We start from the raw sequence: 535616 nt of genomic DNA on the forward strand, positions 1-535616 counted from the left end.
CAGAGGAGGGCTGTATCCCATTGTCATTATCATAGTCATATATGTGTGACTTTTGGTGAGTTCTGAAGTGGCTGTCTGAATGAGCTCACAGGCTGGATCCCGAGAGGCACAGAACAGGATTAATTACAAGTGATAGGGTAGAATTCTAGATCAAAAGAGTTAAAAATGCTTGGGATGTTTTCCATGTAAATGAAGGTTGAGATTTAAAAAAAAAAATCTTGGAAGAGTTAGCCCATACTCAGAATCATATACACTCAGGCATTATTAGTACTTTATTGCTCTTTTAATATTCTTTTTTGAAAATATTTTGTCTATGCATGTGTGTATGTTGTATATGCACATGCATATGCATATTTAATTGTGTCTAGGCGCACATTGGTGTGTGTGTGTGTGTGTGTATGTGTGTGTGTGTGTGTGTGTGTGCATATGTATGTGGAGGCTAGAAGTTGAAATCATCTTCCTCAATAACTTTCTACCTTATACATTGAGTCCTGATTTCTTGCTAAGCCCATTCAGCTCATCTGCCTAGCCAGCTTGCTCCAGAGTCTGCCTTTGGTGCCTGGGATTACAGGTGGGCCTTCCATGACCATGAAACATTTTATGTGGACTCTGGGATCCAAACTCTGGCACTCGTACTTGCTTGATGAGCACCTTACCCACTCAGCCATTCTCTAGCCCCTTATTTGAAAACATTTTGATATAAAAACAAACATTATCTTCCTGCTGACAACCTTTATAGCAAATGTTGTTAATTGTCTGGAATTCTGGGCAGTTTGCAGGCAGTGAAAGGCTTGGACCAGAGTCTGGAGTGAAGGGCTCTTTTCCTTCCTATTCCCTTTAATTTCTCATCTCTTTCTATACTACTTCACTAAGGTCTTGAAAGTTAAAGGAGTAAAGTATACACTAACATGTCACAGCATAGCAAGCCCAAGTAGTTACAACTATTTCCTTGGATAAGATACACTAACGGTGCCAATGAAAACATTTCACTTGGGGTATCTCATCCAGGGCTGGCTGCCCTTGGAGTGTGAGCACACATCTGACCTTCAACGTCTGTGTTTCAATCCTTTCCAAGTGGCAAGAGTGGGTAATAGGAGGTAACTATGAATAAATTCATTGATAAAATGTATCAGTGGCTCTTTAAAATACGCATACACAAACACACACACACACATTCTTTTGTCAAGTCATTCTCATTAAACACAGGAGAAATGGGAAAAAACAAATAAGCACACATCAAATCCAATGTGGAGCACGAAACCATCCTTCAATGGATGCCAGTGTTAAAAAGAAATGGTCAATCTTGGCACGAAGTAGCAATGTGTGGAAATGTGTTCAGGTGCTCAAAAATGCATTTAGAGAGCCTGAGGGCATTTGGTTCAACAGACCTTCCAAAGTATTATCATGGTTTTGAAAACCCACTCAAGTGCCAAGCATGTGGGAGGCTGACCAGTAGAAAAATAAGGGCTAAGGGCAATTATTTCTTCTCAAATCTTCATGTAATTAAGGTTTCATGAGGAATTTGCTTCTATGACATTTCCGTTCTCAATTTTTGTACTGCTGAGGTGAGGAAGCTTACATTGCTGACAACCTCCAGGTTCCCCTGAAGCCACAGGTCATTGGCAGACACACACACACACACACACACACACATACACACACACACTCAGGAAAATAAAAGAGGCTTTCATGAACTCACTCACTTAAAGTCATACAGCCTGCCAGATCACCAAGATGTTGGGCCTTTCTCCATCAAGAGTTGATAGGGAAGTGAATCTGGTGAGACACTTTAAGCAGCCTTGGTGCAGGGAGGAGGGGCTTGGACCTGCCTCAACTGAAGGTACCAGGTTCTGCTGACTCCCCATGGGAGATCTTGCCTTGGAAGAGATGGGAATGGGGGAGGGTGGGTTGGGGGGAGAAAGCTGGGGATGGGAGGAGGGAGGACAGGGGAATCTGGTTGATATGTAAAATGAATAGAAAGTCTCTTAATAAATTTTTTTAAAAAAAGAGTTGATAGGGAGGTATTATTCGTAATTATTTAAAGGAATGAAGTTTGAATGGACATGAGTCAGAAAGGGGCAAAAAACTGAAAATCTTCAGCAGAGATGAGTAAGGGTCTAGAAGGTATCTGAAATTATTTTTCTAGACTCAGAAAATTGTGACTATCATTCAAGATTGCAGAAGAGGGTACCAAGGCCTCCCATGTGATTTATATTAATACCTTGAGATTTCACACTATACTAGGCTCTGTCTCTAGGCCTATTCAAGGGACTATTGATTACAAGTAAATAAGTGAACAAATAAACAATGTTACATAAAAGAAAATATTACTAATTGGCAAATAACTTAAGATTCACTGATGTATGAAATCCCATATTGATTAAGTGACTTACACTACTAATATCAACATGGCGAGACAGGTATTATTTAAAAACTGAGTATTCAAAAATCTAGAACCACCAGTCCTAGTTCACCTCTGCAAACATCCAGAATATGCCATTGTTATGGTAATTTATCTTTGCTATTTAATAATTGCAAATCCCAGGCAATAACTTAAGCCTCTAACAAAAGGAGGTGGCTAAATGTGTCCATAATTGGGGACATTATGTGGCCACTAAATGATTTATAAATTACCTCATTTGAACTTGATTAAAATGTTTAAACATACCATGAAATGGAAGGCAATATGTAAGTTTAATACACAGAGCGAACTCAAGTACAAAAGGAACAAAATAGAAACTGGTATTAAAAAGTTAAGAGATTATGAGTTTTAAATTAAATTTGGTTCCATAATTTGAGTAAGAGCTTCAACTAAGCAATACTTAAGCAAAGCGGTAATGTGTCATTGCAGTACAAAGGCAGCCAAATGTCAGCCGACCCCAAGCAGCCATACATTAGTCCATGTCAGACAGCCAACTGATCAAACCATGTCCAAATAAGGCAAAGCCTTGGATGTAACCAATCAGATCATTTCTACCTTTTCCTTCCACTGTGCTTGTAAATACTCTTGTCCCTGTGGCAGAGTAGAGCTTCCCACACCTTTCCACACAGGAAAATAAGAGGCTTTCATGAACTCACTCACTGAAAGTTATACGACCTAACAGATCACCAAGATGTTGGGTCTTTCTCCATCAAGAGCTGATAGGCAAGTATTGTTCAACATTATTTAAAGGAATGAAGTTTGAATGGACATGAGTCAGAAAGGGGCAAAAAATTAAAAACTGATTGTGTGTGTGTGTGTGTGTGTGTGTGTGTGTGTGTGTGTGTGTGTGTGTTTCCTGGTAACTAAGAATGAAAACAAAAATGTCGTGCTAGGAATTGACATAAGGATTGTGACAATGAAGATGCCCATGGAATTTGAAAGTCATGCCTGTTTATGGAACATCTCCAGCTGTCCCATAGAATGCTTTTGAAACTGCATCTGTACCCTGCAAACCAAGCACAGCTCTCAGCCTGTGAAAGAAACTTATCACAAATGACCCAGGGTTGCTACACCTAAAGAGAGCAGTCTTCTACTGTTCCCTGAAAAGAAAACAGTCTCAAGGTATAAGATGTTCGGAGGAAAGAAAATCTCATGAAAAAGACCTACTGCTGAGAGATCCTTGCTATGGCTGTTGCAGCTCACCCTTTACCAGACACACACTGCTAGAACTGCTCTTTGTACCCTTACCTCCTCCTGTGGTGCTGCTCTGTGGACAGGTTGACTCTCTTTAGTGGTAATATGTTTCTTATCTCTTCAACATTGTCTAAGAACTAGTCTATCAATGGCATACAAGATATAGACACAGCAAGTGGATTTTGAATTGTTTGTTGTTCAAAGATAAAGGTGTGGGAGTAGGATTGGGTACGAATAGGCCTTGGGATGAGCAAGAGAGCTACAGTGGTGATAGAAGTTACCAGATGTTTTGGATTGGCCTGTATTTTCCCAAAACATACTTTAAAAAGGAATGGCCCTCCTAGGTTTATAGGGAGTGGCACTATTAGGAGGTGTGGTTTTGTTGGAGTAGCTGTGTCCTTATTGGAGGAAGTATGTCACTGTGGGAAGACTTTGAGGTTTCAAATGCTCAAGCCAGGTTCAGTCCCTCTCTTTCTCTCTCTCTCTCTCTCTCTCTCTCTCTCTCTCTCTCTCTCTCTCTCTCTCTCTCTCTCTCTCTCCTGCCTGCTGATCCAGATGTAGAACCCTCAGCTCCTCTCCAGCACAATGTCTGCCTGTGTGCTGTCATGATGATAGTGGACTAAACCTCTGAAACTGTAAACTAGTCTCAATTAAATGTTTTCCTTTAGAAGAGTTCATGGTGTCTCTTCCCAGCAATAGAAACCCTAACTAAGTCATATGCCAAAGCTCTCACCTCTGGTTACTGTGGATGTGAACCTTTGGGGAAGATAAAGCCAAATTAAGATGAGGTTATTTCAATGAACCTTATAATCAAAACCACTGAGACACGGACTAAAAAGCGGAAGCAGCAACCAAGGAACACTGAGGACTGACAGCCACCACCTGAAGCAAGAAAGAGCCAAGGAAATGTTCCCCTAAGATTTCTGAGGAAGCGTGACTGTACCAATGCTTTGGTTTCAGGCTAAGCCTCTAGAACTCAGAGAAAATACAAGTTTGTTGTCCAAAGCCACACGGTTTGCGGTATTCTGTTATGGAGATGCTAGCAGACTCCCACACTGGAGAAAGAAAGTTGGAAGAGAAATCTTTGGTATGGATTTAGAGCCTTCTGAAGACCATGAATACTAATGTCAGGTTTTTAGAATAGAAGCTATTCTAAAATGAAATAATTACAACTGCATGCACATCCACAATGAGCTCAGATGAGAAACCATTAAAGCCTGGAATATACATAAGAAAATATACATGGGATTCAGCAGGACCTTTCCATGTGTGTAGAATGCTTTCTTCTGGTCAAAAATGAAGCTGAGCAGTGTGATCATTCAGGGTCACAGAGGACCAAGAGGGTTTGTGAGGCTTAAGTCCTTGAGTCCTTAAGTCCTTCAGAAAAAGCTAACTCTACCTAGTACCCTCTAAAAGTGACCAATAGTAAACACATACATACACATACCAATGAATATAATTTAAAGATTCTTAGTGATATTATGAGATGAAGTAATAGGCTGACTTTAGAACCAATCACAAGGACACAAGGTGTCTCTCCTTGTGTGCTTTGTTTATGCAGACAAGGTCTCATTCTGCTGCCTGAGTTAGAGATCGGTGTTCCCTATCAATTTAGATCACTTTATTAAACCCTAATATGTTGACACTTGGGTACAGAAGTTTAATCAATAATTTCTCTTGATGAGACACATGCACTTCATTAATATTCATGAGTTTCTGAAACCACGAGACTGAGGGATGTAATCTTATTGTTACCCAATCCCTACAGACTTATGACTCTGTGACCCTGTCTGTGGAATTACTCCTGATGGGAATCTTCCTGCGAAGGCACCAGCTGTGAAGGATGCTCTCAGTCATGCTTCTCTAATGGGACAGTCCTGCAATCCTTCTGGGGCCAGGCTTGCTCTGAGGCTGGCCAGCTGTCCCCCATCACAGATCCTGCTGCTTTCGGAAGTCTGTGCAGGGCAGCCTAGGATGCACATTAATAGAAAACCTCTGTCAATGTTCCAAAATAACTTTTGTTCCCTTCCACAGATATCAAGAAGGTTTGCTTGAAGCCCTTCCAGAAGGCAGCCGTTGTACTGTGGAGATCAGAACTAACAGCATAGATTGTTTGATTTCAGTTCTGGCCCTGAGCTGGAGGTGGATGACTTGACCTACTTGGTAAATAAGCTGGATCAGAGTTTTAAAAAACAATAACACTTGGCCAGAAAGATGGCTCAGTGGGTTAAGGCACTTTGTACTTAGGCTGATGACCAGAGTTCTGCTCCTGATACTCCCTTGGTAAGAGAGAACAAATTCCCACAAGTTTTTCTCTGATTCCCCCTCCCACATACACGTGTTCACACATACACAGACAACACACACATACACACATCAAAAAATTAAATATAACAAAAGCAATAATATTGTATATTGCCATTGTTAGCAGATACTAACTGAAAATTAATACTTTGTGCCATTTTAAAAAGACAAATTATTAAAACACACACACACACACACACACACACACACACACACACACACACAAATGGAAGAATCCCTCACAAAGGTATCAGCTGTGGAGAAGGCTCTCAGCCTTTTCTTTCTAACATTGTACGTTCCCATTGTGAGCAGTCTTTAACTGAAAACTAACAGTTCCTATTGCTTAAAAACACACAAATCATTAAAACACACAAACAATGCCAACTCTCCAACTTCTTCAGGAACTGCTTTGAGAGACAATCAGTGGGTTTTCTGAGGCATTGGGCCACATGTCTCTTCAATAAAAAGTGTTACATGATGGAGAGGAATAGCTTACTTACTACAACAGTGCTATTTTTCATTCATCTAACAAAGATCTGTTTTCATATCTACCACCAAGAGCAATGCGAAATAATATTGTGGCCCCATTTAAAACATCATGGAGGTTGACTGGTAGCTCTACGTTAGAGAAGGATGCTGTGCCTGAGACAGGTGAAGAGATAATGATGTATTGCTGGTTTGGACCTGGGCCATCTGACTTGGAAGCTCTGTTTTAATCATACAGCTAGAGTGTGTCTCATTGTTATAGCAACCATGTTTCCTGGGGAGCTAACAAAAAAGTGGATCATACAAATAATGCCAAGTGTGAATAAAGGACAGAGAACATTTTCTGCAAGGAGTATTGTAGAGAGGAAGGCGTGTCTCACCACTGTAAACACAGAAAGGGGGAAAGGAATGCAGGTCTAGGCCACATCTGGAAATGTGGAAGTGTCAAAACACACATGACTAAGTGTGCCATTGCTCAGCATTCTGTTCTTATGTTATGGTTAGTTGTTATGCAAGACCAGTATGGAACAGCCATGTGTAATATGTGGTTACCAGGAGCCTCCTTCTGATACAGTGCTTCCAAGCATGGATGATCATTTTAAAGATGTTAATGGAAGAAGCAAAAGGGTGAAGCAAAACCTAACTGGAGGAATCAAACAATTGGATATCTACTTATAGAAACTTATTCTCAAGTTTATGTTGTGCGGTAGTCAAGAAATGACCGATAGTCTCTGTAGCTTGTGGCAGCTTGTACCACTCATCTTCGCCACATCTGTGACTCTGGAGGACTATGGCTCTGCCTCATGCTATTGTCATTCAGAGACCCAAAGACCTGGCCAGTGTCTTCAAAGAAAAAAGAAAAAAAGAGGAAATGCACTGGGCCATAGGAGTGCTCTTAAAGCCTTGTTTTGGAAGTGCACATGTAAAATTTGAACTTATTCTCACGACCAGAGTAAGCCCAATTGCCAGTGTTAGGCAGGGAGTAGGCAGAGACAGTCAGCTCTCAAGATCAACCATCAATAAACATTTCTGCCAAACAAAATTTTTACTGGATAAAATTTATTGGAACCCATTTCTTAAGAATTATATTCCTTGCCAGTCTGCAATCTACATAAGGGACTTATCATTCTACTAATAAACTACTAACCAATTAGTTAATTAAGGTACTCAACTAATCTGCACTGACAGCCTGCTAGGGACCAAACATAGTGACAGGCATGGATGAGACACAAGTTCACCCCAAGATAAGGTAGACACTTGCCATTTTAATGTGTTGCCTTTACTACAAGGCAACCGTATGCTTTAAAATTAAATAGTCATGTTATGCTCTTCTAGTAAGAAAGATTTTTGAATTATTTGGGATTATGTCTAAAAATATAGTCAGTATGTAATCCTAGGAGTGCTAGAAGCCATCCAGGGAATATGCCTCCTCCACATCCAAGTGATGACTAGTCAAGTCTCTGATGTACAGCACATGAAGGGCCTGCTCTATCAAGCTTGGAATGTGTCCTTTATTATTTCCTCCACATCAGGTTCTGGGTAAACCATTGAAAGTAAAACTTAAGTTAATCCTCTTATAATACTCTAACTTGCAGATGTTTTTGATCCCATTTTGTACATATGATAACTGATACCCATGAATAAAAGTAGATACCCAAACACTAAGTGATTCAGGACTGAATTCAGTGACCTCAAGATCCACACAATAAGCTACTGTGTATTGTCCATCATGTAAACCTTAGCCCCAGGCTTCTCTTATATCTTGTTAGATGTGGGCTCTTTTCCTTGCCTAGTGTCCTTTCCAAATAAGAGAAATCCATGAAGCTCCTCTCAGTCCATTGAAAGATTTAGTACATGAATGCACACAGAAATTAGAAAATTGAAACAAATGGATTCATCTTGCCTTGCTTATATGCTTATTCTACCATATCCATAACGAGGGTATTCTCTTTCCATTGATTTTCTTTAATATTTAAGCTTACCATATTGCTATCAATTTCCAATTATAGAGATAGATAGATAGATGATAGATAGATAGATAGATAGATAGATAGATAGATAGATAGATAGATAGATGATAGATAGATGGTAAATAGGCCTCATTTAATCTCTTCAAAAGAAGAAATCTGGGTAACATACAAACACCATGACCTCTGCAAGGTGAAGATTGGATTTCCTAGCTTGGTATCAATAACATGGTACATACAAATTCATGGGACACATCTGTATCCATCTGTGCAACTGTGCATGTCTGTGTCCTTAGTTGGACTGGCAGGTCTAGGAAGGAGCTATGAGAGTGATAGGCACCACAAGAGGACCATCTCATCATTCCTTCTGGTACATTTACACTATAGTTTGAATCTGAAGTGTCCACCACAGGTTCATGTTTTGAATGCTTGGTCCCCAGTTGGTGGCACATTTTTTGAATGTTCTAGAAACTTTGGAAGGTGACGTCTATCTAGGGGAAAGCAGGCCAGTCATGGCAGGTCCCTGACTTTCTCTTTTCTCTCTGCCTCTTGATCCATCACAGTGTGAACAGCCTGACCTATTAGCTGTAGCCACTGTGATCTTAGCTACTTTGTCATGGCTTCCTTGCCATGATGGACTGAAATTCTGTGAAACTATGAGTTAAGATAAGTCTTTTCTCTCTTATATTTATATCCTTGTTTACATCAGAAATTGAGGGCACAGCAATACCAAAGTGCCCCTTCAAATTTTATTTCATTTCTTAATTAATTCTTTGAGAAGTTCATAAAATTTTTTGGTCATATTTACCCTCCAAATTTTCCATTAATTCTTCCCAGATCCACCCCCACCTTCCTACACTCCCCCGACTTTCATATCTTTTTTGGTTTTCTTTGTGTAACTCATTGAATCTAATTGTGCTGCTCATATACTCCTGGGTTCACTAGAGAGTTGTTAATCTACCAAAAAGCACACTTTTAAAGAAAACTGTCTCTTCCTCCTTCAGAAGCCATCAACTATCCATAGCTCCTTGGTTAAGTGTGGAGGCTCATGATCATCTTTTCACTCCATGCTAGACCGTTGATGGCTTGATTCTGTGTAGGTCTTCGCAACCATAACTCTTGTGAGCTAATAGTCAAAACAGTTTCTGTTGTTTCCAGAAGACACTGTTTTGCTCAGGCCCTCTTGCCCCAACCTCCAGGTCTTACAATCTTTCTGCCTCTTCTTTTACAAGGGTTCCTGAACCTTGAAGAGGGGGTCTGATACAGATGTCCTATTCTGGCTGAGCTCTATTAACATTTATTCTCTGTGCTTTGACCAGTTACGTCTGCACTAACCATCATTCGTTGACCAGAGAAACTTCTCTGATGGGGTCTGAGAGCTGCACTGATCTATAGGTGGAGGTATACGGATTTGGAAGACAGTTTGAGTCTGCTAAATGGATACAGTTTCCTAATTTTATTTTACTTATATTACATGAACTTACTGTTTACACAACATCAGCACATTTAGGCCAAAGGTGGCTTTCTGCTCTGATTTCAAACCACTTCATCTCTTCTTATCCATATCTCAGAACCAAGAGTACAATGCAAAGACTTTGATGACATCTAATAAACATGGGCTAATGAGTCAGAAGAACTCATGGCCATCTGCTTCCTGGGTCTTAAGGGAAAATTATGGAGCTTCAGCTGAATATGTGGTCATTTACTTTCCTATTAATTTTCCTAGCTCATCTGTGGGCTGTGCTCTCTGCTCTGCTGGGCTGACACAGACATGACAGATGGCACTCTCATGGCCAAAGAGCTTATTCAGAAACACAGTCAGGGCTATAATTTTTCCTATAAAAGTCTTATAAATCACTTGTACACATTTTGGCAGGAATATTGTGCCACAAGAGCGATAAATTCTATTTTATGGAAATATCAGTTGAATATATATGTGTGTGTGTGTATTCTTATCATATATATCGATGAATCATAAGTATTTCATTTAGAGATGAGTCTAACCACATCATCAACAAAGATGTTGATGGTATTCTATAAGATAAAAATTTTTATCTGATGGAGGAATAAAAATTTATTAACCAGTAAATTAAAGATTTTAAAGCTATCCATATCAAATGCATTTTAACAACTTTAGACTTAAACATCTATGATAATCTAAGGAAAGTATCTATAGCTATAAAAGGAGTAGCCTACCATTTACGGATTCATCGACAAATGTATAAATGAAAAAAAAGCCATTTAGATTATTAAAGAGATAGAAAGGGATGAATATTAGCATAAAGAAAATATCTAGTATATAACTGAGCAGGAACAGACAAGCTCTAAAAATAAAGCTTTAACACTGCAAAGGTCCATCTTCAGCTTCCTGATCACATGGGACTTTTTTATCTTTGAATAGCAGAGCATGAAACATAACCTTTTAACCTTTTTATGTCATTTTACAAACTATATATATGTATATGTATAATATTTATCTATATATTCCTCAAAAACATAAAAATACATCCAAAGAAGGGCAAAAGGCCATCAATAATCATCTGTACATCATGCCTATATCTACTTAGATCACAAGTTGTAAACTTTGTAGATTTAATGATATGCCATGAAAATCACTCAATGAAATGGTACACTCCTTAGTAACATTTAAGTCCAATAATAAAGTCACAGATGTTTTCAGGTTGAAATAAACCTTAGGCCATCTTGTCTGACTCTCTAGCAACACTTTCATAATCTCTTTAATGACTGTGAGTCCTCTCCTGACCAGTCAGTGACTTACATCAAAATCTTCAATTCCTACAGAAGGAATCCTTTCAGCTGATGAAAATGTTAATTTGTGAGAAGTCTTTCAGTAGACTGAATTTTTGTCTACCACTGTTTTTGTTAGTTTGTTTTTCTCCCTAGAAAAACTCAAGGTTTTCCCCATCTTTTTTTTCATAGCATTAACGTGACCATGTCAGGTCCAAATAATGTTTACCTGTAGTTCACATGAGGCCCTTAAAGATCCAAATAAGAAAACACTGGTGAATGGATGGACTAGGGATGCAGTTCAGAGGGAATAGTGCTTGTTGTGTAAGCATGAAGACCAAAATTGGATCTACAGCACCCCTAGGGGGAAAAAAAAAAGCTAGATGTAGTGGTGCATGCTTGGAATCATCCCAAGGCCCAGTGCTGAAGAATCAGAGATAGGGGAGCCCTGGGTCTCACTGGCCTAGCCTATTGGGTGATACTCAGACTCCAATGTGCGCGCGCGCGCGCGCGCGCGCGCGCACGTACACTCATACACATACCTCTACACCCAGAGACACTTGAACATACATATGCATGCACATACACTCAAAGAAAATATTGCTGAAAATGACAATACATTTAAAACATTACACGGATTGTTAAGTGTATTTCCCTCCATTTTTAATAATTGAAAGTGTGTCATTGCTTCGTCACAAGTTCTATCAAGACAGGACCCCCAGTGCTCTGCAGCATCCCTTATAAATTGTAGTATGCATGATCATTTTCTTATCAGCAGCTCTCTTGGACACATGCCAAGTTTTGAATGCCTCCTATTTAAAAAAAAATAATAGCGTATGGAAGCAAAGAGAGTGACAAGAAAGTAGAGTAGAAACTAAAGTAGACATGCTTGGCCATTAATCTGCACTGCGGTCTACTCATTATTGTTCCTACCAAGATCAAGAGCTTTGTTTTTACTACTGTCCATGCCATTTACAACAAGGACGGCTTAATGAACTGTAGCATATGGGGATTATCTTAGAAACAAGAAAGAAGAGTAAAGAATATATGCTGATTTATTTTTCACTAATTGCATAACTGATTAGGCACAAGAAGTGCCTCTTAAATCATCTAGTTTTGCTCTTCATTAACTGAAAGAAAAGGAAATTTGAATTATTACCTGAAATGAAATTTAAGATTTATCTGTGTTTTCCTTTTCCTTCCTTGCTTCCTTCCTTTTGTCCTCCCTCCCTCCCTCCCTCCTCTCCTCCCTCCTTTTCTCCTTTCTTTTTTTTTTTTTTTTTTTTTTTTTTTTTGTTGGGACAGAGAGTGGCAAGGTTTTGATATGTAGCCCAGGCAGGCCTGGGACTCAAGGTCCCCCAGCCTTGGCCTTCCAAATTCTAAGCATATAGGCATGTTATCTGTGCCTTTTCATTATTCATCACTCCATGGCACTGTCTCTCTAGTGATATGAAAAGCTATAATGAGCCCTGAGTATCATCAAAATAAAAAGACTTGCTTTATTGGTTATTATTGTCGTTGTTGGTTTGTCATTATTTGTAGGTGATTCCTACTTGTATTCACCATGAAAGGCAGTTCTAAAACAAGGGATTGATAAATTACTTGCATATATGACTAGTCTTGAAATAATGTGTAGAATGATTATCAGGTTAGATGACTGAGACCATGTTGTTAGCTCTTCTGGGCAAAGGTTGGCAGTGATCAGAATCTGCTGCATTGCTTCTTCAGCTTCCTTTGGTTTGCCTAGTTAGTGTGGGAAGAAAACTCCAAGATAATAGAAGGGAGGCCGTCACATCTTCCAGCTGTGCTTACTGTTGCCTTCAGGAAGACGCTATATTCTTCTGATTCTTCCCCTGCAAAGTCTGGAGATTCTTGGCTGGCTCTAAGTTGGCCCATTCTGAAAAACAGCTTTGCAGTTCAGGATTCTTGGAACGTATCCAAACGGGAAGAGAAAGCAGGTAAGATGTTTGTTGGTAACAAATTTCACAAACTTACTATTTTCTATGATTTTGGAGTGATATGTGCTCTCTGAGCTGGCTGAAGCCAGACTGTCAAATTTTAGTAAGGTACACAAAAGTAGACAATTCTGGGAGAGAAACTGTCAAGTCAAGAATCAAATCGGAGCTCTGTGGTTTCAGAAGTGACAGCTTCTGCCGGGAAATCTGTTATTAAAATTTCCATGAGCATCACTGAACCTTATTTGGAAGGAAGGCCATGGGAGGCTGTTTTATAAAATATGGTGAAAACTTATTTTATTTTAATTCTCCCAGCTCAGTGCCTAAGGTCTCAGATTTTTCTTGGGGCTTTTTCCCATTTAGGGGGTCAAAGGTTTATCTCTGTGCACATATGCAGATGACAATTTTCCACCCAGGTGGCTTGGTCAGCAGAGTCACACGGAGGTTCAGTGATGAAAAGGTCAATGGAGACCAAAGAACCCTGCAGAAAGGAAGCCAGCATCCAGAGAGCATCATGGTGAGCTGGTCTCGCACGCCTAGTACAAGTATACAAGAATTGGTCTATGTTCTCTAGATGCTGAAGTGTCTGATTCATATTAGAGATCTCTGCATTCACGAAACAACAAAAGAAATTAGGGAGAATAATGACTAATGCAGTATGGGGAATGGAAATTCCAAACGTTGTGTATTTTGCACCGAATTCATTTAAAAATTTTATTACTAGTTAAACTCACTTTTGGCCACGGGGTTCAGCTTGCCTTTAACTTCACCAGCGTCTGTTATTCAAAACAAAAAGAGTCTGGTTCTATGTGCTCGTGTGTGTGTGTGTGTGTGTGTGTGTGTGTGTGTGTGTGTGTGTGTATGATTCTACATGCTTCACATTTTGAGTCCATCCTAAAGAGGGAGATCTGAAGGTATGAGTGAGTTTTGCGGGCTAAGAGGATGTTGGATTTCTCTACGTGACAAGCTTTGCATCGGAAGTCTGCTAAACAAAATGTGAAGAGCTGCCCACAAGGTTGTAAATCCCCAGTCTGCAGGGAAGAATGGAGAAACAGGACGAGCGACTGAAGTGTGTGTGTGGCTGCAATGTTTGTGGGTTAGATGATGAGAAGCCAGAGCTGAGTGAAGCCGAGAAGGAGGGGGTGGCTGGTGTGATTTGTTTGGTGTTCCGAGCCAATAGAAATCCCAGCCTGTGATAATATCCCCACGCAGCGCAGCGCCCAGAGGACACAGTGCTGTCTCCAGCTCCTTCCACATTTGCAGGCGCGGCCGGGACGCGCTCCGCCCTCTGCGCGCTCCGCTCGTCTCTGCTGGCTCCGCACACCGGAGCTGCTTCCCCGGCCTCCTGCCGAACCAGGCTGCGACTGCCCCGGGCGATCCTGTGCACACCCCGCTGTGGATCGTGTCATTCACACAGAGGAGAGCGACAAGGAGACACACAAGGGACCCCAGGAGGAGGCTTTCATCCCGTCATTGCAGGTACGCGGCTTGTCACGACTGATCTGACGCGCACAGGTTTCTACCTTCTGCCTTCCCAAGGCAACTAAGGTGGATTTAGTCTATCTGTGGGGCTGGTGCGCAAGGAAGCATGGAGTGAATGCCCTCCTGAGTTCTCCCGGGTAGTTGGTTACCTTGCTTCTGTGTGGCTGCAGCCACCAGGTGGGTCAACCTATTCAACCTATTGGATTCTGCGTAGGTGGAGAGCGGAGACCTTTAAACTCCACCGAGATCTTTCTTTTTAAAATAACACAAGTACCTACATATTGTCGTGTGGGACCCCTTGATGATTTCCATTACAATGATGAACCATTGCAAGTCAAGCATCATGTGATTGTTTAGAGAACAGGCAATGAATATTGTTCGCCTGTCTACTACATTAATGTGCTCTGTAGAATCAGGAAGCCAAAGACTTGGGCATGGTCTTGATTTCCTAAGCATGTGGCCAAGTGGATCGAGCCTCATGGTTGAAATATCACTATGTCTTTAGACTGTCTGAAGGAGAAAAGGAAAGAAGCAAGGCAGCAATTTTAAAACGTAGTTGTCTTATTCTTACCTTCATTGATGAATTAAAAACACATTTCTCTTTCAGAACCCTCCTCCACAGGATGAGTTCCTAACTCTCTCAAATTAGGTTAAAAACATACGAATTGATTCCAGCACTCAAGAGGCTGAGGCAGGAGGATTGTGAGTTCCAGGCCAGCCTGGACTGCATAATTTAAAAATATGAATTGGAGAACTTTGCACTAAATATAACCGTTTTCAAGCAATGCCAATTCGTAGTTCTGTTTTATTTAATCGCCAAACTTATGGATTTCTCCCTGTTTATTTTTGAGGGGAAAGTTTTGTGTGGGCGTGTGTGGGAGTGACAAAACAGCTCTTTTCCTGGGTTTTCGCCATCTTTGATTCACAATTTTGAAGTTGGTTATGTAATTTTTTCCCATGTTGATTACTTATGATTAAATTAACATTACTTAATCAGTTCCATCTTCCCGGAAAAGCCAAAGGGACTGAGTAATTCTGATAAAGGATTGGCCCTGTTTGGGGCAGTCCTCAAGAGCTGTTATTCGTGGCCCCTGGTGTGGGGAACATACATTGTAGGGATCTCTTCAGGATGACATGCAGGTTTGGGTAACCAGAAGCAGTATCCGAACAGCATTCCTCCAGCCGGCTCCTAACACTTCCTGGGAGTGGTGACCCATTCATTGATAGTTGGCTCATCCCCTCCGTGGTACCTAAACTTCAGCACTGTCCTTATCCCAAATCTTGTACCTGGCCAAGCAAGATAAGGAAGTTATAAGAAAGCTATTCACTTTGCATATCACCATGGAGAATTTAAGTTGACCCATTTTCATTTAATCAGATGAATGTGTTCTTTCGTCATTAAGAAGAATGCATGCGTAGCTCTACCATGGAGATAGGAAAATAACACATTTTTGCCCTTTGACTAAAATGAATGATCACACGGGGCATTTTTTAAAAAAAGTCATGACAAGCAGTAGATGTGCTAACTAGAACTAGATAGTGTGTTTAAGAAAGAACATGTTAGTGGTATAGGTAAACATGTCTTGCATTTTATATCACCAGAGGAATGATTATAAAATGTTTGCTAATCAATGCATGTAACTGAACCACCTTAAGTCTTTTTGTAGTTAAAATGGTTATTATTATTGTTGTTGTTGTTGTGTGTTTGTGTGGAGTGCATATGTGGAGATTAGAGGAAATCTTTAGAGAGTCACATCTGTCCTTTCACAGTGGGATCTTGAGCTCAAACTCAGGTCCTCGGACTGGTACAACTGAGTCATCCTGAAGGCCTGGACGTTTTATTGTGAGCATTTGCCCATCTTCTATAACTCATTTCTTCTTGCCGTTCAAATCTAAAGCCATGCTGGGTGTGTTGGTATTGACTAAGTAAGAATTTGAATACATTCACTTTGTTTAGGCTGATACATTTGCAGCTTTTCAAATATATGTATCTATCTGGATAAAGGCAGGGACTATAGGCATATATTATGTGCACACAGTGTTTTGATTACTCACTGTCTTATGCTATCATTTTTATGGAGAGAGCTGTTCCAATGCTCATTCTAAGTCTCACAATAGCTAGCCAAAGCTCTAGATTTCTTCAAATTGTGTATGGTATAGGCCCTTAACTAGTTTAAAATACCTCTACCTTAGCTCTCTTCTGGTTCAAGAGAATGGTGCTGAATCCTGAGTTGAGTCCTGGGTTCTCTTGATATGAGATAACTGGCCTGCCTGGGTCAAGGGCAAATTGTGAGAGACGGCAGCCTCCCAGGCACACTGCAGACTGGGCCAGTCACGTCTGTGCTCCAGTGCCGTGACAGCATATATGCCAGGTGGCAGGCAAGAGCCCAGGGTTAGACTCCTTTAAGCAGCTAGGAGAACAGTAATGAATTATTTCAACCCAAGAAAATGTGCCCGGTATTGGGATTCTGACAAGTCCCACAAAGGACCAGCATGTAAGATGAATTGCTTAGAAGAGGAAGACATGTAATTATAAATTTGATCTACGGCGGCATCTGCTTCTTCAATTACCTGCTTCTCCTCCTATCACATAACTCTTGTCTCTAAGAATTGTACACGTGGACTTAATAATGTATAGAAAGCAAACCTGATCACATATCAGGCTTAAAAAAAAATGTAGTTCCTAAGACCATTCATGACAACAACACTAACCCACCACTGGGGCATACTTGCCATTGCCAACACTTCTCGTAGGAAACCCCCCTTGACTGCCCAGCACATCAACAGGACCAGCCCTTGGTGGAGCATTAATTTGTTGAGATGAGTCCCAGAGCCGTGTGGGAGTTGAAGGGGGTGGAGAATGAGATGTTTCACACAGCAAGAATGTGAAGTGAGATTCTGTGATGGTGGGCAGCCTCAAATGAGACCCAGGAGCTGCAGGGAAAATGAGCCTATTTCCTCTGGTGAGCCTCAAGGATATACGTTTGATGAGATGCCCTGAATATTTTCAACACTCTTTTCTGTGTTCCCAGGTACACCACACACACAGGTGCGGAGTTGAAATAAGCAGGTTTGATGTGCTGACGAGTCTGGGCATAGAAGCCAGAAGGGGGCAGCACGCAAACTCCGAAACAAAGTGACACCTCTTCTCCACATGCTCACACCAATTTCCCAATGGCTATAGAACACCCGTTCAAGTTTCTGTACCCTTCTCCCTCTGGAAAACACAGTCCAGAGTCTTATGAAGAGATACATCACCCAGGGGGATTGTTTCTAGTTTTGCTTCAGAACTGGAGTTGCCTGAAATAAGGAGAGCAACAAACTATTATTAGTGAGCCCAGCTTCTGTTTCTTTTAGCTAGCTTCACCTGTTGATTCTACTCAAGTACTCTTTAACTTTTAGGAGATGAAAGAGCGGGAAACCAAATATAGGGACGAGAGGAAGAGAAAGAATGGGCTTCCTCGAGGCTTCACCAAGAATAATAGCTGGTTTTTGTTTGTTTGTTCCTGCTGCTGCTTCATCAGTAGAACCAAACATTATTGTAAGCATGTCTCAAGTGTAAGTCCAAGGCCTCTGCATAATCAGTAATACTTTTGGAATCTGAGCTTTTAAAAGTAGAGATGTGAAATAAGCTGTCTCAGTGATAGCTAGAACCCAAGACGTGCTAATAAAAACAAGAGTCAGGCATCTATCTCTAAGAGCTCAGAGATGCTTAAACCTAGCCCTTCCCAACTATAGTCGAATTCCTGGCTATTGGGATTTATTGCTGTCTTAATCAGATGGCTCTGAGAGCCCATGCTCTAAATGTTCAGAGAAGAAAGAATACATCGCTCTTACGGGGTATAACTGGCAGTGGTGACTTCTAAGTGGACAGATGTCCTCATTAGGTGTCATTTAGCAGTGTAGGTGTGTTAGCTTTGGCAGATACCATCTCTTTGGTTCATCCACCATACAAATCACTACTGTATGTGAGGGCTCAGGGAGAGGCTCAGGATGGGGCTTTGGAACCCACACTGGAGATCACAGAGCAGTCTCATTCTGGGAAATCTATGGTTCCCTGTGAGTGAGAAGGCCTGGAGTCCACCGGGCTAGGGACAGATGCCTCAGAGAAAAGGAAGCCAAGGTAGTTTTGTCAAGATAGCATGGCTCCAAGCTCATAGGGTGGATTACAGGAGGCTGAGGGAGCTGCCCATGTGTGCATGAATGAGACCTTGAAAGCATTCATATCTACTTTTTTCTAGGGCCACTGTACTCTGCTGGAGGTGTGGTGCCCTTGAATCAAAGAAAAGAGGTTTTCAAGGACAAAATTAAGATTCCTTAGTGTCTGGGAGAAGAGTGGGGTCACTGTGTGTCTGTCTCCTTCATTTAAAGCTGGGTTGGTTTCTGTCACACTCCTCCTTGCTGTCTAGAACTGTGTGTGGTGTCTCAATGCTGGAGAAGCTCTGTGGGAGGGGAGAGATTTATTCAGGGCCCTCATGTCGGAACCAAGCACACCTCTGGAAGAATACAGCATAGCAAGGGAGAGAGAAATGACTAATTCCAGAGACTGGGAAATTGTCTAAGATTTATCATCTCTCATCTAAGACCCAGAACCTCAACTGCTGCTTTTCAGTTTACTGTGGCTTAGCACCCCACCCCCAATTCCTCTCAGATAGCCAAATAAACCACAGTCCATGTCTCTCTTTTTTTAAGATTACCACTACATTAAATAACTACAAATATAACCAATCATTCAATCGTATAAGCATATATTTCACAGATACCTATTGAACCTCTTTGTGCAATAACATTAGAATTAAATGTGTGCTTTTAATAGTGATTTAGGTGTATATCCAAATGAGTGTATTAGTTACATGTCCATGCTATATTTCATAAAGTAAATACATGAGAACATACTGAGCCTTTAGTTTGAGAGCTGTAGCTGTGGCAGTCTCCTGAGCAAGAGCATGCTTCATGTCTTGAAACCAGATTCTGTACTCAAAGAGATTACTCAAAACTGTTCCTTCTTAAACCTTTGAGTAACACAGAGGTACGGATTTTAGGAATGCATATTTAAGACTTCATCGCAACGAAGAATATGAGTCTCATTTCCTCCAAAACTTTGGAGCAGGCAGACTAGAAATGTCGTTTGGTTTCAGAGAATGAAATCAGATTAATACTTTCTTGATCTAGAAGAGCATTATCATATTAATACGTTCTTGATCTAGAAGAGCGTTATCTAGATATTGTAAATAAAAAAAATGCTTAACCTGGCAAAGTATGGCGATTTGGTTTCCATGCTCACACGTTTCCCCAGAAAGCCTACCATTTCTCCTGAGTTCCTTACACCGAGACGATGGGAATGCATCATTGTGCCTCATCCCACCTCTGACTTCAGGTCTATACTCTTCCCTCTGTCAAAGCAGCAGCATCAAATGTGACTTTGCTAAATATTTTGTAGATATCGTGCAGTTTTTACAAAGGTTCTAGCTATTATTGTTGTTGTAATACCGTCATCCCCATTTTACAGACAGACTTATCAAGACTTCAGGCTTTCAGAATGTCACATGTTAGAACTGGATAGATAGCTCAGTTGGTAAAGAATTTACCTTGAGTTCAACCCCTAGAACCCATAGGGCAGAGTGTGCTTGTACCTCCATAGCTGAGGAGACAGAGAAAAGTAGATCCCTGTGCTTGCCAGTCATCCAACCTCATCCATTTGGTGAGCATGAAGCCAATGAGAGATGTTGTCTCAAAAATTAAGGTAGATGGCATCTGAAAAACAACACTTGAAGTAGCCCCCTGCTTATACACACACATACGCGCACACACACACAAACACACACACAATCACATACACATACAACACTCACCCACACAAAGAATCTTATGAATCAAGCTGTTGTAGACCTTCAGTTTCAAACCCACCTTCCTTGACTTTCATTCAGATATTCCTAAGTAGGTATTGAGAAGGTGCTATCTACAGAACACTCTGCAAGGATATAGATTATCACAGTAAAGAAGATAAGGTTCCTTTAAGAGCTCAGTATCATAGGAAAAAAACAAACATATTTGGTGGGAGTCATAATCCAGAACACTCTGAAAATGTAGTGGGAATTTTACCTTATTATCAAGGCTGCCTGACAATAGAAGTCTACTCATTATAGTAGTTTAAATCTTTTCTTTATTCCAGTCTACATTCATTCTACATACTTCTTCATCCAACTGAGCATGGGTTGTAACTTCCTGTGTGATATTTTGCTTACAACTTCCACTCACTTTCAAATGGTTCTGGAGGACAGAGAGTGTTTCTTATTCAAAGTTTTATTTCCCAGACCAGAACTGGTACATAACAAACTGTATCTGGTCTGAATCCACTACTATCCAGCTACACCTAATTTAGAGCTGTCCTTTATCTCCTAAGAGATATGGTCTCCAAATGCTTCAAACACACATATCTACCAGAAGCTAAACAAATGAAAAACTCCGTCATCTGCCCTGGGATAAGTCTTCTCTCTCTTTTCTTTCTTTCTTTCTTTCTTTCTTTCTTTCTTTCTTTCTTTCTTTCTTTCTTTCTTTCTTTCTTTCTTTCCTTCTTCCTTCCTTCCTTCTTTCCTTCCTTCCTTCCTCCCTCCCTCCCTCTCCTTTCTTCCCTCTTTCTTTTTCTTTCTTTCCCCCTCCATCCTTCCTCTCTGCCCCTCCTTCCCTCCTTCTCACCCTCCCTCCCTCCCTCCCTCCCTCCCTCCCTCTCTCCCTCCCTTCCTCCATTGTTTCCTTTCTTGCTTTTTTGCCTTAATATACCTAACATCTTAATGCTTTAAAATGATTGTTTTGGTAAGAAAGTCAAATGAACATTAAAAATCAGTTCTCTTTACAAACATATCTCACCATTTAAACATTAAAAATACGAAGTCAACTATTCTGACAGATTTTTTTTTCCCAAGTGAAGGAAAATGTCATAGCTGATACTGAGGCACTACTGTGAGCTTATCCTCCATTCCCAGGAGACTGTGCAGATTGGTTGTAACATTTTGGAACTCATGCTCATTTTCTGACTTTTCATTGTTAAGGTTGAAAATTAAGAAATTCCTGCAGGTGAAAAAGAAAGAGATAATGTCAATGAAACTTTGGAATACCATCACTGTTTTCAAATGGAAAACTTAAGAGAAACTGTAGAGTTTAATGAGATTAATTTGCTCTGTATTATTTTCAGACAGCACGTTGTTGTTGTTGTTATATGAGGTCTTACTACGCAGCTCAGGCTAGACCAGAATTCACAGATCTGGCTCTCTAGTCTCAGATGTGAAGCATTGTGTCTAATTTAGAGGGCATGTTTTAAAAGATTTAAAAAATTCAGATTTTCTTTTTTTTTTTGCTTTCGAAGTCTTATGAAAATTCAGGGGACACTGTGAACAGAATGGGCTCAAATGGGGTAAGAATTGCATCTTGTATTCTACGGTTGGTAGTTGAAATATCCTGCCCTAGCAACACATGCATCAGGTAATAGTAGTGTTGACACAGTTGTGGAGAATCAAAAGCTATTTTGATGTTATGCTTATACAGATCTCCTAAAACATCACCGACATTCTTCTTCACCTCAAACCATCGTATTCTTTAGTACTAGCTTTATTCAGATGCTTTTATTTATGATTATTATTAATTGTGTACATATATGGGTATATCTTTAAATATCCTATATTTTATTAGTTTAGAATTATTCTGAGAAGTATTCTTTGGACTTTAACCATCAAAAAAAGGGAGTCTTAGGGAACAAAATGTAAAAACCTCCTTCAACAGGTAGTAAGTTGGGCTTATTAGATGGCAGCTTTCCGAACACTTGCAATTGCCACTATTGGAAATGTGAGCCAAAAAAATTTGTGCTGGAGGATGGGATGAAAGGGAACTGGTTGAATGGGGCATGCATCTCATACAGAGATAGGTCTTGGTGGCACTAGCCACCATGGAAGCTCAACATGCTTAAAAAAAAAAAAAAAAAAAAACAGGAATGTAGACAGACTGTCTCTCCTCTGTTTGAATTTCTCTGGCTTGAGCCAGATGGCTATGTCACAAAAGAAGAGTCCTTGTCAGAATACCTCATGGCACATGTCTTTATATTTTTAACATTTGGTCTTAAACATCAATAGTTTCCAGTAAGATAAATTAGATGACTCGGGGTCATAGTTAACAGTCAAGTACAGCTTGTGCCCTGAAAAGTGAGAGTCTGTCTACGTTCAGAGACCCATGCTATATCCAAGTGCTGTTTTCATAATTTTATTTTCTCTCCTGCACTGTCAGCTTTTGAAGGAGCTGTATTATTCTCATCTTTATATCTTTAATATGTTGCATTATACCTGAATTATGATGTCGAATGTTTGGCAAGTGAATGAATAACAAGATATTACACATAGAGGTCACTATTGTTACAGAAAGAGTGACTGCATTTTTTAAACTAATAAAATTGTGGGGAAATATATAAAAAAGAATGTTTCTTGTTTTATTCAGTTTATATCTGAAATATTCTCCCAAAGACCATGTTCTGAGCTAGAAAAGTGACCTAGTCAAAAGCTCAGTTATTATTGTTCTTGGTATAGTTAATATTATCATTATTGTTGTTATTGTTACTACTATTGCTCAGGCTTTGGATATTAATGAAATAAGCATCAGAATGGATGTCCATGGAGGTTTCCTAAAAGAACAGTTCATCACTCTAAGTACTTTGGAACTGAGACTTCAATTTTGTAAACTGAGATAAATAAGTCGGAGTGTTTGGGTCTCAATTTTATCTTTGAAGTAGAAAGAATAATTATTTGGAAGAAGAGCTAATCAGGCGCTCTTCACAGAACCATTGATTCATTCAACAAGTATTTATGAAGCTACGGCTAGACATGGCAAGAGATCAAAAGATGGACCATGTTTTGAAGGAGCTTAGAGTTCATGAGGAAGGCAAGACATGTGTGTCAACAATAAGGACACAAGGTGGAGAATGGAGAGCACTAGCAAGAGAATTATGCAAATAAAGTCTCCTGAGTTTGGGGGAAACAAAATGTCATTTCCAAGGAAGTCTTCAGGAACAGTCCTTGAGAACTGGGCAGATCCTGCTGTGTGCTGCTGTCACGATTTTCTTCCTCTTCATGGCATGTTTCATGTGATTGATGTGTTATAAATCCTAGAGCTTTAGATAGGGATATAACTTATTTAGTCTGCTGGTTTTATAGCCATGATAGCATTAGCACAGAAGTCTCCTGTTTTTCAAATCTACAAGCTGGTTGTTCATTGTAGAACTAGTGCTAGAATACAGGCTCCCTCCCCACCATCCTTTCTCCTACACAAAGCTCCCTTACAGGACTCTACTGTTAAGGAGCCTAAATCAACAGGGCATGAAATGCTACAAAGTAATTTTCACAGAGGTCCAAGGTACAGACTGTCAGAAGTTCGCCCAAGCTGGGGAAAAGTGTTGCACTTGATGACAGTAGATTTCATAGAAAATTTTATTGTTGTTTAAATAGGATCTTTGCTTTCCACTGTTCATTTTAGCACTAACTCATCTCAGAGCTTAGACTCCCCGAGGCTGAGCTCCAGTGAAACGGCCCCAATCTCTTCTAGAAACCCAGCAGTGTCTTCATTGGGGCTGGGGCTAAGTCAGCAGTGACTCCCTCATGACTTTTCAGGCACTGTAGTGAGTTTGGGATTCCCTAAGTGAGAGCAATGACTCTGCTCCTCCCTTCTGTTTGGACTAAAGGATTTGTATGGCATTAGAATGGATTATCTCTGGGATACATGTGCTCAAGTTGTCTCCCATTCCCAAACCACTGTCTCCTATAGTCCTAATGCCTTATTTGGACCGGCTTATTTGATCATACTTAGAATTCCTTTAACTAGCAGATGAAACCTCTGGACAGGACTCAGGAAAGCAATGAGGCTGTCAGAGTCTACCCCTACTTGTTTGTGGAAGGTCACTCTCTGGAGAGAAGCACTCTGCTCTTCTTAGACAGGCATATTGGTAAAATGTTTCTCTCCCCATTTTATTTCTGGAAGCACATATACCACAGCCAGACATTCTCATAGGAAAAGATCCCCAGTAAATAGTGGATGTACTCTTCAACCACTCTCTATTGGATGATAAGTGGATGGATGGGTGGGTAGGAAGATGGATGGACAGGAAGATGGATGGTCAGGCAGATTGGCTGGAGGAGATACTGTAGCCCAGTGTCCCCAGATGGCTATGACACTCAGCAGGCAGATGGGCTTTTTATAGTGGAGCAAGTATCATCCTTTGAAAAGACAAGTAGACAATTAATTCTAGAAGAGGAAGCAGCAGGGAGTGGAGGAAAGATCAAGCAGAGTATGTCCAGAACAGAGCACCCATATTTCATGGTGGCTTTATTCACACTTATCATCCAACTCCAGTTAAGGTGACATGCCATTACATAGAGAAGTATGCCTGTGGAAAAATAGAACAACTAATACCAAGTTGGTTTTTTTTATAGAAATTGGGAGCAAACATTTTCAATTCTATTTTTGGAGTTGACTGAGACAGCACTACAGATGACTGATGTGGGAATAGGCACCATATGGATTTGTACAAAGGGAAGAAAATAATCCCCAGTTGTAAAAATATCTTTGGTCTTCATACGGGTGATATGTGCCCACATGGTTCTGTCAGGTGGTTTTGCTATAAGAGATTATTCCTGGACTAATAGAAAAATGTCCTTTTATAGTGGTTGTACGTTTTCCCAGATTATCACTGTAGCATGCAAAATCTCACAACTTCAGAAATTCAAAAGATCAAAGGCAGAGAGGCCACTGAGGCCTCTATACTCACCACACACCAGCACAACAGTTTGGCTACTAGAAATTCTTTTCATGGCAACACAAAAGTGTACTTTTATAATCACCAAAAAGTGCTGTGAAAGCTGATATGCGTTCCTAATTCTTGCATTCGATATTGCCTTTGTTTTCTGATGGCAGTAAAGTTCAGATTGTCTCCATATGATGAAAACATTGGCCAACTGAGGCTTGGAGCTCTCGAACTGATATTAACTGCACTAGGGTTGGACTGATTTTCTGTTTCAAATGACAGCCAGAGCTATCAAATCAACCCAGCGATATTTATTAGGATGGCTTCTGAATATAGAGTGTGATTCACGACAGAGACTAATCTTGCAAAAGGAAAGGAGAAAATGCTTTCCATCTGCATAGCCCCCTCAGTAGCTGGCATGGGGTAGACATTTAGACCACGCTCTGTGGATGCTTGAAAACTGACAGCATGTAGATTGGAAGTAAGGATCCCTGTTGAAACGTGACAAAGTCACAGATGGTGCCAACACGTTGGTCACTGGTTTAGAATGTAAGCCCTCTTGTCAAAGTTCTGATTTTGGCATGTTTCACCAGTTTTTACTTGGATTTTTGAGTGTGCCAGGCACTAGAAGCATAAAACGAACAAGATGTAGCCCTATCTTGCAGGGCCTCCCTGCTCACTTGTGAAAACAAACATGTGAATAAAATAATAGCAAGGAAACAGTGCAGGCAAGAGCCGCGGGTATAACTCAGTGGTCAAATGCTTGCCTAGCGTGTGCCAGGCCCTGCATTCAATCCCCGGGACTGCTAAATAATGAGGTATAATGTGTAAAATAATCTGAGTACATACCTGTAATCTCAGCATACGGGAATGTGAAGCAGGTGGATTGCTGAAAGTTCCAGGCCAATCAGGGCTACTATCAAGGCTCTGTCTCAAAAAAAAAAAACAAAACAAAACAAAACAAACAAACAAACAAACAAAAAAAAAAAAAAACAAGGGCTTTTGGAGAGATGGCTCAATGGCTAAGAATGCTTGCTGCTCTTCCAGACAACCTGAGTTCTGTTCCCAGCACCCATGTCTGGCATCTCATAGCCACCTGTAGCAGCTCTAGGGAATATGGTGCCCTCATCTGGCTTCTGCAGGCACCTGCTTGTATGTGGTACACACACACACACACACACACACACACACACACACACACACACACACATAGAATATGTGTGGCCATCCCCACCCCCATACTACCACCTCTACCACCACCATGGCCACCATCAAGATAGTCTAGACAACCTATGAGCAAACCAAATGGGAACAGGGTGAAAATGAGAATCTGAGTCACTAGTTTCACTTAGCAAGGATTGTCACACAAGCAAGCACCGTGCTGGAAAATAAAGCCAGCTCACTGTCCTCAGCAGTTTACCTTATTGGTTGTCACATGTCACTTTGGCATGCAGTCCCACCCCCACCAGGGTTCTGTGACACATCAGTGCTTAGGGTTGCTGGCAGCCGTACTACCCCGATGATTTGCAGGCTTGTGCCTCGACAGTCACCTTTGCGGCCTGTGCTCTTCACTCTAAGCTCTGGCTGTTGTCTTTTGCTGTACTCTTGAGCCAAAGGCCTTGGTCTGGCCTGTTTCTTTTACTTCTTGAAGTCCTGTAACTACAATCATAAAGATCCAAAGATTGTTGGAATCCAAGCAAGTCACCTTCAGGTACAGTTCTTTGGGAAATGTGTGGTCCAAGGAAATGTGTAGAAGATTTTAGTGTAGAAGAAAGCAGGGCAGGCAGGTGTGGTGTGTCCGGCCTCTATGTACTTGAACACGAGCCAGAATGGAGGATTGGCAAAGTGACTGCCCAGAGGTCAGATTCCTTTCTTTTTGGTCTCCCTGCCTTCTCCTCCACACATGTACAAGGAGCTAATCAAATGTTTATTTTTCTATCAGAGTACAAGTTTGGGTACATCTACGTGACTAGTGGCAGCTGAGTTGAAACCCTATTTCATAACAAGGCCTTCGCTGAGTGCTTTAAACTGTACTTGACAGCATGTTAAAAACAGACCATTCACCTTGTAAAACCAGGTTGGTGCACAGAAGTGACCTCTGGGAAGTAACAAGTGGGACAATTAAGGTTAGGATGGGCCCCTGAAGAAACACAGTAGTCCTCCTGAACACAAGTAAGTTTTCCTTCATGGAAAATGATGCATGAAATGATGCATTCGATTCAGGGTTCAGCATGATACTGGAGGGAAGAAAGATCATCTCTCAACTGGATTCAGGAATGCCCCCGATGCTATAGTAACAAGTACAATAAAGTCAGTGTCTGTTGTTCAGCAGGGCCCGTCAAGAATACTAACTGCCACCATGACAGCCACAACGAATTTGGTACTTATCATGCCAGGAACCAAGGTAAATCTTTCAAATGTATTGCAGACTGCCAGCAAGCCTTGTTCCTCAGAAGCAGAGTGTCAAGTTGTCTGTCCTTCGTCAAAAGAAAGCCCTGTGTCTATAAACCACCAAAGCACTTGCCCTTCATGCTACTCTCTGAACCAGGCTCAGTAGTAAATGCTAAATTTGATCTTATTTACTTTCAAAGCAACTCCAAGAGCCAGGTCTCATTATTACAACTGAAAGTCCAAAGCCACACTGCCAATAGTGAGGAGCTGGCATTCAGACTGGGTTCCCTGTGCTCTCTGTCCATTTGATAGGCCTGCTCCAGACAGCTCCAGGATGCATTGCTGGGCCCAGGTTGCCTTCCCACTGGGTTTTCTGGAGTCTAAAATCCTTTAATAGGGAATAACACTTTTGTTTCATAAGTCAGAATATGATTTGGAAAATAAACTGTTATAGGGATATTTAAAGATTGATCCAAAAGTGAACCTGAATTGCCCAAATTTGCCTACAAGAGGGGACACAAGGGAAATGGTGACATGGAAGGGACAGGTCATAACAGTGAGAAGGCAAAATGTCAAGAGAAGGAGCCTGAGTGTTGGTGAAGTGGACACCCACTTTGTCCATACCTCCAATGTGGGCTAAGCTGCCATGCACATGCTCACATGTGTGCATGAACTAGATTTAGAATTCCAGGTTGGTGTTCCCTAAAGTTCTGGTTATCAGTTATGTGCTAATTAGCAAATGCTCACTTTGTTTAGTTTTTTGTTTTGTTTTGTTTTTCTGATATCCAGTTTTGGATTTATTAGATTTATTGCTGCTTTCTGGAATGTTCTACCCATGCAGGATTGTCCTGCCAATCATTTTAAATTATAGAGAAGGTTTTCCAGCGAGCTTTTCTCATCCTCTTAGATTCCCACCCAATATCTTTCCCAAGTTTATTTCCAAGGAAAGCGAAACTAAAGAACAAACTGACTCTTGCCCTTCAATTCTCTTACCAGCTGTGTTTGCTGAGCATTCCTTCTGTATAAATGACTCCAGTCACACGCAGCAGCTGACTGCCCTCTGCCCACGATGCCCACTGAGTACGGTGTGTGCACTGCTTGGTGAGGAGCTCTGATTCTGGGAATCAAGTTGATGGGAATCTTCTCAAAACTAGGGTGATTGTAACATTTATCATCCAAACTAGATAGCTTTCAGAGCATGGAGGGGGCTGCTATTAATAAACTGCCTGGAATAACAGGCAGAGCTGGAGCTATTGCAGGGCAAATAAGGACATGAAACAAGTGCAGAGTGGTCAATAATGTCACATAGTCTTGGTCAGATCATACATGTTATGTAACAGACTCAGGGCAATCACATCCACTCATGTATGGGCATTGAGCACCCACTATGTTCTTGATGTTCCTACCTGGGGGAAGATCTACTAAGGATTCCCCAAGAAAACTCACAGTTCAGAGAAAATCAAAATGTGACTTGCAGACATTAGTGCAGCACCAGTACTGACCAATTCTCTTGAGACCTTTTCATGACACATGCTCTACTCATTGATTTTGTTCATCATTTATTTAATCCTCACCTAATTCCATGAGGGAGGCACAGAGACTCAGTAACATGAATTGACCCAGGGTATCCCAACTTATAACCAGTGGAAACAGAGTTAGTTTTCAATACGTGTGGTTTTGAAAATTGAGCATACTATCATGCTCCACAGAGAACACAAGATACCTGTCATGGGAGAATATCTGAGTGTCCATGACCACAGACAAGTCTATGGTGATATTTTATTTGTATTAAAATGTTATTTGTATGTTAATAAATAAAGTTGCCCCAGGGGTCAGAGCTATTAGCAAGCCATAGGAAAGCTGGGCGGTGGTGGCGTACACTTGTAATCCCAGCACTTGGTAGGCAGAGCTAGGTAAGTTTCTGTGTGTTCAAGGATACAGCCAGCATTGGATACACATGCCTTTAATCTCAATACCAACCATAGAAGACCTGGAGGTCTGTACAGACAGGCAGTGACGAGGCAGTCATGTGGTTGGGTTTACAACCAATGAGAAGGCAGAACAGAAAGTATATATAAAGACTTTAACACAGGAAGTAGCTCTCCTTTGGAGAGGTAGGACCACCACACGAGGAAGGGTAAAGTTTTAGCTCTTAGCTCTGACCTCTTGGCTTTCTTCTTTGCATTGGTTCTGTGTTTCTTATTTAATAAGACAGTTGGTTACATCTACACAAGTCCTTTTCTCCATCTTGTCACTGCTGCTGAACACAGAAGGGAAGAGAGCTCATCAAATGAGGGGACAGTTGAGGTGAGCCTTGATGGACACTCAGAGGGGTGAGTGGAGACATGAGATTCAGTGTCAAGCCTCATGTCTTGGTATTTGGGTCAGGAGAGCAAATTTCTCCCCGACAGCACTGGTAAGAGGAAACTGAAGAGCCGGGCGGTGGTGGCTCACGCCTTTAATCCCAGCACTCGGGAGGCAGAGCCAGGCGGATCTCTGTGAGTTCGAGGCCAGCCTGGGCTACCAAGTGAGTTCCAGGAAAGGCGCAAAAGCTACATAGAGAAACCCTGTCTCAAAAAACCAAAAAAAAAAAAAAAAAAGAGGAAACTGAAGAGACTTTACTGCCTGGCTCCACATGGAGAACACGGGGGACCCAAAGTCCACAGCATCTTTGAGACACATGGATACTCATTCACAGAGCTGTTCCTCGGGAAAGTTTCTGTTACCTTTCAGAATCATTGAACTCTCCCCACCTCACTGAGGAACATGTCAAGAAAAAGATCAGCAAATTTTATTCATCAGGCAGTATGAAACAGAGGAGCCCCACCTATGCCAATTTATTTATTTGAGACAGGGTCTCATCTGTCCCAGGATCACATACCCTCAGACTCGCTAAGTAGCCAGGGATGACCTTATGATTCTTCATCCTCCACCTCCCAAGTGCTGCAATTCTAGGCTCCTCCACCAAGCCTGGTTTACACAGTGTTGAGAATTGAATTCAGGGCTTCTTGCATGCACTCGGCCCAAGGAGCTACATACCCAGCCCCTAATTATGTGAATTTTTGAAGACAGCTGAAAAGCATCATTTTCATTACTAAGTTTTAAATCTTAAATATTATGCCAACCTTTTTGGAAAGTAGTGTTCATCTTCAAAATGTCTGAAAAGCTGGCATTAGTATTCTATCTTATGCTACCTATGGGTACAAAACAAACCAATTAGAAGATACTCTCTCATCATGTGAACAGAGTTTACACATGAATTGAAACTCAGAATTTTAGTTTTATCTCCTTTAGAAATCATGGATGTGCTAATTAGTAATATTCCATTACAAGTAATATTTAATTTAAAAAGTCATCTCAAGTTGTGGCATGCATCTATGACATTATTATTTGAGAGGTAGAATTGTAAGTTTGAGGCCAGCCTGAACTACAAAGAAAGATGCTGTCTCAAAACAAACGAACAGAGTTATCCTAATCATTCTTTTGTCCTGGAGACACCTACGGATCATTCAAAGTTATTTTTGGTTCCAGTGTCAAGATGGCACATCTCTCAGCAGCAGCCTCAGTCTGTACAGTTCTTCCTTTTGTATCCTAGAATCCAGTCTTCTATCATCTACCTTTATATCTATTGAACAAGACTGTATGATTTCATAGCCATTTGTAGACTCAGCCTGATTAAAAAAAAAAGGCAGGGGGTAGTTCAAACACTTTAAAAATGAACTTTATCCCTATGGTAGTGTTTAGAGCCATTTACTTTCCATCCCAAGCATCATAAATAGCACCATTGCTTGCAAGAATCCCAAAAACCAGGTTTCAGGGAAGGTCCTGAATCTACTAGTTTGGATACTGAAAATGATTCAAAAGGTGCTGAATGACCTGCATGGCCCCTTTTGTGTGTGCACATATGTGTACACATGATCATGGCTTATGACCAGTCTTTTCCAGATCACGAGGAAATTTATCAGACTTGACACATAGTTGAAATAAGGAGCAGAAAATGTTAGAAGTGGAAGATGTAGGAAAGAAAGAGCCAAGGAATCAAGAGGAAATTCTATCTAAAAACTGTAAGATTTTTTTTTTTGTTACATGCAGTAAGGTTGAGCCCTGCATTCAATCTCTATTGCTAGTAGACACTCAATAATTTATCTAAGCATATCTCTAAGCAATACACCATCTTTCTTGGTAAGTTAGCTATATTTCATTCTGTTCTTTCATCCAATGAATATCCAATGAATAGAATATTATATACTAGTTACTCTGCAAAGCTCTGGGAAGATGCTAATGGACAGGAAATGTATGATCCATGCTCTTATACAGCCAATGATACATTGACAGAGATAAAATGACATGTGATAAAAAGTGACAGAGATAAAAATTAAACATGTACATACTAAAAACATTATTAGTTACTCTGTAGAAAACAGCATAAATGGCCAGAGAACTCTCCTTGAGCAGATGTCAGTTAAGAAACCAGTACCCTGGCAGTACATACTTATAATCTCAAGCATTTGGGAGATAGAGGTGGGAGGACCACAAGTTCAAGACCAACCCTAGCTACTTAGGAAATTCCTGAGTTGCATAGTGAGACTTTATCTCAAAATGTTAAAAATAAAATGGCTGAGTACAGCAAAATGAAAAGCATTCAATAACAGAAATCTATAGGCCAGCAAGATGGCTCAGTGGGGAAACCTGATGACTTGAGTTCAGTTCCTGGGAAACACACAGTGGGAAGGAAGACCTGAGTCCCTCAGTTTATCCTCTGACCTTCACACAAATGCTGCAGCATATGCGTATCTACATGCTTGCTCTCAAAATAAATAAAAATGTGACCAACTATATTTTCAGATAAGTGTTCTTAAAAGGCAGATCTATGATACTCCCCTGCTCACAGAACACTGTTCACCAAATAGAAACTCTTGGGCCTTGAGGGGAAAAATCTTTCTCCATCCTACTGCACGCACATCTCCTCAACCTCTGACTACACTGCCAATCCCGCCCCTCCTCACTGGAGTCAGCTTTGCATTCTCCTGTGTCCCTCTTGCTCTCTGCTCTGGTCTCCCCCTCCCCCACCCAACATCCGCCTGTTGAAATCCTACCCATCTTTCCAGGCCAGCTTAAAGGCCACCTGTTCCAGCAAGCTTCTCCCTCTGCCAGAATTTCTCTTTCCTTCCTCCATCCTCCCTAAGGACTTTGCACCTCTTTCAGAATGCCTACTACACTCTGCCTTGAACCATGCCCATTTATGCACATCACTGTGCCCTACCAGTACAGCCTGCTAAAGGTCAACTGGTAGGCAATTACAACTCTCAGATCCCAAGCAATGCCCTGTAGAGAGACTCGCCTCCAAGCAAATTCAAAGATGCTGAAGGATGACTGCAAAAAATGGGGAAGGTGGAGAGTAGGATCAGAAGGAAAACGTAGATATTAAATCACTAACTACAATACAAGACCATTCTGGATGGTTTTGACTTTCAAGAGAAGGAATCACATTCCCATGCATTTTTTTTGCAGTGGATTTTCAAAATTGCTGAAGTTTATTGGTTAATTGTTTATGGTGTGCTTTAAGCTAATTTTTTTTTTCGAGACAGGGGTTCTCTGTGTAGCTTTGGAGCCTATCCTGGAACTCGCTCTTTAGACCAGGCTGGCCTCAAACTCACAGAGATCCACCTGCCTCTGCCTCCCGAGTGCTAGGACTAAAGGTGTGTGCCACCACCGCTCAGCAAGCTAGATTTTAATATAGGGATGTGAGCATTGAGAAGAGCACAGTTTATATGGAGTTCTATAATGTGTGAGCTTCAGGCAGGGAATATATCCCCCTCCTGCTGCTGAGGAGAGAGATTTAGGTTGCTTTATTTAATTCAGGCCATCATTCATCCAAACTCAAATTAATTTCTGACATACTAGCATCATTTTGCAGAAGAATAATTGTCTAGTCAGGAAACATAGATTTAGACACTAGCTTGACTTTTAATACCTTACATGAGCCTGCACACTCCTTACCCAATAGAGAAGCTTAAACTCAGAATGCCTATAGCTTTTCTCTTAAATAAATAAGTAAGTAAGTAAATGAGTCTGTGACTGCTCTGACTTCCTGTGAATACATAAAATGCAGAAAGGATAGGAAGTAAAAACAAAGTGTTGCATTATATATGGATAGGAACGTTTCAGCAAATTGCTTTCTTAGGCAGTTTTGTTATTGTGCCAGCATTATAATGTTCCTACACAGTCACTGGATGTGGTGTGTTTATGGGGATCAGAGATAAAATGTCCGTATAACATCCACATAGTATATTACAGTAACTGGTTTTTTTTTAAATAACTTGAAGTACCCTCTAAAATAATGATTAAAGGTACAATGTAGTAGCTACACAGACCAGTAATATGGTCAAGTACTTTTCACTGTCCATGATGTAAATGTTATAGCTTTCAGAATGTTCTCTTTATTCTTGAGAACATCATAAAAGTATAAAATGAAGTATGAAGGAATCTACCTTCTATTCTCCCCATATACAAGCCGATCCCTCCAGACTTCATGTCTTTTTTTAATAACCCAGTAAATTCAGTTAGTGCTGCCTGTATGTACACGGATGTGGGTCCATACACTATCATGAGACTCCTCTAAGTAGTCACATTGCCCCTAAAACAACAATTTTTCCTCCCCCAGTTGACATCACCTGCCAATATTTTCTCGGTGAGGGGTGGGGCCCAAAGAGCACCTTCTCATCTATGCTAGAATCTAGGTTGTCCTAGTCTTTAGTGGGTCTAGTGCAGGTAACTATAGGTACTGTAAGTTCATGCACACAATAGCCACAGTATGTCTGAAAAATAGCATTTCAAAGGACTCCGCCCTACCCTCCAACTCTTGCATTATTCCCATCTCCACTTCCATGTTGTTCCCTTAGTCTTGGTGGGCTAGAGGTTGATTTCCATCTGGAAAAATGTTAGGCATGTTTATTTCATCTCATCACAATCAGAAGGGACATAACCAGTTCCCATTTGACAGGATGCAGTCACTAGGCAATGGAAGTTTTTCAGCTTCATCACCATCTCTGGAACTACTGTAGTATACTACCTCTGTAGTCTGCCATTTTGGGTAGCATTGTTATGTGATTTGTGGCTGTACTTTTGTACACCCATTCACTGACTAGGTGAGTTTTCCACAGTATTTTTGCAACAACAATTACAAGCTACTCTTTCAGAATCTCTGCTGCCAAAGTGACTGTTAATAGTGACCAGAATTTGAGCATCTCCCAAAGCAGACATCAATCCAATAAGTTAGCAATTCCAGTAGGGAAATCTCTCTTAATCCAGTGGGACAGCACTGAACAATAGTGCAAAATACATATCTTATACTCATTGCAGCCTAGAGGTGAGCAAGTTCAGATATTCATCTATTAATCACTGAGTGAAGAATACCTTTGGGAGAACCTGGGCTCTTCCAGGTTCCTGTGCATGAGGATATGGTGAGTTCCAGAGAGCAACTGGACGCTAGTCTTCCATTGAAGAGGAAGTTGCTAGGCCAAGGGTATCAAACTAGAATACTCAGAAATGGTAAAGAGGATAAGGCAGAGTGCTGGCAACTCCCATTTGAACAAATCCACTTGTCAGGCCAAAGGATAGAAATTGAACTGCCCAAGTGGAAGTAAAAGCAAGCACAAGGAAATAAAGTGGACAAATGGACATTTTCAGCCTGTCTGAAATACACTATAGTATATACTACATTCAGGGTTAGGGAAATTGCTGAGTGGTTAAAGCACTTGCTGAAAAAGTAGCCTGGGAATAAATCTTTATAAATATAGTGTAAATTGTAAAAATGATTATCTTTGAGTGTTAAGTTTCACAGTGACTTAGTTTTCTGCTGATCTGTGTTCTCTCACTTGTGTATTGATCTGTATGACTAAGAAAGACATAGATTCACTACAGGAAAAGTATAATCAGTACTAGAGGGTACAGTCGGTCAAATTATCCTCGTAGAGGGAACAGTTAATTTGATTGGGAAATATCTGTAATATATGCCATATAGATTTTCAAATGTCCCCACTGATTGCTTTAGTGCCCGAGCCTCCTTTTCTTTATTTTACTGTGGTCTTTCATTTATCCATTTTAATTTACTTCAGTCAAAAAGGAAGGTGGGCTAGAGCCTTGAAAGAATTATTGATTTTTTTGGTGTTGGCGGGGGGGTGGGGGGGTGGGGAGGGAATAGATATTTCTGGACATTGGACCCAAAGCCTCACATATGCTTGTAAAGTGATCCACTACTGAACTATAACCCTAGCCTTCTTTTTACTTTTTATTTTGAAACAGGGTTACATCAAATTGCCCAGGCTGGAACTAAACTCACTCTGCAACCCAAGCTCACCTTGAACTCATGAGCCACAAACTGTTGGTTAGCTGAAGTCATAGGCAGCCATGACTAGGTCTAGCTAGGAATCTTGAGTCATCGTGATTTCTCCACCAAAACTGTCTTTAAGCAGAGATGGGTAGGGAAGTAAAGCCAGCATTTCTGAACTTGACTCTGTAAAAAAAATCTTATCTGTAATAATGCAAGAAAAGGCCTTTCAACTCTCTTTGAAGGAAGTAACAGAGGTACAAAAGTGAAACTTGATTCATCTATTTTCTACAATTGTAGCAAGTTTTCTTGGACCATAGGCCCCCAAATCATGACACAGAGACTTAATAGTAGTTATAAATGCTTGGCCTTATCTTATGCTTGTCCAACTAGCTCTTATAACTTAATTTAACCTCTTTCTCTTCATCTGCATTTTGCCTCGGGGATTTTTACCTTTCTTTCATTCTGTGTGTCCTACTTTCTTACTTCTTCTGAGGCTGGCTGGCTGACAGCTACCTGACTGGCGGGGCCCTGGTGTTACTCTCTCTTTCTCCCTTTTTCTCTCCTCCCCCAGCCTAGATTCCTCCTCCTACTCATTCTCTCTTCCTTCCAGCCCCACCTACTATTGCCTACTATCTCTCTACTGCCTAGCTATTGGCTGTTCAGCTCTTTATTAGGCCAATCAGATGCCTTAGGCAGGCAAGGTAAAACAAATGCAACACATCTTTACATAGTTAAACAAATGCAGCATAAACAAATATAACACATCTTTGCCTAGTTAAAGTAATATTCCACAACATGCATTCTTAGTGTATTTGCTGTTTGGTTGATAGGGGTGTGGCTAGGAACCTGTTTCATTGTTCTTCTCCCAGGACCCATCTCCTTCCTTACACTTCCACACCAGGTACCAGAGCTTCACCCAGGGTATATTTCTGTACTTGGAGAACTCACTAATCACTGAAGAGGCACACAGAAGAAAGAGCACTACTGACTTATGGTCACTCCCTGAGAAGTCTCTCTAGAGATTGTTTTGTCCTTCATAGGAAAGGGAGTCAGCATCCATTTCTGCTAAGCAGAGAACAGGAGAAAGTCAAACTATATTAATTACCTTAGATCAGAAAGGACTTGCACTTCTGCTAGTGATGGGTTTCTAGTCCAGGCAGCTTTACAAGTATTAATAGCATCCTTGTTCTTGGCAGATGATGGTCATCAGAGAGTGAGTAACTCTATGCTCAGAAGATGATTCCATCTTGTTACATAGCCCTTCTCATCCCCGTGTTATGTTGAGGCAGAGAAAGTTTGTCTTTAAGCTGTTTCAGATGCATCCACATCTTTAGAGTTAATCTCAGAAAGGGGTTTCTGCTCTCATTCTACATAGGTTTGATTTGCTTTGCTTCTCCATTTTTAAGTATGGCTTATGATTTAAAAGTATTTACATTTTTTTAAACCTTCCTTTGAGAGCTCCAATGAAGAAATGATTTTGAGAAGCAGCTTATTTGATGAGAAGCTCCCTTCTCCTGATCACTCAGCCATGTGTTCTTCACACAGAGGACTGGCATAGCATCCACTCAGTATCTGTGCAGGGTCTTTCACTATCTAAGAACTTCAGTTTTAGTCCTGAGACTGTGCTCTCTGTATGTCCCTCTTTCATCCATTCAATACTAATAGTTTGTAGGCTTCCATTCTTTTATCACCACCAAAAGACAGTCATCACAGTGTCCTGGACCTTCTTTAACACATCACCTCATATGCCTGTCTTATTTCACCCTCTTCCTAGTCCTGGCATACAGCTTATGCTTACAACACACTTTTATGTAATTTCCTTGTCTAATTTGATTCTCACTACACACTTTGGATGTCAAACGAACAAAATGCCACTCTTAAAGTACACAAGAAATAGGGGATTCTTAAATAAAGATCTGGCACTTAACAAGTAGACTGGGACCCAGAAGCTTCTTCTTTATAAGGATGGAGGATTGGAGATGGAATGCAGGACAAGTTCTACCACTGAGCCATGTCCCTAGCCTCAAAGCTTCATTTTTGTGCCTTCCCCAGCCCTTTCTTTTGGCCAAGAAAAAACTGAAACCACAAGAACATAAAGCAGAGGCTGGGAAGATGGTTCAGTTAGTGAAGTACCTACTGTGCAAGTGTAAAGACGTAAGTGCAGATGCCCAGCACTCATGTCAAATCCTGGGCGCAGCAGCGTGCACCTGTAATCCTAGAGCTGTGGAGGCAGAGGAAGGAGGGCACATGGAATTTGCTGGTCAGCTAGTCTAGCCAATCAACAAGCTCCTGATCCTTGAGAACATTGTCTCAAAATGAAGGGGGAGAGTAATTAAAGAAAACCTCAGCATTGACATCTGATCTTCACATGTATGTGGGCACACACTCTTTCACCCTCTGACACACCCCCACCCCCACCCCCCCCACACACACAAATAGGAGGGGATGGAAAATCTGGTGACAGAAATGACATACACTGCCATTATCTTTGCTGGTTATTCACTCAGCCCTGTGTGGGAAAGGGAATAGCATGATTCTGAGAGCAGACAGCATCTTTACACATAGCTATGACACCAAGAAACTGCGGTTGAGTTAGATGAAGGGGAGCATGGCAGAAAGAGTGGAAGAAGTTCCTCAGAAGCTAGAGTTTACAAAGTAGTCATTCAGTAAGAGCCAAATTGAAGAAGACGATTCAAGCCCTTTATGGGCTTGATGTCCTGTAGTGCTTTACACACTTATATAGTCCACAAGTGACGTCACTATGTAGCTCACATTTCCCTACTGTCAAGAAGGAGCAGAAATTATTTTCACATTGTTACACATGAAGATCTTGAAAATGGTATTGGTAAAATGTCTTGTTCAATGTTACTCTGTGTCTTCCGACCCCCAATATGTGTTCCTTCTGACATATATTTTCCTTGATTATACATTGAGTGAAATGACAAATTAAAAAAGAAATCAATTGTAGGAATAATCAGAGCATCTACTCAAAAGTGAACTTTGCAACCTTATAGACTTCCCCAATCTCCCAGTATCTCATAGACAGTGGGAGGAAGGATCCTGTGTAGCATGTCACTGCAGTGGAGAACTGGGCAGGTAGAGCCTTGAGAGCTCCCCTGCTTTCACAGAGGTGTCTGCAGGGAAAGAGGGAGAATCTTCTAACCCAGAAAGCATCAAAAGGCAGATGAGAGCCCGAGTGTGAAGGACTTTTTTTCACTGGATAAAGGACATGTGGTTGACAGCATCAACTCAATGGTCTAAACTACCCTTCTCCCTATGATCACAGCAGCTGTGCAAGAGTGAACAAGAGCTCAGCTTCGACTTTGGAGGAGAGATATCTAACATCCTCAAGTCAACTTCACTACTCCCCTAGTTTTAAAATGTAGATTCCTGGGGCTAGGGGATAGTGCAGTGGTTAGGAAAGTGTACTACTCTTCTAGAGGTCTTGAGCTAGGCTCTGAGCACCCACAGCAGGTGGCTTACAATCAGCTCCAGGGTAATCAGGCCACTGTGGCCATGTCACTTGTGTATGCATGCACACATACACATACACACACACACACACACACACACACACACACACACACAGAGAGAGAGAGAGAGAGAGAGAGAGAGAGAGAGGAGATAATTAAAAATACTGAAAATAAATTTTAAAACATTTTAAAAAATGAAGATCCCAACCTCTTCCCTGAGGCTTCTCCTTCATTAAGGCATGCTGAATCTCTATACCTAGATTTTAATTAAACTCCATGTAGAACTGGACAAAGGTGTTTAAGAGATCATGATCTGAAAGACAATGAGGTGCTGCCATGTGCCTTTTGAGCAGGTGAGGTGCTGTCTGTGTGGCCATGTTAGCCCCACTGTGTAACCCCAAGATCTCTTTTTATAGGTGATTATCTTATTAACTTCTTTAAGCAGCCTTAAAGCTGTGTGCTCTTGGCAGAGCCACATATAGATTTATGGCATAGCATCTGTTAATAATTCCAATTTCATTTCATTCACCAGCAGTAAAATTGAGGTCTTGGAGCCTGAGTGGAAGCAAATTGGAAACAAATCAAAACAAAATAATTGACTGGGAAATATGACAGACTAATGAGAAGCATTGTTCAGAAAGCCCCTGCAAGGCTAACCAGTATCCTATCAAGTGCTTCTACACCAACTTCCTAAGATGAGCAATCAAAGCAAAAGACACTTATCTTTCTAACGTCATGGAAATGGAATAAATGTCACCCCTCAGCTGTCCATGGCAACATCCACTCCAGCTTTCGGCTTGCTGGTTAGTTCACATGTCTACAAAGACTCAGGATGAACTCTCAAGAAATGATGACTAAGTTCCCGGATATTTTTGTCTTTAGTAAGCAAGATATTTATTTAGTTCAAATGACTACAATTGTAGCTTTTTTCATGTGCATTTAGGCATTCTATTCATTTTCATTGTTAATTTCTATAAACTTACTGAATAATATAAAATAGTATATATAGAATATATATAATTAACATATATATATATTTTTATTTATGGTTTAAAACTTGCTACTATTACTAACTAGATAGCTCATCCATTTGTGAATTGCCAAACATCTTCAACTTGCCATTAAGACTGATGCTATACACTTCACTTTCTCAAGGATATAAGTTTTATGATGCTTTGGTTTGCAACTTGTGTTCAAACTAAATACACTTTAATTGTCGTCTCACTTCCCTTCATTACTTATGTAGGTGCATAGATACATAGACAATACAATTAAATTAATTTATTAAATTAGAGATAGGCTCTTATTTGGAGCCCTAGCTGTCCTACAATTTGCTGTGTAGACTAGGCTAGCCTCACAAACTGATCTTCCTGTCTCTGACTCCCAAGTGTTGGAATTATAGGAATGCATCACCACACTCAGCTTCCAATCTCTTTGCAATGCCCAAATTGTGGGAACCAAAACAGAAAACAAGAAATCTCTTCCAGACTCATGAGTGGCAGATCATAGTTGTGTGTGTTACTTTTAGAGAAAGTTATGTCTGTGGTAAAGAAGAGGGATCTAAATTAGGAACACATTATGATTTCTTTCTTTTCCTGTATGACACATGACAAAAGAAACATGCTTTTAATTTTAGAACTTCTCTTTGTTGAAATAAGTGAGGAGGCATCATTTTATAGTTGACTCAATTCCGTGTTCATTTTCAGGAGTGGAGCCACTATTTATTTGGTTATTGACAGTGCTGGGACCGTTTTAAAACTAAATTGAAAAGGAGATCTTTGCTTTGCAGACTTAGGAAAAGAACATAAGAAGACCTAGTCTAAAGGAAGGACATGCTTTGACACTGCCTATAAGTAGAGACACAGAATAATCTGGAAAAATTTGGCTAAAGGTTTCAAATATGCATCTCATTGACCTGCTCACTAAAGAGTAATAGAGTCTGGGTGTGGTGGTATATGTCCATAATTACAGCACTCAGAGACCCAGGGCCAAGGACCACAAGGTCATGGCCAATCTGGGCAACAAAGAGAGTTTGAAGCCAGTCTAAGCACTGTATCAAAAACAATAGCAGAAAAAAGGGGGAGGGGGAATAGAAATGAGCAAGGCACATCATATAGGATACATAGAATTGAACAAGGTGTGTAATAATACATAAAATGTAGGAAACAGAAATTTAAAAGCAATCTGTACACTGCTCTTTATGGGACACATTTTCATTTGAAAGCAGGAATATCATGAACTATTGCAAAAGGAACTGGCAGAACTTGGCAAACTTCAATTTAGAACTTAAACTTGTAGTTTCATCATAATTAGGAACATGAAACTCCACAAAGAAATAATTTTAATTTCCTATATATTCCCTAGCAAATGTAATCAGTTGTTTTTATTTCAAAGAATTCAATTGAAAATACTAGTCTTCTCATTTTAATCAGGTTTGTGTCCATTGACTGCCTCCGTCCTCCACTTCCACTTTATACTACAGCATTAACTAGGACAGCCAGGGTTGCTTGGCAGTCTTTGAGGCTATGGACTTGTCATGTGGTTGGATAGTTAAAAAAAAAAATAATAACAGTGTTTTGTCAACAAACCAGAGCTATGATTCTCAAGGGTTTGTAGTTTGCCTGAAATCTGATTGGGAAAATGGATGGGGATGCAAATACTGTGTCCTTCTGTCAGAAATCTTCCTCACTGTCCCCAGAGGTAACCAAGAAGTTCAGTCAAGAGGCACAAGGAAGGTTCATTGACAAGATTAGCAAAAGGTAGTCTTTGGCCGAAGGAGGTGGAACAGTGAACCAATGTGAAAAGAAAGTACATACAATTCCATGTCTCACTGCAGATAATCAAATAACCACACAGAGACTTCTTAATAATCATGAATGTTCAGCCTTAGCTTATGTTTGTTCCTAACTAGTTCTTATAAGTTAAATTAACCCATATTTTCTAATCTATGTTCTTTTACGTGGCTCAGTTACCTTTACTCTGTACTGACCATCCTGCTTCTTCTGTGCCTGGCTGGCTACTCTGCCTTTCTTCTTCCCTGAGACCTTTTTGCCCCCAGAAGTCTCACCTAAACTCTCCTTGCCTAGCTGTTGGCCATTCAGCTCTTTATTAAACCAATCACAGTGATACATCTTTATACAGTGTAAAGGAATATTCCACAAGATAGATTTCATACTACCTAGATCAGTGAGCTGGTACCCACCACTGAACCCATGCATTTTGTTGTTGTTGTTTTTGTTGAATCTGACAAAGAATTAATTCACTAGAAAGTATGTGCTTGTTTGATGCTAGAAGAAGTTGGAAGGAATGTTTTAAAAGTTATTTTCATAGGCCAGGTAGAAGTATGGCTAAACTTTATTTGAAGCAAATATCCTTTCTTGGGCTTTCTCACTAACAATGTTCTGTGACTTGTGGTTTTGTTCTTTCTTCCTTTTTTTTTTTTAATTTTAACTTTTCAACATGGTACCTAAGATTTGAAGTTACTCTTGATTTTATTCCTGTGTACTTTTTAAAAAATATAAAATTAGTGTTGCCATGATGTTGAGTGAATAACAATTTAATTAAGTGTAGTAACACATTATGTGCAACAATTGTCCTTTAGGCCATTTTTAGTAAGTTACTGAGACAAATTTTATTAAGTAATTCTTCGACTTGTGCTCACTTCCTGTATGCAATCTCAGATCTGTTGCCATTGGAAGCATATTCTCATGTACTTGTTTTTGTTGCTGTTTGTTTATTTTTGTGGTGTGTGTATGAAAAATTAAAAAGGTAAAACAAATATGGAGAATCCTAAATGCTTGACACCAAGATACCCTACTCAACAGCAGATCTGACAATGTGAAGACCGTTTCCTTCCGTTTTCTGGAAGTCTGGAAGTCAGTGGTGACAGACAGCTTTAATTAGGGCAAGAAATTTCCATTTTAATATAGTGACCCTAGTCTGCTTGACTATGACTCTCTGATTCTTGGTAATATTTGACTTTGCAACTCCTATTTTAGAAACAGAAAGGGTGAGATTTGGGGGTTTAAAAAATGACAGATTGATATCTTTTAGATAAAGGTTGGTGGGTAGAATAAACATTGACCCTAAAATTCTTAGTTAAGACAGGATAGATATTACAATTCAATAAAGAAGAAGAGAATTGGGCAGTGGTGGCACACACCTTTATTCCTAGCTCTTGAGAGGCAGAGGCAGGCAGACATTTGAGTTTAAGACCAGCCTGATCTACAGAGGGAGATCCAGAACAGTCAGGGCTACACAGAGAAGCCCTTTCTCAAAAAAAAAAAAAACAAAGGAGAGAGAGAGAGAGAGAGAGAGAGAGAGAGAGAGAGAGAGAGAGAGAGAGAGAGAAGGATGAAGAGAAGGGGCAGGACACAAAAAGAAGACAGCTCAAGGAGTTGGAAAGTAGCATAGTGACCAAAATATGATTTTAATTTTGGACTTGTTTCTCAATAGATCTTGTGTTTAAGGTACTGGCTTTGTCTGAACTTGTTGACTATGGGAGATACTTGAAATAAAGCAACTTAAGAAGATGAAATATGCTGGGTGGTGGCACATGCCTTTAATCCCAGCACTCAGGAGGCAGAACCAGGTGGATCTCTGTGAGTTCGAGGCCAGCCTGGTCTACAGAGTGATATCCAGGCTCTAGGACAGGCACCAAAACTACACAGAGAAGCCCTGTCTCGAAAAAAACAAAAGAGGAAGAAGAAGAAGAAGAAGAAAAGAAGAAGAAAAGAAGAAGAAGAAGAAGAAGAAGAAGAAGAAGAAGAAGAAGAAGAAGAAGAAGAAGAAGAAGAAGAAGACATATTTATCTTGTCTCACAGTTTTGGAGATGCTAGTCCATGGTTGACCCTGCTCCCCTTACCTTTGGTGACAGAGCACATTAAGAGAAGAACATGTAATGGAAGATGCTTCTCCTCTCATGGTGAATGGGAAGTAAAAAGAGAGATCTGAAGGGGCTGTAGAGATGGCTCAGTGGTTAAGAGCACAGACTGCTCTTCCAGAGGACTCAAGTTCAATTCCTAGCACCCACATTGCAGCTCACAACTGTCTATAACTCCTGTTCCAGGAGATCTGACACCTTCATACCAATGCACATAAAATAAATACATAAATGAGAGAGATCTGAGAGGACAGGGTCCCAATATTCTCTCTGAGATCACACCTACCATACAAATGACATCCAACCAAGCCTTACCTCTTGAAGTTTCTACTGTGAGCCTTATCTTCCAGACAGCCCCTTGGGTTGAGGACCATATTTTAGCACAGGGTTCTTGGAGTAGGGTTTGTCTATCCAAGAGCATATAGTGGCTCAGAGAATCCACCCCAAAAGCATACACTCATCTTCACCCAATCCTTCCCCTCCTCTAGAGTCCTTCATTACTGAATGGTGCACTCACTGGCATAAGTTCTTTTGTCTTTAATAGACCTAACTGCAAGCATGTGATTATTCTGCTCATCACTGCATTGATAGGCTTGTTTTCTGGGCCATAACGGTACTGTTCAGGTAAGGGGGTTGTAATTCTATTTGAGTTACAAAGCTGGTAGAGAGCCAGTTGATCTTTGTTATAACTGATAAGCCTTCTCAGAGCATTCCCTTGCATATACCTTACTCAGAGGCAAAATTAAACAACTGATTGCCTGAAATGTTTAGGCTACTCCATAAAAAACATCTAAATGTGGATGTTTTCTCAGTAAACCAATTCAGCAAGGAAAGGGCCAGCATCTAAAGGAATGAGAATTATGGGATGTGCATGCCTCACATCTGAAAATTTGGCTTCAATTCCCTACAGTCACCAGCTTGAAGCTAGCAGACAGAGTGGATGTTGGTCATGCTTCCATTGCCGCAGCTGTAAGCTGATGGACAGATGTTGTCAAGCTAGCGGAGGCTTGTTTAATTTTCTAGAATACCGAAAGTCTAACCTGTCCTGTCTGGTGATATGAGCTCCTTTACTGTTGTCTTTGGAATTTAGACTCAAAAAGTGGGTTGTAGTACAATGAGAGGAACACACTAAACTCAATGGACTCAATGGACTAAACTCAATTCTCCAGGGAGCTGCCATTCCACATTCTTCTACCAGCTACGTGCAACATGGTTTGCACAGGACTCTAAATCATAGGTTTACCTCAATATCCAGATGACACCATTTTTAAATTTTTAAATTTTCCCAGGATTCCTTTGATCTTTGTAAATATATTGAACTATTCTAGCTACAATTAAAATTAACAAGGACAAGAGAAAAGAAAGAAGATGCTGATTTGTCACTAGTCCAGTGTCAGGCTCATGTTGGATCAAAAGGTGCCAAAATCCTCATGGGGCCCTGTGGGTGTAATCGGACTCCCCACTTGATCCAGCCAGTTCCAAGTGGCCATGCTGACGTAGGTAGCTGGTCTTGGCAGTCAGCATGTCTCCACAATGAGAGGATTGATGGGAGCGGGCGGCACTGCCATTTGGCTCCCCCAGTTCTTTGGTGCTCAAATAAAATCTGTAATTTCAAGTTCCCCAGCTTGAAAACTGAGGGGTGATTGGTCATGCCATGTGAGATCCCAGTTAGCACCTCTGGAAAAGTTTATCTAAGGGCAAGAAATATCATACGTGCCAAACCAGAAATTCACATGAATCTTTCTCTACAGGCTAATTCAAATCGGACAATTTCACTCCAGCAGAGTCTCAGAAATTGGCCCATTTGAAGGGCTCTTGTTTCACAGATGATGGGTTTGCACAGATCTCTAAGCCTCTAGGACACACCCAAGTTTACCAACTTTCTATTCCAGAGTTCTTTCTTCTGCCCAATCCTACCTGCTTGTAGGAGAATGCTGTTCATTAAGTTGAATGTGACTAGAATGTCACAGAAAAGACCTTAAATTTTTTTCACTCAGAGTACAAAAACAATTTTCCCATAAATTTTAGAAAAAAAATTATTCTAGATGTTTCTCTTAAATATACACAAGTTCTATGACAAATTCATCCTTACCAAAGATAATAACTTAACTATTCTAAATGTTAATTAATTAATTAATTAAATGTGTATGTACATGTCATAACTTGAATGTGGAGGTCAGAGGATAATTTGCAGAAGTCAGTTCTCTCCTTTCATCATGGGAGTCCTGGGGATTGAACTCATGTTATCAGGCTTGGCAGCAAGCACCTTGACCCACTGAGCCATCTTGCTACCCCAATCATGAAATACTATACAATTGACATTGGTAACAGGTAGATACTCAGCATAGCTATGGGAGTCCTTTAATGTAGGAACCATTTCCTGCTCACATCCCAGTCAGATTCAGTTTGTAATAATGCACTAAACCATGTGGAATAGTGATTTTGTATTAAAATGCAGCAAGGAGATTAGTATATTCTGTCCAGGTGGTTATGTCCATGTACCTTTTATCAAAGTAGCTATTGTCTTCATTCAAAAAGGATTTGTGACATGATGTCCAAATACCTGATTGAATCATATTCACCTGACATTATCACTTTTTGGGGAAAGGGAAATTGTAAAGCAGAACCGTCATGCCAACTAAGTCTCCTCTTGAGGAAGGTACTGTAGGGAGCCCCTGCAGAGAGCAGCAGTGGGTCATTGTCTGCTATGTGTGCACAAATGAACTGGCCCTCTTATTAAGAGGTGACCAAAACCTCTTAATGTAAGGAATTATCAATGAACTGTAAGAACATGGTGGTTGGGCATCCATGTACCTTCCAGGAATCTATCAGGAGCCAATCAACAACCAATTGGGAATAGGCAGAAGTTTAAAAGGTATAATTTTGACAAACATTACCACAATTACTATGTTGAACATTGTCATCACTCCAGAAGTTTCTTTTGGCAACTTTGGCCCCTCCTGTCACAACTCAGTGCTAGAATTTTGTACAAATGGAATCATCTAGTATGTCTGGTTTCTTTCATTTAGGGTTGTTGTTTTGAGATTCCCTTGTGCTGCTGTGCGTTCACAGTTCATACTTGTCTATCTTGCATGCATATGTATGTGCACATGTATATGGCTTCAAGTGTTTATGGATACTGGTAGCAGTCAGAGGTCAATGTGAGGGTCTTCCTCAATTACTGTCAACCGTATCTATTGAGACAGGATCTCTCACTGGATCTATCTAGAGCTCAATTTGGCTAGCCTGGCCGACAGGCAAGTTCCAGGGAGCCTATTGTCCCTGGTGCCCAGTGCTGGGATCACAGGCTTGCACAGTCATACCCAGCTTTATTTGGTTGTTTCTTTAATGTAGCTTTCTCGGAATCCAAATCAGATCCTTGTGCATGCACAAGAAGCACTCAACACTTGACTGATGGAAATATCTCTCCGGCCCATCTCATTCTTTCCCTGAGTCCCATTGCCTGTGCTTACATGGTATACTCTGATATGTGGTAAAAGACCTTAGTGGAATGAGACGCAGTATTGCAGAATTACAACCAACAGTGCTTATTTCTGCTGATGTAATAGAAAAACATGCTGTGTGTTTATATTGTTTGTTCCCTGCATGTCTCTGAGGGTCTGCTTTTTAGAGCAGGGAGGCAAGGGACATTGTAAAAGTATGAGATGTCACTAAAATTGTCACATTTTCTCCTTTCTTCCAACAGATCACTTTTGAAATTTCAGTACTAGATATGCATGCCTCTAATGTTGTCCTACACACCAAACATCCGAAAATTACTTGGGATATGTCCACCAATGAGTTTTATTAGTGAGGAATGTTAAAGGAAGCACATTGGTGGGAGATGGAAAGATGAGTCAAAAGCCTTTGTCTCACAGGTGATCATTCTAACACAGAGATTGACTAAAGGACCTGAGGTTCCCAGGTCCACTTGGCTATGCTAGTCCCATCCACTGTCAATCATCAAGCACCTAAGCTGATGCCTAAGGTTCACCTGACTAACATCCTGCAAAACTCAGACAAAAGGTAGCAACCCTATCCCATGCTTGGATTAATAGCTGGGCACAGAACAATATTTTTTTCATCCTCAACTATTCTGCCCTTGCCTAAATCCATTTGTTATGCTGTTATGTTACAGAATGTATTCATACAGCAATTTCTGCTAGCTCAGTTCCCACCCTTTAATATGCAATAGCCAACTGACAGAAGTCCATTCACCATGAACTTAGCCTGGGGAGCACAGTGTCCGCTAGTGCTAGTGAGGAGCCTTCACATGTTGAAGGCACACTGATGTATAGAAACATTCAATTGCAAACAGTATGTTTTTAGGCATACACATACATAGACACCCTACAATAGAACAATCTCTTCATGTCTGTATGGGTCGTGTTCAAAGGAGAGCCCTGTCAGATTCAAGTAATTTCCTCTAGAGACATCGGAAATCCTAGGACCTTGTCCAGGACCTTCTCTTTTGGTGTCTTTCCCACAGAGAAATAGTAACCTCATGGCATAGATTACACCTACAGTGAAAGGGGAAACGGAACACCAGACAGCTCCTGAAGGATCAGGTTTAGAGTCCTGACACCACCTGTTACTACGGCAGCCATAATCCCCAGAAGCACAAAATGACTGCGTCTCGGAGGAAGGACTGCTTATGAGTTTTCAAGTGGCCTGTCATTTTTTATTTCAGTCACTTCATTAGGGTGGGCAGGTAGACAAGCTTCCAGAGCCACACTCATAGATGGGTAGAGTTCACCGAGGAATAAAACGTTGGGCCATGTGTTTATCGTTACTATGTGTTTATCGTTACCATTCTTGACTTTTCTGAGTCAGCAACAAAACAGTGGTTGCATCATCTGCCCTCCCTCCCTGTACGCACTTGGCCAAATGTGCTTCCTCCAAAGAACACTAGTGCCCTGGCCTTGGGTGAAGAAGCTGTGAATTAGCCAGAAGACACACAATACTGGATTGAGGGTTCACACAGAAGCTCTCTCTCTGCATGTAATCAGTCACTTTTCCATTAGGCAACTTATTTTATATTTTAGTCACTCAGTAAGTGGCTGTACAGAGTAGATAGAATCAAGGGTGTACCTGAGATTCAGACCTCAATAGAGGCCAATCCAGAACTTACAGCTTAGAGGCTCTGGTTGGAGACAAGCTGCTTTTTCTTTTAAAGTATCTGTTCTATTTCTGTAAACAAAGATGCTAATATCTATGTGGAAGATTTGAAAGCTGTATTTACTGTGTGATACAATCCATATCCAGTAATTGCATTCAATTTGCAGTTATTATTTGGTTTTATTTGTATATAGATATATATAGATAGATAGATAGATAGATAGATAGATACAAATATATATATATATATATATATATATATATATATATATATATATATATATATATAGTGCATGATTATTTTGTATAATGACAAAAGTTTGTAAATATTTTTTAAGCATCCCAAAGAATTCTTTCTATGAAATCTTCTTACTGGAACACTGAAATGACTAGTTCTGGGAATATTTGCTGTCATGGGTCGATGAATAATTCTGAGCTATGGTATTTCAAGATCTTAACTCTTCTTCTTTATGTCTACCTTTTGCCTGGGACCATTAGGATGAGCAAATAAAATGTAATGAGACTTGCTTGGAATGCTGAACTGTAGAAAGCCTGATTCGGCTTTTCTGTTTTCAGATTTCCCACTTACAGCCCTTTCTGTCTTTTTATTTCTTTGTAGCTAATCATTCTCTTAGATAACACTCTTTCTTTCTTTCTGTATCTAAACCCACCTGCAGGGACCCTGTGCCATATTCAACACTATGCAGTCTGTAAGGACAACAAATGACAGCAGACTATATGGAGATTATATATTTCTTAACAATCTCACAAATAACATGTCTCCTCCTCTTCTACCTAATCTTCCTTTTTTCTCTTTCTTATTCTTTATTTGACTAATCCCCAGAAACTTATATGTTAGATGAGAATTCCACAATGGAGCTATTATCCCAGCCCCCTTCCATTCTTTTTTCATTAATTAATTTTGTTATTTTAATGGATGAATTATTGTTATGTGAAGATTTCATACAGACATATAGTGTTTTCTAATCACTCTTTCCTCACCATGTCTCGCTTCCCTCCATCCTTCTCAAGCCTTTGCTCTTCCCATTCCAACCAGTCCCTTTTCAGATTCATTTTGTAACTCATTTAGTTTTTTTTAATTTTATAATTTAATTTAATTTTACATATCAGCCACGGATTTCCTTGTCCTCCCTCTTCCCACCCACCCCCACCCTCCCTCCAGCCCACCTACCATTCCCATCTCCTCTAGGGCAAGGACTCCCCTGGGGATTCAGCTCAGCATGGTAGATTCAATCAGGCAGGTCCAGTCCCCTCCTCCCTTCACCCAGGCTGAGCAAAGTGTCCCTGCATAGGCCTCAGATTCCAAACAGCCAACTCATGCACTAAGGACAGGTCCTGGTCCCACTGCTTGGGGGCCTCCCAAACAGTTCAAGTTAATCAACTGTCTCTCTTATCCAGAGGGCCTGATCCAGTTGGGGGCTCCTCAGCTATTGGTTCATAGTTCATGTGTTTCCACTAGTTTGGCTATTTGTCCCTGTGCTTTTTCCAATCATGGTCATTTTGTAACTCATTTAGTTTAACCAGGCCATCTGTGTTACCACTGGATTGGGACTGTCTATTGTAGCACGTTAGGGTCATTAGGTATATAATGATTTCCCCTTTCCCTGCATCATCTATGAGTAGCAAACAGTTTAGCAGTTAGTGACAGGGTTCCTTGTACCCCCACTCCATCTGGATTTGTTGGCTGCTAGACCCATTTTATGTGGCTTTTCTTCCTTTTTTTTTCTTTCATTTTTTTCTCACTACTGCACAGGTTGGTCTTGAACTCGCCTTGTAGCCCAGATATTCATAGAATTTGAAGTCCTCATACTTCAACCTTCTTAATAACTAGGGTTATAAGTTTACCCAGGAAGCCTGGCTGAGTCTTACCTTGAAAGAGATAATTTCCACACTTCAGAAAGTTGAAATCCATGGAGATAATTTGTCACAGATGGATTAATTAAGAAGCAATTAATGATAGGGGGAAAGTAGTAGAAGGCATGTAACCTAAAAGATTCTAAATAGTTGATCAAAGACAATACATACATACAAACCACACACACACACACACACACACACACACACACACAGACACACACACACAAACACACACACATACACACAGTCCCAGAAAGACAGAGAGAATGAATTAATCCTCCCTTTTAAGGAGTTTACAAGTTAATCCAGAAGTCCAGAGACACTTTCTGAGAGTCACAATAAGACCCAAACATTGTGTGTCTCTCACCAAATCACCATTAACTCAGATAGCACAAAAGCAAACATAAGCAAAACTGGTGGTGTCTGAGGCTAATCACAGCAGTGTCGTCCAACACACAGCCAATCACTGATGAGCTAGATCACCAGTTTCACTCGTTAGTACTCTCTAAATTGGGAGTGGTGGTGCACTTAATCCCAAAAGTGGAGGGGTAAGGTGGGAGAATCAGGAGTTCAAGGCCAGTGTGAACAAGACTGTGATGTCCAAACTCTGATGCTAGGAAAGGAAGAGGGAGGGTCACAGGAAGCCAAGAAGCTGGCAAGATTTTGAGAACTCACAACAAAAAAGACATACGTTTTACTCCAGGAAAAGACTGCTGGATGGGTCACTGAGGGCAGACACCCAGGCATATGCCTGTATACACAAACAGATGACACACAGGCCACATGGAGGTAGGCACATAGCACGTAAGCCTAGAAACAAACACATGCAGGCAGGCTGGCAAAGGCAAAGGCTATGACCCCCGACTTCAAGGCCATATTTATACAGACACACAAAAGTGGCACTCTTTCAGGAATAGTTATACAACAGAGTACATCACTGTTTATTTTGGGGGTTCCCTGGATATCTAGTGTCCAGCACATTTTGTGCTGACTCAGGCCCCTGGGTGTCTTGTGTCAGCCATGTTTCAGCTGACTCATATGGGACATCCACATCAGCACCATGCTGTCTAAACATTAACATGGTCCTTATGGCCTTCTGGTCCCAAGAGTAGGTCAATGTGTTTTAATGTAACAAAGGGCAGAAGTTCACAGATATAGTTCAAAGTTGCTCATTTCAAGTCAAATAGCAAACTGTTTCATCTCAAGTTTTGGTGTTCGACCAAATAATATCCACAGTCATTATGAGAAAGAGTAGATTGCTATAAGCATGTATGAGGCAGCACAGAATGGCAATAATTTTACTATGTGTCCCAGGCTGGCCTTGAACTCATTATGTAGCCCAGGCTGGCTTCAAACTTGATTTCTCTGCAGCAGCCTCCCAGAATTTTGGACTCATAGTCATGAGCCACCTTACCTGCCTGAGCAGCTAAAAATTGCTAATTAAGGCAATTAATTAACAGCTGATCAAAAATGATTAAGTTACATATTAAAAAAGGTTTGCCAAAATGTAAAGGAATATCATTCTCTCTAATTTTTGATGTTGCTGTTTTTTCAAACATAGTTTTAATACAACATGATAATATTTTATTATTATTTTAAAAGGAAGTCATAAATAATTGAAATTGTTTTACTTTGCAATACAATAAATATGATAGCTATAATAGAAACAAAAGCTTCTTGAGATCCCTAAAGGATTTTCAAGAGCAAATGAGGTTCTGAGAGCTGCAAGTGTGACCAGTTCTAGGTCTAGTCAATGAAAGGCTATCAGAGCAAGGATCTCCCCAACTTCATTTGCTGTGCTGTTCCTCTGATAAATGGAAATCGGTATCTCACCAATGATCCTGGGTGGAGTTCAAATTTGAAAGGTCTCATACTTCCCTTCTGCTTTCAGAAGCTATCATATTTCCTTTCCCAAACTTGTCATTCTCATTAGGTGATTTGAATGTCATATACAATTTGTTATTTTTCTGGTTTGCTTGTTTACTTTTCAAGATTCTTTTCTTACTTCATCAAAGTTTGTTTTGCATCATTTACAGGCATTTTTTTCTCCCTACAAAGCTTTTCAAGCCAGATCTCCTTCAACTGCCACCCTCTTCCTAGGTCCCTTTCTAAAAGGCAGTTACTCCCCACATTCCCAGCCGATGGCTGGAGTGTCTCTGGATTGCCTTGCATAGATTCTTACACTAGAGCATGTTCATTCTTCAGTTGTTTGTATTATTTGTTCATGTCCCACCAACAAAGATGAGACTCAAGCTTTTTGGTTTCAAACTGCCTAACCCATCACTGTCACCTACCAAACACATGCACATTCCTTATGCCTCTTTACACCAAAATGTGGAGATGGATGCTTGCAGAGGCCAGAGGTTCATGTCTGATGTTCTTCCTTGATTTCTTTCCACTTTCAGTTCTTAAAACAGGGTCTCTCAGGGAACCTGAAGGTCATCAGTTCAGTTAGCTAGCTTAGCCAGTGTGAGGCAGGCATCCTCTGTCCCTGTACCCACCACCCACAATGCTGTAGTAATAGGCATGCGCCACAAAGTTGGATATGTCACATGGGTTCTAATGCTTGGTTAGCAAACACTTTACTAACCGAGCTGTGTCCCCTGTTTTTTTTATAATATATATATATTATATAAATATTTCTATTCATTGTACTTGGAGTTTTTTACACGTGTGTGTGTGTGTGTATGTGTGTGTGTGTGTGTGAGAGAGAGAGTGTGTGTGTGTGTACATGCTATGGCATAAATGTGGTAATCCGAGGCTAACACCCTCTCTCCTTCAACATGTGGGACCCAGGGATCAAATTTAGGTCATCAGGCTTGGTGGCAAGCATCTTTCCTGGTGAGCCACCTCCCTGGCCCTATTCATTATGTTTTTTTTAAGACTCACTTTGATTTATTTTTCAGTAAAACTTCCAGAAATTGACAGGGATCTCATAGTCTAGAATTTTCAAGAAATAAGAACATTTAAAAGAATTTTGTTGCAATCTGATCTTATTTATAACTGACTGTAATTTCATTCAGTTTTCAAAGATCAAACAAAGTAAAATAATGTATTATGTAGAGCCAATTAAGGGGTATTGGGATCTTAGGACAGAAAACTAAGTGGAGGGTTTGATAATAAATATTGATCACTATCCATCTCTTATCTTTTTCAGTATCTGTTGAGTTATATACATCATTAGGATATCCTCTACTAGAAGCTCATAGCTTGTAAGGTGTTGCAAAGCTAATTTTCATTATGTGTTTGAAAACTTAATTCAGCACAGAAAAGTAAGAGCCATATGCTGTTGGATCAAAGGTGACTAAAATATCGTGGCAATTAAAATTTGTCTCCTCTGTGGGAATTTTGAATTGACTGCAGTTCCTGCATCTGTTTTTAATCCTGTTCTTCTCCAGGGAGAGTTCGGGTGGGTGACTAATGCCTAGCATATTTTTAGTGTCTTTCTACTACAAACATTTTAAACTTCCTAGTCACCAAAGACCCATTTCACACTTATCTCTCTTTAAAAAAATTTTAAATTATAGTTTTATTTTATGTGCATGGGTGTTATGCTTGCACATAAGTCTGTGTACCATGTGCCTGTATGATGCCCATGGAGAACGAAAGGGGTGTTTGATCACCTGCAACTGGTGTTGGATATCTCCTGGAACTGGTGTTGTGAACCACCATGTGGATGCTGGGAATTGAATTTGGGTTCTCTAGAAGAACAGTCAGTTTTCTTAGCTCCAGAGCTATCGCTTCTGCCCTACACTCACCTCTTAATCAGATAAAATTTTCCCTATTGCATCATGTACATTCAAAATATATGCTATGCCAACATTCCCTGACGTGTGCACTCAATCCTAGTGCCCAGCTCTCGTTCTGACCCCAGAGACAATAACAGGACACACTGCACTCAGCTACAAAGAGATACCCTTTTTGTCTGAATTAGTTCAGAGTTGACTTGGTCCTAAAATTGTTTACGTCCCATAAATTATTGACTATGTACACCAATTTTAAACATCACACATACTCATTTCCATTGCCACAAACATAGCAAATGCTTTCCAGCCTCACATTTGTGTCATGCTCTGTGCATAAGGTTTCAGATGTCTTGTACATTCTCTGTTCTTTAACAATCTAGAACCACACATACAGAAGCCAAGGCACCAAAAGGTAAACAAGCAAAAACCTGCTCAAGGTCACAAGTGAATGAGAAAACCAGGATTTGAACTGAGCTTTGTCTGCTCTCAAATTCTACAGTTTTTTTTTTAAAGTACAAAATAAGGCCTCCTAGGATATGGTTATGTGTGTTAAGTGACAATCTGTTCTTAATATTAGCATAACTAATTGGGAGAAGAAGAGGAAAGTGGGTAGAATACACCAACCCAAATTCCCAGAGAAGGACAACATTATAACCATTGGAACCAGATAAAAACTATTAGGAATACATGACAAACATTGTACAAATTGTGGGATTTAAAGCCCTGTTCTGTTTATTTTGTAACAATCTGAAACATGCTTTTTTGTTCTTTGACGATTTAATAATTGCGATATTCTGTCTGTGTTAAGTGTGTTTGTCCGTGTTGGCATCCCCTCGTCAAAACCACTGCTTATGTCTGTGTGGTGACTCACACCTATAATCTCAGCACTTGAAAGGCTGAGCTAGGAGGATTACTGTGGATGCAAAGACAGCCTGAGCTACAGAGTGAGATCTTGTCTCAAAGTTGAAAAAATAAACCATTGCTTGCTTAGACAAATTCAACTTGGTTTAAGAGCCAGCCTCCAGTACTTTAAACAAATCAAGTAATCTCATCTACACCCCCACACACACACACACAGAAAGATACACATATACACTACATCAGATATCACTATACCTATGTCCTTGAAGAAGCTGCTAGAGATTAAATTTTAGGACACCATTAATCCAACATTCACCTCTCATTCATCTTTTCAGCTGTCCACTCTCTAGGAGTCCTGGGTGGAAGTGTGAATAAAGCTAAGGAATGTATCAACTTGTTGCTAATAATTGAATACATAGAAGCCATAACTCTGTATCTGAAAGTTAAAGACCATTAAAACATTCTTTCAGTGTTTATTTAGTTTATTTGATAATCACTTATGATCCTACTTTTAAAACTGGGAAGTTTTTTAAATCTGAATTTGTCTTCTTCTCTCCTGTCCTCCTCTCTCTTTCCCCTTTCCACCGCTCCTCTTTCTTCTCCCTCCTCCCCTCACTCTTCCCCATCCCTCTCTCAATGCTGGGGAGGAACCCATGGCCTTAAGCATGTGAATTAAGTGCTCTATACCACTGAGCTGCATGCTAAGTCCTTAAAATCTGAACTTTAATTTTAGCTTCTGAAAGCATTAAAAATAAAATACCTTTTCTTCTTCAAGTCCATGCAATTCTCTTACTTAGTTTTGATCACTTTTCTGAGTTAGGGGGGGAAAAATCTAAATTCAGATTTTTACTCCATATATCTCATTTAGCTACTTGTAATGCCCTTTGGAGATCATCATAAGAAACATAGACCAAACAATACTACTTACTGCTCTGAAATGAACTTAAATGAAATTTGAGAAAAATCAAGTGGAGATGGGCTATTGTATGTTTCTCAGAAGTTAAAGTAAAAGACACATGGTGTTCAAGTCCTATGAGATGTACACTGCAATACATTTGCTTCGATGACTGAGCTTCATCATTGCCTCTTGTTTCTCTGGGTTAACTAGGACATAGAAGTCCTTTGTTTGCCATTCTTCCTTTTTTCTCTGTTCTTTCTTTCTTTCATTTCTTTGGAGGGGGGTGTCTGTGCATAGACTTTGTGCTCCACGAAACCATGAAGCATACATGTATTTTTTTTATGGCTTTAGGATTGGCACTATTTTGCTTATAAAATATCACTGGCATTGTATGTGTGGTATGTATATATTTATGCAGATGCAATTGTCCCAGTGGGCAACTTGGAGGCCAGAGGTCAATGCTAAGACATCTTTCCTTCTCGATTGTACTCCACCTTGTTTTTTTTTTTTTTTGTTGTTGTTGTTGTTTTGTTTTGGTTTTGGTTTTTCGAGACGGGGTTTCTCTGTGTAGTTTTGGTGCCTGTCCTGGATCTCACTCTGTAGACCAGGCTGGGCTCAAACTCACAGAGATCTGCCTGCCTCTGCCTCCCGAGTGCTGGGATTAAAGGCGTGCGCCACTGACGCCCGGCTTTCACCTTGTTTTTTGAGAGGGGATCTCTTACAGAACCTTTAGCAGTTTGTTTCAATTGGCTGTCCAGAGAGCATCTGGGATCCTCCTATCTCTTACTCCAAGAAGGATCTGAACAAACGACCTGGAAAATGATAGACTTTAGGTCTCATTGTTCCTTCCCAGCATAAGAAAAATTGAGTGATTCAAGTCTTCAATGCATTTAGCACTCAAGCCAGGAATGGTGGTCCCATCCACTGCAGAATCTATGGACTTTCCTGGGAAGATGGCACACAGGTGAGCCTGTCAGTCAGGGCTGGCTTATCCATTCACAACTAGGATTTGCCTTTCAAGTTCACTTGTTTCTTCTTAGTTGGTCTGTGTTAAGTCAGACTGCCATACTCTATAAACCTATGCAATATTTTCCATAGACCTTTCTGATGAGGATTAAGAAAACCAAACTCCATAAAGATGAGTTGAACTGCTATCCACTGAGGAATGTGTTAACTTTTGGAGGCATGGTCTTTCAAACAGTGTGTGTGTGTGTGTGTGTGTGTGTGTGTGTGTGTGTGCATGTGTGTGCCTGTGTGTGCACATGTGTGTATGCATGTGTGTTTGTGTGTGTGTGTGTGTGTTTATGTCTGTGTGTATGTGTGTGTATGCATCTGTGTATTTTTGTGTGTATGTGTCTGTGTCTGTGCGTATAGGTCTGTGTGTATGTACATGTGTATGTGTCTGTGTGTCTCTGTGTGTGTGTGTGTGTGTGTGTGTGTGTGTGTGTGTGTGTCTATGTGTCTGTGTCTGTGTGTGTGTGTTTTTGTTCTGCTTTTAGAATTTTTTATTTTCCTGTATATAATGAAGGACAGTTGGTCTTAAAAGTGTTTCCTCTGCCGATAAATGGTGACAATCTTGAGATTCCACACTGACTTAAACATGAAGTGTGAACAGTGTGAACTGTGTGAACATGTTTATGACCGCTAAGTGGGAAGTTGTCTGATTAAGTGTAGAAGTTTGTCACCTTGCTTCGACATCCGTGCTTCATGTTCAGCGGAGAAGACTACGCATTTGATAGGTTGGTGGTATGAGGGGGCCAGGTGACATTGAGGCTGGAAAACAAATTTATACAACTTGACTCCCAGAGAGTCAATTGAATGTATCGTTTCTTTCTCGTCCTGGAAAGCTGAACACATCTCACATGCAAGAAGCTAGCTTCCCAGACAACAGAAGGCTAGAACCTACCTTGGCTTGTGCTTCTGCTAAGCTTGGGCCAAACCTATTGGGCCTCTGTAGCTTTAATAGATGCCTGAAAAAACCAGTTGTTTCCTTTTGAGTCAAGGGTCACATTGGCTCAGGGCCAAGAAATCCAACACTTCAAAGCCTTTGTGATTTCAGATAGACTTCTGATGCCCCTTGGCATCAAAGCATTCTGAGGTCAGGTTGCAATATATGATTTCCCATACAGTCTCTGCCAGAAATACCACTGCATTTCTTCCTGAGAAGATATTTTCCTGGTACTTAGGGCAGGAAATGCAAAAGACAGGGAAGGAATGCTTAAATAAGCTTAAGAATACTTACATAGATAGATTGTGGTCACCATCTACTATTAATAGCCGTGGCAAACCACAGAGGAGAGGAGATGAACAACTGAAAAGGATTTTTCATGTCCTGCCACCATACATATGCACTTTTTCAAGACCATCATGAGATGTACTCCCCACTCAATTAGGCTGGGGGCTGTGTCATTATTCTGTATTTATAAGCTGAATCTAAGATCAGAAAATGGCTAGGGGGAGGGGCTTGCATTATATTGTCTCTTGCCAGTAGAGCTTTCTAACAAGATGCTCTACCCTGACATTGTGCACCCAAACCAACTTTTACATATAAAAACATGAATATGTTTTAAAATGAAAGCTCATAAAAGCTGGAAAAGAGCAGAAAGAAGTCCCTAGAAGCTTGGCTTCTTACATGAGCTGCTTAATATATGATTTCACATGTATGATTATCTATATGATTTCACAGTCAGTCTGCCCTAAGATCTTAATGGTAGGCCCACAAGAAAAAAAGTCTATAGTCAGTACTGAACTTTATCTGGTTAAAATACGAAGATAAAGAGACATATACGAGAGGCACCATAGTACAAGGGAGAGAGCTGGTTTGTCAGCTTAGATTATTCACTAACGTTGCCTACTTCCTTGACTTGCTTGAAGTCACAGTTTCTCTGATCCACAAGATCTGAAAAGACAGTAACATAACCTACAATTCTTACTGCAAGAAACTATTTTCTGAAGTTTTTCCTCTTTCTCCATTAATTCAATGGACACTTGCCTTCAATGGCTTCACCTAATGCTAGAGACATCCTCAAAGAGGCAATAAGAAAAGAAATAGTTGTTTGAAACCTTATGGATGTTTTAATTTTTATTTATGCTTACAGTTTTAAGTATTCATTTAAAAACAATATTCAAAAATATATTTTTCAGTAAAGGTGATGTTCAGCCAACATTAGATCATTTCATCTCATGGCAGGAAGTTAATTCTCACAATCATTTCATCTCTCAAGAACCAGTGTTTCATCTTACTTTGAACCCTCATGGAAAACATCCAAAAGAAAAGTTTCTTCCAAAACTGAAGAAGACTCTGTGCTTGGATTAGCTCCATGGAAGGCACACAGAAGACAAGAAACTAGCCCGATTTCAGCAGACAACAGAATAAATCAAATTAAAGAGCATCCAGAAATGCTCAGCCCATCACAAAACACTTTCAGTGGGTTCCTTTGTCCTCGGGAGAATGCTTTTTTTCCTCCAAAATTATTGTTGCTTTTAAATTCTGTTTCAATTCTAATTGATCATCATGGCTCTGCTGCAGCAATCACAATGTGTTCAAATATATCAAGAATATGATTTAAACAATATAGACTGTAGCTGTTTGAAACTATCCACTTATTGCATACTTGGACACAGTATCTGCTTTGAAGTCATATCCCTGCCAATATGTGATGAAAACCACTGTGTGTCTGTCAACTTGTAACAAAAGTATCGTTAAGATCTTTTATATTGACCCAAAAGATCACTCTTTGACGGAAATGTGGACAAGGCGATGCTGAAGCATCGGGAGCCAACAGCTGAAGACATTTCAGAAAGTCTGTTTCCAACTCTACTTCGAGGTCCAGAACAAACCTTACTCGATTTTTCATAGATGGTACATTTTGTTCTCGCACCCTTCCTAGTGATCTCTAAGACCACCCTGGAGAACTCTTGTCACACTGCTCCCTGTCCTGAGATGGATGCATCCTCAGTCACTCAGTCTTGAGTGCTGCTGTGGAGGTGTAGGAAGTTGTGCTATGGCTTTCTTTGTAAATTATTCATTTGTAAGTTCATCTGAGTTCATCAGACTTCTAGTTCCCTGAATCATTATTTATCTTTTTTTTCCAAAGTAAATTCTGTGTGGTTGTACCCATCAGATGTACCCACTCTTTTCTGCAAAGGGAAATCTGGACCTTCCTTTCTCTTTTCATCTCTGCATCTCTTCATCTCCAGGCCTGCCCCAGCAACTTCATGCATCTCTTTTCCACTGCATGAGGAAGCTGTACCTCCTCCTATTCAAGGACAAGGCTTTCCTGTCTCACAAAATTCCATCTTCTCTTGAATTATGCGAGTGTGTTTGTGTGTGTGTGTAAAATCTGCCCCACACCTTTATAAGTAAAAATAAAAATATCAAATTGATAATATAAAAAACTATTTTAAGCCTTCAAATTCCTCATTTTCTATCTATGTCTATTGCCTTCTATTAGTAATTTTCTTCTATTGGTAATTTTCACACACTATTCTAGGTCACCATACTGCAAATCCACAAAGGACAAGTTAGCTCTGTGTACAATATGTGAGATGCTGTGTTAAAGCAATAAGCAACATGACAGGCAGCTATTTACCTATTAATAATCCTTTCTTATAATCAAATGAATATTTTACTTTCAAAAATACCGTGGATAGTGTTAATAATATATTACAACACATTTATAAATCTATAAAAAAGAATGTATACTTGGAAATAGACAAAAGCAGTATATATTACAAGTTTCTGCATTGCTCATGTCTCTACTGAATTTAGATAAATCTAACAATTACTCATAGGTAGCTTGTTATGTATATAACACCACATGGTAGATACTATAGAGGAGGTTATGCTAAGTACAATAGCAGAATTTCCTTAAGAAACAATGATGTTAGGTCAGGTGGTGGTGGCACATGCCTTTAATCCCAGCACTCGGAAGGCAGAGCTAAGCGTATCTCTTTGAGCTCAAGGCCAGCCTGGTCTACAGAGTAAGATCCAGGACAGGCACCAAAACTACACAGAGAAACCCTGTCTTAAAAAAAAAAAAAAAAAGAAAAGAAACGATGATGTTGGCATGCCGCATGTTTGTTGGCATCATGCACAGCTAGGCACAAATGGAGTTAACTGCATAATACAAATAAATAGGTGGCAAATTCTATTTAGAGGAATTGGAGGCATCTGTGCAAGAATTTCAGAGAAACTTAATATTTGTTAACTGACTGGTTCTGTATTCTGTGATCTTTATTGTGGCTTAAAGCAATAACTGACTAATAAGCATCACTTGGCTAATTAACCAACTGTTTTTCTGTAGAGCTTTTTATGCAAAGCCATTATGGTATAGTGGATACATAATTTGTAATCAGATTTTCTTTTTATACAATTAGTTGATGTGGGTGACGTCAGTTTCGAATTTTGAGAATTGCGCAATTTCTCAGAGGCTTGAGAGAAAAATGAGAGACCCAGGGTTCTGACACTTTAGTTCTGTGCATGTATGTAAATCACATGACATAGACTGTATTAGGAAGTGGGAATAGAGCTCTGAGGATCACAAAGCAAACCAAGTGAAGGGATATCAGTGGCCTTGAAAACGGTGCAAGTACAGGAATGCAGTCATCTTCCTTCTGATACCACAAACCACACTGCCTCAGAGCTCAGGAGCATTTTCAGTCACAGTTGGAAAATATTGAATATAGGAATGACTCTAGTCTTGCTCCATTAAAAAAAAAGCCAATAGCACAGCTTACAGAGTCTAGTATTTTCACATTATGTATAGACTTTCCCTTATGTATTAAATTTCAGAAATCATGTTAAGCCTATCAACCAGTTTTGAAATGTGATTATAAAGCGATCCCTGTGATGAGTGGTAAGGTGGGTTCATCATAGTAAGTTTCCCTTGATGGCATAGTTTGTGCTTGGGTCATGCATGCTTTGCAAAATGTATTCTGTTCTTAAAAATAACATGAATTTTCTGTGATGGCTGCTAGGCTTATTAGCTAGCATATTTGATGATACACTAAAGCTGCGTATTCTCCTAGGCTGTAGAGTAACTGTAAAGTAAGATGACTGGGTCCGGCCTAAAGTAATTCAAGATGGTTCAGGGGGAAAGGCTCTTGCAACTGAGTTGGATGATCTGAGTTCCATACCTGGAATCTATATGATGGAAAGAAAGAGCCAGCTTTGCCCAAGTTGTCCTCCCCACGTGAGCTGTGGTACCTGTGTATCTCCCCCATACACACACATCATATATACAGAATAACAGATATTTTAAAAATAAAATGCTTTTGAAAATGAAAAGGAAGCCAGTCTAACATTTTGGGAGTCTTCTCAGAAAGAATGGTTTCTTATTTAGCCCCTGGGAATTGTATAGAAAGGGCAGTAGGAAGTTACCCAAAGAAGGCAGTCATTTTGGTGGGCTCTCACAGAATTTGCAAAAGTAAAAAATCATTTTCTCTCCCAGAAAAGATAAATAATTTTGTAATAAACTTCAATTGGATAGTTTGCTTTAACTGACATCAAAAGATTTAAAAATAAAGCTATTACGATTTCCCCCAAAATGTCTTTGTTCTAAGTAAGAAACATAAGCAAAGCTTTATTGGAGATTAGCCTGGTTTGGAATCTTATGCCAACAATCAGAGGATTCAAATTCTGTCAAATCTGAGGGGGGAAAATTCCAAAGAATTATCTGACATCATAAGAGAAAAAAATGCATCCCTTTTAAAAAGTATCTATGGAGTAACAAGCAGTACCTCTGTCTTCTGCATGTCTACAGGGATGTGACTAGGTGGCGAATGGGTCTAGTCCATGATTCCTCAGCCTGGATGCTGTTGACAAAGGATAGGATACTTTCATAAATGATTATGAGTATGAAGACAGGTGCACTGTGGCTCCTTTTCCCCCATCCTTATTCTCTATCTTAGACAAAAGTAGGAGCCCTCCCACAGTGACAACAGAAAATATCTCCAAGTTGAGGGCACAGTCTCACCAGGAAGATAACCACAGGGGTATCAATACAAAATTGTCTCTTCTGGAGAAAGTAGAACTGTGGGTAACAGGAAAAGAGCAAAGGCAGTCAAAGGCCTCTGTCAACTGTGTGACTCCCCAACCTAGGATTGAGGGTACAGAACAGACCCCGGGCCCACTATAATCTTTACCTTAACAGTTCCTTCAGATATAGGAAGATTTAGCAAAACTGAAGTCATCTCCTTATCCTTCTTGAGAAACACAGGGCATCAAAACCAGGAACGGTGGCATGAACCAGTGGTCTTATCTGCTAAAGTGGGCTGGAGCAGGAGGATTGTTTTAGCCTAGGAGTCTCCTGGGTAATAGTGAAAGCCTGCCTCAAAAGAAAAACAAAAATTAGATGCAAATGTCGGCACACACCACCACCACCACCACCACCACCACCACCACCACCACCACCACCACCACCACGAGAACAGAGCCATGAGATGGCTCAGTAGGTGAGGGTGCCTGCTGCCAAACCTTACAACCTGAGTTTGGTCCCTGGAACCCACATGATGGAAGGAGAGCACCAACTCCTGTAAGTTGCTCTCTGACCTCCACACACACTCCATGGCACAGCGGTGCCCCATCAAAACAAAATAATAAGTAGATGATAGATAGATTGATTGATAGATAGATAGATAGATAGATAGATAGATAGATAGATAGATATAGATAGACAGATAATGAAGTTTTTAAGCTACCAGAACAAACAAACAGAAATATACTGCATTGGCTCTTCATCTCAGATCCAGCTTGAGGACTACTCCAAAAAAAATAATCTTCACTATGGACAACTTATAAAGAATAAATAATCAATAAATCCATACTACCAATAAAAAGCCTTAGGAATTTTGGCTCACCAACAGTTCAGCCAAACTACGAAGTAGATCTTTCAAGAGAAAATTAATTGGAGCAGCCAGGAGTAAGATGAAGGGAGCCAGCCCAGCCTAGGAAACCAATGTATTTTGAGTGTGCAAAAGTAGTGGAGAGGGCACAAGTCGAGGAGGAGTAGGAAGTGAGCAAGCACAGACAGTGGAGGACTTGGCAAAAGAGAACAGCTCTGGGACAAGCCTTTTCAGGGTCCCAGATACTCCCCATGTTCCCAAGGCTTTGGCTCGTGGAACTGAAGAGATGGGGCTGACTGAGGAGGACCATCCTGGCCCAGAGGCCTTCAGTGCTCTGTGTCCAACCAGGGGCCCCTCAAGTTCATCTCCCTAGTCTGAAGTCCAGGCCGTTATAAAGTATCTCTGTTCCTTTCTCACTCAGGCTTTTAGAAAGTGTCAATGACCACCCTGCTCTTGCTCAATGTCCTTTCATCCAAGGAACGTTTTAAAAGGGTCTGTGGCCAACATGTTACATTTCTCCCGGTGTTCTCACAAACAAATGTGTGCCAGCAATACCGCACAGGCCTCATTTTGTTGTTGTTTTCACTACAATAGCGGTTAAACAGAGACGTTCTTCCTCAGGCACCCAAGAACATCCAGAACCCAGAAGCCAGACAGTGGCACTTCCCTCCTGACTACCTGTCTACTTTGAAGAAGCTCCCATCTTTTCTCTATCTACACATTATCTAACGGATTATTTGCTATTTATGCTACAGATGCTAGTCTTTCTAGAACACAGCTTCTCAACTGAGCAACCCGAAGCTAGCGTGTTCTTCAGGAAGGAGCCCATTCAGAGGCAAATCCTCTGGTTCATTTTTACTGACTTTCTTGGTTATTTGTGTTCCTCACCCCTCCTCATTTGGCTGGCATTGAAGGACTAATGATTTCCCCTGCCCCCTAGAAAAGCAGCACTTTAAATGCAATAAGTTAGTCTAGACAAAGAGAATTAAAGTCATTAGTAGAAAGCTTGAAAATGCCTTGTGTGGGGGTGGGGGCTGTCATTACGGACCCCCACCCAGGCTCCTGTGGTTTGCAGTGTGTACAGGACGATAGTTCTGCCTTTCCTCTCTGCAGAGGGGAATCAAATAATCGTGGGTTTCAATTATAGACATAGCTGCAAGTTACTCAGGGGCATAAGAACAGGGTGGCTGTCAGCTACGGCAAGCTAATGTCATAGGACGTGAAATCCTAGCACATAACAAGGGATCCTGAGGCATCCACATTCCCGCAGCCCTCATAGTCAATAAGACACCAAGACTAGCAATTAGGATGCAGACAGCACAAATATTTACATTTTGAGAAAACAAGAGGAGAGGCATCCACAGCAGAATGAACCAAAAGCCACAAGGTCTCAGATGTGGGCAGGCAAAGTGTTGCTGTCAGTGTGAAGCAGGAAGGCAAAAGGGGTTTCCAGTATTTGCAATTCAGAGAGCTAGATTACTGGAAAATGTACAGCAATACTGCAGTTTAAGATGCCCCTCCATCACTAGTTGCCTTGCACCGAGTTAACATCAGAAGCCAAGCACTCCCTTCCTCCTTCTGTCCTGATCACACAGGCCTGTGGATTCTAAAGACAGAACCTGAAGACAGGCTTTCAAGTCTTTCAGAGTCCTGGAAAACAATCAGGTAGATTTTTAAAACTATATATCAATCCACACATTCATCATTAAGGAGTCCAATGTGGATGATCAGGAACTATTTCAAAAATCTGATTAACAGAAGTAAACAATGTACTGCAGGATTTGTCGGGAGAGAGATGATTCATTCCTGAGAGCTCAGAAAATGGAACAGGAGAAGGGTAACAAAATCCCAGGTGTTCGGACACATAGGAAAGAGACTGGAAGACCTCGAGCAAACCAGTGTGAACAGCTGAGATATTCAGGTTGCTCTTATGTGTGTGAACTGTTCATATGTATTCAAGTGCATGTGTGGGGTGCATGTGGAGGCCAGAGGCAGATATTGGATGTATTATTCTTTAGTCACTGTCCACATTATTATTTTCTGTTTTGAGATCGGCTTTCTCATGGCACCTCAAGCTCACCATTTTCATTAGCCTGGTCGGTCAGGTAGCCTTATGGAATCCTCCTGTCTCTGCTCACCCAATGCTGGGATTATAGGTGTGTGTTGATGTGCCCATTTTTTTTTTTTTAGTATTTCATTTATTATTTGTATTTTGTGGGTTCTGGAGAATCAAACACAGGCAATTATAACAATGTAGTAAACACTTTACCAACTGAGCCATCTCCCCAGCCCAACGTGTTTGATTTTGACCAATGTAGGGTGCATCAGACTCTCACAAGAAAACCCAAGAGGATGGTAAATAAAGACAGAATGGTGGGAGCCTGAGAGTGAGGGAGAGGGCTCAGTGCACATGGCTCAGTTGTAATGTGGCCAGTGAGGTGAAGCAAAATTTCCTCCTTCAAATGTCTCCAATTCTGAAATTCCCTAAGTACAAGCTAGTGTCTCCCCGCTCCCTTTTAAACCTACACCAGCCCTTAATAGACTTCTGCCATGCACCCAGCATCAGTATTTGGGGGCATGACTTGGGCTGCCAGTGGTTTGATAGTGTTGTTTAATTTCTTTCTTTTCTCTTTTGGTTTTTTGGAGACAGGATATCTCTGTGTAGCTTGCCCAGGCTGGTCTCAAACTCACAAAGATACACCTGCCTCTGCCTCTCAAGTGCTGGGATTAAAGGTATGCGCCACCACCTCCTGGCATGTTGTTCAATTTCTATAATATGGTATCTAAAATTGTTCCTTTGAGAGATTTTTTTTCAAAGTACTTTTAGTTCAGTGTGTCATTTCAAGTTCATTTTAAAAAGAGATGTGCATATATAGTACCTTGACCCATTTGATATTTTGTCAATGGTTAATGCTGTGTCTGACAAATGCTCTTCTTAAATATTTATCTTTAATACAAATTCAGGTAGAGAAAAAAATGATAAGGAGATCTGGGAACATGGCTTACTTGACAAACACTTGGTCAAGGGGATGGAGAGATGGCTCAGCAGTTAAAAGCACTGGCTGCTTTTACAGAAGTTCTGAGTTCAATTCCCAGCAACCACGTGGTGGCTCACAACCATCTCTGGTGGGACCTGATGCCCTCTTCTGTCATAAAGTCAATAGAACGTTCCTATACATTAAAAAAAAAAAAAACTTGGTCTAGTATGCACAAAAGCCCTGGGCTTCCTCAGCACTGGCGAGGTACAAGATAGAAGGTCAAGACTTTCAAGGTCATCTTTGGCTACATAGCAAGTTCTATGCCAGCCAGCATTGGCTACATGAGACCATGTCTCAAAAGCAAACAAACAAACAAAAAATCCACTAGGTTAATCCACAGCGCTTTAAATCTATTCCCAGAGTGCTAAAGATAAGGAGGGGACCCTGCATTCATTTTATCTGCTGTGGTTGACACTGCTAGTGCATAAGACTTTAAAAGAGATACATTCTCAAGAGATGAGAGGCAAGACAGAGCTTTCAGCCATTTAAGAGGTACATCCAACCTAATCCCCTAAACCTTTTAGGGGATTTTCAAATGATTAGAATACACCGAAGGTCCACACAGCCACAAAGAATGACTTAACAGACAATCCTGGTCCTCGCTTCTCTTCCTAGTGGTTGACTTCCTTGCTTTGAAATCCATTCTTTGAAACATATAAAACATTTTGAGGCTTACTGATTATTTGAGTTTAATAGAGCAGAGTTCTGTCTTTTATAGGGAATTATGTCAGCGTTCAATGTCTGAGGTAAACTCTGTAAACCACCATGAGAGTCTGCATGAGCGAGGGCGGGTATCCCGCAGGATTTGTGTGATTGTTGTTTCCCGTTTTCAAAACGGAGAAAGAAACCCTAACTGCCTGCAGAACTTACTCAACTCCCTCTGCTGGCTGTGTTTGTTTTGTGTTTTGGTAGTCTCGTGCATATATAGCATGTGTTGTGATTATGTTCACCCTTATTATCTCCTGTTATCCCCCTTCCTTTCCTTCTGGACCCCTTCTTTCCAACTAGTTCCCCAGTAGCTACAATGTTCAAAATGTCACCAGGCCCTGCAGCAACCATGACCAGTGAACAGCTCCCCAGGAAGGAGTGAAGCATCCTGGGTATTTCCTTTATACAAGATGGAATGCTGAGAAATCAACTCATTTGGTTAAGCCCTATTCCTTCTCTTTTCCACCAGGGTTATTTCCCAAGTCTATCACACACCTTACACTCTTATCCCTTGCATTTTAGAAGGTCATTTTTCTTCTGTGTTTTCTGAGGAGATGCCTGTAGAGGGCAGAGGGTCTGCCCAGACACAAATCCCCTCATCCCTAGTGTCTCCTACTACTACTTTTCTCTTTATTCTCCATTTCAGAGGACAAATTTGCTAATCTTGTCCAATATGCTCTGTATTTCTTCCATTTCATGTTTCCCCCTAATTTTCCTTCCTTGTTTCTTCCTTTTTTTATTTTTTCATCCTCCCCCTCAATCATTTACATATTTTCAGGCAGTTTCCATTTTACACTCTAAAATATAAATAGTGGAAGGATGGAAGAAATGAAAGAGGGAGACTATAGAAGAAGAACTACAACCTCTGGGGCCTGTCCTAGCTTCTAGGGTAAAGTACCTGTGTCTCTTTCTCTCCCACCTCTTTCCAGTGGTATAGCTAAAATTGCTGTGATGTGCTATCTGAATACTATGACGCGGCTTCTCATTCTGTTGAGTTCTCAGTTCCTTTTTATCTTTCATTGGTGATGGTGGTGGTGGTGGTGGTGGTGGTGGTGGTGGTGGTGGTGGTGTGTGTGCATGTGTGTATGAATGTGTAGGTATACACTAGGCTATGTGTGTACATGTGAAGGTGGTGGATTGATGTCAGGTATCTTCTATCAACCTCCATGTTATTTTTTTTTTGAGAGAGAGAGTCTCCCACTAAGCCTAGAGCTCCCCAGTTGGCTAGAGTGCCTGGCTAGTGAGCCCTTGGCATCCTCCTGTCTCCCTCTTGGCTGGGATTATAGTCACCTGTAACTCCAGCTTTTGGGTATTGGGGGTTTGAACTCAGGTCCTCGCACCTGCACAACAAGCACTTTACCCAGGGAGCCAGCTCCCCTTTGGTATTCCTTCTGAGCGTCTTTATCTCCGTTGAAAGTTTAGTATCCTTTGCTTAGTCGAGATATCCATTTTCTCCAAGTTCAATGTTTGCTCCTGATGAGTCTCTTCTGACACCGGAGAAATCTTACCCCCAGGTGCACAGCTACAGAGGGCTTCCAGATCCGCGGCCCTAGTCAACATTTTCTCAGTCTCCCATATTGTCAACATGCTATATTTTGCACCCTAGGAAATGAGAAAGCAACTTGCCCAGATTGAGAAATCAAATTGCTCAGAGTATCAGCTGCTCACCCCTGACCATAGCAATTTACAAATGCACCCTCCCATCCCAGCACATTCTCCCTGCAGTCAAAGACAAATTATCTGCCTGTGTAGCAGATGGATATTCTTTCTTTCCTGCTTCCCTGTAGACCTTTCTTCAGGTTTGCTTATATGCTTTTACTTCTATGAGTTAAGCCTTATGCTTCTTGGTAAGCTTTCACCCTTAGCTCTAAAACTATACTCAAATAAACCACTTTTCTAATAAGTAAGTGAATAAATAATAAATTATATCCAATGAGCCATCATCCTTGCAACCATTATTGTTGATACCTGATCTTTTTTTGTTCCTCTGTTAATCAACATTCTCAGAACATCCTACAGAGGGGCTCCAGTTCCTTGTATCCTTATGAATCATCATTTCGTTCTTATGGCACTTGCTACAGTGATATTGCTCTGACAAACCCCCTTCACCTCTTGATCGCTGCCGAAGTCCAAGGGTCCAGGTCAACCTTCATCTGGATTCACTTGGCAATAGCCAGCACATGGGGCACAACTTTCTTCAATATCTTCTTACTCTTTATTTCCACTGAAGTCTCTATTCTTTTTATGTAGAAGCCCCTGGGCAAATTCTTTTCCTCCTGCATTTATTTTTTAGCTGTTTATTATGCTTTGGTTTCTCAAAGGTGACATTCTTAACCCATTTATATCTTCACTCTTATCTTCATTTTATAATCACTCTTTTTTAACAGTTTTCATGCTTTACAAACTCAAAGAAAAGTTATATTTAAATATCAAAAATAAACAACAACAAAAAACCTAGTTTCAAATGTTGTCTATATCTTGACAACAAACCTGAGTTGGAATCTCAGCTCTTACACTCACTTTTACTAGCTATACAATTATGGATAAATTGCATGGTCATCTTGTTATTATTTACAAGTTCTATAAAGGCAAATTTCATTTCCACTCAGATTGTAGTCATGGGAGTTAATGGAGCTACTGTGTACACTAATGCAGAACATCTACCAGTTGATGCTTGCATACTTTAAGTGCATACAATAATAATTTTAATCATTATTTGTCCTGATACCAAAGTCTATCATCTTCAGCAGGGTTCCTTCTCCAGCGTTCAGATTGATACAAGAGGTCTCAGGAGATTCAGATATAAATATATATATATATATATATATATATATATATATATATATATATATATCTTCCCTTTCTTCCCCTCAATAACCACTCATCGCCACATTCAGTTTCTCTGTTTCTAAGCATGTGGCTTCTCTACATTTCACAGACACAAATGATCTACTAGTCTAAATGTGTCTCTGTGCCTCACCTCCCCCCCCATCCATATGCCAGTGCCAGTTAACCTTTCATTTTCTCTCATTCGGATGATCACATGGGACTCCTCACTACTCCCATTTTTTCCCCATTTCCACTTGAATTGCACACTCTTAACTCACTTCTCAGAGAAAGACCCTTCCGCATCCCTTCATGATAGGCATGAGATCCTTGCTGCTGAGAATGACATATGCTAATTTTCCGTGATGTGCTTTCTGCCTTCCCTTTCATATGTCAAAGGAAAATGACTTTCATTTACACACAGGAGTGTTTTTATACCCTATCTCTCTGTTCTTGCTGTCCTTTCCCCAAACTGCTTCACACCTCATGTCCTGGTTTGCCTATCAGCTTGAAAGATCCCCCTCAGCTTTGCCTGTGTCCTCACCCATCGTAAGGCTTGGCTTATTGTCCCTGTCATACACCCAAGGCATCGTTGTTTTGATGAATTGTCCCCATTTAATAAAAATCTCCTGCTATAGATACATCAACGTTTCCCATACATACATATTATCCAAGATTAGCACCAGCTCTTATGCGGCATGTGTAGGACTATTTCTCTATCTGAAAGTACTTCACAGGCAACCCAAGAATGGCATGTTCCCAATTATAGTGAGCCTTCCTACAAAGGGGCTGGTCTCTCTCTAGGCCGGCTTTCCAAGAGTGGAGATAGTCACCATCCACTGTGGCAGTCTTGTGAGAGAGCCTGGACGCAGAGCCCACTGCTCACCTTCCTTCCTATTCCCAGTGTCTGTTCTCCCAACTGAATCCTCTCCGTACTCCTAACTGCCTACGTACCTTCACGGCTCTCAAAACCAACCACTTCTCTGTAGCGCAGCAAGTGACTCTTTCAATGATCTTTTGGGAGGAACCTGATTTTACTGGAGTGGAGTCCATTCTTTCTTCCTGTTTGTAGAAAGATCCATCTACTGCCTGCCTTGGTGGTACCTCCTTAGTGCTACGAAATTTTATGTTTAGAAGTTTTAAAGGACTCCTTAAGTTCATCAGGATAGTGTTGTATCTTTAGTGTGAGACACCAAGGGCTTCCCAATTACAGTTTCGTCTCCATGTATCTATCATACACACTGTCCTTCAGCTATGAATACCTCTTCTCAATTTTTAGACCATTCAATACCCTAATCTCTAATGTTATATACAAAATAACATTGTGGATTCATGTTGGAATTAATTGCCTCTTCTCAATGAGCTAAATGGTTTTCCCTTTCCAAGCCTTTCACAGCAAGCTGTTCCGATTGAGATTGATTTTTATTTCCTTAATGTCTGTTCACATATGTCCTTCTACACACCCAAGGCACACACTTGTCTTAATATTTCACAGTGCTATGTTGTGTTATCATTATTGTTTGTATTATAACTCATTTATAACACTCAAAGTGCTTTCTGGATATAATGAATATTGTAATGTTCCCTGTAACCATGATATATGCCAGACTCTGCCATAGTAATGAATTACTACTGATTAAATACATGAACACAAATGAACTCAAAGTTAAATGACTTGAAGTGTATAAAGGAAACCAATGGACTCTTCAGAGAGAAATGTTATGGGTAGCAACTACACAGGTTCTAAGCATAACTGAAGACCACAGAGAGCTTGGGTTTGACTCTGATCTTAGCCATTCATTAGCTAGCCTATAGTAGAACTTCCCTTAGCAGTATTTCCTTAATTCTACTCTATAGTGTATATAATGGTAATAAAGATGATGATAATGATGGGGATGGGGATGGGGATGGTGGCAATGATGATGATTTGCAGGCATGATTCCTGCATAGACCAATTAATATAAATTGTGCATAGCATTTGACATAGATTAATCTTCAGTAAAGATACATTATTATTCTTTTATCCCCTGATCTGTCAGATTGCTTTCATTATTATAAAAATGAAAATAAATTATATAACTTTGGTTAATTTCATGAAATCATCACTAAGGTTTACAGATCTGTAGAGGTGAAGTGACAAAATCATTTAACTCAAGCCCCTAACATTTTCATAGGGAAGTATCATCTATATTGTTCAAGATATAGTCACATAGTTATTGGAAGTTAGTTGGTAAGAATTTAAGTCCAGAACTAAAGTTTCTCCCAGTGGCTTCTATTTCCAGACACTTGAGTTGAAGAAACAGTGTGGCAACTAGATTTTAAGGACAAGCATAGCCATAGTTTTCTGTCTATGTCGGGAAACAGGCAGGGACTATGTGTGCGCCGACTAAGCCTTGCCACATAACCACACCGACTATACTATTCTCTTTCCTAATTTCTCTTGTTCTGGAGGTTTTTCTTTTCCAAAGAAAGGAGAAAAAGGCTCAGTGGAAAATTATGAAATACTATTACATTCAAATCTGATTAAAACGGCAGTGACTGTAAACCCTGAATTGAGGCGGACACACTCCCTAAGGCTGGCCTGGAGCTCTGATCATGTTTAACCTCACCGTTTGTGTCTAGCTTTAACTGTGTTGTCTTCCACCTAAGAAGTGACATTCTAAGAAAATCAATTTTTAGTTATACCACCCATTTGTTCAAGTTCCACCGGCAGGTTGGAGTGAAGAAAGGAAATCTCCATAAACGGAGGTAGAGACAGTTATGAGAACAGGAACTCAAACTATCAGTTTGTGCCAAAAAGGGAAAGAAAAAACACCATAAGGATGAGGATATTTCTCCCTCTTATGGGAATCCAAACAAGAGTTTCTAAATGAATCTTGCTTGGTTTGAGGGAGTTTTTTTTTTTTTTTTAATTCCATGAGTTTCTTGGTCAGAAGTTCAATTATCCCAGTTATTTGTCACTAAATCTGATTGAAGTCTTAACAAAACACAACAAAGCCCTTAATAACTCGGGCTCCTAGATGTCTGTCATAATCTCAGAGTTTATAGGACTGTCTATTTTTTGCTCTGAAATTTCTTTAAAACAGCAAGAGTCAATGCATTCACATTTTTCTATTGTTCTCAAGCATTTGACCATTAGACGGTGAATGATTCTCCAGACTTGAGGAAGGGCTCATTATTGTTCTTTATGTGCCAGGAAAAAGAACGCAACAGCAGGACTGGCATTTTAGGAGCTGGAGAGTTGGCTCAGTGGTTGAGAAAACTTGATGCTCTTGTTCAGGTCCCAGCACCCAAGTCAAGTGGCTCACAATTGCCTGTAACTCCAGCTCTAGGGGATCTGACCCTTTCTTTGCCCTTTGCAGGCACTGGTATGCATGTTGTAGGTACCAGTATGCACAAACACACACACACACACACACACACACACACACACACACACACACACACACACAAAAAGCCTAGCATGGAGTTTTTTACACACAGATTCTAGGAAGAATCTCTAGGCTTTTTGGTAATCGACATTGCATCACTTATACATCATTGATCTTATTTTCTAGGAGTCACATCATGGGAGATTATGTGTGCCTTGAATTGTATGTACCCTTCCTCCACAACAGTGTTCAGATCCCTTTCTTCTCATAAATGCCTCATATGATCCTTTTGATCTTTTATGCCATTTTTTAAAAGAGCCATATATTTTTAAGAGGAACATTGAAAGCTAAGGGTATAAGAAATATCTGCAGGATAACTTGCTCTTCGTGTGAATGGAAGATTATCAGAGAATTTAGAGCAGGAAAGAGTCTTCGAAATCATCCTGTCTAGCCAGTCCCTTGATGACAATACGGGTCTTTCCCATTGTCTGAGAATTCAGGAAATTCTGCACACTATAACTCTGTTTTAGAGACTCACATATCACATTAGTCACACTTACGTCTTCCAGAAAGGGAGTCTCTATAGCTCTATTTAACATGGGTTGACTTAATTTATTTGATCGCAGACAGCTTTTACAGAGCCAGCCTTCAGAAATTCATATCCTAAGAAGCGTTGAGCTATTCTTTTTCCTTAAAAACAGCTTCAGGCTTGATGAGCTTGTCAAATGACTTCTAAAACTAGAAACTTGCTTTATTTTAGAACCAATTTCAGGTTCACTGTCCCATACCTAGAAATGTGATTGGCATTTAAGGATTACTTGTGTCCTGAAATATGCCAAGTGGTCAAGTAGTGAAAATTAGGGCTGCCTCTGAGTCTGCTTATGAAGTGATAGTTCTTACACCAGAAGCAATGACAGTGTGAGTGTCCCTACAGTAATGCAAACAAAGCTGGGAAAGACACCTAAGAGGACTCAAGGGTCCACTGCACAGAATAAGGAAAGGAGCTATAGAATCCTGGGCTCTCCAAGAGTATAAACCAATTCATGTAACTAATGCACACCACTCCCTGTTTTCTCAAAGATTTATTTGCAGAATTTTCTGGTAGTCCTGCAGTTTTGTAAGTAGCATTGTTTTGAACAAATTAAGTTGTTTCTGTTATAGAAACATGCAGTATATAAAGTCACTTTTATCAACTTGTTTTTCTATTTATCTGAGATAATGTGAGACAATAATGGATCAATAGGGCCAGTCTTCTGGAAGCAGCTTCCCAATAGGATGGTTCTGTAGCAAGGCCCATGGGAAGAAAAATGTGACAAATTTGTCATTTTAGTAAAATGAGCCAATTTTTTCTGTTTGTCATGGTTCCAAATTCTATGTTTTGTTGTAATTTCATAAAAGTGTTGATGAAAATATGTAGTCAGTCACCAAATTAGCAAGCTTTATAAGAAAAAAGTGGATCTGGGGTTAGAACTCAATGGTTCCAGCATCTGCTTAGCTTGCTAAAGTCCTGAGTTGGATTCCAGCTACAAAAGAAAGAAAGAAAGAAAGAAAGAAAGAAAGAAAGAAAGAAAGAAAGAAAGAAAGAAAGAAAGAAAGGAAGGAGAAACAAAGGGAAATAAAGGAAGAAAGAAAAGACAAAAAATTGTCATCATCGTCATCATCTTCTTCATCACAGGGAATGTTTGGTTTACTTGCTTGTCTGTTTGAACTCAAATGAATCTAGCATAAGGCTCTGGATGAATGACCTTGTCATCACAATTCCCAGCTTCATGAATCCCCATCCTTATCCTCTCAGCCTCACTTGAGAGTCTTACGGAACTCTTCCTTCCCAACGCCCTTATATACAAACTGAATGAAAGCAGTAAGTGTGATGTGGTCCTTAGAAATGGCTAGATCAAAAAGAAAAGTCAGTCCAGCAGTTCTAGTCATGTTTCACCTTAGGGCGACACTGGCTGCTGAACATAGGGATTCATCAACTGTTCCCTTCAAGAAAACCCCAAGAGCCCCTTCACGAAGAAGCAGGAGAAAGAGATGGAAAATAATTCAGGTTAAATGATTCTCCTTGATGTGGCTTTGGCAAAGCTTCGTGCTGAGTCTGAAGCTCTACTTGGATTGAAAGAGCTGTTCGAAGGCTAGAGTCGTAAAACCTCAGCAGGCAGCCTGTTGATCATTTCTCTGGCAAGGCCTTGATAGAGAGGGAAGTGACTTGCCAGAACACTGGGACCTGTGCTTAGGGGTCAGAGAGACATATTTTCAAGTGAAAGTTTACTTCAGCCACTCACTGAGACCAAGATATACTCTTGGTACCCATTACTTAGTTGTTTTAATTAATTAGTTGAATATAGGTGTGGTGTGGCTCTCAGGTTTATATAGGAAAAAGAAACATACATCCATTCCCTAGAATATTTCATTTTCAATTCATCTTTCTTCTTGTAGTCAATAATGTTTCTAAAGTATTAAGATTGGAGGCAGGTAAGTACAGAATGACTGGCTGGTGAGAACCATGGTCATTCAAGGATTAGAATACACTCGTTTAATGAAAACAGTTGACCCTCGAACTTATGCCATTCACACAGCAAAATCCAATTCCAGAAATTTCAAATTCTCATGAGAAATCTCATTACTTGAGAGGCAACCCCATTCCTTAGTCAAATCTGATATTCTGGTGCACATTTCAATAAAAGTCAATCTTCCATAAGTCTTTGTCTCCTTGAATATAACAAAGGAATAAAAAAAAAAACCTTCCTCATAAGAGTTAAATGAAATTTCAGGTACTTGGCATTGAGCAATGGCTCTTATAAGTACATTTTTTTTTTTTACTCCAACTTGTGGGCATGTCTCTAAAAATCACTCACAAGATTATCTGCCTTGTTCTTAACTTTGTGTAACTCCATATTCCCCTGATGGTGAGAAAGCACAGGAGTGAGGCCCCAGTGACTTCTACCATTTTACACAGTGTATATTGAAGCGAAAGGGGTAGAATTCGGACAGTTTGGATTTTGCGGTTTTTTTTCTCTACAGCCTAGTGTCCACATGTCCTAGCCATGCAATTACTGCCTCAGTATGTTCATCTACAGAGCACGGGGAGTAGAGATCATGGACATTACACACTGGCTCCGGAACAGACATTGGATAAGCAACTTTGTTCCAACGGATTCCTTCCACACTCCACTCCTGCTGCTACAGTTGCCTTACTATGCCTCCTCCTCCTCCTCCTCCTCCTCCTCCTCCTCCTCCTCCTCCTCCTCCTCCTCAGGTCTGTTAGAAACACATCAACACATAACACCCTGAACACCTTCAATAGAGAGACAGAATCAAAACTATTATTTTCTCCTTTGGTAGTCCTAATCCGAAGTGTATGTGTGTGTGTGTGTGTGTGTGTGTGTGTGTGTGTGTGTGTGTGTGTGTGTTTAACTGAAGTATACATTAAAATATTTCAGAACCAGAGACACTAAAATTAATACTAACTAACTATAATGATACACAATTGTTCGAGTTGTGTACATGCAGCCTTGTTTTCAAGACCTCCAGTGGGTACTATAAATTCTCTGAAATTCAAAGTAGCGATGTAGGAAAATAGCTATGCATCTTATTAAAACTATTGCAATTACAATTCATTTTCCTAATACAATGGAGTGGCATTTTAGGCTGAGGAGGTGGCTCTCTGGGTAAGTGCTTGCTTGTACAAGCATGAACGAGTCCAGATCTCCAATACTCACATAAAACTGAACCTGGTTGATCATATCTGTATTGCCAATGGCCCAATAGTGAGATGGAAGGCAGAGATAGAAGACTCTCCACAGAAGCTCCCAGTCAGCAGGTCTGGCTAATGTGATGACGAACAAGAAACCTTGTCTCAAACAAGGTGGAAGGTGAAGATTGACAACCAGAGTTGTCCTCTGCACTCCACATATGTGCCATGGTGTACACACACACACACACACACACACACACACACACACACACACACACAAACACGAGAGAGAGAGAGAGAGAGAGAGAGAGAGAGAGAGAGAGAGAGAGAGAGAGAAAGTCTTAAAAATGGCATTTCACATTGTACTTCTGAGGTAAGTCAAAGGGTTAAGCAACAGGTTCAGAACGGAACTAACCAACAAGTTATGGGTACAGATGTGTGACATGGAGGATGTACCCTCTCCCTAAAGTAGGCTTCCTTTCCTTTTCCTGCTCAATAGCTCCTTTTCTGCTTATCCTCCTTTATTTCTCCACCGTTGCTCTGGTGTGGATCTTGAGGAGTGCATTTAGTAAGTATTGCTTAGCTAGTGGAATATCAGCTAATAGGGTTAAAAGGTAACAAGATAGCTGACCCCACGGCAGAGGCTCAGGTTTCTCTCCAGCCAGCGAATGCTAAGCCATCTCTTCATATGCCTGGAGAAGCAGTTTAGAAATGCACTTTTAACTGGCAGCATCCTCATCCTTCCCCTAACTATCTTCAAATACTGAAGAGCCTTCGCAAGAGAACAATTTTCTTCTTGACTACTGAAAGAACAAAGTGCATCTTTCTATTAGATGCTATTGAAGGCATGTCCACATAAGCACAGAGATTTGGAATCTCCTCAAAGCCAGAGAGGAGCCAGAGAGTGCCTGGTAGATCAGTAATAGAATATTTAAATCAAAGTTCTTCTTGGGAGGGGTCCAAGTCAGAGAAGAAGTAGGAGTAACCAGATCCTGGCCATGGCATTGAAAGCAGCAGCTGTGCTGAGGGCCCTTTGGACCGCTTGACTGCACAGCCCAACCAGCCAGGGAGAGCATGGCTTTAAATGCCTGTTGGATTAGTGATAAAGGCAGAGTGGAGACTGGGCTGCTTTGATTTCTGCAGAAACTAGCACATTAAAGTCAGGTGCTATTTGTAGGAAAGGCCTCGATTTTGACAAAATAATCAAACCACAACTCTCGTGTGTCTATTGTTGTGACATGATTATGAAACACAACTTCCACTTCTCACCTTTAATGCCTCATCTTTTCAGCCCCAGAATGATGTTAGAGAAGTGTGGTAGACAAAATGTGCTCCTCCAAAGATGCCTACACCCTGATACCTGAAAACTCTGTATATCTTATCTTTAGTGGCAAATTTGACTTTACATTTGTGGTTAAGTTAAAGACTTTGAGTTGGGAGATTATCCTAAATACTAAAGGTGAGTCTAATATGTACCCATGGGTCCTTTAAGGAAAGTGAATTTTCTGAGTTGTAGTCAGAAGGAAGTGTGGCAATAAAATAATAGACATCCTGTATCACCTTTTAAAAAATCCACTTGATCAGGGTATAATGGTGCATTCCTGGAATGTCTGCACTTGGAAGACAGACGCAGAGGGATTAAGAATTTGAGGGCAGCCTAGGGTATAGAATGAGAACACATCCAAGGTGTGTGTGTGTGTGTGTGTGTGTGTGTGAGAGAGAGAGAGAGAGAGAGAGAGAGAGAGAGAGAGAGAGAGAGAGAGAGAGAACAAATCCAAGAAAAGGGAGAGAAAAGAATTTTAATTTAAAAACAAAGTTAATTAAAATAAAAGAATAGGCAGAGGGTTTTCTCACTGGTTTTGGTTTAGAAAATGGAGCTAGAGGACCAAGAGCAAACAGTGTGAGCAGTCATTAGAGGCTGGAAAAGACAAGGAAATATGTTCTCTTGGAAGGTCACAGCTCTGTTGAACACCTTGGATTTAGCTCAGTGAGACCCGTGCCAGACTTCTAATACAAAGAAGCTTAACGTTATCTATCTGTGTTGTGTTCAGTGAGCAAACTTGTAGTCATTAGCTGTGGTAAGAATAGGAAGTGAAAGCAGTAGGAATTAGAAACAAAGCTATCGTCATTCATTCTAGAAAACTCCTTCCTGGTCCCAGACTTAAAGCCAGGTGTGGTAGTTTGAATGTAATTGGACCCCACAATCCCATAATCCCATAATCCCATAATCTCATAGGGACTGGCACTATTAGGAGGTACGGCTTTGTTGGAGTGAGTATAGCCTCGTTGGAGGAAGTGTGTCACTGTGGGGGCAGGTTTTGAGGTTTCTTATGCTCAGGATATTGCCTAGTGAGTCAGTTGATTTCCTGTTGCCTCTGAGCAAAATGTAAGGACTCTCAGCTTCAGCACCACATCAGACCATCATGTTCTCTGCCTTGATGACAATGGACTGAACCTCTGAAACTGTAAATAAACGACCTCAATTAAATGTTTTCTTTACAAGAGTTGCCGTGGTCATTCGTATCTCTTCACAGCAATAGAAACCTAAATTAAGACGAAAGTTGGTACCAGGAGTGGAGTATTGCTGTGATAGGCCTGACCATGTTTTTGTTTGGAATAACATGGACCTTGGGACAGTGGATGGGGTTGTAAATTAGAAAAGTAGTTGAATGCATTAAGTGCTGTTTAATGGGCCATCCTAGTAGGAGCATAGAAGACAATGGTGCTGAGTGTGGTTTGATGAGCTGTGGAGGCCTACCTCAAGAGGTTTCAAAGAAGAATTTTGGTAAGTTGCCTAGAAATCATTCTTGTGATATTTTGGTGAAGGAAGTGGCTGTCTTTTGCCTTTGTCTAAAGAGTCTGCTGATACTAAAGTGAAGAAAGAGTTTGCAATTAATTCTGTTGGCAGAAGAAATCTCAAAACAGCCTAGTATAGACTCTGATGTGTGAATATTAGTGGTAACTCTAATGAAGATATATAATGAAAGGAACAAGCTAAGCAAGGAAAAATGTTTGAGGAGAAAAGGGACACCAGAAAGTGGAATGGCGCTAAATCCTCTGTTCAAGGAGATAAACAAATTCAGAAATGGAATAAAGGGAGTGCTGGCCTTAGGTGATGATGGGAACAGAATTTTAATTCTAGCACTCTGGAGGCAGAGGCAGGCAGATCTCTGTGAGTTCAAGGCCAACCTGGTCTACAGAGCAAGTTTCAGGACAGCCAAGCTTATGCAGTGAAAGACAGAAAGCTGGTGAAGATGTTATTGAACAAGGAGGCCATGTTTCAGTCCATCAAGCAGCAGAGCTTGGAAGTTTTGGCCACATGGTTCTGGCCTTAGAGTTAAGGACAGAAGAAAGAGTTAAGATCCTATGGTTTTGGTTAGCTGGAGCTGAAGAATTAGCTGTGATTAACAAGATACCAGAACTACTAAAGCAAAATTTTGCTTTCCTTGAATACTTGATGCTGGTTGGCTGGAGCTAAGAAATTAGCCGTGATTAACAGGAGACCAACATCAGCTGGGCAGTGGTGGCGCATGCCTTTAATCCCAGCACTCGGGAGGCAGAGCCAGGTGGATCTCTGAGTTCGAGGCCAGCCTGGACTACCAAGTGAGTTCCAGGAAAGGCGCAAAGCTACACAGAGAAACCCTGTCTCGAAAAACCAAAAAGAGAGAGAGAGAGAGAGAGAGAGAGAGAGAGAGAGAGAGAGAGACCAACATCACTGAGGTGAAATCTTCTGGGAAGTGTTTCCTGAGATAACGGAGAAGCTGTGTCCCAGAGGCAGCCAAGGTTGTACATCTTGCTGGTAGCTGGACTTGGTAATGTGTAAGCATCACCCAGGTGGTATGGGTTTTGAAGGCATGAAAGAAAGGCCATTGGTGAAGGTGCAACTTCAATGGCAGTTGAAGGCCCAGGACTGAAGGGGTCATACAAAGAAGTTGAGGTTTAGTACCGTAAGGAGAGCCTATGAAAGTCTATTGCTAAAAGTGCAGCTCAGTTGCAGCAGAGGACCCCAGTGTTTTGGAGATGCCAGTACCATGGGATAACCAGAAGGGACAGCAGTAGCAATGGAGTGGAGCCAGCCAGAGCTTAGAAGACAAGAAGTGTGTGCTGCAGAGTATAGAACTGAAGAAGCAACCTCCCTTTGGAGGAGTCCAGGAGATATTGAGTAGATCCCAGACATTGGACAGTTGGAATTTTGTAACTACCCAAGATATTAGAGATGCCAGAGTCATGGGATACTTGCCAAGGAGAGCTGCTAACAGGGAATGGAACCAGCCCAAAAGAAAGAAGTGTGTTCCAGTCAACAAAATTGAATGGAATTGGAGATATGGAGAACATTTTGACATCAGACATGGAGATGCAGTTTGGAGTTTGCCCATCTGGTTTTGGTCTTGCTTCAGTACAGTATTTCCTTACTGTGCTCCCTCACCTACATTTTGAAATGGTAATGTAAATATGGTGCCACTATATGTTGGAAGTATCTGGTCTGCTTTTTGATTTGACTTTACAGGGGATTATAGTTAAGAGACTATATGAATCTCAGAAGAGACTTTGAACTTTGGACTTTTAAACATTGTTGAGCCTGTGATAGACTATGGAGACTTTTGAAATTGGACTAAATGCATTTTCCATTATGATATTGTTAAAGGTTTATGTGGGCTAGGGAGTGGAATGTGGTAGTTTGAATGTATTTGGCTCCCATAAACTCATAGAGTGGCACTATTAGGAGGTGTAGCCTTGTTGGAGGAAATGTGGTCTTGTTGGGAGAGTCTGGATGACACACACCTTTCATCCATACCTTGAGCCTGGAGGGTACATCTTTAATCAGGGCCACACCTTCTATTGGAAGTGTGCCACTATGGGGACAGACTTTGAAGTCTCTTATTCAAGCCTCACTCAGTGTGACAGTCAGCTGACTTCTTGTTGCCTGCCTAAGAAAATGTAAGGACTCTCTGCCGTGATGGACTGAACCTCTGAACTGTAAGAGAGCCCCCTCAATTAAATGTTTTCTTTATAAGAGTTGCCATGGTCACAGTGTCTCCTTGCAGCAATAGTAAATCCTAAGACACCAAGTGAGTCATAGGAACCATATGAAGGTATGAAGCTCTCTCTGGAGAAGGAGACTCCAGAGAGAAGAAAAGAACTACAGACCCTCACGCAACACATCTTGTGTTGTTAGCTCACCATCACTGTAGCAAATACATGATATGAGCAAGTTGAAAGAAGAAACAGCATAGTTTTGGCTCACAGTTCCAAAATATCCAGTCCATGGTCACTTGGTCTTATCACTACGGGCCTGTGATGAGGCAGATCATCATAGCATGGAGAGCATAGTAGAGCAAAGTTGTGTACTTCATGATGAATGGGAAGGGAGAGAGAAGGGGATAGGGTCCCAATAGTTCCCTTAAGGACATGTTCCCAGTGATCTAACATCCTCAGTCTATGTCCCCACCTTCTAAATGTTCTATCATGTCCCAACAAGGCCACATGCTGAAGAGCAAGCCTTTAACTCATGGCCTTTGATGAATATTAAAGATTAAAAATCATAACACACTCCTAAATGAAGATGTAGCTTCAGTACAGTTAAGTTCCAGGTATATCTAAACTTCTGAAACTGTTAACGCAACACTGTTTGTCCTCCATGAGGTTCACACTTTGGAATTGCTCAACTGAACAACAACAAAAAAAATACAAAAAATATCCCATAAAGATTTAAGGAATTTTATGGTTTCATGTTGTGCCTGGGTATTCTAGGACATAGGGGTCCCACAGACCACAATGTGGATAACTTTACCACAATCTTGATGAAGATAAACAATCATGGCAGTACTTCCTGCAAGGTATATACTTGTGAAGGATGCAGAAGTTTGACTAGAATAGTATGTTAATGAGAGTAGGGAGAGTGGGGAATTGAGTCCTACTCATTCAGAGACAATGCCGGCAATGTGGATGAAGTTCCTGAGGAAACAGAGACAAATAAGATTCAGAGCAATTGTGTGAAAGAACCAAGATCATAGTGTCTCTTGAAGCTGAGATGGGAAGGGAGGCCAGGACTACCTGACCAGAGCTTACAGGCTCCCCTCACCTCTGAGTCAATCTAGTTGATGAATCCCATTGCTTCAATGGCATGCACTTGAGTTTACAGGGGACTCATGCTGAGTTGGCTGAGGCTCTGCTGGCATGTCTATTTGGGGCTTGAAATTAGTTCAGAAAAGAGTGGTGAGAGAGGGACAATGGGAAAACAGACGGACCAACTAGAAATAAACACATTCCTATCCTATATGGCTTTGTGTGTGTGTGTGTGTGTGTGTGTGTGTGTGTGTGTGTGTGTGTGCCTGTCATACTGGTAAAGGCATTTCCCACAAACAGGTGATTAAAGTAATATTGCTTCTATAGTTTCTTTTGACACTGTTCAGTTTTAGCTAAAACTTGGATGTATGGGGAAGTATATTCATATTATATGAGCCACTCTGTATTTTACAATTGACTTCTGATGTGTTCCAGCACTACTGGTCATACCATATATAATGCCAGACACACCTTTTTACATTCCCATGTGTACCTGTATATATATTTTTTAATTCTTTGTGCCCCATAAGTAAATCAAAAGACAAACAGTGAACTAGGTTGCAAAAAAATGATTTGTAGGCTAAAAAGGTGTCTCAATGGGTTAAACACCTGCTGTGTGAGCATGAGGACCAGAGTTCAAATTCCCAGCACCCATGTCAATGTCAGGCATGTAAGATGGCCCACTTGTCATCCTAGTGCTCAGGAGAAAGTTACAGGGGATCCCCAGGGCAAGCTGGCTATTTAAGCTAGCCAAACTAGCAAGCTCTGGGTTCAAGTGAGAGGCCTTGCTTCAATATATAAGGTGGAAAGCAATCAATGAAGACAGATGGCATCAGTCTGTGGCCTTGGAATGAATGCACAGACACATGAATATTTCCCACAAACACACACTCATCTACACATGTGAGAACACACATGCACATGTGCATGAATACCACATACACATGCAAAAACAAAAGAAAAATGTAAACCATACCATATTTAAAGAGACTAATATGTAAAAAGACTTCTGAAAATTTAATTATAAATGGATGTTTTATAAAGAAATACATAACAAGATCTTAAAAGAAAAGCTCCTTAGTCTGTCAACTGTAGTGATATTTTATTTGTGCTGAAATGTGGTGATATTTCATTTGTGCTTTAAAAAATAAAGCTTGCATGGAGATCAGAGGGGAAAGGCCAGCCATTATAAGTAAACAAAGAAGCCAGGGAATGGTAGCACATACCCTTAATCCTATCACTTAGCAAGCAGGATCTCTGCGTATTCAAGGCCACACTGGAAACAGAGCCAGGTGTGGTGGCTCATGCCTTAATTCCAACACTAGTTACCCACAGAGGTCTGGAGGTCTGTATAGACAGACAGAAAGTGACAGAACTTTGTAGGAAGAGGAAGTGGGATAGCTGGACAGAGAACAAATCAGATGGCAGAATAGCAAGGCATATGTGCGTGGGTAGATAGGAAGTAACTCACATTTGAAAGCTGCAGAATTCACGAGGTAAGGTCGGCTGGTGGCTTTCTTTATTTCCCTGATCTCTCTAAGGCTTTCACTCCTATATTTGGCTCCATGTTTTTTTTTTTTTTTTATTTAATAAGACCATTTAGAAACTCATCAGTCAGTAGAGCATGAGACTCTTAATCCCAGGGTTGGGGTTCAAGCCCCACGTTGGGCACCAACTGTAGTTGGAAGATTTCTCCTATCCCACCTGGCACCGAGGTCCCACAGCTGTTTATAAAATAATCACTCAGAAGCTTATATTAATTATAACTGCTCAGCCATTAGCTCAGGCTTATTATTGACTAGCTCTTACATTTAAATTAACCCAGAACTCTTATTTATGTTTAGCCACATGGCTTGGTATATTTTCTCAGTTCTGCCTTGACATCTTGCTTCCTCTGTATGTGGCTGGCAACTCCTGACTCAGCCTTTCTCTTGCCAGAATTCTCCTCTCTGCTTGCCCCGCCTATACTTCCTGCCTAGCTACTGGCCAATCAGTGTTTTATTTATCAAACAAATCAGAGCAACACAGATTCACAGCATATAGAACTACATTCCACAATAGTTAACATGGCAATGGAAATCAAAAGAACATTGAAACACCATCCTCTACCTCTGAGATTGGCAGCAATCCAAGTGTTACTGCCTATCAAAATGACAAGCACACATAGTCTTTGACCTATCCATTTCTCTTGTAGAAGTTTTTATTGAAGTTGAAACTGTATGAATTAAAATGACCTATGTGTACAATTTTCCATTACAACCCTGCAGGCAACTTTGAATTAAAAAAAAATGTGAAAGACTATCAGTCAGTTACTGGGTAAATAAGTCCCAGGAAAGTCCTCCTTGGGTGCTATTATGAAGTTTTCTTTTAATATATAGTTCAACATCTCCTTTAAATGGGGACTTTTGGTGTCACATCTTGGACACAACACAGTATTATGGTGAGGAGAAGCCAAAGACAGTACTGAACAGTCTAGAATAAATGGAAACATTTCATCTCCAGCATAGAATTATCTAATCCTAAAAATATCACTAGTGCCTCTAGGTGAGAAACACTATTCTAGAATGGTGGTAGAAACTGATTATATGCTGTCTATACTGTCGGGCTCGAGAGCCAGGAGCAGGTGGGAACCTTTCGATGCTTTCCACGTTGTAGTTGTTCAATTCCATATCATAGATGTATACATTGCCTTCTCAAAACATCATTATTTCCTCTTCTCTTCTTCCCTTTCCTTCCCTCCATCCTCTTCTTTTTCTTCCTCTCTCTCCCTTCCTCCACTCCTTCTCCTTCTCTAAGCCATTGTTGAACTTTGAAAAAAACCTTTCAAAGGTTGTGAAGTCTTTGATTTGACTTTTTAGCTTCTTTGCTCCTGGCTCTTAATCCCTTGAAAATCTCAAGGATATCTCTACCTATTCTTCTACCATAAATGAGGTGATCTCTCCTGGAAATGATTGCCAAATGAGAGAAGACAGTGGATCATACAATTGTAATGTCTTACATCGGATCAAATGGGCTTTGGTGGAAGTAAATACCAGAAAAATTAGAACCGAATTGCTAGAAGCTGAAAATGTCTAAGTCAATGTTTTCTCCTGAGTAAAGACAAATATCACATAAAAGGCACTGATATCATGAAGGTGCCTTTGGATTGGAAGTGACAATAGTGACTTTCTCCAAAGACCTCTAAAGATCTCACTAGAATTATTTCGTAAATATGCTGTAAAGTATCATGACTGGCTCCTGCTTAGTGTCCCACAAGATAGCAGCCAGAAGGCAGTAAAATTTTATTTACTATAAAACCTATGTTTTGTTTTTTTCTCTCTCTCTTCTCTTTCTTTCTCTCATGCAATTGCCAAAGGGCCTAATCTATTTTCCCAAGATAAAGCTGCTAATAGGGCCTTTCATTTGCCAGAACTAAGTTTGTTTGGGTCAAGATAGCACATAGCCTGGAGAATTGTACACACAACGTCATGGCAAGAATCACTGCTCCATATTGACTTTCATTTTCTCAACCTTTTCCTCTTTAGTTCAGCATTCTTATTCAATTTTTAACTTTTTTTGAGATAAAAATTCCTTGATGAAGTGTAAGTTTGCGTTTTTAAATTCTGTGTCTTTGGGTTCATTTAGGTGATATCCAGTGGAGTAGTGAGTTTGGGGGGGGGACCCACTGTCTTAGCTTCTCATATTGTTTGTTTTTGTCCTGTGATCTGGGCATGTGAACTTCTCTCCTTTGTTGCATGTTTGATGTGAGAGTCTAGTCTTCCTCAAGCTAGGCTGGTACCAGAGCTTCATGACAGAGCTATGACGGGGAGTCTAGAGATGGCAGGCCAGGCTTTGCTCTAAGCAGACTTCCCAAAGAAAGCCACTATGCAAGCTGCACACACATTGTCAAAACACGTCATATGTGTATACATACAAAAACACGCGTAAGCAGCGATGAGTCTTAAGGATCAGTCACCCTAAGCGTAGAAAGAAACGACCACTTTCAACACAGCAGAAGATGCCTCGCATCCTCAGCAAACAGACAACATTCCAAGAGATGTCGCCGACACCTGATATTTCATCATCCTTGGGGCTACTCATCACCTTTTTTTCCTGTTTCATATTAAAAAAAAGAAACCGTATAAAAGTGAGAAACTAGAGGGCAGGGGAGTAGCCTGATGTCTTTTTGTATGGACAATTAGAAGTCACTGCTTTCACTCACAAGACGACGTCCCTGTGACAGGAGAGGATGAAGCCTCTATTATTTGCAGCAGCAAGAGGGAGATGTGACAAGAGCATCAGAGTGGACCAGACGGGGTCAAAAGCAAAACTCCCTCCGGCACAGCAGACTTAAGAGCTTATTTTGGTAGAGTAACTTATTCTATCATTCCAGAGAGTCAAAGGACAGCATATGGAACCAGACTACGTATGCTTGGTTGAACTTACTCCCTCCCCAACCAAAGGACGTCTTCTTCTTGGCAAAACAAAATATTAATTTAAAATAAATAACAAAAACAAACAAAAAAGAGAACAAATACCAAGCCATATATACTATTAAAAACTTACACACGGGACAAACATGCCTGCACTCAAATTTAGAACCTCGATGGGAGAAAGAACACACAAAGACACATGTCTGTTATGCCTGCTCCTCAGAGCTCCTGCCCAGTGTCTTACCATCTCATTCTGCTGTAACCTTTCTGTGAAAACTGTTCAAGGTTATGGTGGTTATGTGTCTCACTGTATCTGCAGCTTAGATTCCTGTGTTGAAAAGAGAATGGGATGGATGCTGATGGGAAGTATCCCAACTCTAAAACACAGCTTCTACACTTAAGGATTTAGAAAGCCAGTGAGGAGATGAATCCATTGTAACGCGCTTGCTGTGCAAGAATAAAAAACCAAGTTTGGATCCCCTGCACACATGTAAAATGGCAGGGGTGAAAATTTATACCTCTAATTCTAGCCTTGGAGACATGGAGGCAGGAGGATGCCTGGAGCTCACTATCAAAATAGCTCTACCATATTAGTGAGGACTGGGTTCACTGAAAGTTGCTGTTTCACTAAAGAATGTGGGGTAAGGAATTAGTGGAGACACATAATAGTGTTTGTTTTCTATGTCGTCTCTTAAGCCTGTTAAGTAGTAAGAATCCATGCCTTGCTTGTCCCAGTGTGACCACTGCAATAGCAACAGAGGGGTGAGAAATCAACCAGTTCTTTCTGTGTTCATAACACAAAGATTGCAATAGATTGCAAGCAAGATCAATTCTGCATTTGGACCTTTAGAGATGGAGTTATGGTTTTCTTTTGACACTTAAATTGAGGGAAAGTATACTGTTCAATTACAAAAAGGTAAAGGGAAACCACTTGATAAATCTAGAAAAAGAAGGAAATTTTTGTCAGAGAAAACCTTAGTTTGAATCCTAACTTTAAATCTCTAATTGCGGAAGGTCAATATTTACATCTGGAAAAATAGGAATTTGTTCTTCTAACAACTACTTATTGTGCCCTGATTCTGGATTAAGTGTCTGTGTGTCTGTGCACGTGTATATATGTATATGGGTGTATTCATGTATGGTTCTCCATATGTGTATATGTGTGTTTGTGTATATGTGTATATGTATATGTGCATGTATATGTATGTATCTTAGTAACTATACTAGTGCTGTGAAGGAACAGCGTGACCAAGCCAACTGTTATGTAAGAAAGCATTTAATTGGGAGTGTGCTTACAGTATCAGAGGCTTAGTTCATTATCATTATGGAAGGCAGCATGTTAGCACACATGGTGCTAGAGCAGTAGATGAGATCTACATTCTTTTCCTCATGCTGATGAGAGAGAGAGAGAGAGAGAGAGAGAGAGAGAGAGAGAGAGAGAGAGAGAGAGACTGAGACTACTGGGTTTTTGAAACCTAAAAACCTGCCCCTAGTGACACACTTCCTTCAATAAGGCCACATTTCCTAATCCTTCTAATCATTTCAAATAGTGCCACACCCTGATGCCTAAGCATTAAAATATATGAGATTATGATGGGCATTATTATTCAAACCACCACAGTCTGTATATGTGTGTATGTGTTTGTCTATGTGTGTATGTGTGTGATGCAGAGATTTAAAATCTTCTCAAGTTTTCATTCACAATAAGTGTTGGTAGAAGCAGAGTTGGAACCTAGGAAGTCAAAGCCCTGGACCCTGCACAGCCACCATCTTCGGGTTTATGTTATGTGGATGGAGCACATTGTACTATTGATAATACTAGCAACAAAAGTAACAGATCATGCTTAAGCCTCAAAATTGAAGCTCAGTTGATACATGATGCCCTTTCGTTATCTGTATTTTTCTAATATTAAATTCTTAGAACTCTATCCTGATTAAGGGACAATATAAACCAGAAGATAGCTCCTGATTTTGTTGCTCAAATCTCAACGAGAGATTGCAATGCAAAAATCAGCAGGTTAGATGGAATTATTCTAGAGAGATGAAGTATGGGGTGTTATATTAATAGAGGTCCCTATGGATGGAGTTTTCTTCCCAGGCAGCTCCAGATATAGTCTATGGTTTCCTTACAAAGGCTCCTGTGGTAACATCATTATTAAAAAGTATAATAAACCCCCCATGAAAGGTAAGCAAGCATAAGAAGCAGTAATGATGCCCTCAACATCCATTTAATATCCTGATTTAAGCACCAGGAACCAAGTGTGCTTCCCTCATTAAAAACGTTAATAAGTTACATTGCTAATCAAATTCAAGTTTGCAAATTTGATCTGGGAATACTATGCAGTTTGCAAAGAACTGGAATTTATGAGTCAGGGTCTAGGGGACTGAGAGAAAGCTCAGGTGGTAAAAGCTGCTTACCACTCAAGCATGAGGATTCAAGCTTGTTTCCACATTGTCCTCATAACAAGCCAGATGTGTTGATGTCTGTAATCCTAGATAATGCACGTGGTTCCAGGAGCTCACTGGCCAGTCAGCCTAGCCCAAACAGTTAGCTGCAGGCTTAGTATGAGACCTTGTCTCAAAAGCAAGGTGAAAAGAGATTGAGAAAGACACTGGATGATGACCTGTGATCTCCACACTTGAGTATGTGCCTTCATATGTACACAGAGAGGGGGGGGGCAGTTGGAAAGAACTCAATGCTCATGATTTTAAACCAAACTTCTCAGAAGTCACGGAAGCACACTGGAGGGGAGACTGCATGGGAGGTCTCCCCAGAGGGACCGATCTTTCTCTTTAGAAGGAAGATCCATGATTTCGATGACTGCGATCTAGAAACCTTTAGGAGCCAAAGGAGTCATCACCTAGTAATTTAGCATCAACCCTGTGTGGTTCACTGGTGGTTCTTTTCATGTTCAGGAGGGGGAATTGTTCAAACAATATAGTTGGTTTGAAAGGCTTCCAGGGCCAACGCAAACATCAAGTGGGCTGCCCAGAAACCACACATTGTTTCCTTTAGACAAAAGATAATGATGCTCTAATGAGTTTTACCCTTTATTGCCCTCTCTGGAACACAGCCTCAGGAAGAAAACCCACAAAACCAAATTGTTAGTCCCAACATTTACAATATTTTGCAGTGACCCCAATCCCTTTTACTTTAAATGCTGGTACTTGTGTTAAGTGTCTGTGCTGTTTAACTCATACATCCCAACCTCATGTAATCTCACAAGTGCCCTCCCAGAGAGAGAAAGGAAATGAGCAAATGAGGAAAACTCCTAAGACGTTCGCTGATAGAACCTCCAAGACAACCAAAGTGCTTCTGAGCTATTCACCAACTGATGGCAATGCTAGATGACAAGCCAGGATTATTTTTGAATGATAGAGAAAGTATAGTAAGAAGGAACTGGGCTAACATTGTTCATTTCAGCAGAAGCATTTAATAAATAGCATAAAGTAGGAGTGGAGGATGTTACCTAGTTGATCTGACATTTAAGGATTGTGAGGAGCATTGTGGGGTAGGGGACTCACTAGGGCCATTAACAGTGTCCTTGAGAGGAGGCATATCTGCCTAGCCAGAGATGAAATTACCCCCAGCTCTTGCGTATCCTCACCGTATGTGCGCCACCTCCCCGTGCCAGTCCCTGCTTCGGCCCCATGCACATGCACACAGCATTTCATTTCCAAAGTCATTTCTTTGGGGATTGTTTTACAGCCCCTGAGCAGACCTGCTGGGTACAGCTTCCTTTCTGATCGTCTGTACTGAAATGGCTCTTCTGAAAATTGACTGTGACCTCCCTCCTGCTAGATCAATGGGGGCATTTCTGCTTCTCTGCCTGCTTGATTTCAGTGGAACTGTGAATGGTTAAAAGGTCTTCCCCGAGACACCTCTTCTTGGTCTACGTGGCACAGTTTTCCCATATTTACCCTGTTCATTGCTGGTTGAACATAGCTGAGCTATGAATGTGAGTTTTTTCATGAAATTTCATACAGAATTATTCTTAAGACATCTCTTTATATACAGTGATTAAAATAAACAGAACTTCAGAACCTGGATTACTTTTTTAAAACTTCACAAGTTTGGGGCTTCTGAATGAATGGCAATTAGCAAGAAGCTGGAGACATTTCATTCAGTTATTAACATTTTTATAAGTCAAGTCCTTTCCATAAGCTTTGTTACAGGTGCTATAATTTGGAAGGCTTGCTCAAATCTGGAGTGCTAGGCTTCGAACCTCCCATCTCTACAGTTTCTGATCCTGCAGGGTTGAGGGACATTGAGGATGAGAGGGAGGCTGGGTACCAAGTTTGCATTTCTAATTACTGGTCAGAAAACCATAATTTAAGAAGCTCTGATTAAGATTAAAAAGTATTTGTGAAATGTGGGAAAGGACCCCAGTATCAAGAAAATAGATGAAAATTTAGTTGCAACTTACAGTTATTATACAAGCATGTGACTACATCATCTACTCAAATTACTGTGGTTTTGTTTTTGTTTTTGTTTTTTGGGTTTTGTTTTTTTTTGGTTTGTTTGTTTGGCTTTGGTTTTGGTTTTTTGAGACAGGGTTTCTCTGCACAGCCCTGGCTGTCCTGGACCTAGCTCTGTAGATTAGCCTGGACTCGAACTCATAGAGATCCACCTGACTCTGCTTCCCAAGTGCTGGGATTAAAGGCATGCATCACCACCGCCTGGCTTTTTTTTTATTTATACAAAAGGAGAACTTCATGTTCCATGCCAATATAGCTAAACTGAGGACTTCCCTTGGGGAATATTTATAATCAAGCCAAAGTGATGTGATTATATAAAATTAATTACACTTGTTCATAGCAGCATTACTAGTACATCTAAAATAAGCAACAGCCAAATTAGAATAATAACTAAATACTTTGAACATGCCTGTGGTATATTTTATATAATACTTAAAAATTGTTCATGTTTACTTGTGTTTGAATTTGAGGTCTTGTAACCAAAATTTAAGGATGTAAAAAAAAATGAGATTAAGTTTTTAAAAAGTGAAGCAACTAAACTTAGATCACATACAGTAACACTTTCCACCCCTAAACTCTCACATCCATATTTTCTTAGCTTAGGGCTCTGAAGTTTCATAGAATAATATTTGATTATTATTGATTTGTGAGTTTTAACCACAAACAGAATTTTATCTTTCACATCATTTTAGGGTACTTGTTTGAAATTTCTATTTGGTTCATTCCTATACTAATTATCCTTTTAATTGAAATGGAATTCAAATAACGTAACATTAGACACTTTACCCAGTCGTGTGCTATTGCATATTCATCTGCAGTTGTTTGGGAGGCAGAGGCCCAGAGCCCAGGAGTTCAAGGCAGCTTGAGCAACATAGCCAGACTCAAAACATACACATACTCTAGAGAAACTGATCTTCAAGTGCACAAATCAATAGAGGTTAGTGTTTTATAATCATCAGCCCTATTTAATTAAAAATCATTTTCATTACCACAGAGGAAATCCTGCACTGAATAGTTGTTCTGCACTCTGTCACCTCTAGACCTTGACAACCCTGCCTTTTGTCTCCCTGATGTACATATTCTGCATTCCATTAGCATTTTAAACAGATGTAGTGTTTTTTTCTTTTCTGTTATTTTTCGTATGTATCACGTAGGAACACTTCCCTCTGGCTTATCTGCTCACTGGCTATTACTTTGCTCTGGAGTAGCTCAGGATACTTTAACTGTGACTTCAGAGATCATGGTGATAGAGCTTCGTACTCACCATCTATGAGGTGGGGGGAGGAGGCTGAAGATCAAGTTCAGCAGCTCCATCCAATAGAACTCATGGTCTCTCGATATGCCACCACTACACTCTGGTACCAACAATACCACCAAATACATTTCTCTTTATGTTCTCTTCTGTTAGGATAATCTGTTTCAGTTTTCTTTTGTTCTCTCTCTCTCTCTCTCTCTCTCTCTCTCTCTCTCTCTCTCTCTCCCTCTCCCTCTCCCTCTATTTCTCCCCCCCCCTCTGTATGTGTGTGATGTGTGCTTGAATGCATAATAATATATATGTGGGTGCATGAACAGTCAGATGTGCATGCATGTAAGTTTGATTGTGTGGAGACCAGAGGTTGATATTAGTTCTCTTCTTTGATCACTCTACTATATTTACAGAGGCAGGGTTTCTTCATCCTACATCTTGTGAATTGGGCTATTCCAGCAAGTTGACTTGCCTCAGGGTTCCCATCTTTGCCTCTCAAGTGCTGGTGTTACTGGAAGGCCATTGTATGTGTTGACTTTTCTGTGGATGCTGGAGATCCAAACTTCAGTCTTCATGCTTGTGTGACAAGCACTGCAGCCACTGAACCATCTCCCTCTCTCTTGTTTGGTTCCTTAATCTTTCCACATAATGGATCTTGTCTTGAAAATGACCTGAACATCATGAAAAAGTGGAGAAAAGGAGAGATGGTGGGAGGCATTGCAGCATCAAATGACTTGGTTCCTGGGCAAGGCTCGGCACATGCGTGAAGGAGGTCCAGTGAGCCAGTTTCTTGGGTTCTAACTAGCTTCGCTGGTAGTCCTCTGGACAGCATGGCACGCAGGCTTCATAAGAAAGGGATACTATGTGAAAGTGCTGGTCTTTATGCCATCTCCCCACCACCAAACACTAAAGAAGTTCTTTGCTTTAAACACAGGCAAACTGCTCGAAGAGTTGTTAGACCTGGGCTTCCATTAATGTTATCCCTGCATGCTTTGCATGCCGGCTCTTTTATTTCTGGTCCTTATTAATGAAGACATAATTAATGAAGTTTACCCTTGCCAGTGGACCAGAGCCCAGACAATTACAGTTTAGATAAACAATCTTGACTGTGATTCAGAGTAGGGCCGCACATTAAAAACGCTAATTCTCAGGTTCTAACTCAGATCCTGAGTGTGAGCATTCCTCTCAGTGTATATACCCAATCTGCATTTCTAGTAAGTTCTCAGGTATGTCTGGTTCATAGCAACATTTAAGGCACACAAGTCTTTATTAAATTTGTATTGCATACCAATAACAAATATTATGAAATTTGCTCTTGAGAAAGACGTGCCAATATTTGTTTGGAAACAATATGTTAGAAAATATTTGATAAGCTTGGCTTAAGGTAGAAGTGGTTCTGTTTGATGTTAACAAGAAACATTCTCTGCAAATACTTCAAAAGTTCAGTGGAAGTCCATTTTGTTTACATTATTTATAATTAGGCTGATCTAAGCAAAGATCTAAACAGAGAGTTATAAAATGCAGAATGGACACCAAACATCATGAGCACATGTGCATTCAGTAAATATTTGCTGCATGAATGGTACACTTAAATTTGCTTTATTTCCCAAATAAAAAGCAAAGGAATGATGCCTTTAACCTCCCAGATTTTTTCCTTCTCAAATATCACTTATAGTCTGGATGTTTGAATACTAGCAAATGTAACATCTGTAATTTCTCAAAAATATTGATCTTCATTCATTTGTTCAATACGCATTCATTGTCCATCTTTTATGTGGTGAGACATATGCTAAATTATAGGGATATGGTAGACTCTATTCTCATGGAGTTTTCTACCAGAGAGAACTAGTAAGTCAGTTATGCTAAGAAAAGGTTGATCACTGGGGAGACAAAAGAAATCTCAGAAAACATGTCAATCAAGGCCATGAACCAGTCTGATATTTGTTTCATTTTGTCTATGAAATTCACTCAGCCTGAATTTTTTCATTATGGTTCAGAGCCTATAAAATGCGAGAAAAAAGAAGAATGTGTATGTGTTTGTGTGCAGGAATATGTTCGTGTTCTTGTGTGTGAACTTAGACTTTTGTGTAGGTGTGAGTACATGTATGTGCATGTGCAAATAGAAGGCAGAAGTCAACGTGGACATTATTTCTCAGGAGCCCTCCACTTTGATTTTGAGACAGGAGTCTCTTATTGGAGCTCACCAATTAGGTTTGACTGGCTGGCCAGAAAGCCGCAGGGATCTGTCTGCCTCGGCCTTCCCAGTGCAGGGATTTTTATAAAAGCATGTGCCATCGTGCCCGGTTTTTGACATGGGTGTGAGCGACTAGACTTGTGTCTTCTTGCTTGTGCAACAACCACTTCACTCATGACACTATCTCCCTAGAACTTAAAGTAATAGTTTTATATGTCCAGAATTACTAATATAGAGAGACAGAAAGTGGGCAACTGATTGCCTGGGGCTGAAGGTGGTGTGCTTTAAATGAGTAAAGAGTATGACATATGAACTATAACCCAATAACATTATGGGGGTGGTAGAGGGTTGGGAGCATATCTAAGTGATAAAATGTATCATACACATGGCCCTGCATTTAATCCTTAGCATCAAAATGAAGAAAGCCACCTTTCAGTTTCCTCGATAGCACACTTACTTAGTTTCTTACACGTTTGAGAGGATATGTTGGAAAGCAGATTAATTCCTCCTTGCCTTCACTCCTTCCCTGCTGCAATCTTTTTATTTATTTGTTCGTTTGTTTTGTTTTTTAGAGACAGGGTTTCTCTATGTAGTCCTGGCTATCCTGGAACTTGCTATGTAGACTAACTTGGCCTTGAACTCAGAGATGGGCCTGCCTCTGCCTCCCCCAAGTTCTGGGATTAAAGGTGTGAGCTGCCACCACCAGGCTCCCTGTTGAAATGTTGCTCCTGCCCACATCTGCCTTGTCTGGAACCCATCCATCAAACTGTACCCAAACCTAACTATCCAGGAAAGTTTTATTTTTCATTAATTAAAGTTGTTCTTTGACAATTTTATGCATGCATATTATGCATTCTAAATTGCTTTCACTCCCATCTCTAATCTCCCTCCCACCCCTATCATACCCAATACTTCCCTAGACACCTCTTTTCTATGTTCATGTCTATGATTTGTTTTGGGGACCCACTAGGTTTAACCAGGGCCCTCTGTGTAAACATATGTTTGGAATTGTCCATTGGAGCTTCCTGGGCTCAGCAGAAAATTCTTCAGATGTTGCCGCACTGAACTTGTGATAGCCTTTGTTCTTCCTGCTTATGCAAGGTCATCCTGCTGGGTTTCCTTTCTACACTGCAATAACAAGATTGTTCGTAGTCAGATTTTTCTTTGGGCTGCCAGCTCAAAATTAATGATGAAAGCTTGGCCCCTAGCTTAGGCTTGTTCCTAACTAGCCTATATATAAAACAGTTTATATTAATCTATATTCTATCACATGGCATTACCTCTCTTCCATCCTGTTTCCTCTCCGTGTCTCCTGGCATCTCCCACTTGCCTTGATTCCTCTTCCTTTTCCTTTCTCTCCCCAGAAATCCCACCTATATCTCCTGCCTAGCTATTGGCCATTCAGTTTTTTATTATACCAGTCACAACAATACACCTTCACACAGTGTACAAATACCCCACAACAGCTGTTTGTCCCATAGATCTACCTACATCCTCACCCAGTTCTCTTCTGCTTTACAGGCAACTCATTCTTCCTGCCCTTATGTAGCCAGACAGAACTATAGCTCCACTTCCTGCTGCCTATCTCAGCCTGGAATTTTCTTTCTTAGTGCATATAGACTTCCTATATGCACTATATGTTCTTCATGGAACAGCTCTTTTCTGATCTCTTACAGTAAACACTCAGCTCCACCTCATAACATCCAACTGGTTGATGTAAATAGATTTTCTTTTCTTGCTTATTCTTGGGTCTATTAAAACACAACTTTCTAAAAATTTCCCTTTCTTTCTCTCCCCATAGGCCCTTGATTCAGGCCAGCAGTTCTGATTTCATGGCTCTTTCAAAAACCCAATCACATCGTTTCCTATTTCCAAGGTTACTGTAACCATGTTCTTGATCCAGGATGCTATTAATTCCCTTTGCATATCAATCCTTGTGGAGGTTCACAGAGCATGGACAATGAATAAATAGGTCAGTTAATGCATACAGCTTTAACAAAAGTGCCACCTACTGAGGACATGTAAATGGAGAGTTATTTTACTCTTAGTATTAATTGCTAATGTGTTTTCAACACTTTTTTCTTCAGTTTTTCCATAGCTCCATCCGCACTGGCATGTTTCAAGTCTCCTGGTTGTCTCTGATTATGTTTGTTTTCTTTGGTCCAGAGCCTTGGATTTGCCCTCCAATTTGTCTGAATTCAGCATCAGTTGTCAATAGCAGCTAACTGGAAGGAGGCAGAGTGCCCGAGAAGTAACACCAACCAAACCAGACTTCTTGTTTCAATTAGATTACTTAATACAGGGTTTTCCAGTTCTCTTCAGACCCATTAGCCAACTAAGTATTTTGAAAGACTGTCAGGGAAGAGAGGTTGCAGAATTTCAGAGACGTGAGAGAATGAATCTGAGAGGAATGGAGCTTCAGCTTTCCCTAACATTTATATATGGATATAAAATTTTTATGAACCAAAGAGATAGAGGGTGACTTATAGTTCTTGCCCAGCATTATTAATGCACTACTCATATTTATGCAATGTAATAATAGACTTCTGTGTGCATTATTGTATGTATGACTCTCCAACATCATTATTTCTAAATATAACCCGTGGCTTTTTAGTTGACATCCAAAATTTGCAGTGAGTGTCATTTAAAGAATATCACAAATTGAGTGTTGCAAACTAAAATCCTTCTTCTTAACACCTTTAAAGGTCTCTAAATACTGTATTTCATGTGTATTATTACATGTTTTTCAAGTACATATAAAATATTCTTTTAAAGAAAATGTTATATTATCTCTTTTTCTCGTTAAATTTGTATTTCACTCTAGCTTTCCTAGTAGGTTTTATACTTGTAAGTCTTAAAAGTAAAAACTTTTTATTATGTTATTGTTTCTGGTGAAAGGAAGTAGATATATAAGCTTTACCTTTTATTCAGTGGCCATAAAGCTTAAAATATTAAAATTTTCCTATGGATTAATTATTTTAGTGAATAACAGGAGTTGATCAAATATCATAAATATGTTATGAACTTAGTAACTAGTTATTAAACCTAGAATTTTGCACTTCAGTGACTTTCCTCTTTACAGAGGAGATGTTTTTGTTCTGTGTGCTTTGTGAATGAATGCTGCTTATTTCTAGAAAATAAAAGGAGACCAAGCAGGATGGAAGCAATCTCTTTCTGTTGTCAATGGGACAGAAGGGAATACTCAAATGGGCAGGAGGAAGAACCTGCTCGTTTCAAAATAGGGACATTTCCTATCCAATATCCTAGGAGAGAAGTAACAAATGGAGCTTGAGGGTTTGCATACTGATCGCTATTTGTCTCCCCATTAATACACACCATCCTCAGCACCTGTAGGGACTGACCAGATACCTGCTTAACAAGAGGTGGCAAGCAGAGTTGCTGGAATCCCTAGAGGAGAGATTGCAAAAACCATGAGGTCAGAGGTCTAAGGAATAAGGAAGAATAGACAGCAGTCTAAAATGGAAGGAAAAAAGAAGCTGCAAAACACTGAGTGCTGAATCACAGGCAGTGGCTTGAAAAATTTTTGAAAGTGTTTGTTTTTAGGTTTGATGGCTAGATACGTACTAACTTACCAGCTGAAGACTGTGTAACAGGTATCATTTCTACCGAAAACTCAACCCAGCCTCAATCTCCTATGTATGGTTTTTAAAGTAACATTAAGAAGCTACATCTGCCAGGGTGTGGTCCATATGCCTGTAAACCTTGCACTTGGGAGGCAAAGGGATCAGAAGTGTAGGGCCAAACTGAACTGCACAGAAGTATCTGAGGCCAGCCTGAGGTACATGAGACCCTGTCTCCAAAAACCAATAAACTACACTTATCAAATAGAGGCAAAATCCAATCACTCAGTCAGTCTTTCATCACACATAAATAAACGTTCCAAACCATTCTCTATAGCCATCATAGATAGCTGTGGAAACAAAGATTAAATATCCTTATTTTACAATTATCTACATTCATATAGGGCAGAAAATATGCATATAGTGGCTGTGTAGTTAGTGCCTGTTGGCTGTAACTAAGCAATTATAAAAACAATGAAGAACACAGGAAACAAAGATGATTTAGGAAACATGAATGATTTCACAATGAAAATAATATTCAAATAACACCCAATGACTCACAGTAACCCTAGGAAAGACATCGGCATAAAAATAATAAAAATAGTAAAGAGAAATAGCTTTACAGATGTTTAGAAATTGAAAGCAACCTTGCATAGGGTTGAACATGTAGTTTTGTGAGTTTCACATATAAAGTAGAAGGTCAAGAGATGCCATTCGATGAGACAAGAAAGGGACAAAGATTCCCGGAGGCCTATGCCAATTGCTGAAGAAGTTGAATTTACGATGGGAAATTTTCAGAGTTAGAATTTTTGTTCTGGTAGGCGTCTGGGAGCTCAATCTGAGAATGGGGAACAGGAGGCAAGTGAGGAGACTACTGTCAAGGTCAGGAGACAAGGACCTGGATCAAAGGGATGGCTAGAGGTGAGACATGGGAGAGTGTTGCCAATGGATTTCATATATGAGAAAATAGGTTCAAATTTCCAGTAAACCAATGTGATTTAAAAATTGAAGACTGATCTTGCAGATATCAAGCATAGGGGCCGGCAGGTAGTAACCAAACCTGCCTGGATTCATGAGCCTATCAATACAATCAGAAATACTGCTGTTGTGTTCTATAATACAGAAATCCGCTACTGCCTTACACGCATACCCTTGAGGGGGATTCCACAGCCTGGGGCATTGTTCCAATCTCATTCTGCTGCTGTGACAAATTTTACCAAAGCAATGAAGGAGAAGAAAGAGTTCATTTCTTATTTAGTCCCAAGCCATAGTCTATGCTTAGGGAATGGTACCCCATAGGGAGTTGGGGCTTCTTATACCAATAATCAAGAAAATGCCTCACAGACACGCCCATAGGAGAACCTGATATTAATCAATGAAGACTGTCTTTTCAAGTGAGTCTATACTGGGTCAAGTTGCCAGTTAATGCTACTAGGACAGCATCAAATCCTTGCATTTAAAAAAAAGGCACTAGTAATTTCTCCTGGCAGGTCTCTTTTCATCTAGGAAAAAAATCCCAGGGGTGTACCACTATCCATGTCAAAACCAATTAACTGAAAAGAGATGGACGAATTCATTGGCTTGGACCAACTGTCCACAACGTGGTAGGTGGAAGGTTTTTGGTGAACTTAGAATCCAATGCCTGAACGTAAGTGTGGTTCTTCTAGGGAGGGAAATTGTAAATTCTGAAGCAGTAAATTAGTAGTCCCAGCTTGCTGGCTTAAAGGAAAATGCTGAGTCGTTCACTGAGATTGGACCAGACAGGACAGCAGCAGATGCTGGGAAATGATTGAAGAGCCACAGGACATACGGGACCTAGGATTCAAGGAGACGCAGAGAGTGCTTGGTGGGCAGTTGGGCGTAGTATCTGAGAATCATGAGCCGAGGGCTGCTGGCTGAAGTCAAAAGCATGGATGAGGAATAAGATGAGATTATGAAAATTAAGTTCTTATGGAGGAACTTCAACCCATTGAGGAAAGCAAAGAAAGAAGGGGAAACAATAGAGAAATGCCAAGAGAAAGTAGATGCATACCCTCATGAACTCTGAAGAAAGTAACAGGGGGGTTCACCTTTATCAAACATGACCATGAACTGTTGTCGTTCCTGAAAACCGTGACGTAGCAAAACCAAGCAGCTGGAAGTAAGAGTGAACTGGCAAGCACCGCTCTGTTTAAAGCGCCATAGACAGGCCTTTCTGGCTTTTATGGATATGTACACAGGAAAGTCTATCCTATGTGCCCAGGGAAAAGCAATCTGGGAAGAGAGTACCATCCTGGCAGGTGGGGAAGACACTGCTGAGCGCAGTCCATGTGCTGTGGCCTGCCTCTTGGGCATCAGCCTAAACGCCTTATCTAAAAAGAAGTTAACAGGGACTGTCCGGTGTCTGGGAGAACAGTAGCACTGGCTACAAAAGCCTTCTCAGATGGCACTACACTTCCTTTCAAATGAAACTCACGGGGACCTCTTGGAGAGTGACTTGATGTCAGCTCTACTCTCCTCCTCAATACCGTGGTCTAGTGATAATTAACACCGTTTTATCTAAGGAAATCTGGAGGAAACCAGCAGTGAGCCATGTTGGGTCATGTGTTGGCAGATCAAGGTCCAGAAATCTACGATCCTTCCCATTCTGATGCATGGGTCCTAAACAGAAGCCACTCCTGTCTATACATGCCACAGCTGCCACAGAGCTCTCTCCTCCATTCCCTTATGGAATATAACAGTTTGCTGCCATATTGCCTTGGGGTTCTATCCTGAATATATCCTAGCACTTGCCTCAGAGATTAAGATCTTTGATTACATTGATACCTTTGATATCCATAAGTCAAAAATACATAACCATACATCGTATTTTCTTTGGTTGAAAAAATATTTTTTAAAAGCATGATATAATTTTTCCTGGGATGAGATGATGGACAGTTCAGCCCGGACAATGTCACTTGGAAAAGTAAATTAATCCATTTGGATTTCAAAGTCCTGTATCATGTGGGATGCCTTGATATTTCTGCTTTGAAATTGCTAGCCACTGCCGAGTCTTTTCATGACACTTTAGAGATTTATAGTTAGGACTTCTGAATTTGCCTCTCACAATATTTCAACTCCTCCGGCTTCAAGCAAATTGCAGTCACTCTTTTGTAGCCAGAGGACCACTGCGCTTGAACTTGATGTGCCTTATAATCAGAGACATGCAAATTAACAGGAAGATATCCTTTCACATTTGTTTCTTCAGACAGGCAAAAGTTGCGTGTGGTAACACCAAGTGTTTGCAAGTACATGCAGCAGCAGGGACCCACATTTTACCCCGGGGAAAGAATGCTGGCATCAGCACTTGGAAAGCAACCCATGGAAGCTAGTCCAGTTCAAGCTGAGCACAACCTGTGACCCAGCATTTGCCCCATGTCTCCTGTAAAAATCTGCAACTGGTAGGCATAAATAAACAGATATTAAAAGTGTTCTGTGTAGCACTATCGGCTACAGAGGACAAGCAGAAGTGCATTCTCTCAGTTAGATGAAAGGATATGATTCATTTTAATAGTCAGCAGAGGGATGAACAGATGTCTGCAAGTACCCACGGGTGTAAAATCTCAAGCATGTAATTCTGAAATGGAAAGTAGAGGGTGACGTTATTTAAGTAAAGAAGTATTATACACTCTCAAAAACCACTCATGCGTACAACATAAGCTAAAACACAAGCAGTGAATGGTAAGATGCATACAGAGGGCAGAATGCTGGTCATCTCAGTGAGGACATTCAGAAGGAGTTACTGGAGGGATCTGTAAGGTTGTCTCTCTATATGCTCATATTATTTTTTTTTCAAAATTGAGACTGTAAAATAAAGATGAGAAATGGCAATACTGTTTTCATCTTGGTGATTGTCACATAGGGTTTATTGTCTTTTCTATCTCTCTCTATAAAATATTAAACAGTTAGAAATTTTGAAAGAAGGCCACTTTGTGTGGCCAAGGAACGTAACACAAAGAAGATAACAGCTAAATTGGATAGGTGGGGTTTGAGGCAGACCTCTGCTAAGCTTTTCTGTAAGAGGCCACATAATGACTATTCTTTGACATTGTGGGCATCATGGTCACTGCCTCCAGGACTCATTCTGCCCTTACAATTCAAATGCAGCCATAGTTGAAAGATAAATGAGAGGGTGTGCCATGTTCCAACACAAGCTTCTTTACAAAACAGAGCCTTGGGTTTGGTTTGGCCCCATGGGCCATAGTTTGCCTCAGTTTAGAGTTGTCAGGGGGAGATAAGCTGTTTCAGCAACAAGCAACCCCAAGCAAAGGGTGATCTTGGAGACCAAGGAAATCTGAATGGGTCTCTAGAGAGTTAGACAAGGAGCTAAACATTACCTTCCCAGTATAAGACTCAAAATTACAGATGAAGTACCTTTGGTTGTTGAAGCTGTGGCTATAGAAAACCTATAAACAACAATCTCTGGTGATTAACATGGTTGGGGGTTTGGGTTTGCCTTGTTTTGCTTGGTTTGAGGCTGCCTCATGGGGGTAGTGGAGAAGTCTGTCTCAGATGCTTTCCTTCATCCTTCCTGGGTGTTCTGGAATTCTTTGGATACAGAAAATGTTCTGGCCTCATTCTGTTCTCGACTCCTACACAATCCAGTTCAGCCTTGCCCTGATGTCTAAAATCCAGCAAGGTCAGTCTGAGAGTGAAGTGCCCACTTCACTGCTGGGGCTCATCTGCATATACCCAGCGACTCAGCACTGCTCTACCTTTTTCTAGAAATCAGAAGTTTCCTGTCGTAGAGCCTGTCTTCAGTCTTGCCCCTTCTATGAAGAGCTGATAGAAAGGACTTGTTATTCTTTGGCTGCCTAGGTGGTTGGCTGCTCTGGCTTCAAAGGTCAGGCCCAAGGGCGTTCACTTAGGGGAAATACTTCCACTACCAAGCTCTCTTTTTATACAGTCTCCTTTGGCCAACCTAGTCTGCTTAGGCCATCAGCATTTATAGTCCTGGCACGCTTTGCAAATTGACAACATTGTCAGGCCAGAAGGATGGTTAATAAAACCAACAGGAGTTATTTATGAGTTTCTTCTGATACAAGCCAAACACAAGATGTGAGAGTCAAATGAAGTATCCTTGTGCTGTCATTACTGGCAATCTTAGCAGCATTCCTGAGAGGTGGTTATATGCCAGGCATTTCTCTGAATAGAAAAGGGGTTCAGACAGCACGGAAATGCTAAATGTAGGTCCCTGTTGGCCCCCTGACATGTGTGTGGGATGGATGATAAACTGAAGACAGAGATGTGCACCTTCTCTCCTCCTGTGACCCTTACAGGAGCAAGGGCCAGCAGAGTAGGTGTCAGGGGCAGCAGTTGGCTCAGCTGCCCCTAAAGTAATAAGGACACCTCCCAGGAGTCATTGTAGCCAAAGAGGTAAGCAGCTGGCTTACCTGTTCAGGCACTGGGATGCCAAGTCCTTGGCCAGCTTCTTATTGCTACATGTGAAGGAGAAATGAGATATATGACAGAGAGAGATAGAGATAGAGAGAGAGAAGAGAGAGAGAGAGAGAGAGAGAGAGAGAGAGAGAGAGAGAGAGAGAGAGAGAGAGAGAGAGAATGGAGAGGAGCGCCAGACTTGGCTCCGGTTGTTCAGATTTCATCAGTATCTTTCCCTTTCCTAAAAATTGGAAGTTTGCTTTACTTCCTCAGTTCTTGGGAGACACAGCTTCCAGGGGTGGATGCCAGATGTTTGCATGCGCTTTTAAAGTGTTCAAAGAACGCCTGTTACTAATCACCACGTCGAATATTGTTCACACGAAGAGTTTCTGCCCCAAATCGATCTGAGCATGTTTTAGCTCTCTTCTCCCTGACAACAGTGAGAAGCCGCTGAAGGAGAAAGCATGCACTTTGAGCCTACCAAGAGTCCACCATAAGCCGTTGTCAGAGCTAGGAGCAGAGGACGGGGCTGATCATAAATCTTTCCTGGCTGAGATTTGAAAACTTTTGGTTTTGTTTACTCAGAATGTTAATAAGTTTGGAAATTATTAAAATAGAACCCAAAGACTCTCCTTTTAAGAGGCTATTGAGATCACAAATCACTCCACAGATACAATAAGCTGAGCAAATCCAAGTCTCAACTCTTGCCATGGGGCTGCTGGAAGTGTGGCCGGATTCACATAACACTTCATGTGTGGAACCAAGGAGGCGTGAGAAGAGCCCTTAAAAGAAGCTTGGACTTAAAATTTTAATAATTGTGGTGTACAAATGTTTTTGTAACAGGAAAAAGCAAATCCTTTTCTCCCCTCTCTTGGTTCTTCAATGTTCCTTCCTGTTGGTCAATGTCATCCACACTCTCTAACATATTACCCAGTGTTTCTGGTAACATCACCACCAGGACACATTCTTTTTGGATTTTTCTTCCCTACCTTATCTTTTGAGAATGGATCTCACTGAACCTGGGGCTCAGTGATTAGCTAGATTGGCTACCCAGTAGGCCCTGGTTCCTCCTTTCTCTGCCCTCTAGCCTGGAATCACAGGTGTATGCCTCTATGCCAAGATTTTCTTTACACCTTTTCTGTGGATCTAACCCCAAGTCTTCATGCTTTCACAGGAAGCACCTTCTCCACAAAGACATCTTCTCAGCCTGTCCTTTCCAGATTTTGAGATACTCCTCTGCCCTAGACTTCGAATGACCTGGACTCTTCCTGCTTCATCTCCAAGCACAATAGGTGCATTTCCCTCATACTTTCACATCCTCTGTGACCATGGGTCTCATCATTAGTTAGTTTTCTTTTACTGAAACAAAGTACTTGAGATAATGTAAAAGGAAGAAAGGTCTGCTTTGGCTCACAGTTTGGAAGGTTTAACTCCATAGATGAGTCCATGGAGAAGTGGTAGATCAAAGGAAGGGTGTGTGGCAGAGAGAGCTGTTCACTTTATTGCAGCCCAGAAATGAAAGAGAGAGAGAAGGCAGTTGTTGTAGTGGGGTGGCTGGTCTCTGGTGGTGACATATTGCCCTGGCTATTGTCATTTGTGTCTTACACTTACATTGAGGCATCTGGATTTGGAGTGATTATAGGTCTAGGTGCCAATTTCTGGATTTGTCTTTATTGGGTGGGTGTTTTCTTCCTTAGTTTCTGTTTCCTCTTTGGTCTTCTGGATCCCAGGACCTGAGGTGAAGTAGAGAGTCTCTGTCCCCATTGGGGGCTGGACTTCTGATGTCTTGGATGACCTCTGGTCCAGCAGGGGGTTGATGCACAAGTTTGGAGCTGAAGTTCTGGCTATGTCTGTGTGTGGCCTCTGAAGGAGCTGAGGGTCCTGCGGGTTCAGATGTTGGTCTGTAGTTTGCATTGGACTAACCCAGGCCCCTCTGCATATATCTGACAGTCATGTAGCTTGATCTTCTTGTGGGACTCCTCACAGCTGTTCCTGACTCTTTTGCTGGTTTGGGGGTCCCTATTCCTCATACTGGGTTGCCTTGCCCAGCCTTAATACAAGGCGAGGTGCTTAGTCTTACTACAACTTGACATGCCATGTTTTGTCGCTATCCATGGGAGGACTGCCCTTTTCTGAATAGAAATGGAGGAAGAGTGGATGGGGAGGGGGAGGCAGTAGGGAAGAGAGGGGAAGGGACTAGGCGGAGAGGAGGGAGGGGAAACTACATCAGGATGTAAAATAAATAAATTAATTAAAGAGAGAGAAAGCGAGGAAGAAGAGGAGGAGGAGACAGACACTGGTCCCACACTCTCTTTCAAGGGCATATCCACAATTACTTAAAATGCTTCCTACCAGGTTTTACCTCTTAAAGGATCCACCACATGCAAACTTTGGGGCACTCACAGGGAATCTGAGGGATGTCTGACCACACAACTGTAACAGGAAAATACTGGTATTGACAGAGCTTCTGATAGTGTTTACGCTAGGATCAGTTCTCCAGGAACACTTGATGACAGAAGGAGTCATCTTTGGAATGTTGTACCAAGTCACTTGTCACTTAGACCTGGACTAGTAACGGTGATACACACTGTGATTTAGCATAGGCATTTTAACAGAACTGTATAAGAGAGAGATAGCTACACTCATGGAAGCCTCGATGACAGAGCTGGGATGCCTAGATTCCAATGCTTCCCATACAGGCTTTGTGATTTTGGCAAGTTGCATAGCCTTTCCAAGCCTGTTTCCTCATCCATGAAATTGGGAAAGCAGTCATACCTACTTAATGCAACTCTGGTTATTAATTACATTTACACATGAAAGGAAACAGAAATTATTCTGATATATCTTGAGAACCAATAAATTGTAGTTATTCTAATGCTAAATGACTGTATGAGCTTAGAATTTAAAGAACGCAATCTGGGATCAAGGGCTCAAAAATCTGTGGACCTCAGTTTAGTTCATTATAAAGTAGGGAATCGACAGTAGGTAAAGTCTAAGACTATTTCAAGACTCAAATGAGCTGTAAAGAGGCTCAAAGGGCAAGCAGTAAAGGCAGCATTAACCCACACTGTGCTCACCCATAGAGTAAATGCTGGGTTCTGTTATTGCTGCTAACGTACCTTGGCTTTGGGCTATGGCAACACTACTGGTTTTAATTTTTCTGCAATCATTCAACTTACTGCTGTATCAATGACCTTTTTCTTGTTGTGACAAGATACCCAACTTAGCCATCTCTTAAAGCAGGAAGGGTTTATTTTGGCTTACATTGTAAGAAGGGATGTGGCCTGCCTCTACAGTGAAGGGATGGTTGTAGGAACACAAGTAATGCTCTTCAGCAGTGAGGGAGGAAAGAGCAGACAGGAAGTAGCAACGGCTATCCCCCAGGGACTCACTCCATCACTGAAGCCTTACCAGTTGGGACCTAAGTGTTCAAACATCATAAGCTATGAGGGATGTTTCCCATTCAAACCACATCACATGTACTTGCTGTTGGGTACTGTGTATCATAGTCACAGTTGCCTCCTGTGGTACTTAACAGTCATGTCAGACTTCAATATCTCTGAGAGTCCAGCCATAAACACTAAGAGGAAAGATGGATGGTCACTAGATAACCCTTCTCAACCAACTGTTTTCTCTTGGCAGGATGTTCTGGAAGCTCTCACTGACCTTGCTGCTAGTGGCTATGCTGGTAAAGGTAGCTGAAGCCCGAAAGAACCGGCCTGCGGGCGCCATCCCCTCACCGTACAAGGATGGCAGCAGCAACAACTCGGAGAGATGGCATCACCAGATCAAGGAGGTGCTGGCCTCCAGCCAGGAGGCCCTCGTGGTCACCGAGCGCAAGTACCTCAAGAGTGACTGGTGCAAGACGCAGCCTCTGCGGCAGACCGTGAGCGAGGAGGGATGCCGCAGCCGCACCATCCTCAACCGCTTCTGCTATGGCCAGTGCAACTCCTTCTACATCCCGCGGCACGTGAAGAAGGAGGAAGACTCCTTCCAATCCTGCGCCTTCTGCAAGCCCCAGCGTGTCACCTCGGTCATCGTGGAGCTTGACTGCCCCGGGCTCGACCCACCTTTCCGAATCAAGAAAATCCAGAAAGTGAAGCACTGTCGGTGCATGTCCGTGAATCTGAGTGACTCTGACAAGCAGTGAACTCACCAGGGCAAGATGCAGCTCAACCCTGAGCATCCTTGCCCCTGGGTCACACCACCGCCACTTCTGTTGAGCTCACTCACACTCTGCCTGGTGTCCCTGTCAGCAGCAAATGCATCTCTTAGGGCTAACAGTGTCCTTGTCACAAATGTGGACCGCAAGTCGACATGTCCCAGATCCACCCCGGGCCACACTCATGTTTCCAAATCCAGGCTGTGGATCGGGCGCAGAAGATGTTGGAAAACACTCTCAGAAACTAGACAGGACTTTTCAGGTGATGCACTGTCAATCCGGGATTGACGTTTCCACCATGTGGAAAAGCCAGCCTTTCCCTGGCCACATCTTACACTCCAGCTCGACCCTTCCTGGTGAAGAATGCACCACTCTTCTGTCGCAAACTTCTGTTGGCCACCAGACCTCTGTGGTGTGGGCATTCATTCTTCTGATCTGGGAGCTGCCGGGCTCTATGGCTGTTGTGATGCCGATATGGGCAGCATCCATAAAGGAGATGCTCACCCTTAAGGGGGTCTCCAAACAAACCTGATACCTACAAGGACAAGGCAAGCTAAGTGGATCAGGAAATGACTTCCCTAGGAACTGTACTCCGCAGGCCAGACGCTCCACACCCCTAGACACCACCTCTTTTCTTGCTCCTCATAGGCCCCATCTGTGGACTCAAGATGAACTCTGGTGCACACGCCATTAGCCTGTCACCACACAAAAGGTCTCTGTATTAATGTCAGTTTTATAATTGATCCATTGTGTAAAAAGCTGTTAAAAGTATTATCGACCTATTCATGTATCAACTCACGTGTTTGGACTTTGGCTTTGCAGCACCATTCTGAATAGAGAGTAGAGCAGGGAGTGATCTATAGAAAAGGTATTTTACTGAGAAATACCGCCAGGACAGCCATTCACTGCCACATACCTTTTATCAGATTGAACAGGGAGGAGGGACATGTCGTGATTTTACTTTGAATATGATATCACCAAAGACACTAAAGCATTGCAGCATAGTGTAGAAATTGGATTGGGACAGATGGTGTATACAGAGGAGTCATTGGGAAGTGGTAATGCTTGATACACACATGTGAAATGAGACCTGGTATTGCCTTCACTGCCATAACACTAAGCAAAAATATTTTCTACTAAAAGCCATTTAAGAATATATGGAATTGAGACACGTTGTGGCACAGGCAGAAATAAGAGGTAAATATAGATGGTAGTAATGTAGTTAAACTCAGAAAATAGCTTCCTTTCCAAAGAATAGACTTCTAAAAATATCAAGAAACCTAGGTCACCTTTCAACTTTGTGATGAGTTGTTGAAGTCTCTGTAGTGTGGTCTTTTGATGTGAGGACATTAATTTGTTTTCTTCCAAAATTACACTCAAGTTCAATCGCTTTGTGCAATGGTCCCTGTGAATGACGTGTATGGAATCTGACAAATGTGAATGAGAAGAAGCCGTTGGCGGGAATCAGAATATGAATATTCTTTAGTAGGTAATTTCTAAGTGCACGCTCTTGCCCAGGAGTGGGTTTCCTGGTGTGAGAGAGACTGTCCATAAGCTGCTCTGAGACTCAGGCTTCCGGACACCTAATAGTGGTGCTGGTTCTCCAGCGTGCCACCTAGAAAAGAGGATTGGGGTGAGCTGGGGTTGGGAAGGGGTGTCAGTGACTCTCTTGCCTGCGTTGCAGTGCAAGTTTTCTGGTTTATTTACTTCTGCGACCCAGTAAACCCTGAGCACAGATCGTGTGGTTCTGAAGGGGAGATTAGCTTCAGAAATGGTCGTGCACAGCCTGGAATCAGGAGAGAGAAAGAAGAAGAGTGGAGAAAATGCAGAAGGCTGGAACACCTGGGATGAAGGCAGAACGTGAAGAGGGTGGCCAAGGTCAGAGCTGCAATTTCACGTTTAGTAGAAAACCTCAAGCTAGAGCCAGGGCAGAATACGCAGCAGAGAAGCTGTGAAGTACATCTGAGTGTCCTTAATGGAGGATGATGAAGTATAGCAAGAGGGTAGAGGAGGAGAGTCTCACACCCAGCTGCAAGGCCAACCCACATCATTTTATTAACAGGATCCACACAAGCAGAGGAAGAGTTAAGCTAGCAACCCACAAAGTATACACGTTAGCACTCTTTTTGGTCCCAGTCATGGGTGTACCCATGAAAACAATATGATACGCTGTGGTCTGAGGCTACTTCTTGGGTTTTTGTTTGTATAATGTTTACCTTTGAGTGGCTCAAATTGTATTTAAATTTTGTCTTGTTTATAAATGAAGAAAAGCTATAAGTATAATGTAATTATTTTATAGGTATACTATTAAGTTATAGAACAAATAAAGATACTCTAGGATTATATGTGATCCTGGTGTCATGTGCCATAAAAGCTGAATTCTGCACTTGTATCCTTGGGTAGCGAAGGATCTTTCTTGGTGCACTCAGAGTGCATTTATCCAGCCTCTGGGAGTTCACCCCTGGCCCATGTCACAAACTGTCCTTGGGGGCTTAGGATCTTCTCAGAGAATCAAAAACAAGCATTGAACAAGCAGAATTGGTGGGGATGGCTCTTGGTCCCAGTCTATAGGAGCTTCTAGCCTTTTCCAAATCACCCACCAGCTGAACACAGAATGTACTCACAGTGTTCCCGGAATAAGAAATGTTGAATGAGAACACTCTGAGAAACTGCTGCACAGAAGTCCACTGTAAGTCTTGTCTCTCTTGTAGCCAGTGCACCAAACTTATGTCTTACATAAGCCTGAAACTGTGTTGAGTTTTGCTTAGTTTTACGTTGACTTTCCACGGATTTCAACGTTTCTTAATTTAAACACGTCTCAGTTTCACAGTGTTGTCATTTTCCTGCAAGTTGAATTATCTGCCGTTTAAGAAATGCAATGATCAATAAAACATAAAAATCTTCATAAAATTGCATATGTGTGATTTACTTTATAGGCTTTTAATGATTTAAATTTGACGTGACAATAATTCATCTCAGTTTATCAAACAAGAATATTCCACTTTGATCTGTGACATTACAAGTGACTTGTTTCTAGAGTTGGCTGGCTGATTTTTAGGTTGTAAAGTCAATGAAAATGAACTACTGTTACTGCGTGAACAACTCAGAGTGTAAGTCAGACTAGAAACTTTACTTAGTGATTGATTGATCTATTGCCATTGATTATTGTTTGCATGGGAGGTAATGATCAGATCTGATCATAAATGATGTAACTAAAGCTTGTTGATCCTCAGCCTATCCTCTGAATCTTCCTTAAAGCCACCTCTACCCCACCCCACCCCTTCTTACCAGCTCCATGGCTACAGCTTCTCAAACACAGCAGGCAATCCAGTCATGTGACCAAAGATGAACTATAGGAAATCTCACAGTCTAGAATGTGTGGCAAAACAAACACACACACAAACAAACAAACCAGAGACTCCATTTCTTCATCATTCTTTAAATCCTGAGATTTCCCCCCATCAGTCCATCTTCTTTCATCATCCATTCTGTAAGGCTGTCTCATATTTGATGTTTATGTGTAGTATCAAGAGAATTTACAGGATGGAAGAGGAAAGTATGTCTCTTCTGTTCAGTGTAGTATCAAAGGGGTTGGAATCCTTGTAAGATAAGACATATGTATATTTGACTTGTATTTCTTATATAGCCCTGTCACATGACATTATTGTGTGGTACGGAATGACCCCCAAATCCAGGTCTCCTCAAGCTGTATCCTGACAAGAGGGATAGTAACGTAAATAGCCTCAAGGCAACAGAATAAACAAAATGGGTGTCCATCCCATAGGAAAGTAGAGTTCATCTTGTTCTCTTGCTGGTAGGTAGGGCAAAAATCCCACTTGCTGCTCTGCTGGAGACTACTTCTAGTGTTGTACTGCAATTTCCTGCCATCTGTTATCTTTGTAGGAGCCAACATGTGAAGTAAATAGGGACACATAGGGACCAGGGCAATACTGAAACATTTCAACTTTACACACACACACACACACACACACACACACACACACACACACACACACACACCCCTCCCCCTGCCTCTCCTCTTTTTGTTAGGATGGGGCAGTTCCAGAGTTTCTGCTTGCCACTTACCACTGTAAGAGTTCTTACCTGAGGTTAAAGAATCAATGTGAGGTGTCTTCAAACCTGCAAGAGCATCCTTTCTCATTTTGTATTTGGAGATGAGATAATGGATCAGGAGATTTCTCCAGGAAACAGCTCTCCAAGCAGTGGCCCACTAAGAACTAGTCTTCAGCTATGATTAGTGCAGCCTCTACTGTTTCCACATTAATAGACCGTGATGGTTTATTCAGTCTTTAGGATTTAGTGTCAGTTACAATCCAGTGGTGAAAAAAAATCCTCAAAAGTATCAAGTGGTTTCCCTTTTCTCTAAAGCAATGTACTTAACTAGGTGGTCCAATGTTCTTAGGTTAAGGAATGGGGAGATAATAAATGGATAGAGTTGCCCTTGTAATATAGGATCATAATTTAGAGGGAATCATGACTCCTTCAGCCAATGCGTTCACTCCAAGTCTGATCTGGAAACTGGGAAGGGCTTGCAGCTTCCTCCTTCCACCTCTTACCATCACCACTGATGATTTTATTGAGTGCGCTAAGCAATATCCATCTTAGTAGCCCACCTAGAAACACCAGAAATTTGCCTCCAGAAACATCAGATTCTTTTACTCACTCCCAAATTAGGATTGGACTACCCTGAGAGCCACTATGATTCCATCATGCTTTTGCAAAAACGATGTTTACATTACGTCTAAAAGCTAAGCATTAATGCCTGGGTTGTGTTCTTTTGGAATTTTGCTAATCTTATGTCTGTTGGGGTCTAGTTATAACAGCAAAGGCTTATTGCCGAGGCCTTCTTAGGTAAGCAGTCGGCTGGCTTTTGTTGTTGATTATTTTGCTTCTTCAATTTTTAAATTTATTTCCTTGCTTTGGATCCATGTTAGTGTGCTGAATTCACTAGGACTTTAAATCCCTTTCTCCATTACACAGAATGGAAGTTTCTGTGTTTCTATTTCATTAGTCTGGATTGTAACTTTCATGTTCTTCTAGAATTATCCTAGTAGTTTATCACCATCCCTGGGGCATTTGCCCTAGAACCAGATCAAGAGACTGCTTTTCTGATGAGAAATACCCCTTATCTTAATGGTCAGCTCCCTACTTCAACCCAGTAGCCTCAGGACCCCATCATTGCTGTGCTGCTTTCCCCAAGTATCACAGCATCTTCTCTGTGTTCTCCTCTCATTTCCCTGCGTTGTGTGACTTTTCCCAGAGAGACATGAACAAGTCTGTTCACTTCAGATTGAGTGTTATTATCAGATCAAAGAAATTCTTCTATTCTTGTCTAACTTGGTAAACTGATGAGTTTTTATTTTTTTATTTTTATTTTTTATTTTTATTTTTTAGTTACTTACAGGAGAATTGATGAGAGGTTACTTATAAGAGAATGGGTGACTCCTTTGGATCACTGAACAGCACACTCCAATATGGGTGATGGGTCCAAAAGGCAATGTTTTTGCAGCTGCCTGCCCAATGCTCACACAGCTCCATTGAGGAGTCTCCTAACCCCAAGCAGTTATTTGCTGTCCACATAATCTTGGAGAGGGGCCTCATGGGTCTTGTATCTATTTGAGCTTCCCGAGTCTCCTAATTTGTAGTTTCCAAGTTTTACTGACAGGGGTAGGAGCCCTTGCCTTCCTGAATGCTGCTTGCTGCCCACCTGAATCAGGGCTCTGACAGGAAGGGAACTCCAGCTCAAAACTCAAGGCCAGAGAGCATCAGAAACAAACAAATCAAAAGAACAAATACTCCTAGTTGAGTGAAAGCCCCCACTGAACAAAATTGACAACCAGGTCCTTGAATGTAGGAAGCATCAGGCAATGGCCTGCAAGGATCACAGTAGTACCTGGTATAGACAAACTTTTTGACAGCTCTTCCTTTGTTGGTCCCATTTTTCACCTTATTTGCATACTCAAACTCAACCAGTAAGTACCTACCTGGTTCCCAATAAATTTGGATGCCTTGGGGCTTCAGTGTGAAGGAAACACCAAGAGCTGGACAGAGGAGGAAGAGAAAGAAGATGGCTTTCAAGACTTGCCACAGATGGACAAGGCTCCCCCATCTGAGTCTTCTCCGAACGGGGAGTTTGATCAAGCCAGCCTTCAGGTCTTGATCAACAGTTGCAAGTAGCGGATTCATCCCTGCCTCGGTCCCCACAACCCCATGCTTCTGCAGCTGCTTCCAGCCTTTGAGACCTGCCCAGGACAGAAGATCCGTCCCCCCATTTGCTGCTCTCTGAAGACTTGCTCTGTGAGACTCTGCCCTCAGGTGACATTTTCTCAGAGCTCTAACAGCTCTTGGCTAGCATCCTGCTGCTACTAAGAGTTCCAACCTGTTCTGTTCTGAAATTGTCCATTCTGCGAGTGGCAATCTGTTCACAGTTATCTAATCCATTTAAGGTAGTTAATCTGAATGAGCAATACAGCAGCTCCCATTTGAACATTCCTCCCTGTTTGCCCACTTCATTCTTGGAGGGAGGGAGGGCAGGACAAGCACCCAGTTGGGAGACAGGTAGGTGATGGTCTCCACTGACAATCATAAACTTTCTTCTTCCCTCCAGGAGGTGATGTTTCAGTTCAGAGGAAATGGCCACACGACTTAGCTGGTCAGACATTTTACAGCCTGGATGGAAACAAACCCACAAATAGGTCTGCCTGATTTAGTGGAATTTGAGAGTTTGAGATTCTCCACTGCATGGACCCACATACTCCTGCCCCAATTTATGAGACCTATGAGGGCCTTCACCCAGGCATAGGCTCCTTCCAAGGGCTGAGGACGTGAACTTCTCTGAATGTGTATTTCTCATCAACCAAGACCTCCTTTTGATTGTAGTAACTAGGGAATAATGAGATGTTGCCAAAGAGACCTTATTTATAGTCATCACATTTTGCATAAATTAGTGATTAATCATCCCGAGTCTTTTATTATCTCTTCAACAAATAAATGTCATTTGAAATAGGTATCCATTCCCAGAGTCCCTGTGTCCACTCTGTCCCTCATAACTTTTAAGACCAGCCAGTGAGTCCTTCCACCAGCTATCAGTGTTAGCTTACCCAGGGGACCTCTCAGCAATGCACATTACTGCATGCCTACCACTGTCTTGCCAACTGACTGACAATTGATCCAGTTCCAAATCCCCTGTTACTCTGGCCTTCCTCGGGCCGCCCAGTTCTGCAACTGCCCATCTTAGATTGATTTCCCAACTTTGGGACAAGGAGTTCTGAATAGCTTTATTAGGAATTCTCAATGCACATGATCCTGAATGGCAGTGGGGAAAATCAGATTGTGTGCTGGGAAAGCTTATCTGGTTCCAACTCCAACTGAGGCCTTGTCAGATTCTATGGAGAAGTCTGGGATTGGGATGGTATTTTAGTGTTGTCCTAAATTGAAGCGAGGCCTTTGTAATCTATATCAGCCAATCACTGCCTATATGGCATCTCTAGGAGGAGGTAGACATTACACTCTGAGAAACCCTGAAAAGGAGGGATCTGGCTGTGAACTATTGGACAGTGATACTTTCTCTGAGGTTGGGTTTGGGTGAGATGAGATGGTCTTTTATCCCTGAAGTATCTGGGCAGAGAGTACTGCAATGGTCATCCTAGAAAGTGTTAGGGTAAGGCATAGGGGTAGGGCAGAAGGTAAAGGGATCATAGAAGCCACTGAGAGAGACGGGCAGGAAAAACTCTACTTGCTCTTACAGGAAATAGATTCCTGATGTATTTGACCTAGGTTTTAATCAAAATATGCAGGACAATATGAGGGAATAGAACTCATATCCAGACTGGCCAACTCAGAGGTTCTTGTAAGAACATAGCCTGGTAATTTGGGGCAAGACTGGATTAAAGAATTGAATCTGAAAGAAAGAGGCAACTGTGGAGGATACTTGGTGGATCTGGTGGTGAGATACTATGGGAGAGCAGGACATGGGAATCCCGAGGCCCTGGTATTGGCAGATGACGATGTGGGCTTCTGAGACTGTTGGATCTACAGTGAAAACATAAAGTAATTTCCTTCCCATTTGAAGAAATACAACTGGGATTTGAACTAAAAGCCAGATAGGGGCAAAGATATGGAAGTGGAAAGGTTATGGCCAAGTCTACAAACATAGATAAGACTCCTAACAGCTGGGAGGACTAGGGGGCAAAGTAACCATGGAAAATGCTTCTTTCAATGACGAGGAAGAAGAAATCAGAGGAAATGAGTAACATTCCTCAGGAAGGGCTACCTACATGGGGCCTGATATAAACAGTGACCCTTCACCTCAGCAGCCCCTCCTCTTTCCCACCCAGTGCTTCTGGTTCCCGTGCATAGCTGCTGCCACAGAAAATTCCAGCTCTTCATCTTCCTAGCAGTGACTGTCTTTTCTTCTCCCTAAGTTCCCTTTGTATGCATGTGCATGCATGTGTGCATGAGTGTATGTGTGTGCTCCAGCTTGCACAGGAATATGTCTACCCTGGCTCACCTGCATAGGGCAGAGGAAAACTTGTGAGAGTTGGTTCTCTCCTTCCACTTCTGGGGATCTAGGGATGGGAATCAGGTTATCATGCTTGGTAGCATGCACCCTTATCTACTGAGTCATTTCCCAGGCCCAAAAGAATTTTCCTAATCTCCCTTGGGCATGACATCTGACAGGGTTGCTATAATACATGGACCACCATAAATAGCCTCCAGTGTATTTCCCCTTGGTTAAACATAATGGACCAGATGAACATGCTTGATATTGGAAATAAGATATTTGGAAATAAATTCCAAAACATTAATCATGAAACAACACATCAATATTCATTTATTCTTCAAATTGTGTCAAAACTGGAAACAAGCAAAACAAAAACCTTTTTGTTTTTTTCTTAAATATCAGCTTTGACTTTGCAGGAGCAGTCAGCATTGCCCCAGAAACTCTCCATAGCTGAGTTCAAACGGCTCTGTTGATATTTTATTTGGATTGCTTGGAATCTACAGATTTCTCTAAAGAGCACTGACATTGTCTGATCATTTCCACTTTTTTTTGGCGGGGGCAGGGAGTTGGATGGCTCTCTCAATTGTTTCTATACAGCCCTTATAGTTTTTTTTTTTTTTTGGTTGCTTCTTTTGGTGGTGTGTAACACGAATCTTAAAATGGTCTTATTAATAAAAAAAAAAAAAAAAAACAACCCTCAGTGCCAGGTATTGGAGTAAATTCTGAAAGATCGGAGAGACAGAACAAGCTACAGCCAACCTCAGTCTCCAACATCTCAGCCAATCCTGTTTCCTCAAACTGGAAGCTTCTGAGTCCTCATCCAAATGGATGTCAGCTGAACTGCTGCTAAAAGTCTAAAAGCTTAAAAGTCTCTAGTTCCTGGTCCTCAGTGTCTTATATATCCTTTCTGCTTCCTGCCATCACTTCCTGGTATTAAAGGCGTGTGTCTTTCCCAAACAAGACATGAGATCTCAAATCCTGGGATTAAAGGTGTGTGCCACCATGTCTGGCTCTATTTCCAGTGTGGCCTTGAACTCACAGAGATCTGGATGGATCTTTGCCTCCAGAATGCTAGGATTAAAGATGTGTGCCACTATGTCTAATCTGGTGGCTGTTCTGTTCTATGACCCCAGATAAGTTTTATTAGGGTACACAATTTATTGGGGACATAATATATCACCACAGTGGCACGGGGCTAGAACCCAGGGCCTCACTGTGTGGTAGGCACATGCTCTGTCACTGAGCTGCCCTCACTCCCCAGCTTCTGGTTGCCTTTGTGAGTGGAGAACTTTTCTCATTGTATCTTCCTACTAAACACCCTATGTATAGACATATGCTCCTGATCTCTATGGTTAGATTTGGGCTTAGTGAGTTTATGACATGCTGTTATTGTCTTTAGTTGCTTAATGGTTACTTCCTGCTTCCTGGTTATGTATACTGCGTGATAACAAATACAAAGTACCCCATCCCTTACAATTATACACCTGTTAATTTTTCCTCCATTACCAGAATAGTGATGCAGTATCAAAAAGGTAGACGTACTGGTCTTGTTCTACATCCTTGCTAAGATCCTTCCATTATCTTTTCATAATGGCAGGCCTAGGGCCGTACTCATACTAGGTGAATGCTCTGCCACTAACAATACCGCAGTCCTAGGGATAGCGTTGTTAATGCTTTTGCGTTATGCCCAGGCTGACTTTACCTTCACATGCATTCCATCACTAAGGACGTGGTCATAGTAGTCAAACATTTTCTTCAAAAGTGATGCTGATTTACTTGAATTTTAGTTCTAATAATTTTCTCATGGATGTACATTATTCATACACATGTATTGTAATATGCAAACCTTCATAAGATCATCTAAATCTCCAAGAATAATCCTTGCATCTTCAAGCTCTTCCACATATTTGCTCGCATTGAAGTATATTTATTATTATTCGTAAATGAGTTGGTCTACAGTATTCACTTTGAAAAATAGTGGTTGGTTGGTTTAGAGCAGTATGTTTACACACACTAGCTATTTGTTGGTGGTGTAGATTGGGGAGAGAGCTGTGCTTGTGTGTGAGTACATGTGTGTGAGTACGTGTGTGTGTGTGTGTGTGTGTGTGTGTGTGTGTGTGTGTTTTCCTTCTCTTTTTAAGACAGGTTTCACATATAGCAGGCTACCCTTGAATTCTCTATGTCGCAAAGGACGACCTTGAAGTTCTTATTCTCCTGTTTCTGCTTCCCAAGTACTGGGATATGCCCCAGTTGCTGCACTGTTGAGGATGGAGCCCAGAACTTCAAGTATGTTAAACAAGCACTTTCCTAAGGTAGCCAAGCTCTCTCCTTCCCATGCGGCACATGAAGCCAGAGCTCAGGTGCTACATAGCATTCCTTCTCTCATTCCTGGGCTTCTTCCATCACCTCTTTGTGATTTGACTTAAGGTCCACTCTACGAGATGGAACCCATACCTAACACTGCTTGGGTGACTAAGAACCAGAGATTAGATAGCCCAGGGACCTGGGGTAAAAGCAAATACTGCGTGTCTTAAAACACCAACAAAAACCGTAGTGATGAATTGACTCCTAATGACATTCTGCTGTACTCACAGCTGCAGCAGATGGGAACAAATACAGAGACCCACAGGCAGACATTGTGCAGAGAGAGAGAGAGAGAGAGAGAGAGAGAGAGAGAGAGAGAGAGAGAGAGAATTCAAGGATTCTTAATACCCACCCTGATCTGTGTACCCAGCACCATTGATGGCTTCACACAGAAGAGCTTAGATGGCATTGAGGAATGTAGCTTTCCTCTGAAAAAGAAGGTCTCCAGGGGCATCCTCTCTTCATCACCTCCCAGCCACACACCAGAAGACTTCCCACACATTTTCTGCTTTGGGTTTTTGATACCTCTAATTTGAGTCAAAGATAAAGTTTGCATTTTTGCTCTGTGTTGCTTCGGGATGATTTCTGAGAGAAGACAGGGTACAGGACCCACCTCCGAAGCATTTTTAAATCATTACAGTGCTTCCACAGTGTTAAGTCAAGATGCATTTCATGAAAAAGAAAAAGAAAAAAAAAAAAAGACAGACAGACAGACAGACACTCCCCCTGCCCCAGTGTCTGAATTCACTGGCTGACTGGGAAAGTGGAAGCAGTAAAGATAAGGGAATAACTTGGGCAATGTATGCATTGGACTTTTTGAGCCTTTAACAGTCTCTCCCTAACCCCAATCCCCCCATCAATTATCTACACTTTTTTAAAACCATATTTTGTTATTTTTTTAAATATACCTTCTGACCTTCACTTTAATAAGCTTTTCCCTCCTCTTTTCAGTATTTCTACTTTTGTGACAAATATCCCCCAAATGGTATATATACTTATGCATGTTTGCAACAAGTCTGAAACACATTCAACATGCTTGTCTGCTCTTTGTTCTTTGTTCTAAAGCCCATGTAACATGCATGTGTTTGTCTGGGGATAGTGCTGGTTCAAGGAAATTTTCCAGCAATAGGAATATCCATTTCTACTCTGAAGGGTGTTCATCCCTGTGAAGTACCACAGAACCTGGTATTATTTACACCAGATTTCTGTTTATACTCCTCTATCCTAGAATGTAGGTTTTATGTGGATAAGACACTTCCTATGTGTCTGTTATTCCAAAGGCAGACAGCAGTTTCTGGTGCATATTAGCACCAGAATTTATTGAATTACACAAAGAGAATAAGGCAAAATTTTTAGCATGTTTGAATTTGTTTCTTAAAATTTCCCAGCCATCTTATTCTTAATATTTTATAAACACAAAAATGACTTGTTATTGTTTACAGTCTGGAATTGATTTGCTGCACGAATTCCTGTGCCCTCTGTGATCGCTGACGTCCAAGTCTTCTGCTTTCCTTGCTGGCACGTGCCCTTGAACAACTTCCCTGTGAGGTTTTGGATAGTAAACTCTTGGTTTTCAAATTCTGAAAACATGTATCTCCTTTGCTGTCTTGATTTGCTGTTTTCGAGATACCTCCTAACCATTTTCTTCCTTGCTTTTAGGAAAACTGCTGTAGGTGATGTGTTTTTAAGGCCAAAATTATTGGTATTTATTTGATCTGGCACTTGTGTTCTCAAGCAAAGACCATTCTTTAATTCTAGAAAACTCTCAGCCATCGTTTCTTGAACCAAATTTCTGGCTTTTCTGAACCTTTCTCCATTTTATTCTTCTGGGGTCTCTCTCTCTCTCTCATGTGACTTCTGATGTCTCTTGGACATTACCAACATTTTGTTTTTGTGAGTCATAATCCCAGTGAATTCTTCAGCACTACTGCCCTGCTCACCAGTTGTCAATTCACTCATGTCCTTCTAGAATTCATTCAGCTCATGGAATTTTGTCTTTTATATCCCAATGATTAGCTACTTCAGATTTCTTCATGGGCACTAAATATAACTGTTGCTCTATTTCTTCAGCAGGCCTAGTCTTCCTCGTCGATACTTTGCTTGTGTGCTTAGGTAGTGTGGCTTGTCTAAAAGGATCTGAAGATAATTGTTTCCTCTCCCTTTTTTTATGTGTAGTTATTGATACGATGTTTAGTCATTCTGATCTGCGTATACTCTTGGTGTCACTGAGTTTCTCTGTGGTGGCGACACTGAAGATACTGCGCTGTAGATGTTGCCCAGTTTGGTCTGATTTCTCCTGCCAGCAAACATGAGATATCAGCAATATCCAAGGGCATCCAGGAGAGCTATTGCAGAGAAGCCTGCATCAGTGGTCCTAGGCTTTGGCTTGGTCCTACTGCCCCAATGGGACATGACTATTTCCTGTTACCTTGCACAGAGACTCATCTTTTCATGCACCATCCCTGGCTGCCCTGTCCCTGCCTCTCCACCATGTATGCCTAGCCTTTTTTAAAATACATTTAATCTTTTTAGAAATATTTAGAAATTCAAAACTTTAAGCTCACAGCATTGTGTTTTTTAAAGTACAGGAAATTCTTCCACATTCGCGCCTACATTACTTATAAGGAATCGGCTTTGGGTCTCTCCTTTGCACGTCGTCACCTGTTCTAAAATTTATAATGCATTTGTGGTTGTACAAGGGATAGTTACTACATCATGGTAGGTATAATTATGACCTCACTATTGTTCTCATACGGAAATGAAGCATAGCATAAGGAGATACAATTGTGTGTCAAAGTTGACAAGGTGTGAATTTATCATGGCTATTCTTTGTTTTCAGCTGGAATACATCTTGAAATTAAGTAAAATCCAAGTGTCTGGGTACACCTGTGAGAGATTCTTTTTCTTAATTAAATCATTTCAAGTAGAAAGACCACTTTTAATGGGATCTTTTGAGGTGGGAAGATAAACCTTTAATCCAGATCTTTTGAGGTGGGAAGATCCACTTGTAATCTGGGCCACACCTTCTGCTGGCAGCCTGTGTAAAGGATGTGGAAGAAGGAAGATTTAACTCTTTGCCTGCTTGCACTCCCTCTCACTTGCAAATCCATTCCTTCATTGGCATTAGAGCCTATCCCTGATAGGATTCTTGGATCTGGATTCTTGGATCTCCCATTGGTAGACAGCCATTGTTGGACTAGCTGGACCACAGCCTATAAGCCATTGTAATAAATGACCACTACATTTATTCTATAATCCATGCAGTGCTCTTCCTAACTTCCTATGATCTGCAGATATCCCCCAAAGTTCAAATACTGGAATCTTAATACTCAAATCATCAGTGTCAGGGGAGCCTGATATATAATATTCATTCTGTAAGTTCTATAAGTTGTTTCTCTAGAGAACCCTGACTGATACATTATATCAAACTTAGTCTCTACCACTACCCCTCCACAACAATAGACTTCTTTCAGTCCTCAATTTGTTTGTATCCTGAAGTTTGTGATATCGTTAACACTCTTCCTTTATTTAATAAATATTCATTAATGTCTGTGACATTCTAGAAGCCAGAGTGACTAGTGGCAAGGGATGTCCTGTAGCAAGTGGCTATTAAATTCATATAATTACCAGTGAGTTAGATACATAATAGGATAATAGCTCAAGGCAAAGAAAAACATGGAGAAAGATTTACAGTGGGTGTGTTTGTTCATTTTCTGCTGCTATAACAGAATACCATAGACTAGGTAATATATAGGAAATAGAAGTTTGTATCAATAGGGTTCTAGAGACTGGGATGTCCAGGATCAATGGAGTGCCTCTGGTGAGGGCCCGTCTACTTCATCTGACCATTGCAGAACACATTGTATGGCAATAGAGCATGAAATAGGGTGTTATTTTTCCCCAGTGAGAATCCACTTCCTTAGTAATGACATTAATTTCCTTATAACTCAAACACATAGCCTCCCCTGACACTGATGGTTTGGGTATTATGATTTCAATATTTGAACTTTGGGGGACATGTGTAGATAAATATATTTAAACTTTGGGAGACATATGTAAGTGAGGAAGAACACTGCATGAAAGGACTGAAGGCAGTCTAGTCTGGCTGGAGGCTGGAATTCAAATGCTCTGAGCAGAGCAAGGCACCTGACAGCTCTGTCAGCCACAGTCAAGATTTTGGATAATGTGAGATGACATATTTTGATGTATATGACTATTTTTGAACAAGAATGGGTCTGATGCATAGGTAAGAACTGGTGTAAAGCAAATGTTTATGACAGCAGTTGATAGATATTGTGATGTTAATATTGATTGCGAACTTGGCAGATTCTAAGATCATTTAGGAGACAAACATCTGAGCATGCCTGCAAGGGAGCATTTAGATTGGGTTAAATGGAATGGGAATAGCCACCCTCAATGTGATAGCACCATTATTCCACTGGCCGAGGTGCTACACTGAATATAAAGGAGAAAATGAGCTGAGAACAAGCTGTCATCTTTTTTCTTTTCTTATTCATGAATGTAGAAGCACTGTGACCAGTTGCCTTATTATGCTTCTGCGATCCACAACTGTATCCCCTTGAACTGTGAGCCAAATCAAACAACTTCTGTAAGTTGCTTTTCTTGGGTATTTCTATCAAGGCCAAGGGGAAAGGAATTAACTAACATGGATATCAAAGTAGTGCACACCAGTTTTTGAACTAAGTACCCCAGCAAAGAGGGAGGAAAATGGGTACATCTTCAACCAAGCACAACTAATAATGTTGGCAGTTGAGTCAATGAGAGACTCAAGGGAGAGTGAGATAAAAAGGATGCTTCCTGTTTCTGAGGTTGGAGCATCTGAGATGGACAACACAGAAGAATTAGGAGTTTGGAGGGACAAGATGACAAGCTGAGTATGGTCTTGCATAGAATACATTTTACGGTACAGTATCCAATTGGAAATGGATACTAGAAAACTAAGTTGTTTGCTGGAGCTCAGAAAAGAAAACAACTGTGTAAAAAGAGTCAATATTTTATCAGGATTTCTTATTCTATCATGATAGACTTAAGCTTCAGATTTCCAAGATGAGTGATGCTCATTCTCTTTGTATATGTGAATGTTTAGACCAACTTAGTTCCCACTCCTGTGCCCTGTAAAAGTTGAACACGATTTCTATATTTTCTAAGTATACATACAGGATGCACACAAAGTGACACAGAAATATTTTATTATTCATTTTATTTTCATATAAATTAACATCCTAAAAAATTGAAATAGAAACACTAAAATACAGTATTGCACATAGCGATCTTTGTTAAATGCCCTATGACTTCATTGAAGAGTGGTAATATACACATTGGAAGGACTGAGGGCAGGAGAACTACAAAACAACAACAGAAGAAATTGAAACACTACTGTTCCTTTGCACTTCAAACACAAAGTCAAAGGAAAGAGGTCATACTTTCCATAAATACAAGTATAGCTAGGATTTAGAACATTATTTATCTTTTTAAGTTGCTGTCCATAACTGGTTTGCAAGAGCAATGAATTTTCCCCTTTTTCTACAACCATAACTTTCAACCAATATTATTAGCAGCAATTTAAAAGAACAACTATTATCGTATACAAAACTGCCTTAATGCATTATGAGCTGACTTCAAAATATCCTCAGAAAGAATGGGAAACGTATCCATGTTCCCTGACAGTAGAGTGACTAAAATCCTTCCCTAGATCTCTTTAGATGCAGGATGAATGCATCTTCACATCATAGCTGTAAATCACCTGCTGCAACACATGCACACAACCCAATCATGCCAAAATACTCAGGCAAGTATTTTACTTAACAATGTCCAGATAGATCTGACTCATTTATTTTTTAGGATAGTCATCAAAAAATAAATCTCGCAATTTCATGAGCTTCACTTATTCAAATTCTTGAAAATATTAAGTGACTCTTGTATGTGAGAGTATGTGTGTGTGTGTGTGTGTGTGTGTGTGTGTGTGTGTGTGTGTGTTTGTTTGTGTGTGTGTTAAGTATCACACAACCCAATCAACCCAAGACTTAAGGAAAGTCTTCTGATTTCATTTACCTCTGCTGCAGGCCAGTTCTTCATAGGGTCTCAAGGGACATATTATAGAGAGCAACTTAAGAGTTGGGAAAGCATCAGTCATGACATATAGATACTACTTACTTCTCAAAATAGAAAATGTGTAAGTAGAAGTAAAGTAGATACAAAGAATTCACCAGGAATAACATTTATCCACAACTCTAGTCACATTGATGTGGAGTTCTGGTTGTAAGTAGAAAGGAAGTTGTTTTTGTTGTGACAAGGGAGAGAATCTCAGGAAAGGAAATCGTAGGTTAAGGTTCAGCATGTTCAGAGTTAATGTGATAGTGCTTCTTAGACGTGCCACTTCGGTCTCTAGGGATAACACCAGAACGTTTACAAAAAGAAAAGGGTTCTAATGCTCCATAGGTCTACTGCTTTTGCAATTTTAAAACAACATACAGGAAAATTCAACAATCAATAAACTTTCTAGAAAACATGGAAGATTATGCAAGAGATTCGGAGGAAAAATGATCAAATTGGTGTAGTTTACTGCCCTCTCAGGTCAGGTGGATGCTGTGGAAGTTGTTTCGATGACTTGTTTTGTTCCGCTGTTCACAGCTCAGGTTTTCATGCTTATCTTTGCTTTCTGAAAACAAATATACCAGGTAGGATTAAAAAATGAAACAGGAAAGAGCTTAGAGCAGCCCAAATAAGATTTTTATTTCGATTAAATTCTCTGGATAAAGGTGAAAGAATAATTCATTCAAGAAGCTTTACACACATTATATCTGTTTCATCTTAAAATAGTTTTCATTGAAACAAATTACCAAGTGCTTTTGAGAAAGTCAGTCTTTAAAGTTTATCTCATAACGTATGTGAAGTGGGACTGGCACAACCCTGGCATTCCAGACCCTACATGCACAGGCATGAATACGGAAGCAGAACCAGTGATTTGGTTTCATGGTTGGCAGGTTTCAATTCTCTTCCACCTAGCAGCCCGATCAGGGTTAGCTAATCATCACTCCTCTTATTCAATACAGATTTATTAAGCTTTGATCAGAAAATAACACAAATTTATCATTAGATAAGACTAATTTTAATACAGAAAAACTGACAGAAAAATAAATTTTACCTGAAGCTAGAACTACTTTCTAAACAGGGCTATTTAATCCAAGGCAGTTTGAGTTATCTTAACTGTCCATTTCATTTAAACTATGTTATACTAATCTAATTCAAAATGTTTCAATGTGAGCTGGAGAGATGGCCCAACAGTTAAGACCTTCACTGCTTTTGTGGAAGCCCAGAGTTCAGTTCTCAGAACCTATATCAAGTGGCTCACAACCCTTTGAAACTACTGTTCCAGAGGATCCAGAGCCCTTTTCTCACTGCCTCAGGTACCTGTATCCACATACACATATCCACAAATACCATCAATAATTAAATATCCTAATAATTAAATACCATGCATAATTAAAAATAAATCTCAAGATGATTTTATTTGATGTCCTAAACTTTCATTTAAACCAGCATTATTTACTTACCCTGGCAATAGGGGATGTATGACACCTTCAAAGCTTTCAACAAAACTTCTACAGTACCAGAAGGGAGAATTCACCATTGTAACCGAACATTTCCCTCAGAGGGCACACAGCCTGGTGTTTTATTGTAATGAAGGACTTGGCCAAGGAGGAATCTTATTAGCGTTCTAGATCAGTCTCTGGGCCAGAGACTCCAAACAGCTTACTTGAGAGAGTATGTCATTACCTATTGAGTTTTATGCAGCAAATCTCCTATTAGTCACTCTGGGTTAAAGTGCATAAAAATAGCCTATAACTCATGTATTATTAAGTAATATAGGCTATCTTCTGCCCCAAGCAGTGGACATAGGCCCTCACATATGTCCATGCATATATTTATCTTGATTATCAAATTTCAAATGCCCAACTTTGAAACTAAGTCAACTACAAAGTCCCGATTAAAGATATAAAGAAAAGACTGTTCAAATTAAAAGCTCATTATTTATCCAAACATAAGATAAAATGACTGAGATATTGTTATATAAATTTGTGTATATTGTAAAGACAGGGTTCAACATAAAAGACATCACACGCTGATGATAAAAAAACAAGAATACTAAAAATTCTTTTGTCCATGCCTAATGCTTACTTCTTACTAAAAAGGGGCTTGAAACATGCCCCCATTGCCACAGTGTCAGAAGCCTGAACTCTATGGTCCCAGTTAACTAGAAGCTTCTTTCTTTCCTCTCTCTCTCTCTCTCTCTCTCTCTCTCTCTCTCTCTCTCTCTCTCTCTCAATAAAGTTTGCTTCTGGTTTAATAAAACAAATAAACAAAACAAGAATAGTCAATACTTACAATCCCAGAGTCGTGTCTTGGTTTTACTTTGTAGAGTGATTTTCCTTTCTTCTGCCTACACACTTCCTCAGCTTCTTTGACTCTGAATAGGGAAGAAGACAAGTGATTTAAATAGGAGCCCACAATGACCACAGAAACCTACTTTATAACAAGAGGGCAAGCTTCAACTCATTAAAGAATTCAATTGTTGGGAAACTCACACAGAAATGCCTTCTCACATTTGATTTTAAAATAGAAACTGTTAGAGATAGAGCAGTTCACTCATTTAGCCTGAGGATCCTAAAATGGGCTATATTACATAAATACAAAAGGGATCAATTACTACATAACTCAGAAACATTCATAATTAAGAATGATCATGCAAGAATTCACATGAACATTTAAAATGACTTCAGGTTCATTTTCTCTCTACCTAACTCACCTACATATAAAAGACATTTGGAATGAAACTTCTGGGCCATTCTAACAATTAAACTTCATCAAACATGGAAGCAATTATTATTTAATTGATGCCAAACAAACAAACAAACAAACAAAAGCAACAACGCACAGTGATCACCTTTCTCATTGTTTTACAAGATAGGACCTCACAAGGAACTTAGGTTGCTCTGTGCTCTGGATTCTGCAATCTTGTTGCAGCCTCCTAAGTGCTGGGATTACAAGGATGCATCACCATTTCAAGTAACATTTTTAACACGGTTAAGATTTCTTTTTGTGTATACATTCCAAGCAAAAATGCACTGTGTCTATCAGAAACACTACCTAGAAGAAGGCCTGTTTAGAGATGAGTTTTGCATTCATTGACCTTGCTGTAGAACACTGCCAATGTCCTATTACCTCTAATCTTGGGGATACCCTTAAATAATAAAAGGACATAATCACCAAAGCATTACATTATGATTATAGAAAAGTCTTTCCAAGGCTAAAGATCATTTTGCTCAATCATTTCTTTACAAATTGCAATATATTATAAAAAGTCACAACTGCTTTTTATTAAAGAAATCGCAATAAACCTGGAAGGCAGGACTCCATTAATACAAAAAGGGGCACAAGAAGAAAGAACATGACCTATCAGATTCATTTACTTCTTACTTCTTGTGATTTTTTTTTCCTTAAGAATAAAATTAATTAAAACATGAAGTGTGTCAGGAGAAACTGAACAGGCCATGGCTTGACCTTAAGAAAATATACCTTATGTTGATTAAATTTCTTGAAAGAAACAAATCTTGAATATGTTTCTTGGGCCCTGTGGCAAATGATCCAACGACAGAATTTATCTCCTGTGTAATTGATTCAACCTTCCTTAAACGATAGAATGACCCACTGATCCAGGCAGGCGTCTCAAGTCTTATGTGAAAGTAATTCCTTTTAGATCCAAACTGCTGCTGGTTGGGTAGACAGTAATTCCAGAAACTGGTGACAGTTTAGACACTGCATTGTTACCACGTTTATTACTTCCCCACCAAGCCATAAATTCCCTTTAATCCCTCCCTAAACATTTGAAGACAAAAACATTTTCTCTATAACAAACCAAGGATTTCAGAGTCACCATCGTCCTCTGAAACAGCTGCCAGTAAATTTAAGCTTGAAGTATTTGGATAGGGAATTAAGGGAACTTTTTTTTTCTTCTTGTTCTTCTTTTTTTCTTTTTTTTTTTAGCACTTAGTCAAAATCCAGCAGATCCCCTTTTAAATTTGCTTGGAGTTCTTTAAAACATTTCATAACATGAAACAAAAATGTACTTCACAAGTATTTCGATCCCCAAAGCATCCTGGTGTTCGCTCTGCTCTATTTACAGCAGGTCTCGGGAACATATCTTGGTTAGGATCACAGGAAGCTGATTTTAACACAAACATATTTAATTTTACATGAAAGGAAGTCCAGTCATTCCTTAAGGTAGAGCCCATGAAGACTGGAGAGAGTGTGTGTCAAGGTGGCGTCACGGGATCTTCCGGCTCATTTGTTCATCTGACAATCATTTATGGAGCAGCAACGCCAGGTCAGGTCCTGGTGCCGCTGGGGTTTACACGGACAATTCAATTCAACCTCTCTAGGCTGGAGGCATACAGGAGCAGAAGCAAATAATGGTAGGGTGTGCTATGAGCAGCTCCCTGAATTAGTATAAGGTCCCAGAGGAGGCTTCTGCAATTGGTATTTGGGGTTTATAGAAACCATTCATGAGGATCTTGGGGGTTGAGTCTTATTTTCAAACAACCAAGAAAGCTCAATTGTTCATAATTTTGGAAAGAGAAGTTGTTACTAAGGGTGGAAGAAAAGAAATACAACAGATAAAGTCACACACACAATGGCGGAGGAAGAGTCAAGGAATACCATACTGTACTTCAAAAACATGAGTTGTTTGTTCTTCTCCTGCCACAGGGTCTCTACAAGGTAAATGTTACAAATGCTTTTTGTCCTATGCCTTAGTGCCTGTGTGTCAATCATCTCATCTTAGGCACCTTGAGAGATGTGTACATGAATGAATTAAGACGCTGGAGAACTGAGCACCAGGATAAATAGACTGCTGTTCTACTTTGCACTTGTTCCATGGAGAATTTGCTTTAACACAAGTCCCCAGGTCCACTTATATTTTTGGACCTAGTCCCTCTGGTCCAAAGACAGCATCTGGGAAAATATGACACAGGCAGCCCGTAAGCACAATGTAGCCAGAAGTTTTCCTGTGTCCTGCTGCCACTAGGTCCCAAATAAACACTCAGAGGCTTAATAATTACAAACTGTTTGGTCTGTGGCTCAGGCTTGTTGCTAGATGGCTACTGCATCTTAAATTAACCCATTTCTATTAATCTATATTTTGCCACATGGCTGTGGCACTACTGGTCTGCTGGCATCTTCTTCCTTGGGCGGCTGGATAGCTGCGCTGACGACTCTGACCTTCTTTTCCCTGTATCCCTGCTTGGATTTCCCATCTGGCTCTTATTCTGCCTTACCACAGGCCAAAGCAGCTTTATTTATTAACCAATAGAAGAAACATATTCACAGCATACAGAAAGACTGTCCCACAGCAGCACCCCTTTGAGAATCAGTACTCTCCAACTAGGGCCTGAAAACTCCGCCTAGACTTTCTTCACAGGACACCAAGGCCTCCTCAGCTCTCTCCTTCATCAGAACACCACTAAAGATGGTCATCTCCATTCTCAGTGACTCCTGCTACTGCTGAGCTGAGTAACTGCTGCTCCTTCTAAATGCCAGCTGTATTTCAATATAACCCCATAGCAAGACTTTCCCTTCACACTTGAGACTGGAAAAAAGAATGTGTCCCTGGAGTTCAGATTTACTGCCAGAACTGGCAGCAAAGAAAGAAAGAAACAATGAGGAAGGGAGGGAGGGAGGGAGGGAGGGAGGGAGGGAGGGAGGGAGGGACAGAGGAAGGAAGGAAGGAAGGAAGGAAGGAAGGAAGGAAGGAAGGAAGGAAGGAAGGAAGGAAAGAAGGAAGAATCCAAAAAGGGAAGAAAGGAAAAATCCAGGGAAGGATCAGTAGTTGGGGTCAGGATTGACAGACTGATAGCTCTTTCTCGATTCCGTTTTATTTATTGAAATGGGATAACAGTTTGGAAGAGTCTATGAATATTGTGGAGAGGCACAGACAGCTCTATGCATGATTACTGAAGATCTCCTCTTTTAAACATGGCTACATTCACAAAAATGGAAATGTGAACTGCCAGGACATTTGTTAATTGAGATTTAACTCTCTTAATTAACTAAAAAGAAAGGTAAAGATGTTAGGATGACATTCATGACTGACAGGCTAATTTTAACCATCATGACACCCCATCATCAATGTAGACAGTAGAAAGAAAATGTATGCAGATCTAATCACAGGATAATAAAAAGAAATCCCTCATTCATCATTTTTAGTGATTTAAGAAAAAAAAAACAACACAGAAGAAGCAGAGACCAGAAAACAGGAAACGGGGCATTATCTTTTAAGAGGAAGAGGGGATATTAGATGGTAGATAATGGCTGTAAAATTTAATGTTAATATTTTTCTGTAATCGTTGTCTATGAAGTTTCAGAAACAAAGGAAACTATGCATCTCTGCATAAATGTCCAAAGTAAATACTCATTCCTTACTGAGAGGACCAGGAGTTGTTACAGAAAGGGTGGTGTTCTCTGTCCTTTAAGAGAATAGTTGATTGCAGCTAGTGATCAAAAGGCATATGGAATCACATTTGGCATAGAGAAGGTGATCAATATGAGTAACATGAGTTTTGCTAAGAAAATATTTTTGCCTAAAGCAGAAAAGATAGGGAGGAGGAGGGGAGAGAGGGAGAAGGAGAGAGAGAGAGAGAGAGAGAGAGAGAGAGAGAGAGAGGAGGGAGAGAGGCAGAGGCAGATAGATAGAGACAGAGAGAGCTATATCTGGTGGCATCCTATATTCATCATTAGCCACATCATGTTGTAGCATACCATGATACAGAGCCACCCTCTGGAGGCCTCCTAAGGTGTACAAGGTATTCAGGCTTTCTGTACTGTGCCTAACTTGTATATATTGGATATTTTCTGTTTCTTTCTAGAATGGCAACTCTAAACTCTCCTCACTAGAGCCAGAAAGTCTGCCTCAGGCTTTACTACTTCTTTCTTCTTTAGCAGAGACAACCAGAAAACTAAGCTGGCTTAAATGGCAACCCCAATTATAACATCATGATTCTGAGTTTAGCACTAGGTAAAAGAATGGTATTTCTGAATCTACAAGAAGCCTTCCCAGCTCGTCCTCATCCCCTGCTCCCACAAACAAGGCATATAGCTACGTTTGAGAGGGTGAGGGGGTTAGGAAGCTGACTTGTGAATGGCATCAGAACTCTACATTTTGAAGAGGAAAACCTTCTAAAGTATTGCAAACCCAGACTGTATTGTGTCATGCAAATGGCTTATTCATGGTAAGCCCTCAACACAAGTTCATTAAGGTAGAGATAGGAGGAGATACTGTTACACTTTGTGTTTACACATGTGTATGTGCAATATATGTATTTGCTTGTGTGGCTGTGTGCATGCATGAGTGCTGATGCTCATGCATTGTGTGTTCATGTACACATGTGTCTGAAGGCCAGAGGTTGACCTCAGATGGCCATCTTACTTTTTGGGACAGTCCTTCATTGAACGCGAAGTTACTGATTCAGCCAGAGCCAGCCAATGGGCTTCAGATATCTACCTGTCCCTACCTCTTCCCACCCTCCACTATTAATTTATAGTGACAGATTGTGGTGCCACCGAGACCAAGAGACAGGGAGGCAACAGTGATGGTGGTGAGGAATTGATTATCCTCGCTACAGATCTAATGGTTTTCTAGGTCTCACAAAAACCTGCTACCATTGCTGTAACCGAAACCCACAAACAAGCCTGCCCCAGGCCATCAAGAAAAAAAAAATCCTGAGGAACAGTATACAAAGATCGTCAATTACAAAGCTGTAGCTGGAATTTACCTAAAGACTCCCACACAAAGTTTATTGTCTCAAAAATAAAATTGTGAATATTATCTGAAATGGAGTCACAAATGTTCTACACATGTAGATAGAATTTGCTTCTTTTCTCACAGAGAGCATGTGGGTGTCTGCTCCTCCATTTGGGTTTAGTGTAGTAAACTTAGAAGTTACTATATAAATAAGATCTGAAACCAGGAGACAGGAACAATTTTAAGGTTTACAATATCATAAAGACAGATTTAAGTAAGAGACTATGGAATTAGTTCTTACAGGATTTGTTAACATCACTTTTAAATTTTCATCATTTTTTATACAAATGAAAACTCAAACTGTGTCTGTACTAAAACTAGATTCATTTGCATTAAGTGTTTTCTCAACAAAGGGAAAGGGTTTTCATTTCTGTTCTAATAAAGATGCATTTCCCACCCCTGAACCTTCTCTAGCCCCAGACCCATTTATTGTCAGGCAAATATATACAAAACGTTCAGTGTAGTTAAGTTTAAAAACAGTGTGTGAGATGACCGGGGAGATAGACGCAGATACAGACAGAAAAGAGAAACCAGACATTCCTGTAGCCTGTAGACAGAACAACCTCTATCTACCTTCTAGACCAAACGCCACTCTGGCCACAGGCTTATCAAGAAAAGATACACTGTCATCATTCAATAGGATGGGAAAGGCAGCTGCTTTCCCACTGCTAAACATCAATAATTTGGTCTACATAAGTATCTGTGGCAGACAGTCACGTCCCACTGGCTCCAGCTCAGCTTTCTGTGAGTTGCTGCCTTCACTCTGGGAGTCGGGTTCTTTAGCAGTGGGAGAGGTTTAGGTTGAGTCTAGGGCAAGCACTTCATAGGTCTGAGATGCCCATCATGGAGAAACAGGCCCAGCATGAAGCGAACAGCACATGAATGTATCATTCCTGCCACTTCAGAATGCACTTTACCAAAAAAAATAACATCAAGTCTGTCTACAAATTAATTTTGGTTTGCAGCCTACAAAGTGGGAAAAGTGAGAAGCAGAGATCTTAGACCATGGTTGGTTGGCGGTAGTAGCTTAAGACTTCTGGGGCTCCTTCCAGGTAGAGACAGAAAAGGTATCAGGTGTTGTGTGGAATTAAAGGTGATTTAAGGAAGTTTATTCTGTCACATCTCCTTTGTAACCAAATGATCTCAAACTCACTCATGCATACAAAACCACAAAGATCTGATAAATAATAAAAACAACCATCCCAAAGTCATTTATCATGACCAGCAGGAGAAAGAGTGTCAGCTTCCAGCAGCATCCATGTCTGAATTGGGTGTTGATCATTTTTCAGCTTTGCAGAGAAAACACTGCACTGGCCCCCCTCCAGCGCTTACAGAAAGCAGTAAGAATGAGCTCAAGCAGATTCCGACAGGGATGTGGTACCTAAGTGACAGGGAGTGCAGAAGGGCACTGTGCTTCCGGTCCCCAGGGGCCTGACCCAAGGACAAGAACCTGGGTTCACACTGAAGCCACACCTCATACTCTGTCTCCCCATGCCCAAAACAAGTCTCCATTTCTATCAACCATGAAGGATACCTTCTGAGGAAACCTCCTAACTCCAATCCTAACTTGTGACAGTTGGATAGGTGGGCTCTATGCTACTCTTCATAAAACAACACATGGACTTTCATAAACATAAAGAAAATTAACAGAGATGATTGTTGCCAGCATTTCCTCAGAGTATTTCTTAGGGGAATATACAGGTGAAAAGAGATAAAAGGAACATTTATTTACTTTACTTCTAATTGTGTGCATATATGCATAAATGTGCATTCATGTGTGATGTGTGTGTGTGTGTGTGTGTGTGTGTGTGTGTGTATGTGTGTGTGTGTATGCGAGCAAGTGGAGTCCAGATACTGATTTCATGTGTCTTCCTCTATTGTCTTGCCCTTATTTGGGGGGATGGGTCTCTCATTGGACTTGGAACTCACCATTTCAATTAGATTGGCCCCAATCTTCTTGCGGCACCCCCAAACCCCAATTTGTCCATCTCTGTGTGTTAGGGTTATAGACACATGTTATCAAGTTCAGCTTCTACTGTAGGTGCTGGAGACCTGAACTCTGGTCCTCAAGTTTGTCTCTGGGTGTTTACAGAAGTAGGATGACATGACATTTTGTGCAGACGGTACTTCAAAGCAAGGACTCTGGCTATTTCTCTTTTCTCCTTGCTGAATACTAAGTTCCTTGAGTTTAATCATCACAGATGGTCATTTTTAAGTTCCCAGAGCACAATTTGAGCCCTCACACAGGTCATTTTTCCCAGGACACTCAAAAACAGCTGATTTGATGAGTTACCCATGATAAAAGACAAAAGTTCTAATTAGGGCTTTGACTGATGCCTCTTGGTTTTGTATCTCTTCTGGATTTGACTTGACCTTTGAGTTTACTGATTTACTGCTATTACTCTATCTTTAAGTAACAATTAGTTGTTAATGGATGTATACAAAATTCAAAGTCGTAAGATAGCCAAAGGTATTTTCCCCTTTCAGAGGGATTGACTTTGTGTTCTGTATATGATGACAGGACCAGAGGGATTCGTGCCAAATGACCTCAGTAACTCTTAGGCTATAATGTGGATTCATTTCTACAAGACATTTGGCAAATCTCTCATGGGATGTTGGTGGGCTAATTACAGAAAAGATGGTTCCCTGAGAAGATACTTGGATGAATTTACAGTGAGGACAACAGGGTAACTTCACACATGATTATGTCCCTTTTAAATATAACTGTATCTTACAACACTTAACAAACAAAAGAGATCATAAAGTCTCAAAGTTTTAAGAGAAAAATACTTAGAAAAGTGGGTGTCTTTGAGATCGAAGAGAGGTTCTGTAATTGGACACATTTGAACCTGGAAAGCAATCATTAGCAAGAGAAATGCACAATCTACAGGCAGTCATCTCTGAAAATGAGAAACATGTAAGATTTGACTGGAGAAGATAAAACAACCGCTACATAATCCTGACTGTTCTTTCTAGGGGGCGTTTTTGACATGGTTCTTTTCTGAGTAAAGGATGTAAATTGTAGTTGGGAAAAATGTAAAAGTACAACTTACAGAAAAAATTAATGAATATGTTTTTAAAAAACAATTATTCAATCTCAACTGACATAAGATTTTAAAGTTGAACCCAGGGAAGGTATTTCTGAGTAGACAAAGGCCAATAAAAATCCTAAGTAGACACATACATACATACATATATACCCCCCAACATACATACATATACTACACATGTAACAATAATAATCAAAGAGTTTATTGACTTGAGAGGCATGGACATGGGGGGAGGTACTAGAGGGACAGTGTCTGGGAGGGGATGAAGGGAGGAAAGGAAGGGGCAAAGTGATGTAATTCTATTTTAATTAAAACATTAAAAAAACTTTAATTATGTTATGTAGTTTTGGAGGGAGTCAAATCGGACACAGGTTAGAACACTGACAAATCTAGGAAGCAGATAATGGAAACATTCAGGACAAAAAACGCCAGAGAGGGCGGAGGTCTCAGACAAACCTTGGAAATGCTAACTGTCCATGCTATGAAGAAGAGAAACACCATTGGTCTAGGGAATTCATGAGTTAACGCCAAGCTCATGGGCAGCTGTGTGTAAACAAAGACCCCCGATTCTATAATATCAAACTACAGCACCATTTCATACCATTGGATATGGGAAAAAGCCTACCAAGAAATCTGAAGGGTACTATTTCAAATGTTTCCATAACTTCTTATTTTTTCTTTTTATTCTTCTCTCATACATTACATAGTGACCACAGCTTCCCTTCCCTCCCCTCTCTCTAGTCTCTCCCCACCACCTCCCCTTTTTTCCAGATCCACACCCTCTCCAACTCTCCTCAAAAAAGAGCAGGCTTCCCAGAACATTAACCAAACACTACATAACAAGGAACAATAAGACCAAGCACTTATTATCATATGAAGGCTGGACGAGGCAACCCCACAGGAGGAAAAGAGTCTCATGAGCAGGCAATAGAGTCAGCCTCCTCCCTACTTCCACTGTTAGGAATCTCACAAGAACACCAAGCTAATCAGCCATAATGTATATCTAACTTCCTTTTTAATTGCAGCACAAAGAATTGAAACCCGTATCATGCATGCTAGGCATGGACATCCTCTGAGCTGTATCCGCAGTCATTAAAAAATTACTTCTAACACCATTCTATGTTATGTGTATGAGTAATTGCCTGAATATATGTCTGTGGACCAGGCCAGAAAAGGGTGCTGGATCCTTTGGGATGAGAGTTACAGATGGTTGTGAGCTACTATGTGGATGCTGGAAATTGAACCCAGGTCGTTTAGAAGAACATCCAGTGCTCTTAACTATCGAGCAATCTCTCTAGTGTCCTCAGCCATTTTTTTTCTTCTTTTCAAATTGAATTTTGAGACATGTTCTTACTATGCTGTTTGGACTCGAACTTGTGATATTGGCCTCCTAAGTATCAGGAATTAGAGGTTACCACAACTAGCTTCATCCCGTTTTGTGATAAGCTTAAATGAGTCTAAAAATTACAAAATTTGTGTCCACATGCATACCAAGATGTTTAAAGTTCTCATCACATTTCCCATCTTCATATTTTAATCTCTGATAGAGGAGATATAAAAATTGGTCTGCTCTCATGTATCCTTTAGCTCACATGGCACTTGCATTTCCGTGACAGCCTGGTCCATATGTCTTTTCCTTGGGTATGTAAGAAAGGCCATATGTCATTCTATGCACATTGAAGGAATTTTAGGTTTCTTTAAAAATCTAAAAACAATAGTTACTGGCATCAGAAGCATATGATAGTAAATAAAACAGATCCTGTTACACATGATGGCACCAAAATAGTAAAAAATTATATTTGACACCAAACTTGATCTTTTATTACAGGAAAATAATGCTGTTTACTACATCTGATACCTTTTTCATTTTAAAATATTATAATATTATTACGTTTCCCCTTCTTTTTGTTCCTCCAAACCCCCCATATACTCACAATTTTCTCTTTCAAATTCATTGCCTCTTTTTTCATTGTTGTTACACACACACACACACACACACACACACTTATGTAACATGAATACATAAATAAGTAAAAACTTAAGTCCATGCAGTGTCACTTGTATGTACATATACTTAACCCTAGGCCAAGAACTACAGGAGACCAAGAGAATGGAAAAAAAACAGTCTTCTCCAGGGAAGAGCACACCAGTTGGTCATCCAATACATCTGATATTCTTCATGAAAACTTCCTTTCAATATTTCTATTTGTGATGATGTGTGTACGCATGCGTCTCTCTCTCTCTCTCTCTCTCTCTCTCTCTCTCTCTCTCTCTCTGTGCGTGCGTGTGTGTGTGTGTGTGTGTGTGTGTGTGTGTGTGCACATGAGAGTGCAGGACAAGAACAGAACTCAAGCCTTCATGTATGCCACTCAAAGATAGTTTTGTTAATCTCACGTTTGTGTTTTTTTTTTTTTAAAGGTGGTTCAGAAAAGCATTGACCACAGCTAGTGAGATAGAAAGTTAAACTCCCTTGGGATTTATGCTGTGATGCTCATTTCGACACTTGTCTAGCAAGCATGATGTGTACAAACCATTTGTATCTTACTCACTGAGGGATTTGATGGGGAATGTGAAGGAATGCAAGGGCTATTAGACATAGGAATTAGATTATAGTGAGTTTATCCAATTTCCTCCCAGTAAAACTCATAAAAGAGCACAACAAAGCTATTTATATCGTAATGGCTTGGAATTGCACAAGAGGAAGAACGGCTTAATTAAGACTAAGATGTGGGAGACACAAGGCAGGGGCAGACGAAGGAAGCACACTCACTACAGGAGAATTAGTGTCTCAATTTCTCCTTTACTGGAATATTCCTATCTGGCTACAAATACGTCTTTTATCCCACCATCTGAAAATCACAAAACCTCAGAAAACAAAACCTTAATCTACCTCCCTCCACCCAGCTCCTCTTTTCACTACGGCCCTTTGAATGAACAAGTTCCTCGAAATTGTGGCCTCCGGTTATTGTCTCCACTTCCTCTGTGTCCATCATCTTTATCCCTAAGCACTCTCAGAGTCTGCCTCTGTAGATGCTGAGTGCAAAGATGAATTGTTAGCCTTCTTCTCCCTCTAGTTAGCAGAGCACGGTCACCCAGGGCTCTTATTGGATGCCCACTCTTCTCAAACCTTGCCCGAACTTGTTCCACTAGACTATTTCTGATCCCAGCATTCCTTCTCCCTGATCTCTCTTCCTTGATTGCTCTGTTCCAGCCACTCTGGACTTCTCACTTAATATGCTTTCCCTCAGCATCTCCACTTGCTGCTATTCCCACTGTCTGGGGCTTTCCTCTTCCAGATTTCAACTAGTTTATTCTCTAATTACCTTCAAGTCCCTACTTATGCACCACTTCTCAGACACCATCTTGCTATCTTACAAAAAAAAAAAAAAATCCTCCAGCTCTGCCTTTCCTTGACCCAATAATGACTTCTGTGTAAGTATATTGGAAGCTCCATGAGGGTAGAGATGTGCTGTTTTCATTTGCAACTCTAATCATATGATGAATGACCTAGGCAAAGCGTATTGGCAAATTCTAAATTGAGAGGGAAGGATGGAGATACTGAGTTCAGGAGAGACATTAGCAGCATTACCCTGTGGGTAATGATTATACATGGAAATGTAAATTTGAATAAAAGCATTCACCACACCTCATTTCTCCCATGCCTTCCAAGCTATGTGTGTGCTCCTTAGGAAATGAACCTATGGTTGCCTTGCTGACTTGAAACAGTGACTCTTAGTATAGACAAATTTTAAACGGTCTTATTAATAAAAAAACAAACCAGGAGCCAGATATTGGGGTGAATTCTGAAAGATCAGAGAAGCAGAACAAGCCACAGCTAACCTCACCTTCACAACTCCTCATCTGATCCCATTTCCATGAATCCTCAGACTGAAAGCTTCTGAGTCCTCACCCAAATGGATCTCAGCTGAACTGCTGCTAAAGGCCTAAAAGCTCAAAAGCATAAAAAGCCTCTAGTTCCTGGTCCTCATGCCTTATATACCTTTCTTCTTCTTGCCATCATTTCCTAGGATTAAAGGCATGTGTCTTTCCCAAGCAAGACAAGAGATCTCAAGTCCTGGGATTAAAGGTATGTGCCACCATGCCTGGCTGTTTCCAGCGTGGCCTTGAACTCAGAGATCCGAATGGATCTCTGCCTCTGGTATGCTAGGATTAAGGGTGTGTGCCACCACTATCTGGCCTCTGTCTAATCTAGTGGCTATTATGTTCTCTAACCCCATATAAGTTTTATTTAGGGTACACAATATATGGGGGGGGGGACAATATATCACCATATCATAGAGAATTTCTTCCAGAGCAAGAAACGTGAAGGATTTGGCCTGCTGATGCTGAGGAGTGGAGAGCAGAGGAGTTGTGCAATTGATGAAGAAAGATGGACACAGACAGCAAAGGCAGAGCTGATGGTATGAGGGGATGAAGCTCAGACTGGACAGGAAGCTGAGTGGATGCGATGCAGCAAGGAAACTGCAATAATTACAGAAGTGAGGAGGTCACCTCAGAGCAGTAGAAAATCTGAATGAGTCTCCACAGTTAACCTTACACACCAGTAGCTTCATTAAGAGACTGATATATCCCCGTGCTACTAGATAGAATGGGGGACCAGTACCTGCTTAGTTCACTCAGCCTGATACACATTCATCTTACAATCCTTTACCCCAAAACTTTGTGGCCAGATACATTACAGAATGGAGACACTTCTCCATTTCAGACAGGTGTATGGCACACTACCATACTACCAAAAGGGTCAGAGAGCATGAAAAAGTAAAACACAATATTTCTATGGTAAGTTTATGAACATTTATGGTAAGCTGGATGTGCAGAGGTTAAAAACACCCTCAAAAAAGTTGAGTTTTGTTGACAGATAAGTTTGCTGCAACTCTATGAATGAATATTTTTTTTTGTTTCATAGATTTTGTGTGTCTTCAAATTGCAGATAATAGATCGCGGCTCCAGACTACAAGATGATGAGCGAAACTGTATCTGTCATTATCCTTAAAAGTTTGTAGGACTTGTGTGCAGTATTATCGTATCTTGTTAGGCCATGTTCAGTGGAAAATCCCTTGGGTGGGGGGTGACAGAGGAAGAGGAGGAGAAGTGGATCTGGGGAGAAGGAAGGTAGGGGGAGGGACTGGGAGGAGTGGACCGAGGGGAAACTGTGGTTGGAATGTAATGTATGAGAGAAGAATAAAAGGTCAAATAAAACAAAACAAAAGAATAATTCAAACCCCCCCCAAAGTTTATGAACTCCCTTATTAGGTAAGTCATTAAATAACCAGGTAGAGAATGGAAATGCTCACTAGGATTCAAGTATCTGGATATGAGAACTTAATTCTCAGCTTTGTAAAACCAGAATGCAAAACGACTTGCTTCTAACACCTGTTTATGAAGAGAGGCTACATACTTTATGGAAGCCAGCTTATTTCCACCCTGTGAGGACCCACCAGCTTTCTGATGGTTATATTCCTGCTTCTCAGTTGAGACATTGTGTATAGTGCTTGGCTCTCGTCCTTCTCATCTGAATGTGGAGCAGTCTACCAGACTGCACTCGTGGCAGAGTGGACTGGGGAAAGTTTATATGTATTACTGAGAGATCAGGTAGAAAACTACCAAGTGGGCAGCAGGCAAAGCTTTATGCACAGTGATGCTGCCTTCTCAGACAGGTTTGCGTTCTTCTTAAAAGCATTGTATGATTTCCAGTACCCATCCATCCATGCATCCATTCATCTTTGCAAAACCAACAATTCCCTCTTCACCGTTATATCTAACTCGCCATCCATGTTATCTAGCCTCGAGCACCTGTCTTACTTTCTGCTCTAAACAGACCCTGCTTCACTTCTATGTCAAACTCCAAATTCCATATTTCTAGTTTTGTTCATGCTCTGGCTTAATTTTGAAATGAGAGGACTGCAATGTGCAGAGAGCTAGGGGCTCAATCTTTCTTCTTTAAAGGCCTACAATATGGCTCTGCACTAAATGGGGATCTGTAATATGCTAGACTGAAACCCATATTAACAATCATAATTAGCTAGAGTAAAATGGGCTGATAAAGAAAAAATGAAAAAAACAAAACTTGCATAATTACTGTGGATTCACACTAAAGAAGGCTCACCCAATTCATTCTGTATAACTGGGTACCATGGAAACATACCTCTGCCTTCCTTGTACCAGTTACATGTGGATATTGCTGCTTATAAAAAGACAGTATGGGTTTCCTGGCAGAGAAGTGATGTGTAGCTTCCCTGTGTTCTCGACCTTCTATTTTAAGCACTACTGTCTATCTTAATTTATTGCATTTCCTTAATCTCCTTCTAATATTTATGTTTCACCCTCACTCTTCTGCTTTTCCAAATTCTACTTCACTCTGTCCAGTTCTTTTTCACTGTCCTGTTCATGGGGAGGAATACACTATGTTCATATACAACAATAGCCAGACCTTTTTTTTTTTTTTTTTTTTTTTGAGACAAGGTCCCACCACGTAGCCTTGACTGGCCTGAGGCTTACTGTATATACCAGGCTGGCTGCAAACACAGAAATCTGCCTCTACTTTCCTGGCACTGGGATTAAAGGCTAACACATCAAGCCTATACCAATAGTCATAATTTCTGAAGACCTACAGTACTATTCAAAACACTTAGCACCTGCAATGACCAGTCACTGTGTTGGGAATTTTGCAGCTAATATTATAAATTGCTTCAATACCATATAAATTTGAGATCACTATTTCAGTTCTACAAGTTAGGAAGTAACTAATTTCCCAGTTTCACCATTTTATAATTGGCAGCATGCAAATTTATTACTTGGAAATACATATTTTAGAAACAATAGAAGGACATTCTGGTTGTCATGAGAGAACTCTCATCCAGTGTCTGATGGAAGCAGATGCTGAGATCCACGGCCGAGCGCAATTGGCGAGAGAGAGGAGGGATTGTATGAGTGAGAGATATTGAGACCATGATTGGAAAAAGCACAGGGACAAATAGCCAAACTAGTGGAAATGCATGAACTGTGAACCAATGGCTGAGGAGCTCCCATGGAAGTGGACCAGGCCTTCTGGATGAGTGGGACAGTTGATTAGCTTGAACTGTTTGGGAGGGCCCCAGGCAGTGGAGCCAGGACCTGTCCTTGGTGCATGGGTTGGCTTTTTGGAGCCTGGGGCCTATGCTGGGACACTTTGCTCAGCCTTGGTGTAGGGAGGAGGGGACTGAACCTGCTTCGGCTGAGTCTACCAGGCTGGGCTGACTCCCCAGGGGAGACCTTGCCTTGGAGGAGGTGAGAATGGGGGGTAGATTGGGGGGGTGAGGAGTGGGAGGAGGGAGGACAGGGGAATCCATGGCTGATATGTGAAATTAAGTTAATTATAAAATAATAATATACATTAAAAAAGAAATAATAGAAGGTAGAATAGAGCTGTTCTTTGAATTCCATTGTTAAGTCTTTCTAAAATAACGTCTTGCTTTTAGAACATGAATTTGCTGATGATAATGCTATTTGAGAAGTTTTGGTAAGAGAGAGATTGTGTTAAGTGTTTTATATTCAGTAATTCATTTAACTCCCTCCAGAAACTAGATAATATCAGTACCTCTACTTTATTAATGGGAAAACTGAGGCTCAGAATGGTAAGCCAATATGTCAAGGGTTGTAAATATACTACTAGAGGCATATGTTAAATCCAAGTCTTTGTTATGTTAAAACAACGTAATCCCATGTTTCTAGGACATATTACATTTAGCTTTTGCAAGAATGAAAGTTCTGGAAGAATGAGGGGCTGTAGGAAACCAACACATGGGTGAACTCAGAAAAGAATTATGGACACATCAGTGTTAAAACTTAAGGATACATTAATAGCCACATGAAGTCTGACTTTTAAAATAAAATCCTCTGTGTTATCTGTGAGCATCGACAATCTCTCAACTGAGGAAATAGACCCCCCTCATGTCTGATCTTATTTACCTCCCCCACACTTGGAAAACTTTAAAGTGGCCAAATGTAATTTAAACAAACTTTCCAAAAATGTTCACCCTAGGCCCTAGAATTTGAACCCTAGAAGTTAATTTTAAAAATGATCCTATCTAATAAAATTAAGACCTATTATGAATACACTCTGATGTGTTTTACTTCTGCAAGATACGGAATGTCTAGATACATGACGATAATTCCAACAATTTGAGGATTAAAGGCTGCCAGACAGACATGGTGTGCATGTCTCTAATCACAGTACTTGAGGGGCAGAAGCCAGAGGATTGCAAAAGTCAGCCTGGGTCACTCTGTGAGACACTATCTCATAAACCTGAGAGACAGGGGTGTAGCTCACAGTAGAGCGTTTACCTATTGAATCAAGGGTTCTTTCCTTTTTCCTCACCCAATGATGTTTAGAGACTCATTTCCAACACATTTTTTTTACAATTTAAAATTCTGAGGAATAGGCATTCCCGTATATAACCTCTAAGTTCTGAGTATTTTAAATGAAGAAAATGAATCCTATTCCCTATGAATATTCATTATTTATCTGACAGAAAATGAATGTTTATGTTACTGAATTTTGGATTTTAATTTTCAACATGGTAGTCAATGCAGCCCATCTCAGATACCAATATTGTAAAATCAATTAAAATAATATTAATAGAACTAATGAGTTAGAGTAAAATGCTAACTCATTAATATAACTGTGCGTATTTTCTTCCTTCTTAAAAGCAACTATACGTATCATGTCTCCTTACTGAACGCTGCAATACTCTTGTGCTACCACAGTGTTATTTAGATGATTTTAAATAGGTACACTTTCTGCAGCTCAGTAGTTTTGCTCCCTCCCAATTCATAATTTGTTGGAGACAAAGGTCATTTGAGGGTTAATGAAACTCAAGGGATCCATGTGCTCTCAGGAGCCAGCAGGTGAATTTAATGTGGGCTGCTGGCTTTTCCTCCAGGGCACACTAATCCTCTCCTGGATCTATTCCAGGGGAAGAAGGACATTGTAAAGCCCAAGAAAAGATGGACATGACCTCAGGATACTGTGTCCTTTCCATCTATGGACAAACAGCTGTGAGCTCACAACCAACACAGCTAGAGTTCTATGTTCATTAAGACAACCTGCTACCAGAAGCTGGAGCAGTAGCTCAGCCTTTAAGAGTACTGGGTGCTTTTCCAGAGGACAGAGGCTCAGTTTCTAGCACCCAAATAGTAGCTCATAACCATCTGTAATTCCAATTCCAGGGAATCTGACATCCTCTTCTGTCCTAGATTACAAGGCTCACGAGGGTTGCATAGACATAACATGCAAGGAAAATGCCCATGTACATAAAAATTAAAGAAAATACGTTAGCAAAAAATAGTATTTAATTATAAAAACAAGAAATAAATACTCTAGGGATGGAATGGATCTACTTCTCGACCTTACTCAGGCACCAGCACACCTTGACTTCTTAGCTTCCCTTTGCCAGGTAGAAGAACCAGGAGCCATCTCTACCCAAGTGATGACCCATACCAGGAGAGGTCTGTGCCCTTGTGCAAATGTAGAGGTGACCCCTCTTGAGATGCCTCACTCTGTAGGCATGCTTTCCTAACAGTACTTCAGATGGCTTCCCATTGAATGTTAAATCATTCAGGGAAGGTCTCAGCAAGGAGACAGAGCCGTCTTTCTTTAGAGGGAGATCAATGAACTGTGGAGACACGTTGGCTTTTATGGAGACAGGGTGTGTGATACTTGGTGCCGGCTGAACTGTGAGTCCTAAAGGAAAGGGGTGGCTGGGGTAATCAATTGGAGGTGGAACATGGCCAGGGCAAAGTGGAGAGGATGGAGACAGAACTGATAGATTATTTAGAGGATGCTTAACATCACCAAGATACAATGACAGATGAGGGGGATTAGATAAACTTTCCAAACTTTGAAAGGTTTTGCGGGATCACAGATTCTGGGTGTGTTATTACAGACCTCATCCAGGAAGTAGAGGCACAAATAAGTCAAAATAGAAGCAATGGAATATAAATGGGCCTCTGGTGAATCTACATGTTAATCTCAACATAAATGGGAGAGGCTACAGTGCAAAAATGCTTTTGTATCAACTTAGGGATTCTATTAGGCACAACTCTATATTCACTTATTTGGCTTTGCATTGTTACTCTTAAAATGTAAAATTAAAGCTACACAACTCAAGTATTATTGTTACAAAAGGAAAAAAAAATCAATGTAACCCTGTGAGGGAATGGATTTGCCAATTGGCAATATTATGATAAAAATGTCTGGATGTATACAGATAACTAGACATTGTAAGTGTGTCATAATTTGTCAACTATATCTGAATAGAGTAAAAAAAATTCTGTATATAAAAAACTTAAACAATGATGATTTAAAATTTGAAGTTCACTTTCAAGTAGGAACAAACTGTAACCAACAGCTTTTCCATAAAGCAAAAAAGCACAAGCTATCTATGTGACACTAATTTGTCCTGAGGGCTGTAGTTCAGTTGATGGACATTTGACTTGACTGCAAATGTCAACAACCAAGACTGCACTGTAATTTTATAGCTAGTTCTTCAACATCAGCAAGGTTAACTTCCATGGAATGTCTGCTTGCTCCCAAGTGCAATATAAAAGGTCTTTCTCTATTCCTGTCTGCCTCTGCCCCTCCCCAAACAAACCAAGAACAACAACAAAAAAATGTCTTGGCCCTGCCCTGTCATTGGTTTCATACAGAGACTAATATCAATGACATGGCCAAGGCAACCTCATACTTCTCTATCTCTCAAACCTAGCTTCTGATTAGACACTATTGAGTCTAAAGCCCCGTTTTTTTAAGTGTAGGAGAATCATCTTCGACTTCTCAAACATATTACTTTCAACAGTGGGAAAGCGGTGGAGTTTGAGAGGAAATCCCTGAGGCAGATGGAGGAGTGGCTCCCTGCCTTGGAATTCTTCCACCCAAAAGAGTCAGAGTCAGCAGCAAGCAAGGCCATGGCAGGAAGGCCTGTGGAGAGCACTTTGATTCCAAAGATTTTAGTTATCTTAAAAATTCAGGCTCCAGCAAAAGTACTCACAAACCAAACTATTTGCTAGTTTTCCATTACACAAACCTGATAGATCTGCTCATCTTCCTGTAACAAAATAAAACTGTGATGTTACTTGAAGTTATTTATCTTAAAGGAAGTGAGAATTACCCCCTTAAAAAATCTTGCTTTTATAGGAGCAGTTTTCAGCCCATATAAGTTGAAAGATACTATTTTGGGGGGATAATTTTTGACTCATATTTTCCAGGAAGTATATTTTGATCTAAGATATTTCTACTATAAACTTGGCTAAATCAACAAAAATACTTTTAAGAAATGCTGATGGGAAACTGAGAATGGCTCAGATACCTCATAAGCTCCCACAATCTCCTGAAAGGTTAGATAGCATTATTTAAATACTAAAGCAGACATACCTCTGGACAGGCTGTTTTCTTGGTTTTGGGTGTTGATTTTCTATTTATGTCTTTAATTACAACTCTTGAGAGCTGCTTCAGCCTTTGAATGGGACACTTTCCTTTCAACCCTCCCTACTTCTGTCCCTCCACTTCCCCCATCCCCCACTCCCTCTCTCTCCCTCTAGGACCTTGTGCATGCCAGGCAAACACACTACCAGGAACTTATATCTTCAGCTCACATGTTCTGTTTTATTTTTCTTTATTCTTTTTTATTTTTATGGTCTGAGGATAGAACTCAAGAAGCATTTGAGAAAAGTTTCCCCAAAGGATGGCAAGACAAAGAAGCCAATACAAAGTTCTTTCCTAGTTAGGTATCCTCCTGGAACATGTACCTCCTTCTAGGAGAACTAAGCTTTACAAAGAGAATGTGCTAACATCCAGAGTGTAAAAAGGTGGTTTAGGAGAAGAAAGAGCAGGCTGATTCTTTTCCTGAATCTTTCATAACTTGACTGACATTATCTTGGTAATGCTTGAGAAGACACTTAGAATCATACTCCCCCACACTGGGAGCACCAAGCCTGTGTAGACCTTCCTCCAAACAACATACCTACCTGCACACTCAATTCCTGCAGCTTCCATGACCTCAAATAATCTAGAGTACCACATCTTTCGCCTAAGCCATAGTGATTTCCTAACTTACTTCTTACAGCCACTCTCCAATGTACTGCCCATATTAGTCAAAGATCTCATCACACACATCCTATCCGATTCCGCTCCTGCCAAACTGCTGATTTTCTACCTGATGGATAATAACAGTTTAATCACTCATGATGTATCTGCCATGATCTGGACTGTGAAGCCCTGGCACACTTCACCAGTTTCCTTTTATCACTCGTCTTTCTTGGAAAACACACAACCATTTCCACCCCATGCTCTGTTGTGTCTCCACACATGGCCAGAATCTTAAACTCCATAAGCACTCCAAACCTTGTCCCCTCTCCCCCCACCCCGAAAGGTATCCTGGCTGTTGTTTCTAATGATCTTCAACTTCTGATTCCTCTTTATTTCCTAAACCCATAGCTTAGATACATGCTTTCGTTTACTGTCTACTTTTCTAATTAGGGGTCAAGATCTGCATAGCCAGGGATGCTTCCTGACATATGGAAGAACATAAATAATCACAAAACAAACTGCCCTCCCCATTACACTTTAAGGTATGTAAATTAGGACCAGCCAAGAATGCAGACTCCCCACACATACTTAGCTTCTTGTTACCATTTTGGCAATCTGGTTTGTCCACTGTCTTGCCAAACCTCCAGTACTAGAGAGTTGGCAATAGGAAGAAAAGAGCTTTATTGGTCATTTCTCTAAAGTTGGTGCCTGGATGGAAAGGACAAATGATCAGTCAGTGTCATTACCAGTACCACACAACAGCACAGAACTGGAGCAGAGAGGGGATTTCAGCAGCTGGGATGCTGATGGCCTGGTAAAGGAGACTAGCATGGACAAAGCCCTCACTTCAGTCTCTACCTCAGCAACTATGGTGGCACATACCTATAATTCCAGCAAGGTGGAGGCAGAAGGGTCAGGGTTTTAAGGTCGCTGTTGCTACTTAGTGAGTTTGAGGCCAGACTGTGCTACATGAGATCCCATCTCACAAAAAGGTGGGCAATGGGAATTTCACTTATCTATCTCCGTTGATATTTATGTTCAATTGCCATGAAAGTGGTCTCTTCCTTCCCAGACTTATCTCTGTTAACATCATACCTAAATCTGAATCTGAATATACAGAGCACTTAAATACAAATTTTGGAAAGAATTTTAGCATGGCAAGAGAAATCTCCAATATAATCTATGATTTTGTAAGAACAAATATCCAAATCATTTCTAATCACAGACTTCAGCTGGGCTGAATGCATACTGATTGTCGCATACTGATTGTCACAGGCTCACGCAATTAGAGGGGTAGCTAGCCCTTCTCTTGGTTTATCAAAGACTACCTGCCTCACAGTAAAATAAACTGGTAAATTAAATTAGACAATATTTTAAACATAACTCATACTAATGTCTCAATTGATTTATTGAATTAAAATGTCTAACTGATTAAAAATGAAATTATGGTATACCACACTTCATGGAGCTTGGGCGCCAGTTTTCTGGAGAAAGATTTTGTTGTCTAAAATGATCTTAGTGCTTTAAACCATCTTTAAAAAAAATCTTGCATGGGCTCTAAGCTCTGTGTTTAAAGTCTTCTGGATTGACCTCAGCCCCTCCTCATTCTCTGCTGTATGTTACACTGCTCAGTGCTAGACTGTACAATCAAGGAAGATGAGACTGCCTACAGAGAGCTTGAAAACTTCAGTGCCTAGGGAAGTTCAAAGAGTATTGAATAATAACAAAATATAACTCCACAGAGTTATACAGCTGAAAATCCTGGATGAATACTGATTTCAAATCACAGTAAAGAGAGGTGAGGAGTAAAGTTTCTCTGGGGTGGGCTACCCTTTTCTTCTAGGATCTAACCCACAGCCTATTAATCAGGGACCAAGACGTATGTATGTGCTTAATTATTTGGGCTTTTTTTTCTAACTTTGCAAGGTCTTATTAATGTGGCTGAGTGACTAATGTAAAAGTTTTCCTATGGTCTTACATATTACAAGCATGCTCTGGTGAGATATTGGGGAAGAGGGGACTTGGTAGAATTTGTTAACATGTTCCTGACTTCTTATTTTTCATGTTTTATGTTGTTCAGTGATGGCATGTCTGAATTTTTTAAAAAGGAAGATTTCTTATTAATAAATGTGTGTGTGTGTGTGTGTGTGTGTGTGTGTGTGTGTGTGTGTGTATATATATATATCAAGTAAATGAAAAAGACCACTTTTATTGACTTTTAACAAAGCTGGTGGGCTAGTGGTCCATATAAAAGCAATATTCTATCATATCAGACAACATTCATCGAGAAGCATAGTGTATAGTAGCATTTTAAACAAAAGTAGATGCTCACACGCAGAACAGACACATTTTACCTAACCAAAAAGGTAACTGTGTCATAGCAATACCTTGCATTTATAAACTCTCTTTTTAGAATGATGTCATCCCCTTATTAATACACTAAAACATCTTATTAGAGACACAATATGATACCATTTATATTCAATGATAGAGACACAGCCAAAGAACCTCTAAAATGATATATATGTGTATATGTGTGTGTATCCATGATATATATATATATATATATATATATATATATATATATATATATCATGCACGTCTTTTCATTCTATCTACATATTGATGTTGCAAGAGAGGTGTGATCACCTCCATTTTATAGGTGAGGAAAGGATGACTCTTGATGGATAAATGACCTTCCAGACAACCCCAGAGTTAATAACTGGCAGATAACTAAAACCCCCATGCTTTTCAAACCACATCTCCTAGAAAGAGGGCAGATCTACTCAACAAGAATGAGGGGGAACTCACTACATCAGAAAACACATCAATGGACTCTCACAAGTTATCCAGAAGGCCAGAAAAGCAGAGTTCTCCTACTCTATGATGAGATATCAGTTAGAAATCAAATGGGGAGGAATACTCATACAGGACTTAAAACCTCGAACAATCATTTATTTATGAATACCAAATGAGAAGATGGGAAATTTTATCAGGAAGTAAGAGTTCAATGGTATAACTAATATCACTGTTCAGGTTATTTCTGCACACTCAACCAAAACATTTCCTTCTTGAAACTCAGGAAGTAACTGAAACCTACTAGGCTCAGGAAGTTAGAGGATACACAAGGCAACTCCTTATGGTGAAAAAGCAGCAACACTCGCTGGGGACATATGACTCTCTGGTCAGCTGAGCTGTCTGTGAGCTGGGCAGAAAGCATCAGGGATGCAGCTTTTGTGACTCACTGCCCATGTAGGATGGGCTTTTTGGAATGCAGCTGTCTTTACGTTGGCTATGTTCCAGTATCACTTCATACTACAAGTCACCTCTTAGCTCACTGGTGTTTACTGAGCTAGATAAGAATAAAATCGTTTCTTTGATTTGCCATTGGTGCCCTAGCTGGAGTAAAGAGACCTTTGTTTGTATCTCCCAGTAAAAGCTACATAACACATGCTAAATCACTTTGGCAATTACATGGACAACGTTTATAGGTCTGATAAACTGAGGTAGTAGTTAACTCTTTCTTTTGAAACTGTTTTACCCTTATCCCCTACCCCCCTACCCCCCAAAAAAACTTGGTATGAAGCGAACTGCCAGACATGGTAAGCCCTGGCTAGAGGAATGGGTTGAAGTGCAGTTGAGCTATTTGTGATAGCCCCTGGCTGGCTGTAGTAGGAGAGCCAAAGGTGGCCAGAGTTCATTTGGAGTTTACCCTGTGATTCTTCTAGAGGGTGCTGGAGAGTGCTTTCTATGCCTAGGTTGTGAAAATGTTAGCCATGGCGACTAATGGAGGCCACAGGACATGAGTCTACTGTTAAAGAAAAAGCTTGACAATTACATGGACCCACAGAAGAAAGTGGGATTGGAGTGTGGCCAGGGAAAGGTAGGGAAAAGGGGAAGGTTGTGGGTGGGGAAGACAGACGATGACAAGAAGTGAGGGAAGGAGGAAGAAAACAGAAGGATAGAGAGAAGACATTTAAAAAGAAACAAAGGGGAATGCTCTTCCTGAGGAACTGGGTTTGAGTCCCAGCACCAACATGGCAGCTAACAACCACCTGTAAATCTGGTTATCGACAATCCAATGCCCTCTTCTGGTTTCTGTGGGCAATGCAGCCACATGGTCCACAGACACTCAGGCAAAATACCCAGTCACACAAAGAAATTAAAAAAAGGGGTTTTTTGTTGTTGTTGTTGTTGTTGTTGTTGTTTTTAGACACTCAGGCAAAATACCCAGTCACACCAAGAAATTTAAAAAATGTTTTTTGTTGTTGTTGTTGTTGTTTTTTAGAGAGAAAGAGAAAAAAACAAACAGAGAAAAAGTGGTCCAGAGATGCATGCCCAACCCACTATTACCAGGAGAGTTCTGCATCTGGGCATTTCACAGACAAGTTCCTCTCCCACCCTTCTGTAGCCTGACTGTCTAAACAAGAGCTCTCACTTTGCTCAAGGTATTTGGAGAAGGGTTTTTATGACCCACAATGATCAACTTAAAATTATGTGGAAAAAAACATGTTCATTACTCTGGTGAGCTAGGTTTGTACTCCCATGTCCATGCCACTGACAGTGATGTAACAGGTCAAGTTATTAAATTTATACAGATGCACCAAAGGGAAAACACTGTGGGTAAGTCACAGGTGAACGTTCCCTCAGAAATACAACAATAACCTTCTCACTGTGAAATAAATACTACAACGCAAGCAAGAGAACTTATAGCATGAAATAAAACACTGGATACAGGCTGTTATTTGTTGTTTTGAAATTGTTCATTTTCAAACAGGAAGCTCGCATTTTTGTTTTACTTATGCCGTGTATTCAGCTTTGAGCAAAGGGACGACACTGTGCAAACACTTCTGATCAATGGCTCCACTCTTCAAAGCAGCCTGGCCATCATCTGATGAGAGGCATAACAGATGCCAATCCTTCCTGGCCCGCCACATGTTCTGCCTTAGCCCTTTATCACAAGCAAATGTAGTAAAATTATAAATGGTTGGCTAGGATCATTTGGATTCAGCCAATCACAACACAGCCACAATGAAATACAGTCATCAACTGTGTATCCAAATGCCCTTGGCATATTTCTAAGGATGTGACAAGTCCAAGACATCAGAACAAAGTCTGGCTGGACAAAGGAGTTAAAAAGTGAAGACAACCTTGTCTGAGCATGTCAGACTCAATAACTCAATATGGTTAAGACTGGTGGTGTTAATGTCACCTAGAAACAGAACGTTTGGGGGATGTTGAACAGAGACTAGAAGCGATTTTAGGGTACAGTGTGTCTGAATCAGTGAGCCTTGACATTTTCTACCAGATGGCATCTTCTTAACCAGGGTTTATGTTCTGTCTGGTGATGTAGTAAATAATGATGACTGAGTCCATCCTGACCCCCAGTATCTGTGACATGTTTACTCACCTGATATGTGGCAGGGCAGCTATTCTTATACTTATTCCTATCTTGTTGATGTCCAAATTGGACCAGTTCTATCTTCACTTAGGTCCCTAATCCAAGAGATGCTACCAATAACTGTTCTATAAGAAATTCTATGCTTTCCACTTTCAATAGCAGGGTGAGTGGGTTTCAGATGCTTTTCTAGGTTAAAAAAATTAAATTTAGAGATTTAAGAAGGGAAGTATGTTAATGTGGTAGAGTTGAAAAATGTTTCTCCTTTATAACCCTCTAAATGGAGCAAGCATTTTGGTGGGTAGAGAATAAAAATATCATTTAATATACAAATGAAGGGATATGTAAATGAATGTATGACAGAACAGTGATTAGAGTACAACTATCTTTTGTGTGTGATATATGAGTGTGTGTTTGTGCATAAATATGTGTGTGCAGGTACACATGCACCCATGTGGGGACCAGAGGTTGACTTCGGGTGACCTCTACAATTCTTTCTCCATCTTATTTTTTTGAGATAGAGTCTCTCATTGAACCCAGCACTTACTGACTAGGCTAGATTTGAGGGGCCACAAGAGGAGATGCACAGTTTTAGTTGTGGAAGTGAGGTCACGTCTGCATCATATATATGCACAAAAATGCTAGCAATTAACTCTGTTTACTTAGGGAGATGGGGAAACCTACCCATAAATGAAAACTAGGTGCACATCATGGTGTATGTGCACGCAGACCAGCCTGAAGATAATAAGTAGGAAACGATGGGCTATTACAGCAGAGATGAACAAAGTCCCTCAGGATGTAAGCTCTCTAAGGAACTAAAGCAAAGCCATTGTTAGGACAGGGATGTGAGGAAGTGCGCTAACTGGATCTGTGTTAAGATTTGCTTTCTGGATGGATTATGTTTCTCTTTCATTTTCCCACTAGACCCAGCTATTTGGGGAGGCTGCCCTGGGAGGGCTAGCTTTCTTCATGAGTTAATGTTCAATATGCCTTTGTGGAATTTCATAATCCCTGAGATGTTATTTCACATCCTCAAGAGGGGAAAATCTCTCTTCATTCTCGAACAGATTTATTTTAGAAAATGTGCTGTCATTCCACAAGAATCTTGAGGGGTCTTTTCAAAAAGCATGATCATCTATGGTTTGGGGAGACATCTGGGTAAAATTTTGAGATGAATTGATGAAACTGACACTATACCATGAATTGAGCAAAAGCTATTCCTCTGACCTTTGCATCATTTGCTAGCAGTCTTTAGAGGGGAGAAGGTTTATCCCTATAGGGTTATTCAATCCTTCATATGGCTTTTCTTTCTTTGGTTTCTTCACAATAGAAGTTATTTTAATAGACAATGGCACTGCCCCTACCCTTGGCTATTCTCTGTAGCATCACATTCTAGTCCACACTCCTCTTAGTCAAACTCCAAGTTCTGCCAACTATCAGCACCTCTTCAACTTGATATCCCAGGGTGAGGGCCATCAAAGTTTTCATTCATGCTATAAAAATTGGCAACCCCCAGTGGAGTCACACTTAATAAAATACCAGTTTTAAATGCCATTGTGAACACAAAGACACCTACCTCTCTTGCAGAATCAGTTTATTCTCCTTCTTCCAAGAGTCTTTAAAGTCAGAGCTGAATTCATGCCAGACACTGAAGAAAACATTTGGGGACACCTCCTTCTCTCCAATTTTTGGTTTCATGAAGTAGTAGGCTGTGGTCTCCAAAAAGCTGTCAAAGCATACACACACATGAACATAAAAGCTATGATTACTTTCCAATATGGGATATTCCTTCTCCATCCAAATGCTGATTTCATTCATGCACAATTGTTATTACCAGAATGATTCTAACTCTCCATGCACCAGCAGTACCTTCTAATATGGGATGTTTCTAATATGGGATAGTTCCAATACGGTATTATCTAACTCTTCAGGCACCAACATTAGTTCTTTGTGGGTTCATAATAGTTTTATTTGAAGATAAGGGTAGTGAACAAAAATTATCTCAATACTGAAACCTACCACTGGGTAGATTCCATTCCCAATGAGTCACAATGCATCTGACATATTTCAGGGATGAACTGTGGTCAACATGGGGGATGTATTGAGAAGTAGTGACCCTAAGCTTGCTTCTTAAGCTCTAAACAAATAACATACCATTTGCTTCTCACTAACTTAATACCTATTCTATGTCTACATAATTCCACATGTATGTTATTCACACACAGAAACACAGACCCACACTTACACAGACATGATACATAGAAACACAGACACACATACACAGACATGACACACAGAAACATAAGCACACATACACAGACAGACAGTCTCTCTCTCTCTCTCTCTCTCTCTCTCACACACACACACACACACACACACACACACACACACACACACACCAGCAGTTGGCTTGATGGCTCAGTAAGAAAATAGCTCCACGATAGAGAGCCTTCCTAGCATGCTCAAAGCCCTAGGTTTCATCACCAGCACCACAAACAACACACCACAAACAAAAAATAAACAAAAGTTCACAGCTACCTGTGACTTACAGGTTAACCAATGTGTGGTGAAGCTGTTCTGCCTTTAAACTTACAACATGGCTGTCCCTGAGCAACAAGATACTTAGGAATACCAGCGTTTGTCTTCCAGGAAGAGAAGGCACCACTGTTTTGATTGTATGTTTGGCTCTGGGGAACTAAACTCCTCTCTTTGTTACTTAGTTGGGAGATGACACAGTGTAGTCTGCAAATTCTAGGAGGTGATGACGTGACGTGCATACGTATGTGAGAGTTCCCATGCTCCCTGCCACAGTGATGGCATGGGGATGTGTCTACAGAATGGGTTGCTACTGGCAGAGTTGCAGTAAGTAGATGTCAGAGAGCATAAATGATGTAAGACAGAGCTAGTTCTTCTGAAAACTAATGAAGTATATACAGACATGCTTCCAGGGAGAGCTGCTCACTTGTCTTTGTTCCTGGAGAGTATTTGTGATATATTAGGCCTCTACCTCAAATTTTTGACTGCTCATTTCTTCTTTTGGTATAGAGGAGCCCAGTCTCTGAAGCTATAATAACTCATCCACCCACTCAGTGATCTTCCAATACTTTGAAAGTTTTATCATAAAGCAACATGGTATAAAGGTAAGGACACATGATTTAGAGTGAGAAGATGTGGAAAGATGGATTCCAATTCTAACTCACTACACGGGAAAACCATTTAATGAAATTATTCTTAACTTTTTCATCAGCAACAGAGAGATTTTTGACAATTTTGTCATGTCATGAGAGAAAATGAATCTTCAACTTGTCTGCTGAATATTTTCACACAAATTCATTTTATATTTTATATTATATATGGTGTATTTTATATTACATATTAAATATAAATATATATAGTTTATACAATTTTCTCTAAATTAAAACTAATTCTATTAGGATTTATTTATTTTATTTTAAATTTTTTATTTGAGTGTGTATATATTGGTGTGTTGTATGTATGTGTTCATGCATATATGTTGGTGTGTGAGGCTATATTTGCCGGTACAGGTTATGCCCATAGGTGAAGACCAGAGTTCAATGATTTTTTTTTTTTTAGTATCTTATGCTATAACTCTACTTTTTATATTATGAGACAGTCTCACTGAACTTGACCTACATCTAGCAAGCCAGGGAGGTCTGTCTATCTTCATACCCCCAAGTCCTAATAATCTCCAGGGTACCAGATGGATGCTGCCATATCTTTTTTACATGGATGCTGGGGATCTGAAATTCTGATATTTTCTGCTATTACATATGGAATATAATTGTTTAGTTATGGAGAACAAAGACACTTAATGTTTTATCATTTGTTACTCCTCAGCATGGAAGTACCAAATCAGTGTACCTCTGAATTGTAATGTGTGATAATATTTGATTTTTAAAATTGTTATTTGGGTTTCTGACCTGGGTGTAATAAAAGAGTCATTAAATGACAGAATTTATGCAAATACAAACACACACACACCATAGACAAACAAAATCAGAAATTATAATATACAAGTATAAAACAAGGTAAAAAATGCCTAAACAAAGCATTATGAGACAAAAGATCTCCAAAAATACCATTAAGTTCATTTTGTGCTGAGCATGTGGGCTCCCAATACAGTATTGTCTATATACCTAGTGAGACTCCATTGGGGAAAACTGATTTTTCATTTGCAGGCATTTGTCAACTGGAAATAGCTTCTGGGTTAGGGATGTAAGCTCATGTTTACTCCCCCTCTCAGTGCTGGAATGCCATCTGGCTTGGACCTGTGTAGGTACTGTGCATGCTGCTATGGTCTCTGTGGGTTCATGTGTGTGTCAATCCTGCTGTATGTGGAAGGCACTGTTTCCTCGGTGTTCTCCAACCCCTCTGACTTTAACAACCTTTCTGCCTCCACTTCTGCATAGTTCCCTGAGTACCTAGAGGAGGGACTTGAGGCAGACATTCCACTTTAGGACTGTGTGTTCCAAGGTCTCTCACTCTTTGCATACTGTCCAGTTGTGAGTCTCTGTATTGGTTCTCATCTCCTGTAAGAGAAAACTTCTCTGATGCTGGTTGAGTGAGAAACTGGTCATATTCATGATTGATGTGAGAAGGCCCAGCCCAATGTGAGTGGGGTTATCTTGGGCTTCCGGTACTGGGTGCAATAAGAAAGCAGCTAAACAACCATGAGGAAGGAATAAACCAGTAAGCAGAACCCTCCATAGCCTCTCCATCAGCTCCTGCCTCCAGGTTCCTGCCTTGGCTACCTTTTATGATGTAAGAATGGGTAAGCAAAATAAATTCTTTCTTCCTCAAATTGCTTTTGGTCATGATGTATCATCACAATAGTAATCCTAACTAAGACATATACTAAAGGACTGTAAATAATTTCTTTATGATTTATTATCAGTAACTTTTTAAATGCCCATTTTACAAGTCAATATATCTGAGGTCACACAAAAAAATCTTGGGCAAACGCAGTTGAGTGTAAATAGTTCAAGAAGCCCCGATACAGACTAGTGAAGCTGGAAAGCTATTTTGGCCTGTGTTTCCACTGAAAACTCAGTACAATTATTTTCATATAAAAGTGAACGAGAGAAGATGGCTGAATGAAAAATGGATACTACTCAAACATTAAATATAGTGGAACCAGTCTTATTTCACCTACTATCCAAGAGAGGGTGAACTTCAAGACAAACAGTACATAGCATGTCTGTCATTATGATAAAAACCTCAAGTCATCAGGGAGATGTAACCAACCTAAGTGTGTATGTTTCCAGTAAAGAAGCTTCAAAATATGTGAAACCGCAACAACGAACAGAAAGATGCATAATCCCAAACTAAAACCCAGCAGAACTAAAAGAAAAAAAACAACCAAAAAATATGCTAGATATTTAAACACATTTTTTGGTTAAGAATTGATAGAATTACACAGAAATATTGCTCAAGGACTAGCATGTGTGAGTATAATCATCAATAAGTAGACCTAACCGGCAACTGAACACTGCAGTCTATGGTGACATTTACAAGAGCACACAAAACAGTCACCAACATGGATCACGCTGAGCCTAAGTCTCAGTGCATCCCAAGGGACTGAAATCATCAAAAGCAGTATTCAACTACAATGTTCATGAATTATAAAAAACTGAAAATGGAATACATAAGAAACCTATTATTTGATAATTAACAAAGCTCTTGTGAACAGCATGTGTCAAAACAGAAAATTAAAAGCAACTGGGGATTATTTAAAGGTAAATAAAAATGATATTGAAGTGTGTAAGATGCAGTAACACAGTAGAGAAAAATTCCCTGCTTTAAAATGCCTAGATTACAGAAGAAAGGTAGAAATGGAGCCTTCCAATGCAAGAAGCTATAGAAGAACAAATTAAACTCAGTGGCATATTTAAAAAATACACTGCTTAGAAAGACCACAAGACAAAGGAAAAGTAAACTTTATAGAAAAAGAATACAGATAAAATCTAAAAATTCTTAAAAGAAACAAAACTGACAAATGAGATAGAAATTATAAATAGTCCTATATCTAAGAAATTGAAATTGTTTTCATTGAATTATTTTTTTAACAAAGAGGTAACATTTTATAAACTTACATTCAAAATCATTACCATCTTTCAAATACTTCTGGCAAAAATTGCTTCACAGAAAGATTGCCAAACATTTGATAAAACAAAATCAATTTTACATTACTACTTTCAAAAAACAAAGGGAAGATATTAAAAAGCAAAACAGTCATCATAAAAAGGAAGACATATTTATACAGCTACCCTTTATGAATATGAGGAAAATCATCCTTGATAAGATACTACCCAATAAGATATAGTAATTTCTAAATTGAATAATATGTCACAGCCAATTAGAGCTTATCCCAATGAAACAAAATGCTGTTAACAGTCAAAAAGCAACCAAGGCAGTTTTCTACATTAATAGAGTAAATAAGAAAACCTACATCATGATAATGTGTAAGTTCTATTCCATATGATATATAAATTACATCTGATTTAACAAAGAAAGTATACAAAAAGAATGAAATAGAAGAAAACATTGAGCTGGGTCTGATGGCTCATGCCTGTTATCCCACCATTTAGGAGAGCTGAGGTGAGAGAATTGCTATGAGCGTTAGGCTAGTCTGGGCTATCTAATGAATTCTAGACTAGTCTGTGTTAAAAAAGTGAGACCTTGTCTCAACAACAAATGCTGAAAAAGTACATTTTTCTATCTTAACAATGGAAAATAGAAAAATAATTTAAATATATACAAGTAATCTTTTATTCTGCAGTAGATTCCTCTGATGGTCAACTAAATATGGAGATAATAGGGAAGACATAACAATAAAAAGAAAAGAAACTGTTGGAAAGAAAGAGCAAGACCATGGAAGAAAAGAAGAAAGACTGAGGCTTATTCTTAAACCAATCTATTAAAAGAAACAAGAAGCCTGGAAGAAAACCATGGGTCCACAGACCAATAAGAACCTGCCAGGAACATACGCCCATGAAACAAATGAAAACAGTTGCCTGGGACATGCCGAAGCATATTGATAAAACAACAGAGCCATGAAAATGAATTCAAAATAGGAAAGACTCAGTGAAGAGGAAGCAACAGAAGTTAGTAAAGAACATGAAATCAAAACTAACACACAAAGACTAGGCTAGAAGTAACACAATGGTTCATAACCATGACTTGACATGCTAATGTCAATGGGAAAAGAAATACAAAGAATATTATAAAAATCAGAGAAATGAAGGAAAAATGAGAAAAAAGTTACAAGTAGAAGAAAAAAATTCTTACATGAGAATAATACCCCTCAACCTTTAAAAATTGATCCCATAACAAGTAGAGAGTAAATAATGATCACAAGAAGAGGAGAGGGAGGAACACAGAGTAGAGGCAGGGTGGCCAGTGAGGACTAATTTAGATACGAGAAATTAGTTCTTGTGTGTAACACACACTTTAAGGTGATTGTAGTGAATTTATATATTTTAAAACAGCTAAACAACAAGAATCTGTACATGCTCACCAAAGAAGAAGTGTCAGAGGAGATGTATATGCCAATCATTTTCTTATCTAATCATTATACAATGGCTATAAACATAGATAATCATCTGGTTATACCTGGTCAATATGAAGTTATGTATCAATTAAAACAAAACTTAAAAAGGTAAAAACTTGAAGAGACAAAAACCAAAGCAATGAAGAGAACAAGTATTAAAAACATGACCCAAGGATCAGCAAAGTGGCTCAGTGAATAGAAGAACTTGCCCACACAAACCTGATAACCTGATGGCATGAGTTCAACACTTGAAACCCATGTAAAGGTGGAAGGAGAAATCTGACTCTATATGCTCTGACCTGCCCACCTCTCTCTCTCTCTCTCTCTCTCTCTCTCTCTCTCTCTCTCCCACACATACACAACAAATAAACATAAAAACATGACTCAAAACTCAGTGAGATAAGAAGGGCATGTTCAATGCAACACATATTTAAGGCATCAAACACAGAAAGTATGATGCAAACATTTAATACCCACTCAACTATAAAGAGCAAAGGAAAACTATTTTAAGTATCAAAGTTTTCAAGGGACGTTAGTTCATGACCAATTATTGAGAAATTTGCAGGAAATTGCCTCCACAGCAATGAAATTTGCAGACAAGACACTACTTTCTGGCAAGAAGGGTAAGAACCATGGCTTGGACTGCAAGTGCTGGTAGGAGGCATCCATATGCATTAATTCCAGGTTGTCCACATAATATTGTAGTTATAATAGAAACTGACTGCAAAATCAGTAGGAGATATTAATTAATTTTCAAAGACCATTGTAAAACTCGGAGCTGAGACAGCTTGAATGGTTTAGCTGAGTTCTGAGGGAAATACACAAGATGTTCTGGAGTCCTTTATCACAGAATAGCCAAGGAAGGTCTGATAGGTAAACTCACTTCTTTTGGGATGACCTCCTCTGATGTTTTCTGTGATGAGGCACTCCCATGACATTGTGTACATGAGTGAAAATATGGCCTACAAAGGACTAGCCTATACCAATCAGGTTTAAATATGTGTGCTGTGGATATCACTCTGTATAAATAAAATACTGATTGGCTAGTAGCCAGGAAGGAAGTATAGGCAGGACAAGCAGAGAAGAGAATTCTGGGAAGCAGAAGGCTGAGGCAGAGAGACGCTGCCAGCCACCGCCATGAGAAGATGTTAAGATACAGGTAAGCCACAAGTCAACTTACAGATGAATAGAAATAGGTTGATTTAAGGTATAAGAACAGCTAGCAAGAAGCCTGCCACGGCCATACAGTTTATCAGTAATATAAACGTGGTTGGGTCTGAGCAGCTGCGGGACTGGCGGGTGAGAAAGATTAGTCCTGACTGTGGGCCAGGCAGGACTAGAGAAAATTTCAGCTACATATGTGAGCTCATCATAAGCTGTGAGTGGATGCTAGAGACCCATCCTCTTATTTTGGATATTGGTGAACTAATAAATCTTGTCTTTCTTTATGAACCACACCGCCGAGCAACACTATGTCCATGACAGGTAAGTTTTTCTTTAAAGAGGAAGTTTTTCACTTAATGACTGAGGCGGGGGAAAGCCCAAAGTCCTGTGTTTTATATATTGTAAAGAATTAACACATCTGAACACTGATTTTTCAAACACTAGAAATGTCACAAAAAACAAATGGCATTCTTCTTCCTTGAAGTCACCACATCACTCATGAATGATGTCAATAAAATGCTCAAGTATGTCCAAACATGCTCAAGCACTTAGAATAACCTGCCAATCTATAGGGAATGCAGGACAAAGTAAACTACATCATTGATATGGAATAGCGAAAACCCACACTAAGCAGAAACTGAAGAATAAATTATCTAGTTCCAAATGATTAAGTTCCGAAGAGAAAGTCTAGGAAATCTATTTTAGGAACTTTGAGGTATCACAATTAATCTTTGTGATGAAACAGTAAGGCATCTTGATGTCAAAATGGAACATATGATGTCACAATAGAGCATCATATTGTTATAGTGGGACATTGTAATGATACATTGTAGCATTGTGTTGTCACAATGGAGAATTTTGATGGCAAAATAGGACCAATGTCACAATGATTCTGAATTCAAAATCAAGATGCAGCACTATGATGGAAAACTTGAGTATTGGAATGAAACAATGTAGCAATGTATCATGATGTCACAGTGGAGCATTTGAGTTCATTGCGGATATTGTCATATCAAGGGTTGTCATTGTCATGTTAGAATATAGCACTTGGATGGTACAATTTACATTGTGGTGGTACACATGAATTATTATAATTTGCTTTTATGATGTGACCATGGAACATTTTGATGTCACAATGGTACATTGTGATGTCACAGATGGACATGTCATATCACTGAGGATTAATGTGATGTCATATTGAGTCACTTATACTATGGAGATGCTATAATTGAATACTGTGATGTCACAAAGGGACATTATAGAGTTATAAAGGAGTACTGTAATGTCACAATGGGATACTATGATTACAAAGTGGTACATTACACAATGGGGTACTGTAATGTTATAACATGACACTGTGATGTCACAATAGAACACTGTGATGTCACATTGGAGAATTTTTACATCACAATGGAGCATTGTGATGTCACCAATGAGAATTGGAATGTCAAAATGGAGTACTGTAATAACACAGTATTATTCTGTCATCACACTGCAGGATTTTAGGGCAGCAGGGAATACAGTGATGACACAATGCATAACTACATAGCAGTGATTTATCACAATGCACCTCTGTGAAGTCACAAGTTTTCAGATATGTATTAAAATGTATCAATAAAATTATGCTTTTAGGTCATTTTCTTTAAAAAAAAAAAGTGGGAGGTTGAGTGAGTGGATCAGGATGTAGTATAGATGAAGCCAAACTAACTATGAATTGATAACTGTTCAAGTTAGCAGGGAGATATGTAGATGATGATTACATTGCTATATTTGCCTTTGCATATCTTTTTACCTTTCCATAATGAAATATTTTTTAAATTCATAACTTCACATATACACACAAATCACAAAACAATGACTATCAAGCAAGTTTTAAAATTGTAGAAGAATCTCTTATAATTAAAAAAACGAAATTTTAGATCCTTATGCAGGTATATATTGTGTGGTGAATGTATTATCTCTCATAGGTGAGCATCTCTGAGAAGACTTTACCCATATTCTTGGTTGTGTACTCGCTTTCCCCTAAGTGCCTTTTTCTAATAACCTCTGGATTTAAATGTACACTGACATCTCTTAAGAAACTCCAACTCAAGGATGTGGAGTAAGGGGAACACAACTCCACTGCTGGTGGAAGTGCAAACTTGTACAGCCACTTTGAAAATCAGTATGGTGGTTTCTCAGAAAATGGGAATCAATCTACCACAAGAACCAGCAATACCACTCTTGGGCATATACTCAAAGGATGCTCAGTTATAACACAAGGACACTTTCTCAACTATGTTCATAGCAGCACTATTCATAAAAGCCAGAATCTGGAAACAACCTAGATGCCCCTCAACTGAACAGATAATGAAAATGTGGTACACAATGGAGTATTACTCAGCTGTGGGGAAAAAAAAAATTACACAATGAAATTTTCAGCCAAATGGATGGAACTAGAAAAAAATCATCCTGAGTGAGGTAACTCAGACCCAGAAAGACATGCACAGTATGTACTCACTCATAGATATTAGATGCAAAGCAAAAGATAACCAGGCTACTATCCACAACCCCAGAGAAGCTAGGTAAAAAGGAAGACCCTAAGAGGGACATGCATGGAGGGCCCCAAGAAAGGGAAATAGTTAAGGTCTCCTGGGTAAACTGGGAGGAGGGTTTAGAAGGGAGGCCATGCGGGATGTGAACATGAGGGATCCAGATGGCCAAGTTGGGGGAGGGACAGAGAGGGAGAGCAATGAAAGAGCTATCTTGATAAAGGGAGCCATTATGGGGTTATGGAGAAACCTGGTGCTAGGGAAATTCCAACAAATCCACAAGGATAACCCAAGCTAACATTCCTATTAATAGTGGAGAGGGTGCCTGAACTGGCCTTCTCCTGTAATCAGATTAGTGACTACCCTAATTGTCATCATAGAACTTACATCCAGTAACTGATGGAAGCAGATACAGTGATCCACAGCCAAGCACTGGGCTGAGCTCCTGGAGTTCAGTTGAAGAGAGGGACGAAGGATCATATGAGCAAGGCAGGGCAGGGGGAGAGGGGGGACGGTCAAGATCATGATGGGGAGAACCACAGAGACAGCTGACCCAAGCTAGTGGGAGCTCAGGGACCCTGGACTGACAGCTGGGGAACCTGGATCAGACGGAACTAGGTCCTTTGAATGAGGGTGTCAGTTGTGTGGCTTGATCTGTTTGTAGGGCCCCTGGCAGCATGACCAGGACTTATCCTTCATGCATGAGCTGGCTTTTTGGAGCTCATTCCCTATGGTATGATATCTTGCTCAGCCTTGATGCAGAGGGAAGGGGCTTGGTCCTGGCTCAACTTGGTATGCTAGACTTTGTTGACTCCCCACAGGAGGCCTTACCCACTCTGAGGAATAGATGGGGGTTGGGATAGGGAGAGGAGGTGTGGGAGGCAGGAGAAGGGGAGGGAGTGGAACTGGAGTTGGTATGTAAAATGAAATTTTTTTAAAAAAAATAAATAAAAAGAAACTCCAACTCTGCTTCAAAAAGGAGACAATCCACAGTATGCTCAAGATACTTAAAATTATTTGGTGGCAATTCAACTTTAAACACCTAGATGGATTCAGTAGCAAGTTTTTCTGGTTCTGGTCTTTTTTAAGACCGTATACGCTATCATTGCTTTGCTCTCATAGCTTGTTATAGTAGAAATTGTTTATATCATCTTAGGTTAGTCTGGGTAAGTTTTATGTGTCTGGAAATATATCTATTATCTAGGTCTCAACTTACTAGAATATATGTTTTAAAAGCATTCCCTGATAATCCTCTGGCGTTTATTAGTATCTGTTTAGTGTCTCCCCTTTTCATGTCTAACATTATTAATTTTTTTCTCTCCTGCTCTTGGTTTGCTTGGATAAGGATTTGTCAATCTTACTTGTCTTTTTGAAGGATCAATACTTCATTTTGTCAAAGCTTTGTATTGTTTTCTTCAATCATCATTTCATGAATTAATTGCCTTGGCCTTTATTAATTCTTTCTGCCCACAGCTTTTTGGGATTTGTTTCTTGAGTGTGTTATTGGGTTGTTGACAATTTCTTAGATTAATCTGAGATTCTCTTGTACAGGCACTCATAGCTAAAACGTTCCCTCACAGAGGTGCCTTTGCCACACCTCAGAAGTTATATTTTCATTTCATTTGATTTTAATATTCTTTAAATTTCCTCCCTGATTTCTTCAATGGCCCACTGCTCATTTCACAATGTGTTGCTTTTAGTGACATAAACAGCATGCTATTGACACAAGAACACATGTAGACCAATGGAAGAGAAAAGAGGACTCAGAAGCAAAATCACACAGCTATAGTCATCTAATTTTTGAGAAAATGTGAAAACCATACACTGGCAAAGAGACAGTCTCTTCAACATCATGCTGGGGAAACTGGATATTTACATGAAAAGGAATGAAACTAGATCTATATCTGTCACTCTGAATAAACATCAATTTGAAAGAAAAGTCTTTATGTAAGACCTGAAACTATTTGAGGAATATAAGAGGAAAACACTTCAAGATATAGGCATAGTTCGCAGGCCATGAAGAAATCAAGTTGGTAATGATCAGGTAGCTTCTATTAGTACTGGAAGGTACTGTAGAAGACTGCCAACCTTAACTTATTTGATTGTGTTTAATATACCTTCCACAGGAGGAGTATGATTGGTACCATAAGTCTGGTCAGGAAACAATGATTGGTAGCTCACAGGCTCCAGGGGTGAAAGTCTATTATCATTTTGCTAAGGAAACATAGTATCAACCACCCTCCAAATTCCATCTCTATAAACATAGACTACTGTAGCTCTCAGACCTCATTAGAGAACTTTTTGTGTGTGTAGTGGACAGTGGTAAATGTAGAAAATAACAACTGAACAAAAGAATTAGAGTGTCTGTGAGTACTCAGCCACAAATAGGATGTCTGTATCATATCCCCCTTTCCTAAGTTTCAGAGACAATCTGGGAAGAGCTATTAGAAAGATTATAAGCACCAGTGGCCATGGAGGAACGGAGTGAAGCAGTGTTCATGGCCATGGTAGGACTGCTGCACTAAGGAACACACAGCAGCTGTATTTGCCTGCACACGATTAAGCCAGTTAACATTCTAGCTTGGGAGGGAAAGGGGCTCATGAGGCCCGATCCCTAGCCGAGGAGCTATTGGCTACTGACGGCTTCCATATAGCATCCTTTCCCTTTAAGGGTGTGGCTCCTTGTAGTTAGTTAGTATATATCTAGACTATAGAAATATTTTCAAATATTGAAACACCAGAAAATCCTATAATCTAGTCAATAGGTGAGCAAATGGTGTGAGCAGATGTTTCTCAAAAGATGAAGTAGGCATGGCAAATGGATACGTTAAAACAGTTCAACATCATTAACCATCAGGGGAATGTAGATTAAAACTACATTGATATTCCATCTCATCTCCGTCAAAATGGCTACTACTAAAACAAAGAAACACAGAAAACAACAACAAAAAGAGGAAGAAATGCTGGTGAGGGAGTCAGGCATGAGGACCAGCATACACTGCTGGTGGGAATGTATGATAATGAGGTCACTATGGGAAGTAACAAGGAAGTTCTTCTAAAACCTAAACATAAAACTGCTATGTGATTCAGCTATGCCATGCCCAGGAATATTCCCCCAAATACAAGTTAGCATATTACAGAGACACCTGTTAACTCATATTTATTGTGACACTATTCACAATATCCAAGGTATGGAACCAGCTTACACATTCATCAAGAGATGAATAAAGAAAATGTGATACCTAAGCAGAGAAGAGTTTTGTTATTATATAAAGAATGAAATTATTGTCATTTGCACGAACATAAGTCAAACTGAGAATCATCATATTAGGTGAAATATTCAGAATTATAAAGAAAGACATATTATTCTTTCTCCCATAGTTAGAAACAGGGGGACATGTACACACACACACACACAAAAAAAAAATCAGACATGAATATCAAGGGGGACTTCTTGGAAAAGGAAGAACATTCCTGGGAGGGGAAGGAGGAACAGAGAGGGCCATGGATAGTAAATATAGTTAATGCACATGATATACTTGGTAAAAAATTTCACTGAAGCCTTTTCAATGGATACATTGATATGTACTAGTTGAAAAGTTTTAAATGTTTCTGAATATGAGCTATTCTCCAAAGATAATTAGAATAAGCAGCTTTAGCTTCTTTACTTGAAAGGCTCTCATATCACAAACTGAGAACTATTTTACAGTTTTCTCATGTGTATTCTTTGCCTGTGAACGATGTAGATGAAGAAAGCCTCCAAACTTTATTTTCATTACAACCCAGAGGTGCTAATAATTACCCTAAAATAGCATTTTCTGCCACATTTATGATCTCTTCAGAGAACAATGTCCTTTGCAAATGAAACACTTTCAGTATGATATTGTCAGTTATGAATATCAGTTATTTCCCATCTATGGCCATGATTCACTCCCAGGAGAGTATTACATATAAAACCTTGAATGGAAGACTAGCAGCTTTGGTGGTCTCTAGTCTGTCACAGTCCTCAGAGGGGATACCACTGCTTTCATTTAACTCAGGTTAATGCAAGTCCTAACTGTATCTTGGGCTTTCTGCATGGCAGGACAAAGATTAAGAAAAAGATCTCTATTCTAAGACTTTCTTGAAAAACACTTCCACTTGGTTAGCAGGGCATGGTTTTCAGGCTGTCAGACCCACATTGTTTGTCTAGCCTGGGACAACTCTCTCTGTAGCTGCTCCACTACAGAATGAACAAATTCTCAAGAAGGGGGAAACACTGACCATTTACAGAAAATGATAAGCAGCTCCCAATATACATTCTTTGGTAATCTAAAACAACAAAAGACAGAACTCATGGTGTGTGCTAGGCTGTTCATGAAATGAATCTGATATAAAATAAAAAAGTGCCCTGAAACAACCAACAGTCAGTGACCTCAAACTGGCCTCAGAGTCGTGAGTGTGTTTGTCTTGACTTTATACTTTGCTAGGTGATATCAGATAACCTTCCTACTCTAGCTGGAACAAGGTCAAATCTTCCTGCCTGCTGGTTCCTTGCACCCAACCACCTAGCCTCACATTCTGACGGCCCTGCTGTTTACCATTTCCCTGGTAGGTGTTCATGACACTGTCTTCTTCAGCTTTCAGATCTTCATTTAGGGATTACTCAGCAGTGAGATCCTCATGAGAAGTCAACGGGTAACCTCGGACTCCTCTAAAATAGTCCCAGCATAGGATCTTTCCACAGCACTCAACTGGCATAGACAAAATAAGGGCATCTAGGGAATTAATTGATTCAATAATTGCTTAATCAACCACTGTCTGCTGAACAAGTGACCTACATGCTTTTGTGAGAAAAAAATACTGATTTTGTAGAAATTTTGTAGTGGAAGAAATCTGTGAGGTATATCTTTTATTTCCCAAGGTTTAAAACCATGGCCTATGGATTGGAATGACTATGATTTTGTTGGTCTAGGAAGGTCCTTCTCCCAAGCTTTGTCACCTCATTTATAGAAAGAGAATGGCAGCTTTTCATATTACCAGTTCATACCCTGTGAGGATCATGTGAGTTCAAGTGTGTGATGGGCTTCATAATGTTGCTACATGCATGTTTAAACTCTACCAACATTTTTGGCTGTAGCAGCAAGCACAGAAGGCTTTTTTTTTTTTAATTAAAGACAGACTGGACTTGAAGTCACAGAGACCCACCTGTCTCTGTCCCCTGAGTGATGGGATTAAAGGCATGCACCACCATACTCAGCCTGAGAAGGCTCTTCTACCTTGGTGTATTGAGGGGCATTAAGAGTTTGATCTATCTTTCACATTGAGATGTTTAACAAAAGGAATCTTTTCCTTTATTATACCCTCCATAATTATGAGGCCACACATGTCATTTGCATACATTAAAAATGACATCAATACATCAGTCAACAAGGGGATGGCTTTCTAGTACCAGAATTGGAAGGCAATCCTTCTCTGTTTTCATATTTCTTAGTGCCATAGGTCTTACTCACATAGACATGAAAATGGGAGTGGCGGGGGGCAACTGATTTCAGGCTAACCGTCACCTCAGTCAACAGCTGAGCAATTAAGTCTGCTGAAAGGAGCACATCTGTTTAACTCAACCCTGCCTTCATCACAACATGAAGAAAGCTGTAGTTAACAACAAAACTAACATCTCAATTCAGATATGAGTTCCTCATGCTCTCTTGGGTCTCCAAGCATTCCACAGACAGGAAGAGTCAATTTATTAATTTCCTCTGCTTCCAAAGTCAATGTCAATAAGACTTGAGACCAATGTCCTCCATCCCTGACCTGAATACCAATGAAGCATTTCAGGATATTTTGGGGCTGTTATATTTGTACTAAGAGTGTAATGATGTGTATGGTGAGGCTGTTTCTCATGCTCACATCTATGGTCATAATGCCCTGATAATGAGTCAGCAACTGTGTCCTAGCTGAGACTCAGCAGACCTTGGGGTCAGCCTTCTATTTCGGGGCCTTTGGGGCCTTTCCTTTTACTATCATTCTCCTTTTGGAGTATATCAAAAAGGCCAGGTTCTATGAACAGAGTTTATACCCATAACGGGAATTGCTTGTACAATTTGATTCAGTCCATCCCAGCAGAACCGAGGACACAAGGCATCTAGGTATTAACAAAGGAATGTATTGTTTAAAGGACTGCCGAGGATTGGCTGCATAAATCTTCCAGTGCTTGAACTTTTTTTTTTCTTATTGTGTAATACTGGATTTTGTAATATTATTCTTCAGAACAATCTAAAATCTCGAGAGGAAGGGCTATTTTCAGTTAAACCTTCTACAATCAATTTCAATTTCTGGAACCCTAAAGGTACCACCTCCATCTCCACCTCGTCCCCTCTGCCCCCACGAGAAATTACATGAAGTGTTCTATTTCATTACTCCAAAGAGGAAAAAGAAATCCACTTTCATCGCTAAAAAACTTCAAGGGATGGTCCATGTCTTCTATGCCAACTACTTTGCCTCAGGCAATGGAAAATTAAAGGAATTTACAATGATAAGAGGAGAAACTGGTATTTCTTTTTCTCTTAAAATGAAAAAATGTAGTATTTGCAGCTTCAGGGTCCCTGTGATCAAAAAACAGCAAACTGCTCCTAGAAAAAAAGATGGGTTCCAGTGAGCAACAAGAATCAGCTCATACAGAAGGGTGGAGAGAAAAATCCAAGTGAGTTTTCCCACACTGATTGTCCCAGGCTCACAATGAAGGTGGTTCTGTACTGATTCTCAGGTCCGAAGAACAGACCGCTGGAAGTTCCTGAAGCCAGGAACAAGACGGCAACTGTGGCTGACAGTGCCAGGGTAACTTGTGTTACCTGCTTCTTACCTCTTCTCAAAGATGGAGGTTTCTGTAGACTGACCTTGTGTCTTTGTGTGTTCTGAATCTTAAGAATAGAATAAAACGGAAACCTCTCATTTGATCAATGCATGACTTTCACTGCTCTGATTTTTCTCGCCATCCACCCTGTACCTTCAGCTCTGAAGGGGTCACTGATATCAAGTCTCAATCAAAGCCAAATTCTTACACTCTGCGGCCGTTATCCTAGTCACTGTGTCTCTAAGGGTGGCACCCATCCCATTGTCCCTGTTTTCAGTCTAACACATTCTTTCTGTGTTGCTTTCTTGCTTGGATGTTAAACATAGAGGTTTCCCAAATTAAAATAGATTTCTCCCAAACACGTGAGCCCTCTGGACAACCATGATTTAGGGATAGTTTTTTTTTTTTTTTTTTGGTGTGTGTGTGTGTGTGTGTGTGTGTGTGATATTTAAGGCTGTCATGTTCTCAGGTTTTAATCTGGCCTCACAGACTTGCTTCCCTTCTGTTCTTTCAGGGGTCTCCAGTGACATTCTGTGCCTTCTCACCTCAACTTCAAGTATTAGAATTATCACTGTTCACACTTGAATTTGAAAATAAATTATCACTAGTTCAATTTATCTCATTTATCCTTTAAGATTGAACCTACAGTAATAGAATTAGATCCATTATTTCCATGTTCTCGGTTACTGAGAGATCTGAGTTAGCCTTTTTGTGTATCACTTTCAATTAATTTAATGCTAGTAGAAAATCTAGGAAGTCAGTAAAGATGGTTCTTACACAATCTTCACCCAGTTTCCCCTAATATTAGCATCCCACATAACTATTATATTTGTCAATAGGGAAAAAAAAAAAAACCTTCAGGAAGCATTTCAAACCTCTGAGTCAAGTGATGAGCATAGAGAAATTGGTAAGGGTGCTTACCCTCTCTGGCACCGGAAGGCTATCTCTTAATAGGCTGACATATCTACTTGAAATTTAAGATGATTTATAGAAACGTCCTGTGCTGTCTCATAATTGTGAGGGAACGTGGAGAAGAGGGAAGGAAATGAAACGAAGTATGTTCTCTAACCACAACAGAATCATTTAGGGGGCAGTTGGAAGATACCCAAGTACTTGCTCAGGTCCCATAGCCTGGGGTGGCCCGATAGTGGGCACCACGGTGACAAACAAATATGTGATGATGGGAAAGGCAAAGTACGTGGTGGAGACATGGAAGAGAACGAGAAGCAGAGCGGTTCGAGCACTGTACAGAGACATGGAACTGGCAATGCAATTGAGGTAAGGGAAGGGTCAATATGAGAAGCCTGTGTTGCCACCTGAAGACATGGTGCTATCCAGGCCTGGGCTACTGCCATGTCTGGCTGGGTCTGTGACCCTACCACAGCCTGAGTCTGTCGATGTCCATGGCCCATGTTGCCACCAAGGGCCATTTAGATATCCATGGTCTGGATTGCAATATTGGGTGTTGGTGGTAGTGGTGCTGCCACCAGGCATGGGAGAGCTGGCCACGCTCCTTGCTGCAGGTGGGGGAGAAGGCTTGGGTGATACATTGGCTAACCAACTCAGCTACCACCCAGGCCCAGATCCAGGGCTTTGAGTTGGCCCACCCCAACAACTACCCCATCTGTGCTGGAGCACATGAAGAGACCAGTCCTGCGGAACCATAGCTGCAGGACCTCCACGACTTGCGGCAACAGTAGGATATCTGAGAGGAGTCTTGGTGAGGGTTCAATATTGATATCATAACAGAATCTAGAGGCCTTGAACCAGACCAATGACTCACTGCAGTGAACATTTGCAAGTAAAGCTGTTTGAGCAAAAGGGTATACAGTGTGACATACTGGAGCTTCCAAGGTCACTACGATGAATGAACATGTGATGGAGAGGCAGGAAAGATGGAGAAGAAGAATGGTACAAGTGCAGCTGAACTTTTGTTTGTTTTCTTCATTAAAATTCTATTATTTTTATTTCTTTTAGGGAGAGGTTACAACAGTGGTGGGTGGATATGGAGGGACTAGGAAATGAGTGGGATTGGGGTGCATGTTGTGACATTCTCAAAGAATCAATAAAACAAAACACTGCAAAAAGGAAGGAAGCTAGAGGAAGCCGGAATAGTTATAGGTCTGATATCTAGAAAATTCAGGGGAGGGAGGGGAGGGTTAGGAAAGGGAAGGAAGGGATAGGGGAGGGTTAGAGAAGGGAAGGGAAGGGATAGGGAAGGGAAGGGAAGGGAAGGGAAGGGAAGGGAAGGGAAGGGAAGGGAAGGGAAGGGAAGGGAAGGGAAGGGAAGGGAAGGGAAGGGAAGGGAAGGGAAGGGAGGGGAAGGGAAGGGAGGGGAAGGGAAGAGAGAAGAAGGGAAGGGAAGGGTGAGTTATAATCATTTTTGGCAATGGCAATGAAAAGTCCTGAGCCAGCCACCTTGGGGAAGACTTTGTGCCCTCTGGGATTACAGGTGCATCTGTGTCCCTCCTGTTTTCACTCATTAGCCCTGGAAAGTGATGAATTTCAGAGCACAGAGTCTGAGGCCTGTGGTCAACTTTGTTTTTCTTGAAGCTACAATGTGGGAGTTGTGAAAATGTGCATCTACTGTTCTCGACACTGGCTTCTTGGAAAACCCACACTAAGCAGTAAAGCCTTAGGTAACATGATGGAGCAGCCTGGAAAGTAGGTCCGGGAACAGTTCATTCAGTACTCATCTGTCATGGGGCAGTATGAGTGTCCTTTATAAGTATATACAGTGGCCACATAATTGCTAAAGTTAACAGCAGAGCTAACCTAAGAAAACATCCTGGTTTAGGAATGTCCTTGCAGACTACTAAAAATATGATTGAACAAAGCAATATAGAAAGTGGAGCTGGCTCATTATGGCTAGGTTGCACAGATGCCCTAGAGAAGGACAGTGAGCATTTAAGAAGCGGGTCAAGGCTATGGCTTGGAAAGAAACAATTATCTTCCCTATTGATAAGGCAGAAATGCTGAGTAATAGAGACACCATCCAATAGTTAGTATTACAGAGTGCCAGATTAGATCTGCTGAAGTTAGAGATATGTCTGAAGATTCTAGGATCCCCAAATAGAGGGTAGAAATACCTACATAGTAACTTGTACAGATGTTCAAACGCTTTTGAGTTTACAGAGGCCACTCACTGTTCTCCAAGCAGAGCTAGTGCATCTCCTGCTATAGAAGACACTGTAGTAAGCACCCCTTCCCCAGACATTGTCCTAGCTTTTTGCCCAGCTGTCAATACAATAATTAAAGTGATATTAAAGCGAAAGCCAAGTAGGAAAGTTCTAGGTTTTACAAGGAATGGAAGAGATTGTATGGCTCTTTTATTATAAGCCTGGAAGAAGTGAGGGCCAGTGCAGACAGTAGCATGTGAAAGAAGAAGGGATAAAGAAATGTCCTAGAATCAGGCAGGCTCATGAATGCTATGTGAGCCCAGAAAACTGAGCAGAGGATTAGTCCACAGGGGAGCTCAGAGGCCCTAACATTTAGTAAGGCCACCAAGAATGCAGGGGTCAGAGGGCATCTGTACAGCTGAGCAGAGCAGCTGGACTCTTCTCTGTGTAGGCCAAGAGTGTGGGTGAGAGTTGGGCTCAGTGAAACCCACTGAGACATAAGACTGTAAAAGAATAGGAGCCAAGAGCTGATGCTCAATGGCCAGAGCCTGGGAACCACAATGACCATAATCACTGAGAAGGCCAGGGGAGCTGTGGATACGGTTAATAGAGCATGACATCCTTAGGGGCAAACAAATATATTGCTCAATGCCTGCAGCTTAGGAAAAAGGCAAGAATAGAGGGTCAGGAGGCGAAGAAGGGTGATTCTGCTAGAAAATCCATGATTCATCAATCAGTTCTCAGAACTATGCTAATTTTGGATCCAGACTCCACTGACCAAAGTGACTGAGTCCCCGTGAGGAAAGGCATGAAACACTGCAGGAAGAATCCAATGTAATGGATCTGGGGAGATGTTTCAGTAGGTAAAATCCTTGCTGCACAAGTATGATGACCTGAGTTCAGTCCTCAGCACCCAGGTAAAAGCCAGGCACAGTGGCCCATCTCAGATCTGGCATGGTTCAGCCAGGATTCTGGAGTTCATTGGCCAGCCAGTCTAGCCAAAGTGACAAATTTCAGGTTCAGCACAAGTCTTGTACAGAAAAATAAGGCAGAAAGTGACTGGATAAAGCAACTGAAGTTGACCTCTGCTCTGGCCTACACACACACATACACACACACACACACACACACACACACACACACACACAATTGTAAAAGAATTCACTATAATTATTCTCCTAGTCTTTCCCAAAAGGCAGCCAGCAGCTATTACTCAGTTGCTCCTGCACATTGGGCAACAGGAAATAGTCAGACATCCCGAGGACCCTGGAACGCAGCATCTCAGTGGATGAGGATACCCAGAGACATGAAGCTTCATCCTGACTAGTTCATTCATATAGAAACGTACAGGCTCAGGTGCTGACAGAATCCTGACATGGTGCGGGTAGGCAGTAGGAATAGCTTTCATAGGGACAGAGGAGAGCTAACAGTAAAATTGTCAAAGTTGTTGTAACAAACCCTGTGCTTAAATAAAGAGCAGATATATACTTTCAGTGGCATCAGGCAAAGGAAAAATTTAGACAAGTACCCAAAATCACACTGAAAACAAGTACTAGTTCAAGAAGTTGGAATAACTTTAAATTTGGGTATATAAAACAAAAAAAACACTGGAAAAATAAACAGAGCAAAAATGTCATGACTTTTAGAAGACAGTGACATGTTTATCCTGCTAGCGTTCTGATGTTTTTATGCTCTTTTATCTGTCTGGCAGGGCACAAAGACAGAATAAATCATGAAAGATAGAAAATATTTATCAAGACATTAAAAATAGTCAAGCTGGGTGTTGTGGCATGTACCTGCAATTCCAGGCTGATGCAGGAGGATCACCATAAGGGTATAGCTAGCCTAGGCTGATAGTGAGACTATGTCTCAAAAAAAAAAAAAAGAAAGAAAGAAAGAAAAGAAAAAAAGCAAACAAAGTAAACGAATACAGAACATCACACCTCACACAGGAAAACAGTGTTTTCATCAAACAGATATAACTGACATACATAGAGTGATGACAATTCTCAGGAATACAACACAAGTCATAAAACTGCACATAATTATTCCTTTCAATCAACTTCTTTATGTGGTTTTTATTCAACTAATAACGAAAAAGAGCACTTTTGAAAATCTTTTCATTTGGAAATTTAAAAGCACATGTCTACAGAAATCCGATGTAGCTCAGTGTGGGGGTATGTACCTGCCGTCCAAGCACTTGGGAGATCAAGGCAGGAGGATTGCAGGTTAAAGCCAGCCGCTAGGGCAGAGTGAGTTTCAGGCCAGCCTAGCCTACAGGAGCCTGTCTCAGAACAAAAAAACACTATAACAAACCTAGACAACAACAAAACAAAACAAAAAACAGAACTCATTTGTCAAATTCCTGGTAGATGTTGGTGAAGAGCTGCTAAACAATGTTTGCAAGCAAAAACGTAAGTTAATCTGGAAGAAAGGTTTAAAACAGCAGTAAAAAGAGAAATTCATTTAGCATCATTGGCAGTTTAATAAAACTTTAATTTTAGATTATTATTGATTTTATGTTTAAGATGATATAAAAACCCTATCCTTACATAGTATCTGGAAGGAGAAAGGAAAACAATATAACCACATTCTGTGTTAGGAAACCTCTGAATTAAGGATAAAAACTAAAATTTGACAAATTAAAATTTATAAAGTACAACTCAACAAAAACTGAGAAAAAAAGTTTTTCATCAAGTGAGCAACAGGAAAACAAAATTATAAAAACTGAAAAATAAACACTTGAGCATATATTAATTTGTCAGAAATAAATAAAGTATACCAACAATCCAGTAAGTATGAAGGAAAAAATGATATATTAAGGAATATCTCTCAGAGTAGATATTAGAATCTAAAATTGAGATAAATGATTTTACAAAAAGCAGGGTAAAACTAACTAACTAACTAAATAAATAAATAATGTGGGAAAACATGTAGTAGGGAAAAGAAATTATCAGTGTCAATAGAAAGATATATTTTAACTCTTTTAAAATAAAATCTTCTACAAATCAGCAATGACAAAGATTTGAAGCTTGAGATTTTACTTTTATTATCTGATTTGACTTATGACCAAGTTCATGAGATGAAACCCAGACCCAACACTGCTTGGGTGACCAAGAACCAGAAACTAGGGTAAAACCAAATACTACTGTCTAAAACAAAGCATAGCAATAGACTCCCAATGACATTCTCCTACACTTATAGATCAGTGTCTTGCTTGACCATCATCAGAGAAACTTCTTCCCGTAGCAGATGGGAACAAATGCCAGACAATATGCAGAGAGTGAGAGACTTGCAACACTAAGCCCTCAATGAGATGTCTCTATCAAATCCCTCCCCTCAAGGCTCAGGGCACAGGGAACCCCATGGGGAAGAGTTGAAGCAGATGGAGGACACCAAGAAAACAAGGCCCTCTAAATCAACATGAGCAAAGCTCATATGAACTCACAAAGACTGAAGCAGCAAGCAGTGGGCCTGAATGGGTCCTGTGTGTGTGTGTGTGTGTGTGTGTGTGTGTGTGTGTGTGTGTGAGAGAGAGAGAGAGAGAGTGTGTGTGTGTGTGTATGTATGTATTTAGTGTTTTTACGGGATTCTTGTGTGTAAACGAGTGGGTCTCTGAGTCTTGTGCCTTCTCTTGGGCTCTTTTCCTTCTGTTTGTTAGATTTTACTTTTAAAACATGTCCTCTTTCACTAATCTAACATACTATGGAGTTTTTAAAAATGACATTATTTTATGTACCAGTAAGAAAGAAAGTTTAAGATGAAAAAATGTTTATAAAAGAGGTTCCTGCCCCCCCCAATCCCAGACATACACATATCATAAACCAGGATTGCAAGGATTCATGTAAAAATAAATGAGAAAACAAGCCCTGGATGAAAGGGAAAGTAAGGAAATTTACTTATCTCAACGCTGGCCCTGAGTACACAGATGAAAACTTAAGAAATTCCCCTTAAAATCTGACTCATAAACCAGACAGAAAATCCTGCAGGGCTTCTTCCATCTGAACTTAATTACCAGATTTCATTAAAAACAAAAACAAAAAAACAAAAACAAAACGAAAGCAAAACAAAACAAAAAACAGATCCCAGCCTTGCAAGTAAAACATAACAACAAAACAAAACAAACACTAGCCCCACACACAGCCCAAGAAAACAAACAAAGTCTAGCAAAAACAGAGGGTTTAAGTTAAAGTGGTTACAGTGCCTTCACTTGAATGGCACACACACAAAAAAACACAAATACTCTCTGGAGGAAACTATTTTAGCTCAGGAACTAATTGATGCTTAGATACATTCCGTTATAAAACATGTTTCATTTTCAGAAATGTTAAGTGTAACAAAATGTGTAACTCAGGATTGAAAAACCATAGACTCATATGCACAGCAAATTGTGTCTTCTCAGCAAAATAGGAACTGTATCCTTAGACTGTTTAATAGATGATAAGGGAAGTCAGAATGTCTCTTAGGAAGTTGGATTCATTCATCCTAATATTTGCCTGCAAAGCAGTTATCTGAAAATGGACAGATCAGATTGCAAACAACACAAAGGAAATTTGATACACTTGAAACAATCACAATGAATATACACACAAATAACTTCCTGCCTAAAGAAGTAATAACAAATAAGTTAAAACTGGACAGTGATAAAATATACTTTACATTTCAAAACTTGTGCGATAGAAAGTAGAATTCAGTTAAAAAACGCGCGTGTGTGTGTGTGTGTGTGTGTGTGTGTGTGTGTGTGTGTGTATGTATGTTGCAAGAATTTAGAATTTTCTTCCTGAGAGAGATGTGGACGATGTCTTAACCTTTCACATAAGGTCCTAATGACAAACCTCTAATGAGGAGACAAAGCTCTAACAAGGAGTCTCACTCAGGGAAATCAAAGTATATCTTAGGCTTACTTATAGACCATGGTTGAGGGGTTATAGGAAGGAAAATGAGTGACCCTAAAGTAGATGTGCCATGGCTGTAGAGAGATGTGCCCTCTCCTAACACTACCTACATATTCTATTCTCTCCGTGAGACCTTGAGGACATAGCTTATTAGAACAAAATTCCATAGAAATGACTGAGAATCATTATGGCTGATCCTCAGGTCATGGTCCAGTGACCTTCCCACCAAGAAGAGGAAAACGGCGGCAGTTTACAGAATCAGTCACAGTGGACCCCCACAAGCAAGCACAGCTAATCTCCTGTCAGTTGTTTGGTCTCAGAGGGCAGCGATGTACAACACTGCATGTGTATGAATGTAGGTGCATGTATGCCAGGCTGCGTATGTAGATACCAGAGAATAACTATGGGGAGTTGATTCTCTCTTTTACCATATGGGTCTCAGAGACTGGACTCGGGTTGTCAGGCTTGGTAACAGGTGTCTTTTCCTTCTGAGAAAGCCCATCAGTCTTAGAAAGTAGAACTTAAAGGAACAGCTGTAAAAATATTAACAAAAGTTGAAAAGTAAACTTTTTTTCATGCAACTGGTAAAAATCACAAAATACCTGGACAGGTCATAGAATAGAAGGAATATTACAATGTAGAAATACGTGAATTGAAAAGCAATAAACCAATTCAATTATAAAAGAATAAGGAGATGGCCTATAATCCAAAATATCTGATTCTTTGAAATGATCAATAATGTAGATAAATTTGCTGAAAAAATGGCCATGACTTCAGAGTAGACACAGATATACATTAATATCAAAGAGAGTGTGCAAAAGGATAGTTTTAAAGGGTAGCATGAAAAGGTAATAGACAAGAGGCTACTTCCTATCCTTTGCTTGTTAAGTATCTATTGTGTGGTATACTATAAGAAACATAGTAGGGACTATAAGGAGAAGTCAAAATCAGGAGGCAAAGGGACCCAGGGGAGGTAACTTTTATCAGTGACAGTTATAATTGTCAACTTGACCCAAGAGAATCACCTGGGGCAGGCAGTGTCTATGAGGGATTGTCTAGATCAGGTTGGCATATGGGCATATCTGTGGAAGACTCTCTTTATTACTTAATTGAGGAGGGAAGACTTGCCCACGGAGGGTCATGGTATTCCCTAGGCAGAGGCTCCTGAGCTATATGCGAGTGGAGAAGGCTAGCTGGGTGTGATCATGAATGTGTGCATTAATTCATTGCTCTCTGATCTTGACTATAGAGGTAACATGGCAGCTCTTTCAAGGTCCTGTCACTGTTACTTTGTTTCCAAGATGAACTGTTAACTAGAATTGCATACTAAAATAAACCCAGTCTCCTCTAAGCTGTCTTTGTCAGGGTTTTGTTGTTGTTGTTGTTGTTGTTGTTGTTTGTTTGTTTTTTTAACTTAACAGGAATTGGAACTAAGACAGACAGGATATCCAGACTAAAGGGAGCAAAGGAGAAGGTACATGCATGTGTGATGAGGCAGAGGTTAGTAGGGCTTTCCTCTCACAGACTTAACGTTTGAATTTGAGGCTGAGAAGAAAACAGGGTCTAAAGCAGAGGAGAGCGGAGGTTGAGGAGGCTGGAGAAGCTGTCAAGTAAGAGTAGCTTGGGGAGAGGTGTGTCTACAATAAGACCATGGCAAGCTGAAGCTGGCTGTATTCTCACACCAGCCATCAAGTCCATGCTAATTCCTCACTGACTACCTACCTAGTTCCTTGCTCTGCAGGTGTCCAGACTGCTAATGAACAAATGCATCTTGTTGGTCAGGTGCATCATTCTCCGTGCTTCCTTTAGACCCCAACGTGCTTAAAGTATTCACAGCATCTACTTCATATGCACACAGCTGAGGTTACATTAACTTGATATTGCTTCCATCATAATACAAAGAAGGTAGCTGTTTCACGTCAGGAAGAAACTTCAGAATTAAAAAAACAAACTACTATCTAGTCACCACTTTTTCAAAATAGGGAACTTTCTGGACAGTACTTTGTATATACAGTTATGCTTCATTAGTGCATCCTGTTTCTTAAGGAGATCACAACATTTCTAATGCCACACTTCCATTTTAGGGTATAATGTCTGTAGAATATAGAGAAATGGTCAAGTTCTAATACACACAACAGATTTACCATTAGTCTTAAAAGTCTTCACTGCCACTGGGCTTAAGATAGGGAAGCTTTTACGTGAATATGTTAGTGTGTGTGCTCAAAATGCACAAGATCCTGGTAATAACCAGCCCAGAAAAATTTTTATTACAATAGATAATCTCCTATTTTGGATCCCAAGTCATATAGACCCAAACAGTAGACTTCTGTGAGCTTATAAATACTGTCCTGTTACTTTTGTTTCTTGGATTTTCATGCGTAAAGAGGTAATGATGATACTTGCAAATAGGATCAACATAAATATTATCTATCTATATGTTATCACATAATTCACAAAGGTGCTGAATATATATTTCTAGTTTTATTGTCACATGGTTATGGGGGGTGGGACATACAGAGTCATAAGAAGGAACATATTACTTGCCAGAAATAACAGTAAAACATCTCTACAAATATCCACATTTTACTCATTAGGGTTTAAAATTTCATAATCAAATCCTAGAATTGGGCAATAGCCTATTACTCACTCCACATTCAACTTTCAAGAAGGCCAGGATTCATTTCTTGGCAGGGCACCACGTCATTCCCCGATACTGGAGAAGTCATTTGTCAGGAGTACAATTTGCTTTCTCCATTTCCTCACCTGCAACATGGGCACTAAAAAAATGACCCAACCCACTCATTAGAAGTGGGGAGACCTAGTTGAACCAGGTCTTTAAAACCCTCCCAGGCCTCATTTGGGATCAGTACAGTTAGTATAAAAGGTGCACTAACAACTGGAAACATGTGACAAAACTCCTTTCACAGATAACAGGACTCATCAGGACTATGCCCATCAGAACTCAAATTCCTCTCTGGTGCCAGTTCAGAGCTGCGAGGCCAGGAAAGGGAAATAACAACACTCCAATGAGACTTGGCATTTACAAATGTACTTTCAGTGCTTGGATAAATCTTCACTTCCCTAGCCCAACAGTATTTGTAAGATATTCCTGGCATGCTGAAAGCCGCACAGCCCTGTCGTACTGAGAGAAATACCTCCTTCCTAAGAGCGAGCAAAGCGTCTCCCGATAGCTGTTAAGGTGAAAAGCAAGCACTAAACAGAACTCTTTGCAGGCTGACTGGATTCTTCAACAGCCTAACATTTTTTGAAGAGATGAAAGCAGTTTGTAACAGCAGGAGAAATTACTCTACTTCTACTTCATGTCTATAAGACTGTTTCCTAACAAGTACCAAACAGAGAAAGTCCAATCACCAAGGAGATGTCACTGTAAGGTAACAGAAGCCACCAACCTGTAACTCCAGTAGTTCGCCTGCAACCAGCTTTCTACCCTTAAGCTTGGTCTTCTCTGACCATCTGCTTTCCTATTCTTTTTCACCTAGGAAAACAGTCCTCCTCCCACTAGAAATGTAGGAACTAAGGGGGAAAGAGTCAGCAGGTATGGAGGGGTACAAGAGAGGTTAACGGGAAGGGAACATGATAAAAATACAGGAAGATATATTTCAGTTACTTTTCCTGTTGTGTTGATAACGTGTTCTGATTTAAACCAACAACAACAACAACAAAAAAAAAAGCTTAAGGAAGAACATTATTCTGGATCCTAGTTCAAGGGTCCAGTCCCTCATGGTATGGAAGCCCTGGTTGCAGGGGTGTGAGACAGCTGGTCAGGTCATGCTCAGGTTTAGGGATCAGACAATGCCGGGTTCTCATGCTCAGCTAGTGTTCTCCTTTTCACACAGTTCAGGACCCAAACAGGGAGCAGTGCTGCTGTCTTTTAGGGTAGGCCTGCCCACCCCAGCTAACACAAAATAAGCCTTCCCAAGCATGGCCAGAGACCACCCTAATCTAATTCCTCGCAGGCGTGCCTGGGGGCTTGTCCCTTAGGTAATCCACCCAAATGTGATTTCAAAACACCTGTCACCTTGGTCTTTCTCAGGTCTTCCTTCAAAAGGTAGCTAGCTCCACCTCAGGATTTCGAATTCTTTTCCTCAGTCTACTACAATGCAGCTTCTGACTCAATGACTCAAAATAGGCCAAAACCACACACACATAAAATACATTCCGATATGAGACCACAGTCTTTTCTTGCACTAAGACCAATTCAGGTGCTGATGAGCTCTCCTTAGCTAATCCTGGAATGTACCATTTACCAGCGTATCCTCTTTACGTTTTGAACTGACTCCCCTATCTGTTGTATAACACCCATCTTCAAGAGAGGTATTTTTCACATTTAGGTTTTAGGCCACTGATAATCTGAAGACGGCATCTCCTTGCGTGATCTCCAGCGTCCCCTTAGACTCATTACTGCTCATTTATAATGATGCTACATCCTACTACACACAAGCTGGCCCACCCCCACTGAACCAAGCACTCAGTGTTCCTACGTGTTTGGCTCATACACACCTCAAGCATCGTATTTTACCTCCCTCCAAACTTCTTGCACAACTATGACCTTAGCCACTAGTATCAGAGTTCAAAGGATAATTCTAAACCAGTTCTAGAAGAGGAGGGGGTGAGGCTCCAAAAAGGGAAACAAAATAAAACAAAATGAAGCTTACAGAAGAGTAAAGGATGTACTTTCACAGCAGATTGAAAGAGGGACCTAAGTGCTTCTAAGAGAGAAAATAAAACAAAACAACACTCACGTGACATGGGGACTGTCAAGAATAAGAATAATGCTACTAGGCTTCTTAGAAACAGCCCCAGAGACCAGAAGAGCATGGGGCCATGCTCTCCGTGTTCGGCAGGATAATCGGTTCATGGAGGATTCTATCAGTTGTCAGGAGAGTAAATTGTGGACTTCCACCCTGAAAATACTGTACTTTTTCTATTATACAGCTCTAGAAAGCCCACCTAACTAAACACGGTAATACAAAGATGTTAGAATCACAACCAAGGGAAAGTGGGGCTGCATGGGAGCTAAGAAAGAGAAAGCTAAGATCACCTCTTCCTTCATCCTAAGGAGCAGACAGACGAGGCTGAAGGGGTAACAAGGAACTGGCATTACAGAAACAGTAGAGAGTGAAAGCCAGGTGGGAATCTGCTGCCGTCCTGCTGCATTCCTGTTCTCCTGAGTTATCCACTTTTGTACACACCATAAACACACACACACAAATCTGGTTTGACAACTTCGTGCATTTATATATATCGTGAATTTTAGCCATTTCCACCCACCACGCCTCTCTGTCATCCTCCTTCCTCTCCTTTTCTCGGCCAGTCTACTTTCACGTCTCCTTTCTGTATGTGGCCCACTGAGTTTAAGTAGAGCTCCTTGCTCAAGTAAAGGTGGGGAGTTATTTAATAAAAGATAATAAAAAGTGAAATGAATTAGAAGGGAAGAATGCGTGTGAGGAAATAAGTGGATAATGGTGAGGCTGGGAAAGCTTCAACTGATTTGATGATTGTTTCCTCTACAGCGTTACTCAGAAGACGAAAAGACAATGAATCATTTAAAAATAAACTACCAAAATAGCAATGAGTATCAACAGTCTGTGGCTATGATGCTGGCAAGGTCTGTCCCTACTCTAAATATGACCAGTATTTCCCAATATTCTGCTCAGTTACTTTTAATTTCAACATTTATTTCCTTCATACTTTGGGGGTGGATGAGGCTGGTGAACTGAGGTAAAAATCCAGAAACTCACTTGAACATTTAGCACGACCTTATTCTACTGACATTAACTTTGCCTTTAGGATCTGAAAACCCTTCTCTAATTATTTCAAAATATCTTGGTTTTCCTGCTGTCATGAGTTGTTAATGTTTTCCAGGCTTTTAGACTTACTTAAGGAGGAATAAAAAATGTTACCAGGAGTACCAGGAGTACTTTCATTTCTGAGGCTGGACATGAATTGTTTTGGGATGGAGTTAAGAAACATCAAAGAAAAAAAAAACAAAACGCCATTATCTTTTTACATCTATTTTTCTTTAAAGCTAACGATGAACCCTCATGCCCTGATTTATGAAGTATTAATTGGGAGACAAAATAATTATCATTTTTATTTACTTTTTTTGCATGTGTAGGTGTGTACAACATGTATGCATGTCCACACATTTGTGTGTTTGTGTATGCTGCATGAGTATGCATGTGTCTATAGTTCTAGGAATCTGAACATAAGTCCTCATACAGATGTGTCAAGTACTTACTGAACCATTTTTCAGGCCCAATATCCAATCTTTAATAACTAAATTAATTCTGCACTCTATACTAAGCATTATACCTTATTTTAGCTATCAAATATGGACACTAGTATTACATTTTCCTGCAAAAATTAGTGGCTTTGGGAGGGTGTCAGAATGGCATTAAAGTGGATAATCATTTATGGATATTTACTTTTGAGATATTTTAATGTAAAATTTTGTAGATACATGGTCCCTCATGCTCTGAATACATTGTGACACTTACTCCACACTAAGTTATGAAAACACGCTGCCATTGAAGCAATGTGATATTTAGCTGCTGCAGACTGGGGAAACCAGTGGACACTGTTCACTAATGAATAGCTCATCACTTGTTTCCTTTATTACCCAGTACATCTATTGATGACATACAATGTAAAATACATCATGGGCTTACATAAATGTCACAACACTGAATGACTGTGCATACCATGCATGCTACTGAGTGGACAAGCAAGAGGTTCCCATTAGCAGTTTAAGCCTGTAAGACACTAAGATAGAATACTAGGGCTGGGGATGCAGCTCAGTAGAGAAAAGCTGACCTAGCATGTGCAAAGATTGGGCTTGATAGACCTAGGGAAACAATGCAAGAATTTCATATTTCTTAATAGCGTGAAAGGAAAACACTTTGAGGCACATTGAGACAGCATTTTGCTTTGTAGCCTAGGCTGGTCCTGAACTCACTTCTCTTTACAGCTTTCTCAATTGCTGGGATAATGGGTGTTCAGCCACATGCCCCACAATATACTTTTAAAAGAGCATGAAAGTGTATAATGTGACATACAAATACGTACTTTATAGATTGTTTTTTAAATGAGGTTGAAATTCTGTGAGCTTACATTTGAGCTAGCTACTTAAATAGAAGAGCTTACAAACACTTATATCTGTTTCCTCCCTCCTCCTCCTCCTGCTCCTTTTTGTAAAGACTGAGTCTCATGTAGCTCAAATTGGCCTCAACTGTGTTACATAACCAAGGATGACCTTGAGCTCCCAATCTTCCTGCTTCTCTCAAGTTCTGGGATTACATACGAGTGTACCACCAAGCCTGGCTTCACAAAGCACATACTTGAAATAAAATGAAGAGATTTTAGTTAGAATATTGATTTATCCAGCTAGCAACATATGGCATAATCCAAAGAACCATTACAGGTAAGTTGTATGAGCTTATCAACAGGTCGTCAGGCTTGGCACCAAGCTCCTTTATTGGATGAGAAGTCTCACAGTCCCTCAGTTCTATTTTCTCTGGATCTTATTTTCTCAACATCATCACTATCGAAGAACCTATATTTCCAATATTAATTCATTCACACTTAGTTGTCACTGAATACTCAAAATAAAAATCAACCTCAAAATAGAGATATCTAATTCCTGGAAATAAAACAGAGCATGGGGGCAACATTGGGCTCCATGTTCATCTAAAAAATGGGGAAGTAGTATTAGCAAATTATTCATTGTACCTTCTTCCTTTCTTCCCAGGTTTATTGAATTATTTTCTTATTTCAGTTATTTGCACTGCCTTGTTTATCCCATGCTTTTCCTGTAGGGCCTTGACTTGGAATAAGAGTAAGCCACAGTCTCCAGGCCAACCTTCTCATGTGTTTCTTAGACCAATCCTGATTACCATGTCAAATATTCCAAAGGTCTTTAACTTACAGTACCATCACAACAAACAATTCTGAAGAACTTATGTTCTCCTTCCCCCAATTCTGCTAGCAATGTGGTGACTAGAGCCAGAAGACAAACAAAAAGGACTTTATAGATTATTTTGTAAGGTTATATTTTCATAACACTGTAGAAGAACTCCCACTCACTTTGGGAACTGTTTTGGTGACTTAAATAATATACAACAGGGTTTGGCAATCTTCTAGATGTAGCATCCAAAATTTGCATCCATTCACACTAATCTAGGGTTTCATGTGTCAGTAATAACCCTTTACTTTCAAAACTCAGTACAGATGAACATTTCTTTGCCACAGTATTACCAGAGGGCTTAAAACACATTTTCACTGCAAATATACTAACATTTCTCCTTAAGAGACTGTGTGACCAAGAATGGGAACCTGACCTTACTCTCACACAGGAAATTGCTATTTGAAATGTAGAAAAATGTGTGGTGTTCAAGGGGGGAAAGCCTATGTTGATAGGACACTTATTGTATGTTTTGTTATTGTGTTAAATACAGTATCTACATGATTCTATTGAGTTCTCACAACAAATGAGGGAAATTGAGCAATGAGAGATGGATGAGCCTGCCATACACCAAGGAGTCATGGCCATCTTCTTATTGGGTGCTCTATTCTAAGAGTTGGTGGAATATGTGGTAATTTCTCTCTGCTCACTCTTACTTCAAGTCTGCAAGGTGAATGTAGCCATAGCTTCTACTAGGCAAAGACTACAACTATGCTCTTTCAAACAGTGAGCAAATCAGTCAGTGTCTTCAAGCTATACGTTGAATAAACATTCATGCAACGAGAGGCAGAAATGTGATAATGTAAGAGTTTTATGATGTAAAAGTTCTCACAGTGAAAACATAATTTGGGTTGTAAAAGGTCACTCATTATGTCAGCAAATGATCTCTTTTCAAGATGGCATACCATAGATCTTCTTGTTGTCACCACTCTTCTTTCAGCCCCATCCCTCTTTGTAAGAACTGGAATGTCATCTCGTTCTTTTTTCTTTATTGTGACATTGCCTCACATTGCTCAGGCTGGAGTAGCCACAATATTTCAGGAGCTTATGCCACCCATCCAGGACATTACAACAATGGCCACAGAAAAGATACAGACTTCATTTATTAGTCATGATTCACTATCACTATATGCAAAGCAGCTATTTACTGTCCCTGGTTAAGAAATGAAAAGATGGAGGCATGGGACTTCAATAACTTTCCCTGAAGGATGACATTTTAAAGGTAAAGCTAGGATTGGGATTCCAGAAATGCACCCCAGAGTTTGAAGTTTACAACAATACACACCTTGTCACGGTGGGGTGTCATTGGTCTTACATTCAGCCTCTTATGAGACTGCCTATGTTTGCCTTGAATGCTGTAAGCATCCAGTACTGCCTTGTGACTGTAATTCTTTGATATATCTTATAACCAAAGGTAGAATCATTTGAATTATAATCTTTTGTTTTATTTGTTTTTCAAGAGAGGGTTTCTCTGTGTAGCCATGGCTGTCCTGGAACTTGTTATGTAGACCAGGCTGTCCTAGAACTCAGAGAGATCTGCTTGCCTCTGCCTCCCAAGTGCTGAGATTAAAGATGTGCATCACCACACCCTGCTGAATTACAATCTTTTAAACAATATTTTAACCTCCCTGGTGAAATGTCTGTCTAGATTAAATCATCTGTAACTGTTGTACTTTTTCATGCTGCTCTTGCTGAAAAAAAAAATCTGGAGTAAGGTTGGCCTATTTTCTTGGACTGCTCTTATTCATTAGCTTTCTCTCTTCTGTAATAACTACCATGCTGGAAGCATCACTTCTCAAGTTATGGAACCTAATGAATTATTCTCTTGCGCTTAAACACACCTGACAACTTCACTTATTAACCTTTATCCTTCTATTTCTACTGTCTATTCCTTAAAGAATGAAACTGGGAAGATTCTATCCCCCTTCTTTTTTGCATTATTTCCTCCTGTTCTACCACTAACCACACATGGGTCAAAAGCACAGTGATCAGAATCTCCACTAAAAACATAGTCATTTGATGACTATTTTTCTTGTTTCTAGGATGAAAAGGTTCAGGAGTTCTAAGTTTTATCAATGTGGGTGCTTCTAGAGATAGTTTTGTCTAGTCTAGACCTGCAATTACTTTTAAGTATTAGAGTATGAAAGAACTTGACTACATGTAACTGGCCATTTCTTACTATAAACCCATAAAAGGGCAGAAAACCTATAACGGACTTTTCCTTACAATATTTATCTACAACTTGGGGGGAGGGGGCATGCTAAAGTTCTCAGAAGCAGACAGCCCCAAAGTCTTCCTATTTAGAATGCATAAAAGCTGAAAGTAAGAATATTTCCGAGTCATCTCCCTCCCTCAAAAGCCATGGAACCTACAGAGGGAGCCATGGTTCTCATAATGATAAAAGGTCAATAGACTTCTATAAAAGATTAAATGATGCTGCCACAGAAGTAAATCCATTTTTACAAAGCGCTGAGCCTAAAAGGTACCACATGGCTTGAAGGTAAAAGGGGGACATACAGATTTCTACCATCTCTCCAGGAGGCCTTAAGATTGTTCCTCAGGCCTCCATGATAGTAAATCTCCTGGCAGGATCTGAAGTAGTTAAGTTAAAAAAAAAAATCCAAATTGAGAAGTAAGAAACATCAACTTTGCTTGACTTTATCAATATTGCTAAGGCAATGATGTCATTGTTTGGGGGTTCTGCAAAGACATTCCATGTCACTTCAGTTTTAATACCAGGCTGGAGCCTGCATGGCCTGCCAGCATCAGCAGATAAACAAGACCTGTAGTCTTTCTATTCATCTCTGGATAGTTACTCAGAAAGATTCTGGAAAATATGCCTATTAGGAACTAAACATCTCACTTTTCATTTCATCCTCCTGCCAGAAGTACATTCCTTGGATAAACACTTTACAAACTGACACTCTAGAAGTCACTGAACATGATAAAGTATGTGTGCATCAGTCAGGACTCATTAAATATTTTCTCTCCCATGATGAATGAACAGTTATATACTATATGAAACCTTTGGAGCTAACAACTACTCCCTTCTCCTTGCCTTTTTTGTTTTGTCTTTATTTTGCATGAAAGATTATTTTTCCATGTCAACTATTGGTTATGCAATCTTGGCTTTGGTAAAATATCACTCTAGCAATATTACATGCAGAAAAACTTTTTAGTTTTAAAATTTGTGAATTAAAATTCTTCTAAAATTTGCTTTCTTTTCTTACTATCGCTTGCTTTTGATCACTGGTTCTTTCCAATGTCTTTGCTTATATTTAAATAAAATATTAAGGGAGGGAGAATCTACCATAGCCTCTTTAAGGAGGTGGGGTTAGGGTTGGGTCATGGTGGGACTCACCTGCAATCTCAGCTCTCAGAACTGTAAAGCAGGAGGCTCAGGAGTTTAAGACTAGTCTGGGCTAAACAGTAAAATCTTGTCCCTTAATTCTTAATATTAATTTTAAAAGAGCCTAAGAAGTAATTCACATAAATTATAAGCTATGTAGTCAAGGCTTTATCACACAATAATGCTAAAAAACATTGGTTTATTACTTCAATATCATGGTGATAATTGATTCTTTTCCCCCCTTTAAAATCCTTGACAATTTCATACATGTATATAATATATCCAATTCATACTAAACGCCTTACTCTCTCTTATCTCCTTTCGCTGCTACTCATCATCCCCCCTCTTCACGGCTACTCTCCCTCCTACCTCCATGCTATTTTATGTGTGCAGACCTCATACAGTAGACACGGCTTCTGTGATCATGACTGCAATGTCCAGGCCAGGTCAAATCCAGAAAACAGCATGTCATAGCACACCGCCCCATACTCCAAACCTTAACTCTTTCTTTAACAAATTCCTTATTGTCTAATGATGACATTAGCTCCAGCAGGGGATGGAGCTAGCGCAGAGTACAGGGCTAATGTGCTTAAAGACTGGAGTCAAACTTGAACACAAGGAAGAGGGGGAGGAACATTGATTGGTTACAGTCAATCTTTATTCGTAGCATCCCAAGGAAAGCAACTTCTCTTCTAAAACATTTTGAAAACAGTTTGAGGGGCTTGGCAAGACGGCTCAGGGGCAGTGCTTTTCCCTGCAGAGCCTGAAGACCCGAGTTCGACCCCCAGGACCCACACAGCAGCAGGAGAGAACCAACTCCCACAAGTTGTCTTCCGACTTCTACATGTGTACGTGACACTGGTACACCCACAAACATACTCTAGACATGTTTTCTTGTTCTCTCTCTCTCTCTTTCCTCTCTCACATACAAATAAATATAAAGAGGAAAATTTAAAGTTGTTAAAAACAGTATATGTAAAAATTTCAGTAATACATGTATACATATATACACACATGTGTAGATATGTACACACAAACATAATGTTTATTAATAAAAAATACAAGCATCTTCTACTGAAATGTGTAAAATGTACACAAAAGCCAGAGGAATGTGTCCTTGGTATGAGTGGCTCCTGTTTGCTGTATGCATGTCTATCAGGCATTATACCTTTCTCTCTTTGATGTCTTTTACCCAGAATGTTGTTCAGACTGTAGCACATAAGAAAGTAAGTTACTGAACAGAATAGTTTAAATATAATATATGCCGGGCGGTGGTGGCGCACGCCTTTAATCCCAGCACTCGGGAGGCAGAGCCAGGCGGATCTCTGTGAGTTCGAGGCCAGCCTGGTCTCCAAAGTGAGTTCCAGGAAAGGCGCAAAGCTACACAGAGAAACCCTGTCTCGAAAAACCAAATATATATATATATATATATATATATATATATATATATATATATATATATATATATATATATATAAAATAAAGTTTACTTTTTAATCACTTCTATCAGTTTTAATGAAGCTAGAAATAAATTTACTAAACCTTCCAGCTGCTGGCATAAAGAGCATTCTATAACCCATTCTTTTTTTCTTTCAGAGTAAATTCCATTGCAGATATGGTTCATGACTATGCATTTAAAGAATAGAATAAATCAAAAGAAAACAAGTTGAAATTAGCCATCATTTCTAAAGTAGTAAAGACTCCAGAGTGTGGATCCATTGATTTAACAGCCTCTGGTTCCTCACTCTTTAAATTTCAATAAAAGGACATTTATTAGGAATCTCGGGGTGTCTGTATTCACTACCTTGGAGCTGACACCCATACTAAGCCATTCTGTGGGAAAAGAAAAACACATTTTTGTTTACTGATACTTTTCCACGATTGAAGAAAGTGGAAATGCTAATTTAAAATAAATAAAGAGGAGGCTGAAATAAACTCATAGTCAAGTACAGACAATCTTTACAACACCCTGCTCATTGAAATAAGACCATATGCAGAATCAACATCATCTTATATCTGAGTTTGGGAGATTACTCAAGTTTCATCTGCAGATATCCAAGAGCTATGTTGAGTAAAGTCATTCCACCTATTCAGAAGGGGTGTCCTCTAGTCAGTAAATAAGAACTCAAGGTCCCACTTGTAGAATAGAAAAATGTATAAATAAAATTAGCACATGATGCTATCATGCTAGTAAATATGTAAGGAAAATATTTAAAACATACACTGAACTTTCTCTTGCATATTTATTTAGTTATGAAATAACAAAATGATGATCAGTGTATCTCACTTAGACAAAAATTAAAAATTTCTTGATAATAGTTTATTCGTTTTAGAAGATATTTTATAAAAATATATATATATAACACAAAGGCCTGTGGGTGTAATTTCTATCAAGGCAAGCTCGCACTATGCTCCTGTGTGCATGTGTACACCTATATATATGTGTATATGTGACAGTGTATATTTCTGTGTGATATATGTATGCATATCTGCCTGTGTGTGAGCATGTGCACCTGTATGTGTGTATGTGCACATGAACATGTATATACATGTATATTAGTGAATAGTGTATTTTTTACTTCATTTCTATATGTATGTCCCCACCTGCATACCTCTCTCTCTCTCTCTCTCTCTCTCTCTCTCTCTCTCTCTGTGTAACTCTGAGTATGTGAGGTTTTGTATGCTTGCATGTCTGTGGATGGTATATGCACACATGTCTGTGGGTATGTGCTTGCATGTCTGTAGATGGTGTGTGCATGCATGTCTGTGGGTATGTGCTTGCATGTCTGTGGATGGTGTGTGCATGCATGTGAATGTGCACATATGCTTTTAGTTTGGCAAGCATTTCACACAGCTAAGTTTCTCTATGAAATTCTCTCACCAGCCATAACCAAAGAACCTTTACTCATTGCCAGAAACAAGACACTCCACTGCTGAGGCCTCAGAAAGCAGAGGAAGAAGAATCCCAGATACTACATGTGGTTCATCTGCTACATTTCTGAAAGGACAGAGCTTGGATCCAAGGAACCAGCAAGGCTTCTCTCCTACCTTTTCTCCCAGGGGTCTCTGTGAGCATACAGTGTGGTATGGTGCTTCAAAACCTTTGAGACACTTCTCTTTTGACAGAGAAAGGGTATTCAGTGAATATACATGGTTATACTTTATCCTTCAGACATCTGAAGCCTGACTCAGCAATTCTTAATACTACAAATGACAGCCATTTCTAAAATCAAACCTGTCACCAGGCTGTCACTGGATCTCTCAGAGAACATAAACTAAGTCTTCTTAAGCATTCATCATATCACCCAGATTTAAATAAAAACAAGCAGACAAATCAGGAATTAAGTAGAAAATTCCTTTGATTAAGAGGCTTTCAATACATTTACAGAAACAAAATGCCTCAGTGTATTTTCTGTCTCAAGGTCAGAAAGGGCTTAGGGAATACCAAGTTTGTGAGAACAAACTTACACAAACAGACCAAGTTTGTTTGTTCCAGATCTTATCCCCAGGATGTATTTCATTTGACTTATGATAACGTGGTACATAGAAAATAACAAGAATAAAGATAAAAAAAAAATAGAAAGACGATGAGACACTGTAGGTTTAAATGAATACAAGTTCTTGGCCTTTTCAACAGCTTTGTTGAGTGAACTGACACATCTAGAACCCACAGGTAATGAGTATGATGAATGTTTTATCTCAGTTTTAGCTGATGGTAGGGAGCCAAGTCAAGAACCCAAAGGAGTGCCATGAAAGACCAAGGCTTTGAGTTTTAATGTGATCACTAATGGGGGTAGCAGGTAGCAGGGTACAGAACAAAGCTATGGCTTCACAACTATAAGGGGGACCTAGAACTTTAGAAGTGGGTGAAAACTGACCATTCCCCCTAAGCTTGAGAAGAGCGCGTCAACGTGAATGAGTGGCGTTCTCAGCACACCAGGCAGAAACATTTCTCCCAACTTACATGCAATGCTTACAGAAGCAGGAGCTTACTTGATGCTGGCAAACACGGGTCATGGAGAATAAATGTTGTGAGACTTTATTTTTAACTCTGGCATCCTGGGAGTTCTCAGAGTCAGAATTGTTCAGCCAGAGGTTGGTCAGAGGTTAAATGGCTTGCAACATGCAGGGAGGGATCCCAGTACAGATTGGAGAAGGTTTCTGTCTGTTCTGTCCTGGGCTGAGGTTCACAGGAGAGCACGTACAGGCTTCTAAACTTCTAGTGTCAACTGGGATTCAAGACCGATACTTCTTAGATGTCTCCATCTCTCATTCTTTCCGTTAAACTTCTGATAGTTTGGCCAAGCTTGGCCATCTGTTATGCGGCATCATGAGATACAAAAATGCTCTTTGGTTTTTCCCTGCCAAAACCTCCATATTTTTTTTTCTTTATTGACAGTCTTTAGATTTGGAATTCTCCCAGTTCTATTCCAAATACAGCCAGTTCTCTTAGGCAGAGCAGCAGGAAGAAGACAGTGGCTCACTTCTCCCAGAATGACATGTCCAAGAAGAACCCAAGGTGCACAGCCTCATGGTTTCTGCTTCATGGTCTCCTTCTACCATCAGGGGTGTGTGTGTGTGTGTAAGTACGCATACGAATGCATGTGTGTGTGTATCTGTCTGAAAGCCAGTGGTTAACATTGGGCTATCTTTCTGTAGAACTTTCCACCTCAGTTTTTGAAACAGGGTCTCCTGCAGAATCTGTAATCACACATTTACAGGACAAGCTGGCCTCCAAGCCCTAGGGGTCCTGCTGTCTATGCATTCCCAGCAGAGGAATTATAGTTGTGCCCTGCCATGATCACCTTTCTACATGGGAGCCACCAGGCTGGACTCAGGCATGTTTGTGAAGCAGGCACTTCACTCACTGACTCATCTCCCCAGCCCTATGGCCATATATTTTTTAAATTTCTGATGATGGTAATTATACAACAATAACACAGTAGCTAACATCTATGAATGATTTACCAAGTACTAAAACAGCCACCAGAGATCATTTTATTTAATCCTCTTTAGCAAAGAAAATACTGTTTAGCTGGTGGTTTTAATACTAGCTTCAGGTATAGAGCTATGCCATGTGAGAGGCCTGGCTAAAAACCCTTAGAAGGGTTATGCTGTCTTTCTTCACAGAGTTACTATTGATCATTGCCCAGGCTACATAGAATTGCTGGAGAAATGGTATAAGATACATTTTTGGGGAAATATCAAATGCTTCAGATAACCCATTACTTATTTTTCATTTCTAAACATTAAAATGGCTGTTGTTGAAAAACCAAAAAAAAAAAAAAGAAAAGAAAAAAAAAGAAAAAAAATGGCTGTTATATTAAACATTTTATCATTAGTGTTTTCAACTCATTGAGTTTGTGTTTGTTATGATTTATGTCTTGACTTCAGATTTTGCTTTCTTAGAACTTGCCAATTCTTTTATCAGCTTGCCTAGCACAGTATTTGACAGCAAGTCAAGAGCATGTAAATGTGTGGTATCGGTGAAGGGACTATTAGGAATTTGCCTAATAACAGAATTTATTCAATAAGCTTCTTTCCTCAGGAGTAATCAGAGTCCCTTTTGAGTGTGATTGTTAGCTGTTAGACATCATAACCCATCCAAGGATGTCTAGTTGGGGTGGAGACACCAGTCTGGTTGTTGTGAAGGCAGCTTTGAGATGCGGTTAACACTCCAATTGATAGACTTTAAGGACAGCAGACTTCCTTTACAACATAGCTGGGTCCCAGCCTGTCAGTTGAAGTCCTTATGCTGAGGAGCTCAATCAGGAAGGAATGCTGTCTCCAGACTGCTTTCAGAATCAAGATTGCAACATCAGCTCCTCCGGATTTGTTTGGTTAATTTTTGGCTTGCTAGCTTTTATAAGCATAAGCATGTGAACTGGTTTTCTAAGTCACTTTCTCCTCCGCTCTCCCTTAGTCTCATGACCCCCCCACCCCATCTCTTCTTCCCTCTCTCCTTCCTGCCTTCACTTTCTCTAGATACATTGTCTTTTTCTTTCCCTTTGTTATTAGTCAGTGTTTTTAACAAAAAAAGATTTTCCCTAGAGAATGACTAATAGCAGAGAGGACGAACTAGTGAGAGATGGAGATTCCTGAGGTATTTTTTTCAAACCATGTCCCTGATTACAAATCCTCATTCCAGAATCGCAGCTCACGGATTCTTCTGTGGAATTATTTTGTATACTGAAATGGAAGTTTTCTATAACTAAACCTTCCAACTTACACTCCTGAAACAAGTTCCTGAGGACTTCTGAGTAAGATGGTGGATTAGAAGCAACCACCATGGTTCAGACCAAAGAAGAAATATCAGGATAAGGGAAAAAAAAAAGACTATATTCAAAAGATAGAAAGAGAAGGAGACCTTTGGAAACTTCAAAAGGGAAACACAGGAGAGCAGGAAAATGCTCAGGGAGAGAAGAACAAGAGCAAGAGGAGGAGAAGTGAGCAAAGTTTCCAGACCCATGCTTTGCAGCAAGGGGAGGGAAACAGAAGTCTCAACTAAAGACAGTGTGCTTTCTCTTTACCTCTGCTGGAATCTGAGCCCCAGAGACAAGGCTAGTCAGTAAAAAGATTTCTCAAATGACACTGGAAGAGATATGCAAACAAGAAAGGCACAAAATGCAACCCAAACATGAAAAAGCAAGGAAGCATGACCAAAAAAATATTCTAACACCACAGCTACTGAATTAAAAATCTGAAGTGGATAAAATGATTTAAAAATGGTGTATGTAAAACTGACCTATGACCTCAAAGAAATCACAAATAAATGGATGGATAAAGCAAATGTAATCAATCCAAGACCTGGAGAGAAAAGTCAAAAATAGAAAGCCAGTAGTATGGATGAAAAGTTTACAAGGCCAAAAAGAATATCAAGAATATCATCAAGAAAACTAAGATTAATAATAATAATAAGAATAATAATAATAATAGAAAGCAATGCTGGAAATAAAACACTGTAAGATTAAAGAATAGATTCAACCAATCAGAAGAAAGAACAAAAGGGAAGGAAAACAAGATTGAAGAAATATGACATCAAACATCATGAAGAAAAAAAAAGTCAATGGCCATGATCATCAGAACCCTGGCATCTGATCAAGACTCAAAATTTACAATGGGATATGCTGACTAAATAAGAGCCAGCTGAGATAAACACTAAAGTCATTGAGAATCTATCCAGTGACATTAGAGCAGAAAATGCCCCAAATTTAGGGAAAGAAATGGGAATCCAATCACAAGAAGGTTTTAGAACCCCAGATGGACAGGATGACAGAACTTCTCTATGACACATTACAATCAAGATGCCCCAAGTACAAAAGAAAGAAAGGAAAGAAAAGCTGTACCAGAAAAGTGTCAATTCAGAAAGACAGACACACGAGAATGACTTCATACTGCTCGATACAAATCCTAAAAACCAGGAAATCATGGAATGGTGTATTTCAAGCTTAGAAAATTGCTACATACAGCAAAGTGAAATAAGAGGGATGAAGAGGATAGTAAGGAGCAAATACAAGCAAAGTACAATGACATATATGTATGAAGATGTCACAATAAGACCCATTATTTTTATGCTAACAAAAAATAAGTACAAACAAAACAAAATCCAGTTTCTTCATTTCTTGTAGAATCTTGCATTTCCTTACTTCTGAATCCCATTGGAAAGAGGCAAAGCTGTTCATTACAACTGGGTACATAATAGAATTATGTGTCAGAGTGACTTCAGAAATTCACTGTGGACCTAAAGTACACTCTTGCATTAGATTCTAATTTTATGCTTAAAAGTAAAAAAACAAAACAAAAAAAACCCTCCACAACCAATAACTGGTTCCTAGGGTTAAAACAATCTAAGAACTTCCAAAAGGCAATTTTGAGAATAAATATTATATTAAAGGAAAGTGATGCCTTACCATTTATGAGTCTCTGTCAGGGCAGTCTCTTGTGACTCTTGGTCAATTTTAGCTGAAAATGCAAGAAAAAGACATGAGATAGGTACAGGGCTCTATCATTTCAGAGAGTATACAATATAAACAACATGGAGTAGATTTAGTTATGAATTCTAATGTTCTCCAGCTAGATATTATCTTAACCCTATTAATGTCACTGATATGCTACAAATATTATTAAACTGCATTAAATTGACACTAATATATGGGCATATGAGATTTTTACATAAGCACCCAAACTTTTTAGGTTATGAAAAATTTATTTGCCTCTGACATAGTCACCTAAGGAATGGAAACATTACTTTCATGGTTACATTGAATAGGCCAGGATCTAAATACCAACAAGTTTGTTGAAAATAATTCTCTCAGGCACAGGTACAAGCATCACAATGTAAATGTAAACAAATGAAGGCGATACACATTCAAAACACATTGTAGCCATGCTCTTTGGAATAGATCTCAAGGGACTATGATCTGCTCTAAAAGGGGCACATTGTTATGCACCCATTTATCTGCTTTAATTTTTTTGTCGGAGCTGTGGATCCAATCCAGAACCAATCCTGTACTAGACAAACACTCTATCACTGAGCTTCAAACTCAGATTTATTTGCTCTATTTTCCCCCCCTAAAAATAAAGATGCCTGACATGAACTCACAGATCAGATTTAGGATAGGGATGACAATTTCAAACTATTTAAAAATCAGATAGTACTCCATTAACCAAAACATATGACAGCAACTTTCACCTTCTTTAAGAAGCAAGCATTCCAGGGAGTTAAGGAAATACTCTACAACTCTCCCCTCTTCTTCTTTGTGCATATATATTTGGCATAAATGTTTCACAGACACTATTAAGCAAGGCACTCATTATTTTCAGTCTATTCTAAAGAATGTAAAAGATTAGTTATGACTTCATAAATTAACAATTTCATGGTGATTACCCACCCACAGCTAGAAAACTACCAAGCTATAGGACAATACAGAAAATCATCATTACCACACCTACACAGTCTTCATAATGCCTCTCCCACAAAAACAGACATGCACAAGATAAATAAAAAATACACTAAATAGTAAATGAAGTTGTCTATTTATAATCCTTCCCCACTGGGTAATATTTGGGGCCACTTGGAGAAATCAGAAGGCAAAATGGAACAGGGTAAGTTAATCACTCTACAATCATTAAAAAAAAAAAATTGGCAATGCTGACCAAATAAAACCCATGATCCTTTGGGAATTGTTAAAGTGTCTCTCTCACTACTTAAAACACAATAGCGCAGCTTGGGTTCATTAAAGTTTTACAATTTTCACGACTGTTCTCACTGAAGGTCTGTATATCATCTCTAGTGTCCTGACACAGTGTCAGGCTGACACTCTTTCCAGTGGATGTCCAAATTAAAGAGGGATCATTTGAGCCGGCAACAAGGTTGGTTTTTTTTTTTTTTTTTTTTTCAAGCCTGGGGTGCACATTAGACACTCTACTTTAAAAAGGCTCTAGTATGAACATACAGTCATAAAAAGCAGTTTGAGGGTACCTAAAAGAAAACAGGGTTAGCTTCCAAAAACAATTCTAGAATTACATAAAGTGTCTTCAAGGAGAAATAACAAAAGCAGCCTGAATGAACGCTACTTTGACAAAGGACGTTATTATTGTAATTATTATTATTTTTGCTTGCTTGTTTTCTTGAAAAATACACAGATTAAAAGAATTGATGGAAATAATTTCTGAACTATTTTAGAAGATCCAAGTAAATGATTTATGAAACTAAAAGTGCATGAAACTGATACTCCCAAGAGCTATCTTCAATTCCCATAAGATTAATGTGAACCACGTGACTTTTGGCAATCAGATTCACTTGTCAACATATGCAAATTGTTTAACACAATGTTTATAATGACCAGTATATGTGAAGTAATGTCTTTCTTAAGTTCTAGAATTGAAGATCTGAAAAATCTTGAAGTGAACCAACCACTGTTTTATAATGTTGACATCATACAGAATACAGAAAATATATTCTTGCAGCTTTTAAAAAACGTATGCCCTTAAATCATGGTAAAAGTGAGTCTTGCTAGTTCACAGTAATAATTCCTTTTGATGTGTACCAACACAGCTCTTGTTTCAGTGCCTGAGAAAGTTGGCTTAAAAAAAAAAATAAAACCCAAACCACTTTAATCCAATGTGGCAGGAGATTGATCCATACCAAAGAAATAAAACATAAAAACAGATCTCCTTACCAAACCTAATAACCATTCTACAATAATAAAGTCAAATTAGAATAACAGGCAATGCTTGGGACTTCTCTACTATCCATTACTTTTGCCTGATTTTCAAGCTACAGGGATTTGTATATTGAAACTCTAATCAGCTCTGATAAACAGTCAAATTAGAGATCAAAGAAAGCATATTAAAGGCCAAATTTCAACTCTCAATGTAGAGTCAACAATTCAAGGAGCAGGGCAGATTTTCTTTTGTATTGTAATCTGAAGAAAAAAAATACATTTTGAGAGAGAGGCTTGGTAGCATAGATCTGTTATCCCAGAACATAGGGAATAGAGTGGGGGTTGGGGGATCAAACTTCCTGGCAGTCTGACCTACACAGAGAAACCTTGTCTCAAACCCAAGGGCTGAGGATGGAGCTGAATGGTAGAGCACTTGCCTAGTATCTGTCAGGTCTTTGTTCAGTGCCACAAAATGCCTTAAAAGTTGGGGTGCATACAGCATCTAGCATGATGCTTTGCACAAAACCATGATCAATGCTCTACTGTCAGAGTTCCCTTTTGGGGGTCACTTAAAAAAAACAGAGCATTTTAACTGTATAAAATTACAGGTTGCACTGTGACATGGGCATAGATTTTGATGCCAACTCGATGACACAGTAGGCTGTGGCTGCTTGGGTAAAGATGAACCCAAAAAACTGAAGTCATATATCACCGTAACCAGTGAAAATCTGCCTTCACCAAGGGCGGGGGGCAAGCCATTTGTGCACCATCATCAAAATCTCAGCTGCATCTGCAGAGACATTCATCGTGACTTCGCTAAAAGTGACAGAGCAATTAAGATAACTTTCTACATGTACCACACACATGTTCTGTGGATATTTAAATTTCCTGAATTATTTGTTTGTCTGAGATAGAGCTCTGGCAGATTGGTGAGATTGCTCAGTGGCTGGAGACACTTTACTGTACAAGCCTGGTGACTTCAGTTTGATCCCAAGGAGCCATGTAAGGATGGAAGGAAATAAGAGACTAAGCTAAATTGTTCCTTGACTCTTACACGCACATATATGTGCACACACACACACACACACACACACACACTCGCACATACTTGTGCACACACACACACACACAGTAAGTAAGTAAGAAAAAGAAAAATTATTTGTAGGCAATTTCTAATGGTGCACACGATTATGTAAAGAGCTTTGAAAGCTCAGGTTCTTTTACACAGTAATTTCCTATGTATATACAATCAGTTATCAACGAAAGATTATGATTAAAGTATGCTCAAGTAATCACATAAAAGAAGGGAGAGACAATATTTACATTTCAGAATTCATGTAAGATTTCATCCCCCCACTCTTCAGAGGAAATAGCTCACTTCTTTTTTGACACATAATGATGTGGCAGCCTTCTGGTCACCTCTAGACATGATTACTGATTATGGATTATATTTCTATGGTCTAGCACTTGCCTATGATACATAAATCCGTGGTCTTGATAACTAGCACCACAAACAAACAAATCTCAGCATGATTCTAAGTCAAGTTTGTATAGGGAAGTCAAGGGAACACTTAAAACGGAAAAATGGTTGCAAGGCTGGATTGGGTGGATTTGCAATGAGCTTTAAGATGTCAACAAATTGCTGGGTTTCCTGTGCCACAGTCTTCCCAGCAGTGTCCTTGGCCACATTGGACAGAAGTAAATAACTCTTTCTTTTTTTTTTTTTTTTTTTTTTGGTTTTTCGAGACAAGGTTTCTCTGTGTAGCTTTGCGCATTTCCTGGGACTCACTTAGTAGCCCAGGCTGGCCTCGAACTCACAGAGATCCGCCTGGCTCTGCCTCCCGAGTGCTATAAGTAAATAACTCTTAATGGACACAATCATGATGGGAATTCCCTCTCCCCCTGAGTCACGTCTCCAAGAGAAGCTACTTGCACATTTACTGCCAGAAAAGTTGCAAACACCCTGTACAGTGTCCTTACCCTTCAGTCTCCAGACTCCTTTAATACCAGTGTTTGGGTCTTGAGTATCATTTAGTTCTGACAAACCTGGTTTGAATTCTAGTTTATCCACTAGACTGTGATAGATTTTAATAATTGTGACTCTCACTTTTATGGCAAAATCTTTCCTCATGAGACTGGAGTGACATTTTCTTATTCATTGAGTTGGTTCATATTTCAGTAAGATACTGTATTGATCACCCGGGGCTTGGGGTAATACCCTCGGTGTCCTTCCTCTTATTTTTACATCATCATTAATTCAAAAAGGATGGGGTGTATTATTTTCAGATTGATAAAAATACACAAGACTTATATTTTAATTTTTCTATATAAAATAATATGAAGAATTAAATGGACACTTAGCTAAAATAAGACTACTTCTCTAGCAATGTGGGAAAATGGTGTCCCAAGACCTTTACAAAATCTTGGAATGACCCTAAAATATTTTCAGGAACATTGCTTCTACTACCCACTTACCTTGCATGTATAGTCAGGATTTTCTTCTTTCTTCTTTTCTTGTCCCTTTCTCCAAGGCTCAGGGGATCCCCCTGTGTGGCTTCCTTAGAAGCTGGGACTAACTACTAGCTCTCTTTGTACCCAACTCTATTCTTATTTCAAAAGATCTAAGAGAATTCTCAATTCCTGTAATATAAGCTGGGCTTAATAGCTTTCTAGATTTGTTTTTATTATTTTTGAAAAGGCATAACATAAATAAAGTTGCTCCAAGGAACAGTGCTTTTGGTAAATTTAGGGAGAACATGCCAAAATCTCAAATATAAAATGATTTCTTTAAATTTTCCTGGGTATGGTGGCAGACACTTTTAATCCCAGCACTGCGAAGGCAGAGGAAGGTGCATCTCTATGAGGTCAAGGCTAGCCTGATCTACATAGTGAGTTCCAGGGCCGCCAGAACTCCATAGTGAGAATTTGTCTTAATAAATAAATAAATAAATAAATAAATAAATAAATAAAATTTTCGATGCTCCTCCAAACAAGATATGTTATTCTGAGTATACCATGGGCAACCATTCACGTTCTGATGCTTGAGAAACATAAGCAAGTAAAAATGTCTAGAGAAGATTCACATCTAAAACAGGCTTGGTAGTGGAATGACAAGACAATTCAATACTGACCAGGGGACAAGAAACATATTGATTAAGTGTAAGAAAAATGGCAAAGAAGAACATGTTTTGAATAAATAATCTCCAGAGAATATCAGCAACTATTTTAATAGACCTAAAACTATACAGAGAAATCATGCTAGGAAAGTTGGTCAGTCAACTGCTGATCCTCAGAGCAGAGTTGAAGCTTATATATTAAACCTAACATTGTGGTTGTTACTCTTTAGCCTTTAAATTTAAATGGTAGAGATCTGCCGCTTGGGGCAGAGAAGGCCCATGGTTGGGACCACAACAAACAAACAAAGGAAAAAAATAGCACTAAATTTCTTAGGAGGCAGCTTTCATCCTTTACTTACTTTTATTTGTGCTCATTTATTTTAGTTTTAGGGTGTAAGAGTATCTTTTTAGTTTGAGTCTACCAAAGGGGTCACTGGCTTGGATAGATCTGAGCCACTGAGCACGAGAGTAGTTAAAACCAGCACTCCTGATGACGTCTGCTCAGGCACCACTGATGCTTCTTACCCTGAACCCCTGGCCCCACAAATTATTCCTGGTGGTTGCTGCCCTACTACGTCAGTCTTCTGACCCAGTGATTTGTGTCTCCGGCCTCTGTCTGGCTCCAGACTCTTTGGCAATGTGAGATATTTCTGCTGACCTTGTTCCAAACGACCGTGAGTAAGCAGAGGCACTGAACGGACGCCCTTTCTGCTCTCCAGCTTTCGTGAGGGAATACCACATATTCCCAGGTAATTGGAGACAGAGTTGCCTCTGAGTAATATCAGATGGAAGGCAACTCAGGGCCCTTTCATCTACTTGTCTAGGCTTTAAATCTTTGTGCTATTTTTCCTTTTATTTAAAGTGTTAACTAGTTTTTGTTTATAATTAGCTATGAATGTGCCTTTGGGTCGCTTTTAAGTGCAGCCAGTATGGCTTATTCCTTTAGACAGATGTACTGCCTTTCCTCTGAGTCATCTGAGGTTGTCATTTAACCGCAAATATATTGCTTTTAGTTTTGTGACTTTTAAGACACTCCTCCTTTTGACAACGTACTAAAAGTCAAGCAAATTTGGGAAGGTTAGACGTGTGAGACAGGAAGATTCTGAGTATCTTTCCTTTACCTGCAGAAGAAGGAGCCAAGTCTCATCTCACTGCACTCCCTGCTTTGATGCTGCTAAAGTGTTTGGGACAATACGACAGTTGCTGTAGAATAGCTTGGGAGGAGGAAAGCCTGTATCTGGTAAATACTGCATTAAACTTGGCCTTTACAGCAATTCATAGCTACCTGTTAGTACTGAGGGCATTTCAACTTTGCATATAAAAATATGTACCATTTGTTCATATATGTACATATATATATATATACCTCTAAAAACATAATATATTAATGTTTGTTGTTAAAACACAAGAAACATAATTAAAAACCATATATACTTCAAAAATTTGATATTTGTGACTTTTAGCAAAACCCACCCTGATATATACTCATCTGAATGCTCCTTTGTGAAATTGCTTTCCAAATTTAATTAAAAAACCCAAAGTGGAAAAGACTTGGGAAAATATTCAATGCACACACATGCTGAACACTCTGTCAATGGATATGTTACTCCATCTATAGACTTTGGACCTCTCTGGTCAGCTTCCACTAATGGGGTATAAAAATGAAGACACAACCAGGGCTACTCTTTTCTCTTCCTTTGCTGAGAAATAAATATGCTACTGAAGCAGTCAGGAATATGCACTGATACCAGGCTGACTTTAAATTGGTACCCTTCAGGTAGAACCCCAAGTCATTACAAGTCATGTGCTAAAACTGCAAACATATGTATCTTAAAGCTGAGCTTTCAATATTAAAAGCAATATCCACTAAGTCTGACTGATGAATCTGAAACATCAAAATATAAAACAGCTGGAAATAAAAATCTGAAAACCATAAAAGCTCCTTCAATGTGTTTTCTTTTCTTCCTAATATTACTTGCCAAAACAATGTTTGAAGATGAGGGCATTTCAATTCTAGAAATCAAAGCCACATAAATGAACATTCCAATATTTCAACAAATATTTGAGCATCTATTGTATTTGGGGGATCATTTGTTGGGGCTCATGTGGCATATTTGTATAGTCTTTTGCATCAAGAAAATGATCAATGCGGAGAGAAATTACGGTCACATAATGGACAACAATAGCTATATTGGATTATTACATTATTATGCCCACGTGCATATTACTAGGCAAATTTGATATGTAATAACCAACAATGATAAACCCCAATGAGAAAGGAACTTCACTACAGCTTACAGTTTTGAGATTAAAGTTGAAAAATGTCACCCAAGATTAGAAATAAATATTACATGAAAGAGGCAGGTTTCAAATTCGCGCCAATGGGCTCCAACATTGTAACACTGTCCAATTTCTCATGAGCACAGCCAAATGAGACTCTCATTTGCCTACTGAGATAAACACCAATGAGGAGGAAACAAAGGCAACTGAGTTTGGACTACAATGATGAGGAGGTCCTAGGCATAAGAAGATGTAGAGACTGGAGAGTGTACACAGAAAACAGTAGGAAAGAGAAGGCTCTGAAACAAACACTCACGGTGTTAAGAAGGAAAGTCAAATGAGAGAAGGCGGGAAGTGTGATAGGAATAGTTGGCAAAAGGGCCTTGTTTGGGTGTACGGGCTGCGGTGTGATAGCACAAACAGAGTCAAAGACACAGATCTGTGTCTAAAGTAGGAAGATGCACTTTTGAAGAAGTCATGCACTTCCAGACTTTGCTGGGGACAGCTTTGTCTGGCTCTAATCAACTGGGAAAGAGGATAAAATGCATGAGATAGCAGTTTTCATCCACTAGAGCGTAGGAGCATAGGGCTAGGAACTCCTCAGTCCTCCATCTCTCTACATTGCTTTCTAAAGGTCAGTTTCCAGACTATGGACCATTGAAGGAGCAGCTCACAGAAGCTAATCACCTTGGGGGAGTTGAGAAAATACAGATGGGACGCTAGGAGGGTGGAAGTAGCTGAAATTCAAGGTGTAGAGGTCCACGGAGGAAATAAATCTTTCATAAAAGCAGACAAAGAAATCACTCCCAAGGTCTCTCTGAGTTTTGCTAAGTATTAAGTGGCACATGTCTGCAGGGGAATACCACAAATCCAAGCACAGACCCTCTAAGGAAGACTCACCCCAAAAGTCCTTCAAGGTCAAAGTGGGAGTCTGAAGACTGAAGAGGCCAGGAGAGAACAGGTATAGAGTAGTCATGAGAGTCTCCAGCAGGTAAAATATGAAGGTAATACATTCACTGTGATGTTTACTCTTGATTTGCCTAAGCAAGTTTTGATAAGAGGCCTGAAACGGCATCAGGCTGAATCATATATCATATTTAAATGATATGCCCAAACAAAGCCAAATACTCTTTGAATTTGCATAAGGCAAACAAATGGATTGTATTTTATAGTCTATAGCAAAAACACAGCCCTGCAAATACCACCACCAACTTCCACCCTATTTTGCGAATCTGAATATTCTGTTAAGCCATCAGATTTGTGGTCATATTTCACAGCAGCAACAGAAAACTAATGAAGATTTCTCATCAGAAACTGAAAGCATAAAAGAATCAATTATTAAATTGTGTATAGAAACACACACACACACACACACACACACACACACACACACACACACACACACAAATATGTAGCTATGACTTTAAGTATTTCTTAAAGGCTTGGTTCCCAAACTGTCATGCTCCTTATAGACGGTAGTACGTTTAGGAGGTGGGCCTGCCTACTGGAGGGAGACGGGGTCACTGGGCTTTGTCTAGGAAGGAGTTATCAGATATTGGGACAAAAATCTTTCCTCCTCTTTCTCCTCCTCCTCTTTTCCTTTTGCCTATCAAATGCAGGAGGCACACCAGTTTCTTCTGCCAAACAATCCCAAAGAACAGGGCCAACGTGACCTTGAAAAGAAACCGCAAAAGCCATTAATCAAAATAGAGCATCCCTCCGTTTAAATGGGTCACTTCAGGTCTTCTGTCACATTGATAGAAAGCTGCCTAGCACAACTGCTCAAAAATAGAATCAAAATAAAATTTTACAAGCATTCAGAGGCTAGAATAATTTTGCACCTGGAAATGTACACACAGGGAAGTGTTAAAGGAAATGAAACCTTAGTTCTATATAAACAAATGAAAAGAATGGGAAAGTGCTATTTATGAGCATGAGTATGAAGTATGCTTTCTCTAAAGAACCGACTAAAAATTAGGAATAAGATATTATTTTGTTATAACACATCTAGAACTAAAATACATGACAATAGCAAGAATTACAGGAGAAACAGAAGACTGCCAATGTAAGGTTTTTGTACCAATGAAGATTGGAATACCTGTATTTGGAGATGGTGATGAATTAGTGGGGCAGAACATGAGAGCAATCCCGAAAATACAAAACAAAGATGTATAGTGTATTAGCTGACAGTGGAAATGTGGAATGCTAAAAAATATCCAATCTATAAATAAGAAGAACAAGACATCATACAGGATAAATGTAGACAGATGTAAAGATGATAAATTAAACCCAATCATATTTTTAATTAAACTAATGGTCTAATCACTGCAACTGAAAGGCAGGGAGGGATTGTTAGACTGAAAAATTTCAGCTCCATGCTATCTAGTGGAAACCCACTTAAAAATACAGACATGTACTTAGATTAGATTGAAAGTCAAAGAATAAAAATGGCATTGTGCAAACACTAATCACAATAAAGCTGACATGGCTGAATTAAAATTAGATGACTTTGACTTTAGAAGGAGAAATTTTGTTAGGGAAAAAAAGTCAAGTACTACACTGAAGAGGGAATTCAACAGGAAGACAAACCAATTCTAATTATGGATGTATCCAGAATCCAGGCCTCAAAATACACAAAGCAAAAACTGTTATATCCAAAAGAAAAAGAAAATGAGACAAAACTGAAGGGAACCATGGGTGTGAGTGACAGCAAGTAGTGATTCCAACCCTCTTCTCTCAGTAACTGATAGATTGAAGACACACTACGAAAGGTTATAAAAGGTCAGAACAATGCTACCAATGAATGGAGATTCTTCACACAGCCTTGTAAGGTTAGGTTTTTGGGTTTTGTTTGTTTGTTTGTTTGTTTGTTTTGTTTTTGGTGGAGAATGAATTGAATTGCTAGGGCTAGAAGGTTAAGGGCATTTCATGAGTTGAGAAGCTTTCGCCATGATGGAGAAATGTCAGGTGGGAAAAGAAAGTAAACAATGGGAGATAATTAGGATGGGAGAGAAAGTGCAGCAGTTAAGAGCACTTACTGTTCTTACAGAAGACCTGAGTTCAGTTTCCAGCATCCATAAGGTGGCTCAAAATTGCCTATAACTCTAGTTTTAGGGGATCCATTGCCCTTTTCTAGCCTTTCAGGAGCCTGCATGTATGTAATGCACATACATAGACATAAAATAAAACAAATAAATCTAAAAAAACAAAAAGTTTTACAGTATTTAGCTTTCTGCTATAAGAGTAAGGCAATTTGTTCAGAAATTCATGGCAGACTCAGCCTTGAGTAAACTTAATCATACAAACATTCAATTATTTATGTATTAATTATATCACATGGAGGACACATGAGCAACATTCCAAACATATAATTTAGATGTATTACAATGAACATCCACACACTTCAGTAATAATGACTGTGTGACACCCTAAACTTTGGCAGAAGACTGCAGATTAGAGGAAGATTGTTCATAATTGTGCAATAACGTAATGACAGTATCTGGTAACAAGGAAAAGGACCCATGTTATGTGGCTGGTATCTTAAAGGCAAGAGATTATTTGGGGCTGGGAGAATTAAGGCCTTAGGACTAGAGTGGAGTAGATTCAGAGGTTAGTAACAAATAGGGAAATGAGCAGGGTGAGGAAGTGTATGAAAAGTTGGCATCATTAATAAGGCTACATTGATACAGTAGTTCAACATTTAAACATGCACTATATACAAGTAAATATACATGCTGAGAAATATACATAGTTATATAGTAGGAAAAAAGGCTGATAAGTACAGAAATTAGCAAACAAGTTTAGGAACACTTGACAATGAAATAAAGTCACCTGGAAGAATACATTGATACAAATTATTATAAATATATTCCAATATTAAAAACACAACAAGGTAGACCTTTATTTTTGAGAATATTATGGACTTGCTAGATACAAGATATCCAGGGTTTCACACACAAACTAGAATAAATAAAAGCTAATGCATGAATGAATCTGATAGAAAATATGGAAAATTCTCTGAGGCCATTAAAACAAAGAAGAGCAGGAATCCAAAGAGGTGTAGAGCAGCATTTCCCAGGGCTATCACTGACACTCAGAACTTTTCCTTGCATGGACCAACAGGAAAAAATTCTGAACAGGAGGAGAATCCTCAAATGTATCCAGAGGTGGCTCAAAGGCAGAAACTGCAGAGGACCATCCCATGGATTAGACCATGAGGAAATATGTTTACCCCACAGAAGCTCTGAATGGAAGGAGAATCCTCTCATGTAGCATAGAGTTGAACCCTCACAGTGCACTGGGCTCTAGCATACAAAGTGCTGTATTAACGTGCAAGGAAAGAATTTATTTTAAAATAATTCTTGTTTGGTAGAGCCTCCTGATGATTATCCAAAACAAATATAAAGAAAAATAGGAAAAATGAATAAGGCCCTAGAGCAAACTCAGACTAAAAACAAAAAGACAAAAACTGAACCTGAACCCAAGTTGTCAATGCAGCAGGGAACAGATGAGTCGGGGCATCCAGACCACTAAAAGGAATTATTGCCCTTGGATTCAATGTTTCATGATTAGCACATCGATATCTCAAAAGGCAAATGTGATATAATAAAGAAATTTTTACACAGATAAGATCATTTTACACTCCTGAGTTCACTGCAAAGTGGCTTTTAAAGGACAGACATGTGACAGGAGAAAAATAACCTCAGAAGGTAGGTGAAAGGTGAAGAAATGGTCAGGGAGGAAAATACGACTGTTAAACCGAAACCCCAAACTGAATTCTTGAAACAATGATAATTCTCTATTTTAGGAAGCATAGAATAAGGCTAAAACCCTGCAAAAGAGTGACATATAAATAGGTCAGATTAACAGTAAGAGTCTGCAGATTTGTATTGCTTAAAGGGAAGCAAAAATAGCAACATCAGACTTTGTTAAAGAATTGTGTTAACAGAAAGAAAAATATTGTATGATGTCATGAACATGTGGAATCTAAAAAAAGCAAAGCCAACCTCCCTCAAGCCCTCAAATACACTGAGACAGAGGACCAGAAAGGGCAAACAGTGTAGGGAGATGGGAGTCAAATGGTCCAAAGCTGGAGTTACAAAGGATGATTAAGCCCAGATAATTAACATATGCTCTAAGGAGGATAAGCAATATCACGTGATACCTGCTAGGAGAGACTGAATTTTAGATTTGTGTGCCATATGTGCATAGAAAGATAACTATGAAATAATAGATTCGTTAATTGGCCTGACTATACTAATTGTTCCACTGCCAATACATTCAAACATCATAATATAACAAAATACAACAAAAGAATTGTGTTAAAATACCAAAGCTATACATGAAAAGGCGAGGACACAAGGGGGCAGGTGGGTGAATGCTGAGGGTGGACCCTCACAGCTCTCAGAAAGGATGTGTGGAGTGGAGTGTGCCTATAATCCCAGTGTACAGGTAGTGTGGAGATAGGAACTGTCAACCTAGATGAATCAGTGCTGTTTTGTGAGAGACCCTTTCAGCACAAATTATAACTGGTCTTAATAAAAACCCAGAGTCAGATATCAGGGTGGAAGCTGAAAGACCACAGAAACAGAGCATCTAGCCTCTTTTAGGAATCCTCAGACTGAAAAGGGGCAAGCTCCTGTCTCCACCCCACCTTATCACTTCCTGTCTCCACCCAGCCATATAACTTCCTGTTTCCTGCCCCCATGTGCTGGGAATAAAGGCGTTTGCCACCACCGCCTAGCCTCTATGGCTAGCTCTGCACTCTGATTTCCAGGCAAGCTTTATTTGTTAGAGCACAAACGAAATATCACCATAGACCCTGTCATAGAAAAAGGCGGGAATCTAGTGAGGAAGACACATAGCAACAACCTCTGCTCTCAAATACACCTACATTTGCACAGAATCATGTACTTGAACACACACACACACACACACACACACACACACACACACGCAAAAAAAAAAAAAAAAAACACCAGAATATAATCTCTGAAGCAGAAGAATGGGAAAATTAAATAAAAATAAAATCTTCAATTAGTTTGGGATAAAGACTTTGCAAATAGCTGGGCAGTGGTGGCGCACGCCTTTAATCCCAGCACTCGGGAGGCAGAGCCAGGCGGATCTCTGTGAGTTCGAGGCCAGCCTGGGCTACCAAGTGAGTCCCAGGAAAGGCGCAAAGCTACACAGAGAAACCCTGTCTCGAAAAACAAAAAACAAAAACAAAAAAAAAAAAAAGACTTTGCAAATAAGGCCAAAATAATTCTACCCCTCTAATTATGAATCTTTGCAAAGGATATTTCCTCTATTTATTTCTGCATTAAATTGAACATAGCAGCCAATACAATATTGCTAGAAAAAAAGAAATAGAAGAGAAAGAAAGGAAATGGCAGAAAATAAAGTGTCACTATTTTCAGCAGCATTGATGAAGGAAACCTTTTTAAAAAATCACCAACTGGTATATTACTAAGAAAGTTGATTAAGTTTGTAGTCTATAATAAATAGCAACAACACAATAGCTTTTTGAATACTATGTACATTCAAATATCATAAATATAATTCATAAAATACAGTCCCAAATAAGATCCCTAGGAATCCATCTACCAAAAATCAAGACCTTAACAAGATGGTAAGACCTTTTAGACAGACATGAACACTTGTTCATGTGTTTAGAGTCTTAAACACATGCGCTCTGCTCTGTGTTCACAGGATGAAAGCATGGATACTATAAAGATGTCAGTTCTCCCCAGAATGAGTATATAGATATTTATATAACAATGTCCAAATCCCTAGTAGGGAACTTGACATTGTGATTCTAAAATTTTGCAGAGAGCTAAATTACTAAGATAGACCATTCATGTTAAGCCTTTCATCATTTCATGATTTCTTGGAGACTACAGCAAATAAGGCAGCAACGAGCTGTGACTTGAGAAAAAAAGATGGCAAAAACCAGATAGTGTAGAGAAAGCCATGAGAACAGCCTGCATGAAAGAGAGGAAACTGCTCATTACGAGAGAAAAGATGGCATGTACGTCATGTGGCACCAAACAACTAACATCATAGGACAAAAAGTCAGATTTGTATCACAGACCACAGATGGAAATAAATTTAGGTAAATTGACAGATTAAACATGAAAGAAAAACTGTAAAAATAAAAGCCTATATCTGCCCAAATGTATAGTAATAAGACTCTCTCTCTCTCTCTCTCTCTCTCTCTCTCTCTCTCTCTCTCTCTCTCTCTCTCTCTCTCTCTCTGTGTGTGTGTGTGTGTGTGTGTGTGTGTGTGTGTGTGTGTGTGTGTGTTTTGCATGCATCTGTTTGTAGGTACATTTGCCTGTATAGGCATGTGTCAAGCTGTAGGTTAACGTCTGGTGACTACTTCAATATCATCACCACATTATATTTTGAGACAGGGTCTCTCACTGAACCTAGAGTTTGCAGACTGGCTAGGCTGGAAGGCCAATGAGCTCTAGGGAATCTTCCAGTCTCTACCAGTTCCCAGTACTGGGGTTACATATTCACACCCTGATTTTGTGTCAGTCCTTGAGTTTCAAATTCAATTTTTCATGCTGGCCAAGCAATTACTTTACCTACTCAACTATCTCCCCACCCCCCAGGAAGAACATTTTTTAAGGCAAAATTACATATTATCAAGGAACAGGTTAGTACATGTCCCAACAAAGAATTCAACAATGTCATTTACCAATAATCATCAGAAATATGGCAGGAAAAACATCAATGCAGAAGTATTTGCAACAACGTCACTGGCCAGTTTATACCCTAATTACACAAAGATTTCCCAATAGCAAGGTAGTAAAATGAAAGGCATGCCAATAAAAAAGTAGCTAAAAGGTTTAGAAAGCCATAACATCAAGGAGACAGAAACTGTAAACATATTAAACACACAACCAGGACAACTCAAACTTGAACATGACTAGAACATCATTTTTTTGTTTGTTTTGTTGTTTTTTTAAGACACGGTTTCTCTGTGTAGCTTTGTGCCTTTCTTGGATCTCACTCTGTAGACCAGGCTGGCCTCGAACTCACAAAGATCCTCCTGCCTCTGCCTCCCAAGTGCTGGGATTAAAGGCATGCGCCACCACCGCCCAGCGTTTTTGGTTTTTGTTTTGTTTTTTTTAAGAACATCATTTTACAAGACAGATTAGGATTAAAAAAAGGAAGCTAAGAACCAAGTGTTGGCAAAGATTTGAAACAATAAGTACAATGTATGTATAACTGTGAATAGAGGATAGTAATAGTTTTGCATCTCATGAAATACCTGAGTTTTACACTGGATGCATGTTTATTTAAAAATTGCAACACTCATTTACCGTGAAAAAAAGGACAGGGCAAGTTTCCCCTCTTGGAAAATCACTTAGGTGGACACACCATTCACACAACTCTAAGGAACATGAGTAGGGCAGAAGAACTCAGGAGCTAGCATTGGGCATGCAGCCATTCCTCCATATGGGAAAGAGGTCCTATTGGCTCTTTGTTATGTGTCAGATGCTAAAATTACAGCTTGGAACACACTGTAGAGATGTGAGAGACATGTACTATGACTTCTTGGTAGGAACACCCAAACAGAAAGAGGCAGGAGGCACTTGAATTCCTTCTCGGTCCTCCTTGACTCTGATTAATTCTCATCCACAGTGGCAGGAGGAGTGATTGAGGCTGTTGGAAATACCCCCAGAGAAGTGGAGACATGAGCTATGCTTTTCACAAGACTTGCCTCCAATTTGTGCTTCTGTATGCTGAGAATTTTCAGAAAGGCACATGGAAATCTAAAATGGAATAATCATGCATCGATATATTGTGGGGAATGGCTTTGTCTATCTGCGTGCATTTCACTATTATTAAAGCATTACCTCCTTTTAGCTCTGCTAATGGTGAGCTTCTGAGTGTAACTATCCTACCCCCACATTTTACAGTAGCTTCGTCTACCATCTCTCTGGGTTCCCTAATATAATTACAATTTTTAAATTAAAATAGCTTCAATCTCCTTTACCAGGGCTTGGCTCCAGCATGTCCACTGCATTGGGTAGCTGTTCCAGCCTTGACCTTAAAACACTGCCCCTAGTGTATGACAGCAAGTAACTGCCACACCTGCCTATGACCTGCCCCTGGGGCGTGGCCAAGAGGAGACCCCTTAAGACCCAAGGTGCATACAAGCTTGGCTCTCTCTCTTCTTGATCCCTCGTGGTCCTGGAGTCTGGATTGTAGACAAAGCCAGATTTCTCCGCTGGATTGCACCTTATCTCTTCCAGATCCTGTAACCGACCCTTTACTGGCTGTAAGTTACCCCAGAAATAAACTTCTTTTGATTACTAGATAAATTACTGCTCATTAATTATAGCGATAGTCCACCATCTAATTGTTGTGTGATTTCAGAAGTCAGCAAGTTTTCTGAACCAGGCATGTGGCTCAGTTCTGTAATCCCAGAAGTCAGGAGGTTGAAGCAGGAGGATTATTGGAAGTTCAGGGTCATCTTGGACTGAATCGTGAGCTTCAGGCCAGCCTAGACTAGAGTGAGACACTGTCTGAAAACAAACAAACAAACAACAAAGCCCAAAGTAATAATAATAAAGCTCTCTAAACTTTCATTTCAGTATTATAAAATGGAGACCATCTCTAAGAAAACTTAAAATAAAGTATTTAGCATAAAAAAATTATTAAGGCCTGATGGTTAGTTATTGTCTTACTAATTAAAAACTAAAGATTAAAAGACATTATACTTCCTTTTCAAATGGTCAATAATAGATTATTTTAAACATCCATTTATTTTTCATTACTGAAAAGAATTCCCATCTGATGCTTAAAAGCAAAAAAGAAGAAAAGAAATAAAAGCAACCCCATTAAACTCTTTGTGACTGTGGAGCCCTGCTTATATGGTAGACAGTAAGTAACATTTCTGATAGAAAAGCCTCAGTGCTGGTGGACTGCCCAGGATCTGGCACAGTTAATAACCTTGCTTTCAGCATCTCTTCATTCTCATGTATAGTATTACCAATACCAGGGATTGTATACTTAAGACTTGTGGTTTCAACACCCTTCTAATTATAAGCATGTGATTACAGATTTATGCGTTTTCATCTTGATTCAACTCACAGGAATTTTTCAGCTTCAATTCGCTATGCTTAGGTTAAGGGGAGAAGTATTTGTGAAATACAGGAGATACAAGCAGTTTGTGAAAAATCCCATTTGCTATTTTTTATTTATGAAAGGATAGTAGAGACTTCATTTGTTAGCATGAGGAGAACCCTACATCCCATTTTATTAAATTTTAAAGTACACATGATCAAAATATGAGTAAAAACCAGTGAAGGCCAACAAAAGGGAACCAAGCTCTGATTTGATTCCCAGATTTTATACACACACACACACACACACACACACACACACACACACACACACACAAGCAGATAATATATGTATATCCATGCAACCTAATACATCTAAGGTCCACCATAGCTGGGTAATATTGCAGGGGTTTTTTTGTGGACATTTTGTCCAAAGTACAGCTTAGGTTCAGAAATCAAGAGGGTTGAGTGGTAGGAAGAAGGAAGAGTGTGCTGAGTTCTGAGGAAATAAGAAATTGTAAGATTTCGCAGCACACTCAATTATCTTACATTTTTATGCTTTAACCAAAAAATAAATTCACAAAAGGAATGTTTAAAAACTAACAAATAAACCCCAATCAGATATATAGGTATTAAGAATTAATTTTCCTAATCATATGTGCCCAAAACAAAGCCATCATAGATGACATAAAATTCAGATAATATAAATTATCTTAACTTTGACTAAGTAGTTGAGTCAAACAATTAACATGTATCATTAGAGCTGCCCCACAGTACTATCAGAAACTATTGCATAGCAATTCCATTCTGCTTCCCCACTTGTTTTAAATGTTAAAGCTTACAAATTTGGTTTTAGCTCATATGAATCCAAAAAATATGGTCCATACAGTGACTTTGGTAGAACTTCCTATTTACAGTCCTAGATGTCAGTCAATACAATTGCATGTGGACAAAGATTATTCACTTGAAATTCTTCCCAACTCAGGCTTCAATTGTAAGAAATCTTGTTAATTTTCTTTCCTATCTGAAGACTAACACCTATGGGAGTTTCCACATCCTCTGCTCATTATCTTAGAATACTATTCATGGATCTGTTTTGTTCTTGTCCTGGGTGATCACAACTACTCAATAATCTCCTTGCTCATGATGCCTAAATTTCAGTTGCAGAACTCTATGCTGAATCCAACACATAAGCACATGTCCACTGGGTATGCACACTTGTTTACTTACATATAGGTGTCCACATTCCACTCAAATTTTTCCCTACCCCCATTGAGGACCAATCCCCAAATATGTGCAAGTCCAAACATTACAATATCTGATACCATTGCTCAAGAAGTCAGATTTTTGGATCATTTCAGAGTATAGACTTTTGAAATCTGAAACTGGAAAAAATCAACACCAATATTTCAAATTCTAACAAATGGAAAAACTGGAACACTTCTTGTCCTATAAACTTTGGATGAGCGGCACTCAAAGTGTATTTATCTTCTCTGTGTCATTGATCAATGATAGTTTGTCTCTTAAATCTGAACTCTTGCCGGGCGGTGGTGGCGCACGCCTTTAATCCCAGCACTTGGGAGGCAGAGCCAGGCGGATCTCTGTGAGTTCGAGGCCAGCCTGGGCTACCAAGTGAGTTCCAGGAGAGGCGCAAAGCTACACAGAGAAACCCTGTCTCGAAAAACCAAAAAAAAAAAAAAATCTGAACTCTTGGTACCTATCTATCATCTCTGTCCATGCGCTTCTCTCTTGTGATAACCAGACAATTCTAGTCTGTCTCCAACACCATCACTTCGTCAGTATACAGTTCCTCATTTCTCTGATCATGCACCATGACAGTTGCATCAGGAGCATCCTTTTCCAAAGACCAATCTGCCTTCACAAAGTTGGATCCTTGAAGCTTTCTCAGCCTTACCACTCACTGCTCCCTTCCATATGATGGACTTCTGATTTGCTCCTGAGTCCCACCCCTTCTATTTTGCATTCCCCTTCTTTGTCTTCAATTCTCCCATCCACTTATCATTCCCCTAATAATAAAACATCACAGTGACTAAAAAGATCTATAGTCTACATAGGTATACCTTTGGGGCCCTTTTTGGAATATTCTGCTCTGTAAGAGAAAATCCCCTGTCATTTTGAATTTCTCCTTCTTTGCCTTCAATCTCCCATTCACCTATCATTTCTTTAATAGTAAAGTATCATAGTGATTAAAAAGATCTATAGCCTACATAGGTATATCTTTGGGGCCCTTCTTAGAGTATTCAGCTCTGTAAGACAATAGATTCCTTGACTTACAGAGGGGTATTTGATCTACATCTGGTGTAGAAGGATCTGCCTTGAATAGGTACAAGGTTTCCCTTTGACTGCAGTGGAATGAAAGCAGAACATGAGTTCAGATGGGCTGTCACTGTGGCCCCAATTATGTGTGGGAATTCCAAAGCAAGGTGGCTAGGATGCTAGAGTAGAGTCCTAGAAAGGAAGTCCATGCAGGCTTAGGAGGAGATGAGATGAACAGTTTCAGAACTCTAGCAACCTAAGTTTGCAAAGGAAACCTTAAAACATTGATCTATAGAAACCAATTTCAAGAGTTTGAGGGCATGAATTTAAGGAGACACTAGATACCTTGTAAGGACTATCTCACATTCCCATTCACTACTACAGAAGAAACATAAAAACAAACAAACAAAATGGTCTAGAGGAAGATTGTTGGTCTCAGGGCTGGATGGTCACCAGCCCTGTTGGTCTCAGGGCTGGTGAGCAAGACATGTAGCTGGGCTGGGGCCATTCTCTAGGAGCACAGGAGATGCCAAGCAAAGCTGCTCTCAGTGCCACTTCTATTTCTATTAAGAAATGCAGTGGTTGAGAATAAGTGTTGTAATGAATCCAAAGCTGGGCAGAGGTCAGAAGACGATTAGAGTGAATCTACACTCGACATTCCTGATCACAGAAGAACTAGCACCTTCACAAACCATGAATGCCTCGAAGCAGCAGACACCAGCCCTCTCCAGCTGCCTCTTTGAGAGGAGACATGAGAGACATTTCCAAGAAAGAGATGTTGAAATGGAGACCATGAAATCTTGGCTTGAGTAGAAGTAGGAAGGCAGGGAGGGAAAAATTGGATGGATAAGTGGGTTTGGGGATGAGATGAAATCCACAAAGATTGTTAGAATGTGATCCACAGACCACACAATAGCTGGATTATAAGGATAAGAGCTGTTTCTCTCAGACTGTAGAGCTAATGCAATAGAACGCTTGGCCAGCATTAGACACGGTCTGTCTTTTGAACTGTTCAAGAGATTTTTACATTAGAGAATTAGCCACATTTAAACAGACTCTGGATATATAAAATATGAATATTCTCCTGTGGTTAACCTGGGCAAGGGCTGGAATCACAAAGCTAAGTTATTATTGATAAAAGCCTAAATATAAGCAAAGATATGGCATATGCTAGTAAGGTAGCATTTTCTATAGTTATAAGTTTGATTTTAGAATTTGGCCTTGACATCTAGAAGAAATAAAGAGACCCAAAATTCTGCCTTATAAAAAAATTATCTTAAGAGAAACATTCTGATATCCATCATTCTTACTATGTGTCACTAAATATAGGCTCAAGGCTGAATGAATAAAGATGATCATCCATTTTTTACATTTCTGACACATTTGATCAATGTGAGTTTTCCCAAAGCATTTTCATTGTTGTCTATGTTATCATTTGTCTTTATGACAATGTGGAATGTAGGAACCACTTAGCCACATACCTTTCACATTCACTACTACAATAAATAGCTGAAAGAATGCCAGACACATTGAATTTTTGTGGCTGGGGATTGAACTCAGAGGCTCAAACATATTTAGCATGTACTTACCCATTGAACAATATCCTCTGATCCCTTAATTTTTTTTATAATGAACAAGTAATCATATAACATTTAAACAGTACCAGAGATAATAAAAAGACAATATAAAACACCACAAGAAGAAACAAAGAAAGGCTTATCCTGTTTTACCTAATTTTAAAAGGTGAGGCCTGCCATAGTCTAAATATTTTATTATCATTATAAAACTGCTTCTATTTAACCCAGAAGTGTACAACTTCTAATAACTTCACTTCATAAGAAACAAGTTAAAAGATCTTCTTAAATTGTCAATAAAGTGTAAAGAGATATTTATCTACTTAGTATGACTGGGAAATTCTGTCTTCCCCATGTGTAAATTACTAAACAAGTCCTACAGGCCTCTATCTATGCCTTGAATCATAGATGTTTACCAAATCCTCTGTGTTTTGGGAAACTAATTCCTAAATTTTCAGTGGCTTGTACTTGGTTTTTATTCATGTTTTTTTAATGACTAAGGAAGGTTCAGTTATAAAAACACAATCTCAATTTTGGTCTATAAAATACAAATTAACAATATTAGATAATAAATCATGTATAATGTGATAACATTAGATACAATAAATTGGGCATAATTTATAACAGATACATACTATGTGTAATAAATGTATGTAATAAATGTAAATAAAATGTGTGCTCTTGCTCACATTTTACATATGAAATCTGTCAAAATGTCTGCCTTTGTCTTAGATAAACCCTAGAATTAAGAACTTCCTACTTCTTGGGTGGGGGTCGCACATGCTTTTAATCCTAGCATGTGGGAGAGCAGAGGCTGGTGGATCTCTGAGTTCAAGGCCAATCTGCTTCGCAGAATGAGGTCCAGGATAGCCAGAATAAGCCACAAAGGATTACTGGACACTTTTACCTATATAATCTTGTACAGTCATGTATCATCTTTTTAAGTGACACATTGTTAATCTTAAAATTCTACCAGGTGGAAAAACCACTAATGGTTCTCTGATATCTAACCACAAGGCTATGATTTTGGTGGAAGAATGCTTTAGGAATGAATGAGATTTCTGCCTTCGTTCATATAGAGTTGAATCTGAGAATGATAATCACTTTGATTCATGGATCTCAACAGTGTTCTCTTTCAATCCCCAGGATTACCTTAAAAGTAGTATTTTTCCATCTAAAGGAAGTGGTGCATATGTTGATTAAATTGCGCCATGACTCATTCCTTATAAATCATCACCAGTGACACTTGACCAAACTTTGAAAGCCATAGTCGACTACAGAGAGAACAGCCCCAGTCTTCACAGTGTTATTTGGCCTCTCTCTCATGGCACGCTTGCCTCTAGGAGAATTCCTCAAGGAGCAAAATCTTTCCCAGAGCATGGCATGATATAAATCTGATCTTCAGAAGAGATGGTGCATTCCAGGGCTGAAATGTTTTGAGTAGCAAATGCTTTGATATAATTGTAAGTTTCAATGACTTTAAACAGTGAGGGAAAAAAAAAGTTTATTTAGTATCTTCTGAATTTTTCCATCCCACTTACTGTCTTCAGAATGGAGGGAGCATCAGTGAGATAATATTTACAGTTTTTAAGCTCTCTGAAAAAAATTATTAATTATGTAGTGGTATTAATTCGCCCCATAAAAATAGCAGATGGTGTCTTGAAGATTTAAAAGACACCAATGGACTTTGTTCTTCGGGTACAATGTTTTGACAAAGCAAATAAATACCAGATTGTACTGAGGTCACAAGCAGAGTTAAAATGTAAGAGAATGGGTTGGTGATGTAGCTCAGTGGTAGAGCACTTGTCTAACATGTATGCAAGGACCTCAGTTCAATCTGTATCATTGAAAACAACAATAAAATCAGCAAAAAGTAACTAAAAAAGAAAGAAAAACACACTTCACAAAATAATCTTAAAAACAAAAGCACAAAGACATAGTATCTTTATAATACATACTATTTAAATAATAGTTCACAAAACACCCTCCAAAAACAATGAAGACTAGCCCCAGAAAAGCACAGTTGGCAACTTGTCAGCCTCTCGTGCCTGCCATGTGATTAACCCAAGTCTTGTTAGTTTGGATATTGGGGGATGGGGGCGTTGTTTTTTCAATAATGCCAAAATAATCTTGTTTAAACTTGCATTGAACCAGATGCCTGCTACACATCTGCCTAAGGAGGGAAGAAACATCTCTGCAGCTTACCTTGACTGATGAACTGCTCCATGTTTTCCTTGAAAGGCTGCATGTGCTCTTCGGAGGAGACCTGGTACACTTTACCCGCTTCCACCTCACAGGCTGAAATGAAGAAAGCAAGACCATTTTTAGAGCACCACACTGTTGAGGGAACATTGCACTGGTTTTTAGAAAGCCTAAGAGTCAGTGTTGGAAAACCCTTCAACCACCTTCATTGACATGCGCTGTGTATTCACATTGGATCTTCATAGATATATATCATATATCCCATCAACAAACCACAAAAAGACATTCCTCAGAAAGTATATACCCAGAACTACCACTTCTAAACTGATCTGCTGGACAAGTGACTTAGACCTTCGGTCTTCAGTTCCTTCATGTGCAAAATGGTAAGGACGCCAGAGCCTATATCATAGTGCAGTTCCGGGGCCAGAACCTGTTAAGAGCTGAGAGCTGTGCAGTAGTGCCCAGTAGACAGAACAGCAAGAGCTAAGCGCTTGTACTATCATAAATATCGACTGACTTCTAATGCAAGTTTACAGTCAAAATTTCTGACACATGAAACCAAGAGGGGGTGACCCTTAGCAGGACGGTCAGTATAACAAGGTTCTGACTTGCCAGCACCAGGTACTTTTTACCCATAATTTAGTCAAATGTTTCAAGTAAGGCAAGAGAGGGGACACTGCTAGGACAAATGAGGAGGTCAAGGTTTAAATATGGCCACAGGAAGAAAGAGCAGACTCCTCAGTAAAGTTCTGAGCTCACACTGAAGTTTGTTCTCCCTTTCCATTCTACAGCCTCATAAATACCTTAGGGCAGACCCAGCTGGAGTTGAGAGTCATTTCTAAGGAGGTTTCTGAAGACATGCCTGTCACTATGGAAAGGAGTGCTCTAACTCAGTAAGGGATCTGAAGCTGAAAACTATACCCTTGAATATAAATATCAGCCAGATCCATGCTGGCCTGGAAAACCGGCCATTAGTCTCTTAAACTTAGGTTCTTCCTATAAAACCATGTTTCCTTTCAATGAAGTCACTCGCCTGTGTGTGTGTGTGTGTGTGTGTGTGTGTGTGTGTGTGTGTGTGTGTGTGTGTGTGATGTGTGGGTGCATCGCTGTCAGGACTACTCAGAACCTGCTTGGTGAAGGGAATGGATCAGATAAGAAGAGAGACTGCAGCTATCTGTCTGGGATTGTATTATTGATGGCAGCCCCGTGAAGACACAAACACTTTTTGTTTGTTTGTTTGTTCTACTGTACTGAGGTTTGAACCCAGGGTCTTGTACAAGCTAGGCTAGCCACGTACTGAGCTATACCCACAGCCCTCTTTGGAGTCGTTATTTTGAGAGGAGGTCTCACTACGTTGCTCATGTCTGCCTTGAACTCACTCTGCAGCCCACGCCAGTCTTAAACTTAAGATCTAATAATCTCTAGACTAACTGAGAGAATAGGTTTATGTCAGCCAGCTTCATGTCTTCTTTGAAATGTCTGCAGATGATTCTAAGCACATACTCAATCATATCATACTTTCAAGAATTTCTAATATAAGTCAGACCGTGAATAGGAAGGTAACATAGCCATTGCTTAGAAAAAATGAGGCCCAATTTATTAGTGCCACCCCTTAATATTTCAATCAATTATTCCTAGCAGGGTCAAATGAAAAGATGCTAAAAAGTCTCTAAGCAGCTTTGAACTGTTAAGCAATTTCTTCCATCATCTCAAACCTCACTTGACTGCCTTCCTGCAGCCAGGGTTCAGCTCCATATACTGTAACAGCCAGGAACAAAATGAAAATGCTTCTATTCACAGGAAGCTGTTTATTCTAAACCAGTCAGTCTTTAACATTTCTTCCATGTCAATGAGAAGAGTTAAAGCCTATCAAACTAGTGTCTACTGGGTTAGGGCGGCATGGAAGAAAAAAATAATCCAGCCTCTTCTCTTGTCTGAGAGGCAAGGAGGATGAACATTTGACTAAATAGAAACTAGGCTTGGTGGCCTGCAATTCCACTTGGGAGGTAGAGACAGGATGATCAGCAGTTTAAAGTCATCCTTGGCTATGTAACAACTTTAAGAGCAGCCTGAGCTAGATACATAAGACACTGTCCAAAAATCAAAGCAAAATAACATTAGAAAGTAGGATAATCTTAGTTTCATTCATGGAGTTCTATCATGTCCAGAGATGTACAATGTCAAAACAGTGCCCTGACAGTAGGAAGTGACGGAAATTCATCTCACAGGGCTGTTGTCTCTGGGGAAGGGGAAGAGTTCGCTATCAGCAAAGCAGAGCCAGATCATGGGCCAACTGTGGCAAAGTGTTCGAATGTTTTCACTCAGCAAGTGTGGCAGAATAGAATATTTAACCAATAAGAAAATGAAAACTGTGGGCTAGGGAGATGGCTCGGTGTGTAAAGACCTTGCCACGCAAGCCAGATGACCAGAGTCAAAACCCACATAAAGCATAGTACAAGAGCAATTACCTGCGAACCTGGTATTTCTGTGGTGAGCTGGGAAACAGATACCAGTGAATCGACAAAGCTCATGTGCCAGCTGGCCTGACTTCCACAGCAGCTACCAACAATGTAGACCTGCTTCCAGGAAGGTAGGGAGCCCAAACCCAGGGTATTCTCTGACCTCCACAAGTATGCCAAGACATGTGTGTACTAGCATTCACATATGCAAATATGCAACATGCACAGATTCATATCACACACACACACACACACACACACACACACACACATTGTGCATATACACATTCAAGAGAAGAAAATATTTTAATACGTTCTTTAGATTACTTTATATTTAAAATGTTTTCATTTAATTTTGTAAGTAATCTCACCATACTCTTATGAACTATATTCTTAGTATAAGGTAAACAAAATTATGTTTTTCTCTGTTTAATCTATCTTTTACCTTGAGTCATAGTAGAATTCCCTGTACACAATGAGAATTGAGCACAACTGGAGATCTAGAAAACACACGAAACCTGTTTGTCCAGTGTCTTGGAGTTTCTAGTGGAGTCCACTCACACCTTCATCAAGAGCTCTTTTCTCATCAAACTGCTCTAGCCATCAGAATTGACATCTAAATATAAAGCAGATTTCTCTCTATAGTCAAACCTCAATGGAATATGCCTGGAGGTTGCTTTTAAATATTACAAGTGTTCAGAAAAAAACTTGTGCAATTAAAAGCAAAAAAGAAGTACAGGTCTCTAACGGTAATGGAATTCTAGTCTCCAAAGGTGGGTTTATTATGTACTCTCACCCACCTTTCTCCATTTATTTACTGCACTCTATCCCTAGTATGTACATATGTGGAATATTAATTATAATTAATCCACAGGTCAAGATGATTCATATCTATCCTCTGGTCACAGTGAACTTCTTGTTAATCTGTAAAATGCCATAGTTATTCAATTTCTCCATATTGCATATTCGCCTGACATATTCTCAGCCCTTACGATCAGTTACTGGTACTTGTACTTACCTAAACATACCTAGTTTGGGGGTCAATTGTCACTCTGAAGCAAGAGAGCCAATCTATTCCTCAACTTCACATGTCCCTTCTCTATAGAACATGTTCACGACACAGGATAAAAGCAAGGATTAGGATTAGGAAAAAAATGAATACAAGTCTAGTTTAACTACCAAATATGGAAATTGTTCTCTTAAGTCAGCGGTTCTCAACCTTCCTAATGCTGCAACCTTTAATACAGTTCCTCATGTTATGGTGACCCCCAACCATAAAACTGTTGTGTTGCTCCTTCATAACTGTAATTTTGCTACTGTTATGAATCGTGATGTAAATATCTGATATTCAGGATATGACTCACAGGTTGAGAACCACAGTCTAAGATATCTGAGTCCTAACTAAGAGTTGAACCTGAAGAGCCAAGCTCTGAGATGTCTGTCAGGCAGCCTGGAAAAGATAGCAGTTAGCGATAACAGAGGCTCACAATTGTTTAGTTGTGTATCTTTGTCTCTGATTATGGTTCCTATTGCCTAAGGCCAGGAGTGGCCACCTGGGTATGCACTGCTTAAAGTATAAAGGACCCAGAACTTTACATAGAAGAAAGTGTTATCAGCTACACTCATGATTATGAATTTCTTTCATCTGAACTCACTCCAGTGGTAGATGGCGCAATACTACACAGGATACCAAAGCCCAAATTCCAGCTCTCAAAGCTCTTCCTTGTGAGATAAAAAGTATTCTATAATTTGTGGATAGTTTGTCAAAAATGAAGGAATTGCTGGTACAACACATCATGGTATGGCTTGGAGTTTAAAAAGTGGTGTGCATGTACTGTTCTCATGCATATTCTAACATTCAATGCAGATAAGAATAATTTTAAGGCAGTTACCACAAAAGGCATTGGGATATTTCTTTAAAACATTGTCTCCCATTCTATTCTTAGCCATAATATACCATATTTCACAACATATCATTCTGGCTCTTACTTATCATTTTAAAAATTGGTATGTGACTGCAATTTTTTAAGAACACAAAACACTGCAATATAAATGTGAAGGGTCATTTAGAAACATTATTAAAATCAGAACAAAGATAGAGTTCTTGGAAAACTTAATTACAGTCAAATCCAAATATTAAAAAACATTAGTCAGGAGGCTGTTGGCTTAACTGAGTCATTCCAATTGTGTTAACTTTTGTTTAATTTAACGACTTTCCTGAGCCAAAAAGATTTTGTGTGATGTTAAAGGATTGATATTAGGAAGTATGCATTGGGCTTCCCAACAAAGAAAAATATAGCCAGAGGGAAGGAGAAACAAAAACCTCAGATATTTCTTATAAAATAGACTCCAACACAACAATTTCATGTACAGAACAGCATGCTGTGAGACAGGGGAAACACCACCTTATCACTGTCAGATTAACCATCAACATTTCTTGGCTCTCCCTGAAGCAGATCTAGGACATGAGAAATTTGGTTACTGTTTTAGGGAGTTGGGAGATTCCAGCCATAATTGACTCAAGTCTCCAAGTTCAATCAATGTTAATTACAGCCTAAAACTACTGTTTCTCTTTGAGCTTCCAGAAAGTTACATTAATATCTACAACATACACAAAGGAGAACAAACACGTTGATTAGAAGGAAAACCCTAGAAATTCTAACCTTCCAGAACCAAATTGCCCCCCTTTCCCACAGAAGAGCTTCATCTATACATCTTATGGGAGAGAGAGAGAAAGAGAGGTTGAGAGAGGTTGAGAGAGAGAGAGAGAGAGAGAGAGAGAGAGAGAGAGAGAGAGAGAGAGAGAACAAATTCTAAATTCTATTTCCAGAGACTTACAGGCAGTGAGATGCATACTACTTCCTTTTTACAAATATAAGAGTGAAAATTAAATACACACACACACACACACACACACACACACACACACACACATATATATACATATTACACAGAGAGAAGAAGGCATAGATTTAAGAAATATCTATGGGTTAAAATTAGCAGAACTAGGCCAAAGTTAGAATGCAAGTATGTAAGTGATCTTTCATGAAGAAACAAACTTCAGAATGTACTGGGGAAGCTCTTTGGAATATACCTGCGAGAACTACATCTAAGCCATTTTGAAAATGATCTCCAAGGTTAAAGACACATACATAAAAATACAGAAAAGAATGGGGAGAAATGTACATGGAGTCAAAGGGGAGAAGAAGAAGGAAGTCTAGTTATCCGAAATTCAAGGCATCATCTAATTGCTCATTTGGAGGGAGCAGAAGACACAGAAAGAGATGGAACAAAGTCAAGGACTTGGTAGGGGACTTACGGCTTTTAACTTGGGGAAAGTTCAGTCTATTAAACATCTCAAAAATCAGTAGCAACTTTAACAAACTTGGAAACTATTTCATGAGTTCAAAGTGTTTTACTAGTGCCCTGGTATTGATTTCTAATGTATGCATGTCTAGTAAAAAGATAATTATAGGAGAAATGATTGGATGCCATTTATGGATTTGTAGCTAGCATCTCTAGGCTACTTTTACTGTTTTATTAACTTAGATGAATAAATGGAAGGCATTTTTATAATAGCCAATGGAGAAACAACATGCCACAATATTCAGGAAGGCAGACTGAGTTTTAACTACCCTTTATTACTTACCACTAGGAGACTTGGACACATTCCTGAGTCTTGCTAGCCCTATTTTCCTCACCTGCAACATGGAAAGAGCAGCTGTTTTGCCCAAGAGTTTCATGGTACGAGGTTGCGTATAAGATGCACTGTGCTTTCAGCACTGTCTTAATGCATGCTGAAATCCTATTTCACTTGCATGGATTACGTGTGATACTAACCTGTGTGAACTTCCAGCTTTTGGAACACTGCAGAAGTATTTTAGGTGATCTTGGTAAATTGTGGGATGAACAGAGCCATAAGCTATAACAGACATACACAAGATTGCTTGGTGTAAGTGCATTCATGAATATGTGTATTCATGTGCACACAGGTGCATGTGCACATAAGTGTGCACATGTGGAAGCCACAGGGCAACCTTACGTGTTCTTCAGGAGGCATCCATCTTGTTTTTAGAGACCAAGTTTCTCAACCTGACATGGAACTCATCTGTTTGGCTAGGCTGGGTGGCCAAGGAGCCTCAAGGATCCCCTCTCTGATATCCAATGTAGCAATTCCATGCACATGCCAGCAGTTCTGGCTTTTTGTGTGGGTTCTTGGAATCAAACTCAGGACCCCATGTTTGAATGTTGCAATGTACACTATGTGACACTGAGAACACACTCAGTGTAGTATAGAGGCAAAGGGCTGAGAAGGGCTAAAGATGTACGAGGGCCTTCAAGTTGACAACTTGTCATCTGTCATCAGAACCAAACCAGATGTGACAACTAACTTCAGACATCTTGAATACTGCTAAACATCTCTCATAAATCCTGCTTTGATTATTTCCTTCTCTATATTTTAGAAATAGGCAACCTCATTGGTTAGGCGGTCTAGATGGCTTTCAAGGTGGGAAGACAACATAAATGATTAAAGATGGGTAAAGGTGCTTGCCACCAAGTCCAATGACCTAAGTTCAATTCAAGCAGACATGATGGAAGGAGGAAATCAACATCTGAAAGTTGTCTCTGGTCCCCACATACACAACATGTAGGCCCATGCCCATGCACACAGACAGACAGACAGACAGACAGACACACACACACACACACACACACACACACACACACACACAATAAGGAAACGTATTCAAAAAAGGATATAGTGTGGCTGACCTCTCTCCAAATGTTATAGATCCCTCCACTTTGAAGCTGAAAGCCATGACGGCAGGTAGGACCAGGTTAGAATAATGAAAACAAGCAACTAAATGAATGTCAACTATGAAAATTATTGGTTTTCTGTTTATTTGTTTGTTTGTTTGTCTTCTTCCAAACCACCTTTCTATATCTAGCTCTTAGATAATGGTGTTAAGATTCTGAAAATACCTTTCCTCTTTAACAAATATCTAAGTGATGAGTTTCCACAGTGAAAGGGGGGAATAGGCTGTATAGAGGAGCATGGAGAGGGCTGATGGCTAGCCACTAATAGGTTGCTCATCTTTACAATCAGACACTGGTGATTCCGGTGTCTAGTATGTTTCCAGACACTCAAACCAGCATCAACACATCCCTCAAAAGTGTGTGTAGCCAGGCAGAGACCTGTCAGCCAGAATCCCAAACTCAGCTCTCAGATGCTCAGTTATATCTAGGAGATGACATTGTCCTGATGCCTCCAATCCTATTTCCCCAGCGTCTGTTCCCCCAAGTCCTTAGGGCAGCATCTGCAGCACAAGTATCCTCTCTCTGAGGCTTAGGTCCAGCCCAATGGGGCATCCCCTCTAAAGGTGTCTGCTCTACACTAACTTCAACGTCTCTTGATTTCTTGAGTTCCATAGATGATGGTTGCTTCCTACATTACTTAGTCATTTTTTGTACTGTTTTGATCTTTCAATATGTGTTAACTTCTCTATATGAAATCACTTCTATTAAAGTAGTATGGTTTTGGTTTTCCTTAGTTTACTCTAAAATAGTAAAAGCAATAAAAAATGGATTATGTTTCTGTAAGACCTCAACAGCTTTCTGACACTGGTAGTTAATTTTATTTTTACTATTTCCTTCTAAATAATATATGTTTGAATTGTTTAACCAAAAATTACTTCTCTTTCATATTAATCTTTTTACCTCCAAGAAGAGTATTATATCTTCTTCTTTAACATAGTATATTCTTTTAATTAAATTTCTTATGTTCCTTAGCTATGTTTACTTTTGAATTTGGCAAGTTATATAATTTCTTCATATAGAACAGAAAAGACTGAACAATCACACACTTTAAATTAGTGGAGCCCAAATTACTCAGTTTCAACTCTAAATCAAACATATTCCTGGATGGTTGCCCAGTTTTCTTTCTTCTCAAATAAGATTATTAACCCTGTCTTACACATAAACGAACACATATAACAATCACATAAATATAAAGAATAATTAAATGAATACCCACATTTTCAATTCACAACTTAAGAAAAAGAACATAACCAATATTTTGAAAGAGGCCAGTGTATTCCCTAGTGACCCATTACCGTAGGCCCAGTGAATTCTGTTGCTTATACCCCTCCCTGCCTCTTTGCCCTAAGAAATTAATTGCTTGCTTATATATTTGAACTTTACAAGCTGAAATCAGAGGGCTTGGATTTTTCATATGCCTTGGTTTTTCTTAAGATTGATAAATGAGCTGGGTGGTGGTGGTGGTGCACATCTTTAATCTCCACCCCCACTCAAAACAAGATTGATAAAGGATTTATGTTTTAGTAATACAACAAACATGGTTCAGGAAGTTTTCTTCTTCAGTAGAAGGTTCTTTGAAAGAAGATGCCGGATTTTGCTTGGTGGCTATCTTTTTGAAAGGCACTCATGGTGGGGTCGTGGGGGGCTTTGCTGCTCTGTGGTGATATGAATAAAGTTTTTTTGTGACAAGTAGAATCTATCTATGAGCCAGGTTGCTAGCTCAGAGACTTCTGCCATCCCAAGCTTATTGAGATTTTGGCATAGTTTCTCCAGAGAACGCATCACCTGCCAAAGACACTGGGCCACAAGGCATCATCTGGAGTAACTGTATTAAGAAAAAGTTACCAACAGCCTGAAGAAATCAAAATGGCTGAAGAAAAAAGGCATTACACTGAGCTAGGAAGCCTGACTGAGAGGCCGGCATGGGAACCTTCAGGTTAGAAGAAAGACCCAAATCAATGGATGTCTTTACAGAAACACTAAGATGAGGTTCAGGTCTTTTACTAAAATGCCAAAGCCCTAACACATTGTTCCTCAGCTTCCTCAGAAATAAAAATCAAGACAGTATGCAGAAGCAAGAGGGCTAGATGGAGGACGAGTGACTTTGTGGAGACAGCACATTTGTCATTAACAAATAATCATATTATTAATTCAATTTTACCTCACGAATAGCAAAAGCTACTGAATATTTACCACAGAGTACTGTAATGGCTTAACCCTTTTTCTATATCTGATTAAAACAATTGCCTCTTAAAAAAAAGTGTAGACAGGCTATTTGAAACTTCTTAAAGCAATCCTCAAATTTGATTGTATAAATTAATCATTTTAGGGGCTGGAGAGATGATTCAGCAGTTAAGTGCACAGGCTGTTTTTCCGAAGGACCCAGGTTTGATTCCTAGCACCCACATGGTTGCTAACAACCCCATGTAACTCCAGATCCAGAAGATCTGATACCCTTTTCTGCCCGCCAAGCATACTGGGCATTTATGTGGTACACAGACATGCATGCAGGCAAAACATCTACACACATAAAATAAAAATACATAATCTAAAAGTAAACTAAAATAAATTAAAACAATAGTTTTTTCTAAGGCTACACAGATCAAAGTAGATACTGTTTATAAGCAGTATAATTTCATCTAAAATAACCTCCAGTTTGACCTCAATTTAGTTATATAAATGTATGTCTACTTATACACAAACCACTCTTAAAAGAGAGAAGTAACTTCAGGCATCAATGATAGGAAAAACTATATTTCTGATGGTTCTTTATTCCTCAAAAATTGGACTTAAATTTTAATAAGATTTCCTTCCTTGTGCCCAAATCATCTTCTCTATAAAAATAATCAAAATTTGAAAAGTAAGGGATATTTTTTAACTCTCAGAATCTGACACCACTTCGAGCTAAGGTGATTTTACAAACAGCAGCAGCAACAACAGCAAACCGTGATATTGTTTCATGAACTTGTTCCCTTGTAAACTCAGAGGCAAGTCATGCTTGTGTTCTTAACACAGTACCAAGCCTATACTTCTCAAAATGTGCTCAGATGTATTATTCCACTGACCACAAAATCCGCCACACATTTTATGGGGGGACAAAAAGGGTGCTCTGCGGTAAAATAAACCAAAGAACTGCTGCGAATCCCTCTGCTGTAAAAAAATACTATGAATTCCTTTCCCAATTAAACTTAACGTTGCAGTTTCTGTATTTATTTGGTCATGAACCCCCTGTTATGGTTCAGACGTGGCATGCCCCCCAGAGACGCACGCATTGGAGGCTTGGTTCCTAGCCAGCCATGTCACAAGGGTATTGCTCTCAGCCATGTTCTCACGTACCGATGAGCTCATAGCTGAACGGGCTACCGATAGGTTGAAAGTCGTTGAAGGAAGTGGGTTCCTGGATGCATATTTGGGAGTGTGTATCTTGTCTCCAGAATCATGTTCTGTTTTCTATCCTTCTGGCTGCCATGAACTAAGGAGTTCTTGGCAGGCTCACTCACGTACTTCCCATTTCTATGACATTAAATTGATACAGCCAACAGACAAAGGCGGGGGTTGCTAGGAAAGTGTTACCGTTGTTGGTCAATGGTCCCGGTCTTTCAATACATTCATCCTCCCTCTATGTGAACCATGCCCCCTTCGTGGCTGCAAACATTGGCTTAACCTCCTGTGTTTTTCTACTTATTGCTAAGATGATCCTCCAATATGTAGTTTTCTATAGCTAATACATTGCCCTAGGAAATAAACGCCCAAGCGATATAGTGAAAAGAGGTACTGAGTACTCATCATTCATGTCCATTACCTAACATTTGTGCTGCTGGGCTCTGAGACTTAATGAGAATCTGCTATTTTCATTGTTCCATATACATTTAATACCTATAAGTTCTAAAGAAAATCCATGTGTTCATGTGTCACGTGTTTGTAATTATGTATCTAAGTATGTGTGTAAACATTTCTGTGTATGTGAAGGTGTGACTATCTCTGTGTATGTGAAGGTGGTAATATATGGTGGTATATGTGGTAATTGTAGATCTCTGTGCATGCATGTACATGTTTATGTGTGCACATGTGTATGTTTGTGTACGTGTGTATCTGAGTGTATGTGCCTGCGTGCTTGTATGTGTAACTGCATATTTACTAATAATATCATTCCTCTTAATAATTATCTGTAAATGATGAAATCCTAATTTTCAAGAATGAAGTGCTGATGGGAGTATGAAGTCTTTCCCAGCCTCTCCAGAAATGCCCATGGCACCACATCACTGTGTATGTAAATTGGAACTAAACAAAGCCATAATTTTTGAATTGTCATAAACTCTATAATAGGAATACTTTTGTAATACTTTAAGAATGAATTTATTTTTAACCCTATTTTAAAAATGTATTCTTTGGAAAGTTGGTACATGTATACAACATATCTTGAACATATCCAGTCCTTACTCCCCTCCTTAAAACTCTTCCCAGGACCCCTCATCACATCTCCCTCCCAACAACTTAAATGTATGGTGCCATAATCCTCCACAAGAACAAACTTGTTCTTAACATAATTGTTATACTCAGATAAGGCAAAGCTATCTTTCTTGGCCCTAATCAGTAGGTACCTATACATAAAGCCGGAGTACAACACAACTGAGGGACAGAATTGTAGCCCTTCTAACAGGAGTTACCATATTTTTGCCCCTCGAACAGGAGCTACTGTATTTTTGCCCTTTTAAGAGCAGTTATTGTGGTTTTGGGTACTGACCACATCTCACTAACACCTAGTGTGTACCATGAAATATATAAGAACTTCAAGAAAAATGTTATACTTACTGAAATCCATCTCAATATATCTGTGACCAGACATAGCTGCCATAAATCTGGTGACAGATCAGGAACCCCTTGGGTAAATGCATCTGCTATTTCAGGACTGGGTCTCTTCAAAACTAAATCTTTCTTTTTTAAATTTCTGTGCAGAAGTGAATAGCTCTTTTTTTCACTTGGTAACACAATATCAAATGAAAACTATGGTGATATTTTATTTGTGCTGAAATGTGATATTTTATTTATATGTTAATAAATAAAGTTTGCCTAGAGATCAGAGGTCATATTGAACCATAAACAGAACCAATCACATGGCAGGCAGAGTCTCTGTGTGTTCAAGAACACAGCCAAGTGTGGTGATACACGCGTTTAATCCCAGTACCCACCATAGAGACCTGGAGGTCTATATAGACAGACAGTGACAAGGAAGTGATGTGGCTGGGCTTACAGCCAATGAGAAGGCAGAACAGGAAGGCAATAAAAGCACAGGTTAGACAGGAAGAAGCTCTCTTGGGAAGCTACGACGAGATGGTAAGCTAAGGTTAGTTGGCGGATATTGCTTTGATCTCTATGGCTTATAACTCTGTATTTGGCTCTGTGTTTCTTATTTAATAAGACTGTTTAGAAATTCGTCTACAGAAAATTTCATGTCATCTTATTTGTTCCCCTGCCTAAACTTAATATAACTCAAAAAGGTTAAAATACATTCTCAAAACTATAACAATAAATGAGGCAAAAAGGGGGAAAAGACGTTGTTTAGAAAAGTAAATTTAGGAAGACTATTATCTTGTGTGTAAATGTTACTAGTAAAAGACATTTGGGCATTTCAGATAATCACCAATCAAAACTGCATGATATAAGGCTTTGTTATTCACAATACAACAGTAAACACACAGTGTCACTCAACCTACTATGCACAGGAACATGCTTTGTTTTTACAAATGTTGACAAATCACAGAATTTTGGGCAAGTGTATCAAAGGAGAGCAGGCAAGAACTATTAATCTTTCAACAATGACAGGGTTTTTGTCCAACCATGATATGGAGACTATCCAAAGAGTCTTGGCTACAAAATAAAAACAAGACGTGAACTTATTCCCAGTGGAATGGACTGTTACTCAAATGGCTAAGATAGGATTGAATAACTGAATTTCCAATGCCCAACTTTTTGAAGCAACAAAAAATAAAAACATTGGCAGATTTTTCTTTTGCTATACATAGAAAGAACGGCTCTGTGCAGCTTCTGCCTAAGTGATTTATTTTTTTAAAAAAATCCTTAAAAGTCTATCATCTCTCATTCACATTACACATTAAAAAAAAAAATGTAAGTTCAAGGTCACACATTACCTTTCAGGTCTTTCTTTAGTTTTCTGAGATCTTTCTGGAAGTCTTCAAACTTCATCTGTGAGGCCTGGAAGAGCTCCTGAGGTTCTGCCAGAGGGAAGACACACTGCTCCTTGCCAGCATCCTAATTAGCAAACAGGATTTTAGAACTAATCAGTGGGAGAGATAAAAATCACAGGACGTGGAAGTGGCGGCAACTCCAACAAAACAGCTGGAAAAATAACAACGGAGTCAGCCCACAGAGAAGAATGGGCTGTTGGGACAACTCAGTGAGCAAGGACGCTTGCTCTGCCCTCAGCTAGGACCTGAGTTCAAACCTACGGCACCCATGAAAAAAGTCAATCATGGCTGCATGAGCCTGTAACCTCAGCATTGTGGGGGCGGGGTAGAAATAAGATGATCTGAGACCTGTCTGGCCAGCTACTGAGCCCAGCTGAAATGGCAAGCTTCCTGTACACTGAGAGACTCTGCATCAGGGAAATAAGATGGAGAGCATAGAAGAAGGGGTCACAGGTCTTACTCTGGCCTCTGCATCTGCAAGCTTGCACAAACACGCCCACACACTCACATGTATGCACTATACGCATGCGTACAGGCAAGAAAAAGAAAATCAAAATGGAGCGGTATGTAAAATTGGTCTTACCTCATCAAAATTTCGAAGATAATAGGAAACAATATATGACAAGAGGCTTCTGCTGTTGTCCTAGGCAGAAAGATCAGAGTAAGTAACACATGTTTCAAAATGATTCTGTATTATTAAGTTTACAGAGTAAATTAAATTGCAGGGAATGTGTATATATATATATATATATATATATATATATATATATATATATATATATATGAGAATATTCTCAGTAGTCTTGGCTTATATACTGCCTCGGTCATTGTATCTAAAGGGCTGGATGACAGATTTTTTTTCTTTCAATGTAAGTGACAAGAGAGAGCATCACTGTTTAAGGGAGAAGTTCAAAGGTAAATAGGTTGCTGTTTTTATTCCTCTCCACCAGAAATTTAATTCAATATTTTTATCTTTTATTTAATGTATTTATTTTGAATTTGCTTAATACTTTTGTTCTTTTAAAATTTATGTATATGTTTTGCCTGCATATATGTGTGTGCACTACATTTGTGCCCGGTGCCCAGACACCAGAAGAGGGCATTGGATTCCCAGGAACACGAGTTACAGGGGGTTGTGAGCCTGGGATAGCTGGGAACAGAACTTGGCTCTTCTAAGGAAGAGCAAGTAATCTTTGATGTTGAGTAATCTCTCCAGGCCAGCAGTTAGATTTTCAAATATCACCATAATGAGAGAAATAAATATTGCTTATAATTCCATATAAATGATCTAGTGGGTACTGCCATAATATATAATTCTTGGATTTGGCAGAAATTCATTAGCACGTAGACCAGAGAAATGGACAAATATTTCAGGTAAGTGAAGACTTCTAAAATGCCAATGTAATTTACAATTTGTTATATTAAGAACTGAGATTGAGGAATTAATACTTATGCTACCATTATTAAGAAAATGTATATACCATTTGAAAATGTTAAATTGTTTTATATCCTATATTCTTTAAAGTTATTTTATATCCTATATTCTTTAAAGTTTTCAAAGAACAATATTTTATTTCCTTCCAGGCACATCTAGAAGCATTAATTTTTAGTTGAGTTTTTTGCCTTATGCCCATTAATCAACAGATAACTTAAGTTTGAGAAAATCTAGTGCACAATCTAAATTCTCTGAAATATTTCCTCTGTTAAATTACAACAGATATGACCTAATGACCTAATTTGGTCTCTATACTTTGGTGACAGAGTTGGCAGAATGGCCTCCTTACATAGTGAACTGCAACCCAGCTTGATGTTACTCTAAAAGTATACACTCATAACCAAGCAACTGAGACTCAGCTAATCACAGCAGAGAGACTTCCAACCAATTGGAGGGTGAAAGCTTCCAAATCATGGCCATGTAAGACAAATGTCAACTGCTTTGATTCCAGCTTTCTGTATTTCACATCTGGCTGTAAACACAACCTGCACTCATTAGGATACGGGCAGGGCATTTGGAACAATCTTTGGTCTGTAATGTTACCTGACCCTAGAACTTTCTCTTGTGCAAATAAATCTTGTTAAACTTAACTGTACTCAGAGCTTCTGTTACTGAATCTAGGCATGAGTTTTCCTGTATTTATGAAAAGAAAAACACCATTTGGTGATCAAGTTTCATGGGATACAGTAATATGGCCATTAAAGATTTCCCCATCAGACAAGATTTGCTTGTGGCTCAAACAACTTGAGGTCTATTCTTTGTCCTAAATTGTCAATCAATGAAACAGCAGTATATGAGTCAGTTAGTAAAACATATTTTAAATGCTTGTCTATAGGCATAATGAGAGAATATTCTGGATGATCTGAAACTGCAGTCTCTATTCTATAAATATTACTGAGGAGTAAATACATTTACATTTGCAACCTAGAGAAAGTTCAAATTCAAAAGATCTTACATAGATATTATGAGAGGACTATAGTGTTCTAATTATTAAATATTTTGCTCCTTGTCTCAGTATTTTTTACTATAGGTTATTTTGTGATTATTTAAACTAATAAAATAAAATTTAATAGACAAAGGAGGAAGAGATACAAGGCAAAAACACAATCCATCTTCATAAGTAATTCTAAACAATTTTGTTTTATCAGAATATATTTTAGAGCAGTTTTTATAAGCTTAACATTATATTGGCCTCTTTATGCTCAAATGTTATTTACAAAAGTTGTTTTAACAAACATCCATTTAGAAAATAGATCTGATTTTTTAGCACATATGATTTATTACATCAATAAATTAGAAGTTTGTTCCTATGAAATGTTTATAATATAAATACAACAGCACTTGAACATGCCTGTTTGAGTACATATGAAAGCCATAAAAATTACCTGATGTTAGTGTACAAGAGAAAATGAGTTGAGACTGTAATCCTAGCACTAGGGAAGCTGAGGCAGGACTGCCTGGAGATTGAGGTCATCCTATGCTACTGAGACCATGTCTCACAAATAAGCAAACAACAAACAACCCCAACCCCAAACTGAACTAACAAAAAGACTGTTATCCAATTTCAGAAATGCGGTGTCTGGCATTGTAGACACTTAGAGATTGTTAAATGCTTAGTGCAACTGTGAAGAACCAGTAAATAGTCGAGTCCTGACTGATTAAAGAGACTAGAAGAAACAGCTCTCTCATGAGGACAATGACCGCATGCTGTATGTCCCTTATAAGGATGATGACTGCATGCTGCATCTCACTCATGAGGATGATGAACGCATGTTGCATCTCTCTCTCATGAAGACGAGGACTGCATTCTCTCAGGATGACAATTTTACTTCTACAATCATTTATTCAAACTCAATACTTAAAAATGTTCTCATATTTTCTCCCACCCTGATGTTCTTTCTGTACAGCAATTCTCTTTCAGGGAAGCATGACTTTTACTTTCTAAGTTTACTGCTGTGGGATGGTCTGTATGTCAAATCTGTTGCTCTGATTGGTCAATAAATAAAACACTGATTGGCCAGTGGCCAGGCAGAAAGTATAGGCAGGACTAACAGAGAGGAGGATTGAGAGAACAGGAAGGTGGAAGGAGACACTGCCAGCCACCACCATGACAAGCAGCATGTGAAGATGCCGGTAAGCCACAAGCCACATGGCAAGGTATAGATTTATAAAAATGGACTAATTTAAGATATAAGAACAGTTAGCAAGAAGCCTGCCACGGCCATACAGTTTGTAAGCAATATAAGTCTCTGTGTTTACTTGGTTGGGTCTGAGCGGCTGTGGGACTGGCAGGTGACAGAGATTTGTCCTGACTGTGGGCCAGGCAGGAAAACTCTAGCTACAGTTTACCATCTCAGACTTTCATTGGTAAGTCTGATTGTCATCCCTAACTTTACCTTTTCATTTCTACTCTACAATCGCCTCAGTATTAATTCTAAACAACAACAGCAAAACTTCCTCAGAGAACTAGGGTTAAAAATAACTAAGTCAGCCAGGTGGTGGTGATGCACACATTGAATCCCAGCACTTGGAAAGCAGAAGCAGGTGGATCGCTTGAATTCAAGGCCAGCGTGTGCTACATGGCTAGTTCCAGGACAGCCTGGGCTACACAGAGAAAACCCTACCTCAAAAAAACAAACAAAAACAAAACAATAACAACAACAAAAACCCCACAAGAAACAAAAAACCTAGGTCTGCAATCAGACTTAGACTTGGACATACATGCCAGCAGAAAGAACAGTGTACAGTGTAGAGAAAAGTGGGATTGTCATTTATATTTCATTAATGAGTGACTTTCAATAATGTTTGGTTTGTTTTACACACTGCCTAGAGAAGAAAAGACAACGGGCAAAGTCTCTAATTCACTGAAAATGATTAGTCCTCAGTTTCAAACAAAACAACACCTGCCCCGCCCCACCCCCCAAAAAAACCTAGCAGGCTTGATACAAGAAGAAATACTTAGTTTTATTTAAAAACATTATATTACATAATTATTCATTACATATTTCCATTAGGAAAATTATCACTCCTTTAAAATACAGATAGGCAGATGATCTACTTTTACCTAGCTCAGAATATGCTGAACTTTTGCCAGAAATAGAGGCTCACACCTGTAGAACCAACCAGTTTGGAGAAGAAACCTAAGAGTCCAGATTTCAAGGTCATCTTCACTTATATAGCAAGCCTGAGGCTATTTTGGGCTATATAAGACACTACTTCAAAAGTTACATAAACATATGTTCATGTGGTGTGTGTGTGTGTGTGTGTGTGTATGTGTGTGTGTGTGTGTATGTGTGAAACTTTTGAACTCAGAACAGAAAGGGATACTTATTATATCTTGTTTAAAGCCAAAACTATTTAAAAACAAAATGTCTTCAATTTGGTGCAACCATTAACACAAAATACTTACACTGCTTTTGACATCCTTTAGCTTTGGCAGAATGTCCAGTCCAAAGCCATCTGCCTGTCCCCGAGTCTTGTTTCCAGCATTCATGTAGTTCCCAAAGGCTAGAACCAAACCCAGGACTTGCATGACCCCTGGTCCATTTTTTAATGTCTATAAGACAGGATGGCAAAGATGTTTCTCTTAGACACTGTTTTATTTGAATCATACAAAATCAATATCAAGTTAATCATATTATACTGATAGTTTTGAGTAACAGCCAAACTATGTCCTTTTACATTATTTTGTATACTTTAAAAGCAGCATCTCAAAGTTTGTTTTACAATGGTATGATACCAACAAGCATGATTGTAGAAGCCAAGAGATACCCATTCTGGTCCACATACAATGAGAATTTCTAGAAGATAATATCACCTCTATTATCCTTAATTGTCTGAATGTTAGGTACAATACAGATTTCTGGCATAAACTGTAGAATTCCAAAAAGCACTTATAAAGATTGACTTCCAGATTTAGGTTTGCCACAAGATCATGCTCTCCACTCCCCGAACCCTGTCTGCCTGCAGGTTTTTGTGCCACTTTCACTGAAAGTGTTTCTGGTAATATCTTTCTATTCTTGGAGATGATTTCCCCAATCAGACCACAAACATTTCTGTTGATTTTTGATAAACTGCTTTAAATGCTAATATTGGTCTTTCCAGCCCAAAACTTATTTGTTGCATTCAGAAGAGTAGATCTTCCATAGAGTTAAATAACTATTCCAAAAGTGATTTGGGTACAATAAATATTAACACTTTACTAAGGGGCCATGTCAAACAAACAACCCAAACAAAGGTAAACGGTGTGCCTTCAAATCACTTCTATTTAGAAGTCTGATATCTGACAGAATATGGAAAATGGGGCTTTGGTTTTGGTGAAAGCATTGGGATCTGAGATCCTAGGAGACTGATACAAAACGTCAAGGATCTCAATGCGGTCCCACTGCCTTGGGAATACGACTGAACACATACTTTATTCCCGAAGCCTAGTCCTCAAATATTCCCTCATGTGGGACTGCTATCCTTTGAATTTTCAAGTACTTCAAGCAAACAAAAATCATAAAAATAAATAAGAACACAACTGAACACAATTAAATACCAGAATTTGCGTTCACTTCTCTGGTCCGGAACCTACCTCACACAATTTCTGCAGCAATTCCAGTTTGCGACGAATTGAACAAATGCTCTCTGAAAATGTTGACTGAAACAGGATGCAGAAGACTCGCTCTGAGAAGTTGGGGATTAGTGACAGCTCATACAGGAACCTAGGCAGACAAAGGTAAAGAGGGAGGAAACTGTAAGCCACCCGAACAGTAGTGCTTCCTCTATATCAAACATGCACCCAGGGACCATCACTTCCCACTGTGAGAAGCCCACCCACAGCCTTGACTGCCCACCCAGATCCCTAGACACACTTACTGTTCAGGTTTGTCAAGAGACTTGGCATTTTCCTTGTCTTTGGAAGATCGACTGTGCTTTTCAATTTTTTCCAGTTCATCTGACTGTGCTCTCTGGAAGGAAAAAAAAAAAAAAAAAGCCAAGTGTCTTTTTTTTTTTTTTTAATCTCTTCAAGGGCTTCCTTTAGATAATAGTGATTGCAATACAGCAGAATTCTCTATATTTTAATTTCTTAGCATCTGTTGTGTTAAAACTTGACTTAATATGTGAGGCATTTTAAAGTGTAAATATCCATAATAAAATCCAGATCATGCCTAAATCCCCCACATAATGCTGTTGACTATTAGTGATCTGAAAGATATTTATTCATTAAAGCATAAAGTAATGTTTTTCAATTTTTCATTAATTTGTCTATTTATATTACTTTCTAGAAAGTCATAATTTTGTTTTAACATAATAGTTCTCATTCAGATCTCAAACAAGTTAAATTTGGAAGTAATTTGATGTTAAATGTCTTTAAAAATATCCAACTATTGCAATGATTGTGTATTGCTTTTGTTATACTGGGAGAAAAGAATAGTGCAATTAAGCTATTAAAACATGGAACAAAAATAAAAGATTTTCATGCTTTTGTTGAACATGATTTTTTGATACAAAAATAGCTCCAGCCATATTTTGCTTTTGTCTCCTTCTACTGTTTATAATTGTAAGCTACAAATTTTGTTTCTTTATGGGAAAGAATAATCTTCATTTTTAATACAAGCAAAAGGTTTACAGAAGCACACACTTATTTCTTCTTACAGAACATTGGTATCAGTTTTATTTCTACTCAGACATAATTTTATACCTCACAAAGATGTGTCCAATGAGCCTAGGTTGCATCGTCCATATGAACTCCAGCTTCATATATATGGCCATGTGTTGAGTTAGAAAGGCAGTCCTCAGAACTTAAAACCCGTCAGAACTTAAAATTGTATTAGGTTAGAATGGATGTATAAGACTGAGTAAGGAGGTCCCTAGGGAATGTGTAGGCAGTATCTATGCTAGTGAACTGCTCTATGTTAGTTAACTGGTTATTCAGAAACGAAGACATAACTATCTAACCTCAAAGGAAGCATCTTTAATCAATGACAGGTAAACAAAAGTGGGGAGCTGACACAGAGAATCAGATACATTTTTCTTTGGGATGTGATGTGTTAGAAGGATATGAAAAGAGGTAAATTCCATCAACTATCATGGGCTTATATAAAAGTTAAACTCTTTGCAGAATTTCAGGTTGTTATGTGTCTTCCACACTTCCCTATCGTAAGAAGAGCTTGATATATACTGAGGAAGGAGAGTAGGACAACTGAACAGTCATTGTTTTCTGTAATTAAACCATTATGTTCCTACAAAGGCGCGCGCACACACACACACACATACACACACACACACACACACACACACACACACACTTCATACACAGTGAAACACTATGGTCTATAACATAAAACCATTTCAAACCTGAGCCAACATGCTCAGGCAATGTTTCTTGCAAACGTATGTATAGCATGCACAGGACAAAGTGCAAAGGCTTCTAGAATCACCTCGGCATCATTACATTTTGATTGCAAATGAATTTTGGTTGTTGTGCGTTCAGACACATTTAACGACTGCTAAGTATTCTGTAATCCCATTTGGGGTCAAGCCAATTATGCTCATTTTAGAAGAAACACAGCTGCCTTGGTCTGAAGGTACAGCTCAGGGACAGCAGAGAGGAACTTTCACTTTGCCCATGCCACCTACACGCTTTTCCTCTTCAAGGATGCATGTGTACGATGGTGTCCATTCTGGTTTTGATTTTTCTCTATGGAGCTGACTTAGTGCCACCTCATACAAACATCTGCACATAACACACACACACACACACACACACACACACACACACACACACACACACACAGTCAACACATAGTCATAGTACTAAATTCTCATACTAGTCCTTGTTTTCACTGATACTGATAAAATACTTGACACAGGCTAAATTTATAAAGAATGGTTGTTTATTTAGTTCTTAACTTTATGGAGTGACAGTCCAAATAGCTATAGTACAGATCACAGAGAGCCCTGTGACAAGTGGCGGGAGTATGGTTGGAAGAGAGATATCACATTGCCAAATAAAAGCCAAAGAAGAATTTGGGCTAGGTCATATAACTCCCTCTTGGTTTAATAAACTTGGTTTTCCCAAAATATCACCTTGGGAAAGCTTGCCCTGCCCCTGCCCCCCACCCCCATTTTCATTATAATGCATTCCCCCCACCCAAGAAACAGAATAAATAAGAGCTGCCATGTGCTTTGTTTCATTCCTGTGTTTATCACAGTATCTAGATGACGAAGATGATGATGATGGTGATGATGATGATGATGATGATGATAGTTAAACACACAAACAACTTTCTAGATCAAAATTTAAACTTTCCGAGAAAAAGATCCTGTCTTATGTGTCTTTGCATCCCACTAACTAATATGGTTTGTGGTATATATTTATCAATAGATAACTTTAAAAAAAAACAAAAGATAGGAAATTAGGCAAGAAATGAGTAAGAAAACAAATAAACAACTAATAAATAGCAGAAGGTAGCTTCCTGATTTGGGGAGTAACTTAGAGTTTCTATTGCTGTGAAAAAACACCATGACCTTAAAAAGCAAGTTGGGGAGGAAAGGGTTTATTTGGCTTACACTTCCATATCACTGTTCATCATCAAAGGAGGTCAGGACAACTACTCAAACAGAGCAGGAACCTGAAGGCAGGAGCTAATGCAGAGATCATGGAGGCATGCTGTTTCCTGGCTTGCTCCACATGGCTTGCTCAGCCTGCTTTCTTATAGAACCTGGGATCACCTGCTCAAGGGGTGATACCACCCACAATGGGCTGGGCCCTCCCCCAGGAGTCACTAATTAAGAAAATGCTCTATAAGCTGACCCCACAGCCTGACCTTATGGTTTCCTCCTCTCAGATGACTATAGTTTGTGTCAAGATGACATAAATCTAGTGAGCACAGGCAGAGAAAAGGCAGAAAACACAAGGATGAGCAAGAAACACTAAAGGCATGATAGGCAAATAAGGGCAATTATTTATCATCCTAGTAGTATTGTAAAGGCCCTTAAGAGGTAAAACAATGTCTAAAATAGATACTTATGCATGCCTGAAATGGAATCAGTTCTGTTGAGTGTTAGCACACAAATAAATAGATACAAAAAGAGGGCTATACCCACCCAAAGTATGTGTGAATTAAGTCATCTATACCCTCGCTTAGTACAATTCCATTGAGAGCTTTTTCATATAACACATAGAAATGAGAGTGAAACTAAAAGAATGAGGTCTAAAATATACTGTATTTGTTAGACAATGTTACTCTAATCAGCTGGGTTGTGCTCTTTTTAATTATGTATAATTGTTCCTGACCCATCATCCTGGATTTCTTCTTGCAAAACATGAAGGATCAAGTAAATGTCTGGTGTTTTTATACCTACTGGGGTCTCAAATTCTTACCCTTATCTTCAACCATACAAATTATCTCAAACTATGACCAAAATTTCTACCACAACTCAAACTGGATGGTTTGGGTTTAGTTGGAACTCAAAGGCTCTTCTTTTTCTGGCCCACCAGTTTGTTGTAACCACAGAAGCTGGGTTTTGAAATAAAAAAAAAAGAGGAATTTGGAAGATTCATTTATCCAAAGGTATATTATTTACCAGGAATTGCACTAGACAGTGGAAATTCACACACACACACACACACACACACACACACACACACACACACACAGCTTTAAATTCAAGCAAAATCCCATAATACAATCTATCAAGCTGCAAATAACCATCTTGCTCATGTGGGTCTTCTATAGCTACTTTCTTATATTGTTTTTGAAAATTATATGTAACTCTCATGTGTGAAGGGGATGCTCGTGTGTCACTTAGAGCTTGCTTATGGTGCTGAGAGTCATTTGCTACATATCACATACTCACACACCAATTAATAACAGAAGATTTCTAGTTTCAGTCACTTAAGAAACCTTCTGGGTCCAAGCCCTGTTTGCTTACATTCACTCAAGACTTTGCCAAATGAAATCATTTTTAGTCTATAGGACAACAAGGACTGCATCTCTGGAGACTTCCATATTTTAACTATGTGCACATCTTCCCCAGTTCCATTCTGTTTATTTGCAGAAGAATTAGATTAGATTAGACCCTTCCCCAAGATTTACTGCTTGCCTAAAAGTGAACCCCAGTTGCTGCTAATCCAGGTATTTTCGGCAGTTACTAAAAATCATGATACCAAAAACTCAGGCATCCCATTCACCAAATCACAAGCTGGTGCAGACCCAGATTTCCTGATTTTCATCACTAATTCCCTCACTATCCTAAGACCCAGAGCCCTTGACAGTCAACAGTGGTCAATAGCCCCTTCTTTGGGGTGGGCCTTCATGAATCCCTCCTGCATCCATGCTGGGATTTTGACTGTTTTGATCTTGTCTTATACATAAGCAATCACAACCACTATAAGTTCAGGAGTACAATGGCTCTCTTTTCATGTGTGAAAAACACTATTTCACAGCAGTCTTTGGCAACCCATGGCTTTTACAGTCATTCTACCCCCTCGCCCCCTTTTTTTAATCATGGATGATCTCTGAGTCTTGACATGAGGGATGGGATATAATTGTCCCATTTAGGACTGAGCACATCACACTCTTATTCACTGCACATTGACCAATGGCAGGTGTGGTGGTATTATGTTCCCTGAAATATTGTGCACCCTAATAAACTTATCTGGGGTCAGAGACAGAACAGCAACAATATTAAACATAGATAGGCAGTGGTAGCACACGCCTTTAATCCCAGCACTTGGGAGGCAGAGGTAGGCAGAAATCCATGTGTTCAAGGATAAAGCCAAGCATGGTGACTCACGGCTTTAATCTTAGAAAGCGAGCCTTTAATCCCAGGGAGTGATGGTACAAGGCAGAAAGATAGATATATAAGGCGTGAGGACCAGGAACTAGAAGCATTTTGGCCTGGTTAAGCATTTGGCTGGTTAAGCTTTCAGGCTTCTAGCAGCACAGACCCATTTGGATGAGGACTCAGAAGCTTCCAGTCTGAGGAAGCAAGACCAGTTGAGGATCTGGCAAGGTGAGGTAGCTGTGGCTTGTTCTGGTTCTCTGATCTTCCAGTGTTCAACCGAATATCTGGCCTGGGTTTGATTTTATTAATAAGACCTTCTAAGATTCCCTCTACAGGCAGGTCTCTGTGATACTTGATGTAGCTGGTCTTTCTTGCAGCTGGCAGGATTCACAGCTGGGTAAGAAGACTGTTGACCACTTCTTCCAACCCCAGCACCCTGCATAGCACCTTCTGACATTATGAAACCTGCTTGTGATGATATATTGTATACCCTAATAAAATTTGCCTGAAGATCAGAGAACAGAACAAGCCAGCAGAGTAAACACAGAATTCAGGCAGTGGTGGTACACATCTTTAATCTTAGCATTCAGGAGGCAGAGATTAGTCTCTATCTCTGTGAGTTCAAAGCCACCCTGGACTACATGAGATTGACTCAGTCTAGGAGAGAAAACAAAGCAAGGCAGTGGTGGCACACACCTTTAATCGCAGTACTGGGAAGCACACACGCTTTTAATCCCAGGAAGTGATGGCTGGGCAGAGTAAGTTATATAAGGCGTGAGGAGAGAGGAACTAAAGGCTTTTCAGCAGAAGCATCCCTTTCAGCTAGAGGCTTTTTCAGGCTGAGGAGTGGGTGAGGTAAGAGCTGGTGGCTGTGGCTTGTTCCTTTGTCTCTCTGATCTTTCAGCATTTACCCCAATATTTGGCTTTGTTTTTTTTTTTAATTTTTAATTTAATTTCATTTTATGTGCATTGGTATGAGGGTGTTGGATGCCCTGGAACTGGAGTTACAGACAGCTGTGAGCTGCCATGCAGGTGCTGGGAATTGAACCGCAGTTCTTTAGAAGAGCAGCCAGTGCTCTAAACCACTGAGTCATCTCTCCAGTCCCTGAGTTTTTTATTAAGTCAATTTAAGAATTCGTGTTACAACTACACAATAGGGCAGATGCATCACTGTAAGAATCGGCTTGATTTCTTTTTGCCCTGTGACACAGGCATCCGGGCGCTTTAGCATTAGGATCTTACTACCAAGTTATTGAGAGACAATTGATATTCCATTTCTGTTGCTCATGTCTATCCACGTGTTAATCAGCAAATGCCATCTTGTATTTCAAATGGTGTGCCAGAGGACACAGATTTGAACTCCTGAGATCCCTTGAAGTATATATACTGTGTTGATTTTGAAACTTAGAAGTTATGTTGGTTCAGGCTATTTAATTTTTTTATTCATATCCCTTAAATACAGCACAAAACAGGCATGTATGTGAGAAAAGAGAAAATGACTACCCAGTACCAATTAGTATCCCAAAGCTATGAGTTGTCTGAGGAATATACAGTAGAAATATTAGGGCAGGCAAGACCTCTCCAAATTCTTTTGTCCAGATTCTTCCCAATTTCATGAGATTTCTCTATTAAATCTTTGCCCCTCTCCTCAAAGACCAAAGTCTGTTACTTCTAAATATTTTGGGTAATCTTGTACTTACATCTTTTTCATAAATTTAATACCACATCTTTTCTGACTTTCTCAATCTCTGAGGCCATGCATCTCTTTTATTAATTATTCCTAACAATGACATGACATGTATCTTTAGTCTGTATTTCATTCTAACCAAGACTTTTGCTCCATGTAGACAACTGCTTTTTTAACATTTTTAATCAACATCTCTAAAATCAAACTCATATTTTCTTCTCCCCAGACCTTCAATGATCCTTATTCCAATACCTGAAACAATGCTCCTACCCAGAGATCTGAGAGGTCATCTAGATGTCTCTGTACTTTATTTCTATACCCAATAGATTGCAGAGTCTCACAGGCACCTCTGTTGCCATCATTCTGGTCCTAACTACTATGATCACTCAATTCTCTGCTTCAATATCTTGCCTGCCTAGTGCCTGAACAACACCTCTGGCTCTCTCATAACACAGTGGTGATTTTTTTATTTGGCTGCTTGTTAGTGATGCATAGAAGATAATGCATACCCTATTTAAAAGTCTTCAATGGCTATTCATCATTCCTAGATATCGCAGACCTCAGCATTCTTACAAAGCCAATACTGTCATCTACTTGCTACCTATGTTCCATTCTTAATGGATTTCTCCTTGTTCCTCAAATAGATTGGGTTCTTATACCATCAATGCTATTCGCTTTACCCAAAAGGTTCCCTACACTTCTCACTCTCCACATCTACCCATGCTTGCTTCAGTTTCAATCTTTTTAGTCTGGAGAGGCCTTTCAGAACCCAACATCTAGTGAACTCTCCAACCACTTGCCCCCACGTAATAAATCATCCCTGTAGAAATGCACTTTTCCCCAGGAGCACATGTCATAACTTTAAAAGACCATTCAAGGCCTAGGAAAATAGATCTATGGTATGAAAATAATTGATGATTTTGCTCCTCATTGTACTGATAGCTCAACACACATGCCAAAACAAAGCTGGCATTTAATAAATATCTGAAGGAATATTAAATTGAATTGCTTTCTAGTTTCCTCATTTATGTTTAATTCTTACTCTGCTTTCAATTTAAACACTCCTTTCTGGAATAGAAAATATCATTAGCAGGAGTTGAAAGTGACAGTACAGTGACAGGGGTGTTTGGCTGTAGAGTAATGGACATCAGCACATCTACGAGAACAATGATCGTGGCCAAGAATCCCATTTTATACTGGATGGTGGCTGGAGGAAATATGCCTTTCTCTGGCTAATGAGACATTCTGTAGGAACAGCCCCTGAAACTAATTATTTCCTCCACTCCAGCATCAACAACCTTGCTCTTCTTCTATTATTCCTCACGCCCTCTCTTTCTGAACTAACCCTTTTCCTCTAACCCAATCACTTTTCATATCTGCCAGTGCAACACTAAAACTTCCTTCTTTCCAATCTAAACCTCACTTCCTTCCCCCAGCAGTCACCCCTTCTCCCAGTCCTCCCCCTGCCACTCTTTTCTTCCTCTTCTTTTCCAGCACAGTGGGGAAGGCAGCCCATGGTCCCTGATGATACAGGTCTCCTTGGACATCACAACCTGGCTCTGTGTTTGAGAGCAATCTTCACAGCCCAGGAGACCCAAGTGTAAACACTTCTATGACTGCCAGGTGCATTCAAAATGGGAGGTGTTTGGCTGGTGTTTGGGGAAAGTGAGGGTGTTTTGACAGCCTCCAGCATGTCGTTGTCCTGATCCAGAAGGCTCCAGCCAGCTGCACATGGATTGTATGCTTAAACAGGGGCCTTTCATTTCATTTCTTGAGAGACAATTCTGAGGTTTGATTTGTAAGGATTCCACTGTAATTAAATCTGTTGCTCTAACAATGATCACGTGATCTAGACCAGTACTTATGTAGACATCCAGGGTGACCTTCCGCTCCAACACAGGAAGGCTTTTTTGAACAATGTTTTCAACAACTCCAGATATACAACATGCAAAACCCATGTTAACTAGAAAGCCAGTGTGTCCCTGTCTGCATGATAGTCTGGCAACATCAAGACAGGTGCAAATCAGCCATAGATTTCTTCACCACTTTACAAAGAAGGCTCTTCTAAATGGATATAATCAACTCCCTTTAGACACTAGCATGAATGGGCCCAGACAAGAGTATCTACAACACAAGATTTCAGATAAATTTGAGAGGCTATGAGACATTCATAAAATTCCAGGAAATACATCAAGTACTTGTTGTTTTGGATGGGTCCCAGTTCTTTTCAAAATTCTGTGAACATACACCTTTAAAAAAACATTTAAAAAAAAATCACAACCAAGAGTCTGGAGGCAATGTATTATTTCATCAGAGTACATGGAAAGATCCTTTTTTTTTTCATTTGGCAAGAATCAATTCAAGACTTATTTGATGTTATCTTTTCTTGCAACAGGAACTAGAGAAGCAATGCCAGGCCCTTTGCAGCCATGTGAGACAAACGTTATCTGGAGTTTGAAACATGCAGCTCGGTTTAGAATAAACTTCAGCTGGCTGTAAAAGTATTCAGTCGCATCTCTGTATTTCTCCTTTGCTTGAGTCTCTGCTTCAAGAGACAATGCACTGCTTATCATCGCTTTGGTTGCGGTTAATTGAAGGAGCTTCCTCTCTTGAGTAATGCTCACTTATGTGTGTCTCTTTGTCCACATGGTGGTTTCAAGAAAGGCAGTCACCTTGACAAAGGGGTCATTCTCTCTGCCTTCATATACCATCAGCATTTGACCGTTCAAAGGAATAGGAAGTAGAACAAATTGGATCTGAAAGAGTTGGTTGAGGTGCAAGATGTAATCATATTATAGCTGTCATTTCCAAGTGAAGCTCCAAGGAGTACTTCCTTATACAACTGATGAAGAACTTTGTAGAAGGATTCCACTTTGATTTCCAAAACTATATCACTTAAGAGAGTCAACTGTAAATATCAACAACAAGGCAGACTCTTTAAGCAGATTCTTCAGTAAAACATGAGACGGCCAGCATCCTGGGTGGGCTTATGACCCCACTACCCATGGTCTTCATGCTATTCCAGGAACTATCAGCAATATGCCATGCATGGGCCTCCTGTAAGTTAATCATATGGCTACAAACATTGTCTGTGGAATCAGGATTTGCTTGTTTGAAGATCATCTGAGGAGAGCACCGTCTGCTTTGCCTCATTGTTTTCTTTGTGTCAATATGGTAATAGTCAGAATTCTGTAACACTTAGAATTCCCCTGCAGAGTCACCTATGATGGGTCTGGGGAACTAGCTTTGCCCTTCTGCCTCCTTACCACCATTTCTGTCATCGCCATCTCAGGACCTTAGGATAACTACTGACTGTTAATTATCTGCTTTTCATTATGATTTAATATAGCCTAGTACTTCCCCAGGAGGAGGTGGAATCTCTCATCTATCTCTGACTTAAAACCGGGGTGGATCTTGAAAGAATCACACTACACAGGATGGGAAAAAAGACAACTATTCTAAGATGGTCTGGCAACGTGAGGACGGATGCAGATCCGCCACAGGTTTCTTCACCCACTTTACATAGGATGTACCTCTCAATGAGTATTATTAACTTCCTTTAGACACAAGTATTAATAGACCCAGGCAAGAATTAGAACACAAGAATTCAGAAAATTCTAGGAAATATATCAGGTTTGTGTGTGTGTGTGTGTGTGTGTGTGTGTGTGTGTGTGAGAGAGAGAGAGAGAGAGAGAGAGAGAGAGAGAGAGAGAGAGAGAGAGAGAGCATGAATGCATGCTCATACAGGCTGGCTGCCAAAGGTGAAGAAAAGAGAAAGAGAGGGTAGAGGGTTCAATTAAAAGGGCATCATAATAATCAGACTACAACCCACAGCTCCAGAGAAGGTAGGAAACAAGAAGACATCATAAGGGACATGTTCCGCCTCCCATGTTAATATGCCCATTGATATTGACATTGTTCCACAGCAAGCATATATTCTTTCTATCCATTTTATTAAACATAAATTCTTTTCTCATAAAACATAATCTGAATACAGTTTCCGTTCCCTCTATTCCTCCCAGTATTTTGCCACCTCCTCTCCCGTCCAAATCCATTCCCTTTCTGTCTCTCATTAGCAAAGAACAGGCTTCAAAGAGATAACAATAAGACACAATGAAATAAAACAAAATAAAACAAAAACCATCATATTGATATTGGACAAGCCAAGCCAAAAGGAAAATAAAGAGTCTCAAGAGTAGGCACAAGAATCAGAGACCCTTTCGTTCACACATTCAGGAGTTCCATAAAAGTACTAAACTGAAAGTTGCAGTTTATATGCAGGGAACCTGGTGCAGACCCATGTAGGCCATGTGAAATATACGAGATTTGATGGTATCTCTCATTTTGTGAATACTAAATATATCTATATATATACGTGTGTGTGTGTGTGTGTGTGTGTGTGTGTGTGTGTGTGTGTGTGTGTAAATTATGTAATTGGTAAAATACCCTTTGTATATTTAAACAGCTATTTTGGTCTCAGCATTTTGAAAGGAAAATACACACATACATTATTAAAGGGCCACTTAAATTATCCTCTTGCATATTTAAGAGAATGTGGTGAGTATATTACTATTCACCCACAGATCCCCACACTACTGCCTACAGATCTTGTTCTTGAAATACACAAAACCACTTAAAATCTTTTAAATTTCAAGGGCTGAGGTGAATTAAAAAACAATTTTTTAACTGTTCTTTTTTTCCACTTATTTATTTATGTGTGGGGTGAGTGGAACTCAAAGAACAATTCATAGGAGTCAGTTCTCTCTTTCCACCACATGGGTTCCAGGATGATATTCAGGTTGTCAGCCTTGGTGGCAGGTAGCCTTATCTACTAAGCCAACTTGCCAGCCCACACCTTTTCTAATATTAAAACCTTTCAGGGTACTTTCATGGCTGTAATGATTAATCCTGGTTGTCAATTTGATAGGACTTAGAGTCACCTTAGAGACAAACCTCTAGGGCTGTCTGTTGGGAAGAAGTCTCTGGATTGTGTCATTGAGATGGGAAGATGCATCCTGAATGTGGGTGGTGGAATTCAATGGGCTGGGGTTGAGGATTGAAGTAAAAGGAGAAAGTGAGTGGAATACTAGCACTCAGCTCTGCTTCCTGAGTGTGGATACAATGGGACTGGCTGCCTTACAGTCTGGCTACCATGCCTTCCCAGCCATAATGGACTGCACCTTCAAACCCAAATAAACTCCTTCTCAAGGAACTTCTGTCAGGCATTTTATCAAAGCAATAGAAAAGTAAGCAGTATAGCAACCTACAGATCCCCACACTACTGCCTCCAGATCTTGTTCTTGAAATACACAAAACCACTTAATATCTTTGAAATTTCAAGGGCTGAGGTGAATTTTTAAAAAGGCTATAATGTGCCACAGAAACTGCAAGTTACATATCCAATGGATAGAGTATTTGGGGGGAACCTCCAAATTTTGAACACTTAACTCTGTGTAAACATAACAGAACACAAAATAATACTGAAACAAATATACATGGGATGCCATCTGGAACCACTAAGTAAGTCCAGTGAAGGCACACATACTAGGAGTTCTACATCTGATTACGAGAGCTAATTATTTACTCCTTTAATAAATTTATTGCCCAATTAAATTTCAGCTGTTGTAATCATGAGCAATAAGCAAGGAAAGTTGATGACCGTATCGAGCATCATACGTCAAAGCCATCCACTGTTTTTTCTGTTCATGCGTAATGTAATTTCAACTCAGGATCTAGTTTCAGTGATAAGCAAGGTTCATAGCAGGTATTTAAAATAACCATCATAGCAGAGGTTGTAAGTCAGAGAAAGAACATTTTCCTAGCCTGTGCAGAGACCTGGATTCAATGCCGGCACTCCTCCTCACACACTCTGCTACCATTACAAAGAAACGGAAAAAAAAGAAAAGAAAGAAATGGAATGAATAAAAAAAAAAAAAAACTCTCTTTACACAACCATACTCAAGCCAAACCTGGAAGTTTTCTACATAAACCACAATGTTCCTAGTCTTAAGTACATTCATTTAACTTCAGCAGAATGAAAGAATGTAAGGGTGGTCTAGCAGACATTTATGGCACCAGGTTGAAAAAATTTATTATATCTGCTAGCCAACTGTATCATTTCACTAATGCTGGCCTGTCGTCATGGAAAATTACTGGGAAATGTTTAGTGTTTGTGTCAGAGAGTCTGTCTTCCTCGGATTGCTGAAGGGTCGAGCGTGTATGTGCGAGAGACACTTTCTGCATCTCACTGAGCAAAAGAGGTTTGTTAATGCTGTCAAAGCAAGAAGCAAGAAGATGATCACGGAGAAATAGAACGAATGTGAAAACAATGGCTGGTAGAGAGACGAGAGCATATAAACAATTCACCACCGCACACAAAGACGTAAAATTCATGTTCAGGGTGAGGAGGGGAATGTCATGAGAGGACCAAAGGACTGTGTAATAAAAAGAGACACAAACAAGTATTCCTACTATTGAACAAGGTTTACATTTAGAACTCAAACACGACAAGAAGTAGAAGCAGGGATCAAAGCTAGGATTAAGGAAGCACTGAAGGGCTGCAGACATATTTATTGAGGACTACATCTCTGTCTACTTCTCTGAAGAATGAAGATGATCACAGGAACATCTCTTTTTTTTCTTCTCCCATCCTTTCTCTCTCCTTAAGTAGTGGAAACGTTGACTATCTCTTCATTTTGGTCAGGATGGACCAAAAAGAGGTCAGTTGCTAGACTAGTGTTTTTCAGGAGACTGTGACTTTGGCCTAGGTAGAGCACAGTCACCCTCCCTCTCCTCTTTCTAGTGATGCCTGGGCTCACAGCTGTGGTTGGATGTCTTGTTTCCCTTCTTCCAACCACCACAGCCTTTATGATCTATACCCTATTTGTTTTTTTTTTGGGGGGGGGGGGTCGGACTTAAAGTCTGGTTCAACCATATCTACACATTTATATTATTAAACGAGTCATATAACATTAGAAATTCCGTAATTTCTAGTTTGTCCTACCTGTAGATATCAGAAGATTTCCATTTGTGTATGAATAGAATGTACTGTTACTACATTTCTTTGAAGGTTGGGTGAGAGGCATTCTAAGTATTTGTTGCAAAAGCAAGCTCTGTACTGGATTTGTGGAATTGAAAACTGACACCTGGATATAAATGGTATATACCCAGGGTCCCTGCAGACAGCTCATGCAGTGGTGCCTCCACAAAAGAAAAGGAAGTAATAACACTCACCTCAAAAGTCAACATCAAGGTGTACAATGAGGTAACCAACTTTAAGTGGTTAATTTCTCTAGGGTCTTCCAAATTTCTTATGTTTTTGTTTTTCAAGACAGGGTTTCTTTGTGCGTAGCCTTGGCTGTCCTGGAACTCGCTCTGTAGACCAAGCTGGCCTCAAAGTCAGAGGCTGAGTGGGTGGATATGGAGGAGGAAAGAGGCAGGGGCAAGAAGAGGTACTTTTTTAAATTGGTCTTCTTGCCATACAAGGAGAACGCTGATCTTCAAATGCAATACAGTAAGCATTGGTGGAAAGTATGAGAAGCTAAGTCTGGTGGCACAGGCTAGGCAGAAACAGGCAGATCTCTGTGAGTTTGAGACCAGCCTGGTTTACACAGCAAGCTCTAGGAGAGCCAGGGATATAAAAGGGTCCCTGTCTCAGAAAACAAAAGAAAGAAAAGTATGAGGCAAAAATCTTAGGAGCTCAAGTGCACCTCCCTTAGCTAACAACTCTGCACCATGCCCTTAGATTCTGCTTTCTGGGACACTGACAATGAAGCCAGAGTCTGTTTTCTAAAGTAACAAGCAACCCTTAACTTCTAGGTAAGACAGTGCCTTGGAAATCTGACCTGAAACTCTGTGAAAGAAAACAGAGATACTTCTACAATAGACTGTGACTGGAAATGAAGTCATTAAGACAGATGGGGGCTTCAGCAGGAAAGCGGGCAACAGAACTGAGAATCTGAGCCCATGGAAGCTCCAAGGAATCAGCACAGGAAACTGAAGGTAAGTGCTGCTCCTCACATACACTGGACAGCGCCAAGACCCTTAAGGACAGGCCAAGGTGGAATGCAGGGCTCCTGAGAAAGGAATTCCCCTTCCTCATGAACAGGTATCATGCGAACAAAGAGATTACAGAAACCAATGATTCCCACCAGCCCCTTTCCCACTTGGGTCCTGCTAGAGCCAAAGGGATCTGAGAAAGTGCCTTTCAACTCAGAGCAGATGTGTCAGGAATTCTCTCCATAAGTTAGTGTTGCTATTAACATTCTTTAGCAGTGGGCAGTAGTCAATGGAGAGACTCGTATCTGGCCAAAGTACTGGGAGTAAGTGATTATTTATTATATGTTCAGTCCTAAATGGAACATTTATTCCAATCCCTCCCTGCCCAAAGCTCAGGAAATGTCTTGGAAAAAGGAGTGGAAAGGGCCTGAGACTGGTGAAGTGTGCTATGAAATGCGATCTTCTGGGACATGACATGGCATCATTGCACTCATGAACTCACAGATGCCTAGGTTACCTGCATAAAACCTCCCTCCAGGAGATCAAGGCACGCAACAGTCCAGCATCGGTGGGTGCAGCTCATGAGGCCCCACATCTAGCCAAGGAGCTATTGGCAATTCACGACTGCCAAGGTCTGTTGGGATCCTATTTCTTTAGGGGTGTGGCTGTGAGCAGGTTGCCTGAACTCTGATGAATGAACCACACCCACTGTTAGGAAGGTACCGCTCACTGGACTCAGAGAGAGAGAGAGAGAGAGAGAGAGAGAGAGAGAGAGAGAGAGAGAGAGAGAGAGAGAGAGAGAGAGAGAAAGGAAAGCAAAGAAAGCAAAAGTTTGCATGAAAGTAGCAGGGTGTGTATTTGGGGAATGGGAGGGTAGATATGGAGTGGATATGATTAATATATGTTATGTATATATCTGATGGTTCAAATAATAAAATTAAAATTTTTAATTAAAAACCTCCCAAATTAGTTTCGTGGACCATGTGATTGGTGTCACACTATTGTTCAAATTATAATTATAGAAAGCTTATTTGTATAGACAGTATATCTGTGTACATATACATGTTCGTGTATGTGTACACGCATGTGGAGGCGAGAGGTCAACACTGAATGTCTTCCTTGATTGCGCTCCACCTTATTTTTTGAGACAGAGTTTCTCACTGAGCCTACAGCTTGCTAATGCTGCTAGACTGGCTGGCTGGCCAGTGAGTTCCAAGGGTCCTCTTGTTTCTCCCTCCCCAGGGCTGGAGTGATGGCCATGCACCGCTAAGACCAGCTTTTGATAAGGGTGCTGCGGATGCGAACTCAAGTCCTCATGCTTACGTGGGAAGTACGTACTGACTGAGCTGTCTCTTCAGCTCCAAAGCCTGATATTCAAAAGCAAATAATATCCAAAGGAATTTGCTCAGGCTGGCATGTTAAACACACACCATAAGTGCTCGTGGGTCTCCACTTGGTAAATGGTTTTGTTGTACTTACGGCATGTCAAGGACGGACAATACTAAGGAGAAAAAATGTCATGAGGTTGGAGAAGTTGAGGATGATGATGATTGAGAGAATATGTCACAGTACACAGGCCAGAGAAGTGAGTAACAGCAAATGGTGAACAGTAAGGAGGAGAAACACCACAATGTAAGCCCATAAGACATCTGACATAAGGAAACAGTTGCTGGTAAAGCAGGATGGAAGGGGAACAAAGGGTCTGATGGCCTTTTATCAGGAGGACGATGTCAGAAAGAACTCTGCTCACTGCTGCTGTGGCATAAGAGTCTAAGCCACCTGGAGGCACTGAGCACATCTGTAGCATGAATCTTAACAGTTCTTATTAATAAGACCAAACCCGAGGCCAGTTATTGGGGTAAATGCTGGAAGGTCAGAGTACCAGAACAAGCCACAGCTACCTAGCCACAGCTACCTCACCTTGCCGGATCCTCAGCTGGTCTTGCTTCCTCAGACTGGAGGCCTCTGAATGGCTCCAGCTGAATTGCTGCTAGAAGCCTAAATGATTAACCAGCCAAATGTTGCTAGTTTCTGGTCCTCATGCCTTATATACCTTTCTGCTTTCTACCACCACTCCCTGGGATTAAAGGCTTGCTTTCTGGGATTAAAGGCGTGAGTCACCATGCCTGTCTGTATCCTTGAACTCATTGATTTCTGCCTCTGGAATGCTAGGATTAAAGGCGTGTGCTGTCACTGCCTAACTAGTAGCTTTTCTGTTCTCTGACCCCAGATAAGTTTATTAAGGTACACAATATTTTGGGAAACACAATACCACACACAGCCAGGTGATTGGAGGGTGGAGAGCTGAAAGATGGTAAAGTAGCCAGAACTATACAGAACTAAAAACAAACGTACAAACGCAGCCAAAACTCAAACCAGCTTCTCTGCCGAAAACCTTGAAAGAGACCTGCGCGGCACACATACCTGCAAACAGCAATTAGCAATGGACTGTCCACGTGAACAGCGACTTCATGGGATGCTCAGTGCTCTCAGTAAAGGGGCCTTTGGGAAACTAACTGTGCAACTCCAACGTAACAGTCAAAGAAGGGGGAAAGCAGGTACGAGCAACCCACACCATTCTCCAGTTACTACTGCAGCCGTGTTAATCAGTTTAACTCATTTTCTAGGAACTCATGCAACACGGTTGGTTATTCAGAAACAAGCACAGTAATTTTATCATCTGAAGGTTTTTTTACTAAGCCTACAGAACCAATCTGTGAGTGATTCAACATCTATAGGTTTTTTGTTTTTAATTCTGAAATTCACCTTCAATCTATTTGCAGGTGAAAGTGAACAAGCTTTACAGGGATTCCGTGAACCAACTCAACGGAACAGTGAAATACGAGAGTCAGGGAGCTTTAAAATCGCTACACCATGAAAGTCAATACATTTTTGTTTGGAGAACCTGATGGCTAGATGTTGCTGAAAACATGAATCAATTAAATTCCTCTAGGAAGCTAGAGGAACACAGATGGTTAATCCAATTCATTTTCTCTCACGCCACACGGTATATGCTTTTCAGGGTGCTGTATCATGTGACACACTACAGCCTTCTTCCAGATTAAGTTTGCTGGTATGTCAAGTACCGCCCAGAGTGAAGATTACTAAGACTATAAAGTATGCCTGTGCAATTCAATCCTGAGAAGCGTGAATTCAGACTTCTCATTCTCTCTGCCCTACCTGCCTTCCCCCTCCTCTAAGTTGGATTAGAGCTGGTTAATTACACAGGGGCGTAGGAGTGTTTTCCTTCTACCTTTACCCACGTTTTCCTTCCTTTGAACTTCTAACAGGATTGACTTCCAAGGGTTAGCTTCGTTTTAATACTCTTTTTAAAAAACAACTCGGGATTCTTTTCTTCATTTTTCTCAACATGAAATAAAATGAAAAGTTAAAAAAAAAAATTCAACTCACAGTTGTCCGTGGATATTTCAGATGCATTTAGATGTAATGTTAATCATTCAATACACTAAAGAAAAGAATGGAATGCAGCTCAATAACTCTACCCCTCCCCACCCAGAATCCCTCTCTATCACCCCAGAAACTCACCATGTCATAATAGGAGTACATTTTAAAACTCAGAAGCAATATATACATTTAACTAACTATACGCTGCAAAGACTTGACTCTATGATCTTAATGATAGTCAATAACCCTAAATAAACTCTAAGGAATTTTGTTTTTCAAACCTCACTACAGTGGACTGCATTAAGTAACTATGTGGTTTTCACGAAGTCTTAATTCCTTGATAAACAGGAATCGGGCCCTCAGGATTGTGGTTTGTGAAATTAGGGTGTGTTTAGATTTGGAGACTGCCCAAAATTCATTCACATCTAGAAGGGAAAGCTCACTGCCAAACATATGCAATCAGAGTGAGAGAGAGAGAGAGAGAGAGAGAGGAAAAAAAGATTACATTCTAAATAAGGTTTGTATAGCAAATACTTCCATCTGTTTCAGAGAGATCAAATACAACTACTTTAAAACAGTCCATTGGCATTTAAGCATCTGGCAAAAAGAAAGTGTATTTACGAGAAGGCATTCACATTAACTGTAGATTTTGTCCCCAAGGGTAAGTAGTGGAATGCCATGAAAGATTACCTCTCATATATTTGTTAAAAATGGAATTAAAACATTAATTTTTTTCTACATGAAGCTTGCATGCCCCTTAAATGTTCTTATTTGTAAGGCAAAATTAAGCCTATTCAGAGATCATACAGAAAACAAAACAAAACAAAACAAAACCTACTCAGGTCGCTTTATTTAAATTAATTATTTTAAATAAGTCAACACAATAAAATTGAAAAGATTTCCAAAGAAAGTCTATGCTAAGTCTAAGCATATGCATGGTGAACCCCTCCAGACATCCTTCATAGAAATAAGATATGTTACATGGAATCACAAATAATATGTAACTTACATGCCAGATAAGACTATATTTCCACAAACCTGGGTCTTTTCTGTTATCTATGCCCCTTACTGCTGCTTGCCTCTCAGTTTACTTTTTGGAACCTACTGGAAGATAAAAGAGTACTGGAGCACTTCCCATTTCCTTTACAAAGAATTTGGTTTAGCCTGTAGGAGGCACTAGAGGGGCTACATCAGAAAAAGTGTTCATCTTCCCACTCCCAGGCTGTCTTGTGTGCCTTTTCTGTCTCCTGTTGCAGTTCTGACCAACAGCAGAGGTATCGGAGGACTACTGGCTGCATCCTGGCGCTATCCCAGCAGCACACAGTGTACAGGGCCTACTGGGCGCCTTGCAACCATGGCCTAGACTCTCAGACCACTAGCACTCCTACCAAACTGGCCATGGCCCACCTGGCCCCTGAGGTTGTTTCCTGGACTTTGTAAATACACTCTAAACTCTAGGCATCTTAACAACTACAGTAATGCTGACTGTTGTAAGAATGCCATGAATCTATCTACATACCACACAAAGGCTTGTTTCTTGATTTCCCATTAGTAGTGGCCCAGACAAACTAATAGGCTACAACCACACCTTCCCTTCCCCGGTGATGAGATCTGCTCACCAGCCTTGAAGGACCCCCTTCAAAATTTCCTTCCCTGGGTATGCTTGCTTAGCCCCAAGTTATGGTGAGATCTGTCACTTTAATTCTGTATTCTCCTATCACATGAAAATTATTCATTATCATAAATTTTCCTGTTTGTATTATTCCCTGGCTTCTGTTTCTTGTTTGAACTTGTACTGGTAGGTTGTAAAGCAATTGAGGAAGATATCCCAATACTAACCTTTGGCTTTCGCACACTAATGAACACACAAACACACACACAAACACACACACACACACAGACTATACTGTGATGCTAGAACTTCATAATATGCATACATATGATGCTTTATAATACATATTTCCACAAGTCTGGATTTATTGCAACTGTCCAAGTGTAGCATTATTCAAATGGTATACAACTGTTCTAACTAGATTAATTAACTAATTGAACAAAACATTCAGCTAAGGATGTCCTCCACTTGAAGTCTATCATTTAGTGAGACAAGTCTAATAACTGAGTAGTTTCATTAGAAAGAAGGAAGGAAGAAAGAAGGAAGGAAGGAAGGAAGGAAAGAAAGAAAGAAAGAAAGAAAGAAAGAAAGAAAGAAAGAAAGAAAGAAAGAAAGAAAGAAAGGTGTGTTTACTATGCATGTATGGCTGTGTGCTTGTTCACATATGTTTAGGCACATGTGTCCATGCAAGTGCATATATGCATGTGTGTGTGCAAATTCGTATATAGATGGGTGGTCATGCATGAGGAGACCCAAAGTCAATGGCAGGAGTCTTCTTTGATCAATCTCCATCGTATTCTTTGAGGCAGATTCTACCAACTGAACCCAGAGTTCTCTGATATGACTAATCCAGCTTGCTCTTTGCTCTGGCAATCTACTTCTCTGCCTTCTGGGCACTGAAATTACAGGTGGTTGCCATGCCCATCCTGCATTTACACAGGTTCTGGGGAACTCTGGCCCTCACATTTACACTGCAAATACATTTCTCCACTCAGCCATCTCCTAAGCCTCCATGTTTTATTTTTACATTTGTTTCTCAATGGTGCAATGTGTTTTCAATATGGGCTACAAAAACAATAGTGTTTCACTGAGTCTGCTGCTGGAAATTAATCCTAGATAACAGGTATTTAAAAACAAATCAAATTTCTTTTTTTCTGAAATAAAAGCACATTATACATACCAGAAAGAATGCTGATTAAGAAGATATAATTATCCAATATACCAACAACACAGGAAAATGAACATACTCTTAGGGAAAAATATAACCAGCAGATGTCAACCACAAGATGGCATACAGGTGCTCAAGTAATATACAAGGAATTTGACACACTGATTAGAAGTATGCTTCATGATGTAAAGGGGGATGTGTCAAAATATATTTGAATTAAATATTTAATTTGAAATCTCAACATTTCAAGAAAGGGTTCTGAAATATTATATAGTATGAAGCATCAGAAAACAGATTTCTCACCTAGACAAAACTAGCAATAGCAGAATCTTCTTGATGCACCCTTTTAGGGATTCAGGGGTCTGTTTCACATTTGCCACTTACAGGAGAGGAATTGGGTGTTAAGTTGGATAAATCTGAGTCACCCAACGTAGCCCTTATAGTATTAGCACCTACCCATCTCTTATAGCACCTAGCTGCATACATGTTCCTAGAACAAACTGACATAGCTTATAGGAACTGGTGCTTGAGAGAGAGAGAGAGAGAGAGGAAGGAAGGAAGGAAGGAAGGAAGGAAGGAAGGAAGGAAGGAAGGAAGGAAGGAAGGAAGGAAGGAAAGAAAAAAAGAGGCTGTGCTCCAAACATCAGTGCTTTGTGGTTTGATCACAGCACCTTATTACTGATCATACAGGTACATAGAAAGGGGAAGCCATCATTGCACCTTACTTGTAGAATCTCCTCCCTGACTGGCTGAAATAAATTCCAAGTGTTTTAAAGGGTCATAGTTTGTTTCCATAACACCCTTTTTCTTCTGCTTATCTTTTGGGAGCTAGCTTGTAAAAGCAAGTGCAACATGGCGTTAGAATTAGAAAGCGATCACACATTCCCAGAATAAGACTGCGAGCTTAGAAATGAGCTTAAATTCATACCACAATCTGATGATTACTTCAAGACAACTCATCCTAGTCAAAGTCAACAACAGCAACAACAAAGCAGTGAATCCCAGGGAGTGATCTGCATTGGTACATTATTATCAGATTCTAAATAAAAATAATCAAACACATTTTCAAGTAACTGGAAACTGGGGGCTGTTCAAAGGGAGAAGTCACTAGATAATGTGCATGAAAAGAATTTTTAAATATCTCAAAGAAAGAGATGGAAAATAGCAAGGAAAACGATGGGCAGCTAAAATGACAGCATCAATAAAGAGACAGAAAATCTAAAAAGGGAATGAAAAATGAAATTCTGGTGCTGAAAGCTGTAATACCAAAGAGGAATCTTCCACTAGAGTTATTCAAAGACAGATAGATTTGAGTAGGCAGAAGAAAAATCCACAAACTTGGGCTTAGGACTATAGAAGGTAACAGGTTTGAGGAACAGAAAGAAAGATTTAAGAAAATCAAAAGGAACATAGGTAAACTGTGGGACACAAAGAGCCACAAGAATCAACACTTGAACCCAGGAAGAAAGGAGCAGAGAGAGGAACTGAAAAACGAATGGCAGAAGCTTTGCCAAAGATGATGAACACTTAGAATATAAACATCCAAGAAGTTCAACTCCATGTAAGGTTAGAATAGTAACAGTGACATTTTTGGGGATAAGAGAGGACATGGCCTCATACCTAACTATGGGCTGTCCACCTACTCTCTCCTCCCCTATAAACAATCTATGCAACATGCCTGTCTGACATCTCCTTATTCTATAACAGGAGAGAAAGCTACTAGGGACAGGATGATGCTGGGATGTATTCAGGGACACACTGGACATTGATCCATATCTCCAGACCACTTGGGAAAATCAATTTAAGCAATGAGGAGATTTTTTTTCCTTTTTAAAAGTTATATCCTTATGCCTAATAAACTTCTTTAAGAACTCAATCCCATGCCTGTTCTTTTCTCTACCAATGGGCAAGTTCAGTTTTCTGAAAAATCAATACAGACCTACTTTTTCTCACCCCCTTCTTTCATACACACACATACACACACACACACACACACACACACACACACACACACACACACATTTGGTTTTTTTCTAATACACACACACACACATACACATATATAAAACCTGAGAGTTTGTACTCTGTCTCAAGTTACCACATATATTGGTTATTAACTTGTAGCTGGGACAAGAGGAAGGAGATGCTTACTTTGACTTAATGTAGAGTTCATCATGGTGGGGAAGTCATGGCAATAGAAGCTTCAGGTGGCTGATCACACTGGATCCACAGGCAAAAAGCAGAGAGTGAAGAATGCTGGTGCTCAGCTTACTTCGCCTTTTTATAAAGTTCAGAATCCTAGGCCATGGAACGGTACTTCTCGTATTTAGGGTGGGCCATCCCACCTCTGTCAATCCCATAGAGCAACTCCAACTAAATACACACCCAGAAGTTGTTGCCATGGTGATCCTAAATCCAAGCAAGTTGACTATCAAGATTACCCAACCTTTCATGTGATTGGGTATCATGATAAGTTGAAACAAAAGAGACCCACATCAAGACACATTGTAATCAAACTCTGGCACAGAGAATCTCTCCACTGGGGAAGAGGAGCAGCACAATACACAAGAAGACCGGGTAAGGTTACCAGCACATTTCACGTGATATAACTGAGAAGTTAGGAAGTAGTGAGCTGATCCACTTAAAAGATAAGGAACACTAAATAATCAGTCGAGAATCTTATACACAGCAAAACTGTCCCCCCAAAGTGAAAAAGAAGTTAAGATATTGTCAGATAAAAGCTGCAGAAATTCACTAGTGGGAAACTCCCCTTTAAAATTGTTCAATTCAAGGGGAATGCTACAGAAGGAGACAGGAGAGTAGCAGACATCAAAACCATGAAGAAATAAAGACATTACAAACACCAGCACCTCAGCCATGTCAGCTCCCATAACCAGCCCTTCTCAAGTGAATATGTCAAGGCAAATTCTCTTTGTGACCATGAAACATCAGGTCCCCAGAGATCATGGGAGGGGGGGAAAGCACAGCTAGCTATACTACACAAAAGCCTCCGCTACTTTCCAGGAATGGCAAGGAAAATATTTTCCTCTTTCCACTTGTTTTTCTGGTTTTCTCAAGTCATAGAAAAAATAACAAGAGCCAACACATTGCTTCATATGGAAAATATTATTCCACATTAGTTGCATAATGATAATGTGATCTTGGTTTCATGTTCATTGTATTTATATTCAGATTCACATACAGCAAAGGGAAGCATGAAGGGAGGGGGGTGGCTTTTCTCATGGGAAACAAATTGTCCTAAAGTTTAATAGCTTGAAACTTTATTTTAAAATTCCCCTAATTCTTCTGGTCTAGGTCAATTTGTCTTGGAGTTGCATTCAGATAGCAGACACATATGAGTGGATCCATGTGCTGAACCTATAACTGTGTTTGGTGGTTGGCAGTCTGCAGAGACTGTAGCATGAAGGGTAGAATTCCTGGATTGCATGTTCAGTGCATGCTCAGTGCTATTAGATTGTGCCAAGTTGTTTTCACGGGGGTGGGGGGGGTGGGGGGGGTGGGGTGTAGACCATAATATATATAACACGTACTTTCTTTTGACTTCACAGTTTTTTTACTTAGTTTTGAAAAACCATCATACTTTTTGATTGGAGATTTAAGAAAACTTATCTCATTGATGTCTTATTTTATTTTGCCTGTTGACTATTCAGAATATAAGCTTTTTCAAATGTTTATTAGACAGACACGTTTATTTCTCTTTGAACTGTCTCTATATTGTCTACGAATTTCTCTTTGGCGATGTCTCAAAAATGTAAACATTTTTATATGTTCCAGCTCCTAACATTTTTTTCTGTCCCTATTATGAAGACAAGAATCTTACTATAAAGCATTAGAAATTTCTGGATTAACCATTAGGCTAAATTTTAAAAGTGTCTATGTGTCAATTTTTTTTTGGCTTAACCATAACTTACTAAATTTGAAGTAAAAGTTATCAAACTTGAAAAATATATGATTTTTAAAACTTTAATTTTCCCATTCTCCCAAGAGAAGGAGCTTGGTCTACCTCAGCTTGGTATCCCATGCTCTGTTCAAGCCCATGAGAGTCCTGCCCCTTTCTGAATGGAGAGGGAGGAGGAGTGGATGGGGAGGCAGGTAGATGGTAGTGTGGGGGAGGGAACAGGAGGAGAGGAAGGAGGAGAAACTGTGATTGGTATATACGATAAATGGAAAAAATTTTAACTAAATAAAATAAAAATTAAAAAAAAAACTTTAATTTTTGAAAAAAGTAAAAATTCTAGAATATAAACAGATGAATTAGAAATCACCCCGTTTCTTGGATGGGTTGAACAGATGAAGATAGATGAGGAATGTAAGAGTCAGTGAATTATCCAATACAGTGAACAGAAGGAAAACATACTGAAAACCAAATGATGAACTGAATCTCAGGAACTTGTACAAAATCCCAGCTGTAGCATGTGAAGCTTAGAAACCCAAAGGAGAGGAGTAAGAAAATAGTGTAGAAAATAACATTTGGAGTTTAAAGATTAAAGGATGAAAATGATTAAAGATGAAATACACAGAATTACAGAATCAGGAAGTCCATCATGTCCATTGAGAATATATCCAAAAAAAGAACACCAGCTATATCATAATGAATCTGATTGAAGCTAGATGAAGTAGAAACTGTAAATCAACAAGAAGGAGGAGGAGACCACTTTGCTCACAGAACAGCAATGATGGCAGGCATAATGCAGACACACCAGAAAAAATGGAGGCCAGAGAATAATGTAAATTCCTACATGCTAAAATAAACTGTTAGTTCATAATTCTCTATCCAGAAAAAACATGTCATTTTTAACATGAAGATGAAATAAAAACATGCTAAGATAAAAGAACATCAGGAACATTCACCACTGAAAGGATCTATGTCCAAAAACGAGGAAATATTTCTTTAGGTGAAGGGTAAAGATGTTGGGGTAATCTAAGAGTGAAGAAAGAGCTTTTAAATGGGGAAATGATGGCAAATGTAAGAGTATAAACCCATTAAATATGTTTGGGGATTTTACTGTGACTATATCACAATGAAAGTAATGTGAACTGTACGTGTACATAGATGTTCATATCTGCCAACAAGGGTATAACACTACCACTTAATGACACACAGAGATTCTTCTTAAACCCAGGCCTATTAAGTAAAAACTAAAACAATGGTACCATCTGGACGGGGTATATCCCCTATGTCCTGGACTAACCAGAGGTAGCCACAGTGTTATGGAGACTAAGCAGCCGTGCAGCCAGAGCTCAGATCAAAGAGGAGGGCCACAGTAATCAGTCAAGCTGAGCCTGCCCATGGTCATTTCCAGGTAGACTGTCTATGATCACGAGCTACACAGTGAAGCCAGAAAATGTGTAAAAACCAGAAAGCATAAAAACAAGACACCTTTAAAAGCAATGAACAAAGTTTTAGCAATGGACCCCAAAGAAAAAGATATCTATGAAATGACAAAAAAAAATTAGCATAGTATCCGTGAAGTCCAATGAACTACAAGAATATACAAATAGACAATATACCAACAAAACTAAATCTCTAACACAGAACTAAAAATAATATTTTTTGAAGAAAATCCAAGAGATGAAGACTGCTATAGGCCACTCCAAACACAGGGTCCTCACTGAACAATCAGTTCTGAAGCAATGGTTTCAATTAGGAACAAAAGGGAAAGAGATATGGAATGAAGAAAGCCCACATGACTTAAAGGATGCCACCAAGAACAGAAAAAGTACAAAGGGCAATAAAGCATATTTATTGAAATAATGGCTGATCTGGGCAAAGAAATCAATCTCCAGGTAGAGGAAGATCAGAGACGTCCAACCAAATTCAAATCAAAGAGAAGCCCACGAAGTCAAAGAAAATCCAAAGATTAGAAACATACAGCAGGGCAGTGAGATGGTTCAACAGATAAACGCACTTGCTGCCATGCATGACAACCTGAGTTTGATCCCCAGAACTCAAATCATAGAAGGAGAGAACTTAATCCTGTTAAGCTGTCCTCTGGCCTCCACACACAAGCAGTGGCATACAAATACAGAGAGAGAGAGAGAGAGAGAGAGAGAGAGAGAGAGAGAGAGAGAGAGAGAGAGAGAGAGAGAGAGAGAGAGAGAGAGAGAAGAGGGGAGGGGAGGGGAGGGGAGGGGAGGGGAGAGGAGAGGTGAGGAGAGGAGAGGAGAGGAGAGGAGAGGAAAAGAAGAGAAGAGAAGAGAAGAGAAGAGAAGAGAAGAGAAGAGAAGAGAAGAGAAGAGAAAGTAGATACAAAACAAACAACAAAAAAAATATTCAAAGTGATAAAAACAAAATACCAACCAATAGTATTTCACCCCCAAAAGCCATCTTTCAGAAATGAAGGAGAAATAAAACTATGGTATGTTGATACTTTCCTTTAATCCTAGCACTCACTTGAAAGGCAGAGGTGAGTGGATCTCTAGGGCATCAAGACCAGCCAGGACTACACAGTGATACCTCATCTTAGACACCAAAACAGCACCACCAACAAACTAAAACAAATAAGCAAACAAAAACCCAACTAAAATTCTGACAAACCCACGCTCAACGAAGTGATCAACACTCAACCTGGGCCCTATGGGAATTATCAAAAACAATTCTTTAAGATAAATGAAAAGATACTAGTCAACAGCATAAAGTACACACAAGTACACACAAGCACAAAACTCGAGTGTGTAACTAACAGTCTTAAGCAGGACACAGGGAGTCTGCAATGATGGTGTGGGAAGGAAAGTATGAAAGTTCCCACACAAACCTACTAATGATTATTGTTAACAATAACCAACAAGGGATACACATTACCAAGAAATGTGTACAACTGGTGAAGACTTAACCTACAAAATATACAAGAAACTCAACATCTAATTAGAAGAAAACAAAATAGCCAACTGAAAAAGGTTCTCTGGACATAGAATTATCCAGAGGCATATGTTCAGCCTTACTAATCATCAGAGAAATATAAACTGAATTCATAATGTGATGGCATTTCACATCTCCCAGAACAGCAATATGTAAAAAGAAGAAAGACTGTGAATGTTGAATACTGTGTGTGGTGGCATGAAATAGGACTGCCATAACAGTAAACTGCACAGATATTCCCCAAAATCTATTGTGTGAAGTCAGCACATTATCTAGCAATCTTGCTTCTAGACATTGGCTCGAAAGATTTAACACTAGTATGGTTAGGAGGCATCTAACTGCGTGCCCACGGTCACTGAATCACTATTCAAAATGCTCAAATTAACAGCATCATGCTGTGTCTAACAGATGAATGAATAAAACTATAACACATACTCACACACAGACACACACACATACAATCAATATTTTTCAGCCTTGAAAAGAAACAAATTTGATGCAATATAGATGGAGTTTGAAAGCATTATACTTAGTAAAACAAACAATATATATATATTTTATATATACATATATATATATATATATATATAAAACACCAAATGTTCATACTTATATGTATGAAGCTAAATTATTTAAGCTTAGAAAAACAGAGTATAAGTAGTGGTTACCAGAGTACAAGTAGTGGAGCTGAGCCCAATGAAGAGAGAATAAGGGAAGGACACAATCCCTCAATTAATATGGAGGAATGAAGGCTTTTGGAGATGCATTTCAAAGTGTGGTACTGTCTTCGTTATGGTTTCTATTGTTGTGAAGAGACACCATAACCACAGCACCTCTTAGAAAGTTGGGTGGCTTATAGTTTCAGACGTTTAGTCTATTATCATTATAATGGGACATGGTGGCATGCAGGCAGACACGGTACTGGAGAAGGAACTGAGAGTTCTGCATCTTGACCCATAGGCAACAGGAAGTGAAATGTGACACTGAACACAGCTTGAGCATAGGAGACCTCAAAGCCCACAACCCACAGTGACAGACTTCCTGCAACAAGGCCACACAGCTTAACAGTGTCACTACCTGTGGGGGCCACTTTCTTTCAAACCATCACAGGTAAATACTCTTATACAAAGTATTTACAAAGTAGCTAATAGATTAAATTTCCCATGTTCTTACCACAACAGCTAAGTATTTGACTTTATAAGTCTAATATTAATTAGACGTATTCCACATTGATAAATTATGACATCACTTTGTATATCATGATATGTATAAATTATCCGATATGTATAAATTATCTGTTTCTAATAGAAGATGAAAATCATAAAGTTGTGCAGAACAATTTTAAAATGACACTAGGCACAGATGTGTCCTGCATCAAATACTAAGATACTGTAAAATTAGTTTACTTTGAAAGGCTGAAAACTGAGAAAGGCTTGGCTGAAGTTAGTGCCCACACAAACACTGCTATTATTTCAGAAGAGAAAACATGAATGTAGCACGAATTGTTAGAAGGTCTTATTAATAAAAAGTACCCGGAGCCAGGTATTGGGGTGAACGCTGAACGATCAGAGAAGCAGAACAAGCCACAGCTAACCTCACCTGGCCAATTCCTCAGCTAATCTTGTTTCCTCAGACTGGAAGCCTCTGAGTCCTCATCTGAATGCATCTCAGCTGAAGTGCTGCTGCTAAAAGCCTAAAAGCTTAACAGGGCTCTAGTTCCTGGTCCTCATGCCTTATATACCTTTCTGCTTCCTGCCATCACTTCCTGGGATTAAAGGCGTGAGTCACCATGCCTGGCTGTTTACAGTGTGGCTTTGAACTCACAGAGATCCAGACAGACCTCTGCCTCCTGAATGCTAGGATTAAAGGCATGTGCTACCACTGCCTAAACCTGTGTTTAATATAGTGGCTGTTCTGTTCTCTGACCCCCAGATAAGTTTATTGGGGTGCACAGCATTATCAACCACACATGAATAACTTTGAAAGCAGCATCTGTTGAGTCAGCCCTGAAAATCTTGAGATCATACATTTGTCCAATATGTTCCTAGAAAGTATTATGAACACATAAAACCCTACCACATGTAGACTGAGTCTCCTCAGATGACATTAAAACAGCCAGCTCACATGTGAACATACACATGTACTGAGCAGATCACACAAAAGAACTACTACTCACATTCTCATAGAGAGCTTGAAGGGTCTCCAGGTCAACCACGGAATTGTCCAAGTTCACAACAGCTGTGGGTGGGAAAAAAGGCAAAGAAAAGAATGTAAATTACAATAAGACAGCTATGAAATAATGTTTAGCCAGGTCAGGCAATGTGTTCATGACCAGAAGTTGGAGTGCACATGAACTTGAACTTCAGTGTGGATGCTTGCCCTGCTCCAAAGACCATGTCCTAGGAATTTCAATGGCTCAGGTATCAAATTTTAAAATATTTCACTTGTTCTGTGTGCTGGCTAGTGTTATACCAATTTGACATAATCTAGAGTTTTTGAGGTGGAGGGATCCTCAGCTGAGGAAATGCATTCATAAGATCAGGCTGTAGGAAAGCCTATAGGGCATTTTCTTAATTAGTGATGGATGCAGGAGGACCCAGCCCATTGTTGGTGGGGCCACCCCTGGGCTGATGGTCCTGAGTTCTGTAAGAAAGCAGGTTGAGTAAGCCATGGGAAGCAACCCAGTAAGCATCATCCCTCCATGGCCTTTGCATGAGCTCCTGCCTCCAGGTTCCAGTCCTGCTTGAGCTCCTGTCCTGACTTCTTACAGTGACAGACTATGGTATAGGATTCTAAGTCAAATAACATCCTTTCCTCTCTAACTTATTTTTGGTATGGTGTTTTATCACAGCAATAGTAACCCTAACTAAGACATTACAAATACTACATCTCATGATGATTGCTCAAATTTTAGAGAAGTATAAATGGGTCTTTCACTGTTAAACTAAATACATTTGATTTTTTTTCTGTGTACTACTAGAAAGGTAGGCAGCTCATTCCTTGAATCACTGTGTCCTAGTTTAATGCCAATAACTGTTCATGCATGCCAGCTTACCCAAAACATCTGGTGAAGGTACTGTTCGGTGTTTATATTAAGATGATCACAGATAAAATAGGTCATCATTACTCAGGAATGTGTTCTTTGAATGATCTGGTGGGTGCGTGGGGGATTCAGAATGTTGTATTTTGAATTGGATGGATTCATTATAAGTTCGTTAAAACTAATCTGTTTCCCATGGACTTTTAAGACTGAAAATGAGGCAAAATTGTCACAAGGGACTTTTGCCAAGGAGCCACTGCAGAAGCACTCGTGAGATTAAAGATTTGCAGGAGAAAAATCACAGTGTGGATAATCACGATTTTGATATATTTATTTTGATAACTGAGGCAATTTACTATGTCTTTCCCCTTCAAAGCTTAAAGTACACATTTACTAGTTGATACTGGCAAAAGTCCCAAGAAAGAATTAAGAAAGAAAAGTGGAAATTGAAGTACAGGATGGATGAGAAATCTAACCAAGGTAAGTAATGTAACAGTTCTGGGACCAGAGCCCAAATTCACCAACAAATGTTGCACCAAGTAGAATATGATATTTCCACTCTTATAATAATCCCCTCAATTTAAAAATTAGTGTTCCTATATAAATTGAAGGGGAAGATTTTAGCCAAATCTCCTTATTATTAAATTACACCAAGCAGCACAAATTACTAAAATTAAGAGATTAATTCATATTATTTGTTGAGGTAATATATAACAAAATACATGAAGCAATAAAAATAACTAATTCATGTATGAAATTTTGTCCTTTAGTTTTATAGTTTAGTCTAAGGAAAATCTAAATGAATCTAGCCTAAGTAATTCATTTGTAATTCACTAGTGAGTAATTGCCTAGAAATTTTTATATTTCTTTGATGACATAGTGAGAGATTTGTGGGAAAACTACAAAGGAAATATTAATATTAATTTAAGTATAAGATTTCACCCTCAGAACATAATAAAGTCATTCATATTCAAGTAAAACTCACAAGACACATTCATCTTTGTACTGTATCCATCATTTTCTGTAATTATTAATTATAAAATTATGAAGATTGGTGAAACTTTTGCCAAATGAACAAGAAGAAGAAGTGATCCAAACTAACAAAGTAGAGATGGAGGGGGAGACAGTACCAAGGACACAGGAAATTCAGAGAATCAGATGACATTCTAAAATTCTGTATTATACCAGCCTGGGAAACCTAAAAGGAATGAATAAATTTCTAACTCCATATGACCTACCAATGTTAAACCAATGAGGCAAGTAATTTAAAGAGACTTACACCATCCAGTGATACAGAAGCAGTAATTTTCCAAATTCTTTTTACAATAGTAATAATACCCCAATACCAAAACCACACAACTCAAAGAAAGTTATAGGCCAATATTTCTGATATGCAAAAATTGTCAGTGAAATATGTGCAAAATGAATTCAATCATCACATAGATACAAATATTGTCAGTGAAATACTTGCAAATGAATTCAATCATCAAAAGGCTTTCCATCATGATGATCAGCTTTATCCCAGAGATACAGAAATAGTTTGGCATACATAAATCAACAAACATAATCCATCATATGAATAGAAAAAAGTCAGAAACCACATGATCATCTGTCTCATGAGATGCAGAGAAGGCCTTTGGAAAAAAATCCAATATTCCTTTATGATAAAAGTCCTGGAAAGACTAGGGACATGAGGGATATATCTCAATGTAATTGTTAATTTCATTAAAATTTTTCATCCAGGTATATATTGTATGTTGAACATATTTTCTCTCATTCTCTTTTGCCCCTTTTCTTGCCCCTCCCATCTTCGTTCTCTCCTTTGTTTCTCTAGAATTTCCATATATATATATATATGTGTGTGTGTGTGTGTGTGTGTGTGTGTGTGTGTATATATGTTTGTGTATATATATATATATATATATATATATACACACACACACACACACACACACACACACACACACACAAACACATACATGGCTTTTTATAGAGATGTACAATTGAATAATTGCAAATGAGAGAAAAACATACAATGTCACACAATTTACTTAATACAGTTGCTTCCAGTATTACCCATTTTCCTGAAATTACACAACTTCATTCTTTTTATTGTGGCCACAAACTTACATTTTTAAAATCTATTCCTTGGTTTTCGACACCTACATGAGTTCCATTACTTGGCTATTGTGAAAAGTACTGCAATAGACATTGGTATACAAGTGTCTGAGACATGGTAGCTGGGTCACATGATAGATCCACTTTTAGGTTTTTGAAAAGTCTCTGGATTTACATAGTGGCTAGCCTAGTGTACATTCCCAACAGCAGCATATAAGGGTTCCCTGTTGTCCACACCCTCACTAGCATTTGATATTTATTGATTTTTTTTTAATGATTACCTCTATAGTTGGGAGTAAGATGGAACCTCAGTGCAGTTTTATTGGCGAAGGAAGGCACATGGGGGGGGGGGGGCAGGTGCATATGCATGAGTACGCAGCTATGTGGGAAGGTAAGGGAATCTCTTTAGGTGTTGTTTCTCAAGTACCATCTATCTTAATTTTTTGAGACTGCATCTTGCACTACTACTACTACTTGGAACTCATGAAGTAAGCTGAGCTAGATGGCCAGCAAGCCTCAGAGACACCTATCTTCTCCCCATTGCTGGGGTTATAAGCACATGTCACTACGATTTTTTTCTAATGTGTGTTCTGGGCATTGAACCTTATGTTAGCAAGGTAAGCAGGTTCCTCTCTGAGCTACTTCTTCAGCCCACAGTGGAGTTTTTATGAATTTTCAAATTATTTTTATTGTTTTTTGAGATTAATATAATTATATCACTTTCCCTTTCCCTTTTCTTCATCCAAACTCTCCCATGTACTTCTCTGTGCTCTTTTTTAAATTTATGACATCTTTTCCTTAATTGTTTATATATACATGTATGCATATATATATATATATATATTTCTTAGTATATAAGTAAAACTTGTTCACTATGTATAAAGTTCCTGGTATGTGTGTTTTCAGGACAAACCATTTAGTATTAGGAAGTCTTAATAGTCCCGAGGAAAGACAATTTCTCCTGTTTTCAGGATCACTCAGCTACCTGCTGAGGACTCCTTCTAGATTAAGCCCATCAAACTCCAAAACTAAGTTTTAGAAGAGAAGGTGCCATACCAAAGGGTATCGAAGAGGAAGAACATTATAATTAGGCAGTAAAAACAGAGAAAGTAGTGGTATGTTATCGTTTCTGAAGTGGATCTAATTTTCTTAACCCTTTTTTCTTTTTAAACTATGTTCTTCATATTTATCTTCTAAAACTTTGAGTGAAACATTCCACTTATAATATCATGCTTTTATGTTTGAAGTATCCCTTTGTGTACTAAGAATGATGCTAGAGTCATTCAGGCAACAGTTATAGCTACCTGAGAACAGTGTTGTGGGTGGTCGAGAATATTTAGTCAACATCTACACTGGTTTCATTGTTCCCAACAATTTCTGGTGGCAGCTGGAATCACTATAGCAAAAGATGCAATCATTTTCATGGACAAATGGGATGTCTAACAAATAGCAACCTCAGACTCTAGCCAACATAACCTCTGGAATATTCCCTAACTTCTACTCTCATATGGATCTCCAGATCCCCTGACTTCTAAACTTTTCCATAAGCAAAATTCATCAGTACACCTAGACCGCCCCTCCCACCCCCCCATACACCCATTTTACAGAAATAAATCATGGGAAGATGGCTTAGTCAGTGAATTGTCTGCCATATGTGCATGAAGACCTGAGTTTGGATCCCCAGCACCCACATAAAAGCTGGCCATGGAACCTAGTTACCCTAGTGCTGAAGAAGGGAAGATGATACTTAGCCAGTGAGCTCCAGGATCAGTGAGAAATCTTGCCTCAGAGAATACAATGGAGAGGAATAGAGGAAGATACCAAATGTTGATATCTGCCCTCCATGTTCATGAGCATGCACACTTACAAACACACTATGTCCCTCCGTGGAGACTGTAAAAGTAGCACAGATCTTGCTTTAGCTATCACTGGGCTGTTAGGGTGTCCTAAATACAATAGCCATTTTTAAATTATTTCTTGTATATTTTGAGATTATAATATAATTACATCACTTTCCCCTCCCCTTTCCTCCCTCTATGCCCTTATTCATACTCCTCCTTGCTCTCTTCCAAATGCATGGCCTTGTTTCATTATTGTTACATAAATACATGCATGTATATATGTATGTATGTAACATATGTATGTATGTATACACACATATATAAATACAATGTAGTGGGTCTATATAATGTTATTTGTATGTATGTTTTCAGGACTGATCAATGGATATTGTATAACCAAATTACTATATGTGCTCTTCTTTGGGGAAGGCTATTTCTCCGTCAGCACTTCTATTTAGTTGCCTGTGATTCTTTACATAGTATTGAGTCTTCATGGGCTCTCCCCATTCACTTTGGGATATCTGTTGCTGTTGTCCTTATTCAGCTCATGTTTAGGCAGTCATGTTGGTTAGGCTTTACGGGTGGAACTTCTTAAAATACTAGGAGACACTGTCTCACAGCAAACTACCTGATCCTCTGGCTCTTACAATTTTTCTGCTCCTTCTTCCATGATATTTCTGGAGCCTTATACTCCAAAAGTTTTTTGTAGAGGTATCCATTGGAACTAGGCTTCAGAGACCTGCATTTTGACATTTCCTTAGTTTAGAAAAATTTCAGAGGTAAAATGGAAACACTTTGACCCATCCTGCAGAGAGAAGCCACCATAGCTAGTCTTAGGATACAGGAGCCCCATTTTATAATACATTTACCTTACGACTCCCATAGGCTCACAAAGGCAAAGACATCTGTAGAAACAAAAACTCAATACTGGCATGGGCAAGAATACCTGCTGCCAAGCACACAGAAAGCTGCAGTGAAAAGAGAGAGATCACAAAGCCAAGGGCAGCAGACAGACATTATTGTGGGAAGATCCTCTGTCTCAATGAAGAAAGGGAAAACCTTGTTTGGAAATGTCTAGAATTGTTATATGAAACTGTGCTGGATAGTGTTCTATCAAGTTGACACAAGCTAGAGTTATCTGAAAGGAGGGAACCTCAATTAGGAAATTGTCTCCAGAAGAGCCAACTGTAAGGTGTTTTCTTCTTTAGTGATTGATGGGGGAGGGCTCAGCGCATTGTGAGTGGGGCTGCCCCTGGAATGGTGGTCTTGGGTTCTATAAGAAAGCAGGCTGAGCAGGCCATGCTGAGCAAGCTAGGAAGCAGCACTCCTCCATGGCCTCTGCATCAGCTCCTGCCTCTGGGTTCCAGCCTTGTTTAAATTCCCATCATGACTTCCGTCCATGAGGAATAGTGATATGGAAGTGTAAGGCAAATAAACCTTTTCCTCCCTAACTGGCTTTTAGGTCATGGTACTTCATCCCAGCAACACTATGCCTGACTAAGACAAAAACTCAGTGAAGCATAGATGCCTCGAAAGACTGCATGTTTCCAAGCAGCTCAATCACAAAAGAATCAAGAATTATATGTGACATTCCTTTATGAGAGAATACCTGTGAGCTAATCCCCCAATGAAAATATTCGCACCTGGAGGGCTCATAAAGAAAAAAAAAGAAAAGAACTGTCAAAATGTGTTTGATAAGAAAAATCACATAAAGATGCAGTCAAGCACTTTTAAAAATGTGGCTTTGTTTTGCTCAGCTAGGCCAAAAAATCCTGCTAATGCCTTAAGGAAGATACGGTTTACCAAAGGGCAGTTTGCTACTGCATTCATCTAAACATTTCACCCTTGAGAGATGGGAATTACACAGCCCTCTTCAAGTTGCCCATCACTACACATGCTCCAGCATCTGGACATGTTGGGCCATCAAGCACCAAGAAGAATGTGGGTATATCCACACTCAGACAATCCGTTTGTTTTGTGGTAAATGTGACAGGGTTAGCACTATTTACAGTTTTTGCCATAGCTCAGAAGAGAAAAATGAATCCAATTCTGTCCACCTCTCCAAATATAGTACTGTAATTCATAGAAAATATAAAAAGAGGCCTCGGTAGATGGCTCAGTCAGTGTCTTAGTTAGGGTTTCTATTGCTTTGAAGAGACACCATGGTCATGGTAACTCTTTTAAAGTAAAACATTTCATTGTAGTGGCTCGCTCACAGTTCAGAGGTTTAGTCCATTATCATCATGGCAGGAAGCAAGGCAGCATGCAGGCAAAAAGGTACTGGAGAAGGAGCTAAGAGTTCTTACATTCTGACTTACGGGCAACAGGAAGTGATCTGAAACACTGGGCATGGCTTGAGAATGTAAGAATTCAAAACCCATCCCACAGTGACACACTTCCTCCAATAAAGTCATTCATATCAATCCTAACAAAGCCATGGCTCCTAATAGTGCCACTCTCTATGAGCTTATGGGGCAATTACATTCAAACTACCACAGTCCATAAGTGTTTGCTGAGCAAGCCTGAGGACATCCATTTAGACCTCCAATATTTGCATAAAAATATGGGTCTCACAGCGTGCAGCTGTAACCTCAGTGTGGGAAGCTGGAGACAGGAGGATTCCTGGAACTTACTAGACAGCGAATCTGGCCAAAGCAGTGAGCTCCAGGTATAGTACCAGACTCTGTTTCAAAAAACAAGGTAGAAAAATGATTGAGGAAGATGCCTGATGCTGACCTCTGACCTCCACACACATATCCACACACATGAATGCTCACACATACATACATACACACACACACACACACGCACGCACGCACGCACGCATGCAGAGAAAAATAAAGGATGAAGCAAAATACAGGAAATATGTACATATAGATTTAACTGTGAGCTAATTTCTCAGTCTTTCCCTGGGAGATGTTATTCCTCAGCCACCCTATGGGAACCTTATGAGATGTTTGGCTTGGCAGTCTTTAAATACTCACATTTATAGGCTCTTGACTATCTGAAGTCATTTGGAATTATGTAAAATCTATGTATGTTAAATGGAGGATAAACCAATGTCCCTGTTTTTGGATTCCACATAAAAGAACAGCACTCTGTTCCTCATATTTGTAAGGTCTTATATCTTAATAGTGTTCTTCTCATTCAAGTCCACAGTTTATTCAATAAGATGTTTTAACATACTAAAATCAACGAAATGTTATAGTGTCCCCCAAATTATTTGAGACTTACATCTATGCTCTGAAATCCACACAGACCTGGATGTAAAACATGGGTCTGCACCTAATCAGCTCTGTGTTTCCTGCAGGCATTTGTAGGCTCTTTGGGCCTCAGCTTTTTCATAAGGGAAATGGGTCTGTAGGTGGCCATATTGTTATTAAGAATAGAGATAACAGATCTATTGCATGGAGCAGTCTGGCATAGTCAGTGCTCAAAAATCAAAAGGTTGAAGGGGCCTGCTAGAGGAAGGACTGGGCCAGAAAGTGGAGGAAGGGGACAAAGTAGAGGGCAAGGATTGACAAGAGAAAGAATTCATGACAATGCCAATATCAAACTCATTACTTTGTATGGTTAGTTTAAAAACTCCTTAAAAATGCTTATACTTCATAGCATACAATGATGCTATGTGCCATTGTGGATATACTTGTTCCTGTCAAACAACATATAGGTTAAAAAACAGGAGTGTATATTTCATACATTAGAATGACATTTAGAATGACAGCATGCTAGAAACACACACACACACACACACACACACACACACACACACACACACACACATCCAACCAAGCTAATCATCTGTTTTGCACATGGAGAACTATGGGAAAACGGACAGATTTGAAGCTAGCAGGCAGCATATGAAAATATCCATGGTCAGAAATACATCATCATTGGTAACACCTGAAAAGTTCCTCCACCCAATGATAATGCTGCGATGACCAGTTTCATTACTACACAAAACAGAACTGCAGCTGACGTAGTAGGAGGTCAAAAGGGATCATTTCCCTACAGGAGGACAGTCATTCCAGAAGCATCTTTTTCAAGATCAGCAAAGGATGCAACTAGTACAAAGTAGTTGCATTTGCCTACAAAGGAGACAGGATAGCTTTCTGAAAACACCCACCATTCATTCATGGAACAATTATTCAAGAGTTCAAAATCTGAACTGGAGATTCTTCCTAGCCCTGAAGATGGAGTGATGAAGGTGACAGGTACAGTCCTTTCTCTTGTAGACTTCATGTAGTCCCTCCCCTTGTAACTTCATGTAGCCCCACCCCTTACAGACTTCATGTAGCCCCTCCCCTTACAGACTTCTTGTAGCCCCTCCCCTTGCAGACCTTAGAGCTTCTTAACAATTAAAATGGAATGTTACTTAAAAGAAGAAAAGAACATTTTTATAAATTCAATAATTTTGAAATTGACCTTCATTTAACCCATCTTCTCTTTTTAGGGAATTTTATTATGGTGAGGTCAGAATTCTTAATGTTTTACACATAGGCTACAGACTTTCTGGCTGGGAAGAAAGAAGTCAATGTGATACACAACTCAAGATTGGTATGTGCCAAGCAAACTTGCTTACATGAGGGTAAGGACGTACGTTTCTGATTAAGTCGGTAGGCTGCATGTACCTATAGGCTCTGTTTATAAGAACTGTACAAGTTAAACTACTGGAGAACAAATGCATTTTGTTTGAGTCAGTATGTCGCCTTCTTGTCTAGGCAGGGGGAAAAAATGGATACTAAGACTGTAATCCTTTCCGAATAAAATCTTTAAACGCAAACATGATTGCCATTGTAGACTGTTTAATCTGGTGATATTGTATTTCATTTCTGTTTTTGGAGAGGTTTGTTGATTTGACCATAGTGGGTTTGACTCCATGCTTATCTCAACTGTTTAGATAAGACATATTTGACTTTGGCAGGTGACAAAATCTAGGGTGTGGAATAAGAGGTAGAAAAAAACAGGCTGGCAAGTTCCCAGGTAGTGTTTATTTTAAGCATAGTGTATAGATGAGTAAATTGCTTCAGACAACTCACTGGACTTTGTGTAAAACACCCACTGTCTGCTGAATGTTTTCTGTAAAGGAGCACTGCACAATGTCCTTTATTGGGCATAACAGACTTCACCTTCTTGCTTAGGTAAACATTTACACTCTTGTAAAAGTAGGCTCAGTAAGTTCCCCTGAAAATAGGACCCTACCTCTGGGATCACGTTTTTTGCTCCCGTTTTCTGACATATGCTTTTGAAAAGTAAGAGTATTAAATTTTCTTTCAAAAGTAAACATCTATATTGCCTAAGAAATATATGATATGTCTTACATCAAAATAACTTATACACTGTTAATATCCATATATTTCAGTCTAATTCTACATAAATTCATCTTACTTTGAAGGAAATTACAAGCAGAAAAGCTTGCATTTATAAACACAATAATTAAAGTTTTTAGAGACAAAAACTTCAACATAATTGACCTAATTAGTTGCCAGTAAGTTTCAGCATTTGTATTTTATTTTGGCAGATATACTGAGGAGAGAAAAGGAGCTAAGGAATATAGTCAGTGCAAGTTATAAGGAAGATAAGAAAATGTAAAAAACAAAGGAAACTTAGCTGAGAATTGTTAATATGTAACTAAGAAGTGTAGAGCTAAAACTAGACATATATGGTAATCCTTTCACTGTCTACAAAGGTGAACTCACCTAACTTGTGCTTTGTGTCTACTTTTCCAAACACATAAAACTACAATAATCTTAATAGCTACCTAACTGTTATAAGCTGCTTTGCATAGATATTAACAAAACACTTAAAGGAACAGCAGAGGAAGGATCTCTTTATCTCATGGCCTCAGAGAGTCAATCCATGCTTGCACTTTCAAAGAACATTAAAATGGTAGCAAAATGTGTTAGGTGAGAGTCTTGGTTATGTGGTATGTAGTAGGGAGGAAAGCATGGAACTGATGGAATGTTAGAATAAAGTAAGAAAAGGCAGTAGGACTGAATGAACCATTGGCCCACAATGCCAACATCTACTTTTGTTAGAAGGGAAGGGCTAGTCAGTCTAATAAAATAATGAAGCACCTTAATACTCACTAAGGCAATCACAGTCCTTAACACATTCTTTAAAAACATCCCTACTGGATAATTCATGCCTATATACAATGCATCTTGATACCAGCAGTGTCTGCAATTCCTCTCCACCTCTTTCCATATTCCCCTTACCCAAAACCCTGCACCAAATTCACATTCTGTCTTCATGGTCCACTGAGTCAAATTAGTGCTATCCTTAAGTGCATGAGTGTAGGGCCATCCACCAGAGCATAGGCAATCTAATAGGGCCCACCTCCTTGAAGACAACTTACTCTCCCTACCTCGGCCACCTTTATCTGCCAAGGTTTCTTAGCCACAAGTGGTATTTTGTGAGCCCCTCCCCACGAAGGGTGGGTTTCTGCATGGCTAGATCTTCTGTAGGTCTTGTCTAGCCAAGCACAGCTACTGTGAGTTCATGAGTGCAACAGTCTGATGCAGCCAAAAGACAGTTTCTCCGAAGTCCTCCCTAACCTCTGCCTTTTGTAATAGTTCTGCCTCATCCTAGGAATTGGTACACAAGTCTGTCATGCTTAAACACCTTCTCCTCTGTGTCTTCAGCATAGGAAAAAAAAAAAATCACACCAGAGCATAACCAGAGCCACAAAACCAGACAGATGATATGGTAGGCTGTGACAATAAAAGAAGTTTTAGAGCTAGTCCTCCAAGTGGTCCACCCAGTGACCACTATGTATAATGTGCACCCACATCAGCTTTTTCCGTCTGTGTCTTACTCTCTGCCCTGCCTCCTTCTCCTCCCTGCTCCTCTCACACCTACACTGTGGATGCTCACTCAAGCCCAACACTAGGATTCTACATACAGCTACTGCAGCTGCCTTTAGCAGAATACACTGGCTTTACAACTTATGGAGGGAAACGATCATGCACCTTTTTTTTTTTTTTTTCAGCTTAAGCCTCTGATCCAATCACTAAGTTGAGAATTCTCAGGAAGACAGCCTAAGTTCAGAGCTTAGTACAGGATCTAGATTTCCCCAGTCCATAGCACAGCTTCATTGCTTGCTGATTTGGAATCCTAGAAGTAAATTACCTATATCACAGAGCAGTCACTAGCCTACATAGTAATGGTGGGTATTGACTATTATTATTAGAAACTGAATTATCTTTACATTTGAAACCATAAAAAAAAAAAGGCATGTGCAGGGCCTTGCAGATGACCTCCTTCAGCATTTCTCTCAATTCATAAATTCTCTTTACAACTTAATTCATAAAAAGTCCATATTGTCATTAACAAAACTATCAAACTACCCTTTTAGATTCTCCCATGTCCTGTAAAGAGCCTATTATGGTGCTCCAGCAGTTCAAGCATGGGTGGCACACAGTTCCTCTGCAGTCCATCACAGAAGTGATGAACGTTATAAAGGGAATCATGGTTATGGTAGGTCTTTCTATGCAGTTTATTTTCTTACCTGTGTGCCCACAATAGTCTGATTAAAACTGAATGTAAATTAAACTCCGTAGAAGCTGGCATGCAGTCCACCTCAGAACTTAAACAACAAAACCTTAATTAATTAGTATTAAGCTGGGAGGTGGTGGTGCACACCTTTAATCCCAGGACTCAGGAGGCAGAGCCAGGCAGATCTCTGTGAGTTCGAGGCCAGCCTGGGAAGGCGCAAAGCTACACAGAGAAACCCTGTCTTTAAAAACAAACAAACAAACAAAAAAATAGTATTAAAATGTATATACTGCGTTTGGTCTGAAAACACTACTAGCAAAGTAAAGATTCTATATTATTGAGAGGAAGAAATAAGGCCATTAACAGCATAATCCAAACTATCACCACAGTCCTGCCACAAGGTAACATGCCCTTACATCACTGTGGTGCCTTACCCATTTCCTCTCATGTCCACACACTGAGCTTCAAGGCATCACTGTGGTTGTATTTCTAGAATTCACCATGTGGGACTAGGACATGAGTGGCTCAGTAAAGAAAAGGTAGAACACAGTGTCACTCTGTCGTCCCTCACCTCTAGCACTATCAGATGATGGGGTGCAGAAGTCAAGAAGCCCTGCAAGCCTCTCAAATGTGGTCATGTTGAAGAAGCACTCGTGTAGAAAACATCAAAGAAGCCAGTTTCTGTATACAAGCACAACATGAATCCCCAGCCATTTGTTTTGTTTATTTTTGTAATGCTCTCACAAATTGAGTTCCGCAAAATAACAATCCAAATGCCACCTTTCCTCGAGGATTACACAAAAGGATTGTTTCTGTGACAACCACTCCTTCATAAATAGTGGCTCAAGAGTCAAGCTCATGTGACTAATATGTCCTCGCTATGTGCTCTGCACTCAGATCTGTGCTTCGCCTCCACACACGCCCTTCCGGGTCCAGCTCATTCTGCTTCCACCCAATGATTTGAGCAAACAATGGAGTGAACATGGCCTACACTGCAGTAAGGCTCTGAGCTTAGGTTCACAGATAAATTCCACAGTACAGCAAAAATAAGTACACAAATACATGATACCTAAGTCATACAGGAAGTGCAAGGAAGAGAAAGAACACAGATTCGCAGCTTAGCAAGCCCCAAGTTTTATGTTCCTTCTGCCCATAAAAGTGTAATCAAGAAGTCCAACTCTCCGAGTATCATAAAAACGTTAAAAAAAAAAAATCATCTCGGGGCTTTTTGCTGAGCCTTTAAGAAAAGACTTAACAACAGCTATTTTCCCTTGACTTAATAAGCTATGTGTAACTTAAAATGATATATGAGGTCTTTCTTTTCGTAAAAAATAACTCTAGGTAATGAACTTTATTTTAAATTAAAGCATATTCTCATATCGAATTTCTGAAAGTCAGTTTTAATGAAAGCATACTATTTCACATGTCTTTTTCTCCATCCACTACAAGGCTACAATTGATTTAAAAAAAAAAAAAAAAAAAAAAGGTTACCCTGGGCTCCCTGCAGCCTACCTCTGCTCAAATTTCTATTTCTAACTGACTTTGCATTTCAATGAAAACCATTCACTCCACTATCCACCAGCATTTACTATGATTTTAATGTCTTGATAAATATAATAAACAGGTCTTAAAATTCTATATCCCATGTGAGCAAAACACTCCAAGGTCAGAAAAAAAAGGGGGGAGGGGGAGAGGGGACATGAAGCAATGTCTAAGCAAAGCTTTGTAAACTTCAGTTTCATAAAGCAACCAGACACTGAAAAACATAGTAGGAAAACACATTACCCACACTGAACCTAATTTTTTTGAGAGCATTACATACAAAACTAAACAAATGATTGTGGATAAACTTTCTTTTGGTAATTAATAGGCAAATGAAAAAAAAAACTTGTCTCTGAGAAGGAAACTAGAATCTATATGAGAAAAAAGACCTGGAGTTTGTAATCTACAACTTGTTTATAGAAAGTTCTGCATGAAAAACATGATTCAGTTGTAGCCCAGCAGGGTATAGGAACTACTCCATGTGCGGGTTACCTAAACACACGTGAAATGTCACCATAATAACAACCCTTCTGAGCTCCAGGGGTTCAGAAAGGCCTCTTCCAGAATTTTTGTGTTTGTGAAGAAAACGTTCTGGTGTGTTTTACTCATAACTTGAAGCCACAGTGCCTACCAGGAAAAATCAAATGTTGTAGGATAAAATGGAAGCTTCTGTCTGTGTTGCTACTTAGAGAGTCTCCTCTCCCATCCCACCCTAGGAGTCATTGCCCAAGAAAGCCAGAATCCATTTGACTGCTCCTTCACATGCCACCCGGAGCCAAGAGCTATGCATGTGAAGGGCCGCTGACTCACACAGCATGGAGACAATGTTTAAGAAACCACACAATTATGGCAGCCCTCAGCCTTTCAAGTTTCCAAAACAAACTGCTCTCCTTAGAGATAAAACACCCACCGTCCAAAGATACAGCTGGGCTCAACTCCTAAGAGGCACAGATGTAAATATTTCTCATATTTATCTTCATTCAGAAAACACAAATGGAGATGGCCCCATACTAAATTCGGCATTTCTCTAACCCTGGCTGCGAATAGAAATAACAGGTCTCAGACATGATCCCCTGGAACTGTAATTCCAAGTTCCTCCTTCTCTCTCCTCTTGCTCCCAAACTCTGTGAGAAGGAACTGCTTATATATGCTACGCCCACCCCAGGTCTGCAGCGAAAGCTTACAGGAAAACCTATTGGGCCGAATCAACAAAGAATAGTCTACATTTCCTCTCCTATTGGTGACCAGGGCAGGGGGAGGTGTTGTCTCTGTTTCAAACACACTCAAGGTCTACAGACATATATCATTTCTCAAGAAGGACAGAGGAATGGAATGGGATTTAGTGTCCAATATGGGCAGTGCTATGTGTTGATAAGAAATCTTGGACAGTTTATAATAAAGAATAAACTGAGCATCAGAATATGGCATGATGTTTTTCCCCAGGTTTACTCAACTCACCAGCTAGTGGGAGAACTGGAATTCAAATCCATCTCAATCAGTTTGGGCTGTCATGACAAAATGCCACTGACTGAGTGGCTTAAACAAAAGAAATCTATTTTGTCGCAATTCTACAGGGTGGGAAGTCCGACACCTAGTTGCTGGAGGAGGCTGAAGATGTAAATCAACTGACAAAATACTTTCCCAGCATTGGGGAAGCCCTGGGTTCAATCTGCAGGACCACATGCACCAGCATGATACAGCACACCTGTAATCCCTGCATTCAGAAGGGAGGTCAAGACAGGGTACCCTTACTGTTACACAGAGTTTGTGGCTAAGTGTGATATGTGAAAACCGATCTCAAAAAAAAGTAAGAACATAACACACCAACAGTGTGAAAGGCTCACTTACAGCTCACTTACAGCTTGTAGACAACAGACAGCTGCACATCTGTATCCACTTGCTGTGTCACACAGCAAGGGGTGGGGAATGAGGAGAGAGAGAGAGAGAGGGAGATGAAATGTCCAGGGAACACTCTGGTCTCTCTACTCTGTAGAAGGGCAGTGATTTTGTAACAGGGGGTCTCATCTTCATGAACTAATAAATAAAGGTCATTACCTCCAAACACTCTCATAATGAGAAAGGGCTTCAACCTATGAATCAGTCACAAACACTGAGTCTAGAACAAAATCTAAGCTCTTGGCCCCACAATCTCTTCTGTAGTCACTGTTACCTAACACTTGAAAGGGGATTTTTAAAAGTCCATGGAAGCCATGGTCCTGAGGAGCAAAAAATATGTTATGAACATTAAAATGAAAAAACTGATCTAGTCCATCACTGCAGAAAATACAGGGAAGCAAGTACAGTAGGAGAGGCATGTGGGCAGAAGTGGGGGGAGGGTGCTGGTTGGTGTCTGCACTCAAGAAGCAGACAGGGAACAGAAAGTGATGGCTAACCACCAAGCCTCCCCACCCCTACCCCCAGTGACTCACTCCACTGAGGCCCATCCTCTTAAAGAGCCTACAACCATTCCAAACAGCTACCGCAGCTGGGGACAGCCAAGGGTTCAAATGTGTGTGCCACTGGAGGATATTTCACCTTCAGGCCACACCATTCATGACGGCTCTCTCTGTAAGTATCTGAGTTATCTAAACTTGGATCCTCTCAGGACAAGAAACTTCATTTAGGATTGCACTTCAAATTTTTTTTTCCTCAGGTAATTCACATATGTGAAAATAATTCATAATTCATTTTGCTAAAATCAAAAACTAGGGAAATTGTGTGACCACCAACACTCTTAGAACATAAACACTACTGAGGCCAGCAAAATGCCTCAACAGGTACTTGCCACACAACCTTGATGGCCTGCCTGGGTTAGATCCCCACAATTGACGAATTCTGAAAGTTATCCTCTGACCTCTACATGTATTCCATGGTATATGAATGCCTGTACTCCCATATATATGTGTGTATACACACACACACACACACACACACACACACACACACACACACACACTACTTTCAGGTATAGTGGCATACTTGTGTAATCCTAACACTTTAGGTTGAGGAAGAAGGGTGAGAAACTCAAGGCCAGTCTGGGCTACGTAGTAACATCTATTTTACACAAATAAAGTATATATCTATCCTACTTAACAATAATATTTCTCTCTGCATATAAACGTGTATATGTGTGCACACGCGCACACATACATATATAACTATCCATATATACACAATATATCTTACACAAACTGTATCGAAGTATTCAAGAAATCTTAGGCCCCAAGATAAAAAACTGAAAATAACCACAATCTGGGTTAGAAAGATGGCTCAACATTCAAGAGTATGTATTGTTCTTACAGTGAACTTAGCACTCACGTTGGGTAGCTCACAACTACGTGTAATTCCAGTTCCGGAGAATATAAAACATTATTTTGTCTTGCAAAGACACCTGAACTCATATGCACATACCCACATACAGACAAGCACAGATATACACTTAAAATATGTATGAAAAATGAAACAACTTTTTAACAACAGGAATAATATTGATTGAGAAGCAAAACAATTCACCCCATATTTTTATGGAAGGCTTGGTAGTTTACATTATTATTTAAGTGCTTTTATCAATCAGGTTTAAACAAGATAGAAATTTCATTCAGAAAGGACATAATCCAGCATTCATTGCCCACAGATCCACTTAGTTCGCTTAAAACAGGGCATACATTAAACACCAGAAGGAACCAAGACCATTAATATCTTGGGCTCATCATCCCTGCAGGATTCTGAATCCTTTTTTTCTTTTGGTTTTTCGAGACAGGGTTTCTCTGTGTAGCTTTCAATAAGTATATATTTGGTATCCCCTGCTCTAATATCTATAATCTATTCAAACTTTGCCGAGCGAATGTGAAAGTATCCACGAGTCAGTTCAAGCTTCAATTCTAGGGGCAGTCATTAGTCCTACATTAAAGGTCCATATCAGCCCAGCACCATGTAAGAAAAGTACACCCACAGAGCCAGCTAACACAAGAAGCTCAGCTAGTTCCATCTAGATTAATGTTTTAAAATGTCAAAGCACAGAGCCCACCCAAATGTTTTACAAAAATTTGCATGCTAGTGTCTACAATTGGCTTTAATTGGTTTTCAAAATATGTGGATTAGCTAAAATCTCCTGGGAATTTTCTACCTAAACTCCTTTCTTCTAGAGTCAAAAATCGCCTAAGAGCTATAACTTGGATATTTGAGGATGTTGCCTGAGGTTTAGGATCCAGACACACAGTCTGTGTTTGATTTCTAAATGTCTGGTGCAGATTAAAGGGTCATAGACTCTCCCTCCATGATGTGCTTGTATCTGTGGGGAATAAATCTTTCATCAAAGGTCAGAAGGCCAAGTTAGGCAACCCCACATTTACAAAGTACATTTTAAATGGTTTTATTCTTGTTCAACAAACACTTGTTTAATATTTATCAGTATTATAGGAAGAAAATTATCTCTGAGGCCTGCTTCAGTTTGATCTGGTAGCAGAAAAACATTTCCATTTTATTTCTATTTTATACTTGTATCTAAAAATATTATTTTTTTACATGTATTTGTGTGTGTATGTGTGTGTTGGGGTGGGGGGATTGTTCCGTATGTGCCATGGTATGTATATATGTGGAGGGCAGAGGACACTGGCAGGAGCCTGGACTACAGAAAGGCTTGGATCCCCTCTTACTTTTTTTTCTGCCTTTGGCCTCAAGTGTTACATAGGACTCTTACAGAACATGACACAATGATTGATGGCAGCAAGGCTCTGATTAGTGATTGATGGTAGCAAGACTCTGATTAGAGCCTGGAGAGATGGCTCAGCAGCTAAAAGCAATTGTTCTTGCAGAGAACCTGGTTTCAACTCCTAGCACACATAGGTGGTCCACAACTCCCCATAATGCCAGTTCCAAGGGATCTTCTTCCCTCTTCTGGCCTCTGGGGGTCCCAGGCTTGCACACAGTACACAGACATACGTGCAAGCAAAATACAAAACACATAGCTATTAAGAACATATAAATCTTTTTTTTTTAAGGTTATGATTAGACCTTGACCTCTGGAATGCTAATCTGACCCTTGTCACTTTAACAAGGCATTCAATTACAATCATGACAAAGCAAAGTCAATTCCAGATTTTCTAGTGTTTTGACAGAGGGTAAAAAAAAAAAAAAAAAAAAAACAGTTCCAGAAAATAAAAGTGAGGTGAGGCAGGCACAAAGAACCCTCTGTATGTCAAAGTTACGAGATGCCTTTTGTAGCGGTGAGTCTATCTCACAACTTCTAACTCGGTCTGTAGGTGAAAGCAAGTATTTGAATGGGCAAGGTGGCTCCATAGCATGTCATCCCTGAAAATGTCCACTCTGATAATTTAGGGTAACCTTTAAGACCATACTATATACTTCGTTTTAGAGATACCAGCACTGCCAGTAGGAAAAGTGTAATCTGGGGGAGAGACATATCTGATGGAAAAGTGCAGCCCTGCCTGATGAAGAGGCTTGAGTTCATGGCCAATCTGCTCCTCTAATGAGCCACATGACATTAAAAAAAACAAAAACAAAAAAACAAAAACTAGCCCACTAAGATACCCTAGTTTTTTCCTTCTATAATATGACACGAGAGATCTGCTGTGGATAAATTCTGTAGTCACTTTCATATCCAAAATCAACGACGGCTACATTTCCGTAGATTTCTTGGTGGAGGTACATCCTGGAAGTGAAGTCTACTGTAGGAGCTTTGAGAGATCCTACCTGACAGTACACCGAGGCAGGCAAACAGGTACAGCTACTTCCTTGTTCAGATGTGAAGGCAGCCAAGATTTTAAAGAATGGGTATGTAGGGCTTTGAAGGGACTCAAGCATGCCCTTCACATCCTAATAGGATAAAGCTTATGCACAATTCTGTGTGAGCCTTCAACTACTGACGTTCACGCCATGTTATTGTTCGAATTGCATGTTAAGCAAGCAAATTTTCAATGAACTCTCGCTGGCTGGACCACAGACACAGATGTCAGGCGGACTCCTTTGTTCATAAGGTTCTCATTATTAGCTCAACCCGAGCTGAATATTTGACTGAAGGAAAAGACCATATCATTATTTTCAGATTTCACTCTATGACTTAACTGGGCTACATCTGCCAGCTTCAGAAACACCAAGTGCTGCTTGGCGCCAGCCTTGGCGTTCTTCTCTGTGACTATTACCCCAAATGTCTCAGCCCAAGGAAGCCTCCTTACCATCAAAACAATTTAATAAAAACTAAAATTCTGATTAAGAGTTACTCATCAATTGACAGGACATGCCACGCTAGTGCTATTTATGAATTATACCCCATGATATTTTAGGACTAAAAAAATAGAATCTGCATTCACAAATGGGCAAACTAGAAAGCCAGTAACCATGTTCATGATTTATAAGCTCTGTGTTATACTTGAAACCATCTTTTTTTAATAGGTAAATTGGCATTCCTTTGAATAACTCAATCTGCTTTAAATCTATTCTAAGGCTCTGGGCAGCACAAGGGAGATTCAAAATCCTTATATTTAATTCTTCTATTCATCCCTGGACCATCTCTCAGCATATATATGATAAAAGCTACAGCATAGCCAGGCGGTAGTGGCACATGCCTTTAATCCCAGCACTCAGAAGGCAGAGCCAGATGGATCTCTGTGAGTTCAAGGCCAGCCTGGTCTACAGAGAGAGATCCAGGACAGGCACCAAAACTACACAGAAAAACCCTGTCTTGGGAAAAAAAAAAAGAAGAAGAAGAAGCTACAGCATAGGAAAACGTGTCAAATATAAGACAAAATGCATTACAATATTACAACACTGACACCAAAAGCACTTAGAAAAATGTTACAAATCACCCAAATTCCGAACATGAAATATTTCAGAAGCCCACTAAAATGTATGTTAGAACAACATAAAAGAAGTAACTGCTTCCACGTGTCTAGACATCACCATCAATAATGCCAATCAGCAAGGATAACTTGTAATCACCTTTGTTGAACATTAGAAAAGGCAATTCAGAGGCTGGGGGGGTGCAGATGGATCTGTGGTTTAGCATGCTTACTGCTCTACCATTAGAATCTGAGTTTGGATCCCAGTGCTTACTACTCTACCATTAGAACCTCAGTTTGGATCCCAGAACCCAGGTCAGGTGGCTCCTAAGTGCCTTTAACTCTATCATCAAAGTATATGATGCTCCCTTCTGGCCACAACAGGCACCTGAACATATATGTACAAACACACACACACACACACACACACACACACACACACATACACACACACAAAATAAATTAATAAAATAAACCATGTACATAATAAATAAAGCAATTTTATTTCTTTATGGTAGAAGAACCTAGGGTTTACACCATAGTTGCTCCAAATGCCTAGCAAAAGGATGATCAATTTTCTACCAGAAAGCCACATGCAAAATTAAGTTGCTTCATTCTTTCAGCATCTTACAGAATCTTGGACCATGAGGACCTAAGAGAACATGCCCTGTATTCCATCCAACGCTTTAAATACATCTCAGTAGACAAATGGTCATTCAGCCTCTTCAAAACACCTGTTTTCAGTTCATCACTAAGCACGGCAATTTATTCACTAATTGCCATCACTAATCCTAAGAACATCTCTAAAAGCACAAGCACAACAAGCACTTCTGTAACTCTCATACTGGGTGGCACGACTTTGGCATAGAATTTTAGGCTTGTATCTGCATTGAACTTACCCATCAAGCACCTGAGACTCAAGGCTCAACTAACTCTTCTATCTTAGGTCTTTCTTCTCTGTATATTTTTAATGGCTAGGAAATTCTCTGTCTGGTTCACATTAGTATTATTAGTAACTTTTTCATGGTGGCATTCAGATATGATCTAACTAGTTACAGAGCTAGCAGGAGTCGTGCTTTGTATGATACAAAATTTAAATTTTTATAACAACAGACTAAGTATATTTATAACAGACTGAGTGTTTGTGACCCCTCTCTTGGTGTGTTGCAATCCTAACCTACCCTACCCCCTCCCTGTGGTCATGTCTTGGTATTAAGGACAAGGGTCTTTGAGGTCCATTAGATCTTGATGAGAGTAGAGCCCTCAGGAATGAGATTGGTTTCTTTATGAACAAAACTCATGAGAGCTCACTTGGCTTCTTTCTACCACAAGCAGAATACAAGCAGAAAATGAGTCTCTGAATCCCCGCACTGGGCCCTCACCAGAGCCTAACTGTGCTGGGGTCCTGATCTTCACTTTGCCGCGTCTAGAACCATAAGGAACACATTGTTTAGTTTAAAAGCTACCCAGTCTATGCTATTATTGTATTACCACAAAAGCACAGAATAGAAACATCATGTGAGAATTGGACCTTTAACACGGTATAAAACAGGCAGGAAAATGATATTAACAGTAACCTATGAGAAAAAAAACCCCATGAAATTATATATCATGTTACTGGAAATATACTAACTGCATGAATAGAACTTTCTAGCAAACATCACAAAATTTAGCCCAAATGTTAGTATTAAGTGACTGCATTTTAATGTTTTACACTTACCATGCTGTATGTCTTTCATATCTAAATGAAGACTAGACATTAGAATTCCTACTGCTTGTGATCTTTTGTTGCTAAGCAACTTGACAACCTGTTCAAGAAAGAGGAAAAGGAGAAACATTAACTTAAACTCTAATACGCTTGGTAACATTTTAAAATCCTACATGAAGAACCACTAAAGAGCAGAGCTTACATCATTACTGCTTTGGGATTTTCTATACCGAACCAATAAAATCCACCATTTTCTTCCCAGTATTCACCATCAGTCTCAAAGTCAAACTGCTCAGAGTCTAGGAAATCAGTTTAGCTTCTGGAAGACTAAAATTACACATCTGATTGTATACACTAACTGAAAATTTTTCAAGATGAAATTTTGAAAGACTGGTCAACAAGGGCAAAATAAAACTATACACAGAAAATCTGCCAGTTCAGATCAGTTTTTTAAAATATAAAATGTGCTTCATTAGGTAGTCGGGTCTTATGGGTGCTCCTCATTATGCTGGGAGTTCCTTTCATTCTACATTTGATCCATATTTGTTGGACAATTTTCCAACTAATTAATAGAAGAATTTGAGTGTCATATTGGAAGGAACACACTGGCCTGACCCTAAGTCTGGCTGTCTAAAAAGTCTGAAAGAATCTGTGTACATATCCCAATCAAGTCGCCTCAAACAGAGATGAATAAGCTGCTAAAGTATATAGTCATGCTTGAACTACACTCTCCAAGAATACATACTACCGATATTTCCTGCTCAGGAAATTTTTACTCCAGCAAAGTCTACTTACTCTCCTGTTCCCTTTCAAATCTGCTTAGAGAAAAACTGAGGGAAAGGAAAGAAAGGTGATTACAGTCAATGACCAGAATCAGGTGCTGCCTCACAGGCTCTCACCTTCAGCGACCTTGTCTTTCTTTTGGTTTGAGTTGGGTCAGTCAAGAAACTAATAAAATGCCGGGCGGTGGTGGTGCACGCCTTTAATCCCAGCACTTGGGAGGCAGAGCCAGGCGGATCTCTGTGAGTTCGAGGCCAGCCTGGGCTACCAAGTGAGTTCCAGGAAAGGCGCAAAGCTACACAGAGAAACCCTGTCTCGAAAAACCAAAAAAAAAAAAAAAAAAAAAAAAAAAACTAATAAAATAATCAGATCCAGCTGTCCCATAAGTCCACTGAGTAAATAATATTCCTCAAAGCAATATTAGTACTCTTGTTCTCCTGGCAGCATTGGAGATGGGCATTAAAACAGCATGATTACAGAAGGCCCAGCCTTCTGAAAAATCATCCAATATGGGGAACTATACACCACCCTGCCCACAAGAGATGCTATGGTCTCAGAGGAAGAACAATGGCATATGAGTTTATTGTTAATTTCTTTCTTTTAATAGTTTATTAGATTGGAGATACAAAAACTGGTTTCAAGTGATTATTTATTAACTACTTCAATAGACTGTCAATAACACTGTCTCCTTCAGAGCTAAGAAATTAAAAATGCAGTGACAGGAAGTAGGTTATATTCTGCCAAACAACAATTTCTAAGTTCAGGGACAGGCAATCTGGACCCTATTTGTGCTACTTCTGTTAAATTTCCTACCATTTTCTGGTTCTTCAGTGCAATGGCACATTTGAATTGGTGTATCATTTTACTTCCCAGGGGTGTTAACATGTTGCTCACACCCTCAGCTCATCTCCTCGTCATAGTTCTGATAATTCTTCCTTTTGGAGTCAAATAATTATGATTTTACCTTAAACATCAACATGAGCCTCAGTCCTGTTCTCTGTGCTTTATTCTTTATAATCTGTGATTTCTCTCACATGGCATATATACTTCATCCACTCAGCAGTTTCCTACTTTGCTAAAAGTAATCTCCTTTAAAGTTACCCACATAGTCTCTGTCTAAATCAACTCCTAAGAGTCACATCCCAAATGTCCAGCCAATGTCTCCTTCTTTCCTTTATATCTTGGAATAAGGGTACCACCATCCTCCATCTACCCACTAAAGCTGAAAACTAGGTAGATATCAATCTAGACCTTTCCCTCTCTGCTTGTGCAGCATAATGGGCAGGAACCAAGTCGGTCAAGGGCAATTCTCCTGTGTCTTCTGAAGCTGTGCCCTCCATCTTAATGCCAATGTTTACTTCTATATTAAATTTTGCATAGACCAAAGCAGAAAGTCTGTAATTGATTCTCCAAGTCCGGCTCAGTTTTTCTCAACTGTCTTCTTTACACAGTGGTTCATGATCACCACCATGAAGTTTACAAATGAAAGCTCCTGAGCTGTAAGCAACACCCGCTTACCAGGAGATCTGAGAGTTGGAATACCATCGCCATTTTGAACATCCTCCTAGGGATTCTTGAGCCACTGATAGAATGTCATCCATCCCATCCACCCTCCTTACCTATGTCCAAGTATCCTTCTAAAACCATTGGAATCTGCTTGTTTCTTGACCTTTCACCTTTACTTTTTGAACCTGAGTGCCTCGTGTTTAGGCAACAGTCTCTATAAAGTCATATTGGAAGCTCCATAGTTCCTTCCCAAAACTCGCCCTTTCTATTTTATTTCAGAAACACTCAATTCCAAGCTGTAATTTATATTCTAATAAGTAAGACGATATCAATAATGATCTGGCATCATCCAGAAGGAGACACATTCAGAAGAAGACAGAACTCTCAAAGAACAGATACCGCAGACTGTCAGTGTTCGAAAGTCAACCTCTGCATTATGGCTCAATTCATCTGTCTTTCTTTATCCAACACCCTGGATAACAAGAACTCAAAGTTCTCAAGCTGAATATTCTTAGAATCCAGTGGCCAAAGTTACAACAAAGAGACAATACAGTCAGATGACCCAAGGACTCTTAGCCGAAAAGTAGAAAACACAGAAGTAACACCTTTGAAATCCACAGTATTAGGCCATATAATCAGAATGTTAAAAAGATCGGTTTAGTTTCCTAGCCATATGAGATCAAGTTAATTCACTTACAACAATGGTTTTCTTAAGACTTCCCTAGTAGGTAGAAGGCTGTAGGGATTATGAACACAGACTCTGTAAAACAAAGCAATGTGCCTCCCTCTTTAACTGCACTGAATTATCTGGGATCTTCTGCAAACAGATGCTGATTCCAGAGTCTACCCAAGCTCCTAGATGATGTCAGTGCTGTGAGGCTCGGAAGATGCCGATCCAAAGTTCTCCTATTTCCACCCTACTACATTCTAGAAAAAAACTGCAGTCCCATGGGGCCAACTTTTCACCTAGAAAAATAACAGGAGCAGCAACAGGAGCTTCAGAAAGCTGTGGAGGAACTGGCCACGTGCTGCCACTCAGCAATGTTCCTTGCAAGGAATGCATGTATCACAGTAAGGGAAACTTGTGAGAAGCTGAACATGTAACCCAAATAAATTTTGGCATCTTTTATCTTACATGGGTCCACCCAATCCACTGAAGTATTAATTTCAATACTATAATAAGGGAGAAAACAGTTACAAAAGCATCATTGCATTTAATTTTGCAAAAGAGTTATTATTCTTTCCCTCTGCTCCTGTAATTAAAAAAAAAATCAGACACCTATGAACTAGGAGAGAAGTCTTCTGGTAGTTGTAAATGTTTTCTTTTTTTCGACTTAAATTATTTCTCTGGCATTTTATGTCAGCAGTGATGGGCATGCTTTGACTAGGTGCACTATCTGGCCATGGAAGAGAACATAACCAAAGCTCCTCACAATATGGCCCCAGTCAACACTTACAGGACCCTACGAGAGCTGAACAGGCTCCATAGCTGGAAATGGGTTTAAAATGAGCACTAAGTATTGTTGGTCTGAATGGCTATGACATCAAGGAATCAACAGTGGTCTGTGTCTGCTGCCTATACAAAGTTTTCTTTTATATGATAATAGAGTAGCCAAGCTACTGGAAATACATTCACAAACTTTCATGAAGACCATTAAATATTGACTTTACTCTATGTCAAATTCTCATTACCTAAGTGAGTTGTTAGACACAGAAATTTTTAATAAGAAGAATTTGAGAGAATTTTACACTAATTAAATCAATAGGCAGCCCATTAAAGTTAGGCATAAACTTGCACAAGACCAAAATAAAAACTAGACTTTTCCACTGGCGTCTGTTTTACTCCAGTTCACCCACAAACCTGTAAAAGTGAGCAGGGTAGTCTTCCTGTGTAAAGGGAAGAAAGGGAAGATGGCCAGCTGGAACACAGCCAGTTCACAACACAGCTTGGCCATTGTCTAGCATGTGTATAGGAACAGCTCAGGGTGGTGTCGCACACCTTTTATCCCAGCACTCACGAGGCAGAGGCAGGCAGATCTCTGAGAGTTCCAGGCCAGCCTGGTCTGCAAATCGAGTTCCAAGACAGCCTGTTACACAGAGAAACCCTGTCTTGAAAGACAAAAACAATAAATAAATAAATAGAATAAGCTGAAGGTGTAAGCTGGGAAAGGGTACCTTCCCTTAGCTCTGGAGAGTCCTCTCTCTATAGGTGAGCTGCAAGCCTGGATCGGAATCCCAGCATGTTACAAACTCTCAAATCCCTTAATCCCTTCGACCTTGTGCCCTGATCTATGAAATGGGGCACACACATCAGCAAGTGGCCCTTGTGAGGATAACCACAGTCACAGTGCAGAAAGCTTCTCAACATGGCGACTGCAAGCTGTGTGCCACTTGGCTACTACGGCACCTGGGAACAAGCATTAGGCTACCTTTATCATAATCGTATGGAGTCATGTTTGGTGTACTGAATCAAGATTTGTATGTATTTGTTTTGTAGAGGCCTTTTAGTTTTATGTTTTAGTAATTTATATGTAAATGTATGCATTGCATATATAATTGTACAGAAACATCACAAGAGGTTGAACTGGGGGCTCAGAATCTGCTGTTTGATTAGCACAATATGAAAAAGACGTGTGCCAAGTACTTTCCTCAGTTACATAAGTCCGGAAGGGGGCTACCCCTGAACATTACTCTTCATGTCGCTGCCCACCAGTTATGTTTTCATTTCTATTTTCTTATTAGTGCTGGAAATCGAACCTGGAGCCTAGTGCATGCCGAGCTAAGTCATTTTAAATATAACTAAGAAGGCAGCTTTGAAAGCCTAGGACTATGTTAAAAACACAAGGGAAAAGAGAGTCTTACTTCCTATTCACTTGCTTTACCTTCAAACAGTACTTAAGACAGTAAAACAGCATGATACTAAAATACCATGGGGGCCTATGAGAGCCAGTGCCCAGTGTCTCTCACCATCAAAATAAAAGAGAGATCCTTACTGCAGTGCCCTAATGGGAGACCTGCAAGTAACAAACTGTAACCAGCATTAGCAGAAAGAGAAGAAAAGGTTCCAAGTCTCTAAAACCACAGTAACTAATACAGAACAACAAGCCACATGTGGCTGGCCAGGCACGTGAAATATGCACAGACCTAAAAGATTCCGGGCTTCATTTCTCTTTTAAGGGAAATATCAATGATCTCAGTAATTTTTTGTGAGCTGCATGCTCCAAAGACAATATTTTAACCCTGAATCCTATGTAATACCTGCAACTTACTTTCATGTACTTCTGAATAAATTTTAAAGTATGACTGCTAAAAAAAATTTAAAGTTACATACATGGCTGGTACTTTATATTGGGCAGTACTGGTTAAGAAGACCTAACAAGTTCATAAAAATGACTAAACACATTTACTGTTAACCAGAACAGAGATATCTCATCTGTGTCTTCATATCCTCCCCTTCATCTGTCTGTCTGTCCCTCCCTCCCTCCCACTGTCCTTCCTCTTCCTTCTTCCTCTCTTTCTGTCTCTGACTCAAGTTGAATTTAAAAAATGGAAGATAAAGCAGGACTTGGGGGCGCAAGGATCAGATGGTCAGCAAACAAACGTATCATGTGTAAGGCCTAAGGTTCTTTGGTCATTGAGCAGGTCTCACTGCTGGTTCAGGAAAGGAACTACATGCTACACCTATATGTCCTGTTTACAAGTCAGAAACATACTAAGAGAGACAGTGCAACAAGAAGCCAGAATCCCAGATCTTCATTGGGTGTCGGAAATTCCTACTTTCAGTTACACCACAATGCCCCAGACAATATAAACACCCCATATTCAAGTCCTTTGGCCTTTTATTCAGTTTGTGTACTTGCATTAATTTAATGAGTTTCACATTACTCGCTAACTGTAAAAACAAAACAAGCAAACCTATTTATAGTAATTAACATAATTTCTTTCACTGTTTGTAGCAATCACACCCTAATATTTTAATGTTAATTTTAGCACAGGAATAGTGGAGCACATAAAGTCACCCTCAGACATAACTATGACCCAGAGTGTATTTCCTCATTTTCAATAAAACCTCCCCTACATTTTTCTTCTGTAACAGAACACATTCCTCAGCGGATACTCTGAGAGAAGCCTAATAAGGGCATGATATTGATGTTGGCTAAAACTTTTTGTTGTGTTCCACAGGCTTTCCTCTGTCCTTGTTTTCCCTGATTCCACCCACCTTTTATTTTTGTCCTTAAAATTTTACCCTTTCCTCAAATATCATCCTACCCCTTCTCTTCCTGCCTTCATAAATAGTTCCTGGGGGATTTGTTTCCATTTTGCTTTACTAGGGAATCAAACCCAAGACCTTATACATCCAAGGCTCTACCACTGAGCTGCAAAACCAGTGCCTACTTCTGAGATTCTTTTGCTAATTACTGAACTGTACTGATTCTCTCTTCCATGGTTGCTCCCATATAAGTTGTGACCTTGATATCCAATTGTTTCCTGCTCTTTTTGTTGTTGTTGCTTTTCTCTACAGTTCAAAGCCTTTTTAATAACACCAACCACGTGTAATCTTCTGTCTAGCAAACTATTCTTGGTCAATGTCTACTAAAACCTTCTATTTAGACAGCTTCCTTCCTCCTTCAATTCAACATGACCAAATTTTGAGCAGATCCATTTTACAAATTAAAGGACTATTATGGCAGTTGTCACATTTAAGACCCTACTTATAAAACTTTTATAAGCCATACAACTTTGGCATTTAAACTGGGTGTCGTGGCTGCCCAGCTAACATTACATTTCCCATAGCCTACTTGACAACCAAGTATAGCCCTGAGAATAAATTTCGGATAATAGATTGCAAGGAGTATGAGTAGCTTTGATTCACTAGGACAATGACTCAAGGTGATAAATTTATAAAGAGAAAGTATTTATTATGTTACACAGCTTTGTAGATGTCCAACCACGGCTGATTAGTTCTATCATTTTTAGGTCTGGAAAACCACTCATTTCACAATATGAAGGCAAAAGAAATGGAAAGAGGCATTCCAGTTGCAGACATGTCCCACATGACTTGAAGATTTCTTACTGAGTCCTCTCATCTATTAAAGATTTCCTAACCTCTAAACAGTACCACCTTGTGCACCAAACCTACACAGGTACCTTCGGAAACATTTAACATCCAAACTGGAGTCTAGCAAGAAAGCACAGCCAGGCTCAATAACAAAATTGAGAATTAGCCATCTTCTCCATCACATTCCGTCCTGAGGCTGAAGTAATAAAAAGGCTGAGACATTTGCAGCCCAGACTTCCCCTCTGTCACAAAGGACCCAAAACAATATTCTAACTGATACATCTACTAAACACCAGGCCAGACATTGTGCAACAGGCAATGCCTACATTGGGGTGAATTAACAGATGTCAACAGGAAGTAGAAACAAATATCAGCTTTGTGTCGCCATCCATCCATCTCAGTCAGCCATCCTCCATCCCCAGTCATCCCAGTGGGAACATCTGACTCATTCTTCCTCACTGATCATATCCAGTCACACATCAGACTCCACTGATGACTCCTTCTCGATCTTCTAGTCTGTCACTAGAGCCTCCACCTCACACCCCCCAGAGCCAGCAGGTGCAACCTCCTTCCACATTTGCAGCCTCAAGGATCCCAGTTCTAAGCCCAGATGAAGACCCTGCACAGCCTTCACTCTGCCGGTGCCCTGTGCTCCCTTGCATCTGCTTTATTCTACATCAGGATAATGCACAAATGGAATGCTCACTGGGTAGGAAAGTTAAAGCCTTATTCATCTGAGATGTTTTTTCTAAACATTCCCAGCCTCTCATATAACTCCTAAGGACTGACTCGAGAGCTTCTTTTCTCTCATAGGATCTTATATTCTCTTACTAGAACATGTACATGCCACAGTAATTTTGGAGGCATTCTTTATAAAGGCAATGTACTGCTAGATATGAAGACTATGTCATATAATTTACTTCAATACTCAGCACAATGACTGATAAATTACAGGCAATAAGGTATAGTGAATCCGGTGACCTTGCCTCAACTAGTATACCCATGCCAGAAGTCCTCCTCACACCTTAGAAAAATGATTTCTGGTTTTTGTTAGACATCAAACTACCCATGTATCACTTTTTTGTTTTTACTTTTTATTTCATGCTCCAGGGATTGAGTTCATGTTAAACAAACATTCTAGGACTGGGCTATATACCCCTGATCTTTTAAGTTAAAAAAAAAAAAAAGGTTCCTGTCCCCCATTATAGAGAATCACTTTTCCATAGAATATATAGTTTTCTAAAAATTCCATATCTGGTGCTAATGCAGAATTTCTAACTACTGAAAAGTCAATAGTCAATGAATGGGTGGGCAGCTATTCCACCACTGAACTCACATCAAGAACTACAATGTAACATCTGTTATTTCATAGTCTTCCTAATATGTGATGGAAATATGATATGAACTATACTGATTAACTAACTAAAGCCATATGTAAATAATTACTTGATTATACCTACAATTATGTGTGCTGCTCACTCAGAATATTTTTAAAAATAATATATTTGCATGTACTACTTGAAATACAGATAATTATAATGAGCTTAACATTAAAAGGCTCAACATTAAGTATGCAGATAATTTGAAGTTTTGTGCACTTTCTTATAACTAGTGAAATCAGAAACTTTAAAAAGAAACGAAATAATTTGCTCATAATGTAAACGCAAAGCCCAAATGAGAGTTTTGTTCTCCAAAACTAGCTAAGGAGAATGCTGCTTTCTTCTGAAACAACACACCATAGCCTCTCTAGAAACTAGATATTAGATTAGGGGATAAGTAAACAGATCCAATAAGGTAAATACTTCAGGGAGTGGGGTAAGATAAAAACAGCCAACCATAGAGATTAGGTAAAGGTGCATTCCAGAGCGGGATTACAGAACATAAAGACCACTGTTTCTCACATAGATGTTTGAGCACAGCATAGTTTCCCAGTCATATACTACACATGTGAGCATTGATGCATTTGTGGATCTGCACAAAGCATCGAAGGGCACTTTAATCACAAGGCTCAGAGGAGAAGGTGAGAAAATTGGAAATGGTAACACCCAACTGAGCAAGGAATCTTCAGGTGTGAGGAAATGCAGCAATCAGTTCTCGGTCTCAGGATCTTCAGTTAGTTCATCTATTTAAAGGCAGAAATCAGGATTTTGAGCCATGTCTTTATCTAAATGATCAACTATGTAATTCTGGACATAGGTCTTTGATCCACAGATCCCAGTTTGTTTACTTGTAGAAGATAGCCAGTCATCCATACTCAATATTCTCATAATTTAAGAAAAACAATATAGCACATGAAATATCCTTAAAGTATAAAATGTCATGCCAATGTCAAGTGTCTTGGCACTGAATTTAGTAATCTAACAACCATCAGCTATTCTTCATAACACTGTAGAAACATATGAGTATATTTTGACAAAAGAAATGCCCAAATAAGTTATGGGCACTAAGCACCTAGAATTAAGAGAGATCAGCCCAGACATTGGCTAGTCCCTGCCTCCTAGGGACATTAAAATGTTTCTCTATGGAATATTTAGCCAGAATATGAATATCCTACAATACTTATTTGAATTCAGTTTTCTTACTCTGAAAACACAAACTAGTCTCTCAATTTCTGGCCCAGAGGAACTCAACCAATAAACAGCCTTCTCTGAGCTATCTCACACTACTTCAGAAAACAGCAGATATCTTTAATCTTAACTGGTCTACCCTCAAAAAAGGAAAAATGCTTGAGTTGGATTTTTGCAGACTGAGAAGTTATTGGAGTTTATTTAATGCATCCCTACAACCAAAGAGGAGTGTAATGTTATTTACAGTCCCCTTCTCCTAAGATTAGCATTAAGCCGCAGGGCAGCATGGCCAGCTAACTGGCAACAATGGCATTCCAAGGCCGCACTAAGCATGCTGGAGTGATAGGTGCATACCATCAGATGATGGGATGGAAAAGAGGCATGGTTTCCCAAACGCACTGGGCATGGCATGGCACTTGGTGACATGACCTTTGACACCTCTCCTTGATGAGAATCTAGAAGCCATCCTTTTAAGAATGTAATCTATGTGCCTCCCCATGGGAGGCCTTGATTTCTTGTGGAGGGGAGTGGGGGATAGGTTGAGGAGGGCTGCTGGGGGGACAGGAGGAGGGAAGAGGGAGATCTTTGATTGGTGTGTAAAATGAATGAAAAAAAAATTCTTAATAAAGGGGGAAAAAAAGAATGTGACCTACAGGAGCACAATTTAGTTGGTGTTTAGCTCAGTCTCCAAAGTGCCTTTCAGCATAGGGGTGAAGCTATGCATCTAGCTTTACCTGACTTGCCTTGGAGCATGAGCAAGCCTCAGAACTGGAAGACTGAAAGAAGTAGAGTTTGGTGAGTCTCCAAAAGGAACTTCTCAGCCTGCCAATCTATCCTGGCTGTCAGGCCTTCGGTATAGAGACCTGTGTCTCTTGGTTTAAGTAGACTCTAAATCCTATTCCTTATTGGAGCAGTTTAATTTTTCTGACTTCTGTTAGCATCAACTTTGTGATTTCTGCTTTGCCTCTCATTTGGTCCCTGATTCTAATCCACACGTTGGGGTTTCATATCCTTGGCTATGCAAAACTCGGGGAAACAAGAACTTGACATGTGTGCAAGCAGCTGTAGTAGTGGTTCTCAACCTGTGTGCCACGCCTCTTTCGGGGTCACAGATCAGATATCCACATTATAATTCATAACAGTAGCAAAATTACAATTATAAAGTAGCAATAGAATAATTTTATGGTTGGGGTCACTGTAGCATGAGGAACTGTATTAAAGGATCACAGTATTAAGAAGGTTGAGAACCACTGAGCTATAGGATGACTCTTGACCCAATAAAATCCATCTATCCTGTTATCTTCTGCTTCTTCATAACAAAGACTTGTTCTACCATCTACCATCTAACATTCAGGTATAGAGAGAAATAAAAGACAATCAAAAAAGTGTGCCGGAAGGTGGTGGCACACACCTTTAATCAAGGAGGCAGAGGCAGGCGGATCTCTGTGAGTTCCAGGACAGCCTGGTCTAAAGAGTGAGTTCCAGGACAGCTGAGGCTACCCAGAGAAACCCTGTCTCAAAAAACCAAAATGAAAAAAAAAAAAAAACCAATGTGATTCAGAAAACATTATGGCATGTGACCTCTGGGATCCTAAGAAACACTCATTCAAGTAGAGATGAGGAACAGCCCATAAGCCTTTGAGACCAGCCACACTTAGTTTCATTCTTTTCTTAGAAGGTCAGCACTAGAGGTGATGGGAAGCTCGGCAGCAAACCACTTGTTCAGCATGTGCCATACCTTGGGTTCAGACCATAGCACAATAAGCTAATACACTGACTAATTAAGTCGAGCTTATTAAAGACGAGCTGAGTCACAGACCTGATTTGAATAAAGTCAAGTTAAATTACTTACACATTCTCAGAGCGCGGCACATGTAACAGACTTGAAATAAATCTCCAACAATAATAGCTAGTATATATTGTTTCGCAGGAGTTGGCATGCAATATTGGAAAGTGAGTAAAGACTCAGGACAGTGAGAGGCAGGTCAGGACTTGTTCTACTCAGCCAAGTATAACTTATCAGCTAAGTTACTCCCTCAGCTCATCCTGAATCCCTTCATCTACCTGTTCATACACCTTCCCAGCATCCTGCATACACCAAATACAGCAGAAGGATTCACTATCAAAAAACTATGGGAACAGATTTAGGCTTTTTATGCTGTTCTTTAATCAGGTAAGTTTAAAACAACAAATTCAACTCTCGTTTATGCAACCCTCTTTCTTAGACCAAACTAGAACATTTGATGATCTAAACCAGCAAAAAAAGGATAAAATTAAAAAAAAAATAAAAAGAAGAAGAAAGTAAAAAAATAAAGAGCTCAAGTGATTTGAAGCTAATGAAGGAAAATAGCATTAAGTATGTATTTTAATAAAGTTCTAATTGATCGCATTTTGTAATTTTACTTTACAGTTGAAAAACTGTAGTAACGCAATAGTGAGCTTAAATAAATATCACCAGACTCCTAAAATAAAACGCTCTTGTAATTAAAACCAACTACCACAAATCCCCATCCATCTCCACTTTTTAAAGCATGGAAGGAACATGCAAAAATGTTTAAATTCCCCAAATTTAAAACAATACACAATCTTTGCTTTTATATCCTCTTGACAGACCAGTCTGCTTCATCATGTACAATCTATGCAAGATATAATTTGGCCCCTCACCAGCTCAAATATCCCAGTAATTAGAAAACGGTGTTTCATCTCTCTGATTGCATGCAAGCCTGATGAACTACACTTGTCCCTTAAGAATTCCTTCTAAAACTCTGGTTTTACATATGTGTCCTTCCTAATTTTTTTTACTTTTTTTTCTTTTTGCAATTCAGTGAGAAAAATCTAGGCTAAGATTAAAGTATCAGAAAAGACTATTATTGTGAGTACAAGGTCTCAGTGTTTTGTGACCTAGATATTAGGTCTGATGGTGAGTACTCAGTGGTCAAGTACATGACTCCTATGAGCAGGGTGCTGAATTAGCTCCCTATCCCTAAGAAGAAAACACTGAAAAGGAATAAATAGATAAAGGATAAATAGAGGTTCGTGAGATGGCTCGCCGGTTAAGAGAATTGGCTGCTTCCAGAAGACTAAGGTTCAGTTCTCAGCATTCACAGGGCAGCTCATAAACATCTGTAACTCCAGATATTCCAAGAGGTACAATGCCCTCTCCTGTCCACCACTGGCATTCGGTATCCATGTGGTGCACAAATTATGTAGGCAGGAAAAATATTCATACAGAAAAAAAAAATTTAAAAATCAATAATTATTAAGTGAAAATAGTTGTATATTAAATATCTTAAGCATCTCCTCAGAGATTTCAGCATTCTCTCAGTGGGAGTTATTAAATATTATAAATGAAAAACATGAGATGGGTATGGTAAGGTTCATGACAGGTACAAAGGAATAAAAGGTTCTTTTTGCGAGGATTTGCTATTAGTTACAGCAATGTGCTCTGAGAAAGCATTATTTTGCACATAAAGGGCTTTCTCTCATTCATTTTTGTAATTACTACAAAACCCCTAAGGACTATGTGCTGTTACCAGTGCATTTAACAGTGGATATGGCAGGATCAGGGTCACACATCCATTAAGGGGGCAGGCAGGAAATGAACCCAGGAGGTCGGGCCCAGTGTCACCCTCCTAACCAATCCCCTGGACTACCTGTACTGTAGAGTGCTGAAGACACATTTACCATGTGATTTAGCACACTGTGCCTCAGTTCCCCGGGGCCTAAGTGTTCCGTGCTGTTATATATAATTAATATGGACACAGAAAACATAACAGAGAAAAATATTTTTCAACTTGTTAGCAAAAACAAAAGCTTGGGCAATTAATGGACACTGAATACTCTGCTTTCCATATTACTCAATTTCAGAAAAATAGATTTTTAAAAAGAAAATAGTTTCCTCCTTGGGTAGTGGTCAGATGAATAACAAACAAGGAAAAGCCAGTGATAAATGTGATGACTAGTTTTTTGTTTTAATAAGGAAAATAAAATGTTCAGAAAATTACTCAGCTAGCATCCATTTACTGAATAAATGGCAGTGTAAACATCAGGATTCTGTGAGCAGTTATTCGAGTACTCTGCTCTCCCCATGCACTCCAGACCTCAGCATGGTATTAATTTTTGGACACTTTGAGAGAGACAGGGCTTGCTTTCTGGCCTTATTCACAGTTTGCTGATTGTTTTAGCCCTGTCAAGATGGATCACACCCTGTGAAGGAAGATGTTCCCAGTTTTCTTGTAAGTTTTCGATTTTTTTTCTTTTTGGAAATGACATACTGCTTAAGCAACTGACTGATTTTTCAAAGACCTCCCTCCACCAGGAGTTTGAAGTAAAGGCAATACAAACAGGGTCTTGTTGGTGGGCTAATCTATGGTACCCAATTATAAGGAATAAAAGTTTTAATATGTGACTAGTCTTTTACAAACCAAAGGTTCTCTTTCTAGTGGCATCATTTTCAGAAATTGTATTTAGCCTTCAACAATTCCATTTAAATTCCATTTTGGATCAAACAATTCCAACACATCTGTGTCCAACAATAACCAAGTCATTCATTATTTCTATTCCTGAAGACATCTTCAGTTCCGCTATTCAAATGTCTCAAATTGCTCAATATTTTGTTATTCCATGAATAGAATAGTTAAAGTGTCTACTGTTTAGAAATTTTAGTCTTCAAAATACTGGAATTAAAGGTTAACTATAACAAAATGATCAAAATTTTTCTAGTTTATTTAAAACTTGCCTATCTATATATCTACCTATGTATGTATGTATGTATGTATGTATCTATCTATCTATCTATCTATCTATCTATCTATCTATCATCTATTTATCTATCTATCTATCTATCTATCTATCTATCTATCTATCTATCTATCTCAGATCACTATGTAGAACATTACTAGCACCAACGAAAGCTTCATCAATACTTTTTCCTATTAATATTTCCTCTCCAAAGTTTCAATCTGACAATTATTGCTACAAATTACCTTCTTCAATTCTTGGACTCCATAGAAAAGAGATTATACTGCTCACATTAGGTTTTATATAAGAAATAGTTCATATTGTGAATTACAAAAGTTCTTAATTTTTATTGCAGAGTACTATACCATTGTGTATCATAATTTATTCCCTTTACAATATTTATATATTTTTATTTCTATGTATTAATGCTTGCCTGCAGATTATGTGTATGTATGTGTACCACTTGCATGCCTGGTGCTCACAGAAACCGGAAGAGACCACTAGATCTCCTGGCATTGGAGGTATGGACAGTTGTGAGTTGCCACATGGGTGCTGGGAACTTAACATGTTCTCAACAGGAGCAGCAAGTACTTTTAACTCCCAAGTCATCTCTCCAGCCTCCACAAATTATTCTTCAACTCAGTGCTAATAGATATTTTGAAGATTTCAATTATAGGTATTATAAACAGTGCTACAAGCATTCTCTTACACAGACTTTTATATGCATATGAACTCATTTCTTTCAGATACATACAAATATCAGCAAATCCACTTTATGACTGTCACAGGTAGCATGTATTTAACATAATTATTTACTACCAAGTGATTGTCCAAAGTACTTCTATTTTTTTAATATTTTGTAGAATAACTACTAAAATGAAAAAAATAAAGCATCATACAGTTCAATAATTTTATTTAAAGTTTATATTGTGATGGTAAAGTTATTTAAAATTTTAAAACAAAGACACAAGGTGTGGTGGTTTGAAGAAAAATGGCCCCCATCATTGCATATCATCGTGGCACTAATAGGAGGTGTGGCTTTGTTAGACTAGATGTGGCTTTGTTGGAGGAAGTTTGTCACTGTGAAGGCAGGCTCTGAGGTCTCATATATGCTCAAACTATGCTCAGTATGACACATAGCTGTTTCTACTGCCTGTGGATCAAGATGTAGAACTCTAAGCTCCTTCTCCAGCACCATGTCTGCCTGCACGGCAATAATGGACTAAACATCTGAAACTGTAAGCCTCAATTAAATGTTTTCCTTTATAAAAGTTGCCATGGTCATGGTGTCTCTTCACAGCAATAGAAACTCTACGACACAAGGCTAACAAAATCACCCAGGAAACCCACCAACTTGTCAAATGTTTTGCAGATGTTCCTAGTAGCTTCCAGTATTACATCTACAGAAATATGTACATGAGGGTTAGATACATTTAGTTAGAATTCATTAATTAAAGTACTCAGGATTAGTGGGGATAAAGATATGCATACCATTAACACATTTTCATGTCTTTAAATGTAAGTGTACTTACTCAGCAACGACTGGATATATATCGTGTAAATTTTAACCCATAAACTTCCATCAACTTAGTTCTTTCTTCTAAGTCATTTTCATTTGAGAAATATATATTCCACCTCCAGAACACTGACTATACTTAGTTATACAAAAGTGTTCAATGAATATTAACTTTGATTTGTCTCTGAGTATGTATACAAGCATCTTTGGAAAGTTCTACTGGTAATGTTACTTTCTGAGTTGTAATTGCTCAGCTAGTTCTTTCTGCCTTATCCCTAGACTCTGTGGGAGATGTAGAGCACACAAATGAAGCCATATTAAAAATCCTTTGCAAAATTCATTCAGAAGTCATAGAAAACCACTTTGAGAACAGAAAGCTAGTGTGGGATTATGTAAATTTCTCCCTCCTAGCTCAGTGTCATTCTCTTACATTTAAGGCAACAGTGAAACTAAAATCAAACTCTGGAATGCCATAGGTTTAACTTAATTCTAACTTCTCAAACTCTAGGCTTATTCTTCTGTTTCTCTACTTTGCCCTGAGAAACTGAAGCATGCAACTTAGTGCTTGGCACAAGGTTAGTACTCACTCAACAGGCATAGAGAAGATTAATGCCACATGGGATCTTTGGTTATCTTCCTGTTCCTATGAAATTTTCTTATGTCACTACACCGTGACTAAATCTCAGTGGAAGACATGTGTCTCCTTCTCTAAGTGATTCCATCCCAGGACAAAAGTCCAGCTGGGGTGCTTACATAGTCCACTTTTAAAATGCTAAAAAGGGAAAGGTACTGCAAATAAAGAGTAAGAAACCAAATGCATCGTAGCAGTTTCTCAGAGCAGGAACTTGATAATGGGCGAGACCTAGTTGTACAAGATCACATGTTATGTGCAAAGGGTGCTAGGTGTATAGCTGTGCCCACATTAACCTGAACAACAGCAAGTAGCTTTAGTAAAACTCCCCACAGACAAAGAAGAAGATGGCTGACTCATGGCTCCTCACCATCACTAGCATCTCAGGAGGATGAGTCTGGAGCATCTGAAGAGCACAAGACATGGGTAACAGCAGGAAGACAATGACCTTTCAGCAGTAGACTAACAGACTCTGAGAAACAACAAAATAAAAACAGTTGTGAAACCTAGCAAAGTAGATCTCTGTGAATTTGAGGCCAGATCAGCCAGAGCTACATAGTGAGACCCTGTCTCAAATAAATAAGTAAATGTATTTATTAACTGAAAAAAAAAACAGAATTTAGGAGAAGGAACTATAGGAAGAGAATACATAAGCATGCAGAATCACTGAGGTGACAGGGCAGAGGGGGAAGAAGAGGGGGAGACTGATAACTCTCTATAGTTCCACTTGTGAAGAGAGAGAAAAAAGTTTAGAATGAAAAATAAAACATGTACATAAAACTGCATCATATATACATCCCTCTAAAGTGTTTAGAAAGCAGAACATAGGGAGGAAAAGGAAGCCCCAGGACATAGGCTACATAAATACTATGGTTGACAAAGAGCAGGAGCTAAAACAAAAGAAGAGATCTGGGAAGCACAGTCCACAGCACTGAGCAGAAGTGTGGTCTGAGAAGAAGTGGGCCCTGGAGTGTGCACAATATAATGCCACCGAGACAGTTTTCTCCTCTTCCTGGGACTCAGTCACATGCAAGACCCAGTCCTCTTGACAAGGCTCCTACCTTGTTCTGGGCATTGGGAATCAAGAGTCCTTGCATCGTCCTAGCTCCAGGAACATAGAACAAATGTCAAGTGCTAATTAGTTGATGTGAGGAGTGCTGGCTTGGAGATCTGGTCTAGCTATAAGGGGAAACACTGAGTCAGAATTTCTGGGGCTAGGTGTAGCTAGAGTTTTCCTGCCTGGCCCACAGTCAGGACAAATCTCTCTCACCTGTGAGTCCCACAGCTGCTCAGACCCAACCAAGTAAACACAGACACTTATATTGCTTACAAACTGTATGGCCGTGGCAGGCTTCTTGCTAACTGTTCTTACAGCTTAAATTAATCCATTTCTATTAATCTATACCTTGTCACATGACTCGTGGCTTACTGGCATCTTCACATGCTGTTTGTCATCATGGCGGCTGGCAGTGTCTCTCTGACTCAGCCTTCCACGTCCCAGCTTTATTCTCCTCCTTGTCCCACCTATACTTCCTGCCTAGCCACTGGCCAGTGATTTATTTATTGACCAATCAGCAACATACTTGACATACAGACCATCCCACAGCAGCTAGGGATGCAGCTCAGCTATTAATAATGCTTGCTTAGTATACTTGGGTCTCTGGAATCAACTTCCAGACACACAGACAGAACATGTTGTCTGGTGTAAACCTGCAATCTCTGTACTTAGAGGAAAGAGGATCAGAAGTTCAAGGTCATCCTCAGCTACTTAGGGAGTTGGAGGCCAGACTACAGAATATTCTACTGTAGGAATCGGGAGTCACAAGAATGGGTTATGTGTGCTTGTGCCTACCTAAGTCCCTTCCTGGTGGAGATCTCCATTAGGGAAACTACAAAGGAGAGTTCTGAGCTCCAGGATTGCAGAGCAATCCAACGGATGCAAGTGATTACACCTAGGAGCTAAGTAGTGGGAAGTTGGACATCGGCAGGGTGAAGCCCACCAACCCTCAGTCTCTACCACCCCTAGGTTCAGGCTGGTGTATCTACATGATCATTTCTCCACCCACAACCAGACAAAGACACGGGAGATTTGAATCAGCTGGTAGAATGCTTGGAACCTGCCCAAGGGGTCCTGACAGGCAGAGAAGCAATCAGTGTTGGCAAAGCCCATAAACCACACCCTCTGGCTGCTAGGCAAGCACCTCAACCAAAAGCCAAGGAAGTCAAAGAGCGTAGACTAGGTTCCCACCAGGGACTGAGCTGAAGAAAGCCCTGAAGGAAACATACATAGGTCACAGCCTCACAGATTACCTTTCAGAGGGCTAGACAACTGCCTCATTATTTCCCTCCTTACCTTCTCGCATTGTACTTGTTACTTCATTTTCATAGTTAATTGGTTCATACATTTTTATTCTACTTCAAATCCACCCCAACCCCGCTTCTTTTCTGTGGTTCCAGAAGTTAGAACCAGGGCCTTGCAGACACTTGGCAAGCACCGCACCAAAACTACATCCGTGGTCCTCCTCTTCCTTCACAGCTTTCTCTTCTGTCTTCTCTTTTTCACATCTAATTTCTTTGTTTTTGCTCATTCTGTTCTAGTTCAGTTTTGATTTTTTTTTTTTTTTTGACTCATAAAGAGGTCCAGGCAGAGCTCTGGCGTTGGATCCCACCTCGGTGTTCCAAGTGCTGTGATTATGTGAGCACCACACCCCGCTTTCAAAACCTAAGTTTTAATCCTTACTTCCCACTCCTTTCTCCCTTGTCTCTTTAACATTTTTAATTAATCAGCCCTGTCTCATATTGTTTCACCTTTCTCATCATGTTAAGCTTCTGTTTTCTTACCATCATTAGCTGAGTCATTGGGTCACTTTGCCCTTCATAGCTCCATTGACTCACTTTTCTGTCCCTTTTCTGTGTCTTTCTGTGAAACATATGAAAATATAACAAAATCTATCATCTTATATATTTATTATTTGCTATTTTTTAAATGTGTAACCACTTTTTTAGTTGGTGACAAGTTGTTCTGATTATACTTTTTAGTTATTTACTAATGAATACTCAACAAAGTCATCCAGGATTCAAATTTTTATGAAGATACAATTGTTAGCCATCTTTCAATTCCTTTGTTTTATTTTTTTAAGATAAGAGATTCATCACTAGCCTAAGGACACAAGATAAAAAAAATTCTTTGATAACTTTCTCAGTGCGTAAAATAAAATCATATTCCTTTTTGTCCTCAGGTACTGGTATTAAACACAATAGAGGAAGTGTTAAAGCCATGGATACCCATTCCCATGAACACTTGGCCCCAAGTAGCCAGCAAAAAGAACACAACACCCGGAGCCAAGGCCACACTAAGGTTTATATCCCTCATAGATGCAGAAATACACAAATGGAAAATGAAAAGCTGGCATAAATGAAGGAGTCTTGTGAAATAACAAATGAATGACTATTGTTACAACTGCAACTTTATCCCTGATCACTATGTTTTCCTAGACATAACTCTGATCAATCTTCAGCTTGTATGTGAGGATAGCCTGGGTACAAATATTTATTTATGATTTATTGCACTATATCAAACTTCTTTCTTTTTCTTTTCTCTTTTAGTGTGTGTGTGTGTGTGTGTGTGTGTGTGTGTGTGTGTGTGTGTAATGTATGAATGTTAGTGTGAACCTGTGTGTGGAGGCCAGAGAAACCTTGAGTATAGTTCCTCAGGAGATGTCCATCATTTTATTTTTCAAAAGGGCCTCCTCATTTGCCTTCATCTTACCAAGTGTGTGAGGCTGGCTGGCCAACCTGCCCTAGATCAGCCTATCTGCATGTTTCCAGCTCTGGCTTACCAGTCCATCTACTCAGCTTTTTATCTGGGTGCTGGGAATGAAGTGCAGGTCCAGGAGCTTTTGAGGCAAGTGCTCTAAAGACTGAGCCATGCCTCTAACCTTTCCTCCATCTTCATCATTTCCTACTTTCGAACAATCCAAAATCTAGTCTAAAGCAGAAGTAGGAAAGAAAACAACTTAGGTCTGCATCTCTGGCTAGCTAGCACCAGGACTGGAGAAATAAAAATCAAGCTTACCTTGTGGACAGGATAATCCTCCCTGTCCTCAGAGGGACAGGAAAGGGCAAAGGAACTGTCCTCGTGAGATCGGATGTGCTTTTCTAACTACAACTAATCAGTAAGGGCACTGACACACATGTATTTTATGTTCTAGGGACTGCAGAAAGCAGCTTATGCATCTTTGAAAGCAGGCACCACATGACTATCGTTGAGCAGAACAGTTATGGCAAGCGGACAACCTATCTCTCTTTGTGAAAGAAAAAAAAAAAAAGACATGCAACTGGAAGTGGATTTGGGCTTAAAGAGATGCAAACCAGCGCCTGCACAGACAAGGCTGGGGGCACTCACCCTTCCAGAGCCTGCTTCCCTTTCTTCTACAATGGATTTCCCCTTTTCTGGAAGATCTCTACACCCTTGATATCTTCTCCAACTGAAGTTCTGCCCAGTGCAGACCATTTCCTTGGCCCTTCTCACCCTTTTCTCCTCATTTCAGAGGTCATCGGGAAGAAGGGAGGAATCATGGCGAGGGTAGGGGGATCAGAGTCACCTGAGGAGGTTGTCAATGCAAAAAATTCAATAGTTGGTTTAATTTCTTCCGCCACTTTTTTTTCTTCTGTTCTTCTTCCCTAGACAAACTACCTGATGCCCTGTGCTGAAGGGAACCCTGATTAGAATAGGCAAAGAGAATGAAGTTGCATTAGAAAGACTATCAGCCAAAAAATTCAGGAGAGAAAGAACTGATGGCATGTAATAATTCTGCCCACACCTCTTCCTCCAGATGAAAGGCATGCCCCAGAATGTAAGGTAGCTCTGAAATACACAGGCTGTAGTCTCTAGTAGGTATCACCAACGGCTAGTTCAGAACCCCTTTCCAAAGAGAACACTGAGAGAGCCCAAGGTAAGAAGGTCAATGGGCAGTGTCCAAGATCTGCCTCTTGCTCCTGTTTCTTTTTATGAGAATATAAAAAGGGAGGAAATATTGGTCTGGTTCTCTCCCTAATTAGTGGTAATAAGAGTTAATCCTAGTTATAGTAAAACTGCTTTCAGGATTTTTTCAAATGTCACCTTTATTCTGAACCTTAGCATATATCATCATAGTAATGTCACTCCTTTAAAGTGACTTCTGTGGTGAATAATAATAATAATAGTAAATAGTAATCTTAGGAAGAGACATGCTTCCACAAAGGAGGTAAAAGAGTAGCTCAAGGGACAGTTTCTAATAATGTCAGTTCATGAAGTAGCTGATAAAATTAATGAGTGAATAAAGAGTGTGAGCAAGTCATAAACCATATGTGCAATAAGCTACATTTTAAAAATACAATGCTGATGTAGATAAACACTGGAGAAAATGAAATATATGAGTAAAACATCAAAAATAGATTAAGGTGAATAGGGAAGATAATGACCACAATGACAGATTCAGTACCACTGTGGTGGTCTAGTGAAGAAAAATACAGCAGACTCTTATAAGGGAGGAGTGGTCTGGTGATTAAAACAGAACAGTGTATCTGTGAGGCCACATTAGCAACCTCGAGAATGGCCAACAAGATGGATCAAGAAAGAAGTTTGATATATTAAAAAAACAAACTACTTACTATTTGGAAAGACTCATATGTCATCTATTCCTTCTAGAATTTTCCATGCAGCATTGGTTGCGCCAATATAAAATGCTAACTGTGTCTCAATATGAAATAGCAACAGAAGTAGTCAAGATGCTTGAGCAATCTGAAATTTTAAGCCTAGGTAAGACAGCCACACTCGTTCCTCTTAGAAATAATGATGTGAGTGAAAAAGTTCATAAGTATGTATAAAATAATACTCTAAGATTTTTAACTCCAGTGTTGTGATTTCAAACAAGGAAGATGAATAAGCAAACAAAAGATACAGAAATGTTAAGATGCGCATTGTAATTACAGAACGTAAGTAAAACTACTTCCTGAAAAGGTGAAGCCATGTGCAACAAGGGTCCAATGAGCAAACTGGGCAGTGGAGATACCTGAACTCCGGACATACCTCAGCATGAGTTTTTTGGTTGTTTTTTTTTTTTTTCTTCATTTGTTTGGGTTTTTTTTTTTGGGGGGGGGGTTGTTTTTTGTTTTGTTTTGTTTTATTGTTTATTTGTTTGGTTTTTGGTTTTTCAAGACAGGATTTCTCTGTGTAACAGCCCTGGCTGTCCTGGAACTCACTCTATAGACCAGGATGCCCTCAAACTCACTGATATCCGCCTGCCTCTGCCTCCCAAGTGCTGGGATTAAAGGCATGCACCACCACCAGGATTCAGAAGGCTTTGAACAAGCGAACTTTCTAGAAAACGGTCAAACTTGGAAGGATGATAAAGACCAGATAGAAGCCAGGAGGACTTACTCCCAATCACTTTTTCTGGTCCATGAAAACTTTCATACAATGATATAACACCAAAGAAGGTTGCTTCGTGTACATGACTTAACTCTATTTAGGTGGACAATCTGACAATAAAACAAAGCTGAAATTTGAAAATATCAACCACTGAATGAGCTCAAAGTTGACTATCATTTACAGTCATTGCTTTAATGATTCCAAGGCAATCAGGAGCCTGGATGATACTTTCCAGAGTTTCAAGCTTCTGTGCCTTGAAATCTCTCTAAATATTCTGTTTTTCCCTCTTACCTTTAATTTAGCCAACCAGACAGTTCCCTTTAAACTCTTGATCCTAATTGTTTCCTTCCTCTCTCACATTACATATCACCAAATGCTCAACTAACCGGAAGCCACCCACCATATGATTGTTGTCTTTGCATTCTATGATGGATCATATTTTAAAATAGACCCAAGTTTCATTCACATTTAATAGAGAAGTAGGAAGACATACTCCTGTTTTAAAAAGCGAAGAATTCGTTTTGGTTTCCTATGTAACAGTGTTGCATTCTTCCTGGAAGACTTAATGTGAGATTCAAGGAAACATCAGGTGATAGAGTTTTATTGTTCGGTTGGCTACGGACAATCTCCCTGTCTACCTTCTTTGTGTGTGTCCACCTAAGGAAACTGGAATTACCGAAATAGGAATATTTTTACTTAAAACAAAATCCTCCAAAATAAAACAAGCAACAACAGCAAAACCAGCAGCTGGTCTGACATCTCCAGAATACCGTTAACACAACTTTTATAACAGGCTACTACTATGCCTTTCTCTGCCAGTTCAAAGAGTAGGGGCTCACTCAGAACCAATGTTTACCAAGGCCTCTGCCAATCAAGGTCTTTTTTTAAACTGATAATGTAAGGAACACCAGTTCCAGGGGACTCTGACCTGAGATTCTGGCATCCAGTGCTGCTTGAGGAACATGCTGGATATTTCTAGCAAGAGAAAAGCAGTAAGAGAGATTCTGCTCCAATTATGAGAAGGGTAAGAAGGGTTACCTACACATTGCTGGATTTAACTACACAAAACATCAGTAAGAAGTCTTGAGAGGGGGAAGGATGGCAATGTAGAATAAATCTCAAAAGGAAAAGGCAGAGTAGACTGGGAGTCTGTTTCCAAGGGTTTGGCTCCCCATGGGAAATGCCCATCCCAATCAGAAGAATGGGAATAACCTCAGAGATCAGGAACCAAAGGCAAAGAGCAACAGAAAATGCACACTGCTCTATCAGTGCTAGAAAAATGGAGGTCAGACAGAGTGAAAGGAAAAAGAGGCAGAAAGCATGGCATGGTACAGCTGATGAGGAACAGCAGCTGCATGCCAATGATGGGAAGGAGAGCCACCACAGAAATAAACAAGACAGCTCCGGCAAACAACACTGGGCCTATCGCTGAGCAGATGGGCAGCCAAACGATGCAAGGGTCCTGGTATCTGTAAACCACAAGCTTTCTGTTTAAATCCCTCCTTCTCCTGGATACTAGACCAGAGCAGTGGCCTGAAGCCATTTTGGAAAAATTCCACTGAGTCAGGAGCCAACCGGGTGGCTCTGGAACCCAGGATTCCACCATAACAAGGTGTGCTCTGAGAACCCAGAGGAAGTGTCAATGAGAGCAAGGCTGTAGGATCTCTCCAGTCAGAGCAGAAAAACTGAGTCAGAACCGTGGAGAGCTCCAAGTAGCCAGACTCTGGCCCAAGCTTTATGCTAGGATGAGACTTCCTCCTCCTGAAGCCAAGCATGGTAACCAACTCAAAGAGGAGGCATGAGCAGGGATAAGTGAAGGAGTGAATCCACTTAGGACAGATGTGTAGGAGCAATGCAGCCCACCATAGGTCCAGAGCTCAAAGGAGCTAGGCACCAGTGTCCACAGCAAGAAAGATTACCGGTAGCTTTGCCCAGTCTCTAGAGAAAAAAAAGACTACAGTCAATCCCTGCTTCTCAAACTGTCAGTCACAACCTCATATAGGAATTGTAAAAGACAATAATAACCCATCCATGCACATTTGGGTAATGCTGTTTAAATTCAATGGGTCACAGGCATGAAAGAAGGAAGGGTTGGGGAGAAGGGTTTCAGTGTGAGAAGGAGTGGGGATGGGCAACAGGGGATGAGAAAGGGAGGAAAGGAAGGAGAGAGGCAGGGATGGAGATGAGAAGAAAGAGAGCAGAGAAACTGAAGTGGGGAGTTATAATGAAATTTATACACATGTCTAAAACTGTCAGGAACTTTTTAAAAAGAAAACAAGAACTGACAAGTGCAGAAGGCATCTGAAGGTGCACTGATCAAAAATGAATGAAAAACCAAAGGCACAATGAATCTGTGGTGTTCGTAGAGACAGCGGGTGCCCATGTTGAGTCAGATGATGTTGCTGCAGCCTCAGTTCTGAGCACACAGGCACTCTGTAACATACAGTGCTGATGACCCTGCCTCAGCTCAGATTTGAGACTATTTTCTTTTTACCAAGCATGTGAAGTTCTTTCCTTGTATACAAATATGACATTTCACCATGGAACTCAAAGACCCATTTTTTCCTACCACCATTCTTCAGCATGTAAGTATCAAATTAATGCATCTTTGGACTATATTATGTTAAAACATTTAACTTTTAAATTGCTGTCTAAATTGCTGATAAGTTTCATAAAAACTCATCCCAGAAATTTTGGCTTGGGGCTAAGATAGAATGTCTTAACAATTTTTGAAATGGCCCTAAGTTATCTTCTTTCATTTTATACTATATATGAAGCAGCACACTCAATATCATAAAAGCAAAATATTCATCAATTCTAAAAAAAGACTGAAGATGCTCTGTGTCTTGCAGCATCAAATATTTAACCAGAATTTAATTCTTTATGTACAAATAAACAAAGATAACCATCTCATTAGTATACCAATCTACTTTATTGCAATTTACTTTATTGTTTAATGGTAAAAATCAATTTATACCAAAAATTGCTTTAATAAGTTTCTTTATAAGTTATTATCAATAAATGCTAGATTTTTATATGTACTTTATATACCTATGTATCTAGAGCCACATTAAAAAGAAAATGCCAGCTGGGCGGTGGTGGCACACGCCTTTAATCCCAGCACTCGGGAGGCAGAGCCAGGCGGATCTCTGTCAGTTCGAGGCCAGCCTGGGCTACCAAGTGAGTTCCAGGAAAGGTGCAAAGCTACACAGAGAAACCCTGTCTCGAAGAAAAAAAAAGAAAATGTCCCAGGCAACAAGAGTTTGGTCAAGAGTTAGTTAAGAAGTCAAAGAAGTGTGACCTAGAGTAATGACAACTACTTGCCCCAAACCACCCAGCCTTGTTGCTGGCAGACAAAAAAAAAAAAATCAGCACAGGAAGCCAAATAACAAAGGTTCCATTTCACCATAAGCAGCCTACTCAAAAACCCAGATATCTACACTCACCCAGGGAATGACACCCCGGGGTGATGGAAACCAATTTCTTCCATGTTTTGTTTTTCCACATCTTTTTTATGCTATTTGAACCATTTTAGCTTTTCTTCTTCTCTTATTTTACATCTAGCTTTTTAGTCCTCTCCATGACCCTTGGTTCTCTCTTTCCCCCTTCCTCTCTCCCTGCCTCCCTCTCTCTCTATTTCCCTCCCAACCCTAGCATAAGGCAAAGGCTGGCTGAGGCTCCTGATCTCCAGATCAAAGCCTCTCAAATGTAAAGACTGTAGATATAAACTACTTACTTGCCACTTAGTGCTTTTGTTTGTTTTTTAACATTCCCATCTTCTTCCTTCCCATTCTTCTCTCCCCTTTCCACCATTTCATTCTATTATGGTCTTGAAATTGACATAGTCTCCACCCACCTCTGGCTTCTCTCCTATTATCTTATGCCATCTAAAATTTTTTTTTCACCATTGTAGGTTGTTTGCATTTCCTTCCCTTTTGTTTTCTCTGCAAAGTTAAACGAGGTCTCCATTTTTCCCCTTTGTTCCCCGTTGCTGTTTCTTAATTTCACACTACTTACTACTGTCTTTCTCTGTCCACCCTTGGGAAGTCATAGCTTCCAGTGCACTCCACTGTCCTGGCTCTCACCGCCCTCTGAAGTTACTGGAGTCAAGGGGTGGTTGTTTTTAAGTGTTCTGTCTCTGTACTGGCTTTATCCATCACCTATGGTTGCTTCTTCCATAATAAACTAACTGTCGTTCGTCTGCTACCCTGAGAGTGGTGCTGGACATCATACCTAAGCCCCTGGGCTGAGTGTTTCAGGATATGTCAAGCTACATAAGTGACAGTCATAATCTACTGGAGAGAAACCATACTTCATCTTTACCAAATCTAGTCCCACTTGGACACTCTAAATTTTTAAAGGCAACAGTATGAACATCTGAAAACTATCAACCAATGACCTGGTCCCAGATGTACAAGTCTCAACGAAGAAAACATAAGAAACATGATAGATACACAAGTCTCAACATGGAAAACAAAAGAAACATGATATCAGGGTAGCATGATTCTTGCAAAAGTAAACAAATTCACAGTAACAGATTCCAGTAAGAATGATATACATGAAATCACAAAGAATTCGCAAGGATTGCAACAATGTTCAATGAAATCAAAAAGGACATGAATAAACTGGATTAAACCAAAGAAAATACAAATAAACTGCTTAATATTAAAGAAGGCACTATGGAATATGAAAGATTAATCCAATGAAGAGGAGTACTATAAAAAAATCATATCAAATTTTAAATATGAAAAACTCACACAACAACAAAACCCCCAAAACTCAGTAGTAAACTTCACCAGTTTAGTAGACCAAGTAAAAGACAGAATGCCAGAGCTTGAAGATAAGGAGGGGAAAATTGGAAAACTCAAACAGTGAGTATTTTAAAGAAACTAAATACATGAATAAGAACTTTCAGGATGTATCTTTAAATACTCGATCATTTTTAATTCCCATCAAAATAATTTAGAGTTTGCAAAAATCTGTCCATTGTTACCAGTATCCCTTCCTATAGGCAAAAGGTAGGAACCATCAAAACTGTAATTTTCAGGCAAGAAATAAAATCCTCATTTGCTCTGCAATTATTCAAAAATTCTGTTGCTGTCCATGGTTTAAAAAAAAAGTACACTCTGCTATTATTAACATGGCATCAATGTCAACTCCAGGTCCAATTTCTCAAAACTCAGTTCCCATACTCACATCTAAGAAGACAATTCTGAGCAAGAGAGAGATGGGCAGGAAGCATGTGGGGCTAGGGGAAGGAGGTAAGAATGGCCTCTATTCACCTCCCAAAAAGTCTCAGACAGCAGTACACAGGAGGGCCCTGCTTCAGCGTTAAATGATTTACTGTGTTTTAAAATGAGCTTCAAGGAAATCTTTTACTCCCTGTCCCATTTGCAAAAGCCATACCTTAATTGTCTCTGCCTATCTAAACTAAATACATTCTTCAAGGGCCACTTCAGGTTGCATCTCTTCCACGCAGCCCAGTTAGAATCTGTTCAACTCCAGACCACCCACAATGCTTACCAGCTTCAGTATACACCATTTAACCTGAAGAAGGACTCAAGTGGAGGGACTTGAATTATTTAGTAACTGTCTCTAGAAACCTCTCTGTTCTCTCTAGCATTTTGAGGGATTTAACTGTTTCATGCATTTTTTATTTTTTTAGATAGTGCCTCCTATAGCCCAGGCTAGCCTTGCTATTTAGCTAAAGATACCTTAAACTCCAGCTGCCTCTGCATCTGTCTCCAAGTACTAGGATCACAGAGGTGAGCCACCCCATCCAACCACTCTGATATACTTAGCTTCTTTTCTCTGCTATACTTCCTGTTAAACTGGAGAGACTTTGGGTCAAAGAGAAAAAAAAGATGCAATTGTGAAAGTTGTACTGTCATTATTATCATCGAGGTTCACCAGTGAGACTTAGGGCAGATCCTACCCTGTGTTTACTAGGGCTCTGCGCAACAGTTACTCTAAACTGATGGTGAAAAAGAAATTTCTCATCACCTGCCCTAAAGCCTAGCACTGATGTTCTATTCTACACTCCTTTAACCCTCACGGCTGCTCCATAAGGATAAACAATATATTAGCCATTAAAATCCAATGTCCTTTTGTTATATATCTAGCCTGCCAGAATAGTAATACTATCACAGTATTATGGCTATAAATCGAAAAGAATTACCCTTGAGCATGATTAAAGGTTGTACAAGTAGGGTGCATTTTATCAAATATAATTTACCGGATGTAAAATGTAGCAAGGTTAAGGATCATTAGCTAATTGTGCTTTCTTTTTATTACACTGCTAGTTTTTCATTTTAGACATTTACTTAGAAGTATATAAACATTTTTTGGCTTAAAGAAAACAAAAACTAGATGTTATTATTGTTTAATTCATTGAATTGATTGGGTATGCTGTACACATAGTTATAGGAACAGCATATTCAAAAAATAATAAATCTTTCAACATCTAAAACAAATCCAGATTCCACAAAAACCTATGTTTGTCTAATTATAGCTTTGTATTTTGATGTGGTTTCTTATGTAAATACATTCTAAGGCCTGCAGCTGGAATATATTATATTAAAAACACATGTTAAAAGTTACAAAGTACCACAGGCTGGAGACATGGTTCAACAGCGAAGAGTTCTTGCTGCTTTTGCAAAGGACCTGAGATCAGTTCTCAGCACCCTTTTTGGGCAGTTCATAATTGCTCCAAGAGATTCGACACCCTTTTCTGGCCTCAGTGAATCCTACACACACACAAGACGTATACTACACAAACACACTAATACACATAAATAGAAATAAATCTTAAAAGTTCCAAAGTACTAAGTGTTCATTACGGGTCCCCAAAGCAAATCTAAATAGTCATACTAAAGGAGATTTGGTGTTTCCAAAACCATTTTAGGGTTTCAGTCTATAAGCCAAATGTAGCAGAAACACCAACCTGCTAATACTCAGGTTATCGTTGAACTACAACCCTCAAGGCACGGTAAGCCTATCCATCACCAACTACAATGAAATGGGATTTGAAAATCTAAAAGTGGATGCTTCCTGAGACTCCAAGATAAACTAGACACCCTTGTATACTTTTCATAGCAGTATTAGTGTCAGACAGTTTGAAAATGGAGGACACACATCTGCCAAAGTCCTCAGCACAGCGGGAAGCAGGACTTTAAGGGCAACTGTCATTTTGGGCAGCATCCTCGGAGGTTCTATATTAGGTGGATCCACACGGGGGCAGTGGAATATAGGTGCTTCTTTGCTCATCATTACTGAGTGTTTCTAACATGAACATTTCAGAGTTTAAGTGCTAATGTATAATGGCAAGACAGAATAGAAGAACAATTATCCAACCTCATATCACAACTGTACCAAATGTGAATTTTAACAAATCCATTCAACGTCTCCTCTTATCATGACTAGTAGATTTTTTCCATTTTAACCACATTTCCAAAGGCTGAAACTACCAGGATGTATTTAACCTTCATAAATAGTTTTTCTCCTTAACTGTTTTAGAAGAACGTTTTAATCTGATAAAGAGAAGAAATCCATGATAAGACTTATCAAAATAAGTGGTTACACAGATAGCAGCCAAATATGCAGACAATCACACAGATTCTTCTAATTCACTGGTTGCCCTCTGTGTGTACATTTACATTGTGGGCAGCATGTTCCCGTGGACTCTTCCTGAGCACAATTAGATGCTATCTGTTGAAAGCATACTTTGGAGAGGCTTTTATGTGTTGTAGAGTAAATACATAAATAGATAGATAGATAGATAGATAGATAGATAGATAGATAGATAGATAGACAGATAGATAGATAGATAAATGAAAACACATCACCTACCACTGATGAAGTTAACCATAGTGGCTATCTGCCTCTATTCACTATTTATATGCCAAAAATCGTCTTCCTTTGTACTATTTACAGAAGATTATGTGTCTATAAGCAGTACATCATCAATCAGATACATTTTTATTTAACTGAGAAAGTGTCATGTTTTTGAACTTGTCAGAATCTGCTAGGATGTGAAAAAGTTTGTTCAAAGTGTTTCCACATATAATTATATAAGTCTAATTACCGTTCATTAAATATCTAGAATAGAAGAATAAATAAAAACTCATTTTTAAGTTTGGATAAGACTCCATATATATTCAAAGGAGATATTATGCATCCATATTTATCATTTACTTAGGAAGAAAAAAGATCCTGGAGAAAATAATGCCCTGAGTTGGAACTGTACCGTGCCCTGAGTAAGCTGGGAATATCATAGACTCCTTCCGATGCAGCACTTCTGTGTACCATAAGCTAATGTCTATCTGTCTCATGAGAGTGGGGGGATTGAATGAGATAATGGAAGAGAAGTAGTGAAAGCAGCAAGGTCACATGACAAATAGCCAGCCCAGTGTAACCTGTACTTGGTGTGGCCACTGCTGTCTAGCCGCTATTTCACATTTCCCAAAAAATATATTTCCTCCTGATGTCACTGGATCCACAGTTGACTGGAAGTTTCTATTTTGATGCATTTTTTTATTACCAAAAGTTTTCTGAATTAAATTCTCTTATGTCCCTGATCCTCAACTCTGAATTTAATCTTTATTTAATGACAGGGAGTTACTGTTTATATTCATATATCATTGATCATCACCACAGAAGGGAAAAGGGCAGGCCAAATGTATACTGGCTCTAAAACATTCTTCAAAATGGGGCCAGAGTCTAAGATGCTCTAGCACAGGGACCAGACGAGTTGTTATTCCTAGATTTGCTTCTATTTTGCAAGAGATAAGGTTATGATTTGGAGTTAGATCAATATACAATTTTGATGTCACATTGCACTCATTTATATCAACTTATTTATCAGCAATTCCATCAGGCTGTCACATGATCAACTCCTTTCACCTTCTCAGCTAACTTCCTGATGCACATTACTTCAAAATAGAGATAAGTAAAGAACATAGCCAGAATAAAGATGAAAACGTGTTTCATGAGTGAAATACAAAATGCTGTATTTTCAGGGTTTTTTTTTTTTTAAATTTCAGAGAGGATTTAGAAACACAACATAAGAATTACTATTTGACGTGCTATCGGGAGAATCACTCTCTTTTGCAATATGCCAAAGGGCAGTGCACCCAGCAAGGAACCTTCTACTGTCACATAGGAAATGTCCCCATGATGACAGTGGAAACATCCCGGGGACTCTGTTAGACACTAGCTCTTTTCACCAGGACCTCCCTTGCAAGAAGACACATCACTGGAAAATCATTTTGTGATTTTTAAATATTTAAAGAAAAGCAGAACTTCTAGTTTCCATTGTATATAAGAATTATTTCTTGAAATACCTCCATAAATGTAGGCCTTGGCATTAAAAGCTATTAATTTTATTGAGAATGAACCATGAGATAGCAAATGTCTTCACATACCACTAGAACACATTTCCTGTAAAAGACAACGTCCCTGTATACATCCTGAGAATAGAGTTTCCTTAAACAAAATCCAAAATTTCTCAAGGAAATAGAATGGAGATATTTTTCTTCCAGAGGCATTCAAGCTAAATAAAATTAGTATAGTTTTTTTTCTATATTTGTGGCAGATGCCCCGCCCCCCGCGCACGCACGTGTGCGTGCACACACACACACACACACACACACACACACACACAAAACAAAACGAATTTTTATCTCCTTAAAAATTGATTTGAACTCAATTCTAATATCAGGCCAAACTGCAAAGCTTATGAGGAGTCAGGATAGGGAGACTTTCAGAAAGCTTGTGGGGTCACTAACAGTGAATGTGAATTAGGATACTAGCCAAGTTCCTTACCTAGAGTTTACAAAATGTCTTGGTGATAGGGTGAGGTAATTCTGCTGGATTGGTGCTCAACACAGATGCAGCATTTACATGCAAAGAGGTCATCTCATGTCAACAATTTTAATTTAAAGTTTTGATGAGACATAGGTCATATTTCAAGAAGCCAGTAATGAAATACTGTATCAAATACAGAAGTTCTACAATGTCAGGCAACATATGAGCTATCTTTCTTATCTGAATCCCTTTAATGAAGCTTCTGGTATTGGGAGATGCAGAGGGAATGGTTTGTTTAGCTGAGTATCCAGTCTCTGGAGAAGAGACTTCCCATGTTACAGTCAAGCACCTTTTGGGTTACCCAGCTCTCCTCCATATTCTGCACTCTCTGCTTCAGTTTTACATGGACCACTTTCCATCTCTGGCATGGTCCATGAGAATAGATAAGATGGCCCAGCCCCATAATGCTCTATACAAATGTATTCTGGGAAGAGTCTTTAAAAATACATATCTGAATGCTGGGCGGTGGTGCCGCACGCCTTTAATCCCAGCACTTGGGAGGCAGAGGCAGGCGGATCTCTGTGAGTTCGAGGCCAGCCTGGTCTACAAAGCGAATTCCAAGAAAGGTGCAAAGCTACACAGAGAAACCCTGTCTCGAAAAACCAAAAAAAAAAAAAAAAATATCTGAGAAAATGTGGATCTTTCCATTACCCTAGTAGTGTCACATTGGACTGATTATTGTGACAAATGCTTTTCTGGATTTTAATCTCTGTTTAAGAATATCTAGGGATATTTATAAGCCCTTCTCCCTCAACCAGCTGATCTGTTAATTTAATGGATACTTTTTGATATTTGCTAAATATTTATGCAATGTCTTATTTACTAGTGACTGACCTATGGCTACCATAAATACAATAATACAATAAATAGTACTGAAAATCTTAGTAAATGTTCAACATATTGTCTAGGTTTGTATCTTTATAAAATGCCTAGGATTAGCCTGGCCACATAGTCAGCTATTGATTCCAGGAGTCTGGCTGTCCCATTCTAATCCATCCATCATCCCTAGATAGATTAGGCAGTGTCCAATTTGGAAGTGTTATCTGCTTTAAAATACCAATAGAAGTAATACAATGCCATATACTTGGTTGCAACTTCTACATCAGATGCAGAAAGTCAAGGACTTGACCTTGACTCAACCCTTGGCTGTCATTGATATTGAAACTGGGCCAGAAGAACACTGGGACACTGGCCTCATTTCTTCTCACTGAGACTGACCCCTCCCCAGTTTCTTCTCCCACACCACTACAAAGTCACAAAATGTAGATATTCCCCTATTCCATGGTGATGGATTGGCACCAATAGCAAATATCTACAGCTCACTACCATGGAGTCTTGCCAATTCCTGCTGCATGGCATCCCAGAGACTAAATTTAGATTATTTCATGACCAAGTCCAGTGGGTCTACCCATTCAAAATGTTCAGAAATGTGTTTCTTCAGACACCTGTTCTTTCTTCTTCTGATTCGTGTCACAGGCTAGATCAAAGGAGCTACCGTGAAGTAGAAATGTTAGGAGGAGGCAGAATTTTCTTCCATATTTCAAGGACAGTACAGCTGGGTTTTAACAGCATTCACTGAAGCTATAATGCTAAGAGATAGACTTAATCCATGCTTGCCTCTTTCTGTGCATGTTAACACTCAGATGAACTTCAATCAAGAAAAATAATACCAACCAAGAAGAAGCAGTGGTGGAGGGTCTGGAAATAGGCGCTAGTGAACAAAATGATCAGGGCACTCTCTCTGGACAGTTTCAGCTGTTCTTCCTCAATGAATCTTACTTAACAATACATTCTAAAATTCCACCCCTTCCTTGCTATCTTTAGAAGATCCAAGGAGACACACCGAGTCCATAAACCATTTCAAAGCTTGTCTTCTAATGAAAGTTTACACTTTAGCAGAAGGCCCCTCCAATTGGAAAGTACAGGGATACTCACTTGTTTAGCCTTTGTCTTTGAGATTGTATCAGAAATGGGTTTCTTTTTTTCCTTTACAGCAGTTTTAGAGAATAATTCTTCAAATTCATGACAATCTATGGATGGCTCTTCGATCTTTTCCCAAATAAGTGAAGGGCTGGAATCTCTAAAATTAAGCAAAAGAACAATAAAATGGCCATCCAAAGTCCCATGTCAAGATGAGCAAAAACAAAGAGGATGAATAAAAGGAGGGGGGCAGGGAAACGCAAGAAGAAAGATCCGGAAGAAAATGTTTTATCAACTTGATGAAGTGGTTAAAATGCCATCTATATGAATAACACATAAAATAAAATAAAAGAATACAATAGAAGAGTGAATGAATAAGACATTTGTCCAGAAATTATTTTCTGACATCCTTCCTCATCAAGTCACTCCATGAAACTAACAACGCAAAGCCTCTCTCAGAATGGGCTAGAGGAGCAAGGAACGCTTGACTTCCTACATCCCAATTTGATTCAGCCTAGATGATTATTTGATGGTTAAAACAAAACAAAATAAAACCAAAAATCAAACAAACAAACAACAACAAAAATCATATCTCCAAGGCCAGGTAAGGTAACATACACCTTTAATCCCAACACAAGAGACAGAGGCAGGAGAATCTCTCTGTGAATTCAAGGCCATCTTGGGCTGCACAGCAAATTCTAGGACCAGCCAGGGCTGCATTATGAGATCCTATCTCAAAAATCAATTAATTGATTAATTAATGCACACATAATGTGCATATATATGCATCCATGTATGGATGTATGTATGTTCGTATGTACATATAGATGGATGGATGTACTATGTATGTATATTTCTGGAGCTGGAGAGATGGCTCAGAAATTGAGCACTCTTACTGCTCTCCCAGATAATATGAGCTCCGTTCCCAGAACCCACATGAATGGGTTCCCAGCACCCACATGGGGCAACTAACAATCATCTGGAGCTCTAGCTCCAGGAGATCTGACACTGTCTTGTAGCATCCAAGTGTACTTACACTGGTGTACTATACCACGTACATGTCAATAAAGAATAGAAAGAAATCAATCTTTATAAAGTATATATATTTCTAAGAAAATGCTCTCTATATACGCACTGCCACTCGCCTGCCCACTGTATTTTCCTTCTCAATACCTCCATGCTTGTGTAGTGCCACTAAGAAAGAGTAAATGGCATTTATAAAAAGCAAAATAATGAGACAGAACATCACGTCCTGGACCTGAAGAAAATGAGTTTGACTACAGTTTAAAATGATTCATCAATGTATCTAAGTGATAAGACACTCATGCAGAGAATGGACTGGAAAAGGAGTCAGGGAACTTAGCATATCCTCTCCTAGATGGATTTAGTGAAGGAAAAAAAAATCAATACAAGATGTGCAAAGTAATGCTATTTATTCCTAAATGCATGCCACTTAGTTCAAATGTGTTAAGGAATTGTGATCAATTAGAATAAAAAGGGCCAATGGCATTTAAAGTTGTGTTTTCCACCTTCTCCCCTGTATTTAATGACCAAGCCTCCGAGCACGGTCTTCCTGAGACTGGGGATCAGATTATGTGTGGACAAACAGTATGCGACCTGAACACTTGGTGAAAAAGTCTTAGTTCATGATGGTCATTGCCAACTATGACCACGTGACATGGCCTTATTTCTTTAGAAGTGTCAGGGCATTCCCACATTTACTTTACACACATCATTTGGATGTGTTTTGATGTGTGATGCTTCTCCAGAAAGAATTTGTATGAATAACATTGCATCATAATGCAAATCTGGACTCTTTAAAGGTGGAGAACTCTTCCTGGAAAGCTGGTTGCCTATGGACGTGATTTACATTTTTAAAGCCATGGTCAAAAATAGAAATTTCAACAGTCAAAGCAGAGTATAAACTAATTGTGCAACAAATGCACCTGCTTCTTTTACAGACAATCCTTGCTTTAGATGGTTTCAGAGTAGAAGGCAGTCAAATCCTCTAACTACAGGTAAAATCACTTATGTTAAGAAAAAATAAACCCCTTTATCCTTAAAAAAAAAATTAACACTATAAATGGATATAATACACATCTCAGTCAGAGATGCACACGTTATTTTTTCAGTCTTTGATACTACGGCAGAAAAGTCTGCAACGTTCCATAAATTGCTTCAGAAAACAATGAAGTCAAAATCTTACAAAAGTTTTATAGGTGTACTTAAAACACATTAAATTATACTCCCAGACAAAATTCTACAGTAAGGTGTCCCCTGGTGGGAACAAACTGCAGGGATAAGCTCGCTTTGGGGTTACCTTTTACTATGGAGTTGAATTCTTGTCCAATAGAGAGGCTTCATTGGCCGGCAAGGCTCAATTGGGGGCTTCCTAGCCCCTCTGTCCTGATTCATTCCCAATCCAAATAAGCCAGTTGGCAATGGAGGAAAAAGAAAACCACACACTTGTGGTGCTGGTAAAGTGCTGCTCCCAACTTGTGAGGAGAGTGAAGGACCTGAGCCAGGCAACAGAGGAGGTGGAGGGATGCCTGCCCCAGGAGGAGGTGGGGCTGGAGGAACCCCCATACCTGGTAGAGGAGGAGGTGGAGGAATAGCAACTCCAGGAAGTGGAGGAGGAGGGGGTATGCCCACTCCAGGGAGAGGAGGGGGAGGGGGGATTCCCTCTCCAGGGAGAGGAGGGGGAGGGGGGATTCCCTCTCCAGGGAGAGGAGGGGGAGGGGGGATTCCCTCTCCAGGGAGAGGAGGGGGAGGGGGGATTCCCACTCCAGGAAGTGGAGGGGGAGGGGGTATGCCCACTCCAGGAAGTGGAGGAGGAGGGGGTATGCCCACTCCAGGAAGTGGAGGGGGAGGGGGTATGCCCACTCCAGGAAGTGGAGGGGGAGGGGGTATGCCCACTCCAGGAAGGGGAGGGGGAGGGGGTATGCCCACTCCAGGGAGAGGAGGGGGAGGGGGTATGCCCACTCCAGGGAGAGGAGGGGGAGGGGGTATGCCCACTCCAGGAAGGGGAGGGGGAGGGGGTATGCCCACTCCAGGGAGAGGAGGGGGAGGGGGGATTCCCTCTCCAGGGAGAGGAGGGGGAGGGGGGATTCCCACTCCAGGAGGAGGAGGGGGAGGAGGGGTTATTCCCAGTCCAGGAAGAGGAGGCGGTGGGGGAGGGGCTGGCAGCATTTCTATTCCCTGTAGACTGGTAGGTTGTGGGGCTGTTGTACTGGGCAGAGCAGGCACTGTTATGTCAGAGAGACAAGGAGGTGGGGGAATTGCCATGCCCAGGCCAGGCATGAAGCTGGAGGACTCTGTACAAGGCAGAGGTGGTGCAGGTGGGATATTACAGATGTTTCCAGAGGAGCAAACAGAAGGTTCATGGCTGGTTTCCAACGCAGTATGCAGAGAAGGGTAGGAGGGCTGTCCTTGACCTTCAGACCCAGCCAGAGAAGGAGGAAGAGGAGGAGGAGGTGAGAGTTGTGATGCACTCTGCAGGGCTGGTTGGGCATCAAGCTGGACTGATATTCTCCTTGGAGATACAATCAAAGAAATCTCTGAACAGAATTTTGTCTGAGGTCCGGTGGGTGGGGGTAGAACCGCCGACTCTGTGCTTTCAGTGGCAGGTGGGCACGGGGGACCTTCTAGAGGTGTCTTTAGAGGCGGCAGAGTCAGGATCCCACCCTCTTCTGTAGGGGAAGTCTGTATTGATTTGGCCTGAAGAGTTCTCGGAGGTTGTGCGACCTTCCCATGCAATCTGAGAGCATCCAGACCAACTTCTTCAGAGGCTGTGAATCCATTCTCAAGGCCTGGAAGGCTCAAGTCTAGGGCTGGATACTGCTTTTCTAGCTCAGCGATCTTTGTCCTCAGATCCTCAATGGTCTGTTCCAGTTGCTGAATTACAGTTGCCTGTCCTTCAGACTTCACATCGAAAACTTCCTGAGAGACAAGGACAGGCACAGTGAGTAAGAAAGTGAAAAAAATGCAGATATCTAAAGAAGAATGGGAAATTAAACAAAGTTGACTGCCTCTCCTAAAAGATCCTGTCACAGAAAGAGTCTATTGAAATTTCCATGTGGACCCTCTTTTCCACCATTGGATTTGAACATGGTTCACACATACTCCAATCGAATCCTAAGGTCCTTCTTCTTCTCATCTTCATACAATATCATTGAGGATGGACAACTGTGATGGTTAGTTTTATATGTCAACTTGTTACAAGAGAGAATCACCCGGAAAGAAACTGTTACGGAGAAAGTATCTATATCAAGGCATGTCTGTGGGGCTGTCCTGAGTACCTTCATTGAAGTGGGATGCAAATCAAATATATACCCTGATGGGGCCCTGAACTGTAGATAAATGAAGAAAGCTAGCTGAGCAGAAGAAAGCCGGCAGCACATGTGAGCATCCACTCAATTCTCTCTTGACTGGGGATGTGTCCTGACTAGCTGCTTTGAGTTACTGTCTTGACTTCTCGGTGATGGACTGGAACCCAGAATTATAAGACACATATCCTTTCCTCTGATGACTTCCTTTTGGTGAGGGGGTTTTATCACTATAATATAAATAAAACTGGACTAGTACCCGATGTTAATATTCTGATCCTGCCCCTTGGGGCCACCCTGCATCCTCACATAAAAGCCTCTGCTTAAGGAAAAACTCCACCCCTTCCTCTCTCTCTCCTTCTGCATCTCTTCCCAGGAGGTGTGCACACCTCTCCCTCTCTCTCTCTCTCTCTCTCTCTCTCTCTGCCTCTTTATCTCTCTATTATAATAAACTCTCCACATGGATACAGTGTCTGGGTTGTGTATTACTGGCCATCCCTGCCATGCCCACATGGAGTGGGTCATCTGCCAGCCCTCCACAGAATCTGCCCAGCATGTTTCCCTGCATTAAAGGAATACCCTGGTATGTGTGTGTGTGTGGGGGGGGGGGGGTGTATAATAAATCATAATACCCAAGAACAGGGAAGAATATTCTACAAGACAAATGTTTGCCTTCCTGACTGTGAATTGATGCTATTGGGTGTTTTCTAGAAACTTTGGAAGTAATTCTGAATTTTAAAGGCAATCACTAATTTTTAAAAGTGGTCAAAAGTAAGATTATGTGAAGTACTATTGACACAATAAAACCATGGGTATAGACATTGTAAATGTATGTCATAATCCTGATATCACGTTCACTATAATTTTAATATTTTACTCAAAGCATTTCAGTAAGTATTCACTGATAGTTCTGCAGAACTTATAAGAATAGACGCTTTAAATGGGCAAAATTTTGAGGGTTGCATATGTTTTATGTAAACTTAGGCACACACACAAACCCTTACATCATTAGTTTTCAACAACATTCACACAAAAGACCAAAGTGTTAATATACGAAAATGGTGTCATATATTGTTTAAGTAGTCCATGGTAAAAGAAATCTCTATTATAGATAGTTTTGTTTCCCATTTGACCAATATAACAATTCCCATACTATAACTATGATGCTAACAAACATAAGTAACCAAGACACAAAACTTTACCACTCAAACTCATCTTAACAAGTCTTTGATCATTCAGTTTTTTCTTATGACACTGAATTACTTAAATGTATAGATTATCCCCATTTTCCTGGCACACTAGTAAAAATGACCTCTAAATATTGATCAATATTTCTCAAGTTATCTTAGTATATAACTAGAGTTCTTATTTTTCCACCAAGGGTTATAAAAAAAAGGTTCCTTTAGGGCCAGTCGGATGGTTCAGCAAGTAAAGGCACTCATCACCGAGTCTGACAACCTAAGTTTGATCCCCAGAACCCACATGCCAGAAGAGGGGAACCTACTCCTGACAATTGTCCTCTGCCCTCCATAAGCACACTGTGACTTTCATGGGCCTCGACACACAAAATAAACAAATAAATGAAAAAGTGAAAATGTAAGTTCACTGATGAATGAAATGCAGGAAATAAATTACAGAGGAGAGTTCCTAAACCCAATTCTTAAGTCATATTAATGAAGCTAATTCATTTCTATCACCAATTTAAATACAATAAAACTAGTATGAAATTATAGGACAACTAGAAAAATAAAGTGAAAGGAGAAAATGATTGTGCCATAATGGCCTCACACTGTGACAGCTACTACAGTCCTTCCAACAAAGATTTACATCCCCACATTCACAGACCAGCTACTCAAAACACACACCAAAGCCTATGGACAGTAGGAGTTATAGTAGTAACAACAGGGAATATTTGGAGATTTTAAAATTCTAATTACAAAGCCAGTCAGCAAAAGGTAAACAACAAACTAACCAATCATATTGCACATGATAACTGGTACCAGACAAAGACTGTTGTAAGGGTTCACCTCGATGTGACCACAGCCTTCTTGTGTCATAACATCAATGATTACTCCTAAATAACCCCCATCGGCCTTCCCTCAATAGTTTCCCAGAATGTTGGAGTGCTATGTGGAGCTTTATTGCTGGGCCCTAGTGCCAGGAATGCCCCTGACATTGATATTAGTGTGAAATAAACCAGGTGTGCTCTGACTTGGATGAAGCCACTTTTGACTTCACCAACATATACAACTTTACTTCTGACTGTAATCGAGGGGATTTGTGGCTCTCGCTGCTGCCCAGGCCCACACTTCTGAGTAAGTATCTAATAAATTGTGATCCTCAAGCTGTCTTCCTTCTTCAATACCACAGCATCCTGGGGCCAATTCTCAGACTGGGACTGGACTGCTCAGAACAATCTCTTGAGTGAATTCCACTCTTGACAATGTTTTAACTATTGGCTCACCCAACTAAAAGCTTCCTTCTTCTGTTTATAAAAATGGGAAGACTATGATATTTACAGATTTCCTTGTAGCTAGGCTTACCCTATTAGATGAAGTTATGGAGAGGTTTAGAAGTGTGAGGATTTGAAAACTTGAAGCTTCTCTCGAACGAGATTACAATTTGCACTCTAATTTGTGACTGTCAGCCCCAAAGGTTTCAGATTTCCAGGTAGATTAAGAATCAAAAGCTGAAATGTGCACCATAGAGAACATCCTTCAAACTTTCCCATTGTTCCATTAAAACTTATTAAAATATCTTATTAAGTGGTGATGTCTCTTGTGTTCAACACATTTAGCAACAAAGCCTAATTGGTAGAAAATATACCAATATTTCAGATTTAGTTATATGGGGAGTGGGCAGTGTTCTGTTCCAAAAGACCAAAATTTAAAAGCTAAGTGACCATATCATTTACTAGATTGGGGCTGGGCCTCAGTGGCAGACTACTTGCTGAGCATGCATAAAGCCTTAGCTTCGAACCATGTAATGAAGGGAAGGAGAGAAGATAAAAACAGTTTCATCATAACAGGGAGCTATATAAATTTTATATTTAAAAATATTTTTTATTAAAAACTTTTGGGTAAATACATGATCCTACGATACATGATTCCAATGTTCCATCTTCACTTTTTCTGATGCTAAGAGATACTATAGCTTCTGAAAGATGGGCAATTTCTCCTCACATGGCATTTGTATTGTGTGGCTTAAAACATTATGAGATCATTGACAAACTAATCCTGGCAGAGAGCATATTCTAATTATATTAAAATTACAGTTTTGAGCACAGGAGGTAGTAAGAGGTGCTTTGTGAGAAAGGGGGAGAGGACTTGAGACTGAGCCAAATACTGTATTAAATTTACTCATTTATTTTATTTATTTGGTGGTATGAGGAACTGAACCTAGGGCCTCATGCATGCTATACCACTGAGATCTATAATCAGCCCTTGCTAGGTTGACTTGTCTTTCATTATGAGGCAGGGTCTCACTATGTTTCCCAGACTGATTTTGAATCTCTGCTGCAATCCAGACAGTCTTTAAATTTGTAATCCCCCTGCTTCAGCCTTTGAGTAGCTGAGATTCCAGGCCTGTAACACCAGGCCTACCTAAACATATTCAATTTACTAATATGTATTTTTCATGTCTTTCATTTATTTTTTAAATAAAGAGATAACTAAGACACTTAAATAATTTTTAAAAAGCTAAGAAAATAAGGAACTGATAATATAGAAATATACACATTCTCTAAGCTTCAAAGATTTTCAAGTATGTAACATAGTGAGAAGTAGAACGAAGATATGGCAGAGGAAACAGTAATAGAAGAATAAAATTCCAAAACTAAATCTATAACAAACATGGTAGTTAGCTGTGTGGTGCCAGGAAGTGCAGAGTTAAGGAATTCTTGAAGGTATTAATAATCACACTACAAAGACAAGAGATGGAATGTTTTTACAGGAAACTTTTTTTTCATTCAGATAAGTTTATAGACAAAGAAAAAGGAAGAAAAGTTGGGATGAGAGACTTTCCTATTTTTTACATTATTTCTACTTCAGAGGAATAAAAAGATAAAAAAAAAAATTCCCAGAATTTGCATTTCCTTTCTGATGATCTTTAACTCACTCCGTGAAATATATTGGAAGTTACAATCCCCCTTTTTCATCTAGAAAGCAGAGTAAATATGTTCATCTCAAACCTGAACTGACTACCGTGTAACCTAAGAAAGACCAGCCACCCAGGCACTGTTACAGAGTAGCCAAATGTATATAAGATTTTCAGATCTCAACTTAGCTAAGAGTCATCAAGGAATCTTATCTGGCCTTCCTTATCCAGGACAATCAGTCAAGGGCTGGCTGGCTCCTGCTGAGTACTCCCAGCATCCATGACAACAGTTCCTGTTGTGTTCTCAAAGAAGGCTGTGTTGCTTGTCAACTGTAACAGTTGATTTCTCTATGGGTTATCTCTTTTTTTTTAAGGACTTTATATGGTAAATATAGGTCATTATCAAGAAAAAGGGCTGGCTATCTTCTGGCCATGTAAGCAAACATTTTATGCTCAAGACCCACATGAAGTGAAGATCTGCAGGGCCCACCCACTGACAAAGCCACAACCTAATCTCCAAGAGACTGCCAGGCACTCTGTGGTCCACAAAAAGCCCTCAAGTTTGGAGCCTGTTCCCCTGTGTCCAGTGCCTGGAACTTAAGGGTACAACTAGAGGATGTATCTGATTCTCAAGGGACTTGACATTGAAGAAATGCACTTCGTTATCTTAGACTTCTTCACAAAAATGCTCTCAGCATTTCCAGAATTGTGCAATAGTTTATCCAGTGCTCATGGTGATAGCTATAAAAAATTACATCACTCTTTAAAAGGAAGGGTAAAGTATAGTTGTGGCAGTTTTATAAAGAATCTGTGTTATTTATATACATATATATATGCTTGTAGACACATTAAGATGTGGTGATATATTGTGTACCCTAATAAACTTGCCTTAGGATCAGAGGACAGAGCCAGCCACTAGATTAGACATAGAGGTCAGGCAGTGGTGGCACACACCTTTAATCCCAGCACTTGAGATCATGTGTTCATCAGAAACATGCCTTTGCTTGGGAAGCATACACGCCTTTAATCCCAGGAAGTGATATGGTAGGGGAGAGAAAGGTATATAAGGCATGAGGAAACAGGAACTCACTGTCTTTAGGCTGAGGATTTCGTAGAGGGAAGAACTAGTGGCTGGCTGTTCTGTTTCTCTGATCTTCAGGCAAGTTTATTAGGGTACACAATATTAATAAAAACCTGATTTAAATCATATAAAAAGCACTGCATTTATATATTACCAATTTTGAGATTATCTGTATTTAGAAATATTGTTTCAAATCCCCAGATCATCAAGAGCAAGAGAAGTTGCCCTCCTATTTGGCTGAACAATTCTATGCAATCACATAGCCAAAATTTTTCTTTTCCTGTATAATCTTAAATGTGGGTGGTGATGGCTAGTTCTTATAAATTGTTTGACCACTTGAATATCACAAAATACAAAGTGCCATTGAAAGAATAAAATGTTCATCAAAAACATGTTCCCAAGTGCAAGATTATTCGATTCCCAGAAAAGAACCCATTACAGTAACATTAAGGTTACAACTGTCAGACAAGAAGCCAAGATACACTCAAGCAAGCTCTTGCTGAAAAGCTAATGGGCTCATCTTTAAAACTTTATTATGTTATGAAAGCAGGGTGCTTTCAGAGCCTAGAACATAAAAACCGCTCACTGGTAAGCTAATACTAAATTGATTTTGTAAACGTTGACATGAGACACGTAATTCATTGTCTATCTCACTCAGATTTGCAAGGTCTGTTAATTTTAGGTCACTTTACTGACAAATGAGGACACTACACATATCTACACAAGAGAAAGCTTACTATTCAATGAAAATATAAATTCTATTTCTCATATTTTGAATTCTAAAATACCCTATGGTTTTAAAACAAGCCAATGGCACTCCAGATCTAAAATAACCTAAGTATGCTAGACAGGATCCCATAGAAAGTAAATCCAGACTTTAAACAGGTATAATTACTTATAAAAAAATTTTTAAAAATTTCAAACTTTAGGGGAAATTTCAAGAAAGGGAAGAAAAATGCTAGGGTATATGAGAAATTGTAAATAACTTATCTAGGGTTATTTAAAGTGGAACTTATTACAGAAAACAAGAGCTTCACAGAGTTCTAACCGCATTTATTCGGGGGAAGGGAAGATGCTTATGGAGGCCAGAGCAGAATGTTGGATGTCTTCCTCTATTATTCTGTGTGTTACTCACTTGAGACAAGATATCTCAATGAACCTGGAGCTCACCATTTTTTCAGCCAGACTGGTGGCCTTCAAGCCCCTGCAATCAACCTCTCTCTGCCCACCCCCACCCTCATAGTACTGGAGTTATGAGTACATACAGCCAGCCACACACAGCTTTTTATATGGGTGATAAGTTTCAAAACTTGGGTCTTTAATCTGTGTAGGAGTGTTCCTCCACTGAGGCATCTCCCTGGCCCCACCAATTTTTATAATAAAATGAATAATTCATTGTTGAAAATTATTTTGTGCTTGGCCCAAAATGAATCTGGTAAAGTCTCTAGTCCATAAGTGAGACATGTGATATGCATTGGGGGGAGATAAGCTAGAAATGATAACTGGCTAACTGGCCATATTACATTTAGCATAACGGATCATCAATAGATTGATGTAAAGAATACAGGAGTCATTGGTAAGGAACCCTGGTAGAAGTAATAATATATTTGGGAAAGAGCCAAGAGAACAAGAAGTCAACAAAAGAAAGGTATCTGCTACTTTCACTGTTCTGCCTTTGGAGTTTCTATCCTGCTACTAAGTTAATATTCTGGCAGGCTGCTGGACCATACTCTGAGAGTGCACAACTACCTTTACCCAGACAGTCCCAGGAAGAAAAGCCCTATAATTAGTGTGCCTTTCCTCTCATGATCTGTGGGTGGAAAGTACCATCTCCTAAGCACTTACTTCCCTTGGACTAACACCCAGCTAATGTCAAATGCCATAAAAATAAAGCTTAGGGGAAATCAGATACAATGGATAAGATTATCAGTTCATGGTACAGTGTTCCTCAGACCATGCCATGCTAAGGGGACTGCTCTCCCAGCGCTGCTCATGCCCTTATTGTAAACACTGTGGCCTTCAACTTGCCTGTGACAAGTGCTCAAGACTCCTACTCATGTCTTTCTTCATAAAATCCTCTCCTCTCTTGGCTACTACTATTTCAGATTCCACCTTCTCTAGTCCCTTCTCTGTTTGTTTGGGTTTTTTTTATTTTTTGTTTCATTTTGCTTATTGTTTGTTCACTTTTTTTCCCTTCGGTAGGGGTTAGAGTAGGGATTTTATCTTTGGGCAACTTAGTTGGCTGCATATGCTCAAATCGTTTTTCTAAATCCCCAGTCTCTCCTCTCCAGTGATGACTTGTAGTGTTTCCTTTTCATTTCACTTCTGTCTTGTGATAGCTTAGCTCTTATTATTTGATCACCCAGCCTTTGTCCTTAAATCTAAACTGTATCTTATCCTCCAACAAAATAGCATGTCCTAAGAGCTTTGAACTTCTGTTAATGGCTGAGCCACTGTCTCTTACAAGGAATGCTCCTAAGAATCACAAGGGGCTTGTTAAACCATGGCCTCCTGTCCCCATCCCTAGGGTTAGCAATTCCATCAGGTCGCATTTCTAATTAGTTCCCCATTGATGCTAACTTTGCTGAGACTAATTTGCACCCAGCACAGTTACCACCCCCAACACCCGGGTCATTGGTTATCATTTCTGTTGCATTATATAAAGTCTTAGCTGAGACTCTCAGCAACTTGGAACTGCACTCTGATTGGTTCTACTGTTCCTCTCCAGATCAATTCCAGGTTCCTTTGCCAGGCACTTTATTTCCTTGTTGGAAACATTTGGCCTCTGCTTGCTGAGAGCATGTTAATTTCTCACAAGGATCATAAGGTCTTTAATGGCCTGTATGATGAAGGTAGCCCATGTCACAGTTCAGATACGAATCTCCCTCATCCTGAAAGGGTCATGTGGGGAATGTGTGGTCTCTAACTCATAGGGCTATTGAAGAGTGATTGGGTTATGAGGGTGCCAACTTCGTCAAAGCCTTAATTGATTAATGAGCTCCTAGCTTTAGGAAGCTGAGTTTGGTTGGAGGAAGTAGGTCACTGTGTGTTTCTGAAGGCAGTCTCCCATCCCTCAGCTAGTCTGTTTGGTAGGCTTGATCTCCTGTTCCCCGTGAGTGGAGCCACTTTGTTCCACTGAACATTGTTCCCCTGTGATGTTCTGTCTCACCAAGCCTGGGCCTAGAAGCAAAACAGACAAAGACGGTCGCCTACAGCCTGAAACCACAAGCCAACACAAGCCTGCCCTCCTGTAAACTGTGACAAACACTCCACTCCCCATCTGGCCTACTGCAGAGGGGTACCCTGAGGATTAAATACAATATAAACAACCTGTGTTCTTCAAACTTGTCATAAGCAAAGTCCCTGCAAACCCTCAATTAATCAATGCTGAGCCACAGCTCTTCAGGAAAAATACAGGGTTGGATTCCAGCAAGCCTCGGGTCACATTTTGTCACATGATCCATGTGTAATCTTTTTTTCCTTTTTAAGCATGTGTCCCTGTTGAAAGCTGTCTTATTTAAGACCTATTGTTGATTCACTAACACTGAACTGATGGCCCATGAAAATCTAGCTCCTGCTGGAACAAAGCCCAACATGTAGTCTTTCCACTAGGTCCACCAAGGCCTTCTGACACTTGGGAACATCGACAACATTTTAACACTAAGTGTCAAGCCATTTCAAACAGTGGAATTACCAAGGAAATACCACAAAAATGTGAAAGGCAGGGCACTTAATAGACCATGCAAAGCACGCTTGTTTACTGACATCCCTTTGTTCAAACTTACCTGGGAAAACACACAGTTCAGAGAGCAGAATTTTTAGTCACACTGTGCAAGGTTGCAAATGACCAGAAATGTACCACAGAAACATAAGCACCAGAATCAGTTTTAACCAGTAGGTTAGTCTGCAAATATACAATCCATGAATAATGAGGAGTGGTGTAGCTCAATGGTGCAGCATTTGCTACCATGTACAAAAGATCCTGAGTTCCATCCTCAACATTGACAGAAAATAAAAACATAATAGAGAGTATTGCTCTGACACAATAACAACTAACCATCTGAATGTTGACTATGTGCCTTAAGCTCTTCAAATCATCTTCCACAAACTAATATGCTTAAAACCCTCAAAACTCCTCAGATAGGAAAGATTCATATGCCCATTTTACAGGTGAGGAAACTAAGACACTGAATAAAATACTTCTCTCTGAGGAGAGTAACAGATGCTATACTCACTTCAATAGCTAACATTTCATTAGCAGTTTGACTTAAGGTCTGTTATGGTTACAATTTATATCCACACAAGTCATGAGCAGAAAATGTTAACCCCAAAGTAATTAAAACCAAAAAACCTCAAGAAATGGCCTTTGGAGGTGAGTTTCTTTGGGGTTAGATAGGACTTGGTGATGTCACTAGGGTAGTGACTTTGTGAAAAGAAGAGCAATCTAGGCTAGGAGTTTTGGTCTCTGAGCATGTATTACTGTTCCCTGCTATCACATAAGGAGAAGGCCCTTGAGACATGCCAGTGCTACCCTCTAGGACATTCTAACCTCCATCCCTGTGAACTAAATAAACCTCCAACATTTCTACATTACACAACCCCTGACCTTCGGTTTTCTGAAGCAAGGGGAAACAAACTAAAACAAGGCCTAACAAAAATCCTTTCTCGACCAAACTGTAACCAGCTTCCTCTGTGGCTTCAAACCTTGTTTTTAAAACACTTGAGCAAACACCCGTGTTTCTCAAGGCCACATCCTTAGAATGACCGTACGCTCTCGCTTAATGCAACTGTGTGAGAAAACACAAGATTGCCAATGCCTTCTATCTGTTTCAGTGGCAGCTAAAGATAAGGCCGCTGTCTCTTGAACTCTGAGATGGGACAGAATCTCAGCTTCTGTCATTGCCAGCTCACAGACACAACTGACCTTAGCTGTTATGAAGAACTCACACTCAGTAAAGAACCATTGTCGTGTTCACTGTCTGACCCTCCCAGGCCTTTTCTCATCCCCTTTTAAACATTCATCTCTGTCCAATCCAAAGCTGACCAGTTCACAGCAGAACTTCACCCCACTGCAGCAGTAACCGAGATTAAAATCTGTCCATAGCATCATAATCAGTGTCTGCCTTTGCTTCATTCTGACTGTTCTCCACCTTATACTAGAAAACTGGGATTTGTGCTCAGGAAATCTGCTCCACAGCCCATGATCCTCTGCAAGTGAATTGTATACAAGTGCCTGAGACATGCCCTTTGTTCTTTCTCATCCATATGGTCATCATCTATGTATTCATTCATCAAACATTTCTCTGGGTTCTCTTGATCTGCCAGGCTCTGTGCTAGATACTGGAGAGACAAAAGAAAAGTACTAATTGCATTATCCTTAAGGGTCTCGATCCCTGTGCTTAAATCCAGTGATTCTAGACAGAGGCATGGGCACAGTAGCTACAGTGTAAAGACTCCAAAAGGGCTCTGGAGAGTAAGGCTTTTCACACAGTGTCTAAGAGGAAGTCAAGATGGAATCATGTCCATCTTATAACAGGGCATATGAGAACAGACAAGAGACATGCAAGGGCAAATACAACGGATAGTGGAGTCTTCACGAAACGATGCTTTCCCCCTAGACCACCAAGCTGAATCTATCTGTAGGGAAGACAGCGAGAGAAAGCCAAGGCAGCAATGGCAGGAGGGGGACCCTGCATGTCAAACTCACAGGCCTGAGACCTTTTAGAGACACAACGAGCAGTCCTTGAATAAGTCGAAGCAGATATCAGGGGTAAACAAATTTGTGTTTTCAGAAAGATAATTCTGGGGCCACGTACAGGAAGAGATTAGAAGGGGTCAAAACTGGAAGTAAGGAGATTCGTGAGGACACTGTGGCTATAATCCAGATAACAAGGGGCTCTGGGCTCAATCATTGTCCAGTCCATGCAGTGGACCAAGTTTCCATAGGAGGAGAGAGTCAAGCCAACAGGACAGTGGCACCCGAATGCCAAGTTCACTTCCTCTACTTTCTTCTCCCATATGGAATACTCTTCTTCCCATACTCATGCAAATTAAGTTGATGAAAAAAATCACCTTCCTCAGAAACTATTCTTCATTACAGTCTCTCCACAATCTTTTTATTTCTCTAATTACTCCAGTATTCCACAACATACGTTAAATATCTTGGCAGTTACACTGTATCTTGTAAGTCGATTTATAGATATATGGAAAAGATACAGCCCTGTAACTAAACTGACTGCTTTTTTGTTTTTGTTTCTTAGTTTTTTTAAGTTCTTTTAAAATACATATTATTTTTATTTTTTGAAATTGAAATGCAACCGCCACTTTATTAAACCAGCATAATTTCTAACTACATTCTAAATATTTGTCCTTATAGACCCACAGATAAGTACAGGTCTCACCCCTCATTCAAGAAACATCTCCTCACAACAGATGGAAATCATTACAGAAAAACCACAGCCAATCAAATGCAGAGAGCAAGTGACTTAGCGGTGCCCGGCACCAACTGAAATGCCTATAACACAACTCCTGCAGCTAAGGCTCGAGGGCCACAGCAGCAGAGGGGCCAGAAAGGTTAGGAGAGCCAGAGGATCCAGGTGTTTAGGTGAGAATTCATCTCCTAGAAATATCAGAGAAGACACGCCCACAGCATCTCATCATCAACATGGCCGCCTAAACAAGACCTGATCAAGGACGACACCAATAGACGTGCTAACGTGAAAGGGCCCTGTGGTCTTAGGTCTTCACATCTTCCCTGTCTCCTGTAAGCATCCTAGTACACAGCAGGTCAAAGATGTATGATCATGGGAAAGTATCCTTTCATAAGCAAGGGAGTCTCCTCAGTGAATCCCATCAGATTCACTTCCTGAATGGCGTATCTTTTCCCCTTGACAACGCTGTGTGGCATGAACTGATTGTACATCATCTAAAACTCAATAGAACAAGCTGTTAGTTTCATTGTATCTCTAAGCCCTCGCGACTCTGGAGTAAAACAAAAATACTATGTGGCATCCATTTCTTTCCCACCATGCTAAACACGCACTCTTACTGCTTCCCAGAGGTTGCCTGCTTTTCATTTTTAAAACCAATGCAAGAGCTGGGCCTGGTGGCATACACCTTTAATCCCAGCACTTGTGGGAAAGGGGGCTGTGGCAAGTGGGTCACTATGGGTTTGAGGCCAGCCTGATCTACAGAGTGAGTTCTAGGCTAGACAGAGGTACACAGTGAGACCTTGAATCAAAGCAACAACGACAAAAACCTGAAACAAGACTCTCTCCTCCTTTTTTGGATGTTAAAATACCTACACTATTCTCTGATCTCCTTTGAGTTCCCAAAAAACAAAAAGTTTCCCAGAAAAGTTCTGTCATCCCTGGGGCATAGCATGGTAAACACCCTCATCAAGTATTACCAGGTTTGTGCCTGTATCTCAGCCACTGGGTATCTGTGCTTCTCTGCCATCCTGACCACCTTGCACCTCCTGAGACCCACTGTCTAAACACTGTTGAAGTGTTGAGTGAGCAACTAAAATGATCGTAAACTGAGTTGGGCCTGAAGGATTTTCCATTTACACTGAAGCTTAAATATCGCAGGGTATGTGTGAAAGGTAAAAAAGTTCCATTTTAATTTCACGGCACAATTCCTCAGACAACACAGTCTTCTGAGCATAGTAGGAACTTAAAAGAATCAGCAAGCACCTGGTCAAGGGGCACATGTGAGAAGCTGAGGCAGGAAAATGGCCCGAGCACTGAAGTTTAAAGTTAACCATGGCAAAGAAATGTTTTGGAAAAGTCATCCAGATCTGAAGAATGTAATTTTGTCTTTAGAATGACCTCCTGGATTCTGTAAGACTCTCCACAGAAGCACTGAAAAAGTAACTATGTTCATCTCTTTGCTCATGAGAGTCCACTGTGCTTTCTTTCAGCACCCGACAGTCTGGACGCACAGCAGACAGCATGCAAATCCTGGTCCTGCAAAGGCGCTTCAGGGGTCACGTATGTGCTGTTTCTAGGGATGTTGGACACTTAGAATTGCTAATTATGGGGCAGAATAACACTCAAAATTCGTTCAACAAATTCCGAAAAGTTTCAGTGGAGAGAACAGGTGCCTGAACACACATCTGAGGAAGGCATTGGAGGTCTGGCTAAGCAGTCCCGAACATCTCCTATTCCAACCACAGAATAATACACACAGCGCTGGATGGGCCAGCAAACTGCTTCTCATCATCATCCACACAACAAACTGGCCTGGAGCATTCCTTGTCCAGCCGCAGTGGCAATTTAGAGGTGCAGAGCTGCCCTCTAGTGACCAAGATGCAAACTGCAAAGGGTTTACTTGGCAGAAACTGTAAAATCAGCCCACCCAAGCAATTAAACACTAAAATTAATACAATTTAACACATTGAAGTTAGAGTAAAACTTCAAAAGAAAGAGACAAAAGTGAAATAATAGGCTTATATATCTCTATTATAAATCTAGAGATCTGACTCTTACAAAAGGTATATGCTCCAATTTTAGCTTCTTGTTAAGGCTTTTATAGTTTTAGCAGAGTTTTTTTAGCTCCTCCAAATATCACTTTTTCAGTAGAAGGGGAAACATAGTAGCTATTTTTTAAAGTATCACTGTAAGGACTACATAGGTCAATAAATACATACATAAGAACTGAACCCAGTCCTCTGCAAGGGGCAGCCACGGCTCTTAACCACCCACCGAACCATCCATCTAGCTCCAATGCAATAGATTTTTGCTGTTGTTTATTTGTTTACCATTGCTGGTTTTACTATTCCAGTTTTATAATTTTAGCTTTCTTTCTCTGATTAGGGTAAACTAACCATTGCAGCTAATTAAATAACTACAAGCTGATGCCACCAGGCATGTCGAGTGCACCTACGTCAGGACAGGTCTCTTCTTGGATACAAACAACAGAAAGCTGGGTATGTCCCTAACAGCAGCTTGATTCTGAACAGTAAAAGCTCATCCAGCTGGCGTGTTGTAGAGAACCCTGGGACTGTTCAAATTTAAGCAAACCTCATAGCCTGACCTCGCTTCCAAGATGAGCACTTCAATGTAACAATAAACTTATTTTTAAAAGAGAACTTGCTCTTCACTTTGAAGAGTTCTCAAATGCCAGCAGCTCTCAAGTTCAGAGGGGAGAACACCACGTCCTACATAATCTACATATGCCACTATAACCAGAAATGAACATAGGTTTAGAGTTCAAGTGAGGGCCCTCTCATCTTCCATAGACCAGAAGCAATCTCCTTCCTATTTGTGTACAATGTAGACTAGCTTATGCAGTATGAAACCAATGTCAAAAGCATAGTTGGGAATAATTATAAATCAGCTCAACAGCTCCTTGTACATCCAGAAGAGCAACTGCTATCCACAGTAGGTGTTCTAGGAAGTGTTTCTTTTCTGGACATTTTAAATTATTTATTTCTGTGTGTATATGCATGGCTGCATATGTGTCAGAGCATGTTTGTGTGTGCATATGGGGGCCATAATTCAATATCCAAAATCTCCCTTAATCATTTTCCACCTTTGCAGGGTCTCTCAATGAAGTTAGAACCACCAATGTGACTACGCCAGTGAGTTTCTAGGCTCTACCTGTCTCTGCCTCCCCAGCATGGGGATTATAGACATGGGTAGTAATAGATAAAGGTGTATAAAAAGATGCCATCAAATGTCTCATCCTCTAAATCAATTGAGTCTTGGGGGCTCAATAACACAGTCATTGCCAGCCATGCAGGAAGGCCTTGTTCCTATCCACAGCACACTGGAAAGGTGTCTTACTAGATATTAGAAAGGCCATGCCAAAATTCTTCAGCACAGACATTTCCTGAGGTGGCCTGAAGTTTCTGCTGGGGACAGCAAACACTGGGGACAGCTCTCTGGTTGGATATAGAATGTTAAGAGATCTCTAGAGCTTGTACTTGGTCCTACTTGAAGGATGGATGGAATTATAAACTATAAATTAAAAGAAGCATTTCATTTTGCCTGAAAGGATTCCCCTGGGAGCTAATACTCGGGCAAACCAGCCATCTGTGCAGATAGGAATGTCAATCACAGACCGATCACTGTTTTAAGGTAAATAATGGAAATGGGAATTCACCATCCTAATGAGGTTTTCTTACCTGCTGGACACCGTTTGAACATTTTTTCGGGCTTTCCAAAATAGAGGATTGAGGTTCTGGATTGGAAAGGAAGCAGACAGTCAATACCTTAAAGAATAAAATTTCCCATTTCCTCAGTTAAAAGCTAAAACTTGCACTAGATGTATATTTTCACAGTAAGTACCAAAAATATCCAGGTTTTTTTTCCAATTCTATTAGCTCATCATGAGAATATGACTGCTTTTCAGTATAACAAACACATGATGACACACACTTGTGTCATTCGCTATTTCACAAACAGGAGTAGCCCTATGCTCTGCTCTGCATACCAGCCTTAATTATTTTTCCCAGTTGTTTTTTTTTTTATTTTCCCCAAAAGTCCCTGCTTAAGGATGTCAATGGCGTTATTCACTCAGTGAAAGTTCATACATGATGAGACCACCTCAGTCTTGAAGTAAGGGATTTTAAAGCTCTTGAAAATACTGACAAATTCAGTTCTGCTTTCAGTGAGGGATGACAGATACTGCCACCAAGTGGTACAAGTAAGAAGGGATTCTGAAGGGATTTTCTACCTTCAGTCTTTCTTGTCATTTGAGATTCTGCAAAATGATAAACTTATCATACTGGAAACACATGAGGATAAACAGAGGTTGTTGTTGTTGTTGTTGTTGTTGTTGTTGTTGCTGCTGCTGCTGTTGTTTAAGCTAGAGGGAGGTATCCTCTGTGTGAATATTTAAGAATATGAAAATATCTCTTCCATCCTCTGCATTTTAGAGATGAGCAGCCCATTCACTGGCAAGATGAATGTAGGAGTTTAAGTCTTTTGTCTGTTAGGAACAGGGGTATGTACAAGGCACTGCAAATAAGGTAGAGTAGTCACTGTCTGTAAGTGTCGTAACTGATGCGCACAAGAGTGCTGCAGACATATATTGTGTAGTTAGTGTTTACAGAGTGTGCTGTACCGTGAAGCTGCATCAAATGCTTTCTTTGTACTCGGATGAACACCATAGCCTCAACACAGGCTTACCGGCCTTGTATCATCTGCCTATGCTTTCTGATCCGTGGAACCATTCCCCCTTCCCCACTAGCTGACTATGCTCCTACCCTAACAGGAAACATGCACCTTTCCTAAAACACTCTTCTTTCCTTATACCCACAATCTCACCATTCCTTGGCTCCTTGGTCCCTTCTCTGAGAATTTTGCTCAGGCCTATAGGCAGACTTTTCTTTTCCGCCTGCCAATTCCCAAATAACTGACATGAAGATGTAATATTAGTTATAAATGTTCGGTCAATAGCTCAGGATTATTACTAACTAGCTCTTACAACTGAAATCAACCCATTTCTAACCATCTACATTCTGCCACATGGCATTACCTCTTTTTCATCTTGCACTTCTGTGTACTCTATTGTAACTGTACCTTCATACCTCTCTAGGACTCCCTGGTTCCCAGCCCTTATCTGCTCCAAAGGATTGGTCATCATATCCTACATTCCACAGTTCATCTCTTTGCTACTTATCTATTAGTCTATGTTATCTTTGGAGTCAAGAAGGTTCCCTGAATACTTATGTCTTCAAGGTTTTGACTTCAAGTTGGTGGTGTTATTGTGAGGTCAGAACTTTAGAAGATGAGGCATCATTGGTCACTTTGAGCATCCCTTAAAGGAAATAATGGGACCCTATACATCACCCTTCTCTAGTTCCCGGTTGTTAAAAAGGGAACTGCTCTGATTCACCATATGAAGCAGACACACAATGGTCTGCTTTACCACAGATCCAAAATCATGGGACCAACTTACCACAAATAGAAACCTCTGAAGTCATGAACCACAATAATTTTTTTCATTCTATGATTTGATTTTATCATGCATTTTTTACAACAATGAAAAACTAAGTAACACACTCCACCATAACATACACTCCATGCAAGCAGGTACTTTTAATGACCTGTTGTACAAACAGAGCAGTGTTTGCTAAGAGTAAGTGCTCAAAACAGTTACAGAGTGAATATAAGAACCAGAACAAATGAAACACTGTATCAAACCAAGAAATAGTGCTACCATAAAAAAGTTGAGCAACCTTGTTAGGGAGGAGAAACAAACTCTTAAAAGGTAGTATGTATCAGCCTTCTATCTACTTATTTCCTGAACCTCAGCTAAGATTTTATCTTTAAAAACAAAGACCAGAGAATAACATGCAATAGCCACTTGCCATCAGATGTCAGAGTGTGCTAGAATATAAACAAGAGGCTTTAAAAGGCAACTATTGTCCCAGACAACACTGTTTCATCAGGCTAATCAACAAGAGCACATTCTGCTTATGTGGAACTTGGCACCCACGTCATCTCCATTTGAACAGAGATCTATTGTCTGAAAGCTAATCAACAGTTAATACAGAAAACCCCAAATCTGCTTCTATCTCTTCTGCTTCCTCCCAAATAGAGACCCACAGACAAGTCCTGGATGAAGAAGAGATGGAGGGAAGTACCTTTCTTCTTCTTCCCACCTAAATATTACAGTAAGAGCAAACGGCTCTCCTGCTTATAATCTAGGGTTTGTTTTTTACATTAGACATGTACACATGGATTCCTAGCTTTTTTTTTTCCTCTGCAGTTCTTAAACTGGCAAACTGTCCACAAAAGGCAGCTTCTAAGGCCTGGGTGGGCAATGTTGACAAGCGTGTTCAACAGAATAATATAATCATAAAACTGTTTATTAGAGTAATTATCAGTCAGATATTGTGAACCCCTACATTCAGATTCTCAGCTTCCCTCCATCTCATTCAGCAGGTAACTAGATTGGGTTCATTCTCCCTTTATCTCCATCCTTTTTATTTTTATTTTATTTTATTTTATTATTGATCTTTTGTTGAATCCCTGTGTTAAAACAGAAAAGAAAAATTTGCATCTCAAAATACCCTACAAAGTCACAAAGTAGGAATCTAGAGGCTCAGATGAAAAGTAAAAATGAACTAACACCACCAAGAACTAAAGTGAAAATAAATGAAAACTAAGATCAAAAGTAGTAGAGATATGGAGAAGAAGGAGAACACTAAAATAGAAGAGAGAAAAAGATACTGGAAGGAAAAAGAGCGAAAAGAATTACAAATAACAAAAGTGCTATGTAGTGGGTAAGAAATGATACCATGCAGGAAGCAATGGTTGACTTGTGAGTGACAGTTCAAGACCCACTCTCTGAGTAGGTGGATTTGAGAAGGCAGTTTAGTTCAATCCTGTATTGAGCTTCCCCGATACACGTGACTGTCCCTTATATAAAGTGATCCACCTTTTTCTAACTTTTCCCTCAATCTAGGACCCAAAGACTTTTTTTTCAGAATCACTTTCAACCAGCTCTGAGACTGGAAGTGTCTCCATCAGATGTCACAATGGTTGAAGAGTCAACACAATGAGTACACTTTGAGGATACATTGAAAACTGCCGCCTCCATTGTCCCTTTGAAAAACACACAAACAGAAACTAGACCATTTTGGTTTAAAGAATACCTTAAAGCAGAGAGGGAGAAATAATATCCTCAGCAATTCTTTTGATGTTCTGTATTTCTTAAATAACCTCACGAAATTCTCAGCAGAATCTAAAGTTCTGGGTTCCTACAAGCGCGATTTGATGTGGTCTGTTGTTTGTTCGTGTTTTAGAGACGGGGCTTCATTATACAACACAGGCTAACCTCATGATCCAGCTGCTTCCACTTCACAAGTGTGGGACCACAGGTGGAAACGACCATACCTGACTACTGGCAAGAGAAGGTAATATGATCAGCTGCATATGTCTCTCTACTAAAAATGGAAAGAAAATTAAATCACCAGCCCAAAAATACAAAATACATCAAGTAGATATTCTTTTCAGTTTACACTGTAAGTAACATGCACAAAATTCCCTGGATCACATCTTCCTTACTGAAATACATCAGCTTTGTTCAAATCTAGTTCATTTAAGAGACAGTTTATTGAATAGAATTTAAATTGCATGGATTATGATTGGAGACTCATATATGGTCTTCTAATTCTAATACAGTATGTCTCTGACAAGTAAAAATGGAAGGAAACCTTAACATGTTCTAGTAAGCTCATCCATATGCTCTTGCTTGATTCTTTGATCAAGAATCATCCCAACACTGCCAATAGGAGATATTCACACTCAGGACCAGCTGGCTAAAAGGAAAATACATGACATACTATACTCTGAAACACAATCCATCCTTTATCCCTGGATTGTATGACAAGTCCAGGAAGACAGAGCACAACACCTCATCATTGGTACTCCGTCATTAGCTTATTAGCTAGACAGTGTCAAAACATTTGGATAAAACAGAAATGGGCCGGTGATACCACATTTTGGTACACCATACAGTATCTCTCTTGAGATTTAATTTTTATTTTTATTTATGCATGCATATATCTGATTGTATGAATGCCCCATGTGTGTGGGTGTCCATGGGGGACAGAGAAGGGTGTTAGGACCCCTGGACCTTGTGTTTACAGGATGTCATGAGCTGTTGGATAGTAAACTCAGAAAAAGCAGCAATCACTCTTGACCACTTAGCCTCTCCAGACCTTCAAAATCCTCCTTCTTGGGGACCATAAGAAACATCGCATCTGGATATTGGAGGCTAGAAAGCGTGTACTTCCCTAAGCAACTGTTGCTTTCAATCTCATGACAATTGAAGACAGCACACAATTGTTCATGCCCCCCTTTCCACTGTGAAATTAAGGAATAAGTTTCCAACTACCTTAAAATATTTCAGATTCAGTGAGCTTAGAAATTTATGGGATTACAAGGCGTGCCATATACGTGATGCTTACTATGTTGTGTCAGCTATTAAGTGCTGTTTAGCAGGTCTTGTCTAGCAATAAGGATGGTAGTGTAATGTATAACAGAAGAAGGTGTGGCATACAAGGCCATCTGTAGCAGTAAATGGCTTTGGACCTGGAATTTTTTTTTCAATGTTTGTAATATTGCTTATAATAAAACTTCTATTTCTCTGTAGTCCAAAAAAAAAAAAAATATTGCAGATTCTTCTGAGATATACTGCAGCGAGCTAACTGAACCCAAATTCACTTTATTATTTCATACTAAATTCCTTTCATTTGATCCATCTCCCTTTGTGATCATTCTGTGCATCTTAGATATTCATAAGCTGTTAAAATGTTTTCTTGAACAAATACGATTCATTCAGCCAGAAAATAAACACGGTTGGAAGATTTCCCCAGGAAGCTTCTATTAGATTTCTTACTTGATACATGAATAAATGAACACAGTCATTCAAACACACACTCACGTACGCACACTTACACACACAGACACACATATACACAGACACACTCACATACACACTGACAACCATTCACACACAGGCACACACATTCACACACACACACACACACACACACACACACACACACACACACACGCACAGATTTTTGTTTATTTTTTATTCCTCCAGGACTCTGTACCTGTACTGCTTTTTTAAGCAGACCTGTATTTGTTGCTTGTCCAGTGTCATTGTCTTGGAACTGTGAAGGACCTGAGTGAAGTGAGAATGTTCAACCCTTTCCTTACAACTACTCATTTCTCTTCTGTCCACTGTGATGATGAACTTTCAGTTTAATTAATTCTTTGATTATGTGTAAATTGATTAAATGGCCATCTAGGTGTTTTTGTTCTTTTTACTAATTTCTCTTTAGCTAACACACAAAATAATGGGTTTCATTAAGATACTTTTGTGCATATATGTGTGTGTGCATACACACACATCACTGCTTTACTCTTCTGCCCTACTTGACAATTCCCACTGAGAGATCCCCTCACCATAGTTCTCCTTCTGCACTCACTAAACATGTATGTGCACAAGTTGCATGTACACACACACACACACACACACACACACACACACACACACATTCTGCATTAAAAAAATGTTTTATTTGCTTTCCCCTCTGCATTAACCAGTATTGCCCCCAATCAACAGTATCACATTTAAACAAACCTTCCTACCTACTTGCATGTCTCTTATTGCATGTACATTTATTATATACATTAAATGTAGCTTTTACACATGAGTGAAAACATGTAGTATTTATATTGAGTCTTGTTATGCTTACCATGATCTCTAATTCCCTCCTTTCACTATGAAGGACATAATTACTTTAATTTATTCCCACTACAGTGTACTATGATCCCCCACACAGCCTGACTACCATTCATTAATTCTTGTTTTCATATTTAGCAGTTCTGATTGAAATGAAACTGAATATTAACATAGTTTTCCTGTATACCTCTGATGGGTGATGTTGTTCTGTATGCTATGAATATGTGTTGCTCTGATTGGTTGATAAATAAAGCTGTTTGGCCAATGGTGAGGCAGAATAAGGTTAGGTGGGACATTCTAACTAGAGAGAGAGGAAGGAGAAGACAGAGCAGAGGAGACGCTGCCAGCCACCACCATGAGAAGCAAGATGTAAAAGTACTGGTAAGCCACAAGCCATGTGGCCAAGTATAGATTTATAGAAATGGATTAATTTAAAATATAAGAACTAGATAACAAGAAGCCTGTCATGGCCATAGTTTACAAATAATATTAGCCTGTGTGTGTTTATTTTGGTCCAAGCAGCTGTGGGACCAACGGGTGAGAGAGATTTGTCCTGACCATGGGCCAGGCAGGACACAGGAAAACTTTCAGCTACATACCTCCCTATAGCTGAAGTTTTTTTTCATATATCTAATCACCATTTATATTTTCTATTTTAACTTCTTTTAGATTCATTTGTCTATTTATTGACTGAATGATGTTTTTCATTTTTGTTTAGTTTTTTGGTTCTACTATAGATATTACTCCTTATCAGGTGTAGAAAAAGCAACAATTTTTTTTTTTAATTATAAGACTGTCATCTCACTGTGCTGAAACTTTCCTTGGCTGCACAAATTGTAATGTCAAGCAATCCTTCATTCTAATATGCTCTGAGGTACTCGAAAGCTTTCTCCAAAACCTTTACTTATCTGTGCCTATATGAAGTATACAATGGTTTCATAATTTCAGGTCTCATGCTAAGGTCCTTGATCTATTTAGAATGGAGGTTTATGCGGGGTTAAAACTGGGATCTAGTTTTATTAGTCTACACATAAATATCTAATTTTTCTAAGCACTGTTATTGACAAAGCTATGTTTTCTCTTTGTAATTTTTTAACACTTTTGTCAAAACTTTGTGTTGCTTTGGCTAACTGGTTTAATTTCTAGGGTTTTTACTCTATTCTACTGTCCTGTTGCCTTTATTTATACTTTACAATGTTTGTGTGCAAGTAACATAACATCATGGTTTTTAACTATGGTTACAATCTGTGAAATCGAGTATTCTTAAGAATTGTGCTTTGGGTTTAGGATGGCTTTGGGTGTTCTGCAGCTTTTGTATTTCCATGTGGATTTTGGGACACTTTTTCCTATGAAGAATGTTACTGGGCTTTGCATATAATCTGTAGACTTATTTTGGTTATATGATCATTCTCACAATATTAGTTCTGCCAAAACATGAGCATAGGCAGCCTTTCCATCTTGTAGTATCTTCATGTTTTTTTATCCTAATATTCTAAAGTTTGTATTACAGAAATTTTTTACCTTCTTGACTTTTCTTTGAAGCTATTTCAAATGGGATTGTTTTCTTGAATATTTCCTCTGTTAGTCTGTTAAAAACTGAATTTTCTATGTTGATTTTGTATCTTCCTATTTTGATAAAAATATTGATCAATCCACAAGTTCTCTGTTGGACTCTTTAGGGTATTTTATGTAAACAATTATATCTTCTGCTAATAGGGATAATTTTACTTCTCCCATTCCTGTTTGTATCCTTAGTATCTCTTTTATTTCCTTGTCTTTATTAATCTGGCTAATATTTCATACACTATATTTGATAAAAGTGGAGACAGCATATTTAATTCTTGGAAATGCTTTTAGATCTTTAACATTTTTTAAAATATTGGCTACAAGTCAGTCAAATATAGTCTAATACATGCTATGACCCTTCTGTTTCTACTTACTTTGGTATTGTGATCATGAAAGGAAGTTGATTTTTGCATCTATTGAGCTGCTCATGTAATTTCTATCCTTGAGTCTCTTTACATAATTTATTTGCATAAGTTGAACTATCTCTGTTTTATGGGAATGAAACCAACTTAATTTGTGTATGTTTTTAATGTGCTATTGAATTCAATTAGCCACGTTTTGAGAAATTTTGTTGCTGTGTATATAAGACACATTGGTCTAGTATTTTCTGTTTTTATGCATCCTTACCTTGCTCGGATTATAATAGTGGTCTTACACAATGAGTTTAGTAGCATTAATTTTTTTATTATTATGGATAAGTTAAGAAGCTCTTGTTATTTTTTAATAGTCTAGAAGAATTCAGCAGGAAATTTATCCTATCCAGGAAACTTTTCTTTTCCTTATTTATTTACTTATTTATTGGTTAAAAGCCCAGTTATTATAACTTTATCTCATTGTTCATTATAGTTCTGTTTAAATTTTTTACATTATCTTGATTTAATTTTAGTTGACTATATGTGTATAGGGTTTTATTCATTTATTGTAGTTTTTTTCTTAGTTTCTTAAGTATGCTTTTTCAAATATGCCCTAGGATCTTCTGAATGTTATTGTTATCTGTAGTCCCGCCCCCTTTTCTATTTTTAACTTTATTGATTTGTATCTTTCTCTCTTTTATTGGGTTCATTTGGCTAAAAGTTTGAACTCTTTTTTTTAACAATCAACTTTGTTTCATTGATTCTTTGTATTGTTCTTTTAATCTTCATTTCAGCAACTTTTAATCTGAACATTATTTCTAACTGTTCATTTGGGATTTAATTTGTTCTTTATTTTCTAAGACCTTAAGGTTTATCATTAACTTATTTATTTGTATTATCTGTGGTATTTAAATGTCCCCTTTTGGAACTGGCTTGCTATTTCCCATGGTAAGCTGGGTTCTTTTTTTATTTTGTTCTTGTTATTTTCTTTCTTTTTTAATTCTAGGAATTTTTTAAATTTCTTGACTTCTTCAGAGATCCTCTAATTGTTCAGTAGTATATTTCTCCATCTTCATGACCAGTGTTTGAAATTTCTCTTACAGCTGATTTCCAGTTTTATATAATAATCTGATAGCATGCAATAAATTATTTCAATTATTTTTATTTGTTAAAATTTATTTGTATGCTAAAGTATTGTAGACTGTAGGTAAAATTTGGTGAGATTCTGAGAATAATTTGTACTCTTCAGCTGCCAGACAGATTTCTTTATATGCCTATTCAGTCCATCTGGTTCATGATGTAATTTATCTCTTTGTTGGTAGTTTGTCTAAGTCACTCTATTGATGGTACTGGGGTGTTCAAGTAAAACACTATTATTGTATCTGGCCTTATTTGACCCTTTGGTGATTCTTCTGTGAAATTCAGTGTGCCAACACTAACAATTTATAGTTGTTCCCTTTACTAATGTGTAGTTACCTTTCTTCTCCTGTGACTTATTCTGGCTTCAAGTCTGCTTCCTCTGCCATGAGCACAGCTACTCATGTTTCTTTTCAGCTTACACATATTTTGGAGATGAATTCCCATCCTGTTAACTTCCAGTTTCTTGTGTTTTTGCAAGTGAAGTTTATTTCTGTCAACAACAACAACAAAAATAGTTGGAGTTTGGTTTTTCAGCCCAATCAGCTTTCTGTGTCTTTTAACTGGAGAACGAAGACCATTTTCATTTATTATTGAGAAGGTTTGCTGATTCTCCTAATTAGGTTGGTGGTTTTACTGTTTTATTTTAATGTATTTGTTCTTTTCTCTCTTACTTCCTCACACTAGAGGTTTGATGTCTAACTGAGTTGGATAAATATGACTCTTTCATATTTCTCACTTGTTCATCTGCTTGCCTTTTACAATTTATTTCCTGTGCTCTTACAATTGAGACCATCTCTCTTCATCCTCTCTGTAGAAGATCCCTTTATGTACCTTCTCCAATGCTGGATCAGTGGTCATAAATTTGTATTAATTTTTACATATCTTACAAGGTTTCTATTTTTCCACTGATTTTAAAACATAACTTTGTGGGTATAATAATATTGGTTGGCAATTATTTACTTCCAGGGCTTGAACTATAGCATTGAATTCTGTCCTGACTTTTAGTTGCTCTAGTGGATACGTCTTCATGATTTGGACATTTTGTCATACAGCTTCTAATGGTATTTCTTTGTTTTCTGATCATAGTATTTACCTAGTAATAAGTTTTAATGAGGTTCTTTTTCAGGCATGTCTATTTGGGGTTCTAAATTCTTTCTTGTGCTTGGATGTCCATTTCTTTTCCCTAGATTTGGGGAGTTTCCCCTACAATGTCACTGAATGTATTTTTCATGTCTGCTGGTTTTAATCTCAACTCCTTCTGCTGCTTTATGACTTTTTAAGTTTTGTGTCTTCAACATTTCCTAGAGTTCCTGAAAGTCACTGTGGTCCCTATTCCTCTTTATTCTTTGTGGATGTAGGAATGTTGCATTTCCTTGACCTTGCCTTGCCTCTTAGATTCTTTCTTCTGATCAACCCAGTCTTTTGTGATGCATTCCACTATGATCTTTATTTATTGAATTTTTCATTTCGTAAATTTGTTTTTTTATTTGTTTTCTTTGTTGTTGTTGTTGTTGTTGTTGTTGTTTTAACCTCAGTGTCCTTACTGTATGTCACATTCTTAACCTTCTCTTCTACATTACAAGCATCCTTATCCAGGCCCTAGATTGATTTCTCACTGGATTCATATGCTTATTTTTCTCCCTTTTAAGTTTGTTGGTTTTTATCCTTTTTAAGTTTGCTGATTTTTTTTATAAGGAGACCTTTGAATTATGTGTTTGAAATTTCAACCATTTCGTATTTTTAGACTCAGTAACTGAGGAGTTATAATCTTCTGGAACTATGTTGCCTTGATTATTTTTTAATGCTTCTTGGGTTTCTGTGTTGGTGTAGATAACTCTTCCAACTTTATTTATCAAACTTCTTGTCAACAGCTTCCTCTTCAGGGTTTACTTCCCCAGTGCCATTAAGATATGAAAAAGCAAACTTCTTTAACAGCTACAACACCAAACCAAATAGGATCTTTAAATGCATTTTTAAAAGATAATAGCTAACCACTATAGCACCAATGACAACAGAATAGAAAATTAGCAAAAAGAAAAATATTCTAATAAGCTATGGAGGAAAAATAAAAGCAACGCAAAAGGAAAATGAAGCGGGACATGAGAAAGGGAAGACAAGATGTGAGAAGGTTTTCTTTCTCACAGCGCTTCCATCTACTGAGAGTAGTTGATCATACCATGCCCTCACTTCTTTTTCCAGAATTTTCCAGTCATGATGCCTTCTGTACATCTCACATTGTCACTTTATACATCATGGTCCTATCCTCAGAGACAGTACCAAAAGCACAAGAAGAAGAACGAAAGCAAAAGAATAAAAGGAATCTGGCCTTTCACTGGTGAGGAGAAGTATCAGGCTTTGGCTTGACTCCAGCACTAAAACTTCATATAAAGAAGTGTTAGTATTTCAGTGAATATGTGAAGGTTGGAAGAATCGTGTTCATAAAAGTGACTATGGAAAAATTAAAACACGAGAAAATCAGAAGAGGCAGAAGCACAAATCTGAATTAGCTGGATGTGTGAATCAACAATCATTTTTTAAGAGACAAGGGAAAAAAAACATCAAAAATGTTTTGAAAAAAATTTAAAAAATAGTTGGACCTGAATGATTGTCTTCTTCAAATAGTAAACAAGCTTTGAAGTGGCCACATGTTGCATTTATCAATTTAAAGTATGATGTCACCACACAATAGTATGTAACTATCAGCTGCGTGTATGTAAATAAATAGTTTACAACTAATGATAATCATACTATTAAAACTCACGGTTGATATAAAACATTCATCTATAGGATTTTCTGTGATATTGGCGTCTCATTCTTACACTTGACTGACAAGAGAGGAGGTGGTATGATTCCTTGGAAATGAGAATGTTCCTTGTGCTTTTCCAAATGAATGCAACATTAGAATTCTTTAGACTCTGTGCTCATTGGGGTAGAGAACAGATCAATTAGAGAAAAACAAGTTGGTGGTTTAAATGATTTTCTACTTACCTCGATCATCTTCTTCACGAATGCACATTTTAAAAAGAGAAAGGTTATTGTATTAAAAATTACTTGCTCAGGCACTTTGCAAGCTACATTAATCGATAAAGAAAAAAGCCAAGTCATCATCTCCCTCTTCTGACTCCATTGCCATCGTCATCAAACTAAAATTCAGGTGACCACTTTTAATTCATTCTCAGCCAAGTACTCCTCCAGTAACCAAAAGATTTATAATTCTTTTAAAGTATCCCCAAATATTACAGAATAATGTCATCAATTTGGCCAGAAATGCTGAAAAATATATAGTAGGGGCATTAAAATATTATACCAACCAACGATGCAAATGTAGGAAAGGAGAGAAACCATTGTTCCGAGGGCTTTCAATGAAATTGTTTAAACCACTGTATTTGTCCCAGTGAATTTCAGCCAATAGTGTATTAGCCTAAAGACAAGCATACATATAATGGGATAAAAATTTTTACTTGATCCTTTCTTTTTTAAAACCAACAATATCTATATTTGCATGTTGGATTTTCAGGCACTATTGTGCCAAAACTCTCTTTTTTCTGAAGATTTTGATGTGTAGAAATCTACCTGGACCCTTGATCAACTACTGTCTATGAATATTATAGTAAACAGCATCTTATTTACATGAAAGAATTTTTCTATGTTCTCTCACTCACTTGTGTTTATTTTCTATTCTTTTGGATTATATGCCAACTAGTGACTATTAGGCAGTTTCTCCAAAACACAAGGCATTTAAAAAAGGGAAATGTGGAGTACTGTGTAGACTCCCATTTGGTGCATTCCTTGAAAGAGTAAATGATGAAATACATTTGCCAAGAAACTGAGATTAAAAACAAGAGGGTAGAAACTCTGTGCAAAAATGTAGACAGAAGCCTCGCAAACCATTAACAGAGTCATGGTTGATTTTAACGGGAAGTCATGAAGAAGATAATAACATGAAATCACTTTAATGATAATTATAACAATAAGGCCAAACACTTCCATTGGCCCAGGCACTCTCTTCTGAACACTGATGCTTTACATGAACCCATGCACTCCTCTAACTCATGCTACCCGGGGGATGCTATTCTCATTAACATTTCAGAGATGAGAAAATGCGTGCAGCAGTTTGGAAATTTGCCTAACGTCACAAAGCTGACGCAGTGCAGAGCTCAAGATTCACAGTCTAATATGTTGCCCTTTCATACCAAGCTTCTTCGGCCATCTCTCTTTCACCGAGACAGTGCGCGTGGTCAAGTTCTAAGCCCTGAAACTCACAATATCACTTCCGGAAATCTGGTGTGGGGGGTGGGGATCTGTGGGTAGAAACAATGCTGTACTACTTAGTCTTCATTTCTATATCAGAAGACGTTACTTGCTTAGTCTATCATGAGAACCTACATTCTATTAAGAAATCACCATTCTAGTGAGTTCCTCCAAAGAACACCAAGGCCAGTCTCATAGTATCTTCCCAGACCAATACACAAAAATAGTTTAAGACAACAAAAGGAAAAGAAAGAAAATAATTTTTTCAGGAAAAAAAATAGATTACATTGGAATACTCTATAATTATTTTAAAGTGAGATTAAAGCAAATTTACATCTCTATTTTCCTTTCCAAGTTATCTCTATAAGTAAAGAAAAGAACATTTAGATGTACAAAGAAAACTTTAAGCAAGGAAATTCAGAGATAATGGAGCAAGTGTCCCCTGAGAGTCTCTTAGTCCAAATAGGATGTAGAGTTTCAGCCTGGTAATGGGGTGGGTGTCTGTAGACAATGGTTCTCAATTTCTAGAAAATGCAGAAATTACTGGAGAATATCAGTATATCTGCTACTCCTCAACATGCTAGCCCGGCGGCTTTGGAGACAGCCGTGAGAATTTTCAGTGTCTCAGGCTTCCCACTGATTTTAATGGGTTTCCTGAAGGAGATGTGTTAAAATAATAACAATAACAATAATAATAATAATAATAATAATAATAATAATAATAATACCTGCAAGAGACTAAAGACTCACTACCCAGCAAGTGTTGCAACTTCACATTACATCACAGAATCTTGCAAAGCTGGCTGTTCCATGTCCTACCTGTGTCAACGTCCTTGGGACTGTGCTCTTCATCAGGAAGCCTGGATGGTGGCCACATGGAAGGTTCTCTCCTGGGAAACTGCCCTTCGTTGTAATCCATGGAATGTGTGGGTTGACTAACTGCAGCCCAGGTGTAAAGCTGATCTTGCTATATTTAAAAAGGTATTTAAATGGAAATGTTATCAATTCAATCATAAAAAAATAGCTAATACAATATAAAATGTAAAAAAAAAAAACCACACAGATATGCAGACACATCTAAAACATTCAAATAGTATCTTACATTGTTCAATATAGAGCCATTAAGACACCAATTCCTTCAAACTGCCCCAATTTTTTTATTATTATTATAGTAAAACCTAAATCTCTCTCTTTGGAAGAAGAGATATCACATGGGCCTGTCATAAGACACTCCCGATGCAGAGTTACACAACTTCCTGAAAACACATCGTTAACCCATCTGAATATGATGTCTCTTTATCTTTGGTAGTTTGAGTTTGGCTTACTTCGGTTTTGGTTTCTCAGGCAGGGCCTCTCTCACTATCTACCAGGCTGCCATTGAACTCCTGGGTGCAAGTGATCGTTCCTCTCAGTTGCCCCATCATTTGGAACTACCAGCATGCATCATCACACTGAGAAGATGTTCCATTAAAAATGGTTTAACCTCTGGTGGAAAGTCAGAGGACAGTCTGTACTTGGACACCACGGGGACAGTAATAACTACTTATCTTGGGTCCCAGATTGGACGCTGGAATTGAAAGGACATGAAAAAGTCAATGAGCCAGGCAAGAGTAAGATTATACAGGAATCTTATGGCAAAGGAATGCTCTGCCAGCTGTGGTCAAAATAAAAAGAATGTTCCTGTGTGTATCTTACTCATCCCAGGGGACAAACTGGGTGGCTCCCTTGGAAGCCTATAAATACCTCAGAACTGATCCTCAGGACTTCAGAACCATGCCAATCCCTTTAGGATGCATATGATCTGTATGTGCATACACTAGATGCCTTTGTGCTTTTTCTTTGCTGGGATGCAATCACTTCCCCACCATGTTCTGATCCTCATTGACTAAAGCAAAGAAAAAGACAGCACAGTAGAAATGAACGTAGATACAGGGGAAATATATATCATAATCTCCAGAGTGAGATTATGAAAAAAATGAGTTCACTTGGGTAGATGATGCATTTCTAAAATCTATGTAATAGGTTAAGAATCCATAAAATAGTCCAGTGTCAAAAGATGCCTGTGTCAGGCATGGCGCTGCACACCATTAACCCCAGCATTTGGGAGGCAAAGGCAAGAGGATCTCTACTATCAAATTCAAGGCCAGCCTAGTCTGTATAGTTAGTTCCAAACCAGCCAGAGTTACATGGTGGAAGGAGAAAGCAGACTCCAGCAAGTTGCCCTCTGACCACCACACTCATGCCAAGACATATATAGTGCCCAACACACACACACACACACACACACACACACACACACACACACACACACACACTTAATAAGAATAATTTTTGAATACTTTTAAAAATGAAAACACAATAAAGCAAAACCTATGGAATAGAGTAAAAGTTGTAAATGAGAGCTGTTTATAGCAATGAATGCCTACATCTAAAATGCAGAAAGACCTCAAATAAACAACCTATCAATGCATCTCATTAAACTATAAAAACTAAAGCAAAGCAAACTCAATCTAGAATTAGCAAGAAAAGGGTACTAAAGGCCAAGAATATATATGAGTATTATATATGTGAATGTATATGACATATATATAATACATATATGTGTCTGTATACAAAATAATTAAACATGAACCTCCAGGGCAATGTTTTCAATAGATAGCATCAGGAAAGTTGGATAACCATGAGTAGATGATATAAATACAGACTAGTGAGCTGTCTCAGTGGATAAAAGCCCCTACTGCCAAGCATAAAGATCTTAGTTGATCCCCAAATTGGAAAAGGGAAGAGTGACCAGTAGCAAGTTGTCTCTGATCGCCACACATGTGCCATGGCACAACATGCATGCCCACGTATATACATAAACATACACACAAAAATAAAGACAAAAATTAATACACACTTGTGCATGTGTGTGGTTCTTCAAAAACAAAGTTGACAAAACAAAAGCCAAACTAAGAGAGAGACAGAGAGAACAAGCAAATTGAGAAATGGAACAGGAAATATAGCCGACAGTATGGACATTACAAAGAATCATTGGATTTTATGGACAGCAATAGGCCAAGAAATTTTCTAGCCTAGAAGAAATGCAAATACCTGCCAAGACTGAACCATGAAGGGGTAGATAACCTTAACTAACCAATAATGGACACTGAAAATAAATAAGTTTTCCATCAGAGAAACCCCAGGACCTCATGATTTCACTGCTGAAATGAACCAATCTCCATAATTCCTACAGAAAAAAAAGAAGCAAAAAAAAGAGACAATATTTTCTAGCTCAAGTTCAGGATCAGCAAAACCAGATTAGGAGGACATCATTGAAAAGAATGTGACATATTCCAGAAATAAGAAGAGTCTGCACATAGAAATACAGCTTGTAGAGAGATGAAGTATATGGACCAAACAGAATGGACAAAATGGTGACCAGTCACCTGAGGTTGTAGGTGACAAATACCACAGCAACATTAGAGATTTAGAAGACAGTAAGGGTTGCTCATTCAAGCACTGGATGTAAGATGAGCACTCTGGGTAAGAAATGCACCCACGTAGCTGAGACTGAGAGCTAAAGAGATTCAAGTAGGTGGATCAGACTTGGGCAGAGAAGGAAGATGATGATGATGATGATGATGATAATGATGATGAAGATGACAATGACAATAATGTTTGTGTGCATCTGTGTGTGTGCAATGCATGCCCATAATTATATACATGCATGTGGAGATCAGAGGTCAATGCCATGTGCCTTCCCATATCACTCTCCATCTTCTTTGTTGAGGCAGACTCTCTGAGTCTGGAGCTCACTAATTGGGCTAGATAGCTCTGGGAAACTGCTGTAGCTCTAGGGTTACAAACACACACTACCACATGTAGCTTTTTACATAGCTGCTTGTTATCTAAATTCAGGCCTTCATGTTAGTGCAGCAAGCACCTTACTGACTGAGCCCTACGCAAAATAGAAATGAGTTCTGCACATCACAGTCCCTTGATATATTGCATGGGTTTGATAAATAATGCAAACACAGTAGTAATTATACTCATTTAAATTATTCTTATCTTTCCATCAAACAATCTTGATTTGAAGTTTGAGAGTTTTCTACTACAATATTTTGAAAAGAAGTGAAACTAAATCATGATGATATAACCAAAGCAAAAGCTGGTTTCTTAATGACATTTCAAAGAAGTCATTAACCTAATAACAGTTACTAAGAACACAAAGTCCTTCCAACAGATTTCTTACTCCACATACAATTTTAGTTCTCAGAAGGAAACCAAATGTAAACAACTCTTTTCTGCCATATGAACTGGGACAGAGTACTGTAGATTATAAACATGTCTATTGCTTCAGATCTTATTTTCCAGGTTTCTACACATAGAATCAAAACTGAATGTATTTTTAATATTTCCTTTATTACTATTATTTTTGTGTGTATGAGTCTGTGTGTGTGTGTGTGTGTGTGTGTGTGTGTGTGAGAGAGAGAGAGAGAGAGAGAGAGAGAGAGAGAGAGAGAGAGAGAGAGAGAGAGAGAGGGAGTCTGTGCATGTGTGTGCACACCTTTGTGCTCAGGTTCCTACAGCAGCTAGAAGGAGGTGTTGGATCCCTGGAGTTGAAGTCACAGGCATCTGTGAGCCATCTGAAGTGGGTACCAGGAACCAAATTCAGGCCGTATGGTAAAACAATAAGCACTCCTAAGGACTGAGCCATCTCTCCTGCCCCAAGACTAAATGAATTTCAAAGGGCTGGAGTGGTGGTTCATTAACAGAATGCTTTCCTAGCAGACACAAGCCCTGGGCTCCACCCCCAGCACTACAAAAGGAAAAACAAATCTTATTGTGTGCATGCACCTTATTTTTCTCATGGTTTTTCCTGTGTGTTACTTAGGCAGTTAATGTGTATATTACTCTAACATATCTCACCACCTCTAGGATTCCCACTAATGGGCAGAGGGATAAATTCCAAATTGCTGCTCAAAAAATTGTTTTATCTTTTCCAGAGACGAATCCTGAGAGACAACCCCTACTTTACCGGAAGCCTGCCCATCACAAAGTCCTTTGCATCCCTGCCATCCTCTCCCTAGCCTTGCAGCTTTGTCCCAATTAACTAAAACCCCTCCCATGAAGCAAAGCCGCTGTCTGTTTCAGAGACTAACACCAGCATTACTGTCTCCTACATCACTACAGAAAAATCTTCCTGACGCAGCATCACCTCCTCCCTCATCCTCTGGAAATGCAACATGGGCAACACGGGAGAAACTGCTTTGCAGGTGCTCACAGCTTTGAACAGGTCATCATTTTTTTTTAAGTATCCTAAAATAAATGTTTCCAAGTTTAGAAGTGTTTGAAGACAGGTTTTGATATGCCTCAATATTTCATTCTACACATGTATCTTATCAGCTACATGCACATTTTTTTAGAAGCCCAATTTTAGTCATTAGTTAAAAGTCAAGGCATCTAATTGGGGTTGATATGCCAGTAGCCAGGCAGTCAGCTTTGAGGTTTATTATGTGGTTGATCTTTTGAAAAGACTTTATTCACTTTTATCTGAATGTTTACATATGTATGTCTGTGTTTATGTCTGTGCATGTAAGTGTAGTGCCTGCAGAGTTCAGAGGAAGGAGTCAGACTCCTTAGGACCGGAGTTACAGCTGACTGTGACTTCTGTGCTGCTAACCAAGCTCAGGTTGTCTGTAAGAGTGAGCAGCAAGCACTCTTAACCACTGAGCCATCTGTCTTTCTAGGCCCAGCTTTGAGGATTTTTAAATGGACTAATTAATTACAAACTATTAGTCAAAAATATTAAGAATATGAATTATGAAGAATTCTTACATATAAACAATTGCCCATCCACTCTTCCAAACTAGAAACCATGACCTTTGATAGGTCAATACCTCATACTCTCAGCAAATCACCAAGAACAATGCTTTGCATGTTAGATATGGCACTAAAATTCACTTCCCATTCATCCCAGGAGCTTTGGGCTCTCAGACTAAATGCAAAGATTTCTCCACAGTCACTCCCAACCTGGAGCATTATTTATACTGGATGGGAAGTAGTTTTCATAAAAAGCAAAGCTTGTATCTGTTCCCAGAAGCCTCTGAGTTCTCCGAAGATTCCAAGATGGAACTGAGATAGCTGGTGTGCATATGAAGACCCTCCCTATTGTGGCCATCTACCCATCCCTGTCCCCTCAACCTCTATAGTCACTCTGCTTCTGCCACTGGGATGGTTCATCGTTTCCTGAGTGTTCCAGAGCCCTATGCCCTTATACAAACACTCTCAGGGCTAGAGAGATGGCTCGGCTTTTAAGAGTGCTTGCTGCTCATCAAGAAGACATGGGTTTGGTTCCCAGAACCCATGCTGAGTGCCTCATAACCACCTGTAACTCCAACTCCAGATGTTCCAGTGCCCTTGTCTCTACAGGCACCATACATGTCCTACACACACAGACAGAGACCCTGACAAATACATGTAGACATAAACTTTTTCTAACCTCAAAAGTTTCCTTTTCTCCCCCAAACAACTTGCCTTTCTACCTTGCTGTGATGGTGAACAGTCAGCATCAACATGGAGAGATGCCATGGAAACACACCTCTGAGAAAAATCTGGAAAGGAGTGTCTAGATTAAGTTAATGAAGATGGGGAGACAGCCCCTGGATGTGGACAGCATCATTCTGTGGGGGAGAGGGGGTAAGCTGAATGAGAAAGGTAAAAGCAACCACAGCACCAGTATCCACCACGCCCTGCCTCCCAGCTGAGGACAGTATGACCAGCTGCTTCACACTCCTGCCACCATGACTTTCCCGCCATGATGAGCTGTTCCCCAAACCCTGGTCCCAAACTAATTCTTCCTTGTCTGATATTTTATCACAGGGACTGGGAAAAGCACCATCCTCTTACAGGCTCCCATGTGACCTGCATGAGCAGGTGCAAATGCTCATACTTCTTCCTTTTCCTAGTCATGTCACCGAGCATGTCATAGCATCTGCTCTGTTATTCCACTGTGGGAACTGTGTCTCACCACCGCCCACTGGATTAGAAGCTCTCCCAAGACCTGGACTATGCATCATTCTTAAGTGGGTAGCCCTGAAGAAATGCATATGCACTCTATCCTCTTTGTCTTTTACTTGTTAGCTTTGTCATGATTAATAGAAAGTGCATGAATCTCAAGCCAAGCCGCTTTTTGGTTAAAATAATAGATCCTTAACAGATCCCATTGGCACCCAGAGTCCTGAGCCAGCCTGAGTAACATAAGGGGACCATAGCTCCTATTGTAGACACTGTGTCATACTACCAGAGTCTTGATAGTAAGATCTGGCTCTGCTTCTAAATTCTTGCCAGTACTAAAAGAGTGTGGCACACACACAGAAACAGGAAAGATGAACTTATGAATTGTTTCAGCCTAAGCTGGAGAGAGAGAGCTTCTCAATCTGTCTCCATCCTGCTCACAAAGATGTCACAATTTGGAGAAAGGAAGAAATAAAAGCCAGGAAATGTGCACATGGAGATGGAACCTCCCTCCAGTTACCAGGCTGCAAAAACAGTGAATACCAAAGAACTAGTCTTTTCCCAAGAGTCCCATGCTGAAAGAAGGGAAAACATGAAATCCAGGTGCTGTGGGGGTGGGGATGTCTCCCAGCAAGAGGTTTCACAGAACTCTGACTTGTTAGACCACCTTACAGGAGAGATGGACTAAGCCAATGAGGGCCAATGACGGGCGGGACGACACCTTAACTAGGGTGGTTATTTACGCCTATGTAATGCCTTCTATTTAAACCTAAGCCTCCTGTTAGTACCCTACCCAAGGATGAAGATGGATTGGGCTGAGGGGTCACTACCCAGTTAGTTTCTCTTTTCCCAACGTGGTCATGTTAAACTTCTATTCAGGAAATGTGGCAACTGACTCAATCTACTTAACTAGTGGTGTCACAGTCTGGACTTAAACCCAAAAGGCTCCAGTTAACAGAGACAGTCTTTCTTCTATCCTCAAGGTTCTTGCAAAAATAAGGGATATCTCAATGCCTGGAACAAACAATTTCTTAAGCAAAAGAAAACACTATAGGCAACCACATCCGCAGTTTTTTAAGACTCCCGCCCTTCACACCCAGAGCTGACATTTCTCAGAGGTGTGAGCTGAAGTATGTAGGAAACAGAAGTAGTGCATACATTAAAGCTAACTGCTGGTTCTCTTGACAGAGGGGAAAAAAAACAAAACTAAAATTAAAACTTAACATTAAAGCTTGTCAGTGACTATTTATAGCACAGGAAGCAAGCTGAAACTAAGATTAAGATCTGTGAGAACTCTGCTACTTATAGACCAGACTCCAGGGAGGATGCTTAGATCAGGGATGATCTCAAAGGTTGGGAGAAACCTGGTACTGCATGACTATAGTTATCACCATAGATTAAAAACAAGACACCCTGCCCCATGCAAGCATCTCACTTTTAGAGCTCAAATAGAATGTGAGAGAATAAAATCAAAACTCTGTACAAGTTTTTTCTAAATCAACAATTGAAAACAGGGTACCAAGTTGTAGCATCCATATGTATCCTGCCATGAGGTGAATAGATAGTTAGAGCATGATTTTCGTTTGTTTGTTACTTTGTTTCTTGTTTTATTTTTTAACCTTATACTACTTTCTAAAGCAACGGACAAAGACAGGCTCCTCTTAGAACTTGTCCCTTGGCCTTTGGACAGACTTCTAAAACTCTAACACATTGGTATGCACAGCCTGTAACCATTATCCTAAGAGACTCTCAAAAAGTACTTCAAGACAGGCATTGCAGAGTTTAACAGCCCGAGATCCAATCATTTCTCTGCTAGTCGTTATGAGCAGTCTCCTCCCCTCAAAAACAAACTCAGCAGCAATACCTCCAAGGGTGCTATAAGACCCTGATGACATACGTAAAACTCACCACAGTGTAAGAGTCCCAGAAATGGTTATTACAGTCACTAAAAGAGTCATCTAAGATGAGTTAGCTTGACTTTTTCCAAGGAGGTAACAGAATTAGCAAAGGAATTTAAAACAGCACCAATACTAGAGCTAGTGTGATGAATAATGTCTGCACTACAGCATTTGGGAAGTTGAGGCAGGGGACCAAGGGACTGAGTTTTAGGCTAGCCTGAACTTCACACTCTTGCCGTACTTCGGTTTGAATTTTTTTTTTGGGGGGGGGAGGTGGGGGGGTCTGTAGCTTTGGAGCCTGTCCTGGGCCAGCTCTGTAGACCAGGCTGGCCTCGAACTCACAGAGATCCACCTACCTCTGCCTCCCAAGTGCTGGGATTACAGGCGTGCTCCACCACCGCCCGGCTTCGGTTTGAAATTATAATGAAATGTCAGTGTAATCCAAGTCAAAAACCTGACCCAATAAGGCTGTAAACAAGATGTGCCTCCCTTATGCATTCTGCTTGACCTTAACTTTGGAAAACTACCCTCATGCATGTGGATAGTTTCTTAGGGACAGCTGAGGATATGGGGTGGGCTGAGGTGTATCAGAGACTAGCCCAGTGCCCATGCATACTATTGCTAACTATGCTGAATGGATGTGCCTCAGCGTTCCCCTTGTAGACTCCTCTGTCTGTGAGCATCAGAGACCTTTTTTTTGTGTCATGATGTCACCTGCTGTACAGCCCTATAGTTTCTGAAAGGGGAAAAGTAGTGCACTCTGGGTCAATTCTGTAGCAAATTCAACTTAATTAAAAACGTGTCTCATTTGAAAGGAGGGCATGGTAGTTTAACATACCAAGGGACACTGGTGGAGCGACCCCTCAGGAAAGGGCAAAGACTACTTTTTCAACAGTAGCATTTATACTCATTCAAACTGTTTTTGCTAGCATTGCTGTAACCTTAACAATATCCTTTTTTGTTTTTTCTGTACGTGGTAAACAGCAAATGTTATTCTCTTGGAAATTTGGAAATTTTCATTTCTCTCAAATTTTATAAAAATTGTTTAAGTATTTTATTTAAAAAGGTAAATACTATAATTTTCTAGTGAATTTCACGGTGAAGAAATTTTTAATTGTCTTCCAACAACTTTGTAAATTAGAAATAGAGAATTCCCCTTGCAGAACTTGCAATGACCAGCAGAGGGCAGCGCTGAGGCGAAGATAACTAACTCCCTATCCAGGAAAGAGGAAATCTCCAAAATGAAGCCCAGCTCTATTTTTGACTATGTTTAGCACCTCAGATGGAGGGCTTAAGAGATAAGTCAAGAAAACATTGTTCAATATAATACTCTCTTCAATGCAAATCAGAGATATCAGAATGAGCATTGCAATAAAATAATGAAATATAATAACATGAACAGAATAAGGAAATTCAATAATGTAACATTAATAGTCTCCATCTCATTTTATAAATATTCATAGGTACAATTAAATCACTTCAAATCAAATCACACTTAGTATGTATATGATTTTAAAGATATGAAAATGTATAATTATATATATGTGCATTGTATAAAATTCTTAGTCTGGAATATATATCCTATAGACAAGGTTATTACAAAGGCCATTAACATTACTCTAGATTTTTTTAATGTTTGATAGGCAAATGATCATTTTATTAGCATTTTTAATATCCCCAACTTTTATTATTTGCAATACTTTGTATTTCAAAAGTATGTTTCAAAGTGACATGCCAACACAGATATAAAGAAAGCAAAAATGAGAACGAGTTCATGGCTAAGCCTATGAACACAGTATATGTTGAACAGGACTAAATTTGGTCTTTTTTTTTTTTAAACAGATAGGGTTTTTATTCAGTTACATTCCCAGGTTTGAACACCTGCATTTTATAAACTTCAAGTTGTTTTTATTTGTTGTCTTTCAAATAAGAAAACTGAAGGAGTCATGGAGTGTAGCTCGGGAAAGAGAGTTTGCCTAATGTGCCCAAAGCCCTGAGTCTGACCCCCAGCAACGCATAAAGCGGGCCTAGTGGCCCACACCTGTCCTCCCAGCACTCAGGAGGAACAGGTAGGAGGATCCTGACTTCAAGGTCACCCTTGAATACATAGCAAGCTACAGGCCAGCCTGGGCTACATGAGACCCTGTCTCAAATGAAAAATAACAGGGGGTAAAAAGAGAAAAGGAAAATGAAAGAGTTAATTAGAAAGTTCTTACAATTAATAAAAGGGGGCATTAATTCCACTGAGATTTGACCCCCCCCAGAGTTCTCCCTCTCCTCCCCCCTCTCCTCCCCCCTCTCCTCCCTCTCCCCCCTTTTCTCTCCTCTTTCTTCTTCCTCTCTTTCACTCCCACTCACTCTGCTGAGAAGTTTCTCAATTATACACAAGAAGTTAAACCAAAATTAATGAGCAATTCAGGGAAAATGTTCCATCATTAGAGTAAATCCTAGCACAGCATCTCATCATCTGAACATGACCCTTGAGAATTCAAAGGGAGGACCTCCTTTGAGTTCAAAGGAAAAAGGCCAAGAACAGCTTCCACGTCTAAACAACAACTTGGTACCTACAAGAATACCCCGTTTCTGGGGCACAGTTTTCCCAAACCCAGTGATGAAATACCCATGCTCTCGGAGCTGCTTCATGTGTTGTTGTTGCTGTTGTTTTCCTAAAGTGGAGCCTAACATCAGCAGGAGGAGGAGGAGGAGGAGGAGGAGGAGGAGAGGGAGGGGGAGGGGGAGGAGGAGGAGGAGGAGGCAACTGCGGGCCCAGCAAAGGGGCAGCTAAGGGAGCCACTGGGGGCCACAGACAAAGCTTTGCTCATCCTACAGCTAAAGCATCCCCACCACAGGAAACCAGACCCAACAGTGCTTGTTTGTTTTAAACTTAATTGTTTGGAGCTATAGATGCAAGTCAGTGGTACAGCACTTGACAAACCAGCACAGAGTCCTGGTATTGCTTCATAGTACCACCGAGAGAGAGAGAGAGAGAGAGAGAGAGAGAGAGAGAGAGAGAGAGAGAGAGAGAGACAGAGACAAAGACAGAGAGGGAAGAGAACAGAGAGACAGAGAAAGACAGAGAGACAGAGACCGAGACAAAGATGCAGAGACACAGAGAGACAGAGACAGAGGGGGGAAGTGAAGAGACAGATCGAGACAGAGAGAGAGAGAATATTCTTTTATAGAGAAGAAGGAATTGGAAAGGACAAGAATAGTAACCTGGAAACTAATTAGAGACTGTTGTGTAGGCTCGGGCCCAAGACAAAGGAAACAGACAAAAGAGGACCAGCTGGAGGGGAACAGAAGAAGCCAACAGTGTGGTTGTGGAGGGTGAAATGTGGAGGGTGACAGCTTCTTAGGCTGACATTAGATGTCTGCCACTTCTAAAACTGTGGGGCTCTGGGCAAGTCATTCATCCTTCCTAAGTTTCAGTTTTTGCACCAAAGGATGAAATGAGGTTAAAATTCAATTGCAATCAACTAATCAACGTGCGGTAAAAATACTTGTCCTCTGTAAGAGCTAAGGTTCATGACATAAAGAAACAAGAAATGAAAAGGTGTGTTTTCCATACTTTTTCACGAGTTTTTTCCCACCCACACCCCCGCGATGAACACGCCCACACTCATCTGCATTCACCATTCAAACCATCTGCTCACCTTCCACCCCACCGAGTAAGTACCACCCACCACTAGGACTTCACAGCTATGAAATAATACCTTCCAGGGGATACGCTCTAGGAGCTGTCAATGAAATTAGCACCATAGAGAAATCAAATGGGTAGCCAGCAATTCAGAAGCATACACATAAATTTGCCAAAAAACATTTAAATTAAGAGTGACTGTTTTAATTACCAAATAACAAATAAAACATTCTTCTCCCCATTATATGCTTTTTTAGAAATTACATTGGCCTAGGGAAATAGGTCACTAATAGAAAGCTTGTCAGCATACGCAGAGCCCTTGGTTAGACCCCACTACTAGGCAAAATGGAAGCAAATCTGAAAGGCAATACATGAAGACCACTATATTTCAGTTTCACAATTCACCCTTAGGAGGGAGAATGACTCCTCAAACCCCCACAGTGCCTGGGTCTCCGAAGCTCTTCTTTGTCCCCCTTTGACAGTGCTAAGGATTGTACCCAAGGTCATAAATGTACTCAACAAATGCTCTACCACTGAGCTATCTCCCAGCCTAGAAGCAGTCTTTCAATAGCAAGATAAGGTGCACCTGTGGTAGTTATAGAGTTTGCAACTCTGGACTTCTGTTTCAACACGTAGCATGGTTTCTGCTACTGTGAATCTGAAATCACTTCATATTACAGTAATATATGTATTTAAAATATAAAACTAAAAAGAAATGCTTTGCGTCACAACATCCTAAGGCCATGTTTCTCTGTCTGGTAATTGTCAGTAAATATTATCAAAACACTACATAGATTTGATAAAACACTAAGTAGTTTTTTGGATTCAGAACTGTGCAGTCCATTATAATCCCAACTCTGTGAAAATCTGGTTGTGAAAATTGGCAGCTTTTAAAATAAAGAATTCCCTCTGCTCACAACCTTGGATGAGTCAGCAGAATGCCAAGGACAACCAAAGACTTCATGAGAAGTATCAGAAAACAGTGGCCACAGTGGACCGCAGTACTCCTAGCCAAGGCTCCAACTCAAGCTGTTTCTGCCTCTCTGACCTACACCCAAAGTTCTCTGTATCAGCAAAGTCCACTCCATCACCTGAACCCAAAGTCCACTCCTCCACCTGAACCCAATGTCTACACACCCCTTCAGCCCTGAATCAAAACTGTCCTTTTGGACAGCATGAAAACTGACATCAGAATTACCTTAAAGCTCATGGCTTTATTTAGGGTTTGGCTTTGATCACCTGAATCCTCAGGTGCCTGGGGATTTCAACACAACTTGTGAGGATTTCTATCAGAAGCGTTGTGGAGCACCCTCTTCAATACGCCACATGGACAAGATGTTTCCTACCCTGAGAGTAAATATTTATGCAGAACTCAAGTTTTAAGCCTCAGAAACTCTATAAACTCCTTCATTTCATATGCCATCTGTTCTCATTAACCCCGTCTGATGATGTCATTGAATTATCATTTCATCATAGACAAGTGCTCTGCATGAAGATTTCTCAGGGTACTAATCAAATCCCAACCTCCACTCTTCTTGGGTTGTCTCTCATCTTTAGAGTTCTAATATTTTCTTGGAAGTATCTATCCCCTTCCTTAACACTCATAAAACGACTCACTCATCTGAGTCACATGCCACATAATTAGTTTATGAAAGAAGTACCCATTACCCAACAATCTTTGATGAATGCACAGGGGCTCTGAATCAAGGATAACAGAGGAATGCTAAAATTGGTTTCAAATGAAAGGGACTTCCCTCCTCTGGTGGAAGGAATTATGGGACAGACAATTCTGGCTCTCAGAAAGCCATCTCCAACACATGAAGTCACTCCACATTTCAAAATTTGAGTGTCCTTATTTGACAGCTTAGGAGAATTGGACTAAAATATTCTAACCTTCAGTTCAATTTTGATATTTTATGACCCCACCACACAATTGAAAATTAACCATTTACTGTGTGGACAAATGCCTTTAAATAGTTAAAACCAAAAACTCCTTACAGTACCCTGAGAGGTCTGCTAGAATTTGACAATACCACAGGTTAAAAACCTTTGTGCATAAATCAGGCTGCACCCTGTTTTAAATTACTCCATCACATTGTGTCAAAAGGTTAACAAGCAACGGACTCCTGATTTTTCCCTGGACTTCGGCTCCACATGGTCTCTATTGATCCATGGACCCACTCAGATGACGATTCCTCGGGAGCAGACAGAACCCATGAACTTCAGCTGGACTTAACCTTCTGCCAATCTTCTTTCAACTGGCTCAGCTTTGAATGTCCCCAGCAGCTCTCAAGGTGAGTTCCTTAATATCTTATGCCAACAATAACTCTCACGGCATCTTACTGGCTCTCTGACTACCTCCACTAAGGCATCTCCAAATGCTTCATCATCGTTAGCCTGTTTGTAGCAATTCTATAAATATTTGTTACTGTGTGAAGTGTAGTATGTGATCTGAGAGTTAACATTAATAATTAAGATTAGAATGAAAAAAAACCTATGATGGCCAACAGCCACTCAATCAGGTAAAATAGGAATTACATGGTAAATAGCAACTAAGGAAACACACATGGTTTGGGAATTTATTGTAATTCAGCAAATCCTGACTTTGTGGAAAGATGCAAACATAAATCCATCTATGTCTCTGACGGAGCACACTCCAGTCAGTATGCAACACAGAGAAGAAATGTCCCCAAAGCATTCAGCTAGGAAGCTGTTACATATCACCTGTTCTGCATACACGATCCTATAAACATCAGAAAGATGCATAGTGCTGAGGGCGTAGTTGGGGACACTAAGCACGAGGAAGGCCCTGAGTTCAAGGCCCAGCACCAACAAGAAACACAAACTGCACGGAACAGAGAAGTCACAACTCTCAAGAAAACAGCCGACACCAGCAGCCATTTGGATGGCTACTCGGGCACATCCAGCAAAAGGAAAGGAGAAGAAAATCATGACGGAAGAGTGGGGCTGAATCACTCGTTTTAATAAACATCCATCACCCACAATCACGATGAATTAGGAACCGCCACACACTGTGCCAAACAGGTGATTCAAAGTACAAGTTCCAGATGCCAAGATATGCGCCCAGAGGAAGAACCAGCTTTGTATCAACACTACAGGGATCTATGCGTGGCACATCAAAGCAAGAGATGGCCAGAACTGCGAAAGCACCTTTGGGAGACTTGTGCTGAGAGTGGACTTCAAGTAGGAGCGGCCAGGACCATGACTTCCGTTTCTTCTGTAAAGGATACAACCCCTTCATCGAGCGCATTATGAAGATTAAGGGAATACTTACAAGGCATTTACAGGAAAGCCTGGTGTGGTGGCGTTAATATGCTGCTTTTTTTTTTTTTTTTTTTTTCGAGACAGGGTTTCTTTGCGTAACTTTGCGCCTTTCCTAGAACTCGCTTTGGAGACCAGGCTGGCCTCGAACTCACAAAGATCCGCCTGCCTCTGCCTCCCGAGTGGCGCACACCGTTAATATGCTTTTTAAGATCGAAGACAGTGGTAAGCACCAAGGGCTAGCGGCGCAGTTCAGCACAGCACAAGATTAGCAGGCGTGAAGCCATGGACTCAAAACAAGAAAGCGCCAGACAAGAAATGGACAGTGCCTTGGCCTGGTGCAGCCTGACAAATGAGTCAGTGTTAGCAAATACATACCACATACTCTGAGGAAGAAGGGAAAACATGAGGACGTAGACATACCCTCTCTGCTTCCCGATCCACCAGGTTGTGAGTGATCAGCCTGGCAATGCTGCTGCCACAGCTGTGAGCCACGTCCCTGCCCTGCCGCCACCAGGCTGAACATTGACATGATGGCAGCAGGGCCAGGCAGAAGCCCTTCTTCTTGCAAGTTGCTTCTTTTTTTTTTTTTTTTTGAGACAGGGTTTCTCTGTGTAGCTTTGCGCCTTTCCTGGAACTCGCTTTGTAGACCAGGCTGGCCTCGAACTCACAGAGATCCGCCTGGCTCTGCCTCCCGAGTGCTGGGATTAAAGGTGTGCACCACCAAGTCGCTTCTCGTCGGATGTTTTATTACAGCGATAAGTGGCTAATACGCCCAGCCCATGGAAGGTCATCTCGAGAGCAGTTGAATGATTCCTCTTTGCCAGACACAAACAAGGCCAGGCCAGAGACGATCTCTGCCACGGTCTGGCTCTCCAAAAGCCTCTTTCTAAATTCTTTTAGTTCTCATTCCAGGGTTTATAATGTTCAAAGGAAAGGTGTGCCATAGAAATCCTACCCTCTTAGAAGCCTGCTCAGACACCTAAAAAAGAACGGAGTGAGGGAGCCCTCCCTCAGCTTCCAGCCATGAATATCGAAAAGATGGCTGCATCTGTGTTCTCTTTCTGCTCCCCCATCCCGCTCAAGTCCATCTTCATCTTATAAAATTACACCTGCACTTATATCTCATCCTTTTTGGCTCTTCAGAACTAAATGAAATGCTGTCAATCTTTAGTGTTAATCTCCTTGGTCTTTAACCTTACATTTTCTATTGGGTCCCCTCTGCCCCTCACCTCCCTTATCCCCGTGGGCTCCTTCGGCTCCTAAATACACTGTGAACACTTCCCTCTAAAGGAAAAGCAAGGCTCCCGGCAGTTTCTCCACTTGTAAGCTGCCCTAAGTTTCTTTACAATAAATATTTTGTGACTGCCTCGTTAGAGAGAGAAAAGCCAAATTCATTGACTAAATTCACCTTCTTAATGTTACCTGAGTATACACCAGGAGCAAATCAACTACATCTTGCAAGCCAAGTCTGTGCAGCTGGCCACCTCCACCCTCACCTGTAAATGGAAGCTGTAATAGGCAATATGCCACATTTATAGACTGTGTATTGTCTGTGTGATTCACACCAAAGCAGGACTGAGTGGCGTGACAAAGTCTGTAAGCCTGTTCCTAAGTTCTAAAATACTATCTTTCTGACTCTACAGAAAACCTTTGTCATCCCCTGTAGCACGAACCTAATTAGTCTTAACAATAAAAACCTGGAGTCAGATATTAGTGTGAAAGCTGAAAGATCAGAGAAGCAGAGCAGTCAGGCACTAGAGAGTTCTTACCTCTATGAAATCTCAGACCAAAATGGGGAGATCCTGTCTCTACGAATCTTCAGACTGAATGGGCCCAAGATCCTGTCTCTACCTCCCTATGCTGGGATTAAAGGCGTGCACCACCACCGCCCGGGCTCTGTTTATCTCTTTTACACTGGTTCAATCTCGTGTAGCCCAGGGTGGCCTTGAACTCCTGATCTTCCTGCTTCCTCCTCCCAAGTGCTAGGATTAAAGGTGTGTGCCACCACTGCCTGGTCTCTATGGTTAACTAGTGGCTAGCTCCACCCTCTGATCTCCAGGAAAGCTTTATTTGTCAGAACACAAACAAAATATCACACAACAATCCCCTCATCTAGACAACGAAAAAATACAATAAATCTTCCTGGTTTCCAAAGTCTAGATATAGATTATATCTATATCTAGTATAACTTTATAGTATAGATTAGGAAGGAGAGCCCATAAGCTCCTCACAAGGTGTTCTCAGAATAAAGCACCTTCCCTTGGTCACTGTGTCCCAATTCTATCCTTCAGCGGAAGCCCAGTGGTAGCACATACTGCTAATGGAGAGAAAAGCATGAGAAAGACACTTCCTTTACACGGAACTGATGGATACTCAGGCATATCCAGCCAAAGGGAAGGAGAAGAAAATCATGACGAAAGAGTTGGGCTGAATCACTCATTTTAATAAATATCCATCACCCACAATAACAATGAATTGGGAACCACCACACACTGGGTGCCAAATGGGTGATTCAAAGCACAAGTTCCAGAAGCCAAAATGTGTATCTGAAGCAGCATGGGCCTCTCAAATGAGCAAACACAAAGAAAGCTTGTCACTGCCTTAAGAAGTGTATCCCAAATGTGTCTTTCCAAGGATTTCTGCTTTTAAAAAAAAAAATGTTTAGTTAGCATACAGAATAATGAGCTTCATTATGACACAGCCAGGCATCACTGAGCTACAAATCCATCCTTTATCATTTTTCCTCAGCAGACACTTCCTCCCCACTCTTGTTACCCTTCCTTCTCAAGTCCCCTTCTGCTTCTGTGTCTAAAACATTTATGTAATATAATATAATGTAATATAATATAATATGTACATATATACATATATATATCACATGAGAGACAATGTGATGTCTTTCTTTCCTATGTTACTTTCTTTGTCAGCTCTGCCCATTCCTTTCTACATCTTTCTCTCTGCATATACTTCCCTCCAGTTTTCATGAAAAATGTGCTTTTAAAACTTCATTGTGTGCCAGGCAGTGGTGGTGCATGCCTTTAATCCCAGCACTCTGGAGGCAGAAGCAGGTGGATCTCTGTGAGTTCGAGACCAGCCTGGTCTACAGAGTGAGATCCAGGACAGGCACCAAAACTACACAGAGAAACCCTGTCTCGAAAAACAAACCAACAAACAAAAACTTCACTGTGTAAAGTGCAGTGAACTCAGAGCTGGGGAACATTTCTCCATCCATACCAATGCTGAAGGCAGCATCTCCACTGAGCACAGAACATCGTCACTAAGAGGCATAACAGTCATTGCCATTACTGTATTCACAATACTTTTTGTTGTCGCTATTCTGGGGTTGATCCTACTAAGTGTTCATATACATGAGCCTGTAGGGGACACTTTGACATTCAAACGACAACAATCAGGAACCTGACATTGAAAGAGGATATACTATAAGGCTGGTCTGCATTTGCCTCTTTCTGATATGATATGGGGACCGGACCGAGGCCATATAGGATGAGTGAGTATGAAGCCATGCTATTTCATATCATCACATGTTACTTCATATGGTCATCTAAGTCATCAGGCCACATGTTCTTTGGATGCATGAGACTTCACACCTATCAGCCATATATTCTACTGCTGAGTTACAGTCTCTATCTTGCAGTAATACTTCTAGATTGATAATAATGGAGGTAAAAAAAATTCATCTGTTTTTCCCTCCTACAGAAGATTAATAAAACTGCATATATTAGAAATTTATTAAATCATGTACCAGATCAAAATATTCTTTTCATTAAGGCAGAGTCTCACACCATAACCCAAGCTGAACTGAACTCACACTATAACTCAGGCTGGCCTGGAACACACGGCAATCCTTCTGTCTCAGCTTCCTGAGGTTTCAGGCATGAACCACCACACCTAGCTTAAAACATTCTTATACATAATAACCTCAGAAATAAAATGTACATATTAGTGGCTACAGGATGTAGTCATGCAAGCATTACTGAGTGGTAGGAGAACTAATTATAGGGACAAAAAGAAATACTATTTCCCAAACTCAGAGAAATCAGAAAAATGACAGCATACAATTAAAAAGTAGGTGTGGCAGCTCAAACCTATAATCCCAACATTCAGAGGAGACTGCAGCAGGAAGATCTGTCACAAGCTCAAGGCCAACCTGGGTGTACTGAGTGGTTTTGTGTGTCAACTTGACATAAGCTAGAGTCATCAGAGAGGAAAGAGTCTCAGCTGAGGAAATGCCTCCTTGAGATCCAGCTGTAAAACATTTTCTTGATTAGTGAATCCAACGGGGGAGGGCCATGCCCATGGTGGGTGGTGCCATCCCTAGGCTGCTGGTCCTGGGTTCTATAAGAAGGTGGGCTGAGCAAGCCATGGGAAGCAAACCAGTAAGCAGCATCCCTCCATGGCCTCTGCATCTGGGATCCTGCCCTGGGATCATCATCTCCTGCCTCTGGGATCCTGCCCTGTTTGAGTTCCTGTCCTGACTTCCTTCAGTGATGAACAACAATGCTGAAGTGTAAGCCAAATAAACCCTTTCCTCCCCAGCTTGCTTTTTGGTTATGGCGTTTCTTGCAGCAATAGAAACCACAGCTAAGACAGTGGGCTATCTGGCTAGTCTAGGCTAAAAGGCTTCTCTCTCCCCATCTGTCTGTCTCTGTCTCTCTTTCTGTCTCTGTCTCTCTCTGTGTTTGCATTTTTGTAATAAAACATATAATAAAGGTCTTTTGCTTTATTCTGATCTGATTACTGATACAAGCACGAAGGATATAATTTGATATCTTGCAATGTATCCTGTGATCATAAAAAGTTACTAACACAGGGCAATTTTTCCCAAGCCAAATTATATGTGCTTCAAAGAATGAAGCAAAGTTGAGATATCTTGATATATACTAACATATACCCCCTAAGAAATAGATGTATGTTATAACTTAAAGTGAAGTTGGGTGGAAAAGTGCTTCTTGAGGAAAACAGTAAGCAAATTTCTTCTTGTGGATTGTTACTGACTACTCTTTCCCACTGGCAATCCTTCCCCTTTCCCCACATTAAAGTTATGCATCTAAGAATATCTAACGGCACGAAGTAGAGATCAGTGAAAGAAAGGAGCAAGGCTGTGTAGCAAATCGATCTTCAGCCATTTGGGACTCCTTTCCTGGTGTTAGCAGCACCAGATAAAATAACTGTCTTCATTCTTTGTTGAAGCATTATTTTAAAAAGGAACTTTTCATCCCTACATCCTACATCCTCTATCCCCAACATTCCCACACACACACAGAGAGAGCTAAAGAACAGTCATATTCGAGTGTAATACTTCTGCAAAAGAGAACAGGGAAATGGAGTGACTATGGAATGGTCATGAACACAACATCAGGTGAGCATGATGTCTTCTCCTTTACAACTTGTAATTACTTCCTGTAGCTTCTCCTAGTCTTTCCACTTCCATATAAAGGGTAGCAATGGAAAACAGAGACCCAACACAAAGCTGATTCTGAAATCATTTAAGGCTCAAGTCCACATTCCATTGTGCATTACATCTCTCCAAGTGTTTTCATGATTACTGGACACAAGACATGCTTGATCAATCAAGATGATCCACTGGATAGCTTCTCTAGTTCTTCATGTCCTCAGTAATCTTCCTTACAACCCTCTACTGCACAAAGCAAGGCATACTTGTGGAATGGCTCAGAAAGATTCTCTAAGAATTTAAAAGACAATAATGTAAAATAGCATGAGCCAATTACTGTGTTAAATGCTTTCTAATTTAAGCTCATTTAGTTTTTAAGACAATTCTCAATGAAGATATTATCACTGAAAAATTTTAATGTGATCCTAGATAAACATAATCTCTTCCTCCATGAAAGAAATGGGATCGAGGGGGCTGGAGAGATGGCTCAGAGGTTAAGAGCAGTGACTGCTCTTCCAGAGGTCCTGAGTTCAATTCCCAGCAACCACATGGTGGCTCACAACCATCTGTAATGAGGTTTGGTGCCTTCTTCTGACACTGTATACATAATAAATAAATGGGTTTAAAAAAAAAAAGAAGAAGAAATGGGATCGAAATCTAAGTCTAGAGTCTGCTCTTATGCACTCCAGAGAGGCCTGTAAAGTAAACATAGTCAACAGCTCAGGGGAATAGCTTTACACAAATTTTGATTTGCATTTAGACACTACTGGGTGAACAATTAACGATAATGTGTATAATATTCAAACACGGTGACTACAGGGTGGCATGTCATTCTGAATAGCGTCCTGAGAGAAAGAGTAGAACTGGGCCTCAAGATACAGCTTTGTAGTTAAGAGGGGTGCTGCTCTTGCAGAGGACCAAAGTTCAGTTCCCAGGACCCACACTGGGCAGCTCACAACCACCTATAACTCCAGCTCCAGGAGATCTGCCATCCTCTTCTGGGAGTCATAAGCACCTGCACTCAAGTACACATACCCACACAAAGACACATATACACACACAATTAAAAATAAAATAAAATCCTTCCAGATGAGTAAACCTTTACTTGTATGAGGGAGACTGAAGATAAGAAGCTGACACTAAGTGATATAGTGAATGAGCAGGGTCTTAAGGAAGATCAGACTCCAATCCAAAGACAAAAAGATTAGTAGAGTGTCATCACACAGGAGCTGATGGGACAACTAAAACATGTAGAGAAATGGAAGATGGGTGCAGCAGAAGGAACAGGCAAGACATGGCTCCAGCTACTCTAACAAGTAGCCCCAGCTATGGCTCCCTGTGAGGGAGAGGAGACAGAAGCCAAAGAAAGTTTAGGTGGCCCATTAAAAGGGCTGGCAGTCCTGCCCAAAGGCTATGACCAAAATTCTAGAAAGCCTTAAATCCAGTTTGAGGGTTTCTTGGATCTGTGGCCTCTCTTGTGTGAAAAGTTCATGTTGTCATTCTCCATGTCTCACCGGGCTGTGGCTGGGCTACACTTTGAGAACCTGTTGCTTAGGTCTGAGCTACACTAGGAACCTCCCAACAAGGAGAGATTCCAATTCAGAGAAGTGGGGTCAGTCTGTCACAACTCCAGAGTGAGGGACAGATGAAGAGGAGTCCCTACAAGAGGATGTCAAGACGTTCAGGTAGTAGAAGGTGAGCACGCCAACAGTGACAGGTAGGAGCTCATTAGTCAGGCTGTTGGTAGCTAGGAGCCGAACTCATCACTGTGGAGCCTCACTGAACTCAGAATGAGGTAGTGTTGGATACTGAAGCCAACAACCTTCCATGATCTTCAGGGTTAATGGGCAGAACTCGGAAGCTCCAGCAGGATCTCTGACTTCCATAGCAAAGACTTTAATGTTGAGTGGGATTTGAAATCATGGAAACTGGTCCTCCTGTGCAGATCTCAGTGCTGTGTTGGTAATCTCTGGAGAGGGAAGGGTGATAGAACATGGTTCACCCACAGGCTGCAAGCTAAGTATGGCCAGCAGAGGCTCCTCCTGTACACTTGTTTGCCATTTTCTGCCCCATGGCCATTGGAAGTGTATTGGCTGGTTATCAATGTAATTGTACTTCTCCATTTTGTTTAGTCTTGTGTTGTCCTTATTTGAGTGGTTTTCTTGTTCCTCACAATGTTGCTGAGGATTCTGCTCTCGACAGTAGGCTGCTCCCCCAAATAAAAGTGAAAGTGATAGCCAAATCAACCAATACATAAATCACCCCTCAGAAACACAAGAAACGAGTTGAGGATGTGGCTCAGTGGCCAAAGACTTCCTTCACATGTGTATCATATATCCCTAAGGTCTATCCCCAATACAACAAAATAAAAACAAACAGAGAAAATCCATTCAATGAAATGATGTAAAACTTCTCAATCACAATTGTGCTCCAATAACAGCCTCCTATCCTCTGGAAAGTCTCGTTTTGTCTCCAGGATCTTATCAATGAACTATGACCTGTAGACATTTGTAAATGTCACCCAACCAGGTATGGGCATAGCTGAAGTCTTTCATGTACATGAAACTAACCAGTCAGGACCAAGAACACTTGTACACATCACTTACATAAGTAGGCCAGAGTGGGAACCTGGGTGGTATCTTTGTCTTTGCCACCCTTGTCTTTGTCCTTTCTGAGTGCATGGTCCTTTTGTACCTAAGGCCACCTCTTCCTGACTTGTACACTCTGCTTTCTTTCCTTCATAATTTTATTTATTTATTCTGAAGACATGATCTTACTATATAACTATATAGCCCACACTGGCCTTGAACTCATGAACCCTCTAGCTCAGCCTCTGAAATGCTGGAATTACAGAATATCTTAGTTGCTTTTCTATTGCCATGAAGACACCACGACCAAGGCAACTTATAAAAGAAAGCATTTCATTAAGGGCTTGCTTATAGTTTAAGAGGGTGAGTCCATGATTATCATGGCAGGGAGTGTGGCAGCAGGCCAGCAAGCATGGTTCTAGAGCAGCAGCTACAAGCTTACATCTGAGAAAACAACTATGAGACAGAGAGAGAGAACTAACGGCATGGGCTTTTAAACATTTAAAGCCCACCCCCAGTGACCCACACCTCCTGATCTTTCCCAAGCAGCTCCATCATCTGGAGACCAAGCATTCAGTATATGAACCTATGGGGACCACTCCCATTCAGAACACCACACAGACCATTGACCTACACCAGTAGACACGCCCACCACCCCCCACCACCCCACCCCACCCCTACCCCTCCCACCCCCCCACCCACTCCACCCCCACCCCCGCGCGCGCGCGTGCACTTCCTCTTTGGTTATTGTTTCCCTAAAGCTTTCCTTTTTACTTGAATTATTTTCTAGTGAATTTTATTGACACCTGGCACATAGGATAAATTTCCTTAGCATTTGTAAATGAGTTAACACGGACATTCAAAACTACATGTGTCTTATAAAGTTCACAAAACCTTTATCAAGTAATGTGAGGGAAAATGTGATGCCCTTACGTATTTTCTACAGCCCGAGGAATCAAAAGGGTAAGCCCTAAAAAGATACAGGATGACGAGCGACTAGCATGAGAAATCTTTAGCTGAAGTAGGTCAATTCCTAGACTGTATCAGTAAGAGTCCCCATATCAAAAATTATAGAATTTTTTAAAATGACATGTCTAAACAGAAATGGGTAGGATGGTGTTATAAGACCAGGGGACAGGAAGAGTGCCAGGTACAAGCCCAATCCTACCGGGTTCCATCTTGTAAAGAACTGTCCCTGGGAGAACTGTTTGTTGGAAATGCTCACAACAACCCTCTTCTGGAAATCAGCAGAGAGACTCATTATCAGAAACGTCTCTCCCCAGAGATGAGCATGTTCTTTCCCATCCCCCACTGATACCTCAGTCTTTATAATGTCCAGTATGATTGCCTCCTTTGCAGTTTGAGGGAGAAAAAAAATCCTTGACTCTGTGTTCGTTCAGCCCTGGTGCTGTTTCTGATCTGCTATTTTAGAATATGGAACAACATTTCCCGGGAGAGCACCTTGAATTTCCTCTTTGTTTTGTGTTCATTTGGTGCCGGGACTAGAGAGGTAGTACACAGCTAAGGAATACTGCCAAGAGGAAAACATCACTTCAAGCTGAGGAATGAAATCCCTATTTTGTGTGCCTGGTTTTGACTTTCATGTGACACTTAGCTGCCTTCCAAGACAGCTTGGCTAAAGAAGCATTTTTAGTCTCTCCAACACCAGGGTGGCTGGAGTAAGGTGACACGTGAGAAGCAACCAGCTTAAGTTCAGCAGAGAAAGAGAAGGGCAAAGGATGTGGCTCATTGGTAGAACCCTTTGCTAGCATGCTTGGGGACCCGAGTTTATCCCCCATCATCACAATATAAATAGATAATAAAAACTTTTAAATGGAGGAATAGTGTTATCCTGTTCTTTTCAGTTTATTTCAATTTCACACTTACTGAGTGGAAAGACTTTTAAGTTCTGAGCTTTAATTAGGAAAATAAAGTTAATTTAATAATAGTTTTCATAAAAAAAAAAAAAAGCAAGTGCTAGACTGTTATATGTGAACTTCTCCTGGGACAATATGAACAAATATCCACACTCATACGTCTATTAATCCCCACTAGGGCAACAATAACATACCAAAATAGAAATTCCATGGACGTCCAACATGGCAAAACAGCGGCTTAATCATGCGTACTTACAGATTGAGGGGGAGGGGTGTGGCAGCAGAATGGATGACTCCCCACACAGCTACATCACTGAAAAGTCTTACTCCAGCATGGATGACAGCTTTCCTATAACTGCAGAGATGGAGTCCCCTTTTCCCCATTCTTCAAGTTAACTTAGCATACATCATATATTCTAGCAACCCCCCTCCCCAGACCACAAGACCATGTGAAGCTTGGGCAGAGTTACACACAGCTGAGAAGAGTGGCTGGAATCTCAGGTAAGAGTACATGTCCCCACCCCTACCCACTTCTTCCACAAGGGAGCATTAAGAGGGTAGATCTTGAGGGTGCAAGCAGTCACGGCTGTTCCAGTGGAGATGGCAATGGCTGTTATAAAAAGATGATAGCATGCAATATGGATATAGCTAGTGTTTCTCTCTTTTATTGTGTTTACCATTTCTCCAAATTACCATAATGGTATCTACCAGAATGTATCTCTACAACACACCACACTCCAGTCCTCAGGTTCTGTCTCCAGAATCACACAGCACCCACAGAGAAGAGAGGACACTTTGTAAATTATCTAATTCTTTCCACAGGAAAAAAAGATCTATCTAGCAGTGATTAGCTGCTGTGTCATAAAAAAAAAAAAAACCTTTAATAAAAAAATAAAAATAAATCTTAAAGAAGGTCCACACGTCATGGCATCATCTAGAAATTTTTCTCACAGACCAGAACTGAAATCTCAGATTTTTTTTTATGAGATTTCTTCTGCTCATACTAAAAGGGAACTGGGGAAAGACCACAGGTTAGGATTGGTAAACAGGAGGAAGAGGAAAGCAGCAAGCATGGACACTTTGTTATTTACAATCACCTTTTCATACTCAGTGGTTCTGAGGACAAAGCCTCACTGTGTAGTTCAGGCTGACCTCAAACTCTTGATCCTCCTGCATCAGCCTCCTAGGCGCTGGGATTACGGCCATGAGCCACCATACCTGGTTCTATAAGCAGCTCTTGACCTCAGCCTCTGTTCACAATCGCTGTGTTTTTGAGGCATATTTGGCAATACTGAAAGGAATGTAGTTACCCATGTAATCAGAATCCAATGTCCGCAAACACTCAGTTCCTGGGCTCTGCACAAGAGATCCAACCAAATGCCTCAGCTTTCTCATACACATATGAGAATTTCTGCCTGTCTCAGCTTTAAAGACATGCTTTCAGAACCACGCCACACATGGACCACATACCTGATTAAGTTAATACTCTGGCTTGAAAATGCTAATCCAGAAGTGCTGGTATTCATGATGGGTTATGAACATGCCTTTTGCGTTCCACACTATTAAGTTCTGCTGAGTGGGGGCCTGGGTAAGGGCAGAGGCTGCCGCTTCTTCTTGTCAATGTTTAGTGCACAAATGAGTCGGAAAACACTCGCGTAGCATTCTAGTGCCCATGGAAACCTGTGATCCACTGGGACTCGTATTTTACCCTTTGGTGCAGCTTCTGATGGAATGTCTGTGACCAGCACAGAAATACTGATGTGTGAAGTGTAGCTGAGTGAGAAACATTTGCCTATGCGTGCTCGATCTCCACCAAAAAGAAAATTTCTGAGCGACCTTAAAATCAGCCCTGATTAGATCAGGCTAGAAAACTACTAAGAGACTGTTTGGACTTTTGTTATTGTTGTTGTTGTTTCTAAAAAGGAGGTTTGCAAACTCTATCTAATGCCACAGTCTAAAGAAAAGTATAGAAAATAGACAAGTGGAGCCTTTGAGTGGCCCAGGGGAGGAAGCCTTGCATCACATGTTGTTTTTAAATTATAGGGCAATTGGGGCAGATACACGTCACAGCTGCTACTCCAACTGCATTCCACCCCACAGACCGAAGTGGATTCTCCTACTTACATCGAATGGTGCTGAACTTGACCCAGCGTTCTGATGACATGGCTCCCTGAAGCAGTCACTGAAAGGAAGCAGAAGGCCCATGGCAATGATCCGTGAGCAAAATTTTTCTGCTTCTTCTGGAGGCCCGTTCTCCTGCTGGCTGAACAGCTTTTCCAACAGAGTGCGCCCTGCGTAGGAAACAAAGTCATTAGAGGGGGGGCTGGCAGATCACCTGGCTCAGAACTCTCCAGAGAGAGGATGGCAAACATCACCCGTGAGCAACAGTCTCCAAGGCAGTGTGACGAAAGGATCCTCATGAACAAAACTGCAGGATGCGGCCAGACACCACACAGGAAAGGGCAGCAGGGGTGTGCTCTCCCAGGTTCCCAAACGGCCTCTTGCCTCAAAAGAGAATCCTCTCTCTGTTACTGAGACTATACATTCTCCACCTGAAAAGAACCTCCAGCCCTTTGGGATTTAATTAAGCAATTCCCCTTTCTTTTTGTTTACCCTCCAGAGGTCCAGAGGATTCTTTGAAGAAATAGTAAGTCAAACTGCCACCATTTGGGCCTAGAGATGTTATGAGACTGACATTCACTGTCTCTCACCCAGTACTAGGGAGACAGAGAGTGAGGCGTAAGCAACGGTATCAGCCCAGAAAAAAAAAGACGAGAAAGTTGGCCAGAAAATAAAAGTCATCCTGAAGAGGAAAACGATAGAAATGTTTTCAGTTGTTCCATAGAAACAGCTATGTGTGGGGTCTGGCAAGATGGCTCAGCGGTTAAGAGGACTTGCTGCTTTTACAGAGGACCCTGGTTTTGTTCCCAGAATCCACATCGTGGCTCACAATCATCCATGGCTCCAGTTCCAGGGAATCCTTTTCTGGCCTCCACAGGCACTGCAAACACATGATACACAAACATACATGCAGGCAAAACACCCATTCACATCAATAAAATAATAAAATTAAATTGGAAGGCCGGGCGGTGGTGGCACACACCTTTACTCCCAGCACTCAGAAGGCAGAGACAGGTGGATCTCTGTGAGTTCAAGGCCAGCTTGGTCTATATAGCAAGTCCCAAGACAGCCAAGGCTGTTAAGAAACCCTGCCTCAAAAAAACCCAAAACAACAACAACAACAAAAATTAAATTAAAAGTCTAAAGAATTTTTTTTTTATTTTTCAGAGCTGAGGACCGAACCCAGGGCCTTGCACTTGAAGGGTAAACGCTCTACCACTGAGCTAAATCTCCAACCCCAAAACTCTACAGAATTTTTAAGACAAGAAACAGTTCTATAGAAAGTTTCAATTTAAATATTTTGTTATTTCTCCAGAGAAGAGAAGTACCATGAAGGAGAGCCAGTACAGCAGAAAGGAAGGATCTAGAGACATCAAGACAGGCAAATGGCAAGACATACAGAATAAAGTCTGTGGGCTGTGCAGAAATAAACTAGACATCTGTTTTACAGCCCCTCCCTGCGAGGCTCAGGGAACATAAAGAAGTAAGAGTCTGAGGACTACAGGACTGGAGTGAATCAGTATCATCTAGCCATGACGGTGAGGAACGGCTGTACTCAAGCACTCATAGCAACTATGGTTGCCTGTCAACATCAAGCCAGTCAATGCTCCAGCACAGTCAGGGGAGAGGCGCACAAGCCCCGACCCATAGCCTGCTGTCCACTGATGCCTCCTAAGGGGCACAGGCTCAGTTTTCTTTAGGGATCTAGTCCCTGGTAGATTTACCATGCTCCACATTCACATGAGGTAATCAAAATATATGTATGCATGCATGGAATTCTCAAAGAACACTAAAAACATTGTAATTATTAAAAGATTGACAGCTGAGGCAGAGAAAGACTGGAAACCCCAAGGACCATAGGTTACATAGAACCAAACAGCAGAAACAAAAAAAGTTCTACCATCTCTAAATGCTAAAGAAGGGGAGTTCTGGGTAAACGATCTATAAAGGATGGATACTTTCTTGGTTCAGGAACCTAGAATCTCTCTAGCTCTCTTACCCGCTCTTTATTTTCCTCAGTGCCTTCCCCTTCAATTCCTTAATAAACCACATCTATTTCTATTGCTTTCCAGGTTTCCCTGGCCCTGCTCTTTCTTCCAGAACACAAATTCCTGAAAATCTCCATGTGTGCCCTCTGAACACTGACCAATGCCTATAACACAGTAAGATACTAGCAACAGACCCTAGAAGACTAGGTCCTCCTGGTCCATGCCTCAACCTTCCCTGTGCCTTACAATCATTTTGGAAAAAACAAAGTGATGGGCACCCTGGGTACCACTATTCCTCTGGTCACTATTTGATTCTAAAGATAGACAGGCATGAGAGTCAAGGGCCCAGTCCTTACTCTTTTTTTTTAGCTAAACCTAGAATACTGTTCTGGTGAGCTGGCTGAATTTCTGTCCCCATCTAATCTTATGTATTATTCAGAACAGGTTGCAGGTCAACCAGAAATTCCTCTTCAGGTGGACTAGAAACTTGTTGGCCTGAAGACAGTAGCTTAAGTGCCACAGCACCTCACACTTCATCAGACTCCCATGCGTGTGCTAAATGACATACTCTCTAGTGCCAAGACAGTTGACATCTGCCATGCCATTGACTGGAAATATTACAGAAGGAGAGAAAAGAACTGTCACTCAAATTCCTGGGAAACCTCTAACAAGACCCATAAAAGACACGAATACCTCTCTCTTTATTCACCTATGCCTCCCCCTCACTTCTTTCATGACTTAAATAAAATCTCTTCCATCCAAGGGTTGAAAACCTAATTTGCAACTTTATCTCTCATTTCTAATTGTGGCCGAAAGTAAAAGTCTCCCTAGCTGTGCAATGGGTACTTAATCTTGTTATGGGTTCCACAATTCTGGGGAATAGGAAGGATCCAGTGTTAGGTCAAAATCTAACAAAAACTACTCATGCACCAACCCTTAGAAAGTCAGAAACTCATGTAACATTTGTCTACATCTGCAAACTATAGCAGAAGAAAGAGAAAAATCTTCCAGATCCCTTCCAAGCCACAAATGTCCTCAGTTCTTGAATTCTATTGTCTGTCCCTCTCAAGAATTCATCTTTCAACTTTAAATCAAAATCAAGCATTGTAGATCCCTCTATAAACTCTTTCATGTAACTGACCGTTTTACTTAAATGATTGTAAAATCTTTTCTTTTTAATACCTATTCCTTCACTGAAGTCATACATGAGAGCGCCACATAGCTTGTAAACCTGCTAACTTGAAGGGGGAAAAGATAAATACCTGGAGAATGTCTAGAAGATTATTATATTATTCAATAATGTGTATTTATTCATATTCTAGTCAGAATACAAAAAAAACTGAACAAACTGAACAAACACACACATTCACACACACACACACACACACACACACACACACACACACACACACTTTCTTTTGCCCATCTGCCCTACTGAAATCCTTTAAGATACCACCTCTCTATTGCTTGGCATTCTAAATTTGAAAGAGAGGTCTCAAATTAATAATACAGATGTTAACTGCTACATGGTCTTTCTTTAGAACCCATATCACCTGGTGACCTCTGCAGTACTCATACTCATTCCTTTCTCAAGTTCTGTGGTTAAACAGCATATATTATGTCATCGACTAGCACAGAGTATACACATTGATTTGAAGGAGATTAATATTTCTCCTTCAAGTGTAAAATGAGAGCTGAGCGGAGGTAGAGGCCCTTTATAGCCTTCTGACAAAGACACACAGGGGCCCACCTAGAAAGAAGCCCCCCCCATCCCTCTAGTTCCTGAATACCACCCCCTCCCAAGACACATAGGGTCCCATTAAGAAAGCTCTTCCAATCCCTCCAGCTCCTGGATACCACTTCTTCCCAAGCTGCACAGGAGCCCACCAAGAAATACTACTGAATCCCTTTGGCTCCAGAACATTGCCTCTCTCCCAAAATGCACAGGGGCCCACTGAGAAAGACGCCCCCCTGCCCCTAATCCGTCTGGCTACTGGATACTGCCCCCTCCCCTATGAATTTCGGCACATGGAAAAATCCCTTTCTCTTTCCAAACCTGCTTTTTGAGTGAAGTCACCACTGTTGCCTCTCAATACTTTGCCTCTCAACTTCACTGGCTCATTGTGAGTCAACAGCCAGACCTTAGTTCCATAAATGATGTCAATCCCATTAGAGTAGCTAGTTAGATATTAAGAGGTTAGAGGTCACCTAAGATAGAATTTTCTCTGCTAATTGTCAGCTTATAAAACCAAAAAATAAAAATCCAGGATCATGATTACTGGTCAAATGAGTGGAGTCTCACTAATATCTCTGGCTTTGGGTGTGACATATTATGAACTGTATATCATCAGTTGATAACTACATTATAATATCACTTTCTAACCCAGGGCTTTCTGGTACTGTCTTCTCCTTAGGAATCACTCCAAATTGTCCTATCAATCACCTGGACACAAAAACACCCCTTAGGAAAAGCAGCCTGTGTTAGGGGCTTTAGAACTAGCACACACCAAAATGAGGCATGGTGGCACATTTCTATAATCCCAACAGTTGAGAGGTGAAGGAATCAGACATTCAGGGCTATCTTTGACTCAAAGCAAGCTCAAGGCCAACCTTATCTACATGAGACCCTGCCTTAGAAAAGAAGAGAGATGAGGGAAAGAAGGAGGCAATAATATGTAGACAACCTTAAACAAAATGCAGATTAGCACAGTGGTCTCTTTGGCCATCTGCTGAGAGTGCTGTACTTCCGTCTGTTGTAAAGTCTTCTACTGTGCCTCGTGTGTCTCATCTGACTTCTCTCAGCAACCATAAAAGGACCAGGGAGCCAAAAGGAATCCTGAGAGAGAGCCCACTGACATGGCTGCACCATCTGACTCTTTCTACGAAGGACCAAATAGTCAACATCTGTGTGTTTGGGGGCCACATAGGTCATATATCCCTACCTGGTTGGATGCTTTTAAAACACCTTTGAAAATACAGCATCCACTGTTAGCTCAGAGTTTTACAAAACCAGGCTCCAATCTATACATTGGATATGAGAAGTAAATTTTTGTTGGTTGCTGTGTGTTCTATAAGTCAACTCAAGGCCTTCCATAAGCTAGAGAAGTCCCCTTACCACTGAACTACATACAGCCTCATCCTGAATTTCAAACATAAACATACAATTCTATCAAAAACATGACATGAAAGTCTTATGCCTCTTCCCATTTCTGTGTATCAAATATAACTCGTCTCAAAATGTGTCTTCAAAATGCAATACAACAAAGCGAGAAAAAAAAAGCACCTATTTTCTCCACTCCCCTAGGTCATCAGGACATTCTTTGATCTCCCAATATATTTTTAAGTGAAATGAAAGGTTTCTCCACTACAGAAATGAAGTTTATCTGCACCTAACTAGAATTAATACCCAGGAAACTGCATCTCAAATCTCAAGTGGTTAATTATCAAAGCCTATCCATTGTGCGCATAATGGTTACACAGACAAACTGGTTGAAAGCAGTTCTCACACGATTATGGTACTTCCGTACAACTCAGACGCCATGTAACAACAATGACAACAGAAAGCCAGGGCACAGGACTTGGTGTGTGAGTGCACACAGCAGAGTAAATAAGTATGTGCCCAAAGGTCACAAATTATCAAAGAGGGTGCAAGAGAAGGCACTAAAACCCTTTGAACTCCAGTTCTGTAGTGGGAAAGTAGCCCTAAATTCTTTATCCAGAGTTTCCAAGCTATGATACATATTCACAGCTCTTATCTCACAGGGACCAAGAAATAGCTTACTCTGCAACCTGTTACGAATGACTGTTCCAGGAACACAGATTCTGGTTGCCTCAAATACCATGCTCCATCATGGTAATAGTTTCATGAAGTTTTTACAGTAACAAAACAAAGAAAGTCATAAATCAAGGCACTTAAAAAATATATTGGTATTACTAGAGGTTGTGGCACACACCTTTAATCCTAGTATTTGTTAGAAAGAAGCAGGTGAATCACTGTGAGTTCCAGCCCAGCCTAGTCTACATAGCAAGTTCTGGGCCACACCACACAGTGAGACCCTGTCTCCAGAAAAGGAAAAACAAAACAAAGCAAACTAACAACAACAACAAAGACCTACATTAGTGAGACAATCAGGTAGGCAGGTGACAGCCAAGCAGGGAAATCTGTTCTAGGCCTCAGATGACCTCTTTAGCCCTTGGGCCGGTGATTATCACAGGGATATTAGATTAAGCACCGAAGCAGCAATAAATGCTTATTAAGGGCACTACAGTCAGTCAGCCTCATCTAATCTTTAACATGGTGTACCTTTTTGCTGGGAACCTCAGTTTGCATGCTATTTAAACCCAGTCTGCAATAACTCAGTGCTGTGGATGAGGGGCTACCCATGCCTGGAGCAGCAGCCAAGGTCACTATCACTAGATGCCAGCAGCACGAGCACCTCATTCCCAGTTGTAACAGTCAGAGAAATGTCTTAACAAATATCGTCAGGCCGTTGGGTGAGAAACATGCCCAGAGAATTTCTCTGCCTGTGCTAACAGTGGTAGTTTGGCTGCCCCTTGAGGACTTCCCTGTCCTGAAGTCTTCTCACAAGAAGCCATCTTATTTCAATTCTGACACATTTAAGGGACAAGAAAGTAGGCGAGAAATGTTATCCTTTGTTCCCACAAACATTTTCAAATAATTTAAAAGCATAAGCTATTTTGAAAGCTCATACCATTGGGTCACTTCCTGCTCTGACTGCTTTCTGCTGCCCATTAACATCTTGACATTCCCTCTTCAGCCCCACCATTCAACAAATGCTATATCCTTCAATGCTCACTTTCCAGAAAGTCCATCCTGGGGATGTAGTTCACTGGGAGACAGCTAACCTAGTATGCATAAGAATTTGGGCTTGATCAAACAACCAATAAATAATAAATATCCTTTGAACCTATAACACCCTTTATTCCCAGTTACTGTTGCATTTTTTGGAGGTGGAGAACTTCCTTCACATAAAAAAAACTACTAGCTGGAATTGCAGACAGTCATTGCCTTTATCCCTTTACTCCTGGCTCAGTGTGTTCTAATTTGACTTCCATCTATGTTTTTAAAAAAATAAATAAATAAATCTAGAAACTGGTGAGCAATGTAGTACCTATATGAGTCAGACTTTCTGTTACTATGTCAAACACCTCTGGAAAACAACTTAAATGAAAGAATATTACTTTTAGTTCCCTGTTACAGTTCATAGTCCATAAGTGATTCCAGAATTAGAATGCATCAGAAGATCATAGAAGAGGTACCATACAGAGAGGCGACTCACCTGAGAGTATGCAGAAAGCAGAGAGGAAAGGTCCAGGGACAAGACACCCTCAAGAAGCCATCTCCAGACAGACCCCACCAAGGCTTCCATCATCATTAAAACAGCATGATCAGCTGGCTTCAGCACATGAACATGCAGCCTACATTTCACACTCAAACTACAACACAGCCAATGACGTTGTTTCTTCCACTTGCCCCTTAAGACACTTGCCTCTCATCTTCATGAGAGTCCCTTCTATTTTCTCTAGTTTGCTGGCTACTTTCCCTCAAATTCCCTTTTCTGGATTCCCTACCAGCATACTTATATGTCCTGACAAATGCTCAGGACTTGATTCTTTCATGGTCTCTCTTATAATCCCACGAATGTACACGTACTCCTTTTTATGAAATTGTGCAGCCTTGGTGACGGCCACACTAACCACATATGTATAAGTGACAATATAACGAGACAGAAGGTGAAGATAGCTACAAAGGGTATATTGTATCCAAATACTTTAATTGTATAGGGGAAATTGTGCCCAATGAATGATCAAACACACTGTTCTAGGAATGGAAAAGCTACATACAATAGCACACGAGAAATTCATAAGAGGAAATGACTAATATTCAAAAAACAAATATCACCAAGACTTCTTAAGTCTTGGCTTTATTCTCTGGAAAGGCCCTTGGCTTCTTCCAGGTATGGCTTTTGCCATATTCAGCTGAATTCCTACTTCATATTTCTATGTCCCACAGCACTACATGTGCTCATTACACTCACAGTGTTTGTTTTTAATATCTGCAGTCCACAGTTATTTGATTTCAAGATTATTGAACACAGAAGGATACAGTGTAGAATGGAATTCTTTTTTGAGATGTATTAAGAAGTATCTGATGCTAAAACAATAATCCTGGGATTTATTTTATAGCGGTCTATTAAAAGGCAGTAAGAGAGTTAGGGAAGGGAGGATGAAACTACTATAACACTGGTAATAGAGATGATGAATGAAGCTGAGAAATAGATTCCTAGGATTTCATTAAACTTCTACCTCACAGGGGAGGCAAATTTGCATAGTGAAATGTCTTAAATCTGCTATTTAAAAGATTTCATGCCAACACTCAAGAAGTTGAAGCAGGATGATGTCAAGTTTGAAGCCAGCCTGATCTACACAGCGAGGTCCAGGCCAGCCTGGGTTACGTGTGAGACCGTCTCAGAAGAGATTTCACAGAAGGGCAAGGGAAGTCACTCAATGGCAAAGTTCTGTTTAATATTTGTCAAGATTCATGTTGAATTCCAAGCACCACATAAAAATATTGTTTGAGCCGGGCGGTGGTGGCGCACGCCTTTAATCCCAGCACTCGGGAGGCAGAGTCAGGTGGATCTCCGTGAGTTCAAGGCCAGCCTGGGCTACCAAGTGAGTTCCAGGAAAGGTGCAAAGCTACACAGGGAAACCCTGTCTTGAAAAACAAAAACAAACAAACAAAAATATTGTTTGATGATATAAAACATGCATCTCAAATATTTTTAAAATGATAAAATTAAACAATGTGGACACCTAATTTTGCAAGAGAGAATCCAGCTTATTAAAGAGTCAAGTCTTTGTGATGGAAAAGGGAGAGCCTTTGTCTTTCCCAGCTAGTCTTCGCTGGAATATATTGAGCTTTCTTTTCTGTCTAGAGAAAACAATCTGATCGGTCAAGGGAAGTGGGCAGAGGCATGACCTTCTGTGTCTCTTCCAGAAGCTAAGGACTGAGGATTCCATCACAACACACTCGCCCACTGGATGGAATGTCTTGGAGAGCAGGGCATGATGGCGCATAACTATAATCCCAGTACTTGGGAGGCTGAAGCAGAAAGATTGTAAGTCCAAGGCCAACCTTGGGTATGTAGTAAATCTAGGCCAGCCTAGACTACATAATAAATAAAAGTGGAGAACAGACTGGCCTGACACCACCTAAATTTAACCCTACTTCTTAACTGTACAAATTAGCTAAGACCAGGAACCAGAAGTCTATCAGGGTCTGTTTGTGGGCTCCACCCCTGACCACATGGACTCACATTTCAAAGGATTCTTGGTTCCTTCCCTTCTTTTATAAAGGCTAGGGATGGAGAAATGGCTCAGTGATTAACAGCACGTGCTGCTCTTGCAAAGACCTAGATTCAGTTCCCAGCATCCCATGGCAGCTCACAACCATCTGTGACACCAGTTCCAGGTTATCTAACATCCTATTATGGCCTCACAGAGCATTGACATACATACAGTACACATATATACATGCAGCCAAAACACTCACACACAAAAAAAATTATTTTTTTCAAAGATACAAATTGCAAATCTGGTCAATGAGTATTTGGCTCAATTTAAAGGAAGGAAATTATAAATTTATTGTAAAATTGTATAAAAGGAAGCACAGATCACCTAATTTAATTTTATTTTACTTTTACATCCAGAAAAATATAATTTAAAAGGCAATATTTAAGACCTTGCATATGGGAAACATGGTGACATGTGCCTATCTTCCCAGTAGCAAGGAGGCTGTAGCAGGAGGATTGTGATTTCAAAGTTGGCCTGGAATCATAGTAGGTTCCAAGCAAGCCTGCACTACATAGAAAGACACTGTCTTAAAAAAGAAAACAAAATAAACTAAAACAAACAAACAAACAAAAGCCCACGAGACCTGCTAGTAAGAATCCATAACTTCAGGTTATTTTTTATTATTATTTAAAAAGCTTAGGTTAATTATTTTACTATATTTATTAAACTCATGTTCAAAACAATTCATTGGATGACAGCCTGGAGACTCACTACCCATTAATGCTCTCCAGTGAATCTGACACACACACACACACACACACACACACACACACACACACACACGCACACGCACATGCACACGCGCACACACACACACACCTGCATCTTCCCTCCCTCCGTCTCCACATACAGCTTCACACTGCAACTAACACAGCTTTATACATATAGAATTAGCTTCACGTTCAAGCACTAGCTGCAAATGTTCCTCTTGCCTCAATAAACAAAACTCAAAGAGCTAGATAAACATGGGAACAGCTGCTGAGGTAAAAGTAGAAAGAGCTGTTTATCATCACACTGAACTCCTGTGCAAGGGAGAATCAAAATCTCTCATCTCAGGACTGGAAGTCTGCTGGACCTGTGACCAGTGGCAATACAAAATGTATAGAAACATTCACACTTGAGAAAAGATATCAGCCGGGCGGTGGTGGTGCACGCCTTTAATCCCAGCACTCAGAAGCAGAAGCAGGCGGATCTCTGTGAGTTCAAGGCCAGCCTGGTCTACAGAGTGAGATCCAGGACAGACTCCAAAGCTACACAGAGAAACCCTGTCTCGAAAAACCAAAAAAAAGAGAGAAAAGATATCACTATATTTCTCAGACCGGCCTTGAATGCATGTGCTCAAGTAATCTCCAGTTCTCAACCTCCCGAGTATTTGTTAGGATAACCAGGTACCACCACAACCTTAGAAAATCCTTCTTGTGGACAGAACTCTGTGGGGTAAAAGTCATTCAACATCTGTCAGTATCTTGTGAAACAGGCAGACCAAGGATTTTGTTGTTGTTGTTGTTGTTGTTGTTTAATTTTTGGCATTGAGGGGTAACCCTGGGCTTTAGGCAAGCTAAACACAGGACATGCTAAACATGGTACTTAGCCACTGAGCCACATGCCAAATCCTGGCAGAGCAGGGATTATCATCACAATTTCAAAGAACTAGCTAGCTAAGCAATGAGAAGGTTCTAGAATGTGCCGGCATCATAAGACTGGACAGTGGCAGTGCCAAAGCTGGATATCAACTTTGCCACCCTCATTCTTATTCCAGGGACCTTGTGCCTCTGAGTCAGCCACCAGCGCTGAGGAAAGCTTTTGGCAAAAGTTCTGCAGTAAGATAGAAAAGAAACAGACCATGTGGTCTGCACCCTGCAGGGGCTCGCAACCTAGTTCAAATGACCCAAGCCCAATCAGGACCAGATTTTAACGCAGTCTGCTTAAAACCGGTTACATTATTGAACACCTTTGGAAGAACTGAGGAGGAGGAAAAGTTGAAAACCAGATACAATCAAATCCTTAGGAACTACGGTATGTTAAAGACAATGAAGCCCTCAGGGGACAGTCAAGAGGAAATCATGTTGCCTGTGTTAACCAGTAAGAAAACACTGAGCTCACACAAGAGCCACAAACTTGTAGACAAGATGCAGGGTGTGGGCTCTGGAGCACACTGAGCAGAAAGTCTCTGGATCTTTGCTCATTTGTGGCCTCCCCCACAGTGACAATAGGATTTTCTTCTTTATTGGCCTTCCACTGGCCTAGGTGATACAGTTAACTATTGCCTCTTACCCTTTCTTTCCTTGTTAAACTAGTTTACACCCTAAGCAACACTTGAACTCATGGCCCTCTTTCCTCAGCCTTCTGAGTGTTGGGATTGCTGGTGGATATCATCATGCCAGGTTAGCCTTCACTTATCTGTTTTATTTTGGTCATTGTTGTTTTGACAAAACACATGACAATAGATCATCAGTTCTCAACCTCTGGAGTCTCAACTCCTTTGGGGGGGGGTGATATCCTGCATATCTGACATTTACATTACAACTCATAATCGTAGCAAAGTTATAGTGATAAAGTAGCAATGAAAATAATTTTATGGTTAGGGGGGTCACTGCAACATGAAGGACTGTGTTAAAGGGTCACAGCATTATGAAGGTTGAGAACCACTGCAATAGAAGAATCCCCTCTTCAGACAGGCAGGGGAGACAGCCTATGCTCAAAAAGGGATGGGGTAGTGGGTGAATGAGAAGCCTCCAGGGTAAGATGGCAGATTGGAGATGCAATGGATTAACAACTACTAGAATCTATTCTAAAATTAAATTGAAAGGAAAGAAGAGCTCATCAGACCACTATCTGATCCATAAATAGGGCCCAGAGGACAGCTCAGTGGTTAAGAGCATTTCCTGATCTTCTAGGTGACTTGATTCAAATACCACACTGGATGACTCACAACTGCCTGTAACTCTAGCTCTGGGGTATCTGACATCTTTGTATTATGCAACAGTATTTTTGTACTGATGTATTGCTCTGATTGGTTTAATAAAAAGCTAAACAGCAAATAGCTAGGTAGGATTTTCAGGGCAGAGAGAATGCTGGGAAGAAGATGGAAATGAGAGGTCGCCAGCCAGATGCAAAGGAAGCAGGATGTATAGAAAATGAGGTAAAAAGCCAAGCCACGTGGCAGCAATAATTAATAAATGTGGGTTAGTTTAAGTTAGTAACAAGCCTAACCTATCAGCCGAACATTTATAATTAATAATAAGTCTCTGTGTAATTATTTAGGAGCTGGCTGGTGGTCAGAAACTTCTGCCTACACTTTGTCTGGAATCTCTGGGCACTTGCATGCATGTATATATTCACATCAACATACACATATGCATAAACAAAAATATAAAATAGCTATTTTTATGAAAAGAAGTTTTACAAATACATGGAGATAGAACAGTGTACTTCATTTCAGACAGGGTCTTACTTTATGACCAGGAACTCACTAGTCAGCCCAAAATAGCCTTAAACACAGGGCAATCATTCTGCCTCAGCTTCCCAAATAATATAATTACAAATGTGATCCACCACATCTGGCCGAGTAATCCACTCCTTTTTTAAAATATTTTATTTTTATTTACTTTGTGTATGTATTTGGAGGCACACATGCCAAGGAGTATGTCTGGAGGTCAGAAGACAGCTGATGGGAGCCCATTCTCTGCTTCTATCATGTAGATCTCAGGGACCTAACTCAGGTCATCAGGCTTGGCAGTAAGTGCCTTTAACCACTGAGCTAGCTCACAGGCCCTGGATAATAGACTCTTCAGTGATTGGTGGGCCATTAAAAAAAGTTAGGGTGGAAACTACAAAATTCTTAGAATCAAATGACAATGAAAGCACGAGAACATTGGGAATACAACACAGCAACTCTAAGGAGGAAGTCTACAACTATGAGTACTACATCAAACAAAATCATTGTTATTAAAAGGAAATAAGTGTACCTCAAGATCTTAGGAAAACAAGAAAAAGAGAAACCAGATATTAGTTGACAAAAACAAAAATAAAGATTATCACATAAATTGATGTAACTAAAATAATATGAAGAATCAATGAATACAAGAGTTGGGTCTTTAAAAAGACATGATCCACAGACCTTTAACCAAACTAACCAAAAGAGAGAAAAAAACAAAATTAGCAAATAGTCTCACAGACAAAGGCAAAGCCTTAGGTCGGGTAGATTCCACCAGAGTTTAAATAAAAATTAAAATCACTTGACTCAAATATAGTTCATGAAGTAGAAGAGGAAGGATTCTATCAATATCATCTCATGAAACCAGGATTGCCTCAATAAACTTTGCTACTATGTGTAACCATCAATCAGTCAATTAAAAAAAAAAAAGAAAGAAAACTATAAAACAATTTTCTTTTTTTTTTTTCCAGAGCTAAGGACTAAACCCAGGGCCTTGTGCTTGGTAGGCAAGCACTCTACCACTTAGCTAAATCCCCAACCCTCTAAAAAAAAACTTTTTTTTTTTTTTTTTTTGGTTTTTTTGAGACAGGGTTTCTCTGTGCAGCTTTGCGCCTTTCCTGGATCTCGCTTGGTAAACCAGGCTGGCCTCGAACTTACAAAGATCTGCCTGCCTCTGCCTCCTGAGTGCTGGGATTAAAGGCGTGTGCCCCCACTGCCCGGCTAAAACAATTTTCTTAATGAATGTGTGAACATGGCTAAAACTTAATAAACTATTACAAACCAAATTCAACAATACATTTCAAATATCTTATACTACCACCAGGTTGACTTCATTCCAGGAATGCAAGGGCAATTCAGTGTAATAAGTAAAAGTAATAAAACACATAAATGACCTGAGGGACAGAAATTATGTGATCATCTCAATGAGTACAGAAAGGACTTCTGATAAGTCACCCATTCCTGAAAAGGAAGCTCTGAAGAAATGACAACTGAAAGGAATATACCTCTGCACCTACAGCCAGCATTGGACTAAATGGGAGGAAAAAGGAAAGCTAGTTCTCTAAGATAAGGAACCAGAAAGTGTGCCCAGGCTTTCACCACTTTGCTAATGTAGTACTTGATGTGCTAGCCAGAGCAATAAGGAAAGAAAAAGAAATATCGTGATATAAATACAAAAGGTAGAAGTCAAATTATCCCTATTTGCAGATGACATGAATCTATACTGTAAAGACTATAACAAAAACACTCTTGGGTCTGCTAAACACTTCAACAATGAAACAGACTACAAATTCAATGCAGAATTTTCTGTATAACAAACTTTCCAAATGAGGAGAAATCAGGAAGAAAAAAATTCACGTTAGCTTCGAAAAATAAAAAAACATCTAGGAATAAACATGACAATAAGAACTACAGAATGTTAGCCAGGTGGTGGTGGCCCTCGCCTTTAATCCCAGCACTCGGGAGGCAGAGCCAGGTGGATCTCTGTGAGTTCGAGGCCAGCCTGGTCTACAGAGCGAGATCCAGAACAGGCACCGAAACTACACAGAGAAACCCTGTCTCGAAAAACAAAACAAAACAAAAACTACAGAATCTTGAAGAACACAATAGAAGATGGGAAGACTTTCTGTGCTCGTGAACTGGCAGAATTAATATGGTAAAAATGACTATGTTTACTGACCCTTGATCACACACTTACAGATACACACACACACAGTAAACAATTTTAAAAATTAGAACTTCAATCACCTGTTCAAATTTACATGGGAGAATACATAGAAGCTTTATATGGACAGATGGTCAACACTGAAAAAGCGGATACTTCTCTGGGATTAGTAATTAGACTTTTTGCAAAGTCACATTTACACAAGCCATATGGTACTGGCTAAAAACAGAAAACACCATAAAAGCAAAGAAGAGAAACCCCAGACACAGATATAGGGATTACAAAAATATATAATGATATAAAGGCAGTGTCAAAGATCAGGTAACAGACTATTTAGCAAGTGATTCTGGAAAACCTGGCTTTCCACATGGAGAAAAGAAACAGTGAGTCTACAGATCCCACCTGACACGCTCAAGGGGACTCTAGAGCAAAGATGTTAAAGGGCAAGTTGATAAAATTAGTAAATGAGAAGTTTTGCAAGCCTGGAGGAAGAGATTTTCTTATGAGAAAAAAAAAAAAAAAACAGCACAAAGCATATGTCAAACATAGAAATTTAAAGGAAGGATAAAAAGAGAAGATATATTTGCCAACCAAACCTGCTCCTGTATCTCGAGATTGATGATTACATAAACTAAATGTACACTGAATTTTCTAAATATGATTTGTCAGTTGGATGTGACTTGGTTTAGAAGCACTTGGGGGACTGAATAAAAAGGTTCTATGATCTTGTTAGAAATATTCACAAGGCCACAGTAGTTTGACCAGGTCACCAAACAAGCCGCAGACTCCCTTGCCATCTAAGTCTGGATCTCACACATAGCCACAGCCACCTGATTCTCAACAAAAAGAATTGTTTGGCTAGAAAAAAGACAGCCTCTTTAACAAATGGTAATGGGAAAGCTGGATATCCCATGTAAATGAATGGAGCCAGATCCCCATTTTGTCGTGTAAAACAACCAATGCAAATAGATTCAAGTCGTCAGACCTTAAGGTGGGGACAGGAAATGGTTCAGTCCAAAAAGTACCTGCCATGTGAGCATGAAGACCTAAGATGGCACCCTCATAACCCAGGTAAAAAGCAGAGTGCAATGGCACACACTTTTTTTTTTTTTTTTTTTTTTGGTTTTTTGAGACAGGGTTTCTCTGTGTAGCTTTGCAACTTTCCTGGATCTCGCTCTGTAGACCAGGCTGGCCTCGAACTCACAAAGATCCGGCAGGCCCACACTTCTAATCCCAGCACTGGAGAGGCAAGAGTCAGGAGAATACTGGGGCATGATGATGAGAAAAATTGTCAGCTATTCATCTGACAAGAAATTGATACCCAAAAGAAATGAAGAACTCAAAAACAAACATTAAAAGAACTAATAACACAACCTAAAATCAGCAAATGAACTGAGTAGACATGTTTTGAGAAAGAACATACAGGGGCTGGAGAGAAGGCTCAGCAGTTTAGAGCACTTGCTCTTGCAGAGAACCCAGGTTCATTTTCCAGCACCCATGTTCCTAACTCCAGTTCTAAGGAACTGAACACCCTATCCTGAACTTTTTGGGAACCAGGCATGTAAGTAAAATGTTCATACATATAAATAGATAGATAGATAAATAAATACATAGATAGATAGACAGGTAGATAGATATGGGAACCAGGCATGCAAGCAAAATGCTCATACATATAAATAAATAAATAAACAAATAAATAAATAAATCTATCTATCTTTAAGAAAGATAGTAAATGCAAATAGCTAACAAAGAACCAGGCATGCAAGCAAAACACTTATACATATAAATAAATACATACCTACCTACCTACATACATGCATACATACATAAATCTTTAAGAAAGACAGTAAATACAAATAGCTAACCAACACATTTTTCAAAAACATTCAGAGAAACACAAATCAAAACTACATTAAGATTCAGTCTCCCCACAGACAGCATGGCTACCATAAAGAAAACAAAAGCCAGTGAACAGTGGTGAGGATACATGTTGGGGACTGTGGTAGTTAGAGTGAGAAATGTCCCTGTAGGCTCATGGATTTGAACATGTCACCTCAAGCTGCTGGCACTGCTTGGAGGGGTTTAGAACCTTTCCCAAGTGCGTGAAGTGTCACTGATAGTAAGCTGTGAGGGTTTTCAGCCTACCCAACTTCCTGTTTTCTCTCTCCCTCCGCTCTTGAGTAAATGGAAATGTGATCAGCCAGCTTCCAGCTTCTGCCACCACCTGACCACAGCCATGATTGAGTCGATCACTCTGGAACCATAAACCAAGATAAACCCTTTCCTCCTTGGGTTGGCTTTGGTCACGTGTTTTATCACAGCAACAGAAATGCATCTAACACTAGGAGGGAGCACTTACACTGTTGGTGAGAAAGTACAATAAAGTACAGATATTACATATATTAAGTAATATCTTAATTTTGGAGTGTAGTGTTATTTATTTGCAAAGTTTTTACATTAAAGTTTAAAATTAAAGATCTTAACTAAAAATATTGCATAATTACTCATCTAAAGCAGAAGCTTAGATAATAACAATGTGCTATGCTTTGTTTTCCACTATCCTGGTGGGTAAAATCTACTAGGTGAACAAGAAATATAGTCTAGGGGACTCATTCCAAAAACTAATCAGATGATACCTGGGCAAATTACATATGCCTTTACTACATGGCCAAGCGGTCTCCCTCCTTGTTATACATGATAGAGTCATTCTCACACCACCCTCAGTTCCAATTTGCATATTCACCAGTGTTTCTGTAGCTCCCAAGGAAGTGAGGAGTCAAGATCCTCACTGTGCAAATGCTTGAGAACATTCAAGGAACACACCAGAACTGTCACCTCACCCAACTCCAGAGGAACATTAAGGCCACTGGAAAAAGGAGAATAGTGCCCCCTGGTGCTGTCCAACCCAGCAGAGCTCTCACCCTTTGGGACACTGTGGAGCAGCAATAAGGAACAAGAAAAGAGATAAAAATTTACTAGGAAAATTCTGCAGAGTTTTCTCCAAATGCAGCTGGCCTTCAGAAGAATGAGGTCTACAATGAGGTATAAACCAAACACGTGAAAACACTATATAGTCCACCAAAAAATGCATACATTTCAAGGACCTTAAACAGATTAAAAAATAAAAGTTCTTTATGGCCACAGGGTGTCAGAATGGAGGGTAAATGTAAAGAATTAGAAAAAAAAAACAAAAACATAAAATGAAGAGTTTGGCTTCTTCCTCGGGAAAATACCAACGGGTAGATGACACTGGTATATCAGGAGAGCATGAAGGACCCATGACCAAGTTGAGCTTTCTGGCCAAAGACATGAAGTTCAAGTCCCTGGAGGAGACCTACTTGTTCTGTCTGCCCACCAAAAAATCTGAGATGACTGACCTTTTTCCTGTAGTACCCCTTTAAAATGAGGGTTGAAACATCATACCAGTGTAGAAGCCAACTCACGATGGCCAGTGGACCAGATTGAAGGCTTTGTATTGGAACTGTGATTGTCAAGTTTCCCTGAATGTAAAGTGCTCCAAAGGAGCAGCCACTATATCCAAAGGGCCATCATCTTGGACAAGTTTTCCATTATCCTTGTGGGTAGAAGAACAAGATTGGCAAGTGCCACACTGGCTCAGGTAAGGCGACAAGATGCTATGGCCCTGTCCTGACAAACTTCATCCCTGCCCCTCGAGACATCTCTGGTCCTAAGCCCAAGAATCTGATGATGATGGCTAGTATTGATGACTACCAGGGGCTACACTGCCATCCTGAGCAATGCCACCAAGGCCACTTTGGATTTTATGCCTTCTTTAAGACCTACATCCTTCTGACCCCCAACCTCTGGAAACAGACCATGTTCACTGGGGAATTTACTATCTTGTAAATTCACACCACAGTCTCCATGCAGAGGACTTGGGCTCCAGCTGTGGCTACCACATGGTTTTTATATTAGAAAAATTAAGTGAACTAAGCCCATTTTTTAAATGAAGCTTTTGTCTGATGAAACAATGGCAGTGTATCATGATATAATAAATATGATCAACCAAATTCTTCCCCTGAAATGGTGTCAATTCCACCTAGAATGAACAAAGAGAACATGAGCCATCTTTAAATGTCTGAAGTATTTGGGACAGGGAGATGGATAATACCAAGCAACAAGGGGACCAGCCTAAAGAGCATTAACATACATTAAACTGTATAAGAAGCTTATTACATATCACATACACAATACACAGCACGATAATTTGCATATCTTTAAATTAAAGTAATCCTAAAGCAGCTTCCATATGTGAGAAATATAACCTAACCTAAAAGGCAAACAAACTGAAACCGAGCAGCTGAGCATCCAGATGATTACAGGCTGCATATTGTCCAGAATGACCAAATAAGGCATCTGCAGAAAAATAACCCACCAGGCTATTTCCATATGTCATTTCTGTATCCTCTACCAACAAGTTGTAAATTGTTTTTTATCTGAAGTGCTACTCTGTGAATCCTTCTCTTTTCCTGCCCAAGGCCTGTTAAATTTAATCTGTCTAAGATTTTTCTTTTTAATAATATTACAGAACATATTACATGGATAAAATACATATGCATACACACACATACATATGTGATTTTAGACTTTATTCCTGGGATAAAATGACATCAGTGAAATGCTTTTAGCTCGAGACTAGCCAATGTAGAAACGTGTTCTATTTTACTGTTTAACCAGAGATTCATGGGTACTAAACACATGTTCTAATATTGAGCTACACTTCCAGGCCCCAAATGTGTATTTTCAGTAGTCCTGCTCTTCATGACTTGTGGAAAGAGCCAGACCTTGAGTAGGAGAATGCAGAGAAGTTGGTGGTGGTGATTAGAATTCAGAAATGTGGAGACAAAGTGAGGCAAAGTAGGAGAAGTTTTAAAGATATATTTTTAGTGGAAAGATTAACTGGTTGTAGAGTATGAAAGGATCAAGGAAGGAAGGAATGAGGTCAGACCAGACAGTAGTACCTTGGTGAGGAGACCCAGAAGACAGTGTTTGGAGATAGAGAGAAATAAGTGTGGTTTTAGCTTTGTAACTCCCTGAGACTTGTAATAGGTAAGTCAGAGGTGTCTGGTACCCAGGGGAGAAACAGCCACTGATGACTCAGATCTGGGAGTCTACTCCCCACTGAGGTTGGTAAAGCACCACAGAGGATATTTACAAAAGGAAATTGGGGGCAAATCATAGTAGTGTTTCTTGAAGCTTAACATAAAGTCATACGTCTACCCTTTGTTATCACGAGGCAAAGGACAGTGGAAATGATCACACTCAAATGAAGCATATTAGAGAAATAATCCAAGCCAGAAACTAAAAGCTCCTAGGAAGACTTCTTCACGTCTCCCACATTGTCAGTCCAGCCATATATGTCTCTCCCTAGATTATAACAGTTCTTACTGTATCATCTATGCCTCCCTACGAGATACTGGGTCCTACCACAATCAACAAACGTCTGGATTTTTTTCTAAAAATAGGATAGCAATATATCCAGTTCAATATCTAAAAATAAACAGCCAGGATGCTTTCACAACCATCTACAACCCTCACAGCCATTTAACCAAAGAAGCACTGCAAAGACAGGAAGGTGTAATTGGCTTTCAGAACATCTTGGTAGCTGTAAAATACAATACCTCCCACAGAGAGCTCACATCACTATCATCTCCAACCGAGCATGTATTAGTCTATGGGTAAAAGAAGACTTCCTCAGTGTATGGATCAGTTACAAAACAGTATCTTTATTGTAGTTCCATTTGTTATTCTTTTAGAGAGAAAACTTGTGTCTTAGCAATGAAGTGACTTACTACTTACAAAACCCTCCACTGTTCAGCTGTACTTACATGGCATCCTATAATAGTCCATTGTTTTATAATGGGCTTAAATGACACCACATTAGTTTAAAACCAGTAAAGTTTTTTTTTTTTTTTTTAAACCTAGGAGTGTTTGTCTTCTATGTGTTTTTATCTCTACAGAACATTAATGTCAGATTCCAGGCATGGTGATGCATGCCTTGATACCAGTGCTCAGACAGAGGCAGGTGGATACCAGCCTAGTATACTTAATGAGTTCCAGGCCAGCCAAGGCTACATAGTGAGATCCTGTCTGGGAGGAAGGACTTTAATGTCAATACTGACTTATAAATAGAATACCACAGACCCATGAAATTGTTGAATAAGCACTTTTCACAGTAAGAGAAAATGAAATAACAAAAACCAATATGCCAAGTATACTGAAGTAAAGACTTAATGGCACTCCTCTTTTTTTTTTTTTTTTTTTTTTTGGTTTTTCGAGACAGGGTTTCTCTGTGTAGCTTTGCGCCTTTCCTGGGACTCACTTGGTAGCACAGGCTGGCCTCGAACTCACAGAGATCCGCCTGCCTCTGCCTCCCGAGTGCTGGGATTAAAGGCGTGCGCCACCACCGCCCGGCTTAATGGCGCTCCTCTTATTGGGCAGTTCAGAGAACAAGGAAAATGCAAAGACTGTAATCTACTCAATAGGATATGAGGGACGGTATTGGCGATGGATCTAAGTGGGTTTGCTCTGTGAGCATGAGCCCACATTAGAAAGACACAAGCGTTTAAGTTACACAACATGGCTTTCTCTTTCATGGTTTCACAAAATAAGATCACCTACCACATACAATTATTAAACTCAATATGAAAAAACACAGAGTCCTACATTCATGCTGGATAATGGCAACTTGGCCATTTCAAATCTCCCTCAGCATAAATTTTAAGGTTCTGGAGAGATGGCTCAGGAGTTAAGAATGCTGTTCTTTAGTTCCTAGCACCCATTTAGGGCAGCTCATACTGACTGTAACTCCAGCTCCAGGACGTCTGATGCCTCTTTCTGGTCTCTTTGAGCACCCATATACAGACACATATATACACGTAAATATAAAAACAAAAATCAGTCAACATTCTCTAAATCAAAACATCAACACTCTCACCACCCCTACAGATGCTCCCAAAGTATTAGTATCCCATATAAACGGATCCTCTGGCATAAGGATACTCTTCAGCTCTACCACTGAAAAAATAAAATTGTGTCTACACAATGCCTGACTTCAAAGACATCTGCTAGGTCCATTCTATAGAATCAGAGTTAACAGAATGGAGTAAGCTGCCTCCCATCAAGATGGGCTCCATCACTTTTTCTTTCCCTGTGTCCTGGGGGACAAGGGTGTGCCAGCAGTCAAACCCAAGACCCCATACATGCTAGACAAGCACTCTAACATTCATCTACATCCTTAACACTGTCTTTGCTTTTGTTAACTAAGAAACTAGAATATTAGGAAAAGATGAGATACTCAGCAGGAAGAAGGGAGGGAGGGAGGGAGGGAGGGACGGAAGGAGGGAGGGAGGGAGGGAGGGAGGGAGGGAGGGATGGAGGGACGGAGGGAGGGAAGAGAAACAGGGAAGAAGAAGTAAAAAGGCAAAGAGAAACAGATGAAAAGACTTTTGCCATCGTCCTGTAGTGGATTGCTGATAAATATTCGTCTCCTTCCTGGGTACCTAAAGAAATCTCTTAAATGACACAAGGAACCCTTCTCCCTAATGTATAAAAAGAGACCCAACTGGATAGTATGAACATTTTCAGCATAACATTACAATGCAATAAAGGCTAGATTTTCTCAAGCTGTGAATCTCGTTCTTCCTGAATATACGAGGTCTACATCACTACTCTCTCTATATATACATATATATAATATATATACATATATATAATATATATACATATATATAATATATATACATATACATATATACATACACATGTGTAAGTATGTATATATACAAGGTCTATATCACTGCTCTAACATAACTAATAACAAAGTTTCCACAGATTTCAAAGTATGATGGAACCTGATGGGACCACTGAGGAATAACAGACATTCTCCTGCTCAGGCAAGACTTTCAAGCTCATCTTTGCTGAGGATGAAATCATCAATTTTCTCTCTTTCACCTACAGTAGAACAGGTGTCAAAGAAGTAGTTAATAAATGTCTATCACGGTTGGTATCCTCTTGTGGCATCCAATAAATGTTATTTGATCTTACAATTTTTAATGGTATAACTACTTTGAATTATTCTAATTGATTAGAAATTATATTTTCCATTGTTTATATTTTAATATTTTGTAAAGCCTTGTAAGGACTGAAGTGATGTCTCAGCAGTGAAGAATGCTTGCTGCTCTTGTAGAGGACCAAAGTTCATTTCCCAGAACCTACAGGGGTCAGCTCACAACTGCCTATAACTCCAGCTCAGGTGCTCCAACATCCTCCAAGGAGACACCCTTCTGACCTCCAAGGGTATCTGCCTACACATTCACATACACACTTGCAGATACACACATACACATAAATAAAAATTAAATAAAAGTGTGTAAAGTTCTTACATTTGGCAAAATTACATCAACTATTAAGTCACAGACAAAACTTTATTTCTCTTTAATGATCCTTATGCTGAATTCCATCAATACTTCTCATAGAAAAGTAAGAATGGAGGGAAATAAAATCTTACCTATTCCCTTTACCTTATGGGATGGTATATTTATGAATGTGGGTGTGAGTGTATGTGTGTGCACATATGTGGAGGCCAGAGGTCAGAACCGGTGTCATTCCACAAGCACTCACCTTATATTTTTTAACTAGGGACTTTCCTGATGTAATGCCCCTGCCCCCCACCCCCGGCAATTAGACTGGATTGTCTGACCTAAGGATTTCCATGCCCATGCCTTTTCAGGACTAGAATTTCAAATGTGTCGCCAAACCTGGCTGTTTTATGTGGGTTCTTTGTGTAAACTTCAGCCTCTGGTGCTTCTATATCAGGCACCTTACCATCTGAACTATTTCCCTAGCCCCAAAACTTTTTCAGTCATTCGTCATTAAGCAGTGGTTCTCAACCTGTGGGTCATGACCCCTTTGGGGTCGAACCACCCTCTCACAGAGGATGCATATCAGATATTCACATTATGATTCATAACAGTAGCAAAACTAGACTTATGAAGTAGCAACAGAATAATTTTATGGTTGGGGGCCATCACAACATGAGGAAGTGTATTAAAAGGTCACAGCATTAGAAAGGTTGAGAGCCACTGTTCATTGAGGATATATTTAAAGATGAAGCTGTAGCTCAGTGGTAAAACTCAAGTAGAGAAGGTTCAGTGTGTGCTCAGCATACATGAGGCTCTAGCTTTGACTCTCAGGACCCCATCCAAAAATCTATGTCTGTTAAAAGGATATGTAGAGACCTAGCAGATAGCTCAGTAGGTAAAAATGCTTGCTGCCAAGGCTAAAGCCCTGAGTTTGATCCAAGAGAGGCACATGGGGGAATGGGAGAAATGACTCAGGAAGTTGTTCTCACTTCTGCATGTGTGACATAAAGTGAATATTTGTCCATTAAAATATCAGTGTGTGTGTGTGCACATACATGAGCATGCACACATATATATATGGACACCTACTTTTCTGTACTGTGGTTCCCTTTCAAACTAAACCTGTGTGATCAATCACACACGGTGTGTGTACCCTCAACAGTTCTGCCAATTACTGTGCTATCTTTACTTCAGTGAATTTAACTAATTTCAATTGACCAAAAAGGCTGATACCTCTCAGGCTTAGATTCCAACAGGTTATAGTTGACAGCAGGGAGCCTGAGTCCCCAACATCCTTGTATCATTCCCTAGAAAAACATTATGGACAAGTATTTACCAAGAACTCACATACTCAGTGTTTATGAGGTTGGCAACCAGCAAGACGCACAGTAGACATGAGTGGGCAGACAGAAAGGAAAAGTAGGTAGGTGATGGATCGATGGCATCTGGCAGGCACGGCAAGAAAGAAGACCGAAAGAAATCCCAAATCCAAAAAGCATGTGATGCAGAGAGCATGCGCAGACAGTGATATGGAGCCAGCCTGGGTTAGTGGACAGTACACAGAGGACATGGCTTTCACTTGGCCCTTTTCAGGTGCTTCCTGGGAGAGGCAAACTGTGCTTCTAGGAGGGTGAGGCTACAGGACAGAGGCCTGGGGTCTGGGAAAGGAAACTCATGTTCATGGAATGGCAAATACATTATTATGTCTCGGTCACTATCTTATGAAGGAATCATGGGAAGGGAAGGCTGAAAATTCAGGCAGTTGATGGCAGATATTGTACCCAACAGAAACACTGAACAGGGTGTCAGCTGCCTGCCCCTCCTTTCCCCCTGCTCTTGTTGCTTGGGTGTTTTTCATAGAGACTATCCCAAACGTAGCCCATGTTATCCTGGAACTAAACATATGGCCCAGACTGACTTTGAACTTGTGACAATCTTCCTGCTTCAGCTTCCTGATTATAGGTCTAAGTAACCATGCTGGGCTCCCACACCTCCTTTAGTAAACAGCACTGCCCCCCATTCTCATAGCCAAACCCTCATCATCCTTAACTAGGCTCCCAGAAACCCAAAGTGACAAAAAAATGCTTATAATCATAGAAAAAAAAAAGAAATAGAAAACACAAATAAACTATTTTTAAGAAATAAGTTCATTAAGTATCTCAACTACATCCTGCCAAGTTTTTATAATAATTTCAGAGCTGTTTGGTTCTCTTTTCACACATTTGGCTCTGTCCACTTTGAACAATAAAACTTATTCAAAAAACAAGTCAGTTGAGGAAAAATCAATCAACACCAATTAAACACCTGCTGCTCTTTGCCGGGCACAGTGGTAGGAGCTGTATTGCATTATGTCATTGAATCTTAGCATTCTTAGTGTGAAACTGTTCCTCCCCACATTCATATATATGAGGAACGATCACATGAGAGTCATTTAGCTAAGTAAAGCTAGGAAGCAAATAAACACGATAACAGTGTTTATTAAAACCATCATCTCGCAGTTTCAGCAACTTTTGACTAGAACCCGAAGGAAGCACACTCAAGGCACCTATTCTGTTTCCAATGTGCACGGCTAAGAGCCAAGTGCTTAAATGCACTGAAAACTAAGCCAGTCTTCTGGTCATAAGGCAGTCAATCAATGCATCACTGAAGCCACTGAGGCACTTAACTTTGATCCAAGCCACAGTTCTAAAAGAATCTTTCAGACAAAACTAAAAATGACTTAAGAACAATGTTCTTAGTCACAGGTTCTATGGTAAAATTCTTTGTAATGTTTGGAACTCCATAACAACATCCAGCGCTCCTGTTTCCTTGCTTAGATGAATGGCATCATTGTCTTTCTTCACTTGGGGTGGGAGGTGTTTTGATTTTTGTTTTTGCATTGGCAGGCTGGCATTGGATTCAAGAGAGATCTGCCCTCCTTGCTTCCCCAGTGCTGAGATTAAAGGAGTGCGCTACCAGGCCCAGCCCAATAATGTAATTTTCAAAACCATCTTCTTCATTTATTTCAGATATTAACTGGACATCTGTACTCTGTCAGCAGCTACTACTATTAAACTGTTTGGGCTGTAAAATTTTCAATATGATGATTTAAAAAACTGTATATTGAAGCCAAGGGTAGAGCCAGGTGTGGTGGCACATGTCTGTATTTGTAACACTTGGGAAACAGGAGGACCAGGAGTGTAAGGCTAGCCTCCCTTACCAGTGGGTTCAAGGCTAAGTACATGAGATACTTTCTCAAAAAAGAAATATTTTAAGAGCCCTGTGAGAAAATACACACTAATAGAGTGGCCCCTTGCTACTAAAACAAATAAGTTAACCCTTAGAAAAGCCAAAATGGGAGCCACAGATTTCAAGCCCTTTGTTAGTTAGCCCATCAGAAGCTCAGGGGGCTGCTTGGCTTTGTTCTCTACACACTAACGACTGGTTCTTTAAAGGCATACTCTAGATAGGGATTACTAGCTCAATGCTCTTAGTCAGGATATTTGACTTGTCTGAGCCTTGGTTGCTCATAGAAAAAGTGACTAGGCATAGCTGTACTTCAAACTATAGTAAAGATTACACATACTAATGCAATGCACTATTCCAGAGCCTGACATCCAGAGGAAGCACAGTAAATATTGATAACATCATCATTGTAGGCTTTTACAAGCTACAACCAAACTAATTAGAAAAGAATCAAATTATAAGGAATTTGGGTGACTGGGGAAGCAAATAAAGATAATGCTAAGAATAAAAGAAGTGATATCCAAGAAGAAGTTAAGAAACTACACAGATACAAAATCTCAAGCTACTGCTGGGTGGCGGTGGTGCATGCCTTCAATCCCAGCACTCAGGAGGCAAAGACAGCGGATCTCTGTGAGTCTGAAGCCAGCCTGGTGTACTGAGCAAGTTCCAGGACAGGCTCCAAAGCTACAGAGAAACCCTGTCTTGTAAAAACAAAAACAAAACTCGAGTTACAGAAGACCATGGTCTCTGGCCCACAATTTTAAACTGCTTCTGAGGGCAATGCCAGTGCTTTCACAGGACAATGATGTGCCAGAAGATGACAGCAAGCCTTTTTAAAACAGATGGAACTTCCATTCCGTGTGTTTAAAAGGAGACAGATGAAGCACATAATTGACTGGAAAGATTTCTATCAAAAGTGATTTAGCATCACAAATTCGATATATTAGATGTCCAAACTTTAATTAACTGCACCCTATTACTAGGCTAGGAAACTAATTCAGTTATAAAGCAATTGCTCAGCATACAAGAGGCCCTGAGTTTGACACCAAGACCACTTTTCAAAAAGGAACCTCTCAAATTCTTCCTATTAAACACTCAAAAAAGACACGTTTCAAATAAATTAACTATGAAATTTGGAAATGGAATGCCCTATGATACCATCAGTTTCTTCACAACTAAAATGAGACCACCTCATTGCTAAGCATTTTCATGTCTACCAGAGACACAAACCTGGGCATGGGAATCATTTTTCACTTGATTTTTCCCCATGTTTGCAATGCAATAAAAAGAGAAATGCCTGCCCCTCTCCCCAGAGCTATAATGATAAGGAATATTGAAGTAAGCAAAGAGATACAAGGCTCGCCTGACTCAAAGGTAGCTAGACATTAGTTGATCTAAATAACTCCACACTAAGACCAAAAATCTAGTTTTTTAAGGACAGCATTCCTTAAGGAGTGTTCCCTGAGTGCTCCCTCAGCCCTGGGTAATTTCCAAGGTGCCTATAAATCTGCAGAGGCTTGTAAAGCTGTAGAAAGCAGCAGATGACAAGGAAAGGTTCAATCTGGAAACCCTCTGCCACCACAGCAGTCTCCGTGACAGAGGGCTCAAGAAAAACCAGGTTTTCTCTCACAACTACCCCCTCATTTATCCCAAGGAAGGTCAGATATTCAACCGTTACTAACAGAAGCTAGAAAAACCTCGTCAGTGAAGGCAGCAGGTCCAGTAATGACTTTTCAAAGATTCCTGCTCTATAAGTTATCATCTAGTGCCCAACACACAAACCATAGTAATAAGACAAGGTATCTCAGTGGACAGTGTCCTCTTCCAGATTTGCCTGGGAAGGAATCACACAGTATGACCTGGAGAGTTATTTAATCTCCATTTCCCCACCAATCACAGGTTAAGTTAAATCTGCTCAGTGTTTTCTTTTTCTGAGCAACACAGAGTGAATGAAAGAAATACATTGAAGAACCTGCTACACAAAAATCTACCTGCTGGCCAGTGACAGCCATTTCCAACCATATAATACAAGGCAGATAGATGACTGCCACACAAGAGTGACTGGCTCTACTTTTATTATGTACAATAATAAACATCTGCCAAAGAGGCCAACAAAACTCATACAGCAGCCGGGCAGTGGTGGCGCATGCCTTTAATCCCACAGCACTCGGGTGGCAGAGCCAGGTGGATCTCTGTGAGTTCGAGGCCAGCCTGGGCTACCAAGTGAGTTCCAGGAGAGGCACAAAGCTACACAGAGAAACCCTGTCTCGAAAAACCAAAAAAAAAAAAACAAAAAACAAAAAACAAACAAAAAAAAAAACTCATACAGCACCAAATAGCACCTTCAAGAGTTCCACATTTTAAATTTGAAATCACTAGCAAAATTAAGTGGTGTACAAAACTTAAGAACACTTTTTGTAAACAGGAAATAAAACTTCAATGTATTTAAAGTCTTATGATCTGTCAGGAATCTGTTCAATTCTCCTTTAATAAGTTTTATTACTTCGAATTCTGCTTTATACTTGATAAACCCTGGGGAATTTCACTAGTATGACTGCTGGATAGATGATAGATATAAGATAGACATATAGATAGATAGATAGATAGATAGATAGATAGATAGATAGATAGATAGATAGACAGATAGATGGATGGATGGATGGATGGATGGATGGATGATGGATGGATGGGTGAGGGGGTGGGTGGGTGGATGGATGGATGGATGGATGGATGATAGGTGGATAGACAATAGGTTCTTGCACACTGTAATTTTTTAAATGCTGTTACTAAAGCCTGGACCCCTGCACATGCTAGGCAACTGCTTTCCCTCAGAGCTGAACCCCACATTCTCCTCTTAGTACCTCCCTTCCACTTAGTAAAATTTGGGAAACCAGTGCCATGATTCAGTAGTAAGTGCATAAGGCTGCAGCTCACTGTTAAAGGGTTTGTCTAACAAGTGGAAGGCTCTAGGTGTAGTGATATATTGTGTACCCTAATCAAATTTGCCTGAAGATCAGAGAACAGAACAAGCCACTAGATTAAACATAGTGGCCAGGCAGTGGTGGCACACACCTTTAATCCCAGTATTGGGAAGCACACACGCCTTTAATCCCAGGGAGTGATGGCTGGGCAGAGAAAGATATATAAGGCGTGAGGAGACAGGAACTAAAGGCTTTTCAGCAGAAGCATCCCTTTCAGCTAGAGGCTTTTTCGGCTGGAGCCTTTTGGGTGAGGATTGAGAGTATTTCAGTCAGAAGATTCACGAAATTGGTGAGGTGAGACGTGGCAGTGGCTTGTTCCTTGTCACTCTGGTCTTTCAGCATTTACCCCAATATCCGGTACCGGAATTTTTATTAAAAGACGTTTTAACATTCAATCAACATGTAGGTTCCAGTCTCAGCACAAACTAAAATAATACACACAAAAAATACAAAAATACACACATACACACAAAAAAATAAGTAAGAGCCAGACTTGATAGTATAAGCCTGTACTCCCAGCAGTGAGGAACAGAAGCAGGAGGATCAGGCATTCAAGGTCACCCTCAAGTACACAGGAACTTTGAAACCAGCCTGAGCTACATGAGACCTTCTCTCAAAAACCCAAATCCAAACAACAAAACCATTATCCAAGAGCCTTTCAGTCATCATCCATAAACATATGACCTTAGTTTTGGAATGTTTTGATTGTATTTTACATTGTGTGGAATAGATCCATGACTACAAACTTCCCCCATCAGCAAATCTTCACAGTAAGGAAAATGGAGGAAAGAAAATGGATATAGAGTCTATAAAGTGAACAAAAGCTACTTTTAAGATTCTACAAAATCAAAATAAAGGCTATCATAACTGTGAACTAAAAATGAACTCAAGGGTTGGGAGGGTTGGCTCAAAGGTTAAGAACACAGGCTGCTCTTCCAGAGGACTGGGCTAGATTCCCTGCAACAACATGGTGGCTCACAGCCATCTGTAACCCGGTCCCAGGGTATCTGAGGCCCTATCTTGCCTCTGCAGGCCCTGCACAGACATGGTGCATAGACATGCATGAGGCAAAGTAAACAGGCACACAAAAGTAATAAAATAAATGAATGTACTTAGGAAAAGTAGCTACTGTAGCAGCTAGCCAACCAAGAACTCAACTAACTGTCCATCCTCCTATCCCTGCCTCTCAAATACTGAGTTACAGTTATATCCAACTAATAGCCTATGTATTACAATAACAGAAAAAAAAAACCTTTCAATTGCATTTAAAATTTTTAACTCTCCATGTATTTATTTGAAATCCACCAGCACTGGCATAACATACTGGTATTCTTCTTAATATGTGAACATTATTCCTTTCAATAATCAATATGTTGAGTAAACAGGAAGTCAACAGACATTGGCAGGAAACTTGTCAAGTGAAGCTTTGCACCTGTAAGCAGAAACAGATTCTACTACTTGAATTGTAGCCCCAGGAGCTGATTCTGGCTGTGATCTATCACAGAGAGTCCACCGATCACCAGGCCAGGGAAGACAGGATCCGTGGGATTCCTGTGCTTTCGGCTCCCCATCTTCAACATTTCCACATTCCAGCCTGCTCTCACTGACTCACAAAACAGAATGACATCAACATAGCCTAGCTACTCAGCAGGCTGAGCAAGATAGGTTCAAGACCTGCCTGGGCAACTTAGTGAGACCCTTTATCAAAACAAAAAGTATCACGCAAGTCTGAGGACATAGCTCAATAGCACAGCACTTGCCTAGCAAGCAAAAGGCCCTAGTGCCAATCCTTAGGATCATAAATAAATAACAGATTACTAATGGTCTATTATTTATTCATTTTCTAAGAGCATATAGCAAACTTGCTTGCACTAGCAAACATGCTAATCGCTTAACTTCACCAAGTACCTATGTGGTACTCAGGTCACAACATGGTAGAAACTATATATTAGAGGTGGTCAGACATAGCCTTTAGAATGTGTTAGATAAATGCTGTGTGCCTGCAATACAAATCCCTGAGAAGGTCTATGCCCGGGTCTATTCTTTACAACTGTGAAAATGTGGAAGGGGGAGGAATGGCATGAAGGACGGCAGAGGTAACGAGACACAAAAGGGGTTAATATGCCTAGAGGAAATCTGGGGGCGGGAGAGTATGTGAGCCTAAGAGTCCTCTCTTCAGAAAATGTAGGCAACTAAATTTTTTCTTTTCACTACTCTGAAACAGAATAGAGAACTAAGTACACCCAAGGCTTTTTTTTTTTTTTTTTTTTTTTTTTCCACCGAGGAGACATGCCTGCTGGCAAAAGGATCTCCAAATAGCAGGTCGGGCCTTTTAGAACGTGGAGGGGGCGGGGTGGCAGAGGAAGGCCCTGATTGGCAGGCGACCTGCCACCCGGAGATAACGTGGCAGGCGTGCTCACCTGTGAACACGTTCTGAAAGCCATCAGCTGTCGCTGGAGCCCCAGGAGCCTTAGCGGCCAGCACAGGCGACCCGCCACCACTGTCATCCGCAGTAGCCCCGCGCCCCAGCAGGTGCACGGAGCCTCCTGCCCCAGGCGTACGAACGCCTAGCTCCTCGGTCCAGTCGGCTGAGCGGCTGAGACCGCCAGAGAGGCCGCCTTCCAGCCGGTGCTTCTTTGCGGGGGCCGCAGTAGAGGCCAAGGCAGTTCTGGGGCTCCGGCTCACGGAAGGCTCCGGTCGCTTCTTGATCCGAGGACTCTGGTTGGGGGACTGAGACGGGGAGTGATTGGGCGAGCTGAGCTGCCGAGTGGTGGTCTTGATGTAGCAGGGGGTGATGAGTGGGTAAGGTTTGAAGCATCGTGGGCTGGGCGCAGGGCTGCCAGGCAAAGAAGCGACTGCAGAGACACTGGGCCCTCGCATCCCCTCCTCCGGCTCTTCCTCCAGCCTCTGTGGAGTTTCTCCCACCTCTGGGACCCATTCCTCCTCTGGAGAGCCTCGGGGGGCATCCTCAAAAGCATCCTCCTCGCACTCCTCATCTGTGTCCTCAGCTTCAGGCACTGGGGCTCCGGCTGCGCCCTCCCCTGGTCCAGCCTCAGGAAATGTGAAAGCTGGAGATGAGAGCGAGTCTGTGACTGCAGAGTGGGCGCTCGCGTAGCCGGGTGTCTCAGAGGCCAAGTGGCCTCCGGAGGACGGAGGTTCCTCAGGCACCGGGGATTTGGTGGTCTCAGGCAAGTCGGGTCTCGCCGGTAGTGCCTGTTCGGTGTCCTTTCCAGCCTCGCTTCTCGATCCCAGTAAGAACTGGTCCAGGCCCAGAAAGGCCCCAGGCTGAGGGGAGATGGCAGTGGGGGGCGCTGCAGGATCCTCGGAGTCCTGGAGCAGCAGCTTCTGCTGCTGCTGCTGCTGCTGTTGCTGCAGACGAATTGCCTGCTGTATGTCTGAGAGCAAATCCTCTTGCTCCGTAGCGGAGTGGAAGCTATAGATGTCCGTGTCCGAACCAGAACTGGTCCTTTGTCCATCTTGCGCTCCTGCCGCAGTTTCCAAATCCTCCGCAGTCGCCTTGATCCCTACCCCAGCCTCGGCAGGCCTAGGACCACCTGGATGGATCACCTCGAAAGGGTCGGCGCACTCGGTATCCGATAGGCCCGTCTCCTCAGCAGAGAGACTGAGGTCTGGGGTCTTGGTGACTATGGAGTGAGCGCTGTCCAGCTCCCCGATCGGCAGGGCCTGAGAGTCCAGCACATCCTCCCGCGAGTCGCCGGCACCTTTCGCCTTGGTCAGGTTCTTTCTGATCCGCAGGTTGGAAAACACCGAGGCTCTAGAATCCGACTTGCTCTTCTTCTTGCTGGTCTCTCCGCTGCCCCCTCCCCCCTTGCCGTGCTTACCGAGCGCCTTTTTGCTCCCGCTCGCCTTCTTTGTGGTTTCCGCATCCCTGGGCCCCGCGGCATCCTCCGCTCCGCCGCCGCCGCCTTCGTGGGAGGCATCACCTGCGCTCCTCTTCAGCTTCCCATCCTGGTTCCCCATGTTTCAACCCCTCTGCTGCGCCGCCGCGCCTGGGGGTCCTCAGGCCATCTCGGCCCTGGCGAGGGCCAGGGGAGTGTCCGGGACAATTCAGGCAGCTGGGCCGGCCGTTGGGAGGGGAGGCCGAGGAGCGCCCAGCTGGCCCCGCTCACATCTGCTGCCGCTTTGCATAATGCGCGGTGGCTCTCCCGGCTGCCGTCCCTGCGGCTGTGGTTGCGGCCCTGGCTGGCGGGCGCGAACATGCTCAGTTCAGCCTGCACTCCCCACCAATGGCTGCACAGGACTCAGCCTTGGCCTGGCTCCCCGCCCACCGCCCCCGCCCCCTCAGTGCCCCCTTTGGCTCCTCCCGCAACCAAGCAGGAAAAACGTTTCTATCTCTAGGACTTGATAATTAAGGGGTGGGAGCTGGGGAAGCTGTCTCTATGTGGCTCAGACTAGCATCAAACTTAGGATATTCCTGTTAAGTTATCTCTGGAATCTTCACCCCCACTTTGAAAATAAAACATGTTGCCCTCTTTTCAAGAACTGGTATGTTGGAACATTTGCGCAAAACTTAAAGGTCTCAGACCAGCAATGAGAAAAAAAAAAAAAAAAAAAAAACGCAACAAAAAATCTGAAGCCCAATTCCAGGTCAGAAGTGCCATAGTATGAGGAACACACACACACACACACACACACACACACACACACACACACACACACACACGTCTGCCTATTTCTGCATGGCTCCAGTTCAAATACTTGTTGAATGGATGGACTGTTCTATTTCTTAAATAGTTGATCATCGCTTTGCACACTCTAAGGTTTGTGAGTGTGCTACTTAGGAAAGATTCCTTCCCCAGGCTCTGTGCCTGTTGCAAGCACATCTCCAAGAACAGGACATTAGCTGTCATTTCCAAAGTGGGTTTGTGGGACCTTTCTGGACAGAGAAAAGAGAGGGAGGGGAAAATGAAAATACTGAGATTAAAGCTGATTAAAATGCTAATCTCCAAAATTCTATGTGTTTGCCATATAAATTAGACAACATTTGTATTTAAAAAGGGTGCATATATTATAACTCCCAGGAGGTCAAACTCATCAATATTAAACATGTCACAATGTAGTCTCATATAAAAAGGAAAAAGAAAAGAAATACCCTTGGTACAAACACAGGAAATTAGACATTACGTTATAAAGGACATCCACTTTCTCAAGCAAATCCATCCAGGCACATTTTGTTCAGGGCCAGGGCTTCCTATGTTTCAGACCTAGATTAACACAAACACTTTTTCTTATTTGTGAATTGTTGTCTTGATTTTAATGACATTGAATTATAATCTGTGTTAAATGTTTTAAAGCATCATCAGTATTTTAAGTAGCTGCAAGCTGTAAAAGCACATAAACTTTTTAAAAGGTAAAAGCAGCATTAATGAAAAATGTTACTCTTTGTTGGAAATCCAGACAGCGATTCGTACGTAGCCTTTCTCAAACCATGATCTTTGAAACAACCATTCATTGGGGCAGGTGGATTGTTGAACTTCAGTGGCCTTTTTGAGTAAACACTTTGAAAAACTCAGCTTTAATAACTGTGCCAGGGTAATATCCCTGTCTCCAAGGGATCCCGACAGCCTGAAAAGGCTTTCTTTCACCTCTTTCCCAAGGCTGCTCTCTCCTCTTTTCTAGACGCCCCCACCCCTCAACACAGAGCACAATTTGCCTGTGGCCACTAGACCTCTCTGCTTCTTTGAATGCGGCAGTACTTTGAATCTTGATTTTTGCTCTTCCTCTATCAGGACGTCTTTGATTCAGACCTATTTGTCCCCTTGTTACGTTCTTCTGTGATGTACCCAAGAAGTCTGGAAGACAAGGGTGGGTGAAACAGAGCGGAAAGAAAAGAGGCAGTGAGAATACTGATTTTTTTTTTTTTCACATTCTTTGAATGTGGGAGAATAGGGAGCAGTTGTGGGGCAGGTCAGAGTTGGCAGAGTTCTATTATAAGGTCACAAAAGCAGAAGGAGAAACATTAGGGACAGTCAAAGGGGAATGAGAGGGGGAGGTAGAGAGGACAATGAAGAGTAATGGGGATGAATGCGATCACATTGTCAGCAGCAATAGCAGCTGGGGGATCGCCAGGGATGTTTCCTGCAGCCCAAGAAGTTTCCCCACTCTGCAGGGACTTCCAGAGAGGTAAAGCTAGCCCTTCAAGGCAGACACAGGAAAAAAATTTCGGGACAAGTCAGAGTAAAGCAGCTAGCCAATTGGTTAAGTATTAAATTTGTTATGAGATAGTCGATGCTTTAGAGTTAAGCTTTGATACAGAGGGGGATGGGCAGGGAGACAGGGTGGGGGGTTGAGCTTTAGAGAGACAATATTCTGTGTCTTAGCAATAAATATTATATACTCCTTAAAAATGAAAAATTACATATTTCTCTCATATTAAAATGTAGCACAAACACACAATAAACAAATGTAGGGATTTTTTTTAAAGAATTCTGGTTTTGGTTTTTGTTTTTCAAGACAGCATTTCTGGCTGTCCTAGAACTCAGTCTATAGACCAGGCTGGCCTCAACTCAGAGATCTGCCTGCCCCTGCCTTCTGAGTGCTGGGATTAAAGGCTTAAAGGTGTGTGCCACCACTGCCTGGCTAAGAATTCTGTTTTTCTAAATGAAGTTATAAGATAGTTTCCTGAGGTTTATTGTTTAGGTTTAAGGGTGAGAGAGCAGCCATGATAGTACTGAACACAAACGGCACAACAATATGGCCCCCAAGCAAGCATTGTTTTGTTTTTACATTTTCAACATCCTTGTTGGAAATATCTCTTAGAAAAGAGAATGTTGTCTCCATAGGCAATCTCTCTCTCTCTCTCTCTCTCTCTCTCTCTCTCTCTCTCTCTCTCTCTCTCTCTCTCTGTGTCTGTGTGTGTGTGTGTGTGTGTGTGTGTGTGTGTGTGTACACACACGCATGTGTCTATAAACAATCTTTTTTCCTTTTTTCTTCTCTGGTTTTTTTGGAACAGGGGGTCATGTAGCCCAGGCTGGTCTTGGGCTCACTCCATTGCTAAGGCTGGCCTTAAATCCTGATCCTACTAACTTTACTCCCAAGTGCTGAGATTATAGGTGTGTGACACCACATCCAGCTCCAGTCTTAATTGTATCAGGTGTTTTGATTCTCTCTGATTGGGAAACATAAATGAATCCCTAGGGTGAAGAGTTTCTTTCCTGTCTCCCATCTCCTTGACTTCCTTTGTCTTTCTATCCTGCCCCCAAAGCATTTTGTATGCATATGTAGAAATATCATATTGAATGCTCTTACTTAATATAATTAGCACATACTAATGAGAAAAAAAAACACTATGACATGAAAAGGCATATTGGAAATGCACAAGTGTGGGTATCAATGTAGGCAAGATCTCACTACTGAAAAGTAGTAAGTGCAATTAGTTTAGTTCCCAGAGGCTAAGGGATTTGTTCACTTACAACAGCACCTGAGACTGTACTTGAAACTACAGGTTTTGGTCCCAGATTTCTTATAAAAACACCTCACTGTTTAGCCTTTGGGGGACTGATAAGGCCATCTCCACCTGTAAGATGGCATCAGCTGAAAAACAAAACAAAACAACCCCCCCATCTGTTTTGAAGGTTGTTACTGCAGATGGTTATAGATGGCTGATGAGAACATACGAGTACTGAAGAGTATCAGAGATGGAAAGCCGAACTATCTGTACTTCACATGTCTTCAGTTTAACATTTTATGATCTTTAAATTTTAGTTATCATAAAATAATGGATTGAATTATGACATTTTCCTACATATGTATCAATGTACCTTGTTTATATTTGCTCTCTATTACTTTCCTCAATCCCTCGTCTCCCTATCTTGCTGGTTCTTTCCCTTCCTACATATTGTTCCTTTGCCTTCATCTCTACACACTGGCGTGTGGTGATAGTGTGTGTGTGTGTGTGTGTGTGTGTGTGTGTGTGTGTGTGTGTGTGGTGTTAGTGCGTGCATGTAAGCATTAGGGCGCATGTACCCATTGTTGTGAATGTGGAGGTCCAGTGTTTCTGTTATTAGTCTTTTCTTGATCCCTCTGCCCTTTATTTTTTTATTTTCTTGAGACAGTCTCACGGAACTGGAAGCTCTTTGGGTGCTAGCATTTGGCCAGTTTTGCTGAATCTACTGTGCTTATGATTACCCGTGAAGAGTAGTTGGGGATAATTTGGACAATAAGAATCAACTGACGCCAGGCTGGCTAGCTGGCCAGTGAGCTTCCAGGTGTTTCTCTAGTCTCTGCCTCCTACCTTCTGTAGGAGTGTCAGGGTTACAGGTGTGGATCATCGCATCTGGCTCTTTCTGTGAGTTCTTGGAATTAAACTCAGGCCATTAGACTTACATGGGCAGCACCTCTGCTCTTGGAGATACCATTAGGAACACTTTTCTTATCTTTTCTAGTTTTTAAAGGCTGTCTATCTCCCTTCATTTCTGGTCACTTTCTCCTACTCCTTGATAAGGTTTGGATCCCTGGTTATTGAGTATCCTCCACCGCCGATGTAATAAGCCAATCAAGTGGAATTAATACATTGAGGTTAAATCTGAACAGAGCAAAGCATTTCCCGGGTGGCTCTCCAGGAAGGCAGGGGAGAGAACACAAGAGCACTGGGCAGGTATGGTGACCAGGTCTTAGAGTCCTTACATCTCTCATTCTTACATCTCTCATTCTGGAGTACTGAGCATAACATCAGAAACAAAACTCTGCCTTGACAAGGTGAAAAGCGAAAACTCAGCTACAAAAGTTTTCTCTGACCTCCACACCAATGGTGTGTGTGTGTGTGTGTGTGTGTGTGTGTGTGTGTGTGTGTACTATTGACAATTGAACCTAGGACTGCATGCAAGTTTAGCCAAGTATTCTGCCTTGAAGCTATAGTCCCAGGACTAAAACTCTTGTGAACAAAGAGTAAGTGGCTTGAGGTGGTGCACACCTGTCATACTGGGCTGGCTAAGACAATGTCATTCGGTTCCACTACGAGTGCTAGCCATGCCTGGGTAACATAGTGAGACCTCCTCTGGGTAGGAAAAAGTATTTTGGGGCTGGGACTGCAGTTCAAAGGTAAAGCAGGCCTTCATCTACAAGTTTAAAACACAGAACTTCATTTTCCACCGTGTGTGAGAAAGGGGATTAACTCTGTAATTTCTTTAGTTGGTGGAATCCAGAGGTGTGCTTCCACCTGGAAGACCCCTTGGTTTTTGTGTATTTTGGTTTTTGTTTTGTTTTTAAAGAAGCCTTTCTGGGGTTTCTATGGTGTGGTTAAGGGAATATCAGTATGAACACTTTCCTATGCCTGGCAGAATTTTGGGGCCCTACCTCCATTCTTTTGGTGGGCGCAGGGCCGAAGGGTTTGTACCCTTTCTTTGGGGGTCTGCTTAGAATAGAGACGAGGCTCCTGTGATGGCTATGATTCAGAAGCAGGGGTGGGAAACACATGATGGTGAGCATGACGTAGTCTGAAAGGAGCACTGCAGCCCGCCCTTGAAGGAAGGAGCACAAGTGTCTCTTCAGAGTTCGCTGTATCCTGTGAAAATAAAACACCAGCAGAGCTATTTCCATCTGGTACATCCTGTGCATTAGCAGAGCTCTTGAGTTTGGGTGTCTTTTGTTTGTTTGCTGTTTGCTATCTTTTGGGGGAGCCCAAGTTTGCTGTGGGATGTTCTGTATGGCAAATGTGTTGCTCTGATTGGTTAGTAAATAAAACACTGATTGGCCAGTAGTCAGGCAGGAGGAAGTATAGGTGGGACAAGGAGGAGAATAAAGCTGGGAAGTGGAAGGCTGAGTCAGAGACACTGCCAGCCGCCACAATGACAAACAGCATGTGAAGATGCCGGTAAGCCATGAGCCACGTGGCAAGGTATAGATTAATGGAAATGGATTAATTTAAGCTGTAAGAACAGTTAGCAAGAAGCCTGCCACGGCCATACAGTTTGTAAGCAATATAAGTCTCTGTGTTTACTTGGTTGGGTCTGAGCGGCTGTGGGACTGGCAGGTGAGAGAGATTTGTCCTGACTGTGGGCCAGGCAGGAAAACTCTAGCTACACAAGTTCTTCCCTTTCTTCTCCTCTTCCATTCTGCCCAGTTCCTTCCTGTTCTGCTCAGCATGGGGTCCTTGTTAGCATTTGAACATGTTTAAAGAACTCTGGGCTCAGTGGCTGAGCACTTGTCTCTCAGGTGTAAGATCCTCTATTTGACCCCCAGAATAAATAAATAAAATTTTTTAGTCTATTGGAAGTTGTATCCTTTGGGTTTATTAATACTTACAAAGAAATTATTTAGATGTTTAATTTAAAGTGTATGAATGCTATATACTTTCTTCCTTTTTTTTTTTATTTATTCTTCCTAAGTCCTGTGATAGTGGTGCACACTTTTAATCCCAGCACTTGGGAGACAGAAGCAGGCAGATCTCCTGCATTCAAGGCCAGCCTGGGCTACAGAGTAAGTTCTAGGACAGCCAGCGCTACCCAGAGAAACCCTGTTTCAAAATTTAAAAAAGAGATTTATATATATATATATGAATATATGAAATATGTTTACATATAAATATATGTTTAAATATTTAATATTAAATATATTCATATTTACATATGAACTATATATTTATACATAAATGTATTTCATTTTTTTTTCATGTTTTTGATCATATTTTCCTCATTGTTGTCTCTTGTCTCCTTCAATATATATGTTTCAAATATAATTTATGGTATTAACCAAAGTTATTTGAAAACTTATGTGCTAGAACATTGACTTTTCAATCTTGTATACATAAAAAAAATCACATAGAGAGCATATTAAACAAGGAATCACTTGAGGAAGGGGCTCACAAGACCTCACTCCTAACTATGGAGCTATTGACAGTTCATGGTGGATGAGAGTGAAAGTCACTTCTCTCCAGGGCCACAGACCTTGGGAGTTGATCTGTGACCCAGTGCTCTACACCTGAACACATGTGGGCTACACTAGTTAGAGTAGATGGGACATTTTAAAAGAACAGGAGGAGGAGGAGGAGCTACTGATGAAGTTGGGAGGGAACATAGTTGGAGAGTTGTGGGAAGGGTCAGAGGAGGGGAAGTGAGGGATATGTATGATCAAAACATGTTATATACATGTATGAAATTCTCAAACAATACAAACAATGCAAAGGAACAAAATCACACTTTACTAGTTTGTTGTTTGAATCTTAGATGGTCTTTTAATAAAAAAACCCAGAGCCAGATATTGGGGTGAATGCTGAAAGATCAGAGAAGCAGAGCAAGCCACAGCCAACCTCACCTTGCCAACTCTTCAGCTGATCCTGTTTCCACGAATCCTCAGACTGAAAGCCTCTGAGTCCTCACCAGAAAGGGTCTCAGCTGAACTGCCTTAGTTCCTGTTTCCTCACACCTTATATACCTTTCTCTGCCCAACCATGTCACTTCCTGGGATTAAAGGCATGTGTGCTTCCCAGTACTAGGATTAAAGGTGTGTGCCACCACTGCCTGGCTCTGTTTCCAGTGTGGCCTTGAACTCACAAAGATCCAGACGGATCTCTGCCCCCCTCCCCCCAGCGATAGGATTAAGGGTGTGTGTGTGTGCCACCACTGCCTGACCTCTATCTCTAATCTAGTGGCTGGCTCTGTCCTCTGATCCTCAGGCAAGTTATTAGGGTACACAATATATCACCACACTGGTTTTCATCCTTAAAGTTCCTTACTGATCTGGAACTGTGACAGGGCCCTCAGATCCATGCCGAACACATAGTTTGCCTGGATTTTACAGTTAATTAGGAAATACAAACTGTTAACATCCAACATATTTACATTGGGCAAAATTAGCAAAGACTTGTCCTTTGTCCTTTTTCCTGTGGCAGTGTTATCATTTTCGGGGAAAAGTGAAGTAAAAGCCAGGGGGTGTGTGCATGTTAATTAAGTGTGAGTTCCTCCTCTGCCTGGTGACAGGCCTTTAGCTCTTCCCACCTGCAGCATGAACTTCCTGGAGAAATTTGAATTCTCTGACCTTCATTATTTCAGTAGTCTGGTAGCCTAAAGGGGTACTCACATTTCCCTTTAGAATATCTCCTCTCCCACCAAGGCCAGAGTTTCAGCAAGTTATGAGCGGGGGATCATGGTTAGGAGTGGAACTTGAGGGATTCCAGTTTTCACCAGACCCCCTGTGTTGATGGTCTATAAGTTAAGAACCACTACCGTGGGACAAGCCTACATTCAGTTGACTATGCTGGAAACGGGTGTCTCCATGACCCCCCTCCTTCTCACATCCCTCATCCAGAATCACCTGCCAAATCCTGTCCACTCATTCTGCCTGACAAATCACAAGCCAGCACAGCTATTTCGCCAGCCTCTCTAATATCTCTCTAACATGGTTTCCTCCTCTCCTGTAGATCATCTAAACTCCAGCTGCGGCCATGCCGCTGGTGTGCAGAGCCCTCCATCACTCAGATGCAAGTCCAGGGGTTGTGCACATCGCTCACTTAGAACCTGTGTTCAGCACCGGCAAGGCAATAGGTTTGATCCCCAGGAAAACAAGCAAAGAAACAAAAAGTCAGAACAAACACACGGAGGAAGAATAGAAGGACAGAAGTTTAAGGGAGTGTGGGAAAGAAAATGGGCGCCTCACTCTCGAGCCTGGTTAAGCCTCCCAGTCACTGAGTCAAGAACTCCAGCACAGGTGACATTTGCTGTGAAGGTTGCCTGCACAGAGAGAATATTCCTTTTACACAGAGATACTTTAAAGAAGAGTGCTAGTTCAACAAGGAATCATGCTTAAGGTCGAAGTGTATATGACCTTTAGCATTTATTTTTTAGGACTTTCACAAAAACAAATGAAAAAAGCATTTACATTAAAAGACATGTTCTAACTTCCTTTGTAACTCACAGTTTCACCTTTTCAAATTATAATCTTAACCCAGGCACCTTAGAAATCACTCTAAAAATCACATTTATCAAAAATAAAGAGGAAAAAGTGAAAACCAAATAAAAGTGGTTTTGAGAATTCCTGTGAGAGGTGATTTGAGAGCCACCAATACTGTCTATAAGGCTGCAGCTGAGACACTCAAGGCCACCCTCTCTGGGAAGCCCAAGCCCACACTCTTGTGTCTCATGCCCCCTCGCAGCTCCAGAGTGTCTCCCTTTCTGTTATTGGCCTGAAATATTTTTGGTGGCCAAGTCAAGAACCCTGGCTTCACCTGAGCAGAGGTCTGTGCGGGACAACTCGGGCTGCTAGTGGCAGCAGCGCCCAGCTGTGTCTGTAACCTCCACATCACTACCATTGACAAAACTCAACTTCTGTGTCTGCCAGTCTCTGCTCATCATTAGAGCTGCATTTCAGGACAACACAGTGTCTTCTCCCTGTCTGCCATCATAAACCCAAATGCACGGAAGGCTCTGTGCTTCTAATGTACTCTTTGCTTTTCCTTGTCTCTGAAGGTGTCTTAAGGCTGTTGGGACAACTGCTCTGCCTGTCACCATCTTAGCTACAATGCTAAGTCTTATACCGTTTCTGGCTGAAGCTAGGAGTCATTTCATTCAAGAGCATATCCTAGGTTCTTTACACCAGCCCTGGCTTCTCCAAATGTGCTTTCAGAACCTTTAACCTTGGTTTTAAAGATTGTATATACAATGTGTGTGTGTGTGTGTGTGTGTGTGTGTGTGTGTGTGCGTGCGCGCGCGCGTATTTTTTGACATAGAGTCTCATATAGCTCAGGCTGACCTCAACTTCACTATGTAGCTGAGGATAACATTGAACAAAGATGCCTTTCATTCTTCTACTTGGTATGTAGATCCTCCCAATTCTATATACCAAGTAGAAGAATGAAAGGCATATGCTATCATAACTGGCTCAACTTCAGTGATTTCAATATCATGCTTACTTCTTGGTGCATGTCTCTTTGCTTGCCTGTTTTACACTTGCGTGTGTGTGATATATGTATGCATGTGGTGTGTGGTGTGTATGTAGTGTATGCATATATGATAGGTGTGTGTATGTATATGGTGTGTGTGTATTTATGTAATGTGTGTATGTATCATACACCTGTGTAGAGGTGTGTGTGTGTGTGTACACACAAAGGCCTTAGCAATTGAACACAGGACCTCATGCATGCTAAATATGTGTCCTACATCTGAACTCCATACATCGTCAGTCCTTTATTTCTGTCCTACCGTATCTCAGCTCCCTAAAAATATTATAGTGTGTGTTTACTACTCTATCTCTAGGATTCTTACTCAGTTATTGAAACATCATTTATGTAGGCAGCAAATACCTGTCAAACATTCATTTTCCTTGTAGTGTGTTAAAGTCACAAGAAAAACAACATTCTGATGCCTCTAACAATTCCACATAAAAATGTGGCAATGAGAAAAAGTGAAGAGAAAGAAAATACAGTTCACTTTGAAAACTAAATGGCCAGTTTAGAGAGAGGGTACAAAGTACTTCAGGAAATGAAGGCAAGTGACCAAATGAAGCTTTGCAGCACCATATTTCCTCTTCAACATATTTATAGCTTCAGACAAGGGCATTTCCACCCCCGGGGCAAGGCCGAGAATAGTTTATTTAGCAGTGCTCTCTTTCAGAATTGGGAGTGATCACTTCAAAATGAAGCTTGGCAGATTGCCCCATGACCTTCCTTTCTATCAAGTCCAAAGCTTGTATTTTCTATTGATCGGCATTGTGTTCAAAGCTTGTGTTTTCTATTGATTACCATTATTTTTCATTTAGTTCCTATCTAACCACAATTAATATAGAAAAGTTTTAATTTCAATATTTGGAAGTAGATGACAAAAACTTCCTCAGAAAGCTAGTTTGGGAATTTCCCCACTTGAACAATACCGAGTGGTGTTTGATTTCAAAGTTATTTAAGCATACACAATTACATTCATGTTTTAGGTCCCTATAGTGACTTCTAGGAATAAGCTGCTCTTAGGTCTGGAATAAAGACAGTCGTTTAGGATGTCAACCTGACACTTCTATGGGGGAAAATGATTGTTTAAGGCTGTGGGTATATGTATGCTCCAGCAAACATGTACAACTTATTCTGCTTCATTGGGGGCAGATCACCATCAACTTAGTGTCACAGCTGCTTACACATTTAATTCATTTACATAAAAATAAATATATATCAGGGCTGGTATAAAAAATTTCCCAGGGGCCTGCCCTGAGAAGATTTCTCCCAGAGTCCTGGGGAAGATGCTACAGCCGGCATGGGGGAATCGGAGGGAAAAGAATCTATGTGCACTGTGCTCTTTCATCCTTTGAGATTAAATTCTTCTACACAACTTTATTTCTATTCTTATATTTAGCTCCTCTCTGTCCCTTCTCTTCCTGAGTTCTCTCTCTACGTGGTTTCAGTTCTGTTCTCACACTCAACTCCTCTCTGTCCCCTCTCCTCCAGTCCTCTCACAGCCCTAACTAAGCTCTTTCTCTTTTGATCTCAACTTTGTCCTCAGTTCCTCCATCTACTCTCTCCTTCCTTCCTTTCCTACTCTTCTCACCTGATGCAGCCCCTACCATCTACGGAAACTCTGCCTTGTTTTTTTTTTTTTTTTTTTTTTTTTGGTTTTTCGAGACAGAGTTTCCCTGTGTAGCTTTGTGCCTTTCCTTTCCTGGAACTCACTTGGTAGCTCAGGCTGGCCTCGAACTCACAGAGATCTGCCTGGCTATGCCTCCCGAGTGCTGGGATTAAAGGTGTGTGCCACCACTGCCCAGCTCTTGTTCTTTCTTCTATGGCCACATGACTCTGCCTGGAGCTAGGAATTCTGTCTCAATCCTCCTTCACCTGATATGTAAAAATCCCTTTTGTTCTGAGTCAATTGCTCTGCAATGCCATTAGGCCTGAGAGAGAGGAAGAAAAGTCTGAGCTTCATTTGCACAAGAAACAAAGCTATGCATCTACATATTCACCTGTCTCCTAGGCTAGGAGAAGTTGTCTCTGTAGGGGTGTTACATAGTTCAGATCAGCAGTGGGTCTGAGAAGCTTATTCGGTTTGCCATTATGGCCTAGGAGTATATGAGCGCACAAGAAATTGATAGTAAGAAGCAGCTGACACATTAAAAGCCAAATAACATCAAATATTCCTTGATATTTGACTTCTCCTCCAGAAGGATTCCTTGATCTTTTTAGGTATAGCTTTACCATATACAGCTGAATCTCTGTTTCATACTCTTGTGGCCTGTAGGAGGCTGGTAGAGGGTTTAGCAGATAAAGGTGCCTGCTGCTGAAGACCTGAGTTTGAAACTCAGATCCCACATGATGAGAAGGAGAAAATTAATTCATGCATTTTGTTTGCTGATACAGAGAGAGAGAGAGAGAGAGAGAGAGAGAGAGAGAGAGAGAGAGAAATGTAATAAAAATGTAAATGTACATGTTAACTCAACATCTGTTGCTGCAAATAGTTGGATAATAAATAGAAAAAAAATTATTGAGAAAAAAGTACTGAAGCTCTAAATAAAATCTTTCAAGGAAGAAAAGTAAATAACTATACAAGAGCTGACGAGCTGACGGTGTAAGCGTAGACACAAAGCCAACCCCCTTATGGACTAGAAAGCCCTTCTGGGAATAGGATTGTGAGGCAGCAAAGTAAGGAAGTTTATGAATGTTCGTGGGAAGCAGTCCTGAGCATAAAGGTCAACAATAAACAAGGGCTGTAGTTTGGGAGTGGGTGAGAGAGACAAAGGCTGTAGTCAGAAGAAAGGCTTGGATGGAGTAGAGAGTGAGCCACACGTAGGAGGACGCAGGGTCAGAAATGTATGCAGATGCCAACTGAATCCAACTTATATGGGGGATCCATAGAAAAGAGATGAAAATAGGAATCTATTAAAACAAGGGAGAATTTGCTGGAGCAGATAATCTGTGGTAAGAGCAGGAGGGAGAAGTGAGCTGGTGGATGAGCTGAGAAATATGTCAGAACATGAACTGTGCACTTGGAATGAAGCAGTTAGAGCTATAATCTTTTTGCCCATGAACACACATTCAGATGTCATAATTACAGTGTGAGGCTGGTGCTGTAGCTCAGTGGTAGAGTCTGTGCTTAGCACACAAGACACACGCTTGACTCCATCATTGTTATAGATGACCATCCGGCAAACAATATCACTCCCACTAACACATTTGTTCATATGAAATGAATGTTATAGTGTTTATATCACATCATTGCTCCAGATAATTAATTATATGTGCAAGACAATGCCCAGAAGAAAAAAGTGAGATTTCGGCTAACGATTGTTTGGGAAGAAACAACTGCTATACGTGAATGGGAACAGCTAACGGTGCAACACAACAGACATAAAGCAAGGACCCCTGAAGACTCACAGACTCTCAGACTCTTATCTAGACTCTCAGGGTGTCTCTCTAATGGAAGTAATATGCATTCTACAGCCCCAAAAGAAAAAGTTCACATCGTAGTCAGTTGTCTAAAAAAAGTCAGGTGTCTTCCTGTTGAAGGACAGCAATGGCCACCATCTGAGCTCTGCCTTATCCATCTCTAGTTCTGTTTTCATCTTAAACATTTTTCTTGTAATTTTTTTTTTGGTCGTAGTCAGTTTGGATTCTGAGAGTAAAAAGACTGATCAATAGGGACTTTAATGATGAGGGACTGAAACAGGTAAGCAACGGTGGGTCTTCTTGGACAGATCTTTGCCCAATGATGTTTGTGATGTTGAAGCTGAGTACTATATAGAAGCAATTTTTTGGAAACCACACTACTCCATTAGAATGGTGATAGCAGTGGTAACTTGTTTGGACCACCCCACAGAACAAGAGCTGAGATAATCATCAACCAGTCCATACCTTGACCAGGAATGTTTAATTATCCATATCTCTTGCTTCAATTCTTTCTTCATTGAAATTTCTGTCAAGGGCTGGTGAGGTAGCTACATGGGGAAGGGCACTTGTCACCCAGCTTGATGAGTTCAATCTTCCATATGGTGGAAGGAAAGAACCAAATCCTACAATTTGTTCTCTGACCTCCATACTTGTGCAATGGATTCCGGCAGTGATATACATGAGCATCAAATAAATAAGTACAATACACTTCTGTCAGTACTCTGAAGCTTATGTGAGGACACTACAAATGGATATGGGATCACCATGCCCCTTTAACTGTACATCTTCCCATTGGGCATGTTAACTCAATCTCCATTCTGTGCCTTCCACAACACTTGTCTCTTTAATCTATGTACTTAACAAGTGGATGACTCTAAAGTCTTTTAGGCCTCCCAGTACTGACTTTTGCCCTAAAACTCTTGGTGTGGAGAAGCAACTTTGATAAGCTAAGCTGGGGGAAGTTGAGCCACTCACAATAGTATGTCCCCAAAATGAGAAAAATTACTGAATGGTCCCATGTTTATCACCTTTGTTCCAAGGACATTTTCTTACCTTCACATGTTGGCCAATACTAGCTGATTTCTGCTCTATTTAGTGAGAGGGAGAAGCCAGTATTTAAATTACCAGTCTTTAGAGCAGTGGTTCTCATCGCATGGGTCTTGGGGTTGCATATCAAATAGCTTTCATATTAGATATTTACATTATGATTCATAACAGTAGCAAAATTACAGTTATGAAGTAGCAATGAAATAAGTTTATGGTTGAGGGCACCACAACATGAGGAACTGTGTTAAAGGTTCGCAGCATTAGGAAGGTTGAGAACCACTGATTTAGAGTGTGGCCACCTGGTAAGTACTTTCTCCACCAGTCATGTCAAACCTTGCTTTTGTCCCTTGTCTATGAACCCTGGGATGATCCCACTTAATGCTGGGTTTTTGTTGCTGTGGTTCATTGTTGTTGTTGTTTGTTTCTTGTTCTCTGGTTCTTGGGCTCTTTGGGGTCAGTGTAGACTTAGGTGATAGGGTTCTGATGAAGAAACTTGAATTTTTATTAGAACTCAGATCAGTTTCTTTTTTAATTTTTATTTATTTAATTTTATGTGTATGCGTGTGTGCATGAACGCACAAGATGTACATGCAGGAGCCTGTGGAAGTCAGAAGAGGGCATCAGATCATCTATAGCTGGAGTTATAGATGAGCTGCCGTGTGGATGTTGGGAACCGAAACTGGATCCTCTGCAAGAGCAGTAAGTCCTCTTAACCACTGAGCTATCTACATCTCCAGCCCTTCTTAATTCTTTTGTGCTTCAGTTATCTCAGGAAGTGTTAGGCTTAGGTAATTTATTTTCAGGCAGAGAATTATGAAATTCTATGGGCCAAATGTAAAAAGAGCTGAGGTCTATATCAAGAAGCCGGGTGTTCAGGAGGTCACTATTGCAAGTTGTATAGCCATGGAAATTAACTGTGCTATCAGGAAGTCCTTAGGGGGAATTCTAGGTGACTTGCCTAATTATAGCTATGAGCCTACGACTAAGGAAAAGATGGTATATTATAGTACTACTATGGAGCCTAAATACGCACTAGATGAAAAGGAGAGGTAGCCTCTGGGTAGGTTATTCGATTCTATATTGTTTTACAGCTAGAATTATTTTGTCGAAATCCAGAAATGTATGTGTGGGGTATCATATGCTCAATGTTTTATGAGTTGTGCATAATAAAGGTTGTTCTAAGGAAGGGGCTAAATTGACATAACAAAGGTCCCAGACATCAATGCTAAAATCCCTGTTGAGTGACAACAGGGATATTGAAAATGAGTAAAGACTATTACCAACGACTTTGAACCCTACATTTCCTCTTTTCCCAGTAGGTCCTCCATCTCCTTTTGATATCAAAGGAAACGTTAGATCATCAAGAGAGATTATTTCTTTGATGTGTTGGTGACACTGAAGCAGTCTTTCCATTTAAGGTCCATCAAGGGATCCAGCATAGGATACTCACCCTAGAGGAACAGGGCACTCGCCACTGAGATGGAATATGACAGGAAAGCCTAAGTGATAGGATACTGATCCTTCACATTATCAATACTTGTGGGGTCCATGGGTACATATCCAAACCAGGAAGATGAGAGCCCTTGAGTTTCTGGCAAAGATCCACCACAATGTGACCAGTGCCTTCCCATCCTTGTATCAAGAGATTTTGAGAGACGGAGAGAGAACCCGAGCCAGATTTGCAACTATACTTCTTGTTGGTGTCATGGCCATTGCACAGTCCAGGGGCAATTCCAGCCATTCCTCCAACTGCTGCTGAAGTTTAAAATGCTTGCCTCCTCTCACTTTTGAAGAGACCATTCAATGGACTAGTAGGGGGCAGAAGTAGTGCTGGAGAAAAAACAGCACATCTCACATTTGTGTTCTTGTTCTACATGAATGACTAGATTTATTGTAATTCTTTTTTTCTTTTCACTCAAGGGACCCATGGGTAGGAAACTTTCTCAGCCAATCACCACAGTCTATGAAATTTCTAATGACCTGGAAGATGGGGAGGTCGAGCTGAGCAAGCTATTGTCTTTATTCATGGTCAACACCTAGACCCGGAACCACTGGGAAATTGATGAGGCCCTCAGGGAAAAATCATTATGCATATTATAATAGAATGGTCATTGGAAAAGTAATTGCCCCACATGCACAAACAAACAGAGGCTTGATAAGCAGCCAGAGCATCAGATAGCAGGAGTAGAGGATGACTTTACTAGGGACTAACGGTGCTCCAACCATTATTTCTTCATAGATGACCTGGGAACAACTGATAATAGGATACAAGCCAATAAGCTCTTGGTCAACACAAGCCCAAAAAGGCTAAATGAATTGTGCTTATCTCTAGGAGTATCAGGAAATCCTTGAACATGCTTTTTTCCAGTCTTGGAATGCAGCCTAAGCCGATAAACATTTAATTTGGGTTTTTCCAAGGAACACACACCAAAATGTTCAGTTTCACTTTTAGGTGTAGACCTATTATACAAACTTAATGCTCACATATCCCTTCCAGAAGAGGTAGCAAATGCAAGTAAAAGTGACATAATTTCAAGGCTCCTTATCTCTGTAACAATATGGATTAGGTGGGATTCTGTAGCACAACAGAACTGATAGAATATGTATGTTTTTATTCTTAAAGGGATTTTCATCCAGCTGGTTAGTCTATCAATACTAAGAAGCTGGACACTTGTGCAGTACAGTGCTGAAAACCTGGACATCCCCTGAAGAATGCAGTTATTGACTCCTTGTTGGAAATGTAAAGAAGCTGAACTCTCATGTCAGTAGAAGATCATAGGAGCATGAGCAGATGCCGTCACTTAGAAGAAAAGGTAGATACATTCAGGCTGCTTTTTCCCTGGATTCCTCATTTATCTGGGTTGCCCATGGAAAGGGAACTGCCCACACTGAAGGCAAATCATTCTCTCCCAGCCCCACAGGACACTCCTCTTTGGAAATGTTATGAACCTACAGGTGTGTTTCATCAATCATGGTTGTCTCTCTCCCTCTTTTATGTGTGTGTGTATAAGATGTGCATGTGTGGAAGCATATTAGCATGAGTGTGAGGGCTCCTGTGCATGTACAAGGTTGCCAGGAGTTTTCCTTGGATGCTCTTCCACTTGATTCTGTGAGGCCAGGTCTCTCAATCAATCTCTGAGCTCACCAATATGGCCACTCTCACTAGTCAGCTTGCCCTGGGGATTCATTCCTATGTCACCTTCTTCTGAGACTGGAATTTTAGGCAAACTGCTATGCTCCCTGGGAATTCATGTGGGTTTTAGGATTCCAAATGATGGTCCTCTTGCTTGGGTGGCGAGCACTTTAATTGTGAGCCATCTTCTCAGCTCAGTAAGAGATATCTCTAAATCCAGTCAAGCTAACATTCAAGACCAACTATCACAACACAGTAAGCCTCTGAAATACACCAAATTGTCAAACCATCAATTTAGCCTGATGGAACTCTGGGAGGAGCTGAGAGTCTGTGACTATTAAAGTTCTTTTTCTCTCTCTTTTTTATTATTAAGAAAATTTCTATTCATTTCACAGACCAACCGCAGATCCCCCTCTCCTTCCTCCTCCTGCCCCCCCTTCAACTTCCTCCCCCAACCCACCCCCTATTCCCACCTCCTACAAGGCAAGACCTCCCATGGGGAGTCAGCAGAGCCTGGTACATTCAGTTGAGTTAGGTCCAAGTCCCTCCCCCTGCACCAAGGCTGCGCAAGGTGTCCCACCTTGTAGTGGGCTCCAAAAAGCCTGCTCCTGTACTAAGGATGGATCCTGATCCCACTGCCAGGGGTCCCTAAACAGTTCAAGCTAAACAACTGTCTCAATATTAACATTCTTTTAGAAGATAAATCAACCCCTACTTAACACAATACTCTTCCAAGTGTGAAGTACTCAATTAAACCTAGCCCATGATTTTAATGCTTTTGAAGCTAATTTTACCCAGTCTTTGCAGTGCCTTATCCTTATACTGTTCTGAACACATCAACAGCAGAGTGTAAATGGTTCACTGTCCTCATTCTGAAAATGCTTTCTTTTGCATTTCCCTAGAAAGTGAGTCATCGTTATTTTTTGCCTTAAAATGAACAGACTCCAAGTCAAAATCCATCTTAACACAGTTTGGAAGTATTATACAGATTCATACGTTTACATATGATCTTAGGGAGACATATTGGGTAAAGGTTTGAGAAGGCTGCAATTAAGTTAGGGGACCCTTCTACAATATGTAAATGGCTGATCATTAGCCCAATTTATGAGTTTTTACTAGAAAACACCATTCAGACTCTTAGTCACTTTACTGGATGTGTCTTCTTCTATAAACACAAATTTGCAAAGAATAAGTTGTTTGAGATTATAGTTACAGCAAAGTCAATAAAACCCAACGAGTGACTAGAAAAACGGTTATTGCCACAACAGTTGTGGGCTTTCTGAGAATGGCAGACTACTGCAGGGTATAGCTGTTTAACGAGGAAAATAAGAATACCTCTTCATGAGACTTTACACAAGACAGCTTTTTTTTTTTCTAAAACAAATAAACAAAAAAAACTATTAGTGTATATTGGTTACACATAATACTGGGTTCCATCATGACATTTTCTTAGGTAGTATATTTTGATGATATTCATCCCTCATTACTCTCTGTTTTCTCAATCTCACGCATGGTGATTGCCTTCCACTTTTACAGAGATTTTGAGGATTCAATTTGCCCAACAGAACATTGAACTGTTTTAATTTATTTTATTGTATTATTATTATTATTATTATTATTATTATTGTATACTTGAGATAAGTTCTCACTACTTTGCAGCTTGGGCTTGACTGAAACTCAGTATGTAGCTCATGATGGCTGTATACATGGCCTTGATCTCATGGTCATCTTTTTGTCTCACCTGGAATTACAAGCATGTACCCCTGATTGACATTTGCTTTGGGGTTGCCTTACATTGAAAACATTTAAACTGTATATACATGAGTGACAAAGATCTATGCTGGGAGTTCTTACTCAGTTGCTGAGTGAAGTTTCTCACCTTGAAACTTGTTTCTGAAATCAATTATATCAAGGGGTCAAGGGATGGCCTCCTTGTATCCAGTCAGTACTAGCTATTTTGTGATGTGCTAAAGCAAGCTAAAAATAAAAACTACCACTTGAACAGCCTATTGCTGTGTACATGACACATAAAGCTTTAAATTTCTTCGAACCAAATTGAAGGTACTGACTTAATACCAGGGAGCCGGGCAAATCAGTCCATCTTGTTGAAGTACTTAATTTGACCTTTCAAAGAACTCCAGCTTTAAACTTAGCTGCTTTCGGATGCCCACAGGAACTGCGCTCTTATTGTGTACAATGAATGTGTGACATCCTTGATGCCATCTTTTAGCACTAACTGGGGCTGATGGGCCAGCTATTTGACCACGAAGACTGAGAGCTCTTCCCAGATGAAAATGACTTCAGGCTGGCAAGATGACTCATGGGACAAAGTTGGGGTTCCTGTTACTGAGCCTTCTGGGGACCTACATAGTAGAAGGAGAGAACTGACTTCCACAAATTCTTCTTCTTCTTCTTCTTCTTCTTCTTCTTCTTCTTCTTCTTCTTCTCTCTCTCTCTCTCTCTCTCTCTCTCTCTCTCTCTCTCTCTCTCTCTCACACACACACACACACACACACACACACTAAATAATAAATGTAATAAAAATGTTAAAATCCAGCTTCATGGATCATGGTAAATTCCACATTGACTATGAAACAGTGACTATAAAAATATATCACTAATTAAAACCTCTTTCTGGTAGGTATGTTTGCTTAGAAGTTTGAATGATGGACATTTAACTTTTACAAGATAAAAACACTAACATTTAAGCTGACTCAAGGTATGCCATTTAATCGCCATGCCAAGGGGACACACAGAGAGGATTCCCAGCCCTCAATCATAAGGATGTAAGCATTTATCAGGAGATATGAAAGCTCCCAGAGGCTATACTCATGTAAAAAGAGGTGGTTACCATGCACTGCCTGTGACATCAAAGTGAGTAGCTGGCTGGCTGGCAAGTGGGAGGATCTAATATCTACTAGTTTTATTGACATTATTTTAAATTTGGTTAAAGCATATCCCCTGGAATAAGAGAATTTTCAGCTTTGCTAAAGGAGTTTAGCTTTGCTAACTGATATACCTGATGCCATTCAAAGTGACAATTGCCCAGCCTCTGTCCTCAGGGTAATGCAGCAGATGAATGAGACCCTATATATCCATTGGAAATTCCATGCTGCCTGGATCTTAACCAACAGGAAGATAGAAATGATGAACCATGACACTTAGCCAGAATATGTTAACAGACTAGTCTAGTATGAGAAAAGCAATGAGCATTCTCTTTCACATATGAGGGAAACTCAAAGATATAGGCTACAATTAAACCCCTATGAAATTATCAGAAAGGATTTCAGATATCTATAAAGGGGAGACTGCTCCCATACTTTGAATATAAAATCAAAATTAGTCATATGTAATAATTTAATAAAGTTCTAAACTCAATGCTTAAGTTTGCTTCTTTTATGATAAGACCATACCCTGAGGGTACTCTATGTATCTGTCAACAAGGAGAAGGAATTATAGTAAAGACATGGAAAAGCCAGGAATGGTGGCTCTGGTGTTTAATTCTACCTAGTACTTGGGAGGCAGATGCAGGCAGAGCTCTGAGAGTTAGAGGTCATCTTGGTCTACACAGGGAGTTCCAGGCTACCCATGGCTACATAGTGAGACACTGTCTCAGACAGACAGACGGGCAGACAGACAGACAGACATGGAGAGATCAGAATCTGGGAGCCAAATCAATAGAAAGGCAGATAAGACCTTATGATGTATTCTAACCAATCACGTCTCCTTGAAAGTTTCAACTCTCAGCCGTGGACTCGCTAGGCATCATCAGGAAGTTACCCTCTTGACCCCTCTACCTTAGGTGGAAACCTCCATGGAAGACTCAACCAACCTCTTGATAAAAAGGAAAAAGGAAACCTGAGCTGGTCATGGTGGCTCATGTCTGCAGTTCTGACACTTTGGAGGGAGAGGCAGGAGGATCAGGAGTTTAAGAAAATCCTATGCTACATGGGGAGTTCAAGTCTAGATTGTCCTATGTGAGACTCTGTCATCCAAGAAAAGAAAAAAGAAAAACAGAAACACAGGCAATACCTTTTAGATAATCAAGAATTTATTATGGTCTGGCTCTGCTTTCTATATGTTTTCTTTGTCTCAAAATTAATCAATCTAAACTGTTTGCAGATTGAGCTCTTAAAATTTTGAGGCTCATTACCTGGCTTTTGGGTATATGAAAAGTTCTTCCTCTGATACCCATGACCAGTTCAGGAACATCCAATTAGACAATCCATCTATACAGCAAGAGTTCTTTAAATAGTTCTGAAATCTGGAGAAATAACTTTCCCCTTAACATGTTAGAGAATGCCTGATCCTTTCCTCTTACAAAGAGGACCCTGGAATGTTTCTAACAGTAGCTGAAGCAAAACAACTTGTTTTTAATCTTGGTTTGAAAACCCCAGTGTGGACTGTGGGGTTTGTGATAGATTCGGATAGCTAACTTTCAAAAAAGTTCAACTAGAAAAAAATAGCAGCCCTATGCATTGAAAAAACTAAATGGTACTCATGGAACTTTCTGAATGATGGATTGGACCCCACCTCCAAGAAATGTGTTGTATGAATACTACTCTAAGTGTATCCATGTGGCTTAGCTTGTAAAATAAGCTCAGTATGGTAGAGGCATATTGAGTACCAAGGGGGACTGCTGTGGGCTTATGGAAGCTGTGAGTGGCCCAGTTTTGCCATTGAATTGGCTCAGTAAATGTACCTAGGGTCCTCATTCCTTCCAGGACGAATTGCTTCTCATTTGTCAGTAGTCCCCATGACCAGGACTCTGTAAAAAGTCAGACATGGCTTGAAGAGAGCTTGTTGGTAGGTTCCACTCCACAGCTGTCATAACTTCAGGAGCTGTTGTCACTGGGTTGAGATTATAGGTAGACGCGCTAGGAAACACACAGCAGCCACTTGGAATAAAACCTGACAGAATTTCATCCTTTTCTGTGATCAGACAACACAAACTTGTGAAATGGTTCTCCCAAACCAGATGGCCTCCCATGTTTTGACTGCTGTCCACAGGACAGCTTGTGCTCATGTTAAGAAGTGTTGAGTTTCTATTACCAATCATTTAAAAGATCTAAATGAAGCAGTGGAGGACCTACTTAAGCATACAGCTGCTGTTGATGTGCCCGAGGAATGGATCCTTTCAGTAACTGGCTAAAGCCAGTCTCTATTGAATTTAAGTCCATATGTTTAGTACTGTTATTTTCCTTTTACTTCTACTGTTTGGGTGCACTTAATTTACTGTATTCATACCAGTATGTAAGTGCCTCCTTCCGTCTCTGGAAAAAGCATAATAAATTATATTTTCTGATCCTGTTAAGGCCTTCTTAACAGGCCTTTCAAGATTTCTACAGCAGCTCCAATCAGTAAGGAACAGTTTCTGAATAAAATGACCTTTGGGTCCTAACCTCTATAGAAATGTTATGGTGATGGGGCAGTGGGAATTGTAGGAAAAGCACTCATCCATCCATCACTGGATTAGCTTCACTTTGCCTCTGGATCTCTGTTTTTGCTCCTTCCCTAGGAACTGCGTGACATGTTTAATTCTGTTTATGGACTTGATTGGATTAAGAAATACCTATGGTACTAGTGAGACACAAGTTTGGATATGTTCAGGAGAATGTTTCCAGAGAAAATTAATTGAGAGGACAAGTGAACATGGGTGACAGCACCTGTTAGTTTGCTTTGTTATTGTTGGGTTAAACACCATGACCAAAAGCATCTTACGGGAGGAAGGGGTTTGTTACAGCTTATATTTCCAGATCATAATCTATCATTGGGGAAGACAAGATTAGAGCTTATGCACACACGGACTGAAGCAGAAAGCATGGAAGAATGCTGCTTACTGGCTAGTTTTCTGGCTTGGTCAACTATCTTTCACATGCAGCCCAGGTCCGCCTGCCCAGATGTGGTGCCACTCACAGAGAGTGTGGCCCTTACATATCAAACATCAATTAAGACAGTCTCTTGCAGACATTGCTACGGGGTCAACTGGAGGGAGACAATTTTTCAGTTGAGGTTTCCTTCTCCCAGGTGACTCTAGGTTGTATCAAGCTGACAACAGAACTAACCAGGACACCATCTTATGACTGGAGTACTGGGATGTATAAAGAGGGAAACAAAAACTGAGCCGAGTGCCAGAATTCTCTTCCCCCTTATTCATCCAAATGTTGAGCAGGCATCCTCATGGTTCACAATGCCTTTCCTGCCATGATGGACTCTACCATCAGATTTGAGCTAAAAAAAAAAAAAAATAAATAAAATAAAATTCTTCCCTTACACTGCTTCTTGTCAAGTATTTGGTCACAGCATTAAGAAGCAGAACTAACTCAGAAATTTGTTACCAAGAAGTGGGGTTTTGGCTGCCATAAACCTGACCACGTGGTCGACAGGTCTTCAGAACTTATTTGTGGGAGTCGTCTGGAAAATGTGTGGACTTGTGGGCTACAGGTGCCCTCGAATGTTGTAAACAGAATTTAATGGGCCATTCTGCTGGGAGTATGGAAGTCGCTAGAACAGCAGGTTCTCTTTGTGTCTTGGTATTCACCTTTTTCTTTTAAGGGTCCTAGCCTGTAGTAACCGCTATTCCACCCTCAATTTTAGTGAGATGAAGGGTTTTAGATTCCATCTATGTAAGGTCATGCTTTACTCTTAACACAATGACCTATAGTTTCAAACATTGTTGCAAATGCAAGACAAATCCTTTTCATGAGTATAGGTACCACACTTAAAAAATAATTTTCACTCATTTATAACAATATTTTGTCAAATATCTGGCAAATGCTAAAACCTAGGTTTAATTCGAGGTTCTCAGACTTAGAATTTATGTCACATGAGCATTAAAAAAGAAAGTATCAATGATAAATGAAATAATTTAGAGCAGTCTTCATAACTGAAAAGGATAATAGGAATGTTAAAAAGTAAAATCCACCCTGGAAGAAAACACTTCCCATTTTATAAATGAAAATGAGTTAATATGTGAAAAATGTTTCATAAAAATTAAAAAAGTAAGAAATACGTACATGAATACATATGATAAAATGACTGAAAAGTATTTTTTCAGAAGATGGTACAGGAAAAATGGTCAATGTCAGTGGTTCTCAGGAAAATGTGATATATACTCACATGGAAATAAATAAGGATGGATGTTTATAAGAAACAGGTCTGAGTGGGTGAATGATCAGATGGTTCAAATATGCCATTGACATTTACTAGTAAATTTGGAATCTTCCTTAATATACAGGACAGCATATTTTTCAATGTGTAAAATGATTATGAAACATTGACATTTGGGGACAAAACAAGAATGATAGTGTTCTGCATTATAAACTCAACAATTCAATCCCCAGAAGGAATGGGACAACTGACTAAATTGAATGATTTATAGCATCAGACAGAAGCATGTGTTCAACATACCAAGGCAAAGAAATACTTTTTTTGAAACCTCTTCAGGAATAATAATAGCAACATAAGTTATAGAAATCTCAACTGAAGGAAAACCAAGCAGAATAATCATTCTTGATGCTAAATGACATCTCTAGGAAAACAAAAGGGACATCTGTCTGCTCATGCCAAGTAGAGATGAAGTCAGCAGGCCAATGAAAGATTCCATCAAATTACACATGGCAAATGAATACTAATATTGGTTTACTCTTAGGATCATGGGAACTCACAGGTAGCTGTATGACTGTAAAGTCCCACACCCAGACTTTTTAAAAACTCCATAGAATTCAGCACTATTTGCAGTTGGCAGGATGAAGTGGGGATTCAAATCTCAGAAGAGGAGTCTTATGAGTCTCATACTTTCCCTGCTTCTCTCTAAGAGGGAATGTCAACAACCTCATTATTATCATCACCTTAGACATCACTACCTACTATAGTGTCCTGATGACTTTGTTGCCATGACTGTGGGTCAAAGTTTCTGGTAGGTCACCACTGTTGTTCTCCATAGACATGGCAGCAGCTATATGAAGCCCAGAGTAACTAGCTACAATACAGTGCACCCCTATGCCTCCCTCCCTCCTGCTTTTACAGACTGCCTCCTGATTTACAGAGTTCCCTGAGCCTTGTAGGGGATGTCTTCTATATTTACTTCCACTCTTCTTGGAACTGGACCACTTTGCCACAGCAACAGATACTTATGTTAGAACAATAGGAACTCTGATTAAAAGGGCAACCCCGATAGTGAGGTAGTGACCCAAGGCAAAGGCATCCTTGGCATCCAAATGTTCTGTTTCATGTGTTGCTTTGACCATCTGAGTGTACTAGTAACATGTGCACCATTATTGAGTCTGCAAGGATAGCATGCTTTCCTAGGGGATGCATATGTCCCAGCATGAGAGGCTCTATTTCCTAGACTGATCCGTTTTGTAGTCCTACATTTCTCATTTGAAAAGTTTCCCAAGTAATCAAGAATATACTAGTGCGAAGAGAGGCTGAAGCAGGTGGATTGCCATAAGTTCAAGGCTATCCTAGTCTCTATAATAAGTTCAAGAACAGCCTAGGGTACAGAATCTCAAGCAAGCAAACAAACAAACAAATAATATAGGAATATACTACTGTGGATGTTGTCTAATGTTCTTATGATTAAAATTCATCCAAATCCTCACTTGCAGAAAGGCATCTTAAGTGGCACCCTGAAATGAAGAGATACTTAGGGCTTATCCTACCAAACTGGGACAGAAGGCAAGTTTTGGAAAGATTATAAATATAATCTTATAGAAAGAAATGTCTTACTGTATATCTGCCTATCCACTTATGTGGTAAATATGACCATCAGTGGGCCCAACACAGACACCCAATACCTGCAGGTGAGACATATCCATGCTAGGCAATGCATTCTGTTTCATTGTCTATTTAATGTCTCACATCCATCTAGTACTGAAGCAGCTCTGGAGTGCCAGCTACCCCATATGCCTATGAAATGAGGTTGTGGTTTGGTTTCTCAAGACATAGGGTAATATGTATGCTGGTATTATACATGTTAATACACAACAGACCGTGGTGTGCATAGGCTGGATTTATTTTTAGGTTCTCTTAAAACAGCCAGGGCCTCCTTTTTGGACTGAGCCCAAAAATGGATAAACTAATGCATGTATTACCTAGTGGAAGACCCCATTACACATCAGGTGGCCCCCAGAAATCACTTTAATCTTGGGGCTAGGGAAAAGTATAGTCAGATCACACATACTTAACCTGAGAGGGACAGTTCGTTCAAATATATATACAGGAGTTTAACCAGTTAATAGTCTCTTCAGTAACTACCACCCACATGTAATCCACCCTTCAGCTGCAGATGATAAGTCAGTGATCTGCAGGCATAAGTTTAGAGAGAGGTTTCACAGACACATCATGTCTCTCTAACAGAACAATAGCAGTAGTTTCCTAGTGGAGAATATGATCAGTCATAGGTTACAATATCAAACTTGAGTTTTCTCCTGTAGCCTTAAGTGTTTGGTTCCATCCATAACAGGTGAGCCCATGTTTCCCAAGCAGGCACATTTGCTTATTACAATTAGCATAACACATGAAGGCCATAGTTAAAGAGGGATATACTGATGACAGTTAGTCCCCAGTAGCTTCCCACGGGCCCTCTTGGCAGGGAGGAAGAGCCAAGCTCAGTCTCTGCTTTATTTCTCATATTCTGAGATCAGAGCACATGATGTCTTGAGCATTAGGGATCTACCATTTATTCTGGAATGTAACCAACAGCAGGGGGAATAGCCTGTGTGGTATATGGGGCTTTGGCCATATAAGTTGTTGGCCTCCTTGGCCAACAACTTACAGTGACAAAACTCATCCTTCCTTCTGGATTCTTTTACTCAGTAACCTGTGGTGTCTGGGAGTGTCTTTTTCTAACCATTCAGGGCGACTTCTCCATTTAAACTCTTTAGCAGCCTAGATTTTTATCAGCTAACCTAGCCCATTGTATGTGGCTTTGTCTCATCCCAGTTCTGAGCATGTGTGTGAAATGAATGTTCTTGTCACTGTCAATTTGGGGGTGGGGTGGGGAATAGGACCCATATTACAACATCGAGTTAGGTAAGACCCTTGATGGTGGCTTCACCCATTGCTGAATTACATGAAAATGCTTCCAAGGGTCCTTTAGAAGTGCCCACAGAGATGAAGGAACACTTGTACCTTTTACTGACAGGTAGAGGCCCTATGTAGTCTCCTTGCCAGACTCATATGGGACGGGTCAATTTGCATTCTCCCCACAATGTGGCACTGAATCCTCAATAATTTGATTGGGAATTAGCATCACATGTTCGGACAGCGGCTAGAAAGTCAGACTATTTCACCAGAGTACCAGTGGCTTTAACTATCTTTTAGCCTGAGGTCTCTGCTGCCTAGCCAGGCTTTATATGAACGCAGTGAGCACCCTCTAGTGGTAGTTGTATGCAAATGTCTTTATCTGCTTGCTTTCTTTTTCTTTTCTTTTCTCGCCTTTTTTTTCTACTCTTTCTCTCTCTCTCCACCCTCTGTCTCCCTCTCCCTTTATTTTTGTGAACTTTTTTAAAAACTGAAAATAGATTCTTCTCTCACACAACCCATCCCAACCCGTTTCCCCTCCCTCCATTCCTCCTAGCTGTCCTCCTCCTCTCTTCCTAGACCACCTCCCCCCCACTGTTTTCTGTTCAGAAAAGAGCAGGACTCCAAGAGACAACAGCCAGACAGAAAAAAAAAAAAAATGAGACAACTTTCTGATTTCCGGGACTCAATGGGCCTCCACAAGTACTGGGGGCTCTGATCCTTGTTGAATCATGTTATGTATTTCCTTTCACCTCTGTTGTCCCCACAGCAGCTGACCCAGCACCCAACAGTTCTACTTTCTCACTGGGATATCTATAAAGTCAGGCTTCTCAATATAACTGTCAGTGCTCACAGACCAAGTGACATGAGTTATTGTTCTCTGTTCTCAACTCGGCCAACTGGTAGAGCTTTCCTCTTCCTCTTTCCAGCCGTATAGGAACAGTGCTCATTTATGTGGCTGTAGCTGCTTGTCCCTGTATAGTGCCCCTACTGTGCCATCAGGGTACCAGGACACAATGGGTAGTGACCTTTTCAGCACTCTGTCTTGTGTGGCTGTTGGTTTAATTACTGCGAGAGGCTTCATGGCTTGAAAGGACACTAGTTCCAGGACATAATTCATGGCACCCGTAACAAGGCATGGAGGCATCACACTGCACTGCTGTAAATGTGTATAGCACTTTTGTGGTTCACTTCTGTGACACTACAGAGCAAAGCTTCACCAAAAGCTTCTTAATCCACCCTTTTATTGGATAAGCTGTTTTTTACTGTTACTGAGATGGGATCAGTGATAGAGCCCATCTGTCTCTGCCCTTTATAGATGACTAGCCGTTGCTGTTCATGTACTGTATAAAGAACTTGTATCCCTATCCATGCTCAGGACTAAAACCTCATTGGAATGGTTAGCTCACTTTCTGCCACAGCCTGCACACACAGCTCTCTGAGCTTTTAGTAACTCCCAGAACACAGGAGACTGAAGTCCTCGAGCACAAAGCTGTGGAGCCAGTCAAACATCTCAAGCCTTTGCTCTCTTCCAGTTCCAAGTGGTACCCTGTCTCAAAAAACCAAGTTACAGAAAGGACAGGCAACTTGAGCAAAGTGGGGTATGAAAACACTGCAGAACTCCCCAAACACCCAGAGACCTTTTGCATTAACAAGCAAAGGCTGTTGTAGGTTTCAGGAGACAGCAGGTGACACCCATCAACTGACTGCTAGAACCCCTGGGGAATAGAGCGGCCTTCCTCTGAGGCGGGTGGTGGCAGACAGGCACTGGAGTTTCAGGAGCAAAGAAAGAGTAATTTAGAAGGCTGCAAAGAGAGGCGGTGGCGGGGAGATGGGGTGGGGCAGAGAGCCTGGTTCCTTGTGGGGTGGGTTCAGCAACACGTGTTGGGCAAGCACAGATGCAGAGAGCAGTAACTAAGGCTAAAGGCAGAGAAAGGCTCAGCAAATATGCATGGTTCCATTCAGTAAAAGAAAGCTGAAGAGAATAGAACGGGAGGAAGAGAGAAAACCCTCTACCCCTGAGGTGTAACCCCATTGCCGGTCCACCATGCCCAGGGATGCTTTAATGGCTTCTATCCTCTTCCTCCTCCTCCTTTCACCTCCTTCTTGTTTTGCTGTTGTTGTTTTTGTTTTTGAGAAGTATAGACGGTGGTGGCCGTTGCCAGCCTGTTAGAAATAGAATCCAGGGCTTTCTCTGGGGTGTTTTTGGTTTTTGTTCAACGTCTAGCTTTTTCTTTTTTTTTTTTTTTGCCTCAAACTGCCAATGCTTCAGGCACTGCAGGTGTGTTCCACTATGTCTCTGCCCCTGCCGCTGGGATGGACAGTCTGAGGTATACTACTACAAACCTCCTAGACACGTGTTCAGGGTGTGAGGCTGTGTGAAAGAGCAAGTCAGGCCACAGAAGAACATATGTGGTTGATTTTCCCTCAGCAGAAGTGGAAAGCAGAACGACCAGGCCCAGGGACAGCTGTGGAGGGAGAACTGGGGAGCTGTTTGTTGATTCATGGGTCATAAGGTCCTTTTCCATTCATAAGAACGAGTTCTAGGGATGAGTTTCATAGATGTCCTAGAGTTGACCGGATGTTGACCGAGCTGTGCTCTAGTCTGCTTTCCTTTGGTGTGATGAACGCTATGACCCAAAGCAACTCTGGGGCGAAAAGGCTTCATTTGGCTCACAGGTTACAGTTCATCATGGAGGGGAAGCAAAGGCAGACACTGAAGCCGAGAGAATGGAGAAACACTGCTCACTGGAGCGCTGTAAAATAGCAACTACAGTTGTCTCAGCACTGCGAGCCTGAGGACCCCGTAGTGGTTTCATGTTACGACTGGGAGCCCCAGCATTTGGAGTATTCTCATGGTGACTGTCTCACACTGAAGAGGATGACAAACCCATAGTTGCTCAGTCCTCATGATGGGTGCTTTGCCAGTCCCAACCCAGTGCCCCAAATCAGGAAGGTTCCTGGTGAGGTGCTGGTCATTGGTGGGAAACAGAAGCCTGGTAATGCTGGCTCTGATATCAGCTAAGGAATAACCATCATCAGCAGCAACAGTGTAAATGAGTTCAGAGGAAAGGCCAAGCAAGCAAAGGCCAGTGATCTTCTTTCAGCCATACCCCTTTCAATCTGGACTGTCAAAAGAAGGTGTCATCCATACTAGGGGTTGGTCTTCCCACATCACTTAAGGTAATCACGGCAGTTCTTCAGGTAGGTGCCACTCAGCTGATTCTAATTTGTGGCAAGTTGACATTACAACCAATCATCACAAATTGCATGTGATTTCTAAGGTAAAATGAGACAGATTTTTGGCATGATGCTTCTGGACGCAAATCCCCTACCCATCTCCAAGGCCCATCCTACTTGGTCAGCTGGGCCGAACCCCACGCACTACACACCTCCATCGTCTGCCTTTGATCTCTCCCATGAGGAGTCATTGTCATACTCAAGGATATTAGGGTTCTGATCAAATGCAGGGATCCGAATGGAATCAATCTGCAGAGAGAGAAAGAGGATTGGGGAGAGAGAAGAACTGACAGTGTTGGGGGGAGGACCATGATGAACTGACAGTGTTGGGGGGAGGACCACGATGGGAGACATGTTTATAATTTCTTGGGGTGTTATGTTATGGAAAAAATTAGGGAAGCAAGGGGTTTGCATAAATAGTCCAAATATTACACTGATTTTTTTCCCCTGAGAAGCCTAGGGGCACATGGTGAGCTTTCCGAGGGTTCTGCAATCAGTGATGCTAGTATGCTTGGTCCAGTGAATGGCTGTCTTACGCTAAATCCTAGCTCGTACACATTACTTTGATGTGCTTTCGCCACCAGTAACAGATTTTTGAAGAAACTCCATTGACAGCTATTTAAAATTCGTAAGCTTAGTAGTTTCAGAAACTGAACACTAGGTGGCACTCACTTACCTTAACATACTTAGCAGTGTGAGATGAGCATGTGTGTGTTTATTTATTTATTTTTTGAAAACTGGGTCAGAAAGATCGTTAATCCTGTGAGTTTTCAGAAATTATGCACATGTAAAGGTTGCTATGAATGTCCAGCAAGAACTTCAAAGGATCATCATCAGCAGTTTGATTTGGAACAATTGAGAAAAGGGAGGACAAGAAAACATCATGAAAAAGAGTACCCACAATTGCCAAATGGAAGAGTTATAGACAAGAGATTCAGGAAGGAAAATGCTCCAGCTCAATGATAAAGTGCTTGCCTTGCTCACATGAGGACTCCCCAGATTCAGATTCCCCAGAACACACATGAAGCCTGACATGGTAACACACGTATGTAATTCCAGAACTCCTACACCTAGTTGTGAGGTAGAGACTGCAAGCTCCCTGGATCTCCCTCGTTCATGGATGGTCATATCATAAGCACAGGTGAAGAACAAGAAACATTGCTTCAAACAACATGGGTGGTGAGGAACGACACCCAAGGTTGTCCTTGGTCTTCCAACACATATGGGTACTGTGGCACTTGATGCCACACACACATACACACACACACACACACACACACACACACACACACACACACACAGTGTCAAAGCAGGCACTCTCTTGTTTTCTGACATTAAAGTTCTTTCAACTCACTAGAGGTGATTTTGGTCACAGCAGTTTACAGGGAAGTGGGAAAAAGGGGAGCATTTTTTTCTTCTCTCATATATTACATCCTGGCCTCAGTTTCCCCTCCCTTCACTCCTCCCAACCTTCTCTTCTCACCCAGATCCCCTTCTCTCTGTTTCTTTTTAGGAAAGAGTGGGCCTTCCAGGCATATCAACTGAACATGGCATAACACTATGCAACAAAACTAGGCACCAACCCTTGTATTGAGGGTGGACAAGGCAACCCGCTAGGAGGAAAAGGGTCCCAAGAGCAAACAAAAGAGTCAGCGACACCCACTGCTTCCACTGATAGGAGTCCTACAAGAACAAGCTACACAACCATAACATATACGCAGAGGACTGAGTGCAGACCCATATAGGCTCCGTGATTACCTCTTCAGTCTCTGTGAACTCCAATGAGCCCTGCTTAGTTGATAATGTGGACTGTGTTCTTGTGACGTCGTTGACCCCTCCAGCTCCTCTTCTGTGGGGCTCCTGAGCTCTGCCTAGTGTTTGGCTGTGGGTCTCCGAACCAGTTGCTGGATGACACCTCTCTGATGACAATTGTGCTAGACATCAATCTATGAGTATAGCAGAACATCATTAGGAATCATTGATTTTTTTTTTTTTTTTGGCCAGTCTTGTTTGTTTCTATCCTGGGTCTCTGGGCTGTCCAGCCTCTGGTTCTTGGCCATCCAGACAGTGTCAGGATTGAGCTCCCTTTCATGGCAGGTGTTGTAGGATATTTGAATACTGTGTAAAAATGTATTGCTGTTAGTGGTGTAAAAAGCTGAGCAGCCAAGAGCTAGGCAGAAGGTATAGGTGGGACTTCAGGGCAGAGAGAGAACTCTAGGAAGAAGAAGGCAGAGGAGGCATGAGCAGTGTGGACAGATGATGTAATGAGCCATGAGACAGAATATAGATTAAAATTAATAGGTTAATTTAAGTTATAAGAGCTAGTGGGACAAGCCTAAGCTAAGGCTGGGATTTCACAATTAATAAGAAGTTTCTCTGTGTCATTATTTGGGATCTGGCTTGTGGGAGAGAACAAGACTCATTACACATAGCACCCAGTATCTGACCATGTATATTCATATAAGGCCTAAAAAAGCTAAAAAAAATTGGAACATGGAGTCAAATGTGACTTCCTGGTGACTGAGGTCTCTCAGGCAGGTTCAGAGTACAGAGACTGCCTGAACTATGGAGCCAGCTGCCAGTACATTTGCTAGCACCATGTGCTAAGCTGAGCTGTGCTGGTGGGGTGGCTGACATAGCAGTTTAAGATTTGTCAGAGAATGTGGTCAGAGAACACTGCAGATGCTTAGCAAAGCCAGGCCCAGACACAGAAAACCTCTAAAAAGGCACATTATGGTTTAAAATGTGCTTGGATGCTCAAGAAAGAAAAGAAAATGGGTATAGACAGTCATAGAAAAAATAGTTTAAAAATAATAAGTAAAGTCTTTAAAGAGAGAGTAAAGTAATATAAAAAAATCCACATAAAGATGGGAAATACACAGGATGTCTGGATCTTTCATGGTGCTTTGTTGACTTTGAAGTTTTTAAATGCTAATGTACAAAAACCAATAGCTGCTGATAGATTATTGTATTATAGAAAGTGCTAAATTAAACCAACCTACATATTCTAAGAATTTCTTAACTTCAAATTGGAAGTCAGAAAATATGTTGCAATGAGGGAGAAGTTATGTCTTTATTTCCACAGGGAACAAAAAGCTATGGTTCTCTTCAAACTTCATAAAGATCAGATTTAACTGGGGAGTCCTTCTGAGGATCTTGGCTGCAGACATGAGGAAAAAAGCCAAGGAAAACTACAGGACTGGTGATGTATATGCTGATACCTTTGCATGGGAACAGCTGTGAGACTGGATGAGACATGATAAATCTTGTTGGCTACAGAATCCTCACACTTATTATTACATGCCATCCTTTCATATGGCATGGATAGATGTTTGGTTATACAGTCCAAATGGACTTATAGAGTTAACAGATAACTTTTACCTGCTAAAACATAGAACAAAAACTCATCTTTAACTGACGTGAGCACACTGTACATTCTGTATTAGTGTTAATGCAGATACATATGTTACCTTTAAAAGTGTGTGTGTTTTCAGAAAGAAAAAATGGGACTAAACACCAATAAAGACAAGTATCCCAGATGATCCAGCCTCTTAGAATGCCTCTACTATAATTTTCTCAAAACTGTACATCCAGAACAATTTCAAGATTGCTACCTGTGATGGTCCAGCCTTACAGACTATCCAGCCAGAACTTCAGATAAGCCTTGCACTTTTCCATCACTCCAAGACTGGATAACAGTTAGCTCTCCCAGGACTTCATCATTATCCCAATTTTCTCAGTGTCACTTAAAGATGTCATTGCCTCCAGACAACGGAAAGCAGTCTAGAGAACATGATGCCCACATTCCCAAGAGGTGAGGTGGTAGTTTTTGGTTATTGGTTTGTTATGGATGTTTGGCATCATTTAGGGAGGTTGGTTACAAATTGTTATTGGTCATGGTCAGGAAAAAAAAACCTGAATAAAGGAGATTAGGTTCAGGAATCTTTTTCTGAAGGGAAAAGTGGGGGATATAGAGTAGAAATGATGGGATAAAAGGGTGGATTGTTGAGTCTACTTTTGAACAACTACTAGTTTCAAATACTTTACATTGATATGGATTTTTATATATTGATACAAATTTAAGGTTATTTTTGTTATACTATATATATTTTTATTCTTGTTCATGATATTGTACCTATGCAGCTCATTTAAAAATGTAAAGCTCTCGCCCTTGAAATCTATTTAAGATAATTAAGAAATACAGGTTAGTAGTTAGTCACCTATAGTAATCACACTTTTGGTCATGTTAAATATGTTTTCAAGGTCAAACAGATATATTTTAAATAGGTAGATGGTCTTCAAAGACTTACAGAATGTGGCATTTAAAATGTTTCAATAGCAAGACTTTTCATGACAGCGAAACACATCTGCTCCTGGCAGCACCAATTTACTTCAAGAAAGGATGAGGAGCATCAAAGAAACTCCATATGTGGTTTGCTTTCTATGTGGCAAAGCTAGCAATTTGGGCAAGAAACTGCCCTTTCCTTGACTGCTGACAGTATACTATCCAAACTGGACAAGCAGGACACAAAAGAAAGTGACTACTGAATTTTGCCAAGACAAGGTAGGACAGTCTTTCAAAATTCTTGCTTCACAGAAAAGTATTTAAGATATTCTGGGCCTGTAGGCTGAAGATGGATGCCCCAACATTGCTGAGGAACTTTGGGCGACTGTCCAGGCAGCCAGACGTCTTTGTCATATCTATAATTTTGGAAGTTGTTTGCTCTACACTTCCTGTTTACTCAGATAATATTATATCCTTCTTGACTCTCCAATGAAGTTGAAAATGAGATCGTTATAATTACAGTTTTCCTTGTTACCAAATTCAGTAAAGAAACTTACGAAAGAAGTATAAAGTGTATAAGGTTTAGAGACATAAAAGCTTAAATTGTTTATCTAAGAAAATGTTTTGAGTTCTAAAAAGATAGTTTTGTGTTGGCAATACAAGTTAAGATAAAATGAAAATTAGGTACAAAACTTTGGACTCATCAAGATAAAGTAGATAGTAATTTTTCCAAATTAGCCAAATACAAATGGACTGGACACTGTGGATGTGATCCTTTTTGGTAATTGTCCTTATTGTATACAATTTTATGGTGTTAGAGTTAAAACTTTTCATTTTTATTTAAACAAAAAGGAGGAAATATTGTGGGATATTTGTACACTGTGTGAAAATATATTGTTGTGATTAGTGTAATAAAAAACTAGGCAGGAGGCATAAGCAGTATTTTAGGGCAGAAAGAGAACTCTGGGAAGAAGAGGGTAGAGTTACCAGCCAGATGTGGAGGAAGCACCATGAGCAGTATGGAGAGATGAGGTAAGAAGCCATGAGGCAGAAAGTAGATTAAACTATATGGGTTAATCTGAGTTATAAGAGCTAGTGGGACAAGCCTAAGCTAAGGCTGAGATTTCATAATTAATAAGCCTCTTGTATCATTATTTGGGAGCTGACTGGTGAGACAGAGACTCATTACAGGCAAGGGCCTAGTGTTAGACCAGTCATTGGTTGGTCACTCCCACAAGTTTTGCACCACCATTACCCCAGCATGTCTTGCAAGCAGCACAGATTGTAGGTTGAAGGTTTTGTGGCTGGGTTGATGTCCTATCCCACTCCTGGAAGCCTTGCCTGGCTATAGAAGATGGTCAGTTCAGGCTCCCTATCCTCCTTAGTGGAGTCTTCTCTAGGATCACTTTCATAGATTCCAGAAAGTTTCCATTGCACTAGATTTCCACAGAGGTACTTTTTTTTTTGTAGGAGAACTAACTAGATTTCCAAAGGATTTTTTTCTTTATTATTTAATTGCTTTATTTTAGTTATCATATTAAGAATTATATTTCGCCCGGGCGGTGGTGGCGCACGCCTTTAATCCCAGCACTCGGGAGGCAGAGCCAGGTGGATCTCTGTGAGTTCGAGGCCAGCCTGGACTACCAAGTGAGTTCCAGGAAAGGCGCAAAGCTACACAGAGAAACCCTGTCTCGAAAAACCAAAAAAAAAAAAAAAAAAAAAAAAAAAAAAAAAGAATTATATTTCATTGTCATTTTCTTACATGCATATCATATAATTTGTTATTGTTCAGCATTCTTTTATTCTAAACATTTATTTTTTATTTTGTGTGTACCATATGTGTGCCTGAAGCCCTCAGAGGCCAGAAAAGGGCATCAGAGCCCTGGGACTGGAGTGAGAGACAGTTCTAATCTACCATGTGGGTGCTGGGAACCAAACTCGGGTCCTCTGCAAGAGCAATAAGTGCTCTTAATCACAGAGCCATCTCCATATGCCCTTAAATTTGTTTTTGCTTGCCCTGCCAACTGCTTTCTGCTGGCCCCATAACACTCCTTCTTGCTGATCAGCTGCTTCCTTCCCAGAGTCTCCTTCTCTGCACACATGTCATATATATTCCATTACTCTTTCTTGTCCTCTCCCTTAAGAGCTCTCCCTCCACCACAGTCCCCTTTCTGCTTCTGTGTCCTATACATGTACACACATAGTACACATACACATATTTATGATCATATGTATCTATATACATTTAAATTTAGATTCTGAATGTGAGAGAAAATATTTTTAATCCTCTGGGGTCTGGTGTATTCTGGTAAACATTTATTCTCAGTTCCATTTATTTTCCTGAAAATGTCATTATTTCAGTCTTTGTAACAGTAAAATTCTATAGTATATAAATGAGTTACTCAGTTACAAAAGCAGCTTAAGGAAGGAAGAATGTATTTTGCTCATGGTTTGCAGGCACAGTACATCATAGCAGATAAGGCCTGGCAGTGGCAGCATGGAGTTGTCTTAGTCACACTGTACTCATAGTCAGGAAGCAGAGAGAGATGGATGCTGGTGTTCAGTCCCCTCCCTCATTTATCCCTTTTCGCTCAGTTTGGGATGATAGCCCACAAGATGGTACTGGACACTTCCAAGGTGTGTCTCCTTCTTTGGTTAAGCCTCTTGGGAAGTCCTTTTACAGAGGGCATGCCTAGAGGTGATTCCAAACCTAGTCAGGTTGAGTATGAAGAATACCCATCACGAAATATTTACTTCATTTTCTTTATCCATTTATCTGCTAATGGACCCTTCTAGGCTGGTTTCAAATCTAGGCATTTATAATGCAGCAATACATGGGGATGGGCAAGTACTCTATGCTGATGTCCATGTCCTTACAGTTCTTTAGATACACACTCAAGCATGTAGTGATGGGTCATACGGTAGTACCAGTGTATAACAGTTTCTTTCCCATTTTCTTGCCAGAATTTGTGTCTGTTTCTTGATGACAACCCTTCTGAACAGGGTGAAATGGAATCTCAGAGAAGTCTTTTGTGTTTATGAGAATACTCCAATAGTTTTGAAATATTTATTGTCCCCTTGTCCTTTCCCCCTTAAGAACTGTTTATTAAATTCAGCAGTCCATCTTTAAAAAAGATTTCTCTATTTTTATTTTATGTATGCGAGTATTTGCCTGCATGTATGTCTATGTAACATGTGCATGCCTGGTGCTTCCATGAGCATGGAAGCCAAGAGAGTGTGTTGGATCCCTTAGAATTGGAGTTATAGACAGTTGTGAGCTGCCCTGTGGGTCCTGGTAATTAAGTTCCTGGTCCTCTTAAAGAACAATAAGTGCTCTTAACCACTGACCAATCTGTCCAGATATTTAATATTTGGAGTTTTCTATAGATTCTAGATATTAATCCCCTACCTAATGTATTGATAAGGATTTCCCTGGTCTCTGTAGTCTGTTCTTCACTTAATTATTTCCTTTATGGTATAAATGCTTTATAAATTGATACAATCCTATTTAGGAGTTATTTTCTGTGTTATTGGAGACTATTTGCCAAAATCCTCACATAAGCTTCTATCTTGAAGTGTTTTTGTCTTCTTATTGGTTTCCAACTTATATTAAGGTTTGTGGTTCATTTTACATTGACATTTTTCTGAAAGGTGAGATAGATGGATTTAGATTCATTCTTTAACACACAGACATCTACTTTTTCTTAGTATCAGTTCCTAAAGATACTGCCTTGTTTCTCAAAGTATGTTTTCCATACCTTTGTGGTTTATAGTATTTATATTTTGGAACTAGGGCTGTTAATAACTAAGAGACAAGAAGAGGGAATTGTGGATGAAGAAAAAAAGGGAACAGAGTAGGAACAAGGGGTAGCATATAGGTTAGAGGAATAAAAAGAGGACAGTGTAGAATAAGAAAGAAGAGCCATTACAATCTTTCTTCCCCTCTTCTGCAATGTTGCCTGAGCCTTAGGTATGGGAGTGTTTTGTAGATAATGACAATTGAGACTGGGCTCCACAACTCTGCATTTTGATTGGTTGTGATTTTCTGCAGTGGTCTCTGTCTGTTGCAAAGAGAAGTTTCCTTGATAAGGATGAAGATTACACTGTTCTATGGGTATAAGGGCAAAGGTTTATAGATTGCTGTTAGGCATTATGCTGGTTTAGTAAATTAGTGGTCATAGGTTCTCCTCCAATGACCATGACTTCACTAGCACTGAGTGGTAGCATGTAACAAAATTGCAAATGTTTAATTATTTTTTAATCTAACATCTATGCTTCTTCTGGGACAGGAAAACAACCTTAAACACAACATGTAAACCATATGTTAAGAACATTTTACTATATCTTATATATAATATAAAACAAGAGATTGTATATATGTATATTAAATATATGTAATGTCTATGTTAAGGGCATTTATAGAAATATGTTGCATATCCTATTAGTTTCCTTATTGCTGTAACAAAATATCTGAATAGATAGAGTTAAGGAAGGAAGAGTTGATTCTGGCACACTCTGTATACTTCATCTTGGTGGGGAAGGCATGGTCATAGAAAGATTAGGGGACTGGTCATACTGTGTCTGTAGTCAAGAAGCATAGAGAGATGAATGCTGGTGTTCCACTTCTTTCTCCTTTGCATTTAGTGAAGGATCCAAGTGCAGGGGATGATGCCACCACCATTTACAGTTGGTCTCCCCCTATCAGTTAAACATCTCAGAGAATATACACACAGTCATGCCCAGAGTTTGTTTCCTAGGTGATCATAAATCCATCCAAGTTGTAAATGGATATTAAACATTACACACACACACACACACACACGCACGCACGCACGCACGCACGCACACGCACAAAACTTTATAGGTATTTATTCTCAACCATGTGATTGCCCAAACCCAACTGAACAAGGATGGCACCAATGGGCATGTAAAGTGGATGGAGAAAAGTCCACGAGGCCTCAATCCTGCACAAAGAACTATAGGCAACTGAGGAAAGTTACGAGTGTGAAAGGGAAGAACACACACATTTAGTTATCCAGTTCCAAATGGTCAGCTCTGAAAACATACATATAAGTAACATTATAAGGACTTAGCAGGTTATATTCAGGAACATACATGTATACACACATATATAGATATGTGTATTAACAATTAGTGAAAAAAGAGGCCATGAATTTGAAGGAGATTAGGGAGAGATATATTGAGGGAAGGGAAGTGAGAAATGTAATTATATTGTAATTTCAAAAATAAAAAGTACAAAACATATTTATTCTATCATTATTATATTAAGTCGAGATAGTTTAAATAATCAGGAAGTAAATGTGTGTATCCTTAAAATATAGTATGAAACCACTTTCCAAAGGGGTGAAGTTGCAGTGTCCTGGAGACCTCCCAATTACAGGATAGCTATAGTGCTTAGTTTTTCCTTAGATGAACTCTCTGCTAAGGCCTGCAGCATGACTGGGGCTGCAAAGCTTCCTGGCACAGTGGCTCTCCATTTGCTTACCACCAAAAAAGACTTTAAACTATTATATTATGCTTTTTATTCCCAGTGCATGAGAGCTAAAATATTGGGTCCTCAAATATATTTGGATCTTACTAGTGGATTAACTATGGACATTCACATTCCATCAACATTTCAGAAAACTTTTCCTGAAAAGAGAGAGGTGGTAAATATTTTGTGCATACCATAAGGTCTCTGCTCTAGTCGTGATAGACCCCAGACCCAGGGTACTGCCTTCTCAAGTGGGCACCCCAAGAACCCAGACTCCAGTTCAGTTGATGCAAACAGCAGGAGGTTTATTGATGCAGCTATACAGTCGGGCCACTGTTGTCCTGAGAGCAAGAGTCGCATCCTACTGCAGCCACATAGGTACGTTTAAAGGAAAAACCCACAAAAGCCACAAGATTACAATTATTCCCATACAATTTCGTTTCGATTGATTTATGTCTAGAGGCTAATTTCATAAGATCATGGCCTGATCACAGGGTGGGTACAGTCACATCCATATGCTCATTCTTCCCGAAACCTCAAGGGGGGTATCAGGGTGGGAGTGAAGTTTACACAAAGGTTACAGTGGTCTTTCCTGCAACACTTGCAATTATCCCAGTCACAGCTGAGCGCATCTCATAACAGAAATCTCTTTACATTGTTGCATTGTGGCAGGGGTGGCCGAATCTGAGTCAGTTTGCCCTTGGAACTAGATTTTTAGTTCCTCATTTTCCTGGGACTTGGGGGGTGTAAGCCTGAAGTGTTAGGGTCTTTCAGTCTGAAGTCTTTAATTGATAATCAATTAATGGGCATGGGCTATAATCCAGTGAAACTTTGTTCACAGGAGTTAGAGGTATAGGCAGGTCAGTGATAAACTCACTGCCTACCTATTACCAGGCTCTGGGTGTGAAAACTAGTACTGAAGGACAAAAAGATTTAATATTGCTTTTCTAATTGAAATGTTGTCTGATATGATGAATGTTTTAAACCGACTCAAAACAATAGGAAACAAAACCATTATAATTTTGGTTATAATTATTACTTTTTATTGAAAATAATTTTCCTAAACAATATATTCTGATCATGGTTTCCTTGCCCCTAACTCCTCCCACATTCTGCACACCTCCTCCACCACCCAACTCCACACCATTTTTTCTCTCTCACAATTACTTTAAAAATCAGAGACTCACTATGTAGTCCTGACTGGCCTGGAGCTCACAAAGATCTGCCTGCTTCTGCCTTCTGAGTGATGGTTTTAAAAGCATGCACCATCATATCCAGCCATGAGAGTGCTCTCACACAAACTTAGCAATATCTACCACATCACATAGCAATATGATCACAGTGAGCCACTGCTGATTATGTGATCCAGTGTTGACCAAAACGCCGTGTTCCATGATGACTTTTTAGGTTGAAAACAAAATGTTACTTCAAAGCTAGGTTGATTAGCTATGAAACTATTAATGAACCTAGTTAAATATTTATACAATATTTTAAGGTAGCCTCAGCCCTGAGAAGGAGCCCATTTTGTGGGGAGATGATGTCTAAAGTAAAAGAAAAAAAGAATTATTTTGTTTCACAGTACTATGTATGGAAGAACTGTTTTGTTCTTTGATAAATTTAGCTGCCAGTCATTCAATTAAAAGTGGAGAAATTCATGAAGGAGAAAAGACCTTGCGTATTAATAGACTTCTTTTTTTCTAAGAGCCCCTTTGAAGGCTCTGTTCTTAATTAAGCTTTTAGACTTTTGTCCCCAATGGTATTGGTCCAAAAACTTAATGAAATGTATCTCTAGGTTCCATAGGAATGAAATAACACTGAGAACCAACTCCCTTGAGAATTAGAGGCCAGAATATTACAAGACGGGGTCCTAGAAAATCACCTTTGTGCACAAAAGGGAGTAGAACAGGCGGAAAGGAAAATGAGTTCTGAGATATTTGCAGCAGATTTTTAAATGTGTGAAACACATTTGTATGCATACATGCTTTAGAAACTAATTAAGTATTGGGATTTCTAAACTATATATGCATGCATATTATTTTGGGAGTGTAGGTGGCATTTTTGTCATAAAGTAATGTCCTTTTTAAGAATCAATTAAAATTTTGTTATGTGTGGGGGTATTTAGCTTACATATATGTTTGCCCACCATGTGTGTGCCTGGTGTCCACAGAGCCCAGAAAAGGGCATCAAATCCCCTGGGTGTGGAGTTACAGACAGTTGTGAGCCACCCTGTGGACGCTGGGAACCAAACCTGGGTCTTCTGGAAGTACAACCAGTGCTCTTAACTACTGAGCCATCTCTCTCTCTAGCCCTGTAAGGCAATGTTCTTAATTCAAGTACATGGATTTTTCTGCAGAAAATAGCAACATTTACAATAGATGCATCAAAATAAGGCTTTCAGTGCTGGGAAGACAGTTCAAGGAGTAATGTGTTTGCTGTGCAAGAGAGAGAACTGTGTTTCAGACCCCAGAACCCACAGAGAGCCAGGAGGGTGTAGCAGCCTACTTGGTGTCTCAGCATGTGGAAAGGTGCTGGACTGTGAGAAATCCTGACTCACAGCATAAGGTGGAAAGTAACTGATGGAGACACTTGCTGTTGTCAACCTCAGGCATCCACATGCATCCCCCCTTCACACCACACACACACACACACACACACACACACACACACACACACACACACCCCACACACATACACACCACACACACACACACACACCACACCACACAACACATACACACACCACCCACACCACAGCACCCACACATAATCTATCTATCTATCTATCTATCTATCTATCTATCTATCTATCTATCTATTTATCACACACACATGCACACACACACCACACCATACACACACACCATGCCTCACACACACCATATGCACACATACCCCACACACCACACACACACCATATACACACACCACACACACCATACACACACCATACACACACCATACACATACCACACACACTGACACTACACCACACACACCATATACACATGTACCACACATACACCACACACACATACCACACACACTATATAGACACACACACCACCCCACACATACCACATACACACATACACACACCACACACACATCTCACACACAGCACACCACACACATACACACACACCACATGTCACACGCACACACACACACACACATATATGTACACATATACACACACACACACACACACACACACACACACATATTATACACCACTTAGTAGTGCTGTTTCCAGGTTCATAGTTGTACAAGATAAAGACAGGTAGAGCCTGCAAACATTGTGCCAAGGACATTGTCTCTTGTTTGAGAAGAGTAACAGTTTGCTTTGAACAATCTCCCATTTCAGTATAGAGAGCTTGTTGAGAACAATGATATTCTATAGTATGCATTTAGTGATATTTTATTGATAAGTACTTTGTTCCTGGTAAAATACTTGTGGGTATTTCTTTCTTTTAGTTTATTTGTTTCAAATATTTATGAAGGAGAAACAAAAGTTACTTTAATAGAAAATGTCAACATTTTCTAAAAGGATCTCTATGAATTTCATACTCACTCATCATCAGTGTTTTGAGACCCAGCCTCTTTAGGGGTTTACCTCTTTTTAATACAGAAATAGCTGGTTTGGTAGGAAAGCACTTTGTAGAGTTAGAGGACCCAGGAAGAACCCTACAACTTGCTTATTTTTTTATTCTGTTGTTTTTAGAACTGCGATGAGTCTATTAATCTACATGGAAGTCTAGCTTCATCATTTATTAATAGATGTAGTTTTTACTAGTAAAAACATGCATGTTGGACAAACGACTATTTATAAAGTATTTTCAGGAAAAAACCTATTAAAATTCTTAGGAAGTTCCATCTTTTCAAATTATGTATATGCATTTATTATTTGCTGACTCTTAGGTATCATAATGTAAATTTGAGTTTGCATTTGCTCATTATACAAAGCCAATTTCCAAGGAAAGTCACATTCTGAGGTATCAAAGATCAGAACTTCAGTATATCTTCTTTTGTAGGGCACAATTCAATCTATAACTGCTATCTCTATATATAATTTTTATTTATTATATTTACATTCTTCGTTTGTTTTTCCACTAAAGACTTGGTCTTTAAAATTTACTTGAGAGGCCTGGGGAGATGGCTCGGTGGGTAAAGTGCTCACCACCCAAGCATGAAGACCGGAGTTCAGATCCCCAGGACCCCTGTAAAAAGCCAGGTGTGGTGGCACGTGTCTATAATCCCAGCTCTGGATTGGGGGGCGGAGACAGGAGGACCCAGAGATTCTGACCAGTAAGTCTGGCCAATCCTGGACCTCCAAGTTCAGTGACAGACAGTGTCTCAAAAACAAACAATCAGGTGGATAGTGGTAGTGGAAGCTATTTGATGTTGACTTCTGGTCTCCACAATGCCCTTGTGCATACACAACCCACACATGAACACGCATGATCATACCATCCTCACACACAAATTTATTTGAAAGGATTTTTAATAAATTACTGTATACATAGCAAATATATTCTGTTTTGTTACATTGAACTTACACTGAACTTATATATCTATAATTTCAGAAAGTCTTAACAGTACCATGTAGTTGATGAATAAACTGAGGAACTATACGGTGTTCATCTACCTACTTATTCCAGAAAGAATTCTGTAAGCTTTAATTTGTTTTATATTTTATTTTTATTTTATGTGTATGGCTGGTTTGTGTATGTCCGTGCACCATGTGCATGCCTGTTGCCAATAGAGGCCAGAAGAGAGCATTACACCCCCTGGAAGTAGAGTGTAAGTGACAGATGACTATGAGCTGCCATATGGGTGCTAGGAATTGAACTCAGGTCCTCTGGAAGAGCATCCAGTGATCTTAACTGCTGAGCCATCTCTCCAGTGTAATTCTGTTTTTATTTATTTATTTATTTTTAACTACTGAAATCCCCATCTCCCCCAGGTCCACTTCTATTGCAAAGTATCATCTTTTTTAGGGCCATTTTTACATCACGGTTCCTCAAACAGTAGATGATGGGATTGAGAAGGGGAACGATGACAGTGTAGAGGACAGACACCACTTTGTTCGAATTGTAGGCATACATGAGCTTAGGACGGGCATACGTAAAAAGGGTTGTGGAGTAAAAAAGCGTTACAACTGTCAGGTGAGAGGCACAGGTGGAGAAAGCCTTTTGACGCCCCTGAGCTGATGGGATCTTGAGAATGGCGATGAGGATGGTGACATAAGATGTCACTACCACACAAAGAGGCACAGCAATGACCATGAGGGCTAAGAAGAAGTCTACCAGTTCAGCCTGGGAGGAGTCCTCACAGGAGACATTGAGGAGTGGAGAGATATCACAGAAGTAGTGATTGATATGTGGTGTGCCACAGTAGCGCAACCGAGCTATGAAGACCATCTTAATCATGGCTGTCATGAGCCCACAGAACCAGCACCCCCCAGCCAGTAGTCCACAAAGCTGGTTGGTCATAATGACAGGGTAGCGTAGTGGATTGCAAATGGCTACATAGCGATCAAAGGCCATGACAGCAAGGAGTATGTACTCAGTGCAAACAAAGGTTACAAAGAAGTAAAGTTGTGTCATGCAGCCATTGAAGGAGATGCTCTTATCCTTGCTGAGGAAGTTTACCAGCATCTTGGGACTGATGACAGTGACATACCACATCTCCAGGAAAGAGAGGTGACTTAGAAAGAAGTACATGGGCTTGTGCAGTTGCCCATCACTGCGAATGGCCAGGATGATGAGAAGGTTCTCTACCAGTGTCAGCAGATAGGTCACTAGGAAGACAGAGAAGAGCAGAAACTGGAAGGCAGGTCGTGTTAGAAATCCAAGCAGAATAAAATGTGTTGTCACAGTACGATTGTCTACTTCCAGAACCTTGATGATCATGGCTGGCTGTGGGCATAGGTAAAGTCAGTTCCTTCTGTGTCCCAAGCACCACCCTGAGATCACTTGTACGGATAACCTGCTTCTAGTGATTCATCATAATGAGAGCTTTCCTGCCTTCATGTCTTTATTTCCTCTTGAATTATGAACTAAAACTCTTGGACAGCAATTAACTTTAAGGAATTTGTATTCTAAGTTTTAAAAAATTAGTTCAAATTGTATAACTTGTCCAAGATCACACAGCAGTGAAATCAGACCTACCACGTCCAAGCACTGTGCCTTTTCAATACATGACTGTTGGGCATAAGGAAGTCCCTTCAGACCACCCTTTCACTATGGGCAAAGCTTCCCCATCTATAGCATGAAAAAGAAGGCAGAAGACTCAATTACTTATTCTTTAGGTATAATTTGTATGATGACAGACTAATTTCATGTCCCCACTTATCTGTAAAGTAGAGACAATTGTATTTGTTTAATCAAAAAATATCACAAAACCTTAATAAAGCAATAGTTTAGTATATTCACAGTTTAATAGCAAATAGAAGTGCAATATAAACATTCACCATCTTCTCAAAGGATAAAGATGAATGAATAATTTGAAGGACATTTCCTTCAATCCAATCCACTTTACAGCCATCTTGATGGGCAATTTGGCAAAAGTATAGTTAAATCCCATCCTTGTGTTTGTCTAGGTAAGTGAACATACTATATAAGCTTTCAAAATATGAGTTATTCTATTTCTCAGTTAAGAATCATAGGAAGACCTTCATGTTTTGTAACCATCAAATGGGATTTAGAGTTTAAGTTCCCATAGGCATTTGCTGTTATCTTTCCAAGCTACTGTTTTTAGCTCCAAATCAACACACATTCTCTACTTTATAATTGCCTTCCAAAGGATACACCTCATCCTACCAATAACAAAACTCTGAAAAACAAATAGGTGAAAATGTCAGTTATTGTTAATGGAAAAGGAGGCAGAAATTGGACAGTTTCCCAACGGTTAGAGTAAAGAACTCACCATCCTTTGGGAATAATATTATAAAAAAGCATTCCTGTAAGTGACACTTCTTATCTGGTAATTAAGCCAAGCATGGGCTCTCTCTAGGATGGGCTGAGACTTGCTCCAGGATCTCTTGGATTGGAAGCAGTTCCTTGTTTCCAGCCCTCTTATGATCTATCATTTTGTTTCTTTTGTTGTTGTCCATAACTGTTCCTGTTCCTTATTTCTCAACAGCATTGTTTTTGAGGTATAGAGACTTAGAGAAAGCTATTTCCTAAGGAAATGGGCAGAGAGAGAGGAGGGAGAGGGAGAGAAAGAGAAAGTGAGAGAGAGGGAGAGAGGGGGAGAGGGAGAGGGAAAGGGGGAGGGGGAGGGGGAGAGGGAGAGGGAGAAAGAGAGAGAGAGAGAGAGAGAGAGAGACAGAGAGAGAGACAGAGACAGAGACAGAGACAGAGACAGAGACAGAGACAGAGAGAGAGAGCTATCTATCCTATCCTAACTATTCCTTTTTCTTCATTATGTTGCAGATTTAGGATGACAAAAACAGAAGCTTATATTCAAATGATACATGTTTAGGAAGGAAAACACACAAATTATAAGAAAAGGAAAAAACTGTCACAGAGCAGAGAAATTTAACCATTGTTTTCTGCTGGAATACAATTTTTCTTTAATATTTTTCACATTTATTTATTTATTTATTTGTGTCTGTGTCTCTGTGTGTGTGTGTGTGTGTATGTGTGTGCATGTTGAAGTCAGGAAAACTTGAACAAGTTGATTCCATCTTTTATCTCATGGATTCTGGAACTCAGGTCATCAGATTTTAGGGCAAGTGTCTATACTCACTGAGCTATCTCATTGGCCCAGAAGATTCCTTATGCAATGCATCCCCATGTACTTACACAAACATGGAACTGGACCTTGATGACCACAGCCTACTATTCACCCCTAGAACTGTGGGGATTGTAAACAAGTGAGGTTTAAGAATCTGCCTTAGATTTTGCTTCATCTTCCTTCCTTTTAACCTCTGAATTCAAGTCAAACCAACTCAAAATCATTTGTAAATCATTTACGTTAGTGTTTTTCTGTTCTCTCTCTCTCTCTCTCCCTCTCTCTCTCTCTCTCTCTCTCTCTCTCTCTCTGTGTCTCTTTCTTCCTTCCTTTCTTTTTCTTTCTTTCTTTCTTTCTTTCTTTCTTTCTTTCTTTCTTTCTTTCTCTCTCTCTCTCTTTCTTTCTTTCTTTCTTTCTTTCTCTCTGTCTCTCTTCCCTCCTTCCTTCCTTCCTTCCTTCCTTCCTTCCTTTCTTTCTTTCTTTCTTTCTTTCTTTCTTTCTTTCTTTCTTTCTTTCTTTCTTTCTTTCAAGACAGGGTTTCTCTGTGTAGCCTGGCTGTCCTAGAACTCTCTTTGTAGACCAGGCTGGCCTCAAGAGATCTGCTTGCCTCTGCCTGCTGGGATTAGGGGTGCGCCACCACTGCCCAACTAGGTTAATTTCTATCAGTCCTTCTCCCCCCCTCCACATTTCCATCCAAATCACCCCTTCTCTACCAGCAAGGGTTTGTGTTGCTGTTTTCTTGGTCTGTGCTAGCATGTTTATTGTTCCAGATCCATGAGCTTGGGTCAGCTCCTGCAAACATTTTTAAATTTCAGAACTACAGGCAAGGAGTTATACCTGGATATCTTAACATTCTTCTGACATCTCTTATGGACTCTAAAGATCTTAGCAGACAACACGGTTGTAAGAATGGCTCTAGGAAAGCCTCCAACATTTCTCAGTAGCTTCACAATGAACACAGTCATTCTTTAGATATATTACTTAAAAGTTGTAAGAAAATAGAAGACTATGGAAACAAAAGCATTTCATTTGATTGAAGAGTCAGTTAGTAAATACAAAGGGAATATTTTCATTGGAACCATGAAAATATCTTAGTCATCCCTTCCTCCTCAACACCCAACAGAAATACGAATGTCCAAACAAGTGTTCAGAATCAGAGACAAATTAACATAAAGCAAGTGGAAAAAATGAAACAGAAAACAGTATCAGACTGTATATCCAGAGCATCTGTCCGAGCCATTTCATACTATAATCATAAAACTTAGCTTTGAGATTTTTAGTAATTGAGGAAAACAAATAATTAGAAGTACAATATGGTCACATCGGGAACTCTAACCTATCATAGTAAATATAGATATAAGCTATGGACATTAAGCTATAATATTAGGGGCCAGGGTGGTGGTGGTGCACACCTTCAATCCCAGCACTTGGGAGGCAGTGCCAGGCAGATCTCTGTGAGTTCAAGGCCAGCCTGGTCTACAGAGTGAGATCCAGGACAGGCACCAAAACTACACAGAGAAACCCTGTTTCAAACTCCCCCCCGCAAATGAAAGAACCTCTATAATATTAGATGATATATATCTAAATGATGTACTTTGATAAACAAGAAAATGAATATATAAACCCAGAAAGTGTTTTTACCAAACACACAAAGGTGTGAGTGTACTAAGGAGCCTAGGCTCCTAATCTCTGGGGCTGGGCTATTTGAGTCACATCCTAGTAGTTTCCAAGACTGGTTAGACAGCCCTTCTGGCAGGCAAGAGAGAGTGTGTGTGGCTTTCATACTCAACAACTGCCCTTCTTCAGCATCTGAGTCCCGTGCATGGATGGCAGCATCACTACTGCTGGGGGCTGCCTCACTCTGCATATCTGAAAACACTCTGATGTCATTCCCAGTGAACCCCACAATCAGGGACTTATGAGGAATAAATACCACACTGACCACTTGATCTCGGAAATATTAAATATTTATCTCATGGCCACACTGCTAGTTGCTTGCTTGTTTCAGGGACAGAACTGAAGTTAAATAATCAAATTCCATTTTTTATTGTAATTGCTTTTCATATACACACGATACTGTATGAGTAGGGCATACCCAACATATATGGAGAGAGGGGGAGGCAGAGAGTGAGAGACAGAGAGACACAGAGAAAGAGAGAGGAGGAAGGGAGGGAGGGAGGGAGAGAGAAACAGGAGACAGAGATAAGGGAGAGAGAGAGAGAGACAGAGACAGAGAGACAGAGAGAGACTCGGGATAGCCTCAAACTTCCTGCCTCAGCCTCCTGAGTGCTGTTATCTTTGGCATTCATGACCATCTCTTTGTCTTTCTATTCTTTGATATTGGATCTGAAATTGTACTTTTAGTTTTAGTATAGCTGAATATGAGATAAAAATGTAAGAAGTAAATAAAGTGCTGAAATGAGAGTCCAGAGATAGGGAAGATTCCAGAATGATAATATTATTAAATTAATGGTATTTTAGTTTAAAATTCTTTCTTTTTACCAGATGAGATGTTTTTGGATATTGCTGTGTTGTTCCTAAAGTTAAATGGCTATATGTTGGCAGAATGGCTACTTATTAATGATTATATGCCAGTCCCTAGTAATCTTTAATCCTGGTTATCTTACATATTTAATTTAATGAAATTAATTGTATAACACAATGAGAGCTTGATGGACAAATCACCTTAACTTTTAGCTTTATTTTAACAGAATTATAAAAATTAATGTGAATCTATTAAGCATGATTTTTTTTTCTTAAAAATGTGGTTCACAAACTTTTACAGTTGTAAGTCTATTGCATAATTACAAATGTGTCTGTGTGTGTGTAAAGAAGTAAAAAGAGAATGATAAATTTTAGCAACATAGGGTTTGGGCACTGCAGGGAACCAGATAGGTCAGAAGATTTAACTCTCTTCTAAATGTATGAATCTCAATGCAAGATCAATGTTTCCACCCATCCTATCATGGACAGAAGATTTGATACCTAAAATGATAGCACCACTTAAAATATAGCTAGTCTCTGGTGGAGGTTATAGCCTTTCTCTTTGGAAAAGAGAGATTCTACGTTTCTGAGTTCATGTTTAGTTCCTGGGGTTTCTTGGGGGTACTGTTATTTCTTCATCAAATCATCAGGTCTTCGGTTTTTTTTTTTTAAATTTTATTTCTGAAATTGGGATCAGGTCTATTTAACACTTAAATGCCCCATCAACCAACACCCCAACATATGAACACTATGAACACCCCTTGTTTCCTTATATAGTCGGATTTTTAGATCCTTAATGCTAGTGGTCATTGCATGACCCCCAGGACATTTCATGGGAGCAAGACTAGAATGTTCCGAAAAGCACTTGTGGGATTTAAGGCTTGATTTTATCCTGAAAACAGTGAAGGGAATAACACCTGCCTTCAAGCCTCCTACTAGTGAAGAGCAGAGGCTCTGTCTCTGATTTCCCGGTAGGGTGGCAAATGGTCCTTCCACAGAGGTAATTAATGAGGCAGCCAGGGCCATGATGGGCTTGGAAAGAGATCTGTTTTGTTGTTTGTGAGGAAACAAGGGCAGAGAAGGACTTTTATTTGGGCAAAATTCTTGAGCTAACATTTATATTAAAAATTGCTGCATGAGCTCTGTGAGGATGGACTCATGAAATTGTGAATCAGAGGATCTCCAAAGTGAAGACAATTAGTGAGAGATGTAACACAATAATCTCCTGTGCTCAATCTAGTATTTCTCTGCTTCCTGTAGGGAAGTAAGAATAACGTGTAAGTTAGTCAGAGGTAGACCTATCCATCGTAGATATTAAAGGGCCAGACATTTTTAAACAGGAAAAAAAAATCCCTGTTCCTCCAAATCAATTTTAGGGGATACAATTCCAGTCCATCTCCCTTTTCATGGGATACTTAGCAACCACTGTAATTCAGTGTTATAATAGAACAGTTCCAACGTGTGTTTCAGGGCTGAATAATAGCAGTCATATAGTGATCTCCTCTGCATAGCTTGGCGTCTACTGAGTTAGTCTTCAAAACTATACGGGGAAATATGCATATTCAACATCCCTGATCTCTATACCCTTTGTAAGTTTTCAAGACCACAGCCTACATTTGAAATAATTATTTTTCCCTCTAGGGGAAAGTGGTTAGATTCTATTGATCTCATTTTGAGCTCCATTAATCTGTAGCATATCCTAGGATTTCTAGTTGAATATAAATGTGACCACATAATGCATTTTTGAATAATCAACACAGTGGAAAGACAGGTTTTCCTTCTATCTCCTCAGTACTATAAACAGCAACAAATAACAATCTTCTAAGAAGTTGTGAACCACAAGAAGTTCTGTATCTGGCATTTTGTTTGCTAGCTGATGCCCTTATTCAACATAAAAGCATGCGTATATACTCACATCCCTGGTACTCCTCATACATGTGTTCATCCTGGTGCTGTCACATGTTGTCACATGTTCCCAGCCCCCTTTCTTCTCTCTCTCCCTTTGAAGGAGGGCATTTTGCACACCTACAGACTTGGAGTTTTACTTTGCAAGTCAATGGGTTTACAAGATACGACAAATGGATCTTTAGTAGAGCAGGGTACAGGGTAGTTTGCAAAGCCTTGTGCCTGTTTCAGCTAGAGTGGTTTCTTACAGGAGAATCTTGAAATAACAGAGCACTCAATGCCGTCTAACAGCTCCTAGTCCCTCACATTTTTCATAAGGCTTGACACAACTGCTAAAGGAATCTCAGTTTAATTGCTCTGTTCGTGTGTGTAGTTTCCTCCTTACCATGTTGTGTCACTGCTCATCAAAGGCTCAACAAAGATAAACCACCCTTTGAAATATATAGAATAAAAATTCTGAGCAATTTTCAATTTAAGAAGAGAAATCTCCAATTATTCCCTGCTTCTCTTCGAGAAAATAACTAAAATCTGACCGAATTCTCCTTTTGAAAAGAAATGAGCATTGTTTTTTTTCAACTCACCATTTTCCTAGGATGTAACTATTTTCCTATCCTTGTTAGAGATCTCCAGACTGTGCCTAGAAAAGAGACAAAATCATGTAGACAGGAAGGAAGACACTGTCCCTCAGCCTAGATAATTGCTGAGCAAGGTTTGTTTTTTATGAGCTAGAAGAGGGCACTGAATGGGGCTATTTGTGCATGTTTCTGTCTCCAAGCTACTGGAGGAGCAGAAACCAACTCCCTCCCACCCCAGGGGACCTCTCAAGAGACACAGCCTTAAGAAATGTATTTGGCCCTTTCAGAGCTCAAGGACATCCTGAGGGGATAGTAGAGACAAAGCTAAGTGAGACCTCAGGCTACAAGAGGGACCTTAGAGTGGAAGTACATGGCCTTCTTTGCAATCAGACTCTGAGGGAAAAGATTGTGGGAATAAAAGTATAAGTGTGTGTGTGTGTGTGTGTGTGTGTGTGTGTGTGTGTGTGTGTGTGTGTTTCTCTTTCTGGAAACAGTTTTATAAACAATAAGATCTTCCAAGGATGGATGGCTTTAATGGAAGGCATTTAGAAAAGTGTGGCATGTATTCATCCACATTTGGTGATTTAGGTGCAGGAGTATACACAGATTTTCAAACATCCAACACTCAGATACTGTGCTTACAATTGGTAGCTCCATACATGGCTATATCTTTTATGCATCAGTATTTGTATATAAATAATACATATATAACACTCAGATGAAATCTGTATTTACAAAAAGAATTTTTGAGAATGCGTTTGTATTTCCTGTCTTTTCATTTTAAGATGGTTACAAGAACTCACTGGTATGGGTTTGGAAGTATGTTCAGATACATATAGTGTTTTATAGGCTCACACCTATATTCTCAAGAGAGGCTAGCTGAAGAGCCATAGACACAGGACTACATCAGAATGTTAGGAGGATCTTGGCACTCACAATGAAGGGTCACAACCTGTGCACTTCTCTGGAGCTGAGAAAAATGAGGTGTAGTCAAGAGGGGTAACTTCCTCAAATATAAAGTTAAACTCTATTTTAAAAGAATAAAAATTCATTTAAAGATTAGTATAAGTCCCAGATTACAAAGTGCCTGCTTATATTTCTAGGAGTATCTGGTAGTTACTTACCTTTATTTACTAATGGCATAACAGTTTTCAAAAGGAAACCTTGTCCACCCAAAATGAGGATACTATGTCCTGCATCTCTCAGTGGTCTTCAGCGCCTTTATTGGTTCTTTGGTGGTCCTCTGTCTTACTGATATATAGGAGCCTGGATCAATTAATCAACAAATACTTGTTAAATGTCTTCTACATGTTAAAAATTACTCTGTTTTATGCCTAGCCCTTTCATTCAGGTTTCTACTGAAATGGTTTTACTGCTTTTAATCATTTGCCAAAAAATTCCGAGCCAGATTCTTCTCTACCATTAAAACACCTATAAGTAGAAAACAATGTTGATATTTTATAGATTTGATTCATCTTTCCAGTATGACAAAAAAGTGATAGAGGTAACTGAAAACGGTGAAATGCAGAAGAGAACATGGCTTTCATGTGAAAACAAATAAGCAAAAGTCTAACGGCTTTCATTGTTCCATGTGCAGCTCAGGGATGTAAACAGGTTCCTAAGCTTCTCCAGATGTTACATGCTTGTCCATGAAATGCAATACTCATACCAAGCCTCAAGTTAGCACTGAGTTGTTTCTCCTAGAATGGACTATAGAACTAGGAGCCTGATTTCAACACGACTTGCAAGCTTTGGGCAAGGTATTCTGTGTCATCTTGTGTTTTACTGTTAAAATGGCTTATTTGTAATAGTGTTTACCTCAGGATCATTGTGTAGATCAGGTCTTGCAAGACAAATGAGTGTTCTTATCTGTATTTATATCATGTCTGACAAATATACGATGTCCAAAAAAGCTAATTTAATTTCTATTGATAGATACTTATATTTTTAAAAATTGTTTTACGAGTTTCACATCTTAAAATAAATGTATGTATTTGTTTATTTATTCATTCATTTTACATTCTGGCCACAGTTTCCCCTTCCTCCTCTCCTCCCAGTCCCTCCTCCCACTCTGCTCTGTTCCCCCCCCCCATCCATTCCTCTGTTTCTGTTTATGAAAGGGAAAAAGTCTCCCATGAATATCAACAAAACATGGCATGTTAAGTTGTAATAAGACTAAATATCTCTCTATCTGTTAAGGCTGGACAAGGGGACCCAGTATGAGGAGTAGGGTCCTCAAAGCCAGTAAAGAGTTGGAGACAGCCCCTGTTCCTACTGTTAGGAGACCCACAAGAGGACTAAGCTACACAACTGTAACAAATATGCAGAGGACCTAGGTCAGTTCCATGCCAGATCCCTGGTTGTTTGTTTCATTTCTGTGATCCCCTATGAGCCCAGGTTAGTTAATTCTGTGAGTTTTCTTGTGGTGTTCTTGATCCCTCTGGCTCCTACAATCCTTTTTCTCCCCCTTCTGCAGGATTCCCCGAGTTCTGCCCAATGCTTTCTGTGGGTCTGCATCTGTTTCCATTGGTTGCTAGATGAAGCTTCTCTGATGTCAGTCAGTCTAGGCATCAATCTATGAGTATAGCAGAATATTATTAGGCATCATTACATTGACATTTTTTATCCTCTCCAGTCATGTTTGGTTCTATCCTAGGTCTGCAGCCTGTGGGTCCTTCCTGGTGCTCCAGGCAGTGTCATGGGTGGGCTTACTCTCCTGGCATGGGTTTTAGACTAGACTGATCATTGTTGGCCACTGTCTCAATCTCTAGGCTACCCTTACCCCAGCACATCCCATAGACAGGACAGACTGTATGTTGAAGGTTATATGGCTGGGTTTGTTTCTGACTCCCTCTACTTGAAGTCGTGCCTGGTCACAGGACATGACCAGTTCAGGATACATATCCACTATTGTTAGGAGTCTTAGCTAGGGTCATCCTTCTAGATTCCTGGGAGATTCCCTTGCACAGATTTTTACCTGATAATGAAATGCACTCATAGTCTCTTTCAGTACTCTTCTCACAGCAGTTTTTCGCTGGTCTGGGGGCTAAGCTAGGGAACTGAGACCGGACTATCTGCTCCCTTTTTCGGGAATGGAACCATGTAGGCGTTCCCTGGTTATATGGAACTTTGCAGGCGGGTTTAGGTACCCGCCAGCCGGGGAGGAAGCTGAGGGTGGGAGCCACCCAGGCCTTTGGAATTTGCCCCACGTTGGGCACCAGATATTGATGAAATTATTAAGGCCACTACATGTAGTTAAAAGGGAAGTTTATTTAATGGTGTAATTTACAAATGAAGGGATAGGTAGGTCGCAGGGTCTGGGAAGGACGTAGCGCAGTCCAACGGTGTTCTCTGGAGAACTCTGCTTGGTTCACCTCCAGCGTCAAGAGTCTGGGAACCAAGAGAGGGTGGTGCATCTAGATCTCGGGTCTTCAGGGCCCTCTCTTGGCCCTGCCTTGTAGGCGTGATTGTTACCGAAGCCTCAATGGGGGTTGGAACTTCCAGACCAAAGCTGGAATGGCTACCCACTACACCCTTCCCCCAACTTGATTGCTCATGTTCCCATTCTCACCTGCTGGCAGTCCACTCATGAAATTTCTTCTATTTCCCCTTCCCAGGGATTTGTAGGTATCCCCCCTTTGAGCCCTCTTTGTTACCTAGTCTCTCTTGATCTACGGATTGTAGCATAATTATCCTTTATTTTACAACTAATATCCACTTGTAAATGAGTACATAGCATGATTGTCTTTCTTGGTCTGGGTTACCTCACTCAGAATGATTTTTTTTTTAGTTCCATTCATTTGCTTTTAAATTTCCTGATGTCACTGTTTTTAACAGCCGAGTAATTCTCCATTGTGTAAATATACCATATTTTCTTTATCCATTTTTTGGTTGAGGGACATCTAGGTTGTTTACAGGTCCTGCCTATTACAAATAAAACTGCTATAAACACAGTTGATTGAGCATTTTTTGGGTATATTCCCATGAGTGGTATAGCTGGATCTTGTGGTAGATTGATTCCCAGTTTTCTGAGAAACTAAGAAACTGCCACACTGATTTCCAGGGTAGCTGTACAAGTTTACATTCTCACCAGCAAAGGAGGAATGTTCTCCTTGCTCCACATCTTCCCCAGCATGAGCTGTCACTTGTGTTTTTGATCTTAGCCATTCTGACAGGTGTAAGATGGAATCTCAGAGCCATTTTGATTTGCATTTCCCTAATGGCTAAGGATGTTGAATATCTCCTTAAGTGTTTTTTGGCCATTTGAGATTCTTCTGTTGAGAATGTGCCAATGCACTCAAGGTTATTCCCCACTTTCTCTTCTATCAGGTTAAGTGTATCTGTATTTATGTTGAGGTATTGATGCACTTGGACTTGAGTTTTGTGCACGGTGATGGATATGGATCTATTTGCATTCTTCCATATGCTGACATCGAGATACTTACATTTGACCATGAGAGTTCTGGGCAACTCTGGAATTTCTCAAGTACTGAAATGGAACAGTGCAAATACTTCTGACTGGGTACTTTTTGTTAACAAGCTTCTCTATCAGGTGTTTTCACCTTTGTACCTTCATTTAAACTGATGCAGAGCTTGCAGTACCCCAGTCTTAAATGAGCTTCTGATTATTTAGCTTAAAAATTGTGGTGGAAGATAGGAAGGCTAAACCTCCTAAAATCAGTTCAAGAAAACCCCTGGACTAAGAGTCTTAAGGGCAGAGACTACACAAATCATTTCTTTTTTTATACAGTGTTCAGTGGAGACCTAAAACACTCGTTTAAGGAGTTAATGAGAAGAACTTCATTTTGTTTGAGTTCATTAATGTATAGCTTCAGTGTAGAGGAAGGTAAGATGGGTAGCTAAAACATGGAACAGGGATTTTTGGAAAAGCTGCAGCTGCCATTTCAGACTATTAAGTCTTAGCTACTATGGTGAACTGAGGATGGATCCTAACAAACACGGTCATTCTGTTCCTTTGGAAAAATTTATAATAATTTCTTGTGAAAGAAGTATCTAGAACTGGGTACTTATAGTGAAGAAAAACAGTCATTTATCCTTCATTGCTTTCTGTCATGAAAGAAAATAAAGTAAATTAAGGGCTAAACTAAAAAAAAAAAATAAACCCACTAATATGTATACTACACATTTGAGTTGGGTGAGTAAATTTACAGTATTTGTAGAGTATAACAAGTCTGGTTGTGGGAAAATATTCTGGATGTGTGTTCCCTCAGACTTGGTAAGAAAAAGCAGAGTAACTATTAAGTGAGTGAAATAATGTTTAAAGATGAAACCTATCACTTTCATTGTATTAGTATTTGATAACTCTGCAAATGTACATTAGCTATTTTCTCTCTAAGTCATACTTCTTGAAGCAGACAGGCACGTGTGATCTTTCTATAGGAAATAAACATCGCGAATCCATGTTTTAATTTTAATGTAAGACTCTTTTGTAGTTAGCTGTGATGAAAAGTGTTGCTGCTCAGAGCGACACAGGAAGTAGTAGGGAGGGGCTTACTTAGAAAGATTCACCAGCCTTTTAGATGGAGGAAGGAGAGAAAGAGGAAGTCACTGGTTGCTTCTCCTCTGCTTGTCTGATCAATCAGGTTTTTGGTATTTGACTCCCAAGTTTTATTTAGTAATGGAACAACATAAGTAATTGCTTCAGCTCAGGCTGGGGACATAGCTCAACTGGTGCAATGCTTACCTAGCATTGCATGAAACCCCTGGATTCTGTCCCTATTACCACGTAAAGCAGCTATGACGGTGCATGCCTGCAGTCCTGGCACTCAGGAGGCAGAGACAGTTAAATCAGGTGTTCAAGGTCACCATTCTCTACACAGTGAATTTCAGGTCAATGACAGATACATAAGACCTTGTCTCAAACAAAATGAAACAAGTGGCTTCCTCAGAAGATAATCATTTATATTTTAAGTGGAAAAAAATGGGGTAGGTAGCCACTGCTGGTAACAAAGCTGAGTGAGTAATAAAATACAGCAATGCAGGTTTACAGCTTTAGATATCTTTATCTTTAAAAAAAAGTCTTCCTAGCAAACAAAAGAGAAGAAAAAGAAATAACCATTTTCTGAAAAAATTTGATTTACGTGTATGTGTGTGTATCTGTGTGCATATTTATGCACATGTATGTTGGTGCCAATGGAATCCAGAAGAGGGCTTTTGGATCCCCTGGAACTGGAGTTATAGACAAGTTTGAGCCACCCATGTGTGTTCTGGGACCTGAACTTGGGTCCTCTGAAAGAACAGCAAGTGTTCTTAACTGCTGAGCCATATTTCCAGTTCCTTATTTCTTTTATAAATTGGAAGTGAATTAATAGTAAGCCATTTGCCCAGTGCATTTGAGTTAAATGTACAGTTGGCAAAATAACAGAATATTTGGAGAAATATCTAAAAAAAAAAGTAAGAAACCAATTAACATCAATTAATAGATGGTAAAAACCTCCCATTTCTGAAGCAAAACAATAAGATTTTCTCATCAGATAATGGGAATGAATACCACATGAGAAGAGCAGTTTTTATATCAGATGACATTGTCTGGCTCTTCCTCTTGTATAATAAAAACAAATATATATGATTATCAAGTATGGAAACTAGGCTAAAATGGCTAAGGAAAGTCATGTTTTGTGTTTGATATTCTATTTGATATTCTAACAAAGACACATGATATATTTTTACTCTTTTTAAGAAGAGAAACTTCGTTTGTGAACTTGAGTGCTCTTGTGTTTGGTGCATAGATGGTATGAATTGCAATGTCCTCTTGTTGGATTTTTCTTTGATGAGCATTAGTGTCCCTCCCTCTCTCTTCTGATTAGTTTGGGTTTGAAGTCTGTTTAGTCAGATATTAAAAGAGCCACAGTGGCTTTCTTCTCAGGCCCATTTGCTTGGAATGTATTTTTCCATGATTTTATCCAGAGGAGATGTCTGTTATCAAAGTTAAGATGTATTTTTTTGATGTAGCAGGATGTACTGTTTTCTAATCCCTGTTTGTTTTGTCCTATTCTAGTGTGATTTTGTTTTATCTTATTAATTATTATCCCTTAGATGTCCCTTTATTCCCTAATGAGAGACAGAAAGGGAGCGGATCCAGATGGGAGGGGAGGAGGGGAGGAACTGGGAGGAGTAGAGCTAGAGGAAACAGTAACACCATATATTGGATAAAACAAAATCTGTTTTCAATAATAGAAAAACTAAAGAGGAAAAACCTCACTTACTCAACCCAATGACACCTTGGCATAATTTAATTTTCTATAATTGGAAATGCTAAACTTTCTAATTATCTTGTTACCTTTACAAATAGTTACAAGAGTTCCTGGATCTTTTCTTTGCACAAATTTCTTAGAGAAATTCAGCGTTTTAATTTTTGAGTGAGCTTAGTACACAGTTAACAAGACAGGAATATCTGTTAGAAAGCATGGATTGGTATTAATAATGATAAAATGATGGTAATAAGGGACCTTTAATAACTAGTGAGTGTTTACTGTCAACTCTGTTATAGTCCAGATCTTCTTAGTATCTGCAACATAGCCCAATACACATACAACCCTGTGCTTAGCATCTGAGGAACTTGGAGAAACATATAGGATAGTAAACCACTCAGCACAGTAGTAATAAGAGTTTGTCTTACAGGGAAAGAGCAATGAAAGCAGCCAGCAGGCAAGACTGCGACTCAAAATCTTAGCTATGATAATATAAGATCTGTACAAAGGAGTGTAGAATCCGCTTTTGTCTTGAGACCCTCAACTACATAATAGCCTCCATTGCTAAGGAATAGATCCATGTGTATGCAGAGCTTCCAGACCTCAGTGGCAATAATAAACAAAGTGACAAGAGTAGTCAAAGCTGGGATTTTTTTCTTTTCTTTTTTTAAATCTCTGTGTCTGGAGGACATTTTTGCATCATAAACAATGTTGTCTAGCAATATTTCCCAGGTTTCAAGCCATCACAGGTAAGAAATTAATCCTTAGTATTCATAGAGAAATCTATCCACAGAGAAGAAGAATTTTCAATCCGTTGCTTAGACGTACCACATTTATTGAGTTTCCACACCAAACACAGGAGGTGGTTGGTGTTATTTTCACTATGAAAGAGAGAAACTTTGTGCAGGGAATTAAAGTTCTTTGCTTAAGATTGTAACTCCAGCATTAAACAGGCATTGTTACTTCCAGGGTCTAGAATCTTCACCATAAACTCTACGCCTTCTCTAACTCTATGACAGAAAAAGGGACTACAACAAAAACTGAGTCACATGTAGGGAAAAGTTTAATGTTACTTTCAAATTTTATAAAAATAGAGCCAATTCTACTATTTTATGTAGGTCAGATTATTATTATTAATTATTATTATTATTTTGCTGATTTTATTTTAGATAATAGAAAACTCATAAGTAGTTTTCTTTGTTGAATGACCATCTCTACCCCTACCTGAACACACACATGTAAAGGCAAATGTATACAGACAATCTGTGTTTTATTGGGATTTGTTCAATTTCATATTTATTTTAGTCTTTCACATGTTACTGATTTGGTTCAACTTGCAGAAGTTTGAGTAAACAAATCTAGAAAGCAGATGGTTGTGACACTGTCTATAAGTAGTTCAGCTTTCTAAAACTTGAGAGAATTTGGTAGAATATCTATAATTCAGGGTGTAAAGCTGAAGCATCCCATTAAGAACAGAGATGTCTTCACCTAGTCTCTGGATCTCAAATATTTTCTTGTATTATGTTGTTTTCTGTTTTCATCCTTTGCCTAGGGGTGGAATTACAAGTGTTTGATAAATATTGTGGCCCATATGGTAACTAGATGGCCTTACATAAAGGTTTTCTAACACATTTTGCTTACTACTTAATCAATATCTACTGAGCAAATCAACTTCATATCCTCATGAGATCCTAAAGGAGAGGTGAGAAGGACATTTAGTCATCTTGATGCATGTGTGACTGAATGAATACCAACATTGCACCGTACATCTTGACTTTCAGTGGGTTTGAGATCTGTAGAAATTAAGGCTAGAAGAGTCCATAAGATTTATTTTTAAGCTTCATATAATAGATACTTTCACAGTTTGTATAGAAGCAGAATTTGAGAATATTGACCTTTAAATACCCTGTTATTTCAGATTTTTGCACTTATCAAATAATGAACTGGATTAAAGCAGGGAATCTTAAACTGGTTGTGAAATAAATATTCCTAGGAAGTCTGAAAATTACTCGTGGCAAGGTTATTACTCAGATGTACTTGATCAGACTCTTCACATACTTTTCAGGAATCTTTACTTTTTAATAAAAATGTGATTTAAAAATTTTCATATAATATATTTTGATCATGGTTTCCCCTCTCAACCTCCTCCAGATCACTGCTACTTCCCTGCCCATCCAACTTCATGCTCTTTTTCTCTGTCTTTCTTCCAAAAAACTCCCAAACAAAACAAAATCAAAATCAAAATAGACAAACAAAAACCAGTAAGAGAAAAATCAAAAAACCAAAACAAACAAAAAACCCAAAATGAAAAAACATGATATTAGAGAATCTCCCTTTGAAACCTTCCAACGAAGGTAACTCTCGTGTATATAATCCAAACTTAGTTTGGAAATGGATGTACAAAATCAATAATTTGTTAATTTTCATATGCATTAGGAGGTTCTCAGACAGTTTTTTTTTCAAATTAGGATTTTTTATTCTACATTGCTGTGTGTCACTGTTGGCAATTTTGAAGTGTTTACTAATTGACATTGATCTTCCCTATAAGGCCATTCTGTGACTGCTAGTCAAATCCTTAGTAAGAATTGGTTTCCTCTCTGCCAGTATCTGTCACACATCAATCCGTAACATCCCTAGTATGGTGGCACCTCCCCAGCATGGTCTTCCTGAAGGCATCTTTCACCTCCTTGTTTCTTAAGCAGTAGATGGCTGGGTTGAGGAATGGTACAATGACAGTGTAGAGCACAGAGATGATCTTGTTATAGTTGAAGGTGTACATGGCTCGGGGCCGTGCGTAGGTGAAGAGAGTGGAGGAATAGTAGATGACAACCACTGCCAGATGGGAGGTGCAGGTGGAGAAGGCTTTGTGCCGTCCCTGGGCGGTAGGGATCTTCAGGATGGCTACAATGATGGCAGCGTATGAGGAAACCACAGCCACTAGAGGGAGCAGAATCATCACCAGTGCTAGCAGGAAGTCTACTAACTCTGCTTGTTCCTTGTCTGAGCAGGTGAGATTGAGCAGTGGGGAAATATCACAGAAAAAGTGGTTGATGATATTGGGTCCACAGTAGGATAGTCGAGAAATGAAAAGTAGCTTCATCATGGAACTGAAGAAACCGCTGCCCCAAGAAGCAGCTGCAAGGCGAGTGGCCAGGCTGGGAGGCATGAGACTAGGATAGCGCAGGGGTTCACAGATGGCCAGGTAGCGGTCATAGGCCATAACTGCCAACAGGACACATTCGGTGCAGGCTAAGGCAATAAAGAAGTAGAGCTGGGTCATGCAACCCACGTAAGAGACTCTACCGTCCTGGGTAAGAAAGGCTCCCAAGAGTCTGGGAATAGTAACATTGATGTACCACAGTTCCAGGAAGGAGAGATGACCAAGGAAGAAGTACATGGGGCGATGGAGGCTCGGGGTGAGCCAGACTGTAGAAACAATGAGTATATTTTCCAGCAATGTTAACAGATAAATTGCAAAGAAGAAGACAAAGAGGAGTAGCTGGAAGGGTGGAGAGGTAGGAAAGCCCACCAAGACAAATTCCTCCACATGGCCCGCACTCAAATTTCTCATAGTGTCTGTCCACTCGGATGCCTGCAAAAGTAACAGGGATAAGCAAGACTACAAAACAGGTGCATAAAAGCCAGAACATCCTCGAACAGACTACAAACCTGTAAATGTTCAATGATTCACTGTATTACCAATTCTTATTATATATTCTCCCCTTCACTTTACTGTTGAATTTCAAGGGAAAAGTTCTCAGACTTGAAGATGATAGTTGGTAACCAATGACCCCCAACTACATTAGATATTCAGTGAATGCTAGCTGAGAGACTTCAGAATGAGCTTTGGTATTTGGAGTCTTACTTTGCAACAATATTTAAAATCTATGATATGCTCTTCTCTCTCTTTCTTCAGGAACAACTACAAACCCCCAAGCCCCAGAGCATCTTTACTTAATATTTAATGAATGAAATAATAAAAGGAGGATACCAAGATGGGTCCTTGAGGCTTGTCACCAAAGATAAATTGACTGGGATGTAGTGGGAACTCAGTGACTGCTGGAGCTGCATTTCAAGACAGCACAGCAAGAAGAAGTAGTTTGAAATGTGGTCACTCCAAATGGAGAAACAACCCAGTACACAGACAAGGAAACACACTGAAAAGAGCTTCAGTTGAAATAAATCTTTATGAGGTCATTGCTTGTGCCAGAGTCATTGTTTTTCATTTCTAGAATTAGTGTGGCTGGCTGCCCATGCCAGACAGAGTGCTTATGCTTTTTCTCCCAGCTACTCAGAGGTTGAGGCAGGAAGATTGGAGTCGAGAGTTCAGGACTAGCTTGGACAACATAGATTTTGTATAAAAAAGTTTCAAATCTGCGTGTTATATCCACATGAACTCATATGCAGGCACGTGTGCGCGCACATACAAACACACACACACACACACACACACACACACACACACACACACACACGAACATGCCCGCTGGAATACAGCTAAAGCCAATTTATTGGCAAGCTACAACAAAAGCTTTGCCTGTACTAATCCCTGGAACCTGTGACTGTTACAAAGGTTTTGAGAGTGTGATTGAATAAATAATTTAAATTAATAACTGCTAGATGGAGAGACTGTTCTAAATTAACTAGGTGCCCTTACATCCAATCACAAGAGACTTTAAAAGAAGACAAGAAGGAAATCTGAGGTTGACCTACAGACGAGAAGACAATGTGAAGATGGAACACAGATTTGAAGAGGTGGCTGGTCTCAAAAGGCTGTACTGATTTGGCTACAAAGTAAGGAATGTCAACAGCTACCAGAAGCTAGGAGAGCTGAAGAAGGAAAGATGTCCCAGAGCTTCCAGAAGAATCACAGCTCTCCTAGTACTTTGACATTAGAAAAGTAGTGTGGATTTCAGACTTCTAACGTGAAGGACTCTGAGAAGTAAATACTGTTCTGAGCCACCAAATCTATGTAATAAAATGGTAGTGGCCACAGGAAACTGGCAAGCCTGTAAGGTAGAAGTTCATCATGCTCGGGCTGACCATTCTCCTGTGCTTCCCTGCTCTCCTAGCAACACTGCCAGTGACCTGATATCTCCAAGGAGCTGTTGGGGAAAGCTGCAAATCTGACTTAAGTTAGCATCAGATGCTCAACACAAACATTTTCATTATCAGTGGGATTTATGCGTGTCACATTTCTTCCCCAAATAAACTTAAAAATGTGATATACAAGGTTGTTAACCATTTTAATCAGACACTTAAATAGTTGAAGGAGCCTAATCCTACTGCATTGGGATTACCAATCTGAACGAAACCACTATACCACCTCTTCATCTATTCAAAGCATCTAAATGTCGACATTATGATATCCATTAATACCTGTTTTAAATTACGTAAATGAATGTAAATAGTAATATTAACACCCAGTATATCACAGGAGTCACAGTCGAGGGTATTATATTTTTATAATTGCAATTCTTTTATGGATTACTCTGTATCTATCTATGTGCTTTTTGTTTGTTTCTGAACTTTTAGGATTAAAAGTTCTTTATAAAAGATTTTTCCTCTAGGTGTTGCATAATTAGTATACATTTAACCCAAACAGCATAAATATATTTCAAAGTTTGCAAAATTGTATTAGACACAATATTAAAATTTTGTTGAAAAGCCATCGTCTATTATTGTGGATTGCATATTTTGATTCGAATATGCAACCATGACTACATATTATCCCAAACGAGGAAGATTCTGGCGACAGTTGCATCCTTGTATCTCACTGCAGTACTCTAAACACTGAGAAAAACTAGCTCCCCCAAGTGACACCAATGGCTCTCAGAATGGAAGTTGCTTTGCTATGGCAACAACACCAATTGTTTCGACTTTTGATTAGTTATATGCAGAAGTTACACAGTAATCGATCATCAAAAATACTTGTATTGATCTATTAGCTGACAGCTTGGTTATCTCACAGAAGAATTTGCTGCCTCCTTATCTGTCCTTTATTGTTTCAGTGCTGATTGGCCCTGACGCTAATTTACACTCTGGGGTACTTTCAGATCATAATTCTCAGTTATTGCCTCTCCTAATCAAGAAGAAGAGATTGATTTTGAACAGGAAAGTTGAAAAGAAAAACAGCTCTTTCTCCAGCAGGTTGATTTTAGGAAGTGCTCATGAGGAAGTTGGATGATGAGGAGAAACAATTCCTTTGGTACTATTTCCTACTTTGATCTTGGGGAAAAATTGGACCCCCAAGTGGCCATTAACCTCAATTTGGAAATCAGTGAAATAATGGACTAGATGCTTTTCTGAGAGTTAGGACAGGCTTGCAGGCTCTCCAGAGCAAGGTGGCTAAGTTCAGATGCTGAAGAAGCCTGAGCAATGAGAGGTTTGCCGAGAAACGTGCTATCATTGCCCTGTTCCCAGTGAAACACTGTACACTGTTCCCTGTGCACAGTTAGACACTGTACGCAGCAGTGTCTGAGATGCAATAAGCTCCCACCAAACATCAGTGGACTAGATTTCAGTCCTGTTTGTATGTATGTACATATAATCATCTTACATAGCTTCATTCAGATACATGTTTCATAAACTTAAAAAAAACTAAAACAAACACAAAATGTAATTCTTGCTTGCAGCACTGTATGAAACCTGGTTAAAGTTTCAACTTGTCCAGGGCCATTCTTAAAATACAGGGGAACAAAAACGTCAGAAATGAAATGAGAGTGGGAAGGAACACAGGAAACCCATTCTCTCCTTCACTTCAGATTGGTTGACATCATTTCCCCCTGAAGCCCACCATGACTTCAAGACAAGCCAACACATAGAGTGCTTCAAGCTCAAAGGCACCTCTGGCTCAGCTCCCTCATCATCCTCTCCTGAGGCTGACAACAGAATTCTGTTTGCTATTCAGAGTGGCCAAGGACTTCCCCCAGCCAAGGCAAGTTTGACTCGTGATGTGAGCTCAGTATATTTTTCTCTCTTTTCTATTATCTGCTTTGTGAAGAGGCTGTCTGATGTAGACTCTTAAGTACAGGATTTAGTTTGCTTCAGTCTGTCTGGGCTCCATGGGTGCTGACCTCATGTTTAGCTGTGCTTTTTTTTTTTTTTTTTTAAATCTGTTTGCTCTCACTTCTGGGAACCTTTTATGTCTTCCTGCTTGCACTTCAAAAACTTCCATGATATCAGAGCTGCACCCTGCTATCAGGACATGATAGGACAGAAGAGCCCGACATTTTAACTGACATGATGACAATATCTTGAAATACACTCTTCTCATTTGGTGACTAACATTCTAAATAGAAATTGACAGTGGTGTATGTGTGTGTGAGTGTGTGTGTGAGTGTGTGTGTGTGTGTGTGTGTGTGTGTGTCTTGAATAACCCTCTCAATACATTTCCCTTTTGAAGATAATTTGCCCACAGAGTGAAACAATTTATTATTTTATAATAGCTTTGTGATTCCATAGGTAATATGGACCTGAAAACACAAAAATATCTCTTGATCCAATTTGGATATTTACATCAGCAAACATACCTGAATTCCTATCCAGACCCAGCCTCCTGTATGCCACATATGTGAAATTTTAACAAGCCATTTCAGGACCTCTGAGGATGCTGCTACACAGGAAGTATTAGGGCCTTCATCTGCAGACATGACCAGAGCTCTCCACACAGAAACACTCTTTCCAGAGAAATCTAAGATTACTCGATTTTCAATTTTCCTTCAGTTCTTCTGATGAACACAAAGTGAACATCAACACTCTAGCAAATGATGTAGTGGGTCCATAACTGAGGACCACTGAAGTCACTCACATGTAAGCAAGACGTATCAGTGGAACACAGTAGCCTGTGGCAGGCTCTGCATGCTTGTTGAGTGCTGGCAATACTCACAACAGCACAATGGACTGAAGGGCCTTAATCTCTATTTACAGCTAATATAGAAATATGAATATTTTCTTTTAAATATAGTATACATCTGGGATACTGTGGGTCTAGTATAAACACAAAAAAGTCTTTCTGTGGGAGCAAACTTCACTTCTACCTTGTAGATCATCCGGGGAAATGAGACAAAAAAGGTAAGTTTTGACAACTGATGAACGGCAGAGTTTATTAATATGTATTTAAAAATCACATTTAATTTCTTCTGTTCAGATATAGACATAGTAGGCATGGCTTGAGGCCCAGGAACACTTTCCCCTAAGCATAACATGGTCAGTTCCTACCTCTCACCACTGCTCTGACCTTTTTAAGCTTTTCCTTAAATTTTCTTCCCTGTCTAATATCTTTACAGACCTCCAGAGTTTTGCTACATTCTTACTTAAACATAGCTATATGAAATGCACATGGAACTATAGTAAGATATCATGTGATTACAGTTAGAATGGCTATTATTGGAACAGAAAAAAAAAAGAGCAAATGTTGTCAATGACGTGGAGGAAATGAATCTTATTGTGGTTGTTGCAAATGAAAAATAGTGTAGCTACTGTGGCAGACAGTATGGAGGTCCTTATAGCAATAAAACGAGATTTATCATACATTCAGCTATCCGACTTATGTGGGGATATTCAAAAGAAAATAAAATCAGCATTAGAAAGATATACTTGCATACTTTTGTTTCCTGCAGAATTATTCATAATATTTGTAATGTGTAATCAGTACTTGTGTTCTTCAAGACAGGACCATGGGGCCTCGGGCGGTGGCTCACTGAGGAAAGTGTTTGTGGTGTAAGTAGAAAGACATAAGTTCAAATCTCTAGGATTCATGTAAAGCTAGGAGAGCACCATCTTTCTGTAGAAGGACCCGAGTTCAAATTTCTAGGATCCATGTAGAGCTGGGAGAGCACCATGCTTCTGAAATCTCGGTGGTGTGTCTTCAGACATAGACAAGGGACACCTTAGAAGCTCATGGGTGAGCCAGTTTGGTGTTTGCAGCAATGAGCCATCAAGAAACTGTCTCAAGAAAGGCAGATCATGAGGAACAACACCAGAGTGGAGGTTTCCTTTGACACACATACACCCAATAGTCACACACACATCACACACACACACACACACACACACACACACACACACACACACACACACAAAGAGATAATTGGTTTAGAAAATATGGTTATATATACAGAAAATGGGATATTATTAAACTATGTAAAAAAGAGAAACTACCATTTCAGTAAAATGGAAGAAATTAGTTGGCACAGAAAGACACTGTATGTGCTCCTTCGTATGTGGAAGCTAAAAATGTTGATCCCAAAGTAGAAGAGAATGAAATAGTGTTTGCTAGAGATGAGAAAGTATAGAGAAAAAGGGGATGGAGAGAGTTTGGGTGAGTACCTAACATGGTTTGATAGGATCACTAGGATATAATGTTCTACAGGACAGTACAGAACAGTGGGCTGACTGTAGTTTACAACAACTTATTACTTATTTAATGAAAAACTATAGAAAGGGGTTCTGTCTCTAAACACAAAGAAATGATAAGGAAATGGTAATTATCCCTCTTTAATCAATCATTATACACTGTAAGTCTGGGCTAAAGTATCACCTCATATTCCATAATATATCATCATTACATTCAGTTATAAAGAAAATAAATGAAAACATTTCTATACCTGAGAATACACTTACACTAGTGAAATTTTAAAAAGCATTTATTGTTTACCATTTCCATAATCATAAAAACATAGGTCTAAGGAATCATAGCAGGGCATTCACTATGAGATACTGAATGATTAAAATTTACCAGAATTTAAGTAGCCTGGACACCCAGGGAAAATAAAGAGCTTTGCAACTTTATGAATAATTTGAGAACTGTAAGCAATGATGAAGGGCCTGAAAAATGACACATTTTCTTTGAGATGCTCACCTGGTCCTTTAGCTTTCCACTCCACAGTCACTTTCTTCCCATCTTTGCATATTTGTTAGGTCTGTTTCCCAGTTGCTTCTGGGCAGACATGGTCTATTACAGGTCCCCTTCAGTAGACCTGACAATTCGTGATGGAATTAGAGTTATCTGTGGCAGAACAGGACAGGGCTGGAGCAGTTCGGGCCCCAAAGCCAACAGGGGTGACAGTAGCCACCTCTTATCTGCAGAACTGTCCCTCATCAGGGACATGGCCCCTTAAGACATATTGTCATGGTGACCCATGCTTCTCCAACAAGACTGTCCAAGTCTCACACCTCAGGGAGAACTTTTTCCTAGGGAACCTGTGACAATGTAAGGCCTAACAGAACACAGAACTGCAGTGAATTAGGGTGCAACCTTCAAATGTATTGCTTCTCAAATTCTGATTTCAGAGAGGCTGGAGAGGCAAATAAATAGGAAAACTCAAGACTAAAATTCCATTGAGGAAATGAAATAAATAAGTCAGAGAACTGGGGATGAATGAAATCTCACAAATCTATTTGGGTTTTAAAGAGATGGTTATTTGTCAAACTAGTCTGTCTTTTCATCTTACCATTTATTTCTGCCTATTAGATGAAGATGCATGCTTTTTTTTCCTTTCATAATTACAAGCTTCATGAGGGAAATGTCCCTTCTAGATTTCTATTTATCCCAGACATGTTTCTAGATAGAACTGTGCTAGGAAGTCAGATAATGTGGGCCTCAGAATAACGGGTCAGGGAGGCAGAGGAGTAATTGCAGACTGCTGATGCTGGATTCAGGGCCGAGGCAGTTTAAAAATGTGATGAATTCTTTCTACCACAAATCTGGATTTCCTGACTGGTTTCTTGGGTGGGTGGCTTCTTGGTTTTTTGGTCTGCTGAAGATGTCACAGATGAAGCAAATTATCTCTTGAAATTCATGCTAAAAGTACAAATTGTTTATCTCTCATGCCATGTTAAGGGAAGAATGAGTTGCAATAAACCCAAGTTATCTCTGTTCTCTGCAGTAATGAAATCTTCCTATGACTACAGAACAATAGAGATGCCAACACAATCATATGTGGTATAAAGGGGCATTGGTCCCATTGGTGACAAGGAAGCTGACAAATTCTTACCATCAAGTGAAGTAAAGCAGTATTATTCAGGAGTTTATTATGATCTGGTATAAATGATCTTACTGCAAAGCTAGTTTCATAAAATGCTAGTACATAAATTGTGTGTATTGCATACTTCATAATGACAATAAATGACTACTAGGTTATTTACTTCAGCATAACTCTAGGGTCTATTTCCTTTATATATTTTTAAAGCTAGTAATGGTAATAAACAACTATGCCAGTGGAGTTTGTGTGGTTTTTATATTGTACTTTTTGTCAATTTTATTTCAGTGCTGGAGATTGAACTCAGGATCCAAGATATGTTAAGCTTGTATTATATCACCAAGCTACACCCCAACCATTATTACTTTAGAATTTTCTCATACTTGTGCATAAAGACTTTATTTATATAAATAATATGCATATTACATCTGCAGCAGCCTCAGATAGCTCATGTTTACAATGTCTTTTGATTAATATATACTGTCTAGGCCTGTACAAATACTTAAAATTGCCTATTGGAATGTTTATCAGAATATGTGGCCCTTGCTAAGTGATACACAACTACATTCTTTTTGACAGATTAGTTGAGACTATAAGGAACCAAAGCTTTAGAATTGTGTCTGAGGCTTTAGTCCAGTGATTCTCAACCTTCCCAATGCTGTGACCCTTTAATACAGTTTCTCATCTTGTGGTGACCCTTAACCATAGAATTATTTTTATTGCTACTTCTTAAATGTAGTTTTGCTACTGTTATGAATTGTAATGTAAATACCTGTGCTTTCTAATGATCTTAGATGATCCCTGTGAAAGGATTATTTGACCCTCGAAAGTGTCATGACCCACAGCTTGAGAAATGTGAAAAGATGATCATAACTCTCAGAAAGACACAGGTAAAGCACAAGAGAAAATCAGTACTGACATATGAGTGCAAGGAAGAAGTAGATACACACTGTCATTGCTTTGGAATGTTGACTTGGGTCTTAGATTTAATAAATGCAAGGGATCATATCTGATATTATTAACAGAGGAATAGAGTTAGTGACAGAGAAGGGTGGGGAGATGAAGAGGACAAAGAAAATAAGATAAAGAACTGGAAAAGGGATGAACAAGAAGTCTTTGAAAATGCTGTTTTGGCTGACAAAAGGGTGATTAAAAGATCAGGAGTTATCCAAGAGAGGAATCACAAGACTCAGGAAAAGACAAGAGTCTAGTACTCTGGATGTTAAGAGACTAATGTTTCAAGAGGTGTGTGTGTGCGCAAATGGGACCAAGTGCTTTCAGTAATGGAACAAGTAGAACTATAAGCTTCTTCCTGGAGGTGCAAAAATACACAAATCCATTTAATTGGACATTTATGATGCCACTGTACGATTCCCACTGTGGGATTCAGTCCACGATTTCTACAGATATCTGTGTATACATACCTAGTCCCATATGTAATAAATGGTGTAGTGATCGGCCATAGATCTTTCCTCACTTTCCTGTATGATTAGAATCATCTAAGATTATTTATAATTCTTGACACAATGTAAGCAATATACAGCCATTAGTCTTGATTGTTTCTGATTTGTATTTTAAGGTATTTATTGCTATATGTGTTATTTTACTGCTTTTTCCTTTAAAACTTTCTTTTTAAATTTAAGTTACCTTTATTTTATTTTTTTAACATTTATTTTTTATTTTATTTGATGTGTATGGGTATGTACATGTTTACATACTACATGTGTTCCTCGTACCACAGGAGGCCAGAAAAAAATATTTACAACACAACGTATCTACAATCTGAAATGACAAGACAATAGTCAATAGCTTATGCAAGACAGACTTTTATTTCTTTTTACCTGACTGCAGTAGTCAGCTGATCACCATTAGCCACGCTGCCTGGACTTTAGGAAGGTGATGGTCACTATATAAAGAAAAGAGGGTTATTTGCATCACAGTTTGGAGGCTATAACAACAACATTGAAGGGTCCATCTATTTTGCCCCAAGTGAGGGACTTGTGGCTACATTACAAGGTGGGGAGCACTATGGAAGGAAAATATGTGAAAAGAGAAAAGAGAGAGGAGGGAGAGGGGGGAGGAGAGAGAGGGAGAGGGAGAAATCACAAGGAAAGACAGGAAATAGGAAACTAGAGAGAGGCTAATAATGCTATTGATATAGCAACTTATGCTTATGGAACTATTGCATTCCAGTAGGATATGACTCTGGTGAAATAAAGTATCCATCCATTTATGGGAGTAGAGCCTCCATGACTAAATTAACTTTCACTAGTTCCACCTCTTCAAGACCCTCCACATTGTGGGAGGCCAGCTCCCACCTTTTAAAGAGTTCCTATGAGGAGGAGAGAGGGATAAGAAACTTTTACATAGAAAGATAGTGGAGAGGAGACAGATAGAAACACAAAGTAGCTTCAGGAGGACCTGGATCAAAATCCAATGTCCGCTTCTGTCTCTTCAAAGGGCTTCAAAAGTTGCTCATATATGCATGGGTGTGGGGCTGTCCACTGGGACCTGAGCAAGCTACCAGTGGTGACACTCCCAAAGGAATGTGACTCTTCCTCTCTCAGCAGCCATCAGCTGACAATAACTTCTTAGTTAGAGGTAAGACCCTGTGTTGGAATTTTGATGGGCTTGGTCTTGTGCAGGCCTTCTGATCTTGCGCTGGTAAACCCAAGCTGCTACAAGTTTATATGTGGAATATCCTTGTCCAGAAGACAGCATTTCACAACACTTCTTCCCACCCTATCTCTTGATTTGTTCTGCTTCCTCTTCTGCAATGTACTTTGAGCCTTGAATCAAGAGGTTGTTATAGATAACCCATCTAAACTTAGATAAATAGTGTCATAGTTTCAGTAGTTTTTTTCCTTTTATTGAAAATAGATTTTTTTCTCACATAAAATATTCTGATTAAATGGTTTCTCCTCCCTCTACTCCTCCCAACTCCTCCCCACCTTCCTTCTCATCCAGATCCACTCCATTTCTGTCTCCCATTAGAAAATAAAAAAGGCTTCTAAGGTGTATAAAATTAAAATATAGTAAGATAAAACAAAACTAACGCATCACAACTGGACAAAACAAGTCAACAGAAGGAATATAGCCCAAGAGAAGGCACAAGAAACTGTAGCATGAATCTTAAAGAGTCTTATTAATAAAAACAAACCCGGCGCCAGGTATTGGGTTAAAGCTGGAAGATCAGAGAAACAGAACAAGCCACAGCTTCCTCACCTCGCAATTCCTCAGCTGATCCTGTTTCCTCAGACTGGAAGCCTCTGAGTCCTCATCCAGAAAAAATCTCAGCTGAACTGCTGCTCAAAAGCCTGAAAGCTTAACCAACCCTAGTTCTGGTTTTCATGCCTTATTTACCTTTCTGCTTCTTGTCATCACTTCCTGGGATTAAAGGCTCTTGTTACCACGCCTAGTTGTTTCCAGTGTGACTTTGAACTCACAGAGATCTGGATGGGTCTCTGCCTCCCAAGTCATAGGATTAAAGGCGTGTGTGCCACCATTTTCTGGCCTCTATATCTAGTGGCTGTTCTGTTCTCTGACCCCAATAAGTTTATTAGGGTGCACAATATTTTGGGGAACACAATATCACCACACATTCACATTCAGGAATCCCATAAAAATACTAAGTGGAAGCCATAATATGCATGCCAAGGACCTGGTATAGATCCGTGCAGTTAACTCTGCATGCTTTCCCAATCTCTAAGTTTATGTAAGTCTTGATCATGTTGATTTTTGTTTACTTGATGTCCTCCATCCTCTCTTGATTTTACATCTGTTCTGCCTCCTCTTCAGCAGGGTTCCCTGAACCCTGAGGGGAGGGGATAAAGACATCCCATTTAGAGCTGAGTGTTCCAAGATGTCTCATTCTCTGCATATTGTCTGGCTGTAGGTCTCTGTATTTGTTCCCATCTGTTGCAGGAAGAAGCTTCTCTGATGATGGCCAAGCAAGGCACAGATCTGTGAATATAGTAGAATCTCGTTAGGAGTCATTTTATTGTTACTTTTTATATTTCTTTTTTACAACAGTAGTATTTGGTTTTACCCTGGGTCTCAGGTTCATGGTCACTCAAGCAGTGTTAGGTACGGGTTCCATTTCATAGAGTAGGCCTTCAGAAAAATCAGATATTGCTTGGTTACTCCCACAAACTTTGTACCACCACCACACTATCATGTCTTGCAGGTGCTACATCACTGTAGATCAAAGTGTTTGTGGCTGGATTCGTGTTTATGTTTCTCCTTTGGTAGCATGCATAATACTTTCTTAATACCAAAGACACACAGGAGTGAAGGCTCTGTGTAGGCACCTGCTTGACATCTCCATGTTCGATGAGTTGTGTAGGTATTGTCTTTAGCAAAGGGGTATTGCTGGCAGTTTGTAAAGAGTGATCTGTAGTCTTAGCAACAACTTGGGTTGTTTGAGAATTCCCACAGGACCCCTTTGATCTGGTTGCTTTAAGTGATGTTTTTTATTTCCTCTACAAGGACCTCTATTATACCCATGAAGGCTATTTTAAGGTCTTTGTCTTGTGTGTCAGCTATGTTGAAATACTCAAGGCTTGTGGTAGAGTTGCTGGACTCTAGTGGAGACATCTTTTCTGTGCTGTGTTTTAATGCTGGCATCTAGGCATCCGAGTTTTAGAAGAGTATAATTCTGTGTGCTGATATCTGCCCTTATCTTTTTGGATGGATTTCTTGTCCCTTGGTTTCTGGAGCCCTTTCTAGTATTTAGGAGAATGTGGTGGTTGTGTGTTGCCTGGTAGACAATTCTTCTGGGATCCTGATAAAAATGGCCACTAGTGGCTCCAAGTAAAATGTCTTTCTAGGTGTTGGGAACTGACACTAGGGATGAGCATAGGCTGAGAGAGGGCTGAGGGCATCCAGAAGAGCAAAGAAATCATAGTTGTTATACTAGTATATGCTTAGTCCCCTGGAAATGGGGGCAGAGAGTGAGGAGAGGCCAAAACAGACGGTCTACTAAAGAGCTGGGAATGAAACTAGGGATTGGGCTTGGAAGGATGGAGGAATATTTACAGGTAGCTTACCTGCTTCACTGGCCAGAATGGCCTGTGAGTTCCAGGGAATACCAGCTGGAGTCAATGGATGGGATAAAGCAATGTGTAGGGCAAGGGAAGTTTGGAGGAGAAAATCTGTATGATCTGCTGGAGAAAGGAGCAGGGGAGTGGAAGGGAGGCTATAGCAGATCGGCTGCTAAAGAGCTGGGGATAATACTAGGGAATTGTTTTGTATGAGCTAAGGGAGAAGTGAAGATCTTCAGTGAGCCTACCTGATTCTCTGGCTGGAGTCCAAGTTTCAGTAGTTTGACCAGTTATGAATCTCTACATTAACTACTATTCACTGCAAAAAGCAACTTCTTTAAATAAGGATGAGAGTATCTCTATCAATGGGCATACACAAATATTTAGAAGGCACTTTGACAGTATGGGCATTTAGCCAAACAACAGTACATACCTTCACCTTCCAAGACCTTGGACTTCTGCCTTGAAAAAATGTTTTAACCAGATTTACAAACAACGAAATCTCTCCTTTGCAGCAAGCCTCCAATCAGAAAGTGCTTGGTTGCCCCACAGCTATCATGCAGCACAATGCACCAGTGCACACATCTTGCATCTTAGTTCAGTATTATAGCATGTAAATTTTTTTTTCTGTACTAAATTTTTCCAGGCTCTAGTAAACACTGACCCATGTTCAGGTAGTATTTTTCAGTTTCCACACATGAGAGTAAATATATAACTTTTGCTTTTTTGTGTATTATTTTACTTAAAATAGAATCCTCCAGTTTCAGTTCTAGATTTAAACATAACATCATCTACTCACACCATGAGTGAGTAAATACTATTTATTTCAAGACATATCTTTTCCTTGGATTGAAAAAACATAGTTTCAGGAGTGGAGACAAATTAAAAGAACATTAATTCTATTTAAAAATTTCAACAAATTGAGGAAAGTAGAGGCCGTGGCTGCAAATGTGATCTAAACACGAGTCCATGAAAAGTAAGACAGTCATGATGGCAAATAGTAACCTCAATGATTCATTATTTCATTTGTCTTTTTAAAACATCACATATGTACCATATCCTCATACAGAACTTACATCTTTTATACACATCACAGTCAGTTAACTGAAAAACTGATAAAAGCTTTCAAGGAATTTTCTATATTTTTGTTCCTGAATTGTTAGTAAGAGCTCTCACTATTCTTCTGTTGCATAATTTGTACAGTGTTTCTTTTTTATTTCTGACTAGATTTACCTGGTATTAAAAGTTTTATACATTGTTAACCTTGTTGGTATTGTCAAAAATGTTTTGGGGGGCATCAAATATCTCATTATCACAGCAATTTCATTTGAATATCCTGGCAACAGAGAATAAAATAATGCATTTTTATTTCAAACATTTCACAAATCACAGAACACTCAGGTATTGGTATCTTATTTGTTCACATGAAATGTGTTATAAGATTTGTCCTATACGTAGAAGTTATTATTCAGAAGTCATGTGATGTCATAGTTACAAATAGGGCACTATTAAAGTATTTATTAATCAATCTGTCATTAGTGTGGTGTGACTGCTCAACAAGTGGGTTTGTGTGTTTGAGAATGTGTGTGTACATATGCATATTAATGTTTGTACAAATAGCCAGTTGTTGGATTTTACAACATAGATCTCCTACCAGAAATAGCTTTTCTACTGGAAAGTCTAACTCCGTGCATTACAATCTGTGACAGAAAAAAAACCCAAAAAACTAAGACTTAATCATTAGATAAAAAAGACATTTATCCATGCAGTAGTCATATTGTAGCTTTTCATGTTGTTCTGTTTCTTTTCTCACTTGTGAATGACATAAGAGACCCAGAAATTGATTGGCAGAATCCTCAGATCAGCAGGACTAGGGGTAGTAAAGAGACTGGATAGCTTCCTAAACAAGCTTATAAAATATCCAAAAGTCCCATTACTTGCTCCTACATCTAAGCCATTTTATAGAAATGACAGAGCAAATGCTCCATGGACTAATGAAGAATCACATATTAACAATAATATAAGATTATTTTTTCAATACTACTGTCTTTCTCATGACCTTTCTAAAAGCGTTCTTCATATCCTTATTCCTGAGGCTGAATATGATGGGACTGAGGAAAGGGGTAATGACGGTATAAGGAACTGCTATGAGTGTGTCATCTCCTCCCGAGGCTTCTGGCTTCAGATAAACAATAGAGGCAAACCCAAAGTGGATGATGACCACAGTGAGGTGTGAGGCACAGGTGGAAAATGCCTTTTGCTTACCCTCAGCTGAAGGGATCTTGAGGACAGAAGAAAGGATGAACACATAAGTCAAGAAGATGAGCAAGAATGTACCCAGCAAACCTGACACTGACATCAGAGTTACAGTGAATTCTGTGAGGTCACTGTCTGTGCAGGACAGTCTCACAACTGCCCTCATGTGGCAGAAGAAGTGTCTGATGAGGTTGGGTGTGCAGAAAGACACCCTGAATATCAGTGCAGTCTCTATTAGAGAAATGAAGAATCCTCCAGCCCAAGCAGAGGCCACAAGTTGTCCACATGCAACATTGGTCATAAGAAGAGGATATCTGAGGGGGTTACAGATGGCCAGGAAGCGGTCATACCCCATCAAGGTGAGAATGATGCAGTTTGTTCCACCAAGGCCCAGGAAGAAGCACATCTGCAAGCCACAGCCTGTGACTGAAATGCATCTGTCCTTGTCCAGGAGATCCACCAGCATCTTGGGGATGATAGTCAGGGTATAGCAGGTCTCAGAGAAGGAGAGTGCACTGAGGAAGAGGTACATAGGGGTGTGGAGAGATCTGTCTAACCAAGTCAAGCCCATGATGGCCAGGTTGCCTGCAAGAGTGAGAATATAGAGGCAAAAGAAGACCACAAAGAGGAAGGTCTGTACATGTGGGTAAGCAGAGAAGCCTATGAGAATGAATTCCTTCAGGATTGTTTGGTTGATTTCCATTGCTTGGGTTCCTGAAATGTGAAAGAAAAAACAAATAAACTTTCAGTCATCCTTAGTTTTTCATATTGTCAAATGAAATGCATGGTGTGAATAAGAGAAATCATCAGACTTACAACATCAATCAGTTTTCCATTCAGTTTAGCAAAACTCAGCCATGTATGTAGATGATGTGATTTCCTAATTATGCATTCATTTATGTCTTCAACAATATCTTAATTGTGACTTACTATGTTACCATTAAAGTTTACTTATTCTGGCCTTAGAGAGGTTGGCTATCAATTAAAAATCCTAATGCTATGTATGAGTGACCTCTCTTGAGCTGTTGGTTCCTGGGGTTCAATAGACCACTAGAACAATAAAGGCTGTTGCCATTGCTCTTGGTGAACATTCAGAATTTATGGTAAGACACTATTGTTATAGACATCACATAATTAAGTCATATGATTTGGGGAAATCAAGGTGATATGGATTCATTCATGGTGACTAAGTCTGATAATGCTAGAACTGGAACATTTATTTATGTTGACTAGGTCTTGTAGTGCTAGAAATTTCTATCTACACAGTCGGCAAGGAAAGCCATCAATCCTTGAAAAAACAGTAATGGCTGGTCTTGAAGATATATCCACTGTTGTAAAAGTGCATCTAGGTTGTGGGAGAAACCAATTACTTTCTAATTGAATTTAAATCCTCCTTCACAAAATGATCCTTATGCCTGGTACTATTAACTGGGCCCCAAGCCATTGACAGGACATGTTATAGGCAATAAGGGAGAATTTAATGCTACTATTCTGATATGTGGGCATAGTAATTGACTATTCCCTAAGTTCTTGGCTTTATACCCATAGGCTAGTGCATCCCTCGACCCTCAGAGGAGAAAATTTTTGTCACAGATTGTGGTTAATACAAAGACTAGTCAATATGCAGAGAATTAGATTCTGTGGCATGCCCAGCTCTAATTGGGACTCCTACCCAGAGGGTTCAGGGATCATTAAAGAAGTGTGGGGTATTTCTGTGGGCTACAAGTATATGAATTAGAGATTCAGCTATATATGATAAAGCTATACCTATAAGGGTCAAGGAATTCTTCTAGAGGGAAGTCAAATATCAGGGAATATTTGATGTTATTTGGCTTTTCATATATCAGCCTTTTCATATTATCAATTTCTTGTGTGCCCATAACTCCTAGGACATAATGGTAAACAGTATAAGCTTCTCAGACCTACTGCTGATCTGAACTAGATAACTCCTCTACATAGACAATTTCTGTCTCCTAACCATAGGAGACAGGTGGATTATAGATACATAGCTTTGTTTCTTGCACAAATAAAGCCCAGCTGATCCCTTTCCTCCAGGCCTAGTGGTATTCTAGAGTTATTGACTAAGGACAAAAAGGGTTTTGGTTGTTTTTTTTTGTTTTTGTTTTTTTTTTTTTTTTTTTTTTTTTGCATAACCAGGTGTGAGTGAAGGCCAGGGCAGGTTTTTGGTTTTCCTGGTCCAGGCAGAGTCTCATGGCTGGAGAGGAAGGGACAAGGCAAAGCTTTTGCAGACAGTAAGGATTGGGTCAAGTGAGGAGAGTAGGAAAAGAAGAAATGAGCATGGACAGAAAAACTGAAAATGAAGAAAAGATCGAAAGCATAAGGGCTTAGTTAGGGCTATGAGAGGACAGGAAAAGAAGGGACATAGAGGAACTGAGTGTCAGAATGGAACTGAAGCTGTGTAGATAGAATTTTATCATAAAGAAATAAAGTGAATGGACAAAAGAGGCTGGTGTACTTAGATTCTTTTCCCTCAGAATACCCCATCTGCAGTCATAGCATCTTCCCCAGGACTCTGGGAGGAATCTTCTCAGGGCAGGCCCCTGGGAAAATTCTGATAAGTTATAAGACTGTAAGAGTTGGAGGTTGTAGATGTGCGCAGCAAAAAAGAAAAAAGTATTTACTAGACATGACCTCATAGTGGCTGTGAGCTCAAGTACAAGGTTGGCAAGATCACCCCAACCAAAAATCCCAGCATGGACAGGGAAGGCACTCATGAAGTCCCTCCTTTAGCTGAGAAGCTAGCAGGAATTGATAGCTGTTAGGAAGGAAAAGTAGTGATAGGGTGAGAGGGGATTTGACCAAAACATTGCATATATGTATGGAAATTCTCTAACAATAAACATTAATAAAAGTAAAGAAAAATGTTTGGGGGACATAAATGAAAATATTGGTCTTTCTTAAAAGGAAAGTAATTTACCTCAAAAGAGATTTCATTGGCTAGTAATGTAATAATGATGAGATACTTCAACTGATGATCTGAAGAAAGAAACTCAGGTACTTTAATGGATCCACTTTTGGATAAGACTCTCAACACTGAACGGCGCTGAGTGAGTCTGGGGCCCAGGGGGATAGCTCAATGGATAAAGCATTTGCTTCCCAGGTATGAAGACTTGCATTCAGATTCCAGCACTCACATACAGGTAGGGCAGGCATTGCTGCCTGTCTGTTATCCCAGTACTCAGAAGCTAGAGACAGGGGTCATGAGTACACCAGTCTAGTGAGACCATTTAGAATTGGCAAGCTCTTGGTTCAACAGATACCCCTTTTCAATAAACATAGAGCAATGGACGAAGACATTCAGTGTCAGCTTCAGACCTCCACATGGATGCACACACATGTGCTCACAGATATGTCAACATACCACACAGTCACACAATACAACACACAACATACCACATATGTGTACACATGCAGCATACACCATACCACATATGTGTATACATGTAACACACAACATACCACACACACACATGCATACATGCACACATACATACATACAATACAGAGCATACCACACATGTACAATACAACACACAACATACTACACATGTATACACATACAACACAGAACATTATACAAACACCACCTACCACACCATAAACATGTACACATACAACACACAACATGCCACACACATGTACATGTAAACAAAACCAAACAAAGTAAATGAAAACATGCCTAAGACTTTCTTAGATTTTCCTTGCTTCAATAACCATGACCTAAAAGCAACATGAAAGGAAAGGTTTTTCTCATCTTACAGCTCACAGTGTGTCACGGAGGAAATGCAGGGAAGGAATTCAAGGCAGGCACTGAAGAAGAGACCAAGGAGGAATGCAGCTTACAGGCTTGTTTCCTATGGCTTGATCACCCTGCTTTCTTACTGCATCCACAAGATGCCAAATGATGCCACCACACCCAGTGAGGTGAGTCTTCCCACATCAATCATTAACCAAGAAAATATCTGGTAGGTTTACCCACAGGCCAGTGGTAATGCCTTCTATGGAGGTATTTTTCTCAATTAAGATTTTCTCTTCCCAGATACATGTAGGTTTGTGTCAAGTCAACAAAAAACCAACCCAAACACTGAAAAAGACAGAAGTAGTCTAACACAGCCATTCCTATGGAACATATAATACTATGTCTGTTAAGGAAATAGTGAAATGATTTCCTGATCATTTGAGGACTAAGCTTGGATAATGACAAAATTGTTGGAGAAACCTGAAATCATCATTCATTCTTGAGGTTGGCAACCAGGCACTAAAACATCAAAAGAAATTAAAACAAAACAAAACACACCTCCCTTTTGACACTTTGAGGGGAGAGAAGGGTGGACATTAGGGCACCCCAGCATTGTTAGGATTCATAGTAATTAGCTAGAGGTGTAACACTAATTGATAAAGACTCTATATGTAAGCTTGAAACAGGAGGCAACTGAGATTATGTCCATTTTCTTAACAGCAAGCTCATCGCCCAAAGATAAATGTGAAACACTGTGTGGATTCTTCAGTAACTCTCCATCTATTTACTCTCATCTTCCAACTTCCACAACATGATGACTGTCTATATAATTAAAACATTCAGTTTCCTATTAGGCAGAGATATTTTTCCTGTCTCACATGTCAACATACTTGATAACTAGCATTTATGGAGTCTGCATTTCCCCAAATTCTTTCAAATGATTATTGATTTTTCACTTTACTGCATAAATATGAAGTGCGTGTGACAGCTGCGATCTGTGTGGGACAGCTGAGATTATCTCACTTTGGAAATAATTATATCTAGGAAGTGGCATATTTGTAACTGGAATCACACTGTTTTGATTCCAACTCCCCATTCTTTCCACTCCCCCGTGTTTTCCTTTCAAGAATGGAACCATGATCATCATTTCTGTATTTCTTGAGGTGACACTTTAAGAAGACAAGAATTCTTAGTAAGTGTTTTATGAATAAGTTAAGAATCAGAAAGTGGTTAATCTAGAAACGGTGTCTGCCTTGCTTTTTCAGTACTGTGAGTTTTGAACATGTAGAACACTAGAGTTTACACACTGCTTAGATCTAGTTCAGTCTAGATTAAGCTTGGCATTGTCAGAAGAGGCACAGAAAAATAATGTAAACATATTTTAATTAATGTCGAATTTACTGTGATTCTTCCTGATTTCAAAATTTGCTTGGGGGTGATTGTTCCATTCTGCAATAATTAGTTTTCTGTAATATTCTGGACTTTCACCCCCACTCCTCCAAGGAAAATTAAGCTTTATTAGGGCCCTTCTGTTTTCCCTAATACGAGGAAACTCATTTCTCCCATCAGAACATCTTACACACCAAAGCTTTCCCTTTATAGCAAGTCTATAAGTAAGTCAATTCTAAATATTTGAAGCCAAAAGGGTTAAATTCTTGTATCAAAGATATAATAGAACACATTACCAAAACAAGCTGATTTAGTTTCTTGTGTATTTAGAACAAACCCTGCAATTTCTCTATAACATACTATGTATAAGTAAATGATATATTTCATTCCACATGCACGATCCCCTTCCAGCACAATCAGGGGATGGATGTTGTTTGCAAAACCATCATTAATTTTAGAAGAATTTTGAGATGAAAAGCCAGGCATTGTAGTATGTTCCTGTAATCATAGAAGTCAGGAAACCAATGCAGGAGGGTTACATGAGTTCAATGCCAGCCTGGGCTACAGTGAATTCCAGGAAAGAATGGCTAGAAAGCACTGCATTGTGAAATCCTGTCTTTCTTTTTTTTCTTTCTTTCTTTCTTTCTTTCTTTCTTTCTTTCTTTCTTTCTTTCTTTCTTTCTTTCTTTCTTTCTTTCTTTCTTTCTTTCTGTCTGTCTTTCTTTCTTTCTGTCTTTCTTTCTTCCTGTCTTTCTTTTCTTTCTTTCTTTCTTTCTTTCTTTCTTTCTTTCTTTCTTTCTTTCTTTCTTTCTTTCTTTCTTTCTTTCTTTCTTTCTTTCAGTGCTTATGAGCATTTGCTGCTATTCCACAGGACCATAGTTCTGTTCCTATCATGCAAATCACCCAGCTCACAAGTGCCTGTAACTCTTGCTTCAGGGGATCTGATGTCTTCTTCTGGCTTCCTTAGTGCAAGCCATATGTCCATGGCATGAACACACACACACACACACACACACACACACACACACACCCCATATAAATAAAATAAAAATAAAAAAATCTTAAAAGTAAGAAAGAAAAATAAGTGAAAAGTAAAGAAGCATTTTGAAATATTCTGCAATGTAAAGAATGAGCAATATACATTCCACAAAGGGATCTTTCCTTATCTGGTCATTACCTATCTGTGTGCTAAACTTTTTCTGGGTAAATCATCAATACCACAGTACGGCTTCCAGATTTTTGCTCTACCTTAGCCATAGTCTGAATTAGGATGTGGCCACTGGATCCTACCTCATCTTCACTTCTCTCTGAAGTTATCCAACTTGTGCCCATTTTAATTGGTGTTACCAGTCTTTAGACAAAATAATCATGTATTTTTCCAACTTCAAAGAGGAATAATGAGTGAGTGATAACAATTCATTGTTAATAAAAGAGAGTCACAGGATGTGAGTAGTGTCCTACCTTGTTGCTTGATTAGGTTACAAAGCAAGTCACTGCCACTGGTAAATTCTGAAAGATATTCTTCATGGTTTTTGTAGAAGCACACTTTGTTCTTCATTCAAAAACCGAGTTATGAACATCAGTGCTCTAAGGGTCTGGATTCTTCTATTGCTGGTTGTTTGGTGACCCTAAGAAAGTTGCTGTATGGTTTTTTTTTTTTATTTGAATTTCTGCAGTTGGCAAGGATGGAGTTTTCTGAGTTTGTGCAGCTTTACTCTTTCTGTGGCTCTAGGGTTGTGTGATATGAGGGTTAAGTGATTAAGTATGCTATGCTCCCTCACCACCCACTAAATAACGGTGGGTAGAGCCTTGCTTTCTGCCACTGTGAGATGCTGTGTGATTATTATCAAAGGCTGAGGCTCCCCTGCTCTGGAGGTTTGTATGGTTCTGGTTAGGAGAGCCCTGGAGATCCCTGTTGTCTTTCATCAGAGAAGGAAGAAAACTTTCTTCCTCAACTTTATAATTTGGTCTCATTAGTTATAGAGCTTTGTGTAATACACGACCTTTAAAACACTTCTGCAAATCCTTGGGGGTTTCAGGTGTGCAGAATTCATCATGCACATTTAAAAAAAAACTTTCTGCTGCCTGTAAATTTTCTTTTGGCTGGAAGCCTAAATGAGAGTTAGAACACCAATGCTCACTGAGTTCACTTTCATTGACAAAAATCCTGCCTCCAACAAAACTTTATGACCAGACTTTAAAAGCACTTACAGAGTGTAAGTCCTTGAAGGACATTCAGCATTATCATTCACTAGTTAAATGAAAATTTAACAGTGTGACTCTACTAAAAGACTATGTGGATAGCTAAGGCAAATACAATTGTATGTATACATTTTCACCATCTGTTCATCAGCTGAAGGCTATCTAGGCTGCTGCCATTTCTTGAAAGTGTGAATAGAGCAGCAATGAACGTGGCTGAGCTATCTCTGTTGTGGGGTGTTGAAGCCTTTCAGTATAGGCCAAAGGATGACATAATTTGGTCATACAGTGGATCTATTTTTAGCTTTCTGAGCATTCATACTGATTTCCACAGTGGCGGTACCAGTTTAGTGCCATACACAGTGAATGAGGATTCACCTTGCTCACATCCTCATCCTCATTTGTCAGTTGTTTTCTCGATCTTAGCTATTCTGACTGGAAAGTAGCCAAACTTGAGTTTCCTTGGTTGCTAAGGATGTTGAACACATTAAAACAAATACTTTAGCCATTTTTATTTCTTATTTTGAGAGCTTCTTTCCCCCCACATCAGTAGCATTGGCACACACACACACACACACACACACACACACACACACACACACACTTAATTGAGTCATTTGTTTTCTTGATTCTTTGTATTTCGAGTTCTTTATATATTCTGGATATTAATCCTCTATTGAATGCATAGCAGGAAAAGATTATCTCCCACTCTGTGTGCTTTTTCTTCTCTAAATAGATTGTTTCCTTCACCGTACAGTAGGTTTGAGGCCCCAGTTGTCAAATGCTAACTTTATTTCCTGAGTGAATTCGATCTTATTCAAAAAGTCACATTCCACCCCTATATCTTGTGGGATATCTTGCCCATGTTTTCTTCTATCAGTTTCAGTGTTTCAGATTTCACTTTGAGATTTTTGATTCATTTGGAATTAACTTTTGTGTGGGTGTTAGATATGGATCTAATTTCATCATCACTAAAAACATCAGTTTTTCCAGTACCATTTGTTGAAGATGCTGCTTTTCATTCAGTGTGTATGTTTCATCATCTTTTTTCAAATACTAGATGGCTGTAATTACATGCAATCATATTTTGTCGGTCTGACCGACAGGTAGGGCAGAGGCAGGACTGGTCCAGCTGATCTCTCCCTGGGGCTCAGTGGGATGGTGAGTGTGGATGACCCAGACCTCCCCTGTCCACCAGAGAGAAGCACACTGAGCCAGGAGTCTTGTCAAAGCAGGAACTCATTTTATTGCATCGGGAGTGGACTTATATAGGTTGGAGTGATGGGGGGAGGATATGGGGTGAGGATAGCAGGCCAATGAGATGATGCCATATCAGCAGTTACTAGGCAGAGGCATTCTAGGTCGAATAGAGCTGAGTCACTTGTATGTGGAAATCATGTCCAAAGATAGGTCGCCAAACTCGAGCTAGGCTTGGGAAGTTACACTGGTGCCAGGGCCTTATGGGGCCCAACTATATTTGGGTCTTATATTTTGTTCCATTAACCAACATGCCTGTTGTATGCCTGTAGCATATTATTTTTATTACTATTGCTCTGTAATATAGCTTGAGATCTGGTATGCTGCTCTCTTCAGCATTATTCTTTTGGTCAGGATTGCTGAAGTCATCCTAGGACTTTTGTTCTTTCATAAGAATTTTAGTTTTTCCCCCTACTCTTAGAATAATGTCACATATAATTTAACTGGAATTGCATTGAATCTGTGAATTGTTCTTAGTGCGATGGTAATTTTCCCAATTTTAATTTTTCCAGTGCATAACCATCAGATATCTTTCTGTCTTCTAGCATTTATCTCAATTTATTTGTTCAGAGGTTTAAAGTTCTCATTGGAGAACTCTATTATCTTCTTGATTAGGTTCATTCTTGGGTATATTTTTGAAGCTGTTATGAATAGCAGTATTTCCATGATCTCTTTCTCAGAGTTTTTGTTCTGGATTTATAGAAAAGCTACAGGTGTTTGGTAAGTTGATATTGAATTCTGACGCTTCGATGAAAATGTTGATCATATTTAGAAATTTTCTGGTAGAGTATTTTGGAGCTCTTGTATAATACCATTTTTGTCTGCAAATAAAGATAATTTGAGCTCTTCCTTCCCAGTTTGTATCCCTTTAAGTTCCTTCCCTCATCTTATTGCTCTGTGTAGGGTTTCAAGCACTGACCGAAAAGGAGGAGGAGGGACCAAGGATAGCCCTGGCTTGTTCCTCATTTTAATAGGGTTACTTCAAGTTTTCACCACTTATGATAATGTTGGCTGTGTTTTTATCATATACAAACCTTGTCATGTTGAAGTATGCTCCCTTCATCCCTATTTTCTGTAGGGTTTTTGTTTTGCTTTTGCTTTTTTTTTTCTTGGTTTTTTGAGACAGGGTTTCTCTGTGTAGCTTTGTGCCTTTCCTGGAACTCGCTTTGGAGACCAGGCTGGCCTTGTTCTGTAGGGTTTTTATCATGATGCTATATTGAATCTTATTAATGGCCTTCTCTTCATCTATTAATAAAATGAAATGACTTCTATCTTTATATCATTATTATTATACTAATAAACTAACATATGTTGAACCATCTCCATGTTTCTTGGATAAAGCAATCTTGATTGTTGTAGGTGATTTTTTTTATATATGTGTGCATTTTGTTTACAACTTATTTTAAATAATTTTAAATGAGTGACTTATTTTATGTGCATGAATCCTTTGCCTGCATGTACATATATGCACTGCATGTATGCATGGTGCCTGCTGAGGTCAGAAGACGACACTGGAACTGGACATCATTGTGAGGCACTCTGTGGGATCTGGGAACTAAACCCAGGTACTCCGACCCACCTCTTGAGCTCCTAATTTGTAAGTATTTTGTTAAGAATTATTTTCATCTACGTTCATTAGTGGTAATGGCCTAGAAGTTATCTTTGTAAATTTTTAGAAATTTGATCAAAATATAATTACGTCACTTTCCCCTTCTCTTTCCTTCCTCCATCCCTTCACAGGTCCACTCTCTCAGTGTTTCCATTTCCCAAACTCATTTATCTCTCAAACTCATAGTCTCCTTTTCTTTGAGTATTAGTGTTCCATATGTGTATATAAATAGGTAAATATATAAATACAACCTGTGAAGTTCATTTGTGTGTCTGTGATTTTGAGGCATCCACAGTGGGGATATGTACAACACTACTCCTGCTCCTAAGGCTCGGGGAACTTCCTTGAAGAGGGAGGGGAAGGATTCTAAGAGCCAGGAGAACCAGGAAATCCATTGTGAGATTGTGTCTCCTAGAAATGGCAGGGAAGCTTCACCTATGGCACCTCAACAGTATGGGTGCCTAAGCAAGAGCTGAACAATGGCAGCAGCAATAGACATACTACCTCAGAAAGTCGAATCTCAGACTCCATGACCAGAGAAAGAACCACAGGGAACTGCTGAGAGAGGGAGAGGTCTTTCTCTTTTGTGTTGTGTCTTTACCTGGCTTTGCTGTTAGAGTGCTATTGGCATTGTAGAAGGAGTTTGGAAGCGATCTCACTGTTCCTATGTTTTGAATAATTTGAGAGGTATTGGTTCTTCTTTGAAAGTCCAGTAGAATTTTGTATCAAATCTATCTAGACCTGGATTCTTTTTAAAATTTATTTTGGAAGAGGTTTTATTACTGTTTCAGTTGAAAAAGAACACACTTGCTATTTAAACAACTTTTCCAGGTTAACAACGGTAGAGATGTGGGATCCTCTTAAACTAAGAGAGTCAAGACAAAGATACCCTTAATAAACTCATATGTATGACTATTTTAAGCAATCATTATTTTCATAAAAATATCACATAAACTAGAGTTAAAATTACCCTAATATTTTCACATAAATTTATAAGTACATGCCTCAATATAAAGAGATATATATATATCTTATATGCCTTTCACAGAAGTCACAGAGTTGTTTGACAAAAAATAATTGAGGAAAAGTTTCCATAAATTTTCCAGACCTTCATGACTGAATAATTAGTAAAGTCTGTCACTATTCTTCTGTTACATAAATTGCAGTTTTTCTGTTTTGTTCTTGGCATTAAAAAATGATGGTATATTCATCTTGTTTCTTGTTTTACATTTGCTTACTCTGTTAACATCTTTGTTAAGTGCATTTTGGTTAAATATCTTAATATCATACATAACCCATTAACACTTGCTTTTGAATATTCTCACCACAGAGATACAGAAGCACACTCCTTATATTCACCTTTCACCAAATGATAAAATTTGCAGCTATTAATACCTTGTTTATTTACATGAAAGGTGTCAAATGGTTTCTTCAGTTCTCCAAAGGTGGAAATCATTGACAATACGTTATTGTTAAAACAATAAGTAATGGATGAAGGATAAATATGATAAAAAATACATTGTAATAAACTGGAAATTCTAAAAGATCTAATAAAACAAAGTTAAAGTGCAAAAATGAATTAGTAAACAGGGATCAGTATGATGTGAATATTTAACAAATGAGATTTTGTTTCTGTGTATATATTTATGTACATACATATGTTTTCACAAACAAATAGCTGCTGATTTTTACAAGATATCTCCTGTTAGAAATAGCTTTCTCATGAGAAGTCCAACTTGGTACATACAATCTTTCCAGAAATATTGACCATTTGTGTCTTTAGATACTGAAACCATCTCTCAGTGCAGTGGTCACACTGCTGCTTTCCCTTCTGCTCTTTCCTCACTTATGACAGGTACAGAATGCCCAGAAATTGGCAGAGTCTTCTTATCAGTAGCATTATCTATATATAATATAGATAATTATTTATATATAAGAATATATATAAGAATATATATATGAATATATATATATATATGAATATATATATATATGTATATATATTCTTCCCATATTGTGGAAAGAAGAGAGACTGGATAACTTCCTGATCAGACTTAGAAAATGCTTGGGACAGGTTAGGTGAAAGTCTCAGTCATGTACTGTAGATGTAACCAACCGTCTTATTAAATAAGAAACACAGAGCCAATTCAGAGAAGAAAGCCAAGAGGTCAGAGCTAAGAGCCTTACCCTTCCTGCTTCAGGGATCCTCTTCAGCCAAGAGAGCTCTCCGAAAAAAGGAGCTACTTCCTGTGTGTTTGTCTTTATAGCCTTTCTGTTCTGCCTTCTCATTGGGTTGTAAACCCAAACACATGACTGCCCTCGCCACTGCCTGTCTATAGAGACTTCCAGGTCTTCTATGGTTGATATTGAGATTAAAGGTGTGTGTCTCCAATGCTGGCTCTATCCTTTTACACACAGAGATCTACCTAGCTCTGTCTACCAAGTGCTGGGATTAAAGGCATACGCCACCACCGCCACGCTCTTGCTATGGCTCTAATAGCTCTGACCCCCGGGCAACTTTATTTATTAACATACAATTAAAATCACATTTCAGTACAAGTAAAATACCACCATAATGTACTCCTGGATTTCACCTTTCCGTAGAAGTCACAGAGTGCATGCTCCATTGACTCCTGGAGGAAGTTAAACAATACACTAAACCAGAAACAATAGCCCAAGGTTAGTTTTCAATACTACTGTCTTTCTCATGACCTTTCTAAAAGCGTTCTTCATATCCTTATTCCTGAGGCTGAATATGATGGGACTGAGGAAAGGGGTAATGACGGTATAAGGAACTGCTATGAGTGTGTCATCTCCTCCCGAGGCTTCTGGCTTCAGATAAACAATAGAGGCAAACCCAAAGTGGATGATGACCACAGTGAGGTGTGAGGCACAGGTGGAAAATGCCTTTTGCTTACCCTCAGCTGAAGGGATCTTGAGGACAGAAGAAAGGATGAACGTGTAAGTCAAGAAGATGAGCAAGAATGTACCTACTAAGCCAAACATTGACATTAGTGTTACAGTGAATTCTCTGAGGTCACTATCTATGCAGGACAGTCTCACAACTGCCCTCATGTTGCGGAAGAAGTGTTTGATGAGGTTGGGTGTGCAGAAAGACACCCTGAATATCAGTGCAGTCTCTATTAGAGAAATGAAGAATCCTCCAGCCCAAGCAGAGGCCACAAGTTGTCCACATGCAACATTGGTCATAAGAAGAGGATATCTGAGGGGGTTACAGATGGCCAGGAAGCGGTCATACCCCATCAAGGTGAGAATGATGCAGTTTGTTCCACCAAGGCCCAGGAAGAAGCACATCTGCAAGCCACAGCCTGTGACTGAAATGCATCTGTCCTTGTCCAGGAGATCCACCAGCATCTTGGGGATGATAGTCAGGGTATAGCAGGTCTCAGAGAAGGAGAGTGCACTGAGGAAGAGGTACATAGGGGTATGGAGAGATCTGTCTAACCAAGTCAAGCCCATGATGGCCAGGTTGCCTGCAAGAGTGAGAATATAGAGGCAAAAGAAGACCACAAAGAGGAAGGTCTGAACATGTGGGTAAGCAGAGAAGCCTATGAGAATGAATTCCTTCAGGATTGTTTGGTTGATTTCCATTGCTTGGGTTCCTGAAATGTGAAAGAAGAAACAAATGAACCTTCAATTCCTCCTTCATATTTTCAAATGAAATGAATGGTGTGGACAAGAGAAATCACCACACTTACAGCATACAATCAATTTTCCATTCAGTTTAGCAAAACTCAGCCACGTATGTAGATAATATGATTTCCTAATTATGCATTTAATTCTTCAGCAATGAATTATTAATGATATAATTATGCCCAGAGGGATGATTTTAGACTATTTAAAGTATTTTATTTGCTGGTAATTTAATATTGGTGAAATACTCCTCTTGGTATTCAGATAAAAGATGCTCAGATCAATTAGCTGAGCTACATGTGCATGAAACTCTCAATGCTGAAAAAACACTGAGTGAGTTTTCAGCCGGAGGAAATTACTCAGTGGATAATATATTTGCTGAACAATCATGAGGACAGTAGTTCAAAATACAGCACCTAAATAAAAGCTAGACAAGCCTGTATCCCAGCACTGAAGATGCAGAGGCAGAATACCGAGGGCAATTGGCTATCCAGACTATTTGGAACTGGATCTCTGACTTCAGCAGAGACCCTGCCCCAGTGAATGAAGTAGAGAATAATAAAGGAAGACACTCAGTGTCAGCTTTGGACCTTCATGCACATGTGTATCCATGTACACCCAAACATATATGCAAAAAATCATACTCCCACGTAAACATGAAAACCATAATACAAAGTAAAAGACATGCTGAAGGATAAAGGGACAGAGTTAGGTCTAACATCAACACTCCTAAATAATAAATAGCCTGTAAATATTCACTAAGCAGAGACTGAGAATGATTTCTTTTTCTTTTTTTTTCTTTTTTTTTTTTTTTTGGTTTTTCGAGACAGGGTTTCTCTGTGTAGCTTTGCGCCTTTCCTGGAACTCACTTGGTAGCCCAGGCTGGCCTCGAACTCACAGAGATCCGCCTGCCTCTGCCTCCCGAGTGCTGGGATTAAAGGCGTGCGCCACCACCGCCCGGCCTGAGAATGATTTCTAAGTGCTATGGCTTACAACTGTTGGAGAAACCTGAAGTGATTTTACTTCTTGGAGAAGGCACCTAGGTTCTAAATTATTAAAGAAATACTTTAAAAGTTGTTTTGCTTTTGATACTCTGAGAAGAAGGATGCCTAAAAGTTAAAATATCCCAATATTTAACAAAACATGGCATATCAAGTTGTAGTAAGACTAAGTCCTCCACATGTATTAAGGTTGGGCAAGAAGACCAAGTATGAGAAGCAGGATCCCAAAAGCAAGTAAAAGAGTGGGAGACAGCCCCTGTTCCCACTGTTAGTCTCACAAGAGGACCAAGCTACACAACTGTAAAATATATGCAGAGTGCCTAGGTCAGTCCCATGCAGGCTCCTTGGTTGTTGGTTCAGTCTCCGTGAACCCCTTTGAGCCTAGGTTAGTTGATTCTGTGAGTTTTCTTGTGGCACCCTTGACTCCTCTAGCTTCAACAATCTTTTCTCCTCTTCTTTTGCAGGATGTTCTGAACTCTGCCTAATATTTGGAGACCCTCCCTAATGTGGGAGACCTGCCCTTTCCTAAACAGAAATATAGGAGGACTGCATTGACGGGTGGGAACAGAGGGAGGATTCGGGGGAGGGATTGGCAGGAAAGGAAGGAGGGGAAACATCCCTGGGATGTAAAATAGAAATAAATTTATTAAAAAAATATTGCAGCATTCAATTTGAAAATGGTTATTTATCATGAGACAGCTAAGTCCTAAATGGGAGCTATATACATATATATTTAGCGCTGCCCCACTATCAAGGCTCTAGATACATTACAGAAAAGGAGGCAGAAAAAATGTGAGAACTGGATGATGGGAAGAATGTTTTGAGTTGCTATCTTGTGGACATTATTTGGTGACCCCAATCATGTTCTTATAGCTACACAAGATCGAGTCAGCCGAAATCTCAGGATAGAGAGCTGATGGTCTCCAGACCTGATTACATTCTGATTCTCCATTGGCAGGTGATTGTTTCTGGAAGAGGGGAAAAAAATAAATCTTTATTGAATATTTGGCCACTGGTAGGTTTCCCATACTCCAGAGGAAACACCCATGCACAAATGGGTAGGTCTAATTGGATTGAGTGTTCAGATCTATGTGTGGTGCATAGATATGATTATACTTCATTGTATATATATATATATATATATATATATATATATATATATATATATATATATGTGCAATTTTCAAAAAAATGAGAAAAGAATTAGAAAGAACATTCCAGGATACTCAGGATTAATAATGATTAGATCACATGATATTGACAGACTCAATATGTAAGCCCGATACAGGAGGTAATGAGATTGTGCTCATTTCCTGAATGATCAGCTCGTCATTAAAAAAGGAGAGACAAATGCTGTGAAATCAGTGTGAATTCTTCAGTAGCTCTGATGTATTTAATCTTATCCTTTCCTGACTTCCACAACATGATGCCTGTCTTTATAATTAATATATTCACCTTTCTATTATACAGAACTATTTATCCTGTCTCACATGTCAATGTATTTGATAACTGAAATTTACGGAGTCTACATTTCCCCAAATTCTTTCAAATGTTTATTGATTTTTCACTTCACTGCATAAATATGACGTGTGTGTGACAGCTGAGATCTGTGTGGGACAGCTGAGATTATCTCACTTTGGAAATAATTATATCTAGGAAGTGGCATATTTGTAACTGGAATCACACTGTTTTGATTCCAACTCCCCATTCTTTCCACTCCCCCGTGTTTTCCTTTCAAGAACAGGACCATGATCATCATTTCTGCCTTTCTCGAGGTGATACTGCACAGCACTTTAAGAAGACAAGTAAGTGTTGTGTGGATAAGTTAAGAATCAGAAAGTGGCTAATCTAGAAATGGTGTCTGCCTTGCTTTTTCAGTACTTTGAGTTTTGAACATTTAGAGTTTCAGAGTTTCCATATTGCTTAGATTTTGTTCAGTCTAGATTAAGCTTCTTATGGCAGAATCTGTCTTGCACTGTCAGAAGAGGCACAGAAAAACAATGTAAATATATTAACAGTTTCAGAGATAATATAAGCCCTGTGGACTCCACCTGACATGTTTCTTTGATTCTTCTCTCTTCTTCCACCTGCTTCAATCATCCTTCTTTCCATGCTGTGCATGAACAGTGTGCTCTAATTTTCCTTCCTTTTTTCCATTTGTCATATTGTCTCAGTAGCTTCTTGTCTGTGAGTAATCATTTCTCAGGTGGAAGGTAGGGAGTTCTGTTCTCTTCGTAGGTATCTTAGAGCGGGTTGCATTTTAGGAAAGCCCAGCCATCCTCATGAGTCTTTCCGTGTAAGCCTCCTTAGTGTCTGAGTATACGGTAAGTCTTCCAGGCCTCAAAATTTGCTTACACAGTATTACTCCAATTACCCCTAGAGTTACTTTTCTGTAACAATCTGGGATTTCCCTCTTCCCCTCCCAGAAAAGTTAGGTCCCTCAAGGCCTCTTCTGTTGTAATCTGTCACCCAAACATACTAGTGGGAGTCAGTAGAACACCTCACACACCAATACTCTTAAGCTCTCTCACTCTTCATGTAGCAACTCTGTAAGAAATTCAGTTCTATGTATTCTAAAATAAGAGGGTTAACTTATTTTCTTAAATCACATAACACATTAGCAAGAAGGATGCTGATTTAGTTTCAGTGTCTTTAGAACAAAACCCATAACTTCTCTGTAACATATTATGTACAAGCAAATTCCGTATTTCATCCAACCTATATAGTTACTTCCAACAAAATCATGGGGTGGGGGTTGTTTGCAAAGCTGTCATAAATAGAAGCATTTTAAATTGCAAACACAGGTGTGGTAGCTCAAGCCTGTCATCCTGTAATCTCAGCACACAAAAGGCTGAAGCTGGAGGGTTGCTTAGTTCAAGGCCTGCCTGGGCTAAACAGGAAGCTCTAGGCCAGTATTGGTTAAAGTATAGTATCATTTTTTTTTTTTAAAACGAGCTGGAGAGATGGCTCAGCAGTTAAGAACACTTGCTTCACTTCCTAAGGACCCTAGCTCAGTTCCTAGTACCCACATAAGGCAGCTCACACATGCTTGTAACTACAGCTCCATTTATCGGATCCCACCTACCTTCATCTATTTTTGAAGTTGCCGCTAAATCTACTGTCCCCAGTTTAGTTTGGGTTATCAGTCTATGCTCTTCAATGACAACCAGAAATAATGAGGAGGGGCATGGTCAGTGCTGTCTCATTTCTGTGGTGATAATCAATTATGAATAAAAGAGAGCCAGCAGAGCTACAATACTTTCCTACCTTTCATTTCATTAAATCCCAAGGCCAAGTCACTGTCACAGGTATATTCTTCTGGAAGATATTCTTCACAGTTTTGGCGTCTGCATTCGTTGTCTCCACTCATCAGAAATACAAACTGAGTTATGAACATCACTGCTCTAAGGGTCTGGCTTCTTCTATTGCTGGGTGTTGCTGTGCCTTTTGTATTTGAATTTCTGCAGTTGGCAAGGATGGAGTTTTCTGAGTTTGTGCAGCTTTACTCTTTCTGCGGTTCTAGAGTTGTGTGATATGAGGGTTAGTGACTAAGTAGGCTGTGCTCATCCCTCACCAACCACTGAATGACCACGGGTCATTGCTTCCTGCCACTGTGAGATGCTGTGATTATTATCAAAGGCTGAGGCTCCCCAGCTCTGGAGGTTTGTATGGTTCTGGTTAGGAGAGCCCTGGAGATCCCTATTGTCTTTCATCAGAGAAGGAAGAAAACTTTCTTCCTCAACTTTATAATTTGGTCTCATTAGTTATAGGGCTTTGTGTAATACGCGACCTCTGATACATTTCTACAGATCCACGGGGATTTGCCGCAAGCAGAGTTCATCATGCCCACAAACAAAGCTTTCTGCTGCTCAGTGATTTTTTTTTTTTTTTTTTTTGGTCTGGCAGGAAGCCCGAGTGGAAACTGGGAACCCCAGTGCTCATTGAGTTTTCTTTGGCATAGATGCTGTTTTGAATAAAACTTTATTGAGCCTCCTTCCCCTTACTTCTTATTTAGAGTTTGGCCCTAGGCTGCAATGACCAGGCTTATTGGGCCTATATAAGCCAGCTGTAACAACAACAAAAAATAAAAATAAAAAAATCTTGCTATGTAAATGTAGTGAAAATCTCCCATCTGATCCCCTCCAACATCTGATTAAATGTATGTACTCCTTTCCTCCAGGTGATGTCTGGTTATTCCAGCTTGCATTCAGCAAGAATCCTATTGGACCAGTTTAGCAGGAATCCCCTTTGACCCATCATATATCTCAGTAATTTCTCATCCACAGAACTCCCTCCCTGTGCCATGGCTACATCTCTGCTTTTCCATGCTGTGTAAAAAGTTGTGTCTGTGCTCGATTTTTAAGTGGATCGTTTTCTTTCTTGATGTTTTGTTTTTAGTTTTTTATATATTCTAGATACTAACCATCTCTCAGATTTATAGCCAGTAAATATTTTTTCCATTCTGTAGCCTGCCTCTTCACTCAGTTAATTATGTCTTTTGCTATATAGGATCATTTTCTTTTTCTGAAGTCCCATTTATTAGTTGTTGGTCTTAATGTCTGAGCAGGCAGGGTATTGTTCAGAAAGTCCTTTTCTCTGTCAATGAGTTCAAACCTACTCCCTTTTTTCTTCTACATCACATTCAGGGTATCAGGTCTTATGTTGAGGTCCTTGATCCATTTGGAGTTGAGTTTTATGCAAGATGAGAGACAAGGATCCACTTTCATTCTTCTGCATATGGCCATTTAGTTTAACCAGCACCATTTGTTGAAGATGTTGTCTTTCCTCCAAAGTGCTTTATTGGCCTTTTTTTGGTCATGAATCAGATGGCTGTGTAAGTGTGGGTTTATGTATGGGCCCTCTGTTATATTCCATTGATCAATGTGTCTGGTTTTATGCTAGTACCATGTTTTTCTTTTATTACTATAACCTTCACTATAACTTGAAATCTAGGATAGTGATCCCTCCTAAAGTTTTGTTATTGCTAAGGATTGTTTTGACAATCTTGGGTCTTTTTGTCTCCATATTAAATTTGAGATTTATTTAAATGGAGAATTGCGTTGAGATACTGATAGCTATTGCAATGAATCTTGAAGATTGTTTTGGTAGTTTGACTAGAGTTCTCAAAAGATGAAATACAAATGGCTGAGAAACATTAAAAATTATTTATTTTCCTAAGCCATTAGGAAAACACAATTTAAAACTACTTTGAAATTTCAAGTTTCCTTGTGGCTAAGATTTAAAACAACACCCCCCCCCAACACATACACCCACACACACAAATGACAACAAATATTGGTGTAGATTTAGGGAAAGGGGGAAATTACTCATTGCCAGTGGAAGTGCTAATGGATGCATTCACTAAGGAAATCAGTGTGTCATTTCCTCAAAACGCTAGAAACAGATTTACCATAACACTCCTGTGCATATACCCAAAGAATTGTACATGCTAGTATAGATATTCTTGCTCATCCATGTTCATTGCTGCTCTATTCATAATATCCAGTGGTTAAGAGCACTTACTCCTCTTCCAAAGGAAATGAGTTCAAATCCCAGCATCTAAAGGGTGACTAAGAATCAGTAGCTCCAGTTCTAAGGGGATGCAATGTCCTTTTCTAGCCTCTGTGGGCACTGCACACATGTATTGTACAGACATACATTCAGATAAAACAATGAAACGCATAAAAACAAATAAATCTTAAAAAACAATGAATAGATAATAAAAATGTGGCACAATGGAATATTATTTAACTGTTAAGGAAATTGAAATTATGGAATATACAGGTGGGGCTGGAAATTATCATTCTGTATGAGGTAACATATCCAGACAGATAAAAATCACACATTCAAAAAATAATTTGTGAATGTTAGCTTTTAATCTTCAGATATGTATTCTCTATTCTCCATTTGGAGCACTCACAGAGGTAAAGAGCCATAGAGGCAGTGGAGATAGAATGTAGTGGAGTATAAATGGATAGAAGAGAATTGTAGAACAACCTGACCAAGACAATTCTCATATAAGAAGACATTTAATTGGGGCTACATCCTTATCCATAGGTTGAGAGAGAAGTTGGACCTAGAGGGACTTTTGAAACCTCATGACCAACCCCAGTGACACATTTCCTCTAGCAGGGCCAAATCTTCAATACTTCTAATCCTTTCAAATAGTGCCATTCCCTGGTGACTACACACTCAAATATATGAGCCTATAGAGGCCATTCCTAATCAAATGACAACATTCCACTAACTGGCCTCCATATTATAATCTAAACAGACTATCAGCCTATCTTCAAAAGTCCCCATAGTTTATCACAGTTACCACAATGTTTAAAAGTCCAAAGTTCAATGTCTCTTCTGAGGCACAAGACCATCTCTTAGCTGTAACCTCTGTAAAATCAAATAAAAAAAATCAGATCACATGCTTCCAACAAACAATGGCACAGGATATACATGACCATTCCAAAAGGAAGAAAGGAAGCATAGTGAGCAAATACTGGAGTAAAACAAGAATGAAACCCAGCAGGACAGACTCCAAATTCTGCACCTCCATGTCTGATGTCAAAGAGCTCTTCAGATCTCCAACTCTTTTCAGCTCTGTTGACTGAAACACACTTCTGTCTCTTGGGCTGGTTTCATACCTGGTTTACAGTAGGTATCCCTTGAATCTGGCATCTCCAATACCTTGGGACTTCCAAGGCAGTCCAGGTTTCATTTTCAAAGTTTCACATAGTAACCTCTCTGGTCTTACATTCAGGCACACCCCTGACACATACCTTGCCTCAGTGGCTTTTCTTAGGCATGGAGGGGAAGGAAGATTCCACAATCCCCTTTTTTTGCATCCTTTACTCTAAAGCCAGAATGATGTGGCTGAAACTGCCTGGTTCTGCTGTTTGCTGGGGCTGGAACTTGACCCCTTCTTTCAATTACATTTATATCAGCTTTCTGTTGTTGACTTTTTTTTTTTACACTGATCAAGCTTTTCTTTAATTCCTTTTCACAAGTTCAAATATTACCTGAGTGAGGTCTTACCCCAGCACTGTCTTTCATGTTTCTTCCAGTATGGCCCAATAAGCCTTGCTTACAGCATTCAACCACTCTCCTTGTTCAAAGTCCCAAAGTCTTCCATATTCCTCCAACAAATAGCATGATCAGTCCTGCTGCAGCAATATCCCAATCCCTGCTACCTCTTGATCTTTAGGCTGAGAGAGAGGCTGGACCTAGAGTGGGCTTTTTAAACTTCAAGGCCAACCCCAGAGACACACTTCCTCTAACAAGTCTGAACTTTCTAATCCTTCTAATCCTTTCAAATGTTGCCATTGCCTTTCCCTGGTGACTAAGCATCCAAATGTAAGAGTCTATGGGAGCCATCTTATTCATAACACCATAGCTGGCCAACACATTATTCCACTTTGTAGACTGCCTCAAAGGTATAGTGATTGTTTCTTTTGTTTTGTGTAATCTCACGTGTTAATAAATATTTGAGTCCTTTCTCTAAAAAACTTTGTTTATGTGATGACTTAAAATGTTTTACCTTTAGCATTTTGTAAGTTGCAATTTTTTTTTTTACTGTGTAACTTGTTTTTTTTTAAATTTTTTTAATTTTTATTTTGCAATACAATTCAGTTCTACATATCAGCCACGGATTCCCTTGTTCCCCCCCTCCCACCCCCCTCACATTCCCCCCAGCCCACCCCCCATTCCCACCTCCTCCAGGGCAAAGCCTTCCCGTGGACTGAGATCAACCTGGTAGACTCAGTCCAGGTATTATTACCATTTGAATTGATCTTTGGACAAGTTGAAAGATATGGATTTAGTTTCTTTCTTCTGCACATGGATATCCAGTTTTCCCAGTTCCATGTTCTAAAGAAGGTGTCTTTTATATGATGTGTATTTATGGCATCGTTGCCCAAACCAAAGTGAATATGGATATTACTGCTTCTTTCTGGGTCCTCCATCTTATGCTGTTGGTCTACATGTTTGTTTCTATGTCAGTACTAAACAGCTTGAAATTTCTTCAGCGGTGCTCTTTTAAACTTAGGGTTGCTTAACTATTCAGTATCTTTTGTGTTTCATATAAATTTTAGCATTATTATTTATTTTTAAAGATTTACTCATTTATTAAGTATACAGTGTTCTGCCTGCATGTATGCCTGCATGCCAGTAGAGGGCACCAGATCTCATTACAGATGGTTGAGAGCTACCATGTGGTTGCTGGGAAGACTTGAACTCAGGACCTCTGGAAGAGCAGGCAGTGTTCTTAACCCCTGAGCCTACTCTCCAGCCCCTGCATTGTTATTTTTTTCTAGAACTTTAGTGAGGATTTCATTGAATCTGCAGATTACTTTTGATAATATAGTTTTTTCAACAATATAAATTCTACCAATACAAGAGCATGGGAGGTCTTTCCATATTCTACTGATTTCCTTACTTAGTTTCTTTAGTTTTTGAAATATTTGTTATAGAGATCATTCACATTTATGGTTAGGTTTCTTCCTAGATATTTATTTTTTCCCCTAGTGTATGGTGAATGAGATCTTTTATCATGTTTCTTTCTCAATAAGTTTGTAGCTGGTATATGGAAAAGCTGTTGATTTTCTATCCTGCTGCTTTGTTGAAAGTGTTTCCAATGCTAAAAGTTTTCTGGTGGAGCTTTCAGGTATTTAAGCTGTAATCATATTATCTATTAATTTGGATACTGTTGACTTCTTCCTTTATTACTTGCATCTCTTGTGTTTCTTTTTCTTGTCTTATTGCTCTAGCTAAGCCTCCAAGGATTGAATTAAAAACAGAATAAATGGACTTCCTTGCTTCATTCCTGATGTTAGATGAAATTCTTTCAACATTTTACTATCAGTATAATGCTGGCTGTAGATTTGCTATACATAGTTTTATGTTAAGAAATGTTCTTTCTATCCTTATTTTTCTCAGAGCTTTTATCACAACAGGATGTTGAACTTTTTCAGAGGCCTTTTCTGCTACATTATCCTGTGTTTTTTTTTTCTTGTCTACTTATTATGTGTATTACTGATTCACATGTATTGAGCCATTATTATATTCCTGGAATGGAATGGACTAGGTTGTGGTCAAGAGCTTAATATATTCCTTAATTTAATTTTCAACTGATTTATTGAGAATTTTGCATCTATGTTCATTAAGGAACTTTGTCTATAGTTTTCTTTTGTTGTTGTTTCTTTCTGGTTTGACTATCAGAGTAATACAGACTTCATAGACTCAATTTTATAGTGCTGCTTCTCTTTATATCTGTGAAAAGTTGTTTTCAATGCCAGTATTATTCTAATATAAAAACCAGGTAAAGGCACAAAAACAACAAAGGAAAACTATAGGCCAATATCCCCAATAAAGATAGGTGCAAAAAATCCTCAGTAAAATAATTGCAAACTGAATAAAGAAGTGTATAAAAATTATCATCTAATACAATCAAGTTGGCTTTATCCTGGTGATACAGAGATGGCTCAACATACTTAAGCCAACAGATGAAAAAATCATATAAATTAAGTTAAAGACAAAAATTACATGATTATACTAACAGAAAAAGAAAAGGCCTTTTGACAAAATTTAATATAGCATAATGGTAGGTGTCCTAGAGAGAATATGACTGGAGGGAACACACTTCAACATGATAAAGATTATATATGACAAACCCACAGCCAAAATAATCCTAAATGGAGAAAAACTCAAAGCAACCCCATTTAAATCTAGAACACAACAGGTCTGTCTGTTATCTCTACTCCTTTTCAATATAGTACTTGAAGAACTAGCTAAATCAATAATACAAGAGATGAAAATTTAAAGAATATTTAATTTTAGATATAAATTATTTTAGTTCCTTCTAGTTGTGTACAAATAATAACCTAGTGATATTATAAAAAATTTTGGCTTTAAACAATTTATTATTACATAAGATTTTACTAGTCGCCTTTTTCACTTTTATATAAACAGTGTAGAATCTGTGATATTTGCTATATTTATTGAATACAATTAATACTATAGTTTTCAGTTTTGATACATTTTTCCTAAAAGTTTTCTATTCATCATGAAATAACTTATATAAATAATAGTTCATATTTCAATTGCAAGCACTTTAAGTTTTATATGCTTAGAAGACCCAGGAAAAGAAAAAAATACTATTGACTTTAATCAACTTGTTCAATAAATGTTTGTAAATTTTTTTAAATTTTTATTGATTCTTTGTGAATTTCACATCATGCATTCTGATCCCACTTGTCTCCCTGCCCCCTAGCATCTGTGCTCTGCCCTTGCAATCCCCCCCAAAACAAAACAAAATTTAAAAGAAAAACTAAAAGCCAAATGAGACAAAAAAACAAAACAACACAAAAACAAAATGAAGAATCTTGTCATGGAAGCTGCTGTAGTGTGGCCTGTTGAGACACACAGTTTACTTGCAAGGGTTCATTTCCAGGTCTGGCTTGAGGCCTCTGGTTTCTGCTACACCACTGACAATGGACCCTCACTGTGGCTCCTCTTTGGTATCCTGTTGTTTTTGTCATGGAGATGCTGCTGTTTTTCATCTGTAGGTTCCTCCCCTTCACAGGTTCATTTACTCAATGGATGTTGGGGTGGGACAACTCATAGTCCTGGTTCTGAGCCTGAGTGGTAGCTGGGTTGGTCAGCTCACGAGCTTTCCCTCATTGTATAACCTATTTTAACATTTATTCTCTATTTCCCTATGTGTAAAAAGTATATGATAAGTTTTTTTGCACTCAGACAAGTCTCTCTGCCTGATGCAGCAATCCAAATCAGACCAAATTAGAAAAGCCCGGGTTTAGTGTGTAAAGCATTCCCGGATGATTTTCCAGCCCTGCAGAGAGGAGACTGGAAGGAGAGACCAGAAAACCACATGTTTGTTTTTGGGAATGCAGCTTATACACCTTGTGGGACTGGTCTTGAGCCTCTCTGGAGAAGGAGCTGTGTTTGGCGGGCTTTGAAGGGGCGGGTTTGGGGAAAGAGATGGGAGGAGGGAAGTTGAGGTGGATCTTCCACCAGAACACCCCAGACTCTTTGGGTATAGGGTTGCCAGGGTGCCGGGTGTTGAGGTGAGCTCCCGCAAAACAGTATACATTTTACTCATTCAAGTTATGAAACTCTTTGTGATTTATATAAAAACCTAACTAAAACCAGTATGATTTTCACTTCTATGAAGTATTTAACCCATGACTGCCACTTAGTACAATTGAAAGACAGTTTTATTGATTTTAAACATCTCTGAAGGTTGGGGTTGCACAGAGCAAGTTCAGACTCCATAACCAAAAGGAAACACAGGAGCATCTTTTCTAGACATTTTTCATTGCCCCATGTATCCCATCTTGGAGCTGATGCAATCATCAACTCAGAAATGCCAATAGACACAGATGAAAAATAATTGTTTAAGATCTCAAGTCCTAATTCCTTTTTTCTGAAAACCAGAAATGTGGAAGCCTGTCAATATAGAAAATATTTGGTGATAACTGTTTCACTCCAGTCAAACACCACAGAAAATGCTGTCATCCCATTTTTATTTATGACAAGAAAAGGCCTTTTCTTGTCATATGAGGAGGCTAACCTACCTTTTTGAGTCTGTAACAAAGTGGCCTTGCAGAGTAGTGTTAATTATGGCTGACTATAGACTGAAGATTGCTGCAGGTAAGTAGTAATCTCCCCTCCTGATTCTGATTTCCTCTACGAGAAGTTTGGTGTGAAAGACCCCCGAAGGCAGTCTTCCCTCAGGAGAGACCCTCGCCCAAGGAGCACACCGAAACCACGAATCAGATGCAAACAGCAAGAGGCTTTATTCGGGAACACGGGTACCCGGGGCGACACAGTCTCTCAAGAAGCTCAAGGGACTGGCGCGCCCACGGGCTGGAGCAGAGGGTTTTTATAGGGTCGGGCAGCCGAAGCTCGGGTACAGAAGCAAGAAGCCTGGTTACAGGGTTTTGATTGGATGATTCAAATGAGGCCAGGTTCAAACTCAGGACAGTTCGTGGTTTCTCCCGGAACTCGCCACGCCTAGCTTTTGTCTAGGGTACAGGGTGTTTTTCTGACCTTTTAGTTCCTCGCTCTGGGGCCAGGTGGCTAACCACAAATGTTCTGTTTATTCCATGTCCGTTAACTGAACTCCTCAGTACCTCTCAGGCTTTATTCAAAAACAGCTGAGCTAAGCTATGTTAGGCGGGGAGGCTGGGGGTCTTTCAGGTGGAACCTGGCATTTCCACTTAAACTAGGAAGGACTCAAGAAGAGTTGGAATTTCTCCATTCCCAGAGGTGCCTGGTGAAATGGAGGCTTTTGGAGTGAGTGTCACATAAGAACTTCCTGGATGGCTAGGGTCGTGTAAACAGAAACACAATGGGGAACCGGAAATAATACTCTCAGCCAGTTCTGAGAAGTCTCATTCCATCCCCAGTGTTAGGATTCTGCCACTCCAGCTATATGACTGCACATGCACAGTTCAGTAGCTAAGTAAGGGGTCTTACATCTTACATCATCAGTGCGCTGTGTGATTGAGAAAATGTGTGGCGTAGCTCCATAAGCTCACCTGCACATGCGCATGGGAATCCTTAAAAGCTCGACACAGACTGCTCCCTTCTCCCTTCTGCTCTCCCACCCTACACTCTCTTTCTCTCTGCATGTGCTTCTTCCTAGGGCTGGTTACCCCCCTCCTCCTAATAAAGCTCTGATATTATTTAAAACCAACACCCAGTGCCAACAGAGGCTGAGTGGGAAACTAGACTTCTGGGTCAGCTGGTAGTGAAATTCTGATTTCTCACTTTCCCTGCTTGAGTGGTTCCAGAAGAAGTAAGATAAAATGAGAGATTTAAGTAAGATCTGAATTGTTATGATGTGATTATCAGGCTTCCAGCCACTCATAATATCAACCAGGAAAGCTCAGTCACTGTTTTTAAATCTCCCATTTCTTTGGTGACATTTCTTATTTGCTGAGTATATCTCAAATGCATAAACCTAAAGAAATGCACCCTAATATATGTCGAAATAAAATTTACAAAACCCAAAGACAAATCACCTCAAAATCGTTAAGGAAAAGAAAAGATTTTGGTTTGATTGTAGAATGTGTCCCATAGGCCTATGTGTCTGAATACTTGTTCACTATTGCTGGAGCTGTTATGAAAGTTTGTGGAACATTGAGGAGGTAGAGTCCCACTAGAGGAAGAGAGTGTTGGCCTGACTTGGTTTGATAGCACAGCTCCACTTCTTGTCCATTATGTCCTTCCTGACTGTGGATGTAATATGATGGCAACCCCAGGCATATGCCTCTATGTATTTCCATTTTCAATGGACTGCATCCCTTAAACTGTAACTGAAATAATCCCTTCTTTCAGTAGACTTCCCTAGTCATGTATTTTGTCTCAGCTATAAGAGAAATAATACAAGTGATAAAGTAAATTGAAGCATCACGGATTTCTCATGAGGAACTGAGGATTCGAAGAAGGATTTTGCAGAGATAATTGTTTTTGCAATTGATAAGTGACATATTCTCAGGAGATCAATAAAGCATGAACATTTTAGAAAATACCAATTTCCAAGATTAACAAACATCTTCAGCTTACTAATTCTCTGAATATTAGATATAAATAACTTAAGTTTGGCACTAATTTCATTTTAAGCTTTTAATAGTAGAGATAATGAACAAACACATCAGTGAGAGATTATTAATAGCACAACACAATGCAGTTTGCTTGTCTGAAAAAGCATATGTCTTATTTTAGAAATGACAAATCTAATATTTTGCTGAGTTAAAAACTTACTCATCATAAAATAGTTACAAGTAAGGAGAATCATGACTTACTTCAAAATAGAAACTACCTTTAAACTTAAAATACCAACTTAAGTCAAGGTAATTTTACGATGTATATTATCTCTAAACTGCAAATGTTTCTTCCATTCTTTCTCCAGTGTGCAACTATGATCCAAGAAGATTTTGTTGAGCTTTATTGTGCATATTTTACATTATTAAATCAATATGCTTTTAAAGTTGAGTTTTTATTTACAAACAGCAAAATGAGCAAAACAGGATTGACTCGGTGGTGGAAGTGCTTGGACAGGACCAGAGTCAGGTTGTCAGCAGGGCGCTCATAACTGCACATAACTCTGGTTCCAAAGGACTTGATGCCCTTGTCTGGCCTCCATGGGCACCTGCACATACGTACCACTCACTCAAGTGCACATACACCCATACATAAAAAGAAGCCTTAAGAAAAGCAAAGAAATGCTAAGTCCATCCTTTAAGTCACAGAGTGGAACTCACCCATGAGAACTTGTTACAGAAAAGAATGAAGGCTGCTAAAATGACGGACACTGGTTAAATCTAAAGCACTGTGCGTAATTATACCTTTCTCTTACTTTGTTTGTAATGACTCATGTCTAGAAATACTACAAATAATTCCATATTAATTTTAACTGGATTGTGCTTAAAATGCATACTGACATTCCAAGACCACCAACTAAAACAGTCATAAAACTTGTATTTACACTAATACTTAACTTTATTTCAAATATTTCTCATCTTTTTCATGTTTATAACTTGTGACAGGTTACCAGGAAAAGTATTGAAGCAGAAAGAATAATTTTTTTTAAAAAGATGATATAGTATGGCTTCATGAATCCTCTTGCTACTGTGTCACCAGTCAGCTTTCTTATCATAAAATCATGTTTTAGGTATTGCATTCAATTTTTCCTTATATTAGTTATCTCTCAAATATAGTGATAATATCATTAATCCTTAAGTATTATACTAAATCCATAAAATGGAATTAAATATTTTATCCATATTAACCCTTTAATCCATAAAATAGAATTTAATCATTCTAGTGTTGAACTCATGTTACCAGTTATTATTATAGTTTCCATTGCATCAGAGAATAGAGCTGTACATCGCAGGTGCATATAATTGAAGAAATGTGTTTTGAGAATGTCAGTTGCATACAATGATTAACCTATCCTGACTTCTGGGGGCGGGGGTTGATGTTATTCAAAGGGTGGGAAGTGGAGGCAAATCTGGATACAGACATTTCAGCTTTGTAGCAAAAGAAAGAATATGAAAATAGGCGATGTTACTTTTTTAAAAAGAGTGATACTGACCAAGGGAAAGATGAGGGTAAAGGAATGTACTGGCCCGCAGAGATCAAGATCGTCTTCACAATGGCCGTGAGACTGGACACACTATGAAGTAGTTGCTACAAGTGCCTCAGTCCACAGTAAGAAAATATGAGCTCCTGCTTTCTTATAAGTATATTTTATAAATTACACATTTTATCTGTGAATTTGAAAGCAAAGGTCCCAAGTACTGGGATCTTGGATGAGTCATTTCAACTTTACTGGACTCAGTTTCCTTGTCCAGAAGATGTAACTTAACCTTATTTTCCTTATTTCAAGTTTTAAAGGAGATTTAGTATGTGACAATAATATATTTATTGGATACTAGATACACAAACTATTGTGGCTTGAATCATGATCTTAGCTTCTCTTTGTTTACATTTCTCTTCACTGCTTTCCCCAAAAGGATAGTCCCAAATGATAATAAGAAGCACAATTAGATGTGTTTCCTGAAACAGCACCCGATGGGACTACAGAACCCTCTGAGAGAGAAGCTCTTTGGAGAGAAGCAGATACAATTCACCACCTGGGGCCAAAGTTGAGGAAGGAAGCTTCCTGGTATCCTTTGGACACATCACTGTGCTCAGAGTAGGAGCTTCTGAGATGGACCTCAAGTCTTACTCCTGCAGAGCAGTCTTCTGAGAGCCGCCTATGGCATGGCATGGCTACCAAAGAGCAGGACTCAGTCCCATTGTGATCTTCTTCATGTGAGTGAAGACTCCCCCTTTTCCCGCAACACTGCCTGCTCTCATTCACGCCTGGGTTCACGGCAAATCTAAGGGTGGGGAATGTAGTGGTGTTGGGTGGCTGATCACTGGGCTAATGGAAGCCTGATGCACAACCTTTGCTGTACCCTGTTCTTCCTCCAGTGTTCAGCATGTCGGTAAAGAAGCCTGCTTCCCTCAGGGAAGGCATTTGCAAAGGTTAGAATGTCTTAGAGGGGAGTGATTGTACAGAAACAATCAATTTATATTGGGCAAGATACTTAATCTACACTTATGATGATCCCACGGTGCCTGAAGAGAGTAATCATTGTGTGAAAAAGTGATGCTGAATTATAACACAGCAAATCTATTCTCCAGTCCTGC

General features: G+C 39.9%; 6 protein-coding genes and 1 long non-coding RNA gene across 8 annotated transcripts; 2 read left to right on the plus strand and 5 right to left on the minus strand.

The window, feature by feature from the left end:
* The first annotated feature begins 14402 nt into the window (after positions 1-14402).
* Positions 14403-112807, plus strand: Grem2 (gremlin 2, DAN family BMP antagonist). The gene is made up of 2 exons (XM_059280520.1): positions 14403-14555; positions 109414-112807. The coding sequence occupies exon 2, from the start codon at positions 109415-109417 to the stop codon at positions 109919-109921; it is 507 nt and encodes a 168-aa protein (XP_059136503.1). The 5' UTR covers positions 14403-14555; position 109414; the 3' UTR covers positions 109922-112807.
* A 14572-nt stretch (positions 112808-127379) lies between these two features.
* Positions 127380-425785, minus strand: Fmn2 (formin 2). Of its 2 annotated transcripts, XM_059280274.1 has the most exons (18): positions 424225-425785; positions 392256-392422; positions 365254-365401; positions 351042-351097; positions 333732-335350; positions 331427-331571; positions 296429-296516; positions 274050-274111; positions 244207-244298; positions 243923-244052; positions 242756-242902; positions 238435-238494; positions 237795-237915; positions 224372-224464; positions 200585-200636; positions 156807-156956; positions 129228-129309; positions 127380-127500 (listed from the first exon to the last, which is right to left on the minus strand). In XM_059280274.1, the coding sequence occupies exons 1-18, from the start codon at positions 425783-425785 to the stop codon at positions 127474-127476; spliced, it is 4800 nt and encodes a 1599-aa protein (XP_059136257.1). In that variant the 3' UTR covers positions 127380-127473. The 2 variants fall into 2 exon arrangements, with proteins under 2 accessions (XP_059136257.1, XP_059136258.1); XM_059280275.1 differs by lacking the exons at positions 224372-224464; positions 331427-331571; positions 333732-335350.
* LOC131925033 (uncharacterized) lies at positions 273997-280938 on the plus strand. Its single transcript, XR_009383129.1, has 3 exons — positions 273997-274293; positions 275290-275393; positions 280335-280938. It is a non-coding gene; the product is annotated as an uncharacterized LOC131925033 (long non-coding RNA).
* A 45489-nt stretch (positions 425786-471274) lies between the features above and the next one.
* On the minus strand, positions 471275-472252 carry LOC131925347 (olfactory receptor 6Y1). The gene has a single exon (XM_059280645.1). The coding sequence runs from the start codon at positions 472250-472252 to the stop codon at positions 471275-471277; it is 978 nt and encodes a 325-aa protein (XP_059136628.1).
* A 16617-nt stretch (positions 472253-488869) lies between these two features.
* Positions 488870-489823, minus strand: LOC131925348 (olfactory receptor 6P1). Its single transcript, XM_059280646.1, has one exon. It carries the CDS (start codon positions 489821-489823, stop codon positions 488870-488872), a length of 954 nt encoding a protein of 317 aa, XP_059136629.1.
* Positions 489824-504302: 14479 nt separating this feature from the next.
* LOC131925871 (olfactory receptor 10X1) lies at positions 504303-505235 on the minus strand. The gene has a single exon (XM_059281260.1). It carries the CDS (start codon positions 505233-505235, stop codon positions 504303-504305), a length of 933 nt encoding a protein of 310 aa, XP_059137243.1.
* Positions 505236-517401: 12166 nt separating this feature from the next.
* Positions 517402-518358, minus strand: LOC131925693 (olfactory receptor 10X1-like). The gene has a single exon (XM_059281050.1). It carries the CDS (start codon positions 518356-518358, stop codon positions 517402-517404), a length of 957 nt encoding a protein of 318 aa, XP_059137033.1.
* Between the last annotated feature and the right edge of the window lie 17258 nt (positions 518359-535616).

The sequence above is a fragment of the Peromyscus eremicus genome, chromosome 15 (genome assembly GCF_949786415.1).
Source record: "Peromyscus eremicus chromosome 15, PerEre_H2_v1, whole genome shotgun sequence".
Classification (NCBI taxonomy): domain Eukaryota; kingdom Metazoa; phylum Chordata; class Mammalia; order Rodentia; family Cricetidae; genus Peromyscus; species Peromyscus eremicus.

What these genes read in the sequence shown, in the direction of transcription:
- Grem2 (XM_059280520.1), top strand. Translation starts at nt 109,415, where the DNA reads ATGTTCTGGAAGCTCTCACTGACCTTGCTGCTAGTGGCTATGCTGGTA.
- Fmn2 (XM_059280274.1), bottom strand. Translation starts at nt 425,785, where the DNA reads ATGGGGAACCAGGATGGGAAGCTGAAGAGGAGCGCAGGTGATGCCTCC. An exon ending in TAAAGGATGTCAAAAGCAGT is followed by an intron (nt 238,495 to 242,755) that starts GTAAGTATTTTG and finishes CTTTCTGCCTAG; the next exon opens with GACAACAGCAGAAGCCTCTT. An exon ending in ACTAAAGAAAGACCTGAAAG is followed by an intron (nt 224,465 to 237,794) that starts GTAATGTGTGAC and finishes TCTTCATTTCAG; the next exon opens with CCTGTGAGGTGGAAGCGGGT.
- LOC131925347 (XM_059280645.1), bottom strand. Translation starts at nt 472,252, where the DNA reads ATGATCATCAAGGTTCTGGAAGTAGACAATCGTACTGTGACAACACAT.
- LOC131925348 (XM_059280646.1), bottom strand. Translation starts at nt 489,823, where the DNA reads ATGAGAAATTTGAGTGCGGGCCATGTGGAGGAATTTGTCTTGGTGGGC.
- LOC131925871 (XM_059281260.1), bottom strand. Translation starts at nt 505,235, where the DNA reads ATGGAAATCAACCAAACAATCCTGAAGGAATTCATTCTCATAGGCTTC.
- LOC131925693 (XM_059281050.1), bottom strand. Translation starts at nt 518,358, where the DNA reads ATGGAAATCAACCAAACAATCCTGAAGGAATTCATTCTCATAGGCTTC.